General features: G+C 36.2%; 6 protein-coding genes and 1 pseudogene across 12 annotated transcripts in view; 5 read left to right on the top strand and 2 right to left on the bottom strand.

Moving 5' to 3' along the window:
* The window catches only part of LOC138697159 (transmembrane protein 107-like), a 28,382-nt gene extending 19,098 nt beyond the window's left edge, over positions 1–9,284 (top strand). The window contains exon 7 of the mRNA XM_069822736.1: positions 551–9,284. The gene's annotated coding sequence lies outside the window, so the exon portion shown is untranslated. The remainder of the gene's footprint in view (positions 1–550) is intronic.
* Positions 9,285–20,296: 11,012 nt separating this feature from the next.
* LOC138697101 (solute carrier family 2, facilitated glucose transporter member 1-like) lies at positions 20,297–319,389 on the top strand. Of its 4 annotated transcripts, none has more exons than XM_069822708.1 (12): positions 20,297–20,347; positions 83,767–83,856; positions 291,164–291,271; positions 295,822–295,982; positions 296,084–296,208; positions 296,292–296,432; positions 299,410–299,547; positions 306,362–306,567; positions 309,005–309,217; positions 313,446–313,548; positions 313,659–313,827; positions 316,568–319,389. In XM_069822708.1, exons 1-12 carry the CDS (start codon positions 20,312–20,314, stop codon positions 317,112–317,114), a joined length of 2,037 nt encoding a protein of 678 aa, XP_069678809.1. In that variant the 5' UTR covers positions 20,297–20,311; the 3' UTR covers positions 317,115–319,389. The 4 variants fall into 4 exon arrangements, with proteins under 4 accessions (XP_069678809.1, XP_069678797.1, XP_069678815.1 ...); XM_069822696.1 differs by lacking the exon at positions 20,297–20,347 and adding an exon at positions 26,374–26,490; XM_069822714.1 differs by lacking the exons at positions 20,297–20,347; positions 83,767–83,856 and adding an exon at positions 203,026–203,103.
* LOC138697137 (uncharacterized) lies at positions 101,536–107,608 on the top strand. Its single transcript, XM_069822720.1, has 3 exons — positions 101,536–102,985; positions 103,091–103,255; positions 107,123–107,608. The coding sequence occupies exons 1-3, from the start codon at positions 102,667–102,669 to the stop codon at positions 107,446–107,448; spliced, it is 810 nt and encodes a 269-aa protein (XP_069678821.1). The 5' UTR covers positions 101,536–102,666; the 3' UTR covers positions 107,449–107,608.
* Positions 103,011–152,940, bottom strand: LOC138697148 (transcription factor Adf-1-like). The gene is made up of 3 exons (XM_069822727.1): positions 152,702–152,940; positions 140,642–143,752; positions 103,011–103,207 (listed from the first exon to the last, which is right to left on the bottom strand). Exons 1-2 carry the CDS (start codon positions 152,832–152,834, stop codon positions 143,160–143,162), a joined length of 726 nt encoding a protein of 241 aa, XP_069678828.1. The 5' UTR covers positions 152,835–152,940; the 3' UTR covers positions 103,011–103,207; positions 140,642–143,159.
* Positions 319,390–337,860: 18,471 nt separating the features above from the next.
* LOC138699945 (SRSF protein kinase 2 pseudogene) lies at positions 337,861–339,831 on the bottom strand (annotated as a pseudogene).
* A 22,588-nt stretch (positions 339,832–362,419) lies between these two features.
* Positions 362,420–386,223, top strand: Lsm12a (LSM12 homolog a). Its single transcript, XM_069822689.1, has 5 exons — positions 362,420–362,592; positions 362,933–363,069; positions 370,652–370,761; positions 377,586–377,715; positions 386,064–386,223. Exons 1-5 carry the CDS (start codon positions 362,460–362,462, stop codon positions 386,139–386,141), a joined length of 588 nt encoding a protein of 195 aa, XP_069678790.1. The 5' UTR covers positions 362,420–362,459; the 3' UTR covers positions 386,142–386,223.
* Positions 386,224–446,431: 60,208 nt separating this feature from the next.
* The window catches only part of LOC138697058 (anoctamin-7-like), a 496,507-nt gene continuing 436,955 nt past the window's right edge, over positions 446,432–505,983 (top strand). For all 4 annotated transcript variants that reach the window (XM_069822679.1, XM_069822664.1, XM_069822671.1 and 1 more), the window contains exon 1: positions 446,432–446,544. The gene's annotated coding sequence lies outside the window, so the exon portion shown is untranslated. The remainder of the gene's footprint in view (positions 446,545–505,983) is intronic.

The following is a 505,983-nucleotide window of genomic DNA, read 5'->3' as shown; positions in this document are numbered from 1 at the left end:
GAAAATCCTGCAGGCGCCTATGTGCAGAACCATAAAAAATTCCCATTTTCTGTAAAAGCTGCTAAAGTTGTTTTGTAGGAGATAAACGGTCCAATTTATGCATCCTTTGGTGAGGACTTAACATTGATATCTAGACTTCTTGTCTTGAACACTCCCTATTTAACGAAATTTATTTACGAGTTTATGAATAGTTGTGCAACTTGGAATTTTGTCACTGGAAAATCTGTCTTGAAATTTACTTTAATCTCCATATGATGTGTAGCACATATGTATCATACGAAAAAGTTCTTTTTAGAATTAAATATTTTAAGTAATCTGTTTTATCCATTGATGTTATACAGTAACACAACATAAAAAAAAACTGTGTAGTAGGACTCTAACTCAATGTCTTGATAGTAACATAACTACCGGTACATAGCTATTTTGTTCTAAAACATTTGCAGACAAGATAAGCCATTTATTCTATATTTGTGAACTTGGATATCAAACTAACTTAAATATGTTCTTTCTCAAAATATTCTTACAAGGCATTAATGTTATCTTTTCACAGATCAACTGCACTAGTCATTTTCCAACTGGCAGCCTTCAGATTGGTTTACACAAAGGAGTAGTAATAACACTGCACTCGAAAGTAACGAGAAATGATCAAGAACTGCACAATAATATGATGTCACTAAGAAGGTGTAGTTTTAACGAATTGATTAACATTGCAGTGACTCATTAGCCTTACCTTAATGTGTCTTAACACTAAAGAAGTATCTGTAGATAATACAGAGCATTCAGCTCGACTTCCGGTCAGGAATACGTGCATCAGACATACTTGTATGACCAGCATAGACCGAATTACCTCTCTCCTGTTTACTTGTTTAATTTTGGTTAATAATAATAACCACACAATTATATTTTTATTTCATAAGTACTAACTTGTCTTACAGCAGATATTCAATGTGATGTCCATCTGCATTCACACATTCCCAACATCTTTTGATGAAGTTGTTATTTGCACACTAAGTTATACAAGGTTTCTAAAAAAAAACGGCTTTTCCAAATACAACAAAATAAATACGATGCATAATGAGACAGAAAACAAAAATACAAGAATTGAAACATTATATATTGCCATTTGTGTAACAACTTCAGTCACATTCAAGTTTTGAAAATTATGTCCAGCAGGTGACAACCTTGACAATGTTCACACTCAGACAGCCTGCAATGAAGAACAATCATGACACGTTGTAACATTGAAATAGGGAAGGATTCGATTTCAACATGGATGTTATTCTTGAGTTCTTCAATGGTGTGTGGCCGACTTGCATCACTTTGCTTTTTAGGTGCCCCCACAGGAAATAATCACATGCAGTTAAGTCAGGGGATCTGGGAGGCCAATCAATGCCACCATTCCTGAAGATGACGCGGTTGTGGAAAATTTGGCGCACTTTTTGCATAGAAATTCTCGTTGAATGCGACGTAGACCCGTCTTGCTGGAACCAATATGGCCTCTGTGTAGGGAATCTAGCAAGTTCCTGTACAAAGAATGTGTTTACCATGTTGACATACCTGACAGATGTTACCAAGGTTGTTTGTCCCTGGTCTTCGAAAAAGTATTGGCTGATCTAAGGTGAAAATGTATCTCATCAGACATCCATAATGAATGGGCTAAAGCTCCGCACTGAAGTCCATTCTTTGTTGAAAATTGCTTACTTTTAACTGCTGGACAATCTGTATTTTGTATGGATGCAACTTTAAATCTTTACACAGGATTCTATGCCCACTAGCTCTTGATATCTGCACTGCTGAGGAAATTTGTGCCACAGAGTGTTTAGGACTTTGTGTAACAACATTTCACACTGTGTATTGTTTCCTGTGTTCGAATACTCCGAGGTCTTCCTGTAACACTTCCCATAGCTTTAAAATGTTGCACCCATAATTTGATTGCATGTTCTGATGGGACAGGACCATTTCTTCCGGTATTAAAATAACACCGATATTCCCTTCAAGCAGCAGCTATATTATCACCATTTTTATAAAAAGCTTCAACGGCTATTGCTTGTTGAGATCCGTTCCATTGATCCATGTTTCTGGCGTAATGTTAAACAGATGACGGTCAAACATTGTTTCTGCAAATGGCATAGTATTGTTAAACAAATAACAGTCAAAAATTGTTGGCAACATCAAAAAGAGATCAGCAAATTAAAAAAAAAAAAAAAAAAACCTTTTATTTTAGATACCTTGTATATACAGTGAGTCCCAGCAAATGTTCCTGGTGCTTAGGTTGGCCAACCAGCGGCAGTTGCATTGCGGAAAATGTTGTAATATGTTGGAACTTTTGTTATTATCATGAAGCATTCCATCTCCTGGACAAATTCCTTCTACATAAGAAACAACAATATTTGAAGGAAATAGAAACACAGCTCCCGTAGTGTTCACATCGTCTTCCTTAAAGCTCGTCTCCATTATTAAACATTTAACAACAACATGTTAAATGTTAAATTGTTTATCGTTAACATCCCAACATGTTGATTGAACATGTTAATGCTAATTTCATTTAACACTTTGTCCATACTGTTAAGCGTGTTAATCTTGAGTTTCTTTGCGTAGTCCACCATAAACAGTCTATGAGATTTTAATGTAGATAGTGTCTTATTTTCAAACCTTGGACAATGGACTCAGATGATGATTTGACTTTTGTAATTGCCTCTATTGCTGTTACAAGGCCTTGAAAAGGAAGAAAATGAGAATGTAGGTGCGGCAATATCTTAGTAAAAGAAGACATTCTAAACGAGCTTAAAGTTGAAGATCGATTTAGATTCAAAAACTTGCTGAGAATGTCAGAACACAATTTTAATATAGTGCTGCAAAAATACTTCCTGTTACATCAAAGAAAGACACAATTTAAGAGCAGCCATTTCATCTCAATTAAAAAAATTACAGTGCGAGTGATTGACTCTCATAGGACCTGCGACATGATAGATGTTAAAGGAGTGAGTAATATCGTATAATTTATTTTTCCGAAGTTTTATGAATGTTAACATACATCACCAAATACGACCATTACTGACGTCAACATAGCATTAACATTTAGTGTACGACAAGAGTTCAAAAACTCTCTATTGTATTCTCGAGAACAATTAAATAATAATTCCAGTTCTCTAAAACAGTCGGCCTTCTTTGTTTTGTCTCTGTATTCTTTTGCAGACACATCTCACAAACAAGGCTTTTCCATCAGTGCAATAATTTCATTCTAACATATTTTCTTTCGTCCAGTCCACTACTTCGAACAACTTACAGCCAACACCAAGGAGCAATGATAGTATAAAAATGATAAAGATATGCACCACAAAATCTAAGTTAGTTGTTGCTATGGAAACTGTACAAACTTTGCTGAACTGTACTGGCGCTGCACGAGCAAATTAATTGACTTGACATGTTTTCCATTGCTGCTGGAAAACACGCCAACATGTTAAAAGTGTTAACTTCAACATACTCAGTCAACATGTTAAGTCAATTGAGACTTGAAATGTCGATATACATTTTAAATTCAACATGTTATATTTAACATGTTTTTGTTAAATGTTTAATAGTGGAGACGAACCTTTACAGTGCCTTTCATAAGTTATTTTAGCAATTTCATGACATTGTGAGCTGCGATGGTACTTACACGTGCAACCGTGCAGTTGATAAAGCTCTTGAAATCGTGACAGCATGTGACCATTCAAGTGGCCCTTTTTCTGTTAATTGGACACAGAATGCTGGCAGCAAGCAGTGAATTTCCAATAAAAGAATTAATCATTGAATGGTCACACTTACCAGGTTTACATAAATTAACATGTATATATGTATGTATATATATGTGTGTATATATATATATATATATATATATACACATACACCATTACGAGCATAACTGGATGTCTGCCACCTTGTCAGGTACATGCTATATTCATTCATTCATTCATAGTTTTCTACTCAAGGGCAGGTCTTTCACTGCAAACCCAGCATTCTCCAGTCTTTCCTATTTTTCTGTCTTCTTCTGCCACGAATTTTCTCCCATTCATCATTCCTTCTAGTGCATCCTTCAGTAGGCAGTTTATTCTTAGCCAACCAATTCCTTTTTCTCTTCCTGATCAGTTTCAGCATTATTCTTTCTTCACCCACTCTTTCTTATTTTGTCTGTCCATTTCACACGCTCCATTCTTTTCCATATCCACATTTTAGTCTTTTCTCTTCATTTCATCGTAATGTCCATGTTTCTGCCTCATACAGTGCCACACTCCACACAAAGCACTTCACTAGTCCACTGGTCTCTTCCTTAGGTCCCCCCCCCCCTCTCTCAAGGTCTGCAGAAGATGCTCCTTTTTCTATTGAAAGCATCCTTTGCCATTGCTTTTCTCCTTTTGACTTCCTGGCAACAGCTCATGTTACTGCTTATAATACACCCCAAGTATTTGAAGCTATCCACTTGCTCTACTGCCTCATTTAGAATACGGACATTTACTTTCTTCATTTTTCTTCCGATAACCATGGTCTTCATCTTGTTTGCATTTATCTTCATCCCATACTACTCACAGCTGTCTTTCAGCTTCTGTAGCATATCCTTTAGTATCATCTCCTCTTCTGCTAACAACACCATACCGTCAGAAAATCTTGTGCACTTTACATGCCTTATGTCTCTTTATTAATTTGAGACGTATATTGCAGCTGATCATTTGTAATTAGTTTGGTTATTTGTAAAATATTTCTTTTGATATCTTGTAGTGTATGAGTATTTGTTTCATAGATCTTGTCTTAAAGATCTTTCCACAGCCGAAAATTACAGCTTACCAATTTTGAAACCAGATCTCAAAACAAGCACAGAGTGTCGGGTACTGTGTAGTTACATTGTTCTGATGAAAATACTCATCGAATTTTACATCTTTCAGTTCATCAAAGAGCAATGTAAGAATATTCTTAATATTAGATTCCTGTGTTGGCACCAATATCATTCACCAAGCCTTGTTTCTGTCATTCATTTTGTTAAAAAAAATTGTAGCTCCCTGTTTGTCGCATTTTTTTTTTTTGCTAATGTCTGAATTGTATTGTAAGTAATAGTAACTTTAGGGAACACTCATTCACCATTATAATAAATACATTACACCTGCCAAAAATGTGTATTTCCACAACATTCCACAACACACAGAATTGATTGAAATTGAGAACTCAGTTTTACAGTACAAAGTGTAACTGTTTGTAGACAAAAATAAGAGTATCCCACTTCTTTCGAAGACATGAACCATTCTGTTACTGCTAACTTTCGCAGTTTCTAATATTGCTGACAAGTAAGTAGGCATGGGGAAAAGTGTGACTGAAACATCTATTTTAAACTCTAAATTGTGATTTAAACATTTGACTGGGTTTTGGTTTATGAAATTCATTTTTTATTTCTTAATGTTTCAGTAAGATAAGTGGGTGAAATATTGAGGCAACTGCTGCTTCACTTACGTAATATTATAATTTAAAATGTGTGGGATGTGAGCCTTTTACTCAAAAGTGTCATAGTAAAAATTATAAGTAGGAATTGAATAAGTATAAAAAATAAGTACGCACTATACATATATAGGTTATATGTTTTAATATAGATCTAGTTACAATAGATGTAATGACAATGACATTCTGTCGTAGTATTCAATAAAATTAATTCTGAATGAAAATCATACACTATAAAATATTAACACCCACACATTACAGAGACGGAAGAAAGTACATTTGCCAAATTCACATAACCATCAAGTACTGAAATGATTGCGATGTTTCTTTCAACAGTTAATATAAAGCAAAATGTCACATTCTTAATACATTTTAGGTAGTGCTTGGCATTCTTTATCCAAAAAGAATTTAATATGCATTCTCTGACATAGAGTAGAATTGACAGAAGGCATAGTATGCTTATATAAAAATTGTGTAAGCCATTCGTATTTATTTCACTTGTATAAAAGCAGTAGTTTGAATTATAAAGTTTATTTATGGTGCTAATATTGTAGACAACATTTTAATGTTTGTAGTCTTACAAAATTACTTATATCTTGAATTTATCTTTATGTTGGAGTAATTTGTGATAGAATGTACGTAAGCATGAAAGAGTCCTCGTGCCTTAATGAGTTAAAATAGTGAGAGGTGAGACTTGTTCATATACCAAGACTTAGAAAGTAATGGCAGCAAACTCATTGCAAAATTACATGATCATTGGGTGGGTGTCACACCGAAAGTTATGAGCAACAATAATTATAAATTTAACATTTTGAATTGAAAAAAGAAGTACATTATCTCAGAATTGACATACTGGGATTTATTTTTTATATTATCACCATTCCATTTTCCCACTGTTCTGTAAATTTGAATATACCCTCAGCTACTTGAAACACATGCACAACTTCCTAAACTTCTCTGTATTCTCATATTGTTGGCCTGATCTCAAAAATTAAGAAAGATGCTAACCAAAGGGTTCCAGTTTAGAATTATCGGTAGGTAACTTCCCATTCCATTCTCATTATTTTTTTCCATTGTGTGACAAGTAAAATTGCAGCGAGTATTATTATGCTGCAGAATGATATATTTTCTAGAGAATTTACTGTATAATGCATATAGAGCTTCAATCAGAACACATCCCAAAAGACAGTGCCCATAACTTTGTAGTTAAAAAGACAGCTTTTGGCTTCTTTCTTAATGGTGAATTTTGGTGATGCCATTTCATATCCCTGATATTTCGTTTTAGTTTCCACATTGCGAAACCAGCTTTCGTAATTTGTCACAATGTTGAGCAGAAAATCTTCTTCATTTTAATATCTCTCAAACAATTATTTGTTTATTTTTATGTTGTTTATTTTATCATGAGACTCAGTGGGCACATATCTTCTGATATATGAGTTTTCAATCATCTCCTGGACTACATTCTGTCCTATTCCTAGCTTTATTACTGTTTGCTCATTGTTACATGTATTTTATTCTATATGATCTTATCAACTCTTTCTTGTTTTGTTCAGTTGAGACCTCAAGGACGACGACTACATACCTGATCTTGGATGTTTGTGCACTTTATCATAATGAGTGTAAGAACTTCTCACTTCAAATGCAGGTACACACCATTGTTAATACTCATTGTCAACAGAAGCTTTGTTTACATTAGTTCCAAAAAAAGTCCTAGTATTTTCCCACACGGTTGGGTGTAATGTTGTAGGACATTAAAAGCCGGATGAAATAGATAAACTTGGCTGCCATATGGAAAAACTGAAAAAATGTTAACACATGATGAAACAAGTCCCTGGTAAAATACAGAATACTTACAAACTTATTTACAAATGACTTTTAAAGAGCCTGCAGGTTCATTGCCGCCCTCACATAAGCCCACCAACGGTCCCTATCCTGTGCAAGATTAATCCAGTCTCTATCATCATATCCCACCTCCCTTAAATCCATTTTAATATTATCCTCCCATCTACATCTCGGCCTCTCCAAACGTCTTTTTCCCTCCGGTCTCCCAACTCTGGGTGCAGTTCTGGGTTCGCCCATATGTGCTACATGCCCTGCCCATCTCAAATGTCTGATAAAATACAGAATACTTAAAGAAATTAAAAAGAAAACTCAGCTTAAACATAAATGGTATGTCAGTTGTCGTCCTGGAAGGCCCATACTACTTCCACTAACAAGGAAATGTCAAACTGCACTGACCAGATTGAAAATGGGCCACAAAAAATCTATGAGAGTTATCAATGGAAGGAAAACCTTCCCTACATGCAGGAACTGTAATCAGTAGAGACGAGAATTCCATGCAAATACATGTTTTTATAGGAACATAGGACATAGCTCGAACTTAGTACTTATCCATTTCATTACTTTCCTGCTCCAAATATGTGTACTTTTCCCGTGCATATTTGCATGTTTTGGCCTTTTTGGGGGTAAAAACATGCATAATGCATATTTAAGCAATTTTTAGCTTAATCATGCATATAATATGCATTATATTCAGTTTAAATGCATGTTTAAATGGTTTTGAGTGGATAATTCAGTTTCTCGATGTTTATAACCCTCATTTTGGTTTCAGAAATTAGGATTGAAGAAGGAAAAGAAAAAAAAAACTAAATAACAGGAAAAGGTTCATTCAAGTTTGCACCCATAACTTCTTGCGATGTAGAGAGGTCATTTCCTGCCTACAAAAACATATTGACTGACAAGCACAGTAACCTAACAGAAACCAAATAGAAATGTTGTTAGTTGTTAACTGTGCAAAAAAAGTGAAGTGAAATAAGAAATTTGCAACAAAAATGAAATTTCATATTTTAATGTATTTTTCGCTTGATAGTGCATGTTTCATAGTTTGATAGTGCATGAATGCATGCATATTTTGGGATTTTATAGTGCATGAAATTCTCGTCTCTAGTAATCAGGAAGAAACCAGCCCTCTGCATATTTTCTATTACCTAAAGCTTACTAAAGAAGACTTACGTTCAACCTACTGAAAAGAGTCAACAAGAAGCAAATTTCATGGAGCTGAGCTACAGTAGCGTGATCTTCTGGGATAAGAAACAACACTTTGCGCATTAGTGTCTGCTGTGATATTAGACCATGACATTGGTAATGTCCAAGTATATGCCTTGCTTGCTTATGGCTTTTAAGGAATCCGGAGGTATTTACAATTTAAATTTTTAAATGTCTTGTACCATGTGAACCATATTCTGAGGAAGGCTCCAATGATAAGCCAACAGAAAGATATAATCAACAGAGTTTAGAATATCACTGTGACTCCATACAACTATAGATCATGATTCTACAGATGTGCCGAGTTATGAACCATCTATAAGAGTCTAGTGGCTGGTTAGACTGGATTAAACACAACGAAAGCATGATCATATTTCATAATAATGAATTCTATAGTTTTGATTTTAATAAGAAAATGTCTTGCAAGTAGCAGAAAAAAAATTACAAAAATTGCTACAATTGATCTGGCAACACCACATTTGATAAAGTATAAGATGTATCTATTTAGTAACACGAAGATGCGACAGGAGTGGTCACTACCTGCAAAAGAACACACATTCTTCTGTTGCTAAAGATTTGCACGTTAACACTGTATTGCTCATTACTTTCGGTATGAACCTGGTATTATAATTAATAATTGTAGTAGGTATATACTTTCTAAGTTGTAAAACCAAAGTTTAAGAACTAATTAAAATGAAATTGTATACAGAGCTCATATTCTTTTAAATATGATGGTTGTGAATAAAGTAACGAAAACATATCAAGAGAAATAGAAAGTAGTGAATTTACTTAAAAATAACCATTACATGCCTTCATTACAATATCTGACCATGTCCTTTACCTTTCGCCAAATGTGTGGGAGCCATTGGATGCCATCAGTAAAGCGGTTTTCTGGTGTATGAAGCATTAAAGAGTTCACAAGCAAACATTCTCATGGGGGCAGATAAAAAAGTTATTTTTTTTTCTTCCACCATGTTAGTAAACAAGTGCTTATACAAATTTTGACTACTCGAGAGCAATTACAAGGGCTGACTAGAAAGTAAGTTTGCCTGGGGCCGTTTACAGAAGGAAAACACGATTTATTGGAATAGATACAGCAATATTGTTGAGCTATTTTTCAACATATTCTCCACTGGAACTAAGACATTTGTCATACCAAGGGATCAACTAGAAGTCTGCCATCTGGGATCGGAACCAATGTGTGACAACTCTTTGCACCTCTCTGTTGATTCCATGGTATGACAAATGCCGCATTTCTAATGGGGAATATGTTGGAAAATAGCTCAACAATTGCTGTATCTTTTCCAATGAAATTGTGTTTTCTTTTTGTAAACGGCCGCACAGAAATTTATCTTTTACAGCTCTCATAATTGCGCCCAAGTGGCCAAAATTTGTACAAACATTTGTTTTGACACAATTTTTTTAATATATATTTGAGTAGTTTAATATCAAAGACTGACATCTGTCATCTCCATAGTTTTGATCTAGAGGCACTTTTTTGTTCCACAGTGTTCTTTGTAGTATTTTAACACAATTTATTTTTATAAATGTAGTGTTAGAGTTTGTATATAGTTTCACAATAACTGAAAAAAGCATGAAACAATGTATAAGAATCCACATCTAAATTTTATCTGATGGTCAGATGTCCGCCTTTGATATTAAGCTACTCATTTGATGTCAACATTTACATCCATATAATGTGGACCTCACAACTTTGTATCCGGTCCCACAATTACATTCATTGCAGATATACCTTTTTTTGTAGACACTGTTCTAATTTAGATTCATACCTCTTGCTTACATTCCCTTATTATTATAGCCTTCTCTTTCCCTTATACTGATTTACTGTTTACTATAATCTCTTACTTTTGTCTCCATCTAAATGATCAGTATTCCTACCTTTAAAACCTAACGACTTAATTTAGCGTTTTGACATTATAGTTGGGGGGGGGGGGGGTAATTAACTCTTTTATCTGCTCCCATAGAATGTTTGCTTGTCAGATCACTGTTCAGATATTACGAAACTGCACTCTGCTGAGGGGTTCTTTCATCTGGAGGGACAAGCTGTAATCACAAAGACTCATGTCCGGTAAATATGGAGAGTGTTCCAATATCTCCCACTGCTTTCTCTGCAATACCAGGCTTCCTCTCCTACATGACAACATGCTTTGTCATGCAACAGACACAGCAGAGTAATCTGCACAAAATGTGATCACTTGTGCATTTGCAGCCAGACGCAAGTGGCACTCGAGAAAGCATCAAAAGCAAGCTGTGTTGACAGTTTGCCCTTTGGACACAGCTTAATACCACTGTGAATGTTACCTTGATTCTGCTGGGTTCCTGGCAAAACATCTTTCACCCAGGCAGATCCTGAATGGTACCATTGACTGGATTGTCTCTTGGGTTTATTCTCATTATGTCCTTGCCCATGTTCCTCAGTGGCCACAATATGGCGCAGGAAGGCAGTCCCTTTAGTGTTGTATTGTTCCAGGTGAAGACTGGCCACTGTGTATCTGAGCCATTTTTGCATCTCTGTTAAGTGATGTGGAACCCATTGAGATGCAATTTTGTGCATACCCAGGTGGTTTTCGATGATGTGCAATGCTGTTTGGTGGTTGATCGCAACTTCTTGGGCAATTGTCATACAGTTCATCAGTGACCTATTGAAAGGAGGCGCAGCATAAACTCTTACCTTTTCATTTGAAATGAATGGACGACCTGTATGGGGACTGTCCTCTGTCCATTCTTGTCCCACGCCAGAATGCACTAACCCATCTTGTTACTGTCCATTGTGATAACACAGTGACCACAGGCTTTCCGAAGACCAGGATAACATTTTCTTGCATTTTGGCCATAAGCAACTTTGATCTTGATCCATAATCGTTGTTCTGGTGTCTTAAACATACTTTATGGCAGTGTACACTACAGTGTTCATAAGCATTCTTTTTCTACTGAGCTCAGTTGAACCACACTATTGAGTAATGACCACCTAATACCTCTATTGTTTTGAAGCGTGATTTGTGCTGAGTGATTTTTATTGTAGTTTTGCTATTACTTTACTCAGTATTATTACATTGCATTACATTGTTAATATGCAGTAGCAGAGGGAATGAACAATTTCATTATTTCTCTATAGTTTAAATTGGGTTGAGAATGTAAACAACAAATTGAAATATAATTTGATCATTACTTAGTATTGTTAATGAGATATTGCAGTATGTAAATCTATACAGTTTTAATTGTTCTTTAGTCAATTGTTCAACCATTGATATACAGTAAATTGATTATTTATTTATATACTTTTATATTATATACATTCATTCATCGAATAGCGAAGTTATTATTTATTTCTTTATTACAGACTCTAGTTTATCATTGACGAGGAGGTTATATGCTCTGTAATCTGTCCTTTTATCTTCTATAAAATCAAAGCACTCATACGCTATTTCTAATAACTAGGGGGTGGATGTTAATTTTCACATTAGGACAACGCCTGTTAATTAGAAAAACTTTCTATGTTAATATCAACGTAAAAAATTAATTTATTACATTGCATATTTGCATTTTTGGATGTTTTTGAACTAATGGGTCATTTTTATATTTCTTTTTGGCATTTTTTGGTCATTTTTAATACTTTGAAGAACTTTCAGATCATTTGGAATGCATTTTAGTTTCTTCTTTACCGATAGGTCTGTTAAATCTTTTTCTAAGCAAATAGGTCAGTAGTAATTATCTACTGAATAAGTGAATAACCGTGAAGTTTGAGTTTTATAATTTGAAAGAAACTGTAAAGACTATCCCTCATTCCACTGAAGGCTTCACCTCACCCAATAGAAGTAATATAAAATGCTTGACAACAGCTTAGTTTAAGTGCTTGACACTTCTAATACAGTGCTGAATCTAATGAATGAATGGTTCCATGCAAATAAACTAGCACTTAATGTTGATAAAACCAGTGCAGTCAAATTTAGTACACACAATAGTGCTCAGGTTTCCTACAGTATTCGATTAAATGGAACTCATCTCAAAGAATCTATAAGCACAAAGTTTCTTGGTTTAGAATTGGATAATCACTTGAACTGGAAAACGCATATAGAATGTATTACTCGTAAATTGAGCTCTGCCTGTTATGCATTAAGATCCTCATCTACTATTGGTGATATAAACTTACTTAAAATGTCATACTTTGCATATTTTCACTCTGTAATGAAATATGGATTAATATTCTGGGGTAACTCGTCTGAAGCTAAACACGTTTTTGTTTTACAAAAGAAAGCTATAAGAATAATGGCCGGTGTGCATAAAAGGACCTCATGTAAAAATATTTTCCGAAACTTAGAAATCTTGACTTTACCTTGTGAATACATTCTTTCCTTAATGATGCTGTATATTAAGAACCAAGATAAATTCAGTACTAATCAAGACATTCATCATTTTAATACAAGACATAACTCAGATCTTCATCTACCCTCTGTTAGTCTAAGCTGTTTTAAAAAAGGAGTTCGCTAATCATGTGTAACAGTCTTCAATGCACTGCCTAATTATCTTAAAGATTTGAAGAACAACGAGAAAAGATTCAGAAAAGAATTAACCAAATTTCTACATACTCATACCTTCTACACAATTGATGAACTGTTTATGCTTGTGAATTGAATTATTCTACTTAAATGACATGTACAATTTTATATAGCTCAACTAAAATATGTTTTTATATTGACTTAATCAGTTTACTATGTATTGTATTTTTTGTTTAGCATAACTGATGAATTGTATGTACTGTAAATTGAATAGTATACTGTATAGGTCAACTGATGAATTGTTTAAGCTTATAAATTGAATTAATCTACTTCATATGAATTGTATAGCTTAACGAAAATAAGTTTGTAAATTGAACTAATTTGATTGTATATGTTTGTATAGTTTGGCTGATGAATTGTATATGTTCTTAAAATGATTACTAGTCTGTGTAGCTCTACTGATGAATTGTATATAGACCTACTGTAAATTGAATGGTAATATGTATAGCTCAACTGATGAATTGTTTATGATTATAAATTGAATTAATCTACTTGATATTAATTGTACAAATTTGTATAGCTTAATGAAAGTATGCTACTTTGTATTGTATATATTTGTATAGTTTTGGCCGATGAATTGTATATGCTTTAAATTGAATAGTAATCTATATAGCTCTACTGATAAATTGTTTGTGTTTGTAATTTGAAGTAGTTTGCATGATATGTATTATCAATTTCTGTATATCACAACTGGTTGAATTGTTTATGCCTTAAATTTAATTAAATTGTTTTGTATTATAATATAGCTCAACTTATGAATGATCGTTTGCGTTTGTAAATTTAATAATCTGATTGGCTATGTATTGTATACTTTTAGTAGAGCCATCGATGTAGCTCAGTCGACAGACTCGCTGGGCTGCTGATCCGGAGCTGCGTTCGGGCTTGGGTTGGATCCCCCTTTGGACTTTGGTTTCTTCGGAGGTTTTCCCCAGCCGTGGGATTGAAGCCGGATGGTCTATGGCGAGTCCTTGGCATCAACCCCTTTGATTTGATTACCCCCTTTGATTTGATTACCTGGTTGGGTTTTTCCGAGGTTTCCCCCACCGAAAAGGCAAATGCCGGGTAATATTTTGGCGAATCCTCGGACCTCATCTCATCTCACTACATCTCGCCAAAATGTAAAAAAATGTAAAAAAAATTGTACAAAATTGTAAAAATTGTAGAAAATTACTAAATTGTAAAACTATAAAAATTTGTAAAAATTGTAATTGTAATATTGTAAAATGTTGACATGTTCCACATCTTAAAGCTTCATTGCTCATGTAAGATCTATGGAATAAAATAAATGAATGAATGACAACAGCTTAGTTTAAGTGAGGGTTTTGACCGCTACTGTTCCTTTGTTGGTATTAGGATGTCTCTAGAATTTATATTTGGAAGGGGAGAAACTTTCACCATATCCTGGACAGGACATTGTGTTCCCATAGAAGGGAAGGACAGTATTTTTAACACAAAGATTGCAAGAATGCATGCTGCACCCACAATTTGTTTTGTCATTCACACTCCCCCATCTGGAAGATCTGCTAAAAGTGAAGAACGGAAGGTGGAGGAGATGGAGAATAAAGGAACTGATATGGACCACCACCGATTGAAACACATTGTAAACCCTCATTAAAATCTATAGTTTTCCCTTGAAACCTTCAAGTTTTGCATGCCCTTTTCCTTTATCTTAGCCTAATTCCAGGAAGTTGCCTTCTCTCTCCAAGATTTGCAGGGCAGTCATTGAAACAAGAAGACTAATTTTTAAGAAGTTGTGGTGTGAGTACTTTGAATAATATTTAAATGTCATTTTCTTTTAATTTCATGTCATTTTTACATTAATTTAAGGACATTTAATGATCATTTTAAGTAGATTTTTAGTCATCAACATCTGCCCCCTACTAATAACAAATACTTCCACTAAAACTTATGGTCCGTATTAGTCTATTTATTGTAAATTTTTACAACAATAAAAGCAATGCCTCACATAAGTCTAGCAGCTAATGTTAACTTTTTATTCATTCACGTACTATTGCATCACTTGTGAACCTTTCAATAAATATTCTACGAAGTTGTTTTGAAAAGTTTTTCCTCCTAATTTTTTTTATTTGAAAATGGCCATAGTTATTTGAGTAAAACAAAAAGTGGTAACTTCCTACAACCTAATTATTTCTCCCCACATAGTCACCCTGGCGATCAACACATCTCTCCCAACTGGAGACCAGTTTCTTGATACTGTAACTGTAGAATATTTCACTTTAACGACAGAATCACAGCCTCACTTTTGTCTGCACGCACTGCATCGTCAGAATCAAGGGATGGTCTCTCAGATGTTCTGTAAGTTTTGGAAACAGATGAAAATCTGATGGCGCCAGATTGGGACTGTATGGAGGATGATCAAAGACAGTGAAACCAAGTCCCATCGTGCACAAAGTTTTTGGAATCCCAGTTCTGTGATTATCGCCTGCACACACTCTGCCCTTTGTCACAGAAGTTGAGAGTTGCACCAGCTTCATTACAAGCACGACCAGACCAATGTCTCACAGTAGCTACTGATGGCTACACATTTATCTCCATAAACAGCCTTCATTCTCCTGATGAATGTTAATTGGGGCCACATTTTCTGTCGTCAGAAACTTCATCACAGCACGCTGCTTCAGACGCACAAACATAATGCAGTTACATGCTGCCATGTTTCAGACTATTAATTTAGAGATCTCTAGCAGCAAACTTGTTTCAGTGGAGCAGGAAAGTTAGCTGAGTAGAATGTATGACAGCTAGTGCTCCGAAATTTGTTAACAATAACAAAAAATTAGGAGGCATTACATTTCGAAACACCCTCGTAATATTCTAGTATTCATCTGACTTATTGGAATCACAATGTCTATTAAAAACGAAAGTTTGTTATGGCAATGCATAACAAATATGGTGGCGAATAATATTGTGTTTAATGAATAAATTGGCAATTGTAAACATGTGTAAAATAACTGAGATATTTTGTTTAATATGTGCTGTCAATTTTAACGTAGTCCACTCCTATGGAGTAACAGCATGCCTGACTGTGAAACGAGTGGGCCTGGATTTAAATCCTGGTTGGGAGAAGTCACCTAGTTGAGGTTTTTTCTCCAGGGCTTTCCCTCAACGCATTAAGAGCAAATGCTGGGTAACTTTTGGCGCTGGACCTTGGACTCATTTTGCTGACATTACAACCTTTATTTCACTCAAACGCTAGATCACTATTACAGTTGATAAAGCATCTTAAAATAAACCAATTAAAAATAACTTAAAACCTTTAAGCAGAACTCTATACAAATAAAATTATCCCATTTTCTTATATAATGAAGTTACTCATGTCCATGAAAACAATATAACTGGTTTTCCACTCGATAAATCTCGTTTTATTCTTTATTTAATGTGCCTCGATTTTTCCGTGCTTTTCCTAAGGCACTAAGACAATGTCGGGATGAACTCTAAAGAAATGGGCTACAGACCTACATCTGTCCCCCAACACATAGATTTTGGCATTTTTCAAATTAAAACCTTCAGATAATCGGATCCTGGTTTTCTCGTGTCGTCTTGGGAAATTCAGGGCGAGCTTACTCGAGTGTTACTTGCACAGAGCAAGGTCTCGATTCCTTGTCTAGTGAGGAGTGCGACACCCCATCTCCCCACTTGCTCTAGTCAAGCTTTTAATATCTTTGGCTATTCTTCCCTGCTATTCATAATGCTTGCAACATTCCTCTTCCTCATGGGATACCTCTATTTTCTTCTTCTATTTTCTATTGTTTCTTAAAAAATCTGAATGACACAAGTGGCCAACAGATTTGCAGCTCACAAAGAGACTTTCTCTCAGCCCAAAATTCCCTTGACCCGGGATCGCGTACCTTTTAATAATAATTGTTTCCCCGCTTATTTTCCCCTTATTTTATTAATTCATGTTTTCCACACAATACGAGAATTGTTTGAAAAGTTCATAGCCTGACAGAAATTAAACTAGGATTATTCTGAAAATATTTTCTTAACATAGTCCCTGCTCCCATCCTGAGGTTCACACACTTGGTCCGTTGGTACTACAATGCTGCTAACCCTCCTTGTAGGGTACACAAATTCCTCGAGATCTCCAAAAAAAGCCTTCTGCTGCTGCGATAACCTCTTCATTTGATAAAAATTTCTTCCCATCCATGTGAGTTTTGAGCTATGGGGAAAGAAAGAAGTCTGAGGCTGCGAGATTTGGTGAGTAGGGGAGGTGCGACAACAAGTCGAACCGTAGTTCGTGTAGTTAGCAACCGCGGTTGTAGAAGTGTGAAAAGGTGCTTTGTTGTGATGAAACAACACTTTCTTCTTAGCTATACCCGGCCTCTTCTAGAACAAAAACAACAGTCATGATTATCCCCTTAGAATTCCAGAATACGGACGCATGACTTTTCCAGCCGATTTAACATCTTTTGCTTTCTTTGGAGGCGAATAATCACTGTGCTTCCATTGTTTCGACTGCTGTTTTGTCTCTGGTATGTAGTAGTGGATCCATGTTTTGTCAGTGGTCACAAGCCGCCTAAAAAATCGGCGTGTTTTTCTCGAATCGAGCCAGATAATCCCTCGAAATTTGACATCGGACGTGCTTTTGTTCCGGTGTTAACAAAGGCGGAACCCACCTTGCGAGACCTTGTACATGCCCGAAGACATTAAGATATGGCGCACCCATTCAGTTGAGATACGCATAACCTCGCTAATTTCCTGCACTTTCAATCGACGATCATTCAACACCATATCGTTGTTTTTTTTCCTACGATTTCTTCACTTGTTACTGAACGTCCACTGTAGGGGTCATCTCCCACACTCTATCGTCCATGCTGAAATAGTGCCGCCCACTTTTTCGCAGTAGAAACGCTAGAGCTGATTCCTCCAGTGTAGCGTCCATATCTGCTATAATTTCTGTTGGACTCATCCCCTTTTTTTTACGAAATATTTAATGGCAGCTTGAAGCTCGATATTTTCTATTTTTGCCAATCTGTTCGGCGCACTAATTTCAAAATTAAACTACACAAAATATAATGAAGAGAAAATTATGACTTTTCGTGCTTTAACTAATGTAAAATGACCGCTAACAATGGCGACATTGTTGACACGTTTTCGATACTATCTATGTCAGTCATGTCAATTGATGCCCATAGGCGCAAACGCGCGCTTTAGAGCTCAGGAGAGCCTGAGCGCTTTACAGCGGAAAGGAAAGAGACAGACGGAAGAGGTAGTAATGCCGCTTGGTCGAGCTATATACAGGGATGGCCAGCAATGATTCAATAGATAAAGGAAAAAGAACTTATTAAAACTGTATCTATGTTAATTTTTAGATTTGTCTGAGAAGTATAAGTGCATTATAAGAATGTAAGTTTCAATTTTAATGCTCATTTTTCACAAGTTTGTTTTTTTATTCGAAAGAAATATTTTCTCAACTGTTATACAAAAGTGAAATTTTCAGATATAGGCCTATTTATTTAGTAGCCTTATAGATACTGAAGCAATGTTTTCGTAAATCCAATATACCGTAAATACGTAGCTATTACTGAAGATAGTGTAGGGTACTACAAATTTTGAAAATATTCGCATGGAAAATGTTTGTAAGGAAATCAATTAACAAAGCAACTACTGTTACATCATAAGCAAAACATATGAGCCCATGTATTGTAAAAATGTCAGCTCTATAGCTTCAGCAGGTTTCGAGAAAATAATTTAATATCCTGATGATAGAAAGTTGCTCGCCAATATCACCTTAAAAGCATACTGCGATAAGAGTTTTGTTATGGTACTCTTAAAAAATATACAGTACCTAGGTGACTTTGCTTTGTACTATAATATTGTTTTGATTAGTTTATTGATTACGTTTATAAGGCTAAAGATACCATTAATATCAATTCCAACTTATCATGTCATACTCAGTCTCTCTCTCTCTCTCTCTCTCTCTTTTTGATATCACTTTCTTTAAGAATGATGTGTTTTATCCACTTAGTACAGTATAGTTGTACTACTATGGAATTTATGTGAAATTCCTTCTTAACTCTTTATTATGTTATTAACGTTTAAAACACAACTGTAATATTAAGAAATTGGTGTTAGTACTTTTGTTTTACAGACATTATAGAAAATATGAAACAGAAAGAAGCCATATAAAAATGACATAAAATTTCACGTTCCGTTTGAAGTATGTGCACCACTGGTTTCTTAATCCAACAGACTGCTTATTCCTCTTCCCATACCCGGCGCTTGATCCCGCGCACTACGTCCAGGTCAGAAAAATGCGCTTGCTTTGACATCACTGATCTGTGTGTTAGGCCACGAAATTTTCAAGAGCACCTCGTAGTTCTATTATGGAATTATTGGGTATATCATGGGTTTTTTAAACATGAATGTCAAATAAAATACATTACAGTACAGTGTTAAAGTATAATATTGTATTGTATTTTATTACTACAATTCGAATATAGACTTGTCACGCAATCGTTTTGAGTGCCTTATACCTCCTGTCATTTTTTACAGTATCTGGATGTAGTATTTCATATCACGAACAGAGGCGCATTTACAATGCGAACAGTACATTTGAACTCGACAAGCTGCAGGAGTAGGACTAGTCGAACACGTGTATAGAGTTCTATAAGATGGTTATGTTAAGAACGGGTCTTACGCTGGTTTACTATAATGGCCAACCTCTTTGTTTAGTAATTAGCAATGTGGCTACTAACTAGGAGGTCTTGGGTTTGATTGTCGACTCTGTACAGAGATTTTTTTCTTCGTTAACAATTATTGTCCCTCGGTATTTAAGTCCTAAGTGTTTTATTGCCCTTAATTTAAGTTAAGATGTGTGTAAGTGCCTTACGTTCATGCCCGCATGGGAAGAGAAGAGAATTAAGACATATTGTATTATGTTTGCAAATATTTTCAAGTTCAGCTAAGAATTGTGACGTATTTGAAGTATATAATTATATTTTGTTGCGCATGTGCACGACATTCTGTTGAGAAGAGTGTCCCAATTTGTTTATTGTTTACGAAAATTGTCGAGCCAAACGAGCGGTTAACACTGTTGCTTGCTGAGTCGTTGACTTATTTTCAGCTGTGGTTCTATTCTCAGGGTTAGAGTAAATTGTTTTTGGATGCCTGTACGATGGTGAGATTGTTGTCACGGGGGAAAGTGGACGGACGCACTGATTGTGAGCTGAATTGTTTTGATAACATACTTGATTCCAGAGTCCGTCGTCATGTTGACTACGACATGTGTACTACGACATTGTCAGGTCAGTGACTTCTTGCCTTGGTGTTGCTTGTTGGTGAACGAAATCTCGCATTACTGTTTGCTTGGTGACCAGAATCTCACGCTACTGTTTACCCAGTGAACAAAATCTCACACAGCTTATCTAGTGAATAAAATCTTATACTGCTGTTTGCCTGGTAAATAAATGTTACACACTGTTTGCCTGGTAAACGAAATTTTACACTATCGGTAAGTTACCTCTTGCATAGTGAAAGAAGTTATACACTCTGCGTACCTAGTGAACGAAATCATGATATAGGACTGATATTGAAACGGGAAATAGTATAGTACAATATGTATAGTTCCCTTCCAAACACTAACTCCTGCGAAAGAAATATGAAATATTGTGTTAATTACTTACGTAGTTTTTAATGCATACAGCATAATAATGTTAGAAAATTTTAGACTTTTTTTTCTTTCTTAATTTAGTCTTGAGTTTTTTAAAGGTAGATTTCTAGCGATGTGCTGAACCCGTGTTACGAATTCCTTCATGTAGGCCTATTCTCTTAAAAGTATGTCAAAGATAGAAAAATTCCAGACCAAAGTTTTGTGACTCCAAGGCAAAATGTGATCTGTCGTTCCTTGCAGTTTTTCAGGAGCAAACATTTAAAGTTTGAACGACCGTATAAAAATGATAGGAATCACGTTTCATAACAAGGGTTAGATAAAGCTATTGCATGTCTTCTTTTTCCACAATAAAGATACCATCAGGATGCACAACATACAGCAAAATCTCATTTTTGCCAAAAATTGACATTACCACCTTTTGTCTTGGAACCACAGAGTTCTTCTATAGCAGCGGTCATCAGCACAGTGCACTCTCGGGCTACTGTCTCTTACCCGCGGATAAGACCAAGACTAGAGTGCATCCGTGGCTGCTGGCTGATATGCTTTCTGTCTCTCCCTTCTGCACTACGATACACTTCTTACCCTTTACTAAGTTCAGTGACTGCTGACGACCACTGTTGTATAGCATTAAGCGTCATAAATATATTAAAACAAACATTAAAAGTTACATTGTCACTATGATATAGGCCAGGTATGCTCAAAATTGTAAAAGCGCCGATTACACGGACGATGCTGCACTGCATAACACACACAGTGTACGGACTGGGCTCCGCAACTACATTACAGCACAGTCCGTATCATAGCTCTCACTCTCTTACAAATAAAGATAATAAACTGAATTTGAAAAAGGAAAGAGTATACACTGTAATATTCAGTTATTACATTATTTATTATATTTTATATAGTTATGATATTATTATATCATAGATAATGTTATTTTCATATTCCACCATACATTGCGGTCTGTTCAACATGTGCATTCTTTTCTGCAAGTAATCGGAAACCTATTTCGAACGAATTTACTGCAATGCGCAAAAGATGCTCATCTGTTAATCGGGATCTATGTTTGGATTTTTGGATTTAGCAACCTTCATTCTCGAAAATATGTTAAGGCAAAGATAGCTAACATAGTGGCAGCGAATAAGCTCATCTTGGTATATTTCGTTTTGTTCATATTTTAATACTTCTATGCTTGTGAATTCATATTTTCCGCATTTAGTTCTGAATTTGTAAATCAATGAACTCGTCCTATAACTGCACTCTCACAGATTGTACCAAATTTACTATGAAAGGATTAACAAAAAGATTAATATCACTTTTCATACGTCTAAAATCACTAAATCTATGTTCTCTGAATTCACATTCGAGCTGTTCCAGTACAGAGACACAATTAACTATATTTTGTTCACGCACCATAGAGTCAAGTCATGTTTTATTTAACGACGCTCGCAACTGCAGAGTTATATCAGCGTTGCCGGATGTGCCGGAATTTTGTCCCGCCGGAGTTCTTTTACATGCCAGTAAATCTACTGACATGAGCCTGTCGCATTTAAGCACACTTAAATGCCATCGACCTGGCCCGGGATCGAACCCGCAACCTTGGGCATGGAAGGCCAGCGCTATACCAACTCGCCAACCAGGTCGACCGCACCATAGATCTCTTTACAAGTTCACCATTCGTGAAGAGTTTTAGCGCCTTAGCTAATTCCCAACATACTACATAACTTGCGCCTAAACATAGACTCTGAATTGTTCGACTCTCTTCAATGTTCGGCCTTTCATGATGTGCTTTCAATTCTTGAAGCTGTAGTACACGTTGCACCCATGGAAAATTATTTTATCATAACATGTATTTCTGTTCGAATAAAATCACTACAATAATAATAATAATAATAATAATAATAATAATAATAATAATAATAATAATAATAATAATAACGTTGGTATATGAATACATATTATAGAAAATAGCTTCCCTGTCATTTCGGCATGTTCTGGGTGGCAGAGCGTACAATGTCGTGTTATGTTTCTGTAGTATTCCTGACAGTATCTTACAACATAGTAAACACTTTACGTTTTCACTGAACGCACAACAACGCACAACTGTACGGAATGATCGTTTGCTTACAGAAGGTTTTGACTGTGTCATTGTCCCGCACTGTTCGTACGTTTACTAAGTACGTGAACTGCCTTCCGCAGTCATCCGTCGAGCTTCGAACGAGGAACAGCACGCTCTACATTTGAAGGTTGTGATTACAGAACGTAATCGGGAGTCAGAGAATGAGCATACCTGATATAGGCCTACAGTGAGTCCATCGTATACATCTGAAGTCTGACTAGTGTAATGTGTAGCTAATCGGCGATGTAGGCCTATACAATGGAGGTAAAAAGGAACTGGCCAACCAACCACATTATCTCCTAGCTTAGACATGTGACGAAGAAATCTGACATGGAAAAACTGAAGAATGAAGAGGAAAGAAGAAGCCACTACATTAAAATCCACACCTGAGAAAAGTAATGAGTACTGGACTCATCTAAAAAGTTGTATACAGAAAACAGCAGAAGAAACAATAGGATACAGAGAAGGAGTGAGAACAAAGAAACCTTGGGTCACAGGGAATATGTTGGAGAAGATGGAGGAAAGAAGAAAATGGAAAAACATCAACACGGAAGAAGGTAGAAGAAACTAAACAAAGAATTAAGAAGAGAAATTGATAAGGCCAAGGAAGACTGGATGAAAGAGAAATGTAAAGAAGTAGAGGATCTAGAGAAAAAAGGAAGATATGATTTAATGTACCGCGAAGTTAAATGTTTGGACTTCACAAATAATCCATGTGGTTGATAGAGGACGAAATAGGCACTGAAATAACAGACAAACAAGGAATACTGAACACATGGACGAGATATATAGAAGAGTTATATGAGACAGGGAATCGTCCAGATAAGTTAGCCATATAAGACGAAGCAACCGTATCAGAAGACGAAAAAGGATTTTCTATTTTAAGAGAAGAAGTTGAACTAGCTCTTAGGGAAATGAAGAATGGGAAAACAACAGGAGTGGATGGAATCCCCATTGAATTAGTGAAATGCTTGGGGTAAGACAAGAAAAAAATTCTACTATTATGTAACGAAATATATGAGAAAGGCGACTGGCCTGAATATTTCACGGAGACAGCGTTGCTTCCAATACCGAAGAAAAATAATGCCAAGAAATGTAACGAGTTCAGGATTATCAGCCTGATATTACACTCGGCGGAGATCCTTCTGCGAATACCAAATTGACATTTATATTATAAGATGGAAGAAGAGTAGTTTGACTTCAGAAAGAGAAAAAGTACGAGAGATATTGAACTTCTACGAACAATCGGGGAAAGATACCTAGAGAAGAATAAAGAAGTGTATATAGTATTTGTGGATATAGAAATGACGTTTGACAGAATGGATTGGAATAAAGTGATGGGGATCCTAAAGAAAATTGGCGTGAATTGGAAAGAGAGGAGGCTGTTCAGTAACTTTTATATGAAACGAGTCAAAGTCAGGATAGAAGAAGGAAGTTAAATAGGGAAAGGAGTACGTCAAGGATGCCCTTTATCACCTACTCTGTTCAACATCTACTGGAAGGATTTAGTGAAGAACTATTTTCAGAACTTGGGAAGAGTGATAGTAGGGGGAAGAATAATAACGTACATAAGATTTGCTGATGATATGAAATTGTTAGCAGAAGAGAAGATGATACTAAGGGATATGTTAGTGAATGTAAATTACAGCTGTGAGCAGTATGGAATGAAGATAAATGCCAACAAGTCGAAGACTATGGTCATAGGAAGAACAGTAAAGAAAGTAAATTTGCGAATTCTAAATGAGGCAATAGAATAAGTGGACAGCTTCAAATAGGCCTACTTGGGATGTACTATAAGCAGTAATATGAGCTGCTGTCAAGAAGTCAAAAGGAGAATAGCAATGGGAAAGGAAGCTTTTAATAGGAAAAGGAGCTTCTTGTGGTGACCTCTGGAAAAAGAACTAAGGGAGAGACTAGTGAAGTGCTTTGTGTGGAGTGTAACATTGTATGGCAGAAACATGGACATTGCGACGAAGTGAAGAGAAACGAGTAGAAGCATTTCAAATGTTGCTGTGGAGAAGGATGGCGCGTGTGAAATGGACAGACAGAATAAGAAACGAAGCAGTGTTGGAAAGAGTGAGTGAAGAAAGAATGATGCTGAAACTGATCAGGAAGAGGAAAAAGAATTGGTTGGATCACTGGTTGTGAAGAAACTGCCTATTGAAGGATGCACTGGAAGGAATGGTGAACGGAAGACGAGTTCGGGGCAGAAGAAGATATCAGATGATAGACGACATTAAGACATTAGATGACAACATTAAGAATCATATGTGCGGACTAAGAGAAAGACAGAAAATAGAAAAGGACTGGAATGCTGGGTTTGCAGTGAAAGACCTGCCCTTGAGCAGCATACTATGAATGACTGAATGAATCATCATTACCATCCTCATGTCATCATCATATACTTTACATATTGGAATATTTTCTCCGTCTCATCACTATTCTCGTAACGTACGACTTTTCAAATCTCTACTAGGCACCTATAGACAAGGGAAATCCCTGATCAGGTGATCAGCATAGCGCAAGGTCACTGCTTAGGACGACATACAATAGGCCTAAAGAGAGAGACTTCCATATCCAATCTCAAAGGAAGAATCTCAAAACACCATTTCCCTGTCAGAAATCGAATCCGTGTCCGTTAGATTTACATTCGAATATGCAGTTACAGTGGAATATGATAACTTAAAATGTACTTTTATTATCTTTATTGTGTTACTCCAATACGACTAAACGAAACATTGCATATACTATTGTTATTTTGTGGTTCGTAAGCGGAATTTCCTCAAATAAATACCTTGCAGATCGAACCAGTACATTCAAGGGCATTCCCACTCTCTTCTTCTGTTGGAGAACAACAGGTGACGAGAAGGATGGATGACTGAATAGCATAACCAATGAAAGTTTACCTAAATGAACAAAAAAACTACGTATGCAAAGTTTTTCAGACTTCCGGTAGATGCAAGAGAAGTTCCGAAACGCATTTCTAATGTCTAAGAGGAACTTCAGTAATAGTCAACTTTCACATCCAGTTATCTTATATTATACTTTTTTATACTACCTCGTGTAGTAAGCTAGAAAGAAAACCAAGAAGGCAGAGTGCACTAGTCCTCGGAGAGCACAAGTTGCCAAGGCTTCTCAGCTGTTAGACGTGAAGCGCTACACGTGTCAATAGTCCTACATACAATATTCAATACATGTTACGTTTTATTCAAAAACGAGTATGTGTTGTTGTTTCTGTAGGAAAGAAAAAGTTGGCCAAGATTTAATTTGGCAGAAGTTGTCCCGTCGATCCGAGGCTCAGGAAGGTCTCTCTCTCCCCCACCAATGTAGTTAGTAGAGGAGGAGAGATTTAACCCAACCCTCAGCTGGCAGAGCTATTATTGGTTAGTGAACAGAGATTGTTTTTATCGTATGAAAGTCACTAACGTGTCCCCTAACCGGCTGTAATAGTGTCACATCAATTCAGACGTGTGCAAGTGTACAAACCTGTTGATTGATCATTCGTCAACTATTTTAATTCTGTGACTTACTATATCGAGTTTTTAATTTCTGCAGTTATGTGGCCAAAATGTTTGTGTTGTGCGTGGACTCATACATTGAAATTACAGAACGCTCAACCTGTCAACAAGTGGGTGAAGCTGCTCAGGAGAATACAGGAAGTAAGATATTTTATATTTTTACTTACGTATGTTGGTGAACTATGGATTTGTTATGCTGAAATATTATCTATTAATTGCACTACCTAATTCAACTACGAATTTCTAACTAGTTATATAACATGATTCGAATATTAATTTATACCCAAAATTCCACTACTTTCATCTATATTAAGGCTGTAAAAAATTGCGTGTTGTGTGTTCAATATATATAAAATTCTAACTTAAATATAGTACGGAATTCAAATGCCGGTTTTCTTAATCGCACTGTGTTTTATGGACTGCATTATGCCAGCGTGTTTTTTTAAGCTGATCGGTTGACCGCGGAAACATGTGAGCTATTACTTCGTAAGCTTTCCAGTTAAATTGGCATTATTTGAATATCAAATATTTTAAAATTTATATTTCAAAGTTGACCTGCTATTGTAATTTAAACATCAAGAAACATATCCATTCTGCATTGTACTTTTAGTTACTTTCCTTAGACTTTAGAATGGCTGTTATAAGGTTGGCTATAAAGACATTACTGTTATATTTTAGATAACATGTGCATTGTGCATACTGTACCGTTCCGAGGAAACTGTAACGGCTGTACAGTCCAATTTAGAGTTTAAGAGATATTTATGCCTGTGAGATAAAATATGATGGCGTTCGGAACGTTTCTTTAATACTAATTTAGGTAGTTAGTTATTTTATATCCAACAAAATAAACCATAATTAACTTTTTCCATTAAAAATGTGTCTTGAAAAAATGTACCCTTTTTGATTGACTGTCACTTTATATTTAGGTTCTACTATTAAATAATATTAGAGTACTGTGTTTACGTTGTGCTATCACATCGACCAGGAGCACGTATAACTACTGAAAATATTTTACCGATAAGCTATTGTGTGTTCTGCCCAAGGACAGGTCTTTTACTGCAAATCCAGCATTGTCTAATCGTTTCTATTTTCCGCCTTCCTCATAGTCCCCACATATGAACCATGTATCTTAATGTTATCTATCATCATCTGATTTCTCCTGTCTCGAACTTTTCTTCCGTTCACCATTCCTTCCAATGCATCTTCCAGTAGGCAGGTTTTTCTTAGCCAGTGGCCCAGGCAATTTATTTTTCTCTTTCTGATCAGTTTCAGCATCATTCTTTCTTCACCCATCTTTCAAGCACAGCTTCATTTCTTATTCCGCCAGCCCATTTCATACGCTTCATTCTTCTCCATATTCACATTTCAGATGTTTAAAGTCGTTTTGCGTTACTTCGTCCTAATATTCACTAGTATCCTCTTTAGTTCTTTTCCCAGAGATCTGCAGAAGATACTCCTTTTTATTAATCTAAAAAGCTTTGTACGGAACACTTCCAGAACAGCCAGTTTATGGATTTCAATAAGAACTTCTTAATTAAAACTGTTAAGACCAAGCAAGATGGCTCAGACGGTAACGTTTGAGACTCGCATTCGGGAGGACCTGGGTTCGAACTTCGTAACTGATCAATCTGATTAGGTTTCCCTTTTTGTTAATGGTTTCCCTCAGTCACTAAACCAAATATCGGATTTGCAATTTACATACTATGAGTAAGGCCATAAAGGGAAAAAACACTAGAGGAGAGGGATTCGATCCGGTGCTGTGGATTGAACTTCGACATAGCTCAGTAGGTTAGAGCATTTGGTCTTAGAACCAAGGACCCGGATTCGATCCCCGGTGCCGAAATGAAATGTTCTCCTCTAATAACCATTGTTACCATAACAGATATATTCTGTAGAACCAAAAAAATTAGTCTTTACTTACAGTAGATTATTCGCCCAGCAATGCATAAGACTGTGGAATCCCGGCCATCAAGTCACTCAATTGAGTGCGCTCCTTGTATAATGGCAGTCGATTTAATATATGTCAAACATGGAGTAAGGCCATAAAGGGAAAAATACTAGAGGAGAAGGATTCGATCCGGTGCTGTGGATTGAACTTCGGCGTAGCTCAACAGGTTAGAGCGCTTGGTACGTAGAACCAAGAACCCGGGTTCGATCCTCGGCGCCGGAGCGAATTTTTCTCCTCTAATAACCAATGTAATTATAGTTATTTGCCACCAGTAGCGCTAGTCGCTAACATGTTGTCACAGTCTATTAACACAGTTTCCTTAGTGTATGAATACTTATACTGTGTTATTATGCCTTATAACCAATTTACATAATATGTTAATAAAAAATCGAACAAACATAAACAATTGCCACACGATATCTGTTTAATTGTTACATGAAAATTCGCTAACATAATTGTAGCACCGGTAGTATATTATGAAACAAGTTTATAATGGTATACTTTATTGTATGAGTTAATGTTCAGGAAACTCTCGAAACGAGTTTCCAAATTTCGACGAATGCAATAATATCTATAACATTATAATCGCGTTTCATAGGCTATTTTTTGCACGACAACATTATAAAACAATTAAAGAAATAACATACAATTTGTAATGATAAGTAGTTTGATATCATGGTCTATGAAGAAGGGATTGATGTGACAACAATGACGTATTAAGTATTATAGCACTGCAAATCGTTTCATAACATTAACTTTATGACACATGTTGTGCAGTCATAATAGAAGTCATGATGTTTTAGTCGCATGGTAATATTTTACGGCACTTGGACAATAATGTGACATATTATGAACGATTTTCACTAACGACAAAGACTGTTTATAAAGCTGAAGTACAAAAATATATCATGACCAGGGAAAGGATTTATATGTAAATACATATTTACTTATAAAGCTAATATAATTTATATTTTGCATTATCTTTATGTTTCACAATGTGTAGGGTTGAAAAATCCTACTTTTATTTTCCATATTTTTCCATATTTTAGAGTTTAGTACATATTTTCGTTAATTTCCATATATTTTCCATATTTCATATAAAACAGTCCATATTATATTAGGTTTAACAATAAAACAAAACAAAATTCCATTAACTTTTAAAAATACATTTCAACAATAGAGATTTAAACACATGTTCAGTAATCCCTTTAACATCAGAGTTATTTGAAAATTAGCAGTCCTATCAACAATGGGAAAGTAAGTTACAAAACTGTATTAATTTAATTTAAAATTTTTAACAGACTTCAGTTGTGCAGCTCAACAGTTAAATGCCAGTCAGAGTACACATAGGTTCAGTTTTGTAAATCATACTATAAAGACGGTAAATATGCCAAAAGTACGTCATTCAGTCAATTTAAAATCAAAACTAACAAGTTACATTTCAGAATTTAAAGAAGATGGTTTATCAACTGACAATAAAATATTATTTTGTAATTTGTGTCAGTGTGCAGTATCATCTACACAAAAGTTCCTGGTGCAACAACACATTACAACTAGTAAACATCAGGCCAACAAACAACTAAATTCCAAGCAGAGACAATTGTTTTTAACACAACCAACAACATCGAATGTAAGATCTGAGTTTAACATCGACCTGTGCCGTTCTCTCATCTCTGCTGATATTCCTCTCTACAAACTAAAGAATAAGGTCTTCAGGGAATTCCTTGAAAAATATACTCAACATACAATCCCGGATGAGTCAACACTTAGGAAGACGTATGCTCCATCCATCTACGATGAGACAATACAGAAGATAAGAGATGAAATTAAAGATAGTTCAATTTGGGTTTCCATTGATGAGACTCCCGACAAAGAAGGTAGACTTGTTGGTAATGTAGTTATCGGTTTGTTAAGTGAACAATATTCTGAACGAATTCTTTTACATTGTGATGTTCTAGAAAAGTGCAATAACAAAACTATAGTTAAACTGTTCAACGAAGCTATGGGTATCCTGTGGCCAAAGGGTATTATGTACGATAATGTGTTATTCTTTATTAGCGATGCTGCCCCTTATATGGTCAAAGCTGGACAAGCATTATCTGTTGTATATCCTAAATTGACTCATTTTACTTGTGTGGCGCATGCATTTCATCGTGTGGCAGAAGTGGTCAGAGACAATTTCCCTAAAGTAGATTTGTTGATTTCATCAGTGAAAAAAGTATTTCTCAAAGCTCCCAGTAGAGTTAACGTGTTGAAAGAAATGTACCCTGAAATTCCATTGCCACCAAAGCCAATTTTAACTAGATGGGGTACATGGCTAGAAGCAGTTGAATATTATGCCGAACATATAGACTCTATTAACAATGTTCTCCTTGCATTGGACTCTGAAGATGCAGTCTCAATTGATACTGCGAAAACAGTTACCTGTGACATAAGTGTGAAGAATGACTTAGCTCACATTCAGCATACATTTTCATGCATCATAAAAACGCTCAAAAGTCTCCAAAATAGGCACCTTTCACTATCTGAAAGTTTTGAAATTATAAATAGTACTGTGGAACAACTGAATCGTGGTAGAGGTAAAGTTGCAGATGCAGTAAGAGCTAAGGTGGACACTGTACTTTCAATAAACCCTGGATATGAAGAACTACAAAAGGTTGTTGCTGTGATGAGTGGTGAATCAACAGTGAAGATTAACTTGGACTTATCCCCAGCAGACATTGTGAAATTGAATTATGTACCAGTTACTTCTTGTGACGTCGAACGCTCTTTTAGTCAGTATAAATCTATCCTCAGAGACAATAGAAGAAGATTCACTTTTCAGCACTTGAAAGAAATGTTTGTAACCTATTGTTATGGTAACAGACAATAAAAATTGTGTTTTGTTGAAACTACATTGGAAGATAAGGTACGTCCATTATATTTTTTGTTTAGTTTGATTAAAATGTACCAATATTTAACGTACATAGTCATTTTTTTATAATTTTAAGTCCATATTTAATTCCATATTTTGGTAAAAATCCATATTTAATTCCATATTTTGGTAAAAATAACTACATATATATTTACATATTTCATATATTTTTAGTCCATATAAATCCGTTCCCTGATCATGACTTTCGGCGTATCCGTATCGAATTATGTCTTATAAAATGTTAATATCCATAACGTGCGAGGTGAAAAGAATAACCTATAGCCTACATACCTTCGTGGATAGAAAAGACGTGTGACAAAAACTTTCGTGGGCTGTTTTAACTTCAACACAGGAATTCGTCTGAAGAAAGTGAGGAATGTTAAGAGAAATAAATTGAAGCATTAAAAAGTCGACGTTAGAAATCACATACATATTTTTCTATTATTATGAGAAATAACATCGTCAAATGTCGCACATTTCACAGAACTGTATTATCATCATCATCATCTATCATTATCGTTATCATAATCATTGTTATCATCCATATTAAGCGTTGGGTTCTTTGGCTTCTTTTATCATCCGTAAGCATTTTCAGTCAACAATAGAAATCTCCAAATAAGCAGACTCCTTGATTATGTGGTCATCAAGGTGCAACCATCATTGAAAATAACATAAAACAAATGAGAGAAATACATCTTCACTTCACGGCCGAGAATCGAACGTGGATCCACTGGCTTTGTAGCCAGACAATACCACTTTAATCATATTCAAGAACGTAATAGACTATATTGTAACAAAATTTGGTACAATTGATTCAGTTTCGCTGTTCTTTGAAGATTAAGGTTAAAGTAATCTTCTTTAAAAACAAATTATTCGATTGTTCTTATCTAATAAACTTTTGACTTTTCTGTAGTAAGCAACACCGAAATTTCGAACTTGCATTTTTCTAAGTTCTACCAAGTAGCTTATAGACCTAAAGATATTTCTTTATAAGCTATTTGGTTCTGCGATGCTGGAGTCTGTGACAAGTTATCTTATTGTTAGGTTAGTTTACTTTAGGCATTTCGTATGTCTTGCATATACGAATCTGTGACACGTTAGGTTAGTTTAGGCTATTGGTAGATCTTTCATATACTAAGTGAAGTGAAATGTGCGTTTCACGTTCATTTTGAAGTGTTCTACCTCTTTATTTCATGTATTAAATATAATCACTTTTAGGTTACCTACACCGATCCATTCTTTCCAATTTTCATCTATTTTATAATACGCTTTCAAGTCAACTGATGTCCTATATGAATTCTTTACATTCTAAACTAAGTGTAAAAGTAATAAACGTGGAATTTTTTATAAAGTTATACTTAAAAGACAAAACATTTACTATCCTGAAGTTGCACATCTCACTGTTCAAGTTATCATACTTGATTCCAGTAATTTCACACAATTCCAGGAATTATTGTCAATTATTCCTTCCCGTAGTATGTGTAGGTTCTAAATCTGATTATATAAACATACTGAAACAAGCTTAATTGGAATCACATCCGCGGAATTTTTCCATTCCTGTAGTAAGCAAAATATCGTATTTTTCATTTTCATATTATAACTGACAAATTGTATTAAAATCCAACGATGAATAACTTTACAGACAAAGAAATGAATTATGTGGAAAATTGACGTATATCCTTCGCAGTGACAGCATGTTAAGCTACAGACCCAGTTCAGGAAGTAGGGATTTATCTCTCTCCGCTGGAACTGGGTGTGTGCCCCTCTCTTGTGTTACATCAAGTGGTAGTTTTGCACTGTGCTGACTACAGGATTAGAGAGCCCGCTACTTATGAATGTCTGACATTTGTTCAAATTCCTCACAAAAAGAAGGATGAACTGGACCAATAGATCCATTTTTTGTAGAATGATAACTGATATGAGTCTGTCAAACAATACGCATCGGTATCTATAAAGCTTTTTCACAAAAAACACTCTTCGAAAATGATACGTGCTGCATTGCTTTACAGATATATTTCTATTTCGTTTTCCTGTTGAATGCCATAAATTGATTATTCGTAGTAGTCTCTTTCGTTTCTCGTCGTATTTTACTTGAAGGTGTGCTTATCAATAACATATCGATGTAATGTCGGCATGTTACCGATTTCTATATTATATCAATTAGAAAATAAATATCGATAAGTATATATCGATAAGGTACTTTTGGGGTACAAATACTTACGAGTTTTTGAAAGGCACATTGAGACAATTCATAAAAATACTAGGAACAATGAACGTTTACTATAAAATTTTACATCAACTCAATATAATCAGTACACTGCTCCGTCGATTTAGTAGACTGCGTTTGAGTCTAAGGAAAGCAGCAAAACAGATCAACGTGGTCTGTTGTGACGAGAACCCAAGCCCTCGCATACCGGTAAAGCATCATCTCACAAACACGTTCACGTTCACGTCTAAGTATTTCTGAAAAGTAAAATATTATTAAACGCCTTGAAAACGGCGCAAATATTGAGAATATTTCTGGAGAGTTCAAGGTAATATTTGTTTATTTATTTCCTTATCATATATTCATATGCATATCTTTATTTGCCTGAAGGTACAAGAATGCAAGAGGCCTCGTCAATGTAATAATATAAAAAACAATGTGTCAATATTTAAAATATTAAAAGAGTAAAAAAATAATAAAATTTAACTAAAACACTACATCATTTTCAAAAAATTCATTCATATTATAAAAGGGATTATTTTGTAGCCATCTCTTAATCTGAAGTTTAAATTGTGTTTCATTAAGTGCCTTTATATTTGTTGGTATCTTAATATATACTTTTATTGCAGTAATTACATAGCTTGATTGTGTTTTTGCAACCTGACAAGTGGTACGTTTAATTGATCATTATTTCTGGTTTCATAGCGATGCAGATCTACTATACTTGTAAAATTAGTAATATTCTTGTTTACATACATTAAAAGTTCAAAAATATATAGATTGTAAACTGTCATAATCTTTTCATTTTTGAAAAGAGATCTACATGATAGTCTGGGTGGTGACATTGTTAAAATACGAACTGTCTTTTTCTGCAGTAACAGAATGTTTGGAAGGTCCGAACTATTTCCATATAAAAGTAATCCATATCTAATAACACTTTCAAATAGTACATAGTAAACTTGTTTTAAATAATGTTTGGGAATCTTGTACATGAGACTTCTCAAGAGATAAATTACTCTAGAAATTCTTTTACATACATAACTGACATGGCTGTTCTACCTTAGTTCAGGATCCAGATACATACCCAGTATCTTTACAGATTCATTATTTTGGGTTTGTTTCAAACTTAGAGTTAACACATGAGTTTTTTCATCATTAACAATAAATCAATTAATTGAAAACCACTTTCTTATTTCAGCAAATACAGCTTGCTTCATAAAATCTAACTCAGCAATATTATTATGTGTGATAACAAAAGTTGTATCGTCAGCATACATTATAGTTTTGGCCGACACATTGTATGACAAGTCATTTATCATAATAAGAAACAAGAATGGACCAAGAATAGAGCCCTGAGGAATACCACATTTAATTGGAGATACAGCACTTCTTTTTCCCTTTACATCAACAATATCATTCATTCATTCGTTAGTTATTTATCCATTCACTTATTTATTTAGTTAACTGCTTATAGTAAATAAGTAAATGTTTATTTATTTATTTATTTTAAGTATAGATGTATTCTAGGAAATAAAACTAATTTGTATTAACGTTGTATCAGATTTACTTTTTATGATGAATTAACTACTCTTAGATATCCATTCCCGTATGATTTTCATGCTCTACCTAAACATAATGCTTGCCGATTGCAGAGGACTTGCTCCACGTGTTATATCTAAGCAGATAAACTTTGGCATGACCTATATCGATAGAGCAGTGTACTACTTATTAATGCTTATTTGTATCATTGTATTGACGTGCTTCAGCTTTAGTCGGGAGCAACATGCAGACTTCAGTTCTCTTCCTTGGAATTGCTGTAGTTTTTCTGACGAAATAATAATTCTAACAGCAGTGTGTTTTTTCCCCGTTTTCTCGAATGAAAACCACAAATCATATCTTTTTTCCTCAGGTTATAGCGTATAAGCTGATAGTCATGCGTAAAATAAACCATTATTATTATTATTATTATTATTATTATTATTATTATTATTATTATTATTAAAGTAACCCGTGACGCAACAACCCATGAAGGCCCAAGGCCGACCAGTCGACTGCTGACCTCTTGCCCACATGCCTCAACAGAGGTGAACGATCATTCAACTAGAATGCAGGCTTCGTGTGGTCAGCATGTGATATAGTCATGTATGGATAAAGAAAATGTAAAATCGCTTATCGATATCTTATTAATATATTGGTATTATACTCATTACGAAAATGTATATAACTATCAATACCAGTATTGTATTGTTTCAACATATCGAAAAGAACATTATCTCGTTTAGTATCAATTTTTATTACTAGAATGCATTTTCAGCAGTCTTCGAGGTCTAGTTTTGAATCACGAATAGAACGTCAACTGTAGATCACACAAGATAAAAGTGTAACCCTGTCACGTTGTCTGTCTCTACATCTGTGATACGATGTAAATAACCTAAAACCTCGCTTAAAATTTGTCATCTCAAAATCCTATCCTTTTCGGTCGGGTAGGATCTAATTCAGATATATGTACAGGCGAGTCAATAAGTAAGATACAAATCGAAGTGGCGACCAACATCTCTGAATGAGAGGCCTGAAGTTATCACCGCTGAATGGCAATATCATCCAGATGTCAAAGAGATCGATGTGGGTAGAAGAAACAAAGAAGCAGCAGTAGGAATATGGCGGCAACTTTGCAGGCCTACCACTGTCGAGCACCGCTACGTTGTGCGATTTTTCTGGACAAAGAGTCTGGAATTAAAGGATATTTATGAAAAAATACTGTCCTGTAGTGCAGTGCCTATCATTTCAAGTTATCTACAATTGATTGCAAAAGTTCTCTGATGGATGGACAAGTATCGAACACTAAGTCGGTCGGACAGTACAACACTTACTCGTCCAAAGAGGACGATAATGAATTATTGCTTCTAAAGAAAAAAGCTTAGAATTTCACCAAATATCTCCAATCAAACTTTAATTTATTTTATTATTTGTTGATGTCATCTTTCTTCGTGAATACGAACTTCTACCCGATCACGTTAACAGTAAATGGGGAAAATATGCGAATTACTAGAGGTGGGAGGTGGGATCGGCTATATGCTGAGAGTGGACTGGAATGGAATTTCGGGAGGGGGCACTACAGCCCAGCATTACTACCTTTCAACCTCTATGGCTCTAACTCTCAAGCTAGGCGCATTCCCAAATCCACACCGGCTGACTACACTAAGGTTCACTGCATATCAGGTTTCGATCAGGCAACTCCACTCGTCCCTAGGCCAACCCTTCCGTGCGTTGCCAACCGGTGTTCGGGGAATGCTATGGAATGATGACGAAATGGATAAAAGTTGACGGAATAATGTAGATGCCTAATATGGGGTAACGGTAGAATCCCGAAAAAAAAAACTGTACCTTGACCGCCGAAAGTGTCGATATGGATTTTTCAATTAAAAATCCCAGGTTTTACCGGGACTCGAACTCGGACCGCTTGCGTGACAGGCTGAAAGTCTGACCGCTCAGCCACGGCAGGGTTGCTGAGAGTTTCTCTGCCAATGTTGGAGTTTTCCCTTTGCTTGTTTATACTAGTGTGCGGCATAGAAGTAAATAATGGTATTCATACTAGTGCTGCTGTATCCCTCCTCACCGGCTTTAATGTCGGGTGTCTTCCTGATCAGTTTGTCGAATATCTGACGCAGTTTTATGACAAATTAAAAGATTTATAACCCTGCAATTTTTTTGTAATTCCACATTCTTAATTGTGAGTGATTGTTTCGAAAGAGAATTGCGTTTACAAATATTGCCACACAACTCTGCGAAACATACAATACGTAGAATCTAAGTTTAGCTTCTGTTCGTACTCTAATGGAAACGTATGTCACAACACCATAAACATTCAGCACATTCCTTCATTCATATAAGTTGTACAAGTTCAGGCATTTTCAGCTGACTATTTCTAAAGCGTGATAAAACTTAAGGAGTGAATCAAATATACTGTATATTTAAGGGGATGCGCTACTGAATTTTCTAATTTCTACATTTTAAGAGATAATGTATTGAAATTTTAACAGCATATTATGATCATGATTATGAATTAATCTGGAAAATTTCAATGACCTAAGTCAAGAAATAACTTAAAAAAAATAAAATTTGAAAATAACATGTTTATTTTTGGAAACCGTTTTTTGGAATCTAAAACAAGAGTTTTCTATGTTTTTATAGTGCATATTATAGCTGAAAGACAGCTTGTGGTAATGGAGCATTGGAATTTAGCATATGAAGCAAGGGTAATGTTCAAAATTTCGTTTTTTGAAACTCAAAAATCAGAATTTGATTTATTTCACATATTATATTATATTTGCATGGCTTGTAAGTAAAATATTTTTAGAGTAAAAACAAAAAACATGAAATTTCTTCAAAAACTGATATTTTCAGTAGCGCCATCCCCTTAAAAGTCATTATCTTGAAAAGGTACATTTTAGTTCCACAATAACGTTTCTCCGCAAATTACGAGTATAACCATAAATACTTAGTATTTATACTGCAATTAAAAGCAAAATTAAATGAACATACACAAACAGTTAAAATTGTAAATTAATTCCATTTCCTACAATTACATGTTGTCAAAGTACGCAAAAAATCACCCCTGCAGTGGTTGATTGGACAGACCTCCAGTCTGTCATGCAGGCTGCCCGGGTTCAAGTCTCGGTCAGGTCTGGGGTTTTTCATTGAAAAATCCATAGTGACACTTGTGGAGGACAACGTCGCAGTTGGGGTTTTACTCGAGGTTCTCCCGTTTTTCTCATATTAGGCATGTACGTCATTCCATCACCATTTCTCCAGTTCGTCATCATTTCATAGCATTTCCCGATCGCCGACTAACGACGCACGGAGGGGGCTGGTCTAGGGATGAGTGAGGTTGCCTGCTCGAAACCTGGGTATGCAGCGAACCTTAGTGTAGTCCGCCAGTGTGGGTTTGGGAATGCGCCTAGCGTGAGGGTTAGCGCAATAGATTGTAACAGGTCGCAATGCTGAACCACAGTGCCTCTCCGGTAAATTTCATTCCGATTCCATTTCATTCCACGTCCATGGACATCAAGTTAAGCCTGAAAAGGAGATTTATAACAGACTTGTCACAAGAATTTCAGTCACATTGGTGGACAAATCTATTACTTTATAGAAAAACCACTGGAATGCAGATGAGTGATTAATCCACGCCTTGCTTATTACCGGTCAGCCATATTGTATTGGAAGCATTTCGTTATTGTTTAATATACTGGCGAAATAATTTCTATTCAAATAGTAGATTTTGATTTTGCCAAGATCATCCTGTCACGTCTGTGGACATGTGAGTTTTCTAAATATTAAATAAATAGTTGCTTTTACATAATTATTTAATAAGTAGGGTCCGTGGGTTTAGAATTAGGCGTACTTCAAAAGAAAAACTTTACGACCTCAAAATTTCACGGAATCTTTTAAGTAAACTCGTCACGTCCATGGACTTCTCATCCGTTAGCATACTATGTTTACGAATGTGACAGTTAAACAACGGACGTGATTAAACGTTAATTTAAAAAGAAAATCAAATTTATTTGAAATTAATAATAATAATAATAATAATAATAATAATAATAATAATAATAATAATAATAATAATGTTTTATTTTCGCTGGCAGAGTTAAGGCCATAAGGCCTTCTCTTCCACTCAACCAGCCTTCGGAATATTATAGAGGTAGATTTACAAACGAAAAACATAAAGCTTTATAAACACCTGCATAGCCACTGGCATAGCTCAGTCGGCTGTCTTCCGATCCGGAGTTGCGCTCGGGAGCGGGTTCGATTCCCGCTTGGGCTGGTTACCTGGTTGGGGTTTTCCGAGGTTTTCTCCTACCGTAAGGCAAATGTCAGGTAATTTATGGCGAATCCTCGGCCTCATCTCGCCAAATACCATCTCGCTATCACCACTTCCATCGGCGCTAAATAGTAGTCACCTGCATTCTAGCGCCACCCAATGAGCAGAGCTCGTGTTTGGGAGCAATTCAACATTACTACTAATTGTTTAGCTCTAGTATTATTAGGCCTATAACTGTGGCTAAAAACATAAAATTTACAGATACAGTATTAACAGGTACATAATGAAAACATTGTTCACAGGAAGGAATATTTTAAGAGAATCATGCAAAATAAATTAAATAATATACATAATTATTTTTTTTTTAATTTGTCATTGATGAATTTCGTTAGTTCAGGTTTTTTAATAAAAAATTGAACAACTTAGGACAAAAGTTGACTTATGTTTTAGACCAACAGTTGCAAAACGTTAGGTTAATGCATTTTTGTACGGTTTTTTGTTGCATAAATTGTTCTCTTATTCGTATATTAAAATATTTATAAAACGACGAAGACTGATAGAAGAAGAGAAAGTCAAAAGTTGAGCACGAGAAAGACTACTGTCACGTATGTAATCACGCGACATATATTTAAAGTAGATTTAATGCTAAAATACCAACATTTGATCTAGACGAATAATGTAGTTTAATAAAGTTAATAAATACTAAAACAAAAACATACAAAAATCATTTTTAACCTAATTGTAAATTTCGGAAAACATTACTTACAAAATTTACCTTTTCTGGAAAATGACCCTTAAACTACCTACTAGCTTATTTGTACCTTTGTATATTCCTTATTCACACAATTTGAAGTGAGTGTTAAAAATCACATCCTTCCAGGTGACCTCCTCCAAGGACTGCTGAAGTCGCTTCTGGAACCTTGTGATGACATGGACAGATAACACCTGACCAATGTGTTCAATTTTATGCCGAATCTTGTTTTTCAGCTCTGAAATATCAAGTAATCTGTGAGAGAACTCCCTCTATTTCAAAGACCTCCACGAGAAAAAATCTGGAGCTGTCAAACCGGGTGGACGAGAAGGCCATAGACATTTTGACATCTCCAATGATTGTTCTAATATACGCGATTAATTCCTTCTTGCGAAATGTTGAAAATGACTTTTCGGATATTAGCTTTCACTTTTTGCATAACTTAAAACTTTATAAACTCGCTACAATACGATATACACAATTCTCAAACAATTATAAAAAGAATAGTAGCTTGCACTACATTACGCACGAATGGGTAATCCCTTCAGTGTTATGAAACAATTAGAAAAAACATAACTTGCACTATGTAACCCTTTGAAGAGTAGACCTAATCCCTTCAGTAGCTCACATAGACTGAGGAGAACTGAACGCATGCAACGTCTGTCAAAAGCCTTGAACTTCGGTGCGTACGACAGGCGTATTTCGACGCGGAATAACCTTTCTAGTTGAAAGCATCGTTAAATAAAATCTACTACTTCTACTACTACTACTACTACTACTACTACTACTACTACTACTACTACTACTACTACTACTACTACTACTACTACTATTATTATTATTATTATTATTATTATTATTATTCTTTGTAACTTATACTTTTTCTACTCCTGAGTCTCTATTAATTCTATACTTTACTTTGGTTTGACCTAACTTGAATATGCATCTGTAGCCTGGAATTCCATTACTTCAACTGATTCGGTTAAATTGGAAAATATTCAAAGAAAATTTATTTCCTTATGTGCTTTTCGATTTATACCCAATTCCTCTGACTTCAATTATGAGATTACCGGTAAATATTTTAACTGTTGTAACCTTTATTCTAGACGTAAAAATCTTTATTATAAATTTTTTTGCAAAGTTATCAAGAGTGATATTGATATGAGTCTATCATAAACAACATCAACTTTCGTATTCCTACAAAGGGTTTAAGATTAAAAAAAAAAAATTACAACAGAAATTCAAAATCACTTTCTCTAGTCTGTAGATGCATAAAATATACCAATTTGCATGGGCACAATTTAGATCCTTTTACAGTATAGTTTCGTTTTGATTATTAGTATTTACTGCCCTTGTTCTCAATTTTATTTATATAATATGTTTTTCTCGATTTAAGATATTATTTATTTTTGCACCTCTGTATCTTCTGTTTGTGTATTGTGCTGAACTATAATTATGGCCTCTGGCTGTTGTTCAGCACAAATATTAATAATAAATAAATAAATAAATAAATGACTGAATGAATAAATAAATAAATAAATAAATGACTGAATTAATGAATGAATAAATGAATGAATGAATGAATAAAGTATTATTATTATTATTATTATTATTATTATTATTATTATTATTATTTCTTTGCAAACACTGATCGAAGTTTGCGTGTTGATAATCTCTCGAATATTGTTATCTTTCGCATACAGTAGCTATATCAACTTATTTAAGGCACTATTTGAATTACATTACAACAATCAACTGTGTTTTACGAAATGTTGATGTAATCAATATCATCATCTTAATGACACAGATATATGAATGGAACAAGAAATAACAACCGCATTTTCGTAGAAAAACTATCTGTGCGCTATTTTGCCATGAAGGTCGTTTCAGAATTCATTATATGAGACTTTATAATATAACATTTTGTTGTGAAATAGTCTTGACAAAAAGCGGAGAAATTTGTTCTGCGTGAGGGATTCTTTTCATGAACCTAATATCCGTTAAATTCGTACAGTTAGTGAAGGAAATGTTAGGTTGTATCCGAAATTGAAATAAATCTCGCGATACAGACATTCAGATGCTCTCCTGTACGTTTTTGCCTCTCATTCTACCGAAGTCAACCATCTCCACGAGACGTATATATGAAATGTCAATTTCCTACTCATCATCCTTTCAAGTGTGGCTGCTAATTGTAAAAGGGGCGGCATAAATTATCAGAGAAAAGAAAATTCACTCATTTGGATTGTTCTCCACTGTGACTGTAGTAGCAATGTTTCAGACTACAAATTCGGTGAACCCAGTTTCGACTCCAAGGTAGGGAGGTGACGATGTTTCTCCCCTGCATAAGATCTGTATACTGTATAGTCTCAAAAAGTGATTCTACTCCACTCTATCAAATTGTCATTGAGCTGCGTCAAGTGCGAAAAAGTAACAAGGGATTTGGCTTGGCTTGGCTTAACGAGGGCTGGACTCGAGATGGATCCATACACTTAGGCACGTTTTGACCCATTGTGCTCACTATACATGGGTGGGCAACTCGTGCTCTCAAACCGTCAACACAACCTCAGTCAGGCAGAACGAACTCTGTTCTATCTGTAGTGCTTTACGCGGGTCTTGTAAGACTAAGTTCTCTCGAGTCTGCAGTAAGCGGCGGCTCGTTATGAGCGAAACAGTAAAATCCGATCAGATCGTTTCCCTTTTATTGACGAGTGGAAAAAAGTACTTTTTGATAAGAAGGAAGGTAAAGTTATATATGCGAGTATTTTATGTTCTACTACGCTTTCTTACGCGTAACATTTTAACTATCAGAGACATTTTACAAATAGATATGGCGGAAGGTTTGGTAAAGTAATACTGTATGGACCTGCAAGAGAAAGCTTTAGAAGAACTAAAAGGAAAAATGAGATATCAGCAAGGTGAGATCGATATCACATGTAATGAGCACGTTGTGCACGCGAGTTGCAGAATTGCGCGACATATGGTCGATCAGCTAAAGTATTTGTAGATATATTTAAAATGAGGCAGTATCAAGCGGAACATAAACAACTTTCCCCACTTTCCTTCACTAGAAACTCTCGTGAAGAGTGATGAAGAAAATCTTAATAAATGTAAGGCTCTTCTCCAAGACCTTACAACAGAATTCATTGGTAGGTTTGGAGAGATAGTGACAGTGGACAAGAATTCCACATAATGCTTCCAAATTTGAACCAGATTTTAATGCAAGAAAAGAGTGTTAAACTTCCAAACGTACAGGAAGATCTCAGGAGTAAGTTCATTTCATTTTCCGTGACATGTAAAACAATTACTTCCTTGAATTTGTGACTGTTTAGGAGTAGAGTATAATATCTTCTGAAAATAGAGGAATGCTCTTTAATGTATAAACACTTGTAATCTCTCATGTTTTATGTTTCAATTAAGACAAATATAAATTAACGAATGGTGTAATAATAAATAGGTGTTGCAGTCACTGGCTTATTTGTGTAGCTTGAAAAGGTTGTGTTCAGTTTATGTTTTCAGTATTACATAATTACTCGTATTCTAATTATTAAGAAAGCTTGGCAACAATAGAATTTTAGTATGTGTGTTTAGCTACAGTTTGTTACTCTACCATGCGTCATTCTGAAATACAAATCATGGATTAGACGTCATAACCATCTGCACGAGCCGCCACATCTCACCGTGATTCTGTAGCGTAACTACAAACAACTTGTAACTGCTGCGTCTGGCTCCGTCTGTCTTTCTTTGCGTCAAGGTTTTCAACACTTCGTGAGCACGAGTTGCCCATCCATGGCCATATATATGCGATGATTATGCAAATCCGACAGGTGGCCCGAGTGACATTCGTGAATTCGCCTTCCTGACTCAGTCCCTGATAGAACTAGTCCCATTTTGCGAACGAGTAGCCTGATAAGCCTCAGGGACCCAGAGCCCAAAGTCCTTTCTCATCAGTCGACGCTGAGAGGTGGACCATCCGCCCTTGATAGAGCTAGGTCTCTTCTACAAACGAGTAGCCTTATAAGCCCCAGGGGCCCGGAGCTCCATTTGCCGCATAGCTCAGTAGGCCGAGGCGCTTGCCTTCTGATCCCGGATTGCGCTCGGGCGTGGATTCGGTTCCCACTTGGGGTGATTACCTGGTTAGATTTTTTCCGAGGTTTCTTCCAAATGAAAGGCGAATGTCAGGTTATCTATGACGAATCCTTGGCTTCATCTCGCCAAATACCAACTCGTTATCATCAATCCCATCGACGCTAAATAACTGAGCAGTTGATACAGCGTCGTTAAATTACCAACTAAAAATTATAGAAGAGAAATTTGTATTATGGGAAAAATTATAAAAAGAGGAATAATCAAGCAGCGAAAATTACTTTTTAAGAATAGTGAAGGGATCTAGAAAATACGATTAGAGTCTTGGATCTACGTAAAACACGAAGATATACCATCAGAGCTTAACATATTATGTAGAAGAACATAACATAGGCTACACAAAAAGAAAAAAATCCTATACAACACGTTTTTAAGAATGACTCACGGCAGACTTGCGAAAAGACCTTGAGACTAGAGAAACTGGAAGAACGAGGAAAACCACTCAATAATGGGTGCAGGAGATGCTAATTAGTCTATCATAACTTTAGAGTGAGTAGTAGTAGTAGTAGTAGTAGTAGTAGTAGTAGTAGTAGTAATTTATTATTATTCTTACACTAAACCTTCATTTTAACATTCTCGTTCTTTAAATCATCCTGTTTTGGACTCCAATATCATGACACAAATTTCCTTCCAGGGAAAACATTCCCACACTTTTCACTGTGAGGGAAGGCGGTTCTATAGTCTGAGAATAGAATCAGGAATTCTTGCTCAGTGTCACTTATTCTTATATTGCAGAAATAAACAGTAAACTCTATTTATGTCTTTATTGTTGTTAAGAAGTTACGATAATGAAACACTAATAGCTGCATGATCTGTGTAGTTCAATGTTAGAAATGTCTCTGTAAAGAGAAGTGTATGAATGTTAACACAGAACTAACATTCTGATCAATAGTCTGTAGAGCCTGTTCTACTCATCTTCTAGTCTCCGACTGTTGAAAATGGAATTGTTCGCGTTATATCGGAATTCTTATTACTAAAGATGTCGAGGACGATACTTCTCGTAGATGTGTCTAGTATCACTAGGCCTATGTAAAGGTTGAGTACTGTGGATTACTTGTGACTGCAATAATCTGTGGTACTTGATGAAGTCTGCAGCGATAAAACATGCATACGGAAATATCAGCGCAGTCTTGAACGAAGTGAGATTGGATACTGAGGTCCGAAGTGTACTGTATATCAGAGTGTTATATTTGCATTTGTGGTCATTCACATTGCAGTAATGAATGAGTTTATAAAGCAATAGTGTACTGCTATATAGGGTGATTCAAAACGTCTGCGACAAACTCTGAGGAGTGATAGATCTAACAATAAGGAACCCTTTTCGTTAAACAACCTATGTCTTTTGACGCGTCGTTTCGAAGTTACCGTTGAAAATGTTTTTTGCGTGAGCATATGTCAATGTATGGGAATGTGTGCACTCCTTTTTGTTTGTTTGTTGAGATTTTTGTAAGAGACGAGAAGGGTTGTTGTTGTTGTTGTTTGTTTACGTTTAATGTTCAATACCTTTTCCTTTCAGTTCAGTCTAATCATTAATTGAGAATGGATGTCTACCGCGGTCATCCACCAATGCGTCTCGAAGGCACTGATAAAGTCGAGCAAACATTGTGTGGTGAGGGTGATTTCTATTTTGAAACTGTTGTTGGTACATGTGGAGAGCTCTTCTTCCTTTCCGCGAGCCATGTTCTTCCATGTTGGCTAACTAGGGAAAAGTGTAGACATCCATTTCCATTTTATGATTAGACTGAACTGAAAGGAAAAGGTATTGAACATTGAACGTAAACAAACAATAACAACCCTTCTTCTCTCTTACAAACATCTCAAGAAACAAATAGGGGTGCACACATTCGCATACACTGACGTACGCCCGCGCAAAAACATTTTCAGCGATAACTTCGAAACGACGCGTCAAAAGACATAGGTTGTTTAATAAAAATGATTTCTTATTGTTAGATCTATCACCCCTCAGAGTTTGTCGCAGAGGTTTTGAATCACTCTGTATAACTGATTGGTGTAAAACTTTAAATATTGTACTGGGTGAATAGATTGTAAATTTATCGCTTGTTTGTCAATCCAGTCTCGTTTACACATCCATTCGCTCGTTTTTCTATTTGATATTTTATACGTTCATTTGATATTTTGTACGCCCAATTGCTTGTTTGTCCACTCATTTGCTTGTTTTCCCATTTATTTTTGTTCTTCCCTTCGCTTCTTTTCCCATCTATTTTTTGTCCTTCCCTTCGCTTATTTTCCCATCCATTCGCTTGTTTCCCCATCTATTCGTTCGTTTGCACGCCCATTTCCTCGTTTGCACGTCCGTTTGCTCGTTTGCATATCCATTTATTCGTTGCCAGTCCATATTCACGCTTGCCCGTCCATATTCTCTTTTACCCTTTCATATTCTCCTTTTCCCGTCTATATTCTCCTTTACCCTTTCATATTCTCCTTTGGCTGTCCATATTCTCCTTTACCCTTTCATATTCTCCTTTGCCCTTTCATATTCTCCTTTGCTCGTCCATATTCTCCTTTGCCCTTTCATATTCTCCTTTACCCTTTCATATTCTCCTTTACCCGTCCATATTCTCCTTTGCCCTTTCATATTCTCCTTTACCCTTTCATATTCTTCTTTGCCCGTCCATATTCTCCTTTACCCTATCATATTCTTCTTTGCCTGTCCATATTCTCCTTTATCCTTTCATATTCTCCTTTGTCCTTTCATATTCTCCTTTGCTCGTCCATATTCTCCTTTGCCCTTTCATATTCTCCTTTACCCGTCCATATTCTCCTTTGCTCTTTTATTTTCCTTTACCCTTTCATATTCTTCTTTGCCCGTCCATATTCTTCTTCGCCTCTCCATTTTCTCTTTTGACCGTCTACTTGTTTTCCCGTACATTTACTAGATTTCCCCGTCAATTTACTAGTTTGTCCGTCCATTTGCTCGATTTTCAGCCCATTTGCTAGCTTTTCTGGTCCACTCATTCTCTTTTTCTTCGATTGTTCATATCTTCGTCATTGGAAAAGGATGTGGGATTTACTCTGACGCTAGACTCGGACTTCTCAATTGACTGCACATCTACACTTGTATTTCTTTAATTGTTGTCTTCTACCGAAGACTTCCATTCAGTGATCGAAATTGGTGATATGCAGGAAGTAGTTGTATTTGTCTTTTGCAATAAGTCTGCGGTCACCAGCTGCAAACCTGTTTATTACTTAACATTCCTCTTATTTTATGTTTGCTTTTGTATCCTTTAGGCAATATTTAAAACGCGTAGCTGACAGCAAGTCGTTTCACTTTGAAGCTGTATATTACAACTAGTAAATATTACTGGTTTCTTTTTATTGTCTAGCAGAAAATAATAATGTGATTTGATTTATTACTTATATATTTCGTCATTTAATAATATTTGTGTTTCTCTGTATGGAAAAGTACAGACAAAATATGTATTTTCACTGAGACATAACTGATACCTCAACATTACATACTTTTTACAACTGAATTGAACTCTTATTCCTTCTGACTCTTAATATAATAATTCATACTTTAGTATAATTATTTGAAATTTCATACTTGCTATGTGATTAAATATTACATAAATTTCAAATAACAAATATATCAGGACGTGTAGTAGATTTGCCTTCGTTTTTACTCATTGTCATTAAACTATACCAAACTTTCACTATCTTAAGTAAAGTAAAATGAAAAGGAATTCAAAGAAAACATACCTATAAAGAACACCGTTGTCCAAACGGCTAAAGCGTCGGCTTTTCACACTGATAACCCTGGTTCGCATTCCCGGTGGATCCAGGTGGAATTTGTGTTGGACAAAAACTGTGTTAGGTGGTATGAGTTTTTTGCAGGATACTCCCGTTTCCCCAACTACCGGAATTCCATCATTGCTACATTAATTATCATAATCATCACATTGATGCGCTCTAGGTCACCTTCCATGGTGCACCAAATGTAACGCTCTCCGTCGAATAATCTACAATTACATCGTGTTATTCCTAGAACAGACACTGAGGTAAAAATGGTGCAAAAGTAAAGTATCGTACTGAAGTTTGATTACACTGAACAACACACAATTATAATCTTTCTTTAGTCCGAAATAAAAGTTGGTAATTCTTACTCATCCGTATGCCCTGAATCCGATTATAGGCCTAAATGCAAAATTACCAAACACTTGCTATTACTGCAATCACAGTAAAATTCCTAAACAACGTTTGAAATTCATAGAAAAATAATGTTTAGAAACCACTTAGCCGAACACGTGAGTTATTATTATTATTATTATTATTATTATTATTATTATTATTATTATTATTATTGTTATTGTTATTATTATTATTATCATCATCATCATCATCATTATTTCAAAATTCGTATTTGTATTTCCCAAAAGAAGTTATAAAACTCCGAAATTCGACATTATAGGATTAAGCTTACACAGGGCGTATAGAAAAAAAATCCGAAATTCAAAACGTAAGATGTACGAAAGTTGCCTTATAGTCTGTACTAAAAGCAGTAAAAAAAAACTAAGTTTCTGATTACATTTTCACCGGGCCGCAGGTGATCTAAAGTTTAGCGTATAAAGTAAAATTTTTAATTATTTTTATTTTCACAATTTTTCAGTGCAGTAAGTCACTTCCTATTTACAATATTTGTTTCTGACGAGCTACCAAAAAGAAAAGCTTAAGTTTTCATTTAGTATTACGGACTTGTGTCTGGGTGGAATACGAGTCATAATGCAGTAAAACGATCAATTTGCCTTAAGAGTCTTATTTTCTAACATTTTTTAAATTAACGGTTTATGTCGACATAATATTTATTTATTCATCTTTCAGGGCTAATAAAAACTCCATTTCAGTTCCCTTTATTCTGCGTATTATTTCCATACAGTGCAGGCACAATTTCTAAACTGTTGTGTTCTGTAACACCGCAGCTTGCAGCAGATTATTGTCATACTGATCGCTAGACAGAGTATAATATTTTTAACGTAGCACCAGTCGCTCGAGCGCGGGTTCAATTCCCGCTTGGACTGATTACCTGGTTGGGTTTTTTCCGAGGTTTTCCCCAACCATAAGGCAAATGTCAGGTAATCTATGGCGAATCCTCGGCCTCATCTCGCCAAACATAATTTTGCTATCACCAATCTCATCGACGCTAAATAACCTCGTAGTTGATACAGCGTCGTTAAATAACCAAGTAAAATAAAAAATATATATATACTTAAAGTAACAGGTACCAACACTGTATTAATTAGGATGCTTGTAAGATTTGTATTTCCACTATTGTTACGTTTTATAATATGAAAGAATAATATTAACGATATACTGAAAGTATTGTTAAGGTGTTCTGTAATATAAAGAAAATGGTTCTTGTACAAGAGCAAGCTCGCATTAACAAAGGTAGGAGTATTTTCTGTAGATATTTCTATTTTTAATATATAATAGGCAAATTGACTCGCTCTTTAGATTAGAATCAAATTAAAATCATGATTTTAATGACATATTTACTACATACAACTGGTTCTATATGGGTTATTTTTTTTGTCTACTACAATAACATTTTCTTCGAATTTGACTACTCAAAAAAACAATAATAATACGTATGTACCTACATGAAGGATATTGAATGCATTGAATTCCTTCGAAATTTAAATTTCTTATAGATGATTATAACTATTTCGTCGCCACCAGTCGAACTATGGAAAATTGCCAGATATATTATCACAGGGAGGAAATCATCTGATGAAAGATCGCAAAACAAACCAAGATCTTTATTGTTAAATCTTATGGATTACAATAATCACAGCGAGAGGGACAAAACATATATATCCTAGGATCAGAATGTGAAAGCAGTCTGGTGAAATTACTCGTAATATACAGGGTACCTATAACTAAAGAAGAGATTAGTAAAATGCTTTGTGTGGAGTGTGGCATTTTATGATGCAGAAGCATGGACATTACGACGAAGTGGAGAGAAACGACTAGAAGCATTTAAAATGTGGATATGCAGAAGAATGGAGCGTGTGAAATGGACAGACAGAATAATAAATTAAGCTGTATTGAAAAGAATGGCTGAAGAAAGAATGATGCTGAAAATGATCGGAAAGAGAAAAAAGAGTTGTGAACGTCGTTAAATAAAAGGTAAATTACAATTACATCTGGTCCTTTGCTGCTTCAACTTCGTTTCGTCTAAATTGATCTCGCCATCGTATTTCTGGACGTTCATGACTGTGGGGACTGTGTATAGTCCAATGCAATTCGTGGTGCTATATTCTCCGCCAACCGAAATAAATGTTCATGGTATTCTCTCAACAACTAAACCATTTTTATTTGTGCTAAGTGTATTATCTCTATACTGGGAATTTAATTTTGTAGGTGCTTTCCAACAATAATCTCTATCTGCTACTTCAGTTCTTCGAGTTAATTGTTTCGTTAAGAGTCCAACATTTCGAGCCATATTTAAAGCTGTAACCATCATCGCTTCATCGCTCTATAGCCTATAGAATTCTATTATAGTTTCTTTGCATCCAAGTTCGTTTTATGATTTCACAAATTCTCTGAAATTTGTTAATTTTATGCTCAATAATTTTGTTTCAACAAGCCTGTTTAACAACTCAAATAAGGTATAAAAATTTAATACTCGTTGTACTTAATTATTGTCAGTAACAATTTTTATTTTGATGGTTTATTTGTCTTTAGAACTTCAGCTTTTTGAAATGATATCTTGAAATTGTATTTTTCGAGAGCAGATCAATATATTTGTAAGAAATCCTCATTAGAAGTTACAATGGCCTGATCATCGGAATAAAATCGGTTTGTAATTGGTGTTCCTTCATTTTTGGGAACAACTCAGCCAGTCTCGAGTGACTTTGTCTTAAATAGTATTGACTGAATGGGACAGCTTTGTCATACTCCCCAATTAATTAGTAGATATCCTTATCACCCAGCCTTATTATATTTTAAGCTTGTCTGTAGATTCTACATTAATCGTTTTATATGTAGAGAATATTATTTCTCTTTTGAAATATCTTATTACTGATTTCTGTTGACCATACCTAAAGCTTTAATAATTATGTTTTCGAAGACAATAAACGTAGGAATATCAAAATATTTCCGTGTTTCAATGAGTTGTCATAAAGAAAGACGAATCTACACAAGAATGTCCCTTTTGGAATCCCTTCTGTTTTCAAGTAGTAGTGATTCTGTTATTCAGCTATTATATTAACACGAACTATCAATATATTGGAATAGATTTTGTTGCAGACATTGAGAAGATTAATTTCAAGGTACTGTATTTATTACATACTTTGCTATGCCATTCTTCCTCATTTTAAGATTTACTAGTGCTATACTGCATTCCCCTTTGGCTAAGCATGATTTCCATCACAAATTTAATAGTACTGATAATATTAAAACTATTAATAAATAAAATTACAGTACATTTTGTACTAAGTATTATAGATTGTGAAGAAGATAATATTTTTAAACAAAACATCAGACAAAGCTTAATGTTTCCTATGTACTTCAGCTGACAAGTAAGAAAATAAACTGGCACGTGGTAATATGAAGTCACATTTAATTTTTCATTATGACTGAGTCTAAATGAAGCAGAAGTCCTTCAGACCAGATTATTCCTGATTAAACCACAAAGAAGTTGTGTTTTGAGTGTCTGAAATTTTTCCACTCAACTAATGTTTACGATCATAGATGAATCTTGAATTCTTACTTCCTGGTGGGACAAGTGGCTCTTAAGCTGTGAAGTACAATAATGAAGGCTGTGCCGTTTATGTGTTTACAAAGACATGCCAAGAAAGTGCGGAAACTAAGATCTTAAATTTTAGTGAGTCTGTTTTCTTCTAGAATTATTATTGTTAGTATTTTGTGTTTGTGAAGGATGCTAATATTTCTGGAAACTCGACATCAAAACTGAAGGTCATGTGATCGAAACATGTGAAATTTAAGATAATGTATTTAAACACAACGAACTTATTATCATTTTCTTAATATGACAAGTTTCATAGCCTGTAAATACCTATGTAGTAAGGATATATATAAGTGTTGTGAGATTTAATCGATTAATCGATCAATTTATATTGTAAGATTAATCGATCAAAAATATTTAATCGAATAATCGAGTCGTTCAAAATTAATTGGTTGTACTTGATATTAATTATTATTTTGTTAATGCAAACTCAGGCTAAAAATTCCGATAATATTCGTCTCTCAGAAATTGCTTACTTTAAACACGATAATACCGTTATTTTGTAACTGCAAAGCAGGTAGCATAGGGCATATCTTTGCACAAACACTTCAGAAAGAGATTAAGATATCAGGTCAGTGACTTGGTCTACTCCTATTAAAAACTGAAACATAATGCGAAACCCTTATTAAGTTTGTTAGCTCGTATTCCTAGCATATGAAATACATACTTTTCTGGAATTCGCCCCTTCATCCCTTAGCCATGGCTACACTGTGTGCAAGTGAGAGAGTAACTATGTTCTTCTCTTTCTAAAATTTTGTAAGCCGATTACAACAGGGGCCAGTCTGCTGTTCTCTTGCAGTTTCTTTTTTCGAGTTTCTAGATGAAGCTTGTGTGTTCAGTTTGCTAAAGAAAAAAATCAGAGTCCTGTGGTCTATGAAAAAAGTGAAAACTCCATTATGTCATAGGTCTATGAGAATTTGAGAATTAAATTCGGTGAAACAATTGGATTTAAATTGAACGATCGTGGAGAAGTGCTTGACAGAAAAAAAATCGTGTTTAGTAATGCAAGAAACATTGTTACTGAACGTAGAGTAGCACTTAATTCGGAGCATGTGGGATATGATGATAGAGACTGAATTAATCTTGCACAGGATGGGGATCGATGGCAGGCTTATGTGAGGACGGCAATGAACCTGTGGGTTCCCTAAAAGCTATTTGTAAGTAAGTAACATCTTTATTACATTCCCAGTATTTTGATAATATTTGTTTCAGGGCGAATATTTGATCAAACGTTGAGCTTTCTTTCATGAAACCAGCTTGTGGTCTGCAATACGTTCTGCATCGTTATTGTTTTTAATTTATTTAAGAGCATATTAGAAAATACTTTGTACGTGGTATTTAACAGGACTATTCTTATAATATAATTTACACATTTTAATTTGTCTCCCTTTTTGAAGATAGGTCTATAAGAGCTTGTTTCCAATCTTCTGGTATAAATTCTTTCCGCCATATGTTTAAAATTAATTTGTGAATTTGTTCAGTGATTACATTTCCTCTGTATTTTAGAAGTTCTGAGGTGGTAGAACTCATGAAAACAAGTAAAAATTCTAATAAACATGTGTCCTGAAATTAATATCTTCCGAGATGTTAGAACTTACTTGTTCATAGCAGATGATCGATGCGACTTCCATTCATCGTAACACATCCTTCTGTTCGACGTCTTAGGGAACCACGCAACTTTCCAAACACGCTTGGTTGATCTCTGACAGGCGTTGAAGATATCGTATCGATTCAGCCACATCATCCAGTTCTGGCAGGAGTCCACACCTCCATCTCCCTGTGATGTACCTCTGCAACTTTTTCAGATTTCATTTTTTTTTTTCATTTCATTTATTTATTTCATGGGTCTTACATTAGCAATGAAGCTTTAAGATCTGGTACAAGTCAAAATTTTACAAGATTACAATTACAATTTTTACAATTCATTACAATTTTTTGGCGAGATGTAGTGAGAGAGGTGAGGCCGAGGATTCGCCAACAGATTACCTGATATTTGGCTTATAGTTGGGGAAAATCTCGGAAAACCCCAACCAGGTAATCAGACCAAACGGGTATGAAATGAAGTGAGGCCGAGGACTCGCCATAGATCACCCGGCATCAGTCGCACGGCTGGGGAAAACCTCGATGACATCTGTTTGCAATTCATGTGCTTGAACCTGCTGTATCATTTAAACCAGAAGGCTACGCCGCCGTCGATTCCGCTACCCACCAAGGCGCCATCTATTCGTGGGAGCTACACTCTTACGGTCTACCACAGTTCACTATTGAAGTCCCTGCGGCTTCTTGGTATTTGTGCAGCTCCCGCAGACATCCCACCTGTAGGTGAATCCCGGAACCACGTTCAATATATCCTCCTGGTCGACCTGTAACTATTAAGGATGATTCATAAAATGATGCTAATGAAGACGAAATGTGTCCAAGGTCCAACGCCGAAAGTTACCCAGCATTTCTGCCTCATGTGATTAAGGGAAAACCTTCGAAAAAAACCCCAACCAAGTAACATGTCTCAACCAGGATTTTAAACCGGGCCCGCTCGTTTACGGTCAGGTAAGCTGTTACTCCACAGTGGTGAGCTTGAGGGAGCTTAATGTGTAGGCTTGCATCCTCGGTTGACCTAGCCTTTCGAGAGTGGACACGGGATGAATAACGCACTTAAGTTAGACTTGTTTTGGCCCATTGTTGCGTGTGATATGTGCAATGATTGTCCAAGTTCAACAGGTGACCTGGGTGGCATTCATGATTGCGATGCTGACAGGAGAACCATCCTTCTCAGCCAGATCCCATTCTGATAAGCCCCAGGAACCGGAATACCAAGTCCTTCCTATATCACATCGGAAACCCGTACTACAAGACTTCACCCCAGCATATGCTCAACCATATTTTAATAATAGATTAACTGAGGAGAAGATGGAGAGTGTTGGTGGAATGATAAAGGGAAACGGGAGTGCCCCGAGAAAATCCTTCTGCAACATCCGTAGGAGGTGACCTACATAGCACCATATTATAATTAACGGATCAATAGTAGAATTCAGACAGGGAAAACGAGAGAACCCACGAAAACCTACCTACCTTCAGGCAGTGCTTCTCCATCACAAATTCCACACGGACCTACCAGGAGTCAATCGCGGGTTACCAGTGTGTAAAGTCAATATACTAACCTTTTGACAAAGGTGGTCCCTCACTTTCACGTATAAACCCATTTTTTTCTCTTTCCATGTAAATGTATAGCCTTATATATATATATATATATATATATATATATATATATATATATATCCATATAAAGTATGCGTACTTAATTTGAGAGAGAGAGAGAGAGAGAGAGAGAGAGAGAGAAAATGAATAAATTATTTCAGATTGTTTCAAAGATATCACAAATATCGAATGGACAATATTGACGCAAATGTAAGGAGCCTGAATTTATATTAAACAAATTTGAAAAAAAAAAAAAAAAAACTGATCACTTAACCATTCTGGAGATCCAAAATTCCCAAATCAAGTCTTCACAAGATATCAAAATTTGGATACAGTTTTGACCCCTGGGGCCCCAAAATTTTAAATTTTATTTTTAATTCAGGTATAGAAATGTTTCAAAAATAATATTCTCCATTTCTATCACATTGAATTTTTCAAAATATTTAAAAGTATAGAAGACATTTCAAAAAAGAAAAATAGAAACAATATACAGTAGTGACAAAAAAAACCGGACCGACCCTTGTAGCTGAGTTCAGAGCCTTGTTCACTCCAGAGCTACGATAGACTGGTAACTAAGACTTTCGTGGTTCGAATCCTGCCTGGGAAGGAAACTTTTTTTGTTCCTCATTCAAATTTATTCCCAATACTTTTCGATTGCAGCGATATTTTACTACTTAATTAACTTATTACTCCCAGAACATGAAATTTACCAGCTTATTTTCTAGTTACTTTCGAAATGGGCTAGGTCAGCAAATGAAACTACAACAATTTCAATAGATTACTGGCTATCTTGTGAATGCGGGCGTGGCATGCGCAGTGTCTCATTTCGGGGACTTTGATTATTCCGTCGGTCCAGTTTTTTTGCCACTACTGTACACTATAATGGACATCAGGTCTGAAGGAGTTAAAGGAATGTGCAATAACATGACCGTGGCCTGTTACAAATTACAGAAGGTCGTCCCAGACAATTTTGTTGTCCTGCGCTGTGAGAGTAAATGACCAACACGGAGACATATTTGGTGCAACTGTATGTTGATATTCACAAGTCAGAAAGGTGAGTATGCGAACACATTGCATCAGGGTTTCATGAATGTCGTGCCACTAGCTTAGCGTGCGGTCTTGTCACGCAAGACGCATTCGAAAAACGATATTGCATTTCTCATTACACGCCATATGAACTTCGTAATGCAAGGTTGGAGACCTGCCGACCCTCAGCACTACAGTGTCGCAAGCAGATCGCCAGCTCTCGCGGATAATGTTCTTGCCGTCTCACGGCACTACAGTCTGGCGAGTGCTAGTTCGCGTAACTAGTGAAATATTTATTTAAATAAATGAAGGAAATCTTACCTGAATTTCGGAGAAGCGTCGACGGCTTATGTACGAAAGCACACACACTCGCTTTGAACAGCTGAGCTCCGTCGATTAGTCACTCCAGTAGGGTTGCCAAACTTCCTAATGGCAGGAAATAACGTTCTATACACATGGTGCAGCGATGTATGAAGTTACGGAGTACTGGCGGGATCTCATCCTCATTAATATTACTTCTTAGTAACCGTGTAAACCGTTTATTCTAATAGAGAACGGAACCTTTTCCTCTTTATTTATTAAATAATTAAACAACAAAGTGTTTTGATAGTAATAATAATAATAATAATAATAATAATAATAATAATAATACTTTATTGCCAGAACAAAGATACATATAGATTTTTTATATAAAACTCTCTAGCACCTCCAGAAGGAGTAAGTTACATACTCGTACTCAGGGGGCATTCCACATAAGTTAATGTTAAGACATTTTATTGAATGACAGAGTAAAAAGTAATAAAAGAAAAAGAAGAAGAAGAAAAAAACACATCACAATAATTGAACTTTAAATTTTCTCTGTTAATAGCAACTTTTTAATTGATTTTTTTTTAAATAAGGATCATTAGCAAATTGTATGTTTGGGAATTTATCTATTATCATGTTACAAAGCCTTGGACCGAAGTTGCTACTGTGATTATATGCTATAGTTGTAGTACATTTAGGATTTGTCAAGCATATGTCGTCTTATCTTTTGGTTTTATATTTATGTGAATATAAATTAAATATGTTTCGATTTTTATGTACGAAATTCAGTAATACATTGTTATAAATTTGATGGAAGTCAAATACTTTAAATTCTGAATAGGCAGCTCTGAAGGATAATCAAGAGGTTTATTAAGGCGTATTATTATTATTCTTGTCTGAAGCAGAGTTATTGGCATGAGGGAGGTAGGCTACTTCAAGCACTACGCCATCCTATAATGCTGTATTGTAATATAGCTATTACTAATGCGAGATAAATCAGTCGTAAAGTATGGGCAGTCAAGTAATTTCCTAGGATGACAAAACAGTGAATAATTTTTCTTAATCTATTGCACAGAAAAAGAACATGTTTATCCCAACGTAAATGTTGGTCGATTATTGTTCCGAGATATTTAACTTGAGGAGATTCATTTAGAATAGGACATAGTGGTCGTACAGTCTCTGAAAAACGTCTCCGAGACTTGACTAAACACAACTAATTTCTTCTTCAGCAGATGCGTTCCAACTAGGAAAACGCGTTCCTGTATTATGTATCTAACAATGTTTAACAACACGCGGGTTCGATTCCCGGCGGGGTCAAAAATTTTCGTGTAAAATTTCTACTTCGGGACTAGAAGAGGTGGCGATGCACAATTTCTAAGCACTAGATTGTGCACCAATATGCCTGGGTTAAACCCCAAATCTCTCCACAGTGCATGTGAAGAGAAAGCATATGTTATTTTTCTGCAAGAACTGGAAGGGATGAAGTAACATTAGCAACACCTAATAGAGGTATGTCGGTGGGAAGAAGTAAGGGACAGAAAAGTTATAACTTAAGAGGTTGGTGCATGAGTGACAAAACATAGGAAAGTGATAAAGTGAAGAGAATGATAGTGACAGAAAAGACGGTAAGGCAAGGGAATAATAATAAAAGGATAAGATACAAGTAATACCCAGAGAGTGATAATAAGTAAGTAGTGATACAAATATAATAAAGAAAGTAGGAATGGAAATGTAATGAAACTGTAGAATAAGTGGTCAGTGAATGTTTGTGATTCAAGTGAATAAATAAGTTAACAATTACTATGAAAGAGTTCAACTAATGTAAACAATGTGGGAATAAGTAATAAGAGGTTTAGAGAAGTGATTGTTTAGTTAAATGAGATTAGTTAGAATAAGACAGATAACTAGGAAAGGGAAGGGTAAATAGAAAAAAGAAGGGAGGGAAACAGAGGTGAGTGATGTAATAAAACAAGTGATCAGAGTCATTCATATGTAATAACCGAATGTTTAAAAAAGCGTAAGCAGAAAATTATGTATCCAAGTGAGTGATGGCACTATGCAAAAATGTAAAAGGCCGTCACTACCGACGTAAGCTGGTGGAATAAATATATATCGTATCATATATCATATCATATCATATCATATCATATATCATATCATATCATATATCATATATCATATCATATCATATCATATCATATCATATCATCATATGTTACTGTTGATAATGATTCGTCCGTCGGATGGGACGTTAAGTCTGGCGGCTCCCTTGGTGCTATTCGTCAGGAGTAGGCTACATGCCGGCACCGGATTTCCCCTTCTCCTTTTCTCATCTTCATCATCCTCACTCATTTCATACACTACACTTGCACAAACACTTTCACATACAGTCACCCTAGTACACGACATAACTCTCTAAAGATACACATCATGCAGAGCGTGGCCCGCCGAAGTGGTGTGCAACTTGAAACTGGGTCACAGTCGTGCCATTTATCCGCAATATGCGGGACCCAAATCACGCAAGTGAAGTAGGTAGGCATTGAATACACATCCACATGTTTAACAATGTGTATTTTCTCAATAGAGTTCAGAGAGCTAAGTGCGAGCGTTGTGCAGCAACTGATAGTGATAAGAAAAACCAACGCATTTTATCCTCATTGAAATTGTCGCTATTTATGCCGCGCATGCATGCGCTTTATCGGCCCAGACCCGAGCCGAACGCTTTATTTATAGTCCATCTTTTTGATAATGACCGGTGTTATCTAGAGATAGGTCACCATTCAATATCATAGATGAAAGTCCTTTTGAGGGCCCACATTGCCATTTATGAAAGGAAAATTGAAGATAAAGAGGCTGCATTTGATGCCAGGTTTCGTATTGTAACCTATCATTGGCCTTATTGAAAATACGTACGAAACTAAGAGACCTAAGAAACATGAATCGGCAATATGTCGGGATTTTTAAGGGCTGTAAAAAATAGGAACTACAGCAAGAAAAAGTTACGTACCATTGCTTCTTAAAGCAGAATTCGAGTCCACCGATGTGGAGTAACGGTTACCATGCCTAACCGTAAAACGAGCGGGCCCGTGTTCAAATCCTGGTTGGGACAAGTTACCGGTGCCTGGTTGAGGTTTTTTCGGGGTTTCCCTTCAACCCATTAAGAACGAATGCTGGATGACTTTCGATGCTTGACCCCGGACTCACTTCTCTGGTATTATCACCTTTATCTCATTCAGACGCTATATAACCACATCAGTTAATAAAGCGTCATAAAATAACAAATTAAAATAAAGAATAATGCAAGACCACCATTATATGCCTTATTGAGTGCCAAAAATATTACTCAGTCAGTACTGTTTGGTTTGGCACTAGTCTTTTATTACCTGTTAAAAGTAAAAACCCTGTTCTCGGTGACGCAGAGGTAATTATAAGCCCCACTTAATGCACCTAAATGCCTCCACAAACTGTTTTTAGAGACTTCTTCACCACATCATTTTACGCGCAATTAGAAACAATAAGAGCTGGAGACTGATACAACCTGGTAACTGCAGTTACATAACGCGTGTTCCCACGCAATTAATTCTTTGCACAACTTGACTTTTTCCGTGAAGCCCTACATAATGAACAGCCTGGTTCCAGGTTATAATTAGAGCTAATAAATGGAATTAAATATTTTCTGCTGCTTCACGGCTTGGATTCTAAATTCGTTTCCTTTCCAAAACTGGCTAAATATTCCCTTCTTTGCTCTTCCCCAAATTCCTTTATTTTCTCTTAACACAAAGTATAAAGGGACAGTATTATACTGCAAAACAGTATTGTATTAATTATATTTTTTCATTGTGGCATGGTCTCGGAACAGTGTTTCGACAGTCAGCCGATCATGAAACTGTGAGTCATGCGCATTTATTTATATGTGATTTCATTACAAAGAACAACAGAAATTAGATTCTTACTCTATTTCACTGTGCTCTAGTTCCAAAATTTTCACCCGGTGTATTCTAAGTTAGGACACGACAAATCCCAGATGTCTGATCACCCTGGCACCTAAAATTAGTGAGTCGGCCTTTTATGCAACAAACTTCCCTAAGTTGACCTAAAGGAGGCAAATCTACAGGCATTTTAAGATGAAAAATAAGAAATCAATATTTTAATTGTCATTAGGGCTAGGATTCTTAGGTAAAAACAATATTTTATTTGTACTGTAATATAAACTCGTAATTGTGTTTTAAGTTTTGGACAAAGTCATCTAAACATATATTTTTAATTTTATTTCACATAAAAACACATACCGGTATTTTGCATTTTTTATGCCAATGCATATTTTCAAATATTCATATAAAAACACAAAAATTAAGTCTTCATCAAAATAATTTTCGACAAAAGCCCCATTTCAGATTAATCACCACCCAAATGTTCAGTGCTGTTGCTTGGACGTGACAGCTGGTAACTGTTTCTCAGAATTGCCTATCTGTGGACCTGCGGAACTGCAGTCTGCTCTCTAATTACAAGAGCTGTCACTACTAAAAATTTTACTGTAACTAACACACACAAACATTGATGTGTCATTTAGGAGTGCCTTGTAAGTTATAACACTGATTCAGGAAGCAATTTTAATTAAATATCAGCTACCTCTGTTTTCGTTTCCAACCATAAACATGTCTTTAGGGAGTGCATGTTGTTTCTCAGTGGCCAGGGCGATCTTTTTTCCAGTACAAGGCAGTGTTCTGCGATAATCGTCAGTCATTTGTGATGAACAACTTGAGGATGAATCTCATTGTGTATTAATTCTTCAGTAGTTAACAAGATAGCATAATTTATACTGTTTAGTACTGCATATTGTTTACATTCACATAAAATAATTAAAACATGATTAAATATTTTTCCTTTTTGGCACATATTTTTCCGACTTTTAACACATAAAAATAAATATTTTTCCGATTTTTAGCACCTAAAAATCCGAGCCCTAATGATCACATTATTTAAACAGAAAGACTGCAATAAAACATTAATTTGAAAACCAAATTATTTTGATTGCACAATAGTCTTCTGCTGGAGCCGGTTCCATCTACCTAATAAACATTCCGAAGTGACTCGTGGATGTATGATCAAACTTCTCACTAGAATAAATTCTTGAATTGATGTCTGCTGGAGCACTGTGATTTTGCAGACACATCTTCACATATTTCTCAGGCTTATTCGTCAACTGGTGGGAATAAATGAACGTAATGCTGGAGACATAAGTAACCAGCAGTGATGATCTATAGTTAGTGATGATGATATTTATCAATCTGAATCCTCGCTCGCATTCTACAGTTGAGTATGTCAATGTGGAAATTGTTCTCAGCACTGTTAACATACTATCTGGTATGTCTTCGACTTCAGGGTTGTTTGCCAAGTCCCTTAAACCTTACATTACAGAGATTTCATTTAGATTAAAACGTTTGCAGATACTTCTGAATTCATTTTTACCGTCATACTTGTCTCCTTTCATAATTTTAGTAGGATCTGCCAGGCCTTTCAAAAAGATCTTTACAACTTTAGAAGCCTATAGAAATTTATTCACATATCTTACAGAAATGGTTGACCTGTTATTTTAAAGGACAATACATCAAGTTTCTACCAAGCAGTTATTTTGGTTCGATGTGACTACCGTTTGTGATATGGCAGACATCCAACATATAGTCAGTTTCTTGCTACACACGAGCCAGTACTTCTGCGACTGCAGCATTAAGTCGATTGCTCGGCTCAGTGAGATGGGCAGGTAAAGAAGAACAAACACTCGATCTTTGATTAACCCCCACAGGAAAAAATCGAGGGGAGTCAGATCTGGTGAGCGAGGTGGTCATGCAGTTGGCCCTGCACGACCAATCCAACGACCTGGAAAACATCGACGAAGTAGCTCATGAACCTCGAAGCGGTAGTGAGGTGATGTCCCATCTTCTTGATAGTGAATGCGTCCATCTTCGTCGATCTGCGAAATGAGGAAATTTTCGAGCATATCTTGATATGCAATACCGTATATGGTGAATTTCGTAATGCGGCACTACAAGGATCAAACTTGATGTATTGTCCTTAAAAATGATACCTGAACCGATCCTGTAAGATATGTGGATAAATTTCTATAAGCTTCTGAAGTTGTAAAGTCCTTTTTGAAACAGGCTTAGTATCGCAATGTCTCGCAACAATTTGTATATTTTCAGAGCTCTCAACAGTACGCAACCTGGATCTCATTCTGTCTGCAACACTCTGAATGATTTTTTTTAGCAGCCGAAGTGTTGAAACTCATTGACAGAATGGTCGAATTAAAAAAAAAAAAAGGAAACGAAAGCAGAAGCAAAAAATCAAAAGACGTTCTCTAATGAGTGAGGTTAATCAGAAGGTACACGGCGTATATTCGCGTACACCCTTGATTGTCACTTAGGAGAGTTTGGTCACTATCACTATCGATGCCATTGAGGAGTTTCTTACGTCACAAGGAGCCTGACCTACCAAGCCTGCAGTCTGTGAGTTACCAGGGTCATGCTGATGGAGCGTGGGAGCGCCCAACTGGATGGTTGCAGTCCACTTCTTCCGTTGTAAACAACTCCTGTACGTGTACAACCTGTTCTCTTGAGGTCGAGGCTCCTACAGAAGAAACCTAAGGTCGAGGTTACGTCATTATGCCGGAAATCGCTCTCTCCGTACTAGGCGCAGAGGAACGTCAGGCTTCCCAGGAGGACTTCGCAAAAAGTTGTATTTTAATGACGCCGTATGAAATCCACGGTTATTTTAAAGCTGAAGAATTTGTGATATCGAGATGGTATTTTACTAGTTCGAGGTTTGACAAGTGATTGCCCGATATTCGCCTTACAGTTTAGGGAACTTCAGAATAGCCCAACCAGGCCGATCAAGAAAAGTTTGGTTACCACCCGATTGTACAATACGTGACAGTTGTGCTGATTTTTTTACGTTTAGAGCTGTGTCACTACTGTTCATTTGGTAGAGATATAGTCCAAGCTCATACAACTTAATAGTTTTGATACCAACTTCCTAACTCTGATTCTTACATTGACATCAGTTTTGAAAATGATTTTAATCGTAAAATGAAAATACTAATGGCAATTGCTTTCGCAGTACCAACGTACAAACGCACAAGTTACTATTATTCTCTCTGAGAATCATACTCCATAACATTCGGGTAGATAACTCATTAAGTCCAAAATATGCAAAAATGTGATCTTACTACCGGGATAACCCTGTTCTAAGAGCAAAAATTAACTGGCGTTTATACAATTTTTGAAGTAATTATTATTATTATTATTATTATTATTATTATTATTATTATTATTATTATTATTATTATGTTATCAATGTAACTATGCAGTCAGACATGCTTTTGACTTAATAAATTGCGTCCTTGAATGTTCAAAATGAACAGCACAAACTGTAGCACTGAACTAGACGTGCTGTCTAAAATTTCTCCTAATTTCCACAATACATCTGTAGTCCTTTGAGCCTTCTGTTAGATGAATATCGCGTCGTGGTGCAGTTTCAGAATGTCCCAACAGAGTGATTATATGTAAAGTGCCACATTTTTCGGGACCGTTCTATGATTTCACCTCCAGGGAAAGAGCAACCGAATCACGTCATATATTTTTTAAGAGTTAAGGTCAGAATTTTTCCATGTAAATATATGATTACGACACACTAAATCTCCACCACAGATATACCTCTTTTAAGATGTAAAATTCGATGTTATTATTGAATTATTTTGCTTTTTTTCGTTTGTTAGATAGTGTTTAATTTGTGGGAGGGGGGGAAGGGTTCCAGAGGACATGGGTTCGATTTCCGGCAGAAAATTGAAGGTTTAGCTCTTTCTCAGAAGGACACGTATATATTGTCTTGGGTTTTTCCTATCTTAAGTAGTGGTTGGCATTGTGCCATGCAGTCCATGCTGATCACATGATCAAGAGTTGTGCTACTTGTGAATCTCTAACGCCGACATATCTGACCAAAAGGAAAATTCTTGATTATGATGATGATGATGATGTTAAATGATGATTATGATGTGATGGTAATGATGATAAATTTTAGTTCGTTATTTAACGATGCTGTATCAAGTGTTAGTTGGGAGGACGAAGGAAAACACTTTTTGTGGGGCCGAGACGTAGATGGGAGGATAATATAAAAATGGATTTTTGGGGGAGGTGGGATATGATGGTAGACACTGGTTTAATCTTGCTCAGGCTAGAGACCGATGGCGGGCTAATGTATGGGCGGCAGTGAACCTCCGGTTTCCTTAAAGCTCATAAGTGAATATCAAATACTAGGTTATTTAGCGTCGATGGGAATGGTGATAGATAGTATTTGACGAGATGTGGCCCAGGATTCGACGTAGATTACCTGACATTCGCCTTATGATTGAGGAAAACCTCGGAAAAACCCAAGCAAGTAATCAGTCCAAGCGGGAATTGAAGCCGCGCTCGAGCGCATCTATGGATCGGCAGGCAAATGCCTTAGCCGGCTGAACTACGTCAGTGGCTATGATGATGATCATAATAATGATGATGAAATACATCACATTAGTTTTTTATCTGAAATTTCCTCCAGATTAAAAACTACAGGAGTATAGACCTATTGTTGCTTATAGTACTGAAGTTTTGGAAGCAAAGGAGTTTCCTGTCCTGTCTTCACAGGGATTTTATAGCCTTAGGTTAGTCATATTCAGGGTCGGGTATTTATGGAGATCGCGAAAATCACGACGTAATAGATATACAATAGATTTTTACTCATTTTTACGAATTAAGTGATTCTGATTAATATAATATGCGGATAGAACAATTGCAACAAATCGCGAAATAGAGTTCTAATAGCTAAATATGAACACATTCGCGAATTATTACTATTGTGTCGTTTTATAGCAAATTTCATATTCTCAATTTTTTTTTCGGATTTTTTTTTCGCTTGAATTTGTTATATATCCAAGTAGACTACATTACATGGTATTCCAGGTATTCTGATTACATTAGTGAAGTCAAAGGACGAGAATTCAACATTTCACTAATAATTTGAAAGTGTTAATTTGAGGGCTGCAAGTTCTTTTCGTTTTTAATGAATGTGTGTTAAATACAAATATTGTCTATTGGCCATATCGCACCTTTACTAGAATCCTACGACTCTTTAATATTAATTATTTGGAAAGTAATATTCATACTGATTTAATACTCCAATTCCAAAATAATTGTATTTTCCAAAATTTCCATTAATCTCCGCCAAGAGTACAAATTAATCTCCAACAATCTCCGCCGACCCCAATATTAAAAAACACAAATGATAAAAATAATCTCCAAAAATACCTGTCCCTAGTCATATTATCTTTAAAAGTTTGAAAACTGCTTCTATTTAATATTCCGGGAACATAACTACCCTAATTTAACATTACATTATCATTTCCTGTCTTAAATCATGTTAATTATTATAGTAAGAAAGAACTACAAGCTTATTAAGGGTTTTTCCATTTCGCGATTTTTTCACATCCTTGATCTTACTTCCCGAGAAGTCAGTAGAAAACCCAGCAACGAACTTAGTCTGTAAGAATGGATTATGAGTAACTATTTAAGTAAGTTTTACTCGTATAAAGCGTTAATATAATTCCCTTTTGCTTGCGTATTTTCATACCACTTACTCTGTTTGTTTGATATTTTCCATAATGTATGCAAAGACTGTGAGATTCGCATACTCCTTCCGGGATTTTCCTCCTTGCCATCGTCCCTACCTTCGCACGAAACATACGGTAGATATTAGCGAGTGTCGTAAAGATAAACGACACTACGAATATACATCTTGAAGCTTGTGATATAGGTGTATACTATATATGATGTTAACGTACTAATTATCATATCTAATCGTTGTTCATCAGGTTGATCCGGCAGTGTTTTGCCGTCGCAAAGCGCTACACCGCTGGGATGTTATAATTTTAATAACCTACTTTATTGACGTAATTACTTTATCTTAGTAAGCATGGTAATAGTGATTTTTCGATAGTCAATATACAATGTAATATAATATAATTTTTATTTAGTATACAGTCTAAATGACATATTATGGTTTAAAAAAATCAATAACACTTACAAATGTAAATATTCATTGAAAGTTATAGACAACTAATGTGCTAACGTTTTCGCCCTTGGGCATCTTCAGGCATTTGACTCAACAATATCTTATACAAAATTTACCATATGATGGCTGTGAAATATATATCAAACAATTTACATCTAACATATTTACAAATCATGTGTACATCATTAAATAACAGTTTAAATGGTTATCAATTTTATTACAAATGTAATTTTAATTTTATTTTAATATCTGTACCTTTATTCGAATTTTAGTTTGTTTGCTTACCATAGAGATAACCATTTAAACTGTTATTTAATGATGTACACATGATTTGTAAATATGTTAGATGTAAATTGTTTGATATATATTTCACAGCCATCATATGGTAAATTTTGTATAAGGTATTGTTGAGTCAAATGCCTGAAGATGCCCGAGGGCGAAAACGTTAGCACATTAGTTGTCTATAACATTCAATGAATATTTACATTTGTAAGTGTTGCTGATGTTTTTAAACCATGATATTTCATTTAGACTGAATACTAAACAAAAACTATATTATATTACATTGTAATCACTTTAGTTGAAGATAGGTTAGGTTAGGTCACGGTGGCTACGGGAGGGTTAGGACGACCCTTTGAACGTCTGCCATACAGAGGCCTATTGTGCACCCCGAAGTGTATAGGAAAAATGAGGATGAGGGTGTACCAGCCCACCGGCCGCATGTGACCCCTCATCCTCTCCTACCCTCCCCCGCTCTAAGTTCATACCGCCAATGTGAACAAGCAGCACAGGATCCACTCCAACGGCCCTTCCAAGATGTCGAAGCGCCCTTGGAAGTGCTCTTAAGGAATGAATCCTGGCAGGGATATTGCGGAAGGCGGGGAACTCAGGAACGGCTGTAGAGAGGACGCCCCCTCCCGTAAGCGGATGGAGGCATGCGTCTTGACATGAATTTGGCTACTGAATGAGATGAGAAAGATGAATAATATAAGAAAATCTAAATTATTTTTCTACACAGGAGGGGAAGGGAAAATGAACCGTGGCAATGAAAATTCCAACCCGGCTGATAATAGTAATCCGTGGCACAAACAGCTCCCGAAGAACGAAGGCCGACCAGCCGGCTGCTGACCTTACGTCACATGTCTCAACAGAGGTAAACGATCATTAACACAGAACGAAGATATCGTGTGGTCCATACGATACTCCAGCCGTTATAGATGGTTTTCATAATCGCATTTCGCTACCTACTATACCTCCCCCAAGTCATCACGATGCTGAGTGGACACCGGTCCCATACACTGGCCGAAATGCCTTAAGAAAATTCCTTTCCCATGAGGATTCGAACCAGTGTGTATTCCATACCAGGAGTCCTAGACATGATGCCTTAGACCACGACGATACGGTGCGGGAAACTTGCCTTAATTACTTATTAGAGATAATCAAATGGTACTCACCACTACATTAGACGATTGAAGTGTTCACCATATGTTCCTACACATGCATAAATACGTTTGCAAGACAGAGGGAAACTATCAGGTGCTACAGCAAGCAGAATTATTCGACATGACCAAAATTCCATGCGAGTTATCGTCGGTCTCATCTTAGACCATATTATAGCATGTCACAGACTGAATCTCCTCTACCCAGGTTGTGAAGTTTTTCTGATAATATCACTAGACTAAACGGCATTTCGGAAGGCGGTCGGCTGCTACATGCGCCGTAGCATTTCTGGTATGTGACGTCACAAACTTGTACAGTAGAATCAATCAGAATCAGTCTATAACAAGTACTTCCAGAGTTCGTTTGTTCAGGTGTAGTGTTTCAATACATTGAATAAGTAAAAATAACATTTACTGTGTACGTGTAAGATAAATAAATGGAAGGAGAGACTGTAAAAAGACAAGTATTGCACAGGCAGGCGCGGAAAATAGTGTTTAAGGTGTATAATTATTTTAAAAACGTTGACGAGCAGAACGCTGCCGGCCATCTTGATGCTGACTGCAACGTTGCCAACGCGCAAGAAACGACTGCAGAAGCATGTGGTGTGGAATTGAGAAACGTGCAAAGAATATTGTTAGTGAAGGAAAGAGGGTTTGTTTGGTGTCATGCTTACAGTAATCAACGGATAAGGTCATTATTGTCTTTTGATAATTTAAATTTTCTCCTGCACTATTTGTACTGTCCACACCTGTGGAGTAAAGGTCAGCGCGTCTGGCCGCGAAACCAGGTAGCCCGGGTTCGAATTCCGGTCGGGGAAGTTATCTGGTTGAGGTTTTTTCCGGGGTTTTCCCTCAACCAAATATGAGCAAATGCTGGGTAACTTTCGGTGTTGGACTCCGGACTCATTTCACCGGCATTATCAACTTCATATCATTCACACCCTAAATAATCTAGATGTTGATAGTACTTACTTACTTACTTACTTTTAAGGAACCCGGAGGTTCATTGCCGCCCTCACATAAGCCCGCCATTGATCCCTATCCTGAGCAAGATTAATCCAGTCTCTACCATCATATCTCACCTCCCTCAAATCCATTTTAATATTATCTTCCCATCTACGTCTCGACCTCCCCAAAGGTCTTTTTCCCGCCGGCCTCCCAACTAACACTCTATATGCATTTCTGGATTCGCCCATACGTGCTACATGCCCTGCCCATCTCAAGCGTCTGGATTTAATGTTCCTAATTATGTCAGGTGAAGAATACAATGCGTGCAGCTCTGCGTTGTGTAACTTTCTCCATTCTCCTGTAACTTCATGCCTCTTAGCCCCAAATACTTTCCTAAGAATCTTATTCTCAAACGCCCTATAAAGGAATTAAAAAAAACTAAAGATTGGGAATTGCTGAGGTGTTTGTGGGGATGAGCTCCTACAAACTATAAAATACCTCCATAGCTTGCGGCTTATAGCCTCTTCCCATTAAACTCCTATCACCTACCTGCACGTGGTGGAGCTGCTTTTACTGAAGGTGAAGGTGTGTCTGGCGAGTTTTCGGCGCCATAAAACCGATCAGCTCAGGGAAGGTAGATCTCTTTAGCCTTGGTAGGCAATCTACCTAGGAGAAGGTACTCCGAAATAAAACCCGGTCCTCCAGAGCGGAGGTTGTGCAGTGGGCTGGTTACCCACTCACGTAAAAACTTACCAACTCATAAGTCTCTAAGGAATCAGCCGGATAGCAATCAATTAAGACGACAAGGCCATAATAAAGGACAACGAACTGGTATTAAAGATATTTTACATGTAGGAACCTGGAATATAAGAGGAGGATTCAATATAAAGGAACTGGAGCTCATAGAAAACTTGAAACAACGAAATATCAATATTGCCGTTATAACAGAAACTAAGAAGAAATTGAGAGGAACAAAAGACTTAAAGAACTATACTTTGATCTACAGTGGAGTTGAACAAACACAACGAGCAGTGGGTGGAGTAGGTATCCTAATAGATGAAAAATGGAAAAGAAAGATAGAATCTTATGTCTACATAAATGAAAGAATAGTGATTGTTAGATTTAAAATCGATAGAGGACATTTATGTGTCATAGGGGTATACGCACCTGAGGAAGGAAGACGTGAAGATACTGAAATATTTTATGAAGAATTACAAAAACAAGTGAATAAATACAATAAAACTGATCACATGTTAATATTAGGAGACTTGAATGCCCGAGTAGGAAATGTACCAATAGTAAATATAGTGGGAGCATTTGGTGAAATTACCTTAAATGAAAATGGTAAAACACTACGAGATTTTGCTACTTTTAATCAGCTTAAAATTACCAACACCTTTTTTCGAAAGAAAGACATAAATAAATATACTTGGAATGCAAGGGGCTCACGCTCAATAATTGATTATGTAATAGCCAATAAGAAAATGTCTTCCCAAATTCGAGATACCCACGTATTTAGAGGCAATGATATAAGCTCCGATCACTTTTTAGTTACTTCAAAGGTTGAAATATGGGCAAGATGGAAGAAACTAAAATGTTCAACGAAACTTCAAAATCAGAATTTTAAATTTAAGGTGCATCTTCTACAGGAAGAGAGTATAAGGAACTTATACCAACAAAGACTCACACGTGAACTGCAAATGGTTGAAACTAAAGACAATATTGAAGAAGAATGGAGTAGGTTAAAATCAGCAATATTGAAAATAGCTAATGAGGTACTTGGAAAAAGTAAAACATCAAATCGGAAAAGGGGTCTGAAAATATGGAACACAGAAATAGCTAATAGTATTAAAGAAAAGCAGGATGCTTATAAATCGTACTTACAAACACGAACGGATGAAGCTTGGGAAATATATAAACAGAAAAGAAATAAAACAAAAAATTTGATAAAAAGATCTCATAGTGAATCTTGGGAAAGATTTATTGCTAACATTGAACATGACATCCACAGACAGAACGTAGCCTTTAAGCTTATGAAACATTTGAATAAAGCAGAGAAAGATACTGCAAGTATTAACATTATTACAGAACACCAATGGATACAACACTACAGAAACTTATGGTATGATGAAAACTATGAAGAGAATTATTATGTAGAAAGTGACAGTAGTTCTATAGATCAAATAGACATAAAAGAATTAGAAGCGGCTTTAAAAGTAACAAAAAATAGAAAAGCTACTGGATTGGACGGAATTAATGCTGAACTAATTAAATATGGTGGAATGATATTAAAATTCTGTTTCCTTCATTTTCTGAACATGTGTTGGAAAAATTGTTCAGTGCCCATGGAATGGAATACAGCCAAAGTTATTTCCCTATTCAAGAAAGGTAATAGAAATGACACAGGAAACTATAGAGGAATAACCTTATTAGATGCAGGATATAAAATCTATGGAAAAATTCTTAATCAAAGATTACAAGCTATTGCTGATGTAGTAATATCAGAGGAACAATCAGGCTTTAGAAAAGGACGCTCATCTAGTGATAATATATTTATAATGAGGCAGATTATTGAAAAACGTCGAGAGTTTGGTTTGGAAACCCACTTAGCATTCATTGACTATGAAAAAGCTTTCGATAAAGTGAAAAGACCCCTTTTATGGAAAATACTGGAAATAAGAGGCTTTCCTAAGCACCTTATTAATGCCGTTAAGAGTTTATATGTAAATACCAAAATAGTTATTAGCTCAGGTTTTAAAGTGTCAGAAGCAATTTTAACAAATTTAGGTGTTCGACAAGGGTGCAGTTTATCACCCACTCTGTTTAATTTATATATTGACGATCTAGTTTTGAAGTGGAAAGATGAAATACAGACTGCGATTAAAATAGAATCTAACACACCTTTAAATACTTTACTATACGCTGATGATCAAATAATTATCCAGGAAACAGAAGATAACCTACAAAGAGCAGTGTATAGATTAAGCCAAAACGCAATATTTTACAATCTAACTATATCTGCAAACAAAACAAAGATAATGGCTTTTAAAGGAAAAAATCCTGTTAGATCTAAGATAATAGTAAATGGAAACATTTTAGAACAAGTATCCCACTTCAATTATCTAGGATGTGATATTAGTTTTAATTATGAGAAAGATATTGAGAAGAAAGTTAATAGATTTCAGATGATATGTGGAACAATTGGAAGAACTTTAGGAAGAAAAGCGAGAAAAGAAACTCAAATGAAATTTTATAAAGTTATGGCTGTACCTACTCTTATATATGGCTCTGAATCATGGACAATAACAAAAAAAGAAGAATCACGTATACAATCAGCAGAGATGAAATTTATGAGATACGTAAGAAGATGCACTAAAGCCGATAAAATAAAAAATGAAACAATAAGATCAGATCTCAATATTTTCTCAGTACACGACATGGTAGAAGAAAATAAAACAAAATGGAAAGATCATGTTGACAGAATGGCAGAGAATAGGCTACCAAAGAAGATAATGAATTATCGCCCGATCGGGAAAAGGGATCTGGGTAGACCTCGCAAGAGGTGGCTGGACGATAGAGACCGGAACAGGTGATATCACCTAAACCTTGAAGGGAGAAGAAGAAGAAGAAGAAAAAAAACTATTTGTACTGCACGTGCTCGTGAAGTACGATGTGGCAATGTTGTAAGCTGCCTTGCCCCCACTATATGTCTCTCTCGACGCAAGCGCTGGCAAACGACCGCCTTTCGAATTGCCGTCGACTCTAGGAGTGACATAGGCTATTCAAAATATATCGAAATAAATTAATAAATTGTGTTAAAAATCGGCGCTGTCTGTCATTTCTAAATAACTTCTTATCATGTCCGTTCCTTATTTCGATTGAAACAAAACAAATAAATTAATTTTAGGAATTGGAGGTAACTTATGTATTAAGATATATTGTCTAAACTGTAAGCAGAACAAATGGCTCGATGGAACTCTACACAACGATAAACGCGACTAAAAGAAACGTTGGAAAGCCAAAACAAAATAAATAATTCAGATTTACTACACATGTTTAACCCAAAACTATCATACGAAGACTAAAATTCGTAACTTTCACGTGATGATGTCAATGGACATTACTATATACTCGCTCCTGATACCGCCTGCGAAACCATTAAATACCTCCCACATGTCTCGGCTGCTATTTGGGCTGCGTAAACAAAAATGAACGGCTGAAATCAATTCCTTATACGTGGTTAGACACTATAATTTTTAAATTGCTATATTTTACGACGTTTTATCAAACTGCAATGGTTATCTAGCGTCTGAGTGAAATGAAAGTAATAATACCAGTGAACTGAGTCCCTGGTCCAGCGCCGAAAGTTACCCAGAATTTGCTCTTGAGGAGTTGAAAGAAAACTCCTAAAACAACCTCAACCAAATAAATTGTCTCAACCATGATTTAAAGCGAGGCTCGCTCGTTTCATAGGCATGCTAATTGTTAGTCCACAGCGTATTGTATATATACCAAATTTAATTTCAGCTGGACTAAAAGATAGTGGAACAAAAAATGTTAAATTAAACTTCATTTATACTTACTTACAAATGGCTTTTAGAGATCTCGGAGGTTCATTGCCGCCCTCACATAAGCCCGTCATCGATCCCTATATTGAGCATGATTAATCCAGTCTCTACCATCATATTCCACCTCCCTCAAATCCATTTTAATGTTATCCTCCCATCTAATCTCGATCTCCCTAAAGATCTTTTTCCTCCGGCCTTTCAATTAATACTCTAAATGCATTTCTGGATTCGCCCCTACGTTCTACATGCCCTGCCAATCTCAGATGTCTGAATTTAATGCTCCTAATTATTTCAGGTGAAGAATACAATGCGTGCAGTTCTGCGTTGTTAACTTCTCCATTCTTCTGTAACTTCATCCCTCTTAACCCCAAACTTTTTTCTAAGAACCTTATTCTGAGCGGGTACCACAGGAATTTATTAATAGTCGAGATGTCGGTGATTCGATTTCCGAAACTGTTTATAATCCAATCTTTTGTTTAATGATACCATTTAACTGATACAGAGATACAAGTTTGATAAATTTGAAGCATATGAGAACTCTATACATCTCTGCAATAAGAAAATCATAAAAATAACATGTAACTTATTCTAAAGCCAGAAGAATTGCGAATTGAGTTTACGCTTCAATTTCTGCGGATGTTTCTTTCACTGGCAGAACCAGCTACCGCATCATCCCGATGATGTGCTTGTTGACACTCGACAGACATGATTACCTTCAGACACTGCGCAGCTATGTGGTCTAGTTAGTCGTTCTTTTTTATCTTGTCTAGTAATCATGCAGATTGCGTGTTGAGGAAACAAAAACAAGTCCCAGTCCGTGTTTGTGTCCGTCACGCAGGCGGCCTGGGTTCGAGTCCCGGTCACGTCTGGGATTTTTCAATAAAAATCCATAGTGACATTTGTGGCGGATAAGGTCGTAGTTGGGGTTTTTCTCGGGGTTCTCCAGTTTTTCCTCATATTAGACATCTACATCATTCCGTCGCCATTTCTCCATTTCGTCATCATTCTCTAGCATTCCCCGATCGCCGGGTGGTGGGCGACGCACGGAGGTGACTGGCCTAGGGACGAGGGGAATTACTTGCTCGAAACCTGAGTAAAGTATGATTATTTATTCCTGACAGTCGCCGGCAATGTGCGCCTTGGTCAGGCGAGTCCATTTAGTTACGCCAAGGGGTGTTTGGGTTAGTCACTCGCTTGCCTTCGGAACGATCGGCTGTCATGCGTGCGGTAGAGCGGTATGTTTCTAGTACAATTAAGCTGTACTGCATTCCTTTACCGACCGCTCACCCTTATCTCTACTCCGGAGCTCTCCCCACTACTCCTATTACTTCCCTTCTTTCGCGTCGCCGAGCTGTCAGGACTAAATAATCGGTCTGTTCGCAGCGAATCTTAGTGTAGTCAGCCGGTGTGGGATTGGGAATATGCCTAGCTTGAGCGTTAGCGCAATAGATCATAACAGGTCGCAGTGCTGGACCACAGTGCCCCATTCCCTTAAATTCAATTCCGTGTTTATATATTCTGAGGATCTTACCATCTTCACTATCATAATCATCATCATTAAGATATGGGCCTATTAAACAAGTGACAAATCATCTTTTAAATGTAGTTTTGATCTCCCTACGTTTTTTCATGCTGTAGCTAGTGGTGTCGTTCTAATTTTTAACAACCGGTTCTCTCCGTTAATAACTACAAATTACATAATTTTAATATCAAAGTATTAAATAAGATAATAATAGGGGGCAACAAATAAACGTGCAATGCAACATGCTATTGCAGAATTGTGTAGAGGAATTTAAAAACTCGCAAATGCTAACTCGTGTTACGAAAGATGGGAGTACAGAATATTCACAATACCGACTAGCTTTGAATATCTGGTCAATCTGACCACACCGAAAAATTACCTGGAATTTCCGAAAACGCATCTGCAATATCATCTACTGGTCAGGTCTGGGCGTAAATAACTCGATTGAGTCACTGCAGACCACCCATTAACTCCCCACTCCTACTTCCCCGGTTGAGATAGTTATGTTCCGGACCGATACGAGTACACAGGTACGCAAGCATTGCTGAATGACGAATGGTAAAAGACAAGCATCATAGCTTTCGGCTCTCCCTGGTGTCCTAAAGTCCACCACTAATGCACACTGCCTGACTGTGTTTGTTTCTAAAGCGGAGTAAGCGAAATGCGCATGAGCATAGTATCACCTTTCCTTTTCCCTTCTCTCTTTATGCCCAGGACTGATCTACTATTACATCGAGTTAATTTAATATTAACTATCTAACACGTCACCACCACTTCTTAGCAACGGTATATTATATGGTCCAGGGAAAATACAATGTGATATTTCTATGAAGCGACGGTGATGTACTGAATATTTACCAATTTAATTTTCCACTTTCTGAAATATAATTCACTCTATATGATTTATTTTACTTTTCTTAGACGTACCACTACCACCACTACTAGAAAACTTGATCGAAATCCTAACGCTTCATTGCAATACATTGATTGCTTTATGCGAATTAGGTTAAAAAAAAGCGTTGCTTTAAATTATACCGACCTAATGAGCAATAATGCAATCAATATTGTCAAAACTCTTGATGAAAGAAAGAATGGTTTCATTGAAATGGAATAAAAGTTGTAGCAGTAGTATTTAAAGACGAAAACGAAGTATCTTATTAATGTGCTTAATAGTGTATTTTGTAGTTTATATTCCATATATTTTAATTGTGTTCTTCAATATTGTTGTGTGTGCGGTAGCCTTTAGCATTGGACGGAGAAATTGTACACGACTCCCGAAGTAATGGCAGATGGGTTTCAAGTTTGCAGGCATATCATATTCCTGTCCTGAATCTCTGCACTCTTGGACAAGAAACAACAATGTAATAATAATTATGATCGCTTCGAGCTGTATTATCGTCTACTTTTACATTTCCTTTTCTGAAATACTAAAAGCTGGAACTATGTTAAATTAATGTTCTTCCTTTCTGTAAAAAGAAAAACTACGAGGGTCATGAGAATTACGTTAGTTGCAGTTGAAGGATTGAGGAAGAAGCACGTGTGTTCGTTTAGTTCATAGCATACTGTGTGTTTAGGTAACGAGGGCTAGAAATGGAGCCTACATGTGTCTCGGGTACTGTGACGATTGAAGATCAAAGATCGAGTCTTCATGTGGCAAAACCTCACAGAAATAAACAGTGGAGCTTACAGTGGACCGTAGTACAGTTTCTCGTTGGGTTAGTCGTTTTTGTGTCAGCTTAGACGATGATGCAAGACCAGAAAGATCGAAAACATTAACACATGAACGAAGTGTGAAACTTCTGGCGGAATTCTTCAAGAAGATCGTCGAGCGACGTGTGAGGAACTTTCAGAAGCTACGGGGATTTCACCAAATTCAGTATTCCGTATTTTAACAAAGAATTTGGAGAAGAGAAAAATTTCTGCGCCATGAGTCCCTCACTGCTTGACTGCTGAACAGAAGCAGAAACGCCTGTATATTGCAAACTTTATGACAGGACCATCACGAAAACGAGTAGACCAACAATCTACTGTAAGTTCACCACAAACTCAAAGCACTGTGGAAGTGTGGATCTCTGTGAGGGAGGGGTTTGCCATGTAAAGATTCGATCGTCACAGTACCCGAGACACGTGTAGGCTCCATTTCTAGCTCTCGTTACCTAAACACAGAGTAAGCTATAGACGAAACAAACACACGTGCTTCTTCCTCAATCCTTCAACTGCAACTGACGTAATTTTCATTGGTGTTGCGTCATCTTCTTCACAGTTCTGCCAACCTTTGCACTATTTATGAAATGACCCTCGTATTTTTAAAAACTTAAAACGCTTAACACCCGGATGTACGAACCTACGATATAGATTATTTCTGGAGTTTTTAAAAGAATTTTATGGTCAGAGAATAGTTACTTGTGATATTAAGTGACGAAATCTTGTATGGTGAAAGTTTCTGGTATCCTCACGGTGTTGCTCAGCTCATAAACTGTACAGGATCATGGAGGACATCCGCAATTCATTCCCACGTGCAAACAATGTCATATCACCAATAATATATTTTTGAAAGCACCTTCCAGATTGAGCAAGTACCGGAAGAATTTGCAAGAAGTATTCTTTTGACACCAGAGCCTGTGATAACAAGGTCCCCGCTTGGCTTGATGTTGCTGTGTTTTGCAGCGACAAGTTCTCCGAAATAAGAAGTAATCCACTTTGCTGATATTGACTATGGGGATACGTGTGAGACAGAGGTCAAAGTGATATCATAGCTACATCAAGTGTGCCTAAAAACTCGGCATATATCAAATCCAACTATGACATCTTTTCAAGCGCCATCAAACTACTGGAGACACAGAACTTGGAGCTGAGAAACAAGCTGAAAGCGCTGGACGCTCACATCGAATTTTTCAAGCAGCATGCGATGAGGAGGGAATTGCCAAACAGATTGTGGTAAACGTCCTAGCCAATAATGAGGGGTTACAGAAGAATAGAGAGATCAGCAGAGAGATGGAAGTGTGGTGGTCATGTGGATATCCCATGTGTTGCCAGATTTTAAATTTTGACTCGTCACTTGGTGTGTTCTGAAATTAATTTTTACAGATAGAACAAAAGAACCTAGAAGAATAAAATTAGAAATAGATGGTAAAAATAATAGAGCAAGTAATGAAATCTAAATATCTATGCATTGAGATTAATATCACGGACACAATAAATGAAAAAATAATACGTCAAGCCAAAACTGCCAACAAAATTGGAAGTTGCCTCAACTCTACGATGTGGAATAATAAAAATTTAAGAAACTATGATATGCAGATCAGTTGTAAGGCCTGTACTTACTTATGAGTCTGAATCCAGAGCTATAACACAAAAATTAATTTGGTAAATGGAACAGAAATGAAGATTTTAATAAAATGACACAAATGTCTTTAAGGAATAAAATCAGAAGCGACATAGTTATGGATCAAAATTGAACCTGCGACTAACTGGATAATGGATAGGAAAATTAAATTAAATGAACATATTGATTGTATGGAGGACAACAGATTAGTGAAGAGAATAATTATAGATTGAAAACCAAACGAAAAGAGAACTTTAGGAAACTCAAAATTGAGCTGGAAAGATACGTTTACATTGCATTGATGAGTGGATGTAACAAGCTGCAGACTTAATGAGAATGGAAGAAGAAGGAGAAGAAGAAGAAGAAGAAGAAGAAGAAGAAGAAGAAGAAGAAGAGGAATAGGTTAGATGTAGAAAATTTTGGAAAAGCAAAGTGATATTTTTTACCTTTAAATATGATTTTAATTCAATTTTCTCCTAAGAAATTACACCAACTTCTTTTTTTATGAAATGTTATAATTTGAACATTTCCCATTATGCAGTCAATGTTTTTATTTTTGCGAGGGCCTCGGTCACAATATGATAACACGCTAGAAATACCACTCCACACATCATCTCTTTATTCTTCATCTTTCACTGTTGCTACTTCTCGTCATTGGAATTCTCTGCCGCCTGAAGTCAAAGGCTTCCGAACTTTAATTTCCTTTAAATGTAAAATTAGAAAAATATCTTATGATGAGTTGCCAGACCTAACGCGTTGCAAATATTTAATGGAATGTGTTCCACTGTATTTATTCTTATTTATTTTTATTTTTATTATCTTTTTGTTTCTTGTTTTTATTGTGTAATCATGTAAATCGTGTTTATTTATCACTTAACGCCAATATGTATCCCACTGTTGTTTTTTTATTATCAATCTATTTTTGTGTACGTTTTATTCAATTGTCGGTTTCTGGTTTAATTATGTAAATCCTACTTCATTGTAATCTAATACTAATATGTATACTAATGTGTTTATTTTTATTTCTACTGTGTACATTTTTTATTGAATTATCGGCTTCTGTTTTTATGTGATTCGTATTTGATTCCAACAACATTAATATGTATTCCACTATGTTTATTTTTATTTTATGAGGTAAATTTTTATGTAACTACCTCTTTTGATCTCATTATGTACCTAAATTGTATCAGTATGTAATTACTTAATTATAATCCAGTTTTATGTTCAACTATGTAAGCAAGTTTTAAACCTGGTTGAGTGTAAGAGAAGACCTTACGGCCTTAACTCTGCCAGGTTAAATAAAGCCATTATTATTATTATTATTATTATTATTATTATTATTATTATTATTATTATTATTATTATTATTACACGGTTAGTGCGAGATCTGAAATATTTAGTGCATATGTAACAACATACTCGTATTTTGGTATTAGTGCATATTATTTGCTTTATATTTTGAGATTGTTAGTTCACATAAATCCCATCATCAACACAACCTTTTATTATAAACAGGCGAGGCCTTGGTTGCAGGCGTGTAAGGTCACGTCCGTGATTGACGGTTGACTCACGGCGATGCTTCACCCTTCCATCAGTATAAACGTGATCATTGCACCTTACTTGTAATACAAGGCTGTAGAAGTGACGGAGAGCAAACATACATTTTATTTGCGTAGCTGTGTGAAGCCAGATTCCATGGGTTGATCTTGATCTTCAGAGGAATGTTTACCAAATACGTCTGACCTACATAAAATAATTAGTAATCAAGGTTTTTTATAAGTATGCCAGCTACTCCTGAACACGTAATGCAGGCTTTATTTCTTCTGTTCTTTTCCCTTGACATTGTCTTAGACAAGTCACGAACACCACTTAGGTGGAAAGAAGTATTAATTGCCGTACTAGTACCAAGAGCGTGTGAATGCTCCTACCTTTACCTGAATGTTATGTTTCTTGCGTAATCGCATTCAAATAATAACACATATTAATACTTTGTTTGCCACTAATGATGTCTCGCTGAATATTAAATTTGATCCTGAGAATTACGTGAATAATTGTCTTGTATTCTGTTTCAGCGTAAACATTAACAAACTAAGCCAATTCTTAAATATTTTACGCATGTATATAGTAGTTCACAATCAAAATCATACACTAAGCTTTAAACAATAATTACACTTCAAGTTTGATGACATATTTTAAATAGGTAGTTTTTTTTATAAATTGTACATTCTGTAACAAACCCTTGGAATTATTTCTGTATGTTTTACATGAATAATATGTTAATGTAAGACTTCGTGCGTTAGAACTACATATACTCCTGCCACAAGATCATAAACAATTCCACTCGAAGTTCTATATGTTTTCTAGTTACCTACAATAGTACATTGTGCAACGAGCCTATAATGGTAGTAATTAAGACGCGAGTATGTTTAAGAAACGAGCGCAAGCGAGTTTCATAATTTTCATACGAGCGTCTTAATTACCATTATAGGCAAGTTTCATAAGATTTTTTATACTCGACCATATTTCTAACTTGAAATTATTCATAAGTATTCATATTATTCTTATCTGACTGGGGAGCGGAAGTGACCTTGTGCAATATCTCGTAAATTGTGAGATGTGCGCAGACGCGAAAGTATTGATTTTTTCCGAGGAACAAATTGAATTTATTTGAATATTATTTACAATTAACGCTAATTATTATAGTAACAGAACATAACCTTCTGCGACAGTATTGGATTTCCAGTCTCCGTGACGTTTCGCTAGTTGTCTTTCGATTGCATATCCGAGAATAATCAATACTTGCGCTTTCATATTGCTACAATGGTGCTTTCTGATTGGTGGAACACCTGAACTTTAATGAATAGGTGTACTTTAATGAGGTCCATTAAAGGGCTGCTACCAGGTGTATAATTACTACATTTCGGCATGGTCGAGCATAAAGTGTTTTTTACAATAAGTTTTCATTTAGCATCTCTCTTATTACTCTGTTACTAAAAAGCGAGGTTGTAGCAGAATGGTTAAGCCAAAATTCTTCCCATCAATCGCAACTATAAAACTGAGCAGGATGTAGTACCTGGTACTAGGTGCGCTGAGTTGTCACAAGTCATTTCCTGTTCTGGTGCTGAAGTGTCCAGAACTGATTGAATATTTGTGGCTTTACGTAATTCCATTGTGTCAGCAGATTGGTAAACATTCTGATGCAAGCTACTTTCATCGGGGTCACAGCGAATCTTAAATACCGTCACTAAATTGTATTTCCGTACAGCATTGTTTATTTCTAGTATCGCTAACGGTCGTAGTATCCTTTTTGTTACTCCTGCTGTAGCTGAATGGGTATACTGTCATGCAGGCGGTCCGGATTGGACTTTCGGTCAGGATTGGGAGTTTTCATTTGCAGAACCCGTAATGACACTATTGGCGAGGCGAACAAGGTCGCAGTTGGGGTTTTCTCGAGGTTCTTCCGTTTCCCCACATTAGGCATCAATATCATTCTATCCAATCTCCATTTCGTCATCATAACATTGCATTCCCCGAACGCCGGCTGGCGACGCACGGAGGGAACTGGCCTAGACATACATACATGCATGCATACATACATACATACACACATACACACACACATACATACATACATACATACATACATACATACATACATACATACATACATACATACATACATACATACATACATACATACATACACATTTTTATTCAAGTATGTTTTTGTATTAAAATGGTATCATAACTGAATGCATTATGTCTAGAATTTCTATAATATTGTGTGAAGACTGAAATGTCTATATCATTGGTATAGATAGGGGAGTAACCAGGAAATTAAATGAGCTAACTCTTTACTTAGACTTGGTCTTTTCCTCTGAAGGCATACATATTATTTCATTCTGTAAATGCAATATTTGTTCATGCATCACAGTGGAGGGGAATGCAGTAAATCACTGCAGTTGAAAAGCCCTCAAAAGTTAAAAAGTAAGCATTTAATTTAGTTTAGTTTGGTTTGAAAGCCATTAAATAATACAAAGTTAGAATAGGCTTAGTCAAAATTAAAATTATTTACATACAAATTAATGAAATTTACATTCGAAATATCCCTGTACTCAGTAAAAGTTTTTGTTAAAAATTCCGTCTTTTAATTTAGTTCTAAAAATTCTAATATTGTTAATATTCCTAATGTTAAGAGGAATTTTATTAAAACGTTTCACAACCACAACAGAATTACAATCTTGGCTAATCTACATTTATGAAGAATTAGGTTACTGTTATTTCAAGTCTCATGAAAATGTGCGAGATATACTCATATAAATGTTCATATATAGAACATTACACGTACGTATATTAGCAAAACATGCAATGAATAAGGGTTTACAATGTTCTCTTGGGCCATAATCCTTAAGAATGCGAACAGCGTTTTTCTGAAGAGGAGAAACATCTCTTGCATTGACACTTTCCCCACAGTAAAATTTCATAATTATTCTAATGAGACTGGAAAAAAAAACACGATAGGCTTTTAATAAGGCACGGACAGAAGCTACTGTAGGAAGCTGTGTAGTTGATCCATGATGTAGCTGTGTTGTGCATGGGGAAAACGGTATTTTGTTTTAGTGCAGGTGAAGAGGAATGTTGCTTTTGGCTACAGATAAATGCAGTGTTAGCTCCTGAAAACCTCTAAGAAAACATTTGGTAGTTGGAGAACTTTTATTTATTTCTTGAATTAAATAATTATTATTTATCTAATTGTCTAATTTGAGTGCCCTGGTAGAAAGTCAGGTCTACATCCTTTCTGATAGAGAATTCGGAAGTAATGTTTTCATGTCGAACAGTAGCAATATCTTCCTTAACTGTGCTTCCCGCTCAAGGACATGGATCCACAATCTGACCACGGATCATCTCGTTGGCTCGTAACTGTAATTGTTTTAATCTTCTTAATAAGTAAATTACCTTTGACAATTTAAAATACAATGCTCGAGTTTGTTTCTTCCATGTAAGTTTTCTAAATTTTATAATGCGAAACTGTTGTCATCGTTGGTCAAATGATTACCAGGTTTGCTGCTTGATCTGAGGTTAACAGATTCAAACTCGGCAGAAGACAATAAATATCTTGAAACGGACCCGACTATTAGAACAGAGACTTTTAGTGGTTTATAAATAGGTTTACAAAAAAGTCCATTGTGCGACAACCCATGGAGGGCCAAAGTGTACCAGATTACTGTTGGCCTCATGTCCACATGTCTCAGCAGAGGCAAATGATCATCCAACCAATACGGACGTAACGTGTGGTTACCACGATGATTTTCCCAGCCATTATAGCTGGCTTGTGAAACCTGATTTCGCTCACTGTATCTCCCCATATTCATCATTACTATGGGTGGGTACCAATCCCATACACTGCCGAAAATTTCATGAGAAAATGTCTTTTTCCATCAGGTCTTCAGCCAACTCTCATTCCGTACAGCTAGTCCAAGAGATGACGTCTTAGACCACGCAGCTACGGCGCGAAATATAACCACATCTACAGTAAGTACAATATTTATATAAAGTTCCCAAACTAGAGACATATTTGCAAAGAATGGGAGAAGTTGTAGGTATATGTTCATTTTGTGTAGTTTCAGAAACTTGTTTACACTCGCTTATTCTAAACTTCTCTCGAGTGACTTCCAGCAGTGGTTGCCAATCTTTTGAGTGTGTGATGGACCTCTTGAAACCCTTATTTATTTTGGCGGACCCCCAAAATATGTTATATAATCTAGGTTGATAATCATTTCCTAGTCGTTAAACATTTGTAAAATGTAATGAATTAAACATCCTTAAATTCGCAGCGATATTAAATTTTAGTTTTAGCTTTGAAATATAATCTGAAAATACAAAGAGCCATATTCATAGACATTTTTAGCGCGGGTTTCCGGTGGATGATCAGCGAACTAAACTTTTTCGTATTCATAAACCAGTGTTAGCGATATGATATGATATGAATCCTGTACAAGTAATCAGTCGATAGCCAGGGCTAGTTAACTATTACAATTTTATGAAAATGCTGTTGAATATCACTGTCTCTTTGGTAGTCATTCACAAGATAAGATATCTGTGGAATGTATATTGCTGAGGTGTCCTCCAGAAAGAGAAAAATTTGAAGAGGCATTCCTTTATTTTAGTGCTGTTGATCGATCAAAATATTTAATCGATTACCTATTTGAATTTAATCGATTAATCGAGTTTTGATCGAGTTGAAAAATGTTTAAGATTCTGTAATACACAATTATTGTTAAATTTAGCTTGTGTTCGATGATAAGCACAAGTATTAAATGTTGTATATCTGTATATATTTATCGTTATATTACAAAACAACTATTTTAATTACTAACATAGGCTATTTATTATGAGGCTTATAATTTATTGTATCAATTTATCCGGGAATTTTTGAGACAAACATAAATAACAAAAAGTTTGAAGACTCACCTAGTTAATACTTCTTCATCCATGATTTTAAACATATGAGTGCATTCACATACTCCGAATTAAGTGCCGCTCTACGTTTAGTAACAATGTTTCCTACATCAATAAACACGAAAAAACATTTTTCTGTCAAACATTTCTCCACGATCGTTCAATTTAAATCCAAACGTTTCACCGAATTTACCTCTCAAATTCCCATATGACATAATGGAGTTTACACTTTTCACAAACCACAGAAAACAGTTTTTTTTTTCTTTATCAAACTAAACACACAACCTTCATATACAAACTCAGTACAGAAACTGCAACTGCAAAACTACAGCGGTCGAAACAGAAGACTGGCCCCTATTGTAATCGAATTACTAGATTTTAGAAAGAGTAGAAGGTAGTTACGCTCTCACTTGCACACAGTGCAGACATGGCTATTTTATAAGGGATGAGGGGGACGAATCCCAGAAAAGTTTGTATTTCAACTACCAAGATGAGCTGACAACAAGGTGGAAGTTTTTTTTGGAAAACCATTAAACTTATTAAGGGTTTCGCATTGCGTTTCAACTTTCAATACAGGTAGACTAGGTCACTTTCCTCATATCTCCATCTCTTTCTGAAATGTCTGTGCAAAGATTTTCCCTACGCTAGTTGGTTTGCAGTTAGAAAATAACAGTAGGGGCCTACTATTCTTTTAAGTAAGCAATTTCCGAGAGAGAAATAGTATGAGTATGAGTTTGTATTAACAAAATAATAATTAATATCAACTACAACCGATTAATTTTAATCGATTCGATTATTTGATTAAATATTTTTGATCGATTAATCTTACAACAGAAATTGATCGAGTAATCGATTGGATTAATCGATTAAATCCCACAACACTAATTATTTTCTTACAATGTTGAAATAATTTATTTTATGAAATTTCTTGCTTCAAGAAATATGCGACTTCAGAGAAAATAGCAAAGTCGAATGAAAAAATGCTACTCTTTGCTCAAAATGAAGTAAAATCTTTTAAATTTTGTCCAATAAAATAATTTTCTATGTGCAATTCCAGAAATTGATCGAAGTATCTCTGTATTTTCCTGTAAATAATGGAAATTTGAAAGTTCAAGATAAATAATGCAATCAGTTTTAGGTCTTCCCTCTATAAAGAAAGTTATCGCTGTAGACAGTCGACTCAACTGACTGAAGAAATGATTGGCATCGTTTTGCTACGCAGTTTTCTCAGATACCCGCACACGCGTCAGACGGCCTGGGAAGAAGCTCACGTCCGCATGACGTACTAGACAGTTAACTCCTGCAATAATCCAGCTTTACCGTAGGTCAGGTCCATCATTGAGATACCAGCAGTGTTGTCTATAACAGTTCATTGTCCCTGCGTCCGTGAAGTCGAACACTGAGGGCGTGACGAATTGCACGTTCAATTTTATTAAACTGATACCCGATTGAATTCCGTCCTATAAAAGTTAAAACTCACACCGAATAGAGGCGTATAAGAGACCAGTAAATATCGTATGATTCTGACAGACTTTCTTTCACATTAATAGAGAGATAGATTACCTACCTGACATTCGCCTTACGGTTGGGGAAAGCCTCGGAAAAACCCAACCAAGTAATCATCCAAGCGGGAATCGAACCCACGCCCGAGCGCAACTCCGGATCAGCAGTCAAACACGCTATCGCCTGAGCTACGCCGGTGGCTCAACTTAATTTTAATTTAATGAAAAAAAATTCGTACACAAATGTAGGTGATTAATAAATGTGGAAAGTATAAAGACAGGAAAGGTTAATTTAACATACTGTAATTGAATCGCTTGGTATCAAAATTAATTCGCTGCTGTCGTATCTACGGCTCAAAATTTAAACCTAATTAAAAAAAAAAAAAAAAAAAAAAAGGAAATTTTACAGGGGAAACAAAAAACAGTATAAATTAAACCTGAAACTTTAGGACCAAATTCAAAGTACAGGTGGTACTAGTTTCAGGGTTAATTTATACTCAGTTTTTTGTTTCCCCTGTAAAATTTCCTTTTTTTTTTTTTTTTTTTTTTTTTTTAAGTTAGGTTTAAATTCTAAGCCGAAGATACGACAGCAGCTTTATAATCTCCAGAATAAAGTGGATGCTTTAGCCTGCATAATATGGTTACTTCACGAAACTCTCTATAAGCCCTCTTAGAAAAACACTCTGAAACGTTATTTTTATTATTTTTAACCCTATATATCCATTACAAGACGAGTATCCGAGTTTTTTAAAGTGAATTGAGGTAATTTTGATATTAGGCGACTCAGTTCTAAAGTATCTTCAAGTGTTGTTTTCAAAATGATTTCTAAATGCTAGACCTTAACATTTATGGTGACTTGTCCAGAAAATGTTGCATTCCCTGGCTAGTCTTGCTTGGAGGCTCCCTTCTCCCACCTAACAAATTGTGCATTATTAACATTAGGTATTATGCATTCTTCATTAAAATTATCATTAATAACTTTAAAAATACATTAATGAATCAGTAACGGTGTTTTATTTTAAATAAATAAAATTAAGTTTAATTAATATCACCGAAATCACGCAAAATTTAATACACTGCTCCAAAGATATAGGAGAAAACCAATGTTTACCTACTTAAATATAACACGAGGAGCAAGTCCCCTCAATCGGGAAGCATCATGTTTAGGTAGAGCATAAAGATCAAGAAATGTTATGGAAAGTAAAAGTCTATCAAAATAAATTAATAAACGAATAATGAATAAATGAACAAACATATAAGCAAATAAGTAATTTCTCGTACATAAGTAAATAAATAAGTACATAAATAAACAAGTAAATAAATAAATAAATAAATATTACCTTAAACTCTCCAGCAATATCATTAATATTTGCACCGTTTTCAAAGCGTTGAATAATATTAGCTTTGTCAGAAATACTCAGACGTGAACATGTTTGTGACTTGATGCTTTACTGGTATTCGGAGGCTTGGATTCTCGTCACAACAGACGTGTTGTTTTGTTGCTTTCTTTAGACTCAAACGCGGAGCAGTGTACCCAATTCATAATATTATAATCTATGGTTAGTTCAAATGAAACTTAGCCGAGCTTATTATGTGCACCAGGAAACCATATTTCCATCAGACGAAGCGGTTCAAAATACTGTTCCACACTGGTTCACTTCCAGGTCACAGGGATTACATGAAGCCGTTATCGGTCACCTGGTGTCGCAGTGGGAGAAATGTGTGAACAACCGTGGCGAAAATTATGGACATTGGGTTGTCAGAGGGTTGATTCGAGAGCTTATAAATTGGAATATTTTAAACTTTTGAATTTTTAGTACTACTCCTTCTTCGCTACAATATAAAACAAATTAAGTCATTCAATTCATATAGTAAGCAATAATCTTTTCAGAGGTTTATTTATGAAATTAATTTTTCAGGGGCTGCATTCTGATTCTTTTATTCTTTAGCGTTCAGCAGTGCCGAGTTATCGAGCTTCATTCCCTGATTCAACCGAAACAAATCGCGGGAAATCCAGAGGTAAACAAACGAGCGCAAATAGTTACTGCTACTTCTACTAGATGGCAGACATATGCAATGAGACAATCTGTACCTTCGAACATGTCTACACAGCAACGAGTTGCTCAAGGACAGTCTCGATAGTAAGTTACAACACTGCACTGTATGCGCGCTAGTGTCGTTCGGGAGATGTCTAGCGGCAGAGCCTTCTTTAGTTGAGCCTTCTTTAGTTACTAAAGAACTAAAGAAGGCTCTGCTAGCGGCGATTCTTCTAAGTTGACAAAGCAGTAGCATGGATATTCGATTTATATTCATACATGACAGTAGAATTAAATGAGGATATTATGTACGTTGCTACTTCCCGCGTGCAGAAATTCTAACAATTCCGAATCTGGAAAAAATCCTCAACTTCGTCTTAATGGAAGATGTCTTAGTTTATTAGACACACTGGAAAACACTTTTGAACGTGTTCTACATCGCAGATTACAGTATCACCACAGTCTAGTATATACAGTCACGAAGCTTGAGTTGTGAGGGTGCTAGGAACAATACACTGTGTAGGTACTATTTCGCATTGTCTGTAATGAGGCGATATTAGCGATCCTAGTGGTTAGCAACTATCTATGGATGCATATTTACTACGTATTGAGCGTCGTGACTGTATATACTAGACATTGTGGTATCACATTGATTCGAGTTACATTATTCCGGATCAAAAGTAATTTTGTTTTATACATCCAGAATGTACAACACAGTAATTAGTTCGCTTAACAAAGTACAGTACCGGTATAATCACTGTAAGATTTAACAAAGAAAAAAGTATCACCGCTACCTAGCTAGATATTGAAAAAGCTTATGATAAAGTCTGGCACGATGGTCCTTTTTTTTTTTTTTTCTTCTTTTTCAAATTATTGCAGCATCAAACTTTTTCGTCAAGATTCTTTTCAATTAAAAGATTTTTTCCCTCGAAACATAAGCAAAAATGGAGTGTTTGAAATGGACAGACAGAATAAGAAATGAAATTGCACTAGAAAGAGTGAGTGAAAAGAATGATGCTGAAACTGATTAGGAAGAGGACAAAATTAGTTAGGTCGCTGGCTGAGGAGAAACTGCCTACTGAAAATTGTACTGGAAGGAATGGTGAACGGGAAGAAAATTCGGGGCAGTAGAAAATATCAGATGATAGATGAGATTAAGATCTATGGATCATATGAGGAGACGACTAAGAGGAAGGAACAAAAAAAAATATTGGATAATGCTAGGTTTGCAGTGAAGGTCCTGTCCTTGGACAGAAAAGTATAAATTAATGAAATGTTTCTCTCTCATTGAAGAGACACCAACGATTTTCTCTAGTTCCTAGTATTTGACCACAACTTGAAGGACAACTTCGAAAATGTCATTTTCGTCTGTATTGTTTCAGTTCTCATTCTTTCTCGTTAACGCCCTTCTCCGGCTTATCGCCAGACATAATTCCGCCACTAATGTAAACATAATTATTATGGGCGATGGAATAGTGCTGGTCTATTAAAATATATAATCCTAGCTAAATGTACAGTAGTGCCAAAAAAAACGGGCCGACCCTTGTAGCCGATTTCAGAGCCTTGTTCACTACACAGCACGATAGACTGGTAACTAGACTTTCGTGGTTCGAATCCTGCCTGGGAAGGAAACTTTCTTTTTGTTCCTTATTCAAATTTATTCCCAATACTTTTCGATTGCAGCGATATTGTACAACTTAATTAACTTATTATTCCCAGAACATGAATTTTACCAGCAATCGAAAAATATTGGGAATAAATTTGAATAAGGAACAAAAAAAAAAAGTTTCCTTCCCAGGCAGGATTCGAACCACGAAAGTCTTGGTTACCAGTCTATCGTGCTCTGGAGTGAACAAGGGTCTGAAATCAGCTACAAGTGTCGGTCCGGTTTTTTGCCACTACCGTACAGTGGCATTAAATACTTTTTCCTTCAGGGGCGGCTTTTATTAAAGGGCACATGGGCACGTGCCCTCCCAGTGATTTTTATTATCGTATTATGACTATATTACAATTCAATTTAATTGCATTATGAAATAATAACTTAAAGAGTTTCACATTTTCATTGCAACTAATGTTTTCAGAAACTGTAGTAGTCTACGAAACCCAAGTTTTCTGAACAGGTAATAAAATGGGCTCTCTCTTCTCGTGCCCAGCGATGGACGAGGAAGGGATGGGGTGTGAGTTGTAGGAAGGCGGAGCTCTTTGCCTCAGACCGTGTGCTTTGGGCACTGTATTTGCCGTGCCCACCAAGCCTCTTCAGTTTAGGAACAGTCCAATTAGCTGCGTGCCACTTTTAGGGGTGTTGATACTTGCTGTATAGCAGACGACATTTTACAGCTAAACTTGACATGAAAAACGTTAAATGTAAGTTTACTAATTTAGAAGCTCGATTCATTGTATAAATCACGTGTGTATGTGTGTATATATATATATATATTTGTCACAGTTATGTTGTTAATGCTCCCTGTAAACTTTTATGCTTCCATCGTATCCAAAAAAAGAAAGTTTACATTACAATGCATGAAGTTGGCAGTTCTCAAAAAGCTTTGTCACTGACAATAGAGAATCTTGGCGGGTGTTTAGCCGCCTTCAGTGCACACTACAGTTTTCAACTGAGTTTCCCCAAGTCTAGTGCTGCCGTAGTAAGAAGGCAGGCAGCTGCGTGATCTGTGAGTACGAACGAGTGAGAATCAGCGCATTTCTGTGAATTACACTTAGAATTCCATTTAACTTTTCTCTGGGCGTAGCAGTGCTCTCAATTGAGAGAAAGATGCTACATTCTAATCCGAACTTCAACAACAGAGTTATAGAGGTTTTTGCTTGCAGAAAGAACCGAAAAATTGAGCTCATCTACGAAAATTAGAAAGGTTAGTGCACATAAATTGGTTTTATATGTTTTTAATTTTCAGGGTTCATCATTAAGGTTGTGCCCCACTTGACAGAATGGCCTTCGGCCGCCACTGTTTTCCTTGCATTTTAAACTATTTCCTTATTGTACCTATGCAGTGTCACTCTTAAGCATAGCTAATACTGTCCACCTGTATGTTGATAGAGCATGCGGCCGTGGTTCTGATGAAAGTATAGGATGAGCAAAAGAAATGTCGCTGATACTGGAATAAAAATGCAGTGATACAGTGAGTCATTAAGAAATCGACAAAACATATTTTATTTTATGTTAACAAAATCCACAAATACTTAAGTCTGGAGAAACCGAAAAATCTATGTGCCTAAAACAGACATGTGGATATGAAATAAAAGTTTAACATAATTACATAAACAAATAAAATGAATCTCTCGAGATATAGATTTAAAAATTAAGAATTAATTTAAGAATTCCGCAAGAAATGCCCATTTCTGCAGCCAATTTCTGTGAGGACTTAGGAGGAATATTTTGCATTTTTTATTTTATATTTTCAACTAAATCTTGTTAGTTTTGTAGCCTTTCCATCGTACCTTTTCCGTTCTGTGCATCCCGTTTCTCTAAATTTACTAATAAAATCATTAAAATATCTGCGGAAGTTTTCAGTGATTAGCCTACATAATCAGGAAACCGAAAAACAAACTGTTCTTCACAGACTTCAATATTATACTTCCAGTTTCCATCTCCATCCTTGCTGCCTGTTCTGAAGTATGCTTCAACAAGAAAAGCTCTCTGTTGCATAAAAACGCAACCATGTCTTCGAAACACACTATACCACTCTATGTTACGTCGGAAACACACAGCAACTGAATGTTGTGCCTCTTCGGGCTGCACACAGCACAGCGAGACGGTTATCTCGGTTTATAAGCACGTGTCTGCATGATATAGTAAAAAAACAAGGTATTTAAAATTCTTCCTTATATTTTTTGTAATGTGGATTGTTGTACTAATATTTATATTAATTATTTAAACTGTATGCTTCAGTTTTCGTATCAAGATATTCTATCAAAGCATTTCCATTTAAATAAGATTCTCCTTTTTCTGCATTATGTTCTTGAATATTAGAACGATATTTGACTATAATAAAAATGTAAGGAAAAGTTTTTAATGTCACTGCAAAGCACGCAACAGACGTAGAAAAAATGTGGTTTTGGAAAAATAACGTGTTCAAAAAATGTAAAAAGAAATATTGCAATGAAAGTGAATTCAGCTATACACATTCACAAATCTTTTCTGATAAAATGCAGTGGGGGTTAACTGTTTGGTTAAGTAAGTTAATATATGAGATACGGAGATATTTCTGCATCCTGTCTGTAAAGATAACTTACTAGCATTTACATTTTTTTTTTCATACGTACGAGTTTAAAATTTTGACAGCAAATGCCAATGACATTACATGACAATCTTTAAAAGACTCAATAGCGTGTTCAGCATAACGATTATGACGTGGGCTGCTGCACTATTGTACATGAACGAAACTAGCGGTCCGATATGGTTGAACAATCGCGTGAGGCGCCTGCATTACTTATTAACCCGCATAGCAGCTATGTCAGTTGGGCTACCGCATTTGTAGGCGCAGGTATTGTGAGATCGTCTTTCTTGGATTATAAACCTGGATTGGTCATCCGAAGAGGTACAAAATACTATTACTCACGCACAGAGAAACAAGATAAAGGCACACGCTTTTTCAGTTACTTTATGCAACAAGTATATTTTCCAATGAAAGGAAATAAAATTATTTCCTTGTAACATGGATTTAAAATATTAGATGTTAAATTGAAATTTATCTTCACATCATTAACTTATTTTTAAGTAAACTACAGGATAATTCAAAAGTCCGGCGACATAGACAAACTCCGTTATTAGTGCAGGTAGCGAAAAATGGAAGAAAAAAAAAAAAAGGGGGAAAGCTATTGGAAATAAGTAGTTTTGAATCTAACGTGCTTGAATTTTCAACGTAGAGTTCACCGTTGAGATTTTACACTGGCACGAGTCTCAATGAGAACGGGAAATGCACTATTGCAACATGCTTCGTCCTTAAAGGAGGCATTTCTTTTATCGCAGTCACTGTAGGGTAGCTACTGGGTAAATTACGAAGTAATGACTATAATGAGCAGTGTTGCCATTACAAGTTCAGGGAAAACCGCTAGACAGGAATGAAATTTCCCTGACTTCTTATGCAATGAATGTAAAGAAATGTTTCTTTCCATTGTAAGAAGTAAAATAACCGCTAAACTCTGCATGACAACTATTTTTCTCCGTTAAATAATACGTGCCTAAAATCCGCTAGAATTAGCGAAAAAAAAAACATTATTTTGGCAGAATTGGGATTGGTATGTTTGTCGTAGTCTACAGCCTTAAATGTGTATTTTACTTTGAAAATCCAACAAGATTAGATTAAAAGCTACATATTTCCAATAACTTTCGCCTCTTTCTATTTTTCGCTATCTGCACTGATAAGAGAGTTTGTCTGTTTCCCTGGACTTTTGAACCACTCTGTATAATAGCCCCGAGTCGACGAATAATTTATGGAAATATCGATGCAACTACCAAACGCCTTGGTCGGTTAATAGTAAGTTCAATTGTTTAAATTTTAACCTAACTAGTGAGGACAAAGTTTTTCAATCTTGATATAAAGAATGATGTATTTTCAATTTTATAATCGCGTTTATAATAAACATTAAATAAAATTTGCGTTTCTATGTTCACTGACAACGTGTATGCAATGAACACACTGATGATACATTTTCCAAAGGTAACCCCTTTAGACGCGATCAGTTACGAGAAACATAGAGGTAGTGCTCCATTCTTTCTTTTTTTATTGGTTTGTTTTACAATGCTTTATCAACTGTGAAGGTTACGTAGCGTTTGAGTGAAATGAAGGCGATATTGCTACCGAAATGAATCCAGGATCCAACACCGAAAGCTATCCAACATTTGTTCTTATTGGGTTGAGGAAAAATCCCGGAAAATTCTCAACCAGATAATTTCTCCCAAGCAGAATGTGAACCTGGGTCCACAGTTTCGCAGTCCGACATGAAGACCACTACTCCACGCGGTGGATTCGCCATTTTTTCTTAACCTCGATACTATAATTGGGTGGTATAGCCAGCACCATGCCCCGCCCGCATTTTTACCCTCCAGAAAGACCCAGTACACAATTTCATAGGAAGTTTAATGAACTCCGGAGCGCTCTAGAAGTCTGGCAACGACGACTAAAAAATTGGGATCTAAAAAGAAGACCTGGTTAAAAAAAAATTCACTCCTTTGAAAAAGGACAGTAGTTTAGTCTGTAAATGAAATCAGTATTCTACTAGGTTTTTTAATTATTATAAGTATGTAAAAATAATATAAGTGAACGGCAATCTAACAGAAATTTGTTTCATATGTCGATATCTGTCCCCGAAAATTGTGGTAAAAATCTGGCAAACTTATGTTAAAGTATTTCACTTTGTTTTCTATCCCCAGTAAAAATTCGTTCCCGGGCGGGAATGTCCCTGAATGTAATAATTTTTTCCAGATATCCCCGTATTTTCATTGTTAATTATTATTATAGTTTAATGATCCTTACACCCCTGCTGTTAACTGTCATAAATCCATTCATGCATGACAGTTAACAGCAACAGTGTATTTCTAAACAAAAAAGTGCCTAGGCTCTGGGATTTCGGTAGTATACCGGTAGTAGATCTAGTTGTCTTCGTCGTCGTCGCAGCCATCATCATCGTTATCATAATCATCATCATGATCATTTCCGGGAATACTTATGAATATCAAATGAAAATACATGAGTTCGAATCTAGACATAGAGATTATTAGGTAGACCTCATTCTGAAATTGTTTAAACATGAATGAAATATTACTTTTATAAATGCAAAATTTGACGATAGTAATGCAATTTGAGTATCAATTAATAGTCTTAATGTTATATAATTTAAAATGATCCTGTAGTACTTAATAATGTTAATAATAAATGTTCAGCAATTATATTGGCTTATACGAAAATTATAAAAGTGCCTTGGCGTCGCCCGGCTCGAAAAATAGTACCCTGGCGCCGCCAGGCTTGAAATACATTCCTGGTTAACGATTATTTCGCATAGTCACAATGAAACGTCACTATTTAAAGCAATGAGCACAGAAGACATAAAGAAGACATTAGCATCTTAATATATTGAACGGAGTGAAGCCGCTTTGATGGCAGTAGCGCAGCCAGACTAATTATTTTGGGTGGGCCAGATATGCAGGGTTTAGAAAGTACCTGACCCACCTCCTGACAATGCAGCTGCCGTCAACTCTCTTGAAACTCATTCTCAGAAGTCTTATTTAATAACATGCAACATTATGATAAACAATCATGCAAGACATACCTACACAAACGCTTCATAAGGTGAACTGGAGCTGTTGAGATTTCCTAGCAACGAATCTGTCGATCACTAATGATGGATCCTTCAAGAAATCCCAACTTCTCTCTCTCTCTCTCTCTCTCTCTCTCTCTCTCTCTCTCTCTCTCTCTCAATGGATAGAATTGCTAGATTACAAAGCCTGTGCTTCACATGATTGTCGAATTTTTCTTCGTTTCCGAGCTTTGAAAAGTTTTATATCATTCCCTTAATGAAGAACGAACATTTACTGATATCCGTTTTTGGAGACTGAGGTGCTTCCGATAATGAATTTGCAAGAGCAAGAATATCGTCTAAACATACTAAATAAAATAAGGTGTCAAATTTTTCTAGCTGATGTAACAATTCAGTAGCCTCCACAGCTTCCTTCTTTTTATCGCTGCCAGACAATTTTTTAGATCCAATCCAACATAATTAAATTGGCTCTTGAAGAACTGAACGCATTTTTGACTTCTTACTTAATGCTATCGACTGTAACTATTGCTTTGGATCCATGGTTTAGTTTCAATGTTGCGTATTTTCCATAAAAAACGCAAAAATTCGCATATTTTTTTGGATGGGCCACTGTTTGATGGACCTGACGCCATCTTGTTACTACCAAAACATTGCAAAATAACTACTACGTTATAGAGGATCTTATGATAATAGAAATTCCATACGTCCCTAATTTCCTGGAGGAGTCACAGTTTATTTTTTTAATTCCTAGCACAGAATCGCTAAACACATATTTTTATCAAAAATTGGAGAACTGTCATCAATAAATCACATACATACAAGTTGTTTAAATTGACAGCTCTTCAAAATGCAGTATGGTATTTAGTAAGGCTATTTTGGAAGGTTTAAAAAAAATAAAAAGAAAGAAAACACTTGGACCTTATTTTACCACTGTGCAAATAAAAATGCTAACTTACACTTCACTTTCATAGGATGATACATTTGCTTTGAGTTAAAATGCAACTGGTCCCTTAATGCATATTATCATTCTCTTCCTTTTCCCAGTATTTCATATAGATATCCCTGTTTTGTTTAGGGAAAATGGAATCCACAACCATATAAAAATTGATAGGCTCTTCGTTAAAATTGTATTGTTATAACATTAATTATTATTGTAGGGCACATAACGAATTTGACAATAAAAAAATACAAAATTGTACCATATTTATTGCATTACTAATGTTTGCGAATGGAAATTAATTTCTACTAATTGCTGGTTGTAGTTTTTTCTATTAGTACCTGTGTAAAATGAAATATATAGAAATAACTAAAATAAAAAAAATATATAACGAAACCCTTATGGGTTAGATGGGTTAAATGAAGGGATAGCTAAGTGACATCAAGCCGAGTATGTGATAAGATTAGTGGGTTGGTTGAGGGGATTATTTAAGTGATAGGCCGAAGAATTATTGTGCAGTGTGGGGAGATACTGAAGTTCCACCTTTATTCTTTATATTTTTATTCCATTCGGTTGAGGAGAAACCTCGGTACACCCAATGCTGCCTCTTCTATAGCACGCGACACTGAAACTTCCAACTTGGGTTAAGTTAGGTCTACTTCGCTCGAAAATGTTCAAGTCTGCAAAGCTTAAATTTGATTTCGTGGTATTACGATTATAAAAATTAATTACAATATCAGTACACTACATCTTTCTCTTAATCAGGCTAATACATTAACAATAAGAATCTAACATATGCCAAATCTCGGTATAATAAGTACATTCCACACATGCATATTAATAGCTGTGAAAATTGTTTGTGCAGTCATACGCAGCACATGTAAGCACCTTGTAATTAGTTGATTTATAGATATAAACGACGATGTAACACCACAATTAACTGGCCATGTGCTAAGCGGGAGCTAATGTTTTGGTAGCATCAAGATGGCGACTGTCCGCAAGCGCGGCTTCACCTCGAAGCTGTTTTTGTCTACTCTATGCCTTCTGTGCTCGTTGATTTAAGCTGTCCTCCTAGATCATATATGTAACATATATGATCTAGGCTGTCCTTTCACGTTTGTTAAAGAAATAATTAGTTCCATAGTTCGTTGCAAGATGTCTCTCTCATACATACATTTGCGACATCTATCGCTGAGTGTTTTAAGTTGCCGCATTAGGCAACAATGTTCGAAATTCTAAATGGTAACATAACAAACATACTTGCCGGTCTTGTCAGTGGAAACTACTGGAAGAGCGTGCATGTGTGTTTACAGGAAAGCTCCAGAACAGCAACTCAGCATTCTCCTCTCTTTGTTGTCGATCTCGTCTGTGACCACTTTCCAAGAAGCGTTACTGAGAAACACGATATAAGAACAAATGAAATTCAACACTTTAAAATGTCTGTTCTCACACATTCGCCCCGATGTTTTGTCTTTATCTACGTACATACATGTCTATGAAAGCATGTCTTGTCTGAGTCTGTTGTTTGCTACGTACTTTCCCAGTATTGACAGATATACGCACATATACAAAATTAATGTAGCAATTATTCTAGCCTAATAACTTTTATTTTGAAATTATGTAAGATACAAGTAGAAAATACTGCAAAAAATATGTTTCTATAATAATTTAGGGCATGCCGCATAGTAGCAGCCTTTTCAGTTGACTTGTATACAGCCATGCAATTTTTCCTAAACTATTTACTGGATTTTGTTCATATTCTCTGCCTCCCACGTAACGGCTCGGGTTCGATCCTAGTTTGGGTCACGGAGGAATAGTGGTAGGCAAAGTGGGCATGAGGGGATTTTTCTCGGGGTTCTTCTCACCATTATCGTCATCATCATTCCACCAATACGTCACAATCACCCTCATTCTACGTCCGAGATCCAGTGCCGGGTTGAGGTCTAGATAACTTACGCAGTTGCCTAAGGCGGTAATTTGCAGTGGGCGCCTTTTTCTCTGTTTCTTTCTTTCTTTCTTTCTTTCTTTTTTCCTTTTTTCGCCATTTTCATTTTACAGTGAAATTTTTTTTTGAAACACTTGTTGATAAATCTTTTCTGAAGTTTGTTCTTGGACACCTTGTGGAAGTCTGATAGGCCTATTGTTCTGTTATTGCATGGTCGCGGTCGCGGCGAGAGTAAAAGAAAAGTGTGCAGTTGCATAATTGTGCTGTAATACCGGTATCACATTATTATACCATGAAACTGTTTAAATGTAACAAATAATCCGTGGCGCTACAGCCCATGAAGGGCCAAGACCGACCAGCCGGCTACTGACCTCACGCTCACATGTGAAAGCAGAGGTGAACGATCATCCAGCCAGAATGGAGGTATCATGTGGTTAGCACGATGATCCCCCCAGCCGTTATAGCTGGCTTTCGCAACCGGATTTCGCTACCTATCGTAGCTCCCCAAGTGCATCACGATGCTGGGTGGGCACCGGTCCCATACACTGGCAGAAATTTCATGAGAAAATTTCTTCCCCCATGAGGACTCGAACCAGCGCGCATTCCGTAACCCGAGTCCTAGGCAGGATCCCTTAGACCACGACGCCACGGCGCGGGACGTTTAAATGTAACTGCTTGTATAAATAAGAATGCATTGTTCAAAATAAAATTGGATGTGTATTTGTTATTTATCGCTACGAATAGTAACCACAACTCTGTTACATTTCTAATATACTATATCGTCAATAATACTATTTAATCACTTTCCAGTATCTGCACATATAATTCGATATGAAAGGTTTATTCCGCAAAGAGTTTCAGTTTATTTTTCAATTTACTTTATATTTCCTATCGAAGTTAAGAAATACTCGTAATAACTAGATGGCTGAGAACCAGACTGTTCCAAGTTCACTTCACTATTTTTTTAGGAGACCCATTTTAAGTTCCTGACTCTCATAGCTGGACATGGAGCACTTTGAAATAGCCTCATGGCAAGCTTATGAGGAGTAATATTTATAATTTGTTCAAAATTCATATGCAGACAAGGACATGGAACACGAGGAAAGACTGTTATGAAACATCTGGTTCTCAGCCATCGAATAATTCCACCAACAAAATCAGTGCTTAAAAATAAACCACAGCCTGCCTTGCACAAATCAATTTCGTTTCAACAATGATTAAGTTTGAATATGTTTCTTTGCATCGAGTCTGATGTGCTTCATCAGATCGACTTTGATGACATCATCAATGCTTTCTCTGTGACGAAAGTGCGAAGGAAATCTTTATAATTCACAAGTAAGATGCATGTATTTTGATTCCAGTAATTTGTTTTCTGAATTGTAACATTTCATTTAAAACTAATTTAAACTAACCACTCATTACCTGTAAAATAACTGCTTATAAATTATTAATAATTAATATTTGACTTGTGTGGAAGGTGTTAGATGTGGGCAATTACAATAATTATTTGTTAATTCATTACATGAAATATTATTACTAAGTGATAATTATTTATAGGTGGAGGTAAATCTTTCGTTGTTGAAGAAAATGGAATAGGCTATAGGTAGTTTTATTATTGTTTAAGGACAGGAGATTAGAGTCAAGCCAATTTTTCACTACGTTAATTCCATTGCTAGCTTTTAAATAAGTGTTATTCCAATTTTCTTTTCCGATATCAGTATTTCACTAATGATGTATATCCTGCCACAAAATGGAGAAATTCAGTGCTCTCATTTTACGAGGAAACTAGATTACAGCGGAACCCTTGCGTACACTTTCCTGCGTGTCGTGCTAGCACCGGCGGGGAGCGTGTTCCGTGACAACCGGCAAGTCAAACAATAGAACTGCAACTACAGAATAATATAAGTCCACCGGCCAGCGGCGGAATGATGCGAAGTTTCTTCGTAAAATTTCTGAATGCTCAGTTCGTCTTGGTTGGTCTGATATTAAGATCCACCTTTCTCACCCGTATAATGTACTGGCCTATTAATGGCTTCAGTAAGGTCGTTGAATCACGTTCTTGATAATATGGTTTATATATTTTTTTAGATTTCTTTTAGTGCTGCCAGTGTTCCTCCTCCTAGCCTAAGGTTACAAAAGACTGATATTCCACTTCCGTGTGGTCTGTGTCTACAAAAAATTGCGCATACCTGTACTGTACACTCAGTACCCTACTAGATGTTTTCTATGTAAGGATTATTAAGTTTTTGGTCCTACAGAATTATCTGATATGGTTAATATTTCTTAATGACTGAGAAAAATTCGCTTAGGTGCTGAGGATTGAACCCAGGACCCTCAGTTCTACGCACTGGGTGCTCTACCACTAGCTACGCCGAGGCTCAATCCACAACACCAGATCGAATCTTTCTCCTTTTTTTTCGATCCGGCGGCGTAGGTCAATGGAAGAGATGGGTAAAAAAAAAACTGGAACAGTTTTTCGTATCGAAACAGTTTCGTCAAATAACCTGTTCCAACTGTTCCAAAGAGATTACACTGCTCCAGTTATCACTTCAACATTCCACATGGTTCCAAGAGATAAACAGTTCAATTTCTAAACAGCTTCCCTGTTCTTTGCTGTCTCCAAAGACCACATGTAGCGCTATCATCGACCTCCAATCGAAAGTAGATATAATATCGGTTCCACACTCCCTTCGTGCAACAGTAGCCTATGTAGGACCGCGCAATTTAATTGTACGAATCAAATTCACTAATAAATCTGATATTAATTATTATTAGCCGCCCATTGATGGAGAATATGTTCATGCTGCCCAAACATAGTGTTAATTATTAATATACCGCGAAAATATTATCGCCTGATGTATTACCGTTATTAAACGCTCCTAGGGTTATATGCGTTATTTTTACTAAAATGGATTCATTTCTAATTGTAGTTATTTACTGCACTCTTTAATAAACAGTAACCAACAAAAATGACTTTCGTCGTCATAATACATTGAACAGCTGATTTAAACACGATTAAAGGGCTTTCAAACATGTCCCTGAAGCAGATGAGAAGGTGAAACAGTTGACACTGATGTTGTAAACATATTCTTATGAAACTGTTTCTTTAAAACTGTTGTTTTGGAACAGCTTCGTTCATGAAACAGTTACAGTCGAAACGGTTTCTTAAAAGGAACAGCTTATCCCATCCAGTGCGTAAAACTATGGGTCCCGGGTTCGATCCTCGGCGCCGGAACGAATTTTTCTCCGTCATTAACAAATATTAACCACAATAAATATTTTTACTTCTTGTACTATCTCGCAAGTTTTTATTTTATGAGTATTCCTAACCTCCCTCCCCTCACTTTAAATCTTTAGAATGATGGAACATTAATATCTTCTCATACAAAAGAAAGCTTTTGATATGAAAGTTTATTTTTTTTTAATTTTAAAGGGAAGATTAATTTAATTTTTAACAGATTCTCAGTAGGCCTACTCATGTAAAGAAAACTACCCTTTTCTAACTTACTCTTAAATATTATTTGCTTAAATCACAAATCACAAAATCACTACACCGTAATCTGCACTCATACAACTGTCTTATCCAATCACTTTCCTACGAGGAAAATCTGCGAGTAAAGAAACATAATCTCCGGTGACAATTTTTCTTTTCTAATAGCAATGAGGAATATGATAGAAATGGAAAGTTACCTTTTTGTTCTTATTAGGGAATAGAAATCTAAGAAATTATTTAACTCGAATTTTAAATAAAGTATATAAAAACTAAAATGGAAAATGAAATGAAAGAAACGATTTCGCTTTAAATGGAAAATCAAGAAATTACTAGAAACAGTGAATTTTGGATAAATTACCCCTATATTCTCGGATGGCATTAAAATTCCCTAGAACTAGGGATAAATCCCTAGGGTTGGCAACACTGTGAGGTCGACCTCGACATGTGGCGTTGCGAGTCGTGGTATTAATAAAAGTTACAAGCTCGGACGCGGCTCACGAAAATACTGAGTCGCAAGACGTGACTCATTTGTTTTGGTATTAATAACTTCCTCTTTCCACTGAGCCATGACTCCGAGATAAGAAGACGTGGCTAGCCTTTTCTTATCTTTGCTTACAGACAGCTTAGTAAGCAATCAAAGCTATCTTTCAGTTCGTGGAGGCACACTGCATACAGTAGGTAGAAGTTTGTCTGCAGCAATGGTAGAAGAAAGTACTAATTTTCAGACACGTTTCGTGAAAATTTTAAAATGTCACAAAGATATTTTATGCAAATCTCAATTACCAGAATCGAAAAAGAGAAAATCTACTGCGATGGCGGCAGTAAGAGAAGAACTGAAAAATGAATTTGATTTCTCTTTGACAGAAAATCAAATTTTCAAAAAAATTAGGAATATGAAAAATAGGATAAAAAATAAAGTAGCTCTAGGACGGACAGGAAAGAAGTCTCTAAAAATGAAGGACTGGGAGAAAACGTTCCTCGAGCTGGTGAAAGAAGAAACAAATCCTTCTCTGACAGGTAAGAATAAAAATGGGTAAGTTCATTACATTACTGATTTATTTTTTATTCAGTTAAACCAAACACAATGATTACAATTCTAGAAATCTGTGCTTATTATTTCAGGGGCCCCGGCAATCGAGGTAGGTGGTCCAGTACCGTCTGCTGAGAACCTGTTGTCCGAAGAGATGGAACATACATCGACACGAAGTGCGAGTTCGACTGTCCATGAGCCCAGCCGATCTGAAGTAAGAAGAAAGCTGGATGAGTGTGAAAGTGAAGGCACCAGAGGTATGACATTAAAGCAACTAGGAGAGAGGGGGGTAATTGCACGCACCTAATTTGCTATTGTTATAAATGCCAAGTTAATTTTAATGTAATACTGAAACTTTCGGAGGTAATGAAACGATTAGGTTGTAATATAATATTTACAACTTACAAAATGCATTTCTAAACATTCTTTTCTATTGGTGATATACGAAAAAATTGTAATGCTATTACCCTACCAAGTGGGAGAATGGGACGCAGGCAGTTGGGATAGCAGTACGCAGATACAAATGCAATTGGAATATGTATTAATAGGTATAAAATCAAAATTTATAGGTATTCTACAAGGAAAACTCAGCTCAGACTCCTCGCGCCGCGCATGCTATACCCCTCTTACCCCCCTGCAGTAGGCGGGTTCTTTAATAAGCGGCTACTGGTATAGCTATAACGGCTACGGTTGCGGACATGTGCACTCAAAGAACAGTTGTAACAATAACCAATTAAGTGAATATAACATTACAAGATGTCAACATAGTTTCTTTCAAAGTCACAATCGGTATCTTCATCACTGGAACTGTCCTCATATTTAAATTTTAAATGTTTAAATTAAATTAATATTTAATATAAAACACTATGTGACTCCCTGACTCTTTAGCAATAACACGTTTTCAGTTTAGCATAAGAAGATATCATGTACTGTACGTGCTCATGCACATAGTGTCGGTGGTGTGATTGGAGACGGGAAGCATGCTGAGAAAGGGAGCATACGTCATCTGCGCGAGACAGTCACGCCCGCTGGTTTCTGCGCACTGAGTTTTCCTTGTCGGATGCCTATAGCAACAATATGCAAAAATTAGAGAAAATTTACACTAAATTTTCTTTGATGTGGATTGACAAAGGTCACAAATGAAATTTTCAGGAGTTTTACCAGCACTACAACCTGAGTGAACCCATCCTGAACACAGGACACAAAGATATAAGAATTAATTGTTTTTACCGAATTCCTCTCAGAACAGGCACTTAATGTTAGAATAAATTTTTTTCTGATTGAATGTTGGAACGCAGGACGGGTACTGGGAAGCACAACCGCGTGCAGATAGTCCAGTGGCGTGTGGTGATAAATAATCCTGGTGGTGCACATATATTTATTATGATTATCATATTATTATTATTATTATTATTATTATTATTATTATTATTATTATTATTATTATTATAGGTACTAACTACTACATAACTATTAACATATGTTACGTAGGTATAGATTTACATAATTTTGTTAGTCAAGAAATTGCAGTTAATCAGTTTCCTATGTAGGTCCAGTAATAGCAAAGTGAAGTGTTCAATGTCTATTGCAGTACACCGTAAATAATATTGTTTTCGCTATATTGCGTTTTATAACACAGTTCACACGTTCACAAGCATTCGATACGTGTGTCGTCTCATCAGCCTTAACTGCTAAAAAGTCAGCAGCTTTCTTTATTTCTTTGAAATCTCATCATGGCATACATCAAAATGGCTTGAAGGATTTCATTATGTATAGTGTTTGATGTGCTCTTAAACACTGTTCCTCTTTCCAAATGTTCCTTAAGAATGCGTCTAATTCAGAACTGAAATTGATGAGGCCAAGAAAAATACTAGCGTTTAAAGATGAGTTTCCGTCTTCGTGACCTCTTAAAGCCAACTAAAAGCTCCACAAAACCGCATACACATATCTGTTCTTGGTAGCTTTATCATTGTGAAGTTCAACAATCCAATTGAATCTAATTGTGTCTGTATGTTTGTTTGTCCCAACACTGTTAATTTAACATTATTGTTGTGTGCAACTGAAGAATCTTGTTTTTTAATTCTTTCATTCATGTGCTTCAGATCAATCATATCTGCAGAACGATAATCAAAATTATGTAGTTACTACGCACAGTCCTAAATTCAAACAGAAAAATAAATAAAATTCATAAAACGTACTTGTTTTTGTCAATGAATGTTCGCCGCCGAACAATAGGCTAGGAAAACAAAATACAGCGTCTTTTATATTGCAGCCGCATATTGCATTTTTCCTAAGCCCGAATGTTGAATTTCCTTGTCACTTCTCTATTAATGTTCTTCGTCACTTATAATTTTAATTCATGTGTAGGTCTACCCATCTTCTTTATTTTGATCTTTTCATGTAAAGGTCTTATAGAAAATTACACATTTAACAGATTTTGCACACTATTCATTTAACATTTATGATGGGACGAGCTTGAGAACACATCTGAAAATGCTCCTAACCCCTCCTACGCACACTGTACTGCCTCCCTGCCATGCTCCAAAGCCTGCCAGTGAAACAGTACTACTGCGCATGCTCCAATGGAACATTGTGCCTCAAGTGTCGAGCGGTAAACGTAAGTCCCAGGCGTCGACAAGAACAGTACACATGCAGTGTTATTTTTACATAGTATTATAATAAAGAATTATGTCGCTCACATAGTCTACTGCAGCTCATTGATATAAATTTAAAAACATGTGTTAATTGAAGAGGTGGTGTACTGCTCCTGTGCTCCTTAAGAGAAATCGCCACTGGCAGATACCCCAATTGTTGTCATTAGAATAGTTTAGCTCTGAACAGTCATGGAAGCAAAGCAACAGAAGATCTTCATACTCAAGTTAACAGGTAATTAGTTGTACTTTAGTACACGTTACATAAAATCCAGATCACTCAAATGCATATTACTCACCTCAAACACAATGAAGCCACAAAATTATGAGAAACTGGAAACAAATCGACAGACATACTATAAGCGCTTGAATCAATAGTACAGCGGTAACACTCGACTAGATTAACCTGGGGTCCGGCCATTTAATCTATGAATATTTCACACAAGGGATAATTCACCCAAAATATTTCACCCAAGAAAATTCATCCAAGAATATTAATCCAAAGATAATTCGCCCAACACATTCCATACTCACCCTCACCCTCACCCTAGGAGCATTCAATCAGTACACAGTTTTAAATTTCCATAAATGGTCTAATGGGCGACCAGGGAGAAATTATACAAAGTTAAAGGAATGAAATGATTTTGGTCCACAGAGGATATCTATACAACTTGCACTCAAGAAATTCTAACAGAACTAAATTGTATTGGGTTTGTAGAAGGAAACCAAATTACACGAAACGGGCTATTACTACAGCGTCGGATGCTAACGATGTACAGGTTTTGAAGGCCATCACTAGAAGAAGTGGAAGAACTAAGGCGTTGTATTAGCCTAAAGAGAGCTACAGAGAATGAGCCTATTGCGGGTCAGAGCAAATAATCCAACGTGAGCTGGAGAGTGTACCATCAGGAATGCTTCCGTTCCTTCCTTTGCGTGAGTCACTAAAAAGGAACATGAATAAAAGACGTCAGAGAAATTTCCCTCAAACACAAACTCACTATCCTTCATGCTTTACCGCAAGAATTCCGAATAATAATAATAAGTGGTGAACAATTTTTTATGTATGATAGTTTTGATGACAATGATGATGAAGACGATTTTGATCGAATAATAATACTTGCTTCGAAATCCCACCTACGAAAGCTGTCCTGTTCTGCAACCTGGTATATAGACGGGACATTCCATACAGCTCCAGACATATTTACATAAATATTATAAATTTTGGACAAATTTCTTTGGTCGAACTTTCTTTTAGATTAATAATTTTGGGCAAATTAGCCAATGGACGACTGTCCCGAGGATAAAAATGTTCCTGGACGAAAATTCCCTGGATGAATTGGCACCAAACCAGTTAACCTTACCTATGGGAATGAATTATGCACATAATGACTTTATGATTTGCGATAATATTCATGATAACTTACTAATTTTTTAATGATCATAATTCTATAAATATGTGCTCTATTATTTCAGAGGGCCTGGCAAATGGGATAAGTGATCCAGTGCCATCTTCCGAGAACCTGGAGCCCGAAGAGGTGGAACATTCATCGAGTTCGTCTCTCCAAGAGTCGAGCAGATCTGAAGTAAGAAGAAAGCTGAATGAGTGTGAAACAGAAGTCACCAGAGGTTTGACATTAAAGCAGCTACAAAGATGGGTGATGTTAAAACAGTTGTCGGTGCTTGAAATGCAAGAGGAACTGTACAAAATACAGAAAAAAGTGTTGCTGTTGAAGAAAGAGAAATTGCTGTGGGAGAAAAGAGAAAGGGAGCGGCAGAGTGGGAATGAACTGCGCAAGTAATGACTCTGTGATTTGCATTTTACGTTTGTGTATAATATTAATAAAAATACAAATTAATCTGATTTATAATATTGATGATACTAATTTTTAAGGTGATAAATTATGTTTCAATTAAGTATTAATGGATAAAAGAATAAAGAATACTGCAGTAATAATAATTCATTCATAGTGATCTGTCCAAAGGCAGGCGTTTCACTGCAAAACCAGCATTCTTTAATCTTCCCGATCTTCCGCCTTCCTCTTAGATTCCGCATACGATCCATGTATTTTTTAATTTTATTTTAGCAGGTTATTTTACGACACTTCATCAACATCTGAGGTTATTTCTGTAGTGCTCGGAAAAAGTGGCACAAGTCAAAAATGTTAATTTTACAGGAGAAGGAAAAAAAATTGTCTTCACACTGGTTTATGTCAATTTGATTTTCTTCTGTATGAATTATTGTAATGGGAGAAATACGTATGTCTCTTTTCCCAAGCGAGCAGATGTTCCATAAGTTGTCAATAAATTAATAAAATATGTTTGTGGAAACTGACTTATGCCACTTTTCCAAGCATCGCAGATATAGGGTCTGAATGAGATGAAGGTGGTAATGCTGGTGAAATGAGTCCGGGATCCAGCACCGAAAGTTACCCAGCATTTGCTCATATTTGGGTTGAAGGAAAATCCCGGAAAAAAAACTTCAAGCAGGTAACTTGCCCCAACCGGGTGTTATACTGCAGAGGCGGTTTGTGATCGTCACTACCTTCCGTGTTCATAACACAGAAATAATAAGAGAAAGAAGGAATGGGTACCTTTTTAGGATTATATTATTTTCATCTGCATTCTTTCATTTTTTTTATTACAATATTTCCATTCGGTAAGATAAAAAAAATAGAGGTTGCCTCATAAGTAGCCACTGCCAAATGTGCACGAAGGTTAAATATCTGTTAAGCGTGTCCTTCTTTTTGATTTTGATATGATTAATTTTGAAAAAAAAATCACAAATATACGTAGAACCGAACATAACTGCAATTGTGGCAGTAAATGATCTAAGACGTGGATATTTAAAGAAGTCAATATTTTTAAATACATCTAAACCAGTACAATCCTTATGCTTGATTTTCACAAAAGTGTCATTTTGGATATCACCAACCTCAAATTGGACGAAGTTATGCAACAAATGACCAACTGACAATTTGAAAACAAAAAAAAAAAAAAAAAGAGATATTTGCACAGATCTGTTGTTGACTGGATTATTTAAGTCGGAAAAAATAAAGAATGCGATATCTGCATTTTGCTGCTATTTATAAGCGTTTTAGGCGTAGATGTTCGAATGCTTTTTGTTATCCTCCATATGTAAATGAAATTACTGGGGATCATCAGTGTGGTTTTAGGCATAATAGATCGACTATTGATCAGATTTTTTGTATTCCACGGATATTGGAGAAAAAATGGGTGTATAAGGGTACAGTACATCAGTTATTCATAGATTTCAAAAAGGCATATGACTCGGTTAAGAGAGAAGTTTTATATACTGTAATATCCTTATTGGATTTGGTATTCCCAAGAAACTAGTTCGATTAATTAAAATGTGTCTTAGGGAAAATTACAGCAGAGTCCTTATAGGCCAGTTTCTACCTGATGCTTTTCCAATTCACTGCGGGCTAAAGCAAGGAGATGCACTATCACCTTTGCTTTTTTAACTTCGCTCTAGAATATGCCATTAGGAAAGTTCAGAATAACAGACCGGGTTTGGAATTGAACTGGTTACATCAGCTTCTTGTCTATGCAGATGACGTGAATATGTTAGGAGAAAATCCACAAACGATTAGGGAAAACACGGAAATTCTACTTGAAGAAAGTAAAGCGATAGGTTTGGAAGTAAATCCCGAAAAGACTAAGTATATGATTATGTCTCGTGACCAGAATATTACACGAAATGGAACTATAAAAATTGGAGATTTATTCTTCGAAGAGGTGGAAAAATTCAAATATCTTGGAGCTACAGTAACAAATATAAATGACACTCGGGAGGAAATTAAGCGCAGAATAAATATGGTAAATGCCTGCTATTATTCGGTTGAGAAGTTTTTGTCATCTAGACTGCTGTCAAAAATCTGAAAGTTAGAATGTATAAAACAGTTATAGTACCGGTTGTTCTGTTTGATTGTGAAACTTGGACTCTCACTTTGAGAGAGGAACAGAGATTAAGGGTGTTTGAGAATAGGGTTCTTAGGAAAATATTTGGGACTAAAAGAGATGAAGTTACAGGAGAATAGAGAAAGTTACACAACACAGAACTGCACGCATTATATTCTTCACCTGACATAATTAGGAACATTAAATTCAGACGTTTTAGATGGGCAGGGCATGTAGCACGTATGGGCGAATCCAGAAATGCATATAGTGTTAGTTGGAAGGCCGGAGGAAATAAGACTTTGGGGAGGCCGAGGCGTAGATGGGAGGATAATATTAAAATGGATTTGAGGGAGGTGCGATATGATGGTAGAGACTGGATTAATCTTGCTCAGGATAGGGGCCGGTGGCGGGCTTATGTGAGGGCGGCAATGAACCTCCGGGTTCCTTAAAAGCCATAAGTAAGTAAGTAAGTAAGTAGGGTAAGTACAAACTTGTATTTTTTAAAAATGTCGGAGATTATGGCCGCTTATAAAATGGAAATAAGTTCTCTAGGATGATTATAACGCATCTTATATTCATCACGTGTCCAGAACTTGGTTAAAGCTGATCATTTTCAGCAAGCTTCAACCCGAAATAAACTTCAACCCGATTCCATGCACTCGACGAATAGGCAACATTGTACAGAAAAGATAAATATAGAAGGGATACTAAATAGGAAAGGGCTGTCAACCCTCTGGGAAGAATGGCTTTAGCCTCGAACTAAAAATACGAGAGCGAGTGGAGGTTTTGTCTGCACTAGCGCTGCTTCTCTTTTAACTCGACATACGGTCTGGCGAGTGAGTCATTGGGTCAATCAAACGGGAAGTTCTGGGGGAGGGGGGGGGGGAACACGTGCCACTTTTTCTCCTCGATGAGCAATATCTGTAACCGCAATTCATTCGTAAGTTTCTGCCAAATCCATGGAAGTTTTTCATCGATATGCTTGTAATACAGTAAAACCTCCCTAAAACGAAAGGCGATCGTTCAGATTTTTTTTTTGTTTTGTTTTCATAGGTATTCGTTTTACAAAGGGTTGAGTTTTGACAAAACTAATAGACTACTGCGATATGCTCACTGTAAGAAGAACACAATGAAGAAATAATTTGAAATAAAAGCTACTACAGTACATGCAAAGTGAATTTTATTTTCATTATTAACTTACATAATTGCAGTCTCTCTCTCTCTGCGCCCTAGTTTCTTGGTCCCACATTTCTTTTAAAGTGCATTGCCGCGACTTTTTTTTTTAGGGAACGTTGTAGGGTTTCCTTCGCGTCCTGCATCAATTCAGAGTGTAAATTACGCCCTGATCCATCGGTTGTGTAACTGAAGTTGTGTGGAAAATAGATTAACTTCACGTTAGAGAAATCAATCTTTGGATGGCAGGTACCATTGTCTAAAAACAGTATGACCTTAAGACCTTGACGTTTCATTACTCCATTGAAAGAATGAAGCCACTCTTCCATGATAGAACTGGTCAGCTAGGGTTTTTTATTAAATCGCACAGTTTTACTTTATTCGCACTGTTATTTAACACTGTATTGGTATATTAACACAAAACTCAGAATGAATAAACAGAAATGTGAAACTAAATTCACACTACACTACAATTATTCACAATTTTATTCTACTTGCACTGTCCGTTATCACTGTATTGGCTTGTTAGCACAAAAATTAGAATAAATGAACGAAAATGCAAGAGGTTCGAAGAAGACGTAACGGTACAGGAAGTCAGTAACCTGTACAGAATAGTGACATGGTTAGAGAAGCTTCACTCCCAACGCCTGACAAAGAATAGCGAAAGTCTTCCAGATCATTGCATGTACAGTCACACAAAAAATTATGCCATGCTTCGTGCAGTATTATCGCAAAATTAAAAATGGTTTGATAGGATTTAGCAACAGTTTCGCTTAAAATTATCCGTTTTAGTCAAGTTTTTTACCTAAATGGTGCCCAAAAATTATTCCGTTTTCGCGTTAGGCAGTTTTCCGTTTTAAAGTATTATTTTACACAGCGAATCATTCCGTTCCCAAATTTATTTTTCGTTTGTGCAGGTTTCCTTTTTATAGAGTGTACGTTTTAGCAAGGTTTTAGGCCTACTGCACAACATATTTTTAGACAATCATCCCTAAAAATAGGTATTTCAAAGCTGTTAGGTAAGCATGTTACAAATTACTGTTCCTTGATTACACAAAAGCATATGATAGAATAAGTCGCAAGAAATTATGGATGTTCTTAAAAAACTATAAAATACCTGGGAATTTGATAAATTATATTAAATCGATATACAGTATAATGAAACGAAAATAAATATGACACAAAATAACAATAATTATGATATTTATGTAAATAGAGGTTTGACACAAGGCTGTGGGCTGTCACTCATATTTAGAGTTTTAAATGTTTTAAAATTTTGTTTTCATTATGTAACATAAGCATCATTATTGTTTACGTTCAATTGAAGTGAGAAATTAGAAATATTTCTTAAACTTTTCAATTTAGTTTCAAACAAGCGTTTAATGTTCGTATTTAGCTTGCCAATAAGTGTGGATGAGGATAAGAATTCATTAATTTTTATTCTTCACGATTTTCTTGGAACTAAAGTCGCGACGCTGTTATTCCCGACGTGACTCCTCCTCTTTGCTTACGTCTTAGGAAGTGAAAGCTCTATAAAGTCTAGGTAGGTAGTATCGTTAGCCATTTTTGTTCTTTCGTTGCCGAGCTACTATGCGAGGAATCTATTTGCTACACCGTTAAACATTATCAGGTCGTAGCTCCTATGATAATAAATCAAACGCACTGTAATTCAGCAAATAATTGAGCGGAAAATAGAGTCTTCGTGTGCTTTCTGCGAACGCCAACGAATTAGCCAAAATGGCGGGCGATTATATTAAGTATTTATCGAGCCTTAAGAAATGAATAACGTCTTCATCAGCGAATCATAATACGCACACGTTTAAATGTAGCCGACCTGCAACGCGATTGGCTGCCGGAAATTAGAGCGACGGGACTATAACAAGGAGAGGACACGCTCTGTATATCATCGAATGGAATAAGATTGTGTGAGATGAAAGTACAAGACGTACTGTTTAAAGTCATACCTGGTATGGGTGGCCAATGACCCCTTGTTTTGAAAATATTGGCTATTGTTTGTGACATACTTCCGTTAGGTGCTTAATAGGGAAGCATTAGACTGTGTAACAGCGTAGCCCATATGGTTGGATGCTGAGTTGTTATCAGGCAACCTAAGTTCGAATCTTAACTGGTCCTCTTTTTTTTTTTTCTTTTAATAATGCTTAATATTGTAATCACAGTAATCTATTTACATATATCATATTTCGCTATGTATTGAACACTTCATCATGTTTTAAATAAATTATAATTAGCTAGCATTGTATTGTAAAGGATAAACAATGAAATATTGCTCATGTAGGCAGGTAAGATGTGTCACTTGTGTCTGTTCTGTTTCTGTAGCAGCTATTCCACTTCATTGTGTCCCGATTCATTATGATAAATGTCATAAAAACATATAAAATATACATATTTCCTGCACCATGCACAGCAAATGAAAGAAGGTTGTCCACAATCACACACATTTTTCCGCACTTCTACTGCGAAACAGATATCATTCACATTCACAAACACTTCTCATTCGTTTATTAATTTTTATACATACCACGCATATTTCAACATGGCTTTGAATATAGGAGCTGACAACTGAAAGTGAATAAAAAAATAAAAAAATAAAAAAAATAATAATAGTAATAATAATAATAATAATAATAATAATAATATCAAGCTTTAAAAAATAAGCAGACATTAGGATTCGAACTCAAGTTGCCTGGACGACAACTTAGCATCCAACCATATGTGCTACGCCGTTACACAGTCTAATGTTTTCCTATTAGACACCTAATGGAAGTATGTCACAAACAATAGCCAATATTTTCAAAACGAGGGGTCATTTGCCACCCATACCAGGTATGACTTTAAACAGTACATCTTATACTATCATGTCACAAAATCTTATTTAATTATATGATATACAGAGCGTGTCCTCTCCTTGTAAGTGTGTATGCGTCCACTTGAAGGATAAAATGAATTATTATGTACTGTTCATATTTTAAAGCAAATATATGTGAGTCCACTCGAAGGACACTCGAAGGATAAGAATGCCTTTTTCTTACTATTCAAGCTTTCTGGGGAAAAAAGTGTATATGAATTCACTCGAAGGATACGAATTCATTATTATCTTTTATTGTTCTTACTTTCTGGAGCACAAGTGTGTATGCCTCTACCCGAAGGATAGTAATACATTATATTTTACTGTTCACATATTTCTTGAAAGCAAATAATAATGAATCTACTAAAGGACAAGGATGTAATGGCAATTCAAATTAGTAAGATAAGCACAATAATTATATTGACAAGAATGATTAGCTATTAAAATAACTCTAAATAATTTGAACGTGTGATTTTTCATAACAAAGTCCCTACATAACCAAACTATACAAGCCGCCACTGGTTCAAAGCATCGTTAGGCAAGACATTTTCTTACCACATATGCCGCATGTACGATTTAACATATGCTGCTCTTGTGGTGCGGGTGTTGCCAGCTCTTACATCACGTAAACTACTAAGGAAACTGAAAAACCATTACGAAAACAATTACGTGTCTTTGTTTTGCAAGTATTTGCGTCCCACAATGTTCAGTTCATGTACGTACAGCAAACATGTTTATCATACATAACTCTATAGATAATCTTTCGCTGTGGTACATTTGCAGCACGTGTGGCTACGAACCATAAACTCTCAGATTCAATTCCCGACGAAGGAAGTAAACGGACTACTGCACGTTGTACTGAATGTGTGTCCCATATATTGCAGTATTTCTGCGATACGTCTAGAGGAGACAACATTATCAAGAGCGGTGATGTCACGTTTTCATTGTAAAGATTATCCATAGTTATAAAAAAATACAATTAGGCCTACCTATATCAATACATTGATTTCTATCGCTTCCATCCTCAGTGAATAAATTTTAAGCTGTAAGATGACCTATTATTTAAATTTAAATTACGGACGTTTTTAGTCGTCATCAGTCAACTCGAGATATGACAACATTGTCTGAAATACTCCACGTGGAGTTGACATGTACGTCAGTTGAAAACGCTACGCATCATTGGTAGACAGGTATTATCGCTTCTTGTGTTTGGAGCGGACTCTTCTCTTATATCTTCAAAGGAAAGCGTCCGCTTTGTCAGCAGCTGGGCATTACAGACCGCGTCACCGTTTTTGGCGTGTGAAATAAGTAATGGTAACGTTAAGTGCTAATGTCTTACCTTTACCGTAGTCAGTCTGACAACTGTGTTCGGCAAATGGCGACGTGTATAGGAAGTGGTACCATTCTCAGCTGCACTAGCAACATGCTCACAAACTGGGTACAATACTCTAGGACACGCGCTAAAAGCGCTGGTGCCAGCTGTAATTCCCCGTGGCAACTACAGCCTGTATCTCACTACCCTTTTAAACTGTGACATAACGATGTTCTAACAACTACTAAGTTATTTAGTGTCGATAGAATCGGTGATAGTGGAATTCTATTTTTTGAGACGATTCCGACAATTTACCATAGCCTATAATTATCTAACATTCGCCTTACCGTTTGGGAAAATTTCGGCGGAGGAGGGGGAGAAGAACTCAAACAGGCAATCGGTCCAAGTTGTATTCGAGCGAAGGTCCGGAAAATGAGTTCAGCTCGCTATGATCACATTACTGAAAACAAGAAACGAAACATGATGATACACGATAGTTTAATGATAATGGTGACGGTAATGAGGCGAGTAAGCTTAACCTACAAATTATGTTATCATCGATATGTATATAATAGAAGGCATTAGTGGATGAAGGGGTTATGTAACTTTTTTTAAAATTGAGTTTTCTTAGCGAATGAAGTTGGTATGTAGCAGGTTTGGGCGTTATTAACTCGATTGAGTCCCTGCAGACCACCCCTTAACTCCTCACTCCACCTTCCCCCGATAATACAGTAATGTTTTGGTGCGGTACGAGGGGGCAGAAAGGTCAGTAACAGGTTGTATCAGGCTGGTATCATAGCTTTTACGACATTCGGCTCTCACTGGTGGCTTAAAATCCACCACTGATACACAGAACCTTCCTGCGCATTTGTTTATAAGAAGGTACAAGCAAAAAGGACATGGGAGGAAGTTTCTCTATCCCTTTTACTTCCCACTTGTACCCAGAGCTGGTAGAGTTCTTTCACATAGCACATTATTTCAGTGTGTCTTATCATGGAATGTAGAAAAACATAGAGAATGTAGAGGATGAAAGACGTACGAGTACATACAAACGCAAGTCGTTTTTTAGTGAATGAAAGTGTTATTTGTCTCAGGTAAAATTTGTAATGTAACTCCTTTATCACTAACGTTACCAACACCACTATAAATCATCATCATTGAAATTATAAATACCCCACCACTTTTAGCATTACCAACATCACCATGAACATTGTCAATACTATAATGACATTGTAAACACCACCATCAACATCACTTTGTAAATACCACAATAATTAACACTATTGTTGCTCCACCGCTGTGGAGTAACGGTTAGCATGCTAACCGTGAAACTAGCGGGCTCAGATTCATATCCTGGTTGGACCAAGTTGCCTGATTGAGGATTTTTCCGGAGTTTTCCCGCGACCCAATAAGAGCAAATGCTAGGCAACTTTTGGCGTTGGACTCTGGACTCATTTCGCTGGAATTATTACCTTCATTTCATTCGGACACTACTATAGGTACACGTATAACCATAGCAGTTGAGAAAGCGTCGTAAAATAATTAAAACCATTGTTAAAACCCTATTAGCATATTATCACCATTTTTAAAAACCCCATCATTATCATCATTAATACCAGTGTTCACACATTTTTATTTCGTTTTGTTTTCATAATATCCTTAATACTTGCAGCAAATGTTATCTTTTCGAGCTTGCATATACACCATCATCACTATTATCAACACCACAATTTCAATTTTAACCCTCCTTGTCATACAATCCCATTGATTTTATTTTAGATTTTGTTATGTTTAAAGAGTATTGCATTGTAATTTTATGTATGATGCTGTTCGTAGTTCATCCTTAGATTTTATAATAATAATTTGATCGTATGCATATAGAAATGTCTTTATAATTTTATTTTCTGTTAATTTTATAAGTTACCCACTTTTGTTTGTCATATTTCTAGGACTCGTATCTGAAAAAGAATATAATACGTTCCATTTCATCTTCCATATTTGCGTAAATTACTGAACAAGACACAGTTGCTTTTGTGAGACTTCTTGCTTCCTTAGTTGACGATGTGTTTTCTTTTCTTTCTGGAAAGGTTATAGGAAATGGTTCTCCCGTATCTATAAAGACTCTAAATGGAGCCAAATTCAATATAATTGGACTCTTTCACGTCAGAAATTGAAACTAAATAAGTTTACATGTGAGTGGATTGCAGCACATCATTATTCCCGAGAGCTTATGTAGCTTCTGTGACACATTCGTTTTGGAACAGAGTGTAGTAGTCCCTTTGTTCACATACTAGGGAGAAAGAGAAGAGTTTTCCTTTGACTGGTCCGTAGGTCTCACTTTAGCTAGCATAATAATCTGTAAATTCAATACAGAAACCTCGTCTCAGCTTTTTTCCTTCATCTCTCTCCTTTGGGGTCGCCTGAAGGACGAAGAAGGTTTTCAAAACCGATGCTTGCACATGTGGCCAGTCCCTGGGTGGAAGAAACGTTCGTGTGTAGGAGAGACGAATTTCGATCAATGAACTCAGCTTATGCAGGTGTAACTCATCATGAACTCACAAAATATTCTGACATACGCGTGAATTTTAGGCTGTCATGGTGAATACGATCGGTAGTGATGAGAAATATATTATATAAATACTTATACAATATATTTTAATGAAACTTAGTAATTACATAATAAACATACAATATATATATTGGTTCAGGTGTTCGACCGCGATGTATCGTGGCTTAAAGGAGACTCCTGAACCAGCGTCGTGGTTATGTCACTGAAGATGGAAGGGCACCCTCCGAAACATGTCTGAATTTTACCAGTCTTAATTATCATCATTTGTAAAGTGTTCATACAACTGTGTTATATATATTGTATGTTTATTATCTAACCCATGAACACTGTTTAATTGACCTTACATGTGTGAGTTAAATTAGTAATTACATGTTTAATGTTTATTTAAGATGATTGACGCATGGTTATTCGTACATATATCTGTACATTTTGGATGTCTCTACATATTTCGATATTAAGAGCTTATTTCCTAAATATTTTTTTTTATTTTTTGTAGCGAAAACTGTTTTCTAGTTTTCTGGACTTTGGCAAAATGTGTAGTAATTATTTGCTTCTGTTGACGGCGCGTTTTTTTTTTTTCGATTTTAAGGTGTGTATTCTTGGATAGACATCAGTGTAGATAGGTGATCGAAGGTTTTTTTTATCTTTCTCGTATAGATGGCGTTGTGTATTAATGAGTTAGTCTGCCATTTTACCTTGTGCAAATTAAAAAGAAAAATAGTGTTTTCCGTTCAATTTCAGTAGTTTGTACGTATTTCGCATGCAAGTCAAGGAGTTCCGAATAAATTTTGTCGACAAAATGCGTGTAAGCTAAAGTAAAGAATGATGGTCTGAAGAAAATCAGGGAAAAGTGCTTCTAGGATACGATAGTGACGTGGACGTTAATCATATCGTATTACCAGATTATAAGTTTTCCTCCCTCAGTTCATATGATATAAAAAGAACATTTTCTATGCACAAGTTTATTTTTAAGGACAGGACAAACAAGTTGAATCCAGAAGAAATGGAAATGATTAGAATTAGAATTAGCCACGAAATCCCTTGAAGGGCAAGGACATCTGACTATGCAGAGTAACTTGTCAAGCAGTTCCCGGTTTGCCACTCCGGGAATGATGGTCACTTTTGTAATGTCGTAGTTGAGGGGTCCACTGTTCACTAGTCACTGTTTGGGTTGCAAGTCACTTTGTGATGAGCTTCCATTGTTGTCGGTCTTTCGCTGTTCTTGACCATAGATGGCCGAATCTTGATCTAAGTTCGTTTGCCCACCTTATCTTTTGTCTTCCAGCGTTGCGTTTGCCAATCCTTGGGTCCCATGTCGTAAGTATATGTCCACCGGTTTTCGTTGAGTCTTCAGCTTGTCGGCCGTTTCTGCTGCGTCTTTGAGATGTGTTTCTCTCCTTATGTCCTTATGTTACGTAGTCTGTGTCTGAGTGTGATGTTCAGCATCTTCCTCTCCATTTTTCGTTGGCACTTTCTCAGCATGTCCCGCTCTCTTTCCATTGTGTCACAAGGACTTGTTAGCTCATGTATTACTCCCATGAGCATGGTTGCCCCGTCCGTCATTCTCAATGCCGTTGGGGACTTTGCCTTTGTTACCCCAGGGTCAACTTTCACAGTGAAAAGGTGCTGTAAAAGCACTACGGCCCCCTATTACTAGTTCCCCGACCCAGCACTCCGAAAGGATTGGTTACTCGGGTTAACAGGTTCACCACGTGCAAGTTGGAATTAGAGTTGGTGTGCAGAGGCTAAAAGGGTCGTAATGAGACTTGTCTTGCTCTTATACACCCTTATTATCCTTGGAATTATATATTATATATTATTTTCTTCGTGAAGTCTGATATTGGGCCTTCGAAATGGACAGGAGAGGACCGAGGACCGGTTCCGGTTTGTGAATTTCAGGAACCTTTCCGTTTCGTCTCGTAAGAAGTGGCTGTGGTTCAATGCGGTTCATTTTAATTTGGTATTAATTAGACCGTTAATTATTCATTATGCATGACAATATTTGTCACTTCTATAATCTTAAGTTTATTTTGAAAAAAAAAAATATGTGTGTATAGTAGGTTATTTATGACGCTTTATCTACGTCTTCGGTTAACGTCTGAATGAGATGAAGGTGATAATGCCGGTGAAATGAATCCGGGCTCCAGCACCCAAAGTTACCCAGCATTTGTTCCTATTGGAATGAGGGAAATCTAGGAAAAAACCTCAACCAGGTAACTTGCCCCGACCTGGAATCGAACTCGGGCCACCTGGTTTCGCGGCCAGACGCGCTAACCGTTACTCCACAGGTGTGGACTTTATATATAATCGAGGTAAATATTAGTCTATTCAGAAAGTGTGCATTTTATTCATTAATTTTTTTCGATTGAATGAGGTGACTACCGATCGTGGTTTCTGCTTTTGTGAATTTGAGAGTGGGATTAAAATCTCCGAAGACTGTCCGAAATTGTTATCTATGTTAGTTGAAGTGTAGGCTATGTAAATGTTTAAATACATACAAATACATATTTATATTTAGCGCGGTAAGCCTAATACTCGGCGTCATCTCTCAAGTCAATAATTACGTCGTTGTAATTAGCACCATCGTGCCCACGAAAATAACACAACGTTCCGGTTCGGGATAATGTTCATTTCAAGCCCCACGTACAATAAACCGACAAATGAAACGATAGCAAGAAATGTTTTCTGAGATTTACTTCCTGTGTGACATCTGGCCGGATGGTTTAATACTAATTAGTATTTTCGCTTTAATTGAATATTTTCATCTAAATTTGTAATAATTGTATTGGTTTTGTTGTTTTATTGAATCTTCGTTATGTTCCATTTCGTATAAAATAGTTACTTATAGTAACCGCCCCCAACACGAGCTTGCTGAAATGGGTGTGCTCTACGTCTTTACCCTGATTACATATAACAGATTGATCAGCCTAATGCACTTTCAAGGCAACAACTCTTATCAATTTATTTCACTATGCTGCCATCCAGCGACTGCAAAAGAAGTCACGTTATAACCCTGATGAAATCGCATGGAGTAATAGCTTGCAACTGTACTTTCATCTAGCTGTCGTTACCAAAACATTCATTTTCGACAGTGAAGATCCTAGCGGTTGTTCTCTCTTATATTTTGCCATTTCATAACATGAGAAATGACCTATCTGATGTAGCTCGTATATGTGATCAGGAGTCCATAATATGTATTTATTTTTTATTGTATATAGCAATAAATACTAATAATAATATCTAAGGAAATTAAAAGGAAGCTTTTAATGGAAAAAGGAGCATCTTCTGCGGACCTCTGGAAAAAGAACGTTGAGGAAGACAAACATGAATTGGTTGGGTCACTGGCTGTGAAGAAACTGTCTGCTGAGGGATGCACTGGAAGGAATGGTGAATGGGAGAAGAGTTAGGGCAGAAAAAGATATCAGATGATAGACGACATTAAGGCCTATATTACAGTATCAAATTTCTGTATCACAGAAGTTTGATAAAATATATATGATAATATCTTTTACAGTGTAATATAGCATCTTTGATCACATCCAACTGTGACATAGTTCTGTGATAAAAGTTATGGTCATCATCATACATCTGATAAAATCTGTGACTGAGAAGAAAGAAAATGGCAGACATTAAGTACACATGGTCTGTGAAAACCACAAAACTTTTCATATCACATTGAGTCACATGAAATGTTTCATCATCCATTATTAAATACTTAGCATATATAGGATTTCACATCTTCATACTGACGTTCTCTCAGTAGAGTTTGATGGATTCCTTTTCTATCTTTTCTCCCTACCCTAATCTCTAACCTAAATCGTCGGCTTAGAGTGTAAAACTGCTAACTAACAAAAAGGATATTTTTACAGGGGAAACAAAAAACTGAGTATAAGTTAACTCTGAAACTTCACCAGCTGTACTTTGGATTTGGTCCTAAAGTATCAGAGTTAATTTATACTCAGTTTTTTGTTTCTCCTGTAAAATTTCCTTTTTGTTGGTTAGCAGGTTTACACTCTAACCCGACGAAATACATTTTTTTCTTTGATATTTTCTTTAGTATTAATGCAATAACCATTACTGCATATTTTACAGTTACAACAAGCATAGAACTGTTGTGAATCCATTATTAGAACTGTGATGAAAGATATGATCAGAGTTTCATATAGTTTAATACTGGGTGTTCATTTCAAAGTGTGTCATGACGACGTCACTGTTGTGAGTCAGCGATTTGAAGCGAGTTTCAGCTTTTATGTCAGAGAAGTTGCCTATTAATCAATGCTTTCAATCTGAACTCGAGAACGTGTACGGTATAACTTGAACGTCGTAGCAACAGATGGCGGTCTGTAAAGTCTGTGTGTTACCAGAACCTCTTTCGAACTGTCTTTTGCGCGGGCAAGTCGTCGCAGGGTATTTGTTATCATCGATTGAGTACGGCAACATTCCACAATACAAATAAAATGCTCCGTGTCCTTGTTGACCGTCGAAGATAAAACAAAAACGTAAGTAATCGTCTTAATCCTCTCCCCAAATCCCGACAGTAAGAAAAAAACTTACCTCAGTACGTGGTTCCAAACAGTTCACATTCCTGCCACTACAGGTGTTAAAGTACGTATCGGTAAGTACTCTTCCGAATGAACGCCGTACTTGCTAGGCAACGTCTCTGGCATATAGGTAATACGCCTCTGCGGAAGTGTAGGAAGATTGAATTTTCTAGGCCACATGACGGCATACAGCGAGCCATGACACACTTTGAACTGAACACCCAGCATAGTAAAAATCTTACATTTGATCATATATATTTGATAATGTGATATAGGCCTAAGATATATGTATCATATGCGGAGACAAAGAAGAAGGCAGAAAATAGAAAGTATTTGAGAACTCTGGGTTTGCAGTGAAAGACCTGCCCTTGGACAGAAAACTCTGACTGAATTAATGTCATTATTTTGGTTTTACTCGTATGACCACAGAGTAAGGAATGACCGATTGAATCAGCAAAATTCCCTTCTTATTCAGAGTATCCCAAATACGAAGCTAGAATATTAGAAGTAGCTTACGCTGACAGCTGCGTTTAAACAATGAAATCTGACAAACGGAAGTGAGGAAGACCACACAAGAAGCCGCAAGGATATCCGTCTCAGTAATCTGTTCCACAATACTGGTATCTAGGCTTTCACCCGGGAGTCAATTTTCTGTCATTTTTATTTAGATGCTATAGAAAGATGTATGTAACGTCGACAAAATTTTACATAATTCTTTAAACAGACTGTACTGTTGAGTTTCACTTCTTGTTGCCAATATACAATTAATTGCTAATGGAAACACGTGTACTGTGTACTGTGTACTGTGTCTGGTTCATACTGGTTCAGTTCACCTGGTTATGAAAATGGCTAATGGGAGTATTCCCTCAAGGTAAAACCTACTTATTTGCTTGACTAATGTACGAGTGCACGGTCGTTGTCCAAGTACATACATAATCTTAATATGACTCAGATGTCCTCAAGTGCAGTCGCAAACTATTTCAGGTATAGTTGTGTCACCATTCTGGTAAAATAGTCTAACATTACAAGTGTATCGACATTCTTTCCTTGACGGTTTGCGAGTAAATGAATATTTTATGAGCTACAGTAACGTAAAATAAGTCCACCGCTGTGGAATAACGGTTTGCAGGTCTTACCGTGAAAAGAGCAGGCCCGGATTGAAATCCTGGTTGTTACAAGTTGCCTGGATGGGGTTTTTTCCAAGGTTTTTCCTCCTCAACCACTTGAAGTAGAATTACTGGCTAACTTCGGCGTTGAGCCTCGGACTCATTTCGCATTCATTAATTTCATCTTCATCGTATCATCTTCAATAGTTTCAGATCGGCCGGGAGATTCAGCAGACTTCAGTGAAATTGGCCGGCCATGGGGTTCGAACCTGCGATCTCCCGAATGCATGTCTGGTGCGTTACTATTAAGCCACCTCACTCGGTTGTTGTGGTTTTGTTCATGAAGGACTGGGGTTTAGTTTAACAGAAACTTCCCTTTCAATTTTTTCAGTATTTTTTTTTTTTTTTTAGTTTATTTATACACGCTTTAACCTCTGTGGTCATATCGCGTGTTAGGATCTGTGGGTATACTATTAGGCCGTTGTTACTATTGTTGAGTTCCAGTTTCTGCTGTGTGTTGTAGATGGCTTATGTTCATGTAACTGATTTTTTTTAGATTTCGATTAATGTTCATGATATTGGTATTGAGACGGTGATGTATCATTTATTTTATTTATTTATTTTATTTATTTATTTATTTATTTATTTAACCTGGTAGAGATAAGGCCATCAGACCTTCTCTTCCCCTTTACCAACTACAATATTAAGAATACAATTAAAATTATAATTACAATTAATATTAAATTTACAGATACAATAAAAATCAAAGTACTAAAAGATTAACTGATTAATAAAAGCTAGACAGTTTATTGTAAAAGTTAAGAAGAGAGAAGCATTTCTTTTATTGATTAAGTATAAATTAAACCTACTCTAAGCAGTAAGAAAATGTTTAATAAGCTTGATTTGAACGCTACTAAATTCCGACAGTCTCTGATGTCACTGGGTAGGGTATTCCTCAAGCGCGAGAGACAGATTGTGTATGATGATGAATACGATAATGTCTTATGTGTTGGTATGGCTAGTATGCAGCTATTTTGCGTGCATGTGAAGAGATTATGATATGATGACAGGTAACTGAAACGGGAGGCAAGGTAGGTATCATGGTATGTAAATTTCCAATCCGGCATTTGTGACTGAGGGAAACCATGAAAAAACCCAGTTATATTGACCGGCCACGGGTTTTGAATCTGAGACCTCCCGAATACGAGTCACAAATACTACCGTCTGCGCCAACTCGCTCGGTTGTTTCAATATTGTTACTCTGACAAATGAAATAAATTAATAGCAATTCAAGCTATTCTTAAGAGAGTTATGTACTGTAGCCTATGTTTCACAAATTCATATCAGAAAATGATGCTGAAAAATGGATTGGACACATGAAATTTAAGGCCAACATGTAAGTTACGTCTATAAAGATAATACTCTCGCTCAACTTACAGTAAATGACTTCCTGTGTATTCTGTTAGACCGAGTTTAAAGAGAGAACTTTCTTTCCTCGATACCAAGCTGTCATTTAGTAGTTGCCAACTACCAACTAACTTTCGTTCTTTTCTCGTACCTTAGCTCGTTAACTTTTATGAAATTTCTATAATCCCAATCATTTAAATGACTGGTGGCGCAGAGGAAAAGATGGAAGTATAAAGTGATGTAGTGGCACTTCAGGCGATAGACGAAAAGAGACATAAAGAACTCGAGACTAACTTCGAAAACATTTATGAACTCTGATAACGTTGAACATGAGTAGCATTTCATAACTTTTCTACTAAAACGAGCTGTAAACAGAGAAATCCTACAATCTAAGCTAACTTTGAAGAACGTGAAACTTGCTATGTTCATTTTCCATGGCGACATTTAATAATTTATGGTGTTATGACATTTTTGTCATAAAAAGTAAGTCCAAGAACACGATTTGATACATATAATCATAATTGTATTAATAATGTACAGGTCGTCCGGTTAGACATGAGTTATAACTTGAGCGAAAGAGGTGGAACTGTAAGTGTATATGACCCATGCTTTTAAATTGTGAATGCAATATAATTTTAAGTGGTTCGCTACTGAAAAGAACTGACAGATTTCTTCCCTCTACCCTTCCAATAAAGGAACTGGTTACCCTACCCCATTATCTTCTGGCGTAGTTGCCTCACAAATGTGCCATGTTGGTATCACTTGTGCGGTTCAGACCTGTCTTCGACAGTTGACTATAACTGGTAAGGTTTATCTTGTCTCAGTAGCAATAAAACCAAGTCCCTTCAAATGAGGGTGGAGATTATAGGAAGGTTGTAAATTTTCAGGATTCCTTTCAAAACCTTGTTATTGTACAGGCTACCGGAACTCAGTTTCTTGAAAGACAAGCTCAGTGACGGAACTACACAGTACGAAGAGAGAAATTTCGTTATTTTATTTTGTGCTACAGAATGTATCAACTAGTCCCTTCCGCCACTGGATGGATGGACGGCATCGCTCCATTCCCCCATCGCCATAACAATACAGACGAAGTAAGACATATCTCCTTTCTCTCTCTTTTCACAGTGAGACAAGATACACCACACAGACTTTAAACAACCTTTCCAATGTGCTCTGTGCCACCACGCAACCAAAGACCAGAGCTCAAGTCCTAACGAACAACCTGCAGGTCTGCATAACATAAATTCTAATTTTCAGATTTTTTGACAGCAGACTAGATGACAAAAGCTTTTCAACCGAATAATAACACGCATTTCCCATAATTATTCTGCGTTTAATTTCCTCCCGTATGTCATTTATATTTGGTACTGTTGCTCCAAGATATCTGAATTTCTCCACCTCTTCGAAGGATAAATCTCCAATTTTTATATTTCGATTTCGTACAATATTTTGGTCACGAGACATAATCATATACTTTGTCTTTTTTCCGGTTTTCCCTAATCGTTTGTGGATTTTCTCCTAACATATTCACGTCATCCGCATAGACAACAAACTGATGTAACCCGTTCAATTCCAAACCCTCTGTGTTATCCTGAACTTTCCCAATGACATATTCTAGAACGAGGTTTTTATTGTATGGATTCGTAACAAGTTGTTTTTTACGGTGATAGGTTGTTAGTCCTTCGCCCAACCCCGAAGCTGGAGGACCACCCTTTATCGGCTGTCCACGACTGCTTATTCAATATAATCGCAGCTACTTTCCATATCTGGAGGCCGTCTCCTCTATCCGTAACCTGAAGACGCGCCATGCCGTGGTGATAAGGACCCACAATACATGGACCATAATATGATTACACGCGCAGAAATGTTCCAATTCGAGCTATCTTCCAAAGTGAATAAAACAGTATGACTGATTGTAGGCCTATATTTAATGTATGAGAACCATTTTTAAATAGACCAGAACTTGAAAATTAAGACATATTTTATTTTAAAAGAAAGTTGTTAAGATTTTCGGAGCAGTTAGAATCTCAAAACATGAACATTGTAATACTGAAGGAAAAACACAATAATTCATGGTGTGAACAGCCTAAGAAGGGCCAAATCCGACCAGCCGGCTAGTCGCCTCACGTTCACATGCTTCAGCAGAAGAGAACGACCATTAAATCAGAACGGAGGTAACGTATGATCGAACGGTGATCACCACAGTCGTTAAAGCTGGTTTTCCAAACCGAATTTCGTTACCTATCTTAGCTCTTCAAATTCATGAATCATGATGCTGGGTGGATACCGGTCCCATACACCGTCCGGAATTTCGTGAGAAAATTTCTTCCCCCATGAGGACTCGAACCAGCGCGTATTCCGCAACGCGAGTCCAAGCATTAAGGCTGGTCCACAATAAACCGGGAATGAAAACGGCAACGAGAACTAGAACGGAAATATTGTTAAAATAAATGTATTTAAATATGAGCATTCACAATTAACTATTGTGAACGCTCACATTTAAATACACGTATTTTAACATTATTTCCTTTCTCGTTCTCGTTGTCATTTCAGTTCCCGGTTTATTGTGAACCGGCCTTTACGCCTTAGATCACGAAGCTATAAAATCACATTTCTTCACACAAGTGGAAAGTACTAAAGGTAAGATAGTCGTAAAATAGCCAATTAAAAAGAAAGGCAATGAAAGCAATGGGAACAAAAAGCTGCCAGCATACTGCACTATCTCTTACTCACTATTTTGATACAAACGCAGTGGCATAAATGCGTACACACATCAACCACTGCAGACGAATTGCCGTGCACTCATACTGTATGTACTTTGTCCATACAGACATCAGGTTTTAAAGAAAGCATTGTCAAGAAAACAAGGTCATGTCGTTAACATATCGCTGCAGGAGGCGTGTATTGCTTAGTCATACGGCCAAGAACTGCATTCTTAATAAGTCATTCATCGCCATACCTATTAACATAATTTATAATATGTTGAAAAGTGAAAACCTGTGGCTCCATTTAGCGAGGTGAACTCGAAAAGGTGTGATTCTGTCCCTCAGGAAGCTCAGTGCTAGAGTGACGTTAGGATTTAGCTTACCGTTTCTTCAGCTGGAATTTGATCCCTGATGTTGATTGAAGCCATACTTGCAGAAATATTTTTTATAAGAGCTTTCGACAGCAGAGATTATTCAGCATCGAAATTAATTCAATTCAACTTTTGAACAAATAAACATAGAGAAAAGAAACATCTGCATGAAACAGTTCGGGTACTCAAGACTGACGAGACGGGTGGGGCAAAACATGACTAGCAAACCCTTCTATAGTTTCGTGAGATCTCAACCGAACCCTATGTTTCAGGTATCGATCGAACGTCCGCGACAAGATCGACAAAATAACTGAAAAAAAAAAAGTGATCCGTGGTAAATTGAACGCTCAGTTTTCAAAAGTAGTCTTGGAAATTTGTGAACTTTCGAAAATTCTCGAAATTTAAACCTTGAAAGAAAAACAGTGATTAGTGATGTCCATAGAGACTGTATAGTCTTCGTTGACAAACGTATCTCAAACGTATCTCTTCCATCAGGACCTGAACTTCGAAGTCTACTGACAAACCTCAGGGCCCGGAGCACCAAGCCCTTCCTTTATCAACATCGGAAACCCGTACTACCCCCAAGAGTTCAGCCCAGACTATTTTTTAACCATTGCAGAAGATGATATATATGAAATGTGGCGAAGATACATGGAGTTGGTGAAATGTTAGAGGGAAACGTAAGTACCCCGAGAAAACCTCTTTGCAACATCTGCTTTGTCCACTACAAATTCCATCACTACCTGGCCGGGGATGGAACCCGGGCAACCTGGTTGGAAGACCAGTGCGCTAGTGCTCGAATCATAGACGCGATTATCCACTTTAATTCAGTAGCCCTATACTTTTATATATCTTGTACAGTATACTGTACATGTTAATCTGCTTCTACGATCTCATGTGGTAGATCATCATCATCATCATCATCATCATCATCATCATCATCTCACTTTATGGAACAGGAAGAAACAAAATTAATTTCTCGTTTCACCTTCAATCAACTCTTCGTCAGATATTTACCACGGTTACTGTTGATACTCGAGTATCAGTATCAGTATCAGTATGGGATGCAGGGACTTCACTGCATCTTCAATACCAAGTATTTCGAAGGATTACCTTATACGGAGAAACAATAGAAAATATCCTGCATCACATTTCAGAATCGTGAAAGACTTCCTCAAACAGATGGTAGCTTCCAGGAACTGCTATTACCACGACATCCTATTGCGTAAGCGTGAAACGTGTTCGAGATTCTGACGTCATACGATTGAAAGACGACTGAACTGCCATCAATGGTACGTGTTCTAGCAAGAACAGCGTCAATAATATTCCAAGCCAACCTATTCTAAACTGTTTTCACATACTGTAGGCCTATGTACATATATCATAACAGGTAATAATGAAAATAAATTTTTGTTTTCCCCCACCTCTGTAGCTTGAGTTAGTAACAGCTGGTAAGACTAGGCCACCTCACACCACGCGACTTACAGTATGACGGCACTACAGCATGTCTGAACAGCTGATCAAACCAAAATTGTATGTGGCACGGTCCTATATATTATACACCTACTGCCTGACGAGTTCCATTCAAAATGACTGGCGTACAAGAAAAAAAAACGCTCTGGTAGTCCAATTGACAAAGTACTGGCGTAGGATGACTGACTGCAGACCCGGGTTCGAATGCCGGCGTCAACGAAGTGAATTAAAATATATAGTATTATATTCTAACAATCAGAACTTTTTAGGCCTACAATTCTCGGATATTACGTTCCACGGTCGGATTATTTCTCTATCCTGTATCAGTTCTCGATGTTAAGTTCCTTGTGGTGGCTTAGTGGTCAGACCTTCAGCCTGACACGCAGACGGTTCGAGTTCAATTCCCAGTTAGACCTGGATTTTCCATTGAAAAATCCATAGTGACACTTGTGGCGAACAAGGTTGGGGTTTCTCTCGGGTTTCTCCCGTTTCCCCCTATTTCACAGCAAGTTTGAAAAATGGGAAGATTTAAATACAGTGGAAGAATTAACCTCATAATCATAACTAGGTAGGAAGTAGAGTCGGGCAAACAGCCTCTTACTCCCGCTCGTTCTCGTAGGCGAGACTAGCTGGCCGATAATGCCAGTTCCGAGAATCGTATTCTCGAGATTGGCACTCTCGGGAACGAGGAATACCGGGTCCCGGCCTGTTATCGCACGGCCGACTTATCGTTACGAAATGCGTACACTGACTGCCGGCTTAATTGCCGCTCATCACTGCAATTCGTGACTCTTTCTGAAATATTAATGTTCATAAAGTAATTTAAGAAGGCACAGCAGTGTGGTATGCAATAAATAATACAGCACATTATGATTGTCGACATTCTTACAGAAGTCACACTATTTTAATGAACTATTTATTGCCTTTCCGGAGAAGCAAAATAATGCAGCACTTTCAGCCGTTACCTAATCCTAAGCTAGTCTAAAACAATAACAAGTTATGGTTGGAGCTATGATATATTTTCTCGCTATCAGCATTTTGTTGACATTCCATATTTAATCATTCGATAGTGTTTTGTATACGCTATAGTAATGGATATCACACGACTGTATTAATATATTGCGCGTTCACATCTGGATGTTTCGTTGTAATGCAAGGGCATCTTCATCAGCATGGGTAATTATTGCGCTGTGTAAGGACGAAATAAAATAATGCTTATTTATATTATTATAAAGGACCAAAGGCTCTGACAAAAGATATTTTTGTTTTCCAACTGATAAAATGCTGAATGTGAAATGGAAACACTTTTGCAAGGGGAAGGACAGAATTACGAAATAGAGTAGATCCTTTCACAAATTGATCATAATTACTTACAAATGCGTTTTAAGGAACCCGGAGGTTCATTGCCGCTCTCACATAAGCCCGCCATCGGTCTCTATCCTGAGCAAGATTAATTCAGTCTCTACCATCATATCCATTTTTATATAAGCTTCCCATCTACGTCTCTGCCTCTCCAAACGTCCTTTCCCTCCGGCCATCCAACTAACACTCTATATCCATTTCTGGATTCGCCCATACATCCTAGATGTTCTGCCCATTTCAAACCTCTGAATTTAATATTCCTAATTATGTCAGGTGAAGAGTACAATGCGTGCAGTTCTACGTTGTGCAACTTCCTCCATTCTCCATCCCTCTTAGCCCCAAATATCTTCCTAAGAATCTTATTCTCGAATACCCTTAACCTCTGTTCCTCAAAGTGAGAGTCCAAATTTCACAACCATACAGAACAATCGGTAATATAACTGTTTTATAAATTCTAACTTTCAAGTTTTTTGAGAGCAGGCTGGATGACAAAAGCTTCTCAACCGAATAATAATAGGCATTTCCCCCCCCCCATATTTATTCTGCGTTTCTTCCTGAGTGTCATTTATATTTGCTTTATCATAGCAACAGAGAATAAAAGAGGGTTATTATTATTATTATTATTATTATTATTATTATTATTATTATTAAATTACCTAGTTACTTTACGACGCTTTATGAACTGCTTTAGCTATCTAGCGTCTGAATGAGATGATAATGCCAGCGAAATGAGTCCAGGGTCCAGCGCCGAAAGTTACCCAGCATTTGCTCTCATTGGGTTGAGGCGAGAAACCTCAGCCAGGTAAAGGCTGGTTCACAATAAACCGGGAACGGAAACGACAACGAGAAATAATGTTAAAATAAATATATTTAAATGTGAACATTCACAATTAACGAGAAGATTGCCGGAGCCCGGAAACGGGAACGTGAAAGTTAATTGTGAATGCTCACATATAAATGTATTTATTTTAACAATATTTCCGTTATCGTTGTCGTTTCCGTTCTCGGTTTATTGTGAACCAGTCTTAACTTGTCCCAACCAAGATTCGAACCGGAAGCCGATCGTTTCACAGTCAGGTGTGCTAACCGTTACTCTACAGCGATTATTATTATTATTATTATTATCATTATATCATTATTATTATTATTATTATTATTATTATTAGTATTGTTATCATCATCATCATTATCGTAATCATTAGGATGATTAAGATTATGATTATCAGGATTATTATGATGGTTATTATTTATTACTGTCTTGTAAGTTATCATTAGGTACCGGTACAAGTATTAGAAATCTGATTAATTCTTAATTTGTTATTCTCGTTTCTATAACATATAGGATAATTATTATAAACCATATAGGCCTATATAATTTTATATTGTAACATGGCTAGAATACAATAATGATTGTTCTGTAACAATAATTTATAACGTGCACACCAATAGAAAGTGTAGTTTTCTATAGTATAGGCTGGTTCACAATAAACCGGGAACGGAAACGAGAACGGAAATAATGTTAAAATAAATGTACAGTATTTAAATGTGAGCATTCAGAATAGTTAATTGTGAATGCTTATCTTTAAAGACATTTATTTTAGCAATATTTCCGTTCTAGTTCTCGTTGCCGTTTCCGTTCTCGGTTTATTGTGAACCAGCTTTTAATATTTTCATGTTTCATATCATTGTGTTACAAACTATTTTTTTATTTAGTTGTTATAAAAGATAGCTTAATAACTGTAAAGCGTAAACCATCTTGGACTATACGAGTATAGCCTCATTTTCAACTACCTGTATTAAAATACCATTTAATACCATCCGTACAATAACGAGTTTTCAAGCGTTGAAGGGTTCCGTACAAATTTTACGGAACAAACGTTTGAGTCATGAGTCCCGCGCTAACAGGTTAACTCGCCGTTATTCGAGAACCAGTAAAAATTTTGAGTTGCCATCACTTTCAAAAGTAATTTCCATCCTTTCTCAACATTTCTCTCGCTTTGATCCCCCATCTAACGTGAAAAACAAAAAAGTTTGCCGCTTACCAGCGGTGAAGTCTGAACAGATCAATCTCCATCGAAGTTAATATATTTTTTTTTCACTTTCCAAAAAAGATTTTCAGTTCGATTTGTTTTTCTATGCTTTCCTTAGACATTGAGCTATCAATCCAAAAAATTACAGCGCGATTGATTAGGTATTATAGGAGCTACGACATGATATATATTTAAAGAACCGGGAAGTGTATAAGCCAATGCTTCCTATAGAAGCACGGCCCGAGCGATATCGCTTGCTTATCAGTACTAGAGTCCCGCATAGACGTCCGAGACTGTCGGGAGTGACCTAGTATCGGTAATCTCGGGACCGAGAGAATCTCGTGTTCTCTATCAATGAGTCATTTGGCTGCGTTAGGTACTCGCGCACTGGGCGAGACTGCGGTGATTACGCAACCGAGAACGGGCGATAATATGAGGCAGTCTGCCCGACTCTAGTAGGAAGTTCGTACGAAAACATAGATCTCAGATTATGTGCAGCAGATAATTATTTGACTGTAAATCTCCGTATAACGATTATCATTATAACGATAAACCCTTCTATTACGAGTACAATTAAATATATAGTTCCCAGCATAAAATGTATTCCTTCATTGAAAAAATTCTCCCGATATAACGATATCCTCTATTGCGAACATCTCTATTGAACGATAGACTTTAATGGTCCCCAGTACTACGATAAAGCCCGGTAAAATGAAATGTTTGCCGCTGAGCGATACAGTAAGGTACGTGATCTTACTTGATGGGGAATCTCAATTTAACTGACCACTGCGTATTTAGTGCCTTTGGATTTAATAAGGCCTTGATGAGTGTCAATTTCCGTGAAGAGAACTCTGAAACAAACTGACGTAAGTTATAAGGCATGTGTCATAGCTTTCGGCTCTCGCTGATCACCTAAAATCCAGTACTGATGCCAGTGCTTTACTATGTGTTCGTTTCTAAGGCGGTGAAGCGGAAAGGATATGGACAGGGATATCTCCTTTCCTTTTTCCTTCCCCTTTTAAGCCCAGGGCTGCTCTAGACACCTAAGGAACTTCTCTTCTTTAAGGAAAATTCTCCGAGAGTCAAATCCGGGAATCGAACCCGGGACTTCCAGGTCTGTGTGTGTAATTTATATAAATATAACCTTCTTATCGGCCGTAGTCATTCAGGAAATGCTGCATATGTTGTATACACATAATATACCTATTATAAATTATAATATTTAAAGATCATACAGCTAGTGCCGTCTTCCTGTACCAGTCAATTAAACCATTCTGTCCTGTGCGCATTCAATTTTCAAGTCTCTCTTACAGCTTTCATCATTTCTTCGTTCCACGTTCTCTTGGGTCTTCTTCTTCTTCTTCTTCTTCTTCTTCTTCTTCTTCTTCTTCTTCTTCTCGGAAGCTGTCACTGTCGAATTTCTTTCGGCCACTTCTCTCCTTTCATTCTCATCATGTGTGGTCAAACCACTTCAAACTCTTCTTTCCTCTTCTGTTTAACACAGCCTCAGCATTCATTTTGTGCCATTTTTTTTTATCTCGAGTGAGTTCCGAGTTATCTGCTATCAAGTAGTGAAGAGTTTAAACTGTAAACGCGATCGTCTTACTTTTACTTTCATTCTTAACGCAAAAGTTTGATTCTTACGTAGTTGTTTGTTAAGGGAAGTCTCACTATATAACTTATGTAGTAGAGATTAACAAAACTAACTGCCGCTCTCGCTCGCCGTGTTCGTTGGATTTGTCTTTCGAGTCTCGTCTCGTCATTCTCGTGAGCTTCGAGTCTCGCTCATCACTCTCGAAATAACATTTGGTCGACGTGGAAAGATATCGTAACTTTGAATAACATACATAATTGAAACAAATAGCATTATAAATGTTTAAATGAGACAAAAAGACAAAATAGAACAGTATCTTAGTTATCAAACTGTTCTGGTTCTATTAGGTCTATATGATATTACCTATGGTTATATAAATAGGAAAAAAAAACAACTTCAAATAAATTTGTATTTCTAAGAAACATAAAACATAACGTTAATATCTTTTTACTTGAAATTGCACATTTGATCTCAAACATATGAAAAGAAAATTCCTAGCCTTTTAATAAGGGCCTAGTAATTAAATAAAGACTGGGGAACGGATTATTATACACTGAAAGGTAGAGATTATGTTTCAAATACGTTACTTGATTGTTTATAGATATATAACAGTTGCCAAAGTAGATAAAAGTTCAGGTATAAACAACTGTGGCGATTCAAGGCTGCTTGACATTCGTGACTTCGGGAGTGATCACTCTCGACGTCTCGAAACACTCACAAGCAGTCTTTACGTCAACGACGCGACGTATACAACATTGTCGTTCGGGTTTTCGGCTTTGCGGGAGCTGTTAGTTTTGCTTTCTCGATAGTTCTTCATCTCTAATGTGTAGTATGCTTTTTTTACACCTGGAACCTGCATTCTAGCGCTTGTTTCGACCTTGAACTTGGCGATCCCAAGGTCGATCCCTGCGACATAAGAATTTGCTGCAGTAGAATAGCGCAGTCAGTCCGTAGTGCTCTTATTTTGGACGAGGAGCTGCTCACAGCTGCAATTTTATTGATTTTCTTGTGGTCCAGATTCCCCAGACCTGCGCCCGCGCCGTTCCGTGGGTCGCCGGAAACCCCCACCCCCTCTCCGTAACACTTGTTGCAGTTGGTCCTGCATGGGAGCTACTGAACCAGGCAACACCCACATACAGTATTTGTTCTCCCACCGCGGTGATATTCAGGACTGACGTTTGGAACTATCAGCAAACACAATTTCCGACATCACTTCTTACATTCCTGACTCAGTGTGTGCAACACCCGTTCGTAATGAAAATGAATAAAGCATTTTGCATACAGGGGTTCACTTCAATTGACTGAAAGAGTCTCAAAAGTCGTGACGACCCGTATCGAGTCAGAATGGGATTTGTGACGGACAAAACGGATGATAAAGAGTTTTTCTCGGAGTCCTCTTGTTTAACCTAATCATTATCTTCATCGTTTCACCAATAGGTACTCCACTCACCTTTAACTGTGCGATGTCCCGGGCCATACCTCCAGAACAATAAATAATAATAGGTAATAAAACAATTATTAATAATAAAGATAATTATTAACATAGACCTGTATATGGTGTCCAACGTGATTTAGCCATGTGTAACGACCCAAAACAAGTAGGATACCTTTTTCAACCTTTTGTTCACATGAAGAAAGTATGTAGATCCTACCTCAACATCGGGATTTTGTATAGGCTATTCATCAGTGATGCAAGGAGCCAAATCTAAGTCACACTCTTCTGAATAAGCAAACATTGCTTTCCTCCTCAACAGTAATTTATATATAAGTTATCATTATCATCATCATCATCATCATCATCATCAATAACAACTATCTTCCGGAATTGAAGTCTTCGACCCATGCAATCTTCACTCTATTCCGGATCCAAAGAAAATCAGAACAAGTTGAAAATAACACCGAGCCGGATTCATATTTATCAAGTAAATTGAATGAAGTCGCTTGAATTCAAACTTTGAAAGTAACTAATAACATATAAAAAGTTAACTTCAAGTCAAGAAAACGGACTTTTCAAGTTTCAAGTAAAATTGAAATCATTTCTTCTTTTTGCTTGTCTTGATACATAATACTCTAATCTAAACGATTTGAGCAGTGTAAACTGCATTTGAATTCAAACTCAATAGGCGCGATTTCGCAAATCTAGCCATTTTCAAGCGGAGGCCATTATGTGTTGAATTAGAAATCGCGCCACGAATGGTATTATTGTTAGTATTATATTAAAATACACGATATTAGAATATGTTTATGAAAATATTTGCCGTTATTTAAAAGTGCAAAAATATGCGTTCATGTACACAATAAAATGTGTTCTGAAAATAAAAGATGTGTGTTTCGCACAGATATTTAATCTACTTGCTAATAACAATTTTTAAAAATAAAAATGAAATGCGTGAATCTTCTACATATCTATAACAAAATACGGTTGGTGCGAACTGAGAAGATGACCGTATCAGGAGAAATACCATTTATCGGTGACCTAAAATTGAGGAGCGTGGGCATTGAGGATGGATAACTTTTTCAGCGAGGTGATAAACTATTATTAGTGTTATTACACATTCAAAAATTATAGACTTAGCATTTAACACATAAGAAGAGCAGGTTACTGAATGTAAATGCATCATTATGCATGGGTCATACACAGTAATGTGTGTGGCCAAAGTCAGACCCGTCCGTCCTTCGCAGGTAACAGTAAGCCTCTGTCCCTCTCTACTGCCATCTCGTCAGCTCGTAACAAATGTGCCGCCACAGCTTGATGAATCAGCGTAGCCACTTTTCGTACAATTGTAGAATTTTAGATGGTATTGTGGCGCCATGTTGGAGTTGCGAGCGCGTCTAGCGAGAAGGAAGGCGCAGGGAAACGGAAACTCGAGCTTCGGTAGGCGCTGTAGCGCGGTACGGAGCGAAGGAAAAGAAAACTACGGGACGGCGCCGAGTGGAGAGAGCAGGGGAAACATCTAGAACCGTATTCCTCTCGAAGATTCCGTAAGCCAAGCGAATCGAAGATTTACGAACTTGTGATTTAATAAATAGAAGCGCGAGTGAGTCTTCGGAAGTCAGTCAGTCTTCAAGTCTTGTCTTGGACATCGGTGACGTTTCCAGAGATTCACGTGCAGTGAACTTGAGTCCGTAACGGCCAGGCGGGGGCGACAAATCCGGAGGACTTGAGTTCGACGTGCAGTGAACTTGAGTGGGTCCGTAACTGTGGCAGCGTCCAGGGGAGTACGACGTATCCGAAAGATCTGAGTTCGATGTGCAGTGAACTTGAACAGTGAGCTAGAAGAACTAGCCAAGGCAAGCGAATTGTGAACTGAAAACTGACAGTTTTGTTTTGCACTTAGTGCTTTATGAACTTTCATTGACATTAGGAGTACATTGTTGTTCTTCTCAATAATACACGTGTATTGTCATTGTCGTCGTGTGGAGTGCAATAACGACTATTGTGTTGCTGTGTTGAATGGAATACCCATTGTTGTAGGGTGAATTGTTAAGAATAAAAGTCACATTGTTATCGGGGCGTGATGGAAAAGTAGAAATAAAAGTTACAGTATGTACGCTGGTATGTACAGTTAAATTTTTGGTACAATTTGACATAATTTGGTACACTGTACTTCTTTTATTTTAGTACTAGCCATACCCGTGCGCTTCGCTGCACTTGTTATAAATAAATATTGACTTAAATCTCAATATAGTTTTGTAACTACTTAGTGAATAATAGCATTTTGTATGTTGTAAGTCGTTTGCTCCTGAATCATTTTGAAAGTTGTATTTACAACTATGAATTTAACTGTTATTATCATGCAATACTTTCTGGAGTTGTTCAGTCAATTCTACTTTTAAGATTGATACTATATAAGACTTAATAGACAATTGGTCAGCGTCTGAAATGAAATATACTTGTAAGAACAGAAGGCTTGTACTCTCAGCTGGAAGAAGACTTCCAATTAAATGATAAGCATATCCTTGAACTTTAGGGTGCTATGCATAGACATTTCGCTAGCCCGCGCTACGAGCGGCTAAAATAGCCCTGGCTATCGACTGATTACTTGTACAGGATTCATATCACATCACATCGCTAACACTGGTTCATGAATACGAAAAAGTTAGTTCGCTGATCATCCACCGGAAGCTCGCGCTAAGTATGTCTATGAAAATGGCTCTAAATGATGGCGTATAATTGACTTTATGTATTTCGTTTGCACCAAACGATGCCACTTGTAATAAGGTGTTGTACTGTTTTATATTATTTAAAAAGTGTATTAATAACTGATGTACTACGATAAGTAAGGTTTCAATTGGTTCTGGGGGATCTTGAATTTCAGGAGGAACAACTTTTACAACAGCGCAAATAATTCGTTTGGCCCATTACCCCATTAGTTTGCATTGCATTTATTGCATATGCTAGTTTATTCATTTTATTAATTTTAACACAATTAAAATGAGATAATTAATATCTGGATTATAACATAATGGAATGCTAAGCTAACATACTATTACTGCATACTATATCAATACACTCTCGTTGTTCGTTAATTCTCTGAGGTGGAAATGAATGTGGTACATAAATATTATTTTAAGAAACACAGGAAACGAATATGGGTAAATTATGAGTGCAGGAACACTATTTCGTGACACTTTGTAAAATAACTCAGCTCTAGCGAGCTCAACGATAAAATACTAATTTTTACTCCATAGGCTACGTGGTGCGTTTTTGGTCCCGGGAAAATACTCATCTTTACGACAGAAGTCTTAAAAATACTATTATGTTCTGTGGACAAAAAGAAACTGAAGTGTATAAAATTAGGATATTTTATGTGAACCAAATAAAGTTTAATTAATCAATATTGCAACAGGATATCAAGTTTTCTGTACGTAAGAATCTATTTTAATCTTACCTGTCCTCGATTCACTCAGGAGTTACCGTAATAGCATATAACATTATGCCCATTTAGATACCACACTTTCAAATGGTGAAATAATAATTATACAAATCGGTTAATGCTCTGTCTTATCAATGAAACTTTGAACAAATTTATTTCATCCTAATTCTACGTTACACGTAGAAAATGACCATAATCTGCCGATTTTTTTTATCATCTCAACGTTAAATTGCGCGATTTACGAACTGGTATTATGCGTCTGCTTTCCATCAATATGGCGGCAAACGCAGCGTTCAATTTGTCCCGGTTTCCTCGTTCTGCGCAGCCGGGACTATAGGGGCTTGATTTGGCCCATTGTGCGCTCTACACAAACGATGACTGTGCTAGTACGAGAGGTGGTCGGGGTGACTTTAGTGAATCCGATGCTGACAGTGAGCCATCTTGCCTTTGCCCTGATAGAGCCAGGACCCATCCGCGTACGAGTAGCCTGATAAGCACCAGAGCCCCAAGCCCTTCCTATACACCCCCCCCCTACATATCTATCAGCTTCGGAAACCCGTACTATCCCCATTGCTGATGTAGGAAAGGCTTGGGGGAGCTCATCAGATAGGCTACTTGTCTGAGAATGGGAAGTGGCAGAGCCATCTATATAGAAAGCTGGAGCATTGGGTTGGCAACACTGTAATTAACTGTCAAGCGGAGGCCTACGATACAAAAGCACGTGTTTGTGTTAATGTCGATTTTCAATGTAAATGAATGTTATAACAAGTGTGTGTCGATGAAATTATGTTCGCGGTCGCACCAAACGTTCATTGTTTATGTATTATAAACTATTAGTAAGTGCGTATTGGTGATGAAAACAAGACAATAAATGAAAATAAAATGGTTGCAATCTTTGGTAGTTTTTACGGTTAATGATGACAAAGTCATTGACAATAAACTATTCTATATATTAAGTATTTTATAAACTACATTTTTATAGTCTTACTTGTGGTTTGTGATGTATCAGAATTCTAGCCAAATTGTGGAGTCTCGCCTGCTATATATATAAAGTTACGCCGTTGATTTTCAAGTTAATTGTAAACAGCTGTTTGTGATCCCATAAATGTTGCAGTTTTGTATAAGTCAGAAGTGTCAGAATAATATTTTTGTAGATACACACACTCGCATTTGTTGGTTTTCAAGGTCTGTTTATTAATATTATTATTTGTTTGTAATAAATTAGTTATAAACATGTTTCTTTTCACTTCGTATTTACAGGATTTAAAGTTCACTGAGTTTACGATAATTGGCATATATTTAATAGATAATGATGTGTTTTGTTACGTATTATGTTGAAGGTATGTTTTTTCATTTTTTCATAGTGCTTATATGTTTATTGTTTTGCATAGTTTACATTCTTAGCTTGTTTTCTATGGTTACATTTATTTAAAATTATTTTTAAAAAGTTTATAACAAATAATTCAGGATAACAGTAGGCCTGTTATTATTATGGTGACTGGCCAGTTTCAAACTAGAACTGGCTTCCTAGGCATCTGAAATATTTATAGAAAAGCATGACAGATAAACATATGAGAATCAAATGTATATGATATCCTAGACCCTTCACGTCAGAGGTGAAAGAACATAAAGCGGCTATACATTGTCAGTTTTTAGCTACATGATGGTGGCTGTATGCAAGTACTTACGCGGTATTCTGAAACTTAAATAAAATACCATTTCGGATTCCGTAATAAATTACACGTACGCACATCAATAAACTGAATCTTGATCATATCCACTAATTTTTGTAAAAATGAATGTCGAAAATGTACACGTGTTAACGAAACCAAAGCACTATAACAACAAACGTGCCTTATTTCGCCTGCACCCGCCTCCTCTCAGCATTGCCAAAGGTACGCATGCTCGAGCTTGTAACTGAAAATGGCTCTGGAAGTGGTTATGTCGCAGTTGAGACAGGATGACGCACCTGTCAGTATAGGATTCACGAATGCCACCCGGAGCACTTGTCGGACTTTGCGATCATTGCATGTACAAAATAATAAAATTAGACGATATTTTTCCGTATAAACACGATGTCGTTCAGCTGTCTCGACTCTCCAATTGAATGCAGAGTTATAGGCCTAATGTAAGCTTGATCGCCATTTTGATTATACTGTATTCGTTATACAGAAAACTCGTCACTGACTGATTTATAATAAGGAGCAAAATGGGTCAAAGGAAAGCTTCGGTTACGATGAAACCCGCTTTTACTACCAGTACTATTAGCTAGTGGACGCTTTTGAAATTCTTCTCGAAAGTTGACTGGTCGTTAATTTGAGAAAGTTCTTGGATATTCAATATATATTGTATAAGCAATGAAAGTAGTTTTATGAAATTTAGATATTTACACAGACGAAAGTTTTCAGAGACGTAAACTAGGTAAATTACATCCTTTAAATAGGATGCTAAAAAAACGAACAAATAGTTTACAGCACGAAGTCAGCTATATTTTACTACAGGGTTGGGCAGATAAAAGCGGCCCGTCACATCTCATTTGATTTGAAACAAACTTTTTTCAAATAAATGGAATAAAATGAATAAAAGAATGTGTCCTGTACTAACCTTCATAACAGATGTTAAAATTGTCCTCCACCAACATCCAGACACTTCTGTCCACGTCTTAACAGGTTCATATAGACACGTGACAATTCCTCACGGGTGATAGTGCGGATGCTATTCCTGATGTAACCCTTCAGTCATCAATAGTATGAGGATTCTGCTCGTACACTTTCTCCTTCAAGTGCCCCCATAAATAAAAGTTACATGTCGACAAATCTGGTGACCGCGGTGGCCACAAGCCTTTGCTCACAATCCGCTCTTCAGTGAACATCTGATGAATACACGTACGTGACCTCTCAGATGTGTGAGATGTTGCTTGACCATGTTGAAAGAAGCCGTAATTGCGCTCTTTTTCTGTTAGGTGGAGACAAAATTCATCCAAGAAGGTCAAGTGTACATCCGTGTTGACTGTGGTTTCGAAGAATATTGGACCGATAATGCGTATCGCAGTCATAGCGCACCAATCTTTTGGTCGTGCTGGGGTTGCCTGTACACTAGGTTAGGATTTTCTATCGCCCAATACTTGCTGTAATGAATATTCGCTCTGGAAAATATACTTTTATAAATTAATAATATAACCTATACAGTACAAATAAACTATAATTGAAAAAAATTTATAATCAACAACATATACAAAAACAATCAATTAATTTTAACGTAAAAAATAAAATAAAATAAAATAAATAATTTATATAATACTTCAGATTATACCGAATTGCATGATAAAATTTATTGAAAATTTCATGCTTATTCACAAAAAAACTATTTACATTACAACAACAAACAGAACAGTTTATAAATCATTCGTAAGTTATAGCATGTAACAAGCAACAATGTAACTAAGCATGCGGAAGAAAGGATAGCCAACATAATTTCAAATCAAATGAAATGAGACGAGCGGTTTTATCTGTCCAACTCTGCACATCTTAGATAAGATAAGCAATATTTCAAGGAACAGGAAACATTCCATTTCACCAGAACAGAAACTTGCAGTAACACTGAGGTGAGGATATTTTATGAAATTAAACTATTGCGTAATACAATGCATATAATACAAGTATTCTATTTTTTTTCACGTTATAGTATATTGTGGAAGATATTTCCTTTACATTCTAAAAACTAATCAAATAAAATTTTCTTTCATATTATGTAATACATCTATTCCATTAATGCCGTCACGTTTTGAAGTTGTCACCCTCCCACTGATATGCCGGTAAGTATGTATGTTTACAAGATACAGAGATAGCCATTCCTATGAGTAGTGACGTGTCGCTGCACCTCTGAAATGTTGGCATACATCGCAAACGAGTTCTAATTTGTTATGACGGAGCAGCTGCCACTGAAAAACGGAATACACAATACAGGCGAGTAAAGCCGTACGTGCATGGTAGGAGTGAGGGTAGAAACGAATTTCGTTTTCAGTACGACTAAAGGACGAGACGGTATTAATGAAATTCACTGTACAAGACAGTTTACTTTAAATTCCGAAATCTTAACAAACCTTCGTTATTATTATTTTATTATTACTTTCGTCTTGATTATTACTTTCACAACTGAACACGCCTGCTGAAATAGTGAAAGAATCAATTGTTCATTACTACCTACTCAAGTTTCTGAGGAAGCTGGCTGTGATCCAGTAATTATTTCTAAAGCCAATGCACTCATTTTCATCCTGAAATTTAACTTTTGAGTATTATTCATTTGTTTCATTATAGGCAAAAAACTTATCAAGAAATTATAATCGCCATCCATTTGCAGTTCCCTGTTGGTTTTCAAAATTGACAGTTTTTCCTTCTCTATGGTCAAAAACAAGTCATCTTCTCTTTTCCTCTTCAGATTTTTTCTGCGAGCGTCAGAAGCAGAAAACTGACCGGCAGAAGTAGTGTTTGACAATGGGGTAGTTGGTATAGTTTCTTCAGGTACAACCTCAGGATTCGCAGCTAGAATCTCATTTGAATTTCCAGAAATATCTTCAGAAATATTTTCTTCCATGTCATTATCTGGAACAGATGGTGGGTTCCCGGACATTGGTGCTGAGCTGATGATGTCTTTTAAAAATGACATTTGTTCGAAGTAAATCCATTTTCGTTTAAACAAAGGCGAAGAGTTGTTTCCAGATTTTTTAAAGTTTCCAACCTTCTTGAGTTCTTGCCTATAATTATCCCTAAGACTTTTCCATTTTTTGACTGCTTCGGTTTCTGAAATACAAAGGAAAACAGTGATAATTTTTCAAAATTTAAAACTAGTGTATTCTGTTTTTAACATTGCATTACACTAGAAGAAAACGTTAAATATATATAATTGACGACTTGTTTAGGTTTTTACCAACGGAAAATTCATTGTTTTCTTATCGAATTGTTGATTTCATATCACCAATACTGAGAGAATATAACATGTGATAATTTAATATACACATGGCCTTGCCGATGAAGAAAATCATGAAAAAACAGCTAAATTTTTCTTCGAAAAAATGGGACTTTCCAAACACTATTGGTGCAATACCGTAGACGGGAAGCATATCTGAAATAAATGCCCTCCACTATCTGCAAACATTTGAAGGGTATAGGGGAAAAAGAGATCAGGATCCACCAAAAGTGAAAAACGAGTTATTACTGTCAATAGGTATCTCATAATGTGGGTGTACCATCATGTTAAATAATATTGAACGTATTCGATTAGCGTTCGAGAAATACGTAGTTTAAATTTGACCATTGTATTAAAGAACGATCAGGGTTGGACTTTCAATTTGTTCTGCTGAAAAAATTTGCTTTATGTGACCCTGATCTTTATCTCCTGTACCCTTCATTTATTATAATTACAAGCACTATTTATATATTGTTCTACAAGGTATGTTATTCAGATTACAGATTTGTTTGTATTGAAGTAGGAGCTTTTGATAAAATGATGGTGCGGTTTTTTAATTGTCGTTCTAAGAAAGCTGATAAAAAGTAGTAATTTTAGTATTACCGAACCTTCTTTCTTAACAAACACAAATGCTGAAGTACAGTATGCAGGCCTAATGATAGGAGAAAAGCCAAAACCTTTGAAACAAATTTAATGAAACTTTTCCCTAAAATAAGGAGATGAGGTATACCTTTCAAAACAAATTTAATGAGACTTCCGTACAGTAAGGAGATAAGGTATTCTGCAAAACAAATTTAATTAGACTTGTCCGTAAAACAAGGAGACGAGCCATACCCTTTAAAACAAATTTAATGAGACTTCTTCGTAAAATAAGGAGACAAAACAAATTCAACAAGTCTTCCGCGAAATAAGTAGATGAGGCATCCTTTAAATCAAATTTAACGAGACTTTTCCATACAATAAAGAGACAAGGCATACCTTTTAAAACAAATTCAACGAGTCTTCCGTGAAATAAGTGGATGAGGCATCCTTTAAATCAAATTTAACGAGACTTTTCCGTACAATAAGGAGACAAGGCATACCTTTTAAAACAAATTCAACAAGTCTTCCGTGAAATAAGTAGATGAGGCATCCTTTAAATAAAATTTAACGAGACTTTTCCGTACAATAAAGAGACAAGGCATACCTTTTAAAACAAATTCAACAAGTCTTCCGTGAAATAAGTAGATGAGGCATCCTTTAAATCTAATTTAACGAGACTTTTCCGTACAATAAAGAGACAAGGCATACCTTTTAAAACAAATTCAACAAGTCTTCCGTGAAATAAGTAGATGAGGCACCCTTTAAATCAAATTTAACGAGACTTTTCCGTACAATAAAGAGACAAGGCATACTTTTTAAAACAAATTCATCGAGTCTTCCGTGAAATAAGTAGATGAGGCATCCTTTAAAACAAATTTAATGAGACTTTTCCGTAAAATAAAGAGACGAGCCATAACTTTTAAAACAAATTTAATGAGACTTTTCCGTAGAATAAGAAGACGAGCCATACCCATTAAAACATATTTCATAAAACTTTTCCGTAAAATAGGGACACGAGTCATACACTTTAAAACATTTAATGAGACTTTTCCGTAAAATAACGAGATGACACATCCTGTAAAACAAAAATTTAATGAGATTTTTTCGCATAATACCAGCACGAGGCATACCTTTTAAAACAAATTTAATGAGACTTTTCCGTAAAATAATCTAAACGTACAAACTGTAAGTTACACAATAAAAACCTAACAATAAAGAGACAAACAACAGAATGTGCACTTGGTTTGATCACTAGAAAGTGACGAATATTGGGAAAGCCAACCGAAACAGATGTCGAAAGTACAGTACTAACATTATCACAAAGTATGTACATTATACTTTTTAAAACACTATTCAGAATATTACATTAGCAATAATTACCTGTAAAAATAATATCAAATTTTCATAATTTTTATAACCGTAAAGCAGCAAATTTTACATAATAAAATATACAATTAATTAAATATCTGCATGATTCCTTTACTGGAATGTTTTAAAGATATACATCAACAACATAGTCTAGGATCTTTTACCTATTCCTTCAAGAATTTTTTTTTTCCTAATCGTTACTTTCAATATTAAATTTCCTAAAATTGTTTATTAAGGAAAAATTTAGTAGGATTTAGTAGGATTTAAAAAATCAAATTCAAAACAAGATTATTTATGGCCAAATTAAAGAAGTGCCTATTTCTCGCGCCTTCTATTCTGTAGGTGAATTTATGACATTCAATAACGCTAAATGAATATTTCTATCTTGTATTAAGTATCGATACTACTGTGGTCTCGTGGTAGCGTCTTCGCTTCCGAACCCAGCGGGCCGGGGTTCGATTCCACGCTTGGTACGAGTTGTCCGGGTGAGGTTTTTTTTTTCGGGGTTTTCACCTCCTATGGATGAATATCAGGTAACTTTATCAGGCGTATGGAACCCCACTCATTCTCGCCACTTCCTTTCCTCCCTCATCATCCTTTCCTCATCATTCCGGTTGTCTTCCTTGGTTTTCAGATCGCGCCTTCGGCGGCCCTCCAAAGCTGCTGACCCTCTCTGCCGGCATCCATGGATATGTTAAGCGTGGTAGCTGGTGAACCAGCAGCGGAACCCACTCCCCTCCCGACGGAAGAGGGGGTCTACACCTCAGACCGTTGAGGAGACGGGAGGGTTGGTTTACAGCTCAGACCGCTTGATGTGGGAATGTGGGGGGGCTGTTGGGGGTGTTATGGTATACGGACTTGGAGGAATGGCGGGAATGGTCGTTAGGGTGTTAGCGGTTAGATCGGTTCGGCGTGGGTGCGGTCGGTGGGCTTGCAACTCATTCCAGGGACGCACAATAGACCTCAGGTCGCGGTGCACAGGAATATTCCCCCCCTGGCCTCACAGAGAGAGAGAGAGAAAGTATCAATACTAAAGCTTTGTATTGTACCATAGCCCCCTCTAGTCATGGCCCGGCCTTGGTAAATGTGGCAACGCCGCAGCTCGTCCTATCAGCTCAGCAATATTTCAGTGTAAGACGCTCTCCTCGCTTGTGCATTTACGTCTATATTTCCATTGTTATGATGTCTGTGGTAACATAAACTTTTCATAACCATGCCACATATATTTGTAATGCCGAGCTGCTTACGTAACTACGATATGACAATAAAAGCAGAAAGCTAATATTATAAGTTGTTTTCGGTTTCCTAATATAGAGTCGGGCAGACTGCCTCATATTATCGCCCGTTCTCGGTTGCGTAATCACCGCAGTCTCGCCCAGTGCGCGAGTACCTAACGCAGCCAAATGACTCATTGATAGAGAACACGAGATTCTCTTGGTCCCGAGATTACCGATACTAGGTCACTCCCGACAGTCTCGGACGTCTATGCGGGACTGTAGTACTGATAAGCAAGCGATATCGCTCGGGCCGTGCTTCTATAGGAAGCATTGGCTTATACACTTCCCGGTTCTTTAAATATATATCATGTCGTAGCTCCTATAATACCTAATCAATCGCGCTGTAATTTTTTGGATTGATAGCTCAATGTCTAAGGAAAGCATAGAAAAACAAATCGAACTGAAAATCTTTTTTGGAAAGTGAAAAAAAAATATATTAACTTCGATGGAGATTGATCTGTTCAGACTTCACCGCTGGTAAGCGGCAAACTTTTTTGTTTTTCACGTTAGATGGGGGATCAAAGCGAGAGAAATGTTGAGAAAGGATGGAAATTACTTTTGAAAGTGATGGCAACTCAAAATTTTTACTGGTTCTCGAATAACGGCGAGTTAACCTGTTAGCGCGGGACTCATGACTCAAACGTTTGTTCCGTAAAATTTGTACGGAACCCTTCAACGCTTGAAAACTCGTTATTGTACGGATGGTATTAAATGGTATTTTAATACAGGTAGTTGAAAATGAGGCTATACTCGTATAGTCCAAGATGGTTTACGCTTTACAGTTATTAAGCTATCTTTTATAACAACTAAATAAAAAAATAGTTTGTAACACAATGATATGAAACATGAAAATATTAAAAGCTGGTTCACAATAAACCGAGAACGGAAACGGCAACGAGAACTAGAACGGAAATATTGCTAAAATAAATGTCTTTAAAGATAAGCATTCACAATTAACTATTCTGAATGCTCACATTTAAATACTGTACATTTATTTTAACATTATTTCCGTTCTCGTTTCCGTTCCCGGTTTATTGTGAACCAGCCTATACTATAGAAAACTACACTTTCTATTGGTGTGCACGTTATAAATTATTGTTACAGAACAATCATTATTGTATTCTAGCCATGTTACAATATAAAATTATATAGGCCTATATGGTTTATAATAATTATCCTATATGTTATAGAAACGAGAATAACAAATTAAGAATTAATCAGATTTCTAATACTTGTACCGGTACCTAATGATAACTTACAAGACAGTAATAAATAATAACCATCATAATAATCCTGATAATCATAATCTTAATCATCCTAATGATTACGATAATGATGATGATGATAACAATACTAATAATAATAATAATAAAAATAATGATATAATGATAATAATAATAATAATAATAATAATAATAATAATAATCGCTGTAGAGTAACGGTTAGCACACCTGACTGTGAAACGATCGGCTTCCGGTTCGAATCTTGGTTGGGACAAGTTAAGACTGGTTCACAATAAACCGAGAACGGAAACGACAACGATAACGGAAATATTGTTAAAATAAATACATTTATATGTGAGCATTCACAATTAACTTTCACGTTCCCGTTTCCGGGCTCCGGCAATCTTCTCGTTAATTGTGAATGTTCACATTTAAATATATTTATTTTAACATTATTTCTCGTTGTCGTTTCCGTTCCCGGTTTATTGTGAACCAGCCTTTACCTGGCTGAGGTTTCTCGCCTCAACCCAATGAGAGCAAATGCTGGGTAACTTTCGGCGCTGGACCCTGGACTCATTTCGCTGGCATTATCATCTCATTCAGACGCTAGATAGCTAAAGCAGTTCATAAAGCGTCGTAAAGTAACTAGGTAATTTAATAATAATAATAATAATAATAATAATAATAATAATAATAACCCTCTTTTATTCTCTGTTGCTATGATAAAGCAAATATAAATGACACTCAGGAAGAAACGCAGAATAAATATGGGGGGGGGCGGGGAAATGCCTATTATTATTCGGTTGAGAAGCTTTTGTCATCCAGCCTGCTCTCAAAAAACTTGAAAGTTAGAATTTATAAAACAGTTATATTACCGATTGTTCTGTATGGTTGTGAAATTTGGACTCTCACTTTGAGGAACAGAGGTTAAGGGTATTCGAGAATAAGATTCTTAGGAAGATATTTGGGGCTAAGAGGGATGGAGAATGGAGGAAGTTGCACAACGTAGAACTGCACGCATTGTACTCTTCACCTGACATAATTAGGAATATTAAATTCAGAGGTTTGAAATGGGCAGAACATCTAGGATGTATGGGCGAATCCAGAAATGGATATAGAGTGTTAGTTGGATGGCCGGAGGGAAAGGACGTTTGGAGAGGCAGAGACGTAGATGGGAAGCTTATATAAAAATGGATATGATGGTAGAGACTGAATTAATCTTGCTCAGGATAGAGACCGATGGCGGGCTTATGTGAGAGCGGCAATGAACCTCCGGGTTCCTTAAAACGCATTTGTAAGTAATTATGATCAATTTGTGAAAGGATCTACTCTATTTCGTAATTCTGTCCTTCCCCTTGCAAAAGTGTTTCCATTTCACATTCAGCATTTTATCAGTTGGAAAACAAAAATATCTTTTGTCAGAGCCTTTGGTCCTTTATAATAATATAAATAAGCATTATTTTATTTCGTCCTTACACAGCGCAATAATTACCCATGCTGATGAAGATGCCCTTGCATTACAACGAAACATCCAGATGTGAACGCGCAATATATTAATACAGTCGTGTGATATCCATTACTATAGCGTATACAAAACACTATCGAATGATTAAATATGGAATGTCAACAAAATGCTGATAGCGAGAAAATATATCATAGCTCCAACCATAACTTGTTATTGTTTTAGACTAGCTTAGGATTAGGTAACGGCTGAAAGTGCTGCATTATTTTGCTTCTCCGGAAAGGCAATAAATAGTTCATTAAAATAGTGTGACTTCTGTAAGAATGTCGACAATCATAATGTGCTGTATTATTTATTGCATACCACACTGCTGTGCCTTCTTAAATTACTTTATGAACATTAATATTTCAGAAAGAGTCACGAATTGCAGTGATGAGCGGCAATTAAGCCGGCAGTCAGTGTACGCATTTCGTAACGATAAGTCGGCCGTGCGATAACAGGCCGGGACCCGGTATTCCTCGTTCCCGAGAGTGCCAATCTCGAGAATACGATTCTCGGAACTGGCATTATCGGCCAGCTAGTCTCGCCTACGAGAACGAGCGGGAGTAAGAGGCTGTTTGCCCGACTCTATTCCTAAAGATCCCGAACTACCGTACGCAGTAAAAGGACAGACTGGTCACCGACCAACAGATCTGTGATATGAAAGGAACATTTTCAGGAAAAGTGACTTGAGCTTTGTTGAGAAATACATCGACAAGGACGGAAAGACGAGTTTTCGTAAACGCGATCATCCAGTTTTGTGTGAAGGTGCAATTGCAAATGTGTTTCCAAATTTTCCTTCACATCTAAGCAGTGTGAGTGAAACCAAATGGAAAAATCCGCAACAGAGGGGAGAAGAAATTGACAACCGCCTTAAAAACCAAAAGAAGGCTGAAAAGAGAGAGGCAGACGAAGAAAACCGTGTGCAGTATTTTCCTAATTTTTTTGGAAAATGTATCAAAGAAACTATCTACAAAAGTCGGGTCACTATTTAAAAACGAATATTGTTGAATAGTGTATGAACTAGAGGTAACTAGTGTTCCCAAAATGACTGCTGACATTAGAATGAACAGGGATTTTAGTGTGGCAATTCACATGAATGTTGGGCGTCTACCGAATGGAGATTTAATATGGACAGCCTCTAACTTGCTAATAGCTGTAGAATTCTTTGCTTACACTGGCTTACAGAATGAAGTCAGTTTTCATCTCTATTAGATTTTTGTGATTGTTACGTTTCATTAGACACTAATAACAAAAGCACTCTTGCATCTCAAATTACTGCCTCGCTACAAAGTTTGAAATTGTTGAAAACGATGAGAATTGCGATGAAAGCAACTAAAAAAAAATTATCTTTTATGTAATAATTTCAATCTAATATTTATTAATACACCTAAGTATGATGTATCCTCAATAATAATTATAAACTCTTTTTTTTAATTTATATCCAGAATGCGAAGTGTTACGATATGATTAGACTGAACGACATCTCATCATTATCGGACCCTCGATATCTAAGAAAACTTTCCTCGTTGTTTCAAGTAGGCCTATCCCCTCTTCAGTACCTGAGAATAGACAGTTCTTGAAACATGTTAGGCAGTTTTCGGAGAGTGAAAAAATTGTGAAGATTCAAATAGATGAAATTCAAGTAAAAGGAATTGTGGACTACTGCGCATCTGGCCGTGAAACCAGGTGGCCCGGGTTCGATTCCCGGTCGGGGCAAGTTACCTGGTTGAGGTTTTTCCGGGGTTTTCCCTCAACCTAATATTAGTAAATGCTGGGTAACTTTCGGTGCTGGACCCCGGACTCATTTCACCGGCATTATCACCTTCATCTCATTCAGACGTTAAATAACCGAAGATGTTGATAAAACGTCGTAAAATAACCTACTAAAAAATGGACGAGTATTTGGGGTTGCTGCAAATAAAACAGATGATCTCGCGAAAAGTGTTGTACTGGTATCTTTTTTAAATTAGTGCTGCATTTTAACAATTCCAAAAAGGTGATAAGACTTGTTGCGGTTAAAAAACTTACAGGGTCCGTTTCAGCAGAAATACATTTATATGGATTGCAAACATTGTGTGTTATTCATAACTGACAATAATAGTGCGAATCGCATAATGTTTAGTTATCTCACTAAAAATTCAGGAAGAATAATTATTATTTTTCCTTTGAAATACAAAAGCCATGTAGCCGAGTGATTTTTTCGCATTTAACAGCTATGCAACAGAATAGGACGGCAATTTACGTGTTGTGCGACGTTGCCATGTAGTATGGGCAGGGCCATGGCTAGAGAGAGCTTCACATTGTATTCATATTTCATAGCGTATCATGGACGCGAGAATGACATTAAAAAGCACGCAAAACCTGCTTTACAGAAAGCGACTAGAAATCATATGATGAAATCTTGATAGTTTCTTAAGTAAAGCGAATGGAGAAAATCCAAGTGCCATGAATTTTCTACCAGTTTATTAAGTTAGCTCAGTGACGTATACTGGTTAAAGGGTTTGGGCTACCGCTGACCCTATTATTACACAAAATATATCTAACAATTACTTTAATTTTAATTACTATGGTAAAACTAATAATACAAAATTATTACATTATGTTATATTATAAACTTTTTCTTCGGTAGCCCGCAAAATACGCCCCTGAGTTAGCTTCTAATATCCCGATTTCGCTCGGAGAAAACCTGGCAACCCTGCCACACGATTGTACGCAGTGCATAGACCTCTTGAACCCTTATCTCAACCGATGAGAACCAGCGAACACCTCACAGCAACAAGGACACAGGACAGCTACCAGTAGCCTACATAATGAAACATCTTTACTTACTTGTACTGCCGATTTCTTTAACTATTTCTTCCCACAACTTTGCAGTTTTGCTCCGATTACTGTAGTCTTTCATCTTCACATCCCACAAAGGACGTCGTTTCTGCACTTCACTTATTAATTTTTCACAATCCATGACTGTCTGCTTTGCTTTTCTGCTGAAAGGCTTCAACTGGCGTGAGCAAACCCGTGCATAGTGGCAGACCGGTGGACTCGCCCAAGTACTGATAGCTAGCGCTAGTTCTTACATGTAGCCGCTAGTTGTTTCGTAACCGCTGCGTATGTGCAAGGATCCGTCTCGGCTCCCAGATCTAATCTTCGAAAAGCCAAACCAACCCATGCAAAGCTATGCCACTACCATGGCCGCAGCTCTATTGATCAGGGACACACAAATAATAGGGAAAGCTTTCAACGTACTGTATAAACAGCAGAGGACAAATACGTTAGTGGTTTGTTTCGTTAACGCCAGGATGTAGTCATAAATAAAATAGTACCAGGGCGCTTAGCGAAAAGATCATTATTGTGAATATAATAATAATAATAATAATAATAATAATAATAATAATAATAATAAGTTTCTATATGTAATAAGTAGCCTATATTATTGTAATGAATAGAATATAAAATACGCGTAATATAAAGGCCAATATATAGAGTGATCCTTTTGAGAAGACAAAATAAAAAGGTGATAAAATGAGAACTCTTGCTATTTATTGTTAAACAATTTGTACATGCATTCCAGAAGAATGTGAGTTTTGTCCAAATTAGACCTCAACGTGCTTAACATTGCGAACACGATACAGTTCATATTTTGGTGCTAATTCTTCCCATGTGTCATCTAACATCTCAGGGGTGACTTTCTCAAAAGTTGAGAAAATCTTTGCTCTGAGATCATGAATATCCCTGGGTCGCTGTCCATACATATCATTCTTCACGAGACCGCAGAGAAAGAAATCGGGAGGTGTCAAGTCTGGGGAATTTGGAGGCCACATAATTGGTCCTCCTCGACCACACCAGTTATTACCAAATGTGTCATCCAGATAATCACGGACGTCTGTTGCCCAACGAGGTGGTATACCATCCTGTTGGAACACGGCATCGATACCCAAGTTGTTTTCCTGTTGCAGTTGTGGTTCGGAAAAGTTTTTCAACATGTCTAGGTGTGGTCCTGATTGAACTGTTTTCTCTGCGAAGATAAACGACCCATACAGATTATGGCGACTTACCGCGCACCAAATATTAACTTTAGGATCAGCCCGTTCCACTTCATATGAGACATGCGGATTTTCACGTCCCCATATGATTTCGTTATGAGTATTCACTCACCCACTGACATGGAAGGTTGCTTCGTCAGAAAATATCGGCCAATTCAAGAAGCATTTTGTTTATTCGGTCGCTGCTGAGTAACTACTTTTGTTTCTTATGCGGCAACATCACACAAAACTCCCGTGCTTCAGTATCAACCCCGACAAGACGCTCTTCAAGGAAAAGCGTGTAAGCCGCGTATTTACAGGGACTACGTATTAGGCGGGTATTCTAATTTTGGCTTACAGTAAGCCTATCTATTATCATTTTCTTATCGAATTACTTCCTCCATGGACAGTAGTACAGTGTGACTGCATTATGAAATATGTCAAATGTATTTATAGTACCGGGCTGTACTTAATTTTTTGAAAAAAAAAAAAAAAAATTCGGAGAAACTTTAGACCACTTCCCATTGACATCCGCCATGTTGCCTTTTCTTGCGTTACCAAAGAAGCAACTATACCATGTCAATTTAAATTAATGTAGGCCGTGGAAAAAATTCCTGTACTTCATCTATAATTATTTGTTATCAGATTATTTGAATGAGAACAAGCTCTAAACACCTTAACAAACCAAACCTAAACTTCGTCATATTAATCAATGTTTCCTACCGAATTTAGTATTTAGAGGATTATTACATATTAGCATTACTGTTGACGAGTTGTTTCTTATGTTGGCGACATTGATTATATACAGGGGCAGGTATATATGGAGATTAATGTTATCATTTGTGTTTTTTTTAATTGATATCGGCGGAGATTGCTGGAGATTGATTCGTACTCTTGGCGGAGATTAATGGAAATTTTGGAAAATACAATTATTTTAGAATTGGAGTATTAACACAGTATGAATATTACTTTCCAAATAATTAACATTAAAGGTTCGTTAGATTCTGATAAAAGCGTGTATGACCAATAGACAATATTTGTTGGATTGAGACTGTATTTAACACACATTCATTAAAAACGAAAAAAAAAAAAAAAAAATTGTAGCACTCAAATTAACACTTTAAAATTATTAGTGAAATGTTGAATTTTCCGTCTTTTGAGTCGGTAATGTAATCAGAACACCTGTAATACCATATACTAGCTATAGCCTACTTGGATGTACAACAAATTCAAGTGGAAAAAAAAAATTCAAAAAAAAAAAAAAAACTCGGAATATGAAATTCGCTATAAAACGACGAAATAGTAACAATTCGCGAATGTATTTATATTTCGCTATTAGTACTCTATTTCGCGATTTGTCGCGATTCTTTTATCCACATATTTTATTAATCAGAATCACTTAATTCGTAAAGATTAGTAAAAATCTGTTGTATATCTATTAGGCCTATGTCGTGATTTTCACGATCTCTATAAATACTCGGCCCTGATTATATACAATTGTATACTGCAGTAGTGGTAAATGGTCTAAAGAATACCCTAAAATTCTTTTATAGTTGTTTTCCTGATCTGTGAACCTTTACAATGAATAATCCACATTTTCCATACGATTTAAATATGAATTTACATACTGAATGACACATTATAAGAACAAGAACTTTCCGTTTAATATTTATTGTAATGAGAATCACAGTCACAGAGACTTCAATACATCAGTGCAGTGGTGATAGCCTATTCAGGCGGTTCGCACCGGTTCGCGCGAACCGGTTGTTAAATAACTTGTTGGTTGGCCGAATCGGTTGTTGTAGTTTCAGTATTCATATTAACCATCGGGCTTATTAAATTTATAGTAATGTACAACGCTCATTGTGGATATGTTGCGAGAAATTTTAGTTTGCGCACGGTCATCTTGTTGTTAAGATTCTTCATTTACTGATCGTTAGGAGGCGGATGTTGATGAAAAGTCAGCTTCTTATTTTTCACATTAGGACGATGCCTATTAATATAGATATCCTTTCTATGTTAATATCAACGTAAAAAAGTAATTTCTTATATTGCATTTTTTTACGGTTTTGAACTAATAAGTCATTTTTATATCGGCATTTTTTTATCATTTTTAAAACTTTGAAGAATTTTTAGAGATCATTTGGAATGCATTTTACTTTCTTCTTTACCGATAGGTCTGTTAAATCATTTTCTAACCAAATAGGTCAGTAGTAATTACCTACTGAATAATTGAATAACAGTGAAGTTTGAGTTTTATAATTTGGAACAGACTCTAAAGTCCATCCCTCATTCCACTGAAGGCTTTACTTCACACAATGGAAGTAACATAAAATGCTTGACAGCAGCTTAGTTTAAGTGAGGACTTTGACCGTTACTGTTCTTTTGTCGGTACGAGGGTGTCTTTAGAATTTATGTTTGGAAGGAGGGAAACTTTCACATGTCCTGGACAGGACGTTGTGTCCTCAACATGGTTCGGAAGGGATGTCTACTGTAGTAGACAGTATTTTTAACACAAAGATTGCAAAAATGCACGTTGCGCCCACAATTTGTTTCATCATTCACACTCCCTCATCGAGAAGATCTGGTAACAAAAGTCAAGCACGGAAGGAGGAGACGGAGAATGAAGGCACTGATATGGACCACCCCTGATTGAAACACATGTAAACCCTCATTAAATCTATAGTTTTCCCTTAATACCTTCATTTTATTGCATGTTCTTTTCCTTTATCTTAGCCAAATTCGAGGAAGTTGCCTCCTCCCTCCGAGATTTGCAGGACAGTCACTGAAACAAGGTGACTAATTTTTAAGAAGTTGTGGTGCGAATACTGTGAATAATATTTAAATGTCATTTCCTTTTAATTTTATGTCATTTTTTCATTAGTTTAAGGGCATTTTAATGATTATTTTAAGTAGATTTTTAGGTCATCAACATCCGCCCCCTACTGATCATAAAGTAGGAAATGGAATACCAGTCGTAAGTGATTATTGTAGACCTAGTACTAGTTGCACTGATAAATTTAAAATTAATGTAAATCGTTAAGCGTATAGAGTGAGTTACAATACAAGTGTTTTTTCCGTATCTAATTCACAATTTATTTTCAATTTTTTATCACATTTAGCTTTATACACTGTACATACTCCGAGCATATTAAAAAATTCTAATTTCCAGTGTTTAGTTTTATTGCATGGTCTCTGTGCCTCTCTTATTAATGCAAGCGTTTTGAGCTGTATAAAATTTTGAGCGACGATAGTATATTATATTAAAATATATTATTGAAAAAGACGAAAAGGCATAAAATAAATAATTGCCTCGCCTCTTCTGGTTGTTTCAGAGAAAGGGAAGTAATGAGTTAATATTTCAGAAAATAACTTCACATAAATTTCCGTGAAATAGTTGTTTAAGAGCAACTGCGTAAAAATAGAACACTGCATGCTGTTGGCATTGGAGTGTATTCACTTCACTGCGAAAACAGTTGTACTGTAAACAGAGAAAGTAATGCAGAGCCTACCCTAGCTCAGAGGTAACTGGGCCGGAAATGAAGATAATCTTTATCTGGCAGCGGGTAGAAAACAGAGTCTGCCTGTGTTCTCTAAATATGTTTACACGGAGCAGTTCAACTGGCAGAAACCATCAGCGTTGCCAACCTTCCAACACAAAATTATGAAATTGTAGTCTAAAATAAGGTTACCGGACGTTGCCGTTTCCCGGGGACAGTCCCCGAATTTTACTTTTTGTTCCCGAACAAAATTAGTCCCTGCAATGTCCCAAATTGAATAATTTGTTGCCAGATATTCCCGGATTTTCAGTGTTAATTATTATAATTTATGGAAATGTGTTGAATATCTCAATGCCTGTAGTACCGGTATAGCCCTATCTATGGAATGTACGGTATATTGCTGAGTTCTCCTCCAGAAAGAAAAGAATTTGAAGAGACAGTCCATTATTTTTCTTCAAATATACTGTAGATGGGTTGTCCTGAATGTAATAAGTTATTTGTTGGAATTTCTTGCTTGAAGAAATATGCGACTTCAGAGAAAATAGCAAAGTGAAATGAAGAAAATGCTGATCTTTAGTCTCTAGGTCTACTCAAAATAATAATAATAACAATAATAATAATAATAATAATACTTTATTGCCAGAACAAAGATACATATAGCTCTTTTATATAAAAACACTCCAGCACTCCCAGAAAGAGTAAGTTACAAAATGGAGCGAAATTTTATTTTTTTTTTCTCTCTGAAAAGATGATTTTCTGTGCACAACTCCAGAAGTTGATTGAACTACGTATTTCTGTGTCTTCCTCGAAGTAATGCTTCAGTGGAGAGAGTTTTTCTTCAGTGAACATGATGTGGACACCCCAAAGATCCAGAATGAGTTTAGAAACTGTTCGAGCCATGCTTGCTATCTAAACAAGCTTCAACATGTCAGGAATATGCTGCAAAATTGGGGATCGAGGGAAGATCTGTTTCTAAAAAATAATCCTCTTCTGAAAATACCAGTAGTTTAAGTAGTGGTTAAGTAGAATGAATGATTTTAGTGTATAAGTAGGATTGGGTATTTTAATTCTTTAAAGTAGTGGATAAAAGTTTAAATTGGAACATTCAAATTGCAGAAACCTGCAAAAAAATGTATTCTCATTAATCCATTCGTTTAGGCGATTGAAGAATTTTCTACCCTTTTCCCTGAAAAAAGATGTTGGTGCAAACACTCGTGATGCCCCACTTCGATTAATGTGATATTCTGTTTACTGACCTAAGCGTTACTTCGGCGCAGAGACTGCAACGTGTTCATAATATGTGCGTTAGTTTCGTATGCAATATTCGCCGGGCTGATCACGTAACACCATCCCTCGAAATGTTGTCCTGGCTCCGTCTAGAAGATCGTAGGAAACTACACTGTCTTTCTCTCCTCTTTCACATATTACATTTCTCCACTTCTGTCTATCTTGCGTCTCGTTTTCAAAATTTATCCACCCACCATAACCTAGACACACGATCACAACACTCCTCAATATTATCCATTCCCTCCCACCGAACATCCTCATATTCATCTTCTTTCACTGTGGTTGTTCCTCGGCTTTGGAATTCCCTACCGCAGCGGTTCCCAAACTTTTTCAGCCACGGAGCCCTTTTTGAAGCAAAAGTTTCTCGTGGAGCCCCAAGAAATGTTTACTTTTTAGTTTTATCTGTCTACGTTCTATGAAGCATATTTCACACGATACATAAACGGATGAATATGAATATATATAATTTTATTCGGTTATTTTACGACGCTGTATCAACATCTAGGTTATTTAGCGTCTGAATGATATGAAGGTGATAATGCAGGTGAAAATGAGTCCGGGGTCCAGCACCGAAAGTTACCCAGCATTTGCTCGTATTGGGTTGAGGGAAAACCCCGGAAGAAACCTCAACCAGGTATCTTGCCCCGACCGGGATTCGAACCCGGGCCACCTGGTTTCGCAGCCAGACGCGCTGACCGTTACTCCACAGGTATGGAGATATATATATATATATATATATATATATATATATATAAAGGAAACAATAGTAAAAAAGTACTGGATATAATTTATTTAAATCTACACAATGATATTAACAAGTAGTTAAGATATTTAAATAATGTTACAATGTTACATGTACACCCGAAGATAATGTGAAGAATGTGCCTGTTTCTTGCAACAGAGTTTGTCAATGTCCGGTGTCATAGAAGTCAGTTGAAGACGTATATCGTCTTCTGTGTCCAAACAAGTTCGATATTTTGTTTTTGTAGCCGTGTACTTTGAAAAGGTCGTTTCACTGAGGTACACAGTACCAAAAGACAGTGAGAGAAATTTAGCTTTTGAACTTAGTATCAAAAGATCCTTCCCTAACTTAGCCCAAAATTTGGGAAATGGTTTGCTTTTAAATTATGCCTGATAGTGGCTGTTCGAAACCATGTCTATAAGGACCTCATATCTGAAGCAGTGAGGGCTGCTGGTGTTGACATCACTGGAAATGGATCTACAATCCACTCATATTTCTTTAGAATCGATTCCCGAGTGTCCCTTGGAAAGTATGAATTGATATTTCGAAGCAAATTGTCAAGGTGTTCTTTCATTATTGCTATGAATGAGACATTCATTGTTATGTTATTTTCTTCTATAAAGTTTGAAGTCAATGAGAAACGTAAGATCCTTATTGTCGACGCTTTCTATGTAGAACACTATCTTTTTCTTCAGTGCGACAATTTCATCATCAGCATCGAATATAGTCTTCAGTTTACCTTGTATGTATGTGCTGAATTCATTTTTGAAAAATGTCTGCCAAGTAACATAATTTGTACAACCATTCCCGATCATTCAAATAATCTGCTAGCAAACTGGTAATTCAAAAGTGAAGAAAATTCCGTTCGAAGTTCATGTAATCGGGACAACGTTTTACGGCGCGACAACCATCGCACTTCTGTGTGTAATATTACTATAACAATGACTTGTGTATACTACCCATATCTTCACATAGGATTTTAAGTAGTCTACACTGCGAAGTTCGTGCCTTAACAAAGTTGATAATTTTGACGGCGTTGTCTAGTACTTGCTTTAATAACGCTGGCATTTTTTCGTTGCGAGGGCGTGTTGGTGTAGTGCACAGTGACTACTGTGCAGTTTTAAAAACTTTCTTGATCCTTACAATAGCGCCAGGAACAGGACCTACCATGGCCTTTGCGCCATCTGTGCACACGTCAATGCAATTGTCCCACGGTATCGAGTTTTCAATGAAGAAGGAAAAAATTCAGTATCGCTTGTAGAGGATGGCAATGGCTGCAGAACAAAATATTTCATGAAAAAAAACTTGAAAATCCATATCGTACAAACATCATTAACATAGCTAATCCGGCAAAGACCGTGGATTTGTCAAGTTGTAACGAAAATTTCGTTTAAGTGATACGGGAAATCATGATATTTTTTACGTTTTTTTTTCATATATTCTGGATTCGATTATGCACAGTGTTATTTGGTAAGGGCACACTGGATATCAAGTTTTGCAGTTTTCTCGTCCACCATGCACTTCACTACCTTCACTAATAGTGGTTTCATAAGAGTTTCAGCAAGGGTGAGGTTTACCAGCAAGGGCCTGGTCATGACTAACCAAGTACGACGTTTTCAGTGCTTTCTCGTTGTTTGTTTTTGTACGAGGTGAAATTTTGTCAGAACTGCATGGAGTTCGTCACTTTTTCTTTCGAAGTAGTCTGCAGTTTTATTTGTGAATTTTTGAATTGAGGAATGTCGTCTAAGCTTGGCAGGGAACATAGAACCATTGGGAAAAACTTTGTTACATATCACACACTGTGGACGTTCATCAGCAAACTCAGTGAATCCCATGTCCAAATATAAATTACAATATTTTCGTTTGTTACTTTCAATACCTATACACTAGGCATTGTAGACTCTGAGACAGGATCATGTTCAACATATTCCGAACCCAATTCCCAGGAATTCGCACTATCTTCTTTGAAAGTAAGGTTATAGCTGTTGTTATCTCCCTTTGACTGAGCATTGGTTGATGGCTAATGACTCTTAGGTCTTAGGGAGCCCATCTTAAGCCACATTTCCTGTTCAACGAAAGTTTAGCTAAACCATATGCTATCAAATTAACATGCAGATATACAGTATTTATATTTTTTGAGGTAACGTAACAGTCAATAGATTGTAGATTCCACGTACCACGAATAACAAACGCTGCCTGCCCAGTATATAAAAAATAAAATAAATTTCGAGAATCATTGAGTACTTGGCAAGCAAGAAAGATCGAGATAGTTCCAATGACGAGTAGATCTAATATTAATGCTTCCATGTAGCAAGAAGAACGCAAACTACTTTCTCAGAAAGTATTTTTCGCTTGATGGAAGTAGTTTTCCTTTTCCCGCTAGAGACTAGATGGAAGCAGCAATTTTTGTCACCTTCATAACTTCCGCGGACGGAGCCCCTGAGAATCATTGGCGGAGCCCTAAGGGCTCCGCGGAGCACACTTTGGGAACCGCTGCCCTACCGAGTAATGTCAGGGACTGTCAGACATCAAACCAATTTAAGAATAGACCAAGGAAATATTTTTCTAACAATTCTTGTTAACAATTATAGCTGTTTCAGGTTTCTCAATAAATATTTAAATTATCTCATTATTATTATTATTATTATTATTATTATTATTATTATTATTATTATTATTTCTTACCAATGTTTATTATTGTCTCACTAACATTACTTATCCAACTTTCATTATTTACTTTCATGTTATTTTATGGTCTAGATATTAATGTAATAACTATATAGCCAATTGTATTCAATTAGAATTAGAGTCTGGCTGGGCGGAAGAGAAGGCCTACTGCCCTTAGCTCTGCTAGATTTAATAAATAAATTATTATTAAATTATTTAATATGTCGACATCTCACCCCGGAAAGTGGCCAAAAATCGGATTTTCCAGAAAATTATCGCAAACATAACATTAATAATAATGTCTTATTACCAAACTTTACAGAATATTAAATAAACTTTCTCGCACAGAAGAAACACCAACAGCAGATATGAACAGACTATTATGATTAACTGATTAGCAAACTATGATGCACGCTTACTATTGATTGGGGAAGAATCCGTCCTCTCCTTGAGAATCTTGTCGGAAAGCGGGAAAGATTTATCCAGAGAGTACTGAAAGAATAGAATAAAATCTGATGTGTTTCATTAATGTCATAATTTATCCCTATAGAAAACAAAGTGAAATGAATTCAGTGGAATGATATGAATAACGAAAAATTATCGCATTATCCCGACAGTGTTATCACACATTACTTCATCGCATCAGGGTTAAAAATATATAAAAATAATTTATTGCATGATTGCCAATGCTGGAAACAATGTTTCTCTCAACATCAGGACCCCATTTTTACTACAGCCCAGGTGCTGCATCATCATGGGAAATGTTCTGCCGGTACGTTATTGATTAGCTGGCGATCCCGGAAGTCGGAAACTGTCTAGACTCTCGTCGATGCTCATCGTCCCGACGCTGTATACTTAATTAATGGCGTTATTTTCAGCCACCGACTTGACTCAAGCGCGCTTGCCTGCTGGGCATGGGTTCGATACCTGCTGGGACTGTTTAAGTTTCATTGCATTTCGTGCGTAACGAAGTAGAATGGAGAAAGATTCATGCAATATGAATGATGTGGCTCCTCTACCCATGTCTGTGAAAATGGAAGTAATATGTAAATACATTGCAAACTTTGGAATCCTTCAGGTCCACTGCCTGACGGGATGAGAAAACCAAAAGCCACTCATCAATCCAGTCGCTGTGTAATGTTTGCATCTTTTGTAATAGTTTCTTTCTTTTGTTTCAGGTAAGTGTCTAGCACACGATTTGTCTTCTCACATGTCACTGAAGAAGGTGTAAAATTTGTACATGGTACGGTACGGTACGTACTCCTTTTCCTTGTATTGCGGCATATTCTGTTGTCCTTGATGTTTGTATTGCATATAAATTCAAACTCTATAGGAATCTATGGATTTTTAATGATGATAAAATTCTCAGAGTAGCTTCTACCTGAAAGAAAATAAAACTAGATTTCATTTTACTCACTACATAAGACACATAAAAGAAACCTGGACCAAGTGAGATTAATGACTGGGTGTTTCTCAGCTCACCTAATTGCACTTTTACGGAGATGGGCCTCAAAGTGCTAATGTCTTAATTGGAACTGTAAATGTCTTTGCAAAACACTCTCTTAAGACGTACTGCCACAAAACATATCTCCTCATAGGAAGAAAATTTTGAAAGAGATACAAATGTTAAAACAATTATTTATAATACGTTTCTTCAGCGATAGCACAGATTTACATTAAGAGGTTTTAAGATCACGGTTTCACGGCCGTCTAAACTCAGAACCATTCAGAAATAATATCTATGGAATTGCAGCCAGTTTTATTTATGATCACGATTTCATGGCCGTCTAAATTGGCCATATAATCAACAAAGCGGTTAGGAAAAGTTGAATGCTAAATCTTGGGGCAATTAGTATTACAGACGTAACTTCATAATAATACGGGCCAAAATGTAAATATAAATGTTAAGTTTGTTACTTATTTGTGTTACGTGTAATATTTACGTCATGAAAGATCGAGGTAATGCATTAATTTCTTATTAAATGAAGTTTGTACATTGAATGTTGCATTTTCTTTGGCAGCGCGTAAATGAATAGCAGTTCGTAAAGCGATAACTCACTTTTTTACGCACTAGTGTTCTAAAGGCTCACTTTACGCACTGATAGACTAACAGTGAGTAAAATGCAACTTTACGTACTATTGTAGAACAGTTTAATTTATCTACAGAAGTTACAGAAGTGAAAACTTACCTCATTGTTTCCAGTACCTAACAAAAGCGAATCTTTATATTCATTTAAAACATAAAACATGTATAAAACGTAAAGTACGCCTTTTTAAAACGTAAAACACACCTTTTTTAAAACATAAAACACACCTTAACGTCAGGCAAAATATCAACTGAAACTTATTTTAATGATACAATTACTAGGCCTATAATTCTGAATGTTTACAGCAGGTACAGCATTTGACGAAAGTACATTTTTATAATATTATTTTCTTCACACTTTTTTTATATATAATCGACAATATCACAATCTAAATTTTCCACAACCTTACATGCATACATATCCCACATATAAGAGCAACTCTTTTAATATGTATTTATCATCAGGCGCATTTTGTAGGAATTATGTGATCTTATTTCGATTTAATACTTTTGACTTTTTTGCTCGGAACCAACGGATTGTCTCTTTAAAATTGCCACCAGCTTTTCGTACTTACTAAAATCAACATTATCGTTAATCAGAAGAGTTGATTTGATCGTAGAGTATTCAGATCAAAGACTAGATGGTTTTATGCTCTTCAGCTTTTTATAAAAATAAGCTAATACAGTATGTTCATTTACTAGCACTCCTCTACTCAAGCACCAGTTCTTGAATTTCGTGTAACTGCTATAATAAGGTTTTCTTGGATTTTTTTAGGAACGTTGCATGTTGCACTGCGCCTTCAATTTCATTGATGAAGCGTAAAATACCTCTTCGTCCCTCATTTTTGGAGGTTTCAAGCGATATTTAAAATGGAAACTTCAGTAACTATATTATTTATTGATTTCTACGTAAACAATCCTTAAGAAGCGACTCATCGATCATGTATACATTGAAGTAGGCTTTGTCCGAGTCAGATAATAGTCCTATTTACGTAACTAGGACAGAAAGTGATATTTTCGTGTATGAATGAGACGTTTACGGACGAGGTGTCAGCCGAATCCGGAATTTCGAAACGAGTGCGCAAAAGACACTTTCGTACTGGTTACGTACAATATTTTTTGGCACAACTACATGGAAATTCTGTGTGAATTAAATATCTATTAAATAAATCACAAACTATTGAGATTTTGTAGGCTAGAAATCACGACCTACTAATACCACATTTTCTTATAGCAGGTCTAATTATAATGTCATTCATATTGTGGAGCTTTAGTGAGGGCTTGTGTATTCTGAACAATGCAAGAACTCAAAATGGCTTGCAAATTTTTCAGGTATAGCTCTCTGTGAAGCTGATTTGAATAATTTCAAGGAAAAAATTGTTCCGAGGCCCGGTATCGAACCCCGGGAATTCGTTCTGGCTTTGTATTAATTGTTGTAGAGATAAAATTAACAGCTCCTAGAATTGAGGATACACCTGCTAGGTGTAATGAAAATATAGCTAAATCAACTGATGCTCCGGCATGCCAGACCTTTGGCTAAGCGCACCAACAGTCTACCGACTGGGCTACCCAGGAAATCTACCGGACACCGACTTATTTTTCCCTTTATATCCACATACGTACCTCAAAGTGGGCTGACAAACCGTCAAACATCCAACATTGAGTACGCACGAATAGTGACGTATATGATGCAAATCTAGCTTTTCAGGATAGCTCTCTGTAAAGCTAATTTGAATAATTTCAAGGGAAAAATTGTTCCCTTACACAACACAGAACTTCACGCATTGTATTCTTCCCCCCTGACATAATCAGGAACATTCAATCGAGACGTTTGAGATGGGCAGGGCTTGTAGCACGTATGGGTGAATCCAGAAATGCATATAGAGTGTTAGTTGGGAGGCCAGAGGGAAAAATACCTTAGGAAGACCGAGACGTAGATGGGAGGATAATATTAAAATGTATTTGAGGGAGGTGGGTTATGTCATGTCAGTAGGGACTGGATTAATCTTGCTCAGGATAGGGACTTCCGGGTTCTCTAAAATCCATTTGCAAGTAATAATAATAATAATAATAATAATAATACACAAAATTTAAAATACTGATAATGTAAACAATTTTAATAATAACCATACTTGAAAAAATTCTGCTACTTTAAACTGAATTAAGGAATTTCCATGTGTCGGAGACCCGCTTCAGTGCCATTTTATCCCACTGACAACTACCGCCCGCCAGTCCCACCGATCGGTCGTCCTTGAAAACTCCGTCCTTCGATTATCGCTTCCCTCCGAAGCTCCGCATCCCTCTATCATCTACGGTAGTACTGGAGATCACCGGAACCCGGCGTGCGGTGATGACGTTTTCGGGGAAGCAATTCCATGAAAACACTGTGTGTAGGGAACAGGAATCGAAGTCCAGTCGAGCAATGGCATACACACAGGCACCGCTTCCCTTCACGTCACGCTACCGCTGACTCCGGTCCGGAGGAGACCTTCATTCGTAATCTTCGATTCCTCCGTCGATAGTACTAGCTCCGCTGAACAGCACTAGTAAAATACTACAGGAAAACTTAATTTGGGCCAATCTACATCGATTTAACCTGATATACCTACGTCCGAAATGTAACGGTGGGAAAGTTCTTGATGGGCGAACTTTTAAATGTAGAGAGGCATTATAGACGGATTTCTACTTCTTAAAACATTGTGTTATTGAAAATGCTGCATCTTGTGTTGTTCCAATAAGTTTACTTCATAATTAAAAGTCTGTGTGATGTATCTTGTCTCACTGTGAAAAGAGAGAGAAAGGAGATATGTCTTACTTCGTCTGTATTGTTATGGCAATGGGGGAGTGTAGCGATGCCGTCCATCCATCCAGTGGCGGAAGGGACCAGTTAATACATTCTGTAGCGCAAAATAAAATAACAAAATATCTCTCTTCGTACTGTGTAGTTCCGTCACTGAGCTTGTCTTTCAAGAAATTGTGTTCTGGTAGCCTGTACAATAACAAGGTTTTGAAAGGAATCCTGAAAATTTACAGCCCTCCTATAATCTCCACCCTCATTTGAAGGGACTTGGTTTTATTGCTACTGAGACAAGATAAACCTTACCTTTATAAGTACAAACTCAGTAAGAAAATAAAATAATTACACAAGATAAATTACTAAGTTTGCCCTTCTTATGGATTCCATGAATTGTAAATTAATATCAGGTACCGGTACCGGTTCTCTTTCCGACCTCAATGAAATACTTGATAGCTTGCCAGTTTCAGATAACATCAGGTAAATATGGGAAAACACACAGCTAGATGGAACCCTTCGATATGAAAAATGTCGTCTGTATTCCTCAACAGCAGTCATTGCATTGCCATCACAAAATCTATAAACAAAAAAGCGAATACACGAATTAAATGTCAAGTGAACGTGAATTCAGTTGCGTGTGTTGCACAGTAACACAGCACAACAGTTATAAAATTACTAACTATCGTGATATCTGCACATGCGTGTATCGAGGAAGTGTTTTAAGTAGTGAGTACACCTAACAGCTGGAAAATCATTAATTTGAATAGGTGATCAAGTAATGGAGAAGAAATGTTTTAAGTTGTAACTTAGTATCTCACGTTACATTGTACCGACTGTATAGCACATATATCTTAAAATAATCGTAAAAATTTTCAGACAGAAATTTTTATACTATCAGAATGTTTAAATATTTTGTTTAATAGAGTTACTGGTAGGGCCTAACTTTCAAATTATATTTTAACAAATATGAAATTACTTAGTCTCAGTATGAAATGAAGGCCAAATGTTTTTCTGAAAGTTTATCGAAAACATATACCGATGCTGGTAGAACTTACAAAAGTTGTGCTTGTGCAAGCTCACGTACAGAACAACATGATAACAGTGGGCGTCGTTTGTAGTCCGAGCGTTTTGAAGAAGAATGGACTATGACTTTCATATCCCCTTTAGGCCATGAAGGCGCATAGTGGCATGGTGGTAGAAATCCATGCTTTCATGTCCTCGGTACTAATGAAGTGGTATGGTCGGCACTAGTGTCGTACAATGTTGGAACATGAGAGGGGATATCAAGATACTACAAACTTCGCCCTACTCCATAGGCATCCTTCAATACGTGGAAATGAAGCATGTAAACTAAAATAATCGAGTCCATTGAAAACCGGTAAGAGATCTTATGTTCAATTCATGTTTGCGTTTTCCAAGTCTCCATAAAACCGAAGCTCCTTTGCGTTTGTTTCCCCTTCCTCACATACGTTCGGTGCCTTTCTCTTTAGTTCCTCCTCTCCCTGCACCTTTATGCTTTGGCTACATAAGGATGTCAGACACACATAGCCTATCTAGCGACGTTTGGCACGGTAATGTGTAGGCCTATAGGTAATTTTTCATGTTATTAATATGATTAAACATCTGCAAAAATATACGTACCGTATACATTAATAAAAAAAAATTAAAAACGCATTTGTTCGTAGTACCGACTATGTCCTCAAATCCTTAAGCGATTTAAAATTTTGTCCTGCAATTTTCGAACAAGAGAGAGGCAACCAAGACATTACAAACTTCATCTTATTTCATATAAGAAACTAAATCGCAAGATATATACTAAAATTTTTACGCGGTTAAAACATGGAGTGAGAATGGAGGACAGCGAATATTTATATAACAAGGTGGAACAAACACAAGTCTTCTGCAGAGCGAACATCGACGAATATCGATCGAACTTCTTCATATTCGACCAACTTGAACCGAACTTAGTGCCTGTAATGAATGCATGACGCTAATACTTCCATCATCCGTCACACAAATATTATCACCGAGCAACTGTGAATTATTTGAATATCATGTGAAGAATGTAATTGTAGCTACTTTCTGTCGGCAATTGGTATAGTAACAACAACCATGTAGGCTATTTTTAAAACATGATCTAATTTACCTTATGTACATATATTACTGTGGATATTTAATCATACTTTTGTAATAAAAATTACACGTAAATAAAACGTCACAAGATTTGTTCTAAAATCCTTACGCAGCTAAAAGCATGAATGGATGGAAGGGGAAGGTAGGAGAGGCCAGCGAACTTGAAGGGGGAAATTCGAGCGAGCTGACAGATCCGCATCTTGAAAGCAGACTTCGGTTTATGTCACGTTCGACAAACTCGAAGCCGAACATAACGCTTGAAATGCACGACACTAGTCGGCACCATGTTCTGATCGCCTTATAACCCGGGAATGACCCAGTAAAATAATCAGTTCGACATGAGGCTGACTGGAGGACGAGGAGTGAAAATATCTTAGGAAGGCTGCAGCTACGATGGAAGATGTCAACAATAATCATACACGGAACTAAAGTGAATAGACATCCAACAAGCCTTCAACACCTTCCAAGCGTAGAAGAAGAAGAAGAAGAAGAAGAAGAAGAAGAAGAAGAAGAAGAAGAAGAAGAAGAGGAAGAAGAAGAAGATCTGTTGATTTTTTAAGCAAATCATCATTGTGTATTTTTATTTCAAATAAAATCTTATTCATTTTATGTTACAATTATTATATTTAATGTTCATTTCTGATCAAATTGACTAATAGATACTGAATGTAAACAAAATCCATCCGATAGTTTCAAGACAAAAGCAGCACACAGATAGATAGACACAGACGTCATATAGAACGGCAGGAGGCAGTTGCCCTTGTAGAGTTCAAGATTAAAAAATTGAGTAGTAGGCCTACTACTAAATAAAAAATGTTAGGACTGTACTTCTAATATTAAATACGTACTCCACTTTTATAAACGCTGAAGAAATAAAAGACGAGCTAGTTAATGACTTTGGTCGAATGAAATAAATGTTAAATGTTATGTTTTATTTAACGACGCTCGCAACTGCAGAGGTTATATCAGCGTCGCCGGATGTGCCGGAATTTTGTCCCGCAGGAGTTCTTTCACATGCCAGTAAATCTACTGACATGAGCCTGTCGCATTTAAGCACACTTAAATGCCATCGACCTAGCCCGGGATCGAACCCGCAACCTTGGGCATAGAAGGCCAGCGCTATACCAACTCGCTAACCAGATCGACGGTCAAATGAAACCAAAAGTGTTATCCTTACTACGTTAATGGTTGTTACTTATTGTAAATAAGAGTACGTTTTTATTGATTGAGATTAAAATTTGTTTGTGTTTATTTTTTGGCACCTACATCATATTAACAGCAAACGCATGTAAATTACGTTTCGTAAATTAGGCTTGTGTGCGGAAACTGAACATTTTGGGGTAAACTTGACTATGAAACAAATAAATAAATAAATAAATAATGAAAAATGAAAAAAGAACTGTGATATTTGTCCTATTTGTGACTTAAAATAAAAAAGAAACTATTTAAGAAATGAAGAAAAAATAAATAATGTTTGAAATATGTTCAGTGCATCTGATACGGTGAATGTGCGGAGATATATTTTTTTCATTGCTTATTATGCTGCCTGCTTCCCTAATTTTGAAGAAAACCTAGTTAAAACGAATAAAAGTACTTGATTATATACATTAAAAATTCAGTTTGATTATCTGAATGCTACGATACAAGTTTCTAAGTTGGGGTAAGTGCAATCCCCACCTCACTAGTTACGTGACTAGAAAAATACCTCACCACTTACGGGTTAAATCTTTTTTTTCTATGATCCAATTTACCCCAGTTTACGATATGTAAAGTAGTTCATTTCAGAGGAAATAAGGAGGGAGTATGCCACACGATAAACCATATAAAATCTTTCCCAAAAAGCTCTACCCTCCCCGAAACAAAACAATTAAAATGACGCTGTGGTGTAGTGTAGAACAGTCTCTACTTTTTTAATCACGTGGGTTGGACCCTTAGGTCCTGGCGTCGACGAACAACAGTAACGAGAGTCAATAGTCAGTAGATAGATGTTTTATTCTGGTACATATAATTGTTACAATTTTAAATGGACTTGCCTGAAGCAAGATCCAGAGAGAAATCACACACGGGATACAATGTCCCTCCTCTTTTATAATATTGGGTCAGGATGTGATATAACCTTTCGTCCCTTTAATTACTTCTTTGAGAAATAAAATGTTTTCTCAAGGGGCGACAGGGGAATTAGATATGGTGAAGGTCGTGTGAAAGGCTATGCCACCCCTCTCACCACATATGTACCGAGAAGCAAAACGGATATTTCCTGCAAGAAACTGCATTTTAAGGGTTGCTTTAGCTGCGTGCGAGAAGAGTCCATCTTACTTCCTAATTTTAAATGATACATTATACTAGCTTACTAGAATCAAACACTGGAAATAGAGTTTACAGTGTATAATTATTTTAAAAACATTGACGAACAGAACGCTGTCGGCCATCATGATACTGGCTGCAACTTGCCAACGCGCAAGAAACTACTGCAGAAGCATGTGGTGTAGGATTCAGAACCATGCAAATAATATTGTTAGAGAATGAAAGAGAGTTTGTCTGGTGTCTTGTTTACAGTAATCAACGGCTAAGTTCATTATTGTATTTTGATAATTTAAATTCTTTCCTACACTATTTGTATTGCACATGCGCGTGAAGTACGATGTGGCAATGTTCTTGTATGCTGCCTTGCTGTCACTATCAGTCTCTCTCAACGCAAACGCTAGCAGACGACCGCCTTCCGAATTGCCGTCACTCTACATCAATTAACATGGTTAGACTTAAACAAAAAAAATACGTTCTTGTGCAGTTAACCTTGCATTTACATATGCTACAGATTAGAGATGGACAACGATCGAGAAAGCGAGAATAACAGCGCCCGCAAAGCCGAAAACCCGCACGACAATGTTGTATTACGTCGCGTCCTTAAACGTAAAGACTAGTTGTCAGTGTTCCGAGACGTCGAGATTGATCACTCCCGAAGCCCCGAAGTCAAGCAGCCTTGAATCACCTGTTTATACCTGACTTAACTTTTATCTATTTTGGCAACTGATATACAGTATCGGTCTTACTAATAAAAACTCTATATACAGACGTTAAACTGTCTTATACAATGGGTAGCTCGTTTATAAGTCGGGTGTAAATTTCTTACTAATAAATACTACATACGTCGTGTATAACAGTACAACTGTTACACAGCTACGTCATAGTTTCGTCATTACTTCATTACGAAAGGTAATATAATATCTGAGGTTCTCTATTGCATCCGGTAGAGCGCTCTAGTGTGCTGTGTTAAGTATCGATAGTACAACTGGCTCTGATCGATTACCACACAATATTTTGGTTAAAGAGTGCAAGCTACAGCAATATTATTCAAATTATTCTATGCTCTTTGGTTTGTTCGTCTGCCGTTACAAGGCAATCATCATCATAAAATGACAGTCGATACGAACAGCTGTTAGAGGGGCGGCCATTTTTCTCTATATACAACGCTTAAGGGGTTTCGTGTATATAACTACTGCTAAGCAATTCTCATCGTATAGTTACAGACTGTTTATACATCCATCGCTTATGCATGGTTTATTAGTAAAAATTTCTTTCTCAACTCTGCATAAGTCTCTTATAAAACTACGGTATACACGGTTTATTAGTAAGACCGTATATGTATAAACAATCAAGTAACGTATTTGAAACATCATCTCTACCTTTCAGTGTATAATAATCCGTTCCCCGCTAGGAATTTTCTTTTCATATGTTTAAGATCAAGTGTGCAATCTCAAGTAAAAAGATATTAATGTTATGTTTTATGTTTCTTAGAAATGCAAATTTATTTGAGAATTGTTTTTTTTCTATTTATATAACCATAGATAATATCATATAATAGAACCAGAACATTTTGATAACTAAGATACTGTTCTGTTTTGTCTTTTTGTCTCATTTAAACATTTATGTTATTTATTGCAAGATGTATGTTATTCAAAGTTACGAAATCTTTCCATGCCGACCAAATGCTATTTCGAGAATGATGAGCGAGACTCGAAGCGCACGAGAATGACGAGACGAGACTCAAAAGACAAATGCAACGAACACAGCGAGCGAGAGCGGCAGTTACTTTTGTTCATCCCTAGTACAGACACCACAACGCCTCTGGATAGAAAGAATACTCAATATCAGTTTTTAATTTCAGATACCGATATACTAAAATAATGTACGAGTATTTCTGCGGAATTCGTATAGGCCTATGTCTGCAGTATCATTGTACTTTCTCTTTATAACCTACTTCATATCATGAGACAGTGTTGTAAGAATTACTACAGGAATATTATCGTAATGACGTTGTTTGTAATCGCTATGATTCATGCATGTTATACAAAAAATCCTACCAAAAATAAAATCAATGCCTATCTTTGTTCTTTCATAAAATATGAACTCCGTCTACTGCAGTACACCTGTTTGAGTTTCATGTTCACATAAAATTGTTTAACCATTATAAATCTGTTCCTAAGCTTTGCACGTAGTCAGGAAACTGCCCATGTGAGAGAACGCTCACTTACGTAGGTTGAATAAGACTGCCAGAGCAAAGTGATTCAAACTACGTCACAATGCTGGCTTTAAAGCAATGAAGTTCGATGTCCCGCATCACGTCAGCTAGGTTTATTGCTTTATCCCACTCTTCCTCAATAACAGCTCTGTGCGATGGAACGAACGTAAAGGAAGGCGATATGCCGTAGGAGGACGACCAGCTGGCTGCCAACGTGGAAACCTCGCATGGCGCGACAAAGCTTTGTTCAATGTTCTTTGTTACTTCTTGAGAGTTCTTAGTTCAGAAAATACATATTCTTTCTTTCCTGCCTGAAATTAAATTTAATAATCTATTTCTATCTCACACATTACATATTGTCACTCAAATTTCTAAATAGTTGACAGAATAGCTTTATTAATATGTGTCAGAGGAAAAGCAATTGTCTGTATGCATCTGAAGTCTGACTAGTGTAATATGAATGGCCATCAAAACGAACCTGATCCAGAAAAGAAAGTCATCAGAATGAGAATGTTGAGGTGGCAGAAGATGACAATATGACAATATGACGAGTGAAAACAGCTATTGGAGACGAGAATTCCATGCAAATGCATATTTCTATAGGAGCACAGGACATAGCTCAAACTTAGTACTTTTTTTTTAGTAGATTATTTTACGACGCTTTATCAACTGCTTAGGTTATTTAGCGTCTGAATGAGATGAAGGTGATAATGCCGGTGAGATGAGTTCGAGGCACCGAAAGTTACCCAGCATTTGCTCATATTGGGTTGAGGAAAAACCTCAACCAGGTAACTTGTCCCGACCGGGAATCGAACCCGGGCCACCTGGTTTCGTGACCAGACGCGCTAACCGTTACTCCACAGGTGTGGACAACTTAGTACTTTTCTATTTCATTACGTTCAAATATACTGTATGTAGGCCTACTCTTTCCGTGCATATTTACATGTTTTGGCCTTTTTGGGGATTAAAACATGCATAATGCATATTTAAGCAATTTTTAGCTTAATCATGCATAAGATATACATTATATTCAGTTTAAACGCATGTTTTAATGATTTTAAGTGGACACCTCAGTTTCTCGATTTTTATGCCCCTTATTTTAGCTTCAGGAATCAGGATTGAAAAAGGAAAAGAAAACAAACTAAGTAACAGAAAAAGGTTAATTCAAGTTGCACCCATAACTTCTTGTGATGTAGGGAGGTCATTCTCTGTCTACAAAAACATATTGATTGACAAGCGCTGTAACCTCATGGAAACCAATTTAGTTGTTAACTGTGCAAAAAAAAAAAAAAAAAAAAAGTGGAGTGAAATAAGAAATTTGGAACAATTTTCGCTTGATCGTGCATGTTTCATAGTTTGATAGTGCATAAATGCATGCATATTTTGGGATTTTATAGTGCATGAAATTCTCGTCTCTAATAATAATAATAATAATAATAATAATAATAATAATATTATTATTATTATTATTATTATTATTATTATTATTATTATTATTATTATTATTATTGAGCCTAGTTTATAACAATATTGTTTTTCTTGTTCAGGAAATCATTCCAACATTAAGTTTTTAATTTAATAAAACTCATAAAGTATTTATTTGTATGGTGATACAGACAGTTGACAATGTAAATTAAATATGATTTCAAATACTTTTTCTCAATTAATGTGTAACATATAAAAATTTTTTTCCTAAAAGTGGATATGTCCAATTATATTTTTTATTCCAAGAAATCATATTAAGGAGAACAGTGAAACTTTTTACCAAAGTTGACAGATAATGAGATACTTAGCCTAAATAATAATCTCAGATTATTATTTTATTGTATGAGAAACATGAGGGACAATTCTTTTTTTCGTTTTATGAAAAATTAATATTTTGGACTTCTCCGATTTTTGCTATCAACCCTTCAATTGTTACAGAAATAAATGTATTAACTACAATAATCAAAGAGTTAAAACATACAGAACAGTAGAAACAAAATTAATATAAAACTGTTGCTGTAAGCAGTGACGGCCCAATTTCTCCTTTTTCTATGCTTTCCAGTACACTGACGGCCCAATTTCTCCTTTTTCTATGCTTTCCGGTACTCGTACATTTGGTTATGCATTCGAATTACGGACATTCTGATTATTGGGGTTCGGATTATCGAGGTTCTACTGTATGTCCTTTTGCTTGGCTTTTCGAGGGCCGGACAGGGTTGAATCCTTATATTTTGGTTAGCTTTGCCCCATTGTGCGCCCCATATATAAGATGATTGTCTAAGTCCGACAGGTGGCTTGAGTGTCATTCGTGAATCCGATGCTGATGTTAGCCATCCTGCCTCGGCCCCTGATAGAGCCAGGATTCATCCTCAGACAAATACCCTGAAAAGGCCTGGGTCCGGAGCCCGAAGTCCCTCCTATATCAGCATCGGAAACTCTTACTACCTCCAAGACTTCAGACTTCACTCCAGCCTGTTCTTAACTATTGCAGATGATAAATGAAATTAAGGAAGAATGGAGTGTATTGGTGGAATGCTAGAGAGAAAAGGGAGTACTGTACTCCGAGAACAATCCTCTGCAACGTGTGCTTTATCCACCATAAATTCCATCACGACCTGGTCGGTGATCGAGCCCGGTTCTCTTGGATACAACATCAGCGTGCTAGTGTTTGAGCTGCAGACGCGGTCATTCAAAGAACAGAAATTGAAACGGTAGGTGAAGAAGATATTGCGTTATCAGTAGAACTTCGATTATCCATCGTAATGAAGGAGTGGGGAGGATCGGTAAATCGAAAAAGATTGATAAATAATTCATTCTGTTCGTTTTACCTTACTTTGCATGTTCTATTGAACAAGTTTGTCACTTTTTTTCTAAACTTTAGGCCTACTACCAGCAACTTCTTTTCTGATCACTACTCTAATTGTCCGAAGTGAAGCAATGTCCGTGAAAGAAGTCCTCTTGCTCTAAAACCTTCATAAGGATCTCCGCTGATTAAAACACAGTTTAACTATATTGGAAATCGCAATTCAACCGTCACCTCTTCTTCCTCTCCACTAAAATCATTATTACTTACAGTACGATTATTTAGTCTTGACAGTCGCCGGAGATGTGCCCCTGGGTTAGGCGAGTCCATTTTTTTAAGTAGGTTATTTTACGACGCTTTCTCAACATCTTAGGTTATTTAGCGTCTGAATGAGATGAATGTGATAATGCCGGTGAAATGAATCCGGGGTCCAGCACCGAAAGTTATCCAGCATTTGCTCATATTGGGTTGAGGGAAAACCCCGGAAAAAACCTCAACCAGATAACTTGCCCCGACCGGGAATCGAACCCGGGCCACCTGGTTTCGCAGCCAGACGCGCTGACCGTTACTCCACAGGTGTGGACGCGAGTCCATTTAGTTACGCCAAGGGGTGTTTGGGTTAGTCACTCGCTTGCCTTTGAAGCGATCGGATGTCACACATGCGGTAGAGCGGTAAGTTTCTAGTACAGTTACGCTGTACTGCACTCCTTTACAGACTGCTCGCCCTTATCTTTACTCGCCCTTATCTTTACTCCCTACTACCTCTATTACTTCCCCTCTTACGCGTCGCAGAGCTGTCAGGACTAAATAATCGGTCCGTACACTTGTAGTCTCAGAAGCAGGGTCAGCAGTAATGTCATTATAATAATAATAATAATAATAATAATAATAATAATAATAATAATAATAATAATAATAATTCATGTCGGAAAACGCCAAGTCTATGCAGGCACTGATGTTTTCTTCATCCATTTCAAAGAATTGATAATTTTCCTCCACTAACTTTTTAATGTCTTCCATTAATATTCTTCTACTGTCATCATTCTGTAGAAATCCTTGAAATTCGTCTGATATTTCTAAAATTGTCCAATAGAGCTTCCTCCATAATCATAGCCTACATAATCACGTTCCATCCGTTGTTTATTACGAAGATGGCCTCTTTTACACCTTCATTTTCTCCCAAAAGTGAAGTCTTAGAAAGTCGATTTTGAAATTCCGCGCATTGCTAATCCCGTATTTATCATTACGTAACAGCTTCACACAAGGTCTCTGCTAGATCCTTTAGCCAGTTTAGCCTATATTCAAGCACGCTGATCGAATTGTAGCTGGGCTTTCGTAATTTATTAGGGAGAGAAAAGTGGGAAGACAGTCGGATTATCCGATGGTCGACTAATCGAGAGACTGATAATAGAGATTCTACTGTACATGTAGGCCTATTTAGGATTACGGAAGAAAAGGAAACGATACTGGGTGCATCTGTACATTGAAAGGAATGCCAATTGTAGATTATTTGTTGTAGCACAAAAATTGGTACAAGTTGATGAAAAATTTCACGCAACATAGACAACGACAAAAAGATCTCGAGAATCATCCTTCTCTCTTCGTTTGGTCCCAGTGGTTTCTTCCGAGGTTTTCTCCGGCTGTGGGACTGATGCTGAACGGTCTATGGCGAGTCCACGGCATCACTTCGCTTTACCCGCTTTGATCTGATTACCTGGTTTGGTTTTTTCCGAGGTTTTCCCCAACCAAAAGGCAAATGCCAGGTATACTTTTGGCGAATCCTCGGGCCTCATCTCATCTCACTGCATCTCGCCAAAATATTGTAAAAAATTGTAGAAAATTGCAAAATTGTAAAATTGTAAAATAGGCCTATTGTAAAAATTGTAATTGTAATCTTGTAAAATTTTGACTTGGTCCACATCTTAAAGCTTCATTGCTAATGTAAGATCTATGGAACATAATAAATGAAATGAAAAATCAACTGGAGGGTAGACGGGCGGATAGGCAAATAGGTAAGAGCGGAAGCTAAGTTAGGGAATATAATATAGAGTATATGTCTATACGACAATGCCATGTCCACTTCGTGGACAGAAAGATGAATGATGTTTCCAGTTTCCATTGGCTCTCCTAAGGGATTCAGGGAGTGAGTGGGAGTTCAAAAGTAGACGTTACGGAGCTGTCAAACGTTGATTCTTTCCATGTGGGAGCTAGAGTAACCCATTGTGCTTCCTATATGTGATGATTGTTCCTGTCCAATAGATGGCCTGGGTGCCACTCGTGAATTCGATGCTGACAGTTGGGACATTGTGCCCTGACAGAGTCATATCCCATTCTCAGACTTGTACTTCATAAATCCCAGAGCCTCAGGCTCTTCCTATATCAGAATCAAAGATTAGTACTACCCCCCAAGAATTCACCCCAACCTGTTTTTAACTATTACAGATAAGTGAAATGAGGAAATGGATAGTGTTGGTGGAACGATACGAACGATAGAAGGAAACGGGAGTACACCGTCTGGTTTGTTCACCCCAAAATCTATAGACTGGTCCACAATAAACTAGGAACGGAAATGACAACGCGAACGGAAAATGGTTAAAATAGATACTGTATATACATACATTTAAATTTAAGCATTCACAATTAACGAGAAGCTTACCTGAGCCCGGAAACGGAAACGTGAAAGTTGGCGAACTTTTAACTTTCCGATCACAGCCTACTAGATTCTTTCTTCCGGTATCAAAAAGCTATTTGGTAGTCGTATATTTTGTAGAAAGGAGGCCGTGACACAATTTCTTCTTCATCCATTGCAGTTATAACTAACCCAGAAATTGAATAGAATCACTATCAATGTATACTGCATCCATATGAGACCAGATTACCACATGAATTGAATTCTTAAATATTCCGTGCCATAAATTTTGAAGTTGGTTAACGTGTGTTCATGTTGGCTGGGTTGTACTCTTGCAAGAACGCCATTGGTCAATTATACACAAATAAATTCAGAATGCCTAATATCGACTTTACTATCGTGCCCCTCATGCCAAAACTATGGATGTGCATTCTCCCAGAACTAAGGAAATGCACATTCATGGTTTTAACATGAGGAGGACATATCGTTGTTAACATATATATATATATATATATATATATATATATATATATATATATATGCATAGCCGTCTCCGTTCTCGGTATATGTGGATCAGAAATCTTCACATTCACGTCCTCCGCTTCCCGTTCTCGTTCCCGGTGCCGACCCCAAGTGCCTTTCTAGAAGTTTTGGCAACAACCCGCCGCCATTCGGAATTGAATCGATGGCTTTCCAGCCCGTAGCAAGTTATTTTACCTTACTGTGCTACTTGGTTTTCGTCGTTACGTAAGATATAGGCCTATCGATATTCGATCATGACAACTCACATCATAGGGCTGAAAGACCGAGGTCATTAACAACTCCACGTTCCTGCTCTGTATTTCTTGCCAGGTACGCGGAATAGGGTTATCTCCATACTGAACAGTCGTATGATAAGCTATCTTTTCTGCAAATAATAGCCTATAAACTGTTAGAAGTCGTCGTGGACAAAGCAAACTCAATATTAGGTTTGAATTATATATAGAAATAACCGCACCAAAATAAAAAATGTGTGAGTGATAGAATCGATCTGGCCTTCATTCATTGTCCGCCACACAAATTTGTTGACTGTGAATAGAATAAAGGAGAGCTACATGGTAGTGGATTGTAAACAGCCACAATTACGTTAACTGTTGAGTATGTTGTTTACGTAGAGACGAAAATATGTGTCACTACATTTGTTATCGAACGCAAACACTACATCAATGAAAGGGCTGGAACGTGACTCAAAGCCCCCTAGCCCCCTATCTACACAATAATTGACACGCAACCAAGGTCGCCACCATTGAAAAATAAAAGGTACCAAACTTGAAGGGAAACGAGTACAAGGTCGGGGAGAAAAGTAACTAAATTCATTTTTCTCCCAATTTTGAAAATACTTCCCCTCTGTTTTGTCTATTATGTAATACTTGAATTTACCGAGCTTCTCTTTCCACTTATCCATAATTGCTTTACAGATACCGGTGCATTGTATAAAATACTCAAAAGGTGAGGTCAATCGGTGAGGAGATGATTCAGGGTGACATTTAGAGCAGGAAAGTCCTCTGTCAATTTTATTTATTTGCAACCGTTTCAGAGTTACAACAGGTCAAATAGTTAATTCATATCTCATGATACTTACAATAAATACTAATTGACCGTCAGTTGTTTTCATCTAGGTTTGTTTAAAAAGCATGATTTCCACAATTGATGAATTGATAATAGAACACAAGCCGTGAAATGTTGAGATTGGCCAGCACGGTCTCCTTACTTAACGCCTCTGGACTTATTTGTATGGAGTTTTATGAAAGGAAAGGTGTGCGCTACGGAGATTACAGAGATCATCTGTTCCAGCGAATTAATGCAGCTGTAACAGACATCAGACTACGAAACGGGCTGTTACATCTTGTGCACAGCGCAGTAAGAGAAGGCGCCCAGGCATGTTTGCGTGCAAGCAGAGGACATTTTGAGCAGCTGCTCCAATAAAGTACTGTAAAGTAATAATTACACTGGACAATAAAATTTAACTTTTTTATGTTATGGAAACGAAAGCAATGGAATTCAATGTATTTTTTTCATGCTGAATATGAATATGACAGTAAAATTGTCAGATGTGATCTAGTTTTCTTGTAATTTGAGAAAGAAATCAATAGAAAAAATTGTATTTTCCTAAATATATTCGGCTGGGTTTACCTCAATTTTATTATTATTACATACCTCTCCTTTTAACTTGTCTGCTATATAGCAATAATCAGCTAACATGGATGTACTCCATTTACAGCTCAGTTACTTTATGGTGACAGCTCGTCGACGCGAGAGAGGAGAAGGTTCGACTGTGGGAGGGAGATCGACCCGAGACGGAGCGAATGGAGGGAGGGAAATACAGTCATATCAGAAATGAAGTTTCACGTTGCAGCGTCTGCATAATTTTGAGCTCCTGTGACTGTGTTCACTTCATACTCCGGAACAAAAGTCACTAATACACACTAATGTGGAAATACAATGAGCAGCAGTGCGGAACAATAGTCACTAATACACACTAATGTGGAAATACAATGAGCAGCAATCGAATCACTATATTTAACAGTTAATCACTAATTAACAATGAAATATACTCATGCGGAAATACCGGTAATGTTCATCAATGCTTCACTGTTACCTTTTCCATCATCATCATCATCATCATCATCATCATCATCATCATCATCCATGTAAAATATGGAGCGGCCTTCTTCTCTGTACTTCTTTATTTTCCTCAAATACTGCAAACTTTTGGCCCTAATGCTATGATGCTCCACCAGAATTTAGCGATTATTTTGTGTTTTTTTCTAATAAAATCCTAATTTCATAATAACTTTCCTCAAAGTCGAGATACCTCCCTGAAAGTCGATAGTCTTTCAATTTCAATAATATATTTATTTTTAAGTGTGGGCCGCTGTTCTGTGAAATATAGAACTCGTGCTATGGTTTGTCTTATGACAGCTTCATTAAAGTTGTCCACAATTGATTTTGGCGCCGATTATCAATGTCTTAGTCTCCCTTATTATTTGGCTAACACAGCTCTCAGACACAGCGATAAACTCTGCTACAAGTTTTCCAACATTTATTACGTTTTTTCTTCCGACGCTATCTTCATAAAGCGCTGCACGTTGCTCACGACTTCTCGCGACTGCGAATGCAATACCCGACCTTTCAGTTTACTTCTAACAGGCAGCATTTTCACAAACAGAACATAGCAGTGAATCTAGACAATAAATACTACACACTAAACAATACAAAACAGAAGACTACAACTATTTAAGTAACTAAATGAAATGTACGTAACAAACACACTAAATTGCAATATACAAATTGCAATGTAGTATGTCCTTAGAGCGACTGTACGCCCACACTAACGCTCCCGAGATGTGACCGCTTGCGCAGCCAGGGGAAGACTAAAATGAACACCCCTTCGAACAAGCAGTGAACTTGCCCAAACCACTGCGTCGCCAGGCCAGAGCTGTCACCATAAAGTAACTGGCCTGTACCCTAGTATCGTCTTTCAAATGTTGATATTTTCTGTGAAAGCGCTCTCTATGTTCATCAGTAACTGCGCCACAATTTTCAGGGAAAAAGTCCAAATGAGAGTGGAGAAAGTGTATCTTCAATGGCATATTGCAGCCCATTTGATGATAAGCCAACAACATATTATCCACTATTTCCTCATAGTTTGACGCACGACGGTTCCTAGCAAATTTGAAGCGACCGTTCTGAAGAATTCTCAAGCAGCATGTTGTTTTCTTGTCAGAGATCTATCGAAATGTTGATCTGGAAAGAGTTCTCTGACTTGGGGGTCCTATGAAAATTCCTTCTTTAATTTTAACTGTACTTGTCCTTGGAATTTTGAATGTACATATCTGAACACTGGTCTATCACGATCCGATACTTTTACTGATGTGTAACAGAGGGAGCAAATTTTTTCTAGATTCATTCAATGGCTTTTGCTTTATGTTTTTTCGTTCCTGGTTCCTAAGTTTGTCGAAGAGGCCAGTCTTTTCTTTTGTAATGCAAAGTCTTAGCCCAGCTGTCCCATTCACATAGGAAACAGCAATATTTTGTAAACCCTTGTTGTAAGCCAAGAAGAATCGCTACATATTTGCCACTTAAATCTGTCATAATTTATGTCATTTAAAGTATGTCTCATATTTTGATATGTATCTTTCAGATGGACTGCATAATCAATTGGAACTGAAGGCGAAGTCTTTCCATTGTGCAATAATACAACCTTAAAGCTCAGCGTGGAAGAATCTAAAATAGCCTCCATTGTTCTGGTGTGTGTTGGATATTAATGACTTATCACTGAAACTTCTCGCCAGCCATTAAAGTTTGATTTCACTTGTAACAAAGCTTTAACTGTTTCAATTTTTATTCTTGACTTTTCGTCAGTCCAGATTGAGTTCATTGCATAGAAAAAAAAAGTCTTTCAAATGATGAAATCACTGACTGAAAGCCACATCATTAATGACACTATTTTGAGAAGATTTTCAAATGGAATGGATTTTTTTTTTTTGAAATGTTGAAAAATATCCTTTTGATTTGTCACAAAACTCCTAATTTTATTAACTACTTAAAAATGGACACTGTGGCAGTCATAACACTTCCGCGCACGCGAATGAAGACAAAGTTACTAGGCCTATGTTCTTCTCAAAGAGTGCGGAATATCTCATACTGTGCTCGCTGGTTCTTCTGTCTCATACTGAGAACCGTTCAGAAATGTGCATGAATCGCAGCAGTTTCATCACGATACTTAAATATTTACGCGTAAAATGTTATTGAAATAAATTAATTTCCAGGGACAAAAATGGGAACATTTCATTCCTCGGGACAGCAACTCAAAACTGAAGACTGTTCCCGGAAATCGGGGACGTCTGGTCAGCCTAAGTCATACATGCATAACAATACTCATTAAAGCAACTTCTGTTTATTCTTCTTTATCTCGTCCTCATTTTTCTGTAACATAGGCCAGGCTCGGAGATAATTTCCCACGGGTCGCTAAAGCCACCCACCGGATTCGAATTCCACTTGAGGTGAATGTCTGGTTGGGTTTCTCAGAGATGTTTTCTGGCTACGAAGCGAATATCAGATAATCACATCGCAAATTCTCGGATTCAGTTTATAGTTTTTTCTTTCTCTTCCTATCTTTCTCCTTTATCTTCTTGTCTCCTTCTCTAACTTCCTTCTTTTATTTCCTCACATTCTCTCTTTTTTGTCTTTTTTTCCAATTCTTTTCTCTTTGTCTTCTTTGACTTCTTACTCTAATTACAATCTGGTTTCAACCTTCATGTCTTTTCAACTGTTGCTACGTGGCAGAATGAAAAGGCAAGAGGCGAAAAATGTCCGTTCTGTTAAGTCTTACCATTGACTTATACTAACTTATGGCTTTTAAGGAACCCGGAGGTTCATTGCCGCCCTCACATAAACCCGCCATCGGTCCCTATCCTGAGGAAGATTAATCCAGTCCCTACCATCATATCCCACCTCCCTCAAATCCATTTTAATATTATACTCCTATTTACGTCTCGGCCTCCCCAAAGGTCTTATTACCTCCGGCCTCCCAACTAACACTCTATATGCATTTCTGGATTCACCCATACGTGCTACATGCCCTGCCCATCTCAAACGTCTGGATTTAATGTTCCTAATTATGTCAGATGAAGAATACAATGCATGCAGCTCCGCGTTGTGCAACTTTCTACATTCTCCTGTAACTTCATCCCTCTTAGCCCCAAATATTTTCAAAATGAGAGTTCAAGTTTCACAACCATACAGAACAACCGGTAATATAGCTGTTTTATAAATTCTTTCAGATTTTTTGACAGCAGACTAGATGACAAAAACTTCTCAACCGAATAATAACAGGCATTTCCCTTACTTATTCTGCGTTTAATTTCCTCCCGAGTGTCATTTATATTTGTTACTGTTGCTCCAAGACATTTGAATTTTTTCCACCTCTTCGAAGGATAAATCTCCTATTTTTATATTTCCATTTCGTACAATACTCTGATCACGAGACATAATCATATACAGTACTTTGTCTTTTCGGGATTTACTTCCAAACCTTTCGCTTTACTTGCTTCAAGTAGAATTTCTGTGTTTTCCCTAATCGTTTGTGGATTTTCTCCTAACATATTCACGTCATCCACATAGAGAAGAAGCTGATGTAACCCGTTCAATTCCAAACCCTGTCTGTTATCCTGAACTTTCCTAATGGCATATTCTAGAGCGAAGTTAAAAAGCAGAGCTGATAGTACATCTCCTTGTTTTAGCCCTCAATGAATTGGAAAAGCATCAGATAGAAACTGGCCTATACGAACTCTGCTGTAAGTTTCACTAAGACACCATTGACTTATTTCCAAACAAAATATAAGAACAACAGTTCACACAACCTTGTGTGTGTTTTTATAATTACACTTACAAATCTGTTGATAACACTCATTCAGAACCTAGACCTAATTCTACAAGAGCTACACCAGTTATTTTCCACAGAAAATTTCCAGCCTGATAACACCCAAATAAACAACACGTGTCTATGCTTGTCAACTAACTTAATATACTGTGTAGCTACTATTAATTTTTATCTTAATCTTGTAGCATTAATAATAGACATAAGAGTTACTGATTGTTCTTTAAGACCAGCTATAATCCTGTTATTATGAAATATCTACCGGAGTTCAAGGTAGACATTTGTGTCTATGCCAGAAGTAAAATTCTACAAATTAAAGCAATTATGAAGCTCTGTACGACAACTGCATAAATACGAGCACCATGATAATGACTTAATGAGCCTTCATCTCGCTTTATCGGAGTAAATCCGTGACAGCGACATTGAGGTATAAGCGAGACGTTGCAGCGACAATAAATACCATTTGACAGATAAGGATGAAATAATTGCTTAATTCAAAGAAGTGATTCGAATAATATCTGCGCAACAAGGTCCAATATGGACTCCGGTGGACAGGCATAAAATTAGGCCAGGCGTTCGCAACCTGGTGCTCTTTTAATGACATTTGGTCCTCTCATGATGCGAGTAAAAATATGTTCGCGAGCACGAACGCTTCTGAGGTCCTTTTTTAAATCCAGACCTTGTTCTGCAACGGGAACAAATAGTGCTCCTATTCATTATACTATTTTAGCGACTTAATACAAGGAATATACAAGGGGAATAGAAGGAGTAAAGAAGGGGAATACAAGGAATATATAAGGGTAATACAAGGCGTATACAAGGGAAATACAAGGAGTAAAGAAGGGGAATGCAAGGGATATAGAAGGGGAATACAAGAAATATACAAGGGTAATACAAGGAGTATACAAGGAAAATACAAGAAATATACAAGGGTAATACAAGGAGTATACAAGGAAAATACAAGGAGTAAAGAAGGGGAATACAAGGAATATACAACGGGAATACAAGAAATATACAAGGGTAATACAAGGAGTATACAAGGAAAATACAAGGAGTAAAGAAGGGGAATACAAGGAATATACAACGGGAATACAAGAAATATACAAGGGTAATACAAGGAGTATACAAGGGAAATACAAGAAATATACAAGGGTAATACAAGGAGTATACAAGGAAAATGCAAGAAATATACAAGGATAATACAAGGAGTATACAAGGGAAATACAACAAATATACGTACAAGGGTAATACAAGGAGTATACAAGGAAAATACAAGGAGTAAAGAAGGGGAATACAAGGAATATACAAGGGGAATACAAGAAATATACAAGGGGAATACAAGAAATATACAAGGGTAATACAAGGAGTATACAAGGGAAATACAAGAAATATACAAGGGTAATACAAGGAGTATACAAGGGGAATACAAGAAATATACAAGGGTAATACAAGGAGTATACAAGGGAAATATAAGAAATATACAAGGGTAATACAAGGAAAATACAAGGAGTAAAGAAGGGGAATACAAGGAATATACAAGGGGATACAAGAAATATACAAGGGAAATACAAGAAATATACAAGGATAATACAGGGAGTATACAAGGGAAATACAAGTAATATACAAGGGTAATACGAGGAGTATACAAGGGAAATACAAGGATTAAAGAAGGGGAATACAAGGAGTATACAAGGGGATAAAAGGAGTATACAAGGAGAATGTCCACCGCTGTGGAGTATTGGTCAGCAAGTCTGGCTATGAAACGAGCGGGTCCGGGTTCAAATCCTGGTCAGGACAAATTACCTGGTTGGGGTTTTTTCCGGGGTTTTCTCTCAACCGACTGAAGCAGAATTGCTGGGTAGTTTTCGGCGTTGGACCTCGAACTCATTTCGCCATCATTAATTCACATATCATAATCATTCATGCAGTAGCCCGGATAAGTTCATTGTGTGGTGTGCTGTACTTGTACAAGATCGTGGCCGTTCGGCTAGAAGTCACAAGAATAGAAGTGATAAGCAGAATAAGCCTCTGGCTGCAAAATAAGCCTTCGAGTTCCTCCTTCGTACAAAGAGAAAAAAAAGAAAATTTTCAATGAGAATACAAGGAGTATATAAGGGAAATACAAGAAGAACAAGGTGGATGGAAGGACATCGGGGGATTAAAGGACAAGGGGAATAGAAGGAAAATAAGAGGAATACGTGGAGGGTAAGAGGATGACAAGGAGCACAAGTAAAAGAAAAGGAGAATACAAGGAGAAAAGAGAAAGATAGGAAAACAAGGGGAATACAAGGGCATCAAGGAGAATGGAAGGAGAACAATGTGCATATAAGAACAAGAAGAATACAATGAAAACTAGGTGAAGACAAAGAGACAAGGAGAAACAAAAAGAACAAGGGGAATGCAATGAGAAAAAGGGAAATGCAAGGAAAACAAGAGGATACAAGGAAAGCAAGGGGATTACAAGGAGAACAAGAGGATCACAAAAATAAGGGAACGACACGGAGAACAAGGGGATTACAAGGAGGACAGAGGGGATACAAAGAGATCAAGGGTAATGCAAGAAGAACAAGGGAAAGACAAGGAGAACAAGGAAAATACAAGCAGAACAAGGCGCATACGGTACATGGGAGATAGGGGGGTTGCATTTTTAAGTGACAGTCAATAACAACGTTAACGCCCCATACTTAGTGGAGAGAAAGACGTGGTTCTACGTCAGAACATAGGACATTACATTTTTAATGGACAAACATTTATCTCCGAAGTGGAAATCATTCATGCCGCTAACTTCCTAACGACATAAAGCTATTCAATTAACCGTTGCCAACACAGTGGTAAGCTTAGTTATTCATGATGAGTAAGAGTTTGTAATTAAATCTTGCAAAACACGGAATTTACGAAACTACTGCTGATAAAATCTTGAACAAACCTATACTCTCCATCTTCAATCTGGATTTTATAACACGCACCTGGCTCTTAAACCCCACAATACATTTTTTACTAGACACGGTCATTATAATAGCTTGCCCTCAGCCAAACAGAGTCGCTGGCATTCCTAAGAGATAGGTGCAGCGCAGACCGGATGTCGGCAATCTCTCTCACCTGACAGAGACAGGCTGTTGAACTAGGATCAGGTATAGAGTACAGTTGCGTTGCATTCACCCACAACACGTAATGGGCGTGACGTAATGCTGGACTTGCTTTCACATGCCTGCATTGCAGTCTTTGTCGAAGTGTCGAACACGTGATATCTAAATGCTGTATTTTATACGACAGAGGTTACTAATAGACAATAATTAAATAAATTGAAAACATATAAATTGAAGATATAATTTCGCACAAATAAGGTACAAGTATGTTGAAGTACCTACCTTATTAAATTATTATTATTATTATTATCATAAATAATCCTACTATAGGTTTTGATTTTATCGGTAGATTTAAAAGCAAATTTATACAGCTGCGAGTATGTTTACATTGGGAAATGAAAACTTGAAATGGTATTAATTAGTGTTGATCTAGAAGAGAGAGAAAGCAGTGGTGCATTGTTCATAAGTAGAGTCCGGATTTTCATGCATGCATTCATGTACTATTATATGAGCCGTTCAAAGCAGAAGTGGTGTAAGTCAAAATTGGATAATGAGGTTTAAAGTAAAAATTCTGTAAAATACAGCGCAAAGTAGCAATTAATATGTCCTTCGTGCTATCCACTCACTGTTAATAGTTTAAGTAAATTGAATATTAATTACTATTTTGCGATGTATTTTACAGAATGTTTACTTCAACCCTCATTACCCATTCTTGACTTACACCACTTCTGCTCTGAACGGCTCATATGATAAAACATGCACAATGAAGCGAAAAACAGTAAAACGTATGCACTATCAAAATTGAGTTCCACTTAGTGTTGCATATTTATTTTATTTTTGAAGGAACATACTACAACTAATTTCTCAAAATTGTCTTCACTTAAACTCATGCGTTTATCTGAAGCACGTTCTTGAAAACAGAGAATGATCTTTCTACGTCACTAGAAGTGACAGGTGCATACTTTAGCGAAGAAATTTGGGACGAAGTGAGGTCGAATTGTAGTCTTTTGTATTTCCGCATGACAATGTCCTCACCAAAAATCGAACCAGCGACCTTCCGACGTCAGTATGTCCAAAAATACTCAAGTACTTACGTCTTTACTACAACAATCACAATAAACTACATTACCGTTCGTCTTTAGAAATTCCTCTCTCTCAATCCATTCTGATACAAGATCTCTTCTTGCAGTTCTAATAGGAGCTATAGCAACGCTTTACAATTCGACACAAACGTGTACTAAATTGCAGCTTGCAAGCATGCTGCTTCTGCCTTTCTTTCTTTCAATATTTTGACCTCCGGCTTGTAACGAGCGAGACTTGGGAATTGGAAATTCCAGTGTAACAAAGGGAGATTTTAGTGGAAAGTCCGAAGATTAATTGTCAGGTAGAATGACCGATAACTTTCATTTTATAACTTGGAAATACTTGATTCTCAGCGGCGGATTTTCAGGGGAGGCAAGGGAGGCCCTGTCTCCCCTAATATTTTACAGAACACAATATGGCAGTATTAATTCCACCTGAATTAAGATCACAGACAAGTTATAGCAAATGACGAACATTTTAAATTTTATATTAATTTTACTATTCACTACGACTAAGATGTAAGTTACGTCAAGTCGACCACATCTGGTGATGCCCGCTCGCTATACTGTATGTAGATAGTACAAATAATTCGTACCGAACCTGCATAGTCGACATCTAGCAGCCTGCTGTGTCTATGCGAGAGCGAGAGAGAGGAGCCAGCTACATCGCTCTGCTCCCCTGTAACCATGACAACAGCAGTTCAACCAATAAGATAGCTGCTTAGCGGAGTGTTTAAACTTAACTAGAACGTGTGAAGGGAGCCGAATTTGGAAACGTCCTACCCACTGCTGACAACTGTAGTGCTTATAGTCACAGCTGGTTTCGGCTGTATGGGAAAGCTCTCTCTCTTTCTATCTTCTTGGTTTTGGAAAATTGAGTCACGTGTTGTTGGTTTTCTCTCCCTGCGTAGAAGTTTTCTTTTATGTTGGTAGATTTTTCTCTTGTTTGCGGGTGTTTCTGTTATTTTTTCTTTTGTGTTCCGAGATATATTTATGTATGCAGTATATTAAATATATCGAGAGTTTAGAAACGAATGCAGATTTGTCTCTAGCTTCTTCTAGTAGCAGTTATTCAGTATGTTGTGATCTAATTGATCAGTTTGCGAAGAAAGAGGATCGTGGAGTGAATTTGCTGTAACATTACGCTATGTAATAGTAATGAGCAAGCTCCGGATTCTTAGGTTCGAATCAATTTTATTGCTATCTCGTTACTCTCGAAATATTGCTTTTCTTAATCGTTTTATGTAGCAACGAATAACATTTTAAAATTTAATATGACCTAAAAAGATTTAATTCATAGGTTAGAACTTAAAATGTCCTAAAGAGAGGCAATCTTTACCAAGCCGTTATAATATTATATTAACAGTATTTGTTTATTTTTATTCCCCCCCCCCCGTAAAATTATATAAATTCTTAAACATAAGATTTAAAATCCTAAAGAAATCCTAAAACATAGGTTGGAAACCTAATTTTAGTTTCTTGAAACCTGTAAATTCTGCGCTTGGTAATGAGGTACGTCACAGTCCTTATATTTTTATATTCTCATCAGTCACGTTTTGGCCTTCTCAACGTTCAAACCCACAGTCCGCCACTGCAGATTCTAAGAAGCAACATTCATAAAAGGCACTACTGTGTATGTTAATATAATATATGCACTAAAGCCAGAAAGAAAATGACGTAATATTCAATATAAAAGTCTAAATATGTGCTATTAAATCTAAAATATTCAAAATATGCATTATGCCAGAATTTACTTCCAAAAAAAAGGCCAAAACATGTAAAAATGAACGGAAAAGTACTATTTGGAATCGATAAGTTATAAAACGAATTTCTGCAAAGTTTGAGAAGTGTAACAAGTTTATACAAAAACACGCATTAGTATGGAAATCCGGGCTCCATTTACAAGAGTTATCATAAGACGAAATTCTGTAATAGGACACTGAATCTAAAGTAAGGCGACATTGCTGAAAAAAAGAGGACTTTTAGAAATTGACCTGCACAAAATTAAAGATAAAATAATGAATCACCTCGATCAGTTTCCTCACTAGTTGCTGGATCAGTATTACATCTATAGGTACCGTCATTTCCCATAACTGTGGTCCTGGAGCACAACTATGGTCCACGATACAACCATTCAAAGATCATTGTAGAAGTAACATAGACTGTTCGTAGATAGCTGCAGTGACTTGACTTCAAACTACAGTACAGCAAAAACATAGATAAACGAGATACTACGTCATGGAGTACAAAATTTGAATGGTTGTATCGTGAACCATAGCTGTGTTCCAGGACCGTAGTCATGGGAAATGACATTACTTATCCTTGGAACCCAGTCTGAAGAGATGAATTTATATCTTGTAATAAATATGGAACAGTTCACAGTACATGTTCTTGAAATTAAAATTTTCACCATGATGAACCTGTGACTGACTCTATTAGCTTGCGATTTCTTCCTTCAGGGCTATATTACATTATCACATTTCTGTGTTACAGAAGTTTGATCAATTGTACATGATAAAATCTTTTACAGTGTATTATAGCATCTTTGATCACATCTAGCTGTGACATATTTCTGTGATAAAAGTTATGATCATCATCATACCTCTGTGACTGAGAAGAAAGAAAATAGAGGACATTAAGTACACATGGTCTGTGAAAACCACAAAACTTTTAATATCACATTATGAGTCACATGACATGTTTCATCATCCATTATTAAATACTTAGCATATATAGGATTTCACATCTTCATACTGAAGTTCTCTCAGTAGAGTTTGATGAATTCCTTTTGTACGTTTTCTCCCTACCCCAATATCTAACCCAAATCGTCAGCTTAGACTTGGAATGTAAACCTACTAACTAAAGAAAAGGAAATTTTACAGGGGAAACAAAAAACTAAATATAAATCAAGTCTGAAACTTCACCACCTGTACTTTGAATTCGGTCCTAAAGTTTCAGAGTTAATTTATACTCAGCTTTTTGTTTCCCCTGTAAAATTTCCCTTTTGTTGGTTAGCAGGTTTACTCTCTAAGCCGACGAAATACATTTCTTCTTTGATTTCTTATTTAGTATTAATGCAATAACCATTACTGAATTTACTGTTACAAGCATAGAACTGTTGTGGATCCATTATTATAACTGTGATGAAAGATATGATCAAAGTTTTGACATAGTGTAATATAGCCAAAATCTTACATTTGATCATATATATTTGATCAAAAAATTTTATCATATTCTGTGACATAGAAATTTGATAGTGTAATATAGGCCTTTGTCCATTGGGCAGATATTAGGGAAAATACTCTGTTAACACTCCATTGTGACTTGGGATAGAGAAATAGAATTGAAATATTTTTAGAAGTTTTGAGAACATTGGAATCGAAGAATTTGCACTATTGTTATCGAAAGTTAAATCTGTTTCTGATTCAAAATTGACTTGATTGGCATATCTTTGTAGGTACATTGCAGAATTAACCGAATAGCTTAGAATCATAAATGGAGACATTTTTAGAATGTAAATGTTTCTGCCCACACTCCACACGGGAGAGAAGGCGTACTAAAAACATTGAAATCTTTTCACATATTTCGGCCTCACCAAGCCACTAACCTTGTCACTATCTGACCGAGTGGTTATGTCGCATCCTGGTTTCCCCCACTCGTTTCTGCTGGCCCCTCTGTGAAGACTAATGGCAGCTGTTAGGATTTTTCCTGAAAATATTTTCTGCGTGGAATTAGAATTTTACATAATATTATATAAGAATAGGGTGCGGCAGTGGGATATGACTGTTTTTAAAGCCGTGTTGTGAAACACTCAGGACGAATTAAAAGAAAACATATATACTGGAAGTAATCTAGTACAATGCAATTTATTGATGTCTGATTACTTTTTAAAAACTACATTTCGTAAGTAGCCCCCACGGTGAACGAATACTTTCCTGCAATCTGCTATGAAAGTTCTGCATAACTCGCCCGAACAAAACAGGTTCGATGGCACTAATTTCGTTCCTTATGTTTTGTTTCAGCTGGATGTTGGTGCGATGCACCCTACTTTTGAGGTAACTCCAATTAACTGTCTGTGAAACATGTTTCCAGGACGAATAATTTTACGATTTGGAGACATTGCCTAGCCGCCAAGATCTCCTAACCTGATGCAGCTGATTAATTCCTATGGGGGTTATCTCAAAAGTAGGGGGTATCGCTACAAGCCTCGCACCAACATCCAGCTGAAACAAAACATAAGGAACGAAATTAGTGCCATTGAAGCTGTTTTGTTGGGGCAAGTTATGCAGAACTTTCATAGCAGATTGCAGGAATGTATTCGTTGCCGTGGAGGCTACTTAGAAAATTTAATTTTTAAAAAGTAATCAGACATTAATAAATTGCATTGTACTAGATTACTTCCATATATGTGTTGTCTTTTAATTCGTCCTGAGTGTCCCACAACAGAGCTATAAAAACCATCATTTCCCACTGCCGCACCCTATACAACTGTTTAAAATAACTTAAAGACAAGGATCCCATTGAGTAAGTAACTGTCGCGTGATTTCCACAGTTTCGGCCATCCTGGGACATAACCACTCGGTCGGACAGGTACCTCATGTCGCTTAGCTATCCCCTCATTTAACCCATCAACCCATAACGAAACGTGAATCAGACGTCAGTCCCATGTGTGGTGTGGGGGGGGGGGATATCAAAGATTGGCCAAAGCGGTTAAATTGTTCCATAGGATTTGACCATTTCTTGAGATATTCTAGGAAAATTTTACAGAAATTAACTACATTTTTTCTACCATGTAAAAAAGTTATTTAATTTTTTTTTTATTTATAGGAAGGCAATGCTTTTGCTTTGAACTAAATTAGTTGATTTTAGATTACAACATAGCTCTATGTCTAAGCTTCAATGTGGTGTTTGAATGAAGTCGATAGCTCAATTCTAGTGTTACTTTTTACTTGCTCAAAGACTGAAAAATGTTGAAAAACCTGAAATAGGGTTAAAAATGAAGTTAAAGTTTAAGTTCAAGCTAGGTAACAAATAACTTACTTTTATGTTCCTAAAACCTTTCTGCAACATAGGTGAGGCCTTCTTCTTGTGTCTTGAGGTCAATTTTCCTCTTTTTCACAGCCCTCCGGTACCGTCTTTGTTGCTGTTGCTCAGGAGTGCTCTGTATGTTGGCCTTCAGGGTTCGAGTCTCGTCTGCAGCATTCACACCAGCCATTGTGTAATTTCCTGGGGTGATGCTCATCTTCCGGAATATGTCCAATTCAACTTCGTTGCCACAATTGAAATGGCGGATACAATAGAGCATCTCTTTTAGGCACAGTGAAAACTTAAGCAAAATGTAGGTAACGTATGAGGGGAGGACGAGCCTTACAATAAACACGAGAGATGCACAAGGTTTTAGTTACAAAATTTAGGCTATGGCGAAGTATTAATTGAAGTTATATTTTCCAAAAACACACAAAAGAAAAGAACACAAATTACGCAACGTTATCATATACACATTTTAACAAACAAGCAATGGTAACGTTGAAATAATTCAATATAACAAATCAAATTTTGCTACATATGGTGTTACTTATAAGCAGCATTTTTTACGGTCATGAATGTTATTCTCTGTATGACCTAACATAATATCATCGTCTTCTGTGGCCGAATTAACAAAACTACAGCACAAAGTGAAGTGACAACATTATTTCCTAAACATAATCATCCCTCTCAAAGTTCAATTTATTTAGGTACTGTACGGAAGACGGTGATATTATGTTAGTCATACAGAGAATAAAATTCATGACTGTAAAAAATGCTGCTTGAAAGCAACATCATATGAGTAGCAAAATTTGATTTGTTATATTGAATTATTTCAACGTTATGCAATTTGTGTTCATTTGTTCTGTGTGTTTTTGGAAAATATCATTCAAATTAATGCTCCGTCATAAATGTTGTAACTGAAACCTTGTGCATCCCTCGTGTTTATCGTACGGCTCGTCCTCCCCCCCCCCCACCACACACGTTATACTGCACTTTGTTTACGTTTTCACTGTGCCTAAACGAGACACTCTGTAGCATCCAAAGACGTTGTAGTTATATATCTAGACACACAATTGGCGCTGATGTCGTGTACAAATTTGAAACCTCTCGCGCAGGTTCGCGCGACGCCATGTCTGGGGAGTAGAAGCACTTTATCAAGCATCAACACATGGAGATTCACGTGTTCATTTGTGTTGTTTACTTTAAATAGTGTGTTGATTTGTGTTGTCTACTTTTAATAGTGCATTAAAGTTAAAGTTAGCAGCAAGTTTAGTTTTTAGCCATTGATGAAGTGCATTAATAGTCATTTATAATAATAAAATTAGTGTATTTAAAAAATGCGTAATGTCTTCGAAGTGTGAATGTGTTCCTACAACTTAGAGATGCACGTTCCTAACGTGTAGGTGTTATTAATTGAATTTAATTGGGTGACTAGTGCCATTCTTTATGGTGAATTCGTGTACAACGTTTAATTGTACGTATACGTACAAGGAAGGATCTGGAAGCACTTTACCAACACATGGAGATTCACGTGTTCATTTGTGTTTACTTTTAATAATGTGTTAATTTGTTTTTTTAATAGTGCATTAAACTTAAAGTTAATAGGAAGTTCAGTTTTTTAGTCAGTGATGGAGTACATTAATAGTCGTTTCTAACAATTAGTGTATTTTAAAAATGCGTAATATCTTCGAAGTGTGAATGTGTTCCTACAAGTTAGAATACACGTTGCTAACGTGTAGGTTTGTTATTGTTTAATAAGTAAATTTGAGTGTGCCGTTCACTATGGTGAATTCGTGTGCAGCGTTTAATTGTACATACACGTACAAGAAAGGGTCTAGAATTTCTCTGCACAAGTAAGTACAGTAATATAATTACCGTACAATTTATTTCTTGCTTGCTTAGCCTAGTTGGACATGTACCGACATAATAGATACAGACGAAGACGAATATCTAACACAAAAAAGCGTTGTTCTGAATATTAGGTTTTCAAAATACCACTAATAAACTTGTTTAAACTTATAACTTAGTGCTACTAATTACTAATTCAAAATTTGTTTGACAGAGTAATTAATGCCTGTAAGGTATATTTTATAGTCCTACTACTGCTATGATAATAAGCTAATGAATGGTACTTACGCCAATATTTTCAAAATAAAACAATAGGCTTACATATTTTTTTTTACAGGTATGGAAGCAGAGATATTAATATTTGTAGACGTGTTAAATTGACCATAATGACCATATATACATAAAGATCAGATGTCACCATACATCTAAAAGTTCTAACATGAATTTACATAAATTTGTAAGAAATTTAAGGAAGTCCATCTTATTAATTAAGAATCAATAGGTAAGCTCTTATTCTGTACACTAGGCCTAAAATTCATATAGCCTATAAGTGTTCAAGTACCTATATTTGACGGAGTAATTCCTGCATGTAAAGTTTATTTTATATTACTATGATAATAAGCTAATGAATGGTATTTATATCTTAAAACTAGAACATTAGTGTACATGTTTTTATTTTACAGATGCATTATACTATACAATATGAAAGCAGATCAAATTGTTCGTTTTCCTCTACATCAAAGGAAACATATGTGCATAGTAGGATATATATTGTTTTATGTAATGTACAATACATAGCTGGCAGTGTTTTACGAATAACAGGTAATAGACTACTAATACATAAATTTATTTTCACCTGAACTGGCTTACAATATGCATTTGTATTTTTTATTCGCTCTAAAAGATGTCAAATAACTACAACGTCTTTGATAATTATCAAATTGTTTCCGTCATCTTTCGTTTCACGTCATACTAACGGTAACTTGAATTATGTCCACAACGTAGTCGCTTTAAATCTCAACAGGGTTTTGTTTCATTTGGTTACTCCGATTGGTTTATAAAATATAAAAAACATATTATTTTAAACTTTAAACATGGGATATGCGGATGTCTGCTAGCCGGCGCTCTCCCCAAACATGGCGGCGGGCGCAAGCTTCAATTTGTCCCGACTCTAAACTTCTGCGCAGCCTGGGCTGTAGGGGCTCGGTAGCATCCATGACCCCAAGTTTCGGGGTTGTACGACCTATATGTACGTTTCTTTGGGGCAACGTCTCCAAATCAAATCATTGAAAGACTCGTTTACATTCTGAGTCTTGTCATGCAAACAGCTGCTCAACATAATGGGGTCTGTAAGCCTTTCGTAAATAGATTTAACTCACTTCTTGGCGCAAGCAGCTGCGCATGGAGTATGACAAAATTAAATTTCTCCATCAATAGTGGGAAAACCTAAATGTGTTATACAGGGAAATCATTTTATTTTTACTTCAATTTTTATTGTACCTGAATTTTTTAATGTACTTCACTCCCACCCCTTCTACTAATGAAGTTCCAACTCTCCTCCACACAGAACCATGGCCGCGTATAGTAAACATCACTGAGTTAGTGAGTATAGTACGTTCCAGAAATATGTTCGCGTTTTCCAGTGACGAAAGAGCTTTCAATATTGAATCATATTTTCGCACAGGTACTGTCCGTTTGCCTACGCCGTATCCCGATTTCCCCTACCTGCTTCTGCTCGCCCCTCTATAAGAGCTGGGCTGTCTTAGCTCTTTTCTGAAAACATTAATTTCTGTTAGGAATTGGATGTTTACATAATATTATACAGCTGTTTAAAATAACTTAAATAAAAGGGCCTCGTTAAGTAATTAACTGTCACTTGATTTCTCCCCCTTTCTACGATCCTGCGGCATGACCACTTGGACGGACAGTAGATAGCATGTCTGAGTAATTTTATATTTTCGGGTCGGGCAGAAGTGAAGATTGAATTTACAGTACGTAGAGTAGGTACAGAATTATTTCAACATGAGTTACTAGTACGAAGAACGAAACTGGCAATTGGAATTAGATGCAATAGTCTATAGTGCGATAATATGCACAAAAGAACTGAAGCCTATATCGAAATGAACGGCCACCATTTTCAAAAATGTATTTAAATAGCCATATTATGATTATTTTTCAATTTAACTTCATTCTCTGTATTGATCGCTAATATGCTGTAGACAGTATAATATACATTGCATAATGAATACGTCCGCATGGATAACTCAGTTCGTGAGTAAAAACACTTAACTTATTCTTAACACAGTACTGTATTTTGATTAAACAAAAATCTAATGAAAATTATCGAACTCAAAATAGCGATATTTCCTAGTTTACGTAAATACTACTTTTCTTCCCTCCTGTACCTAGTAAAGTGATTTGTTTGTGTTTTACGCCAGTATTATCGGACTACAGTCGTGGAAGGGGGTAGCGAACGGTGTTTCCGGTTCTCTAAAGGTATAGCCAGGTTAATATTAAAAATGTTAGTAAAAATAAAATGATGTCCCTGTATATGTTTAAAAACTAGAAGAATCAGGCTATAATATGAGACAAAAAACAAAATTTTCATTTTTTAAGGAAAATTGCCATTCTAGGAGTCGATGCATACCTTAAGCGCGAATTTATTAAGCTCGGAGAGCTATACTTCGCCATGGCATGAGTATTTTTCTATCGACCTGGATTCTACTTGGACAGACAAATGACGTCCACTGCACATTAACCCATGGACACGTGACTTCAGAGTCACGTGCGACGCAGCCAGAAGGATCAACAAGTCTGTGTCTCAATTCCAATTAACGGGGCGGAGGGGTTGCATGATTACAAGCCAAGCATAACATTTCACTTAAGTTCGTCTTAAATTTTCTTTATAGCTAAGCTGGACACTAACGATAGGAACATTGACGTCTAGCGTTCCAGGAGCGAATAAAAACCTGAGATACTCTTATTTGCATGTGATTAAAACCTATTTGAAAGCAATGCCCCCACGTGTCTTCCGCATCAGTGACCTTTAATCGCCTGTTCCATGCCTCGTTGAAACTTCTATACGTTTAAGCATCATTCGCGGACTTTGCAGTAGGGTTACCATGTGAATAAATTCTATAGGAGAACATGGAATCTAAAATAAGACGACATTGCTGAAAAAGGAGGAGTTTTTTTTTTAAATTGGTATGGACAGAATTAAAGATAAAAACAATGGTTCACCTTAGTCAGTTTTCTCACTGGTTGCTGGATCAGTATTACATCTGTATCCTACTTATTGGTGGAGCCCACTTTGTGCACAAGAGCCTGAAGGGACCAACTTATATCTTGTAACAACTATGGAACTGTTCACAGGACATGTCCTTGAAATTATATTTCACCATGACGATACCTCTGACTGTCTCCGTTAGCATGCGATTTCGTTCTGTTTTCCATTGAGCAGATATTAGGGAAAATACTCTCTCAGCACTTCTATTCTGACTTGGGATAAATAAATAGAATTGACATATTTTTAAGAGTTCTGAGAAAGTTTCGGTGCTCGCAGAACTATCGGAATTGAAGAATTTGCGCCATTGTTTATCTAAACTTAAATCTTTGTCAAAACTAACTTGATTGGCATATCTTTGTACATTTGCAGAATAAAATTGATAAAATAGCTTAGAATCATAAATAGTGACATTTTTAGAGTGTAAGAATTCAATGCATGTCAATAGATCATATTTTACGTTTTTTATGTGCTCCAACTTCAACTATTGAAAGCAGTTAAATTCTTTCATAGGTTTTCACCATTTGTTTAGATGTTCTATGCATAATATCGCACGTTATTCAATATTCATATTCATTCTAGTTGAAATTCGAAATGCCGGACATTTTAAATTTATTTTTAAATGCCTGCCGGACGGGATAAAATGATTAAAAAAGAGGACATGTCCTCCTTTTGCCGGACGGATGGAACCCTACTTTGCAGCAAACGACAATCACTTAAGACTAAAATACTCAGAATGAATGAGGCACTGTTTTTCATTCACTATGTTACATAATATGTCACACTCCTGTTTTAGATAATACTGTTGTCTCGAACCCATGGTCTAGGCGTCATAGTAAACAAGAGGTTAAAACTTGAAGACACCGCTATATTTTTTCTTATCTTTTTGTTTGTCTTGTTTTCTGTCTATTTATACAAGCTGCGCCATTAACTCACCATGCGCGTAGATTTTATCATATTTCATGTTTATGGAAATTATAACTTGGAATATCACCTAGTGACAAATAAGAGTATTTTGGCAATAACAATGCGTTGTCACATGAAGGACTTACAGGTGACACCATTTCGACCTTGTTTCACCAATGAACTTAGTGATGATATGGACAAACGTAACGAAGCATGCGCTTTACTACAGGAGTTTTCACCAGTATGTCGACGACATGTCGTCTTTTCTGATGAGTGGGTGATTTACCGCAGCAATCACAATCGAAAAATATTGTTTTGGGCAAAGGGAAATCCATATTTCACATTGGAATTCAAACACAGTCTACCACATGTGGAGAGATGTTGCTGCAAACTATGTGGTTAGGACATATTTTTAGGGGTCTGTTAATAGAAGAACCTATCTGGAGATGTTTCGACATTGATTAATACCCCAACTAACTGAAAGAGGAGTTATGGATCAGGTACGGTTGCAACAGAATGGTGTACCGGCTCATTTCGTTTTACTTGTTCATAATTTTCTAAACGATAACTTCCCATAAAGGTGGATTGACCGTAGATCTCCATCACCACCATTACCATGGCCTCCACGAGGTCCCGACTTGATCAGACCCGACAACAGCTTATGGGGATACATCAAAGGAAAAGTGGCTGCAAATTACTACCAAACAAATGATGAAAACTGAAATATGTTGTGAGAGCTGCCTTGTCAACCATTGCACCACAGATATTATATAAAATGTCACAAAGGACCTGGAGACGCATCCAAGTCTGCAGAGACAACAAAGGAGCTTACACAAATCAATGTTAAATCTCACTCCTATAGATGAATATCAGGTAACTTTATCAGGCGATTGGAACTCCACTCATCTTCGCCACTTCCTTTCTTCCTCCATCATCCTTTCCCCATCATCCCGTTTCTGGTTTTTCAGATCACTCTTCCGGCGGCTTCCCGAAGCTGCTGACTCTCTCGACCGGCCTCCGTGGAATGTGGTTCAACGATGTTGGATGCCTTCTACAATGGCACCCGAGGCGGACCTACTCGGGGGAGGAGTTTCGCCTCGGACCGACAGGAGGGCCTTGGGGGAATTTGTCGAATCAGGAATGGTATATGGATTCTGTCGGCTGTAGGGACCGGTCGTTAAGGAAGTCATGTGGTTAGGGCGGTGCGCGTAGGGGGATATGTGGCATGCAACTCATTCCATATTGGGGGTTAGCACAATAGATCTCAATAGGTCGCATTGCTGGGCTATCCGTGCCCCCCTCAATTAAATTCCATTCCATTCCAATAGGCGTAGGTTACTTATGGCGCACTCTGTAGCTCAAATGTTATAAATAATTTACGACAAAGATATACAATGATTAAATTAGGTGCAACATAAAAATCTTCTATCTTAATGGTTATAAATATGGCAGATTTTTCCTCGTGTGAACCAGCCATTGTCCGAAGCTGGTCTCAGACAAATTCACGCTAAGGAGATCGTTTCTTTTTTTGTCTAAGACTGTACATTTGTTAAAATAGCAAATGAGTTCAACACTAGAAATGAAATTTGCAGGCAGATATATGATATGAAAACGTAATTCGCAAAAGGGCCACCCTTCTGTAGTACAACATGTTAAGATTTTGTTAATCTTAATGAAAAATGGTAGTGTTGTTAATAATGAAATAAACAGACTATGAACATAGTGTTTATGTTTACCAATTAATAATGTCGTTTGTTGTAATGAAGGACTTTTAAGAGTTTCAACATCAATTATATTAAAACTTGAATGTAAACTACATCCTTTTCTGACTGAACACCCCCAATAAATTTTACAAATCGGCGTCTATGCTCTCTAGCATACAAGGTGAATGAGGTAGGTAGGTTTGCAATGGCCACTGTAGAACGCTGAAGGTATAAAATGCCGACCATTAAAGTTTAGTGAATATATTTAATAGACGCACGCAGATTGACGTACTTCAGCCCTCATATCTTTGGTTAAGTGGCTGCTGATTCAAAGCCGTAGTAGAAACCTCGGTGAGGAAGATCGAAGCGACTGAAGACTGTCGCTTCTTTATTGTCTATTCTCTGACTGAGCTGATGTGTACGTTGCATTAAAGCAGTAATCGCCAATGCAACGCACCCAAAATAGTCCATTATTGTTCCGCTGCAAGCGGTAAGAAGAAGTCAAGGTACTGTGTATTCCCTGAAGTCTATTTAGCGATCTACACGTCACAGAGGCCATTATGAGAAAAACAGTTGTACAAATCTATGTGTGCGAGCATGCTGCCAAACTCCTGGTACCAAAATAAAGTTAAGTAGGGGACAAATATATGGAAGAAGAAGATGTACCACGGACGAGACAGAATGGCAGAGGGAAAGAGCTCTTGTACTGGGTCTGTACTGTGTTTTCCTTTTAATTTACAGTTTTATAGTCACTTGAGAGACTTTTTCTATCTACTAATTTTTCAACCATATTCCTTAAGTACTACCCCTGATCATATACAGTATACATGGTCTGAAGTGGACAGGTACAGTGGCTGAATATATTGAACTTTGAGAAGGGATTACTTTTAGGAAATAGTCCTGTCACTTCAGACTAATGTACTATAGTTTTGTTAATTCGGCCACAGAAGACGGTAATATTATGTTAGTCGTACAGAGAATGAAATTCATGTCTGTAAAATATGCTGCTTGAAAGCAACATCATATAAGTAGCAAATTTGATTTGTTATATTGAATTATTTCAACGTTACAGTTGCTTGCTTGTTAAAATGTGTATATGATAACGTTATGCAATTTGTGTTCTTTTGTTTTGTGTGTTTTTGGAAAATATAATTTCAATTAGTGCTCCGCCATAAATGTTATAACTAAAACCTTGTGCATCCCTCGTGTTTATCGTACGGCTCGTCCTCCCTCCACACAGTACCTGCACTTTGCTTACATTTCCACTGTGCCTAAACAAGACTATCTACTGTTAAAGTGGTCCAAGTTTTGTTCTGCCCCACTTGACGAACCAAGAATCGCGTGAACCGTCAGTCAAATACTTCGCTTGCTAGAGCACGTGCGTCGTCTACTTAAAAACTCCAGTAATACTTAATATTGTAGTAATCTGTGACAATATACGGTTCCTTGTTATTATTTCATTAGCAATAACATCATAAACACTATCATGCTACTTACAGTGTGCCAGTAGAAAAGAACTCTGCTATTACTAGCACTGCTGCTGCTATTAAAATGCTTTTGGCGGGTGAGGCACAAAAAAGAACAATGACCAATGTTGCCGTAGATTCATAGAAGGATGAGCCGGAAACCAAATTCTAGTCTCACTCCACAAGCTTCAGCATCCAGGAACTATATCAAACCCCTGCATCGTTGAGCATTTTTAAGCTACAAAAATGTATCCACACTTAATACTAACTGAAATATTTGAGACAAAATACAGGGTGGTTCAGTGACTATGTTACAAACTCTTAGGGATAATAGATGAGACATTAATGAACAACTTTCATAAAAGGACTTTTGTCCGGAACCATTCCTTTCGGTAGTTACAAGCCTAGATATGTTAGTGTAACCAGCTGGAATCGAACTCAAAGCCATCCTTTTGAAGTTTGGTTGAAGATGACCTGTTCCTGCAAACGTTGGTGATTTCTCATAAACAAGCACAGTCTAGTATATACAGTCACGAAGCTTGAGTTGATGAGGGTACTAGGAACAATAGACTGTGCAGGTACTATTTCGCATTGTCTGTAATGAGGCGATAGTAGCGATTCTATTGGTTAGCAACTATCTATGGATGCATATTTACTACATATTGAGCTTCGTGACTGTATATACTAGACTGTGATATAAGCTAGTTGGCATCGTAGATGATATTTTGACTGATTAAACCTTACAACTTTCCTTCTGTTGCATTTTGCTCTCCCATAATTGAAATGCATCAGCAAGTTGCGAGGAAAGTTGCAAGGTTTAATCAGTGAAAATATCATTTACGATGCCAAGTAGCTTATACTATATTTATGAGAAATCACCAACGTTTGCAGGAACGGTCGTCTACAACCAAACTTCAAAAGGATGGCCTTGAGTTCGATTCTAGCAAGTTACACAGACTAATATATCTAGGTTTGTAATTACTAAACAGAACTTTTCCGGACATAGGTTCCAATATGAAATTTGTTCATAATTTGTCTCCTCTATCATCCCTAAGAATTTGTAACATAGTCACTGAATCATCCTTTATTAAAACTATGGGTAAAAAGGTTGTCCTTTCATTCTTGTTTATACTATAGGTGGAAAATGGAGTAGTATTCCAGAAACATGACAGTCGGTAGAGCGTTGGCGCTCGTCAAAGGTCCCGCATTCGACACCCGGCACTGGAGCAATTTTTCCCTTGAAATTATTCAAGTCAGCTTTACAGGAAGCTATACCTGAAAGCCAGATTTGCAAAATCCTTAAGCTGCTAAAACATGTTGGGGTGGGAATGGAAAATTAAATTATGGTTTATTTAACGACGCTCGAAACTGCAGAGGTTATATAAGCGTCGCTGGTGTGCAGGAATTTTGTCCCGCAAGAGTTCTTTTACATGCCAGTATATAGTTGGGAAGTATTGGAAGCACGTTGCAATCCCATGACTTTGTTCCTAACTGATATGATTACAGCCTTCATAATCTCCTCTTTCCACAGCTTACGACATTTTGGACTCATCTACAATGACAATTTTTTAAGAATTTTCGAATTGCCAGATTAATTATACTATTATATTAGTTTGCAGTAACATCGTCCTAATATCGCACTGTGCGATAATAGGAAAACAATAAGTGTGCGATATTGGGCAAATAACATACACGATACAAAATAGTTTGTCTCAGTAAAAATAAAACGTTTACAATATATCTTTAACTGAATAAAAATACTACACGACTAACCAAATCAAACTAACAGTGTATAAACGTTTTGCGCCTTGCCGCTGGTTGTATAACCATCTCCAATGCGACATACTACAAATATTTTCCCATTGCCAATTCCTGACTCAAGGCGTGTAGTATGTATTGAAGCTCGCAGCAATCCATCTGCGGGCGCTAACACTCCTTTTAATTGAATTGAATAAGTTGCTATTCCATTCAGGGTCTTATGCCTGTTCTGAGCTCATAAACCATGGGGTGCGATATTAGGCGCATGTGCGATAATAGGCACAGTTCCCTTAAATCTACTGACATGAGCCTGTCGCCTTTAAACATACTTAAATGCCATCGACCTGGGCCGGGATCGAACCCGCAACCTCGACCATAGTGGGAATGGAGACTTGCGAATCTTTTATAACGAGGTGCAACAAACACGACAGGCCTCCTGCACAGCGGACGGATATCGGCGAATATCGAACTTCTGGAATGAAACGTCTGACAGATTAGGACTATTAAAATATTGAAAGTGCATTTCCACTACTTCCATGTATGTATCGAGGTTTCTTGGAGAAGGTTCTTTACTTCATAGTTCACTGAATTGAATGAAACCGTTTTAGTGGTTTGTAATAGACTATAATGTACTTCTAGTTCGTAAGTAGCTACTTAACTTTGTGTCAGGAAATGCGTAGGCTTCGGTCGATAGTAAGTCAGTTTCATAAAAGGATCGTAATAGTCCTTAAAATAGGAATTCTTAATTGCCAATAAAAGTTGGCAACCGTATAACAAGATCGAAAATAAGACACGTGCCTGTTTCATGACTCCGTTCCTCCTACACAGAAAAGATGTGACACATGCAGGGTCTTTGTTATATACTGCAGTAGAATGCTAGGCATTGACTGAAAGACGAATATTTAATTTAATTGGCTGAACTGAAACGATGATATTGGAAAATAATCATATATATATATATATATATATATATATATATATATATATATATATATATATATATTCAAATTAATATGAAAATGTAGAATTTTGATTAAAGAGAATATGTTGATAGGCATCCTAAGGAATTGTATATAGTAAAACACAGGTCTACCAAAAAACATTGGAAAAATCAAAATGAAATATTTTGAAACAGATTCGAAGTTGAAGAATAATGATGATAACGTTTTCTCATTTTAACTTTATATCGGCGTATAATCTTACATTGGCCAAGCAATAACGTTTGTAACTAAAATCTAGCGGTCTAGGGTTCGATTACTGATAGGACAGGGAAAAATTTGCGTCCTTCCAAAGAAATAGTGTGTCTCTCGTTAATTTAAAAACCATTATTTAATGATGCTATATCAGCTGCAAGGTTGCCTAGCGAGATGGTATTCTGGCGACATGAATCCGAGGATTTACCATGGGATTAACTGATATTTGTCTTATAGTTAGGGAAGACCTCGGAGGAAATTCAAGAGAAAGAGAGATTTAAAGAAAAATACATCGTCTGGCCTTAATTAAGGACGACAGCAAGGATACGGAAATTAATAACATTAATACAATGAATTAAAATGAATATTGTTTTAAAAGTAAAATGCATAATTAAGCACCGTTCATATCAATGATCACCTCGGATTGAGGTTCTGGCTGATACGTACCGTACATCTGTTATCAGACAGTTGACGATATGTGTCAGAGGAAGAGCAATTGTTTATATGCATCTGAAGTCTGATTAGTGTAATAATATGTATCTGGTCAGCGATGTATGCAATGGAGGGGGGAAAGGAATTGGCCACACTATCCCATTATCTCCTGCCTTATTTGCCTCATGAGTGATGCCTTATTGACTAAACAACAACAACAACAATAATAATAATAATAATAATAATAATAATAATAATAATAATAATAATAATAATAATAATATCAATTGCAGAGTCCATTGCAAGAATGATGGATGTCACTTTCTTGTCGAAAATGAACCAAGACTGTCAATGCATAGCTTAAGACATATAGAATGTACATACAGAGTTATATGGCATTAACACTGATAGTCATTGTCCAGTAATGATCGGAAAATTACAGTTAAGCTTTGAGCGCTAAGCATATCAAACTTCCAATTGCTTCTCCTGCAAAATGTATTCCAAATGACATTCATCATTCTTGCAGTGGACTCTTCAATTATAAAATAAAATCTTAAGAGATAATCTTAAATTTATAAATAAAATATTTTGTTTAAAATTAGCATATGGCATATCCTTAATAATTGAGATCTTCTGAGTAGTATAAATTAAATTGTATAATCTGCAGGGAATCTTTAAGAATTTGGTTGATGATTTTTTTAATTTCGAAAGATGGTACTTTATTGATAATTGTTTTAAAAATTATATATAAATTTTAGTAAAGAACTCCGAGCACCAAAAAGTAAACCTATTACTGACCAATTGAAGAGAGGGATGTTAAACTTGGCACTTAGGTAGGGAATACAAGGCTCATAAATTATCAATCTGGTGAGCTTGGTTGAGATCTCTCTCTATGCTTATAGTTGGATCTATGATACCAGCCTTTTGTGCAATAGCCCTCTTCATGAACTTCCAAACTCTTGCAAGGTCAAGCAAGGCCATGCTTTCAAAACCAAGCCACCAGCTATACAGCTATATCTCGCGCAGGTTATGTGGGCGGCAGCACATGAAAATCTTATTCATTTCATCCACAGAGCATCCAAGGTCATGCTTCAATCACCGCTAAACAGCGTCTACCTACCTATTGCATTCATTTATCCAGCCACATCCAACTGACAGTATCTGACGCTTCTTCACACAATAACGCATGTTAGATACCTATGGAGAGTTCTAAGGAAACCGCCTGCATTCATTGATCTTTCTGTACCTGTCATACTTTTACGTATCTTATAAATCGGTTCGAACTGATTTCATTTCATCGCACCTCGTAAAGAAAGAGATTTAATTCTAGTTTTTGACACAACCTAAAGGTGGTAGTTGGGGCGCTCAGAATAATAATGGCAGATACCAACCGACCTCTAATTTTGAGATAGATGTACGACTGTGTATTCCTGCCATTTACTTTTCATACGGTGAGGTATCATATTAATTGGGATATGCCAAAGCTCTCATATTCCATATTGAAAATTCGTCCTTAGTGGGAAAGAAAGCTTTCTCAGTGAATAAATGGCATTTCCAAATGTGTGAGGTTTTGTTTGCGTCTACTACAAGTTCATGGCGTTGTAGTTAATAATATGATGGCGTCCACTAACACTTTTACTGGACATTCATATTGTTCCTCCTTGGATTCATTCATTCATTCATTCATTCATTCATTCATTCATTCATAGTGTTCTGCCCATGGGCAGGTCTTTCACTGCGAACCAGCTTTCTCCAGTCTTTCCTATTTTCTGCCTTCCTCTTTGTCTCTGAATTATATCTTAATGTCGACTTCATCTGATATCTTTTTCTGCCACGAAATTTTCTCCAGTTCACCATTCCTTCCAGTGCATCTTTCAGAAGGCACTTTCTTCTCAACCAGTGACTCAGCCATTCCTCTTTCTGATCAGTTTCAGTATTATTCTTTCTTTATTCACTCTTTCCAACACAGCTTCGTTTCTTACTCTGTCTGTCCATTTCACATCCTCCAGTCTTCTTCATATCCACATTTCAAATGCTTTTATTCGCTTCTCTTTACTTCGTCGTAACGTCAATGTTTCTGCTCCATGCAATGCTATACTCCACACAAAGCACTTCACTAGTCTCTTCCTTAGTTCTTTATCCAGAGGCCCGCAAAAGGTGCTTCTTTTTCTATTAAAAGCTACCTTGGCCATTGATATTCTCCTTTTGACTTCTTGGCAGCAGCTCATTTACATAGTAAAGATGTAAGTTTTCGTTTCAATCATATATAAATTCTTCAGTGTTTTATATACATTTTTAACACTTAGATAATCACTGATTGACTTGCATCTTCTTTACTGTATTAACTTTTAGGTAATTAGCCTACCTGGCTGACTAGTTTCGGAGTGTTTTCCTAGCCTAGGTTTTGGACAATGAAGGATAACACTTCGAAACTATTCAACCAAGTAATTACCTAAAAGTTAACACGGTAAAGAAGTTGCAAGTCAATCAGTGATATATAGATTATTCGTACCAGAACACATAAATAAATAAAACTCATCATTATCCCTTTTTTAATTTCCATATCTTCTGTTTAATTAAACAGCAAAAAACAGACGAATTAATAATGACAAAGGTTCAAGAATTTGCAAGTGAACTTTAAGCACCATATTTAACAAATCCTGAAAAAATGAAGTCATCATCATCATCATCCAATTCAAGCACTAGACCTAGTGTTCTGTTGCGATCTTAATGGTCTCAAGCCATCCTTTTAATGGTCTTCCAACAGATCGTTGTCCAGAAGGGTAGTAATGTAGCACTGCCTTTGGCCATCTTTCTGTTGGCATTCTCTCGACATGCTGTTTCCAATTAACTCTATAGGCCTAGACTTGAAGAAAATTTAATAGTCTATAAGTTGGACGTTCAATTCTTCCAAAATTTCTGCATTTCGTTTCCTATCCCAAAGTGCATATCGCGTCATTTTCTTCATGAATTAAATTTCGTTGGTAGTTATACCACAGTCTAGTACAGGGCTGGGCAGCAAGAACGGATTCTACTCTCTCACGGGGAACAATATGATTTCTCTTCATCCCCTTTCTTCCCCGCCGAAGACCGCTCAGCGTTGATTTAGTGACGGATGAATATTAAGCGTCCTCGTTTAGAGTCTGGATCCGCTCCCGATGCCCAGCCCTAATCTAGTATATACAGCCACGAAGATCAATACGTACGGAATATACATTCATAGATAGTTGCTACCTACTAGGATCGCTACTATCGCCTCATTACAGATAATGCGAAATAGTATCGGCACAGTCTATTGTTCCTAGTACCCTCACAACTCAAGCTTCGTGACTAGCCTACTAGACTGTGCTTATATGTTGAACATTTTTTTTTATCAAAGTCCAGGCTTCTGATCCATAGACTAAAGCAGATCGTGCTAAAATGTTGTACTTCTTTAATCTTGTATGTTTCTGTACTAAATTAATTAGTTGTACTGTAAAGAACCTCGGAGTGCATTTCAAATCTGATCTCAATTGGGATACACATATTAAATATACGTACATGCAAGAATGCATTCTCTATTCTCCATTCACTAAAAAGATTGTATCATTATCCATCTAAATTAAAACAAACGCTGGTATAGACACTCATTCTATCTCACTTCGATTATTGCGACGTTTTGTTCAGTGATATCAGGATTGATTCCTCTCAGAAACTACAGCGTGTTCATAACGCGTGCGTCCGCTTCATTTGTAATGTTCGATACTATGATCATATTTCACCTTCTTTCGAGAAGTTATCATGGCTTAGGTTACATGAGAGGAGAAATCTGCACTCGCTTTCTCTCTTATATCGAATTATGCACATTTCATCCCCCTCTTATTTATTCGCCCGTTTTCATACTCTCTCTCGCTGTCATAATATTAATACTCGATCAAACACGATAACACGCTAAAAAAATTCCACTCCACACATCCTCTCTGTATTCCTCATCTTTCACTGTTGCTACCTCTTGTTACTGGAACTCTCTGCCGCCTGAAGTCAAGGGCTGCCGAACATTGAAATCTTTCAAATCTAAGTTAGAAAATTATCTTATGGCGAGTTGCCAAACTAACTTACTATTATGACAAGTGTTGTATTGCCTGTTCCCACGTATTCACATTTTTTATATATATTCTAGTGATATTTAACTTATTTTATCTTTTTGTTTTCATATTTCCCGATAATGTTATAACTATAATGTGATAACTTGAGCTATATATAACTTAATCATAATTTTCCTTACTTTGTGTACCTAAAAATATTTTGTTCATTGTATGCTTTGTACTTCACTATTTTATAACTATTATTATTATTATTATTATTATTATTATTATTATTATTATTATTATTATTATTTTGACCTACTGTTAATATTTTATTATGCATTTTCCTTTCTTTCTATATGTTATACAGTATATTATGTCTGATTTCTGCTGACTTGTTGTTTATATTATGATTATCTTCTTCAGTTTTGTGTGTAAAATTGTAGTGTACTTTACTTTGTAAATTTGTAGTGTTTTTCGTAACGCAGTTTTACTCCTGGTTGAGTGTTAGAGAAGGCCGTATGATCTTAAATCTGCCAGGTTAAATAAACCCTTATTGTTATTATCAGGGAACGGATTTATATGGACTAAAAATATATGAAATATGTAAATATATATGTAGTTATTTTTACCAAAATATGGAATTAAATATGGATTTTTACCAAAATATGGAATTAAATATGGACTTAAAATTATAAAAAAATGTCTATGTACGTTAAATATTGGTACATTTTAATCAAACTAAACAAAAAATATAATGGACGTACCTTATCTTCCAATGTAGTTTCAACAAAACACAATTTTTATTGTCTGTTACCATAACAATAGGTTACAAACATTTCTTTCAAGTGCTGAAAAGTGAATCTTCTTCTATTGTCTCTGAGGATAGATTTATACTGACTAAAAGAGCGTTCGACGTCACAAGAAGTAACTGGTACATAATTCAATTTCACAATGTCTGCTGGGGATAAGTCCAAGTTAATCTTCACTGTTGATTCACCACTCATCACAGCAACAACCTTTTGTAGTTCTTCATATCCAGGGTTTTTTGAAAGTACAGTGTCCACCTTAGCTCTTACTGCATCTGCAACTTTACCTCTACCACGATTCAGTTGTTCCACAGTACTATTTATAATTTCAAAACTTTCAGATAGTGAAAGGTGCCTATTTTGGAGACTTTTGAGCGTTTTTATGATGCATGAAAATGTATGCTGAATGTGAGCTAAGTCATTCTTCACACTTATGTCACAGGTAACTGTTTTCGCAGTATCAATTGAGACTGCATCTTCAGAGTCCAATGCAAGGAGAACATTGTTAATAGAGTCTATATGTTCGGCATAATATTCAACTGCTTCTAGCCATGTACCCCATCTAGTTAAAATTGGCTTTGGTGGCAATGGAATTTCAGGGTACATTTCTTTCAACACGTTAACTCTACTGGGAGCTTTGAGAAATACTTTTTTCACTGATGAAATCAACAAATCTACTTTAGGGAAATTGTCTCTGACCACTTCTGCCACACGATGAAATGCATGCGCCACACAAGTAAAATGAGTCAATTTAGGATATACAACAGATAATGCTTGTCCAGCTTTGACCATATAAGGGGCAGCATCGCTAATAAAGAATAACACATTATCGTACATAATACCCTTTGGCCACAGGATACCCATAGCTTCGTTGAACAGTTTAACTATAGTTTTGTTATTGCACTTTTCTAGAACATCACAATGTAAAAGAATTCGTTCAGAATATTGTTCACTTAACAAACCGATAACTACATTACCAACAAGTCTACCTTCTTTGTCGGGAGTCTCATCAATGGAAACCCAAATTGAACTATCTTTAATTTCATCTCTTATCTTCTGTATTGTCTCATCGTAGATGGATGGAGCATACGTCTTCCTAAGTGTTGACTCATCCGGGATTGTATGTTGAGTATATTTTTCAAGGAATTCCCTGAAGACCTTATTCTTTAGTTTGTAGAGAGGAATATCAGCAGAGATGAGAGAACGGCACAGGTCGATGTTAAACTCAGATCTTACACTCGATGTTGTTGGTTGTGTTAAAAACAATTGTCTCTGCTTGGAATTTAGTTGTTTGTTGGCCTGATGTTTACTAGTTGTAATGTGTTGTTGCACCAGGAACTTTTGTGTAGATGATACTGCACACTGACACAAATTACAAAATAATATTTTATTGTCAGTTGATAAACCATCTTCTTTAAATTCTGAAATGTAACTTGTTAGTTTTGATTTTAAATTGACTGAATGACGTACTTTTGGCATATTTACCGTCTTTATAGTATGATTTACAAAACTGAACCTATGTGTACTCTGACTGGCATTTAACTGTTGAGCTGCACAACTGAAGTCTGTTAAAAATTTTAAATTAAATTAATACAGTTTTGTAACTTACTTTCCCATTGTTGATAGGACTGCTAATTTTCAAATAACTCTGATGTTAAAGGGATTACTGAACATGTGTTTAAATCTCTATTGTTGAAATGTATTTTTAAAAGTTAATGGAATTTTGTTTTGTTTTATTGTTAAACCTAATATAATATGGACTGTTTTATATGAAATATGGAAAATATATGGAAATTAACGAAAATATGTACTAAACTCTAAAATATGGAAAAATATGGAAAATAAAAGTAGGATTTTTCAACCCTACACATTGTGAAACATAAAGATAATGCAAAATATAAATTATATTAGCTTTATAAGTAAATATGTATTTACATATAAATCCTTTCCCTGGTTATTATTATTATTATTATTATTATTATTATTATTATTATTATTATTATTAAATTAGGTTGGAAACTGAATTGATAATGTCGATAACGTTTACAAAATCAGTTATTTTAGTATCGATATCCTTTTCTTTTTCATATGAAAGATGGTCCCTTAAATAGTTAAATGTGTTCACTTGTTCTAGAATTCTGTTTTCAATACAGATTTTACTTCTTATTGGATATTTACCTTTAGAAGCCATAACTTTTTACTTTTCTACAGAAATGGTCATATTATAGTCTTTTGCAACTGTGTTTAATGAATATAATGACTTCTGCAGATCGTCTTGTGAAGTGGCCAATAGAACCTGATCATGAAGTCAATGTTAAAAATTCGCTGAGTTTTAAAAACAAACATTGTCATTTTTCTCAAAATGAACTTTCTGTTGGGATCTGTCATTATTCTGAGCGCCTCTGTTATGAAGGCTTGCTTGTATCCTGCCTCGAGTGCAAGGAGTATTATTATTTTTACTAATCTATGCTTACTGTAGCTACAGATCTGTATGTGTATATCGTCTATATGCCTATTTTGTGCTTCTTTAGTAGTCGGGAATCAATTTTGCCCATCAATATCCTCAGTGAAGGTTGTGGGCATGTTTGTAATTGGGAATGTAGCCTTTATCTGCGCCGGTCACGCGACATGTGACCTGTTTACCCACTTCTGTTTTATTCGATAAAGTGAGGGCTAGCGAGGTTTTGGAGCAACGTGTATACCTGTAGTGATGGGAACGATTCATTCCATTGTTGGAGTGGTGTAAGTTCATATTTCGATTGCATGCTGCTGACGCCGTAACTTCATTTTGTCGACTCTTGCCTTTCGAGTGGTTCAAACTTCATGTCTGACGCAATTCGATACCTGGTTTCACACAACTTAAGCATGTAGCAGTGATAGCCAGTTAAAGTAGCTTCACGGAGCTGCAAAATCACAGTCTAACAAGGTGCTGAAAATGCAAAGAATTGCATTCCATATGTTCTTTCTTATATCTTCTCTTCTTTGTTTTACATAGAAACTTGACAGGATTCACGAACGAAGAACACGTGTTCTTCGATTGTGTACAGTAGTGGTAAAAAAACCGGACCGACCCTTGTAGCTATTTCAGAGCCTTGTTCACTCCAGAGCACGATAGACTGGTAGCTAAGACTTTCGTGATTCGAATTCAGCCTGGGAAGAGTGGGAAGGAAACTTTTTTTTTGTTCCTTAGTAGTCAAACTTATTCCCAATACTTTTCGATTGCAGCGATATTTTACTACTTAATGAACTTATTATTCCCAGAACATGAATTTTACCAGCAATCGAAAAGTATTGGGAATAAATTTGAATAAGGAACAAAAAAAAGTTTCCTTCCCTGGCAGGATTCGAACCACGAAGGTCTTAGTTACCAGTCTATCGTGCTCTGGAGTGAACAAGGCTCTGAAATCAGCTACAAGGATCGGTCTGGTTTTTTTTTTTTTTTTTTTTTTTTTGCTACTACTGAACACTGTTAATCCCTAGGCACTGGAGCCAACACTACCGAGATGCAGTGTAGTGGAACAAAAAACTATCAAGGTCACTGGAAAAGTCTAAACATATTGGAGGGATTAAATCCTGTTTTATATTGTTGAAGGTATATGCATACAAAATTTCAAGACAAACTTTAAGTAAATGATAGTTTTATAGACAAAAGTTTGAGACTTCTAGCGAGGGAATCACACGTGCATAACAACACTGAAAATAGTAATTGTTGTTTTTTTTTAGTCAACTGTCCGAAGACAGGTTGAACCTCGTGACCCAATAAGGCATTACTCATGAGGCAACTAAGTCCGAAGACATGATGACTCTTAAATATGCAACATGACCGTTTGAGTCTTAACGCATATTTTCAATCGCTGACGCAAAAATGTTTTCAGACAGGCCTACTCACGAACAAAATCATGAACATATTTTGTTTTAATTTACATTAATGAACCAAACCCCCGCTTTGGCTCTGGATGGCGTATGCACTCTAAGCGGTCCGTAGTTCGATTCCCGTTGTGGAAGAGATTTATCTTACATCCATGGAACTGGGTGTTTTTGTCTTGTGCTGTCTTATGTTGTTTCAGCGATGGTCCTGTGCTATGCTAACCATACGGTCAGTGAGTCCTGCACTGTTATTGTCTAGTATTGGCCAATTGTAGTAAACGACGAGCAAGTTTTGCAATTCGCCTCCAGTTGACCTACATGCGTGACTATGGACTTCAGTGAATTGCTTGTTTTTTAAATATGTTATTTAACGACGCTGTATCAACTTCTACGTTATCTAACGTCAGTTTTTCAGTTGGTTATTTATCGACGCTGTATCAGCTACTCGGTTATTTAGCATCGAAGGAATTTGTGTTATTAAGATGGTATTTGGTGAGATGAGGCGGAGGATACGCCATAGATTACTTGGCATTCGCCTTACGGTTGAAGAAAACTTCGGAAAAGACCCAACCAGATAATCAGTCCAAGCGGGAATCTAACCCACGCCCGAGCTCAACTCCGGATCAGCCTCTGCCGACTGAACTACGCCGGTGGCCATCTAGTGTCAGTAGAATTAGTGATAGCTAGGTGGTATTTTGCGAGATGGTCTGAAGAGTGTCCATAGAATACCTGTTTCTTCATAGGATTACCTGATATTCGTCTTATAGTTGGGGAAAACTTAAAACTTCGGAAATAAAAGAATCAGGTAATCAGCTCAAGCAAGGTTCGCAGCCTCGATTCAGTAGGCAAATGCGCTACCGTCGCTATGGTAGCCTATGGCTTATTACAAAGTTATGGCTAGTTCACTGAGTGCATCTGAATACGTAATATCTAAACCTATCTAACCCGGAAGTACAATGACGAGTATACTGTGACGCAAGAGGATATACCGGATGTGTAAATGGAAGTAACGCGGCTTTTTACCACGTATTACACAAGAAATTGTTACCTTTTATCTGCCATTTCAAAGAAACCACCATTACGTACAACTAAATTTAAACTATTAAAATAACACTAATAGGCTACTCTCGCTATCTTATGCAAATTGTCATATTACGTAATCTACCTACAATCTGACCAACATGTTATGTATTTATGGAAACACTTCATGATTTAGCAGAAAAAACACGTAGGTCAAAGTTGTAGACTAGGAGTAACAAACGGTATTATACTTTGCAACGGCACTGAGATGTGGGTTCAAACCCCGCTTGTCCTGATTACGTAGTTGGATTTTCACGTAGAATAAGTATTTCTCCACACTAGATATGGTAACTTGGGAATTGACTGTCATATAAAAATACAACTCCCTCCTCTTGATCTCCCTGTATTCTCCTTGTTTTCCTTGTATCCTCATCCTCTTCTTGTATTCCAGTTGTTCTCTTTGTGTTCCCTCCTTGTTATTCTTGTATTTCCATTATTCTCTTCTATTCCCTTTGTTCTCTTTGTATTCCATCTGCTCTCCTTATACTCCCTTGTTCTCCATGTATTCTCTTTTTCTTCGTGTATATATCAATGTTCTCCTTGTCGTCCCTTTCTCATTATATTTCCTTTGCTCTCCTTGTCCTCCTAGTTTTCTCTTCTCCTATCCTCTGCTGTGGCTGAATGGTCAGACCTCCAGACTGTCACGCAGCCGGCCCGGATTCGATTCCCGGTTAGGTCTCGGATTTTTTCATTGAAAAAATCCATAGTGACCTTGTGGCGGACAAGGTCGCAGTTGGGGTTTTTCCCGGGGTTCTCCAATTTTCCCCCAAATTAGGCATTTACATCATTCCGTCACCATTTCTCCATTTCGTTATCATTCCGTGCTGGCCTAGGGACAAGTGGAGTTGCCTGCTCGACACCTGGGCACACAGAGAACCTTAGTGTGGTCAGCCTGTGTGGGTTTGGGAATGTTGCACCAAAGGGTCAGCGTAATAGATCTTAACAGGTCGCAGTGCTGGGCCATATGCCCCCCTCCGTTAAATTAAATTAAATTCAGTTCCCTTCTTCTCCTTGTATTCCCTTTGTTCTCCTTGTTCTTATTGTCCCTTATTCTTCTTTTCATTCTATTTTTATTCTTCTCCTTGTATTCCCCTCATTCTCCTTGTTGGCCTATTCTTTTGTTCTCCTTGTCGTCCCCTTGTTCTCCATGTATTTACCCTGTTTTTGTTCTCCACGTATTCCCCCTGTTCTCCTTGTTTTCCCGTTGTTCTCTTTGTCGTCTCCTGGTTCTCCTTATTACCCTAGTTCTCCTCCTTTGCCCCTTGTTCATCTTGTATTCTCCCACGTGATGATAAGTATGTAGCATAGTAAAGCTATGCACCTGTCGACAGGTGATCTCATCTACACGTATTGTATGCAAAAATATGCAGTCATTATAATGGACTTCACGTAAGATTAGTTCCTAAAACACTATCTGGTTGGGTTTTTTGAGACAAAAATAGTCACTTTTCTCCAATCTAACAGATTTTTATGAAACACTGTACGGAAGTTACAGGTAGAATATATTTTTGGTGTACAAACTATAGGCCTGTTTACGGTTTCATAATAGGAAGTACCCTTTTACAGGGGTTGCATTTGCACAAAATTAACTTCTTTCCTACATAACAGTTTTTATGAAACTTTGTACAGGAGTTACAGAGAGCATATAAGTTACCTTTTGTGTACAAATTCTGATTGCATATAAGCTACCTGTAGGCCTAGTTGTTGTATAAAGTTTCAAAAAATATATTATAATAGGAGGAAAGTTGTTAATTTTGTCTATGCACCACTATAAGGAGGCAGTTTCTCTTATAAACATAATCAGACTTTGTAGACAAAAAATATATTCCACCTGTAACGTCTATACAAAGTTTAATAAAAGAACTGTTAAATTTTAGGATTTATTCATTTTGTTTAAATGCAACCCTTTAAAGCGATAGTTCCTGTTATGAAGCTGTAAATATAGTTTGTGCACAAAAAATATATGCTACCTTTAACTTCCGTACAATGTTTCATAAACGTCTGTTAAGGGAGAAGTTACTAATTCTGTCTAAATGCACCCGCTATAAAGGGGTAGTTTTTCTTGTGCAAATGTAATCAGAGTTTGTACACAAAACTTATGTGCCACCTGTAAGTCGGATACAATAATCCGTTAGAATTCAGAGAAGTTATTAATTTTGTCCAGCTAATGATTTACATTCTAATTCACTGTACGTTTGTTAAGGTTAGATAAAAATATGTCCGATGTATTTTTAAACTGATATTCGATATCATGCCAATAATATTATAGGCATAAAACACTCACACAGTGATTAAAAACTTCCTTATTCAATGATTCTTTTCTGCTGTTAAGCCAAACATGGAACAGTTACTGTATGCCCCACCATAAAAAATTAATTACTGATAAATACGCAAGAACTCGCAAACTTTAAAACAAGGATTCAACACTCTAAATGATGCTGTATGAAATGGTAAAATAATTATTGTAACCGGACGTGACCGGCTATATTAAAACACACATTATATTTGGAAAACTTAAAAAACATGTTTTTCAATTGTAATATTTAACCCCTACTGTAAGAAGGAAAATACTTTACAGACTTCTAATTGAAGTTACATTAGTAAGAATGTACGTATCTGAACAAATTCCATTTCTCACAACACAATAAATCATTAACAATTGGCTCTTTTTCACTGACATAGTAAGTCTCTCTTTCTACGACTGAACCGGAGTGAGAAGTGTTAGTAAGAACTCAAAGTTTATAGCCTTCTAAATATAGTTTGCCGCTGATAAATCAGTAAAAGCTATTACTTACAACATTAATCAAATGTTAAAGAACATGAATTCATATTCACCTATGCCTAACTAAACAAGTCGAAATTTTATTTTTGTCCATCTACCTAGACTGGGAAAATTTCAGAATGTGCGGCGATCGGGGAATGCTTTGGAATGATCGCGAAATGGAGGAATGTTGACGAAGCGATGTAGATGCATAACATGGGGAAACGGGAGAATCCCAACTGCGAGCTTGTCCGTCACAAATGTGACTATGGATTATTCAAAGAAAAGTTCCGGGCCTCTCCGGGACTGGAACACGTGACAGGCTAAAGGTCTGACCACTCAGCTACAGCAGCGGACACATGTTGTAGTGACTGACTGAGCTAAAGCTACACTGTTTTATAGTTAATGCGTTCAAAGAGTGCTTGTAATGGCACTGCCTCATGTAATTGAAGGAAACTACAGTAGAAGCTACGTTAAAGCGCTTTCAGAATAAGAAGGCATATAAGGCGGAGCTAGTTCAGGTCGGTCCAGCTCGACTAGCCACTATAAAGTGAAGCGGTGTTGCCTAGTTAAATCGTCGCGAAGTCTCGCTGAAGCGTCGCGTATTAGTTTCTTTCTTCCGCGCACAATACTTGTGGCTAGTAATGAATTTTAAGCTGTGCCATTCGATAGAGCTCCGAATTTTGAATCCAACTGTACAAGAATGGCAATTGTATGTCAACTGGCTCGCGTGTTAACGCTTTAAGGCTAAACAGAGATTCCAGCCTACCCCATACAACATATTTTGCTCTGAAGTCCCTCTCTATAAACGAAGATAGATTCTATTTATTTTCAAATTCAGACGTGGACTGTTTTCTCGTGTGTGACGTGTAACTTACCGTAACAATGTCTCTTGAAGAGACTGCAAGTGGCTCTGGTATTTCATCTGTTATACGCAAAAAGATGGTCCTACACTCGCAGACGAGGAGTATTGTATTTTCTGTATTATAATTTTTCTGAAGGACTAGCTTATGATGCAGTGCGTGTAATTTTTTTTAGAAACAAAGAATCTGACTGCAGAGGCGTGTGGTTTAGAAGTACATACGTTATCTTGTATTCTCGGACAGGGCAAAGAGATAATTCAAATAGGTGGTATACTGTAGGCTACCTGCATTTACCTCTCCTGGAAAGTAACGCAAAACGTGTTAATTATTTGACGATTTTTAGAAACGTGTATTACTTCATCGTACGATATTTTAAATAGACTATATTAGTAGTATGTGTTAGCAGTGACATTATAGAACATGGAAAGCAAGAAGAAAGCTGAGAATAACCACGGATACGATTTTCACTTTTCATTGGAATATTATACATGGTATAAGACGAAATACTGCTTAAACGTATGAGATATTTGGTTGATGTTGTAAACATAAACACTCCTGCTTCTTTTTCGATGAATTATATGAAGAGTATTAACAACATTCTTACTTAAGAGCATTAAAAACTTTATAAGATGAAGCAATTTAATTACATTTCACTTTTAAAATAAATACAGGCGGTCCACACCTGTGGAGTAACGGTTAGCGCGTCTGGCGGCGAAACCAGGCGAGTTCGATTTCCTGTCGGGGCAAGTTACCTTGTTTGCCTTTTTCCGGGGTTTTCCCTCAACCCAATATGAGCAAATGCTGGGTAACTTTCGGTGCTGAACCCCGGACTCATTTCACCGGCATTATCACCATCTAATTCAGACGCTAAATAACCTAAGATGTTGATAAAGTGTCGTAAAATAACCTACTAAAAATATAAACAAATACAGGAATGCTAGTAACGAGGAGATTTTATAATTCCAGAACTCAGTTTCTATTTTAAAAACCTAGCGTTGTATATAATATAATAACTTTTTATAATATACAAATTTACCTTCAATATATTAACAATATTATTGGGTTACGGTTTTCATATTCACTTATATATATATATATATATATATATATATATATATACTTCCTTCACTCGTAGGCTTATACTGCCCACGCCAGAGTGATAGAACATAGAACTCTGGACCTCTAGGTAGGTATAAGCTTGAGGATTAAATGACATTTTAGATAGGCTTGATTTAACAAAGTAAAAGAAAGTAATCTTCAATTTCAATATGAGTACTGAATTAGGCCTACAGATATGCTAATATTCTTATAGCCGGATTCTTAGCCAGACTATAGAACCCTGGACCTCTAGATACATAAAAGTTAGAGAATAAAATTAAATTAGATAGACTTATTTTAACAGAGAAAAATAAAATAATCTACAGTTTCAGTATGAATACTGAATTATGTATGATCACATATTATGCTTACGTTGCATTATAACCAGATTCGTAACGAGAATATAGAACCCTGGACCCCTAGGTAGGTATAAGCTTGAGAATTAAATTAAAATAAATAGGCTTCATTTAGCAGAGGAAAAATAAAATACTTTTTAACTTCAATATCAATACTAAATTACGTATCTACAGATATGTTTACGTTTTATTATCGCTAAATTCTTAGGCTGCTCCAACAAACAAACTTTATCTCATCTTTCCTCTGGAGAAATAAACAATAATAAATTCAACATTGCTGTACAAGGAAGTCTGAACATAAGGATAAATTTTCTCGCCCTCAATTTTTTCAGGAGAGTATTTCAACATGTCAGATAGTGCAATACAATATGCAGCATTCTTTTTTTAAAATTAAGACATTCTTTGTCTGACATTAGCATAGTAAATTTCTACATATCTGTCACTTTATTTCGAAAGTTAGTGATTCCAAAATCTACTGATCTGTGAAACGAAGAAGTAATAAAGATTGAGATGAATATTACTTCAGTAAGAGTAATTATATTTAAACATTACACATAATGAAGGAACAGATCTCGAACCACCCGCTCGCTCCAATGAGCTGCAACTGATATTTCTGTCCTTATCTGTTGTCACTATCTTCCACGTCTCGTGCACCGTGTGACAACTCTGACAACGTCGCACTGCTGCTAGCACTCAATTGGCTTAGGCCATATGCCTTCTTATTCTGAAAGCGCTATAGGCCTAATATTCGTAGCAGACAAGTCAACCGTTACGTGTGATCCTGAAGTTAATTTTAAATGTTACGTAGGCTACTCGTACAAGTTGTAAAACATTGGTACCGCGCTATGTTGTACAACCCACGGACTCTTGCGGGTGTAACATGTACAATGGAGTTACTATGTTTCATGAATGATAATGAAACCCATTCTAAACCGTCTATAACGTCGCCATATTAATCTGACGTTATGGTTGCTTTAGGTTTCGTAATACAAGGACAAATTATCCCTTCTTAAAAACGAAATTACTTCTTATAATTGAAGGGGTGAGAATGATATAGTCCTAAGGCATATAGGAGAGCGTATTACCAAAGGTTCAGAGTCCAATGCTATTAGAGGTGCGGTATCATTATTTCTTCGGCGTATACTTACATCATTTGTTGAGTAATTATTATAATATTTTAATAGTACCTTCCTCATATGTGTAACAAATGAAATCTCTCACAAAAAAAAATTGTTAAAAGTGTGGCTTTGGACTATCTCAAATTTTATGAGAGAAATCATGCCTGTTTTTTCGTTGCTTCCTTCAATATCCGTTTGAACGTTTCCTACTTCTTGTCTCAAATTTTGATCAACACCCAGCCCATTTCTTTGCTTTGTTAGCAGAAGAGGAGATGATACTAAAGGATATGCTTACTTACTTACTTACTTACTTACTTACTTACTTACTTACTTACTTACTTACTTACTTACTTACTTACTTACTTACTTACTTACTGGCTTTTAAGGAACCCGGAGGTTCATTGCCGTCCTCACATAAGCCCGCCATTGGTCCCTATCCTGAGCAAGATTAATCCATTCTCTATCATCATATCTCACCTCCCTCAAATCCATTTTAATATTATCTTCCCATCTACGTCTCGGCCTCCCTAAAGGTCTTTTTCCCTCCGGCCTCCCAACTAACACTCTATATGCATTTCTGGATTCGCCCATACGTGCTACATGCCCTACCCATCTCAAACGTCTGGATTTAATGTTCCTAATTATGCCAGGTGAAGAATACAATGCGTGCAGTTCTGTGTTGTGTAACTTTCTCCATTCTCCTGTAACTTCATCCCTCTTAGCCTCAAATATTTTCCTAAGCACCTTATTCTCAAACATCCTTAATCTCTGTTCCTCTCCCAAAGTGAGAGTTCAAGTTTCACAACCATAAAGAACAATCGGTAATATAACTGTTTATATAAATTGTAACTTTAAGATTTTTTGACAGCAGATTGGATGATAAAAGCTTCTCAATCTAATAATAACAGGCATTTCCCATATTTATTCTGTGTTTAATTTCCTCCCGAGTATCATTTATATTTGTTACTGTTGCTCCAAGATATTTGAACTTCTTCACCTCTTCAAAAGATAAATTTCCAATTTTTATATTTCCATTTCGTACAATATTCTCGTCACGAGACATAATCATATACTTTGTCTTTTCGGGATTTACTTCCAAACCTATCTCTTTACTTGCTTCTAGTAAAATTCCCGTGTTTTCCCTAATCGTTTGTGGATTTTCTCCTAACATATTCACGTCATCCCCATAGACACGCAGCTGATGTAACCCTTTCAATTCCAAACCCTCTCTGTTATCCTGGACTTTCCTAATGGCATACTCTAGAGCAAAGTTAAAAAGTAAAGGTCATAGTGCATCTCCTTGCTTTAGCCCACAGTGAATTGGGAACGCATCTGACAGAAACTGACCTATACGAACTCTGCTGTACGTTTCACTGAGACACATTTTAATTAATCGAACTAGTTTCTTGGGAATACCAAATTCAATAAGCTACTAGAGCTAAATGACAGCTGTGAGCAGTATGGAATGAAGATAAATGCTAACATGACGAAGACCATGGTTGTCAGAAGAAAAATAAAGAAGGTAATCTTACGAGTTCTAAATGAGGCAGTAGAGCAAGTGGACAGCTTCAAGTACTTAGGGGTGCACTATAAGCAGTAACATGGGTTGCAGCCATGAAGTCAAAAGGAGAATAGCAATGGCCAAGAAAGCTTTTAATAAAAAGGAGCATCTTCTGCGGACCTGGAAAAATAACTAAGGAAGTGACTAGTGAAGTGCTTTGTATGGAGTGTAGCATTGTATGGGACATTATTATGAAGTGAAGAGAAGCGACTAGAAGCAGTTGAAATGTGGATAATGCTGGGTGACTTTCGGTGCTGGACCCCGGTCTCATTTCACCGGCATCATCACCTTCATCTCATTCAGATGCTAAATAACCTAAGCTGTTGATAAAGCATCGTAAAATAAGCTACTTAAAAAAGGAATGTGGATATGGAGGAGAATGGAGTGTGTGAAATGGACAGAAAGAATAAAAAACGAAGCTATGTTGGAAAGAGTGGGTGAAGAAAGAATAATGCTGAAACTGTTCAAGAAGAGAAAAGGAATTGGCGGATCCCTGGTTGAGAAGAAACTGTCTACTGGAAGGAATGGTGAACGGGAGAAGATTTCGGGGCGGAAGAAGATATCAAATAATAGACTACATTAAGAAATATGGATCATATGCGGAGACAATAAGTGAGGCAGGAAATTGGAAAGATTGAATAATGCTGGGTTTGCAGTGAAAGGCATACTTGTATGCTTATTTAGTAGGTTTCTAGGTCATGACCTTCCTGACCTACTCATTACACAACACGGAGCTCTTTTTCCTCGTCCACGTCACCAGGTTGTGCTGAGCGGAACCAGAGTTACCAAGAAAACCGTTACATAAATATAATTATACTGTCTTACTGATTTACGAAAGTTAAGCATGACGTATACATAAGCTGTCAGCGCGAGCTAGTAGCCTATTCTCTTTCAATCTGCTTCCTTTATCATCTGTAAAAGCTCTGTCGACAACAATGAAATGTATGTACTAGGCGTAGCCTACATGCAGTGTTCGAATTGAAGGGGAGAAGCCGGGGAATTTCTCCGCTTTTGGATTTTTTCCCCATCTCCAGCATTTCTGCTTTTATTCTCAACCAGGGGAAGAAAATTCGCCTCTCTAAATATATGTTTTAATAATATTAGTGCCACCCAGCCTAAATAGCGACATTTTTCCTAAAATTGCATATCTAACATTTACTTTTATTTTCTGTGCCACAAGTTATAATTGTACTTCAGTTTTCCCAAGTTTCTAAAATATTTTAAGATATGGCATGATGAATTTCATATTTGAAGTGTCAACAACACCCAGTTAGTTTTTTGTTTCTCCTAAATGTGTACAATAGTGGCAAAAAAAACCGGACCGACAGAATAATCAAAGTCCCCGAAATGAGTCACTGCGCATGCCACGCCCGCATTCACAAGATAGCGAGTAATCTAATGAAATTGTTGTAGTTTCGGCTGCTGACGTAGCCCATTTCGAAAGCCATTAGAAAATAAGCTGGTAAAATTCATGTTCTGGGAATAATAAGTTAATTAAGTAGTAAAATATCGCTGCAATCGAAAAATATTGGGAATAAATTTGAATAAGGAACAAAAAAAGTTTCCTTCCCAGGCAGGATTCGAACCACGAAATTCTTAGTTACCAGTCTATCGTGCTCTGGAGTGAACAAGGCTCTGAAATCAGCTACAAGGGTCGGTCCGGTTTTTTTTTTGCCACTACTGTACAGTATGTTTTTGAACTATGGTTGTTTTCCCCAAAAAAAAATTCTTCAATTCATTGCCATGTCAATTATAGCAGACAGAACGAACAGGAATGAAAGTATTAAACAAAATGAGACGTTTTATTAGGATAAGGTTGCGTATATCGCACCACTTTAGCATTTATAATTTTTATTGAACAATACAATTTTTATTTTCTGCATTCCTTTACAGAAATACATTCCCAGAACATTTACCTTTCATGTAAAAGAGAATCCTTGAATTTGATTTAATATTTTTGAAGTAGAATGACTTTTTCGAAATACTTGTCAGTGGTGCAATTTAGGCAACTATTTTCCTAAATAGCACCTGCGGTTTCTCAAATCGCACCTCTTTAACTGCAGGGAACAGGATGAAGGAAAGCTTTTAATATTGAACATATTGAACAGTATTTAATATGAATAATGTAATAAATGCAAATTACAAGTTTATTGAAATTAATGAAAGAGAGTAACGCATCTTCAAATGAAATTGAAAAAATAGAGTATAAATTACCTAACATTTAAACTTCCTGAATGCGTTTTTTATTGTTACACATTTGCCATGTGCTTCACCAGGCAGTTCAAACTGTAAACTGCGTCACCTTTTCTCCACGATTATCTCGAAGCCACCTAAGAACTGCTTCATGATTTAGCTGTCTGAAATGGTTTGAAGATAGAAATATCTAAAGGCTGGGCCTCTGAGTATTATGACGAGGAAGCTGAAATAGGAGCACATCATTTTCCCGAGATAATCTAGCTTCTAAATTTTTGGAATGGTTCATATAGATGGACATACAGAAGCAGCACTTTTTTCTGTGGCAGGTTTGAGTGCCAAATAAAATGTTTGAGCTATTCGACTGTTGATGTAACCTGAATCAGAGCAAACAAATAACGATCCTGGTAATGTAGGATGCACTATTTAACGTTTAAAAATGTTCGTAGGTGGCACAAAATACCTGGTGCGCTTGTACAACACACACTTGTTATATTAACGCCCTTTTTACCACTTGATATTACGCCCACCTGCTGCATTCCTCGTTCAGTTAAAATTTTTGGGCCTTCTTTTGTACGGCTAGAATTGCTACAGTTGCTCATATCGCACCGGTGCGAATTAAGCACCTACAAAGTGGTGCGAATTAAGAAACTACGTCATAAGCAGGGAACGGATTTATATGGACTAAAAATATATGAAATATGTAAATATATATGTAGTTATTTTTACCAAAATATGGAATTAAATATGGATTTTTACCAAAATATGGAATTAAATATGGACTTAAAATTATAAAAAAATGACTATGTACGTTAAATATTGGTACATTTTAATCAAACTAAACAAAAAATATAATGGACGTACCTTATCTTCCAATGTAGTTTCAACAAAACACAATTTTTATTGTCTGTTACCATAACAATAGGTTACAAACATTTCTTTCAAGTGCTGAAAAGTGAATCTTCTTCTATTGTCTCTGAGGATAGATTTATACTGACTAAAAGAGCGTTCGACGTCACAAGAAGTAACTGGTACATAATTCAATTTCACAATGTCTGCTGGGGATAAGTCCAAGTTAATCTTCACTGTTGATTCACCACTCATCACAGCAACAACCTTTTGTAGTTCTTCATATCCAGGGTTTTTTGAAAGTACAGTGTCCACCTTAGCTCTTACTGCATCTGCAACTTTACCTCTACCACGATTCAGTTGTTCCACAGTACTATTTATAATTTCAAAACTTTCAGATAGTGAAAGGTGCCTATTTTGGAGACTTTTGAGCGTTTTTATGATGCATGAAAATGTATGCTGAATGTGAGCTAAGTCATTCTTCACACTTATGTCACAGGTAACTGTTTTCGCAGTATCAATTGAGACTGCATCTTCAGAGTCCAATGCAAGGAGAACATTGTTAATAGAGTCTATATGTTCGGCATAATATTCAACTGCTTCTAGCCATGTACCCCATCTAGTTAAAATTGGCTTTGGTGGCAATGGAATTTCAGGGTACATTTCTTTCAACACGTTAACTCTACTGGGAGCTTTGAGAAATACTTTTTTCACTGATGAAATCAACAAATCTACTTTAGGGAAATTGTCTCTGACCACTTCTGCCACACGATGAAATGCATGCGCCACACAAGTAAAATGAGTCAATTTAGGATATAATGCTTGTCCAGCTTTGACCATATAAGGGGCAGCATCGCTAATAAAGAATAACACATTATCGTACATAATACCCTTTGGCCACAGGATACCCATAGCTTCGTTGAACAGTTTAACTATAGTTTTGTTATTGCACTTTTCTAGAACATCACAATGTAAAAGAATTCGTTCAGAATATTGTTCACTTAACAAACCGATAACTACATTACCAACAAGTCTACCTTCTTTGTCGGGAGTCTCATCAATGGAAACCCAAATTGAACTATCTTTAATTTCATCTCTTATCTTCTGTATTGTCTCATCGTAGATGGATGGAGCATACGTCTTCCTAAGTGTTGACTCATCCGGGATTGTATGTTGAGTATATTTTTCAAGGAATTCCCTGAAGACCTTATTCTTTAGTTTGTAGAGAGGAATATCAGCAGAGATGAGAGAACGGCACAGGTCGATGTTAAACTCAGATCTTACATTCGATGTTGTTGGTTGTGTTAAAAACAATTGTCTCTGCTTGGAATTTAGTTGTTTGTTGGCCTGATGTTTACTAGTTGTAATGTGTTGTTGCACCAGGAACTTTTGTGTAGATGATACTGCACACTGACACAAATTACAAAATAATATTTTATTGTCAGTTGATAAACCATCTTCTTTAAATTCTGAAATGTAACTTGTTAGTTTTGATTTTAAATTGACTGAATGACGTACTTTTGGCATATTTACCGTCTTTATAGTATGATTTACAAAACTGAACCTATGTGTACTCTGACTGGCATTTAACTGTTGAGCTGCACAACTGAAGTCTGTTAAAAATTTTAAATTAAATTAATACAGTTTTGTAACTTACTTTCCCATTGTTGATAGGACTGCTAATTTTCAAATAACTCTGATGTTAAAGGGATTACTGAACATGTGTTTAAATCTCTATTGTTGAAATGTATTTTTAAAAGTTAATGGAATTTTGTTTTGTTTTATTGTTAAACCTAATATAATATGGACTGTTTTATATGAAATATGGAAAATATATGGAAATTAACGAAAATATGTACTAAACTCTAAAATATGGAAAAATATGGAAAATAAAAGTAGGATTTTTCAACCCTACACATTGTGAAACATAAAGATAATGCAAAATATAAATTATATTAGCTTTATAAGTAAATATGTATTTACATATAAATCCTTTCCCTGGTCATAAGTAATTATTTCCTTCATTCTAGCCTATAATCGCCACATGTTCGAAAATCGTACTAAGTTAAATGTTCTTTAATATTTCTTTTAACCAATAACGTCTTAAGATTATGGATTCCTTTGCATACAAATCCGTTATTTAGTTACAAAATGTTAGCTAAATTTACATCCACCTGAGCGATTATATTAAATACTCTATCACCACGTTGCTAGCACAAAGAAGTGGCAGAAATCAAGTGACATGGTGGTAGTTCATATGGTAAATTGTAACAATACCACTAGATGCTACACTACTACAGTAACTTGTTTTAAACTAGCAGTGGTGCCATTTAGGAAGCGGTGCGATTTATGCTACTCTACCCTATTATCTCATTGTCGTGTTAATATTTGAAGTTCGGTGGTTTTATTAATTTTTAGTCATGAAAGTAACTGACCAAAGATTTACAGTAGGCCTATATTTTAATTCTTCAGTGCTTATTTTGTTACCATAAGTGCCCATTTTTGACATCTAAAATACAGTTTTAGTGCCTGAACATCCAAGGTCTACTCATCACATAGACATTTTATATCTCTATGAAGAAAAAGTCTTTTACGACGTAGCTCAGTAGTAATGATGGAAAACCCTTAATTTCCTTCACAAATCGCACCGTCATCATCTGCTGCTTTTGCGTCATACAGTTCCAGCAAATTAGTGGCATGGCATTAGATGCACTCGGTTGCGCAATGCTCCTGGGCATATTAGTGCGTACTGAACGGCTTGCGGTGAACTTGAGACGTGAGAAATGAGTGTGCAGTTGACATTTGTAGGGCTGACTCGGCACGCGGTAAAGAAAATAATCCACTCTCTTTCTCGAACTGGATAAATCCGGTTTCGACAAAGCAATTTGCAAAGTCGTGCCATTGCCAAGCTCTCCGCGTGTGGCGTAGAGAGGGGTATGGAAATACGAGCACAGTCATGCTTTTTTATCGTACCACGAGTTGTAACCTCTGGCTACTATCTCCAGCTTTCTACGCCCATATATTCGCCCGTCAAGAATCGAGAGGCGTGATCCTTGTGTGACAATGACTGCATACAGTTGCAAAATATTGTCTCTGCAATTGAAGAGGTAGATTCCAAAGTATCTTGAGTCCACTTTTTAGTATTTTAACTTGCTTTATTCACGTTTTAATTTATCCTTTTCAAGCTAATATATAACTGTGTAAGTTTATTTAACAGATTCTCCTAAGTCTTGACTTAGTGTCTGCATATGTGTTTTTTTTTAAACGTACCTAAGGGCGCCGATTTTATTTGATCGGTTTTTGTCATTTTTCTCTTAACTTACCTTGGACTTAGGCCAGTTTGGAATCCATCTCTTCAAAATTGGAAACAAGTCAAGGGAAGCCGTAATTTTTAAGGTCACCCAAATGGAGCGCAATCCACTCTCAAGTGTTATTTCAGTAATTATTTCGCCTTTCACTTGATATAAATTTAATTTTCACACATATATACAGGATGATTCACGAGGATTTACTGTCCTTTACAGAGCTTATTTCTGAAGATATTTTAATCAAAAAAGTCATATAAACATAGTTCCTATTCTCAATATTTTCAGAGTTGTTTCAAAGTTGTTTCTAAAATACGTTTTTTCTTTAGTTTGAAGGTAAAAGAATAATACAAATAGAGAATCAACCATTCAGAAGTATCATTTCTTTAATTGGCAAGTATTATGAAGCTAAAAATGTGGTGTGAACTCCTTAGTTGCTTCGTACAGACATCTTTGTCTATTTTTAACTAGAAAATTACATTATTCTTACGCACTTATCACAACAATTATTACAAATCACACCACTTCCACCGACTTAATTATTTGCAGTTCAATTTTGCATCCCAATTTACAGTCTTGGAGAGTTTGCAACACATTTTAAAAAGGTCGCCATCCGCTTGAGTACACTTGGCCGCACGCTTGTGAACGGCACTCGTCGCGCTACGTAACTGCATACGGCTATCTTTGATTTCCGTAGCGCTCTCGCTGGCTGCTGACTGCACGCTGACCAAGATCACGCGTTCACAGCAATGCGTTCCAATAACGAAACATAACTCTGTAAATATTGAGAATAGGATCCATGTTTATATGCCTTTTTTGTTCAGAATGTCTTAGGAAATAAGCTCCGTAAAGGACGGTAAATCCTCGCGAATCACCCTGTATACTTCTGAATTGTCGCGGAATAGGTAGAATTATTCAGCTGATATCGCTGCCACATACAGGGCGTTTCTTGCTCCTCAATTTGACAGTGATGAATTCAGGGAGTGGCCCGGGGGAATGCCCCCCCCTGCCCAGATTCCAGGTTGCACTCACCCCTCATCCGGGGATTTCAGAATTTTTAAAATTGAAAATATAATTCACGCAATGTTATATTTAAATTTGATATGGTATTTCAATAAGTAAATTAATTCTGTTATGTACGTAGATTTTTAGGTAAGCATTAGTTGTGGGTTGTGATTTGAAGACCTGTGATTTTCTCGCTGTGATAGGTTTGTCACTGGTTCCGACTGTGACTAGTTCCAAAGTTAGATCTCCGAGAAATCGCCATTTCAGACCGATACGTAGTTCATAGCGATGGCGACTGATGTATATATGACCAGTGTTGCCAACACATAAATTGTATTCCCGTCAATCTATCATCTGAAAATCCGTCAGAATCCATCAAAATTAATAAAAAATAAGTAACACCCGCTCACTATATCTAGCAAATATTAACACAACTTCCTTAACAACTTGAATATAATAATAATAATAATAATAATAATAATAATAATAATAATAATAATAATAATAATAATAATAATAATAATAATAATAATAATTCATCCACATCAACTGCCTCTAGTTCTGCAGTTGATGTGCTTCATTGGTCTACGCTCCCCCAAAAATTAAACAATTACAAATAACAGCAGCTAAAAAAGTCAAAGGACGATGTAGGCCCTAAATCGTAATTTCCGCCAGAAAATCCGTCACCCGTCAAAGCCATTCTTTTCCCTCCGCTACATTGAAGTTCCGTCACTTTTGAAGGAATTTCCGTCCAGTTGGCAACACTGTATATGACAGCTCCAGTGTTCACACAACTGCAAGTCAGAAGATTAACTTGAACAACATATCTGGGATCTAATTAATTATCGTCATACTCTAGACTGGAGTTCAACGTCGGCAACTTTTGATACTCAATTCAAACGCTATATTCTTCTACGGATGACTCACCTTCGTAAACATTTTCGGGCGAATATACGCACCCACACATCGCGATAACACAGGTCAGTGTGTTTCGTTTTTAGTAACCTCGCCGCTCTCACTTTTGTTGATATTGAACATTGCACTGTATATAAAACTTCAATTCGCAGAAGAGCCATGAACATAAAACATCTGTCATCTCGTGATGGGAAACATTGAAATGTTTTAATTAAATATAGTGCTAATTTATAGTTCCTATTGAGCAATAGCACTAAAGGCGATTAATTTAGAAGAATTTAACAATTTAACATTCATTACTGATTTCTATAACATCTCAATAATCACATGTTATGGGAATATGTGAAATACAAGGCCTAACACATCACTGGCCACCAGTTACAAGTAGGCCTAATGGTTTGGGTCTCAAAACCAAGATTTGTGCTCGGTACCGGTACATTGCGGGCTGTACAACGCCTTTTGATCATAATATTCAGATTAATTCCGGTTTTATTTCTATATAAATACCTCTAGCAAAGAACAATAATACATTCCTTAATAAGGAATATGCTACTGGAGCTGAATGACAGCTGTGAGCAGTATGGGATGAAGATAAATGCAAACAAGACGAAGACCATGGTTGTCGCAAGAAAAATAAAGAAGGTAAACTTGCGAGTTCTAAATGAGGCAGTAGAGAAGTAAACAACTTCAAATACTTGGGATGTACTATAATCAGTAACATGAGCTGCAGCCAGGAAGTCAAAAGGAGGATAGCAATGGCAAAAGAAGCTTTTAATAGAAAAAGAAGCATCTTCTACGGACCTTTGGAAAAAGAACTAAGGAAGAGACTAGTGAAGTGCTTTGTGTGGAGTGTGACATTGTATGGGGTAGAAACATGGACATTACGACGAAATGAAGAGAAACAAATAGAAGCATTTTAAATATGTGTGTGTGTCTAATGCCTATCCACTTCACTTGCGTGATTCGGGTTCCACATACTGCGGACAGATGGCAAGACTGTGACCCATTTTCAAATTGCACACCACTTCGGCACACCACATTATGCATGATGTGTATCTGTGAAGAGTTATGTCGTGTACTAGGGTGAATGTATGTGTAAGTGTTCGTTTAAGTGCAGTGTAAGAAATGGGTGATGATGATGATGATGATGATGATGATGATGAAGGTGAGGAAGGGAGAAGGGGAAATCCAGTGCCGGCACGTAGTCTACTCCTGTCGAATAGCACCAAGAGAGCCGCTAGGCTTAACGTCCCCATCCGACGAACGAATCACTAACAACAGTGACATATGCCTTCTCTTCATATGCACTGCGGAGAGATTTGAAATTTAATCCAGGCAATTTATTGATTAGAAGTTGTGCACAGCCATCTCTCCTAGTCCTGAGGTAGAAATTTTACATGAAAATTTATGTCCCCGCTGGGAATCGAACCCGGGCCGGCTAGTCTGGAGGCAGACACGCTACCACAGAGCTAGCATTTTAAATGTGGATATGGAGAAGAATGGAGCGTGTGAAGTGGACAGACAGAATAAGAAATGAAGCTGTGTTGGAAAGAGTGGGTGAAGAAAGAATGATGCTGAAATTGATCAGAAAGAGAAAAAGGAATTGATTGGGTCACTGGCTGAGAAGAAACTGCCTACTGAAGGATGCACTAGAAGGAATGGTGAACGGGAGAAGAGTTCGGGGCAGAAGAAGATTTCAGATGATATACTACATTAAGATATGTGGATCATATGCGGAGACTAAGAGGAAGGCAGAAAATAGGAAAGATTTGAGAATACTGGATTTGCAGTGAAAGACTTGTCCATGAGCAGAACACTATGTATGTATATAATTTTGTAAAATGACCACGAATTGAAGATTTGAAGAACCCAGAGAAGCTGGAACTTGCAGCAACAAGAATTTTCTACATTACGAATGATGATATTTATATTACCCTTGGAATGTGGCATGTGTTGTCTGCCATCGTCCTTAATTAATGACTGTGAATGCCAGGGCGTTACAACATTCGCAATCGCCAAGAATTATCCGAGCACAAAATCACACTGTGACAAAATCGCTATTATTTATTACAGCGATTTTTCCGGAGGAGCTGTGACGGCAAAACGCTATCATACCCCACCTCTAGTATGCATACCTGGTATAGTGAGGATCACGTAAGTGTAGTTCCTAAAAGTCTAATTTGGCAGTCTCTTCAATGTTGCCAACTAATACTAGTTATCACCAAAGGGGGAAAAATCACAATGCTACGTACTGAAATAATAATAAAATAATAATAATAATAATAATAATAATAATAATAATACAGTAATTAACAATAACTACATGTCTTGTTTATTTACCACATCTCATTTTTATGTTGCGGGGTTTTTTCTACATGATTAAATAATTTATGAAATAGTATATTTTCCTTCTAGAATTCTCGCATATTATGTTGGTAGTTAGGATTAGTATGATCTAATATTAAAATTTATTTTGTTTGGCAACATGAAATTCATTGCTTTAAGTAAACACTTTACGATTCACGAGACCTAACCTAAAAATGTATTTTGATCACATGAAATGATTAGTACGAATTCCGAAAACAGAGCACCACTTTAAAATATATAGCTTACTTAAAATACTTACAAGCACTTTCTTTCTTGGAGAAGTCGCTACCATGCTATTTCCTCTCTTGGACATTTTAATAAAAATCTAAATGCGAAAGAATGTCGTTAAAGTGTCAATATATTTACATGCATGTTTCATACGAAGTAGATCTATAAGTTATTTCTTATTTAATTACACTTACTTGAATATAGATTTGAATTGAAATCACAACGAAACAGAACTGTAGGTATTGTGTATAGATATTAATATTAATACCGGTATTACTAATTAATTAGTAATTCACAAGCCTAAGTACTTACATTTTCATCAGTTTACTTTACTGCAAACCGAAGTTATTTGTGCCAACATGACAGTCAGAAAATAACTGCCAGTTGTAGCCTAGTATTTGTCAGTACCCGAAATTCAAAACGAAGTTGGTGAAAGAAAATTCAAACTGAGAGCTAGAAAATCACTATAATCCACTAGCAAATGTAATAACAGGGGAAGAATGGTTAGGTTTCACTCTTAGGGTATTAAATAAACTGATCCGGACTATAGTTTCCTTGAAGATTGTTTTTGTTAATGTAGGGGATTTTAGGAAATGCAAGTTGACTACACAACTGGCATAACTGAGTCTGCCGGTCAGTTTGATTAGTTGAAGTTTAAACCATTTCAATTTTCAGTGTTGTTACAATTAAGACGTCAGGTAGGATGTTGTATTTTTATTGGCGCAGTTTTCAATGTTAGATTGTTTAGGAAATATAATAATTATGTTTACTAAATTACTTGGGATATAACGTATCTGTTCAATATGAAAGGAATATCTCCCAGATAATCAACAAATACACTAAAACTATTAACATAGTGTTTTGGAGCCTGCAATTGTTCAGAAATATACCCGTTTACGCCTGTATAATATTCTTGCAAGACTAGTTCTCTCTTATGGAAGTGAGGCATGAACCTTAAAAGTTCATGATATTAGCAGAATCACAGCATGTGAGATGAGATTCATGAGGAGGACTGCGGGATACACTAAATTCCACCACAAGTGGAGTGAAGATATTATGGAGGAACTCAAGGGTGAATCAGTGATGGAATACAGTTGGCGATATCAAGAACACTGGAAACAGAATGAGCAACAACAGATTTACAATGACAATTTAAAATTATCAACCGAGAGAAGAAAGATCCAGTGTAGACCTCAAAAGAGATGGAGAGAAAACAAGACCGTAACAGACCACTCGGCCTAATTGCCTATTACTTGTCATGATGATTATGGTGATGATGATGATGATGATGATGATGATTACTAAAAATAGCTTTATCATATAAAATAAGTAAATTACTCGTTGCACGAATGATTGCCGGCAGCCGGTAGGCGAACTAAAGCATAAACACTGGATTGTATCGTATAACGCAGCGCCAACGCCTCTCTCGAAATCGGCAATCATTCGTGCAATGGGTTATAAATACTTATTTCAGGACAATGGCAAAACAAAAGATATTGTTTACTTTTCTTAAAAAGAAAAGCCATAGTGAGGAGTCAGTGAAAAGTGTAGGCTATTCGTTGCAAGTTTGCTACATTGTTTCCGATATCATATTGCCATTTGCAGACATTTTCCTTCACAAATTCCGGTGAATTATTCCGTTCTCTTACGCATGAGATCAATGCTGTATTCGCAACCACTCTATCCTCGCCCATGAAACTAATTTATGTCCATCGCTTCAGAAACTTAACACTATTAGAATCTGCCCACTCTATGAACATTTAGTATTATAGGTAAATTTGCATTTGTTGTTTTTTTTCCTTGGCTTCTTGTTATATTTCAGGAGATGACATCAATTCTAAGAATTCGCACACGTAACTTCTGTTGTTTATATTACTATACCTGTGATATCACGTCATCTTCATAATCGTTACCATCATCATTATCATCATAATAATCACCTATCTTTATAAATCATCATCTCTTTATCATCACCATTATCATCATCTCTCTGTTCACCCAGCCTCCCGCCAAATTGTTTCCCGGTGGGGAAAAGCCAGTCGGAGCCTGTTGCCGACCACACCATCTCATTCTAGTGCCGGGGTCAAAGAAAGCATGAGACTCTACTTCCATTAGTGTCGTGCAGTGTTCGAACATGAGAGGGATATCAAGATACAAGATACAAACTTCGCCCTACTCCATAGGCATCCCAGCAGTACGTGGAAGTGAAGCATGTAAACTAAAATAACAGAGTCCATTTAAAACCGGTAAGAGGCCTTATGTTCGATTCATCTTTGCCGAGTCTCTGTAGAACTGAAGCTACCTTTGCGTTTGTTCAAACTTTCTTCTTCCTTACATATGTTCGATGCCTTTCTTCTTAGTTCCTCCTCTCCCTGCGCCTTTACGCTTTAGCTGCATAAGGATATCAGGCAAATATCTTGCGAAGTTACGCATAGTAATGAGTATAGGTAATTTTTCTTGTTATGACTAAACATTCATATAAATATACGTATAAATAAATCAAACAAAATATAGCTATTTAGAAAACGCATATGTTCAAAGCACCAACTAGTATGTGCAAAGTTCAAACATGAGAGAGGAAACCAAAACATTGCAAACTTCGTCTTATTCTATATGAAAAAATTAATCGCGCTCAAATCCTTAAGCGGTTTAAAATAGTGTCCTCCAATGTTCGAACATGAGAGAGGCAACCATGGCATTACAAACTTCGTCTTATTTTATATGACAAACTAATCGCAAGGTCTATGCTAAAACATGGAGTGGGAGTGGAGGACAGCGAATATTTTTGTAACAAAGTAGAACAAACACGACAGGCCTTCTTCTGCAGAGCGAACATCGACGAATTTCGAACTTCGTCATACCCGACTAACTTGAATCGAACACAGCGCCTGTAATACTTCCATCATCCGTATAGTCACACAAATATTGTTACCGAGCAACTGTGATTTATTTGAATATTATGTGAAGAATGTAATCATAGCTATTTTCTGTCGGCAATTGGTATAGTAACAACTGTCATGTATTTTAAATACATAATGTGATGTACCTATAATTATGTACTTATATTTCTGTCGAAGTTTAATCATATTTTTGTAATAAAAATTACCTGTCCTTACATCTAAATAAAACTTCACAAGATTTGTTCTGAAATTCTAAAAACACGAAGGGTTGGGAGAAGAGTGTAGGAGAAGCCAGCGAACTTAAAGGGCACAGATCATACAAGGGGCAAGATCGAGCGAGCGAGAAAGATCCGCTTCTTCAAAGCAGACTTCGGTTCTTGTCACGCTCGAACATAGAGCATGAAATGCACAACACTAACCTCCATGCCCCTCAAGTACCTTCATGGCATGTGAAGGGGGTATCTTTATCTTTGTCACTATTTCTCTTCATCATCTTCTTTCTTCCTCATCATCTTCATTATCTTCAGACCTATCATTATTATATTTCTTCATCACCATAATCATTTCTCTTTATCATCATTATCATACTTCATCATTATTCTAACATCTCCCTTTACCACCATCATCTCTTTTCATCATCATTATCTTTCTTCATCATCATAATTATCTCTCTTTATCATTTTAATCACCGTCGTCAAAGTTCGGATGTTCAGGAACTTATTTTACTTGAAATAGGCAGGCAACAAGACATTTAAAATATAAAATCTAATGAAAGATGGTGTATTTTAATTTGGCATTTTTACTGCATATTTGCGTGTATTACAAGTTAAACTTTGTCTTCACTGATTGCACACCACTGCAAGTTGTTTCTTCAAATTCTCTGCAGTTTTCAACACTGAAGATGATCGTTCCACGTCCACAGAAGTAAGGGGGACTGGGACATACTCAAAGAAAGCTATTAAGCCGTTCCATCTTTGAAGCGTGGCCTTGTTATCTCGCGCAGGTTATGTGGGCGGCAGCACATGGAAATTTTACGGAGTAGACGCATTTTCGTCTACAGCGCATGCATGGACATGCTTCAACCACCGTGGAACGGCTTCTATTGTGGAAGGACTCGTGTCAGTGACGTTTGAACTCTCCTCTTTAAGCTTTAGATCCCAGAGAAATGGCTTTGTGCCAGCTCTTGTTTGTAAATATTGCAATTTTATCTACTTATGTACATTTTTTAATCGCCATCAGCTTGTAGGTGTTTGTGAAATACGTAATATATTTGTTCAGTATATTTTTATGGCGTTTTTATTATTTATAAACCGTAAATAAAAGTAATGTATAATATGAGACCTTTATTACATGAATAACACATTTTGTACTCGTACTTCTGTAATGCGTGAAATCTCTTGGAAATGGGAATAGCTATAGCCTACATGAAAACGAATCAGAATAATCTATAATTAACGAGAAGTACAGCCTACCAAAATTATTTTAATGTTGTCATATGTAAATTTTGAAATTAAAAAAAATATATATTTCTAAAAAGTTACCTTCGTTTAATGAAATGCCAAGCAAAGAGAAATAACGTATAAAAAATCCTATACGTATTTGAGAGGAATGGTTAAAATATAAGGACGCCACCATTCCTAACGTGAAAATAGACAGTCCCGAATCCTTAGCGGGGAACTAGACTATTCAGATCTCAGTTTACGACAGACCATAAATAGAGGCATGGGTTTCGGATTTGTTGGTTGGCGAGGAATGCATGACTGGCTTAGTCGAGCAGCACAATCGGTCACGCGACTCATTCCATTATAGGTGCAGAAAAAGTCTATTTAAGCTGTATTGATAAAGGACAATCCAGTCTTACCTAGTAATTGTCTATGCCTAGATCACAATAATGAAGTTGTGTATTCCAGTATTCTGCAGTTCTTCATATAATTTAGTAATACTTTTGTATTATGTATGCTGGTTCAGAGTACGTAATGCTGCCTAGGGAGTAGTTTAGTTTCCTCCAATGTTGCCAACTATTACTCAGTAAAATAAGCTAAACCGGCTTGCCAGAAATGGCTAAATTATACAACTTTTAACATTCTCATAAAAATTAACGAACTGCATGAGACTCACCTAGCAAAAATAAATCCTTTCCCTCTGTTGGAAAGCTTCAATATTTCTTCTGGGACTTACTATGAAAAAACAGCACTTGTGCTGGTCTCAACGCAAGTCTTACATTCAAAACAGCAGAGAGGTATTATTTTGTTTTAAGTCCCTTTCTAATTTTATTTTTCACTATGTATACCTGGCTGAAAATCCTCTTGACTTCCGCGTTAGAATGCGATAGGGTGAAGACGTAGAATGCTAGTAAGACCAATTCGGAAATGAAGGATTTTGGCCTCCGACATCAACTTCTTGCCAGTATTTATGGGTGGATGTCTTATTCGTCCATCTGATTTAGCTGATATTTCGCCACTGGTTGTCAGTTTTGTCGATATTTTCTTCAAAATCAGATCTAACACCAGTTCAGTTATAGGGAGTTTAATTTATTTCAAAGCTTCTTTCACACTTAGCAATGACATTTTGCGAAACGATGAGTGATTACTTCTCGAATTGAAATAGGCTAATGATTCAATGGTTCAGCAGAAACATAGTAGGCCTAATTTCCCGATATCCTCACTCGACAATAGGCCTACAGGAGTCACGTGCAGAGGCTAGCAGAGATTTGATCTTTGGAGGTGACAATACGTGGCTCATATGTGGTAACTTACGGGAACATTGAGGAAGAGGAAGGTTAAATTAATATATTTCATCATAATTAAGTGAAAATTCAACTACACTAGTTCAATAACATAATATCAACATATGATTGATTATTTATTCCGTCAATATGGCTTAAGCAATGAATTACATATGAAAGAAAACTATTGATGTATTACATCCTATTTTATCTTGATACTAACGTTTTCGCCCCTAGTGGGGCATCTTCAGGTACAAGATAGAAGTATCATCTAAAATCAATTACAAACAAGTTTTACATTTGAAAATGCCATGACTAGAATAAAATATGACATGGTGACAATATTATCCATAGCAACATTAAATGTCCTGTCAAAATGTTAAAAACAAATTTAATTTAAAACAATGTGAATTTACATAGTTATATAAAGTAGATCCCCTTTGTATGGATATCTCAAATATATTGTTGCCAATAAGGCGATGATCACAATAAAATCGACAAAAATACTAAAAATATACCGAATTAAAACCTTATATTATTAAATGCGGAGTCATAAAAGCATGTAGGTATAACTAATTTCATGGAGCGAGTGGAATTCTCGTTAAATGTTCAATGCTTATACGAGAGCATTACATATTATGTTATTAACACGAGGCTTAGCTGAACATTTCCCAACATGAATTATTGTAAATTACACTAATTTAATTTGTTTGTGCTTTTCAATTAAAAATTATACAGTGAAACCTGAAAATGGCTAGAAATGCTAAATCATATTAGAAGAATGGCTAGGAATGCTACTAGTAGCTTTATTTCGCAAACTATTGGCTGACTGCTACTTTAAAAAGGCTAGATCAAGTCGTAAAATGGCTTCCTCTGTAACAGAACTCCATCTGCACTGATTCACGTACATATAATACATGGTTTCATGTAATTCGCATTTGCAAGTATTTCTCTCTCTCTCTCCCTCTCTCTCTCCCTCTCTCTCTCTCCCTCTCTCTCTCTTTGTGAGCTATAATGTATTTTATGGAGCATTAACGTTTCATGTCATAAACAGACCGGCCGAATGATGCATGACGCAAAACTTCATGACGTGAATTGGCGATAATACGCTATTTTACTCGTAGATATAGCAGATAAGGAAAAAATAAACAGACAGTCCTTCAAAATGAATTAATAAAACGCATAGGCGTGAAACACTGAAAATCTCTTTATGAAGATATGATTTCTCCGAAATTGCACTACGTATTAATGGATCGTAAAAGAAGTGGTGTCTTGGTTGTTTATGTGTATGTATGGAAGAACGAACACAAAAGCTGTTTTGCATTCAGATCATATAAAACCTTAAGCAGCATTACGCGCCCCAGAGATGCCACAATATGTTTCAGATACCTCCATAACGGTCACCAGAAATCACAGACAACGTCAGAATACTAACGACTTTCACTACCAATGCGTCTTCCGAATAGTATCATTACCACACCTCGCATGCTAACAAGTCTCGTCATGGAACGTGTCTCATAAACTGTGCGCCTTTGCTTGGTGTCGGTGAATATCCGTTAACATTACACAGAGAGGATTAGTGATCTGGATGCACTGAAGTCTGTACACCACTTACAGTCTTATTTTTATGGCACAAAATCAGCGATGGACATATTCTTGCACTGCGTGCATGCACTATGCAAGATTGAAACGGCGTGCTTACATATTTCATGCAAGCGGAAACCGGTTCTCAGCCGAAGTGGTACCAGAATACGTGAGGATGGGTTAAGGATTAGCGAGTTGTTTCGATAGTGCAAAGTGAAATAAATGACGTATATAGGCTAATAAATAATTTTAATATGCAATACAATTATATATAAAGGGTCCGTGGAAAAACATGCAGTAATTTTTTCTTAAATTTTTCAGGGGAGCATTTCTTAACTTCAATACAATGATAAAACATTAATTTACATCTCATTTCATTTAGTTTAAGTTACCAAGTTACAGTGCAGACGTTTTGCCATTCTGATTTACTACAAAAGCAGTTCACTTTATGAGCTGGCAGATGGGACCAAAAAAACAAAAATAAACAAAAAATAACATACTCTTTCCGTGGATCCTTCATATTTTAGGCATTTTTCTTTAATTTTAAATATCTTAACTGGACCTAAAACTGTCGGCACACTTAAATGAAAAAATGTCAGCACACTTAAAAAGAACACAAAATAAATAAATATTTATTTGAAAAATAAATTAAGGTAAAAACAAATATTTTTCCAGAATATCTGTATAACATGCTGGTATTCATAGTAGGCCTATACAGTAGGATTAAAATAAAGTTACTTATGTCCCAAATTTGTCATTAGGAAGATCATTCAGAAGCGCTTCACGATCCATTCCTACGACATACCCATACTGGCGAACTACGGTGATTCTCCTACAGATATCATCTGTCTGAGGAACTGCATATATCCTACGGAGGCGTAGGGGCTTTCAAAGCGGACTACGGCAGACCAGGGAGCCACTAATGCTGAGGGCACCATGGTGAATAACTATATCTACGGTGCTGCGATCTTCAGGTCAATATAGGATGCAACAGGACGTAGTACGCCATTTTCGAACACATGCCATCGATCTGAGGAGGCTACGAAATATCAACAGGGAGATTCCGTCAGACCTGAATGCCGTAGCTGAATCGATAAAATGGCACCAAGAAGTGAATCACGTACTTATAGGAATACGGTCCTAAGGACGTCAACAATCATCCCACGATAAGGAGGTTGGCACAATAAGCCTCAGGCTACGGTGCTAGCCTTCAGACCCTCCCCAGAAAAGAAAAAAAAAATATCCATAATGGCACTCTAATTGGTAACTGTAGTAATAACTTTTCCACAAATTGAACACTGTGCCCAGTTTTCTTACTTCCAATAGAGGATTCCACTGAGACCCTAAGCGTCGTTTAATATCACTCGTGCTAGTCATATTGTAAATGATTCACAAACTTTGATTTACTACGTTTTTTGGCTCCCTTATTAAGAGCTGTAATGTCTGCAATTGATATTTGTCAATCATTGTCTTTAGCGAGAGAAAGAAGTCAAGAGATCCTAGAGGTTAGGCAATCTTCGGAACAATGTACAGTACATGAGTGAAAACACTCAGTGCACGCGGTGCAAATGCACATGAATGCCTATGTTAGCATTACATAATGAGAAAAGTAAGCCAAAATTGAGGATATTAGTGCAATTGAATTGGTAATGTTGAGGTAAATCAATGAACCACCGGAGCACTTCGTGCTCAGAACTTACGGAATTCTGTACATAGGCCATCTCCTTGCATTTCAATCTAACTCTCTTAACAATATGAACTCATAATTCTTTTCTCTCTTTCGTTATCCGAAACGGTAAACACACGTTTAATTATATAGCATTACAAGCAGGAATATATATATATATATATATATATATATATATATATATATATATATATATATCAAGTTGCTCAATTTTCAATAAATCTTAAGCAGTGTTCTGAAATAGTAGGCCTATATTACAATACAAGGTTGGGCAGTGCTTTTTACAAAATCGAGGAAAAAACGAGCAGAGCGAGTTTATCAATTTCCGAGATTTTGTAATGCACTTCACAAATGTGTATTGTACAGTATTTTTTGCACTATAGTATATTTTGAAAATAATATTTTTAAAAATCTTAATATACATTAGCATACGTACATTACACTATGAACAGCTGACTGAAGGCTGCAGTCTGGGCAAGGTACAAACTTCACCATCAACTTCAATGTGAAGGAGTAAACATGATTCAGGTACTTGTAATATTTCGTGTTCAATTGGAATAATTTTTATTTATTTTTGTTAAGTGAAGTTTGAATTCTTTAAATAAAGTTCAGTACATTTCAAATGCAGTGATTTGTTTCGTATAATGCATATTAATTAACATCGCTTTTTGCGTATGAATTTTATTTGCATTGTAGGATTGTAGCATACATAGAAGGCAGTGGTTTTCATTACAATTCTATAGCAGTTATTTGTAATATTTCAACACACTTATCTAGGTTGGTCACTCTGAATTCAGTAAAATCAACTTTCAATCGTGGCGACCGTTTGCTGTAACGACGAGAAAACACACTGTCGTACAAAAACAATAAAATTGTTACCAATTTCACGTAGGCCTATATAAATACTGGATGATTCTTTGACTTTTTTCAAACTTTTAGGGATAATAAGATGGACAATATGAACAATTTTCATATAGGATCTCACTTTCGGTAACATTCCATGTGGAATAGCCAGGAAACATACATTTCAAAGTGTCCTACCGGTCAGACTGGAGTGAGAATTGTCATTTGTCTTGAGTCTTGAAGAGTATCCTAGATCTTCTTCTGTGAAGTACGGTTTACTCTAGATAGATTAATAGAACATTGTTGACTTCCTACTGCGTTACTGTATTTCAGGTCAATTTTAAAGTGTAAAATGTCCTACCTCTCTGTTACGCATCTCGTTATCAGTTAATGGGTGTAGAACAATAACGTCATACGCTAGTAGAGAACGAAAGTGCTGTTTTTTGCTGTGCTATAGTTAGATACAAGTCTTGATATGTGTAGTGAGTGTAACCACCTAGCATCGAACTCAAGACTATCTTTCTGAAGTTTGGTTGTAGATTCCCTGTTCCTGCAAACTTTCGTACATTCTTGTGACATGGTATGAGCTAGTTGACACCGTAAATTATATTTTGACTGATAAAACCTTGCAGCTTTTCTTCCATTTCCATATGCCCTTTCATAAACGAAAAGCATATCAGCAAGTTATTTTGATGCTTATCTTCCAGTGATAACAAGGAACTAAAGACTCCGAAATTATTTTATGTTCGTAATGCGTAGCTATATAAGCCTAATGTTATACAATAAATACAGCAACATATAAATAAACTAGGGTGAGATTTCAGTGCATTGGTCATGAGTTCGATGCCAGATGGCTATTTTAATGTACGCTGTAAACAAAGTTCTGTACCTATTCGCGTGAACTTTGTAATGTTTATAAAAATCACCACGACAATACCATGACATATAAGCTTATTGAAAAAAATATATTATTTTGTCATGGCCCTCCAATGTTACTTATACTGTAATAATAAATACCGCTTAGCACACACATCACGCTCTGTATAATTAACTACAAAACGATACGTTTCCGGACACGGATTCCTATATGAAAATTGTTCATAATGTTCTCCTATATCATCCCTAAAAGTCTGTGACGAAATCACGCGATCATTCTGTACATTATTTATTGAATTATTTTAGAACTCTCCTTGTAACGGTAATAAGCTACTAAACCCTGAACAAATGTTTTATTTTCTGCAATAGATTCGAACTTCGGTTCACGGACGGTGAAACAAAGTCTACAACGTGAAGTGCCATCAATTTGGGTAGATTATTTCTCCTCCCGCACAAAAGGAAACCTAATACGCGCAAAGACATCACGTTTTGCGTTCCATGTTTGTTAGCGAAGAAAGCATTCAGATCAAGTTGTTGTCATCTAACAAATTGGATCAACTCTGCACGTGGCTGAAGTTTAGCGGCACGTGATGGATCAGTTGAAGTTTGCGTCTTCACGTTTACAATGGCAAAACATTCCCTTTCGGGCTGTCAAAACAATAAATCAAGCAGTAATAAATATAAAAATAGGCGTTGACTCCATAGTGATATGATTGTTAGGAAAAAATACATACGTTTTAAGAATAAATTAGAACGTAATATCACTCGATATCAGTAGACATTCCCTTTAATCCTTTCATTCACTACGTCCTCTTCAGAGGACAGCAACTTCAATGCCGCTTCATGGACAATGAGTTGTTGAGAGAGAGTCCTCTCAAGTGGTCAGTTCATATCTGGAAATTCAGGCATCATGCTGTAAAAATGAGACTGTGGGCAATTCACAAAAACTTAAAGAGAGTCAATAACAAACAATTAGACTTTTCCAAACAAAAACATAATTCGTGATTTAAAGGGTTAACAATAAACTGATGAAAACAGTATCTGATTGAGTCTCTGATTGACTGATGATTTATTTATTTATTTATTCATTCATCGCTGTTACTGTATAAGGTAATTTACTTATCGGACACGGTAACTACATAACATAAACATCGAGAGTATGTTGATGTGACTTCTTTGACTTCTTTCCTGGGGTCGTCTAAGTTTGGCGAGCACTTCGTGTCATGTTTAAAGATCATTCGCCCATAATCTGTAACTCTGGATATTAATAACACAGAAGTTGTGCTTAAGATAACGAAACGAAAACAACCAACCTTCAAGGAGAATAAAAAAGCATATAATTGACTCCGAGTGTATTATATCTTCTAAGTAACACTACATTGTCACTTCTTACAAATTTAATGACTGTCACATCTGTCTTGTATAATGAGACCAAGATCACTGCACGTGTCTGCCCTGCTCCTGGTGTCAAGCAAACACTGGTGTTATTATAATAAACAAATAAAGATAGAGTTGTTTATTATAAGTTAACTTACAAGCAAGGCTTTTTTAAACATGGGACATACTATATTAATCGGACACAGCTTTGCCGAGTTCGCTACTCCGTAGGACAGTTGTCGCGGGGAGATCAGCAGATTATAGATGAGAAGTGAAGAAAAAAAGGCTAGGGCAGGCCTGGGAAGGAGTCAAGTCGTATCTCTTGAAATCAGTACCAGAGCGTTTAGTCAGTACTATCCCAGCATTCGTTTGCAGGGACTTGGTAAGCTACGAAAAACTCAACTGAAGATAGTCTGCCCCTGGGATCGAAATGCGGACCTTTCCAATGGAAGGTGGAAATGACAATAATCGTTGTAGATTCTGTGTATGTAGTGTACTTAATGCTTTATCGTCGCCTTTTTATTTAATTTAAATAAATTGTTACATATTAATCTCGACTGGTGTATAAATTAGTGTTAATGGCTGAATTTATGGTTGTTGTTATATCGAGCGTTTTCTCAGTGTAAATTATCCACGCTGTTCGATCACATGCTTCTTTGGGTTCAGTAACAATCCTATTTCAGTATTCCATTGCCTTACATTCCTTCTAGCTCTCTACTACAATTCCCGGTGTTCATTACGAAACCAACACTTTAACACCACGTGTAAGATTCAGGCTGTATTCGTCATTGTTTCCCATTCGTAATAGGTTAAGAGTTTTCTAAAGTAACTAGTGAAGTGTATAGGCCTACATTTTATCTTTCCACGCTTACTGATGTAAAGCGGACGCGTCAATGTACAGCGCAGCTGCACACATGCTGACGTGATAAGACAACATGTAGGCCTATAACAAAAGGATTTAGGTGGCAAGTCCTTAAGGTTTACCTCTCTCTGTGAAACGTTGAATATTATTTATATACAACTCAGTCAGCAGCACAATATGACGTAGATATATAAATTTCAGGATACAAAATTATAACAAGTCAAATCGGTCATAAACTGCAATTTATCTATGAATTTAGAAAATGAAACCAATTTTTCTCTTCTAAGGATACGGTATACGTAAGTTTATATTCAGTTAGTGGTCACCGTTTGGAGTAGCGGTCAGTGTGCCTGACTACAAAACTCGCGGTCCTGGGATCGAACTCTGGTTGGAAGAAGTGACCTAGTTGAGGTTTTATCTAGGCTATTTTCTCAATCCTTCCGACTAAATGAGGGGTTCGGCGTTTGTCCTCGGGCTCATTTCGCCGTCATTATCATCACTCAGATACGAAAAGCAACAGGAAACTTCCTTGTTTATTATCCATTTCTCTTGTACAGCCTGGTAGCTGTCGAATCGCCTATACATTTGTTACAATCAGGTATAATATAGTAGCTATCAGAGCACCAAATTGCTTTAAGGAAGAAAATATTCACCTAGTAATCGTGCTTTTACAGAACATGCAATTATGTTTTATTATTATTGTATATTTCTGTGAGGATCTAGAGTATAAATTTCCTATTCCTGATAATAACATAAATTCTGATTTTAACCCCAATCGGATTTTTGAACAATCAAGTTATGACGTTATTTTACAAGAGTTCAAATTAATATAAATATAAGACTTTTCAAAATTTACGGAACATTTTAAAGTCTTAAGAAGTAAGTTCATAGAAAAATAATAATATATTTTTGTCAGGTTTAAACCAATTTCTGAGAGTACACCATACTATTGAGTAGCTCATATGCTGTCGCCTTGCATTGATTCACGCTGCATGTTCCATATTTTCAATTTGTAAAATTATTTATTTATTTATTTATTTATTTATTTATTTATTTATTTATTTATTTATTTATTTATTTATTTATTTATTTATTTATTTATTTATTTATTTATTTATTTATTTATTTATTTATTTATTTATGCCTATAACAGGGCAAGCCCCAATTATAATAGACAGTACAGATATTCGTTTACAAAAAATAAAAAACATAGATAACATGGAAAAAAAAGAGATGAAACAGATACAAGTGTAAATACAAATTAAAATGGAAAATGAGAAAAGGAAAGAAAAAAAAAAGAACGACAAATAGATACTACCTAAATAAGAGATACAGAAATAGATACAAAATGAAAAATACAAAATAAAATACATGAAAAATAGTTAAATATAGATATCATACCTATACCTATACTTATGAAACCATAGCAGCATTCACATCCTTTTCTTAAACTTTGGCCTATGACAACGTTTTTAATCTGTCACGGAACCGATCTCTTCCATTTTTAACAAGCTTCCATACGTCAATCCATTCCTGAAACTTCTCTGTGCGCTGGAACAATCTCTATTACAGTAGGCCTATATTCATACTATCGGTAACACTGAATAAGGCCAATTCGCACTTGTAGAGGCAAAACCATTATTTCCTTGTATTAATTTGTAAAACAAAAAACGCATGAACTAACTCAAGAATAGCTTTAATTGTTGATTGCTGTTCATTTATTTCATTTCCTAGATCAATAATAGTGAAAGAATTGAAATAGAAATTCCTGTAAAATAAACCCCATTCTTTTATGAATAACAGTATTATTATTGTTATTATTATTATTATTATTATTATTATTATTATTATTATTATCATCACATCACTGCCACGGTTGTCTAGTGGCTAAAGCGCTTGGCTTATAATCCTGTGGACCCGGGTTCGAACCCCGGTGTACTCCCGATTTATAACTTGTATTGGGCAAGCTCGTGGTGCAGGCAACTCGGGGATTTTCTCCGAGAGCTCCGGTTCCTCTGTGGCATCCCAACAAATCTCCATAATCATTTCACCTCAACGCGGGTGTAGCCTGCCACGGGCAAAGAATCTGTCGATAAATTGGCCTACATACCTGACTTCATATGAGTGAATGAAGTATATCAAGTACGCGTCTTTAGTAAAAATATTATTATTATTATTATTATTATTATTATTATTATTATTATTACTTACTTACTTACTTACTTACTTACTTACTGGCTTTTAAGGAACCCAGAGGTTCATTGCCGCCCTCACATAAGCCGCCATTGGTCCCTATCCTGAGCAAGATTAATCCATTATCTATTATCATATCTCACCTCCCTCAAATCCATTTTAATATTATCTTCCCATCTACGTCTCGGCCTCCCTAAAGGTCTTTTTCCATCCGGCCTCCCAACTAACACTCTATATGCATTTCTGGATTCGCCCATACGTGCTACATGCCCTGCCCATTATTATTATTATTATTATTATTATTATTATTATTATTATTATTATTATTATTATTTCCTATAAACTTACCTCCCAAAGACAGAACTTCTAAATCTTTCGTGACTTCTGTAACCTTCTAGCCTCTGTGTAAACCCCTGTCCTAAGGAAGCTAATGCAGTACGTTACAAATACTAGTAACTGACAGATAACGGGAAATCTCTGTGGATGGCTGATCCTCTTTTTATTTTATAAGTTATTTATTTGCTTTGAACACGAGCCACGACTTATTTATGGCCTTCTCTGAAGACCTTTTCAACTGGTCGCCCCTGTTGCAGGTACGGAGTTTCACCTCCACAATGAAAAGCTCAAGGCTGAGCTAATTATATTTCAAAGAATCTTCATGGATTTAATAGCATAGCTGATTTGCGCATAAGTTGACCCTGGTTCCGGGTAGTGACCATGGAGTACCTGCAATCGCTGATGAAACGAATCGACTTCGGAATTACTTAACATTGCGATAACTTATAGCTAGTTCTTAACTTGAAAAGTAACGAAATTACACTGATGTTCTGAAATGACGAATTGCGAAACCCGTATTATAATTATGGTAAGGTTTTTGAAACTCAGCTCAAACAAAAGCACTCTTGCTTAATCTGTAAGGGTTGAGATTCTTAGAACTAGTATTTGAAAAGCAAGCACCACCCACGAAAGTTACTCAGAAGCCTATCTAAGCGGAAGTCGTAGCCGATTGTAGAGGTTGGCGCGAACTTCGTAAACACACAGGAAACACAAGTTCGCGCTATTCACTAGAATTTGGCTACCGCTTTTAAACACAGTGGCATTATTTACACCAGATATAGGGTAAAAATGTTCGTTTATAGCTATACATAACTGAATTATTGACTTCTACCACCTAAAAATTCGGTCCCTAGTTCCTTATAACCTTAAAAGTAAAAAGATAATAAATAAATTAATAAATAAATAATAAATAAGTAACTAATAAGTAAGTAAGTAAATAAGTAAATAAATAAGTAACTAATAAGTAAGTAAGTAAATAAGTAAATAAATAAGTAAATAACCAAATAAATACCGGTAAGTAAATAATAAATAAGTAAGTAAGTAAATAATAAATAAGTAAGTAAGTAAATAATAAATAAGTAAGTAAATAAGTAAATAAATAAATAAATAAATAAATAAATAAAGGAAGCAAGGAAGAAATAAAGAAATGAGTGAATGAATGAATAATAAATGAATGAACGAACAAACGAATAAATAAGTGAATAAATGAATGAATAAATAAATAAATAATAAATAAAATGAATGAATGAATGAATGAACGAACGAACGAATAAATAAATAAATAAATAAATAAATAAATAAATAAATTTCTAGACAGGCTTGTAGAACAGCATTTCCCCTGTTCTGGAAGTTGCAGTTTTAACGGTTTGTCAGAGCCTCTTTTGTAAGAACCAAATGATCAGGAGGTCAGATTTCTTAAGATTTGCATTTTTGTTTGCGAGACTTAAAGACAGGCTAAAATCCTCTCAGTGCGGTGCTGACCAACATGGCGAGAAAATCTAGTGGTATGGTTACTACCTTCAAGCCTCTAGACGGCTTGAATTGAAATTACACATCTGATATTCATCTTTTATATAATCTGAAGAAGTAAATTTTTTGTATTCACATGGATACCAATTACCAATTTTCCCGTGCACCATAGAACTTATTTCCTGCAAGAGATTCGAACTTGGATTCACGGACGACCTATTTCTACACTCTACTTAAGTACAGCGTGTGAGGCTATCAATTTGAATAGGTTATTTCCCCTCTCTTCACGAAATGCAACAAAATACGCGTAAGCACAGTACATGTTGCGTTCTATGTTCCTTAGCGATAAACGAATTCAGATCAAATGTTGCCATCCAACAAATTGGATAACTCTGCACGTGGCAGGAGTTTTAGCGACACGTGAGGGATCAGTTGTAATTTTACGCTCATAATGACAAACAGTCATTAGCCAGAATTATAGTTTATGATGGTGAATCCTTGACTCTCGAGTCCAGTTGAAGTTGACATTTGCCCCATATAATTATCCTATTAAGAGATTTGTTTATTTTACAATCTACGTAGTACAACATAAAGTGGATCACTGGACATTTTACTACGACATCGGATAAACACTCACTGAATTCTCGTGTCCTTTTTGTGAATGAACTGAAGACCGATTTGATTAAGTCAATAACAAAAGAAGGACAATTCAAGAATTACCGAAACGATTGTTCACATACCAATCAATAGAGAGGACGGACATTTGAAAGACCCTGCAAAAGTGAACAAACTAGTTGTTATATAAATCAAACAAAGAATAAGAATGTGATGATGGTGATGACGATGATGGTGATTATGATACTTCATTATCCTTCTGAAAATGACTTTGGCATCGCACAGCTGCGATTAATAACTTAATGAAAAATAGAAGAAGACGTACGTAGAACTAATGTTTAAAACAATGATACAGTGAAACCTTTGTATTTAGACACCTCTATATGTTAGACACCTCATTATATTGGACATATTTTCTTGGAATCGGACAAATTTCTATGCTTTTACATATCCAACCAGTGGCTTGTGCAGCAAATGCTGCAAACGAAGTTCATTAGAAGTTCAAATAAAACTTTTTCAGATTTATTTTCAATGAAGAATGTCAGACATTTTGAAAGTTAATGCAGTAGCTATTTAAAGTCATTGCGGATTGTAGGTGAAAGTTACGAAAATGTCAGGTTTGTCATGCTTTCAGTAGACAGAGCATTTAGGTATAGCTGCTGCATGTTTCATGAACTACAGTACCTTGAAATGTAGAGGCAGAATCACTTTTTTTCGCTAAGAGTTCTTGCTGAGGTAATCAAGAGACTACAAAATCTTGTAGGCCTCTTATTTTATCAGTAAATAATACCTTGTAGTCTTTCCTTAGGAATTGCAATTTTTGCGCTTCCTCCAGACAATATTGATCTACCAAATATTACTGGATTAATTTGTGTGACTATTGAATGTGTGAGAAATGGTTACGAACAGCAGTCCGAAATGGTACAAACTGAAGTAAAGTCTTTCTAGTGGGCTTGTTTTGCTGGCGCGGGACACTCTGTTGCAATTGTGATTCATAAGGGAAGAGGAGGGGATATATTTAATCAGATCACAGTGAGGGCTTAATTTGGTCCCCCCCCCTTGTCTGTCATGCACTACATAACGGTATTTTGGTGGCGCACCATCTACGGAGACAAAAACAACCGCAGAGTCCTCTGCAGTAAGTTAGTTAGTTAGTGGGGTTTAAAAAGGGCGCGTCAACATCTATGGCTATTTGCGACCTTATCTAAAATTCTTTACAGAACAGAGACATAGTACAATAATCAGAATGCTTAAAAGAACTAAAAAACGTTGTCACGATTAAAACAAGGTACATAAATGCAGTTTCAACAGGGTGATGCATAAAACATTATAAAAATCTCAGACCTTAACTAGTATTTAAAAAGAGACGATAAAATAACAATACAAATGCTACCATAAATAAATTATCTGGCGTATTTCTAAAATACTCGGATGTAAAAGGTCCGAATGTCAAGTTTGTTAAAAAACTTATATAATAAATAACAAATGTAACCTCCGGATGTAAAGGGTCCGGAGGACAGGAAAACGGGTCAATAAAAAAACTAAATCACCCTGCCAAGTCCAGTACTCGATAAAAATCTCAGGACTGCATTTGTACAATTAAAATCATTTCCAAGAGCGTCACGAAGAGTCGGCCGAATTCAATATTGCCGACGGACACGGTCATATTTTCTACAATGCAATAAAAAATGTTCCACCGTAAGTGGAACATGGCATATATCACACTCCGGCTGAGGCTCGCCACGTAGCAGATGGCCATGTGTCAGATGACAGTGGCCAATCCTCTACCGGGTGAGTAAAACTTCTTCGTGTCGTGACGCTCTTGTGGACGAATTCCAAACTCGAACAGTATTCTTTATTCTTCGTAATTTGTTTTCCTCTTGTGCAGACCATTCTCCTTCCTATTGCCACCATATTCTATATTTCAAATACTTTTGTAAGTCTTGCCACCTCTCGCGCCAATATACCAGAGTGCCACTCGTAGCACCATCTTTGGCTGCAGCATCTGCGGCCTCATTCCCAGGAATTCCGACATGGCCAGGAATCCACACTACTCCAATCTCGCAGTCAGAGCTTAGGAGTGTGTGGAACAGCTGCTGAGTTCTTAACACAAGGGGATCATCTGAATAGAGAGACTGCAAAGACTGAATGGCACTTAAAGAGTCGGAGCAGATTAGATATCTGCCCCGAGGTTGTCGAATTAAAAACAATAAAACTCTGTAAAAAGCATATAATTCTGCAGTAAAAACACTGGTATATTCGCTCAGTTTATAGCCTATTTAAATATCTGTCCATTTGCAACGAAGGAGCAACCAACGCAATCATTTACTCGGGATCCGTCAGTAAAAACTAAAGAATAATGTCTATTGTATCGCCTTTGATCTAACCCAACATGATCATCGAAACTTAAATCTGCAGGTGGCACGTTTCCTTCATTTTCCAACAATTGTCCTGCATTTTTATAAAGTAATATAGCCTACCTAATTATAAAAATAACAGTAAAAAAAACAATATAACGAAACTAACGACTTATCCAAATTCAGAGTGAACAATTCTCATTACACCACAATTATCATAAGCAATAGATGTATCTGTGCATACAAATCAAACTAAAGTAATAGTAGTGTCGTATTTTGTACTGATTTTGGAGTCCCCTATTCCTGTTCTCTTTGTTTACCCATAGAATGTTGCACACAACTGTCATGCCCGAGGGTCTTATTTCAAACTTTGTGATGAAGAATGTTCTATACATCTGCCACAAGTGACTTGTGTCACTTATTCAGGAACTTGTTTAGTCTGGCCTTTGTCTGGAGGGCAGAGCAGTTGCAAGAGAAGGCCTGGAAAGGAGAGGAATGGAGCGTGCATTGATTCTTGGAGACGTCTCGTGACCAGCAGTTTACTTGATACGAAACACGTGCACACTGACACAACAAAAATAAAACTGTAGATCATCGACACTCGCTTGGTCATAATTTTATTATTATTGTGATCCTTTGATGAGCGTGTTTAACGCCTCATTAAAATACGTTAGATTACTTATAGGCCTAAATGTTTAAAGACAGAGACGGAGAGCGAGACAATTTTCTCCTCATTGTTGTATTACAGTAGCATGGATGAGTTACTTTAACTACGCACATCTTTCAGGTGTATTTTTTCCTATACCTTTGCTGTACACTTGTGGTATGTAATCTGCACACACAACAAAACCTAAGTAGATGGTAGGGGTCGTATGTAAACTACACACTACTGACTCGGGTTACTTTTTTAATAAATTACATGTAAATCGAACGCAATGCCAACCAATGTTACGAGCGGTAAGCACAATTGACTTACGTAGTTTCTAATGGAAGAAGAGGGGTATTGTATAACGAATATAAATACTTTACGTAGTGTGGACACAATTTTCATGAATGGCACATTCACATTTTGTACTAAGTATTTTACACAACTGTTTACTGTCCATGGAGTACATACAACTAACATATTGTTTGTTATCCGGGGAAAGCTTATACTTATGTTCAACTATTACGATTGTTTTCTGACATATGCTATCATCTAAATTTACTACTGAATCCAAGCACTGCAATTGTGGATTTCGAATGTGCTATCCGTGCTGCAGTAAATACTATATGGAGTGATGCCAATCTCATTGGATGTAGATTCAACCTTAATCAGATTAATAAATATGGTTCGATAAAAGAGTATAAAAGTGATTCTGAAATCGCCAGATGGTTAAAACTTGTATTCGGTCTACCGCTTTTAGACTCACATGTGGTTGGCGACCGTTTTGTATCTGATTTAGTGGCCCTTGAGCCACAAGATGAAAAACGAAACTTCTATGACTATTTAGTAGACACCTATGTAGATGATGACGTTACCTTTCCTCCTTCAATCTGCTCAGCTAAAACAGCTAGCTTTCATTGTACAACTAATGTCTGTGAGATTTTTCATAGTAGTTTCAACAATACGTTTTAGTCTGCTCATCCTGATATTTATACTTTACAAAATAGGTTAATTGAATTTCAAATTAACACATACGTGAAAATTCAGGGGATGTCTTACCTACTGAAGCAAAAGTTAAAAATAAGGCTCCTTAAGGAGGAAAGATACTATGGAGAGAAATATGAGCGGCATATATCCCGATTGGAATTCATTAAGCGAGCAAAATACCATCTACCAGTATAAATTATTGATTAATACGTTAATATTGTAATAGTATATTCAATGGAAGTAGGCTACATGCCATGTGCAATTTAAATTCCGATTTTATTACCTGGGTTGTTTTCGTGTGTAGATTACATATCCAAAATCGGTGTGTGCAATTTACATGTGTGTAAATTACCTTCTTTTAGGTCATATACCTGAAACGTGTGTGCAGTTTACCGCCCCCGGTTGGTATAGCATGCCCGAGGTTGCGGATTCGGTCCCGGCCCAGGTCGATGGCATTTAAGTGTGCTTAAATGCGACAGATAGGCTCATGTCACTAGTTTTAGTGGCATGTAAAAGAACTACTGTGGGGACAAAAGTCTGACACACCGGCGACGCGACAACAACAATATTGTTTAGTTCATGTCAAAAAGGAACACATGATGTAAACAACACTCACAGGCGGAGTTATGGGGGAGGGGGTACTGTCCCCCCCTAAACTTGTCTCAACTCTTTTTTCTATTAACGTTAGAAAATATTGAATTCAAAATATCTTATTTGCTTTTGTTTATGACTGTGTTTCTGTGCTTAAATTGACGAATTAATGTCTTCAGATCATGTGTCTGGACTGCAATATTTGTTTTAAATTATTAAATGTATAAGAATTTCTATACCTCATTTGAGGATTGGAAGCACTGTAATGTTTCTTTTGTAACAGCCTGTACTCATGTGTTAGAAGTCTGCAGGTGTTCAGGCCGCCACTTGGAGAAATATGAATAACATACTGCACAACAATGCAGAAAAAAGAAAAGTGATCCCGGTATAATGTATAAACATATAGACGAAATTAAATAAAATAATTAGAGTTTACTTTTCATATGATATCTTCAGGAAAGCTTACTATAAAAAAGTTTGTTAGCACTGTTACGTAGTTACGTGTTTCTGTACGAGAGAGAAAAAGAGAGGGATTATTTTAAATTATGCCCTATTATAATTTGTAGTACACATACAGTTCAAACCCTATACAGTACAACTCGGTCCGAAACATCGCGGATATGGATGTAACACTCTAAGAAAATGCCCCCCGAAAATATCTTTATTAAATGATCATATTCCTACATACTGTACTACGGTCAAGCTATAATGGGGGAGGAGGTAAATGATGTCCCCCATAACCGCGTTATATGGGGATGCTATGGTTTTGCTTTGCCCCCCCCCCCCCCAAGGAAACTGTGCTCTCTCCGCCTATGTCAACACTAGGTCCTACTACGTCTCCAAGTTAAATCTGCCTCCGGAAAGAATGTGAATCTCCGTTCCCTCTCCCTCTGGCCTTTGTGACCAATGAGTAAATATTAAGTTGATAAAGAGGTGTTTACTGTTCATGCCAGCGAGTTGTATGAGATAGTGGTGAATACACGTGTATAGAAGATGCTAAAAGTGTTGTACCCGTATAAATACTATGAAAGTGTTAATATTATGCACGTACTTCTTACATAATGTTACATCACTAATTGCATTATCTCTTGTAACATCACTTCACTCACAGATGAAACAGTAGGTTGTATACTAACAACTGGAGCAATTATAGCTACTAGCTCTCGTCTCTAGCATTCACGGGTCGCAAATTTAACTTAGGGGCGTAATACGTATTGTATTACCGTCCCTCTCAAATGGTTAACATCGATAAGTTAAAGAGTCATTATTTACTGTATGGCAAATAAACACTCGCTGATCTTTCTTTCAACACTGGCTGATAGTTTTGTTTATTACAAGTCACCGGACAAATCGACACGCTTCTGATAAGACGTGAGTGCTGACCTCGACCTCCCACTCAAATGATTCAAAAATCTCTGTCTGTAAAACAACAATTGGCTCGGCGAGACGAGTAAAATAACAAACACGCGATGAGAGGTGTAAACTTGAGTATCAAAGGATTGCCGACGTAAACCATTGTGGGGAGCTCACGAGAAAATGTGGAATAATGCCAATCCCACACGCAGGCAACAGCCAGCCACAGTCTACTATATACAGTCACGAAGCTTGAGTTTTGAGGGTGCTAGAAACAATAGACTGTGACGGTTCTATTTTGCATTGCCTGTAATGAGGCGATATTAGCGATCCTAGTGGTGAGCAACTACCTAATGTTTGCATATTTACTATGTATTGAGCTTCGCGATTGTATATACTAGACTGTGAGCCAGCGTAACGCCACTCTTGCTCGCAGGAAACGACATAATGACACACTACTAACTACATTACTGTAACTAACCAACGTGAAACATTCGATCAACTTTTAAAATATAAACTAACAATTTCAACTGATATAACACACCGACACAGAGCTAGACTCAAACTATCTGATATTTTCAGCCACAGTATAATTTTGAACATCATGTGCTGACAGCGATGTCATCTGTTTAGTGTCATAAGGGTCATACTCATAACTTATCTCTGGTCAGTTCTAGGAAGAGCGGTGCTCCATCAATACCTCCCCGCACCGCACCTAATTAAAATATACCTCGCAGAGACTTTCTCGTAAGCTCCCTACAATATTACAATCTGTTTACTGTATTTTGTCGTGAATGCATCATTAAAATCTGACCGAGATATGGGATATCAGGACGGAAACGGCGATATAATGATGTAACGTTTTCAGGATGATCCATTCCGACGCCATAACTTCGTGGCTGATAACACGATTAATGTAGTCTCGTAATACTTGTCTGACGAATGATTAGCGGTGGCAGCGAAGACAACTGCTCGGAATGATTCATGTGACGTAATATCTTATCTCATTGTTAGTCGGTTGCCAATTCAGCGGTTTTCCCGCTAGATCTGTCGTTTTCCAGTGCTAGTTTAGAGGTAAAATTTATTAAATTTGTATTGCTCATATAGGGATTTAGTGGTTCTTGAACAGTCACAGCGGTAAAATAATCAGTTTCTCGTTATCATTCATCGACATTAATCTTAATCGGCTTAATCAATCGACAGTACGCATTTTGAATATTGTAAACACATGATTTATTACACTTTGAACGCGGGACTATGTAACAATAGGTAAGATGATCGCAGGATTATAATATAGTCTAACAAAAGATAAGAGCTAATTACAATTAGCTATTGGAACACATTACATGAATGATTTCACAATAAGAATATATAACATTGCAAAATGAAATGAACTTAAATATTATAAGCAGGCTTAGGATCCGGGACACTTTAGCAACCAATGTACGCACAACTTGACTATAGAGTTTCTTGAACATAGTAGAAAGACATACTCTGAATGTAAACAACGACGTCAATGTCCTACGTTATATTATACTGGTAATAATACAATCTGGTGACGGTGGAAAATGAAGTAGGATATATACCTCACAAGTTTTAATGTCCCTCTGCGACGTTGAAGGCGTTAGCGTTACAATGAACAACCATGTACATATTAACTAGTTCGAAAAAAAACTGTTCACTATGAATTGAAAATGCACTGTGATGGCCTGAGTTCGTTTCACAGGGAGATACGGAAGAATACTGTACCTCTGATCACGAACCGGATTATACCGAGACATAATTTTATTTTTACTAACATTTCTAATATTAACCTGGCTGTACCTTTGGAGTAACGGTTGAGAACCGGAAACACCGTTTGCTACCTCCTTCCACGACTGGAGTTCGATGATACTGCGTAAAATACAAACAAATCGCTTTATAGGTATAGGAGGGAAGAAAAGTAGTTCATCCATTTACGTAAACTAGGAAATATCACGATTTTGAGTTTAATAATTTTCATTAGCTTTTTGTTTAGTCAAAATACAATACTGTATTAACAATAAGTGTTTTTACTCACGAACTGAGCTATCCATTTGGACGTATTCATTATGCAGTGTATATTATACTGTCCATAGCACATTAGCGTACAAAATAGAAAATGAAGTTAAATTGAAAAATAATCATAATATGGATATTTAAATACATTTTTGAAAATGGTGGCCGTTCATTTCGATACAGGCTTCAGTCCTTTTGTGCATATTATCGCACTATAGGTTGTTGTACGTAATTCCAATTGCCAGTTTCGTCCTTCGTACTAGTAATTCATATTGAAATAATTCTGTACCTACTCTGTAAAAGAGTAGCCTACCTTATGTACTGTAAATTCAATCTTCACTTCTGCCCGATCCGAAAAGATAAAATTACTCGGACATGCTACCTACTCTCTGTCCGCAGGGTCGTAGAAAGGGGGGAAAATCACGTGAAAGTTACTTACTTAACGAGACCCTTTTATTTAAGTTATTTTGAACAGTTGTATAATATTACGTAGACGTCCAATTCCTAACAGAAATTAATGTTTTCAGAAAAGAGCTAAGACAGCCCAGCCACTGGCCTTTACAGAGGGGCGAGTAGAAGCGGGTGGAGGAAATCGGGATTCGACGTAGGCAAACGGACGACAGTACCTGTGCGAAAATATGATTCAATATTGAAAATTCTTTCGTCACTGGAAAACGCAAACATATTTCTGGAACGTACTATACTCAGTAACTCAGTACAGTTTACTATGACCGTAAGGCGACTTTGACTGCATACTCGGCCTTGGTTCTGTGTGGAGGACGGTTGGAAGTTTACTAGTAGAGGGGGTGAGAGTGAAGTACATTAAAAAACTCAGGTACAATAAAAATTGAAGTAAAAATAAAATGATGTCCCTGTACAATAATGCACAGATAAACTAAACTCACAGCGCCACCTCATTCCATCTGTACTCCGTTGCATGTAACTTCACTTCATGTCTCGGATCCTAAGCATGGTTATAAGTAATCATTGACATTAAAAGAGGCGCTGGTATCAATATAATAATTTTATTTTTGTACTAGTACCAAGACGTGTAGGACAGCATGTGATTATAATGTGCCGATACATCAGTCGTGCTAATAACGTTTTGATGTGGAATGTACATGTCCTCCCTGTAGCGCCAACGTACAGAGTTCAACAAACGACAGCGCGATCACTCGAAATCGGTAAAGAAATTTCAGACAAGTAATACGATCGGGTATATTACTACGATGCGAATACGAACTTGGTGAGGGCCCGTGGCTACTGGCGGCCATTTTGGGCATGCGCGTAAATTTCCGTGCAATAGAACGTCCCCAAAGGAGGGATAGCAGTACTACTCGTATGCTGCATATAGGCCTACTTTACGTAAAGCTACAGTAACTTATGTGGGGTCCAATCACCTGTCGACAGGTGCATAGCTTTACTAAGCTGCATATTTTTACGTAAAACTGCGCGCTAATGCGATCACTTGTCGACAGGTGCATAATTTTACTATGTTGCTGATTTTTACGTAGAATTACGTGTTGGTGGTGCGGGAAATGAAATGAGGTTGTATATGCAATTATCATTTATTGAGCTACAAATTACGGCACTCCACAGATTCAATGGAATCATACATGCCAAGATTAGGACGATGATATGAGAAGTATGATATATGATGGCTGTAAATGTCACTATGGATTTTTCAATGGACTGGAGAGATTTTGACGGAATGATGTCGATACGAATGTTAGGGAAACTGTAGAACCCCGGTAAAACCCAAACATATCCGCCACAAATGTAACTAAGAATTTTTAAATGAAAAATGCTAAGACTGGCCGGGACTCGAAAGCGGACCGCCTGCTGATGGTCTTAAGCAGATTACGCAGCTATCGCAGAGACCTTTTGTGGATGTAAGGCTGTTTTTTGTGTTACGTAAGCTTAATTTTATCAAGTTTTAGCGATTTAAAAAATACTCCGAAGTTTGAATACCTTTGGCATTGGAACAGGGATATGGAATATGAAACGTTCTACGTATCGAAACAAAGGTAACAGAAAATCAATGACTTATTTTGTCATTGTAATTTAGGTCGTCCGGCGGAATTTCAACCATGAAGTAAGGTTACTACTTCTGATAGCGAAATCCCACCCATTGTTACTACATTACATTGAGATGAACACGTAAATGAGGCGTTGTTTGAAGGCTTCAACGAGTAAGCAATTCTGTACAACGCAGTAGACGAAGCGCACGCAATTCATGTCCGAATTCCTAGTAGACTGTATCTTTTACAAGAACTGATATCAACTTGGAAAAAACGAAAGGCACTTTGGCGAAGCAGAAATAATGTTTTCTGTTTCTTTGAAGCAACGTGTTACAAAGACGTAGATAGTTAACCCTAGTGTGAAAAACAGGCACTTGCTGAATCAATGTCGAAATATAAATGGTTCTCTCAAGCGGAACCACTATTAGATGACCCCTAACCGTTAGCACTGAGGTTCGATTCTAGCAGATCTTATAAATTTTGGAATATAATAAGTAATTACTTACTACGAATTGGGACATGATTTGCGCTTCGTCTATTGCGTTGTACAGAATTGCTTACTCGTTGAAGCTTTCAAACAACGCATCATTTAGTGTGCATTTAAATGTAATGTAGTAATAGTGGGTGGGATTTCGCTTTCGGAACTAGTAACCTTACTTCATGGTTGAATTTCCGCCGGACGACCTAAATTACAGTGACAAAAGAAGTAATTGACTTTGTGTTACGACCTTTGAGGTAATACGCACTGCTAAAAATTGAGAAGTTGTCATTTTGTATTTGCATAATTTTTTTGTAATTTTATAAAATGCATGCATTCGTAAACCGAAAAATGGTATATCAGACTTCTCTCCACAAAACTGGAATGAGAAAGTATTGAAAAACTTAGTTACGTGACATATACAGGCTATATAATGCAACAGATACTGAATACAAAGTATAAATGAGTTCAACAAAGAAAAATGTAACATGGTATTATTCTTGTAGACAATATCGAATATTGCCACCTATGAGTTGGATAACTGCTGTACAACGATAATTCATGCTTATAATGAGGTGTCGGATGTTGTTCTAAGGTAGAAGTCCCCAACCCTGCAGAAGTACTTTTTTCAAAGGGTTTCTACAGGCTCTTCCCTCTTCCGGATTCGTTGTTCCAAATGAACCAAAACCTGTTCAATGGAATGGTCCCCAATGAGCATGAGATTTTTAATTTGAAAAATGCAGGGTCACTGTTAAGATTTTCCTTGGGGTTATCGCATTTCCCAATGTTAGGCATCAACATTGGCTGGTGAGGCACGGAAGTCTAGAAACTGGTTAGGTTGCCTTCTCGAAACCTGGATACTCAGTGAATCTAGTATAGGGACATCATTTTATTTTTACTTGAATTTTTATTGTGCCTGAGTTTTGAATGTACTTCACTCCCACCTCTTCTACTAGTAAACTTCCACCCGTCCTCCACACAAAACCAAGGCCACATATGCAGTCAAAGTCGCCTTACGGTTCATAGTAAACAGTACTGGGTGAGTGAGTATAGTACGTTCCAGAAATATGGTCACATTTTCCAATGAAGAAAGAGCATTCATATTTTCGCACAGCTACTGTGCATCCTTTTGGTTAAGTCGTCGCATCTGGGCTTCCTCCACCCGCTTTGCTGGCCCCTCTGTAAAGGCTAGTGGCTGGACTGTCTTAGCTCTTTTCTGAAAACATTTGCTGTAAGGAACTGGCCTCTACGTAATATTATGCAACTGTTTAAAATAATGTAGGCTAAGTAAAAGGACCTCGTTAAGTAATTAACTGTTACGTGATTTCCCCTCATTCTACTACCTGCGACATAATTACTTGGAGTCCAAGTAATTATGTCACAGAGTTGGACAGACAGCAGATAGCATGTCTGAGTAAATTTATCTGTGCGGATGGGGCAGAAATGAAGACTGAATATAAGTACGTTATGTACTCTGTTATAGAGTAGGTCTAGAATTATTTCAGCATGAATTACTGTGCTGTTTTCAGGTACGAAGGACGAAACTGTAAACTGGAATTAGGTAAAATATAATGTCATAATATGCACAAAAGAACTGAAACCTCGAAATGAACGACCACCATTCTTAACAATTTGTTTAAATATCCAGATTACGATTATTTTTCAATTTAAATGCACTCTCCAATTTTGCATATTGTATGCTAATGTGCTTACTGAATCCTAAAAATAAATGAGTCATCAGATGACTGAAAACAAGTAATAGCCTCTTAAACCAAATTATAGTCATTTAGCAATTACTTCTGATGAGAAAATTTAGTTAAATAGATAAAATTATTCTAGTGAATAATTTTCTAGCCCACAAATAATACCTTTAAGAGTAGACAGTATACTATACACTACATTACGAATACGTACGCCTGGATAGCTCAGTTTGTGAGAAAGACGCTTATTGTTAATACTGTGTACTGTATTTTGATTAAATATAAACCAAACGAAAATTATCAAACTCAAAATCGTGAATTTCCCAGTTTACGTAAATAGATGCACTATTTTCCTTCCCTCCTATAAGGAGGTAACAAACAGTGTTTCCGGTTCTCCACCATTAATCCAAAGGTATAGCCAGGCTAATATTAGAAATTTTAGTAAACACAAAAATTATGTCCTGGTATGATCAGCCGGTTTGGGTTGGGAAAACGCCTAGCTCGAGGTTTAAGGCAATAAAATATTTTAGTTCACAGTGCTGGCTCGTAGTGCTCCGTCCCGAAATTTAATTCAGTTCATGACTAAGAATGGAAACATCGAAATAAATCATGATTAGAGAATTTTGTTTCCAGGATTAACGTTGAATAACGTTAAATATTAGGTTTTGTATTAAAACAACTTAACCTTGAATTAAAATAAAACCTTTATTGAAACATTGCTATGTTTGTACATTATTTATTTACAGCGCCCGAAGTATTTATATTGTACATGAGTGACATCGGTGAGTTGAGGAGGAGTAGGCCTATGTTAATTTGGTTCTGCCTTCTTCACGGTTTCTTTTCCTATAAAGTCTCATATATTCTGCGCGACTGCTTCCTGTACAGTTCTTTTATTATATCTCTGCAGTGAGTGACCGGTAAATTTCAAATAGCTTATCTTGGTCGTGAGCGTCAGAGTATACCAAAAAACATTGCAAACTTCTGTTACTTCTCTTCCCTCCTACCGCAAACTGTGACGTTGCACAGAGGCAGGAATAGGAGATACGTATAAAAAGACAAATTTATCTGTGCATGACGTCACTCGTTTGTAGTTGTTAAGGCTACTGTGTCATGCTCTCAGCATGGCAGTGCGTACATAAACCAAACAAAAATGGTCCTAACTCCTAAACCGTAAATAAGTGATGGGTCAAAACGGATTACATTTTTGAAAAGGCTGCATTTATTAACGTATTTCATTCGCATTATATCGCTAAACCGTAGCAGTGGGTGGATGTCTGTAAAATATTAGAAGAAGGGTTTATTGTTTAATCAATGTACAAGTTTATTTTTGGAATAAAATAAGCTTCATTTTTATAGTGATCAATCTTCATTCATCAATTTACATTAAATAATAGGTGTGTGAATATACTGTAAATACGACATAGGTATAATAGACCTCGATTATCCGACCTAAACTGGACCTGGAAGGGGTCGGATAAGGGCAAATTTCGGGTAATGCAGAATAACAAAGAATTATACCTACTTACTTACAAATGGCTTTTAAGGAACCAGGAGGTTCATTGCCGCCCTCACATAAACCCGTCATCGATCCCTATCCTGAGCAAGATTAATCCAGTCCCTACTATCATATTCCACCTCCCTCAAATAGATTTTAATATTACCCTCCCATCTACGCCTTGACCTCTCCAAAGGTCCTTTCCCCTCAGGTATTCTACTGTCTTCCTCCGACGAGTTTAGTGCTGGGACCTGAGGTATTCTTGCCATCGGTGCGGGGGAATTGCAGGTAGATTCTTTTGTTGCTACAGCTAAGCCGAGCCGAGCGGAGTGGGAAGTATTAATCGTCCAAAAATATGCAGTCTTCAGTTTGTAGTAGTGTGTGAATATTTCTTACCTAGGCCTATGTGATTTTGTTATAAATATATTAAATATATTGTTGCAATTTTTGCTCAAACATCTCCCTGATGTTAGCTATGTTAATATTATATGAATTAGTCATATTAAATATTTCACCGTTACAAGTCATTTTTAAGGAAACATGCTGTGGAAAATGGGTCAACGAGACGAGTAGATATTTTAGCTACAATGCTGACACTAAACAGGGCATCATTGTTTTGAAGCAGAATGTCATCAGTCAGCCGAGGTCCACCTTGAGAAGAAGTCGATCTATGAGCCTACAGTCAACTATTTCAAGCTGAAATATGCCTTAATTCAAGTTGAGGTATTCGGCTTGCTCATAGGTGCTCGAGGGACTATACCAGCTTTTTTCGAAGAATTTTGAAAGCAGTTTGCTCTGCCAACATCTCTGAGGGATGACATTGTGATAATTGTGTTAAAAAATCCTGCCAAATCCTAATTAATCACATGGTACCACATTACTAGCAATTGTAATTTTTCACGCCCTTTTCTTTGTTTTCCTTTTTTAAAACTTAATATCTATGTTTACATATGTATAATAATTTTTTTGAGGATATACTGAGTCCATAAGGGTTACCCTCAATGGGGGGCAGTTTAATAATAATAATAATAATAATATTATTATTTTTTTTTAAATTGATTACTTTACATATTTAATTCAGTTATATTAATCACTAAATTTTATAGTATGATTCTTATTTTCATTTATATTATTGTAGTTTTATTATGATTTTTATGTTTATTTATTTTATTGTATTAATAGTTCTGATGCTGTGATGGCCTTAACTTCACCAGAATAAATAAATAATAGGCTAAATAAATAAATAAATAAATAAAATGTTCTACAATACTTTCCTCCTCTGAACTTGTAAGTACGAATGGTTGTATCTCTATCTCGCCAAAAATACGTTAGAAAACTAATAGGCATACTGCTCTCGTAAATTGGGCGAATGTTTTCAGTATGATTGTACTTCCTTCCAGAGTGGAGATGTCACTGTTCCCTCCCACTCCAGTACCGCGCTAGACTAGTCGGAACCGCATTCCTCTCAGCCCTTAACTCCTCAGAGGATGATAGTAACTAACACTCGATAAATGCATTTCTAGATTCACCCTACTCACCTCAAACGTCTGGATTTAACGTCCTTGTTATGTTAGGTGAAGAAACAATTCGTGCAGTTCTGCGTTGTGTAGCTTTCTCCATTCTCCTGTACCTTCATCCCTCTTAGCCCCAGATATTTTCCTAAGCACTTTATTCTCGAAAACCCTTAACCTCTGCTCCTTTCTCAAAGTGAGAGTCCAAGTTTCACAATCATCCTATAGAACAACCGGTAATATAACTGTTTTATAAATTCTAACTTTCAGCTTATTTGAGAGCAGACTGGATGACAAAAGATTCTCAATCGAATAATAACAGGCATTTCCCATATTTATTCTGCGTTTAGTTTCCCCCCGAGTGTCATTTGTAGGCTATTGGCTACTGTTGCTCCAATGTACTTGAATTTTTCCATCTTCTGAAGGGATAAATTTTCAATCCTTATATTTCCATTTCGTACTATTTTCTGGTCACGAGACATAATCATATATTTTGTTTTTTCGGGGTTCACTTTCAAATCTATCTCCTAACAAAGAAATACTTACTTACTTACTTACTTACTTACTTACTTAATTACTTACTTACTTACTTACTTACTTACTTACTTTTAAGGAACCCGGAGGTTCATTGCCGCCCTCACATAAGCCCGCCATTGGTCCCAATCCTGAGCAAGATTAATCCAGTCTCTATTATCATATTCCACCTCCCTCAAATCCATTTTAATATTATCTTCCCATCTACGTCTCGGTCTCCCCGAAGGTCTTTTTCCCTCCGGCCTCCTAACTAACACTCTATATGCATTTCTGGATTCGCCCTTACGTGCTACGTGCCCTGCCCATCTCAAACGTCTGGATTTAATGTTCCTAATTATGTCAGGTGAGGAATACAATGCGTGCAGTTCTGTGTTGTGTAACTTTCTCCATTCTTCTGTAACTTCATCCCTCTTAGCCCCAAATATTTTTCTAAGCACCTTATTCTCAAACACTCTTAACCTATGTTCCTCTCTCAAAGTGACAGTCCAAGTTTCACAACCATAAAGAACAACCGGCAATATAACTGTTTTATAAATTCTAACTTTCAGATTTTTTGACAGCAGACTGGATGATAAAAGCTTCTCAACCGAATAATAACAGGCATTTCCCATATATATATATATATATATATATATATATATATATATATATATATTCTGCCTTTAATTTCCTCCCGAGTATCGTTTATATTTCCTTACTGTTAATTCAAGGTGTTCTAATTTTTCTACTTTTTCGAAGGATAAATTTCCATTTCTTATATTTCCATTTCGTACTATGTTCTGGTCACGAGACATAATCATACAGGGTGTTTCAAAAATACGGGGCATAATTTCAGGTATGTATTTCCCACATGTAGACAATCAAAATAGTTCATTACAACATGTGTCCGGAAATGCTTTATTTCCGAGTTATGGCCTTCACAACATTGAAATTCACCTGAACGTTTTTCTTTCCTCAGGTCGTTGCCGTCAAAGGAGACATTAAGAGGGCACTCTGACAGTTCATTCCGAGGCGAAGGTTACATTCAGTGTTGTGTAGGCATTAGACTGTGCGACATGTATTCAAATCAAGAGCTGGCAGAGATATACTTCATGTACGGTAAGGCGGACAACAATGCTGCGCTGGCTCGTCTTTGTACCAGGAGAGATACCCACAGCGACAATGTCCAGATCGGAAGACATTTGTACGTCTTCATTACCGTCTGTGCGAGTATGGAAAATTTAACTCTCCTGGTTTGGGAAGGGGACGACCAAGATCTACAACTCCAGAAGTACAGGAGGAGATTCTGGAGGCTGTGAACATGACTCCTATCAGCACACGAAGAGTAGCGTTGCAAGTCAATGTTCCTCATACGACTGTCTGGAGACTGTTGAAAGAGTATCAATTGTATCCTTATCATTTGCAACGTGTACAGGCCCTGTCACCAGCAGATTACCCTGCACGAGTTAGGTTCTGTCAGTGGTTCTTGCAGCAGTGTGAACTTTCCTGCCTTAGTATCATTTACAGATGAAGCATAGTTCACACGAGATGGCATAACAAATCTCCACAATCAGCATGTAGGGGCGTATGAAAACCCACGTGCAACTGTTCCATCTCATCACCAGGTGCGGTTCTCCCTCAACATGTGGGCCGGTATCATTGGTGATCGATTAGTTGGACCCCATGTACTTGTAAACAGACTTACGGGGCAGGCGTACACAAACTTCCTGGAAAACACCATACCTCATGTTTTAGAAGACACTCCACTGATCAATCGTCAACACATTCACTTCTTGCATGATGGCGCTCCTGCACACTTCAGTCGTACGGCTCGCCGGTACTTGGATCGAAGGTTTCCTGATCGATGGATAGGTAGAGGTGGCCCAATTGCTTGGCCTCCACGCTCACCTGATCTGAACCCTCTCGATTTCTACTTGTGGGGCCATTTAAATCATTGGTTTATTCGTCTCCTGTGTCTGATTTGGAATCCCTTCGGAATCGAATTGTGGCATGTTCTGAGGACATACGCAATACTCTTGGAGTTTGGGATCATGTTCGCAGGTGAATGAGACAGCGATGTGAGGTCTGTGTTCAAGCAGGAGGTGGACATTTTGAACATCTTCTGTAATGACAACGACCTGCGGGTCGACCTGGTTGGCGAGTTGGTATAGCGCTGACCTTCTATGCCCAAGGTTGCGGGTTCGATCCCGGGCCAGGTCGATGGCATTTAAGTGTGCTTAAATGCGACAGGCTCATGTCAGTAGATTTACTGGCATGTAAAAGAACTCCTGCGGGACAAAATTCCGGCACATCCGGCGACGCTGATATAACCTCTGCAGTTGCGAGTGTCGTTAAATAAAACATAACATTTTTAACACGACCTGCGGAAAGAAGAACGTTCCGGTGAACTTCAATGTTGTGAAGGCTATAACTCGGAAATGAAGCATTTCCGGACACATGTTGTAATGAACTATTTTGATTGTCTACATGTGGGAAATACATACCTGAAATTATGCCCTGTAGTTTTGAAACACCCTGTATATTTTGTTTTTTCGGGATGTGCTTCCAAATCTATCTCCTAACAAAGAAATATATAACAAAAAGTTTTATAGTAAAATATTTTACTTGCTCCATAAAAAGTAGAACAAAACGTTAGAGAACACAGTAAGCTCACAGTAATGGTAAACGTTCACAGCTCTGTACTTAAGAAAAAAAGTGTCACTAATGTTTGCTTGCTGTTTTCTCCCTGAGAGATCCACCACGAACAGTGACGGATAATACGGAATGTCGGATGACAGAAGTTCGGATAATCGATACTCTACTGCAGCCGTGTCAAAAATGTGACTCGCAATGATAGCTATGCGTATCTCTTGCTTCCTACCTCCCCCCCCTCCAACCCCGAGCCTCTTAACTCACTGGAGTCAAACTCCGTTCCATTTGTATTTGTCTCTGACCTGCAGGTGGGGTATCGTCGCAATGTCTCTCTCGAAACCATGTACCTCTACAAAAACGAAAGTTTTAAGTAGGATGGGAGGACGCATTTTTTTGCTGCCAATGTGATAAGAATATTAAATGTATGATTTGTTCACAAGTATTACGAGGAAAACGGTTGTATAACATAAAACGGCATTATACTACATGTTACTAATGAAACATTAATAAGTGTTATTATTATTATTATTATTATTATTATTATTATTATTATTATTATTATTATTATTATATCTGTACGTCGATCTTTTTCCAGCAGATGTACGAATAATGCGGTTAGATCTTCAATTTAAACTCAAAGATTTACAATGTGATGTTAAATGAAAGCTAGATGTAAGGACTTGACAAATGTTGAACCTTTGAAATCTTTTCCAAAAAATAAATATCCGAAGCTTCGTTCTTTCTCTTGCTCTTCCCTACAACTTACGTTTTTGAAAAATTATTTTCAACAATGAAATAGTAAAAACCAAATTTAGATCACGACTGACAGACAAATACCTTCATGATCAACTACGACTGGCAGTAAGTGACATAATTCCTGATTTTGAAACTCTGTCGCAGAAACATTCTGAAGATAGTTAATAGGTCGTGATAATGTGTCCTATGTTTTATTGTTCATTTCTTTCTTCGTTACACGTAGCCTACTAAACATTAGTTTGTAGTCTTGTACTGTATAAAATTATATTTAAGTGCTTGACGTAAGGAAAATAAAAATCCGTTAATAAGCCAGACAGTAAGTTGCTTCACTTCCCCTTCGGGTGTCCGCCTCCCTCCATAGGTGCTCTGCACGTTGCAGGTTACACAGTGGCTCGGCGCACGATCACATTTTCGCCACGGCTGCTCTACTGTATTAAGTTAGTGTTATTAGCATCCAAAAACGGAGCTGAGTCAGTGTTAGGCGAAAATCTGTTTATTCTAATGATCCTCGATTAATAACATTATACAACGTTAAAAAATAAGTGAATGAAATCGTAATAAATTACGGAATAAAATAGTCTTTTGAAATATAATTTTTAGGTTCAAATTCATTGAATTCGGGTTCGATCATAGGAAAGAAATTAAATTGTAGACCTATCCCTCTGTCACAAATCACCTTTGCCTTCTACTTATGTTACGTGTGTGTTGTCGTAATGAGTAGGTTTATGCCATGCTGACTGCGTGACCATTCACTATACTTACGAATATTACGGATCGAATGAGATAGGTCTGTTTTGAGAAGCGTGAAAGAAATTTTGAGTGGTTTTGTAACGAACTATCGGCCTAACAGGCAGTTATTGTCTTGTTTACTGTTGCGACAGTCATGTCCATAAGCACGTTATCGGAAACCTTTACCAAAAATGCCCTTCTCGATACTGATTCGACAAAAGTGTAACTGACCTTCAGTTACGCCGTTACGGTAATTAAGTGCTAAAAGCTAGAGCGTTTGCTTAACATTTCACCAACTCAAGTTCGTTTCCCGACGTAGCCTACTGTTCTCCAACCAGGCAGTGGCGACTGATTGACTGAAGCAAGTGAGGCCGGGCCTCAGTCACTTGGCTTAACTGAAATGAAATTTTGTGTTTTTATGTAATAACTTATATTAGTTGTTTGAATGAAGCATATATCGCTGTAGAGGTATTTGAAAACTTTGTAGTGTATATAGACCTGTTTTGCAGTTAAATTTGTCCCTGAGGCCATAATCGCCGTGCCGGGTCTGGCTTCTGCAGTTCGTATATTTTCGCGGGCTTTGACGTTGGGCTTGAAAAGCTGTAGCTGAGGCACAATTCGTCTGGCCTCGCTGCCTGGTCAGCTTTCACTCCTCCCATCCATGGACCGGTCTTGAGGATAGAAGGGTGGAAATAGCGGTTGTGACTTGTCTTCCTAAATAGGCCATAAATAACACAAAAATTTCCGCTCTTTGGCAGGCAGAGACTCACACTGTTCTCTCTCCTTATGTCTCAGTTTACGACTTAAGCTAGGGTGTTGTACTATTATACTTTGTAGTACAGTAGTGAATGTGGTTCAATGTTATGTGTTTCGGGAAAATATAAACACGAATGCGAGAAATAATGATGATATAGTTAATTCATTGTTAGAGTGTCCTTTTTCGAGAAGAAATAATATTGCAAGAAAGGAAGTTTTAAATAAAGAGTTAGCTTACCGAAATACCTACGACATCGCTGACATTTTTCTGACAGATAATCTTAAACGCAAGTTTCTATTGCATCTTGGTATGGGCAATATAAATGGTTAAGTGGTAATGTGGTGCAAAATAAACTTTTCTGTTGGCCTTGTTTGTTGCTGTCAAAGGAAAAAAAAATAAAAAAAAGAATAAAGGGGAATTTCAACACATACTTCAGCTGAGCATAACGTGTGTTAGTTCATCACACTCAAACAATCATTGAAACAAACTCACAGCATAACTTATTTGGTGAGTGACATTATTTTTCATTAATAATAATAATAATAATAATAATAATAATAATAATAATAATACAGTAATAATGATATTAATAACATAACAATAATAATTAATATCATGAATAAACATTTCCTATCGGAGGCACTTAAACTATGTAGTTGCATCTGGCCTCGCCGAGAATTTCGATCACCGGCCGCTACTGGGGGCAGTGCCCCCCCCCCATGCCAACCCATAACTCCGCCTATGTTTCCTGGTCTTTTAATCCCTCCATATAGGAAATAACATGCAGGAGAGCGCATGTTTTTTTTAAAGTGACGTTATAACGGTAATATTATCTATCTGCTTCGCTCCAATAGATGACGCAATAGTAAGGACATTCCTTTCACGGCTAATCTCCTGGTTGCAGTAGCGGCCGGTGACCGAAATCCTCGGTGAGGCCTGTTGTAATAGTTCATCTGCCCTGGAAGGAATGCGGAGTTGGTTAGTAGTTTCGCACTAGTAGTGGATGGAGAGAAAGTTAGAAATACAATGTAGCATGCATTATAAAAACATTGATTTACCAATTCCGCGCCACGTTACTATGGAGTTCACTACACATGAAAGTTATATTGCTACGTCTTAACTTTGAATATATATTTACACCAGCAATTCTATTAAGCAAACGTTCACCTTCGTCTTCCAAGTACAAATGAAGAGAGAGAAATGTTTTTTTGGAGAAAATAGAAAGGGGATTAAGCAGAGGGTATTCACAGCAAAAGTACCGTTAGCCAGCCGCTTGCTCCAAAGTTAGCCTCACACCCCTCTAAACAACACCCCTAACTCTTTCCCAAGGTTCAGGGCAGATGAGCTGTGTCATCGACAGCACCTCCCATAAAGAATGTTTATTATTCATATTATTATTATTATTATTATTATTATTATTATTATTATTAACGAAAAATATCACTTACCAAATAAATTACTTTATTGTGAGTTTATTCAGTGAGGTTTTAATGTTATGAAGCTATGCATATCGTGCTCACCTGAAGAAATACGTTATGTGTTGAAATTCCTCTGGAAATATTTTACGGGTTGCTGAAGTCCTGGGTAGATTCACTGCTCTTGCCCCCTCCCGACAGTAACAAGCGTGGCCAACAGAAAAGTTTATTTCACACCACATAACCATTTATGTTACCCTTACGAAGATGCATTGAAAGCTCGCGTTTTAACATTATCTTTCAATGTTATTTATTCTCGAAAAAGGACATTCTAACAATAAATTAATTGTACTATCTCATTTATCACTTCTGTTTCTGTTTCTATTTTCTCGACACACTGGACCACTACTATTGTACTATGAAGTAATACAACACCCTCTCATAAGTAATAAACTGACATAAGGGGAGAGAACAGTATGGGCTCGTGCCTGCTAGACAATGAGAATTTTTGTATTAGGCCTATTTATGGCTTTTGGGAAGACGAGTCACCATTGCTATTCTCACCCCCCCTCCCAACCTTGAGACCGGTCATAAGATAGGAAAAGTTGAAGCTGACCAGGTCACGAGGCCGGAAGAATTGTGCCTCATTTCCAGCTTTGGAAGTGCAACCTCAAAACCTGCGAAAACATAACGAAATGCAGAAGCCAGACCCGGCCAGAAGATATCAGGCCTCAGGAACAAATTTTACTGCAAGACAGGTCTAAATAGATCACAAAGTTTTCAAATACTTACACAATGCTATATGATGCTTCATTCAAATAACTAATACATTATATAAAACCACAGAATTTAAATTCAGTTAAGCCAAGTGACTGAGGCCCGGCCTCACATGCCTCAATCAATCTGCCACCACTGTTACAAATTAACAATTTACAAATAGCAAGTAAAAGATTACAAATGCTTGTGTGTGTCTTTTTTATAGTGTGGGCGCTTTCGTATACTCATGATGAGAGTAGGCCAACGGTACGTGTTTTGTGAGTTAGCTTATTTTATCATCACATTGTGCCCCCCACCCCTAGGAAATCGTACTATCTCCGCTATGCTCGGTGATGACAAGGATGTCATGGTTGCTTAGATAGGCTTACGAGTTTCGCTGGTTCAAATCCGGCCCGATACGATACAAATTCACAGCAGCATTTCTTCCGAAGGAAATCATAAGGGAACTTGTACATAAGCGCATAGAAAGTTGCATTAATATTTACCATTGTAGAAATATGTGGAAATATGTAGAAAGAAAAGAACCACATCATTCTGTGTTATTTAGACATTTTTAAACCTTTTTTAGAACGGAATGCTGAAATTCGTCAGAACCAACTGCCGGACTTTTTTTTTATGTGAGAATACCTAAAAGAAAGGATGTTTCAAACCAGACTACACAATATCCACGATCTGAAGAAAAGGGTTCAGGTAGAAGTCTCAGGTTGTAACTTGTCATGTACAATTTGTGGGTAAGATTGCAACAAACCGAGGGCATCATTTGAAATGTGTCATTAAAAAAATAATAACATTCCAATTAATTGATTTATTGAAGCCATACCCTCTGTTATTTTAATATTTCTAAAACTTATAGTTAGGGCCTACTTTAGAAAAGTATGCTAAATTCGTCAAAACCAACTGCCAGACTCTGTATAATTCATTTTTAGATGTGTGCATTCACATTCATAATAATGCAAATTGAAACCTATGTTTTCATTTGTTATGTAATGGTGAGCAAAGAAAATAATATGTACAGATACTGAATTAAAAAGTGGCAGAGTCTTGGTAGCAGTCCTCCTACATGTAACCAACAAGCTTCGTAAGACTGTCCACAAGTAGCATAACTTTAGGCGCCCTTGTTTACTGCATATTATGCTTTGTATCTGGAACTTAGTAAAATTAGGTTGCTCAAATTTTGTGTCTGGGTCTGTACCTAAAGTTATGTCTCACCTCTTAAAATATTCTTAAATATGGGTAATAATAATAATAATAATAATAATAATAATAATAATAATAATGGTTTATTTAACCTGGCAGAGTTAAGGCCATACGGTCTTCTCTAACACTCAACCAGGAGTAAAATTTCGTTACAAAAACACTACAAATTTACAAAGTACACTACAATTTTACACATAAAACTGAATGAGATAATAATAGTAATATAATTTTTTTTCGTTGTTGGTAACTCTATAACATCTATTAGATGATTAATGGTTGTGCCAACAGACGGAGTTACTTGTCAACAATGTGACGCTGAAACGTGCGTTCAGGTTACTGCCCAGCGACAGTCCTGATGTATTTTTATATTTGTGATGACTGGTTAATTAATATTAACCCGGCACACTCACCATCACACTCACATTCATACAAATTCCAGACTCTAGAACCCAGGGAATCGAACCCGGGTCCTCCTGATCTGAAAGCCAGCATGCTGACCAACAGACCACGAATAGTAATATAATGTAATTCATTACAACTCTGTAAAATGTACATCAAATTACACTGTACAACAATGAAATTTGCATCTGACAAAAACACATTACTCTAAGGTATCTTCATGCTCTAATTACGAAAGTGAAATCCGTTCTGCGATATCATCTGAGCTCGTATGCGCGCTGTTCGTTCTCGGCGCGGCGAACCACGTGTTTTGCACAAGTTGCAGATAACGTAATATTCTAGGCGTAATGGACCATTTGTGTTCTGCACATGTTCCAACCAAACATCGTACCTATTCCATAACTATAACTGACTTTTGAATCACTCTGTTATGCCATGATTGTTTAAATCCGAAAGGTGACCCCGGTGACATTCGTGAATCCGGCGCTGATAGGAGCGCAATCCTGCCTTCTTTCTGACAGAGCCAAATACGGACGTGTACCTGAAAAGTTACAGAGCCCGGAGCCTCAAGTCCTTTCTAGATATCAACATCGAACCCATACTATCCCCACCGCTTCACCCCAGACTCTTTACAGTGTCTGCTTTGTCACGACCTTGCTGGGGATCGAACCCTGGTCGCCTGGATGGAAGACCTGCGCGCTTGCGCTTGAACCACAGACGCGGCATTCAGAGTCGGACTTGAAAAAATCATGGTAGGCTGTGCTGCTGTGAACGTGAAGTGCATGAACTTGTCCAAGTTCCGGCCCTCGTAAGCCAAGAGAAGGACAATTTAAATAGTGTTCAAATAAACATTTCATTCATGTTGTGACTTTATGTTGACTTACATGCGTCAGCACGCTGTTGAACTGTATCCATAATGTATTAATACACGAATTTCAATGTTAGAGATCAACTTGATGGCTCTCTGGTGCTTACATCGGACGTAGAGGTTAATTTATTACTATTTAAAGCAACATGTGGTCTCCTAGGATAAATTGTATCCATTTAGAGCAGAGGTTCCCAAACGCTTTGAAGGCTCGATCCACTTTTGGGCCAGACTTTTGCTTGCGACAACCCAATACTGTATACCTGCATTTATTGTAATCCCATTCGAAAAATATAAGAACTAATGGAAAATTTAGCCGTGTAAGATACGAAAAGTGCTTACTATGTTTGTTTTGCGAACGTGCAATTTTGTACAACAGCTTTTGGAATGTTTTCCGGAAGAAATTCAAAATAATTATTTATTTATTACGACATTCACAGATGGATATTTTAACCGTTTTTAGACACTTGCATCCAACTGCCTGAAATTAAAAAACAAAATAAGGAAAAAGGCATTTAAATACGTACCTACGTAGGGTGACCACATTCACATCGGTAAAAAAGAGGACACAAAGCTTCAAAAATGAGGACATTGTTCGAAAAAAAGAGGACAGAAAATATGTACTTAGATTTAGGCTTGGGCTATTTATTTATTTACCAGAGCTTCCTCAAATCAGAGGCTGCCATTAGACAAAGCATACAAAACAAAAAAATAACAAATAGACAATGAAAGATAACAGAGTAAGAAAAATGACGAACAAGTAAACAAACAAACAAATAAACAATGGAAGTTAACAGAGTCAAATTAAAAGTTAAATCACGTCAATATCTATTTTATTACAAAATATTTACAGTACAGATTTAGGCTTATATCATACTTAAAAGTATGTTAATATCTATTTTATTACAAAATAATTACAAAAAACTTAATAATAATGATTTTACAGTTAGCTAATACGAAACTCAAGGGAAGTACAATTATTAAAGAGAACAGAAAATATCTATTTAGATTTACATTCGCACCTCGATCTCTCGATTTACTAGCTACTTGTGAGCAACAACCATAACAAGGAGGAGCAAAGAGAGTTACGATCGTTCCGTCGATGCTGTTGTCACCTACAGGCAAATTACTTGAAAAAGGCGTCAAATCAGATAATTTCAAAATATCAGACATACAAGTTACGAAAAGGAGGACATTTCTTGATTTTTAAAAAATCCGCCCGGATCCCGGACAAAGGCCTAAAAAGGAGGACATGTTCAGACAAAAGAGGACATCTGGTCACCCTATACCTACTGACACAATGTTGAAAATAGACTTTTTATTCGCAGGGGTTGAATCAGTTTTGGATCGAAAAAATCTCTGGGAGCTCCGGTTCCCTTGCTGCATCCCAACAAATCTCCATCATCATCTCATCTCATTACGGATGTAGCGTTCTCTTATGACGCATCCTGGGCAGCGACTCTGTAGGTAAATTGGTCTACACAACTGACTTCATTTGGGTGAATGACCAACAATCAAGTACCCGCCATTCGTAAAACATAAAAAGTTTCTAAATGTCTGCTAAATTAACACGCAATAATGAACTATTACCTACCTACACAACTAACAGAGGGAGTCCGGAGCAATTTTATTTCCTATAAAGAGTATGCTAAACAAAACCCAAGAGCCGTCGTCCACTGCGGTGACTTCAGGCTGTCACGCACGCGATCCGGGTTCGAATTTGCTGGGTTTGCAGTGAAAGACCTGCCCATGGGCAGAACACTTATGTATGTATAAAATTAATTGTTTGGAAATGTAGTACATTGTTATTAACACACCGATTTAAATTACAGACATCTGAAACTAGCATGCCCACACAGAATTCATATTAAAAACTGACTTATATGGCCGAACATGTTGTAAATAACATTAAGTTTGAATAATGTGGTATTTGTATGACCATAAATATTGAAATCATTTATTAATTCATTGATTTAACATAGGCATATACTAAATGAAGTCCCGCGCCGTAGCGTCGTGGTCTCTAAGGCATGATATGGTAAGACTCGATGAGGGAATGGCTCTGGTTCGAGTCCTCACGGGGAAGGAATTTTTCTTATAAAATTTCGGCCAGTGTATGATAACAGTGTCCACCCAGCTTCGTGATGAATTTGGGGAGCTACGCTAGATAACGAGAACTGGTTTGCAAAATCAGTTTGCTTGGAGGCTGGGAGGATCATCGTGCTGACCACACTTCATCCCCTTTCTGGTTGGATGTCTCTGCTGAGGCATGTGGACGTAAACTCGGGATTGGGCTGTCGCGCCACGGATTATACAAAATGAAAATTCGAGCCTTACAATTACTTAAAAATAACATTCCCTAGTCATGATGACGAACTAGAAGCTAGAACCTTCCAATTCCCATTGTTGTTGTTCAGTCAACTGTCCGAAGACAGATCTGAACCTCACAAGTGATACTAAGAAGGCACCACTTATGAGGCAACTAGGACAGGAGATAATGGAGTAGGGTGGCCAGTTCCTTTCCCCCTCCATTGCATACATCGCAGACTAGCTATAAAGTACACTAGTCAAACAGATGTATACAAACAATTGAAGGGTTCAGAGCCATAGTTGGCCAAGCGTCATTTATTAAGAACGGAGAAAGCAAAGGTTAAAGTTAAGTGAATACCATAGTTTAATGAAGATTGACATATCATTTAGTTTGAATGTGTATACTTTATATAACTTGCTATATGTTTCCATTGAATTATGGTAATAACTTAATTTTAACCCTTGTTTTCTACGGTTTTAGTAAATGGCGCTTGGCCCACTATGGTTCTGAACCCTTCAATTGTTCTTCCTCCGACACATATCGTCAAGTGAGATGGAAACCTACTGCCTAGATGTTAGAGGTGGGAACGATATATCGGTTTTTACGAAATACCGATATTTTCGTTTTGATATATCGATATCGAAATTTTGATTCAATATATCGGTTTTCTCATAAATTTATCGGGTTTTTTATATTTGTTTTTGTTTTTGTGGAATTATTATGAACAACAAAATCCACACTAGTTAACTCCGATAATTCCCTGAGAGATGGCGTTAATGAAAGTGGGTAGTTGCATAATTGTGCAATCTTGAAATATTCAATCCAATCAGTGCCTTTCTCTGATTGGCTGGTCTAGAATTCGAATTCAAACTAATATGCGGTACCAAATTCAAAATCCAACGTGTGAGAACGTGAGACTGAGACGGGAGATTTATCTAGTACTGTTTTAGTATTAATTTCTCCAAGGCAGGAGCAACTGCCACTCTGAAAAGTAACAATCATTTGACTTCAAAACTTTTATTTCTGTGTTTTTAAATGGAAAGAGAAACAAGGATGTAATACTGGTTTGAGATTTGTTTACAGCTAGGATTTCTATGCACAACCTAGTACTGACATTGTTTTCTTATTATAGCCTATATTTTAGTACATAAAAATTTTATCCCCATAACCAAAATCATTATCACCATCACCACCACCATTGAGATTTTGAATGTTGGAGTGTAACAATAACTTACAATGGGAACTTACTATAGAAGGTTTGTATCAAATCAATTGTGAAGTTTGTTAAAACTTGTAACATTCTAAGAACTGTTTACTTACATTTAAAAATGAATACAAGTACTGTTTACTTACATTTAAAAATGAATACAAGTACTATTTACCTACATTTAAAAATGATTACGTTGTTATCTAGAAAAGATCATTATATTTGTATCCTCGATTGAATCCTATATAAAATTAGAATAATTGAATCGTGGATTGGAAAGAGAGAAGGTTTTTCAGTAACCTACAAATGAAACGAGTCAAAGGAGAAGAAATGTCAGAAGCAAGTGTAATAGGGAGAAGAGTACGACAAGGATGCCCTTTATCACCTACCCTGTTCAACATCTACTTGGAGGATTTAGTGAAGAACTGTTTTCAGAACATGGGAGGAGTGATAGTAGGAGGAAGAAGAATAAAGTGTTTAAGATTTGCTGATATGGCGTTGGTAGATAATACTACAGGATAAGCTACTGGAGCTAAAATGACAGCTGTGAGCAATATGGAATGAAGATAATTGCCAACAAGACGCAAACCATGGTCATAGGAAGAAAAGTAAAGAAGGTGAACTTGTGAATTCTAAATGAGGCAGTAGAGCAAGTGGACAGCTTCAAATACTTGGGGTGTACTACAAGCAGTAACATGAGCTGTTGCCAGGAAATCAAAAGGAGAATAGCAATGGCAAAGGAAGCTTTTAATAGAAAAAGGAGCATCTTCTGCGGACCTCTGGAGAAAGAACTAAGGAAGAGACTAGTGAAGTGCTTTGTGTGGAATGTAGCATTGTATGGGGCAGAAACATGGACATTACTAAGAAGCAAATAGAAGCATTTGGAATGTGGATATGGAGAAGGCTAGAGCGTGTAATATGGACAGACTGAGTAAGAAACGAAGCTGTGCTGGAAAGAGTGGATGAAGAAAGAATGATGCTGAAACTGATCAGGAGGAGGAAAAGGAATTGGCTGAGAAGAAACTACCTACTGAAGGATGTACTAGAAGGAATGGTGAACGGGAGAAGAGTTCGGGGCAGATAGAGATATCAGACGATAGACGACATTAAGATATATGGATCATATGGGGAGACAAAGAGGAAGGCAGAATATAGGAAAGAGTGGAGAATGCTCTGTTTGCAATCAAAGACCTGCCCTTGAGTAGAACACTATGAATGAATGAATGAATGTTTCATTGTCAAATTCTGACCCATATAGAGTTCACTTAACACTTTCCCATTGTATCATTTAAGCTCATCTTACTTCCATCATAATTTTGATTTAGGTTAGGAACTACATAATAATAAAATTATGATATTGAAAATGTATTGTTTATCGTTACAATTTTACATTTAATATTTTGATTGTTATGATGTTAATTTCAATTCTAATAAGCAGGGAACGGATTTATATGGACTAAAAATATATGAAATATGTAAATATATATGTAGTTATTTTTACCAAAATATGGAATTAAATATGGATTTTTACCAAAATATGGAATTAAATATGGACTTAAAATTATAAAAAAATGACTATGTACGTTAAATATTGGTACATTTTAATCAAACTAAACAAAAAATATAATGGACGTACCTTATCTTCCAATGTAGTTTCAACAAAACACAATTTTTATTGTCTGTTACCATAACAATAGGTTACAAACATTTCTTTCAAGTGCTGAAAAGTGAATCTTCTTCTATTGTCTCTGAGGATAGATTTATACTGACTAAAAGAGCGTTCGACGTCACAAGAAGTAACTGGTACATAATTCAATTTCACAATGTCTGCTGGGGATAAGTCCAAGTTAATCTTCACTGTTGATTCACCACTCATCACAGCAACAACCTTTTGTAGTTCTTCATATCCAGGGTTTTTTGAAAGTACAGTGTCCACCTTAGCTCTTACTGCATCTGCAACTTTACCTCTACCACGATTCAGTTGTTCCACAGTACTATTTATAATTTCAAAACTTTCAGATAGTGAAAGGTGCCTATTTTGGAGACTTTTGAGCGTTTTTATGATGCATGAAAATGTATGCTGAATGTGAGCTAAGTCATTCTTCACACTTATGTCACAGGTAACTGTTTTCGCAGTATCAATTGAGACTGCATCTTCAGAGTCCAATGCAAGGAGAACATTGTTAATAGAGTCTATATGTTCGGCATAATATTCAACTGCTTCTAGCCATGTACCCCATCTAGTTAAAATTGGCTTTGGTGGCAATGGAATTTCAGGGTACATTTCTTTCAACACGTTAACTCTACTGGGAGCTTTGAGAAATACTTTTTTCACTGATGAAATCAACAAATCTACTTTAGGGAAATTGTCTCTGACCACTTCTGCCACACGATGAAATGCATGCGCCACACAAGTAAAATGAGTCAATTTAGGATATACAACAGATAATGCTTGTCCAGCTTTGACCATATAAGGGGCAGCATCGCTAATAAAGAATAACACATTATCGTACATAATACCCTTTGGCCACAGGATACCCATAGCTTCGTTGAACAGTTTAACTATAGTTTTGTTATTGCACTTTTCTAGAACATCACAATGTAAAAGAATTCGTTCAGAATATTGTTCACTTAACAAACCGATAACTACATTACCAACAAGTCTACCTTCTTTGTCGGGAGTCTCATCAATGGAAACCCAAATTGAACTATCTTTAATTTCATCTCTTATCTTCTGTATTGTCTCATCGTAGATGGATGGAGCATACGTCTTCCTAAGTGTTGACTCATCCGGGATTGTATGTTGAGTATATTTTTCAAGGAATTCCCTGAAGACCTTATTCTTTAGTTTGTAGAGAGGAATATCAGCAGAGATGAGAGAACGGCACAGGTCGATGTTAAACTCAGATCTTACATTCGATGTTGTTGGTTGTGTTAAAAACAATTGTCTCTGCTTGGAATTTAGTTGTTTGTTGGCCTGATGTTTACTAGTTGTAATGTGTTGTTGCACCAGGAACTTTTGTGTAGATGATACTGCACACTGACACAAATTACAAAATAATATTTTATTGTCAGTTGATAAACCATCTTCTTTAAATTCTGAAATGTAACTTGTTAGTTTTGATTTTAAATTGACTGAATGACGTACTTTTGGCATATTTACCGTCTTTATAGTATGATTTACAAAACTGAACCTATGTGTACTCTGACTGGCATTTAACTGTTGAGCTGCACAACTGAAGTCTGTTAAAAATTTTAAATTAAATTAATACAGTTTTGTAACTTACTTTCCCATTGTTGATAGGACTGCAAATTTTCAAATAACTCTGATGTTAAAGGGATCACTGAACATGTGTTTAAATCTCTATTGTTGAAATGTATTTTTAAAAGTTAATGGAATTTTGTTTTGTTTTATTGTTAAACCTAATATAATATGGACTGTTTTATATGAAATATGGAAAATATATGGAAATTAACGAAAATATGTACTAAACTCTAAAATATGGAAAAATATGGAAAATAAAAGTAGGATTTTTCAACCCTACACATTGTGAAACATAAAGATAATGCAAAATATAAATTATATTAGCTTTATAAGTAAATATGTATTTACATATAAATCCTTTCCCTGCTAATAAGGAATAGGCTATTAAAATTTAAATTTATTGTAATGAATGTACACCCACAAATGTAATTGCATTAGTAGGCCTATCTATTAATTTGCCTACGGGATAGCGATATATCGAATCGTTTCGATATACCGATATATTTTCTGCAATATATATCGTTTATCGAAATTAGGTTTGCAATATATTGCAATATCAATATATCGGTATTTAAATTATTTCCCCCATCTCTACTAGATTTACATATTAGTCAGAACCTCAATCAGAGAATCAATTCCCATTGTTAAACTAATAATACTTCGTTACTTTTGTTGAACTTAGGAACTTCGGTCCCATTGGGTTGAACAAATTTGAACAAACAATTTTGGTGAATTTGTTGGCGTAACAGAATCAGGTTTTTATCAGGTTTCGAGAATTTGGTGGTTAATCGTATCTAGCCTGAAATAACGTTTACCGTAGCCTACCGTTCTCAATATGCTTGTACAATAACGAATAGGGTACTATGAACCGCATGAAATAATAATAATAATATAATATTATTTAAATAATTTAGTGAAGAAAAAAATTATTATTATTATTATTATTATTATTATTATTATTATTATTATTATTATTAAAGTATAAAGTCTCTAGGCACAGGAAGATGTTAAACAATAACACTGTAAACATTATTATTATTATTATTATTATTATTATTATTATTATTATTATTATTATTATTATTATTATTGAATGAGGTAAGCCATTGTGGCTCTATGTGACAGTCGGTAATGAATTATTTAATAAATTAATATTAATCTGTAATAAGTATTTCAATTATTGTATCTATTCACAAAAATACATTGTAAAGTATTATGAGTGAATATTGATATTAATTCACAATCAAAATTAAAACCGATTTTAAACTCGAACTTTCGAAATCAAGTCAATAAAGATTGCACTGCAGTCCTTCTACGTTGTTACGTACTTTGATTGGTTTATTCAAAGTAAATGAGATCAGCGGGTCAATACAGCGAACCAATCATGAGCAAGCTTTTGTATCATGCGCATGCGCAATAGGTCTCTCTGTCTCCTGTATATCGCACGGTGGTAGTGGCGGCAGCGCCCGAGCTGCTATTCTGGATCGATCAAATAGTGTTGCGCAGAGCACGGTGCGTTATTCGTGTGTTGCACGGCGATTGAGTCGGCAGAGTTTACAGACCCAGTGTCAGGCATTTCTGACTACTGGTGTTTTAAAGCTATTTGAATAGCAAAATCATGGTTGGTGTCTAAAATTAAATATAATTTGTCTCACGGTGCTTTGGCGCCTAGTGAAGACGTAAAAGGAAGATCAAGAAAGGAAATCACCATCTTTTCCACATAACACCATAACGTCCTATCATCGTGGTCTACAGTGAAGACCCGGGGAGTTACTAACACGCAGAGAGCGTTTAAGATCCTACGAAGAAGCATATTCATCGAATAATTTGAGTGTTAAGAACTTTTGGAATTAAAATAAACCCTCAAAATGCCGAAGAGTTCCACTAGTTTTTACACCAGCAACATGTCGCTGGCAAGTTTAGACAGAGCCAAAGATTTCGTTAAAGGCTCGTTGAAAGCTCTGAACATTGGAAGCTCCATGGAACATCGGATGGAGTGCGAGCAGCCAATTTTAGAATCATCATCAAGCAAATCATCCGTCAGTTCAGAGGTTAGTAATTTTTTTTTTAATTCTAGCAAGTTAGAGATCTAGCTAACGTTATTGTTGGGACATTTTATTCCTAGTAAAATGTACTGAACTTTTTACAGAGCATGAAGGTTGATCCATATGATCGTTGGTATGTATTTATTATCTTGTATGTTTAATGACGATCAGTGCTGTCATTTGGGGGTAGGGTAGGTGGGGAGGCAATTGCTCCTCCCTGAGTTTGGTTTAAAAAGTGGCTCAACTGTAGAATAATTGAGTACTAAAGAAAAAAAAATGTGAGGGCTGTACTTTTAATATTATTAAAGTAGGCTATTGCACTTTTTATGAATCCATAAGAAATAAAGCTCGTGATTTAATGATCCATTTGAGGGTGAAATCGAGGAATGGTTGTTACCTATTGTAGATTAAAGTACTTTTTTTTTTGTTAATTGAAATTAAAATTTGGTATTCTTTATTAATGGAATTGTGTGTTTATTTGTTCGCACTTACGTTATATTAACAACATGTGCAAGTACGCTAAATTAAATCTTGTATAAGTAGGATAAGTTAAAACGAGGTCTATCTGGAAACTCGAAATGTACTGGGAAAAAAAATCATTGAAGGGAATAGAGAGGGAGTACGCCATGCGATATGCCCCAATGAAGTCTTCCCCCCCCCCCAAAAAAAAGTGTGTATATAATATATATATATATATATATATATATCCCCTCTCCGAGCAAAAACTGAAATAACGCTCCTTATGATTGTAAATTGATTATAAATTTCCTTTGTCATGCATACGTGCAGCGTTATGCACAGAGCGAAATTCCTGTAATTTGCTTAATAGGCTACTGTGTAATTGCACATATTAATTGATTCAGATTTGTGCCAAAGCTTAACGAGAAACTCGGTGTGAAATTTATTCTGCGAACTATTAGCCTATAGGCCTGTTATGTTCTGTTCGTGAACGTAATGATTATAATGAAGATTGCTCTTGAAATATAGATTTGTGAACATAATGATTATAATGAAGACTGCTCTTGAAATATAGATTCGTGAACATAATGATTATCATGAAGATTGCTCTTGAAATATAGAAAGCATACCAATTTCGATTTATAATCTTATAGTATTTGTGATTGAGATGACATCGTACATATTGATAGGTAATTATTTAAAAATATGGCAATCAGTTTTTTTTTCTTCTTCAGAGGTACGGTAGATTATTGTAATTTTTCAAATAGTCTTCAGAATGTGGCTCTATGGGATTAATTCACTACAAAATTTGAAAGGTCGACAACACACACGCATATACATCACAAAAAGTTTGCACACATTTACATTTTTTAACTTTTAGTGGATTTATTTAGCGTTGAATTAAAATGCACTTAACTTAGTTGTAAATTTTACCGAAAAAAAAAATAAATAAAATATCCAACACTATTACCCAGTAGATAGTAAAATTTTCTAGAGCAAACTTGGAAACCTCATTATCCCAATGGTATTCAAGATACAATAATGAAAGAGAACGTTTTCTTCCTGTAAAAAAAATGTTTCTTAGGATAAATTAAACTATATTATAGGAATTACGATGACATGTAGGCTACCGGTATCACTTGACGTGAAGTCGAACACCTGAAACACTTGCTCTGTAATTTTTTTGCGATTAGAATTATTTTTAACCCTAAAATGGGGAAACAAATGCCAAAGGGTAATTTCATTGTTGCATTTTCTCATCCACGAAATAATAAACGACCTTTGCAAAGGGCGAAAGCAACCTAATCCGCATAGAGCTGGATAACGAGTTGCGCAGTGCATTGTGCTTTCCGTACCGTTATTGGAGGTGTATGCGCGGGAGTTGGGGACGACAGCATCGATCAATAAACGGCTCCAGCCAGCTGCGCCCAGAAAGGGCACAATGGCTGTTTACAAAAGAAACTCTTCGTTTCTTATTTTGGCAATGAATTATAAACTGGCAAGACAGTCCCATTGCCGTCTAATAAGATGTTGGTGCTATGTCTAAATTTTCCCCATTATTAGCATTTTATTTGTATTCATTGCAACTGGACGTTTTCCAGAATGTCATTGAAAGTAGGTGTTACGCAGAGTAAAAGATAATGTAGAAATGGCGCATTTTGAATTTCGTCCTTAATTTCTCACAAGGGTGTAAGTAAAACAATACACAGATGTCACAATCAAATAAATTTTTATGAAACTACCGATATTTTAATTTTGTTTAAGCCAACGCACTTGATGGTACAGGAATGGCATATTTTGATCATTGTAAAATGTATTTTACAGAAATGTGTGAAGCAATGTTATTCATTCATAGTTTCCTGCCCACTGAAATCCCAGCATCTTCCAATCTTTACTATTTTCTGCTTTCCTCATAGTCTCCGCATATGATCCATGTATCTTAATATTGTCTATCATCTGATATCTTCTGTCACGAACTTTTCTCCCATTTACCAGTCCTTCCTTTAATCACAAACGTGCATAGGAGGGGAAAAGGAAAGAGGATGAATGAAAATAATATCTTGCTCGCAGCTGAGGGACACTCGTGTCAAGAAAATATAAGCCATCATGATATTGTTTAGTCAACAGACATAATGGTTATAGGTTTTGCAAGCAGGGATTACCGACGACAGGAATGCGAACGAAACAATTCGATAAGGAAGAGCAGGCGACAGGAAAGGTCACCAAGATAACTTGAATGATATTCAAGAGTACAGTCGGAAGAGAAACGACATCTACAGAATCAGTGAATGTAAATACGTGTCTTGTTCCAAGTGCGTTTATTTTATTATATACAGGAATGGCATTCTCCTCGCAGAGTATCATTATTTTATTCGTAAACATAATGTTGCGCGTTTAATTCGCTTCGAATTTTTCTCTTGCTACGCTCTTCATTTACACAGGCGATGTCATCATCTGTTCATCTTAGGCAGTATTTCCATCGGCCCGTACCTCTCGCTCCCTCGGCGTGCCTACATACACACGTCAAAACAGACAGTAACGTCACCACTGTTTTTCGGTAATCGTTTCTTGCGCGAGCTTTTTTTTGCAGTGACAGGACGTGTGGAAGAATATTTTGTTATAAGACGGAGTGTACCGCGACATAAGAAGGAAGCTTTAGGTGTTATGACTGCATGGCCTGACCTCTGTGACCCAGTCCGCCAGTAGTGATGAGTAACTCGCTCTTCGTCTATTTACTTTTTTGCAAGGGCCAAAATCCCTATATCAAGCTGTACCTATCCTAAAACTGTTAGCAGAAAATATTGCGTGTCCACACCTGTGGAGTAACGGTTAGTGCGTCTAGCCTCGAAACCAGGTGGCCCGGATTCGATTCTCGGTGAGGACAAGTTACCTGGTTGAGGTTTTTTCCGGGGTTTTCCCTCATCCCAGTATGAGTAAATGCTGGGTAACTTTCGGTGTTGGACCCCGGACTCATTTCACCGGCATTATCACCTTCATCTCATTCAGACGCTAAATAACCTGATGTTTATAACGCGTCGTAAAATAACCTACTAAAATAAAAAAAAATAAAGATTGCGTCTTAACTCCCCCCCCTCTCCACGCTCCACATCAGTTAAAACTGACGTTTTTTTCAAAGTTCTTTATTAGGAGGGAGGAGATAAAATATTGAATCTCTACTCTCCCCGTAATGTAAGAGGCATAATACTTTCACATGCAAGTAGGCTTATAACAGTTGAAAATAATATTCAAATTGTAACTACTTCATAATTAAAAAAGTAATGAAGTCTGGGCTTTTCTTTTTAAATTTGGTATTCTCTGACCTTTGAAACTGATAGGAATAAATTTTACACATTATTTCAATTTATTTATTGTTCAAAGTTACAATCTAGTACGGTTACGAACCACAGTTCAGATTTGTACCATTTTTATTAACGACGTGACTGCATGTTACGATATGATGAAATAATTTTCCTTTTTTTTATTTGTTTCAGCAATTGCAAGGCTGGACGCCATTGCTGGTGCTTACAGGAGTGGCCACAACTCTAGGGTCCTCCATTCCTGTCGGCTACAACATTGGTGTGATGAACACCCCAGCTCATGTAAGACCACAAAACTTTCAATCACGAAAACATATCTTCTTATTTGTAAAGACAGTCTGAATGTTCGAATTCATAATTTTGTATAAAGAATGTAGCCTATATACTGGTAGACCTATGTAAAAAAAATAGTCTGTAAAATTAGCAATTCAACAAATAAGAACACTTCACGCTATAAATAAACACGATTGTAGTTGGACATTAAAATTTAATAAATTAAATTTATGAACAAAACAGTCGTGCTTTGCAAACCTCAAATAAATGTGCGCAACACATTTTTCAGTGGAGAACACGTTTTAGTGAAATGGTCGTAGTCAGTATGCAAAATTTTTCAGTCGCGCCTGTCACTCTATCATTCTTCGTTTTTTCCTTTCCCTCTCGCTGAGGGGTTTCCCCCCGAAATTAGGACGCCAGACACTCCGATAGTCATATTGTGTTCGAAAATTTTCTCGAAAGTTTAGAGAAAAGGTGTGTAATTCAAGTGACATTACTGCCAGTATTATTCAGGGCAGTTTTGTCAGAAATGGTAGAACAAGTCGTTGGCAACTTCGTGCCTTCATTAAGCTATTTTTGTCATAGCTTGGCAAATTGAAATAAAACCCTGGCTTGATAATCTCCAGCGCTAGTTGTTGGGAAAGCGGGATAGGAGGGGGGGGGGGGAGACGGGATACGAGCTCGGTGTTGCGCAATCCTCTGAACTTCTTCCGGCCAATAAATGCACAAGCTAAATTTTAAATAAGGTTTTTGAAATTCAGTAATACGCTTTAGAAATATTCTATGTGAAATAAATAATATTTGAAATTTCTTCTGTTTAGATAACAACGTAAGAACACAACACTCCTCTGACGAATTAAAATTAAATTAGAATTAAATCAGAATCGGAAACGTTAAATTTGCACACGTATTGTAGTAGCAGGTGCACTTGCAGTTTGTTAAACATAAGTGGCGTAGCGTCAGTGGAAGCTAAAAAGCTCAACTTTTCTATTTAATAATTTTATAATACACTTAAAGTTTATAAACCAAGTCATTTATTGATTTTAATACAATTTATATTTACGTGTTAGGTGTTGTGATGCGGCAGTTTGGATGATTTGTGATGCAGCAGTAAACAAAAACCTGCATACGCTAGCTTCCAATCAAGAGGGCTTGTTATTTGAAGGCCTCTTGCTTCCAATCCCTTTCCCTTCACTGCCCCCCTATAGACTGTTTTTTTTTGTCTGTGTAACTCACCCCGACGCCCTTCCCGCTGATTTTTCATCTAAACTATCCTGGTTGCAAAACTCACGAGAGAAATTTAAAATTGAGAATTTAGTTTGCGAGTTATCTCTTTCGTGAGTTTTGTTCAGCTGAAGTGCTAGTGTTCTGTGGTTGATAGAATAAATGAGTGAAATAACAGTTCTTGACACTAATTTACTTGAATTTTTTTAGAACAATTCAATTACTAAAAATGATTTATGAACAAAAGTGTGATCATAGACGGAGAAACATAACTCCAAGGAGTTATAACTTGCAAGTTAATGTACAAATCAACGTTTACGTAAACGTTATGGGTGCTATTCATAGACATTTCGCAAGCCTGCGCTAAGAGCGTGCTAAATTAGCGTCGGCTATCAACTGGTTACTTGTATGGGATTCATATATCATATCGGTAACACTGGTTTATGAATACGAAAAATGTTAGTTCGCTGATCATCCACCGGAAGCCCGCGCTAAGAATGTCTATGAATACGGGCCTATATTTCTAAATAATAGTATATAAGCATTCATTATGCGATTTGTTATTTTATAATATATGTAGGATGTAGGTAAGAAAGAATTGGCACAGGCATGGAATATTTTCTGGAAAGAGTTCATTCAGTTCACTTCACGCGACAATAAGTTCGAGAGATATTCGTTCCTTTTTTTAAATTATAGAATAAAGTGGATGACAGGCAGTGAGCTAATGTTAAATTATATGTAATTACTATACTTCGTCCCATAATGTCTGACAGGAGAAGTAAACAGTGGAGTGCGTCTTCGTCATAATGCCCGCGATGATTGACCAGCCGCGATTCTGCCGCTGAGATGGCAAACGCGCTCGCGCAACTTGTTAAAATTTTCATTGGAGCTTTATGCGCAATATCTGCTTCTCTGATGATCAATAAATATGTCATTGTGATGCCGCGTGGTCGTGCAGATGAAATCCAGCCTCATCACATATAAAAGGCAACTTGAGTTAGCTTTCCCTACTAAAAATTCCATTCTACGCCACTGTTAAACATCGAAATAAATATTAAGAATTGACTAGTTGCATGAAATTACAGTTTTATGAAACCATTCAAGCTGAAAGTAAAGATACTTAAAAGGTTACGGAACAAAAAATCACATTTTGGGATGATATATTCTAAACAGCATGCATTTAACTATACATACAATGATACAAACTAGTCCTTAATACAATAATTGTTTCCAGGTAACGTATGGTACCTCTAATTCTGGATACTGGCGATGCGTTGACGTTACACTACCACGCCGCATTGCAGCGAGCCCATTACTTTATTATTGTGGGTGCTCGTGTAAAGGGGGTGAAGTCAAACTTCTCTTCTTTGGTTCTAAACTTAACCCCTTTGTCACAAAATACGGAGAATTGTAACTGCGTCATAGATGGAAGAATTATTTATCAAATTATCATCTTTAATACAAGGAAGAAGTAATCTTAGGAAGCTCAAATCTGTACTTACCCCATTTTAGCCAATGCATACTTAACCCTTTCTACACGAGCACGTTACATTCACTATAATTCATGTCCAAATGGCGAAAAATACCGTTCTTCTTTTCATAACAAAGTGTTAAGCAGCTGCGAGCTTAAGGCTGGTTCACAATAAATCGGGAACGGAAACGACAATGAGAACGAGAACGGAAATAATGTTAAAATAAATGTATTTAATGTGAGCATTCACAATAGTTAATTATGACTGCTCACATTTAAATACATTTATTTTAACAATATTTCCGTTCTCTTTTACGTTGTCGTTTTCATTCTCGGTTTATTGTGAAGCAGCCTTTACACAACGCAAGCCATGGGTGCGGCAGTGTGACGTCAGTAGCAGTGGTGACAAAATTGTTCGTCTGTATAATGAGAACCATTTGATATTTTGAGTTGCGGTTTTCAGTGCTGTCAACAGCTTCCTGATGTTTGCACCATATACTTGTGTGTGTGTGTGTGTGTGTGTGTGCGTGTGTGTGTGTGTCTGTCTGTCTGTCTGTCTGTCTGTCTGTCTGTCTGTCTGTCTGTCTGTCTGTCTGTCTGTCTGTCTGTCTGTCTGTGTGTGTGTGTAAGATTTCATTTCATTTATTATATTCCATAGATCTTACATGAGCAAATGAAGCTTTAAGATGTGAAACAAGTAAAAAATTTTACAATATTACAATTACAATTTTTACAATATTTTACAATTTTTATAATTTTGCGATTTTGTAATTTTCTATCGTGTTTAGTTCCTGGGATAGCTCAGTCAGTAGATTTCATTTAATTTATTATATTCCATAGATCTTACATGAGCAAATGAAGCTTTAAGATGTGGAACAAGTCAAAAATTTTACAATATTACAATTACAATTTTTACAAATTTTTACAATATTTTACAATTTTTATAATTTTACAATTTTGTAATTTTCTACAATTTTTTTACAATATTTTGGCGAGCTGTAGTGAGATGATGTGAGGCCCTAGGATTCGCCAAAAGATTACCTGGCATTTGCCTTATGGTTTGGGGAAAACCTCGGTAAAAACCCAACCAGGTAATCAGACCAAAGGGAGTGAAATGAAGGACTCGCCATAGACCATCCGGCTTCAGTCCCACAGCTGGGGAAGTCCTCAGAAGAAACCATTCAATGAGACCAAATGGGGGATCCAACTCAAGCACGAGCGCAGCTCCGGATCAGCAGGCCAGAGAGTCTGCTGACTGAGCTACATCGATGGCTCTACTAAAAATATAGACATAGCCAGTCAAATTGATTAAATTTACAAACACACGAGCATTCGTGCACTAAGCAAAGGGTCCCGGGATCGATACCTGGCCCCAGAATAATTTTTCCCTTGAAATTATTTAAAAAAATTGTTGTTCACTAAGACAATACACATTGATGAAAATCACTTGTTCGATACTTAATACAGGAAACTAGTATTTTATAGCAAGTTCCGAATGCTGCATTAACATTCTTCCTGTGTCATATAGTGAAAAGCTTCAGCCAAAGTTCTCCAGTGCGATACCCGGCTCTGGAACAATTTTTCCCTGGAAATTAATTGTTTCAGACAGTTTAACGAATTAGAATATATTAAGAATATTTAAATTAATTAATAGAACGTAAATTTACGAAGTAAAATATAAAAAAACATTAAGATGTAGTTAAATTAGGACTAATACAAAGTAAATTTTGGCCAAGTGAGTGGAACGTTTTTCATGAATATTTCATGGAACTATTACGACAAAATTCAATATTCTATTAATGAATACTTAGTAAAATCATATTTGAAATGCTTATAACTAAATTATAAATATTTTCCATTGCAGATAATTCGGGAATTCTGCAATGAAACAGTGGCTGCTCGTTATGGAATCAACATGGGTCCCTCTCAATTGAATATTCTCTGGTCCATCATAGTGTCAGTCTTCCTAGTAGGCGGAGTGACCGGTTCACTGAGTGGAGGCTGGGTGGCTGATCGCTTTGGAAGGTGAGGCAGTGGCGTTCTTTAAGAAACCTATTGTAGTACCTGAAGTATGGAGTTGAAATGATTCATTCATTGACCTTAATACTTTAATTTATCCCAAACAGGAAAGGAGCTGTGGTGATTAATAACATCTTGGGCATTTTTGGAGCCATTTTATTTGTATCTTCACGGCATGCAGGATCTGTGGAAATGCTTCTTCTTGCTCGTCTCGTTGTTGGTCTCTCCTCTGGTAAGTTCCCTTTGCTGTGCTTGGTTTCTTCTGTTGGTCTGTGGTTGTGTGAGATCCTACATACCTTTTATCTTTGTTTGTAGGTCTTGTTACAAGCACCATACCTATGTATCTGACAGAGATTGCTCCTCTTAGCATCCGTGGTGCCATGGGTGTCTTGTGCCCATTGGGACTCACTGTTGGCGTCCTGGTTGCCCAAATTTTGGGTCTTCAGAGCATGCTAGGTAAGGTATTGCTGTATTGCAATGATTAGACATTGGATGTGTTGACAATGGCACTGTGTACTACAGTGAACGGTGTGTTTTTAGGTCTTGTTCACAAGATCACAAAATCTACTAATACAGAGCTATTATTATCATAAGTCTCAGAAAAGAGCGCCTGGCCAGCTATGTGTGTTTCCTTTGAACGCATAACCATTTTTCCGGCGCTTCTCGAATATATAACAGTACTAACAATAAATGTTCAATAATTTGGACTTACCCTGCTCACAGTCATTGCTGAAAATGGGCCCCAATTTGCCGCCACACACAACTGACATCTTCTGATAAACGAATGAACAACACTCTGAAGTTTTACATCATTGATAGCTTGGATTTCTTTTCATATATAGTCTTTTAGTTCATCTATAGAATGAGGATTTTTCCTATAAACCCTACCTTTTAATGTTCCCCATAAATAAAAGTCACAGGGTGTTATATTTGGGCTTTGTGGAGGCCACAAATTTTTACTGATTAGTCTCGTATTATCGCCGCGGCCTCATGCTTAACATGTCGGCATCATACAATAACGTGCTGTGTGCTTTTAAAACATAATTTTGCCGACAGATTGTTGCTCTGTAGGCTTCACTCTAAGCATCATGTTGTCACGTCTGCTTCCTTGATAAGAATAAGCACTAGTTTGTTATATTGTTAAATGGCTATTATTATTATAATTATAATAATTATTATTATTATTATTTCATATACGAGTATGTTGACATTCTTAACTCTTAATAATAACTCTTTAATAATAATTTTTAATCACATACCTTCATGTTCGTCCTCAGCACAAGAGACATAGCAACCTCGGTTTTAGTGCACGTGGATTAGACAAATAGGTGTCATTTAATAATGAAAGCAGCTTATTAGTTGCAATATTGAAATTTAGGCGAGTGATTGGAGCTGCGACATAAGAAATTGAAAACAATAATGCAATTAAATTTCAAAGACCTGCCGAATGTTATGCATGAGGCCGCTTGAAGACCTGCCAAATTTTAACAATGAGAGCACGTCGATAATACTGAAAATACGCCTCAATTCCCTCATTGACACAGCAGCTGTATGAGCAGTGGCGGAATCTTGTTGGAAATAAACTGACAATCGTTCAGCATAAGAACACTAAGTTTTCTGCTTGATTTTCGATTCTTCACTGAGCCTGTTTCTTTAAATCTTTTAGCGAGTCGTCTAATTGTTTTGGCAGAAGGCACAGGTGTGTTTGGAAACTTTATTCGAGATTTTCTTGTTGTTTTCGTACACGACCTCCTTTTATGCACGTATTGTACATATACATACATTCATACAGTGAGAATTTGTTGCTAGACATTACCTAAATACACATTAATCACTAAACTTTATATACTAACGTTGTACACTTGAAGAATCGAGAGTTTCATTACACAACTTCTAAGCACACTGAATGCCATATGACTATTGGAGCTCGATTGCTCGAGAGAAACGGTTAGCACGTGGCAGAAACCACGCAGGGCGTGGCCGACCGGCTGCTCTCTTCTGGTACGTATGATAATAACAGCTCTGTAATATGCAAGTGATACAGACTGGAGCATGCATCTAGTAAAATGCACATTGATGTGTAAATGGTGGATGAGTGTGTTAATGGTATCAAAACAAATTAACAATATTTTTCTAATGGTTTACAGTGGTGAAGCTCATAAGGAGCTTTTGAGGCTTAGCCGACCCAAAAAATTTGGAGTTGTTATACCTAATAATAGTAATAGTAGGCCTATAACTCGTAATAATATAACACTTGGTTTCACGCCGATCCTTCTGTATATTAAGTTCACTATTGAGTCATTTCATGATGCAAAGTTTAGTGCGAGGCTTGTAGCAAAAGCCTCTAAAGGCATGGCTATGACCTTGACTCGCAAGCTTGGGAGGGGGGACTGGGAAGGGGTATCAATTCACAACATCTCTGTACGAAACAAGGCTAGCCTTCCATCACAAGAATACGTCGTTCATTATTGGTGTTCTCTGAATGAGTTGCGTTGTTGAGTGTCAGTTTAAACAAAAGTACATGCGTGTTTGTGTGTGTTACCTATTAATTTTGTGTAAAATGGCTCATACTGGGAGAACATTGAGGTCATTATTCGTAGACTTAAAAGAGGAATGTTTTCAAGTTGGATGTATGAAACAAAATGTGCTTACAAAGATAGAAATTCGACACCACATTTACATATTAAAATAGCGGATGGAGGAGGATGAAATACAAATTTTCAATTGTCATGGAAGAAGAAATATCCTTGGCTAACAGGATGCTCAGAGACAAATATGTTATATTGTTTTACCTGTGTTCTGTTTGGGGATGAGAATGAGTGATCATCGTCTTGTGGGGTCTATGTCACAAAAAGTATGATAGAAAAGCCGAATAAACAGATTTTTTCAGCCTCCCCAATGTTTACAACTTAACTTTGCCACTGATGGTTTGCGACTTACTAGATGGTATGCTGTAGCCCACGTGACTGTTCTCTATTGCTAGATTTCATAGTCTTGTGGCTCAGGACTAAGAACTTCCGCAAAGAACACCATGTCTCCTCTACTATACTCGTTGGCATTCTTATATATGAAGAGAAAATGAATTGAAAAATTTAAATATAAAATATAACTACTTTTTCATTGATTCATGACAGAGATCATCTCCTCAGCCCACTGTTAACCAATTTGAAGAAAGTGTATTCACATCTAGTTCTGCTTGACGGTATGCATTTCAAAAGTAATGTCATATTACTTGACTTGAGCATTATTTTAAAAATTTGTAAAAATATGTGTATGTATGTGGAATAGAATTTCATATATATTTTAAACTTATGGCTTATTGTTCCGAATTTTAATCTTAGTCATTTATTTACAAGCAGACAAAATATGTATTTATCTAAAAATCCGTTCCCTGAGTATGCGTTCTTCAGAATCAGTCTTACTTCCATTCCAGGTCAACAAGAAACATGGCACTACCTGCTAGGCTTGTTTGCTCTTCTTACTCTTCTGTCAGTGGTGGCTCTCCCGTTCCTTCCAGAGAGCCCTAAATACCTGTACATTGTACGTGGACAGGAGGAGAGGGGGATTAAGGGTATGTAACAGTCCATAAAATGACAATTATATCATTTCATTTCATTGGATGCATCAAATATTTATAAATGCTGAATTCAGTCACGTCCTAATAATCAATTTCTTAAGTAGTGATTTCATTTCATCAGATACATAAAATTAAGCTTTTGCAAAAGCATGACAGTTGTGCATTAAAAATCTAAAAAATTAGAAATTTTTTTTTTATTATTATTTTGTTTTTTGGCTGTGCTTTGCTAAATTATGAGTTTGCCTCTAAGTGCACATGAGAGCTATACTCCTAAAGTTTAATTTTTTTTATTAACTTGTGTTTGTGCCGTAATGAAATGCACCATTAATTATCGATAATTTTTCAGGTTTATTTTTCAACAAAATGGGAAGGTAACAGGAAGTTTACAACTTGTTTGTAGCTATGGTAAACATGTTGATGAGATTAACAGACCTGAGTTAATACACTATGGAACTAAAGCAGTTGTGCTAAGTAGGGGCCTATTATAAATTAATAACTAGCACAATTTTATAGAATGTGCTTACAATACAGGTTTTTCTAAATATTACTAGGTTGATTAATTTACTGCAATTGAAAATTATAAGTTAATATATCTCAGTTGAATTATTAAATGCGAGTCGTCTTTACTTAGCAGATAATAGTAAGAAAAAATTGTCCTTTCTTAACCTTGTTATTCTATGTATCAGAGGACATGAGAACTTATTATTCAACATCCTACTATTCATGTGTCACATATAATGCATAGTTTTTCGGAGAATTGTCGAATCAAATTTTCTTTAGACACTCAGAGTTAAAGATCAATAGAAATTGTTTGCTAGATGAAGGTAAATTAAGCTCTTAATGCCTTTGTATTCACCTAAAAAGTAAGAACAAACTTAACGGTAAGTGCAGAAAATATTAATTTACCTACATTATATTTCGTTCTTTATTTAATGTAAATTCAGATGTTATGTAAATGAAATTAAAATGTTCTGGCATTTCTTCAAGGAACTCCTGAGCATCAAAAACATTACATCCTGCCCATGATTAATGGATTTACCTAATAGAAAGTACACAGGTATTCGTACTGATATGATTTAATATGGTTAGAAGTGTTGTTGAAAATATTACTATTGAACTTGCTCAAGGTAAATAATTTGTTTCAGTGAATGTTTGGCATTTGTATCTTCATCTGCAGTTGTTTGTGAAAATTCTCCATAGCTAGGTTAAAATAATATGAAAAATATGTAAACAAAAAATGTATCATTGCCCAAGAAATCTTATTTTCCAGTCCTATATTTTCATTGCTGCTACACATACAATTAATGATGCATATTTCAAATGTACAGTATTATTGCAATCAAATAAGAAAGGTGGATCATGTGTAGAATAGAAAATGGTGGACTTTTTTTTATAAACAAAACTTTGAAAAGTATTGCAGTAATAAATTTGTCATTTGTTTTCAGTTTTTAAATTACATATGGTATATTAAATGAACGCCTTAATTTTTTTTTTAATGAAGAGCAGCTTGCTCTTTTGTCTTATATTTGGTGCATCCTTTCATTTGAGATCATACTAAAAACTCGAACAAATTAATATCATAGAGCCTATAACCCTATTTGCATTCTTGAATTTATATTTATAATTTATGGACTTCAATAATGAACTATTTTCACTTGTCATTCAAGTAATTTAATTTACTAATTCATTACTAACACATATAGCAAGTCAATGTTTAATTGATTTTTAGGGAAAAGTAATGCAACTTGATTACCTTCAGGACATAGGCAATTGTTGGATTTGTGGCTGTATTGGTAAGCAGGGTTCAAGAAACTTGAGTTTGATAGGAAATTTAAATTCTTCATATGAAGAAACTGTGTTGAGATGAAATGTTTCTGTTAGGCTTGTAAACTGTGTTAAGAGGTTTCTTTAACCCTGTTATTAAAACTGTACCTCAATTCAAAATGCATTTGTTTTTATCTGCAAGTCTTTAAATGGTTGACTATGTCCCTAATAAGTTGCTGTGCTTAAAAAAAGAATTTTGAACATTTTGTTTTGTAAAACTTAACAGCTTCGGGTTGTCCCAGCATTGTTGGTTCTCATTCAGGTAGGACTGTTTAATGAAATGTTTTATTTCACTTTAGTTATACTGTTACTGAATTATTCATATATGAACCCTTTAAGTGGGATAATTCGAAAGTCCTTTACTCTTCAGATGCAAAACATTTCTAATTGCTCTTCATTATTTCAAGAATGACCTCAAATTAGCTAGACAAAATAATCTTCAATGTCAAGACTGAAGAAGTTACCTTTGCAATAATTTCAAAAAAGAATGACAGGTAATACGAGGTCATTTTCGTAAAAATAAAAGTAACGAAATGAAATACTGTATATTACTGTTACACGTTTATGTACAGTTACATAATTTGCATAGAACATGTATTGTGTACAGCAGTGGCAAACAAAAACCAGACCGACCCTTGCAGCTGATTTCAGAGTTACTGATTCAAATTTTGCTAGTCACAAAACACACCCATCTTGTATAATTAATTGTAACAATGAAATTTATTGCATTTGTTCGATTCTTACCATCTTTTGTTTCCTTCAGTGCCTCAAACTTACAGACGAAAAAACTTTGAGAGTTTTATTTTCATCTGGCATCAATATTACATGTCTACCTCTATTCGGCAAAGATAATTGCGTATTTTTACATTAAATAGCAATACATACCTCTGGCTTCATTATCCATTTTGAAATTACCACAGTTTGACACAATACACAGCACAGGATTCTTCTGTATCAGCTGCAAGGGTCAGTCCGGTTTTTTTGCCACTACTGTACATCCCCCCCTCCCCCTTAACATTTAAAACTACTTGGCAAGGAATAATAGTCTTGCTTCTGTTGTTGAAATCACAATTAAAGAATGAAGATAAAATGTTGAAATTATTAAATTTACAGTTTTATTTTAAATCTCGAAGAATGAAATTCTATCATCTTCCTTACAAGAAAGCATGAAACATGTTCCAAAATCTTGTATGCTGTATAGAATACGAAAAGTCGTTCCTCTACAGAGAATGAATGCTTGGATACATTTCCTACAGTTAGTACGAATGAATATAGTTTATAGACACGAAATTATATAAATATTACATTTCAGATATGAAATAGTGCTGCAAATGAGTACTGTTTACACTACATTTTTGTATAATTTCTGTTGGAATTATCCTTTCTACTGATTGTTATTTTTATCATTTATTTATTTATTTTTGCTTATTTATTTTAATTTTAATCCTCAATATAGTATCGTGATTTGTGGGCTTGTATTTTCGATTTCAAGGGTGCTTAGATATTTTTGCTATGTTCTATATTATATCATATTATAACCAAATACAAAATGTCTTGACATTAAAGACATTTTGTCTGATGAGTTCGGATCCTGTGTTATCACTTTGACTCTCACTTAAAGGGTTAAATGAGATCTCTAAAAAAGTTTTTAAGTATGCAGAACCAATATTATTTGATCAATGGCATCAAGAAATTCTTCCTGTGGACCTAAATTCTAAAAATTCTAAGCTTTTGACTGTAACAGTAATCTCTCTTGTTTTGTGATTGCGCTTTGCAAAATAGTTGCATTGCATGTTCGCGAACTTTTTCCTAATTGTTTTGTCCTTTATTTGGTTTTAAGTACCTACTTTTAGTTCTTTATGTGCATCACTGAATCATCTTTCAGACTTGAGTCTGGTTATATTTTAATAAATGCTGCTAAATTTAATCACAAAACAATGTTACAGAACTGAGCTGGGAATGAAAAATGTTTCCTAAAAGTGTTGCTGAATGAATTCGATTATTAGTTGTTGCTGTGTGTGTCTGTGATTATTTTCATATATTTCGGGAAATGTTAGAGAATGGAATTTGTTGCCCATCGTTGTTTGTTTCCTACACAAACCACCTGGGCTGATGGTGTAGGTAAGTGCATGAAATCGTAGCCCTTCATATATCAGTATTTGAATTGGCGGGCTTCACGAGCATTCAAACCTGTGTATGTGAATGAGGGAGTAGATGGGGTCTGAAAGTTGAGTGGAAGTGCAGGATGATTTGAGGAAAATTATTGCAAGTTTCTAAGTAAAGAATTTCTATCAAAGTACTACTCAGTGGTTTATAATCAATTAATATTAAAAAATGTATTAGTATGCTGTGCTTTCTTTTTCCAATCTAGAAGTTTACTTGGTAATTTTTAACAATGGTCTTCTATTTAATTATCTGAGAATTTGGTCACGGATTCTTTACACTTTACATTGGAACTTGCAGTACTAATGAAAGCCCTGTAATTTCTTTTCTTAGCTTAGTTTCTAGTGGTGTTTTGATCTTTCTTATTTAATTGTGTATTCAAGTTAAATTTGTTTATTTCCTCTATAATTCATTTAAGTTGGTTGAAATTTGTAGAATTGTAAATTTGAATATCGTAATGCAATATTTAATACCTAACAAACTTACAAATGACATCCCAATTTTTTTGTATTTCCATTAATTTAACATAAAATATTATGTAATTTCTGTACTTGTGAAAGATTAAATCTGTTGGAGATAAAATAGTTTGTCCATTAAGAATTATAAGTACATAATTGCATAACAAATGTAACGACATTCTTAAGATAGTTCAGCTATTTGTACAAGAAATTATACGTTTGAAATTTGACTCAGCTATTTGTACAAGAAATTATACGTTTGAAATTTGACAAAATTTATGATTTTTGTAGATAATAAATTTATCATTACACCACTTGGTTAAGATAATTATTTTAAAAATAAATTCATAGTAATGTTAACTGTTCCTTTCGAGAATGAATGACATGATGTAATGTAATTTTTTGAGTGTGTGAAGATTAGAGTGCAATAAATTATGGTGAACTGGTGGTGCCTTTTGTTTTCAATAAAGATTCATATTAGCAGTAAAATGCAGAACAGCTTTGTTTGCGAAATAAAGTGTAAATTCCTTATTTATGAAAATGGTGTTCAACCTGTAAATTTTTTTCGACTGCTAGGAATAAATTTCAGTTATTTTTACCTTACTAACATTGTAAAATACGGTTATGTCTAATGCAACTCTTCAGTGTCAAATCAAAAAAAAAATTGCGTGGCAATGTATAGTGGACACTTTGAAGCATTGCTTTTGGCTACGTTTATATTTATTATAATTAATCATATGTTACAAGCTGTAATGTAATATACAAGGGACAGTGTACTGTAATTTAAATGTATGTATATGTTACATGTGGGTGCTGCTACGGATTGGAAGGTCCAAGGTTCGATCCTTTGTGGTGATGGGATTTTCTCGTTGCCAAACTTCCAGAATGGCCCCGAGCTTCACTCAGCTTCCTATCAAATTGAGTACTGTACCAGGTCTTTCCTGGGGTCAGAGCATGGTGACGACCACACTAACTCATACTAGTGTCAAGAAAACATGGGCTCTACCTCCATGCCTCCCCCCACCCCCTAAGTGTGTTCATGGCATGTGAAGGGGCTACCTCACTGTTTATAGTGATTCATCCGTCGGATGGGGACATTAAGACTGGTGGCCCCTTTGATGCTGTTCAACAGGAGTAGGCTACATGCCGGCACTGGGTTTCCCCTTCTTCCATCCTCACCCATTCCCTACACTACACTTACATGAACACTTAACATACACTCACCCTAGTACATGACATAATCTTCACAGATACACATCATGCATAACATGCCTGCCGAAGTGGTGTGTAATTTGAAAATTGGTGACAGTCCTGCCATCTATCCGCAGTATGTGGAACCCGAATCATGCAAAGTGAAGTGGTTAGGCATTAGACACACACATATGTATGTATATACATACATATGAGATAATATTGCATATAATATTTTTCGCCAAATAATTTCATTCAAGAAAGCAGATACAAAAAATAATGCTGGAATGGCTATTTTGCATTAATTTGCACAGTCATCCAGCACTACAGTCGTGCATCAATAGCGAATTTAATTTTATGTCCTAAATGTTGAAAGTTAGAAAACATGTTGATTCAAGAAAATTTCTGTCTAGCATTATTTTAATATAAATAAAGAAAATTGGAACTTTAACCACCAGTACACCATATGGTGAGAAATTTGATGTGTGTATTAAGTCAGAGCAGTATAAGACATGTTACAAATTCCGTGAGAAGAATTTCATTCTTCATTCTAAGGTGATAAGGAAGCCTATCTATTTGTTGCACATCTTCGTCAGTTTATATGTGGTGCATTTTAACATCGCAATGTCTTATGCTGATCATACTATGAATGTATTTAAAATCAAATGTCATGGCCACCTTTAGTCTTTTAGACTGTTTGCACTATGCCTATTTTATACATTTTCTGCATCTATATGTAAATTTTACTTGTTTAAAGCACCTCCACTTAAAAGTATGTTTGCATTTTATTGGCAAGTGCGTGCTGAAGTTAGTTAAATAAAGTTAACTATGCATTGTCCTGCTTGCAGTTTCTTATTGTTCGATAATTGATATGCTTTTTCAAAATTCAGTAAACAAGAGAGAAATTGGCAGTTACAAAATTAGTGCAAATGAGCTAGAAGTAAAAGGATATGGTTAATCCAGCTGAGCATGAGCATGTACATGCAGCACTTGTGGCTTGTCTGGTCTGTAAAGCAGATGTTATTAGTTGAAGCAGAATGTTTTGGATATCCCTATAGGAACACAGGAAACGACGAGAAATAAATGAATGCCATGATCAACAACGTGTGAACAGTATTTGGATCGCATACATGTGCAAGTGTGCGAAGTGGTGCGATCGTTATTGGCTTCAGAGCTGTCTCGTCTCCGTGGAGTGGCGCTGGAGCAACTGGAGGAGGAGTTGGAGGGCCTGCGTGCGGCTCACAAGGCAGAGCAGGAGTTGGCAGCCAACGGAGTGTCCTGGAATATGGGCACTGTAGCACGAGCCCCATCCCTTCGCCTGCCGCTTATGCTGGTGTGTGCTCTTCAGGCTGGACAGCAATGTAGTGGCATCAATGCTGTAAGTGTCCAAGTGTGAATATTTTCCGATTATCACAAAAGGAACCTCTCATATATATATATAAAAAAAAAAAAGACCAGCCTCATGGTCTAGTGGTCAGAGCTTCTGGCTATAGTTCATGAGGTCCCGGGTTTGATTCCTGGTTAGAGCACAAGAATTTTTCCTTAAAGGGGATTATTCCTGTGTTCGTCCATGGTCTGGAATTTAGGTTAAGTTTAGATTTAAGACCTCTCCTGGCGCCACATTATCATAATCATCCTATCACATCATCGGGGTAATGTAACTCCGCCTTCCAGGCGCCCCAACCTCAGAAGTGGGTTACAACTAAGCACGGCCAGGAGAGAAGACCAGAAGTGTCGAAAAGACAACCTGGTGGCATTGGATAAAAAATAAAATAAAATAAAATAAAATAAAAAGTCTTGCTTCAGTTAGTCGCATTAACCTCATCTTTGGTATAGGCATTGACTTACCTAACTGTGAACTAAGAGATCCCGGGTTCGATTCTCGGCTATAATCTAAGAATTTTAGGAGTACATAATTGTACATCTTGATTACACAACTACATTACTTCGGAATATATAATTTCTTTCTTTCACGTGTTAAAACTAGGTTACCTTGTTGACTAGTTTCAGCCTGTTGTAGGCTATCCTCGGAACCTAAGTACATAATTATAGAATCTGGTGTTATTATTATTATTATTATTATTATTATTATTATTATTATTATTATTATTGTTATTGTTATTGTTATTGTTATTGTTATTATTATTATTATTATTATCATTATTATTATTATTATTTCACTATACAGTAACGGGACTAATGCTTACATATTACTAGTATTTTGAAGTTGAAGGGCGGACTCTGCTACTCTTCTATATATCAATGTGAGCAGGTTGATTTGTTGTTTTATTTCACCTGTACTCTGTTTCAAATTTGGAAATTTAGAAAATAGTGTCATAAACAGCTAGTAGGCACTCCTTAACAATGTCGGCATCTGTAAATGGTTTAATTTCTGCTTTTGTTGTCAGTTCGTTTTTGTGTGCAGTGGAATACCTACATTAGTTTCTGTTCAGATATTACGGACATTTTTAACAAATCAATTCTAGTCTTGATTGAGAATGTTTTGAATACTCATCAAAATTTGAATGCACACTATTGTAATGTCTTTTAAGATGAAATTGTTTATAACCAGTTATTATTAAGACATAATAAGTATTAGTACCGGTATTATTTATTAATTAATAGTTCAGAAGTGCATAAACTTAATAATTAAAACTGATGTCTGCATAAATAGTGATTATACAATTAAATAACCAATTTTCTATCATATAACTATTCAGTTTATTTTGGTTTAACTTACACTTCTGGTTTTAGTGCAAGTTTTCACCCTGTCACATTTATTTTAAACATTCAAACTTCTTTACTTGCTAAATTTGAAATTCTCTTTTTTTAATTCTACAGTAAACAAGTGTATATAAATCGTCCCTGCTGCTATATTCATCCAATTATCTTTTACAACAGACATATTTATATTTAAATTTTAGGTCCTCGTTTACATAATACTAAGCTTACTAAACTATTTAATGTAATAAATATCGCATTGAGGTTAACAGACAAACTGAATAGCTGAATCGATACATTCTATGCTTGTCAGCAAAATCGTCTGTGTAACCTCAAAAATAGCGGTCAGCTTATTTGTTTACACACATTTGTCAATCTAATTACATAATCAACATCAATTCCACTTTCATTAATTCAATCGCATGCACTTATTTTCATTCATTGCTATTATGTTTCTAATAAATTTATAACTTAGTACAATCCTGTCTAATTTGAAGTACCAGTATAGTATTTACCTATTTACCAGTTTATAATGTCTTAATTTTTTTATCATTTACCGGTACTAATCAGTAAAGCTATTTGCAAAAAACTTTTCTAGTGAATTATTATTCAGCTATTATAATTAACTTACGTCGTTATTACTTAATAAATTCATAAATGAATTATTATCAATTTTATTAAAACTTCGACATTATTAAATCTTATTTTCGAAATATGACTACCATTCTTACTTAGTTAATTATTAACTTTTCTAATAGCAGGAAAATTGATTCATTGTTGATGCCTACCTCATATCAAGACATAATAAACATATTAGACATGACACTACTATTTTCTTTTTTAAAGAAAATGCGTAACTTACGTGTCATTGAACACCTTCGCTGGTAGTAATGATGCAGGGTAATCAAAGTTTTCTCCAGTTGCAAATTATTACAGAAATTAAAAAATAATTCTCAGAAAAAGAATAGTAACAGTAATATTAGTTCAAGAGCTGCAATAAATGTTTTTGTGAGTTGCATGATGAGTATCACCGATTTAGAGTTTGTTGTAAAGACTATCATAAGGTATAGTTAATTGTCTGCCACTTGATACAGGTATTCTATTACTCCGTCACCATCTTCGAGAGTGCTGGATTGAGCAATCAGGGTAGCCAGTATGCCAGCATTGGTGCCGGTGGTGTCAACCTTCTGATCACCATCATTGCCATTCCTCTTGTGAACCGTTTTGGTCGCCGACCATTGGCTCTTGCAAGTTGCTGGTCTGCAGCCGTCTGCCTAGTCATTCTCTGCATCTCTATCACTTACATTGTAAGTTCATGTTCTACTATCATTAAGGTTTTTGTTTGAAATGCTAGTCTGTGTGGTATATATTTCAGCAAAAAAATACTTTTACTAGTTTTATTCCCATCTGTTAGTGGTATATTAAGGTATTTTTAATTTTTGCAAACTGATTGAATGATATTTTTATAGTTTTTTACAGAACAAAGGTCAAGATATAGCTGTTAGGTTTTGAAAACAGAATATTCTGAGTAGAGCTATAAAGTATTTCATTCTGCATTTTTGTACCTGTCTGGTACAATACTGATGAGAGAATGAAAAATAGAACATTTATCGTTAAATTTTAAACTGCTTTCAATTTGTAAAATAAACAGCGAAAATACTATAAGGATTGATAATAAGCAGGGTGACTAGAAACCGGGACAGTTCAGATTTTCACGAATGTCCCGGTGCCCTGAGAAAGTTTTTTGGGATGTCTAAACATCCCAGTTTTTAAGAGTGGCCAGGTTAGCTAGGTACAAAAATTATTATGAAGTATTAAATTTTTATATGAAATGCAAGAGTGTACAATGTAAAAGTTCATTTAAGTGTAGTTTTGCGTATTCACTCATAGATAGCTTCATGTTATAATGCTTTACTTGAGACCAAGAATATAACAAGACTCTGTATTATCGCTGACTTCAGAAGCAAAGAAAGTCGATTGTAGCATTCGAGATTCTTAAATTTGGCAGTTTGCTCCTTGGTTCTTTGTTGCCAGATGCTGATTTCAACTTTGTGCATTTACTAGTGAGGTTTATTTTTTCAGTTTTAAACTACAAGTGAACATGCCTAAAAGAAAATGTGTATTCAGCAATACACTAGTCATATTTTCTTTTTATAAGTGAAACAGCCTTAACGATAAAGTGGATTGTACTATTTGCCATTCTATGATATCCATAGCACATGGTGGTCGTGTTGACATTAAGGACCATATTAGTAAAAAGAAATATAAAGATGCACCTCAGACCTTCAGTTAGCTGCTGAGGAAAGCACTTTCGCCTATCATTCTGTGTTTCATAACAACAGTTTCCATTCCATGGATTGTACATCTGTTGTTATTTGCCAACTATTTGAGAGGCTTAAATTCTCTTGTGCCAGAACGAAATGCGAAACAATTGTAAACATGTTGTCTTCAGATGCTTGGAAAGATTTCCAGCCAATTTAAATTCTGCGAAGTATATATCAGTACTATTAGACACCTTTAACCACAAAGCAGTGAAGATAGTTCCAGTATTTGTGCATTATTTTGATCCTAGAGAAGGTATCATTACTAAATTAATCGAACTAACAAATTTTCCAATTGTTATCTTCCTGTATTTTAACCAGAAATTTAAAAATAATTTTGTACAAAACACTAATCCAACTGTACTATTATATGGATCAGAAACATGGAGCTTAACTAAAAAGGAGAAACACAAATTACTGGTTTTTGAAAACAAAGTGTTGAGAGAAATTTTTGGTCCAATTTTTTACTCTAAAACAAGTGGTAAATTCGACATAATAATATTCACAAACTTCATAATCAGCCGTCAATTTTAGATTTAATTAATACAGAGCAGAAGATTAAATTTGGTATGTTATATGTATGTATGACTCCAGCAGCGCAAAACAAATATATATATGAACACCTTTAACAACAGAAGGTCACTGGGAAGACCTCGAAGTAGATGGAAAGATGAAATTCAGAAGGAATGCATGAAAATGGGAATTACCAACTGGGAGGAACTAGGAAAAGACAGAACAGAGTGGAAGCATTTTGTGAAATCGACATAGTCAACATGCTCCATAATGTCTTTGATTGATTGATTGATTGATTGATTGATTGATTGATTGATTGATTGATTGATTGAACAAATGTTCCAAATTAACTTTCAGAAATCCAAGTTGAGTACATAGAGAAAATACTGTTTGAGAAAGTAATTGCTTTCGCAGCAGACAACACAAGCACTAATTTTGGCGGCATAAACCGAAAAGGAAAAAATAATGTAAGGCTGCAAAACAAACTTGCAAAAAATATATTGGGAGCTGGATGTGGTACACATGTGCTACATAATAGCATCCAGACAGCTGCAGATTGTCTTACAACAGATGTTGAAGTTATCGTCTACAAGATCTTATCTACACAGTTGAGTCTCTGAAGGAATTGTGTGAATTTGCAGAGGTTGAATACAGATCTTTATTGAGCCACACCAAAATTAAATGGATGTCTTTATTTCCTGCACTTCAGAGAGTCATTGCTATGCTTGATGGTTTGAAATCATAATTTATGTCAACTGAGAAGTGCCCACGTATTCTCAAAGATTTCTTTTCAGACAGAACTTCTTTATTATGGCTGCAATTCCTGGCTGACCAACTAGATGTGTATCATAGGACTATAAGACAAATGCAGTGAGAAGAGTTGTCTTTGTTTGAAGTTTCTGGTTTGATTGAAAACCTTTGTGAAACTCTCTATCAGCAGGAAGGCAAATAGATTTGTCATCTCAAGTGTCTGGAACATTTTTTCAAGAAGTGGAAGAATGACTCATCTCCAAGCAAAAGTTCTTTGCTGCTACTGTATCATTCGACAGTTGTGTTGACTAGGCCTATATAAGATGTAATCAAAGTGTCTTGGGTCTGTTTAAGAAAAGTTCCTAAATGAAGTGATGTTGAGGGTTCAGTTGCTCTTTTTTTTCGAACTATGAATCTGTGATATGTTTAAATGAGAATGTGTTGTTTGATTAATTTTTCCATGTACGAAACATCATCCACCAGAACATTCAGAATTGGATTACAAGAAAACTTAGTGTCTCAGTGCTGGATAACAATATTCCAACAATGTAGAGAATCTCACATCAGTGTTGACAATGTTTCCAAAATGGTAGAGTTTGTATCTGTTTATTTGTCTATGGTTTGTATTGAGTCTTCCTGGGACCACTGCACCTGTTGAGCAGATATTCAGTCTTATGAATATAGTATAGTAGTATAGTATTTATTAGCTGTCGTTATAGCAAAAGCTAATGACATTGTCAAATTACACGTGTGAAATTATCGTGCAAAAATAAAAATTATTCTATTACAACACTAAACATAAAACAAAATGATCACAAATACTCCTTAGAGTTTACAATTGAGAGTCAAGATTATCAAAAATAGGCTAATATCTAGATGAAAATTGTAACACACTGATCACAAATATTATTTGATTTTCTCCGTTTATATACAATAAAACAAGAATTAACTTAACAATTTATGAGAATTTCCTAATATATTACAAAATAATAATAATAAAATTCAGAGAAAGAAACCTAAAAAATATCTACAGCTTGATTTTCTAATTTAAAATATTCTTGCACAGAATACAATGGGTTTCTAAGAAGCCATGTTTTCACTTTGACTTTGAATATGTCAAGTGACCTTTCCTGTTCTTCCTGTGGTAACATGTTGAACATTCTACAGCCCAACATGTTAGGACTGATACTGGTCCGAAGAAAAAAGTCGTCTTAATGTAGAAACTCTAAAGGCTGTACTAGTTGTTAAAACACACTTCAGTCATACATGTTCAGAATTTTACAACTATCTTACGAAAAACCAGAAGCTCCTGGAACAAGTCCAGTACTAGTACTGGTCCGAAGAAAAAAGTCGTCTTAATATAGAAACTCTAAAGGCTGTACTATTTGTTAAAACACACTTCAGTCATACATGTTCAGAATTTTACAACTATGTTATGAAAAACCAGAAGCTCTTGAAACAAATCCATAGTTCTGAAAAATATACTTGAGGATGATATTGCATTATGTGAGTGTAATAATTTGAAATTTATTTTCTGGTGGGGGGGGGGGGGGGGAATGGGGGTGGAAAAATGTGCTGAAGAAAATTGTTACGGTTTTTCAGTTTCATAATCTGGTCACCCTGATAAGTAATTTATCGCTATATTTAAAGTAATATAGTCAAATACTGCAGCTTTTATAAATTAATTCTTTTAGGAAAAATTACTAGAAAGGTAAAAATTTAGTTCTAGTCACGATAGCAGAATGAGTCACTTCTTCCAGGTAAAGTGACCAAGTACTGTAAATTATTTCTTTACAGTCTTTCTTATAGCAACCAAAACTCGAAATGTCTGAAATGAAATTTTTAGGTTTTTAAATGATTCGTGTATTAATGTTCTTGTTACTGTTGTTATTATTGTTGTTGTTGTTATTGTTATTATTATTTATTAGTATATGTTATTTATTATTTTCAGAATGCAGTATCGTGGATGCCATATTTTTGCATCTTTGCCGTCCTCTCTTATGTTTTCTGCTACGGGTTTGGTTTGGGCCCCATTCCATACTTCATTGGCTCAGGTGAGTCCTAAACTACTAAAAATATGGACATACAGCGTGTTTTTGTTTCTTCTTGTGAGGTAAAATTAATTTATCTGCACTATGACTGCAATATATAAAATTTGTTTCAGAACTGTTCCTAGTTGGTCCCCGTCCAGTCGCCATGTCTTTCGGCAGCATGGCCAACTGGGGTGGTAACTTCATTGTTGGAATGACTTTCCCCAGTGTCCAAAGTATGATTGGTCAATACTCATTCCTTCTCTTCGCTGCTTCAACTGTTCTTTTGGCACTATTCCTCAAGTAAGTAGAGTTTGAGTCTGCATTAATCTTTTGTATTGCATATATAAATATTTTCCCATATTGAGACTAAAAGAAAGTTCCTCTTCTATCCCAAAGTAAAATGATCAATTGATAATAATTTTCATCCAAAGTATCTGCCCCTAAAAGAAGTGCGCATGCAATGCAGAATATGGTATCGATTTACAGCTGAATTGATTTTAGACATTAATATTCAGTGGAGAGGAGCTTTGCTAGAATTATTTTAAATATATTTCTAGTATTGTATGTAATTGACTTTCCAAAATTTTTAAAGTTTATTTTATTATTTATTATAGATTGTGATTTTATTCCATAGTTTCTTTAGATTAATCTATTTAACTTGAAAGGAATTTAGTCTTTTTTGTGTTCGGGTTTTTTAGGAGGCAATAGGATTAATTTCTTTTTATAACTGGATTTTTTAGGAGGCAATGGGATTAGTTTCTTTTATGGTTGGGCTGTTTAGGAGACAAAAGGATTAATTTCTTTTTATGGTTGGGCTTTTAAGTGCCAATAGGATTAATTTCTTTTATTATTTAAGTGTGCCACTTATGAAGTTGATTTCTTGCATCTTCGTGCACCAATATTGTACCTCTTTTATCATTGTCACAATAATGTAAAAAATTATAGTACAAAAAAATTGCAGTACAATACTTAACGGAAACAAACCATTCTACTTAGCATGATTCGAATATAGGTCACTATTGGAAAGTCAAGCTTTGCATTATCAATTTCAAGAAATTGAAACAGAATCAAAGATAATACAACATTATAGAAAGTTTTTTTATTATGATTTATTTGTTTGTTTATTTGAAATCACTTTAAGGGGAGTGATGAGTGAAATTTCCATTTTATACATTTTTCAAGCAAAGTCCTTAATTTTTTGTACACATAATCATGGTGTGATACTGTACGTAATGATGTGAAGTTTCATTTTTGTGAGTGAATTTTAGTTATTAATACAAATATTTTGAAACATTTGCATATACTTCAAAATGAAATGTGTTGCTCAATTTTTCAGTAAAATGTTTGACTTTTTTTTTTTTTTTTTTGGCTGCAAGAACAGTGGGATATTTAGAAAAACATGACTTGTTAGTTTTCCTACAAAATTTATAACCACTGCATACCTAAAAACAGAAATTTTCCATTGCCACTATAAATATTCCATTTTTTATTTTAAAGAAGTACGGTATTCATTTAATCATTTTTTTATTTAGAAAAAGTACGGTATTCATTTAATCATAAATCCCATGCGATTTTTGTTAACCAGAGTAAGAACATGCAGTGAAAATTTCATGTTCCTAGCATCAAAACTGTAAGAGCCTTTACACATCGAACCTGACGAAATGTACTGAGAAAAAAGTGTGAGAAAACAGCTTGTAAAATTTGCATGGAATTGAAGTTCAAGGATGCAGCCATTTATATATTGTGTAATTTTTATGCTTTCGAGCACCGCAGAAACTTGAAACTTGCTCAACATATAAATAAGACATTCCTGATTCATTTGTTACAAGAAAACGAAAATGTGGTTTTTTACTGAAAATGACCAACATTTCTCTCCCCCTCCCCTCAACTGTTAAAGTAATACCGAGATTGTCTATTGGGAATGGTACTGTTGCATTTCCATTTTGTTGCCATCTAGTGGCTATATCTGAGGTAATGTCTACCATCAGATCTTGTAAAATAGTTTATAGTGTAAGTAGGAAACCAATCTGGCATTTGTCTTTTAAGAGTCTTGGAAAAATAGATTTTAGATTCAAAGAAAATTTGTTTTAGAATTTTAAGTTTTCTGTGTTATTGCCAATTTGATGTTACTTTAAAATTATTGTATGTATGAAAGTCTTATAATCCTGGCTAAAGATATTAAATGTGATGAGAGATATATGTAGTATTTTCAGAGTCACTTTTCAATTTGTACATTTTATGTAGATTTTTAAGAGACTAATGTTATGGAAGTAATATTTTGAATCGAATTTTTACTGAACATTACAATTACTCAGAATTATTAATGTTCCCATACCGGTAGCAGGAATTTTTTTTGTGGGAGGGGGGGAGCTGTTACTAATTATGACATGTTGTAATTTTCTGTGCGATTACTTTCATATTTTAATATTGTAACTTAACATTGGAAGTTTAGACAAATAATGTATTTCTGGTCCAATAGTTAAAAGAAATTTATTATACATCAGTAATATTAATTAAAAAAAAAATTGAAAGTTACTAGATTTGGGCCAATATGGTATATAACTCTACAATTAATGTAAACGTCGACTCTGATTTGGATTGTTTAGTCAACTGTCCGAAGACAGGTCAGAACCTTACAAGTGATACAAACAAGGCACAATTCATAAGGCAACTAGACCAGGAGATAATGGGGTAGGGTGGCCAGTTCCTTTACCCCTCCATTGCAGCATACATTATCGACTAACTACATATTACACTAATAAAACTTCAGATGTCTGATTTGGATAAGGAAATAAATATATTTACCTTCGTTAAATTCAACATCACTACTTTGTCCATTGTGCAGTCTCTGGGAAGAAATGGGCCAGAATCATGAGCAATGCCCAGTCATTTCTTCTGTGTGTGAAAAATATTGAAGAGCAAGACAGTTAATGGCTTTATTGCCAAGAATCAGCGTGAGTTGATAACATCACCATGTAATCTAACACAAATACCTTTCTTCATTGCCTGGTGTTATAACTAAGTACGTTCTCCTTCACAGATACTACTTGCCCGAGTCTAAAGGTCGTGATCCATGTGACATTGCTGAAATGCTCAAATATGGTCTCCGTAGTCAGATTAATGTAATTCCATCAGCTTCGAAGCTCAGCCGTCATCGTAACTCGTCTGTCTGTGCACCTGACACAGCCAGCATGTCATCTCGTCATCGTCGCATTTCAGACATCAAGAATCCAGATTCCCTAGTCCTCGAAATTCCATCCCCACTCTCCCCTGCTGAAGTTTTTGCCAATTCATCTGTGTTAGGCTCACCAGCAGCTATCATCCAACACAATAATTCCTACACCAACCTCCCTGCCATTCCCGAGCTCCCTGGAAAGAATACGACACTTTCTTCCAACATCTCAGAACCCATAATAAATGACACAACCTCTCCCATGTCCATCCATCCTGTGCTTTCCATGCCACGAATCATGCCTAGCATACCTGAGAACCTGGCTGGGGCCAGCAGCAGGCTCGAGGAAGTGCTGTCTGTGACGCAGAAGTCTGATGAGGCTGATGAACAGGGTAACAAGAGGGACAATTTGTAATAGGGTGGGATGGGAGGGGGGACTTATTTAATTCTTACCATAGGTCCAATTACTTACAACTTTAGCAGATGAGAATTGGAATATGCATGAAATTGAGAGGAGTGGTGAGGAAAGCAGTTGGATGTATAGCCATTATATACTTGAATAGAAAACAGATGGGTGATGTATGTTATCTGCAAGGGATAATTGAAAGTAGATAGATAAATAAAAAAAAGGATGACATTATAATCATTCATTTTAAGTATAAAGATTGTTAAAACTAATACAATCATAACTCATTTTATAATTTATTTGTCAACATCTTGTCAATTTTATAAAATGCATTTCTATTAGTAATGTCCTCCGTGGGATTTTATATTGTAAGTTTATTTATATAATAGTCATATTTAGTAGAATGAGATAGGTGAATTGACTCATTCACTTAACATACAGGGTTCGATTTGTAAGTCAAGTGAGAGATTAAAATATAATTTGTCCAATAAACTGTCTTCATATCAGTTAATGCCTACATTACTTAACATAATTGAAGGGTTCAGAACCATAGTGGGCCAAGCGCCATTTACTAAAACCATAGAAACCGAGGGTTAAAATTAAGTTACTACCATAATTCAATGGAAACATATAGCAAGTAATAAAAAGTATACACATTACAACTAAATGATATATCAATCTTCATTAAACTATGATATTCACTTAACTTTTACCCTTGCTTTCTCCATTTTTAATAAATGGTGCTTGGCCTACTATGGCTCTGAACCCTTAAATTGGTATTTATGTACAATTGGTAATAGAACTGAAGTCTTCAACAAATCAAGCCCTGTAGTTAATGCCATTATGACAAGTGTTAACAAGATTTGTTCAAAACTGAGTAAATTTGAGAGTTATGAACTACAGTTAACCTTGAATGTCATGTGATTGATATTATTCCTTATAGGCTCCATTTGTTAGCATGTCTGTAAGGTATCCTTATGCTTGCTAAATCCTTGTTAAATTTCAGATCAAAATTTACAAATCTTAATCCTTGTGTGTTACATCAAGACAGTTGGTGTAAGTGGGATGGGACCCATTATGATGATGATGATGATGATGATGATGATGATGATGATGATGATGATGATGATCTTACAGCTAATGACAAAATTTTCGGACTAGGCTGTAAATGTACCAAAAAAAAAGCCGTCATGTACTATTGACATTCCTTCTATTTAAAAACTTAATTCGAAGTAATTTATGGAATTACTAATATATATATATATATATATATATATATATATTTTCAAACTGGTATGGTATGTATTTAATAATATATTTTAACTCTATGAAATTAAGTAATTTTGAAGGTTCTCCTCTCTTAGTAAATAATTATTCTTTGCAGTCACTGTGAAATTATACATACTTAAGTGTAATGTCTTAACATAACTTGTAACATAATTAACCTAAATGGTACAGTTCGATCAACTCCCTGGAATGTAGTTGTGCATTCAAAGAACTCGTGGAACTGCACACGAGGAAGTTTTACAAACTATAAGAACTCTAAACTGGCTAATTTTGACCAATTCTTGACCATTCATATTGGGTGTCCTCTCTTCCACTATTTGAATACATTTATAGGAGCATATGGAAAAATCACTGACTAAATGTTATTGTTGTAATGACAATAGCTGTGCAACTAGGGTTCATAATTTATATACATATTTTAGATTTTGTTAATGCTTCAATAAATGCGTTTCTGGGGTAAAATTATCTCCAGCACCAATCGTGGGCTATGATATGAATGTATTAAATGACACCAAAGCCACTGTAAGAGGCTGGAAGCTTTGTTTTATTGTCATAAAAGTCAAATATCGTACAGTAAGTCCAAATTTTGTACTCCTATATGAAACTGAGAATCTGAGAAAAGTGAAATTGCTTGCGGACCTATTGCAATCACAATTTGTACTTATAATAACAGCATTTACTCTCTCTCTCTCTACCCTGTTTAAAAATTCCCCTAGTTTCCACTTTTCTCTCTATTAAAAGTAAATCCATATATAGAAGATAATAAGTTTTAAAGAATCACTGGTGCTTTTACTCTGAATGTGTGTAAACTTTGATATTGAAACCACAAAGCAGTATTTTTTGAGGTATGAAGAAGTGATTTAAATATGCACAAATGTATCGTGTATTTGTATGGATGAAATATGCTGGTTATGATGTACCTACATTATTTCCTTAAATTGCATAATATTGTAGATAATAGGATTTTTTACAAGTAAAATATTAATTATGAAATTGATTTTGAAGGCTTTTTATTTAGAGCAGCAGTTCTCAACTTAATAGTAGTATGTAAGGACTATGTAACTTGAAAAATCTGTACTTATGTTATATACGTGTTTTGTAATTATTATTAACTACACTTAATATACATCTTGATTACACAACTTTTAACACTATATCGGAATATGTATTATATGTCTTTTTCGTGTTAAATTTTACCATACCTGGTTAACACGAGAAAGACATAATATAATACATACACTTCATATTTCGTTTTGTAAATTGCAGTCTGACTGTTGTCATTTTTGTGCCAGTTGTGAACTGCTGATATACAGATTCACTTTTGTAAACCATTTCTTTCCCTCTTTTTCCATCCATAGTGAATAGGATATTAGAAAAATATTACTGTAACGATAGTGATGTCATTCAGCCAGTTCACCCAAACCGCTTGTTAAATTTGTCGCATTTCGTAGACCTGGTTGATATGTTTCAAGCTTAAAAACATCAACTTTTTTACAGTAAGGAAGGACATTAATTTTAACATGAAATTCTCTTACAACAACTTACAAAGGCTTTTAAGGAACCCACAGGTCGTTGCCGTCCTCACATAAGCCCACCATTGGTCCCTATTCTGTGCAAGATTAATCCAGTCTCTATCATCATATCCCACCTCCCTCAAATCCATTTTAATATTATCCTCCCATCTACGTCTTGGCCTCCCTAAAGGTCTTTTTCCCTCTGGCCTCCCAACTAACACTCTATATGCATTTCTGGATTCGCCCATGCGTGCTATATGCCCTGCTCATCTCAAACGTCTTGATTTAATGTTCCTAATTATGTCGGGTGAAGAACAAGGTCTTTTTCCCTCTGGCCTCCCAACTAACACACTATATGCATTTCTGGATTCGCCCATGCATGCTACATGCCCTGCTCATCTCAAACGTCTTGATTTAATGTTCCTAATTATGTCGGGTGAAGAACACAGTACCTCCAGTTCTGCATTGTGTAACTTTCTCCATTCTCCTGTAACTTCATCCCTTTTAGCCCCAAATATTTTCCTAAGAACCTTATTCTCAAACACCCTTAATCTCTGTTCCTCTCTCAAAGTGAAAGTTCAAGTTTCAGACAATGTCGCCTTAATTGCAAGAACAACGGCAGCATTAGCCGGAGCATTACAAGAATTTGAAGAAGCAAGAAAGTTAGGTTTGGAAATAAATGAAAGTAAAACTAAATACATGAAAACTTTAGAAGATTGGTAGAGACGCAAGATAACATTATATTTTATCAACGTGAATTTGAAAACTGTGCAAGTTTCAAATACTTAGGCACAATGATAACAAATAATAATGACATAACGTCAGAAATAAAAACAAGAATAATGGAAGGTAATAGGTGTCTATTTGGGCTCGGAAAACTATTGAAATTTAGCTCACTATATCTGCGAAAAAAATAATTTACCAAATCATTATAAGGCCGGTAATCGTGTGTGCCAGTGAAGCTTTGGTTTTAACAACAAATAATGAAAATATTTTAACTGTTTGGGAAAGGAAAGTTCTCAGAAATATATATGCACCTCATTTCGAAAATGGTTAATTCAGAAATAGAACCAATAAAGAGTTAATGGAAATGCATGGAGAGCTGAGCATAGTTTCCTTCATAAGAGAGGCAGACTCAGATGGCTGGGACATCTTGAGCGTGTGCCAGGAAACAGATTACCCAAACGAGCACTATACGGACACCCAGGAGTAGCAAGGAGAAGAGGACGATCAAGGTTGAGATGGCTTCAGGACGTGGAGGATGGTCTGCGGAGAGTTGGTGCAGGAGATGGAGACAATGGGCGCAAGACAGAGATGAATGTTTTCAATCGATTGAGGAAGCCCAGGCCCTTTATGGGCTATAGTGCTACATATGAATGAATGAAAGAAGTCAGAGTACTGGACACACTATTTACTATTTTATTAATTTGTTTTGTAACTATTTCCAGCTTAGTGCTAACGATTTCCAGACACAAAACAGCATTGGAGCATATTAATAAAAATTGTGTTATATTAAATATTTCGTCCTGTGAAAAGAAGGTAGGCCTATATGAATGAATGAATATATTTATCTTTAAGCAATATACCTTTTGGTGAGGCGGCACTTCACATTAGTATACAGTGCCGTCTTCCTGTTTTACAATGCCTCGTACAAGTCATTTAGGACATTACTTATTTTTAATTTATTATTGCAATTCTTCCTCTAGTCTTTACTTGTCTGTCATCAATTCTTCCACTACTTTACTCCTCACTCATTATTATACCAAAAATACTATACTTCTAATTTTTTACCTCCCGTCCTATATGATACATTTCCCCTCACTTCACGTCTCTAACTATTTGCACTTTTCACTGCTAACTTTTCCACATGGCTATTTTATTTAGGTCTTAGTTTTCTTTTTTCACGATTTATTTCCCCTCCACACCATTTCCTTAAGTCATATTATTTTTTCACCTTGTTTTCCCCTTTTCCTTCACTACTGCTCCCTGAACTATCTCCTACTTGCGTTACTCTACTTCTCATCAGCCTCAATTTAGATTTTAGTGCCTTCACCCACTTCGAATTGCTCCCATCTCATGTCCACTATTTCCATTCACTTGCTGTGCTTGCTGAATACCAGTTCGCGTCACTCCCGTTTCTTCTTCACATGATGTCACTGCCTGCTTTCCGGAAAATTTCGCTGAGTTTAACAAGTTTTCATTTGCATCCAATACTCTCTCCACACTTGTGTCACTAACCTCGCCTTTAGATAAGATATTCTTGATTTTTTCTTTCAAAATTTTTCTGGTCCTTCCCTTTTTATTTGAGCCTACAATCAGTTCCTTTAACGTTACTAGATACTCCTCTACACTAAAAACCAAATTGTTTATCCTAATTTTGTTCTTGATAAGTTTCGCGAATTGTCCATTTCTTCTTGCTGCTTTAAGAAAAGGAATTAAAACTCTTCTACTTCTCACTTTGTAGCTCCAGTCATTATCTATTCTGATCATTGATAGGCCTATATGCAGTGGTTGCCAAACATCACAAAATTGTGACGTAATAGAAATGCTACCTGGACACCACTATCGTAGGGAGAGGGGTGGAGTGGGTATTTCCTCAGGTAATGCAGAGAGTAACAATGTAGAGACGGACTGTGACCAAAAAACGAAAGGAATATTATAATCTTCTACTTATTAACTACACACACTTTTTTTTCCGTGTTAACTTTTATCCTTCTATTCATTATTTTTGTATTATTAATAAAATAAAATATATTTTCTTATTTACCATAAAAAGAACGTGTACTTTACATCAGCAGATATTAGAAAAACGTACCAGGCTAATCACGAAGTTGTAAATTACACTACATACATAAAAAACACGTCAAAGTATTTTACCCCGATTAAGACATACAAGCCAATATTTTTTATTCTTTGTTTATTAATGAAATATTCAAATTACACTACATATATCGAAGTATTTTACCCCGATTAAGACATAGAAGCCGATACTTTTTATTGTTTGTTTATTAATAAAATATTCAATTTATATGTAAGGGCGTGGTAGTCTTATATCAAGAAGAATAATGACAACGTACATTGTTCTTTTATACTTCATTTAAAATTTTACAACATATTTTTGCCATATATATAGAGATTGTAAGAAACGTGTTTCAAAAAATTTTCAAAATCTGTGCATTTTATTAAGGAGATATGTGATGGATGTCCTCAAACTATCATTGTTAAGGAAGTTAGATTAAGCGGTAGTATTGGTGAATTAAGAAGAAAATACCGTAGTACTGTAGCTTTAATATCTGTCATTGCTCAACTTTTCACATTTGAGTAGCCTGTATGTTACTTGGTTAATGGTCATGATGTCTTACCATCCAAATCATCCTACGATGTAAATTATTACTGGAGGCATGTGTGGAAGAGGAGTATCTCGGATTAAACATGAAAAAACAGGCATTTCTTACTGTACCTAACAGAAAATGTATTGCTGAAATTGCTAACACAAGTTAGAAGCAATGTAAGCATGCAGTAGATGATGTGACTTTTATCCTGTATGAAAGCGATTGTCTCACGTTGTGACATCGTGGTCTAAGGCATCCTGCCTAGGATTCGCATTATGGAATGCACGCTGGTTCAAGTCCTCATGCGGGAAGAAATTTTCTCATGAAATTTCGGCCAGGGTATGGGACCGGTGCCCACTCAGCATCGTGATGCACTTGGGGAGCTACAATAGGTAGCAAAAGCCACCTATAACAGCTGGGGGGATCACCGTGCTAACCACACGATATCTCCATTCTGCTTCAGCATGTGGGCGTGAGGCCAGCAGCCAGCTGGTCGGTCTGGGCCCTTCATGGGCTGTAGCACCATGGATTATTATGAAAGCGATTACATTCTATTAAGTTAAGAGTTCATTGTCTTTCCCATATGAAGGTTAATACAAACTGACGTTAAGGGATAAAGAAATGGTTATGAAATAGATGTAAGTGTGCACTGTTGTGAATGTTTTGACCAGAATCCCTTACTAAAGAATGCACTCTACAACTTGTCTTGTTACCACAAATACATAGTGAAAATAAAATTTACGTTTTTTCTTTGCTTTAATAAGACAAAATTAATTTTGTTATTAAGAAAGAGTTTGCAATATGTTTTATCTCACGTTATAAAGCTACACAGCATGATTTATGGTTCATAATTGTAAAATTCAATTATTAAATTGTATCCCCATACCTATATCAAATAAGTTATAAATTTAAAAAAATCCAAATACTTTATTAAACATATAAACAGCTATTTCTGTCAAGTGTGTGTATATACACATATTTTTATATACCGGTACATTTATTCTTCTTATGTACAGAGATGTTATGACGTGAGGCAGCGAGAAAACGGTGGGTTATTGGCGGCACGCTCCCTTTGCGATCTGTTAGAGATGCGGCATAGTAGATCCTCGGTTGCCATAAATGGCATTCGCTGTGGCCCTTAGTTATTTGTGATTTTCTCAAGTTATTTGTTTTTCATCTCCTAACCCCAAAAGTTGTTCCAATTTACTCATTGTAGAATTTCATCTCAATCACGTAATTTTAAAATGACCCCAAAGGCTATAAAGTTTCAGATTTTTTAATTTTCTTTGCAATTTTTTGTAACTATCTTTCATTATTATTATTATTATTATTATTATTATTATTATTATTATTATTAATGACGTCCCTAGTAAGTTGTCCATTTTCAATAACGATTGCCTTAGATTTCAATGGATTTATTTTCAAACCTATTTCTTGCAAATTGTTGAATAATCATAGTCAGTCATTAAAACATTAGCAGCAGTACTATCTTTACCAGTAATGACAAGATCATCAGAGAAATCCTAATATCATTACAGGAGCCATATCGGGAGTTAATCGATAACTATAAATATCTGCTACATCTCTTTCAGTTAGGTCATTTAGAATATGGTCAGTGCTCATATTAAACAAGAATGGTGAAACAGGATCACCTTGCATCACTCCTCTTCTTAATTGAATTGCTGCAGTCTGATTACCCCCAGTTTGAATGCAGGTAGTATTACTTACAAGCATGTTAAATAATAATTCCTGTATCCGGAGAGGCAGCACAGAACTTCGAATTGTAGATATCAGATGGTCATGCCCTACACCAGCGTTTCTCAAACTTTTCTTTTTATGGAACCCTTTTAAAGCTAAAATAGAACTGTGGAACCCAGCAGAATATTAGTGTGATATATATATATATATATACACACACAGGATGTTTCCGAGGTGGTGTTACAAACATTCAGGGATGATGGGGAAGGGCACATGTATAAATTTGAGATAAGGAACCATGTCCGGAAATGACAGTCGAAAGTTATAAGCAAAAATAGTTGTGTGGAAATGGAATTGTAATTTGGCACCACGTGCTCTCCTTCCCTTAACCTTTGAAACAGTCGTGGAAAGATGGTATGGGCCGGATGTCTCCTACGTGGGTACTTGCACTGATACAATCTGTGAGCTTGTCTACTGTTCCCATTGGCTCATCCGTATTCGAAATTCAGGTCTGCTTATCCCACTCTCGTGTACTCCTCCATTTCACTAGGACTAATCGACTGGACACTGCAACTTGTACACATACACTGCTGTCTACAGACGTGCATATCAGGACTGACCATGTCCGTTACACATTAAGTTATCTGCATTGCTTTAGTGTAGTTTCCTGTCCCCATCCCTCAGACAGCGCACTGAATGGAATACTGTAAGTATACAATGTAAACAACGTCAGATAAATACAGCATGTGTAAGATGTACAGATAAATACACATAAATAAGGTGTACAGAGGAATAAAATTATTTCATTTCCACACATCTATTTTTGATTGTAACTCTCGACTCAAGTCATTTCCGGACCAGGGTTCCTTATCTCAAATTGATACCTGTGCCCTTCGCCATCATCCCTCAAAGTTTGTAACACCACCTCGAAAACACCCTTTGTATTTATATATATATATATATATATATATATATATATATATATATATATATATATATATATAAAATCACCAAGTATATTTTTACCACTAACATTACACATTTTTATTGATGTCACATATTATACATATTAAAAAATTATATTGAACTATATTTGCTGTTATTACAAAGATTAGTAATCCTGGCTTAGTTTTACCACTAATATTAAACATGTTTTTGAACTCACACGTTATACATACTCGTATTTAAAAATTATTTAATGTTTCTGAAATATATTTACTATTGTTACAAAGATCAGTAAATATATAACAAGTATAAATGAAATTAAGTCCACTTGCATTGTTAACACTGTTTTGTAATTCACACTAAAATTCAGGTACTTAATTTTTTTAAGAAAAAAACACCTATTTGAAATAGATCAGAGGGACGAGTGTTTTTTTTATGCCTTCATATTTCTTTAATATCGGGTTTAATGTTGGAAAGCTGAAGTCTCATGTCCAGTTCTGCATCTAGTTTGTTTTGGTATTTAGTTTTGATAGACGTATACACTGAAAACCCAGTTTCACATAGGTAAGTACTTACAATAGGAAGTAGAATTGTGATATCTTTCTTTGATAAAACTGGGTACTCTCTTCTCAGGCTGTGCCAAAAATCCACCAAAGGGAGATTCTTAAACTGAGGTTGCAGGGATGAATCAGACGTCACTTCCAGTAATGCTTCATATCCTTCAGAAGCGAGGGAAGAAGATTTATTCTCTGATATCAAATGGATTTTTGACTTACAAGTTTTGAGAATTGTTTTCACTTTCCTGTTCTGGAAAATACTGCTCTACAGTGTGGCGCTTATCCTCCAAATGCTTTACAAATTCTTCATTGAGTTCATCAAGTTCTTGGAGAGTTTCTTCGTTCTTCTCACGGAAATCTTTCAAAGCAGAGAAGCTCTCAAATTCACGGCCGGCTAGACTTCTCATCCAGAGCTGCAATTTTTTCTTGAAAGCCCTGATTTTATTTTCTGCATTCAATATATTATCACAAAAATTCTGTTAAATAGGCAAATCTCAAGAGCCATTGTTTGTCACTCAAATGATGTACAACTCGAAATGGTGATCAATGACGAAAGCAATCACCTGAGCCTTAAGTTCGAAGAGTCTACTTAAAGTTTTTCCACGAGAAAGACATCTCGCTTCTGTATAGAGAAGCAGAGATTTATGAAGGCTTCCCATGTCGTCACAAATTATTTTGAAGAGTCTTGAAATTAGTTTACTGGACTTGATAAAATTAACGATTTTTACTGCTTCATTAAGAATATTTTTCAGGGACACTGGAATTTCTGATATGGCCAAAGCTTGACGGTGTAAAATACAAGGACTGATTTTGCAATTTTTTGCAACTGACTTTTTGCGCGATACTGCACCAGCGGTTTTCCCAACCATTGCCTTTGCACCATCCGTGCAGACATGAACACAATTGTCCCAGGGTATATGATTTTCTTCAAAGTACTCACTAACAAGTCTGAAAATTTCAGATCCTGTTGCATTAGCTGGCAGCAGTTTACGTATTAGCATATCTTCTTCAATAGCACCTTCATAATGTTAACGGACAAACACTAGTACAACTGCCAGATCTGCTACATCACTTGACTCGTCTATCCCTAGTTCAAATTGACATGATCTCAGCCGACGGTTTAATTCTTCCATATCTTGAATGCGACGAGCCACTGTGTCATTTGAAAGCGGCATGGAAGATAATTGTTTAGCCTCCTTCTCATTGAGCATGCACTTAACTGTCAATCGCGCAGGGTTTTATTAATTTTTCGGCTATTTTGTGGGACTCACCTGCCTGAGCCACTCTGTAGCTTACAATGAAAGATGCCTCTGTTGCTTTTTCATTTGTACTATAAGATGACTGAGCTAAGAACTTTTGTTAATTTAGTAACTCACGACGTTTCCTATCAAAGAAATCAATATTCTTGTCATGAAACTGAGTATGGTTTGTTTCAAAATGGCAACGTAATTTCGAAGATGCCATCGAATTATTAGGTAAAATTCTGCCACATATTAAACACTGAGGGCAATTTTTAGCATCCATTAAATCCAAGGCTAAGTATGTTATGTTTTTGATATTGGCTCTTTCACATTTTCAGGTGACGAGAAGCTATTTTGTGAACCTGGTGTTTCCATTTCGCCTTCATCAGGCCCACATACTTGTTTAGGGATAGTTGAAGTTATAGTGGCATACTTGGATGTTGATTGTTTTAATGATCCTCTTTTAAGTCACCGATCCATGATTCGGTGTCACTCTGTATTAAAAAAAGTAGAGTTAGGATCGGTATCACTCTGTATTAAAAATACGATGTCGTAGCGCGCAATAATCGGTCTCGCCCTCTATTTACACAATTCTAAACAGGGGATGACAAAACTCGCACAGTTTTTCTTTAAAACATTGGCCATTTTCGAATATTATTAAATAAACGTTGAGACACAAAATTAAAACGTATCTCACCTTTCTTCTCCAAAAGAAATTTCCTGTGCTTTCTTGAAGGAACGTCAAAACAACTCTGCGAAATATCCTTCACAGAACTTTCAATTAATTTCGTATACAATTTACACCTGTGCATTATTGTTGAAAAATGTGTTAGCTGCAGAAACTTAAGTTATTTCAAGCGCACCTATTATTATTATTATTATTATTATTATTATTATTATTATTATTATTATTATTATTATTTCAACAACGTGCATTAGTAACCAGATTGCCGTAAACGGTACCCATTGTTGTCTGATTATTGTCAATAGAATGGCTGAATAAACAGTTATAGTTCTGTTCTTATTCTTTTTCATGTTTTTATAACATTATACTTTAGAGATTAAAAAGTAAATAATTTCACATAAGAAATTGTGCGGAACCCGTAAGTGTTGCTTACGGAACCCCAGGGTTCCGGGGAACACACTTTGAGAAACACTGCCCTACACTATCAAATGCCTTGCTAATATAAAAGAAAATTAGGCATGCTGAGGTCTTATTAGAAGTAGCTGATCGCAGAATTCCATCTACTATGTTAATATTAATTAAGGTTCCAGGAGTCATAAGCAAACCTCTCTGGTATAGATTAAGATTTACAATGTTTCTGATCAAGATGTCTAAAGTCTTGGATATAACTCTGCGCAAAACAGATGAAATGCTAATTGGACGCCACTTGTCCAAATCTAGAATATCGCACCTTTATTAATCAAAATTGTTGTAGCTTCTTTAAACATTTTAGGAACGAAACCTGTCTTTAATATTCTAATCATTATCTTGGCTATAATCGATGCTGCAACTGTGTCTTTTATGGTCTTCATAAGTACTTTATCAGGACCAGGGCTTGTATCCACTGCAATTTTGTTAATTGCGCCATATATTAATTCTTGCGATATTTCTAAAGGTATTAATAATTCATCAGCATGTATGGAATTATATGATTCTCTTTTATAATAAATAATAATAATAATAATAATAATAATAATAATAATAATAATAATAATTTAATCTCGTGAAGTTAAGGCCATTAGGCCTTCTCTTCCATGCTTCCTTCTCTTTATGGCGGTTGATAATTTCTAATATGCTACGAAAAGAATCTTCAATTTCCGTAATACTATTTTTTATGAAATTTTCATCATCACGATTTAGAATTTTTCTAACAGCCTTTCTGCTTTAATAAAAGTAATCAAATTAAATTTTCTTCATAATAATATTTAGCCTTCTGTCGTAATAGGTCACTTTTGGAAGCCCTTTGGGGACTTGTTGAGATCTTATGAACGGGTGAGTGGAAAAAGGATAACATTCCAACTTCTTTAGTTTGTGGGAAAACAAAAATATAAGTTTGCAGGAAAAGCTAAGTGTTCTATTGGAAAAGTTACTATTAAGCAATTGTAGATCTAGTCATTAAATGTTCACTCAAACCATCTCAAAGTCAAATAATTATTTGTTTAATAATGAAATGTGTTGGAATGTTATCCTTTTTTCACTTTTGACAACAGATAAAATTGTTAACTACAATGTTTTTTTTTTTTTTTGTGACGTGAAATGTTTAATATTACAAAGAACACTTTAAAATGGTTTTACTCTATACAATGATGACCATAATATGAGTCTTTATTCATCCTTATCACTGTCTGCTGTATTTTAAGTTAGATACTTAAGGATGTCTTCATAGAATGACTTGTACTCATCAGGTATGTAGTGCATCCTCTAACTTCTTGATACCGGTATTGATTCCAAGTCTCCCATTATATGCTGCAGTAGTGAGGAACTTCACATGATCTTGTTTCTTCAACCTGAATGTTCCATGGTGCAAACCATCAATGTACTCTGAAGCCTCGACACAGCCTTTCATCTTCTGAGTGAATATAAGTTGCCTGTACTTACAGATGTTGAATGTCAGATTTTATTCTCAATATCTTTACATGTTTTCTTGAAATATTGTGGCCACCAGTGCTTAAATTTGAGCACCTGGTTGTTTTGAAGCCTCTTTTCTTGATATGGGGGGTTGAGTTTCCTGGTATTTCGAATGCCATCTAATCTTCGAACTTGCCGTTTAATGACTGAAAATGTTCTGTCACATGACAGAAAATTGTGACCTCGGATTGGGTAGAACTGGTGAATAATTGAGAATCTACCATTCATTTATGCCAATGCAATATTGAGTAGAAAAAAAGAGAACATTCCTGGAATGTTATCCTTCTTCCACTCAACTAAAGCTTCAATGCTGGTTTTAATAATGATATGAGACTGGAATATTTCCCTTTTCATACGCATTGGATAGCTTATTAAAAAATCTACAAAATGACTATTTCAGTTTTTTGGAATGTTATTCTTTTTCCATTCACCCGTTCTTATCCTATCTATTGTTATTACAAAGGTTATGTTTTTTCCTTGCTTCAATGTACCTTTTGATTGGATTTTTAGGACCTGGCAATAATTCTGTTGCATTAGCTAGGAATTCTACAAATTCAGAAATATTTTCACTGAATTATATATCATACATTTCAGTATTAAATTTTTCTTCTTAGCTTTTTAATTTTTCTTTGTATTTTTCGTATGTTTTTTTTTTATTTTTTGTACTTACAGTTTGTGAAGCAGTATAATTTGAACATTCCTCAGCCAGATTAGATGAAACAGATTATAAGGTTGGAGTTGTTATCAACTTCCGATATTCTTCAAGATGAGCTTTGTTTATATGAAACCGAATGCTCTTATATAATTTACCGCAATAGGGACAAGGCTGTCTTGCATCACTTACACTAGATGATGTGGAGTCATTCAAGAGTAATCTTGAGGCAGCAGAAGACGTTGTAGAAGTCATTTCAAGGTCAATAATTTATACAGAAACCAAATGGGTAGAAAAAACCAGCCCTCAAATTGAATACATAAAATTTACTTTGTCATACATTAAAAGTGTTAAAATTGTTAAAAAAGGTATTTACCTTCGACAGACGGCCCGTTTCGACGCTATGTGTCGTCGTCTTTATGTTTTTAACAAAGTGTTAACGAGAACTTTAATCAATCAAATTGAATACTAATTTATATATCACAATAGTTACAGTACACTTATATGAGACAGCACAGAATTATAAAAGTTTCGTATCAACACTGACAAAATTGGAAGTTGTTTATAAAAAATCGTCTATAGCAACACATAGCAGATTAGGAACAAGGCAAAAAAATCGCAACTTTCTAATAGCCAGTAATAAATCATGATGCAAATATCACTACCGGGTATCGGTTAAAAAGAATAATTACTGCGTATATGTTACAAAGAAAAAGTTGTTGTTTTATAATGCCAGGCGTTTGACAGTAAAGTCATTTGACCTCTTGCATTCCAATATTTTTCAAAGATATTGTCATGGTTAGCCACTAAAGCACAGATTTTCAGATGTTCCGAATCCATTTCTTGATTTGAATTGCACAATGGCTAGTTAGAGGACTGATATATTCCAATTCTATGCAGGTACTTGGCCAAACAGTCATGGCCTGTTGCCAATATAAATGCAGCTACAGATGATTTGTTTGGTAAGTCGGGAATTAACTGTGGATGCAGAGAGTTCCATTTTTTCCCTTAAGATTGTGTTATCAAATTTTGTTTGTTGAAGTCTAAGCATGTAGATTTAATAAATCTTTTCACGGAGTAATACGTTGATTTAGTAACAGGTCTGTAAGTAGCAGTGCTGCCTTTCTTTGCTAAAGCATCCGCATTCTCATTTCCCAGATTCCACAATGGGATGGTATTCATTGGAATACAATTATTTTAATGAGTGTTATTAATTAAGAGAGCATTTTAGTTATTTCTGCTGTTTGAGATGAAAGTGTGTGTCTGGAGACTATTGATAGAATAGCTGCTTTGGAATCTGACAATATAACTGCATTTTTAAATTTATTGATGTGGCATAGAAGATTCCTGAGACTTTCACTTATTGCAATGATTTCTCCATCAAAACTTGTTGTTCCATATCCAAAAGATCTATAAAGTGAGAAGGGACAGCACATAACACCTGCACCTGCACCTTGTTCCCTGGAGATCAAGGATCCGTCGGTGTATAAATGAAGCCAGTTTTGTGAAGGGTACCTAATATTAATACCAAGTCAAATACATGCACGTCCTCGTCGTGACCCCTGGGTAACGCTAAGCATGTAAGGGCGGAAAAGCGAGTACCCAACGCTATAATTGGGACATGCCTGCAACGGGAGAAAACCCATACAGAAAATCATCGTCCACGCAGGATTGCTGCGCGGTTGGGCGTAGTGGTTAGCAACCCCACCCTGGAAAAAGTCCATTGCTCAGAAACCTAAAGAAGGAAAAGCTGGACGGTCAAATCTATGGCAACATGGCAAGAATAAGGCAAATGATTTAAAGATTGGCACGTGGAATGTATTATCCTTGTATAGACCAGGTGCACTAAAAGTCCTGACTGACCAGCTTTTGAAATATAAAGTAGATGTAACAGCAATCCAAGAAATGAGATGGACGGGGAATGGGGTTATCGATAAGAAGGAATGTGTGATTTTTTATAGTTGCCATCCAAACAAACATCAATTTGGGACTGGTTTTATAGTAAGGAAGGAAGTCAAACATTTAATCTTAAACTTCAATCCAATTAATGAGCGAATTTCAGTTTTGCGAATTAAAGGGAAATTCTTCAACTGCAGCTTAATTAATGTACATGCCCCAACGGAAATGAAACCAGACGAGGAAAAGGATACCTTCTATGCATTACTGGAAAGAGCATTTGATTCTTGTCCTAGTAATGACATAAAGATGGTTTTAGGTGACCTAAATGCTCAAGTTGGTAAAGAAGAAATCTACTGTCCAACTATTGGGAAATATAGTTTGCACGATAGTAGCAACGATAATGAGCAAAGGCTGATTGAATTCGCAACATCGAGGGGCATGGTTATTGGGGGTACTTTTTACTGTCATAAAGCAATACATAAAGGAACGTGGAAAATGCCAGATGGTAATGTAGTCAACAAACTGCCCACGTGGTTATAGATAAAAGACATAAAAAATGTTTGTTGGACATAAGAAATAGTAGAGGAGCTAATATAGACTCCGACCACTTCCTGGTGATTGCTAAAATTAGACAAAAAATATCCAATTGTAAAAAAATCAGAAGCACTATAAGTCAAAATAAAGAGAAATATAATGTTGAAAGTTTAAAGAATGATGAAATAGTTGCAAATTGCAAACAAAGAATGAAACAGGAGATTGAGAAAATGGGACTTAAAGCAGATGGAACAAGTGATGAGACCCGAATTGATGATGGATGGAAAACAATTAGAGAGATAATAACCACAACAGCAGAAGAAACCATTGGCACAACATGCGGACCTAAACGAAATGATTGGTTTGATGGTAAGTGTAGAATAGTATCAGAAGAAAAGAATAAAGTATATCTAAAAATGTTACAGAGAGCAAGTACAAGGAGCCTTACAGAACAATATAGAAATAAAAGAAGAGAAGAAAAATACATTCATAGGAAAAAGAAGAGGAAATTTGAAAATGACAGATTACTTGAAATTGAACTCTGTAGAGAATATAAAGAAACTAAAACATTTTATAAATTTGTAAATAATGAGAGGAGGAGTTTTAAACCTAGGACTAATTTATGTAGAGACCCTAGAGGGAATAACAAATAAAGATGAGATTTTAAATAGGTAGAGTAATCATTTTAGCAGTCTTCTTAACGGAAATAACACTAAGCTTAATGTTGTCAATCAAGGTATATTGATGGGGAATATCAACGGTAATAATACTAGTAGTTCCGATGTCAATAACAGATTGGAAACTGATAATGACCTACCAACAATGGAGGAAATTAACGAGTCCATTAAACAGCTTAAAAATAATAAAGCACCAGGAGATGATGGAATTCAGGCTGAACTGTCAGGCTGAACAGGCTGATGAATTGCGACATAACCTATGTAAATTAATTAAAAAAATATGGGAAGAAGAAATAATACCGATGGAATGGAAAATGGGCATCATATGCCCACTTCATAAAAAAGGAGACCAACTTGTATGTTCAAACTATAGAGATATAACACTTCTGAATACAACGTATAAAGTCTTTTCTAAAATTCTGTATAATAGACTACTGCCATATGCTGAGAAAGTAGTTGGGAAATATCAAACTAGGTTTTGTAGAGGAAAGTCAACTATTGACCAAATATACACTCTAAGACAAATTCTGGAGAAAACAAGAGAGAGTAGGATAGAAACACATCATTTATTTATATACTTTAGTACTGCTTATGACAGTGTGAATAGAGCTGGACTCTATAATGCTATGGAAGAACTTGGATTTCCCCCATAAGCTCATAAGATTAGTGAAGGCCACCATGGAAAATAGTCAATGTTGTGTGAAAATACAAACGGACCTCTCTGATAAGTTTACTACCAAGGATGGACTCAGACAAGGTGATTCTCTTGCATGCCTATTGTTTAATATATCATTAGAAAAGATAGTGCGGAAAGCAAAAATACAAACAAGAGGTACCGGTACCATCTTTTATAAGTCTATCCAAATATTAGCCTTTGCGGATGATATTGACATAATAGCGAGGTCAGAAAGAGATCTAATAAAAACCTTCAGAAATCTAAGAGATGCAGCTGGAAATATGGGATTAAAAATTAATGGAAACAAAACAAAATACATGGTAGTCAATAACAAAAATAATAATAAAACTTCTAAGTACATTGAGATTGATGATGCCAAATTTGAGACAGTCCAGAGTATATCTTGGATCACTAGTTAATAGTAACAATGATATCTCAGAGGAAATTAATAGAAGAATACAAAGCGCCAATAGGTGTTACTATGGGCTGCAAAAACAAATTAAATCAAGATTGCTATCTCGTGGCACAAAATGTAGACTATATAAGACCCTAATAAAACCAGTGTTGACCTATGCATCAGAGACATGGCCTCTTAGTGAAAGGGATCAATTTAGATTGGCCGCATTCGAAAGGAAGATATTGCAAAGGATTTTTTGACCTGTAAGGGATGGTGAAACTTGGAGAATAAGATATAATAACGAATTATACCAGCTTTATGAGTCTCCCGATATAATAACATCCATTAAGATTGCTCGTCTGAGATGGGCAGGGCATGTTAAGAGAATGGATGAATGTGAAATACCTAGGAAGGTTATGGAATATGGGATTGCTGGAGGAAGAAGAGTTGGAAGGCCAAAGCTACGATGGATGGACTGTGTTATGGACGACATTAAGAGGCTTGGAGTGAAGAACTGGTGGACGGTGGCTAAAGATCGAGACTGATGGAGAAGAATTCTTAAGGAAGCCGAGGCCCGATCCGGGCTGTAGCACTATGGATGATGATGACCTAATATTAATTGTCTCTAAAGAAAATTGTTCATTATTTCAGTGTTTACTTCTGATTTCAGTATTTCTTGTGTTAAATTTAGATTACACTCTATATTTAATAGAGTTAAAGGGTTTGGTTTAATTTGTAAGTTTTCTTTTAAATTCGGGATGTTGATTTTCTGTTTTAATTCTTGAACCATGGATATGAAACTTTTTTGAGTTTTTAATCTACAGAGAGGACTGTATGAATGCCAATTGTTTCCTGATAATCTGATAAGTTTTTCATATTGGATCAGTGCTTTTTCTTCTATTGTCATTTTGATGCTGTTAATATTAGTGAGGAATCTCAAAGAATCTATTGGAGTTGTTTTGATTCCACCAATAATGAGCCTGAGAGCTTGGTTTTGAACACGTTCTATTTCCTTTATGAAAGGTGAAGTAATTAAAATTTCTCCGCAATATGTCAGCACTGGCTGTATAAACATTTTGTATGTAGTCTTCAAAGTATTTCTAGAGCATCCCCATTTCTTTCCTACTAGTCTTTTCAGAAGGGAGAATCTTTTATGAGCTTTTTCAGAAATATATTTCAAATGGTTGCTCCATGTTAACTTGCTGTCGAAAATAAGTCCAAGATATTTGGATTCATAAGCCCAGGAAGGTGTTGGCCATTGTATTGGATATTGAATTCTCTTTCTTTTTTACCTAGTGAAAATATTTGGTAGTTACTATTGCTTAAAAAGTCAAAACACTTTCAATGACACTAATATAAATACTACACATAAAACAAAACAGACTGGATATACCGTACGGTAATCATTAGCAAAGAGGTCTGAAATCTTTATCTTAAAATGTCATAAAACCACGACACTCTAGGCTTACAGTGATAATGATAAAATATGCAAAATTAGGGAGCAAATGTGGAAACTAAATGACATTCTGTTTGTATTGCATACTTATAATCCTGATGAAACTCGTGGTGGATGGGTTGTATTCTCTCAACGGATGCTGTTGATTGTGAAGTTAAAATATCGTTCTTACATCTAGCTGGACCACCTACATCCTTCTCTTATCCTAGGAAACCAGATGTTCTCACCATATCAGGAAACTTCATTCTTTGCAAATTGAATCCAGTTACAGCTACAGGGAGAACATGCCATTGAACCCCATAGGAGATAAAAAAAAAAGTATCCAATATACTAGTTAATAAAAAAAGAGATCCTTTGTCATTAGGTACGAAATCATTTTTTATTTTTGTGTTATAGGTTTAGAAAATTCATTGTCGCGGTCACAAGAAAATTTAAATTTTGCATACCATTGAGATACCACCTTGAAATGTAGACTGAGTATCTAGAAGAATGTACCTTTAAGTGTAAAATTTTTTGAACAATTTAAAAATTCCGTTTTTGTGAAAACTCAAAATTAAAAAAATGAGGAGTGAATTTTGAAGAAAGTCCACAATGATGTCATGTTATATATGAAAAGAAAGCCCTATTCATAAGCTTTAAAATGACACTTTCCTCAGGTCTGTAGGTATCATATTTCTGTAGTAAATGTAATTTAAGTATTTGGTGGTCAGCAAATTTTGAGGATTTCAGATAATTAAAAAAATTCAATATGTCAAAAAAGAGAGGTCCAAATGTTTTGAAAATAAAAATCTTAAAACATCTATGTAAAGGTATAAACATATGAATCAAATCCGTGACGTCAAGGTTATATGCAATGATTCATTTGACTCTGACCCAATTTGGTACCTGTATTTTTCTGATACTAATGTGTAACAAGCTATAAGGAACTTCAAATATTTTTCATTATCCTAAATATCACAATTTGGCACTAAAATATTGTCTCCCCTCCCCCCCTTTTGTCACTTGCCAGCATTATTATTCTGTCTACAAAAATATTACATTTATACAGCACAACTCTCTCGCAAGGAGTGGAGAGTTCATTATCTTCACTGTTGGATTTGATATCATCTCCGTTTGTTGGAGATTGTGATATAAAGAGTTCTGAAAAGACTACATGACAGACTAGAGAACAGATCTGATGGTTGGCACAAATGCCACACTGAACCAAAGAGTACAGGATAGATAGTGAAAAGCTGAGGTTCAACATGCCACGCTATTCTCATGAGTTCAGCCATGGATGTTCCAAACACTCAGCTGCTGTAGCACGTAAGTTTGGATCAAATCCTAACATTGGGCTCAGAAAGTTCGCAAAGACTTCTGCATTTGCATGGTCCCAGTCATATTTTTTAGTCAGAACTTCCAGCAATCCCTATGGTTTTAGTTTTGTGATGTGTCGAAATTCACCTTTGTTATTGAAAAATTCTCTTGAATACTTCCCAGAGAACATTATATGTCTAGAAATGTTCCCAAGCAGTTGAATTAGAAGTGCCAGGTAGTGCTCTTCACTTGAATAATCTTCTCCTGAGAGTGGTTCAAACAGATAATACCCAGTGGCTAACTCAAAAGCCATGCATGCAGTGCTCCAAATGTCTGCTGGTGTTCCATATCCTGCACCCAACAGCACTTTGAGGCAGCGGTACTCTCGGGTTTGAATATCTTTAGTAAAATGGTGATATGACCAACATGCATTTCCAAGCTCTGCTATCTTGATTTTAATATCACAGACTTCATGAACTGGATCTGGCTAATTTACCGGCTGTTTGGCATTGGGACATGATGCCACTCGAGGGAATGGTTTTTCCCTCTCTTCATCATGCACCTGAGAAGACTCCCTGATGTTGGATATGGCTTGACTCTCACTGCGCCCCAGAGGGGCACAGTGATTCCAGTTGCACTCTCGATCTCCATCTCCTGGTACAGTTGAGGAATCATGGCTGTTGCAGAACAAATTACTGAAATCAGAGTCAGGAATCAGGGGCAATATGTGCATGGCTGCTGGCTTCACTTCAATATGTTTCATCTCTGCAAAATTCTTCCGGATCTCCAGTGTACTTTTAGACTTCACATTTTTATCACCAATGAGCAGAGGATTGACTTCAACAGTGTCCTGTTTTTGAGCTTTAGCATTCAATATTGAGGCACTTTTTAAGCCTGTCTTGGAGGTAGTAGGCTGTTCCAGGCTTGGGAGACAAGTGGATTGTTTCACCACGGGGCTGTAGTGGTGGGAAGATACTCGAAGTTGTGATGTAACTTCATGTGGCCACTGTAACCTTTGTTCCTTCACTTTCTCCGATACTTGCTCTTTCACTCTCACCATCACCATCAACATCCTCTCCGGCTTCCCGATCTTCATCATAGTCCACCTCTCTTTCCATGTCTTGTGTGACAGAGACATTTTGAATCTCCTCCAGCTCTTCAAGTTGCTGCATTTGCTTCTCTAGGAGCTCGGCTTGACGCTTTGCTTTCTTATTTAATTTTTTCTTCTTATTTTTAGACATTTTGGCATTAGGATCAGGGATCTGGTAGTCATTTGGGGCTAACTAGAGATTCAGGTAGTTTTAAACCCATTTTGTGCCACTGAATGGCTTCTGATGCCAGTTTACGGATATTTTCTGGCTTTATGTCTGTGTGTATAATATTACATTGTTTGTGGAGATAATGAAGTCCCTCCAACATCTGTTTTATGATGACTTTCACATTTTTCAATGCAATACCCTGGTACCTAGTTGCTTTGTATAATCAATTTGAGTAGATTGTGACCCAAAACCTCAAATACCATGCAAACATGAGTCCCATTGACTCCACTGATCTTGAAGTCATCCAGCATCTGAACAATCTTATCACGCCTCTGTTCTGACATATTACTTTCTCGTACACATTTTATCAATCTGATTTCATCTAATGCTGTCTCTGTATAGTGGGCAGCTCTCTTCACCACTGTGAGGACTACAAAACGATTGACCCCAAGATCCCAACAAAGCCAAACTGTAGCAAAATGTAACCAGCCCAGCTTTCGAACCACATGGTATTGATTGTGAAATAAATCACCAATTTTTACAGGGTAGTATCCACCTCTATAATAATCCCGTGAATCCTCTTGCGCGTCATCATCAGATCCCAAAAATTTCTTCTTCTTCTTCTTCTTCTTCTTCTTCTTCTTCTTCTTCTTCACCTCCTTCAGGCGGTTCATTCAAAAATGAATTATGTGATTCTGATATTCTGTTTAACTGAGACTTAATAGAGTCATCTGCTTCCTGTTTTTATTGTCCTTTACTTTTGCATGTTGATGACGTTTCTTCTTTGCTTGAATAGCTAAAATTCGCCGATTCACGTAATTTTTTTTGAACAGAATTCATATTTGCTAAAGCATTCTTTGGAAATTTGGACATAGAATAGATATCTTCGTCACTACACCAACGTGTTAAATGATGAAATAACATAAGATATTATAATTTTTAGCGAGAACTCATTTGAATTGAAATTTACCATTCCCAACATTCTACGTCGCTCAACAATCGAGAACATTTCTTCTTCTTCTTCTTATTGGTTTTATTTTAAGACGCTTTTGACATCTATGGCCTTCCAGTGTCTGTTACCGTAAAATATATAATACGTAGTAGTAGTTTAGTTTAGTTCGTGTAATTTACTAGTAATGTGATAAGATGAGGTCCATTGCCGTCCTCACATAAGCTCACCATCGGTCCGTATCCTGAGCAAGATTAATCCAGTCCCTACCATCATATCCCACCTTCCACAAATTCATTTTAATATTATCCTCCCATCTACGTCTCGGCCTCCCCAAAGGTCTTATTCCCTCCGGCCTCCCAACTAAAGGTAAGCGTTCACTACATCATATCGCACTTCTCGTACGAATCGCACGCAACGGATATTTTAAGTGCAGTGCGTTCACTGTAACGGCTTCACCTCATTGCCTCATCGGATTCCCCCATCAGCTGTTTAAAACATGACGTCGTACGATATTGACATTACTGAAAGTAGAGGAGTTGAGGTTAGGTCTATTAATTACGTCTGTTAGCGAATAAGAATTTGTAATTGCTTCATGCGTCTTAATTGAAGAGGAAGAAACGAAAGAAATATTGGTTACGTAATATATTTGCAAGAAATGACTTGATTACTGTAATGGGAACGCCTCAAATTATATAATTCTTCGCAATTTTCTATACGCGAAATAAGTTTTCCGTCTGCCATTTTGGCGCAACACTGAACATGGCACAACATAATAGTAACAGTTGACCAATTAAAATTGATTTATTACAGAAGGCCATGATCGCACGCATCGGAAAAGTTGCCCAGAAACGTGGACGGATTTGCCGACAGGCGATGCGTCCGATACGATGTAGTGAACGCGGTTACATAACAATTGCAGCAAAGACAGTCTTTTTCCGATCCCTGCGATTCGTCCGATGCGTGTGATACGATGTAGTGAACGCTTACCTTTACACTCTATATGCATTTCTGGAATTGCCCATACATGCTACATGCCCTGCCCATCTCAAACGTCTGGATTTAATGTTCCTAATTATGTCAGGTGAAGAATAAAATGCGTGCAGTTCTGCGTTATATAACTTTCTCCATTCTCCTGTAACTTCATCCCTCTTAGCCCTAAATATTTTCCTAAGAACCTTATTCTCAAACACTCAATCTCTGTTCCTCTCTCAAAGTGAGAGTCCAAGTTTCACAACCATACAGAACAACCAGTAATATAACTGTTTTATAGATTCTACTTTCCGATTTTTTGACAGCAGACTAGATGACAAAAGCTTCTCAACCGAATAATAAGAGGCATTTCCCATATTTATTCTGCGTGTAATTTCTTCCAGAGTGTCATTTATATTTGTCACTGTTGCTCCAAGATATTTGAATTTTTCCACCTCTTCCAAGGGTAAATCTCCAATTTTTATATTTCCATTTCGTACATTATTCTGGTCACGAGAATAATCATCTTTCTCTGTCACTCGGAAATTCGCGGAATGATATTGCTCCTCCACTCTTTTTTCTATTCGAAGTACCTACACAATGGTACACAACAATACGTCATTTTGAATCACATCATAATAAACTCACATACCAGTAGAAAGAAGCAGAATATTACCAAGTACTGTATAATCGTACAAGAAATCATACACACATTTATTTATTTATTTGATGGTGTCAATAAAGACACATATCATTACAAGTTCCAGGTCATGTGGACCCTTGCCTTAACAAGAATATTGCTTAGTATAACATAAAAGAGAAAATGTATAAAAATAAAATTAATTGGTATAATCATATACAAAGAATGGACCATAATTCTATAACAAAACAGGTTTTAAATTATAATCCAAAAGGTTATCGTGACGTAGGACGTCCGGTAACCAGATGGAGAGATTATCTGAGTCGGAACAGGCCATGAGACAGCCTACCATGAAGAAAATGATGATGATGATGATGATGATGATGATGATGATGATGATGATGATGATGATGATGATGATATAACATGAGTACGTAAATGAAGTGTGACCATCTTCTCCATCAGAAACGGAGGCTGGTAAGCTTTCAGAGTCAATGATTTTTGCAGAAAAGTTAACATTACTATACACACATTCCTCAGTGAACCTTGGCAGTCAGTGCCATCTGGCGGGAATTTCATATATTCTCGATTACAGCTTTTCACTCTTAAAAGTCGCTCAGTATCCATTCTATACAACGAGTTAGAAAGAGAAAGATCGGCTCTACTGCAGTATTTGTCCCGCGATGCTGTAACATCTGAAGGAGTGCCAACATATTTCTAGCGCTTTTTGCGCTACCAACCTTAACTCATCTACCTCCACTGTAACGAAAATTGTTACTTATGCCAATCTTCCTCTCGATAAAAACCTAATGTAGGTCGAGCAGAGAATACAAGACGCGCAAAGAGCGTAAAATACTGTTGTCTTATTACAAAGATTATGTTTGTAGTAGGTAGGAACGGTTCATCTATGGAACCGCCAACATAGGAACCAATTAAGGCCGAATTCGAGCCCCGAAAATATATAATTCATCATTATAGGTATTAAAAATTACATGGAAAAGTCCAAAAACATGTACACGCAATGCTCCACTTCCGCGAAATTACAGTCTGGATTCAATGACGGCATTATATCCTGGGTTTGAGTTCCGAAAATTTATAATTCTTTATTAGAAACATAAAAAATTGCAGGAAGAATCTAAAAACTTGTATAGACAATGCACATCTTCCGCCAAATTTCAGTCTCTTGTTTGGACAAAGTGACGGCAATATTTTCTGAGTTCGAATACCGAAAGTGTAGAGGATAGAGGCATAAAAATTTCCAGGAAAAATCTAAAAACTTGTATACACACTGCTCGACCTCCGCCAAATTACAGTCTGTAGTTTGGACCCAGTGACGGCATTATTTCCTGGGTTTGTGCCCCGAAAACTTATAATTTTTTATTAAAGGAATAAAACAGTTCAGGAAAAACTAAAAACTTGTATACACAATGCAAATCTTCCGCCACATTACAGTCTGTAGTTTTAACCCAATGACGGAATTACTTCCTGAGTTCGAGTCCTGAAAATGTATAATTGCTTATTGTAGGAATAAAGAATTGCAGGAAAAATCTAAACTTGTATACATAATGAACCCCCTCCGTTTAATATCGGACTGTAGTTTGAACCTAGTGAGTGTGTTATCTCCTTAGTTCGAGTCCCTCAAAATTAAAATTCATTAATGTGGGTGTGAAGGATTTGTGGAAAATCTAAATCTAAAAAAACCTTACATATTGAACCCCTTCCGCTAGATTTCAGTCGTCACTGTCTTCTCAGTCATTGTTTTATTCTCACTCTTTTCTTTCCTTCATGAACTGAACTTTGAGATGAGACATAGTGGACAGAGGGCAGAGAAGGCACAAAAATGACAGAGTGAACTGAGTGTACAGAGAGTGGACTGAGAGTACAGAAAGTGGACTGTGAGTAGGCCTACAGAGTGTGGAATGAAAGGACAGGCAGTGGACTGAGAGAACAGAAAGTGGTCTGAGAGAAAAGAGAGTAGACTGAGAGGATAGATGGAGCACTGTGGGGGTAGCGAGGGAACTAAAAGAAAAGAGAGGGACCAGAGAGTGAACTGAGAGAAGAGAGAGCGGACAGAGAGGATAGAGTTGACTGAGAGAACAGAGAGTGTACTGAGAGCACAGAGTGTGGACTCAGAGGACAGAGAGTGGACTGATAGAATATAGAGTGAACAGTGAGTGAACTGAGAGGACAGAGAGTGGACTGAGAGGATAGAGAGAAGACTGAGAGTGAACTGGGGAAACTGCGAGTCAGAATTCTTTCCTCTGAGTCCTCACTGTAATTTCAGTATCGGTACTCTGTCTTTGATATCGGTCCACTCTGTTTCCTTTCCCTTTTCTAAAGATCTAATCTAATCTAATCTACTACCTCAGTCCTCTCTCTCTCCTCTCGGTCCAATCTGCGTCTTCTCAGTTCACTCTTTTTCTCCTCATCCCACTCCATCCTCTCAGTTTTCTTTGTATCACTTTCCGTCCTTTCAATCCACACAATGTACTCTCAATCACTCTCTGTAATCTCTACCCCTTCTCTGTCCTCTCAGTCCACTCTCTGTTCTCTCAATATACTCAACATTCTCTGTGTCCACTCTCTTTTCTCTCAGTTCACTCTCTGTTCTCTTAGCTCATCTACCTACTGATTAACTTGTTATTCAATTACTTAAGAAGCTACATAAATTTAAATATCTTCTGTTTTAAGTAGCATGATAACCTGATGTGATATGTTGATTATGGTATTATTAATACAGTGAATGATATAAACCGAATGACTTTATGAAAATATAAAAATGACATCATAACATATTAGGACCACTAAAAACCACTACAAAACTGAAGTTATATTTCTACTGGACTAAAATTCTTACTTTTTTTCCCTGAATTCTCCATTTCTGAACACAGGACCTTACAGTGTACATTAATCAGCTTATGAAAATCTGATGAAAATTCATAATGGACGATGAACCAATCATACAGTGCAACCAACCGTTTACTGAAATAAAAATAATAGAAGATGATGACACCTATTATGAATATTTATGGGTTTAGGTCACTGGAAAACTGGACAGAGCAAATGTTGGCACCCTAACCTCTTTCTTTAACTCCATTCTATTACCAAACAAAAATGTGAAACAATAATTGTGCCAATTCACCAAACAAAAGGCTGTTTTTATTACATTATTTATAAATATTCATTTTTATTGAGCATGTATTTAACAATTATTTCAACATCCTACCTTAAAATATTTTCTATTGCTCCGGGTATTTGCCCATTCTAGCCAATTATAAACTAGGGCCTGTGAATATTACATAAATAGATTAGATCACATACTACAATGTTGAAAATAAAAGCAATTTCCCTTAGAATTATCAAGATCCTGGGTAAATCAGGTAGGCCTAATTTAGTGGGTTATCGAACACATTCAAAAGCTGGAAGTTGTCTTCTTGAAATTAATTAAGATTAATTTTCGGAGGGAAAGGGATAAACTAACGGAAATTAATTTTTATATTAAAATGGATCCACATATGCCATCAGATAAAGCACATTAACACAAGACACAAGTTATTATACGATCTTGCCTATCAGAGAAAAGTGGAATCGAGAATGCTTTCCAATAAATTCAAGAAAACTACTGATTAAATGATAGACAACACTTCACATGGATATAAATGATTTATTTATTTGTGAAACTAGTAGATGCATTCCTTCTTTATTTGCGTTGATTTAATTATAGGATTAATTCTCTATAAACAGCTATAACATCGTAATCTGTGGCTGACATATTGACGCGTCATCAGTAATCTTGTTATTGTTCAGTGTAGCCAACACATGAGAAGCCATGAGCATCTAGTGCCAACATTAGTTTAAACGGGTGGGCTGCCAGATATTTATGGAGAAAATGGAAGCATGTTTAAACTGAATAGTAAAGTTGAACGGGTTTAATTTATCCCAAGTTTAACTAACTTTGGAGAAAACGGCCTAAACGATGAAATATAACTGCCGTCATTTGTTATGTTGAGTCTCAGCTATTGTGAAAATTTCACTGAAATGTACCTGCTAAAACGGTTTAAGTACATGTTACTATTAGAGCACACTAGCTTTATCTATGGTGTGGTAGCTCCTTTACTTGTCTGTGTCTTGCGCATGCGCAGTGACCCATCATTGGACTTGGAAAAATTTCTTGCGGGACACTAAGTGCAGTTTCTACTCCAAATTAATTACATGCAGTAGGACATTGTGAAGTTTTTACACTGAAATTATTTCTTTGGTGTATGTCAATATAAATTAATATTCATATTAAAATTAATAAATATAAATAAAGCTTAGAATTTAAATTCACATATAGTTTATTTGAAAACGATGAGAGCAAGTATCGAAAAGTTGGGAGCGTTACTCAAAGAAATTAAAAGTGTAGTTCAGAAGCTATGAAGCGACTATATTCTCTTCATGTCAGATTTAAAGATTTATTAATATAAGTATATTGAATTAATATTGTGACGTGAGATGGAAAATTTGCCATTATATATTTTTCCAGAAAATGTTTCCGCCTTGCAAATAGTTGTTTTCTTCTCTCCTTACAACCTCAAGAGCCTCACATGTATTCCTCACTATATTCCTGTGTATTCAGCGTAATGCTCTGTAATGTCGCTTCTATACGCACCGTGCATGGGTCTCAAAATCATACTGGTGGCGCCGCGCAGTGTCTCAATTTCTAATTAACTACAGGCTCGCAGTCATTCACTAGTCATGTGTGATATAGAAATTACCTGCGGCTTTCTGCCGATAAAAAGTTGTAATATTAGTAAGAATGGGTTCATTGATTCATAGTGTTCTGCCCAAGGGCAGGTCTTTCACTGCAATCCCAGCAATCTCCAGTCTTTAATTATTTTATAGATTCAGTGGAAAGTTCAGTACTGCTAGAGGAGTGTAAAAATGTAACTACAAAGTTCCTGAAATATCAGTGAAGTTGTTTGGCATTTAAATCAGATTTCAGACCATTGAATGAGGGTGAACAGTCATATTACTAAAACAATGGTATACTTATATTTGATGTCATGACGTGTATAATATTTGTGTGTATAATGTCTCTATAAATTACGTATTTTAATGTGATTTAATTCTAAAAGTAGTCTTAATTACACTTCCTGAATAATGGGCGACTGCAAATTCTCTAAAACACAACACATATGAACAATATCATCAACATACTACCTCTGACTAAGATTCTGTCTGATATGTACATCTGTTATCAGGCTGTACATCTCACTTGACGATATGTGTCAGAGGAAGAACAATTTGTTTGTATGCATATGAAGTCTGACTAGTGTAATTTGTAGCTAGTCGGCGATATATGCAATGGAAGGGAAAAGGAACTGGCCACTCTACCCCATGATATTCTGGTCTAGTTGCCTCATAAGTGGTGCCTTGTTGGTATCAAATATGAGGTTCAGACTTCCCTTTGGACAGTTGAATAAACAACAAGATCAACATGCGGAAGCAGTTCAATTGACAGTTTGTGTAAAATGTTATACTGTATATTTTAATTCGCTGAATGCACCTTTCAACATGAATTAGAACACTGGCAACGCTGTAAGTAGTTTCGACTTCTTCAGCTGTTAATTTACCATCGTGCAGATACGGTGGAGCAACAACAATGATCCCTTTATCGGAGAGGTTTGTTATTATTCCGGGAAAACCTGACTTCATCACCACCTTCTAATAAAGTCAATAATCCGCAATCAGTTGTTATGAATGTGTCACTCGATCTGCCTCGGTAGCATTTAGATTTGAAGGCCACCATCTGATCCACATTGGGTGGCTGTTCCACTTCTGAAAAATTAATTGTCACTCTACATTTTTCAATATTGCAGGCATTGTTTCCTGAATACTTTCTCTGCTAGGCCAAAACCCAAAATTACAGTAACCATTGTGGATGTCAACAACATTAAAGTGGCGGTAAAAATACATTATAATTATAATTGTACGATTAACTCTGATCATCACCCTCATAGCAGAATACGACAATCCAGTTTTCATTTTAATTGGAAAATATGAGTAGACGATTTTCTTTACTAGTCTTACTCTTGGACAGAATTTTTCGAAAGCTTTCGATGTGAAATTCACTAATAAAAATGGCAAAAATGATATGTATGGTCTACATCTTGGGGCGTTTCGACTATCTATGACAGATATTTTTGGGTTAAATGATAGAATTGGAAATATTTCTTATTATGATTCTACGGGTATGACTGTGTTTCAATTGGCAGCAATTTTAACAATATATTCGAAATCACAAATGTCACTGCCATTAAGTCTGGTAGTTCTGTCTCATATTTTATTGTAGAATAATTTCGGAAACCTTGCATTTCATTAAACATATCATCTGTTCCTGAACGCGTGTCATAACATTTCTTATGTGACTTCAGTTCGGCATGTAATGGAATAGACACCTGAGTAGACAATTCACACAATTCAATTGTGAAAGAAAAAGACAAAATCACGAAGAATGGTTTCTTTTACTTCTGCCTGTATGGCTACTTCATTTTTCGAAATAACACTTGTTGAGCATTCGCCTTCCATAAAACTTAAATTTTCATCTTTTCTTCTTCTTTATGCGTCTCTTTCGTACCTTTCCGGAGCTAGTTGAGATGAGGCAGTCTTTTTCTTGTAATCTTTTATAAAAATACAGGGAACGGTATGCTAGTTGTGGGGGTGTTCTGATCTCGTTCCCAATAAAATGAATACCGCATATTTTTGCTGCGGGTATTGGTTTCAGCACTTGAAATCAAGAATTAAATATCGATATGAATACATTTAAAAGTAAGTATATTATTATTTATTGTTACTAATGTTATACATTATTTATATATATATATATATATATATGTATATGTGTGTGTGTGTGTGTGTGTAAAGAACTCAGTAATTATCTGTTATTTGAAATTTAAATGATAAATTCCTGTCGTTGCTAACTCAATGGTTATTTATAAACATAATAATATATACATTCTATTTTTTATATCCGGCCTAGTATATAATAATACTATGATTACAAGCAGTGTAGCCTTATTTACTTTCATCTGCGTACTGCACGGATCCACAATTAGCGTCGTTGCGCTTCAGTTTTCTGTTTTGGGAATGAATAAAAACAATATCGGTTGGTGTGTTTCTATAAGCATTACTACACTCAAGAACACAGCAATTTGCATTACCTTTCCGTATTTCTAATCATTTAACCTGAGATGTTAAGTATATTCATACGCTTCAAGCACAACTCTATCGCTGCTGTCCCGCAGTTAGTAACAACAGTCGCCACCAGAGGAGCTTGCACGGTGCCTATATACGAGTACTAATTGAACATTAACATTTTCTCCGACAGAACATCGAATAAATTCCTCTTCTCATTCTGTACGAAACGCTCTTTCCTGCTCGTAGAGAGACAGAGGGTTTGTAGAGCGACATGGTACCGACACTGATACCTTCAGTACGTGAGCGAGACAGAAAGCAATGTACAGGAAACTCCCCTTACCAGTATGAATGACTTTGATTACACGATGTAATCACGATACCCAGTTTGTTCACCGCTGATCTACATGAAACAATAACTGCGGTCTCTATGGAGACGATGCATGACAACAATAGCAATGCCGTTGCTATGTTACATACGTTCTGAATACTAGGAAAAATGTTCCGTTCGTTCAGAACAGCGGTAAAATATTTTTCGCATAACAGAAGACTACTTGATATCGGAGCAACATCAATCGGAGTAGGGTCCCTGATAGGCACAGGATACGGAATATATAAAATCATCACCGGCGAGAAACGCATTAGTCCTCAGGGGCTCTATCCCAAAGACATCCTATTCAAGGATAGGCATAGGCACCCGAAACTGCGCGAGGAGGACCTGAATTCACCATCTGAGCAAGAAATCAAGGTCACCGACTACTCTAAATATCTACCACGACAACCAGAGGAAGGACAAGAGCCAGGCCAGAGTGGTCAGGGCGGGCAGTTGGCAGGAGAAGAAACCCCACCGCCAATCTTTATTCCTCACAGCAAGAGAAACACCGGCCACTTTGTTGTTGTGGAGGGGGGTGAATTGAAAAGGGTCTACTCGGAAGAACTAGCTCCAGAAATTCCCGAAGAACAGGGCCGAGATGCAAAGAAGGGGGACGACGACCCGTCCTCGCCCCCTCCCCCAGCCCCTCAACAATAAGGTATGAGTTTACTCTTTCAACTTACAGTATAAGAAGTTATATATATATATATATATATATATATATATATATATATATATATATATACATATATGGTAATAATCGCTGAAATTATGGAACTCAAAGAAAACTATTCCCACGCTGCAATTACTCAGAATCTCCAAGTCCTCGAGACTAATAAAATGAACTCTTATGAAATCTGATAGAACGCCGTGGGGAATTATATATCATTTAATGGCAAGTCTCTTATTAACATAAATTCAGATCGTGGAGTTATCATACTAAACTGCAAATTACTCCTTTCTTTAAAGAGTACCTTTAACAATGTACTTGTACCTACTGCAGATGGTGTTTTTATTCGGTGCTTTAGTAAAATGAAAATATCAAGATAATTCGTTGAAGAAAACTGTACCATACCGCAAATCTTCACGATCTATCTGCTGAAAAGTAAACTGCCCCAACTAGGATTGGTACACGGGAAGGCCAGGTTCCAGGGTGCCAGATTTGACGTTCGCGTATGTTCTCTGTACAGGTTATCGTCTCCCGCCTTGTCGCTCTGGGTGCCGTGTCCTATGCCGCCGCTCCCGCCCTCTTAGCCGCCCCCATTGGTGTGGCCACCTCCGTGTCCAGAACAGCTACGGCTACTCCGGCGGCCCATCTGCCAAGACCGAGACCCGCACCGCTGACTGCATCACTCGCGGGGGCTACTCCTACATCGATGGACACGGCCTCGTGCTACGTCTCCGATCCCGTCAACGGCTTCCGTGTGGCTGCTACCAACCTTCCCGTCGGTCTTTCCGCTGCCCCCGTCGCACCCGTCATCCACGCCGCCCCCGCCGTCGTGGCCGCTCCAGCTCACTACCCCGCCGCCTACGCCATCCCCGCTGTTCACTCTGGAGTGCCCCTCGACACCCCCGAAGTAGCTGCAGCCAAGACCACCCACTTCGCCGCCCCCGCCGTCGTCGCCGCTCCAGCTCACTATGCCGCCGCCTACGCCATCCCCGCTGTTCACGCTGGAGTGCCCCTCGACACCCCCGAAGTAGCTGCAGCCAAGACCACCCACTTCGCCGCCCCCGCCGTCGTCGCCGCTCCAGCTCACTATGCCGCCGCCTACGCCATCCCCGCTGTTCACGCTGGAGTGTCCCTCGACACCCCGAAGTAGCTGCCGCCAAGACCACCCACTTCGCCGCCCCCGCCGTCGTGGCCGCTCCAGCTCACTACGCCGCCGCCTACACCATCCCCGCTGTTCACGCTGGAGTGCCCCTCTACACCCCCGAAGTATCTGCCGACAAGACCGCCCACTTCGCTGCCCCCGCCGTCGTGGCCGCTCCATCTCACTACGCCGCCGCCTACGCCATCCCCGCTGTTCACGCTGGAGTGTCCCTCGACACCCCGAAGTAGCTGCCGCCAAGACCACCCACTTCGCCGCCCCCGCCGTCGTGGCCGCTCCAGCTCACTACGTCGCCGCCTACGCCATCCCCGCTGTTCACGCTGGAGTGCCCCTCGACGCCCCCGAAGTAGCTGCAGCCAAGACCACCCACTTCGCCGCCCCCGCCGTCGTGGCCGCTCCAGGTCACTACGCCGCCGCCTACGCCATCCCCGCTGTTCACGCTGGAGTGCCCCTCTACACCCTCGAAGTAGCTGCCGCCAAGACCACCCACTTCGCCGCCCCCGCCGTCGTGGCCGCTCCAGCTCACTATGCCGCCGCCTACGCCATCCCCGCTGTTCACGCTGGAGTGCCCCTCGACACCCCCGAAGTAGCTGCCGACAAGACCGCCCACTTCGCCGCCCACGCCGAGGCTCTTGCTCTGCAGGGCCGCAAGAAGCGTAGCGTTGCCGCTTATGCCGCCCCTGCCGCCGTTGCCACTTATGCCGCTCCCGCTGCCGTCGCCGCCCCCGTCGCCGTTGCCGCACCCAGCTTCGGCTACCCCACCGTCTCTGCCCACGCCGCTCCCGTTGCCGTCGCCGCCCCTGCCCACGTCGCCGTCGTTGAGCCCGTGAGGAGCTTCGGATACTCAACCGTCTCCGCCCACGCCGACCCCGTCGTCGTTGCCGCCCCCGCTCCCGCCGTCACTGTTACCCACGCAGCTCCTTTCTCGTTGAGTGTGTACATATAGATATAATAAAATTTATTCTTGTTTTGCAGCATTATGTATTACAAAGAAACAAAAATGTAAAAAAAAAGGTATGGAATCTACACGCAATAAAATTGTTGTGCTATAATAAGAGAAAAAGGGTGTTCCTTAATTATTATCTCTACCTTTGTTGGCTTCAAAACTGCATATGCATACATACATACATACATACATACATACATACATACATACATACATACATACATACATATGTCCACACCTGTGGAGTAACGGTCAGCGCGTCTGGCTGCGAAACCAGGTGGCCCGGGTTCGAATCCTGGTTGGGGCAAGTTACCTGGTTGAGGTTTTTTCCGGGGTTTTCCCTCAACTCAATACGAGCAAATTCTGGGTAACTTTCGGTGCTGGACCCCGGACTCATTTCACCGGCATTATCACCTTCATATCATTCAGACGCTAAATAACCTAGATGTTGATACAGCGTCGTAAAATAACCCAATACATACATACAGTACATACATACATACAGTCAGGCGCGGATCTAGAATTTAATAATAGGGGGGGGGGCTAATAGTAATTGAGGGGCTGGGTACAAGAAGGGCATTTTAGAGGATGTGCCCTTTTTGAGTAAAACGCTTTATTGTGTTCTCTGATCTGTTATGCATGTGATCACAAAGTTGTAGTTTAGTACTGTGATCATAGAGGTCAGGAGTACCGGTACCCAAAATGTAAAGGCGTGCATAGATAACATTATTACGGTTTGAATTTTCAACATCAATTTTCTCAAAACTTGCATTTGAGAGAAGTGCCTTTCTTGCACCCAACCCCTCAATTAACATATGAATACAGTAGTATAATCACAACACAGAAGAATGGAATTAAAAACAAATAAATAAACCACAACAATATTGTCACTCTTAGGTTCTAAGTCTTCAGTTAGTTCTAATTCTAAAGGAAATGGTGACTGGAATGGAAAGTCGATTAAATGTTACTTACAGTTTAACGAAGCTGAAATCGTCTGGGATGTTTTCTTGCGAAAAGTTCTATTACTTCGTCCGGACTTACGTCAATGTTACGATGAATGTTGAGCAATACCAAACCATTCAGTATGTCCTGGTTCATCGTCGATCTGAGGTAGATTTTCACACGTCTCAGTGTTGAGAATGACCGTTCCGCGGTGCAAGTTGTCACTGGCATGACACATAATATAGTGAGCAGCTCTCTTATATTGGGGTAGAAATTATTCCTAGTATGCAGCAAAGCTTCTATAGCCGTGTCTGGTTTTTTTTGTTCCTCCTTCCAAAATTGAAACCACAAATGTAGCTCTCCTCTAAGCTCTGGAATAGTTCCTGGCAGATCCTGTTCATAAATCGTTGCAGCTTGTAGGATGACATCGATATTTTTATTAGGATCGTGTAAAGAGTTAGGAATCAAAGATTGGAGTTTAATTACATGACTGTGCCTAGCAGGCGAAAATCGTACTGACAAATCGCTTAGAAGGTGATCAAGAAAAGGAAGAAATACATTGAGGCGGTAATAATCTTTAGGAGACATAGACGCAACATTATTGCGATGGATTTGTCTGGATGCAACTCGAGGTACATTTACTTCTACGTCTACAGATTGAGCCAATGCAACAGCCTTCTCAAAAAGAAAATTATAAGTGTTATTATCTCGGCAGGCCTGAAGAGTATTCATGACACATTCAACCATCTGGTAGCACTGACTTAGTTCGAGATTTGGGCTCTGTAGCTTCCGCGAAACACACAGTGTTATTACAAATATTTCTGCTAAAATATGCAATGAAATTATGAATTCGAATTTTTAGAATTGAGTTAAGCATCAAATGTGCCTTTGTACCATAGGATCCAAAATCTTCCAGGAATGATATAACTGCGGAGAAAATGTCTAAAAATTGTAACACTGCGTCGTGCCGTTCAATCCATCTTGTTTCACACAAGGTCTTTAGTTTCGTTTTCTTGTGTTCAGGGCATATTTGACTAATTTTTTCTTTCATCATGATTGACCGCTTGCTAGACTCCCTAACATATTTTGCTATTTCAGCTACTGTGTCTACAGTTTGTCTAACACTGGGAACAGAGCACGATTTTGAAAGTGACAAATTTAGACAATGTGAGGCACAGTACATATAGTATGCGAGAGGCTGCTCTTTTAAAATTCGTGCTTGGACACCGCGAAACTTCCCCGACATATTAGCACCGCCGTCATAACCCTGTCCGCGAAGATTCGAAATGTCTAGACCTAAGTCCCACAGTTCACTTAAAACAAATTTTGACAATGCCTCTCCACTTAGATCTTGCACCACTACGAATCTCAAAAATTCCTCATGCAAGTAACACTTTTCTCGGTCTACGAATCGCACACATAATGATAGTTGCTCATTGGAACTGATGTCGGTTGTTTCATCTACTAAGATAGAAAAATATTTACTTTGGTTAACCTCTTCAACAATTTTCTTTTCAATAATGGTGCCACAACAGTTTATGAGATCGTTTTGCGTTGTTTTACTTGTTAGAGATGAGTTTTTGGGGGCATTTTTAAGATGACTATGCGGAATCTGATCACCGGCATCAACGCGATATTTTAGAAGCTCCCTGAAATTACCTTCGTTTTGATTTTCGCTTTCCAAGTCAATCGCACCATCATCCCTGTGTCCTCTTAATGGAATATTTTGTCGGCCGCACAAAATAATTGTTTTTACTATTGGCACAAGTTTCATCCTGTTTTCGCGCACTGTTTGTAACACTTCATTATTCAATTGAACCAGAACGTTCTCTACCTTACCTTCAAACACTCGTTTTTAAAGTTGTCACATTTTAAGAGAGCAGTTTTATGATAACTGTTCTCTGAATGTCTCCTGAATATTTCAGAGGCCTTTTTGAATTTTCTTAGAGGTTTCGTAACTAAATTCTGTAACGTCACTTTGCTTCGCCCTCCCTCTTTAGATCCGAATAAAACGCACACGTGACAGAACACACCTTCATCCTTCTTACTGTAAGAGAGCCATGGAAATCTTTTAAGCCACGCACGCTGAAATTGTCTAGACGGTCCCGATTCTAGTGTCTTCGGAAATAGATATTTTTCGTCTGGAACCCACGGATTTGTTAGAGCTTTGTATTTTATCTCGTCGCTGCATATTTCTTTTTCCACTAAGCAACCAATATCTAATACATTATGAGTCGTCGAACTAGCGTCATCACTTTCACCGCACATAACCGATTCCACTGTTACGGTATTAACAGGCATACACTTTTCTTCATCAGTTGTATCATTGTCATCCGTACTGCACTTTTCTTTCACTTCACCACACGGCTTCTTGATGAATTGTAAGATATTTGTTTGAAACTTACGTTTCGACATTTTATAATTTCTTACACTAAATAATTCACCTGTACGGACTGATCACTTCTCGTCTCAATTCAGAAGTCGAATGTAATGGCTATTGTAAAGTACGATAACAAAGGTGTTGGTAGCGGCCTAGCTACAGTGTGGTAGGGGTGGTTACCGTTAGATTTCCGTTCCGAAGTCCGAGCTATTGTTAAACCACAGTCTAATAGATAGTCACGCAACTCATACGTATAAAATATGCCAACATTTGACAGCTGGCGCAACAGTAGCCCTCTAGCGGCAGGCAAGTTAAAAGTGTGCACACGACATATGATAACACATCAGAAAACGGGTTTTGCGTAATTTATGTTATATTTTTATGCTATACAATAAGTGTATATGGTTCTTATTAATTCTACTTTAGAATCCTGGAAGAATTTCACACGCAGTTAATATACAAGTTTCAGAAGCTGGAAATAAACGCAATACTTTCTGCTCCTTACAACTGAATCATGGCCCTGATCAGTATCATGGTTTGAAATAATATAATTGTTTGTACGTGGACGGTTCATTCAATTCATTCCTAAATATATTTATAAATCATTGGAACTCTATATTTCCTGTGAGAAGAGTCAAAATTGTAGGGCATATCTCGTAGGGTACATCGCGTGGTGAACTCCTCTCCCTATTTCCTGAGAAATTAACTATTTTTCATACCGCAAATTGGGGTAAACTCGGCCGCTGAGGTGAACTTAAAAATAAAAAAGGGGAAGATTTAAACCTTAATTTGACAGATATTGATTTATGAAGTTCATTATTTTTTTATTTATTTTTAATTATTATTTTCAGTCGCTAATAGTGCTGATATTATGGTTTAAATTGTTATGGAAAGTTTACCGCATTTTACATTACATTTATAGTTTTCACACATAAGCTTAGTTTTAACTTACCCTACCTATACAATACGTAATTTACATGCACTTACTGTTATTATGACGTAGGTGAGAACAAATGAATACACAACTTTGTTGAAAAAATTGTAACTTCAATTAACTCAGAAAATGTAGGTGTAATTTTATTTTCAGAGCAGAAGTGGTGTAAGTCAAAAATGAGTAATGATTCTGTAAATTACAGCGCAAAGTAGCAGTTAATATTGAATTTATTTAAACTATTAGTAGTCAGTGAATAGCAAGAAGGATATATTAATTGCTACTTTGCGCTGTATTTTACAGAATTTTTACTTTAAACCTCATTACCTAATTTTGACTTACACCACTTCTGCACTGAACGGCTCAAATAATCACTGGGAATGTAAAATCAACAACAATAACAGTCATGCAAATTATTACAGAAAAGATTGCTTTTTATATTAAATTTAAAAACGCTCTTTTATTTCTTGAGAACTTAATACGTCTGCCACATGAATCTACACCAACACATCAGAAATTTATCGACACAGTCTGGATTTATTCAAGAAGTGAATATTTTGCAAAAGGATTATAATACGCCATGAATTCTTGAAAAAATTAACACCATAATCCCTACTTGAATGCAATATAACATTCAACCTTCGAAAAATATAAAGAAAAAACACGAATACAGAAATTATGGAATTACTTGCATTAAAAACTGTAGATACATTATCCAAAATCGGAATGATTACACATTTACACATATTATCTCTGCAAAACAATAATATACTGTAACAGGTATTTACTTTGTTTTTATTTAAACTCTCCTTCCTGACATACAAATAGGTAACTGATAACTAATAAATGTTTTATAGAACACAATACGTAGGCTACCTACAGCGTGGATTATAGGTTATGACTGAGTTATGATTTTCTCTTGGTCTTTAGGGAATCTGAAGAACGACAAATTCGGAGATTTAAACTTGTTGTTACTGCAATTTTCGTCATTGCATACATTGCCTTTATTCCGACGCATGATTAAAACGTTATTATAACATCTCGCATCCCTTTAAAGCACGTGCTGGCTGTATCAACCCTATGACCAGTGCCTTGCCTGCCGCTTGAGCGCTAGTGTCGTGAATGTTGGCAAAAAAAGTGTTGAAGTTGCACGACTGTATATATTAGACTGTGGTTAAACCCCATGGTAACGACCCCTAAGGAATGCCACCACTTACCTGATCTATTCACTGCGAACTGTAAAGAGAGTTTGTATGCGAAAGAAAATAGCAAAATAATATTAAGTTTAGAGAGTGAAGAAATCATATAAATTATATGAATAAAAAAATAATGCTTTGTACATTTTAAATAAAAAAAGTCTTTGAATTGATAGGGGGGTCTATAGCCCCCCAGATCCCCTTTTGTATCCGCGCCTGCATACAGTACATTCATACATGCATACATACATACAGTACATACATACAGACAAACATACATACATACATATATACTAAGTGGCATTGGCGGAGGAAGAAGCTGCACACCTGCAACAGCGCACGGGCTGGAGAGAAGATGTACGTATGCAGGCGAAGGACCACATAAGTGCAATATTCACATACACACACCTGGCGGATGAGTGAGTTCGTTATACTGATGACAGACTACAGTCACTAATCGCGATTATCTACCTAATCGCGATCGGGTTTGTAGTGTGTCACTATTTATTATTTCAGAAGTATTTTTCTTCATCTCATTCTTTTGAGCATTTTTTCACAGAAGACTGTCCCCAACTATTGATATTGGATCTTTATGACCACCTATAGGAATTTATCCTTTTAATCCCCTGCTAATTCCGCTATTAAATATAGCCATTTTATTAGCATCAGGAGTTACCGTAACATGAGGAGCTAAATCCTGTTTCCAGAACAAGATGCGTTGAGGCACGGCCCAGTGGACGAAAGTAATAGTAATCTTTGGTTTCAAATCACCTTGAATTATATTATTTAGGAAGTCGTGATAGCTTCTGCTGTGAAATTTTGTTACCCCTTCCATTGTATTATATGAAATAGAAACGAAAATGAGTGACTAGAAAATGAATTTGGCTACTATTAGACGTAGTGGAGAAATTTAATGCAGATGTGGGAAAAGTAAAAAGAAATATATTAACAAATGACAGACGAATTATTGATATATATATATATATATATATATAGAGAGAGAGAGAGAGAGAGAGAGCAATAAAAGGCTGCTGAAAGATGTTTCATTTCAATAAATAATGGATTACTAATTGGAACTGGTTTCTTTTTCAGATTTTCAATTTCAGTCTCCATTACGACGCTATCGTTGAGGTTAAGGTTGATTTTAAAAATGTTTTATTACAAAATAATATACATTTTTGGCATGATATAAATTTTATAGATTATAAAATCCATTTTCAAAATAATATAAATAGTAATGATATAAATTGTATCAGTTTACATTGTAAAGCATATAACATTTTTAACAAATAAATTCCCATATCACGCTGCAAGAAACAACAAAAAAAGGAAAAAAAAAAACAATGAACAAACATCAAAAGAAAGTATGAACTTTAGGCACAGTCTACTATATACAGTCGCGAAGCTCAATATCTAGTAAAAATGCAAACATGGGTAGTTGCGCACCACTAGGATCGCTACTATCGCCTCATCATCGCAGATCTCTCTCCTATAGGGGTACCACTTTGTAAATGCAGTTGTAATGCGCATGCGCTAATCTCCCCTCCTACAGTTGTTGTTCATGGCGAGCGCTGAATTCGTAGGGAGTACAGTTGCGCCAAAGTGAAGTGAAGTGGTAGTATAAAATAAATAAATGAATACTAGTAATAGTGCTGTGTGTTTAAGTTATAACCAGAGTATTGACATGTCTTTACGTGAGTAATATTGTTTGATCATAAACTCATGTATGAATGTTCCCCAGAAAAATAGACGAAATTATGCGAGCATGTGCGGAAATCAGAGGACAAATATTTTGACTAGAAGTGTACAGTTGAAGCGGAAGTAAAGAACACAATCCAATAAGAGTCTCGATAATAGCGACTTAGCACCGCCAATTTCGGTTAAGACACAGATTCTGATTGGTGATCGACGTCGGGGAATGCACAGAGGGGAACACGCAGCGAGTATGGGAGAAGGAAATGATTTAGGTTTCCGCCATAGCTGCCTTTTCTAAGTGGTCTAGCTATAGTAGACGACAAAATATGTTACACTTCCGTTGTGTTCTTTTGGAAAAATTAACACCTTCCTTCCATTATTGAAATATTAAATGCATAAAGTTAATTTATTATTTTAATGAAGTATATTAAATTCCACCATAAACTCGAAGATACCTGCAAGAAATAGGTTAATATTATTTTTGTTTGTGCAAAACGAACTGAAATTTACTATAATCGCTTTACTCATTCAATTTATTTTTTTATTTTAGTAGGTTATTTTACGACGCATTATCAACAACTTAGGTTATTTAGCGTCTGAATGAGATGACGGTGATAATGCCGGTGAAATGAGTCCGAGTTCCAACACCGAAATTTACCCAGCATTTGCTCATATTGGGTTGAGGGAAAACCCCGGAAAAAACCTCAACCAGGTAACTTGTCCCGACCGGGAATCGAACCCGGGCCACCTGGTTTCGTAGCCAGACGTGCTGACCGTTACTCCACAGATGTGGACACTCATTCAAGATTATAGCGATAATTAACTATGAAACCAATAAATATTAATTTGCATTTCCCTTTGCAACAATAATAATGGAAATATGAATTAATGGAGTAACTTACGTGTACCGGTACTTGTAGTGTAGGCTTACGTAGTTAACAAAGTGGGATGAGGTTAAGCAATAATAATCACACCAGAATTGGAAATAAAACGTGATCAATAAATTTTATTGTAACAGACTTTTTCTACGTCTCTAGTAAAGTAACAAATAAAAATAACAACAAAATTAACAGCTATAATTAAAAACATATCATTTGAAAAAAAAGTAGGCCTAAGCAATAATAATCCCACCAGAATTGAAAATAAAACGTGATCAACAAATTTCATTAAAACAAACTTAATTTTTCTACGTCTCTAGTAAAATATTATTATTCCAATTATTGTATTTTAGCCATTAACATTTTCATTACAACCAATAACGAACATTTCACAAGCATCAATGTGAAATACGCAACGAGCTAGCACTCGATGAAAATACGACACAGTTCAAAGTCGACCGTGGACAGTCTATTGTTTCTAGTTGCTAACCGCTTGGAGCGCTTTATCACGAGATTTGCAAAAAATCACCTCAAGCTTCGCAACTGTATCACAGTTTAGTATATACAGTTGCGAAGCTCAATACTTACTAAATTTGCAAACATAGACAGTTGAAATATGCATCCATAGGTCGTTGCTAGCCACCAGGATCGCTACTATCGCCTCATCACAGACTCTTTCCCTAGCAGACGATAAAATGTATTGTACTTTTGATATCGTGTTCTTTTGAAAAATTAACACCTTCCTTCCACTATTGAAATACAAAATACATAAGGTTTATATATTATTTTCATAAAGTATATATTATATTTTATAAACTCACCTTCCTGGATCTTTCGGGAGGATAACTCTGACCTATTTTTCTTCGAATTTATAGTGCAACAAACGTCTCTTTGTCCCATATTATTACTCAAATTATTGTATTTTAGCCATTTACAGTTATTACACCCGATAACGAACATTTCACAGTTTACACAACTTTTCACAACAATGCGAAATACAGCACAGTCAATGCCTTTTCGATCTAGACCAGGCCGTAATATATGTTCGGGTTTTCTATTTCAGTGTATGGAGTTCAGTGAATTATTATATTATAACTTTATTGCGTATCATAGCTAAGTTTTATTTAGTGTAATGTGTCCATAAGTTCCCTTTACTTCTTGTTGCATAATGTGTTGCAGAAATAATTACAAAACTGTGTTATTTTAATGTGAAGAGAATTTTACATGTTAACATAATCTTTTCGCATCAACATTTTAAGTTTGGAATGGAAGCTATTTTGAGGTTTAATAAAAAGAATTTATATTGTGATTTCAATATAGCACATATACCTTCCTTGATGAAGACAGAAAATTTATCATACCACTCTTATGAAATTAGCGTTCGTACGATTATTACTTCGTCTCTTAGGCAGTAGATAAATACAATAATTCAATACTCAATTGTAGTATTAAAATACAGACAAATTGAATGTGCGGAGTATCATACATGACATTATGCTTAATTATAATGTATAATTGCGAATTTAGGAATATAAGATATAGTAAACATATGAATGGCAGGGCATTGGAGACCACTAAAATTAGACAGAAAGGGGCAACTGGGACAGTAAACATAACCTATAATTTCAACATATCTAAATATTCGTGCTGTGCAACTGAAAATTATTGAATCGTGCATAAATGAATGTACAAGAATTTCGCAATATTTAATCGAAATACAGGCAGGTAACGTAATTTTCTTACCAAAAATAATATTACACCTTAACTCGCAAGGATTTATGCCTGAAGTGTCTCCTAATCATTGTTTTAAATTTTATTAATGCAATTACACTACATTTTAGAGAAATATATGTTACTCTTTATGCATTCCATTTAATTTATATGGTTGAAACGCCGCCCTTCGTGATCGGTTTAAGTGAGTCACATGGTCTGCCTTACGGCCTATATTAGATCACGATGGCAGTTACACAGTTTAGTGTTCATAGTACACACAGCGCTCCAAGCGGCTAGCAACTATCGCGAGAAATGCAAAAAATATCCCCAAGCTTCGCGACTGTATATACTAGACTGTGACTGTATATAGTAGACTGTGCTTTAGGTGTTGTCCAGGAGGGAAACAAACATATACGTATGCACATAGAGAAAATTCTTTCCCCTATGGTAATTCAGCTGTTGACCAGACGGGATGTAGTGGGTCATCACTTTTTCGGTAATCGCGATCGGCCATGATCGCGATAAGTGCTAATCGCGATTACTACTGTAGTCTGTCACCAGTATAAGTCTACGCGATATACGGTCATACATAACGCAAGTGAAGAGAACGTTCTCTAGAAGGCTCTAATATAGTAATGATGTTTTACCGTATGGTGGCGTGGCAGGACGAGAAAAAGAGAAGATGAGACAGAAAATGGCAGGAGTCAATGAATGTTTTAGCATTGGAAGTATTGTGGCTTGTAAAACATGTTATAACAAGGAAATAGAAGGAGAGGTTCTCGCATTTGATCCTCAAACAAAAATGCTTATTCTTAGTATCCTTTGAACTTGCAGTTGTCAAATGTGTCATTTGTATATGTTGTTAATATTTTAGTGTTTGCTATGTTGAGGGTTGGGCAATAATCTTGTATTGCTTGGTGCGGTTCTAAAGCAGATTATTCTAACGTAATGGATTAATGTTTTCAATGTAATGTGAATTATTTATGTTTTCAAAAGGTACATAGAAGCGGTAACATCTCTTGACAGACTGTGGGGTGTTTTTATTTGTGAAAGATAATTGGAGAAAGGTGTAAGCATGTGACAGGTGAAAAAACTATTTTATATGCATGAGTAGAGCATAATTGGGATATAACATTTTCCTTAATTACATAACAGAATGTCCAGCATCAAATGGTCAACCACATTTCAACGATGTTCATATCATCAATCTGTCTTTGGTAAGCGATGTCCAAGTGAAAAAAGAAGTGAATACAGTACCAGAACCACCACTACCGTCTCTAGATTTAATGAGGGTAAGTTTGGAATTAAATGTTGGTGAAATTACCTCTTGAGACCGGATGTAGTGATTGTAGTGAAGTTTTGATTACACATGACAGAATATTTTAAGACCGTTAAATTCTTCACATTTTCTATGTAACTTAATTTCTTGGTAGGCCTAGTACTTGTCATATATCGGTATGCTTTTAAAATATTATAATATACGTACTTATTCAAGACATACTTAAGAGAATAAACAATGTTGTCATTTTGAGCTGTGTAACATCTCTGAATCAAGACAACGATAGTGCCTGTAGGTTGGATTAATGGTGTCTTAATATTATTCTACACTAATATCAGTCTTACAGTATTAGGCAGGAAAGAGATGCTGCAGACCATATTTTTCTAATATTTATCTTGAAATAAATGTGAACCCATGTTAACATGAAAAGTGAAATAAATATTCGTCTAAACTAGCTCGTAGTTAGTTCTTCTTCTTCTTCTTCATAGATGTCGGTAGTTAGTTCCTCGTACTCTGCTTATACACCTTCAAGTGTTAGAGCTCTCTCCTCAGTCGTACCAACATAACTTTGGTGACATTACGAAAGCTTCACGCATGCTGTCTCTCGCATATACGAATCTGTGACTAGATTAGATTAGTTTGCATATACGAATCTGTGCAGGATTTTCAAGTGCTGGGCAAAGGCTAGTGATTTTTTTTATGTCAGTACTGGTCTGTAATAAAATAGTGTAATGGTGGATTTTCACTTCCGAAATAATAACTAACAGTGCACCAGTTTACTTCAGTTGTGGGTTTATTACTGTATTACATTTCATCTTCAGATGTTTGAAGTAAGTTTCGTCAAATGGCCATTGTAATGAAAGTCGTGCACGATTAAATACTGTAAAAAAATATTACATACAAAAAAAAATAGCAACCTGTTATGCAAGCTAAGGTACAATGCCCAAAAGACTTCCTGAAATGATTTAAAACCTGCATTTAAGTAGCATTTTTTGTCACTTAATTACACGTTTTTGAAATGTATTTCCGTGATTCTTCACTTTGGTAAAACTGTTGAATCCATTACTGAGATATATACCGCTCTTCTTATTAATGTAATAGTTTCATATATGTCCTCCTCAAGCTGCTCCACATGTGGCTCATCCTTTTTGTTATTTCTTAGATTACTTTGTTACTTTCCTTCGAGAAAGAAACACCTCATTCTTTACAAGGAATGTTACTTATGAAATTAAATTATTCTAGAGAAACAGATGAGTATAACATATAGTACTATACCATGCTATTGACGTCGGTCCAGGAGTAATACGTTACTTAAAATAAAATTATGTCTCAAACAAAGTTTAGTAGATGTACTCGTGGAAAGCCACTCTTGTGGAACTGTGGTTCTACTAGCTATTTATTTTTAGTTGGCATGTGTGCAAGAGTCTACTGTCAACCTTACAAACTAAATATTATTGTATGCAAATCTGGCTTTCAGGTAGTAGCTCTCTGTAAAGCAGGTTTGAATAATTTCAAGAAAAAATTGTTCCAGGGCCGGGTATCGATCCCAGGACCCTTCGCTTAGCGCACGAATACTGTACTGACTGACCTACCCCAGGAACTATACACGAAACTGTCACAATTTTAAATATTATTGTGTTTTATACATAATCGTTTCTCGAATTGATAATTATTAAATATGTTGGATATATAACTTCACAAAAGATCTGTAACATTTGTCTGCTGTAAGTGTAATGACAAACAAACATATATATATATATATATATATATATATATATATATATTTATATATGTATTGTAATAGCGAGTGATGTGTTGTGTGAGTGAATGGAATATTGAGTAATATGACATGGAACTGGTATAATACGACGACACTATTGCTGTCATAGATTCAACACTTTAACTTCACTTTTCCTAATCAGCTAGAACTGTACAACAAATACCTACAAATATTCTGTCTTCATCAATTAAAATACGGGATTATTGTTGGCAGAGAAATTCCTCAGAAGTATTCAATAAGAGCACAGCATAGGGTTCCTAGACGATTCTGATCTAATTAAATTGTGACTTGAAAGCTCACCGATCTGTCTCTGATGTAGCATAGTTGAGGACTTATTTAGTAATTATCAATTGTTGGTAATTCTGAATAACTACAATATCTTCTGTTGCTGGTGAATTTTGTAATCATTTGATTGAACTGGCCTGGGTGGTGCAGTCAGTATAGTGCTGGTCTTCTGTGCTTGAGGTTGCGGGTTCGATCCCAGCCCTGGTTGATGGCATTTACAGCTCACACAGAAGATCTGAAAGTCTGGTTGACGTCATTGAAAGGGAGGGAGAGCTGAGTTAAACCGACAAAATATGCGCGCTGAACATCTAACTAAAAACATTGACCTCTTACCATATGCTCAAGCTCTGCTATCCCATCCATTTAATTGCTACAGCTGGCATTATCATCACCATCACTGATACCATCGGGGTTTATGATAATAGGGTCTGTAACATCATCAGGAAATAACCTTTGTTTCATATAACCATTTTCAATTTATAATTAACATTTTCACAAAGAGAACGCCAATTTTACTCATTTAAGAATATTAATCTCTAAATAACTGCAGAGCTTTCCAAATTAGTAGGGCATTTTACCAAAACGTTTGCTCACCTGCAGTATATATGATTATTAGGAGCTGTCCCTTTGATACCGATGCTGAGTCGTCGCTTCAAGACTTGTTGTGCAGATAGCATGACAATGTATAACTCACCGGGATACAGAACACTTCTTCTCTCAGCTCCACAATTAGAAATTCGCCTCCGGTAGTTTAGTCTCTTTCGCCTAATATCGTATTTTTCAACTAATAACAAACTACTTGTTTTTTTTTTTTTTTTTTTTCCGAGAAATGCCCAGCTTTTAGCACTGTTCTAGCACCAGTATTGCCCTAAGTAAAGTCCAATTCCTTGTTTCACCTTAATTCTTAATGCAGTGACTGTTGCAACGTGTTTTTCAGACATGTAAAAATCATATACTATCCTTCGCACTACACTTTAATCAAATGCATCTAGTTCAATACATCTTTTTTTTTATTTTTTTTTTTCTTATCCAACAGTTTAAAAAATATATTGTTACACAATTTTCTCGTTTGTGTTACAGTTTTTTTACACTACTACGGGACAAGGCTGTAGCCATTGCCACTTTTTTTAGTCGCTCGAGAAGTTTATTTAAACATAAACACCAATACATTGTTCATAATTTCTATGGTTTGAATATGGAGAAGATTAACTCCATATGTAGATGACATTATTGGAGATCAGCGGTGTGGTTTTAGGCGTAATAGATCGACTATTGATCAGATTTTTTGTATTCGACAGATAGACTATTGGAGAAAAAATGGGAGTATGAGGGTACAGTACATCAGTTATTCATAGATTTCAAAAAGGCATATGACTCGGTTAAGAGAGAAGTTTTATGTAACATTGTTATTGAATTTGGTATTCCCAAGAAATTAGTTTGATTAATTAAAATGCATCTCAATGAAACGTACAGCAGAGTCCATATAAGCCAGCTTCGGTCTGATACTTTTCCAATTCACTGCGCGCTAAAGCAAGGAGATGCACTATCACCTTTACTTTTTAACTTCGCTCTAGAAATGCCATTAGGAAAGTTCAGGATAACACAGAGGGTTTGGAATTGAACAGGTTACATCAGCTTCTTGTCTATGTGGATGACGTGAATATGTTAGGAGAAAATCCACAAACTATTAGGGAAAACACTGAAATTTTATTTGAAGCAAGTAAAGCGATAGGTTTGGAAGTAAATCCCGAAAAGACAAAAGACTTAGTCTTTTATGACAGAGTGTTAACCAGTGATATTTTCACTGTTGGAAGTAAAATTAGATACATTTTAAAATAAATAGTTAAATGTTATGTTCAGTCAACAGTTTTTTCTTTTGTGTATAAGAATCAAACTTGTTTCTTTCCTGCTGTACATACAAAAATACCTCGTTTTGGGTATAACAATCAAACTTGTTCCTTTCCTGCTGTACATATGAAAATGCACTCATTTTGAGTATAAGAATCAAACTTGTTTTTTTTTCTGCTGTACATATGAAAATACACTTATTTTGTGTATAGTCTGCCGAGTTATCTCTGTTGTAGCATGTCTACCTTCAGACTAGCCGGCCCGGGTTCGATTCACGGCGGAGTCAGAAATTTTCTTGTAAAATTTCTACCTTGGGACTAGGAGAGATTGCAGTGCACATCTTCTAATCACTAAATTGTGCACCAAATATGCCTGGGTTAAATCCCAAATCTCTCTGCAGTGCATATGAAGGGAAGGCATATGTCACTGTTGATAGTGATTCGTCCCTCGGATGTGAATGTTAAGCCTGGCGGCCCCCTTGGTGCTATTCGACAGGAATAGGCTATGTGCCGGCACCGGGTTTCCCCTTCTCCCTTCCTCACCTTCATCATCATCCTCACTCATTCCCTACACTACATTTACATGAACACTTAACATACACTCACCCTAGTACACGAAATAACTCTTCACACAGATACACAACATGCACAACGTGGCCTGCCGAAGTGGTGTGCAATTTGAAAATGGGTCACAGTCTGCCGTCTCTCCACAGTATGCGGAACCCAAACCACGCAAGTAAAGTGGGTAGGGATTGGAAACACACATTTTGGGTACAACAATCAAACTTGTTTATTTTTTGCTGTAAGCTTAAAATATGAAAATACACTCGAACAATTTAAAGTTGTTACTAAAATTTTGAAATGGAATCCAATTAAATTTCCATAATAAGTAAGCCTACTAGATGGCTGCATGGATAGTTCTTTTAATAAAATAATGATTTCATGCTGAAATGTGTAAGAAATTTAAACTTTAAAATGCAATAAATATAGTTTTTATATTATTAATACAAGAAAAAGAAAATTAGTTTATGTTCGTTTAAAAACTGGTTTTCTATCCCTAGTAAATTAGTAGCAAATTACATGTAATTTACGTAAAACGTAATGAGTAAATTACTTTGCCAACCCTGACCAGCATTCACCTGTTAAAATAACTGAAATTGGTTAATGTGTATAAAAGTAATTTAGAAAAAGTTAATTTCCGTGTGCATAAATGCATGGTTCATATCACTCACACTCGCTCCCTCACTTGTCAGACACACGCACACATAACCAAACCGTAAGTTTGTATATTAATGGAAATGAGAAGTCGACTATCAGTATTTATTTCAGTTACGAGATAACTAGTCGACAGTTTATTATGGAGTGTTTACCATGGTAAAGAGATAAAATGTAAAGTAATGATTTCTTTTATTTGGTTGTTTAGCAAACTATGTGTATGCGCGATATAGAGTGAGAGGTAGAATAGAAACTGAGAGATTGCAGAGAGAAAAAGGAGAGAGAGAGTGAGAGAGAGGGAGGGAGGGGGAGAGAGAGAGAGAGAAAGAGAGGAGAGAGAGAAACAGAGAGAGAGAGACGCTTGCTAGGATCCCACATTTCAGAGAAATTCCTGTATTCCATATTTAAAAAGCATGTCCCATATTAATGTCGAATGTTGTTGTTTTCTAATGCCAGGCGTTTGACAATAAAGTCATTTGACCTCTTGCACTCCAATATTTTTCAAAGATATTGACATGGTCAGCCACTTGGTCTTCTTTGAAACTGCTACACCCACAGACGCACATTCTTCACATTCATGACACCATCACCACATATCTCACTCAACTGACGATGAATTTCAATGGTGTCACATGGAGGCAAATGGAGGAAACAAATGATTACACACTGTTCCTGTAATGAAAACTTTGCCATTTTAAGTATCAGAATTGCTTCTCACTCTAGCTGCTGCCACTAAGTTTCTGTGCGCCATACACTGCTGCCATCTCTGTCACGCATTCACAAAGAGTGCCTACGTCTTTTAAGCAAAACCACATGTTTCTGTCTGCTCCCAGTCCTAAGAAAAAAATCGGAGACCTTAAAACTTGAACACACCTCGTGAAAGACACTAAGTCAATTCTTGAAATGAACATTTTGATGGATTAAAATTTTTTTTTCTGGATTTAATAGAGGATGAAACAAACCAATTGTACTTCCTAGCTTAGTATTATTATGGGAAGTAAGCAGAACAGAAACATAACTTCAAAATTATTAAGTTAGTAGAACAGTTTTCTTCGATTATCACAATATTGAAAGAAATGACTTAGTGCATTTTAACAATGACCAATTCATTTAGTTCTTGATCTTTTTCTTTCATAAGAAGTAGGATTGAATAAAACAGACCAAAGATGAACGTGAATTATTTGTGACAGGTGGACTAAAATTTACTGTTTTAAGAGACTGTGTAGTTGTATTGCATTTCTGGTGGTGTGGAAGAGAAGGCCTGATGGCCTTAATTCCTCCAGAGTAAAGAAATAAGTTCCATTGCTTTCATTAATGATTTATTGTAACAAGAGAGCTTATGAGCCATCTCTTCTTCTTACTGTACTTACTTACTGGCTTTTAAGGAACCCGAAGGTTCATTGCCGCCCTCACATAAGCCCGCCATAGGTCCCTATCCTGAGCAAGATCAATCCAGTCTCTATCATTATATCCCACCTCCCTCAAATCCATTTTAATATTATCTTCCCATCTACGTCTCGGCCTCCCCAAAGGTCTTTTTCCCTTCAGCCTCCCAACTAACACACTATATGCATTTCTGGATTCGCCCATACGTGCTACATGCCCTGCCCATCTCAAACGTCTGGATTTAATGTTCCTAATTGTGTAAGGTGAAGAATACAATGCGTGCAGTTCTGTGTTGTGTAACTTTCTCCATTCTCCTGTAACTTCATCCCTCTTAGCCCCAAATATTTTCCTAAGCACCTTATTCTCAAACACCCTTAACCTATGTTCTTTTCTCAAAGTGAGAGTCCAAGTTTCACAACCATAAAGAATAACTGGTAATATAACTGTTTTATAAATTCCAACTTTCAGATTTTTTGACAGCAGACAGGATGATACAAGCTTCTCAACCTAATAATACCAGGCATTTCCCATATTTATTCTGTATTTAATTTCCTCCCGAGTAACAAAAGGTTATTATTGTACAATAAACAGAACAACTTCGATTGCTTTGTTTTAAGTATTGTTTAGGCATTCTTTCAAATGACGTGATGTTGGCAATCGCACAAATTTAAATAAAATTTGACCTTCATGTCCCCAATTTCACTGAAATGAAATTTACATATTCTATGAACGAAAAAATGAAACTCGCGTTTTTTATTACTCTTTCTTCTGAATATTTTTATAACTAAAAAGCATTGAAGTTTCTGGAATATTGCGCACATCATTGTAGTTAATTCTGAATATTTCTGATATCTGTACTAGTTAGAGATTTACGAACTTTAGTTTATTTTGAAGGTTAAAATACGTCCTTCATTCACACGGAAAACAAAAAGCATTTCTCTTAATATCTACTATTTTTACAAAACACTTAATTTTATAAACATTACTTCCAATGCCAGAAGTTGGTGATGATGGTGATTATGATATGTCTTTTTTAGGTGACCATTATGTTGTTTAATGCTGTTTTGTTACTTTTATTACAGTTAAACTCCAGGGTACGTAACCAAATCGAAGATAAAAAAAGGATTATTACAGCAATGTGTCCGAATGTGACTCCAGAAGGACAGAAACTTTTCCTTGCCATCTCAAAGACGTGAGTAACGAAGTTATGATATTAAATCTTTCATTCCTGCATATAAAGTTTACGAGCTTTATATGGTGATCGCAAAGAAAAAATAAATATGTTTATAATAATGGTTCTAAACAAGTAAAATGTTGTGTACTTAAGCCTTGGGGTTTAACCTTGCACAGCCCAGCCATTTTCTATTATAGCTTATAGATTGTCTTTTAATATGCTGCTAAATCATTATGGGTGACATTTAAGGTACACAACGAAAAGTTATTATGATGAAGAGAATTGTGTTATTGAACGATTACAGACGAAATATCCCTACTTATTGTTCGATCTATTCATAGAAATATTGTCTTTTCTTATTGCCAAGCATGTAGTTCAAAACATAAGTTCTATTTCTTAGCTTGGTTATTACAAATTGAACTATGTTATTGAATGGTAGTAGAGAACATATCTCTACCTATTGTTTTACCAGTATCTCTTTATAGAAGTAGTATGCTATTTTTTATTTTCGAGCATGTAGTTCAAAACATCAATTGTATTTTTTAGCGTGGTTACTACAAACATATCTATACTTATTGTTTTATCTTTTTTTGTAGAAGTATATGTTATTTCTTTATTTCCAAGCATGTAGTTTAAAACATATATTTCTCACTGTGGTTATTACAAATTGAATTATGTTATTGAATGGTAGCAGAGAACATATCTCTACCTATTGTTTTACCAGTATCTCTTTATAGAAGTAGTATGTTATTTTTTATTTTCAAGCATGCAGTTCAAAACATTAATTGTACTGTATTTCTTAGCGTGGTTATTACAAACATATCTATACTTATTGTTTATCTTTTGTAGAAGTATACCTATTTCAGTTACAAGCCCTTTTCTCTGCGATAGTTTCGTAAAAATATAGACTATATATTTCTTTCCTTCCTTTCCCCTTTTTGTTCTCTTTATCAGCCGAAGAATTTATTATCATAGCCTTTTTATTGTGAATTTTATTTAATTTTCGTATTTCTTATCTTTTTTATTATTATTTTATTACATTCCATTTGTTATATTCTTCCTTATGTTTTCCATATTAACCATTTGTACTAAATGAGTTGCTTTTTACTATATTCCAATGTATTTTACTTTCTTTTTTTCTATTATGGTATTATTTTCATGTTCTTTAGTGCCGATTTTATTATGCTATTATTATTACTTTTTTTGTAATATGTTAGTATTCTGTTCTTTAACTTTTTGTTAAATTTTAACTGCTTGTATACTTCGTGACCTGGTAGAGTGTAACAGAAGGCCCTCTGGCCTTAACTCTGCCAGTATAAATAAAGAATTATTATTATTATTATTATTATTATTATTATTATTATTATTATTATTATTATTATTATTATTATTATTAAGTATATGTTATTTCTTTATTTCCAAGCATGTAGTTTAAAACATAAATTTCTCACTGTGGTTATTACAAATTGAACTGTGTTATTGAATTACAGAGAACACATCTTTGCTTATTGTTCTATTTGTAGTACTGTAGTGTATTTTATGCTCGACCATGCCGAAATGTAGTAATTATACACCTGGTAGCAGTCCTTTAATGCATGTCATTAAAATACACCTATTCATTAAAGTTCAGGTTTTCGATTATTCTCGGATATGCAGTTGAAAGACAACTAGGGAAATGTCACGGAGGCTGGAAATCCAATACTGTCGCAAAAGGTTGTGTTCTGTTACTATAATAATTAGTGTTAATTGTAAATAATATTCAAATAAATTCATTTTGTCATATCGTTTTTCAATTCTAAATCAATTTCCAGGTTATATCAAAATTAGTTCATGTTACATTACATCAAGGTCAATGACATTATTGTTCCTCGGAAAAAAATCAATACTTTCGCGTCTGCGCATATCTCACAATTTACGAACTATGAACAAGGTCACTTCTGATCTGTCAGATACAAATAAAATGAATACTTCTGAATAATTTCAAGTTAGAAATATGATCGAGCATAAAAAGTCGTATGAAACTTGCCTATAATGGTAATTAAGATGCTCGTATGAAAATTATGAAACTCGCTTGCACTCGTTTCATAAACAAACATACTCGCGTCTTAATTACTATCATTATAGGCTCGTTGCATAATGTACTATTTTATTTCCAAACATGTAGTTCAAAACATCAATTTCTCACCTGGTTGTTACAGATTGAAAAGTATTATTGGATTACAGAAAACACATCTCTGCTTACTGTTTTATCTATTTGTAGTAGTGTATTTTTTTTTCCAAGCCCGTAGTTCAAAACATCAAAATCTCACCTTTGTTATTACGAATTGAACTGTATTATTGAACGATTACAGAGAATACATCTGTGCTTACCATTTTATCTATTGCAGTTGTGTATTTATTAGTATTTTTTGTTTTCAAGCATGTAATTGAAAACCTCAATTACCGTGATTATTACGAATTGAACTGTATTATTGAATGGTTACAGAGAACACATCTCTGGTTACTGTTTTATCTATTTATAGTAATGTATTTTTTGTTTCCAAGCATGTAGTTCAAAACATCAATTTCTCATCTTGGTTATTACGAATTGAACTGTATTACTGAACGATTACAGAGAATGTATCTCTGGTTATTGTTTTATCTATTTATAGAAATACTGTCTAATATTTTTATTTCCAAGCACGCATTTCGAAATATAAGTTTCTCAGTGTGGTTATTACGAATTATTTTGTTTATTGAACTGCAGTATTATAGAGGAAATTTCTCTAGACTAGATTTCAGTTATGTAGAAAAAACAGCATAAGTATTGGATTAGGCAGATGTCAGATACCTACCATAGTAACGTGTAATGTCAAAGTGGCAACTGAGTTAAAATTATCTGTCTTACTTGGCATGAGGCAACGACCTTCACCCAGTTTCTTAAAATAACCTAACTCTAAATTATTAGTTCGTATTTCTGCCACTGGTAAACGTATTATAAGATATATAACATATTAGTTGAAAGCTTTGGTTTGTTTACAGTGGTGATTGTGGAAAAACGGAAAACGTTGCAGTTGATAATTATTAGTGATGTACACCACTGTATGAATTTTTTTTATTTGTGACAATCTTCCATAGATTGCCGTTTTGTATGTATCACATGTCTTGTCAATATCAAAATTAATTTTGGCATTATTTATATTTTTGTAAAATTGTTAAAGAACCCTCCCTAATTGAAGGAACTAGTAATTTTATAATATTTATGGATAAGAAATGATATTGTAAACTATTTCGTAATGTATTATTTGTAAATACTGTAAGTATGATGAAATGTTCTGTGAAAATATTACTTACCATTCCTATTTATTTTTACGACAACTTGCTACCATATTCAGAGAGTTTTGTAGTGATTTATACTTAGAGTAGAAAGGGCATTGTGATTTGTTATGTAGTCGTTCAACATTTCCTTTCTCTTTTTGAAAATTGCAAAATACTTTTTTGTTTTTCTTATTTGTAAGCAGCGATTTCTCTGTTCTTCTCTGAGTATGTGTGCGTGTGTGCGTGCGTGCGTGCACTTTTCTCAGTATTTAACAATGAAGTTACCTTCCTTCTTGCTCCTCAATATTTGGACGTAACATCCACAAAAGTCTCAAGAGATTCGCAATTTACCAGATGTTCCATGTCCATATCCGCTTTCTTTATTTATAATAAACATTTAGGAGAAATCAATAAGCCGATTCGATGAAGATGTTTACTGAGGCAGTTGTGACCAGTAACTTATCTGAACATGACCACAGCAGATTTTCGAAATAGATCAGGAAGTGTTTAAATCTTCCAGTGAATTTTTCCATGTTGAATTGTAGTGTTTCACTACTAAATTGTTGTAATGGTTGGAGTTAACTCTCCTTTTTATAATCCTTTTAATAGATTCATATGAAAATTTATAGTTTGTTTTTATTTGATTTTAGTTCTTGTTTCTTATTACCATTCAGCCCACAATGGGCGGAGATCCATTGGAAAACTCTCTCATTTAAATTTTGAATTTGTTTCACCATGCAATGGATTTCTTTAATTTTTTCGAGATGTATTTGAACTGATGGCCTAGATTGCAGCTTCAGAATCGGATAGAAATAGTATATTACGTACGTTACAAGGTTGGGAAGCGCTTTTTACAAAATCGAGGAAAAGTTTGAAAAACGAGCAGAGCGAGTTTTTCAATTTCCGAGATTTTGTAATGTACTTCACAAACGTGTATTGTACAATATATATATATTTGGCACGATCATGTTTTTAAAATTGCAAATACAATATATTTTGCATTGAAAATTTAGAGCAATATTATTCCAAAGTTTTTGCAAAACTGCACTGTAATGGTAACTAAGTAACAATAAGTGCACTGTAATGGGTCTATTTCAGTATAGTTTTATAGTATGAAGAATGGTTTCCCTAGCAATAAGTTTCTGTGTGAGAATTCTAACTTTCAAGGCCTAACATCAGTAGCTGTAAATACAACAAAAAAGCATGATCGTGCAAAAAAGTATGTTTTTGCATTTGTGTAACAAAACAAATATGTTTTGGAGTGATGTGTAAATGGCTTTAACTTCGCCATCAAAATTTGTTTATCTGCCAACATTTTTATAGAAAGAAAAATATAGGCAAGTAACTCCTCTGAATAGTTTGGTTGGTATGCAACGCTAATAAAATTTTCATTGAATTGCTTCAAAATCAGCAAGAGTAGTGATTGTGCCATTATAAGTAAAACCTTCTCATTAATGACAATCTCGATTGGAACTGTGCTAGAGTTATTAACATTTATCACAACTGGTAACGAACATTTCACAGTTTACACAACTTGTTTTTACAAGTAACAAAGCGAAATAGTACCAGCACAGTCTATTGTTTCTAATACTCCCAGTAGCTAGCCACTTATAGCGCTGTAATCACAAGAAATGCAAAAAATCACCTCAAGTTTCGTGACTGTCTGTACTAGACTGTGCTACAATGATGTCTGACAGTAATGTGGCTAAGGAGAAAGACAGGCTGTGGCGTGAATTGGAGTCACATGGTTATCTCGGTCTTGTTATGGCCATCGTAACAATTGCCTATTATAAATACATGTTCAAAGTTTTAAAAAACAAAGAAATTGCTATATTAAACTCATGTTAAATGTGCATTTATATATAAACTTGTTCAGTGTTGGCCATATTAAGACTAAGATGTGACATTATACTGTAGTCTGTCTTTCTCGTTAGCCACAGACAGTACCTGATGACGACATTGTTTATGATACTCATATAAGATATGGTAAGATGATGATGACAACACTGATGTTGACAATGACTTGTCATTACTAGGGAGCGGATTTTTATGTGCTAAAAAATTTAAATATATTTATTTTTTATGTGCTAAAAAGTACGAAAATATTTGCTGAAAATAAAAAAAAATATATATATTTTTTAAATATGACAAAAATACCTTAATTAGCTTGAAAAAAAAAAAAATGTTACTAGGTACTCACCAACCACACTTGAGTGCTAGTAGTTGGCCGAGAATTGCATTGAACAACAAAGGTCATCTCCAAATTCTCCATCACAAATGCATGCTGATTATCTCTGAACAACGACTTATACTGTGAAAACGATCTTTCCACATCATAGAACATCAGACATACATATTTAAAGAGAGGAATGTCACAAACACTGTCAATTTCACCTACAGGCACACTCTGCGATACTTGAGCAACTTTACACATTTTTTTAAATCCACTGTTTTTCCCAAACACATTCTGGAATTTGTCCCTTAGTACTTGTACTTCTGAACCTGGTAGCGAGTCTAATTTAATTTTCATGGTATGCATCTCCCTGTTTCAGACAACAGGTTTTTGGATGTTTCGAGTTTTTTTTTATGGTGTCACACAAAAAGCTTAGATTTGCTAATAGGAAAGCCAAATCGTTTTTTAAACAACCATCTTTCAGTATATCTTGAAGGATATCGATTGACAAAGCCTGATAACAGGGAATCACAACAAGATATATTGCCTTACTTGATAGACATGAGCGAGAGGCGAGAGATTTGTTTAAATTAAATAATGTTCATACCCCAGCTCTTATCTGTTGTGTTTCACAAACAAAGCATGGAATGAAATCATCTTCAGCAACAATAAACATGCCTAATTATGTGTTGCAAGATCTCTCCTTCTTGTCCATGTTATTTTATTCTCTAATAATAACACTGATAAGCTGCCTAGCAGTTGTCAGAACTTGAGGCGATACTATTACAAAAATGGATTACGGATACACCACACAGCACTTAGAAGCACGAAGCGACCAAGAATTCTTAAAAAGATAACATACTTCTGAGTGATATAATTGATATAGTTTTAAAATATTTAAAAGTTCTTATAAAAAAATTATGTAAGTAAAAAAAAAACTCCAAGATTTATGTGTTTATAATAGATTTCCTGAAAATATGCATTTACATAATTTTTTTTGTGAAAATATGTGTTTTTATGTGAAATAAAATTCGGGTTTTAAACTTGAAACTTCTTGTTCGGAATTTTTAACTTTGTTAATTGTGTATTATAACACACAAAAAGAATATTTAATTACATAGGAATCCACTCCTTAGTCATTACAATATTATCTAGTTAAACGTAATTGTGAATCAGATTGTTTCACTGTGTAGGGTTAATGCCAAGCAAAAAGATGATTAGCAAAAGTATATCCTCATTAATTATGGTAGCTTACATGGATTTTTCAAATAGTCACTCTCATTTTGTTACACAAAAATTATTGCAGCAAATTTTTTGTGACTTATCCATTGTTTCTGCAAAATATTTCAGTTATTATTGTATTTTATTTCAGCATTAAAGAGGTGAATTGGGACGGGTCCAACATAGTGGTATTTGACACTGTGACAATCACACCACCTTATAAGCTAGACAATGTACGAGGTCATGCAGACTGCAAAGCCTTAACGCACATCAAGAAAGTAGTAAGTAAACAATCTCTCATTCATTCATTCATTCATTGTTGTCTGACAAAACATCCATGGAGTAAAATACGTATTCAAGCATTAACCTATACCGGTATGCAATTCATTTACACTGATGTATAATTAATGAGTTGCCTACTTACTTATTTACAAATGGCTTTTAAGGAACCTGGAGGTTCATTGCCGTCCTCAAATAAGCTCACCATCGGTCCCTATCCTGAACAAGATTAATTCAGTTTCTACCATCATATCCCACCTCCCTCAAATCCATTTTTATATTATCCTGCCATCTATGTCTCGGTCTCCCTAAAGGTCTTTTTTCCCCTGCGGTCTCCCAACTAACACTTCATATACATTTCTGGATTTTCCTGTACATGCTACATGCCCTGCCATCTCAAACATATGGATTTAATATTCCTAATTATGTCAGGTGAAGAATACAATGATTGCATGTGTATTAATGAGTAATCTAAAGACATTTTCTATGTGCTATTTATTTATATTGATGTATAATTAATGTGTTACCCTAGATCATATATACTAACAGATAGCTCTTTTATATAGGCTTTAGGGTTTGCAGTCGAGGCCGGCTTGATGTAGTTCAATAATCGTCAACAGATGGCACAAGAACCAACACCATCACGAGACACGAACTCTGAACTGGTCTGGTTGGTCTAAATCGATTATTTCTTGCTTACGAGATATTCTCGTAAGCAACGGTATGTACCACTGCCATCGTGATCTAGACCATTAGATTACGATGGCAGTGTATGTACTGTCGACAATTGATGACCATGGATAAATATTATTGGCCTATATGACCTAGGCAAGTTCGGAACGAGGGAGTTCTAATTATAGTTGTCACGTGGGCGAAGTGGAGAGATAAGATAAAGTACGCCTTTGTATTGAATAGAATACAATGCAGAGTCTCGCGCAAAGCCAATCTACCTAGAATTTTTAGACCATGTTATAAAGTTATCGATGGGCTAAATTATGATTCGTTATCTCTTCTGTTTTTATATATTTGTCGTGAATATTATTTATATTATCAACTGAGTGTATAACATAATTTATCCGTTAATTGATATTTCACTAATGATAAATCCAAAGAACAATGGGAAATAAGGGACTAAACACTGAAAAATAAATAAAATAAGAGAATTTGACGTTCATAATTATAATGTCGGAGTTTTGTTATACTTTACTTTGAATTATTTTAATTTGCACCACAAAAACTTATGAAAATTAATGTTAACATTACCTATTTAGTTATGATAGTAGTATATTGGAAAATTTGTGCATATAGCCTGATTACAATATATAAGTAATCCTATCCTAACCTAACCAATGGTAGTCTTGTTTATTTCAGACATGTTCGTATAATTATACAAAAACAAGAATAATCTAGTTTGCAGCCTGTGATATTGTCTCGTTTACAGTATTATATAATATACATATTACGATATTTACTAGGTACTTTAACAATATATAGTTAATAATATTATAAAATATACAGGCCTAATCCATTACCAAGAAATAGCCCTTCCCTCACATGTTCAATACTGTTTACCTCAAAAGGCCTTCAAACCTTAAAAACTATTAGAAACTGGATTAAAATAGTCATGTTGATGTAGGCCTACAACATTACATTTTTTGTCACTACTCCTGATCCCATTCTAACAGTTTCAGGTTTTGTAATTTGTAACAATACTAACAATACTGATGGTCATTCCATAGTCACACACGTAACATTTTTGAAGTAACTATGATCTTCACAGGATACTTAATCAAATACTTAGGAGTTCATGAAAGACACATCACTGTTTTTTAACGTAAGCATTCCAAAATATAAACGGAAAATCATAATGAAAAGGAATAATTAATAATGTAAAAAATATTAAATATTATATGGTGTGACACATGAACATTTTCTTGCCACTTAATTTATTACCAAAATGGAAAATGTTCATATTATTGTGCCAAATGTCATAAATGCATTTAATTGTTTTTGAAACAATTAAGACATTTGTGAAGTACATGTAACTGCTAAATCACATACTTTAATAAAAATAACAGTGTCATTAACAAATAAAATATTACAAATTATATTGTGACACACGAACATTTCTGTCAAGTTGATTACTAATCTTTTCAAATGCATATAGAGATTTACCGTATACACTGTGTCTACAGTTCTTATTATACAAAGCAACACTTGATTACACTAAAGTGTCCACACCTGTGGAGTAACGGTCAGCGCGTCTGACTGCGAAACCAGGTGGCCTGGGTTCGAATCCCGGTCGGGGCAAGTTACCTGGTTGAGTTTTTTCCGGGGTTTTCCCTCAACCCAATACGAGCAAATGCTGGGTAACTTTCGGTGCTGGACCCCGGACTCATTTCACCGGCATTATCACCTTCATATCATTCAGACGCTAAATAATTTAGATGTTGATACAGCGTCGTAAAATAACCCAATAAAAAAAAATTACACTAAAGTACACTTTCAGATTTAAAATATCCACGGTTGTTTACAACCATATGTGGTGATATCTCCTGTGTAATGTCACGTAACAAATACATCAATATAAGCTATCCACTTTTTCTGCCATTTGTACTACTTCCCTTTTTTTAACAACACAGACGCTTTAAATTCTTCGCCACTACAAGCTTTTGTAACTTCCTCTGCTTATCTGACGTCTTTTTTTAAATTGATTATTTAACGATGTTGTATCAACTACTAGGTTATTTAGCCTCGATGGAATTGATGATAGTGAAATGATATTTGGCGAGATGAGGTTGAGGATTCGCCATAGATTACATGACATTCGCCTTACAATTGGGGAAAACCTCGGAAAAACCTCAACCAGGTAACTTGCCCCAATCAGGATTTGAACCCGGGCCCACTCATTTCACGGTAAGATGTGCCTACCATTACTCCACAGCAGTGGACCGAACATGGGTTATGTACATTAATTCTTTTGACTTTCGGTTAGCTTTCTTAAGAATACGCATAAAGAAATGTAGTGTTTTCCAGGCTATCCTTGTAATATTAGTGACTTATTTCAACCAGTTTGTTACTAAAATATATACAGTACTTAAGTGTTTACTTGTGACACTGGTGATCCATTTAATTGGTATATGAGACGAATTTAATTTTGTGTTTTACAGAAGGACACATATTGATTTACTTTTGCTCACATTGATTTTAATTTTATTTGTAGTAGTCCAGTTTTCAATAACGTCAAGCTAGTTTTGCAAGGCGGTGATATAAGATTTATCACTAATTTTTTCTGTATATTATACAGTCATCCACGAATAACCTTGCCTGAGAAGTGGCATTTCTATTCAAATCCTACAATAATTTTCAGTAAATATTTTGCACCGAGAAGCTATTATACATTTAATTTTACTTCTGAGACCAGTGAAATATATGCCAATTTTATTAGAAAGGTGCATGTATAATTATCCAATAGCATGATATTATCTGCAACAAAAACTAAAGGGCATGAAAGAAAAGAAGAAAACATTAATGCTGTGGTTCTTAGAGTTCCATTAGAGTTACACGTTCATTGTCCACTGAAAGTTGTATTTCTCTATTGAAGTGTAAAAGAGAAACTCTCATAAATTATGTCAGAAACAAAGAAAAGCACCACCCAAATATGTGGGATAATTAATTTAATAATGTTATTACCGGGACTTGAAAAAAGCAATCATATGTAATGGGTGGGGAAAAAAAATACTTTTTAATCGCACTTCTATAGTTCGACAATGCTGACTATTCAGAGTTTTGCCTGACAGGTGAGCTACCATAAATTCCTTGAAGTCCTAGTTATTACTGAAGCCAAATGTGTGTCTCTTGTCAAGAGTCCATTTTATTTATACTTGTTAAGACATCATTCATAGACTAGTTACCGCTTTCAGTTATGATACTACATACACTGAAATTAATCTATTATTATTCGTCCTATTTATACATTTATATTGAATGATTCGGTCTACCTTCATAACACATCTCATCAACAATACTCGATAAGAGTTGAATTAGCTTCCATGCTGCGTTGTATTTATTTTGTCATGTTCCTATAGCAGGAATATTAAATAGGAATTCCTTAAAACAGATTTATATTCACTCCTATGCCTTTATATAGAATACCAGTACATATACTGTATTTCTTAAGATTTGGTTACTTTATAAACAGTATGTTAGTGCAAGAACTCTTTTTTTCATATTTAATAATTCTGGCATGTGTCAATAAATATGCTTGAGACCTCTGTCTCTCTGAATTACTCTTTACTAACTGGAAACATATTCCAGATTTATATTTTAAAAAAGTATTAAAATATCCTCACAATTTAGAGCATAACAATTCCCGAAATAATCATCCTACATTAAATTATTAAGATAAAAATGATTCAATCTATCGCTTGTAACAATACCTTTATGGTCCTAATAAATTAATAAATAATTTACATCCAACAGATTTATTTTAAAATGGCCTGCAGTTATTAGTTTGAATTTTATTGTACCTTAATAAATTGAGTTAAGGTACAATAAAATTTCATCAAGTTTCAAACAAAGCAATTCCATCTTTCCAACAGGGGGACAATAAATACTTAAAGTAATGCTAAACTCGAAAAACTTATTGATGCAACTTAATTTCATATTCTATACCACTAACACCAAAAAAAAAGTGTCCTATTGTTCATACTGATTCAAGATGAATAGTTTCTTAGTGTTTGTCCATTCCACTTTTTTTATTGTCCTTCCCATTTCTATTTCTCTCATTTTTAGTAGGTACTTCACATGTAGTATATGTTTTATTTTAATACATATAATGACCATGAAGATATTTGGAAATGTCTTACAAAATTCTTGCTGAAGACCATTGTGGTAATATTCTGCCGCATCTGTAGTTTGTACATTTCGAAATTTTCATGCTTCAGCCCAGAATTCAGGCGGGGAGAGGGGAGGTTGATGTGCCAATGTAGTTTTCCAGAATATAATAATATTCAAAACATTCTCTAATAGGAGGGGCCTCTGATATTAGCTCTGCAAAAAATCTGATATCGGTACTTCTGTTGCTGGTAAAAAAGAAAGAACGAAATATAAAAATTTTTAACCACTTTCGAATTTCAGGTGCTTTGTGTCTCAGCTGCTGGTTTGATATACTGTTTGTTTCCTTTAATTTTCCAGAGCAAAAACTGTCCTAAGCGAAATTTACACTCTAATTTTAACACTGGGAACATTTATTTTGGCAGCATTGTGTGATGCTATTTCATAATATAACAAGAGCTTTGAAATGATTAACTGCTAACTACTTACCTGGGTGAAGCGGTTCCTGTGATTTCTGAAGTGAAAACCGTTCAATTTATAAGGAATTTTTTTTGTGGAGATGCATTTGATTGTATATGCAAGGTGTAAAAGTGCCTAAACTAACTGGCCCCAGTGCTGTCATGGAGGCCACACGAGGCCATATATCGTATGGAACCTACAATTTTTTTTAATTAATCGTATGGGGAAATGAAAATTTTGTCTGTAAGGAGCCATACGGCATATGGGTGCCTAAGTTTTGTACGTGGAGATCTATACAGATCTTAGATCATCTCTTCCTGTTCCTACTGTACCTACCGCCTATTTTGTTTGATGTTCATAAACAAAAATTATCCACCTCTTCAGCACTGGAATCCAGAATTATATAAAATAATGGTTGAAAAACAAGAAGTGCTGCAAATATACACTCCAAGATTCATCGAGACAAGTGTGCATCTATGGTGGTGCTACATGGTGTATTCTTTAAATCAAACTTGTACAATTAAATTGTAAAGCAAAACAATTTCTTTACTTCTTCTTTAATATGAAAAAAAATAATTAAATGACAATTGGAGAAATAGAGAGAGGAGAGTAAAATATATTTCAAGGGAGAAAACAAGGGGTGGGGTGTATGGCCAAGAAAAAAATTACCATGACAGCACTGACCAAACCTAACCTGTTACAGACTCATGTATGTAAGGTGAATAAGCTGAGTATGAAGGAAACTACCTCAGCGCTAATTTAACTCTTATAGATGAACTATATAAAGAACTTCAAGTGTCAATATTGTCTCAAAGGTTTCTGTGTAACAAACTTCATTTAGAAATGCCCATCTGCGATTATGTTAACTGTAGAAGAAGGAAGAAATATTGTCGTCATATGAAGTTACTCAAATTTCCAATTAAGGACAAGGAAAGGCTACAAAAGTTATTTTTGATTTCACCCTTATAAATTGAACGATTTTCACTTCAGAAATCACCGTAACTACCTCAGCACTAGTTTCAGTAATTTAAGGACCAGTATAAAGTAAATTTGATTAAAGTGAGAAAGAAATTCGTAAGGGAGGCGGTCAGGAGGGATTGAGGTTGTCTACTAATTCGTTGCAAACAACTATTATAGTCTATTTCATTTGACTAACGATGATTTGTAGAGAGCAAAATACCTACAGTAGGGTAAAGAATCTAAATCAGTACGTTTGAGAACGGATATAAAAGTGTCAGGAAAATAACAGAATTACCGTATATTGCAATTAACTCTGCATTAGCAGAGAAACCGCACAGGTTATCGTAAATCTGCTGAAAATTAGAAAATTGTGTAAAAAAATGCATTCAGAGCGAATTTTCCAGCCTGATAATATCTCGCCCACGTTATGGACATAATTCAATACCGTAAGACTGATATAAAACGAATACTAGAACAATTTGTTAACCAAAGACGATGTTCAGTAGTTATTTAACAACATACAGAGCAAATAAAAACACAAACGCATATTCTAGCAATAGTTCAGATGAAAAGAAAATGATTAGTACGACCGCTTATTCGTAAAAAGAACACTGCCAGCTGTGTAGGCTACATGAAGCAATATATCAGGTCTACGTTATGAACACGTTGAATTTAATGTGGACGAGAAACGTACAGTTATTATTTATCTGCTTCCATATCGCATCATATAATACACCTGTAAAATGAAAACATATAGGCCTAGAAAAGAGGAAACAAGTTTGGGGGGAGGGAATTGTAATTCTTCCCCTTTCGGATAAATTTCAGAAGAGGGATACCTGCTTTTCCTTCATATTCAAAAATTGTAATCTTGTTCACAAAATAAATTTGTGCCTTTTCGTGAGCATCATGATGTGCATTCAACAAACGCAGACAAATCTGATCTTTTTAGTATTTTGTGATAATTGTTGCTAGGGAGGTATTGTATACTGAACATTAAAAACAGACAGATGACAGATTATATATTGAACGCAAACAACATTATATCAGCCATGTACCAAAATGTCATCTATGTGTGTTGATGAATTTGGGTAAAACAAGCTTCTGTATACTACAATTTAGCGACACATCAAAGTCTTATTGTAACATAACCTCACATTACAATGAGAAAGAAATTTGGAGGTGGCATGACGTAAAAAAGTCATCTCACAGTCGTATTACTCTATGTACTGTTCAGGTACTCTGCCATCTAGTGTTTGTTATTGCAAGCTCATTTCTCGACACTAGCGACGCATAGCGTCCGTTATTTTCCAGTTGCGTCTAAATTTAATATAAGCTTGGTCAATCTGTTTTATATATGATCTAGGGTGTTACTTACCTACTTCTTTGAAGACAAAACTAAATTTTCTATAATTTATTTTATCACAATATTTTCACAATTATTGCTGAATAATAACAAATAAATAACACCTATCGACAAATGGGATGTTCAGAGCACAAGGGAATCAAGTCCATTTTTGGTCAATAGGGAGATGTTTCGTCTATAGATATCTTTGATGAGGCTACTTTCAGACCATAAAAGAATCATGTCGTCACAATCTTTGCAATGCTGCAGATGTTTAAGATCACACTCATCTTTAATGGGTTATTAACTATACATAAAGACTTTAAGTCTAATTTTCTAAGAAGTTTATTTTTCTACTTGATTCCCTTGTGCTCTGAACGCCCCAAATATGAATAATAACAAATGAATGACACCTATTGACAAATACGAATAATAAATGAATGACACCTATTGACCAATAACAAACAGCGATCACACATGAAAATGTTAGCATCCAAAAACAGACTATTTATTTAAATTAAAAATAATTAATAATAATTAATTCTTTTTATTAAGATCGGCCAAAAAATTGTATGCAATACATGTGTTAAGTGCATAACAGAATCTCAGAAATAGAGAACTTTCCCTTGATTCTGTTATAATGCACTTACCACGCTTGTATCGCAATATACTATATTTTAATATGATATTGTGTAAGGTTTGTGTAATTTGAGAATCCATTTTACAGTAGAATGTCTTCATTTGTTTGCTCAGGTTGAAAAGCATGTGAAGGAACAGGCAGCTGCAGAGGCAGCCACGTCAGTCGCCGGAGCCCAGACCTCACCGCAGTAAGCAAACACATTCGATCGTACCGTGAGAGATTGAAGAAGTGGGGGAGGTACCGCCGCTTATATTCCATTATCTAGGACCAGACCTACCAGCCACCGCTACCGACATAGTGCCTGTTGGGTTTGGTTTCTTTTGAGGTGTCTTGGCAAGCGGATCAGTCTCGCGAGACATCCCAAATTTCCATAGCAGTGAGCAGCTGTTGTGTCTGTCCTGTCTCAGTAAAATCTCAATACCACGACTCTAGAAAGTCACTGTGATCTGGGCAAATGTTAGTTGAACTTCTTTTTATACAATGTGAAAAAATTGCATCAGACAATATTAATGTTGGCAAGTTAAGGTCAGGTTGGTCATTTGTACCTTTTTGAATGTACATGACTAATGTAAGTGAAATGATGACGATTGGGATGGGAATAGACAAATCAAGAATCGTTTCTCCGGCTCCTAGCTTCGTAAGGGAACAATTATCCAGGACGGAAAAAAAAAATGTTAATCTTATTTAAGAAGTTTGGATGCCTTTCTTAGTGTAGTCAATCTTTCAAATTATATATATATTTTTTTTGTCCTGAATGTAGTGAGATTTTGGTAGTTTTTGTATTGAGGTTTTGCTGTGCATTTTATTCCTCGAATCAAGATGTGAAATATGGCAACAGTGTGTTGGCAGCCGTTTGTAGCGGAGACTGGTATTCACGTGACATAGGAAGAAACTGTAGGAACATATAGAAATTTGAGGTGATGCACATTGAGCAATGTGCGTGAGCCCTCTCGCACTCTTAAATGTTTGCTTCTCTGAATCTTCAAAAGTATGGAGTTAGGGTGCAGCTCTTCGACGATGTTCGACAAATCACACAGTTTGACATTAGTGTAGTTGTGTGTGGAATTGAACTGTTTTCAGTGAGTTGTATTATTAGTAGCTATTGTACTTTTTTTTAATTTTTTTTTTCCTCCCCACAAAGTAACTTTGATAGGTTTGAAGAAGTAAACATTTGAAAGTGTGAAAGGACTTTGTACCCACCCTGTACAACCTACAACCTTATTTGTATGCTCATGATGTACCCGTATCTCCTTGCAAAGGATATTGAGAAGGTGTGGCACTAGAATTTAACTGAGTGATGAATGTGTCAGAAAAGTTGCTGTTTGCAGATAAAATGCATTGTGATGACATGGACTTGAACTGTTAAACACTTTGTAATAAATTTTCAGGTTTGTTATTTATGGCGTTTGACATTGCAGTGCAGTTAGGCATGGAGGTACGGTATATCTCTCTACATTATTACACAAGATAGTGGTTTCCAACCTGCAAAACGATTTTAAGGTCACAGAAACTTTTGTTAGTGAAAATGTATTTTTTTTTTTGTGGGAGTCCATAATACTTTGTTTTTATACTTGAACAGGACTCTCCCATACTTTTCTTTTTTTTAATGACTGTGAGATTTGTAGAGGCAATTTTATTTTGTAATACTACAGATTAAAGAAAACATGTATATTTTGTAAAATATTGTTTGTTGGAAACCACATTTTTAATACTGGTTGTAATAACATGGCAGAATGAGCAGCTGGCAATACAACAACATTGATCCAGCGAGGCGTGTATTGTGGTGGTTGTCACAATCTTCTTCACAATCATGAAAAGAACTTTCTAGGAACATTCGTTGTTTTAAAAGAACAAAATTAGCGAGACAGAAGAGAGGAACCTTGCGTTTCTTTATGTAATAGTGAATTTGTTGAAATGAAATAAGATGAAAGAAATCTACGTATTGTTGAGAAAAATGTTGGGTTTTGCTGTCAGAAAGGGAGATGTGTTGAGAATTATTTAAAAGTTTTGTACATGCAAAATGAGAACACTATGCACTTGCGAAAAATCCGTTACAGAAAGAGAATGAAAGAAAGAACTTTATTTAAGAAAAATGAGGACAAAGTTTCTCATACTTTTTTTTTTTGTTTTGTTTTCACAAAACTACTTATTAACGAAGAAGAATGAATTATTCTTGGCAGCGTAAAAATGTTCTTGTCAATTTTCACCAAAGTAAATAAAAAATGAAAAACCGAAAAAAGAAACATGTAATATATAAAAGCTAAAGTTGTTGTCTTTTTCTTATAACACCTGCTTTCCTTTTATGTCGCATTACTGGTTTGCTTTGTCATTCATTAATTTATATCAGCCGTCGGCAGAAATGTCGTAGCAATGCCTGTTACTAAGTGATGTTGCAGGGGCAGGCAGAGAATACACATCCCCCCCTCCCAACCAACCCGTTGCAGGTACATTGTACAACCAGTTATCAGTGGCGTAACATATAACTAGCTAGGCATGGCTCTGTCCAAAGGTAAGAAATGTGTATGGGAGGAGACGTATTTTTCTTGTGCTTATGGAAACAATAGTATACAGTATGTTTATTGCCCTCGAAAGTTTTAAAGGGCATAATATATCAACACAATATTGTTGTTGTTTTCTAATGCCAGGCGTTTGACAAAGTCATTTGACCTCTTGCACTCCAAAATTTTTCAAAGATATCATGACCAGCCAATGAAGCACAGATTTTGAGGTGTTCCAAATCCATTTCTTGTTTTGAGTTGCACAATGGGCAGTTAGGGGACTGATATATTCCAATTCTATGCAGGTGTTTAGCCAAACAATCATGGCCTGTTGCCAATCTAAATGCAGCTACAGACGATTTTTGTGGTAAATCGGGAATTAACTGTGGATTTTGATGCAGAGAATTCCATTTTTTCCCTTGGGATTGTGTTATCAAATTTTGTTTGTTGAAGTCTAAGTATGTAGATTTAATAAATCTCTTCACAGAGTAATACGTAGATTAAGTAACAGGTCTGTACGTAAGTAGCAGTGCTGCCCTTCTTTGCTAAAGCATCCGCATTCTCGTTTCCCAGGATTCCACAATGGGATGGTATCCATTGGAATACAATTCTTTTATTGAGTGATATTAATTGAGAGAGCATTTTAGTTATTTCTGCTGTTTGAGAAGAAGGAGTGTGTTTAGGGACAATTGATAGAATAGCTGCTTTGGAGTCTGACAATATTAAACATCATTATAATGTAGTCTATGTCATAAAGGATATCAGAAGATCACAGGTATTTATGAACATTTTAAATTCAAATTGCAGTATAAAGGGCAATAGCAAAACGTACTAGATATGTACGATATGGTGCGATCATCCATTACAATGATAGATATCTGGAAATCAAATGTGAGGATGATAGATATCTGGAAATCAAATATGAAGGAAAAATAGCTCCATTTCCCATGCTTACAATCTCTTTCCGATATATCTGAATCAAATTTAAATAATTATGCTCATCTAAATTTAAAAACAGAATTTCAACAATGGAGATTTGGCGATTTTAAAAATATTGCAAATGATTTCTTACTTTTTGCGAATCCTTTGCCCATAGACATAAACTAGGTTAAGCCAGAAATGCAGCAAGTAGTAGCTGATTTACAGAGTGATACATATTTACAAACACTGTGCAAAGACATGTGTAGTTTAAATTTCTTTAAAATTCTGTCTATGGAAAAATATGCTTCCCTTGGGTTATTTACCTCCAACATAGCGGCTATGTTAGGTTCCACTTACAGTTACAAACATTATTTTTTTTCAAAATTGAAACTTGCAAAATCAAAACAAAGATCGGGGCCAAAAGCTGAAAGTTTATTCGCTATCTTGAGATTGGCTACTTATGACATAAACTTAGACTTTTATGGCACTTTGAAAGTTACGGTACAGTAAATATGAAGTTTGTGATGGCTGCACGCCACTGATGTCTGAATGGGTCCTCAACCGTACCCACAACCATGCGACTTCATGTATATTGCTGGTTGCATTGCCTGATGTTATCATGAGTACAATTCTGCCGATGACTGATTTATATAGTAAAACATGTTGAAGGTGGAATTGAAAATTACAGGCGATATTATTAAGGACATAATATTTATAAGATTATTACGAGGGCTATTCATAAAGTAACTTCCGTTTATTTTTTTACAAACCTGTGAATGACGTTATAGAATTGGGTTACAATACGTTTAAAAGTATACACTCTAGTTTATTTTTCCACATAGTTTCCAGTTACATGGAGACTTGTCGTAGCGTTTGACAAGCTTTGAAATTCCGCAATTCGTAGAATTCGGCTGCCTACGACTGAAGCCAACCTACAATGCTGGTTTTCAACTCTTTGTCATCGTCAAAGCGCTTCGAGCCAAGCCACGTCTTCATGTGCATGAAGAGATGGTAATCGCTAGGCGCCAAATCTGGGCAATAGGGAGGATGATCCAATACTTCCCAGTTGAACTCTTGCAGTTTGGTCACAGTACAACGCTCTGTATGCGGCCAGGCATTGTCATGCAGGAAAATCACTCCAGAGCTCAACATGCCACGATGTTTGTTTTGAATGGCCCTTTTCAAGTTTGTTAGTGTGTTACAGTAACACTTAGCATTAATTATGGCATTCCTCTCCAAAAACCCCACTAGCAAAATTCCTTTTCTGTCCCAGAAGACAGCTGCCATGAGTTTCCTTGTGGGAAGTGTTTGACGACACTTTGTGGGTTTTTTCGGGGAGTGAGTATGGCCCCACTGCATTGATTGAAACTGTGTTTCTGCATTCACATACCGCACCCAAGTCTCATCTCCTGTCACAGTCTGATCGAGAAAAGCATCACCTTCTCTTTTGTAACGCTCAAGAAAGGACAGTGCTGCTCCCATCTGCTGAGCCTTTTGTTCCTCAGAAAGAGTTTAGGCACCCATCTGACAGAAAGTTTCCGGTAGTCCAAATCTTTGGTAATCACTTTGTACAGAAAAGTACGACTAATCTGTGGAAAATCCTCACTAAGCTCCGACATGGTGAACCTGCGGTTTCCTCTAACCCTTTTGTCAACCAAACGAAACAGATCTGCATTCACAATACTCAGTCGACCACTTCTCTCTTCATCATGGACATTGGTTCGCCCATTTCTGAACATACAGCACCATTGTCTTACACCATCTTCACTCATTATGTTTGGTCCATAAACTTCACAAAGTTGGTGCTGGATTTCACTAGCTTTACAGTTTTTGGCCACAAGAAATCTTATTACAGAACGTACCTCACACCTGGCTGGACTTGTGATTGCAGCACACATTTTGCCAGCACGTGGCTCAGAGAGGAACAAAGACATGACCTCGACTCTACCGCTGCTCGACGCGTACTGCTTCAAGGTACACTCCACTGCAAGAGCAGCGCTGTTGTCTCTGTTGTTACGCACGAGCTATATGAAAACGGAATTTACTTTATGAATAGCCCTTGTATATAGTTATCTCTATGTCAGTGAAGCTTGGCCATGCTGACATCATCATTATCATCATCATCATGGTAGGTATCTAATGTTCTTGATTTAACAGTCTAATTATTTTCTCTCTTGCTTCCCAGTATTTAGATGCAAGACTTTCGTTTTGTTGAAGTGCTTCACAGTGTATTAAATGATTCATATCCATTTATTCTTCTTGAGAACACACTACAAAATTTGGAGTAGACAGGATGCCAATCCTATGTAAATGTTTACCCAGACAATCATGACCTGTTAGAAGTCTGAACATGGCCACAGCAGATTTACGTGGTAGGTCAGGAATTAAATCAGATCTTTCCAGTAAATTTTTCCGAAGGGAATTTTCTGTAGTATTTAATATTAGGATATTATAATTATTTTTAGTTTTATTTTTAACTTATTTTATTGAATAATATGAAAAATTGTTTTGTTTTTGCTCAATTTTAGTGCCTTTCTTTCCTAGAATGTTGGCCTCTCATTTCTGCTTAAACCACAATGTGCAGGAATCCACTGAAGAACTGTGATTTTATTTGAACTTTGGATTTGTTTAATCATTGAATGGATTTCTTTTATTTTTTCCATTTACTCATGTCATAATACACAGAAATATTCTGGCATTCAACAATCACCTGATTCAGCAATCGAAAATTAAAAAAAATGAGAGAAACAGTTCATTTTTTAATAAAAAAGAAGGCTTATTAATCACGTTGTGCTTGAAGAAAAACTCGATAACATAGACTAGAACAAATTCCACGAAATTGTTTTAGGAAGCGCTAGAGGCAGGTGTAGCCAAGACATTAGTTTGGAAAGCAACGAAATTGTTAAAACTAAAGCCTTATAAGACAACCATCGTTATAAATTAAATGATTCAGTTTTCTTTGGTTTTTTGGAGGGGAGGGGGAGAGGTCATATTGATCTATAATGGAATCTATTAAGTCTCAAGATTTTATTACTGAAAACTGACGTGCTGAATCGCCACCAAGTGGACTGTTACTTGTTCATGTTGCTCTTTGAATGGCACAGTACTGAGTGAAACCTGTTTCCTTTCCCGGTGTACATCTATTAGATTATAGAGTTCGATGTAATTTTAAATATGACATTTGGAGTCTGTGGAGAGTATCATTAAGTGAATTGGTGGAAAAGTGTTACGGAGTCAAGAAAGAGATATTATTGTCGTGTTGGCGTGCCTGGGGAAAACCCAGGAAGGGGGAAAAAAAAAAGGATCGTATCATTCAAGGTTTTTTGGTTGCCTCTAACAATAGTACTTATAAGGAAAGTCATTGTGAACATAACAATTTAATAAACCACAAACAAAGTAGAGAGAAAAGAAGTTACAAATATTATACAAGTTAAGAGCTGTGAATACATAAGAATAACCCCAAGCAAGGGGGTGGGGATAATAGAAAGATATTAAATACTAAATGTCTAATAACGGCGTAAATTGCCGAAAGAGTGAGAGCTAATAACTAACATGGAATAAGAAGTGAAAAGATGGTAATATACACTAGGAGTGATCAAACACCCACAAGAAAGTACAGTTCCCAGTGGCACACGGGCTCTGATAAATCCAATAAAGTTCAACTCTCCAACCTTTAGCTGAATGCCGGTGCTGGTCCGTGTAGAATATGCCATCGCCGACTAACAAACTATTACCATTAAAACCACCATAGACTCGAAGAAACTTCACTGTCATATAAAGGATGTTAACCTTCTCACACTGTCTAGATTATTGTAATTAACAGAGCTGGCCAATGCTCTGATAGAGATGAAGCAGACTGTCACCAGGTCTATGTAACTGCAATATGAAAGCGATGTTCTATAGGTGATGTGTCCCACGCATAATCAGAGTCGTTCCCTTTCAACCAAGCGGGTCAACTCAACCCCGACGATGGCGAAGTGCAAACAAGCTAAGAAACCTCTAGTGAAGGTTGGAGACTGGTCGTCCTCTCCCTGTCTTGCTGCCAACAAGAGTGCTGTCCCTCGAGGTCGCTCCTAGCTCCTCTAGCAGACAGCGCACCACTCTCTTCTTCTTCCTCCAATCAAAGGAGGAGAAAATGGGGGTGCGTTCACAAAATAAAAAAGAACACTATACCATATAAATCCCCGCAGCATAAACTACACCACATTATGCAGGGTGAACTGTAAGTAATGCCATTAATTTTAGTGGGTTATTCTTTGAGATATTTCGAACAAGTTTAATACAGTTTTGCTCGTTTTTGCTTACTTTTCGAGATAAAAATTGTATATGAAACGTTTCATAGCATGTTTTGAGAAAGCCATGGATTTAATTCCCAATATGCTCAGTCAATTTAAGAGAGCAGTGTATTGTGATAAGTGGTTGAAAGAATTTCAGTTTTGTCCTTCAGATGTGCAGGAATTTCCGAACAAATGTAACGTTTTAAGATTTTTTTTAGAGCCAAATGACACCTTCCTCCTCTGCTGTGTTGCAGGTTGCTGGCCAGTTTTCTTAAAAGTTTTGCAGAAAGTTTTCTGAGTCCCTATTCCCTTAAACAAGCATGCACGTAGGTACCATAAAACGCGCCGAATTATCCTTAAATCATCACTTCATTGTAAATGCTTCTCCATTAAATTTCGAAGATTCGAATTTTCACAACAGACAGTGTGGCAGTAACTGTACTCAGAAAACTAGGGTGTTAGAACAATGCAGGCCTATTGGTAATATATAATGGCCTCACTCTTTTCTTCACCCACTATCTCAGAAGACAAATTGTTAGCATCTGAAATTAAAATATGCTTGTAAGTAATATCTTGAGTTTGTTTTATCCATTTTCAATATTCCGAAACACACAATTTCAAAAGAAAAACTCCAAATTCATAATTTAAGAGCCAGTATTGTTTCTGCTTTGCAAACCATGTTAAACCCGAACATTTAAGGTCAGCAGAGATCGAAAAATTCGAATACCATGATCCACTAGTTTTACTTCCTGTAGAAAATATGTATTTTGGTGCAAAGGTGCAATTATCTTAGGCAAAATCAGTTATTTACCAGGGTGACATGTTACAATTTATTTTTAAATTACGTTGCATTGATTTGTATGCAGTCAGTGAACCAGATAATAGCTGGTTTTCCTCTTGACGTTTAGATTTTCAGATTATTAGAAGTTTAGTGTTAGATTCTATTAAAGTCTCAACTATTAAGTCTGTTGCCCACGTTGCTTCTCTATTTTCCAAAGTGGTGAAACTAGGGTGAACAAAATGGCCACCATGGTAGGCAATCATCTGACAAGGACGTAATAGCTTACTTACCACACTTTACACACCATAAACTTGCCTGCAATGAAATATTTCAGTGGCTGAAAGAATAATAATTTAACAGTTTAAAATAAATTATTCATAATACAGTATAACCAAGTTTATTATATAAAAAGCTATTTTATACATTCAAATTTAAACACAAACTCATTTATGACAATTATGGATAAATAATTAAATACTGATGTTTAAAATAAATCATTTTTTTATTAATAAGATAGAAATTTATATAGGATATTTAATTACAATGGCAACCCAAACAAAAATAAATGCACTTTAATTCACTTTCGCCAGTTTTACCAAATAAAAAATATTTGATTAATATTGAAGATTTATATTATCTTTCTTTTCATAAAAGTTAAGTAGAGAGGAGAGGTGCAAGCTTCTGGATTATGTGCAGTTTAACAGGAAAGCAAAGTGGTATAAGTATACTTGAGTTATTTTTTTAGAAAATGTAGTTGAAAGTATTTAAGCTTTTGTAAATTCAGTGAAATTTTTTATTTCAATTTTAGTGTGTGATATGATTAAAATATATATCTCTTTGCCATTAAAATTTTAAATGTTTTAGCTTGCCTGGATGCACTTAACTCATGTTCTTAACAATGTCATCTGTACCTCTTTGCTTCTGACCCCCTCATATAACAAAATGGGTGATGACCATAGGCGGAGAGAGAACCGTTTCCTTGGAGAGGCAAAGCAAAACCATAGAATCTCGATATAATGAGGTTACCGGGGATATCATTTACTTACTCCCCTGTTATAGCTTGACCGTGGTGCGGTATATCGGAATATGATCATTTAATAAAAGTATTTTTGGGGTGCATGTTTCTTATAGTGTTACATCCATATCCACGATGTTTCGGACCGAGTTGTATAGGGCGTCAACTATAGGTCTACTACAAATTATAATAGGTCATAACCATAGGCAGAGTTATGGTAGGATATGTGGGAGCACTACAACCCCCCCCCCCCCAAATTTGTCTGAAGTCTTTTTTTTTTTTCTATTAACATTACAAAATATTGAGTTCTAAAGAATTTTCTTGCTTTTGTTTATGAATGGGATATTATTTGTAAATGCTACCATCATACCATCTTCCTGGAAAATGGCTGTTTTCACAAAAAATCTTTGGACTATGGTTATTTTATGAAAACTACTGAAAATTTTCACTCCTTTAACCTGGGACTATGGTGTTTTTTTTTTCACTAACACCTAATTCAGTAGATGGCCGCTGCAGACTTCTAACACAGGAATACAGGCTGTTGCAAAAGAAACATTACAGTGCTTCCATTTCTCAAACGAGGTATAGAAATTCTTATACATTCAGAAATTTAAAATAAATATTATAGTCTAGACCAGAGGTCTCCAAAAAGCGTATCATCATTCGTACTCTCAATGCTGCCCGCCGAACACAGTGTGCTGTAAGGCTAGAGGAGGGGAAGAGACTCGTACCTCAACAGATGGGAGCGATCAGTGGGGGATCGCGGCAACGGTCTGCTTATGTTTACAAATAATAACATCAAAAGAATAAGAAATATCATACGTTTGTACATTATTTTGACATACTATGAAGCTGAAGTCCCGTCTGTTGCTATTGACACAAGCCATTGTAAATTCAACCTCTTCTGTTCTATGGTGCCTTTAGTGCCTGGAAAAGATCTTCTGCAGTTGTATTTTGTAATTACATCTAGAAGACATTCAGACACAGTAAAATGTTCATTAACTCCTCGGATGAAAATGGCTACGTGAGCTTTGTCATTTCTATCTGTGCTTTCGTCCAATGCAATTGAGTAAGCTACAAACTGGTTAATTGTGGTTTCGACTTCATATTCAATTACATTTACAATCTTGAAATTCCTTCTCTGAACTGTAATTGGAAACAATTTAATTTTCTTAAACTTTGACTTTGTTCTGGACACAGTATTTTATTAACGTCCTGCATGCACGATTTTACAAATGATGCTTCTGTAAAGGGCTTCATTGATTTTCCAATATTCCAAGTTAGAACATAGCTAGCAAGAAGCTTTTTTTGTTTAAGACTGAGGACACGTGTGTGATTTGTGTTTGTATTTTCTTGTTTTATATTTATCAAAATATTTGTAGGCCTACGCATTTCACCTAAAATTAAACGAAAAACTATACATTTGTCAAGCGGAACTGAATGTAAACGTATTGTAATAGACTGATTATTATGTAAAACCAACAATTATACAGATAGCCCCAAAATAAAATATTTTCACATGTCCTACATGCCTGTAATTGTATGATATTCTTTGTGAAGAGTCGAGTATTGTCGTCGCATGTTGAATTTTAACACACCCTTAAGAATTTTCGAACAAATTAAGCATTTCACATTCTCTCCACTAACACAAAAAAAATTTATCTTCCTATTCATCCTTGAATGTACTACGTCCATGATTAGAAGACATTGTGAAACGGTGGAACACTCCGACCAACACAATGATAATGGCAGTCCGCCACTGCTCTTCATTTGCGCATAAACATTGAGTACAGTACAGGTGGGGATGGGTGAGGTGGAACGCGCTCATTACGTACTGGCTTCGGCTCCGTTCAGGGGCTTACTCGCGAGTAGGCTTTTGGAGACGTCTAGACACATGATCTGAAGACATTAATTCGTCAATTTAAGCACAGAAACTTAATAATAAACGAAAGCAAGAAAATTCTTTTGCATTCAATATTTTCTAATGTTAATAGAAAAATAAAAAGAGTTCAGACAGGTTTGGGGGGGGCAGCGCCCCCCCCCCCCCCCATAACTCTGCCTATGGTGATGACTGTGAGAAATTGAAATTAATATTATTGCCTGTTACAGAAAACAGAGTGCTTTCTCATAGATGAACGTTTGATGACACATTTTTTCTTGCAATAATTATTCAAGGAAATGTTGGTTGATACCCAAATCATTCTCTTACATACATCCTCTGCATGGTGTCCATTTGCACATACTTCTGGTTTCCAGAGAATTTCCTTCTTATTTATTACCTGCATTATCATATTAAACGTAATCTCTCTTTGATTTCTGTCTTGAAGAAATTTTGATTCTAATACAGTGCAAAGTTTGGAAACTACTACAAAGTTGTGCACTGTAATGTTGACAACTGGTACAGTAACTGAGGCTGCAATAACCTAGCTATACTTTTGTTCCTTATTAGACTGTAAGTGCCATCATCAACAGCAATAAATTCATCACTAATCACAATTATTACCTTACAGCATACACTGTTTAATTTGTTCAGAATGGAATGACAACAATATCCAGATAAATAAAACGATATGGACATGTCATTGTCACACAATTCTACATCATGTTCATTCACATCTAAACAGTGGCGGCTGATTGATTGAGGCAAGTGAGGCCAGGCCTCAGTCACTTGGCTTAACTGAAATCAAATTTTGTGTTTTTATATAGTATATTAGTTCTTTGACTGAAGCTTATATCGCTGTAGAAGTACCTGAAAACTTTGTGATGTATATAGACCTATTTTGCAGTAAAATTTGTTCCTGAGGCCAGGATCGCTCGTGCCAGGTCTGGCTTCTGCATTTCCTATGTTTTCACGGGCTTTGAGGTCGCACTTTAAACGTTGTAGCTGAGGCACAATTCGTCTGGCCTGGTCAGCTTTCACTCCTCCCATCCATGGGTCGACCTCAAGGGTGGAATGGGGTGGGTATTGCAGTGGTGACTTGTCTTCCTAAATAGGCTATGAATAACATAAAAATTCCCGTTCTTTGGCAGGCAGAGACCCACGCTGTTCTCTCCCCTTATGTCTCAGTTTATGACTTAAGTGAGGGTGTTGTACAGTAGTATAGTAGTGAGTCTGGTCCAATGTTGTTATATGTTTCGGGAAAATATAAACAGAAATAGATGCGAGAAATAATGATGATGTAGTTAATTCAATGTTAGACTGTCCTTTTTTGAGAAGAAATGGTATTGAAAGAAAGGAAGTTTTAAATAAATAGATAGTTTACCGAGATACCTATGCCATCCCTGGCAATTTCTTTCTGACAGATAATCTTAAAACGGGAGTTTCTATTGCATCCTGATATGGGCAACATAAATGGTTAAGTGGTAATGTGGTGCAAAATAAACTAAAAAAAAAATAAACCATCTTTGTTGCTGTCAAAGGAAAAAAAAAATAAAGAGAAAAGAAAGAAAGAACAGTGTGTCTACTGAGAGATTCAGCGATCTGAAAAATATTTCCAAGGGAATTTCAACATATACTTCCTCAGCTGAGAATAATATGGATTGCTTCATCATACTCAAACAATCACTGAAACAAACTCACAGCATAACAACTTATTTGGTGAGTGACATTATTATTTTTCATTAATAATAATAATAATAATAATAATAATAATAATAATAATAATAGGCATAATACAGTAATGATGGCATTAATAATATAATAACAGTACTAATTAATATCATGAATAAACATTGCCTATCGGAGGCACTTATACTAGTTGCATCTGACCTCATCGAGGATTTCAGTCACCGGCTGCTACTGCATCTAACATTTTTACTTGTATATCATTAGCAACATCATTGCAAGATTGTGAAAGGGGCTTGAAAAACTCAATAATTTTAATCTTCTGAGGTCCAATGCCGAAAGTTACCCAGCAATTCTGCTTCAATTGAGTGAGGGAAAACCCTGGAAGAAACCCCAATCAAGTAACTTGTACCAAGCAGGATTTGAATCTGGGCCTGTTCGTTTCACCGTTTCACCGCTAACCATTACTCCACAGCCGTGGGCTATGGCAGACTTACTCATGACGTGAAAGATGGAAAGCACTTGGCCTAGTGGCGGAGAGTGGGGAGGAAGTAAAATGTGCAGAGAGAGAGAGATAGCAATGGCAATAATAAGCAAGTGCACACTATTGGTTAGCGTAATTGATTGTGTGATCAGCTTCACTAAAATGCAGCCTATTTCAAATTTGAAAGAATGAATACAGTAGACAGTTAAGTGATTGATAAATTTGTGCATCAGAAGAACAGAAAACCAGCATAGCTATACAAATAATCGACAACTGTAAGTTTGTTGATTTGTTCAACTTGATTATTGTTTCATTAATTATGCATGTATTAACCATTGTGTAAAAATATTTTAATTATTGCACGTCTTATTCTTAAGTATTTTTTTCTAGTCCAACGATTGATAATATGAACTGATATGTTGATGTAACTATAACGCCATATTGAGAGGCGTCTATAGAGACATACGGTATAAGACATGAGTTTATTTTTAATCTGGCCCCACCTAGCATAGAACTCACGAGCCGCCACTGAAAAGACATATTGAAATAAGTGATAAAATATTCTTGTCAATCCCACTAGGACAATGGTTCTTTACCTTTTTTGAGTCAATGGCCCCTTTTAAAATATTGTGAAAGCTATGGACCTCTGCCTAGAAAAATGTAAAGAAAGTGATGAACACTTTTAGATACGCTTCTGATTTTTACGTTAAAATAATATAGTGAATATACATGGTACTTTTTATACGACTCCAGGGGTCCCCTGAGATCCATCCATGAAACTTCAAGGGATCCATGAACCTCAGGTTTAGAACCATGCACTAGGAGATTAGCGACTGCGTGGCCGCCACTGAACTTCTCTTGCCTCATATTAAGAGCAACAACTGCCCAGTATTCGCCCACCTAGCCAAGGGCATGTCTCCGATTCCTGCCCGCCTGACTGCCTATGTTCTAGATAAAGAGGCAAAAAATAATCTTTCAGCAGTGTGTGTCATGAGATGGAACTGCATATAGAAGCAAAGTGATTGATGTTTTTCACCTGGAAGCTGAACATTCACACTTTATAATGGAAAATGAGGACATGTGGGATTTATGAAACAAAAGCTTGTGTCTCTGACTATTATCAGACCTTTTTAAGCTTTGATGTCAGGTTTTTACTTTTTATGTTTTCATCTGTGTTCCAAAAATATTATTCTTTGTTTAATATTTTGTAGAATAAATCTGATGTACATATATTTCTGCATACAAAATATCGATTACTCCAAAAGCTACCTAAGTATATTGTATGAAATTTTCGATGATGCGATTTGGTCCAAGATGAAATTTGATCAAACGCAGCAAAAAATGCAGAGTTCTTCAAAAAGACCAATAGTGGGGGGGGGGGGGGAGAGAAAAAAAACAGCATGAAATCATCTTATCTTTCATTATTTTATGAGAACATCTATACGATAATTGCCAAATGACTGACAGATTCCCGGATATTGACCAACTTCAAATTCTTTCATTAAGAGGATGGAAGTGAATTATCTAGCGAAATTTATAAGCTTGTACTTGCAATTTGGGAAAAGGAAATTGTGCCAGAACAATGGAAGGGGGACAATACTAACTGTAGTAACTTTCACTTTTGTTGACGTCCTACAAAATTTTGTCGAATATTCTTTTGAGAAGATTAACTCCATATGTAAATGAAATTATTGGGGATCATCAGTGTGGTTTCAGGCGTAATAGATCGACTATTGATCAGATTTTTTGTATTCGACAGATATTCGAGAAAAAATGGGAGTATAAGGGTACAGCACATCAGTTATTCATAGATTTCAAAAAGGCATATGAGAGAAGTTTTATATAATATTCTTATTGAACTTGGTATTCCCAAGAAACTAGTTCGATTAATTAAAATGTGTCTTAGTGAAACTTACAAAAAAGTCCGTATAGGCCAGTTTCTATATGATGCTTTTCCAATTCACTGCGGGCTGAAGCAAGGAGATGCACTATCACCTTTACTTTTTAACTTCGCTCTAGAATATGGCATTAGGAAAGTTCAGAATAACACAGGGGGTTTGGAATTGAACGGGCTACATCAGCTTCTTGTATTTGCGGAAGACGTGAATATGTTAGGAGAAAATCCACAAACGATTAGGGAAAACACGGAAATTCTACTCGAAGGAAGTAAAACCATAGGTTTGGAAGTAAATTCCGAAAATACTAAGTATATGATTATGTCTCGTGAGCAGAAATGGAACTATAAAAAATTGGAGATTTATCCTTCGAAGAGGTGGAAAAATTCAAATACCTGAGAGCAACAGTAACAAATATAAATGATACTCAGGAGGAAATTAAACATAGAATAAATATGGGAAATGCGTGTTATTATTCGGTTGAGAAGCTTTTATCATCTAGTCTGCTGTCAAAAAATCTGAAAGTTAGAATTTATAAAACAGTTATATTACCGGTTGTTCTTTATGGTTGTGAAACTTGGATTCTGATTTTGAGAGAGGAACATAGGTTAAGGGTGTTTGAGAATAAGGTGCTTAGGAAAATATTTGGAGCTAAGAGGGATGAAGTTACAGGAGAATGGAGAAAGTTACACATCACAGAACTGCACGCATTGTATTCTTCACCTGACATAATTAGGAACATTAAATCCAGACGTTTGAGATGGGTAGGGCATGTAGCACGTATAGGCGAATCCAGAAATGCATATAGAGTGTTAGTTGGGAGGCCGGAGGGAATAAGACCTTTGGGGAGGCCGAGACGTAGATGGGAAGATAATATTAAAATGGATTTGAGGGAGGTGGGATATGATGGTAGAGACTGGATTAATCTTGCTCAGGATAGGGACCAATGGCGGGCTTATGTGAGGGCGGCAATGAATCTCCGGGTTCCTTAAAATCCAGTAAGTAAAGTAAGTAAAGCTATTAAAATACTCGTATCATATAGGCCTATAATTAATACAACACTAAAACGATCAGTAACGGACAATAGCCATTTCTTACGAGGCGGAAGGGTAACGTTCCAAAAATTCACGAACCGGAACGCAGTTCTTGTCCGCTCCAGTCCATTTCGAGCCCTGATGATGGCATAAAATTGATGAACACGAGAACTGTGTGATCATATTCCGATTTTTCAGGGAGAATGCATTATGAGCATCGTCAGACGTTCAAAAATCAAGCGACCATGTCTAATTTGAGCTATGTAATGGAAACTCGAAGCATCAGAAGTGATTTAAATCTGAGTGTGGAGGGGAGAGAATGGCTAATCCTGAGACGACACTATCGATTACGTCAGTCAGCAGTATCCGTCTACCTTGAAGATAAATTTAGTTCTCAGGGATATTGCTAAGGTAATTTTATTGTAATGTAAGCAATTTGATTCCACAAACAAGGAAGTTTGGTGTACATTTGATCACTTTAAATCAGCGGTGACCAAACTAGGCATCGTGATTACATCGTATAATCAAAGACATTCATATTAGTAAGGGGAGTTTCCTGTACATTGCTCTCTGTCTCGCTCACGTACTGATGGTAAGCAGTGTCGGTATCATGTTAATCTACAAACCCTCTGTCTCTACGAGTAGGAACAGAAGGTTTCGTACAGAATGGGAAGAGAAATTTATTCGCTGTTTTATCGGAGAAAATGTATTATGTTGCTTTGCTCAACGGTTCATTTAGTAGTAGTATATAGAAGCGACATTATAGGGCATTACGCTGAATACACAGGCGTAACAGGTATTATTATTATTATTATTAATTAGCAAGTGTTACCATAATTCTTATATACGTGCCTCAATATATAGGCCTATTACCTTCCCTTGAATGATAAAATAATTACTACACCATATCTCCATTTTAATTTCTTTTTAATCTTTTGATGACTGTTTATCAGTTATTTACTAGTTATTGATTTAATAATAATAATAATAATAATAATAATAATAATAATAATAATAATAAGCTTAATAATAATAATAATAATAATAATAATAATAATAATAATAATAATAATAATAATAATATAGAAAAACTGATTAAATATTACGTGCTAGTGTAGTAATGAAACGAGCTATTAAACTCCAATCATTGAAATCAGCCTTAAATCATCGTCATGAAGAGAAAGATGACATAAATAAATGTAAGAAAGCCAGCTATCTAGTGGCGAACGAAATAGCTCGTTCTCTTAAGCCTTCCAACGAAGGAGAGTTTTATAAAAGCGTAAGGATCAAGGTGGCTGAAATAATTTGTCCAGTGAAAGTTGTTCATTAATTTTGAAAAAACTGCGCATTTCTCGACTAAATATCTAGAAGAGAATTCAGGAAATTTCTATTTGTGTTCATGAGAAATACTGTATTTATAAAAGCAAAAAAAAAAAGTATATATTTTTAATTGGTTATTGATGACAGCAATGGCATTACTGATGCAGCAAAGCTTGCGAATTTTATTCGCGGGGTTGATGAACTCAATGTTAGTGCACGAACCACCACTGGTTGTAGTTTTCAAGCCATGTACCTCTCCCCCGTCCCCTTACTTCTTAGACTGTCTCTCGCGTGTAATCGCTGCCGTTCGAGTTTTGGTCACCGCTGCTTTAAATTATTGAATGTAATATTCTGTGAAGCAAATTTAACAAACAGTGTCATAATCAGACTCCGTATTCCAGCTACTTAAAGACTGAAGTTAAATACACATTGGGTATATAGTACGCCGAACGCAGGTAATGCAACGGATTAAGATATAAACAAACACGTCGTCGCTGCGTGTTCGTGAGTACAGTCAACTCCCGACATTCTGAAGCTATACTAGTAAACCTGTTTTTGAGTAGTGATGTTCATTTTTGTCTTGATCTTTGCAGTGAATAATAATGTGCATTCGTAAGTTACGGAACTTGAACATATGCGGATGTCACTTGAAATGATTTTATATTGAAAAAAATTCTTTCAATAGCATATGACGTTATTGGCGCATGATGTAATACAAGATATTCCTATTGTCTGATATTTTTTTTTCGTGTTTCATTAGGATATTTCATGTCGCTCATCACTGAATTTATTAATTGGGATTTTGGCACTGAACATCATGGTATGTTACAAAAATCCATACTAAACGTTGAGTTAATACCTTCATAAATTTCAGATTTTGATGGTACTGGTTCTTTTGGGTTACATTCAACACACTTTCTGTGCGTTTTGGTCTTTTGGCATCCCAGTGTCTTTCAGTGCACTGTTTTTGTCACTTTTACGTTTATTTTACACAATTTATATGTAATGTTGTCTATATTGACTTCACAGTGAAAATATTAGTTCAAATATCCTCAACTATGCCCTGCAGTATTACACGCTTGAGCGTCTTATGTAAGACGTTTTACCTCTGCAATGAACCTTCAATCAGCCACAAAGATGTAGTCATTTAAATAATACAACTAGTAAGAGCAGTGATCGATAAGACTATGACTGCGTCCTGGTTTTGACTTTCTAGAGGAATAGGACAAAGGATGCGTAACTACTGGGTGTTCAGTTCAAAATGTGTCTTGGCTCGCTGTATGCCGTCATATGGCTAGCTGATGAGCCTAGAGAATTCAATCTTCCTACACTTCCGCAGCTCAGGTGTATAATCTAAGAGGCAGAGAAGTTGGCTAGCAAGTATGGCGTTCATTCTGAAGAGTACGTGCCGATACGTACGGTAACGCCGGTAGTGGCAGGAATGTGAACTGTTTGGAAATACGTACTGTCGGGATATGGGGAGAGGGTTAAGACGATTACTTACGTATTTGTTGACATTAACTTCGACGGTCAACATGGACACGGAGCATTTGATTTGTGTTGTGGAATGTTACCGTACGCAACCGATGATAACAAATACCCTGCGTACGACTTGCCGGCGCAAAACACAGTTCGAAAGAGGTTATGGTAGCACACAGACCGTACAGACCGCCATCTGTTGCTACGACGTTCAAGTTATACCGTACACGTTCTCAAGTTCAGATTGAAGAACGCCTTAAATAATAGGCAACTTCTCTAACATATAAAATGAAACTCGCTTCAAATCGGTGACCCAACAACAGTGACGTCATGACACACTTTGAAATGAACACCCAGTATTACGAATGTGCCTGTACCTGCGCTGTGACGTCACATATACTTCAAATCAGGCAACTTCACTCCAGTTTATAACTGGAATATGAAGCCTAGTAATGATATTGTTGTCAGACTACTCACATAACATTTCCAGCTTGCTATCATCGGAATCTGTTTTATATCATGGGCCTCTAGCTAATATGAATAAAGAACAAGGCTGTAGGTCTGCTGATTTTTATTGGTTATTTTACGACTCTTTATAAACAGCTATGATTATGTAACGTCTGAATGAGATGAAAGTGACAATGCCAGCGAAATGAGTCCAGGGTCCAGCGCCGAAAGTTATCCAGCATTCTCTCTTAATGAGTCGAGAGAAAACCCCTGAAAAATCCCAACCAGGTGACTTGTCCCAACCAGGATTTGAACCCAGGCCTGCTCGTTTCACGGTCAGGCATGCTAACCGTTACTGAACGATCTGCTGATCCGGAGCTACGCTGGAGTATGGGTTCGACTCCCTCGTGGGCTGATTACCTGGCTTGGTTTTATACGAGGTTTCTTCCAACATTTTCAAGTGGATTTCTTTTTGGTTTACAGTTGGGATTATGAATTAATGCATAGAATCACGAAACATGGGGATAAGTGGGCTGCTTAAAAACTGTCAGTGTGTCAGTGATTGTAGATTTCTGGAATTCTAAGAATTTACTAATTTCAAAACGAAGAATTCAGAGAGAAAGTCATTTTTATTTTCTTTGTGTAATATATAGTAAGCTCATAAGGCAACACATCAGTTTTCTGCGGAAAATAATAAATCCAGATTTTACTGTGCTGCAGATTGCTTCTCAACGGTCCAAATAACGTTCCTGAATACGTGATTTCATTCGCGTATGGAGTGTTGGAAATACTATTACAAAGTTTAGTAGGTGACCTAAGGGTAAAAGACTTTTGGGGAGGCCAAGGCGTAGATGGGAGGATAATATTAAAATTGATTTGAGGAAGATGGAATATAATGATAGGGACTTGATTAATCTTGTTCAGGAAAGGGACCGATGGCGGGATTATATGAGGGCGGCAATGAACCTCCGAGTTCCTTAAAAGCAATTTGTAAGTAAGTGAGTGAGTAAGAAAGGAAGTAAATAAATAAATAAGATTCATAACCAAATATAATAAGGAAAATATCCTATAAACAAATTTTGTTTAATTCCTTAGTTATCGCGCATGTGTGTGATATGGCAGTTCTGTGGGTCTCGCGTCATATTATCGTGTGGTTATGTGTTATGTTTCGATTAAACTAATGTTTTTTGTTTGGAAGATGAAAGCAGTAAATCGAAGCTTATGTGATCCATGCTATACACGTCCAGGTGTGACTTCTCCTGCAGCATGTTTTTCCCGGTCGTTGGATAGATCGTGGTGGACCTGTTGCATGACCATCCCGGTCGCCGGACCTGATTCTGCTAAGTAATTTTTGTAGAGTTACTTGAAGTGTGTATTATATGTGACACCAACTGCTGTGTAGACGATCCGCTGAAGATATATTGAAGAAAACTCTGGAGATGTTCGCTCTTGTCCGAGGATCGTTGCAGGCTTTGCCTAGCCGTAAACTTCTAGCATGATATCTTTGCGCTCGTGTGACGTCATGAAGTAGGGCGCACGTCACATTATCACTCATTGTAAAACATGAGTTAGGAATTTCTATGTGCACGGACATTTTGAGAATGCAAACTTAAATTGTTTTGATTGATATTTTACTATCTAATATACTGCCGTACACATTATATTATATCACAATTATTTTCATGTTAGTACTATTATAAGCACGGATTTTACATACGGAAGCAGAATAAAACTTTTAAAGAGCAAACCGTGTGTTTCTTTCCCCGTTCAGAGAAAATTATGTTTGTGTGAAATGTGTTAGCGGAGTGAAGGGATGTTTTACTCATGCGCAGTCTTCCCTCTCTGTCATCCTTACTCTCTTTCCCTCACGCAATAACGGTATCTGAACGTACAGATGAAGTGCTAGCTCTATATACGAATATGAATATGGGTGGGGTGCATTTTGAACATCTACTTACAAGGAAAGTACTCGAGTTGTCAGAAAGAAATTTTGGAGAATTCTACATCATTAACAAGAGCTATCGGTATTAACATAATTGTCGAATCTAAAATGAAACATCTGATTTTTTTACTTCCTTTTTGCTGAAATTATTCTTACACTTCGACACGTTTTGCACACAAATATACTGTGTATTTGTTACAATGGTGAGACATTAGGCCAATCGAAGTATCATCGTCCAGAAAATGCTGTAGTAAGTCAATTGTATTTCTTATAATCTTTGTATACTTTCTTCTGTTTTTATCACCTCCCTACCATTTGTTTCTTTGTTTTCCATAATTTCAAACTACAAATTCTTTACGGTACTATAAAACATACTTTGCGATCGCCTTTTGTTTAACCGCATATATAATCAACTGAAAATGGAGACTTCGTTTAATCGTTTTGGTGAAGCTAACATTAGTGAAATAGAATTTTAGTGAGTCAATTACTATTTTACTGTATTAGAGTACTTTATTTCTTCTAATCTTTATATACTTTCTTCTAATCGTGTAATAGTCATTTAAATCTCACTCGAGTTTTGATTTTCTCTAAATAAATCAAAACCTCTAGTGAGTTTACAGTTGATAAACCTCAATTCCTTCATCACTAGACAGAGGAACTTATAGATATATTGGGGTAGGACCATTTATAATGTGTCATAGAGCACACGGAGCGTGGATGGCTTGAGAAGTACAGACTGCGTCACTGGGATGTGATTGACTGGTTGGAAAAGTTGGAGCTACTAGACACACTCCGAATGAAAGTTAAGAACTCTGAACATCATCTGAAGTTCGAGCTTTTTAAAAATAAGCATATTGTAAAAAGCCCATTTTATACAGGCCTGTTTAAAAGTAAATGTTTCAAAGATCACATACTTTCCACAATAATACTGTAGATACATACATGTCAAGCTAATGGAAAACTTCCTTCCTTTCCCCCATTTTTTGATTTGGGGCTTGGTGCGCCACTGTACCAAAAGAAGAATGTATGTATTCTTTTTTTACAAAACACACTTCAGCAAATTTTAGAATCTAAAATAATAAAACCTCCAATTCGACTGTTTACCCTCTTCAAGAGTAGAGTAAGATTTTGTTACAAAATTTGTAAATTTGTAACATACAATTCAGTAGCGTAGCCAGACTAATTATTTTGGGTGGGCCAGATATGCAGGGTTTAGAAAGTACCTGACCTATCTCCTGGCAATGCCGCTGCCGTCAACTCTCTTGAAACTCATTCTCGGAAGTCTTATTTAATAACATGCAAAATTAAGTTAAGCAATCATGCAAGGTATACCTACACAAACGCTTCATAAGGTGAACTGGAGCCGTTGAGATTTCCTAGCAACGAATCTGTCGATCGCTGATGATGGGTCCTTCAACAAGTGCCAACTTTTCTCTCTCTCTCACTGGATAGAATTGCTAGATTACAAAGCCTTGTGCTTCACATGATTGTCGAATTTTTCTTCGTTTCAGAGCTTTGTAAAGTTTTATACCATTGCCTTAATGAAGGACGAATATTTCCTAATATCCATTTTTGGAGACTGAGGTGCTTCCGATAATGAATTTGCAAGAGCAAGAATATCGTCTAAACATACCAAATAAAATAAGGTGTCAAATTTTTCTAGCTGATGTAACAATTCAGTAGCCTCCACACCTTCCAGATAATTTTTTAGGCCCAATCCAACACAGTTAAATTGTCTCTTGAAGAAATGAACGCATTTTTGACTTCTTACCTTAATACTATCGACTGTAACTATTGCTCTGGATTTATGGTTTAGTTTTAATGTTGAGTATTTTCCATTAAAAAACGCAAAAATTCGAAAATTTTTTGGGTGGCCCTGGACCCAAATTATGATATTAGAATATCTTGTTAATATAATTATTTATCTTGTTTATACAAACTTTTTGATTGGAAGTCAAATATATTAATTATATTAGATAAATTATATTATCTTCCATAGTGATGACTATATAGATGGGCTACGCCACTGATACAATTTATAAAATTGTAAACAAATGACAATTGAATTTGTAGGTTCATGACCTGGAACCTGTTATTTTCTTCTTCACTTCCAAATTTATTCGTGAAAAAAATGGTAAATATATTGATTTATAACAGTTTTCTCTTGTAATTTGAACGTCTGTGAAACAAGGCCCAGGTGGCTGTAATTCTATAACCCAGAAGTGTAAAATGTGTTTCGATTATCGCTGGACGGGAGAAAGGGAAATAGCGAGAATGTCGTCTCCGTTTCCCGCGCTTGAAAATAGGCCAGACGCGGTGATTGTCGGTTCGTTTTGAGTCGCGGTAAGTAGTACAGTAGTTCGTTTACATTTTTCTTTATTCAAGTCATTGTGTAGTGTCATGGGGTTCAGTGTAGAACAGCGTGTTTTCATTTATGATACTTTTGTGAAGAGCGATTCGTGAAGAAGAGTGCGTAGGTGTGAAATGTGCCAGGCAGCTGAGGGTCTTCATTTTGAGTATCGTTTTTAAGCATAACGCAAGTTTTTGCAAAGTTTTCATTAGCGTATTTTCATCGCAGAAGCGGCTCGTCCTGTGTCTGTATGGTTCTCCGTCCAACGATAGTCGGAACACGAACTGACAATCACCGCGTCTGACCTACTTTCAAGAGCGGGAAATGAAGACCACTTTGCCGCTACTTCCCTCTCTCCCCATCCGTCCAGCGATTAACGGAACACGGTGTGGAATATGAGAGTATATGAACTTTGTTACGCATTTTCCTATAATAAATCACTTCTACGAATTTGTAATAGCATTTTTCTAATACTCTTTGTATTCGGTGTCAGTTCAAAGCAAGACTTAATGTAGAAGAAAAGTTAACCCTATTACAAGTCATGGAGGCCAAGAGGATATACATATACTATACTAATTTCACTTAAACGAAGGGACATGGCTGTGACTGCCCTCACACGTAGGCCGCTTGGGTGGATCCATTGTGTTTTCCGAGATAGAATGAGGTGTATCACAACGTTCCCTCAACTCCGATCCCACGAGATACCATGAATCTAGGAGAGAGCCCACGATACATAACACTACCACCAGCAACTAATGACCACTTACCACGAGGTCCAAGTTCGGTGGCGGCCCGCAGCCGACTTTGCATCGGTGATAATAATAATAATAATAATAATAATAATAATAATAATAATAATAATAATAATCCGTGGCGCTACAGCCCGTGAAGGGCATAGACCGACCAGCCGGCTGCTGGCCTCACACCCACATGTCGAAGCAGAGGTGGACGATCATCCAACCAGAATGGAGGTATCGTGTGGTTAGCACGATGATCCCCCCAGCCGTTATAGCTGGCATTCTCAATCGGATTTCGCTACCTATCGTAGCTCCCCAAGTGCATCACGATGCTGGGTGGGCACCGGTCCATACACTGGCCGAACTTTCATGAGAAAATTTCTTCCCCCATGAGGACTCGAACCAGCGTGCATTCCGTAACGCGAGTCCAAGGCGGGATGTCTTAGACCACGACGCCACGGCGCGGGACCTTTGCATCGGTAGAAAGCACGAAATGGAGGAAGAAACGGAGATGATGATGAAAGAGGGGAAAAAATGTAAATTAAGTGAAGAGTGTTGGTGGAATGATAGAGGGAAACGGGAGTACTCCGAGAAAAAAAGCCCTGTACAACATCTGCTTTGTCTACACAAATTCCGTCACGATCTGACCGGGGATTGAATTCTGGCCGCGGCCAACAGAATAGCTGGAGTTCGAACTTCCATCTTTGCAGGGAATGGATATTAGTGGCAGTAGTGATATCAGTCCTAGCTGCAACCTTCAACCCCAAGGAAATGCCCCTGCTATTCATTTGTGTTGGAGGCTGAGTGAGCCCCAGGTCTTTAGTACGGCTTGAGCTGTTGAATCTATGACGAAAGTCTATAATCTCAACAGGAGTCGAAACCGCGATCTTCCGCCTTCCAGCGCGCGCAACACTTTAACTGCGACGCTACGTGCCCCCCGAGAATCAATGAACTGAACACAATTTGTACGCAACGATTGTAGCGCGGTTGTCTTTTAATGCTGGTCACAACCCACGCCCCTCGAAACCCTGCGGTGTAACTGTGGGGCGGTGTGTTTGAAAGGGTAATTGTTGACACGGCTTTCGTACATGAGCGATAGGCTACCCAATATACCGCACTGTGATGCGGGTTTCACATTTGCTGCATTGTTAGGCGTTACTTCTCCCATGCCAGAATGCGGTGAGCCTCGCGGGCATCGTTGTGGTTTCCGAGTCCACCGCAAACACCAGCTACATAATGAAGTGCTTATTGATTATGGCAGGTACAGTACGGGCGCAATTGAGTGTACAGTTTTTTGACGTGGGTAGATGAGCATTCGCAACATTAAAAACAAAAATGTTGCCAGGTTTAAAATCTGAATATAAATTAGAAATAATTGCCAAAATCGTCCTATAACGACATTGTTTATATATTTTACATTTAAGAGAATGTTATATTTATATAATCGTACACAAAAGTAAATACAGAATTTTTTAATAAATCTCATCTCATTATTAATACTTACCATTTGCTTTCTATTCACCTAGAAATATTTATAATAATAATAATAATAATAATAATAATAATAATAATGGCTTTATTTAACCTGGCAGAGTTAAGGCCGTAAGGCCTTCTCGTACACTCAACCAGGATTAAAACTTGCTTACATAGTTGAACATGCAACTGGATCGGAATTACGTAATTACATACTGATACAATTTAGGTATATAATGAGATCAAAGAGGTAGTTACATAAAATTTACCTCATAAAATAAAAATAAACATAGTGGAATACATATTAATGTTGTTAGAATCAAATACGAATCACATAAAAACAGAAGCCGATAATTCAATAAAAAATGTACGCAGTAAAAATAAAAATAAACACATTAGTTTACATATTAGTATTAGATTACAAGTAAGTAAGTAGGATTCTCATAATTAAACCAGAAAACAACAATTCAATAAAATGTACACAATAAAAATAGATTAATAATAAAAAAAACACAGTGGGATACATACTGGTGTTAAGTGATAACAAACACGATTTACATGATTACACAATAAAAATAAGAAACAAAAAAAAAAAATAAAAATAAATACAGTGGAACATATTGCATTAAATATTTGCAACGCGTTAGGTCTGGCACCTCATCATAAGATATTTTTCTAATTTACATTTAAAATAAATTAAAGTTCGGCAGCCCTTGACTTCAGGCGGCAGAGAATTGCAGTGACGAGAAGTAGCAATAGTGAAAGATGAAGAATAAAGAGATGATGTGTGGAGTGGTATTTCTAGCGTGTTATCATATTGTGACCGAGTATTTAAGTTATGATACCGAGAAAGACTGTGGAATCGGACATATTAAGTAAGAGGGAGTAAAAAAGGTAAAGGTATCCCCGTAACATGCCATGAAGGCACTTGGGGGGCATGGAGGTAGAGCCCCATGCTTTCCATGACCTCGGCACTAGAATGAGATGGTGTGGTCGGCACCACGCTCTGACCGCCTTTTACCCCCGGGAAAGACCCGGTACTCAATTTTATAGAAGGCTGAGTGAACCTTGGGGCCGTTCTGAAAGTTTGGCAACGAGAAAAAATCCTGTCACCACCTGGGATCGAACCCCAGACCTTCCAGTCCGTAGCCAGCTGCTCTAGTAGAGATGTGCAAAATTCGGTATAAGAGAGAAAGGGAATGTAACTTTCTCCTCTCATTTAACCTGAGCACAATAATTTATCGAAAGAAGACGAAATGTGATCGTAGTAACGTATTAAATAATCCTTTACAAAACAGGTTAAAATTAATGAGAATTTATCATTGTATTGTATTTAAAATATTAGTGAGAACAACCTTCATAGCATTATAGCACTATTTTCATATTTACCATTTGCTTTGCATTCATTGAAAAAAATATATATATATACAATCGGGAGCTATGAGCTTCGAATGATACGACAATTTTAGTGACTATTACACTTTTACTACGTCATACTACTTTTCACCAACAAAACCATACGGAACGACGTGTTTCAACCAATCATGGCTGCTTATCCTACAATTTTTATCACCTCCCTAGCATTTGTTTTTATCACCTCCCTAGCCATTTGTTTTATCAACTCCCTAGCATTTGTTTATTTGTTTGCCACCATTGTACTTTCAATAATTATTTTTTTAAGTTGGTTATTTAAACAAGCTGTATCAATTACGAGGTTATTTAGCGTCGATGAGATTGGTGATAGCGAGAAGGTATTTGGCGAGATAAGGCCGAGGATTCGCCATAGATTACCTGGAATTCACCTTACAGTTAGGGAAAACCTCGGAAAAAGCCCAACCAGGTAATCAGCCCAAGTGGAGATCGAATCCGCGCCCGAGCGCAAATTCAGACCGGCAGGCAAGCGCCTTAACCGACTGAGCCACGCCGGTGACTTCAATAATTGTACCTTTTAAAATGATTCATATTTATTTCATTATCCTTAATTAAAATTTTTCTATCATTTATCTTGTTTATATTATTTAGGTTACATTCTAGCTTCTGCTGCATGAGGTTATGGATAGCCACGTATTAGAGATTGATAATTGAAATGGAATGCAACTGTCTTAAACAAAGTCAACAAAGCCTTCTTAACTAGTAATCGTCCATAGAGTTCAATAAAGATTGTATAGTTTGCACAACTGTTAACAAGAGTACAGCTGATCATAACACATTACTGCCATCTAGCAGAATATTTGTAATGATGAGTTGATACGATAATACATTTTCAAGACAGTTTAGTATTTTAGTAAGTCAATATTTTGTTGTATTAGAGTACTTTATTTTTTCTAATCTTTATATACTTCATTCTAGTCGTGTAATAGTGAACTAAATATCACTTGAGATTTGATTTTCTCTAGATAAATTAAAACCTCTACTTAGTGAGATTACTGTAGATAAAATATAATTAATAAGTTAATAGCAAAATTGTAATGTACTGTAATAAGTGCAATAAAATTATCTTATTTGCTAAAAAATAAATATATAAAACGAAATACGAGAGAAAACATTATAAAATACCTGAGGCGGAAGGCTGGAGAAAATGTGGGTAAAATACGGAAGAGTCTGTAAAATACGGACACCTGACGACTCTGTAAATAAGAGGAATAAAAGTAAGATAGGATAAATCACGAAGAACAATATGATTAGCTGATAAAGTGGAAAGTAAAATTGAATTAAATTAAAATCGAAAACTAAGTACATTTAAAACTAGTATTACTAAAATACAGTATCTGATTGATCTTTCTCTTGTTAAGACTTGAATCTTACTAATGTCTCCTTTGCCTCTGAATGAAAGGATAGGATGTCAGTACACTCCAGTTGCGCAGAGAACGTGTTATCGGTGATATGCACCGCAGTTTGTATAATTTGATACACTAGAAAGTATTACTGTAAATATTACTAAATATAAGAAGATAAAACGTCATTTATTTACCCAAATAAAGAAAGCAAATGCTGAAAATATCAGTTGTATGTGTTGTCGCAGAATCCTATTGGAAAAAGATAAAGTACACTCCTTCTCCGTTAATTCGCACAAAAGGGATACCAAAGGAGTTCCACATATCTCTGGTTATTAATAAAGCACCGTATCTCTATTTTTACATCGTGGAGGGAGAGTTCCTTCATGAAGGAGGTTGGATTGTTTTGAGATATTTACAGACTCATGGAAATGAAGCCAAGTCACTTTCGAAAACATAAAAAGATTAGAGTCAGTTTCACTATCATGCATTCTATTCAAAATCCACTGACAAAATTCACTTCTGATTATAAGATCGTTGTTGCAACACTAATTTTGTACAGTTTTAATTTCAATAGCTGTATAGCAATTCGCGTAGATCTAAATATATGAAAAACGTCAAAGCGATTTTATGGGAATTTTTCAAACGATGTTCACCGTCATCCAAATTTTACTCGACGAGCACAGACGCTGCATTCAATAGCTGTGTAGCAATTCGTTCAGAACTGAAAAGTATGATCGTTTCCTACGAAAGACGAAGAAGCTATTTTTATGGGAGGGAATTTTCCAAGCAATGTCCAACGTCATCCAAAACTTTCTCGATGAACACAGACCGACATTCAACAGCTGTGTAGCAATTCGTTCAGAACTGAAAGGTATAACAGTTTTCTACGAAAGACGAAGAAGCTATTTTTATGGGAATTTTCCAAGCGAAGTCCAATGCCATCCAAAATTTTCTCGGTGAGCACAGTACATTATCTTCTTTGTTTCTTATCTGCAACACTTCCTGCTTCATAGAATTTTTTCATAAGATATGGATAGTTTTACGACTTGGGACATTATCACCTAGAAATCTTTCCTGAGATTATCGTCGAAATACACGGGCCGAATTGGTTAATGTGTAATTTTCGTACATAAGCACACCTTCATTCATTCATAGCTTTGTACTCTGCAAAACCAGTATTCTCCAATCTTCTCTATTTTCTCTTTACTCTTAGTCTCCTCATACGATCAATATATCTTAATGTCGTCTATCTTCTTCTGCCCCGAACTCTTCTCCTATTCACCATTACTTCCAGTGCATCCTTCAGTAGGCAATTTCTTCTTAGCCAGTGACCCAGCCAAATTTTTTTTCTTTTCCTGATCAGTTTCAGCATCATTCTTTCCTCACCCACTCTTTCCAACACAGCTTCATTTCTTATTCTGTCTGTCCATTTCACACGCTCCATTCTTGCCCATATCTACATTTCAAATGTCTCTAGTCGTTTGTATTCACTTCGTCGTAACGTCCATATTTCTGCTCCATACATTGCAATACTTCACACAAAGCACCTGTACAATACTATATAAATGTGTCATTTTATTCTAACGATCACACGGGCACAACTCCGTCGCCTTACTTCCACAAAGACTCAATACGACACACGTTTCGAGCTGGTGATTCATCTTAGCCACAGGAAATTATATTCCACCGTACTATTTCGATTTTACCAATTCTATCGGTCCTGATAACGATGCATCTGATACACTTTCTCTAAATAAAGGAATAAAATTGTATTTTATTTTGACATAGGTTAAGACTATAGTAGTTTCTTTTATTATATAGGATAACTGTCATACAGTAAAACCTTATATTTTTGCATATAATGTACCATTCATGAACCATACATTCGATACTTTCTGGTCTACATTTATCTATTTTGTTAGGTCCAGTGTAGAATATTATCCTGTTTTTATTTTTGTTCAGCATGTAATTTTGTCCTATTCTATGTCAATGCTTGTGAGGGAAATAAGTGTTTCATGAAATATTCTAAGCATTGTATATTGCTGTTTCAAAGCATATATTAATTTGTGCGGATAAAATTATTTGCTGTGGTCGTTCCAGAGAATCAGTCCCATTCCAAGGCTTATTTTGGAGTTTTGTAAGAAGCTGTTTTTTCCTTCCACAAATTATTAGGGAAAACACGGGAATTTTACTTGAAACAAGTAAAGAGTTAGGTTTGGAAGTAAATCCCGAAAAGACAAAGTATATGATTATGTCTCGTGACCAGAATATTGTACGAAATGGAAATATAAAAATCGGAAATTTATCCTTTGAAGAGGTGGAAAAATTAAAATATCTTGGAGCAAAGGTAACAAATATAAATGACACTCGGGAGGAAATTAAACGCAGAATAAATATGGGAAATGCGTTATTATTTGGTTGAGAAGGTTTTGCCATCCAGTCAGCTCTCAAAAAATCTGAAAATTAGAATTTATAAAACAGTTATATTTCCGGTTATTCTGTATGGTTGTGAAACTTGGACTCTCACTTTGAGAGAGCAACATAGGTTAAGGGTGTTTGAGGATAATGGTCTTAGGAAAATATGTGGGGCTAAGAGGGATGAAGTTACAGAGAATGGAAAAAGTTACACAACGCAGAACTGCACGCATTGTATTCTTCACCTGACATTATTAGGAACAGACGTTTGAGATGGGCAGGGCATGTAGCACGTATAGGCGAATCCAGAAATGCATATAGAGTGTTAGTTGGGAGGCCGGAGGGAAAAATACCTTTGGAGAGGCCGAGACGTAGATGAGAGGATAATATGAAAATGGATTTGAGTGATTTGGGATATGATGGTAGGGACTGGATTAATCTTGTTCAGGATAGGGACCAATGGCGGGCTTATGTGAGGGCGGCAATGAACCTCCGAGTTCTCTAAAAGCCATAAGTAAGTAAGTAAGTAAGTAAGTAAGTAAGTAAGTAAGTAAGTAAGTAAGTAAGTAAGTAAGTAAGTAAGTAAGTAAGTGAGTGAGTGAGTGAGTTTATTTTCCGTGAAAGTACGTTTTAAAATTCTCATGTTATTTGATTTTGTATTACTAGAGAGATTTCGCACCCTCGTCGTACGCTAAAGGTTAACGCTGTGTTGACGTCATTGATGAAAGAGCCAATCAGAGACATTCACCTCACGTTATTTTAATAGCGGATCCGCTATCTCTAGACGGATAACGTGAACGTGAATGATGTTTACCGTAGGCCTAATTCGGTGTGTTAAAACATGGCATCTCGTTTGAGATTTACCACTGTGGATGATATTCAACTACTTAGAACAGCTCAAGATGAATAAATTATTCTGGCAGTAGTACAAGAAGCTCAGGAAAGAATTTTACGTTGAGATTCCAACAGATATAAGGTTGTTTCGTGAGTACTCTGCCAAGCAAAAACGCTCCTTTGTTTAACTCACCGCAACTCGGAAATCAGTAAATATTTTGAGTAACGACCAATTTTAAAATTAATTTTCACTCTTTCGCAACATTCCTTTCGCTTTGACCCCCACCTAACGTGAAAAACAAAAAAGTTTACCACTCATCAACTTTTGAAAGCGTGAATGTCTATTCTGAACAGATCACATCGAAGTTAGTATGTCTTTTTTTTACTTTTCAAAAAATCAATTAGAATTTTTTTTTACCCCTTCCTTAGATATTGAAATATCAATTAAAACAATTACAGTGCGATTGATTGACTATCATAGGTGCCACAAGATGATAAATGTTAAAGGAGCGGGAAATATCGTATAATGATTCTTTCCGATGTTTTACGAACGTTAACCTAGACGAGAGTGCGAAAACTCTCTTTAAAACCATTTAGAGATGTTTGTTGTTAAATACATTAGTTTCTATTTAATCAAATTACTCCGTAAAATATGTGGAATATTTGAAAGTAACAGGATTGTATTGTCATGTTTCAAACTTAAAGTCACTGCTTAAGACAACGTAGAACAAACACAAGAGAGAACGTACAACTCAGTCTGTATATAATTTCGATACACCGTACTGCCTTAATTCCCTGTTCTAAATTGAACTTAGACTACCGGATTTGTAGCTGGAATATTATCACTTGAAACTCATGTGGGAAGTTTTAAATTGAGATTTCATTATCGGCGTTTATAGATGAATTATGGCAGAAAGCTTCCAAAAGCAATCACCTTTGCAGTTAAAAGCTTTGTACACAATACGTGACGACGCATCTTATTGACTGATAATGCGACACAAAATCGAACCTTTAAAAAATAATCATCGTCGTCAGTACCATTACTAGAACCAACCCAGCTTCCTTGGCGGCTTAGTTGGCAGAGTGCTGGCTTACAACAATCGTGGATCGGAATTAAAACCCCTGAGACAGCGTATGTTGAACAGAACAAAGATTGTAAGGGTTAATTTTTGCGGAGATCTCAAGTTTTTCCCCTCTTTATCCCACCAATACATTTCACAATTCATTTTTCAATATCGTCTCCGTTTCATAACGTCGACAGGTGTATAGCTTTGTTATGCTGCGTAAATTTACGTTTAACTGTATGTGAATGGCGCGAGAAAAGAAACAAGGAGAATACAAGGTTAACGGAAAGACAAGGAGAAAAAGGGGAATATAAAAAGAACAAGGGGAAGACAAGGAGAATACAGAAAAGTCAAGGAGGAAAAGGTTAACACAAGGAGAACAAGGGGAAACAAGTGGAATAGGGTGGAAGATACGGAGAACATGGGGAAGACAAGGATAGCAAGTTTAACTCAAGAGAACAAGGAGAATAGGATGGAAGATAAGAAGAACATAGGGAAGACAAGGAGAATAAAGTTAACACAAAGAGAACAAAGGAAAAACAAGGGGAATATGATGGAAGATAAGGAGAACATGGGGAAGGTGAGGAGAACAAGGTTAACAAAAGGAGAACGAGGGGAAAACAAAGGGAATGGGATGGCAAATAAAGAGAACATGGGGAAGACAAGGAGAACAAGGTTAACACAAGAATAACAATGGGAAAAACAAGGAGAATAAGGTGGAAGATGAGGGGAACAAGGTGAAACAAGGAGAAAAAAGAAAAACAAGGGTAATAGGGTGGAAGATAAGGAGAACATGGGAAAGACAAGGAGAACAAGGTTACACAAGGAGAACAAGGGAATAAGATGGAAGATAAGGATAACATGGGAAAGACAAGGGGAATAAGGTTAATACAGGGAGAACAACGGAATAGGTAGAAGATAAGGAGAAAATGGGAACATATGGAAGACAAAGAGAACAAGGTTAATACAAGGAGAACAAGGTTAATAGAAGGAGAACAAGGTTAATACAAGGAGAACAAGGTTAATACAAGGAGAACAAGGTTAATACAAGGATAACTACGTTAACACAAGGAGAACAAGGTTAGCCAGTGGCGGTTCCTCGGGGGAGGGAAGGGAGGAACGTCCTCCTCACATTTTTCTTCCTTTGAAAGTAAATACCAAATAAAATATGTGCCTTGAAATTCAAGGAAGATTCGATAATTTTTAAGTTCACAGCTATAAGAAAACCTCGGTTGATCCAGTTTTAAACGATGCGCGCTCATGTGCTGCTAGAAAACTGTGAGAAAGATGCGAGATTGTTTGTGTGGAGGAAAGTCAATCCATTTCTCCTTTACTGCAGTTAGCACACATAGACAACAGCGCACTAGCGGCGAGAGAAAGAAGCAGAGTTTTAAAGCGAGTAAATGAATGGAGAGGGAGGAGATCCTCCTCTGAATCAGCGCATGGGCGGGAAATAGAAATCGACTGGTCGTGCAGCAAGCTCGCTACCTAACGATCTTCCATTCAACACATCTAGGAGGAGGCACAATAAAAACAGTTTTAACGCAACGCTATGAAAGACACCATATAAACTTTTTTAAAATTATAAATCAAAAATATTATTCTTTGCAATTTATATAAGCTACTATTCATGGTTTGAAACTTTCAAGGATATTTGAAAGTTAAAGTAGGGTTTATATAAAACAAAGATGAAGTAGTTCTACGTTAGTATCGCATTTTTTTTGGCCCCTGAAATTCACTTCCATTCATTGTGTACTAGACAGGGCAACAGCCAAGTTGTCAGTTTTGTACAAATATATTTGAAATTGAAAGTAGGTACTCCAAACTACATTCTTTTTAACATAAAAAATTAATTGGCCACCGGCAACTGTGAACAATAATGGTAGTATGACATTACAAGAACTGATATTCTTCAAAAGCATGTGATACTGAACTTTTAAAATGTACATGTGGCAACACAGACCACGTAGATGGGTTCAGTGTTCTCGCTTTCCCCAGATTATTTCCCATTCCCATTTCTGCGGTTCCGATTACGTGTTAGTAGCTATAGTCTCTTCCAACACGTGTGGTGCTGTAGTGTGCTCGAAAAATGCTGCGAGGTGAATTTCCTTGTAATTGTTATTTTGTGCAATTATTTAACAATGAATGGAAATGAAAACATTATATATTTTGGAAAATTTAGGAAATTCAGTTTACAAGAACAGATTATTGCTATACAGAAGGGAAGACCAACCCCAACACTACCTGGTCTTACATGTATGCATCATGGCTAATTTGTAGCATGTTTCATTCAAGAAGGTGTCATCGTCCTGTTACCTTCTTTCCTCCTCATAAGAAATACGCAGGAGCCGCCACTGAGGTTAGCATAAGGAGAACAAGGTTAATATAAGGAGAACAAGGTTAATACAAGGAGAACCAGGTTAACACAAGGAGAACAAGGTTAATACAAGGAGAACAAGGTCAATACAAGGAGAACCAGGTTAACACAAGGAGAACACGGTGAACACAAGGAGAACAAGGTTAACACAAGGAGAACACGGTGAACACAAGGAGAACAAAGAGAAGAAGGTTAACACAAGGTGAACACAAGGAGAAAAAGGTGAACACAAGGAGAAGACGTTGAACACAAGAAGAACAAGGTTAACACAAGGAGAACACGGTGAACACAAGGAGACCAAGGTTAACACAAGGAGAACAAGGTTAACACACGGGAAACTCGGTGAACACAAGGAGAACAAGGTTAAGACAAGGAGAACAAGGTGAACACAAGGAGACCACACAAGGAGACCAAGGTTAACACAAGGAGAACAAGATGAACACAAGGAGAACAAGATTAACACAAGGAGAACAAGGTGAACAAAAGGAGAACAGGATTAAAACAAGGAGAACAAGGCTAACACAAGGAGAACAAGGTGAACACAAGGAGAACAAGATTACCACAAGGAGGACAAGGTTAACACAAGGAGACCAAGGTTAACACAAGGAGAACAAGGTGAACACAAGGAGAACAAGATTAACACAAGGAGAACAAGGTTAACACAAGGAGACCAAGGTTAATACAAGAGAACAAGGTTAACACAAGGAGAACAATGTGAACACAAGGGAAACTCGCTGAACACAAGGAGAACAAGGTGAACAAGGAGAACAAGGTTAACACAAGGAGAACAAGGTGAACACAAGGAGAACAAGGTGAACACAAGGAGAACAATATTAACACAAGGAGAACAAGGTTAACACAAGGAGAACAAGGTGAACACAAGGAGACCAAGGTTAACACAAGGAGACCAAGGTTAACAAAAGAAGAACAAGATTAACACAAGGAGAACAAGGTTAACACAAGGAGAACAAGATTAACACAAGGAGAAGAAGGTTAATACAAGGAAAACAAGGTTAAGACAAGGAGAACAAGGTTAACACAAGGAGAACAGGGTTAACACAAGGAGAACAAGATTAACACAAGGAGACCAAGGTTAACACAAGGAGAACAAGGTGAATACAAGGGAAACTCGGTGAGCACAAGGAGAACAAGGTTAAGACAAGGAGAACAAGGTGAACACAAGGAGACCAAGGTTAACACAAGGAGAACAAGGTGAACACAAGGAGAACAAGGTGAACGCAAGGAGAACAAGGTGAACACAAGGAGAACAAGGTGAACGCAAGGAGAACAAGGTGAACACAAGGAGAACAAGGTGAACACAAGGAGAACAAGATTAACACAAGGAGAACAAGGTTAACACAAGGAGAACAAGGTTAATACAAGGAGAACAAGGTTAACACAAGGAGAACAAGGTTAACACAAGGAGAACAAGATTAACACAAGGAGAACAAGGTTATCACAAGGAGAACAAGGTTAACATAAGGAGAACAAGATTAACACAAGGAGAACAAGGTGAACACAAGGAGAACAAGATTAACACAAGGAGACCAAGAGTAACACAAGGAGAACAAGGTTAATACAAAGAGAACAAGGTTAACACAAGGAGAACAAGGCTAATACAAAGAGAAAAAAGGAGAAAACAAAGGGAAAAAGAATATAAAAATTACTTTTGTTGAATATGATTTTTATTTTTAATGTATCAATTTTCCTTCATTATGTTAATCATTTTATTCGTCTAAAATCTCTTATTTGATACTAAATTGCAATTGTTTAACTCTTAATCTTACTTCTATCTAAAGACATCTACATTTTGCTCATTATTATTATTATTATTATTATTATTATTATTATTATTATTACAACGTTTTTGTATTGCTGTTACTTAAGTCTGCAATGCAGTTTTATACTGAATGAGTAGAAGAGAATGCCTTAAGGGTTTAATTCTATCAGTAAAAATCAATCAATCAAATAAATGAATAAAGTATTTAAAGTGTAGGAAAGATCACCGTGGTGGTGCAGTCGGTAGAGTGCTGCCTTCTGTGTCCTTGATTGCGGGTTCGAATCCGGACAAGGTCGATGGCATTTAAGTGTGCGGCGCTGATATAACCTCGGTAGTTGCGAGAGTCGTTAAAAAAAATATATTTTTTAAGATTATCGTAGTGTCATTCTTTATTACTAGAATGCATTCTGAATAGTCTGTGGGGTCTAGTTTTAAATCATTACTAGAACGTCAACTGCAAACAAACAAATGGAAACGTTCCCTAATATGTAGTACGTCCTGTCGCGACCGAAACATGACGTCATACCAATATACAGGGAGATTCACGAGGATTTACCGTCCCTTACGGAGCTTATTTCCGACGTTGTCCTGAGCAAAATATGTCATGTAAACATGGGTCCTAATCTCAATATTTTCAGAGTTACACTAATTTGAAGTTGTTTGTAAAATATCTTTTGTCTTTAGTTTTAAGTGTAAAAATATTAAAAATAGAGCATGAACTACCGGTATTTAAAAATATAATTTCTTTAATTGGTTAGTGTTCTGAAGCTGAAAATGTGTTGTTAATTGCTTTGTACAGATTTTGATTTTCAACTTTTGACTAAAAGTTATATCATTCTTACGCACTTAGGCCTATCACACAAATAGTTATAAATCATATGACTTTAGGAACTTGATTATTTACAGTTTAATTATACATCCTAATGTACAGTCTTAAAGAATTTACAAGAGTGGCATGATTTGTAACAATTGTTGTGATAAATGCGTAAGAAAATGTAATTTTGTAGTTAAAAAAAATGTGCACGAAGTAACTATGGAATTCACAACACATTTCTGTCTTCAGAATATTAGCTAATTAAAGAAATGATATTCTTGAATAGTTCATTCTTTATCTGTAATATTCTTTTACCCTTAAAACTCAAGAATAATGATATTTTACAAACAACTTCAAATTAGTGTAATTTTGAAAATATTGAGATTAGGACAAATGTTTATATGACATTTTTTGCTCAGAATGTCTTCGGAAATAAGCTCCGTAAGGGATGGTAAATCCTCGTGAATCACCCTGTATAGTCTATGAATAACTAACGTTATCTTCGTACGCCCTGGAACAGAATACGGTTCCTAATGATTAGTCAAGAATTTAGACACGACTTATAAACGAGCTATTCGCTGTATAAGGCAGTTAAATATCTGAGTAAGAGCTTTTATTAGTATGTATTTGATTACGTACATGAAACTATTTCTAGACGGACGTAGATCAAGCTTTCGAAACGGTGCGTGAAGTTTTTGTAAAAGTCGAATCCAAAATCCTACTATTTATGATTAATAACTATTTGCTATTCGCTGTGTATTGAAGATTATTGAGGGGTTGTAGGTGGGAGTTGAAACGTACAGCCTACATGACACTCTTGCGTGTCTAGACAGAGCTTACTCATGTACTAACGACGACACGAATGCCGACTAGTGATGTTGAATTAGTCCGTTATGAATGGCGAGCGTCGTTATTGATTCTGAGGAATGCCTTTCAAGAAATCTCATTCGGGTTTATCCGCCTTGGAGAATCTCCTGCATATGAAGTACTCCAGCGCGAGAAAGCAGCGGTTTCCGGGCGAGGGAGATTATAGATGTCATAAAAGAATGATAAGCCAGCCGAGGCGAGGCGAGGGAGAGCTCTGCGCTGGCTGCAGCGACGTGAAGAGGCGCATCACAACCCACTTAGGAGCAAGCCAGTAAGCTATGCAGCTCTACACGGAAAAATAACGAGTCACATGTTTCCAAACTTTTTGTTCACAGACTGTTTCCAAACTATCATTATTATACAGGGCGTATGAAAAATGCCGCGTAGAATAACAGATCGTGATAGAGGATACCCCACTGATAAAAATGTTCCACTCTGCAATCAAATTAATTGGTTCAAATAATTATAACTCCAAAATAACCGCAACGATGTGGTTCATATACATTTATCTGAGTTCCTCGTGATCACGGGCGTACGTAAGCGTGGAGGGGAGGGTTACCGGGTTTGAATTCCACCCTTGAACTTTTTTTTTTAATTACACATTTACATTTGAGTATATTTTTCATCCATAATCGTTTTTCCTCCTCTAATTTTTCACTGTCAGAGTAGCAAAGTCTACATCGACATAAGGTATAGACCTCCTACCCCTACTTCAATATCTGCAGTGCTTGGTTTTCAGTTTTCACAAACCTTTTTTTAATAATTTATTGACAGCTTACACTGGTTTATGTACATTTGATTTTTTTTCCATATGAATTATTGTAATGGGAGGAATAGCATGTATTTTTTTTTCCAAGCGAACAGATGTTCCGTAAGTTGCCAATAAATTATCAAAAAAGGTTTGTGGAAATTGACTTGTGTCAATTTTCCCGAGCACTACAGATACAGGGACATCATTTTATTTTTACTAACATTTTTAATATTAACCTGTCTATACCTTTAGAGAACCGGAAACACCGCTTGCTCCCCCCTCCAAGACTGGAGTTCGATGATACTGGCGTAAAACACAAATCACTCTACTAGGTATAGGAAGGAAGAAAAGTAGTTCATCCATTTACGTAAACTAGGAAATATCGCGATTTTGAGTTTGATAATTTTCATTAGGTTTTTCTTTAATCAAAGTACAGTACTGTATTAAGAATAAGTGTTTTTACTCACGAAGTGAGTTATCCATGCGAACGTATTCATTATGCAGTGTATATTATAACTTACTGTCTACAGCACATTAGCGTACAATATAGAGAAAGAAGTTAAATAAAAAATAATCATAATATGAATATTTAAACACAATTTTGAAAATGGTGGCCGTTCATTTCGATACAGGCTTCAGTTCTTTTGTGCATATTATCGCACTATAGACTATTGCATCTAATTCCAATTGCCAGTTTCATCCTTCGTACTAGTAACTCATGTTGAAATAATTCTGTACCTACTCTACGTACTGTAAATTCAATCTTCACTTCTGCCCGACCCGAAAATATAAAATTACTCAGACATGCTATCTACTGTCCGTCCAAGTGGTTATGCCGCAGGATTGTAGAAAGGGAGGAAATCACGTGACAGTTAATTACTTAACGAGGCCCTTTTATTTAAGTTAAATTAAACAGCTGTATAATATTACGTAAACTTCCAATTCCTAAGAGAAATTAATGTTTTCAGAAAAGAGCTAAGACAGCCCAGCTATTACAGAGGGGCGAGCAGAAGCAGGTGGGGGAAATCGGGATGCGACGTAGGCAAACGGACAGTACCTGTGCGAAAATATGATTCAATATTGAAAGCTCTTTCGTCACTGGAAAACGCGAACATATTTCTGGAACGTACTATACTCAGTAACTCAGTACTGCTTACTATCTGCGGTCTTGGTTCTGTGTGGAGTTGGAACTTCCTTAGTAGAAGGGATGGGAGAGAAGTACATTCAAAAACTCAGGTACAATAAAAATTGAAGTAAAAATAAAATGATGTCCCTGTATAATCCCTGTGCTTGGTGCTGCGGCACGTTCGGATTATAACAATGCTATCTTTATTATAGAGAGATATACCGTCTATCTATCGTATATAAATAGACCTATACTGTTGACTGAGTATTATAGGATTATTATGTAAGTGTAATAATGACACAAGCATTTTTCATTATACAAAATAAAACAGAAGTTAAAAAAATTAGGAATATAATTTATGGTGACCACTTTTACGTGTTAATTGTGAACTAAGTTTATGAATACCTAGTTGACTAGTTTCAGCTTAGTAGGAGCCATCTTCAGTTTGAAGGTGATCACCAGGCTTCGAGACTTCGGACCCAATAGAGCAGTTCAGTGGGAAATTCGCATAACGGCGTATTGAGTATAGTGGTAAAGCGTACAGTGGGTGGGGTACTGTAGAATGAATGCCAACAAATACGCAAAGATAAACGCTCTGGATTTGAAGGTTCTGACGAATAATTTGGTTTTCATACAAACCTATTTTCAGACTGTGTCTGAAACTATTACACGGTTAGAAAAGTCAAGAGATGCCGGAAGGCCTCAAATTAGTTGGGGAAATGACACAGAGAATTAAATGGGACACCAAGTACACCGGTTACTGAACGTGTAAAACAGAAGTTAAAATCAATTTTATGTAAAAATAGCGGATATGGAACACTGTGTAATATAAACAGCAAATTAGTGGACATAGAGTCACCCGAGAATAAAGGACTGTCTCTTAGAGACTGCAATGATGTTAGGTTTTTTCGTTTTGCTCCTATCACGTCATGCGACGTAGAGCGTAGCTTTTCATAGTACAAACTGTGTTTGGCAGATAACCGAAAAAGATTTACGTTTGAGACACTGAGAATGTATCTTGTAGTACATTGCAATTCGGTACTGTAACTGCATTTCCTAAAGACGACCAATAGGATAAATGAAGAAATTAAAATTGCTACATGTTTATTTCCACCATTAACACTGTGTATAATTAAACACAAATGCTTATAAAAGACAGGAGAATAAATACATTTCACATTCTTTTGACATTGTCATTGTGTAACGTATATTTACTTTCAGAATATACATATATGTTTCCCATACTGCCGTACTCTATTCTAAATAGTAACGTTGTTACCTCAACACATCTCTACCTTTCACTACCTGCAGCGAGTCAACAACCTATAGTACATGCACAGTAAACTTATTGTATAAGGTCCCAGACTCTAAGCCTGGTTATCACCATAAATTATATTCTTAATTGATATAGTGTTAAGAATATTCATGAAGAAGTTCTGTTAGAACATAGTTGTTGTTCAGTCAACTGTCCGAAGACAGGTTTGAACCTCATAAGTAACACCAATAAGGCATCACTCATGAGGCAATTAGGCCAGGAGATAGGAGATAATGGGGTAGGGTGGTCAGTTCCTTTCCCCCTCCAATACATAGAGCGCCGATTAGCTACATATTCCACTAATCAGACTTCAGATGCATAGCCTACAAACAATTTGTTCTTCCTCTGACACATATCGTCAAGTGAGGTGTACTGCTGTAGATATACATATCAGCCAGAACCTCAATCAGAGGTATGGAACATAGTATAATATTAATAAATATACCGTAAAATAATAATAATAATAATAATAATAATAATAATCATCATCATCGTCATAATCATCATCATCATCATCAGGCTTAGGCTCAGAGACAACTTAAGAATGAAGTGAAGTTATTGTGCAACGCAGTACAGATGGAGTGAGATGATGTGTTGAGTTTTGTTTACCTGTACGTCAGTGTACAATCCGGTTCGTGATCAGAGGTACAGTATTCTTCCGTTTCTCCCTACGAAACGAACTCAGGACATCACAGTGCATATTCAAGTCATAGTGAACAGTTTTCCGAACTAGTTGCAAGTGTGTAGACCTACATGGTAACGCTAACGCCTTCAACGTCTACGAGGGACATGAAAATTTGTGAGGTACAATATATATATATATATATATATATATATATATATATATATATATATATATCCTACTTCATTTTCCAGTCGACCTGGTTGGCGAGTTGGTATAGCGCTGGCCTTCTATGCCCAAGGTTGCGGGTTCGATCCCGGGCCAGGTCGATGGCATTTAAGTGTGCTTAAATGCGACAGGCTCATGTCAGTAGATTTACTGGCATGTAAAAGAACTCCTGCAGGACAAAATTCCGGCACATCCGGCGACGCTGATATAACCACTGCAGTTGCGAGCGTCGTTAAATAAAACAGAACATTTTTAACATTTTTTCATTTTCCACCGTCACTAGATTGTACTATTAACAGTAGAATATAACGAAGCACATTGACGTCGTTGTTTACATTCACAGTATGTCTGTCTACTATGTTCAAGGAATTCTACAGTCAAGTTGTGCGTCCATTGGTTGCTGAAGTGTCCCGGATCCTAACCCTGCTACTACTACTACTACTACTACTACTACTACTACTACTACTAATAATAATAATAATAATAATAATAATAATAATAATAGTAATAATAATAATGATGATGGGATGAAGATAAATGCAAACAAGACGACCATGATTGCTGGAAGAAAAGTAAAGAAGGTAAATGTGCAAATTCTAAATGAGGCAGCAGAACAAGTAGACTGTTTCATACTGTATACTTGGAGTGCACTATAAGCAGTGACATGAACTGCTGCCAGGAAGTCAAAAGGGGGATCACAATGACAAAGGAAGCTATTAATAGAAAAAGGAGCATCTTCTGCGGGCCTCTGGAAAATGAACTGTCCACCGCTGTGAAGTAACGGTTAGCAAACGGGCCCCAGTCCAAATCCTGGTTGGGACAAGTTACCTAAACGACATTTCATACAAGTTGAGAGGATGCGAAAACATTTCTTTCCCCTTCTACAGTGAATAACAGAATTATTCGGACACTTAATATTCCAAATGTTTATGTGTATGTTACTAAACATGTTTGCAAAAACGCAGAAATTACGCTTGCTTTTACGTCAAATAAACCAATTTGCATAACATGGGCATAAAAAGAGCTTGTTAATGAAATGGTATGTTAATATATTTATATAAAAATAAACAAATATACAATTTACTGCATAACAAAAATATTCGGACAGTCCTGTTGGTCCTATTCTGTGCACCCCTGTTGATGGGTGGAGGTACCGTGTTTCAATAACATCCGAGCCTATTTAGTCTTATTTGTGCTGTCGTTTGAGCAAGACGGAAGACAAAATGGGGCGTAAAGGTAAGCAAATAACATTTAATCAGAGGCAGTTACTTATTCCATCACGAAAAAGGGAAAACCATTCGAAACATTGCAGATGAAGGGAAGTACAGTGACTGACATAATTCTCAGATATAAAAACGAGGACAGAATAGAGCTGAGAAGGCAAACAGGTCGCCGAAAAGTCCTCATAGACACAGAAGTATCTCTTATTATCAGACAGATTAAAAAGAACCCTCGTATAAGTGCCCAGAAGTTAGCTTTTGAAATTGAATCGGCTACGGGTAAAGAAGTGCATGCCCAAACAATTAGAAGGGCAAAACATAAACGGGGCTACAACGGAAGAATAGCACGAATAAAGCCTTATGTTTGTGAAAGGAACAGACGTAAACGACTTCAGTTTGCTAAGGAATATGAAAATAAAGGCGAAGATTGGTGGGAAAATGCTCTTTTTTCTGATGTGAGCAAATTAAATGTTTTTGGCAGCGATGGTAGACAAATGGTCTGGAGAAAGCCTAAGGAGGAAATGAAAACTAAGAATTTGGGACCTACTGTTAAACACGGTAGAGGAAATGTGATGATATGGGGGTCCATGTCAGCTTCTGGGGTTGGTGAATTGAGTAGCTTAATATCAAAGACGGACATCTGACCTCAATCGAAATTTCGATAACTGTGGTTTTTTATACAATTTTTCATGCTCTTTCCAGTTATGGTGAAACCATATGCAAACTCTAACACTATATTTATAAAATAAATTGTGTTAAATATTACAGAGAACACTGTGAATTAAAAAATTACCTCTAGATCAAAACTATGGAGATGACAGATGTCCGTCTTTGATATTAAGCTACTCAATTGGTGTTCATCGAGGATATCATGAAGAAGAAAGACTATCTACACCTCCTGCAACATAATTTAATAAAAAGTGCAGAAAAGCTTGGAATTGAAAAGCAGTGTATGTCTTACCAGAACAACGATCCCAAGCATAACTCCTATATTGTACAAGAATATCTGCTCTACAAATGCCCTAAAGTGCTTCATCCTCCTCCACAATCGCCGGATTTGAACCCTATTTAACGTTTATGGGAAGAACCTGACAGGAGGGTTCGATCAAGGCCTATTTCTTCTAAAGAAGAGCTGAAAGCAAGACTTCAAAAAAAAATAGGTGAAAATTCCTATAGACATACCAAAAAAAAAATTAGTACATAGCATGCGACACCGACTGAAAGGGATTATTAAACAGAAGAGTGGTCCTACAAGGTACTAATAATGACGAGCTGGAATAGTATTCTTTGTTTTCAAAAAGTGTCCGAATATTTTTGTTAGTATTAGAAATCAAATGTTTTCCTTTATGTTTTAATAATTAGACAAAAATTAAGTTAATTGGAATTGTTCTGTTGAAATGTTTTTATGAAATGGGATACTTTAAGGGAAAAAATAAGAAAAGCTTATTTTTATACATTTATATGTAACTATATGTCATTGAATTGCTAGTTGACGGATGCCCGAATATTTTTGTTACTCACTGTACTTGCTCTGAGTCCGTCAGTGACAGACCAGTAGCTGTTACCTCTTATACCTGCACCCCCCTCCCAAACAGTACACACAAGAAAATAAAATATTAAATAAAGTACATTAGTGAATATAAAATACAGTAGCAGATGTTCGACGATTAAATGTTTGAGTATATTTCAGTGTCGTTCTTACTATATTTTCAACTAATTATTAATTAAGTTAAGGAATGTTAGTTTGTACAGGGTGGGGCATGGGAACCAAGTGTTTTTAAATGGCTTATACTCGGTCATTATGAAAGGGAGAGACGTGCGGCATGTGACAGTACATTCCGTGGCTCATAGCATTTCACCTGCAGTCGGCATCATGAAGCAGTGGACGCATGTTTGTGTATGATTGTTTTGTTAGAAATGGCGAGTCGGTGACCTCGATACGGCGTGAGTTTTGCTACAGATTCAATATTAATCGCAATGATTCTGTTCCTGTGTGTGACACAATCTTATATTGGGTTAAAAAATCTTAAAAATAAAAGGCGCAATACTGAAGAATAAATCGTCCGGCCCCCAACACACAGGGCGTACTCCAGAAAGTTTTCAGTCAGATAAGCGATACTGCGCAGCCCAGGCCGCTCTGCTCGAAGACATTCAGCTGCTCTTGGAATCAGCAATCGTACGGTAAGACGGATTTTGCATGGCGATTTACATTTACACCTATACAAGATAGGTGGTTTCAGCAAGATGGGGCCACGGCGCTTATCTCCAGAGCGTCAATGGCAGTTCTTTGCCTCCTGTTTTCCAATCGTCTCATTTCGACATTTGGTGATGTTCCATGGCTCCCTCGGTCCCCTGACCTGTTCACGTGATTTTTTTCTATGTGAGTACCTAAAGGCACGTGTTTACGAGGATAAGCCCCGAATATTAGATGAATTAAAGGACACAGTACGTCAACACATCACCCAAATCAACAGAGATCTCCTGGAAAGAATAGAGGTGAATTTTTGTCAGCGCCTTAAACAATGCGTCAACACAGACGGACATCACATGCCAGATGTAATTTTCCGCTCATAATTGAAATGGTATGTTCTCACAAACGTTGTTCTACGAATAAAATGTGTTGAAAGCAAAACCTAACTGTTTTATGATTATTTTAAAAACACTTGGTTCCTATGCCCCACTCTGTATTATGAAGTCAGGGGGGAGTGACACAGAGCAGATTGTCCCATTGTATTTGCTGTAGAGTAGCAACTAGCAGTGAAGAAAACATTTATCTTCTGCTCTCAGTAGTTTTTTAATATGTCAGTTAATATAAACAGCAATAAAATTAAATGAGGGGCTGACAACCAGAGTGGACCAAGTCCGTCAGTGATCAGTTTGTGGATTAATACAATCTCGGATGAAGAAAACTTAGATTTATTCATTGCCATAACAAACAAAGTCCATAACTCATTTGTTACTCCACAGAGGGCAGCATTTCCTATGGAAGGTGAAAGTTGCTAAGCGTGAATCAGGATCTTTAAGACTCAATATCTCAGAACTATTCCAGATGGACTTGGTCCACTATGGTTGTGAATCCCTCAAATATAAACGCTTAGTATAGACTTTGGAAATATAGATTACCGGTAAACACTTTCGCTAATAAAATTTGTCACTACGTTGAAAGTCAATTAGTCGAACGTTTGTTAGCTGGACAGTAGCATCTTCCCCTTCACTGATGGTGGAGAGTGTTAGTAGAGGGGAAAGGGCTATCAACCAAACTGAAATGGAGATTAGTTGAGGTTTTTTTCCGGGGTTTCCCCTCAACACATTAAGAGCAAATGCTGGATAAAATTTCGGCGTTGGACCGTGGACTCATTTCGCTTCGCTGTAATTATCACCTTCATATCACTCAGACGCTAGATTACCACGGCAGTTGATAAAGTGTCGTAAAATAAACTAACAAAAACACGAAATAAAATCAGAACACAAATACCGTAGGTCGAAAACAATAACAAATAAGAGAGTGGTCTTAGCAAAAGATATTTATTACTAGCTCCTCACATCCCACCACGCAAAGAGCAAGAAAATTATGTATTGACCAGGTCTGAAGAGACGCTGATAAGGGCATTCATGAGGCATCTTAATGAAGTGGCGTCAGTTATGGGTTTAGTTAGTAAAACTTGCTCCACTTGACAGCTCGCATCACTTTGGGAGAGTCTGTAACAAACTCACTCGAGCACTCTGCATATCTCAAGTGAAGATATACGATAATTCTGACCTCGTGTCACGGGGGATCCATAGCATGGCTGTTTAAGTTTTAAAGCTCCCTGAAGAGCAATGACTAGACTCAGCAACGCGCTGGTCTTCTATCCAAGCGGTCCGGCTTCGATCCCCATTCAAATCGTGATGGATTTTGTTGTGGACAAAGTGGAAGTTGCAGACAGTTTTTTATAGGGAACTCTCGTTTCTCTCTATCATTACACCCACACTTTGCATCCAATAGTTAAAAATACATCCCCGTACAATAAGAAGAGTAGGTCTACTACACAAAAATGGATGATACAAGCTGGCGCCAGCGTTTTTGGCGTGTGTCCTAGAGTATAGTTCCCAGTTTGTAAGCATGTTGCAAGTGTAGCTGAGAATGGTACCACTTCCTATACACGTCACATCAGCCATTTAACAAACACAGTTGTCAGACTGACTGCGGAAAAGGTAAAACACTCGCACTTAACGTTCCCATTACTTATTTCACACGCCAAAAACTGTGACGCGGACTGTACCATGCAAGAAAGAACCATATATAATCAAAGTAAATATGAAGAAGAGAGTGCTATTTGGTAATGAATATGTATCCAAAGATTCTGAGTTTTGGAAAAAAAATTATATTTTCTGATCAGAGCAAATTTAACATTTTTTTTTTCAGAATAATGAACGAATTTTGAGTTGGAAAACAAAAGAATAGAGAGTGGGATTTGGAAAATATCCAATCCACTGTAAAACATGGAAGAGGTGGCGTTATAGTATGGGGGTGTATGACAGCTAATGGGATAGGTGAAGTGGTGTTTATTGATGGGACAATGAATATATATATATATATATATATATATATATATATATATACAGTAGAGCGTCTCGTTTAGGCACAATGAAAACATAAACAAAGTGCAGGTAACGTGTGGGAAAAGGACGAGCCGTACGATAAACGCGAGGGATGCACAAGGTTTTAGTTATAACATTTATGGCGGAGCACTAATTGAAATTATATTTTCCAAAAACACACAAAACAAAAGAACAGAAATTGCATAACGTTATCATATTCACATTTTAACAAACAAGCAATTGTGTAACGTTGAAATAATTCAATACAGTAGAGCGTCTCGTTTAGGCACAGTGAAAACGTAAACAAAGTGCAGGTAACGTGTGGAGGGAGGACGAGTCGTACGATAAAGACGAGGGATGCACAAGGTTTTAGTTACAACATTTATGGCGGAGCATTAATTGAAATTAGCCTATATTTTCCAAAATCACACAAAACAAAAGAACACACATTACATAACGTTATAATATACACATTTAAAAAAACAAGCAAATAACGTTGAAATAATTCAATATAACAAATCAAATTTTGCTACTTATATGACGTTGCTTTCTAGTAGCATTTTTTATGGCCATGAATTTCATTCTCTGTATGATCAACATAACAAGTAGTGTACCTGAATAAATTGAACTTTGAGAAGAGATAAATATGTTTAGGAAATAGTATTGTCACTTCAGACCAATATACTGTAGTTTTATTAATTTGGCCACAGAATGCAGTGATATTATGCTAGTCATACAGAGAATGAAATTCATGACCGTAAAAAATGCTGCTTGAAAGCAACATCATATAAGTAACAAAATTTGATTTGTTATATTGAATTATTTCAACGTTACAATTGCTTGTTTGTTAAAATGTATATATGATAACGTTATGCAATTTGTATTCTTTTGTTTTGTGTATTTTCGGAAAATATAATTTCAATTAATGCTCCACCATAAACCTTGAACATTCCTCGTGTTTATCGTACGACTCGACCTCCCCCCACACGTTATCTGCACTTTGTTTGCGTTTTCACTGTGCCTAAACGAGACGCTCTGCTGTAGATATTTTGCAAAACAGTCTCGAGCAAAACGCAAGAAAAATCTGGGCCTGGCAGATAATTACTACTTCCAGGAGGACACCGATCCTAAACATACTGCAGAAATTGTCCGTATGTGGTTCGTCTATAACACTCCTCATCAACTTCACATTCCTCCACAGTCATCAGACATTAACTTCATCGAACATCTTTGAGGTGAATTGGGCAGAAGAGTGCGTAAAAAGGAACTGGCCACCCTATCACATTATCTCCTGGCTTAGTTGCCTCATAAATGGTGCCTTGTTGGTATCACTTGTGAGGTTCAAACCTGTCTTCGGACAGTTGACTAAACAACAATTATTGTACATATTGTAACATTGGAAGTGAAAATAAATAATCTCCACTCCTGTAAGTATAAAATAATATTTTAGGAAACAAAATAAAAGTTATTTTAACACAGAAAATAAAATAATTGTTCTTTTTGTCTCTGATAATGGTGGATACAAGTATAAGCACAGTACAATTTTGGTCAGTGTTTTTGCTTCCACGTGGAAAATGATCACTCATTTAGTACTTCGTTAGCTTCATTTTTCTGTGCATAACCATCTTAAACCTGTTTTGCATGGAATCAACAAGCTTACCAGTGACTTCAGTCCCTATTTCTCGCCACTCTTTCAGAAGCATATCCTTCAATATTGTTTTTTGCTATCCTCCTCCATTATATACATCGCTGACTAGCTACATAGGCTATTACACTAGTCAGACTTCAAAAGTGTACAAACATTGTTCTTCCTCTGACACATATCGCCAACAAGACGAAGACCATGGTCATAGGAAAAAAAATAAGGAAGATAAAGTTGCGAATTCTAAATGAGCCAGTAGAGCAAGTGAACAGCTTCAAATACTTGGGTGTACTATGAGCAGTAACATGAACTGCTGCCAGAAAGTCAAAAGGAGAATAGCAATGGCAAAGGAAGCTTTTAATAAAAAAGGAGCACCTTCTGCGGATCTCTGGAGAAAAAACTAAGGACGAAACTACTGAAGCGCTTTGTGTGGAGTGTGGCATTGTATAGGATAGAAACATAGACATTACGACGAAGTGAAGAGAAGCGAATAGAAGCATTTGAAATGTGGATATGGAGAAGGGTGGAGCGTGTGAAATGGACAGATAGAGTAAGAAACGAAGCTGTGTTGGAAAGAGTGAGTGAAGAAAGAATGATGCTGAAAGTGATCAGAAAGAGGAAAAGGAATTGGCTGGGTCACTGGTTGAGAAGAAACTGCCTACTGAAGGATGCACTGGAAGGAATGGTGAACGGGAGAAGAGTTCGGGGAGAGGAAGATGTCAGATGATATACAACATTAAGATATATGGATTATATGAGGAGACAGAGAGGAAGGCAGAAAATAGGAAAGACTGGAGATTGCTGGGTTTTGCAGCGAAAGACCTGCCTTTGGGCAGAACACTTATGTATGTATGTATGTATGTATGTATGTATGTATGTATGTATGTATGTATGTATGTATGTATGTATGTATGTATGTATGTATGTATGTATGCATGTATGTATGTTAGAAAGTACACCGTATATTATTCTGAAGCAATATTCTCGCAGGATGACATTTTATTGCTTGTAATTGTGTAGGAACTGTGACATTTCATAATTTGTTCTGAACAATCTATTTCAAGAGCACAAAAACGATATTTGGCTTACCTTTCCATGAAAGTATCGGAACCCTTCCCCTGTTACGAGTATAAACGAATACAATAGAATAGAATGGAAGAAATATGACAAGATTAGTCAACTATACGGTTGTAGCCATAATATTGCCATTACTATAATCAGATTAATTTTTATACTTAATGTTAGTCCAGGTGTGATTCGCTTACATATCCTTGGGTTAGAGCTGTAGTTGGCACTTAGCTACCATTCCATTGTATGTTTACAAATTGCATATGAACTATGACATTTTTATACTTGCATTTCAACGTTCCACTTCACTTGTTTCGCGCATCGTAAATACAGGTTAGTGGTTCTGTAGGAGAGTGAAAGTGATGTGGAAATTTGTTTCATTTTTCGTTTACATTGTATTACGAGGAAAAAAGTAGAGAAACTTTAAAACTCACAAAAGCACACAAAGTGAAATGCTTGGAAACATTGTAAAATCATTTGGAACGTTATGAGATGAAAGAATTTCATTTCTGTCTCGTTTTGTTACCATAGTTGGGGCATGGGTTTCAGTATTATGAACCAGGGTGTGAGCGACAGAGTTTAGTGTGGAAACATCCGTCTTCGCCAAAAGAGAGCAAAATGTTCAAGAACCAGCCGTCTGCAGGAAAGTTATTGATAATACTTTTCCTTTTTGGGATATTCAAGGTCCAGTTTCAGTTCATTTTAGACGCGAATGCGAAACAGTAAATATTGACAGCTACTGTAAACGACTGCGGAAATGGAGCCAGAAATCAAGTCCGAAAGGTGTGGGAAAGTTTCTAAAGTTGTGTTCTGCTTCAAGAAGATGACCGACCTCATAGAAAAAGTGAGAAAAGACTAGCGTGTTCACTCTCTTGGTTGTCATCTTTTGACCCGTTCTTCATGTAGTCTAACATAGCGAGAATTGATTTTCACATTTTTTATCTATTAAAAGTAGAGATGATGACCCTAAAAGGGGGAGGGTGAGCTAAGATAAAGAAAGAAAGAAAGTTAAGATGAATCGTTATCACTATTTCTTGTTATTACATAATTGAGTGATTATCAAAGTGCGGTCCGCGGACCCCCGGGGGTCCTCGAAGCATCTTCTGGAGATCCTCGAATATTCTGAATAGGGATATATTTTTCTATCTTCAGAAGGATTTTTATTTTCTCAAGCGCTTTGGCCGTTGTTGGTAGAACTTATAAATTCGCTCAATTGTTGTTGACAGCCTTTGTGCGTTTATCAAAGTTAAACAGTTATTGTTGTTTAGTCGATTGTCCGAAGACAAGTCAGGGTAAGTATGTTACGATGTACCGAAGTACATAGATATTTCAGTGCAGAAATATCATATGTACTTCGGTACATCGTAACATATGATATGCGAAAAATAATCATTTTGTGATTTAAGACGGCGCGGATCCCGGCCACTTAGTCACTCAGTTTTATAACGAGTGCACCTCTGCACATGGGTGGACATTGTGCCATGTCATACATCTATGACGCAGTGCATGATGGTAGGCCACTAGAGGGAACCCAAAAGGTGGAACTTAAACTGAGAGGATTCGATCCGACATCGGGATGGGAATCCGGTGTGGCTTAGTGGAGAGAGCGTCAGCACGTAGAGCTGAAAACCCGGGTTCAAGTCCCGTTGCCAGAGAGAATTTTTCTCTGTTCTACTCTTCCATCATCATAAGTCAGTGTAAGTTAAGACTTTATGTTTACATACAATAATCACAAACATTTTATACGTGTCCGCAGAGTTAGCTCTGTGGTAGCGTGTCTGCCTCCAGACTAGCCGGCCTGGGTTCGATTTCCGACGGGATCAGAAATTTTCGTGGAGGTACACAATTTCTAATCACTAGATTGTGCACCAATATGCCTGGGTTAAATCCCAAATCTCTCGCAGTGCATATGAAGAGAAGACATATGTCACTGTTGATAGTGATTCGTCCGTCGGATGGGGACGTTAAGCTTAGCGGCTCCCTTGGTGCTATTCGACAGGAGTAGGCTACGTGCCGGCACCGGGTTTCTCCTTCTCTCTTCCTCACCTTCATCATCACCATCATCATCATCATCATCACCAACCATTCCCTACTCTACACTTACACATACACTCACGCTAATACACGACATAACTCTCCACAGATACACAACATGCATAGCGTGTCCCGCCGAAGTGGTGTGCAACTTGAAAATGGGTCACAGTCCTGCCATGTATCCGCAATATGCGGAACACGGATCACGCAAGTAAAGTGCGTAGGCATTAGATACACACATTTTATAAGTATTTATCACTGGCTTATTCGTCGTCGAAATACTGAAGAATATTAAGATGAACTCATTCCTAATTTCAACAATATATAACTTCAAATTTCCTTTATCGACATGGAGACTCACAATCTCACTGAAAAGGAGGAAGATCAGCCTATTGAGTTATCGTTTGACGCTATTTTGAAAAACATTTAAGTGAATGTCAGCTCTTTTGTTTTTGGCTGGACGTTCATGAGGAACTTAAAGTACTCTCAGAACGAACCTTGGAACATTTAATGCCGTTTCCCAAGACTTTATTGTGTGAGCAGGCATTTTAAACTGTTTCGTGTATCAAAACTAAGAGAAACCGAGTAAATGTGGCAAGACTTGATATTAAAGATAACTAACATTGATCCTAAATAAAAAGATATTTGAAGCACAAAAAGAAAATCATTCACACTGAAGTAAGAAACTTGCAAAAATGCATTTCATTTCTTTTTCAATAGAATGTACTGCGCCATGGCGTCGTAATTTAAGGCATCCTGCCTAGGATTCGCGTTACGGAATGTGCGTTGGTTCGAGTCCTCATGAGGGAAGAAATTTCCTCATGAAATTTTGGCCGGTGTATGGGACCGAATGCCAATTAGAATCGTGATGCACTTGGGGAGTTACAGTAGACAGCGAAATCTGGTTATGAAAACCAGCTATAACAGCTGGGGGGGGGGATCATTGTACTAACCACACGATAACTCCATTCTGGTTGGAAGATCGTCCACCTCTGCTTCGGCATGTGGACGTGAGACCAGCAGCCGGCCAGCAGCAATCATGGTTCTTCATGGGCTGTCGTGCCTCGGATTATTATTATTATTATTATTATTATTATTATTATTATTATTATTATTATTATTATTATTATTATTTCAATACAAGACTCCTATACAAAGAATGTATTGAAAGTAGAGTATTGTTTTGCTTTAATGTTTTTTTTAATATCAATTCTGCTGTAACATAATAATGAAGACCATCTACTTTTTTTTCCATAACAGTATTATACATATATTATTTACGTTTTAATTCAAATATATAGTTAATATTGATTCAATTTGGAAACAGAACAGAAATATCATTAAGCGTACGCATATTCACCTAACTCTAAAATCTATTCCACAGCTTTGGAGTAACGGTTAGCGCATCTGACCGTGAAACTAGCAGGCTCGGGTTCAACTCTTGGTTGGGACAAGTTACCTGGTTGGGGTTTTTCCGGGGTTTTCCCTCAAACAATTGAAGCAGAATTGCTGGGTAATTTTCGGCGTTGGACCTCGAACTCATTTCGCCATCATTAATTCACAAATCATTATCCATATCACAGCCCGGGTTAAGTTCACGGTGCGGCGTGCTGTACTTGTACAAGAGCGTGGCCGTTCGGCTACCCAATCATTCACAGAACAAGAGTGGTAAGCACAATAAGCCTCAGGCTACAGTGTAAGTCTTCAGGTCTCTCCTGCGTACAAGAGAGGGAGAGAGAGAGAGAGGGAGAGAGAATCTAATCTACTTACTATTCCATGATGCAAATGAAATAAAAGGCTTCAAATAAATGTAAGTGGGGTCTTGAAATAAGATGATGATAAGAAGAAATGTAAAATGGCGCTTCATCTTATATAAAATGGAAGCATTCTCTTCGTAAATTTTTTTGTTAGATATGATAAATTGACAAACAATGAGACGCACTTTGTACAGCAGAAAAATTAATTTCCTGAGGCAATACAGACTTATTTGTACTTTTGGTTACGATAATAGTCTAAAGTTATTTCTTCGTCTTCCTAACAAAGGGCGTAGACATCTACGAATACTAAAGCAGTTTAGCACAAATGGCCGGTTGTGCGCTCCATAAACTAGAGATCTACAGGAGACCAGCTTCACGGTACCGCTGAGGTTGATTTCCTGGATTTCCCAGGGAGACAAAATGTGTTTCTCGGGGAATCGATTTCTGATTTGGCTTAAGCCATACAAACCAGCAGAATGTGGGGTGATGAGTCAACTTGCAGCTCATATTTCCTACAAGTTACGTCCCCAGTAAGGCAAACTACTAGTGTAAGTAGATATTTACACAGATGCCAGCGTCAGGGCATGAGTTCTGTTACCTGGCTATCTCAAATTCCTCCTTTGTAGGGCTTGCAGTTATTTAGTTAGGTCCTAGTTGTCTCTTAGAGTCCGTTTGATTGTATGCTTAGGAATTCCCACAACGGTACGATAAATAAGATCACTATATGGATAGAAGTGTGTTGTTGTTTGAGTAGCCTACTTACAAAGGCCTATATTACATTATCAAATTTGTGTGTCATAGAATATGATAAAATGTTTGATCAAACATATGTAAGATTTTGACTGTATTACACTATGTCAAAGCTTTGATCATATTTTTCATCACAGTTCTAATAATGGATCCACAACAGTTCTATGCTTGTTGCAATTGTAAATGCAGTAATGATTATTGCATTAATACTAAAGAAGGAATCAAAGAAAAAACGTAACTTATTTCGTCAGCTTAGAGCAGTCATGTCAACTGATGCCCATATGGGCAAGCGCGCGCTTTAGAGCTCAGGAGAGCCTGAGCGATTTACAGCGGAAAGGAAAGAGACAGACGAGAGAGATAGTACTGTATATACCGCTTGGTCAAGCTATATACAGGGATGGCCAGCACTGATTCAATGGATAAAGAGAAGATAACTTACTTATTAAAACTATAATATCCATGTTAATTTTTAGATTTGTCTGAGAACTGTAAGTGCATTATAAGAATTTAAGTTTCTATTTTAATACGATGGAAGAGTAATGGAACGGAGAAAAACTCTCTCCGGCGCCGGGATTTGAACCCGGGTTTTCAGCTCTACGTGTGACGCTTTATCCACTAAGCCACACCGGATTCCACCCCGGCGTCGGAAGAATCGTCTCAGTTTTTAAGTTCCAACTCTTGGGTTCCTTCTAGTGGCCGCCCTCTTCACTACGTCATAGATATCTATGAACCTAGGACCGAAGTCCACATATGTGCTGAGGTGCACTCGTAATGAGTGACTAGTTGGCCGGGATCCGACGGAATAAGCGCCGTCTTTACGCATATCATATATACAGGGACATCATTTTATTTTTACTTCAATTTTTATTGTACCTGAGTTTGTGAATGTACTTCACTCCCACCCCTTCTACTAATGAAGTTTCAAGTATCTTCCAGACAGAATCAAGGCCGCTTATAGTAAACAGCACTGAGTTACTGAGTATAGTACGTTCCAGAAATATATTCGCGTTTTCCAGTGACGAAAGAACTTTTAATATTGAATCATATTTTCGCACAGGTACTGTCCGTTTGCCTACGTCGCATCCCGATTTCCCCCACCTGCTTCTGCACGGCCCTCTGTAAAAGCTGGGCTGTCTTAGCTCTTTTCTGAGAACATTAATTTCTGTTAGGAATTGGACGTTTACGTAATATTATACAACTGTTTAAAATAACTTAAATAAAAGGGCCTCGTTAAGTAATTAACTGTCACGTGATTTCCCTCCTTTCTACGATCCTGCCGCATAACCACTTGGACGGACAGTAGATAACATGTCTGAGTAATTTTATCTATGCGGGTCGGGCAGAAGTGAAGATTGAATTTACATTACATAAGGTACTCTTTTATAGAGTAGGTACAGAATTATTTCAACATGACTTACTAGTACGAAGGACGAAACTGGTAATTGGAATTAGATGCAATAGTCTATAGTGCGATAATATGCACAAAAGAACTGAAGCCTGTAGGCTATCGAAATGAATGGCTACCATCTTCAAAAATGTTTAAATATCCATATTATGATTATTTTTCAATTTAACTTCATTCTCTATATTGTACGCTGATGTGCTGTAGACAGTATAATATACAGTGCATAATGAATACGTTCGCATGGATAGCTCAGTTCGTGAGTAAAAACACTTATTCTTAATACAGTACTGCATTTTGATTAAATAAAAATCCTAATGAAAATTATCGAACTCAAAATCGCGATATTTCCTAGTTTATGTAAGTGGATGAAGTACTTTTCTTCCCTCCTATACCTAGTAAAGTGATTTGTTTGTGTTTTACGCCAGTATCATTGAACTCCAGTTGTGGAAGGGGGTAGCGAACGGGTTTTCTGGTTCTCTAAAGGTATAGCCAGGTTAATATTAAAAATGTTAGTAAAAATAAAATGATGTCCCTGTATTATTATAATGTACCGAAGTACATATGATATTTCCATGCAATGTTCAAATCCCGGCACCGGAGAGAGTTTTTCTTCGTTCCATTACTCTTTCATCGTATGATGACGCAGAATATCTGCATGGAAATATCATATGTACTTCGGTACATTATAATAATATATTCAATTTTAATGCTCATTTTTCATGAGTTTCCTTTTTATTTAAAAACAGTATTTTCTCAACTTTTTACAGAAAGGTGAAATTTTCAGATATGTTTATTTAGTAGCCTTACAGATACTGAAACAATGTTTTCGTAAATCTAATATATCGTAAATATGTATTACTGAAGATACGCATTGAAAATTTTGAAAATATTCGCATGGAAAATGTTTATAAGAAAATGAATTAACAAAGGAATTACTGTTACATCATAAACAAAAGGTATGTGTCCATGTGTTGTAAAAAGGTTCAGCTCTATAGCTTCAGCAGATTTCGAGAAAACAATTTAATATTCTGATGATAGGAAGTTGCTCACCAATATCACCTTAAAAGCATAATGCGATAAGTGTTTTGTTATGTAATATTAATTACAGTTGAAACATTGCTTTGTGCTGTAATATTGTTTTGATTAGTTTATTGATTACTTTTATAAGGTTAAAGATACCATCAATATCAATTCCAACTTACCATGTCATACTTAATCTCTTTCTTTATGATATCACTTTCTTTATGTTTCATTCATTCATTCACTTAATATAGTATAGTTTTATTACTATGAAATTTATGTGAATATTCCTTTTTAACTCTTTATTATTTATTATGTTATTAACTGCAATATTAAGAAACTGGTGTTAGTCTTTTGTTTTACATACAATATAGATAATATCAAACAGCAAATAGCCATATAAAATAACGACATAAAATTTCACGTTCTGTTTGAAGTTTGTACACCACTGCTTTCTTAATCCAACCTGCTCCTTATTCATATACATAATCCTTACTCCTTCCATTCCTAGCGCTTGATGCCCGCGCACGACGTCAAGAGAAATGCGCTTGCTTTGACATTACTGGCTTAGAGTGTAAACCTGCTAACCAACAAAAAGGAAATTTTACAGGAGAAACAAAAAACTGAGTATAAATTAACTCTGAAACTTTAGGACCAAATCCAAAGCACAGCTGGTGAAGTTTCAGAGTTAATTTACTCGTATATTCAGTTTTTTGTTTCTCCTGTAAAATTTCCTTTTTGTTAGTTAGCACGTTTAGACTCTAAGCCGACGATTTGGATTAGATATTGGGGTAGGGAGAAAAGATACAAAAGGAATCCCTCAGACTCTACTGAGAGAACTTCAGTATGAAGATGTGAAATCCTATATATACTAAGTATTTAATAATGGATGATGAAACATTTCATGCGACCCATAATGTGATATTAAAAGTTTTGTGGTTTTCACAGACCTACTTAATATCCGACATTTTCTTTCTTCTCAATCACAGATTTTATCAGAGGTATGATGATGACTGTAACTTTTATCACAGAACTATATCACAGCTAGATGTGATCAAAGATGCTATATTACACTGTAAAATAATTTATCATGCCTATATATTTTATCAAACTTCTATGACACAGACATTTGATAGTGTAATATAGGCCAAAGACGGCCATGTCCATATGTAAAACATTTTCAGTAGAGGCCAAAACTATTTGTTTTTTCCTCTGTTTCGTGACATGTTATCTTAGTGTTTTTTTAAATTAAATGGATGATGAAACATTTCATGCGACTCATAATGTGATATTAAAAGTTTTGTGGTTTTCACAGACCATATGTAGGCCTACTTAATATCCGACATTTTCTTTCTTCTCAATCATAGATTTTATCAGAGGTATGATGATGACTGTAACTTTTATCACAGAACTATGTCACAGCTAGATGTGATCAAAGATGCTATATTACACGTAAAAGAATTTATCATATATATTTTATCAAACTTCTATGACACAGAAATTTGATAGTGTAATATAGGCCAAAAACGGCCATGTCCATATGTCAAACATTTTCAGTAGAGGCCAATAACTATTTTAGTTTTCCTGTGTTTCGTGACATGTTATGTTAGCGTTTTTTAAATTAAACGCCCAATATTTTAACTGTTTACTTCACTCGTGTGTTGATAATTTAAATTCGATAATTAATTCCAGGTACAAGCTGTGAAGTTCTCCTAGCAAGAGGCGTGGGTGTTGGAGCCTTATAAGTCTCATCATGTAAACAAGGAATCGACCACCTGACGGCTTATCCTTGTAGCACAACACTGCCACTGCCGTCGTCGGGATCGATGCGTTCGTTAGTATGTAGCGGGCGGTTGTAGGGACCGCATGTGTCGTGAGCAGAGCTGTAGTGCCGCGTATCCAACCCCTCTACCGTATGAGCAGACACAGGTACGTACGTTGCAACATTCTCTGCACATGTTCGGTGACTCTAGTGACTGTTTTAATGGTGTGTACCTAATGTCGCAAGTTAAATATATAAAGTATAAGTTTGTAACAAGGAGTAAATCATTCGAAGGAAGTTGCCCTGTTCTTCTTGGTTGCTGTTAGACTATTAGTTAATATATTTTGTCTAGATAGCGAAGACGAACATACGATTATTTTAGAACATTCGATACCGGTTTGATCATGAGCTTTAATTTCTATCAATTTCTGTTTCCAATAACATTATAAACAAACTAACAAGATGTGGTAATGGAAACATAAAGATGACAAGGAAATTTATATAATTTAGCATTTTCTGAACAGTGATATTGTAATTACTGGACGCCTCAGTTCGCTTTTGCTGTAATGTGAATGCTTGAAGTGTTGATTTTGCAATTGTCAACTACTTGCTAATTGTAGGATATCAAATTGAATGAAGTGTGAATAATATCCGAATTCCTACTCTCGTACTGCAGTGAAATCGGTGCAAGGAAAATTATTCTCTAAGTCAAATGCTGCACTTTAGTAATTTGGATGCAATTGAATTCGTACCGGTTAATTTTCTTTAATCGGGTTATTTTACAACGCTGTATCAACATCTCAGGTTATTTAGCGTTTGAATGGGATGAAGGTGATAATGCCGGTGAAATGAGTCTGGGGTCCAGCACCGAAAGTTATTTAGCATTTTCTCGTATTGGGTTGAGGGAAAATCCCGGAAAGTCTCAACCAGGTAACTTGCCCCGATTGGGTTTCGAACCCGGGCTCTCTGGTTTCGCGGACAGCCGTGCTAACCGTTACTTCAAATGTGTGGACTTGTACTGGTTTAGAATATTGTATTTCTTAATAATAATAATAATAATAATAATAATAATAATAATAATAATAATACCTCTGATTGAGATTCTGGTTGATGTGTACAGTGCAGCTATTATCAGGCAGTACGTCTGACTTGACGAAATGTGTCGGAGGAAGAACAATATTGTTTGTATACATCTTAGTCTGATTGGCGTAATATGTTACGTCAGCGATGTGTGCAATGGAGGGGGGAAAGGAACCGGTCACCCTAACCTTTGACTCCTGGGTTAATTGCCTCATGAGTAATGTCTTATTGGTATCATTTATGAGGTCCAAACCTGTCTTCGGACAGTTGACTAATAATAATAATAATAATAATAATAATAATAATAATAATGGTAATGATGATGTAATAATAATAAAATAATGAAATATCATTAATATTAATATTCCTAATCATAATAAATTATAATACGGTGTACAATTCTCGATTCTAGATTTACGGAACATTAAATTAGCCAACGAAGATTTACAGAACTATGTCCTGGTAACCAAATGTCATAGTATCACAGCGGAAAAATAGAGAATTGTTAAAGCTCGAAATGCTATTTTTCGGAATCTGGAACGCGCTGATTTTGTAAGTGTTAAAATTATTAAATTTCTTTGTTTTTTGTGTTGTGTAATATTGCTTAAACGTCGATTATACAGAGTGTAAGGGCTATAAGTGCCGTCCTTTTCACAGTCGTTGGGGAAGGTCTATATGATCAAAAAATGTCCATACAACATAGGGACGAAACTTGATAGTTTTCCCAGAAAAGAATTCTTCTCTTATTTTATTCGCGTTATACTGCTTATATCGTCAGTAAAATTACGAAAACAATCACATCAGCAGGTATATCTAGCAATAATATTAGTTGAAATACATATTTGTGTGTTCTATTAAGTTTCGTGAAATTAAATAAAATTGCATGCTTAAATTTGTTAATATTCTGGCGTGAGAGACGTGGCAACGTGTTCAGCAGGCAGTACTCTGCACAGGCATACGTACATGTCAGCTGAATTCAAGCTCTCTGTCCAGCGGATGACAGTTCGGTACCAGGTATTCGATAAACAACTTACAATGTCATTCACAGTTTAGGAATATCATATGTTATTAATTTATGGAGAAAGTTGTAATTCAAGTGAGGCAAGAAGATGTACCGTCAATGTTTTCCGCAATAAAGGTTAGACTATCCAATCGGCGAACTTTTGTAGCGGTTTCTCAATGATTATTAGAAACTAGGAAGGAATCTTTTACCTCGTTTCGAAAATCACACAAACAGAAATTTCTTAAAAAATTGTACTGTTTTATGAAAGCGGGATAGATTAAAATGTTGCATTAAAAAAAATTTCGTGCGATTTTGTGGAGTAAACCACTATTTTTTATTTTTTTAGACGTACAATAAAAATGGACCAATATTGCCAATATTGTTAAATAAAATGGAAATTTGCTATAAAGTTCTATTAATGAGATTGGAAGTTTGTATTTGCTGTTCGTTTTATGTAAACAACGGTCCGCCCCTGCATTAGAACAGAGCATCTGTTTTGTACCGGTATGTCTGTATCCGCTTGAGCTGTACTGTGTACTTGTAAACTCCCCCTTCCCCATCTAGCAACGTTGCCAAATGCCTAATATTGTAAACTTAAATAATCAGTTAAATATTGCAATTAGAAAAAAATTGACATGAACAATCATCAGTTAAAATAATGACACTTATATCCTTTACAGTCTGTACAAGGTAAAATTAGTCGCTATTAATTGGATGTCAAATTAGTTATTGAACGAATTTTAATATTTTAATATATTTTAATATTCTAAGACTATAAAAGCATTACTAATAACATTTTTCTTGGAGAAACATTAGGTGTTTTAGAATTTGCAAGACAGTGACTTTATAATAGTTAATATTTTAACATTTGAAGGGTCCAGGGGAATAACGTGCTAAATCACATTTTACTGTTTTTACAGGAGAGCAAGTTTAAAGTTACAAGATCCATTACATTCTATTGTCTCTGAGTTATCATTTTTCAAATATTTCTGGCTTAATCAAGTTTTTACTCTGTACAATTAAACCAGTGAAATCTCTATTGCCTGAGGTATTACATGGCATCCAAAACAAAAAATTGATAATTTTGGACTTAACACGTTTTTCCCCTGGACCCTTCATTGTTTTCATTGTGTGTCACATTTCCTAAGCGTCAGTGCTGCATTTGAGAAATTTGGACATAATGATTTCGTATCCTATATTTCTTTTTCCTATGGTGTGTAGTAAGTGTTCAATTTTGTATTCTCGATCTGTTTACACCAAAATATAAAAAAAATGAAGCATTGTATCCGGATAACTAGTGTTATATCACAGCGGAACAATAAGAGAATTATTCCAGAAGAGAAATGCGGGTTTCGGAATCTAAAGCGCTGATTTTGTAATGGATGAGTGTATTAATTTCTATTTTGGTTTTTGTGCTGTGAAACATTCTATAAACTTCGATTACGGCAGTTAAAATTACGTGCTGTTAATTGGACATCAAATTACCTATGGATTGAAGAATAATATTGAAGATTTTTCTAATCTCATTTGTCTGTAAAAACAGTGCAAAGATCATTTTTCCTAGAGACAAACTCGGCACTTCAGAATTTGCAATAGGCCAAGTGTTTTTTGTGGTGTGTAACATTTCCGAAGTAAGCAATGAGGATTATTTCTTTCTTACTGGTTGTCAAATTAGCGAAAGAATAATTAATTTCACGCTATAAGTACTAGACTAGACGGCATTTCGGAAGGCGGTCAGCTGCTAGTTGCGCCGTAGCATTTATGGTATGTGACATCACAAACTTGTACAGTAGAACCAATCAGAATCAGTCTATAACAAGTACTTCCAGAGTTCGTTTGCTCACGTGTGAGTGTTTCAATACATTGAATAAGTAAAACTAACATTTATTGTGTGTGTAAGATAAATAAATGGAAGAAGAGACTGTAAAAAGAGAAGTATTGCACAGGCATCCGCGGAAAATAATGTTTAAGATGTATAATTATTTTAAAAACGTTGACGAGCAGAACGCTGCCGGCCATCTTGATGCTGACTGCAACGTAGCCAACGCGCAAGAAACGACTGCAGAAGCATGTGGTGTGGGATTGAGAACCGTGCAAAGAATATTGTTAGTGAAGGAAAGAGGTTTTGTTTGGTGTCATGATTACAGTAATCAACGGTTAAGATCATTATTGTCTTTTGATAATTTAAATTCTCTCCTGCGCTATTTGTATTGCACGTGCGCGTGAAGTACGATGTGGCAATGTTGTACGCTGCCTTGCTCTCTCTATCTGTCTGTCTCGACTCAAACACTAGCAGACTACCGCCTTCCGAATTGCCGTCGACACTAATCACATGCAGTAGTGGAATGGAGACGGATGTAATTCCTTCAAGAGGGAAGTGCATTCTTCTAGAATGTGGGACGTCGTAATTTTGTAGTAATGCTTGGAAGCGTGCATTTTTTTTGCAGTAGGCATGGAACATAATTGAAGAGCTTAGGGGAGAAACGTGATAAGTCCAACATTATCGATTTTCTGTTTTAGATGTCGTGCAATAACTCAGGTAGTTTAACTGTACAGAATAACAACCTCATTAGTCAAAAGAAATTTGAAGAATGATAACCGAAAGACAATAGACTGTAATGGGTCTTGAAACTTTTAACTTGCTCTCCTGTAATAACAGTAAAACGTGACTGACTAGGTCTTTCCCCTACACTCTTCATATGCGCGTTAAATATATCCTCCGTTTATTGGATGTCACATTAGCTATTATCTCGTATGGCAGTGAAAACAATACTAAGAAAGTTATTCGAGGAGCAAATAGTCTTATAGAATTTGAAACTAACTGGTTTTATAATGATCGAGATTTTTAAATGTATTTATTTTTTTTTAGTTAATTATTTAACGACAATGTATGAACTAAAAGGTTATTTAACGTCGATGGAATTGATTATATCGAAATAGTATTTGGCGAGATGAGGCCGAGGATTCGCCATTCGTGATATTCGTTTTAGGGTTGGGGAAAACCTCTGAAAAATCCAACCAGGTAATCGGCCCAAGAGGGAATCGAACCTGCGCTCTAGCACAATTCCGGATCGGCAGGCAAGCTCCTTAGTCGATTGAGCTACGCCGGTGGCTATTTATTTTGATTGTATGGTAAACATTTATTAAGCGTCAGTTACGTCAGCCAAGGTTATTCACCGCTAAGTGGATACAAAATTAATTGAGGAACGAAAAATAATATCGAAATACCCTGATCTATGACAATGGAATAAATATAACTAAATTCTTCCAAGAATGTGATGCTGTCATTTAGAGTATTAGACAGGATTCTGTGATGGTTGATATTCTAAGATTGCTTTGATTTTGTAGTATGTAACATCGTTTGAGTAGGTTATAAATAATTCATGATTAGTTGCTGTTATTTTGGATATTTAATAAAGAAATTATGGTATTGCGTAGTATTTGAAAGAATACAGAGAAGTTTTTTTTTTTCAAGAAGCAAATATCTCATTTTGGAATTCGTGAACGAGCTGTTTTTTAAGGATTCAAATTTTTAAATTTAATTTTGTGACGTGTAACTTTTTTAATATTAGTTATGCTTCAGGAATATTCTTCCCGTGTTGGATATAATATTAGTAAAAAAACGAAGACAATATTCTAGTATTCTGATACTGTGCTCCATTGAAAAGAATAAAAGTAAATCGTTTCAATGAACAAATGCCACATTTTTCATTTTCGTGGTGCAGTGATTTTATAATTATTGCTGTTTTAAATTTATTTTTGTGATGTTTCAGTAATTGTTCGAGAGTAAGGTGCTTAGGAAAATATTTAAAACTAAGAGGGATGAAGTTACAGGAGAATGGAGAAAGTTACACAACGCAGAACTGCACGCATTGTATTCTTCACCTGACATAATTAAAGGAACGTTAAATCCAGACGTTTGAGATAGACAAGACACGTAGCACGTATGGGTGAATCCTGAAATTCGTATAGTGTTAGTTTAGAGTCCTGAGGGGAAAAATACCTTTGGGGAGGCCGTGACGTAGATGGGAGAATAATATTAAAATGGATTTGAGAGAGGTGGAATATGGTGGTACGAACTGGATTAATCTTGCTCAGGATGGGGATCTATGGCGGGGCTTATATGAGGGCGGCAATGAACCTCCAGGTTCTCTAAAATTCATTTATAAGTAATTTCTTGATTATTCATTGCTTACTGGATGTGAAATTCACCAGAGAGCAAAAAATAATACTTGAATATCTTAATATCTTATAATCGCAAAAGAAATATATAGGGAAAATGCTTTCAGCAGTCAAATGCCGCGTTTAAAAATCGGAAACATTGTCATTTTCTAACTACACACACAGCGAGAACTCGTATCGGCGCTGCTTGCCTTCCACCACTCAATTGCTCACTGGCAATTGAAGGAAAAACATATGGATTCATTTAAATAGGAAGGGTAGAGTTGGTACATTGGCAGAGGAAATGCTCATTTATCTGTTATGATAAAGTATTTTTTTATCTTTGGAAGTTAGATAATAGATTACCGGTATGTAAGTTCTCTTTACATCTTCATAAAAATTTGGTCACATTTGTACAACTCTAAGATGCACAGTATATGAATGTAGAATCGTTAAACCTTACCGAAGGGATGAAATCTGAAATACTAGTCTTTTCATTCGTTGGTACGAAGTACTGTAGAATTCTTTACGCAACATCATATTCAAACTACAGAAGCTATTTCGATATGGTAGTGGCGTAACTAGAATGGGTTGTGGCGATAGAAGGAAGTGTGTTCTCCAGGCACAAGTAATGTAAAGCTGTCAAAAGAAAAAGTGGCCGCTCTCTAGAAATTAAGTTCCCTTCAGGTATCGTCGCTACAATTCGGAGACAGGCGATGTTACATGTTGTTTGACCACGTTGCCTGATATCTACAGTTATAGTGAAAGTGTTCGCCGTATATCTGTTATAGCATTTTGGGTTGTTATTCGTGAGGCAGTGCGTTCAAACACAACCAAATGCTTTTTATGTTTTTTGTAAGAGACGGAGAGAAAATATAATTGATTTTGTCTCTTTTATGACTTTTATTAATTAACATTAGGTTCATGAATATATTATGCCATGACTTTATAATTATTTATTATGACATTATGGCTGCAAATAGAAAGAAAGAAAGAGAGAAAGAGAGAAAGAGAGAAAGAAAGAAAGAAAGAAAGAAAGAAAGAAAAGTATTATATTCTCAAAAAAATTATCTTTCGTGGCATAAACAAAACAAACTTACTGGCGTGTGTCTTAGAAAATTTAAACAATAATTAAAAGTTCAAGCAAACAAAACAAAAAGCCACGATTCAATATATAGTCCATCTTCCTCCCATTTTCATCACATCTTTCAGTCGAATGGGGATGGAATCGACTAGAATTTTCAGTTTTCAGCCACGACATCCCAGGCTCCTGGACGAGCTTCCAAAAATAATCACGAACTCTTGGAGGGGAATTAGGCCAATATTTCCGCATATGCTTCTTTACTTGTGTCCCCGTGGCTCAGTCGGAAGAAGGTCGGAATTTAGATGTCAACATCTCAGGTTGAAATCCTCGTTACTCCTTTTCATTTTATTGTGTTACAGGATAGTATAATATAATAATATAAAAAATAACACTAGTATTATACAACTGTATTGTTTCAAATCTAACATGAAATTTGTATTACTTATATCGCCAAAGAACGATAACAGAATACAAATGATAACTTGAATATTATTTATATCGCTAACGAACGATAACAAAATAAAATGATAACTTAAAAATTATTTATAACGCCAAAGAACGATAACAGAATATAAATGATAACTTGGATATTATTTATATCGCTAAAGAACGATAAAAAATGGAATTATCACTTGAAGAATGCTCGAACTTACAACCTTCGAATCATTAAGCGAACACAGTACTTCTGCTCTATGAGACGTAGATGTGAACGTCTTAGTTGCGAAACTGCTTCTATAAGTGCTTGGATCTTGTAACATCATCCGATGTAGACTTAGAAATTATTCGCTGTTCACGAGTGCTGCCACTTTTTTTGGCAGCTGTACAGGTGAGCAGAAAGTCCTATTACCCCCTATAAATACCTCATATACACACTATGTAATTGCGGTCATAATGCAGTCATACATCCATTTTACACTTTGCGTCCAAAGGGTCAGTATGTCCCCCATCATTCTCCTCACACAACATAATGCGTCGCCAGATTCAGTGTGGCATTCGCCTCAGTATTGCTGGTGTAATCTGTTGGAAAGCTCGTCGCATGGCATCCTTCAGTTCATCAATGGTGTCCTACCGTTCATGTACAGTAATGCTATTGATGAAACCCAACAGCGCATTGTCACATGTTGCGAGGTCAGGGCTGTGAGGTGGCCAGTCGAGAGGAGCTGGTAAGATGGGTGACTTCCTGGCGATGCATTATTTCGTGTGAGGAAAATGATGGAGGACATACTGATCTTTTGGACACTTAAGACACACAGTTAATGTAAAGTGGGTGTATGTCTGCATTATGACCGGAATTACATAAATTATGTGAATATTTGAGGTATTTATAGGAGGTAACGGGACTTTGTGCCCACCCTGTACATCTACCGGAGATTATTTACTTGCAAAAGCGATAGTGAGTGGGGAGTGAAATTAACTCATATTGTGTTATTCGCAAGGGTTTCGGCTGATAAACTAGCCAGGGAGTTGCTTTGGCACATAATTATGGAATGTAGGTTTTGTGGTAATGGTTTATCGATTAATATCGTATCATGTAATCAATTGTAAATTAATGCATCCTTAATGAAGATTGAAGAATCGATAAAAATACATTTCATATTAGAAAGCAGTTAAGTGAGCATGTAAGCAGAGTGAGATCGTGTTGAGAGATCTACGAGAGATGAAATTCAAATTGGAAGGAGATAAACTTGTCTTGCCCGGAGACATTGTTTGTGGCCGAAAAATGAATAGGGCATTTTTAATGTTAAATAAAAATAAAAAAGGACATTTCGTCTTTTGTGATTTCATTATGACAAGTCTCCTATAAATATTATTGTACAACTATCTTTCTCTACAATTAGCTACACAATTTTAGTGGCTCTTTTATCGTCTGGGACAAATGATTTTAGTATGCCAAGTCATCTTAAAATATTGTCGCAAAATTCTATGCAATTATATAATTTAACAACAGTTGATCTTTTCATCGTTCGACACAAAGTATATGCTAACTCATCCTAGGAAATTGTTTATCTCAATGCAGTTGCAAAATTCCATAGTACGATTTTATTATTAGACAGTTTTGTTGTTCTTTGGGGAGAGGAGTTATTTATAGTCCAGCGTATAGTATTAAACTTTATTTCACCAGAATAGTCTGCATGTATTCTATTCATATTTTTAATTCGGGCTGAAGGGTGATGTCAGGTTTATATAGAAGTTTAACCGTAAATAATGTAATTATTTTCAAGAGGTTATTCTTTGAGATGTTTCAAACAAAAAAGTTTAAAACAGTTTTGCTCGTTCTTGTTTCCTTTTCTAGAAAAAAAATCTTTTATGTGAAATATTTCGTCGCGTGTTCTGGGAAAACCATGAATTTAATTCCCAATATGCTAAGTCAGATTAAGGGAGCAGTGTATTATGATAATAAATGCCTGAACAAATTTTAGTTTCTTCCTTTAAATACGCAGAAATTTGGTTCCAACAAATGTAAAATTTTAAAATTCATTTGCAGAACGAAAAGTTACATTTGTTTGGATCAAATTTCTGCACATTATAGGACAAACCTAAAATTCTTTCAATCGTTTATTATCATAATACACTGCTCTCTTAAATTGACTGAGCATATTCGGAATTAAATCAGTGAATTTCCCAAAACACGCTATGAAATGTTTCATAGAAAACAATTTTTATCTGGAAAAGGAAGCAAAAACGAGCAAAATTGTGTCTACCTTTTTGGTTTGAAATATCTCAAAGAAATAACTTCCTAAAATTAATGACATCACATTACTTACGGTTCACTCTATATATTACTTGTAGATTGTGCCGAATGAAAGTTTAGAAGAGTTTTGGTATGGACTCGTAACATTTATTTTAAAGTATATAACGTAAAAACGTCTCGAAGGTTGAATCTGTCTTCGTCTTCAAGTTTTCAGATTACTTTTTTCTTTTTTTTTTTTTCCGTTGTTGGTAACTCTGTAGCATCTGTTAGATGCTTTATGGTTGTGCTAACAGATGAAGTTACTTGTCAACAAAGTGACGCTAAAACGTGTGTTCAGGTTACTGCCCAGCGACAGTCCTGATGTATTTTATATTTTTGATGATTGGTTAATTAATATTAACCCGGCACACTCACAATCACACTCACATTCATACAAATTTCCAGACTCTCGACACCCAGGGAATTCCTCTTCTTCAAGAAAAATTCACCGAGAGTGGAGCCCGGAAATCGAACCCGGGACCTCCTGATCTGAAGCCAGCATGCTGATCAACAGACCACAGAGGCAGTCAGATTACTTTGTCGTCAGAAAAGCTACGCAGAATGTACCATGTAAACGAGTCCAGAAGATGTGTAGTTTGGAATTTAATCATTGCTAGTAAAATATATAACGTAACAACATTTCGAAAGTTAAGGCTATATTCGTCTTCAAGCTTGCAGTGTCAAGGGACTTGAGCAGGATTTACCACGTGAACGAGTTCAGCAACGTTGCGAAGGTTGAATCCACTTTCGTTTTCAAGTTTGCATAATATTTAATATTTATCTATTATAATTCTTAATACAATTTATTCTGTTTATTTCCATTATTGTCATAAAATATAGAGGGTGTTTAAAGAATTGTCGCGTATTTTTACAGGACGTAGCATTGATCGAAACTAGAAAAAAGTTCCTATGAACATGTGTCCGGAAACAAATATCTGTTGAAATATGGATCATGCTGTATTGTGACCTACGATACCCACTTATCTTTTACGTAGACACTACAGAAGGTGCTCTATGTGGCTACCATGCATTGTTACACATGCTTCAGCCCTTCTTCTCCGTGAATCACGAACTCTTGCAACCACACCTGGCTGTTGGATTTGCTCACATGTATTGGATACACGCTCGTGTAATGTTTGAACGTTGTGGATGGATGTGGCATACACCAATCTTTAAATGTTCCCATAGCCAGAATTCCAAAGTATTTCGGTCAGGTGATCGGGGAGGCCATGCTACTGGACCTCCTCGACCAATAAATCGCCCATTATATCTCCGGGTGAGTTATTGTTGCACGAGCCGTAGAAAATGGGGTGGTACCCCGTCGTTCGTAAACAGAAAGACAGCCTACACCACTGAAGACTGTAGGTATTTGTATTAACACAAGTAAAGTGATAGACTCCATAGTATTCTGGACCTTTGTTTACTACTGCATTCTCTGCTTACTTCTGTTGAGAGATGCTATCTACTCTCAAAACATGCACCATTGTTTTGTGTTTTTAAGCGAATGACGATCATAGGTCACAATTCAGGATGGCCCATATGGCAACAGATATTTTTTATGGGAAATATGTTATAGGAACTTTTTCTAGTTCCGAGCTATCCTAGTTCCTATAAAAAATAGACGACGCTTTTTAAACACCCTGTATACAGGCTGCCATTTATAAAAGTAGATCTCTTACAGGTAAGAAAGCGTGTTAAAAATTTTCTATTAAACAGTAGCGTAAGAGAAATACTTTAAAGTGTAACGTTTATTTTTAACACCGACTTTCAACTGCTTTCGTAGATTGTGAAACGTTTCCCTTGAGGCATCATACTGCATCAATCGCAACCGATCAAGAAAGCAGTTCAAACAATGCAAGGTTTACTTTTAAAAATGACTGTTTTTGGTTTAGAAACTGCGCTTGCCTGCCGATCGGGAGTTGCGCTCGGGCGCGGGTTCGATTTCCGCTTGGGATGATTAACTGGTTGTGTTTTTCCACGATTTTCCCCAACCATAAAGTGAATGTCAGGTAATCTATAGGGAATTCTAGGCTTCATCTCGCCAAATAATATCTCGCTATCACCAATCCTATCGACTCTAAATAACCTAGTAGTTGATACAGCGTCATCAAATAACCAACTAAAAAAATAACTTTATGAAACAATTAGGAATTAAATGTAATATATTGTAAAAAAAAATTATAGGGGACCCAGGTTTGAAGCTGGGACCTCTCAATCTGCAATGGAATGCTCTACCAGAGTTACACCACCGCTTGCTTTTAATGAAATAAAGTTTTACTACTGCAATGAGGGGAGGAATACAGCAGTAAGAAGTTCGGAGGAACTATCTCTATATCATGACGGACCAACGGCTCTCCGACAACTAGTGTGCGACACACATGTTAAAATGATTTTATTTTTTCGTAGATCCAGGGCTGGGCATAGGGAGCGGAACTAGACTCTAAACGGGGACGCTTAATATTCATCCGTTACTGAATCAACGCTGCGCGGTGTTCGGCGGGGACGAAAGAGGATGGAGAGAAATCATATGGCTCCCCGTGAGAGAGTAGAATCCCCTCTTGCTGCCCAGCCCTGTACTACACAATGTCTGCGTTCTCGTCGTTTCGCAAGACTCCATACTCGCAAGAGCCAATATCATTTTCATAACACTTGTATCGTAAATAACTAATCTTACTTACGTATGTTCTCTTATTCCACCCTATTAAATTTTAGTTGAATAAGGAAGTATCTTTATTAATATACATAATAGAAAAAATTATCATATTTATATTTTTATGAACTTCTCCTCTTATGTCTATTGTTGGTCAATCACGCAGATTTAAGTACATAACAAATGAAGAGCGTTTTTCCAAACGGTGCTAAGTCATTTATAAAAAAATTATTTTATTCATAGGTTAACGTTATTATTTTCCATACATTTATACAGGAATACACTTGAAACTTTCCAAGCGGTGTTATGTGCCGTGTTATTCCCATTATAATCTCAAGGGTTTTTCCGAAGTGTCCAAAGTCAGTAGTATGAATGTTTCAAACTGTGCTAAGTCATTGTGATTTGATATTTAAATTATTATTATTAAAACATTGCCTACTTTCAGTTCTACATGCAATGAAAAATGTTCAAATACACAAACATAATTAGGAACAACATGTTTTCAAATTGGGCATTGGTAATATTATAGATTCTATTATTTAACACTCTATTATGTAGTATCAGCCATAAAATATTTCTTTGTGATGTGATATTAAAATTATTATTATTGAGACATTGCCTACTTTGTTTTACATGTAATACAAAGTGTTCAAATAAACATAATTACTAAACGACATATTTTCAAAGTGGACATTGATAATATTATAAATTCTATTATTTGACAGACAGTATCAGCTATAAACATATTTCTCTGTGATGTGATATTAAAATTATTATTATTGAGACATTGCCTACTTTGTTTTATATGTAATACAAAATGTTCAAATAAACATAATTACTAAACGACATATTTTCAAAGTGGGCATTGGTAATATTATAAATTCTGTTATTTGACAGACAGTATCAGCTATAAACATATTTCTTTGTGATGTGATATTAAAATTATTATCGAGACATTGCCTACTTTGTTTTATATGTAATACAAAACGTTCAAATAAACATACATAAGTCAAGTGACTTAGCACATTTTGAAACATATTAAAATGTTTAACCGCATTGTTATCTAGCACAGTATAAATAAAAAAAATAAATTTCAGTAATGTCTTAATTGCCAAAGTCTCCTTTCAGTACTTTAAAGATATTTCCGTTGACATAAAATTATGTTTCCTGAAAAAAAATATAGGTTTTTTGACTTAGCACCATTTCGGAAGTCCTCTTCAAATATGTTATTTTCATTAACCATTTCATTTGCATAAACACGCAAGTTTTGAATGTCGCATTTTAAAATAATTTACTGGTAATGGAAGAAATCTGGATTAAAATGATTCTTCTAAATAGCCATTGTTTATTCCCTCTTTTATAATGTGGATGTTTATCTACTATGTATCTCAAACTATTTTTTATTGCCTTAGCTCAGCGGTGACCAAAGCGGGTATCGTGATTACATCGTGTAATCATAGACATTCAAACTGATACGAGGAGTTTCCTGGTTTCCTGTACATTGCTGTGTGTTTCATTCACGTACTGAAGGCAAGCAGTAGCGGTATCATGTCGCTCTACAAACTTTCTCTACAAGCAGTAAGAGATGGTTTCGTAAAGAATGATTAGAACTTTTTTGTTGTTCTGTCTGACAAAATATAATATGTTTACTTTGCTCAACGGTTCAATTAGGAGTATATAGAAACATTAATTGCCACACTGAATAATAATAATAATAATAATAATAATAATAATAATAATAATAATTTTTATTACTAACCACTAAGTATGTGTTTCTATAATTATTCTGTACGTGCATGAATATTGATATTTTTAGATCTTCTCCCTAGAAGGATGAAATTATTAGGTTTTATCTCAATTTTTATCTTCTTAATCTTTTAGATGAGGGTAACTATTTATTAGCTACTCATTTTATAATAATATTGTAGAAAAACTGATTCAATATTATGTGCCAACGAACTGTTAAACGCCAGGAATTGACATGTCTTAAATCATAGTCAGGAAGAGAAAGATGAGAGAAATAAATGTAAGGAAGTCAGCTAGGCTACTTAATGGGGTTTGAAATATCTCGTGCTTTAAAGCCTTTTAATAGGACAGAATTTCTCAAAAGAGTAATGATTAAAATAGCTTAAATAACTTATCCATAAGAAGTTTTTAATTTTGAAAAACTACGAATTTCTCGACCAAGTATCGAGAGAAGAATTTAGAAAATTCCTGATTATATTAAAGAGGACGGTTAAGAAAAGAAGCAAGAAAAATCGTATATTATTCACTGGTTCTTGATGACAGCACTGACATTACTGATACAGCAAAGCTTGAGATTTTTGTCCGCGGGATTGTTCAAGATGTTAGTACAGGAACCACCACTGGTTGTAGTTTTCATGCCAAGTACCTTTCCTCCGTCCCTTTACTTCATAGGCTGTCTGTTGCATGTAATCACTGCAGCTAGAGCTTTGGTCACCGCTGCCTTAGCTGGATATTCAGAAAGCGAGTGGTGCTGGGATGGAAAAGATTGAATGGGTAGATTAAGTTTAATTGAATATGCCTGCTGTTAGAAAACGAAATATTTCAGAATATTTTTTTAAACTTAAGTTAATATTTAGAATTAGAAAACATTGTCATTAATGTAATCACATTCAAAGCATTGAAGTATTTAATTTCATGCTATTCCCGTCAGACTGTACTACGGCGGTGTTGGTAGTTAGTAGTAATTTAAAGAAAGTTATGGAACTGCTCTGGCAAACACCCAAACTACAAGTACAAGCCCTTAGAAAAGATAAATATTAGTTTTATTGGGAAAGAGAAATTTTAAGATATCAAGACGCTCTTCAATATCATTATACAAGCTGGAAGTAACATAACTATGCAGATTTTAAAAGCTCATTCCTTGGATAGAGCACAAAAAAAATTATACCGTATTAGTCCCAAACGAATAGTTTTCTCAGAAAAAAAAATCTCCTAAATATTAACGCTGTCTTACTTGATAAGTACTATCTGTACGATTCTGATTTTACTCTTATCATTAAAGAAACTAATAAGGAATGGTTTATACCTTTGCAGTTTTTCAATAAAGTGGACGGTTTTCTTTCAAATTAAGTAACACTATTAACGCGTATTTCCTGCCATTAGGAAGTCTGACAACCCTACTGTAGGGACTAAGGGACTGAATGCTGCTATTCATAATGAGTACGTTTGTGTTTGCGTAGGTGAGCCGGCGATGCACTGTTGCCAAAACTACGCAGTCTCGGTCTAAGTTTTTAATTAATTATAAAACGCACGGTTTTTTTTATTTATTTTAACTTATTCTGTTCCCCTTTCAGTCTGCAGAGCTATCACTTCCATCCTGTATAGTTATTTCCAAAATAACAAACAAATTCTTCTTTTTTTTTTTTTTTTTCCTGTTCCGAATATTCACGCATACTTGACTTTGATGGGGATATGCGGGAACAGACTACTTGTGGACTGGAGAGAGGAAAGAAGCAGCATATGCTATAGGGCGTTAAGGAGTTGGTTCGCGATGTAGTGGTGACATGTGGGTGGTATACGGTATTTTGTTTAAGCTGCAGATGGAAGGGAATACCGGTACTGCTATTGGTTACAGATAATCGCAACGTTAGCTCCTAACAACCTCTAAGAAAACATTCGTTAGTTGAAACAGTTTGATTTATTTCTGTAATTAAATAATGATGTATTTTTATACTATACAGGCTGTCCCATTTATCTTGTGCACCTATTATAACTTTTTTGTTTGGATAGGTATTGGAATTTTTGTTTTTGAGCGTTATGTTAGAACGACGGACTAACATGAGTGTAGAGATTTAGTGCATGCAACTACATTATGGTACGAGATACATGTGACGTCATCAATTTTTCAAATAGCACTACGTACTTTAATCATATTAAATTGATTACACACATTAAGACGAGTTCAAAAATATATCACAATGTCTTCTTTCCGATCAATAACAACAACAAAATGCAAAATAAATGCCATTAGAATGTGACGTTTGTTGCGGTGCCACATTCATCTTGTGCATTGACTTACACAAAACTAAAGACGACTGACGTCTGTACACGTCGTGTGTTGTGTGTTTGCTCTATCAACATGTAAACAAACCACAACTGTCCACGCCACAATCCACGTACAGTGGCCAGCACGTTCTCCGGACCTGTCGCCACGCGACTTCTTCCTGTGGGGAACTATAAAGGACAACACCAGATGACACGCAGTAATGCACTCGACAGGCCTGTGTGTCCATTCAGCCAGCAACATGCCGGTTAGTCATAAGGTCTTTCGGGGAACGCCTTCGAATGTGCATTAATGTGAATGGTCACCATTTGGAACATCTTCTATGACTCTCAAAGCATAACATTATCACATTGGAAGTACGTTTTTGTTTCGTTTTGTTGTTATTGATTAGGAAGGTGACATTGTGATACATTTTTGAACTCGTCTTAATGTGTGTAATCAATGTAACATGATTAAAGTATGTAGTGCTATTTGAAAAATTGATGACGTCACGTGTATCTTGTACCATAATATAGTTACATGCGTCAAATCTCCACACTCATGTTAGTCCCTCGTTCTAACATAACGCTCAAAAACAAAAATTCCAATACCTATCCAAATAAAAAAGTTATAATAGGTGGACAAGATAAATGGGACACTCTGTATATTATATCTATAACATATAAGTCTAATTCGAGTGTCCGGAAAGAAAGTAAAATCTTCATCCTTTCTAGCTGAGAATTCAGAAGTAACGTTTTCAGGTCAAACGGTAGCAATATTGTGATTGATTGTGCTCAATAGTCTTGCCACGGAACATCTCGTTGGCTCGTAACAGTAGCTGTCTCCCGTGGATTCCTTCAGCGAATGAATACTAAACTTGTTCCGAATCTTAATATTTCGCCTGAGTAACAGGGACTGCGCAATCAATTCATATTCGATACAGTGGTATGGTGACTTTAAGGGGAGCAGCGGGGGCTGTTTTGAAGAAAATAGCAGAAAGTAGGTATAAAATAATACGTCGAAATGGAATGGTTAGTGATGTTTAGACCAAGCTTTATTTTGTCGTGGCAGGGAACGAAAATAAACAAGTTTCTATCCTCTTCTGACTATGTTGATCCCACATTGCTGTGTGTATGAGCCATTAGCGCGTCAAACGAATGTGTTCAGCGGTGCATGTAAGACCATAACTAATAAGAGGAGATCAATTCATTCAGACCGTGTAAACGACATCCTTTTTCTTTGCAAGCGAAGGTGATGTTCGCACTAGTAAACACATAATTTTCTTCTTCAATGCTACCAAAATTGATAGTTTTTTTTAGGTTAAGAGTGATCTGAAATTTAGGCTGTGAATGTACAAAATTGTATCATGTATACTTCTCCCCTCCTCTGTCGGCTATATGTTTGGGTCATCTGACCGACATCTACAGCTGACCACTAGGATCCAGAATACAAAGCAGAAGTTAAATTAAAAATAAGATACAATATGATTAGCGGAGAGAATATAGAACAATGATAAATTTAAAAGTAAAGTAGAATTTGATTTCGGTGAAACATGAGATGAAAGTACAATTAAGAGTAATGAAATGAAGTAAAAAATTATATTACGTAGTGTTATACAAGTGTTGTGTAAAATGGATAATGAATCTCTCAATACCATTAGACAAATTTTGTTAATGCCATCATTAGAAAAGTTAAGAGAAAGGAGAATGGTTTTGGTTAACTTATATGAAATTCTCCTAGCGCCAAAAAGAAGTCCTTTCACTTCCCATGTATTAATATTAATTTTGTATCTCTCACTGAAGTGAGGAATGCATGGATTGTAAATAGACTTCTTTTCATTGTTAACGTTGTTGGCTTGTTGATCATCCTTCTCGAAACGGACAGTGGGGTCAAGAATGAGGCTTCTTTGATTCCGGCGATCGATGGCTATAATGTTTGCTCTTCTCATTGATCTATTCTCAGCCAAGCAGTACACTTCTTCGTAAACCTCCCACTTTGCCTTCCGAAGAGGGATTGCGATGGAGCTTCTCACTTCATGATGGCGATTGTTCCTCAGAAGTTCTCCTTTAGGACAATAACCCAAAACATGCCCAAGGGTTTCTACTTCGCTATATCCTGGATGACGACAGTTTTGATCTTGGAAGGAATGACCTGGCACAGATCACACTGCTGCGATGTTTGTGGATATCTTTATGACATTAGTCCACTCTGAGGATAATATCCCTCTTCTATTACTAATCCAAGAGTTGTTTTTTGGATCTTTACTGTCAGAAATTATGGAACGAAGTATAGTGAAATAAAGGTCATGCACCGGTGCAGCTGGATATACTATGTGTGATTACAAAAGTAATCAATACATTTTACATGGACTTGAAATGAAACAAATACTAAAATACGTAGCTTCAACACGTTAACTAAATGTACAGAGAAAGAATACCAAGTAAATGTTGAATTACAAGAAGACGTCCTGTGAAGAAGTGACGGGAAAACTTTTGGAGGCCGTTGAAGTCCTTTTAGGAATGCTAGGTAGGGATAGACAAACCTACAAAATTTTCAGGCGCCAGTCTCCCATCCATTTTTAGAGCCGCCACATTTTACCCACATATGCAATGAGAAAACTATCGGGCTCTCGGCGTAGCTCAGTTGACTGAGATGTTTTCCTGCCGATCTGGAGTTGTGACATCCTCGATATGCTCGGGCGCGGATTCGATTCCCGGTTGGGCTGATTACCTGGTTGGGTTTTCCGTGATTTATCTCAACCGTAAGGCGAATGTCAGGTAATCTATGGGGAATCCTCGTCTTATCTCGCCAAATACCTTCTCGCTATTACCAACCCCATCGACGCTAAATAACCTAGTAATTGATATAGCGTCGTTAAATAACCAATTAAAAATAAATCCAACAGAGCTAATAAAGATACATTTACTTAACTATATTAAACAATATTACAATTAATTAACGAAACGCATTGCGCACTCGAACTTCTTCCTAGGATCGCTTTTGTAAACTTATGTATTAGTCGTAGCGACATGAAAGAAATGGAAGCCTCAAAAGATTTTTATCTGTAAAAAATATCAGGTGTCGTAGAAATTTTTAGGCGCTATGGAAATCTGGCGCCTAGGATTTTTCTGTGTGAGAATGATAATGATATCGAAACGATATTCTGGACTTTACAAAGGGATTGCTTTTACTCATAAAAATCTGTCTTTCTCGGCAGAGTTTAAACTCTTAAGGTAACCAAGAAGTTTAACTCTTTTATGACTTACAGTAGTCCACATTTTTTCTTTATCTCGTCAACTTTTAAAGTTATCCAGTTACAATTTTTAAAAGATAAGGAAAAAAACTGATGAATATCCCCTGTAAATTTTAACATTCTAGCGAATGTATAAAAATTTCAATATTCTTCAAATATATTTTATTAAAATCTTCACAGGCCCACCACTGTGGAATAAGGTTTACATGTTTGACCATAAAACGAGCGGACATGGGACAAGTTACCTGGTTGAAATTTTTTCCGGGGGCTTCCCCTCAACCCATCAAGAGCAAATGCTGGGTAACTTTCGGCGCTGGATTCTGGACTCATTTCACCGCATTGTTACCTTCATCTCACTCAAACACTAGATAACTTCAGGTAGGAGTTCATAAAGCGACGTAAAATAACTAATTTAAAAAAATCTTTATGTTCACTACAATATTACAATTTAGAGGTTATGTTAATCAGTTTTTTCCTTAATTTGTCTTAAAATTTCGAATAGATAGCTTTAAAAGTAGGGGAGATACAGAACAATATGCCGGCTGCTGTATTTTATTTATAGTAGATTAATTACGCTTTCAGGTTACCTTAAATCACATGATATTTGATAAGTATTAACGTATAGATAATCAGACTGTCGGGTATGACAGCCACTGATCCACAATTAGATACAGGGGGGGAAAAATTGCTCGTTGAAGTGTAATGTTGTGAAACTGAAAAGAGGATCAGTCCATATTAATGAATTTAAAACCAATGACGAGAAAAAAATGAAGATAGCTGTTGGTTGAGACACTAATTCTTGCTCGTGAATAGGTATCGATATGACTACGATGGATTTTTGAGAGTTTGGTACAGTTCCAACTAGTTGATTGGTTTATTGAGCGATTTTGTGTCAACAGCAATTACCACCGTGTTACACGGGAGGGCGATCATGAATTGAAACTCGAGGGGAATTGAAGTTAAACGCTCGTGGACTGCTGAAAAGCACTGGCCAGTCAATTTTGTCCTCAGATTTATTACGTATTCAAATGTAAATGCAAACTATTTCAATTTATTGTAATTATGTTATAATTTATTATCTAGTTTTAAAATAAAACAAACATTAAATATACAAAGTGGATTGCCCATTATACATATTACCGAACAATTTGAATAATTACCGAGTTTAAAATGTTTTGTAATAGTAGCAACTGCTTTCAACTGCTGAAGTTATTCAGTGTCGAAATTCATCATGGTTGAGAAATGACCCACGAATTTTGCCTGAAGCAATCTATCAAGATTAGGATTCTTTTAAGTGCTGTAAATCCACTCCATGGGGGCCCTTCTCATAGTAAACAAGGCTTAGGATTTCAAAGTTCTTTAAAATCCGTCGGTGAGGTTTGAAACAGATAATCTCGGATCAGACGGCTGTCGTGGAAATCACTAGGGTACCGAAAACTGCAAGTATAGAGCATGCGTTCGGCTCGGTTCTTGGCCGATAAAGATGTGTGGCGAGCGGCGTATGGTATAAACGGAGGCAATTTCGATCTGTAACGTACCGAATAGTTCAACACATACAGTTTTTATTAATAATAGCATGCTCGATCAGGGGGGGGGGAAAGACCTTTGGAGAGGCTGAGAAGTAGATGGGAGGATAATATTAAAATGGATTTGAAGGAGGTGAGATGTGATGGTAGACTGGATTAATCTTGCAGAGGATAGGGACCGATGGCGGGCTTATGTGAGGGCGGCAATGAACCTCCGGGTTTCTTAAAAGCTATAAGTAGTAAGTAAGTAAGTAAGTAATAGCGTGCTCGATATTATTTTTTATTTCATTGGTAATGAGTACCAATCCGTGTTACAGAAGTTATTCAAATATTGGACTGTAGCCACATTGTAATGTTTATCTTAAAAGTTTAGTGGCAATATGGGCTGACAAGCAAACATTCTGATGGGGGCAGATAAAAAGTTACATTTTTTCCTTCCTCCAGGTTAATAATGTCAAAAGAAGTGCTTAAATAAATTTTGGCCACTCGACCGCAATTACGAGGGCCGTAAAAATAAGTCGTCAGGGGCCTTTAACAGAAAGAAAACTCAATTTCATTGGAAAAAATTATTGGAACAAACACAGCAATTGTTGAGCTATTTTTCAATATAATATTCTCCACCGGAATTGAGACATTTGTCATATCATGGGATCAACAGAGAGAAGTGCAGACGGCTGTCAAATACTGGTTCTGATCCCAGACGGTTGACTTCTACGACACCAGAATTTAAATATTGATCCCATGGTATGACAAATGTCTAAATTTTAATGGGAGATATGTTGATAAATAGCGCAACATTTGCTGTATCTGTTTCAATAAATCTTTCCATTTAATTTTGCTTTTTTCTGTAAACGGTCCCATGGAAAATCACTTTCTGGAATGCCTCGTAATTGCGTTCGAGTGGCAAAAATTTGAATAAGGACTTCTTTTGACATTATTAACATGGTGGAAGAAAAAAAATATCTTTTTTTTATCTGCCCCCACCAGAATGTTTATGAAGGTGATAATGCCGGTGAAATGGATCCGGGGTCCAGCACCGAAAGTTACCCAGAATTTGCTCGTATTGGGTTGAGGGAAAACCCCGGAAAAAACCTCAACCAGGTAACTTGACCCGACCGGGATTCGAACCCGGGCCACCTGGTTTCGCAGCCAGACGCGCTGACCGTTATTCCACGGGTATGGACTGCTGGTGAGATTTTGTAAACTTTTACTTAATACGAAACAGGATATAGAGAACGAGGGTACCTTTGGAAAATGTTTCGGTAATGAATCACTTTAGAGTTCTTTTCTTTAGAACTCTTCGGTTTGTCTTAGGAATTCTAGCACTTAGTGATCTCGCTTCCCTTAGTCATATGATTGCCAAACGTCACGAAATTGTGACGTAATAGAAATGCAACCCGCACACCACTATCGCAGAGAGAGAGAGGGCTGGAGTGGATATCTCCTCAGGTAACGCAGTGAATGACAGTGCAGAGACCGGAAAAGAAAAACAATATAATGTTGTTATAATTTTTAGGTGCATACACTTTATCCGTGTTAATTTTCTCCCCTCTTATTCATTAATTTTGTATCATTAATAAAATAAAATATTTTTTCTTACTCACATACTCACTCACATACTTTACATCAGAAGATTTTTGAAATTAGGAAAATATGCCAGACTGATCATTAAGTTAGAAATTACACTATATAAGTAAAACACAACTCGAAGCATTTTACCCTAAGACATAGAAGCCTATGCTTTTTATTGTTTGTTTATTAGAAATATTCAACTTACACGTAAGAGCGTGGTAATTTTTGTAAGAAGAATAATGACATCGTACATTGCACTTTATACTGAATTTACTATTTTACAACAAATTAAGCACATCTTATTTTCGTCATCAACACGAAAGGAAAACACTTCCTCCTATGCTTCTTAAAATTTGCGTTTGAAAGGATCATTTCTGAATACAGTATTCTGCACACTTAGTATTACAAGTGTGTTTCCGCTGCTGATATTTATCTGCTTACTTCTAATGAATTCAAGGAGTTGGAAGAAGGTGGGTATGATGCTATCGTTAGACGTGAGTAAAGGCAGGAGCATGTGTTGCACACAGCTTTTGGCGATCACTGCCTTAATCTAAGAAAAATTGTTTGTTTCTCTACTTAGAATTGGCGTAGACAGTGGCAATTTCAATCTGTATCCTCCCACGTAGTTCAACTAACTTTTACTTAGAAATAGGATGGACACAAAATTATTTTTATTTCATAATACACTGCTCCGTCAATTTAGTAGTAAGTAAATGTTCACCTACTTAGATATAACACGTAGAGCAAGTCCCCTGCAAACGGCAAGCGTCATGTTTTGGTAGCCTGGTAGAACAAGAAAGTCTGATTTCAAAATTTGTAAACATTGATTACCCTACCGAAAAATTGTTTTTTGAATTTAAAGTCTTGGAAATGCACAACATTTATATAAATGCATTATTAAATTTTGTATATAAAATCACACATATTTCAGATCATACAGGGACATCATTTTATTTTTACTAACATTTTTAATATTAACCTGGCTATACTGTTGGGTCAACGCCGTTTGTTACTCCCTTCCACGACTGGAGTTCGATGATACTGGCGTAATATACAAACAAATCACTTTACTAGGTATAGGAGGGAAAAAAAGTAGTTCATCCATTTACGTAAACTAGGAAATATTGCGCTTTTGAGTTTGATCATTTTCATTAGGTTTTTGTTTAATCAAAATACAGTACAGTATTAACAATGATTGTTTTTACTCACGAACTGAGCTGTCCATGTGGACGTATTCACTATGCAGTGTATATTATACTGTCTACAGCACATTAGCGTACAATATAGAGAATGAATTTAAATTTAAAAATAATCATAATATGGATATTTAAACACATTTTTGAAAATGGTGGCCGTTCATTTCGATACAGGCTTCAGTTCTTTTGTGCATATTATCGCACTATAGACGATTGTACCTAGTTCAAATTACCAGTTTCGTCCTTCGTACTAGTAACTCATGTTGAAATAATTCTGTACCTACTCTGTAAAAGGGTACCTTACGTACTGTAAATTCAATCTTCACTTCTGTCCGATCCGAAAAGATAAAATTATTCAGACATACTATCTACTGTCAGTCCAAGTGGTTATGTCGTAGGGTCGTAGAAAGGGAGGAAATCACGTGACAGTTAATTACTTATCGAGGCCCCTTTATTTAAGTTATTCTAAACAGTTGTATAATATTACGCAGACGTCAAATTCCTAACAGAAATTAATGTTCTCAGAAAAGAGCTAAGACAGCCCAGCCACTAGCTGGCGAATAAAAGCTGGTGGGGGAAACCGGGATACGACGTAGGCAAATGGACGACAGTACCTGTGCGAAAATGATTCAATATTGTAAGGTCTTTCGTCACTGGAAAACGCGAACATATTTTTGGAACGTATTGTTTACTATGACCATAAGGCTACTATGACTGTATATGCGGTCTTGGATCTGTGTGGAGGACGGTTGAACTTCATTAGTAGAAGGGGTGGGAGTGAAGTACATTAAAAAACTCGGGTACAATAAAAATTGAAGTAAAAATAAAATGATGTCCCTGTATAACTTACTCACAAGCACAAAACCAAAGGCATGGATACAATAAGTTTGTTTGAACCCAAGTGTTTAACGAGCACTGCTTTCAACCATAGTACTAATATCGGCCCTAGAATTTATAACAAATTAATAAAGAAATTCGCATATCTATTCACCTCCAACAGTTAGAAATTTAAAAATGTATGTAAGCAATTTGTTATAAGTAATGATTAATTTTTAGTTGTTATTTTCTATATTGTAATTTGTGCGTCTACATTTATTTTCTATCGAATCCTTCCCTGAGCACGAGAACACTCTTTTAAAGGAGTGCTAGAATGTTGTAAATTTAAAATTTCTTTGTATTGTATTTTTCTGGAAATAAACAGTATTATTATTATTATTATTATTATTATTATTATTATTATTATTATTATTATTATTATTATTATTACTACTATTATACCAGTTACCTACAGAAAGTAGCTATAATTAAATTCTTGACATAATATTCGAATAAAACACAGTTGCTCGGTAACAATAGATATGTGGCTATACGGATGATTGAAGTATTATAACATGAATATTTAATATGAAATAAATTGTGTTAATTTTCATAATATTATACGTAATTATAACATACTATGCAGCCTGTTAAAGAAAGAAATAAATAAATAATTTCATTTTCATACTATAGGCCTACATTATCGTTGTGCATGACAAACACTATGTTCGGTTATTTTTGTCGAGTATGGCGAAGTTCGATATATTCCGATGTTCGCTTTGCAGGAGGAGGTCTGTCTTGTTTGCTCCCCAATATTATAAGAATATTTGCTGTCCTCCTCTCCCATTCTTCATGCTTTAAACTAGCGTCGTGCATTACAGGCGTTATGTTCTGTTCAAGTTTGTCGAGTATGGCGAAGTTCGATATTCGCCGATGTTTGCTCTGCCTGTCGTGTTTGTTCCAACTTGTTATAAAAAAAATTAATTTTCTGTCCTCCACTCTCACCCCTTCATGTTTCAACCGCTTAAGGATGTTAGCACACATCTTGCGATTAGTTTGTCATATAAAATAAGACGAAGTTTGTAAAATCTTGGTTGCCGCTCTCATGTTCTAACATTGCAGGACGCTATTTTAACCCCTTCAGACCTGATGTACATTATACTGTACATGTTTTCTTTTTTTTTTCGTGTTTGGAATGTCTTGGATACTTTTAAATATTTTGAAAAATCCAATGTCATAGAAATGGGGAATATTATTTTTGAAACATTTCTTTACCTGAATTGAAAATAAAATTTAAAATTGTGGGGCCCCAGGGGTCAAAATTTCCCCAAAATTTTTATTTGCTGTGAAGACTTCATTTGGGATTTTTGGATCCCCAGAATGATTATGTGACCAATTTAAAAAAAAAAATTAAAAATATAAATTCAGGATTGAAGGGGTTAAATCGCTTAAGAATTTGACCACAAATCTTGCGATTAGTTTTTATATGAAATAGGAGTAATGTTTTGCTTTCCTCCCTCATGTTTGAACATTGCACAATACTAGTCAGTACAATTAGTAACAACAAAAATTACCTATACTCATTACTACGTGTAACTTCGCAAGATATGTCTCTGCCATCCTTATACAGCTACTGTACTGTAAAGCATAAAAGCGCAGGGAGAGGAGGAACTAAGGAGAAAGGCATTGAACATATTATATAAGGAGGGGAAAGTTTGAATAAACGCAAAGGGAGGTTCGGTTCTACCGAGACTCGGCAAACTTGAGCCGAACATAAGGCCTCTGACCGGTTTTCAACAGACTCTGTTATTTTAGTTTACATACTTCATTTCCACGTACTGCTGGGTGCCTAAGAGTAGGGCGAAGTTCGTAGTACCTTGATAACCCCTCTCATGTTCGAACATTGCACGACACTAATATGAATAACATATGTCTAGGACGTAGCAAACAAAATAGGTATGGAACTGATAAGTTACCGATATGAATATTCTATAATGTACAGATGTGATGCATCTGGCTTATCTTTGTTAAAGTAAATAGAAAGACTATTCAAATGTTAGTGCAGCCGAACATTTGGCACTATACATATTTAAAACAACATTTTTGATTTACACTTCGCATCGGTAACTATAGAGTATTCGGAACTTAAATTGCAGTACAGCGCTTATGGAGTGCGTTGTTGCGACGTCAACTGGAGAAGAATGCGCGCAAGAGTGGGTTAAGTGAAACGTCAAAACTACATAAGCTTATCTACGAAACGTTTCTTCTTAATATGAGAATCCATTTCACACTCTGATATCTTATTGGCCTATATCCTATTTTTATCTTGCACAAGTTTTACTTTAAGAAACTCTACGCATAAGCACTGACACACACACACACACATACACACATAAAATTACTATCCTTACTTGTATATATCCAATTGGACATATTACGCTATAAAATTACTTATGATCGTCAATGCACGTGACCGTCTAAAGAATGAAATGTATAGAACTCCGTGATTTCCACGAGACAAAATTCGAATGTGTGTATGTTGTACGATAGCTGCAAGAGTTATCTTGGCACGTCAAAAAGAAACAGAACAGATATCCACCCTTTGCTAAATCATACATTTTGAAGTAAATGAGCTACAGACTTGAGGCTTGTTTTAAAAATAACTTCCATATATTGAAGGAACATTTCTCCCGCTTTGACCCCATGTATAGACAATACCGAAAAAAGTTTTCCGCTGGCTGAATTTTTCGTGTTTCGTTTAAAAATTTCTGACTTTGGCTAAAAAGAAAGAGATATTGTGCATTTTCTTATCATTCAAATGTAGATTTAAACTTACGTACGTGTAGAGTAAATGTTTCTTTACCAACAGTAAAAAGGAAAAGTTTCTAACGGATTTAATGTAGGAGTTATGACGTTATATGTTTCTTGTAGCGAAGATTTTGCATTTGGGGTAAATTTTCATTATATTGACATTTTAAACCTTATTTACTTCGTAAGACATGTTTCATTAATGCAAACAGATACAGCTTCAAATTCTCTACGCAACTATATGTTCATGTGTTTTAATCGGTTACTATATATTTTACGCAAATGTGGCAACCTCGCTAGATTAGAAAAGGATAGCATTTATGGTGAAATTCATGAGAAGGAAAGAGACATAGTTTCCATTCTTTGCTGTTCTGCAATTTAAGGTCCGAATACTATATACATTTTATAGCCATTTTTTCTTTACAGTATTAATCCGTGTAAAAAGTTTCAATCGGAATTCAGACCTAAAGTTGTCGAAGGTTCCCTATGAGACTAGAATTACTCATCTAGTCTCTGAATTCGCCATAACTGCTGATTTATTGGGGGGCTGAAGATAACAGCAACTGTAATGAAGGTGTAAGGTATTGTAGCCAGAATAGGCCCCGCCCTTATCAACTGGAAGTGCTTCCCGGAAACAATTAGTGTTGGAAAACATTCTTCCTTTTCGCGCACTATTTTTACTCGCTCATTATATGAAAGAGATGGTGCGAAAAATCGATTTAGAAAATTTCGTGGAAATACGTGTTCAACATGAATGAGGTGAATAAGTGGTTTTTGACATGCTATGTACAGCGATTTCTGCTAAACCATTGGAGAGATTTTCTTCATATTAATTTATCTCGGAGTCATCTGTGAATGGTGCACATGCAGTATGTATAATATAGTGTATATTAAAAGTAGACATGTATATATAATTATGTATGTATAAAACTGTCAATTTAACTGAAAGACTACAACATATTCATAATATCCGCTTCATCTGCAATATTTGTAGACTTGACCATATAACTTTCATGGATCTGCCTAAAGGAGCAAAGAACAGCACATTCTTTATCTGTTTTATTTAAAATATTACTCACTTCTACTCAGGAATATCTGAGAACTCGCTTTGAATACCTTACAACATTGCGGAATCATCATCGGGCTTTATTATCCATTCCTCATCACCGCACCTCTTTCTATTCACTCTTTTTCACCGTGTCAGTTTGTCGCCTATGAAACTCCTTACCTCGTCATGTCGGAGATTGCCGAACGGTTAATTCATTTAAAGTAAGAATTACATACTTTTACACGTAATTGATTTGTGAATGTTAACCGATTTTATAGGTATTCTGTATGTTAGTATAAATTATCATTTAGGCCTATCATAAAGTAGAATTAGGATATGAATTGTAAATTACTTAATTATGTGTCATGTTTAGTCAATATTTAATTATATGTAAGCTCCTTAAACTGCATTATAATGATTCTATATAAAGTATTAGTGTTAATGTTTTAATATATATTTCACTTCTGGTAATGTGGAAGAGAAGGACTCATTGCCTTAACTCTACCAGAACAAATAAATAAATGGATATCTTTAAAAACATTGGCATTTACTGATAATCGATTATAACGATTTTCTTTATTTTATTCTGCATTATTAAATAAAGTGTTGAGGGCAATATTAATTTAACCCGAAGTCGTTTGTGTCTATCTATTGCTCTTCGGCCCGTTTTCGAGCCATGGCCTTCCCAATTCTTCCTTTCCATTCTTCTCTGTTCCTTGCTGCCATCTTCCAGTTCCGCAATCGCAGCAAACTCGAGGAATTATTTGGGGTTTCTTAATAAGATAGTTTTACAATGCTGGGTTATCAGCCCTGCGATCAACCCCCAACCTGGAGGGCCAGGTAATTTATAATCAAGGTTTTCTTCCTCTAGTATTTGGAAAACCAATTCCTAACCTGCAAGGCAGCAGTTTTACTAATTAGAGTTTCCTCCGCCGCTTCTTCCACCGTTGGGACTTACTCCTCTTCCGCCTTCAGAACCGGTGAGATCCTCTTCTGGGTTGCTTCTTAGTCTGGATCTTCTCCTTTGGCCAATCCGGCAAGGAAGACCCTACTAGTAGCTATGCTACACCCACTTAGCCCAAAGGATCATCGGATCACACAAGCACTTCCACCAACTACAAGGTCATGCAACCCCTAGGCAATGTCGTTTGTGTCACCCTATTATTTTATATGATCTTTTCGGCCGAAAACGTCATGCCAAAAAATCTTCAGTCGGAGACAAAGTAACATATTAAGCCATATTTGTTCAGTTGTTCAGTGATTACATTTTTGTAAACCTGTCACGTTTGAATATTAAAGACACATTCTGTTGATGTAAATTCACGAGATCACGGAAAGTCTTCTGCGCTCGTCTATGTGAACACATTGGGCAGCAGAGGGACTGTGTTGTCAATGGTTTTTAGTTTAATGTTCAACCATTACAGTATATTCATATCCGTATATCAAACCAAAAAATATATGTGCTATGCGTATAGTGGTTAAAAATTTTATTTAAACTGACAAACCATTTATTTATTATTTATTTTAGCTGCCAAAGTTAAGGTCGTAAAGCCTTCTCTTCCATTCAACCAGCAAAAATATACATACGTATGAATGAACTTACAAGCTACAAAGATCACAAATTGAGTCGGATAAAAGTTACGTGTGTGCAAGAGTATGTTTCTTTATCCTCCTTTGGCGAGTAATATAAAAAAAAACTAGTAACAATATTGTTTGTATAATGGTTATCTGTATATGTTAGGAAAAGCTCCACAGACGATTAGGGAAAACACGGAAATTTTACTTGAAGCAAGTAAAGAGATAGGTTTGGAAATAAATCCCGAAAAGACAAAGTATATGATTATGTTTCGTGACCAGAATACTGTACGAAATGGAAATATAAAAATTGGAAATTTATCCTTTGAAGAGGTAGAAAAATTAAGATATCTTGCAGCAACAGTAACAAATATTAATGACACTCGAGAGGAAATTAAACGCAGAATAAATATGGGAAATGCCTGTTATTATTCGGTTGAGAAGCTTTTGTCATCTAGTCTGCTGTCAAAAAATCTGAAAGTTAGAATTTATAAAACACTTATATTGCCGGTTGTTCTGTATGGTTGTGAAACGTGGACTCTCACTTTGAGAGAGGAACAGAGATTAAGGGTGTTTGAGAATAAGGTTGTTAGGAAAATATTTGGGACTAAGAGGGATGAAGTTACAGGAGAATGGAGAAAGTTACACAACGCAGAACTGCACGCATTGTATTCTTCACCTGACATAATTAGGAACATTAAGTCCAGACGATTGAGATGGTCAGGGCATGTAGCACGTATGGGCGAATCCAGAAATGCATATAGAGTGTTAGTTGGGAGACCGGAGGGGAAAAGACCTTTTGGGGAGGCCGAGACGTAGGTGGGAGGATACTATTAAAATGGATTTGAGGGAGGTGGGATATGATGATAGAGACTGGATTAATCTTGCTTAGGATAGGGACCGATGACGGGCTTGTGTGAGAGCTGCAATGAACCTTCGGGTTCCTTGAAAGCCATTTGTTGTTGTTGTTTGTAAGTAATGGTTACCTGTAATACCGATCGGACTATGTAACATGAGATGTAGTTCGAATTGTTGCCGCTATTAACTTGGCTTTAACATTGCTTCAGTAGTTTCTCGAAAGTATACATTGAGTTGGAGGTCTTTCTATGTTATTTTCTGTTTCTGTCCAGCTGCTCGACCATATGCAGCTTCTTCATCACCCGATAATTGAATTCTTGTGCCTCGCAATCTCTCCAGCTCAAACTCTAAACTTTTTCAAAGTTTCAATGAAATCATCCTGTGTAATTTTAGCGGTTAAATAGGCAGTGAGAGAATTCCTGAAAATTCGTCATGTCACTGCTATTTACACCCAGCTGTCTCAGTTACATAGCGCTAATATATACTTCCTTGTTAGACATTTCCGACGTATCCTCTTTCGTCACGACCGACGCGACGTTTCAATGTGGCGCAGCTCATTATTTGCAGGAACGCTCGTCTAAGTGTGATGAGGTGCATCGGATTCTTGATGTTAAACTTAGTGGGAGAAAAAAATAACATCGTGACGTCATCACACTTAGATGATAATTTTATTATCACACAGCCGAGAAAGGAAACTTGTTATCACCATTCCTCGTATGTGCTTTCACCTCCTTCCTCCCCCTGCTAATAACCAAACGCCTGAATTATTCTGGAGTAAATTACGTGCAAAGACATTTCTTACAAGCGATAGAGACTAGAGTCTTCAACTACAAAGCGAGGCTTTAATTTAGAACCTGACATAATTAACCCAAGTTTTATGTGAAGCATATTACAAGACATTTTATCGTAGGAACGAGACGGGGTTTCCATATAAATGCGTAGTATAATGAGAATCTACTGTGTGAAGAATCGGAGGTGAAGTTTCAGAAACGCCAGAATGCTGAACTCTCATTATGCGTCAACGCCCACATGCGGCTCATTCCGTAACTGTTGTAGGATTCTCATGAATTTGTATCCAAGTTGAAGGCAAGATCGGAATAAACCAGAAATGCCTCCATAGGCGAGGCAGCGAAGAGGGATTACAAAGAATGGCCACTGAGTGAAATTTCCTGTTTTGGTTCTCTGTGCGCCGACGATTAGTTCCACTTTCAAGCGCTAGAGGTTAGTGTAATCGATCACACGCTAAGATAATAATTGGGCAAAGGACAAAGGATCAAAACATCGCCTACCTTATTGCATAATCCAGTAACTCTTTGCTTCAAATAAATTCAAGTTAACAGCTTTTTCTTATTTCTCAGTAACAAATTAGTTGTAATAATATTTTTTATGTTTTATATATAATAAATTATATTATAAAATAATATAATACATTATAAAATTATGTATTAAATTTAATGTTTCTATACAATATAAGTATATGGTTCTACTTCTCATAGGAGTTTCGTTTTTCCATTTTCAGCGCTATCAAATCATTACATAATATTTTAATTGTCGTTGGAGTCAACGTCTCAACTCTCATTATAAAGGAACTCTATAGAGTCTAGACATTACAGTTAATGACGGATTTATTATTTCATCGGTTCAATTTATTTTATTTGAGTGCATAATGAACCTAGATGTATTAATTGTATGTGTTATATTTCCGCTGTGTCGACTGCTAACTGGTATGATATCAGTGCCAACTCCAGGGAGAAAGCAGAATCTCACGCTCAAACTGGTTTGAAGGTCATTGAAATCAGTCCTGCTACATCAAAGGTTCCGACGCGAAGTGTCTATACTGTATAGTTATCGACACACTGGGCAAGGGGTCTAGACTTTTTTTCTCTTGTGCAGAGGAGGGACCCAAGGGGTTGAACTGCAGGCTGAGGCTTATTGTGCTTACCACTCCTCTTCTGTGAATAATTGGGTAGCCGAACGGCCGCGCTCTTATACAAGTACAGCACTCCGCATCGTGAACTTAACCCGTGCTATAGTATTGATGGTAATGTGATTTAATGATGGCGAAATGAGTCAGAGGTCCAACGCCGAAAGTTATTCAGCAATTCTGTTTCGACTGGTTGAGGAAAGATTCGCAATATTTTTATATGTTCAAACACCGGTTTTTGCTCGGAATGTCACATAAGGACACTTTTCATGGAATTATTTTATGTCCCCACGAGTCACAACTCTGTTTTTACAATGTTGTAATACAATAACTCAGGTTCTCTATTGCATCCGATAGTGCGCGCTAGTGAGTCTCACAAAGTATCGATAGTACAACTGGACCTGATCGATTACCACTCTGTATTTTGTCGAAGAGTATAGCTACAGCAATATTCTAATTATTCTGTGCTCTTGGTTAGTTCTTCTTTATTTACAAGGCAACCATTATCGTAAAATGACAATCGATACGAACAGCTGTTAGAGGGGCGCCATTTTTCTCTATATTCAACGCTTAAACAAGTGGTTTCATGTACTAGCCTATATGGCTACTGCAAGGCATTTTTCATGTATAGTTACAGGCTGTTTATACACCCATCGCTTATGCATGGTTTATTAGTAACGTTTTCTGTCCCACCTCTGCATAAGCCTCGTATAAAATTATACACGTTTAATTGCAGGGTTTAAGCGACAAAATAAATAGGTCTAATTGTCACAAAAATGCACAAATGAAAAATTATATTTGTGCAAAGTGCGAAATGCTTGTGCAATATTATAAATATTTGTGCAGAAAGATAAAATTAATAAGGTATGCAGAAACAAAAATTATGTAATTTGTTTCTTGAAGTTTTATTACTTTCAATCCATCTTTTTTTATGTAGGTTATTTTACGACGCTGTACCAACATCTCAGGCTATTTAGCGTCTGAATGATATGAAGGTGATAATGCCGGTGAAATGAGTCCGGGGTCCAGCACCGAAAGTTACCCAGCATTTGCTCATATTGGGTTGAGGGAAAACCCTGGAAAAAACCTCAACCAGGTAACTTGCCCCGACCGGGAATAGAACCCGGGCCACCTGGTTTCGCGGCCAGACGTGCTAGCCGTTACTCCACAGGTGTGGACTCGATCCATCTTACCACACTCTAAATATACTTATGTAAGTAAATCATTAGACGTAGGTATGTTTAGAATCAATTACTGCTGAATTTATATTACATTAAAATATGTTATTTTATGGGCACTCTAAATATTGAAATTCTTTACTAGTAGGCACTTCAAGACTTTTTGTTAGCAGAGTACTAACTCTTTTCACTGAAAGGCGGTTTCTAATTCCAGTTTTTACAAGATTCATGTAACTAAATACTCGTTCACCATTTACAGTGTGCGATGGAATATTATATAAATAAATTAGAATAAATTGTTCACTTAACTTACATGAATTGCACCAACTCTTTGAAATCAATTCCCGAACATCTATTGCTCAATACCTTTTTGAACATTTCCCATGGCATTAACATTTCATTTAAATTCTGATTAATTCAAATACATGTCTGATTTCATTTTCAACATTACCATCTTCGTTTCTGAAGTCCAATGTGGTTGTTGTATTTTTGCATTGAAAGTTTGTTGGATTTTTATTAGTGTTGTGGGATTTAATCGATTGAACTAATCGATTAATCGATCAATTTCTGTTGTAAGATTAATCGATCAAAAGTAGTTAATCGAATAATCGAGTCTATTAAAATTAATCGGTTGTAGTTTATATTGTAATCGAATTACCAGATTTTAGAAAGAAAAGAAGATAGTTACGCTCGACTGCTGTACTTCTGCAGTTGCAGTTACTGTAGTGAGTTTGTATAGGGACATCATTTTATTTTTACTTCAATTTTTATTGTACCTGCGTTTCTAAATGTACTTGACTCCCATCCCTTTCACTAATGTCCTTGCTAACGTCAGTCACACAAATTTACGGCCGCTGTTGCTAGCAGTGAAATAAACAGTACAGAGTACAGTGTGTTTCAGAAATATGTTGCATTTTCTATAGAAGAAAAAGCTTATATTATTGAAGTTTATTTTCACACAGGTATGGTGTGTAGCATAACTGAATTTATCTGTGTGAACTGAGCACAAGTGAAGATTAGAGTTACCGAAATACGGTACCCTATAATATGGCACGGTACTTAACAACATTATTTAAACAAGAGTTTTGTTTTACTGTTTGTAGGTATGAAGGACGATGATGGAAACTGGAATTACAATATAACGGAATGTGAACAACAGTTTTTTTTTTTTCCACAATTTCCTGGTTATATCCTTACGGACATTTTTCGTAGATATGTAATTAATCTGGTAGATAAATTTAGAGCAACAGAGTGTACAGAAAGAAAGAAAAGTGTAAGATGGCCAACGAAGGTGACAGAAGATGCTATAGAAAGGATGCAGCGAGGTCCTAATAAGTCGGTCAAGAAGTTAGCTGTAGAAATTGGGGTTTCTTACGGAAATGCTCACAAAATTCTCAGGAATAAATTAGGTTAATAATATGCTGAATAAAGTAGACATTACATAATGTATATAACCGCCTGAAGAGTTGAGTTTGTAAAAAAAATTGTTACTATTTTACTGTTTTTTTGATAAAATACTGTAAAGTATTGACCAAACTGAAAATCGTAATACTATATTTCCCTGTAACATAAATAGATACACTACTTTTCTCTCCTCCTATAGCTATTAAAATGATTTGTTTACATATTGCACTAGCAACTCCAAACTCCTGCAATGGAAGGGGGGTAACAGTGCTTCCGAGTATAGCCAGGTTAATGTTAAAAATGTTAGTAAAAATAAAGTGATGTCCCTGTATATGAAGGTTGTGTGTTTAGTTTGATAAAGAAAAAAAGAAAACAGTTTTCTGTGGTCTGTGAAAAGTAAACTCCATTATGTCATATAAGAATTTGAGAGGTAAACTTGGTGAAACGTTTCGATTTAAATTTAACGATCGTGGAGAAGTGCTTGACAGAAAAAAAGTTTTTTCGTGTTTAGTGATGCAGGAAACATTGTTACTAAACGTAGAGAGGCACTTAATTCAGAGCATGTGAATGCACTCACATGATTAAATTCGTCAGGCCTTCTCTTCCCCTCTACCAGTGGATTACAACTACAATATTAAGAATACAATTACAATTATAATTACAATTAATATTAAATTTACAAATACAATAAAAATCAAAGTACTAAAAGATTAACTGATTAATAAAAGCTAGACAGTTTATTGTAAAAGTTAAGAAGCTCAAAAATTCCCAATGAAATTGACACAATAAATTATAAGCTTCATAATAAATATGTTAGTAAGTAATTAAAATAGTTGTTTTGTAACATAACTATACAATATATCTGCAGTGCCTGGGAAAAGTGGCATCAGTCAGTTTCCACAAACCTTTTTTGATAATTTATTGACAACGTACGGAACATCTGCTCGCTTGGAAAAAGAGACATAAATATTTCTCCTATTACAATAATTCGTCCACACCTGTGGAGTAACGGTCAGCGCGTCTGGCCGCGAAACCAGGTGGCCCGGGTTCGATTCCCGGTCGGGGCAAGTTACCTGATTGAGGTTTTTTCCGGGGTTTTCCCTCAACCCAAGATGAGGAAATGCTGGGTAACTTTCGGTGCTGGACCCCAGACACATTTCACCGGCATTATCACCTTCATCTCATTCAGACGCTAAATAATCTAAGCTGTTGATAAAGCGTCGTAAAATAACCTACTAAAATAAAAAAATACAATAATTCATACAGAAAAAAATCAAATCGACATAAACCAGTGTAAGTTGTCAATAAATTGTCAAAAAAGGTTTGTGGAAACTGACTGATGTCACTCTTCCCAGGCACTGCAGATATACAGATATACAACATTTAATACTTATGCTTATCACCGAACACAAGTTAAATTTAACAATAATTGTGTATTACAGTATATTAAACATTTTTTCAAATCGATCAAAACTCTATTAATCTATCGATTAATCGATTAAATTCAAACAGTTAATTGATTAAATATTTTGACCGATCAACAGCACTAATTTTTATAAGTCGAATAGCAAAATGCGACAAATGCGACTGTGGCTTAAACCTTGGTTTACCAGTAAGACCGATAATGTACATAAGTAGATGTGTTTTATTACTGAAATTGGTGCAGAAACTGTCTTTGTTGTTACGCAGTTTGTTTCCAGACTGTTGTGTAGCTTAAAAATTCTACTATGTAGATATGCATTTTTTAACAGGAAACTGAAGTCGTATTTGAAGCAGGAACACTACTGCGTGCTGTTTGACCTATATCGGAGAAAAAGTTTCGGTATTATCGTATTTAACGACATCTTACACATTGCCGAGAAGTTGGCAGACTTGTCGACTCCATCCCTGAGTATATAAGTTATGCTGGAGTAGTGTATACGCTTGTGAAGAGTCAATTAGAGTGTGCTTGGCGAAGGCCGGGACAAGTGGCTGTTCGTGCTGCGGGCTGCGTGAGGCTCAGACCGTGCCGCGCACAATGGCAGCTGCACGGTGCTTACAGAACCTGCGTGTCTGCTCCACACTACTCACATGCCAGACAGGCAACATCGATACGGTGATTCGCCCAAATACTCCTATGCTACAAACAGTATAATCATCGAAATCATCACCGTCTAACTCCTCCAGAAATTAGGTCCTACGATCTGAACTTCGTTTTTCACGTTGGTAACAAGGGTTCAAATGTCGGTGAGCCCAAGTGGAATTTGTAGTTGACAAAGACTGTGTTTACGGCGGTTTTGGCATAGTTTTTGTCCCATTTGCGTTAACTAGGCTCAGTTTCACCAAACTCCATTAATTATTATAACATGCCGTAAGCCAGTTTAACAGTAAACTTGACGGAAGTAATGCTTAATGAAGTTACTTCACCGAGCACGATGACGCACTTCTTCTGCTACATATGTTCACGCTTCCTGTCGCAGAATTGATTTTGGTTTTATGTATTTTACAAAATAAACTTGTAGTCAAATTATTTTAGTCCGCAGTGATTGCTGTCTATAAAAGCTGAAAAATTACAAGTCTCCAGATATCGATCAAATTCCAGCGGAATTAATACAAGAGGATGGAAGCGCATTATCTAGAGGCCTTTATAAGCTTGTACTTACTATTTGCGAAAAGGAAATTGTGCCAGAACAATGGAAGGAGTCCTTAATTGTACCTATCTTCAAAAAGGGGGGCAAAACTAACTGTAGTAACTTTCAAGGAATATCACTTTTGTTGACATATAACATTTTGTCCAATATTCTTTTAAGAACATTAACTCCATATGTAGATGAAATTATTGGGATCATCAGTATGGTTTTAGACATAATAGATCAACTAGTGATCACAGATTTTGTATTCGACAGATAATGGAAAAAATGGGAGTATAAGGGTATAGTGCATCAGTCATTTTTAGATTTCAAAAAGGCATATGACTCTGTTAAGGGAGAAGTTTTATATGATATTCTTATTGAATTTGGTATTCCCAAGAAACTAGTTCGATTAATTAATATGTCTCGGTAAAACGTACAGCAGAGTCCGTATAGGCCAGCCTCTGTCGGATGCTTTTCCAATTCACTGTGGGCTAAATCATGGAGTTGCACTATCACCTACTTTTTAATTTTGCTCTAGAATATGTCTTTAGGAAAGTTCAGGATGATGTGATTGTGTTAGGAGAAAATCCACGAACTATTAGGGAAAACATAGAAATTTTACTTAAGAGATAGGTTTGGAAGTAAAATCCCGAAAAGACGAGATATATGATTATGTCTCGTGACCGGAATATTGTACGAAATGGAAATATAAAGATTGATAATTTATCCTTTGAAGAGGTGGAAAAATTCAAATATCTTGTAGCAACAATAACAAATATAAATGATACTCGGGAGGAAATTAAACACAGAATAAATATGGGAAATGTGTGTTATTATTCAGTTGAGAAGCTTTTATCATCCATTCTGCTCTCAAGAAAGCTGACAGAATTTATAAAACAAATATATTACGTGTTCTTCTGTATGGTTGTGAAACTTGGACTCTCATTTTGAGAGAGGAACAGAGGTTGGGGGTTTTTTAAAATAAAGTGCTTAGGAAAATATTTGGGGCTAAGAGGGATGAAGTTACAGGAGAATGGAGGAAGTTACATAACGCAGAACTGCATGCTTTTGATTTTTCTTCTGACACAATTAGAAACATTAAATCCAGACCTTTGAGATGGGTAGGTCATGTACGACGTATCCTGGGCGAATCCAGTGTGTGTTGGGAGGCCGTAGGGAATAATATCTTTGGGGAGGCCGAGACATAGATGGGAGGATAATATTGAAATGGATTTGAGGGAGGTGAGATACGGTGGTAAAGACTGAATTATTCTTGCTCAGGATAGGGACCGATGGCGGGCTTATGTAAGAGCGGGAATGAATCTCGGGGTTATCTAAAAGCCATAAGTAAGTGATTGCCATCGCGTTTAGTTAAAGTAAATAGTTACCGTATTCGTAAACTTATTATGGGATCTTGCTTGCATTCCTAATTATGTACCCAGAATAAGATGAATTTGACGTACACGCACGCACGTACACACATAAAAGGAACACCAAATTATTTGTAGCAGAATAAGGGAGACTCCTAATGATAACTTACTCCAGCCCAGAAATATTCTACGGCTTAAAATGGGCCTGACTATAATTTACAATACAGTAGAGCGTCTCATTTAGGCAGTGAATTTGAAATCTCGAAGTCATGACCTGCGCCCGGTAGAGCACTGTCTGTCGGGGCTTTCCATTCCGCTTGAAAATACAGTATACTGGCGTACGTTGAGTAGAGAGCATAGGGAATAGGAAACGCAGTCTTACCGTATAACAAATGTGACATTATAAAATGCTTACAAAATGGTGACGTTGTGTCTGATATAGCGACTAGGTATGGTATAGGTATGAGGACAATATTTAGAATAAAACAAAATGGAACGGAAATTCTAGAAATAGCGAAAAGAGTTAAGAATAGTGATGGTGATGTAGGAAGACGAAAAGTAATTAAAAGTAGTACGTCTGCTTTCCACGAATTTGACGGTGCAATGTTGCAATGGTTTAAAGTACAAAGGACAAGGGGATTTCCTGTGTCTGGACCACTACTATATAGAAAAGCTTTAGACTTGAATATAAAGATGGGAGGTGATACCAATTTCAAAGCCAGCAGTGGATGGCCGAAGACATTTAAATCACGGCATGGCATTCGAAAACTTAGCATAGGCCTACAAGGTAAAAAATAAGTGCCAATAGCAAAATTTGATTTGTTATATTGAATTATTTCAACGTTAGGGTACAATTGCTTGTTTGTTAAAATGTGTATATGATAACGTTATGCAATTTGTGTGCTTTTGTTTTGTGTGTTTTTGGAAAATATAATTTCAATTAATGCTCCACCATAAATGCTGTAACTAAATGTTGTGCATTCCTCATGTTTATCGTACGGCTCGACCACACGTTACCTGCGCATTGTTTACGTTTTCAATGTGCCTAAACGAGACGCTCTGCTGTAACTGCAAATGATGCACCATTTAAAGAGATCAATAGCATCCAGGAATTACTGCGTAATAGTATATTTACGATACAACAAGGTTGGGAAGTGCTTTGTACAAAACCGAGCAAAAGTTTGAAAAACGAGCAGAGCTAGTTTTTCAATTTCCGAGATTTTTTAATGCACTTCACAAACGTGTATTGTACAGTACTTTTTGCACGATAGTATATTTTTTATTAATATTTCTATAAATCTTAATATACAGTACGTACATTACTGTACACTATGGACAGATGACTGAAGATTAGCAGTCTGGCGAACGTACAAACTTCACCATCAACTTCAATGTGAAGGAGTGAAAATGATTCAGGTACTTGTAATAATTCGTGTACAATTGTAATAATTTTTATTTTCTTTTGTTAAGTAAAGCTTCAATTGTTTAAATAAAGTTCAGTACATTTCAAATGCAGTGAATTGTTTCATCTAATGTACCGTAGGATTAACACTGCATTTTGCGTATGAATTTTACATGCATTGTAGGATTGTAGCATACATAGAAGGCAGTGGTTTTCATTAAAACTCTAGAGCAGTTATTTGTAATATTTTAACATACTTATCTAGCTTGGCAACTCTTAATTCAGATAAATCGACTTTCAATCGTGGCGGCCGTTTGGTATAACGACGAGAAAAAACACTATCGCTAAAAATAATTATACGCCTAAATCTTCAATAATATAAATAAATCACCATTTTAAGAGATCAATAACATATACGAATTATTGTGTGAAATAATTATATATCTTCAAGAATATAAATTAATCACCATTTTAAGAGATACAGTGGACACTCCTAAGTTCGACAGAACAGAATTGAAAATCCTGTCCTGTGGCAGGTGAAATTAATAAAATTCTTATTGGTTATCAATCAAAGAATACAGTACTGTACTTGCATTTCCTGCCTGCCCCGAGACTTGTGTATGCGCTTCTAGTACTACAGTTGGTTTCGACAGTTTCGTCTCACAAACAGCACAATTCTCAAATAGAACAAGAAGAGTTCATTAATTTAAAATAAGTGATTATATATGGATGTCCTAATGAATAAAATATTCTGTTTCCTTTAACAAAAATATCACTACAAGACACAGGACCAATTCCCATTCAAATGGCAAACCCATTTCTTAGTGCCCGTATAGGGGCGTGTCTAATTCTTCTACGTAAGCAGTCGAACTATAGGAAGTCGAACTTGATTTATGTCGAACTTAAGAGCTTCCAAGAGCTTCAGCGTAAAATAATTGTAAGTGTTCAATAAATATAATTGAATAATTTAATAATAATTTATTTATTTAATCTGGCAGAGCGAAGCCAGTAGGCCTTCTCTTCCGCCCAGCCAGACTCTAATTCTAATTAAATACATTTGCTTACATAGTTATTACATTAATATCTAGATCATAAAACAACATGAAAGTAAATAATGAAAATTGGATAACTAATGTTAGTGTGACAATAATAAACATTGATAAGAAATAGTTGTAGTGGTGGTGGTGGTGGTGGTGGTGGTGGTGGTGGTGGTGGTAAGTAGTAGTAGTGAGATAATTTAGATATTTATCTGTTATATATATAACCATTAAACATTGAGAAACCTGAAACAGCTATTATTGTTAACAAGAATTGTTAGAAAAATATCTCGTCAGCCTATTCTTAAATTGGTTTGATGTCTGACAGTCCCTGACATTACTCGGTAGGGAATTCCAAAGTCGAGGAACAGCCACAGTGAAAGAAGATGAATATGAGGATGTTCGGTGGGAGGGAATGGATAATATTGAGGAGTGTTGTGATCGTGTGTCTAGGTTATGATGGGTGGATAAATTTTGAAAACGAGACGCAAGATAGACAGGAGTGGAGAAATGCAATATGTGAAAGAGAAGGGAAAGACAGTAGATTTTCCTACGATCTTCTAGACGGAGCCAGGACAACATTTCGAGGGATGGTGTTACGTGATCAGCCCGGCGAATATTGCAGACGAAACGGACGCACATATTATGAACACGTTGTAGTCTCTGCGCCGAAGTAACGCTTAGGTCAGTAAGCAGAATATCACAGTAATCGAAGTGGGGCATCACGAGTGTTTGCACTAACATTTTTTTCATGGAAAAGGGTAGAAAATTCTTCAATCGTCTAAACGAGTGGATTAATGAGAATACTTTTTTGCAGGTTTTTGCAACTTGAATGTTCCAATTTAAACTTTTATCCATATAAATACCTAGATTCTTTACTGATTCACTGAACGGAATTTCGGTGCCGTGTATTTTAATCGGGGACAAATTTGGTATGGTAATAGTGCTTAACAAACGTGAATGGCCCACAATGATTGACTGTCATTTTTCTGGATTTAGTTTAAGTCGGAATTTCCGTGTCCATGTCCAGATTGAATTCACCATTTTAAGAGATGAATAGCATCCAGAAATTATTGTGTAAAATAATTATATGTTCAATAATGTAAATCAATCATCATTTTAAGAGATAAATAGGATCCAGGGATTATTGCGTAAAACAATTGTAAATGATCAATAAATATAAGTGAATCACCATTTTAAGATATAAATAGGATAAATAGGAATTATTTTTAAATGATCAATAAATATAAGTGAATCACCATTTTAAGAGATCAATAGGATTCAGGAATTATTATGTAAAACAATTGTAAATGTTCAATAAATATAAATGAATCACCATTTTAAGAGATCAATAAGATCTAGGAATTATTGCGTAAAATAATTGTAAACTTTCAATAAATATAAGTGAATCACAATTTTAAGAGATAAATAGCATCTACCAGTGAGCACAAAACTATGAATGAATGAATGAATGAATGCCTATCTTATTCTTCTGAACCAGAGATCCTTTCGCATTGTGCGAGTTTCAATCGAATACAGAGATTGAAGAAAAGTTCGGACGTTGTTAATGCTTAGCGAACGCTCTTTTCCTAATCTAATCAGTTGGATATCATAACGGTGTATAAAAACACTAATGTTGTAAATTCTGGTCATTTTGGAATAAGAACTTTTTCAAAAGCGGAGGTTGTAATTTAGGCAGTCGCATTCTCACTGTGCTGTTGGAAATGTGGCAGCTTAGTTTCCACCATGTAATTCTATTATGTGGTGGCGACACCGGTTGCTTGACGCCCTCAGCAGGCAGCGAGGTGAGAGTTATTAAGGGTTGAGGAAGGAAATTAAATGGAAGACTTTTGAGCTGCAGGTTGTTCACCGCGTCGCGTGCTCTGGGGCGGGGAGGTGGGCCTGGGCCCTCACGGACTCCTCCTCGACGAGCGCTCGTGTCGCACGCAGTCGGTGGCATCTCACTGGTAGGACCTCAAGTCGAGACCCTGCAATTCATATTTGCAATTCAGAAATCTAGAACTCTCTCAGATTCACTACCGGGAAACAGGGGCGACGCCAGGGGGGGGGAGGAAGGGTGTTTAATGGGCTACATTCAAAAAGTAATTTGAGTCCACCGTTAAGCCCTCACAACATGAAAATATTATATGAATAATTATTATGTAGCCCTGTTGTTAATCATGAATTAGTAGTAATTGTTTAAAATAATTCTTAATAGTGTAATAATGACACCATAGCGAGTAGGTATCTATTAAGGGCTTATTTGATTCAATCTAATATAAAGGACTTTATAATTAAGGCATTGCATCAGTTTTTATCGCCTCTCTGCCCGTTGAGTTAACTGTTTATTATTGCAACCCTACACTTCAGCGCCAGGACAAGTACAGTTTAAATTGTGTGTGTCTAATGCCTACCCACTTCACTTTACGTTGTTCAGGTTCCTCAGGCTGCGGATAGATGGCAGGACTGTGTCTCATTTTCAAATTGCACACCACTTCGGCGGGCATGATGTGTATCTGTGAAGAGTTGTCTTGTACTAGCGTATAAGTGTAGTGTAGAGAATAAGCGAGGATGATGATGGTGAGGAAGGGAGAAGGGGAAACCCGGTGCCGGCACATAGCCTACTCCTGTGGAATAGCACCAAGGGGGCCGCCAGTCTTAACGTCCCCTTTCGACGGATGAATCACTATCAACAGTGACATAAGCCTACCCTTCATATGCACTGCGGAGAGATTTGGGATTTAACCCAGGCATATTGGTGCACAATTTAGTAATTAGAAGTTGTGCACCGCCATCTCTCTTAGTCCCGAGGTAGAAATTTTAGAAGCAAATTTCTGACCCCACAGAGAATTGAACCCGGGCCGTCTAGTCTGGAGGCAGACACGCTACCACAGGGCTAATTCGGCGGACACAGTTTAAATTGTTTAGTTTGAAATTATGAGTCAAGTTTATGAGTTTTATTTAGTAGCCAGTAGCAATCGGACTTCGGAGTCAGTCATACATTCTTATAGCTTATTGTTAAGCTTATAATTGCGTGTCAATAGTACAGTTTTTTTACTGGGTTATTTTATGACGCTTTATTAACTGCTGTGGTCATCTAGCGTCTGAGTGATACGAAGGTGATAATGCTGGCGAAATGAGCCTAGGGTCCAGCGCTGGAAGTTTTTTTTTTGGAGGTTATTCTACAACTCTGTATCAACATCTCTGGTTATTTAGCGTCTAAATGAGATGAAGGTGATAATGAGTCCGGGGTCCAACACCAAAAGTTACCCAGCATTTGCTCGTATTGGATTGAGGGAAAACCCCGGAAAAAACGTCAACCAGGTAACTTATCCCGATCGGGAATCGAACCCGGGCCACTGGTTTCGCGGCCATATGCGCTAACCGTTACTCCACAGGTGTGGACAGCCGGAAGTTACCCAGCATTTGCCCGGAAAAACCTCAACTTGTCTTAACCAGGATTTGAACCTGGGCCTGCTCGTTGCACTGTCTGACATGCTAACCCTTACTCCACAGCGGTGAATAACAGTACAGTAAACAGTTCTTGTATATATTCTCTATACAAATCTACATATTTTGACCGATATATATTTAGCAAATTTCGCACACTTATAACCTTCACAGCCAAGAAAAAACACAGACTAAACTCCGTCTCTGGAATCTGAAAAGTGGACGCATTTTGGTGGAGTTGGTGACAAGCGAATGGGCAGAGCCTATCAGTGCAGGAGTGTGTTGCGGGTTGCATCTACTTACGGTCGTTAATGGGTAAGATACGCGTGGAAAAAGGTGATAGGTAGAGTGGCATTTTAGACGCTCGTCTTCAAGCAATGCCTTCCCCCAGAGTGTCATTGGACTGGCCCCCTCCACTCACCACTTGCGCAAAGGACCTGTTTCGTCTGCTATACTCTACGAATTTCAGAAACAGAGTATACATTAAAATATGAACAAACCACCCCTCCCTTGGTTTCTTCCCTCGATCACTAAAAGCAGTAGGCCAAATATTTGTTCTTGAGATATGACCGATAAAGAGAATTTTTTTTTTCTGTTTTGTCAGAACGGGGAGGGGAGGTTACTTGATACGAAAAAAAGGAAACGTTTTCATCTGGACACTCCATGGGGTGACTTTTAAGGGTGGGAAGAAAATTCGAAGTCCCCTAATCGAAATACAATTTGATATCCTGGGATTTTTTGTGGTATGTAATACAATAATTATCATGAGATTGATTTGTCTGTTTTCTGTTACCCCCGATCACAAACACTAAGCGATCGTATAAGCGTAAAGGGGTGGAAAATCCAAAATATATTAATGTAAATAGTACAGTATGATTGAAACTGTTATGTCTTCGTGCGAATAAGTATTTATTTATAGATTGTAATGTGCATTTTTTCACTTACATTGCCCCCCATATTTTTTGATGTGCTCACCTCAGCGCCCCTCCCATTTGAAAACTCTGACGACGCCGCTGCCGAAAAAATCAGAACGATAATTATTAGTTTAAGACAAGTAAGAAGGAATTTCAACTATAGCTGAAGCAAGAGAAAGACATGAATCTGAAATACTCGAGGAAGAGAGAACTGCAGGAAGCAGTCATCGTTGCAATAAGGAAATTAGTGTACCGAAGAGGAAACATGCTTTCTTATACATTTTACTTTACTTTTACAGATTTTTCCTCTTGTCAGTGTTTACGCGATATTCCAAAACGCCTTATTCTGTCTATTCTGCTTCTGTTTTTCTTTAAATCAATGGTCGAATCTTTCTTATCATGAGTAGAGATAGCCTAATTTTCGCAAACCATGGATATACTTAAGTGTCTAAAGCACGAAGGATATAAGTGCACTTTTCAAATTACTTGAATTAAACATAGGAGAGTGAAGCTGTAGTTCTCCTTCATTCAGTGTACAAAGGTTGTGTGTGTTACTCAAATAGGTGCTGCGTTATAAAGGTGTAAAAAGAAAAACTACTTCACCAGTCAGGTCTTTGGTTTGGAGCACAAGGGGTATGTTGCATTTATATTCATTGTGCTCTATTCTTTCCACTAGGATATTACATGATTGCATATTTCATTTTCAAGCAGTCAATGCTAAGAAGTAGAGTGTTTGGAAGAAATTGTTCCAGAACACATAGGCTACTGTAGGTACTTACTCAAAGTCGAAAGTAAAATGGCATTTTGTAGCATTTTGGTATTCCTACTAAAACAGAACATTTACATGTCCTGCTCAAAGTGGTGACCATTAGAATTAATGCATAATTACAATCTTTGAGTGAATGGTGCCCTAGATCGTCGTAGTGTTGCCTACTAATTGGATGTGCAGGCATCAATAATACGTTGCTGCATGTCCTCTGGTGTGTAGTTGGAACATTTCGATAGACAGCATCCTTGACCGCTCCCCGAAGAAAAAATCTTGTGGCGTAATGTCAGTAGAACGAGCAGGCCAACTAACTGATTTACCACGTCCAATCCACTTACTACGTTATTTTCGGCCCAGATCGCGACAGGCTCTTCAGACTTTGTGCTGGGCATCTATCATGTTCGTACCACATAACCATTCTGTTCCTCAAAGGTACCGGTATGGCCTTCAATAGATCGAGAAGAATGAGTCTTAAGAATCTTGCATATCATCTGCCATTTAAGGTACTATTTATGATACAAGGCCCAACAACGGTATTGCAGTGCTACAAAGTGTGATTTTATTTCGGACTTGCAGTAAGTGCGTAACTATGAGTTCCATATTTTTGCACCCCACAGTGTTTGTTTATTGGAATGGTACATTGTGACTTATTTTAAACAGGCCTTGAAAAGATTAAATGATTCATCGAATAATAAGTCATTGGCTCCTTTAAAAATGAAGTCGTTACTCGTAACTTATATTAATGAACAAGGTTTAAAGAAAGATATACCTATAACATTAATTCCCCATTGTACTTAAACAACTTTTGTTTGAAACAATTTTTCATTGAGAGAGGGAGAGGGAGAGAGAGATTTTTTTAATGAATAAAATAAATGGTTGTTCTGTTTATTTTAAAAAGGTTCAACTCTTTGCATATGCGTAAATTTGTTTGAATTTAGAATGTATTTTGTAGTTTAAACATTACATTTTTTTTTTACATTTACTTTGTACTCTTATTTAATGTGCAAAATAGTTTGCAACACAAGAGGTATAAGTTCAACAGCTTATTATAAAATGGTTATTTCTAATGTCTTAATTTTAAAATATCTTCAAAATATGCAGTGAACTACTTCATACAGCCAAGACTCAATATGTAAGCACAAAACAGACATCGTAGACTTCGCATACAATTTTCCATTGCCACTTAACTTTAAATTCATTTTTCTCAACATTAGGTTATGTTACAGTATATCCCTTGTGTTCTAGAACCCTAAATTATTTCGTCATTGATTCAAATAAATGTCAAGTTAAATAAATTCCAAGAAGCCTTCAAGGGAACATTCTTGTGCCCTTTTAATTTTTCTCTCCTTTTAAATCTCATTGATTATAATTAATTAATTAATTAATTAATACAAATCTCAACTATTTGGTGGCATTGATTCCGTTCAGTTGCAGTATTTGTGTCCAGAGGCGAATCTGACAGTAAACCTTGAGCTGAATCGACAGTCTCGATAGAAAATCGAAGTAGTCATGTCTCAGGTTTGAGCAGGACGCGTTATGGCTTTTATATGACTTGTTCGATATGTAATTTAAAGCACGACGTCGTCCCGATGTGATGCAGCAGCTGGAGTGAATGCGAGTTTGTGGAGAACGATATAATACTGCGATTTATCGATATCCTGTTTGATAACGGTATTAAATTAAACATCTGTAGCTGTATCTTCTTGCTTTTTCTTTTGCACTGGATTCGATCAGATTTCGATATTATAGTGGACAGATTGAGTTTAAAATGTTTATTATACAGGGACATCATTTTATTTTCACTAACATTTTTTTATATTAACCTGGCTATATCTTTGGATTAGCCTAAAGGTCTAGAACCGGAAACACCACTTGCTCCCCCCTCATGACTGGAGTTCGATTATACTGGCGTAAAATACAAACAAATCACTTTACTAGGTATAGGAGGGAAGAAAAGTAGTTCATCCATTCACGTAAACTAGGAAATATCGCAATTTTGAGTTTGATAATTTTCATTAGGTTTTTGTTTAATCAAAATACAGTACGGTATTAACACTTAATGTTTTTACTCACGAATTGAGCTATCCATTCGGATTTATTAATTATGCAGTGTATATTGTACTGTTATAGCACATTAGCGTACAATATAGAGAATGAAGTTAAATTGAAAAATAATCATTATATGGATATTTATACACATTTTTTAAAATGGTGGCCGTTAATTTCGATACAGGCTTCAGTTCTTTTTTGCATATTATTGCACTATAGACTATTGTACCTAATTCCAATTACCAGTTTCGTCCTTCGTACGAGTAACTAATTGAAGTAAAAATAAAATGATGTCACTGTATAAGTTAGTACGTTTAACTGTTTAGAATGCAGTCTGTCACACAATTTACTCAAGGATGAAGATGAAAATAATTTATACAGGGTGGAAGTGAAATAGTCCTGCAGATTTCCAGAGCGAATAGCTCATGTTATATGTAACAAAAAACTATAATGTATTGGTGTAAAGTTCATAGTTTTTTCCGATATGTTTAACAATCTCTTACTCGGCAACTATTGCGAGTAGGATCGTGATTTTTATCTATATCGATAGGAAGTCCGATAAAGAATAATTTATCCCTTTGGCGTATTTCAATAGCGTGAACGGTTTTCGTGTAAATTTAATTTTAAAAAATCCCTAAATTCAAGCAATTGCACGAAGCGAGCGAGTGGCAACATCTCGACAGAATGCAGCTTACGTACGGAAACTCGCAGAGTTCGTTGACCTCTTACATCTGTATATGAGTAGTGTGTGTTAGCGACGATGTTGCTGGACTGCTTAAACTTCAAACTTAATTTTCTAATTAACCGTGCATTTAATCACAAAACGTAATATCGGTTTCTTATTCATTTACGTGTACCCTATCGTCCCTTTCAATATGCAAGGTTATTCCAATTCCATCCTGTATACATTTAAACAACTTAGACACACTATGGGCCGCATTCATAGACATTTTTAGCGCGGGTTTTCGGTGGATTATCAGCGTTTTTCGTATTCATAAACCAGTGTTAGCGATAGGATATGATTTGAATTCTGTACTAGTAACCAGTGGATAGCCGTGGCTAGCTTAGTACGCTCGTAGCGCGTGGTGCGAAATGTCTATGAATACGGCCCAGAGACTAATCATGTGACGTTTGTGTACAGGTCAATTGAGGCATTTTTGAACCTCTTTTGAAGTGACTGTGGTGTGCAAATGCCTTATGGGACTCTTAAGCTCTTAATGCAATGAAGGATGATGTGGTGTTATATTGGTGTACTCGCAAAACAATGCCTCACACGAAAATATAACATTAGAAAAAAAACCGTTTATAATGCTAGGATGGCATACATTAAATTTACGGTTCCATAAGAGGAACTGCCTCCTTATAGGGTGTACATTTAAGCAAAATTAGTAATTTCTTTCCTATCTAACAGATTTTTATGAAACTTTATACAAAAATACAGGTAGCACATTTTTTTTTTGTTTACGAAGTATGATTATATTCCTACTAGTGGCTTGTGCAGAAAATGCTGCAAACTAAGTTCATTAGACGTTCAAATAAATATTTTTCAGATTTATTTTCAATGAAGAATACCAGACATTCTGAAAGTTATTTGCTTCCATAATAATGAAAGATTCTCTCGAGCCAATACTGAAGAGAACCACGCATATAAATATCTACACGACACCGCCATTAAATATATGAAAAAGATCCAACCCCACTTGATTAATAACTATAAAAATATTTGATTTTTAATAATATTATTATCTTACGTAAGTTTTATAGCTTTCAGTAACATATACTATATATACTATCAAGCCGCCACTCAGTAAAATATAGAAATCAAAAATCTAATTTAAGTTATTCTCTACATCTACTTATATAACCCCAAAACGTTTCACTTTCATATCATCAATATAGCATTAATATGTATAATTAATGAAAAATGGTCACAGCATGGCATTAACTACAATAATATTTCATTTCTAATGCTAATAATGTCATCAAACCCCCTCAAGTTTTGTAGTAGTTTTTAATATCCAATACACAGCTGTACCCAGAAAATTACACACCACAGAATCGAACCTGTAAATTATTTTTAGTAAGTTAAGTTTTTAATAACCAATTTAATTTGAGCTCTAAATATGTCAGCATTCTTACAGATCGTGGCCTTCGTGTAATATTGTTTACTGTAGTGTATGTTTTGTTTTATTCTGAAATGCAATTAGCTAGTTCTCAAAACTGACGACAGATGGACTTTGGAAAATAGGAAAATGATGTAGAAAAATTGACATTTCACTAAAAATTACTATTTTTCTGAAAAAACTTTGGATTATAAGCTTCAAATGAGGGGTCATTTATTAAAATCCGTTCAGCCGTTTTCCCGTAATTTCCATTACCAGTTTAAATTATATACAAGATAAGGGGAACTGTCCCTTTATAATGGTGCATTTAGACACAATTAATAATTTCTCTGTTATATAATATATTTTTTATGAAACTTTATATAGCAATTATGCCAATAGGTAGCTTGCAGATGTAATCAGTTTGTACGCAAAAAATATGCTACTTGTAACTCCTGTACAAAGTTTTATAAACCTTTTAAAATTTTTTGTATAGGAGAGAAGTTATTAATTTTGTATAAATTCACCCCTAGGGGTAGCTCCTCTTAACCAAACGTGATCAGAGCTCCTACACAAGAAATATATTACATGGAACTCCTATACGTAGTTTCATAAAAATCCATTAGAATGGAGACAAGTTATAAATTTTGTCTAAAACCACCCCTTATAAAGGAGTAGTTCCTTTTACACAAATATAATCAGAATTTGTACACAAAAATATACGCTACCCATAAGGTCTGTACAAAGTTTCGTAACAATCCGTTAGAATGGAGAAAAGTTATTAATTTTGTTCAGCTAGATTTGCGTTTTTGCATACTTGGCGTTGTTTCGAATACGCCAGCTATTCAGGGTACCTGGGCCTGCGTATATATCTGCCTCTCTCCAAGCAATAACCTTTACAGAGTTGTCAGAGTGCATTACGTTTTAAAATTCCTTTACAGAATGAAAAAAGAAAAATTACATTTGTTCGGATCAAATTTCTGCACATTTAAAGGATAAAACTAAAATTCAGTCAATCATTTATCACAATACACTGGTCTGTTAAATTGATTGAGTATATTGGGAATTAAATAAATGGCATTTCCCAAAAAATGCTATGAAATATTTCATATAAAATACTTTTTTTGTCGAAAAGGAAGTAAAAACGAGAAATGTTTGTTTTGTTTTGAAGTATCTCAAAGAATAACCCCCTGAAATTAATGACATTACTTACAATCCATCATGAATTGAAATATCAGAGTGAAGTTTTTTGGATGGAAATTTATCTACACGAGCCAACAAGGTAACAATATTTACTTTTTGCAAAATGTATTTTATTCTGATGACTAAAAAGAAATATGACAATATATATATATATATATATATATATATATATATATATATATATATATATATATATGATACTTAACAGAAACTGTGGAATGAAATATGAGATACAACATATTCTGAAGATGGTCTGGCTTGTTGTGTGATTATATTTGCTCATAACAAAGAGCAGAAAGCTTCGCTCTTATCAGCCACGCTATTTCTCCATTAATGTTCGTGTCAGCAGTATTTGACACGTCGAGCGTATACTTGTATCTGACAACGTTCCTCCTAGTTGTCGGCATCAGAGCCAGACCTACGCCTACACCGAAAAGAGGAATTTTATCGATACGAACTTGTATTATATAATAGCATTTATGGGGGAACATCCAGCTTAATTATATGAACACTACGCAAATATATTCTTTCATTTTCTCAAGTCTCCCCTACTGAATGAAGTTGAAAATTTTACGAGGCTATTATTAATATCTTCATTTACAAGAACCACTACTTGCATTTAAAAAAAAAAAACGTTTTCGCCATATTTAAATTTTTGACAATTCTTTTTGTACAACCAGTCAGTTTTTTATAGTTCTCGCAATTTTTAAAATATTTTTGATCAATTTAGTCCGGTCTATTCTAGAAGCCTGTGGCAACAGCATAAATCAATATCGTTTGCAGTGTAAGTAGTAGGGTAAAGTTGCCTAATTCCGTGATACGTTTTTTTTCTTCACTGAATGTCACAGGATTGGATATCTTGCTAGGAAGTTCACCGATGTCTCAAAAGTAGGCGAAAAATGCACTCTTTCGAGAAAGATGTCTGTTGCTGTGGTCGAACGGCAAAGCATTGACTGACATTCAATTTAAAAAAAAAAGTATCACGGGATTATGGGTATCACGGAAATAGGCAACTTTACCCTAATTTTTAGTTTTTTTAATTTCCTGAAAATTATCATTAAAATATACATTTTTTACTTCCTCTATTAATAAAAACAAAGATATTCATTCACTTTGCAGTTCATGACTAGGGTTGACGATTTCCTACGCTGAGCCTAGAAGTTGACAATTACATTAAATTGTTGATAACGAGAAGGGAGTATAACCAATACATATTATTATGATGTACTGAAGTACATATGATATTTCCGTGCAGGAATTCTGAGTTGCCATATGGTGAAGGATGGATAGAACAGTGAAGAATTCTCTACGGCACCGGGACTTGAACCCGGGTTTTTAGCTTTACGTGCTGACGCTTTATTCACTAAGCCACACCGGATTCCAGTTCCGATGCCGGATCGAATCCCCTCAGTTTTACTTCTAATTCTCAGTTTTCCCTTCATGGCCTACCCTTACCTATGTGACAGTGGCACAATAATAATATGATATGCGTAAGTAATCACTTAGCGATTCAAAACGGCGTTCATCCTGTCGGATTCCGGCCACTTAGTCACTCGTAATGAGTGCATCTCTGTACAGTACGATTATTTAGTCCTGACAGTCGCCGGCGATGTGCGCCTGGGTCAGGTGAGTCCATTTAGTTACGCCAAGGGGTGTTTGGGTTATTCACTCGCTTGCCTTCGAAGCTATCGGATGTCGCACATGCGGTAGAGCGGTATGTTTCCGGTACAATTAATCTGTACTGCATTCCTTTACCGACCGTTTGCCCTTATCTCTACTCCGTAACTCTCCCCACTCCTCCTATTACTTCCCCTCTTTCGCGTCGCTGAGCTGTCAGGACTAAATAATCGGTCTGTACATAGTGCGTTGGACATTGTGCCACTGTCACATAATGTGTGACACAATACATGAGGGTAGGCCACCAAAGAGAAAACTGAGAAGTAGAACTGAAACTGAGAGAATTCGATCCGGCATCGGAATTGGAATCCGGTGTGGCCTAGTGGATACAGCTTCAGGACGTAGAGCTGAAAACTCGGATTCGAGTCTCGGTGCCGGAGAGAATTTTTCTCTGTTCTACTAATTCTTCATCATAAACAATACAGTTTAACAGCAATGTGCCGAAACTCACCAATCAGAGCATAGTAAACAATGTCAGACAACGCGAAGAATATCGCTTGATTCCATAAACCAGTGGTTGTCAGCACTCGCTGAAATGGGTAACGGGTAAGCAGTGCATCGTAATATGCCCCATCGTGCAGCCGGAGGAGGGAGAGAGCATACCCGCCAGCAGCCACGGATGCACGATAGTGCAGTCTCTTATCCATTAGCCTGAGGGTACACTGTGCTGATGACCGCTGTCATAAACACTTGACCCGACTCTGCTTGTACGTGTCAGAACAACATACAGACTATGTCTGAGCTAAAAGCAATGTTTTGGATTGGAAACCACCTGCCCTGACATATACAATAACCATACAACATTTCATACAATTACACTGTACAACAAATTTCAACTTTTTGTCGCTCACAAAAATGAAAATATGCGACTTTAGCTGATTGGAATACACCAGAAAATTTCACTTAGGCTACGCACGACCCGCCGTGTATGTCTATAGCAAAACCGTCGACGTACACATTTGAAATGCAAGAACTGAAAATTGATAATCAATTAATCAGAGATAAATCCCAAACACATGATTTTTTATATAGACTTCCTTTAAAATTCATTAATTTATTCCAAAGTTATTATGAAAACTTCATGAACAACGGTAGTGGTCTGGAAAGTAGTTGAAATATAACTGCTTTTGCAATAAAACGCTGTAACGTTGTCGATTTAAATTTTATACAGTAATTCATTGTGGTACATTTTTGTAGAGAAGCAATCTACAGAAGATGCTTGTAGAAATCACAAAATGAAAATGACATTCTTCAATGCCATATTGCTCGCAACCAAGATTCTGACAGAATTTCATAGGAATGTTTTTCTGTATCATATTGTAGAACTTGTTTACTGCATTTTGTATCCGGAAGATAAAATATTTCATAACGTGAAATGTATTACTGTGTGTATGTGTATGTGTATGTGTATGTGTATGTGTATGTGTATGTGTATGTGTATGTGTATGTGTATGTGTATGTGTATGTGTATGTGTATGTGTATGTGTATGTGTATGTGTATGTGTATGTGTATGTGTATGTGTATGTGTATGTGTATGTGTATGTGTATGTGTATGTGTATGTGTATGTGTATGTGTATGTGTATGTGTATGTGTATGTGTATGTGTATGTGTATGTGTATGTGTATGTGTATGTGTATGTGTATGTGTATGTGTATGTGTATGTGTATGTGTATGTGTATGTGTATGTGTATGTGTATGTGTATGTGTATGTGTATGTGTATGTGTATGTGTATGTGTATGTGTATGTGTATGTGTATGTGTATGTGTATGTGTATGTGTATGTGTATGTGTATGTGTATGTGTATGTGTATGTGTATGTGTATGTGTATGTGTATGTGTATGTGTATGTGTATGTGTATGTGTATGTGTATGTGTATGTGTATGTGTATGTGTATGTGTATGTGTATGTGTATGTGTATGTGTATGTGTATGTGTATGTGTATGTGTATGTGTATGTGTATGTGTATGTGTATGTGTATGTGTATGTGTATGTGTATGTGTATGTGTATGTGTATGTGTATGTGTATGTGTATGTGTATGTGTATGTGTATGTGTATGTGTATGTGTATGTGTATGTGTATGTGTATGTGTATGTGTATGTGTATGTGTATGTGTATGTGTATGTGTATGTGTATGTGTATGTGTATGTGTATGTGTATGTGTATGTGTATGTGTATGTGTATGTGTATGTGTATGTGTATGTGTATGTGTATGTGTATGTGTATGTGTATGTGTATGTGTATGTGTATGTGTATGTGTATGTGTATGTGTATGTGTATGTGTATGTGTATGTGTATGTGTATGTGTATGTGTATGTGTATGTGTATGTGTATGTGTATGTGTATGTGTATGTGTATGTGTATGTGTATGTGTATGTGTATGTGTATGTGTATGTGTATGTGTATGTGTCCAATTATTTACACACACTGCTCCTTTACGGAAATGCTACACGATTTAATTGCACGTTCCATTTCTTATTAGTTATTACTAGGCTCAATATTCCAGCTACCTATAAACTGGAATGAAGTTGCCTGATTCAAAGTATATGCGACGTCAAAGCGCAGATACAGGTACGTTCGTATACAAAATAGTTACGCATCCTCTGCCCTCTTCCTCTAGAACAGGCATGTCAGATATGAGACATTCATTGTGCATTTATGTGCGCGGATCGCCGGTACATCATAGACACACTTAGCAGAAGGAAAAAAACAGTTATTATCAATGTCCACATTTGATACTTGTAATACAGGAAACATTAGGCTTACTCAGTTATACTTGACAAAGTAGTGGTTTGTAAAGCATAATTTATTAACACGATTTTTATATAGTATTTGAAGAAAAAAATATTGCAGTAATTTCGAAACAACAAAAAACGAACAAGTATTTCATTTTACGTAGTAGGTACTAATTATTTTAAAGTAATAGACCCTACTCTTTCATTGTTCCTCAAGTATTATTATTTATTGGGACCATTGGTACACAAATGTTGAAGAAAATGTTATACTTACAATTAATTACATGCAGTAGAACATTGTGAAGTTTTTACACTGAAATAATTTCCTTGCTGTGTGTCAATATAAATTAACAGTAATATTAATAAATGATATAAATTAAGCTTAGAATTTAAATTCACATATAGTTTATTTGGAAAAATTGAGAGCAAGTATCGACAAGTCGGGAGCGTTACTGAAAGAAATTAAAAGTGTAGTTCACAAGCTGTGAAGCGATGACATTCTCTTTGCCAGGTTTAAAGATTTATTAATGTAAGTAGTATATTAACATAATATAGATGGAAAATTTGCTATTATATATTTTTCCAGAAACTTTTTCCGCCTTGCAAATAGTTGCTTTCTTCGCTTCCTACAACCTCAAGAGCCTCGCATGTATCCTCACTATATTTTCATCACCTTAGCAACTTATGAAATAAAAGTCGTCAGTCGCCTAATCTTTTATGCCTGTGTTAGTACAGACTCCAAAACAACGCCATTGTCAATTTCGTTTTGCAACGAGAATACTGATTAAGAAATAAGCGCTGGCGAATATCATATTTTGAGAACTTTACTAATTTGATCTAATCTGTCACAAGGCTCTTACCTCGACATGGGTTGATGAAAGCCTTTCATTTTAAAATTATTATTGTTGGCTGAGGAAAACATAACAATTACGTTATATGATTCGTGATTCCTCTTCTTCGTTATATCTGTGGACTCCTCACTTTATTTTCCATAACGCATTCAGTCACAGCTCAATCAGCACCCGTACTGATCTGTGTTACTGAAACAAAAGCTGTTCTGCTGCTGCAGATACTTTATATCACTGGAGCGCGTCCCTCCAGCCTGATTCACTTCCTCCAGGTAGGGGAACTGCACGTTGCACAGAGACAGCTGTACAATGTGCAGGGTTTTGACATGCCTGCTCTAGAAAGTAAAAATCGGGACGCAGCCATAGTGAGTAATATTATCGATCACTGCCCTTACTAGTCGTATTAGGGCTATTTAAATAACTACACCTTTGTGGCTGATTGAAGGTTCATTGGAGAGCGTGTAATATTGCGGGGCATAGTTGAGGATATTTGAACTAATATTTTTACTGTCAATATAGACAACATTACATATAAATTCTGTAAAATAAACGTAAAAGTGACAAAAAAACAGTGCACTAAAAGATACTGAAATATCAAAAGGCACAGAAAGCGTGTTGAACGTAATAAAAAAAAAACCAGTGCCGTAAAAATCTCAAAATTATGAAGATATTAACTCGACGTTTAGCATGGATTTGTGTAGCCTACCATGATGTTCAGTGCCAACAGCCCAATTAATAAATTAAATAATCTACATTTTAGGGAATTTCTAGAAAAGTAGGCCTACATAGAAAATTCAGTGATGAGCGAGATATGCAATATCCTAATGAAACACGAAAAAATATCATGCAATAGGAATATCTTGTACTACATCATGCACCAATAACGTCATGTTGAAAGAATTTCTTGCAATATAAAATCATTTCAAGTGACATCCGCTTATGTTCAAGTTCCGTAACTTACGAATGCACGTTACTATTCACTGCAAAGATCACGACGAAAATGAACATCACGGCTCAAGCATGTGTTTACTAGTATAGATTCAGAATGTCGGGAGTTGACTGTACACCACGAACACGCAACGACGACGCGTTTGTTTAGATCCTTATCCGTTGCATTACCTGTGTTTGGCGTACTATATACCCAATGTGTCTTTAACTTCAGTCTTAGGTAGCTGGAATACGAAGCCTAGTTATTACGTTTATAACAGGAGAAAAGGTAAATAAATACGTGAGTTTCTTCTTCTTATTCTTCTTCTATTAGGTTTACATAACCTGTTATGTCATTCACCGCTGTGGAGTAACGGTTAGCTTGCCTGATCATAGAACTAGCGGGCCCAGATTCAATCCTGGTTGGGACAAGTTACCGTCTGGGGATTTTCCGAGATTTCCCTCAACCACTTGAAGCAGAGGATATATTAACAGAGAAGACGAAGGGGCGTTACTGTTAACGTATACTTCGTCAAAACTGGATGGCATAGCCGAATCGATAAAATAGCACTAAGCAGTGAATAACTCGCTTTAAGAGCGGTCCTAAGGACTTCAAAATCATCTCAATATAAAGAGA

The sequence above is a fragment of the Periplaneta americana genome, chromosome 1 (assembly GCF_040183065.1).
Source record: "Periplaneta americana isolate PAMFEO1 chromosome 1, P.americana_PAMFEO1_priV1, whole genome shotgun sequence".
In the NCBI taxonomy this organism is placed as follows: domain Eukaryota; kingdom Metazoa; phylum Arthropoda; class Insecta; order Blattodea; family Blattidae; genus Periplaneta; species Periplaneta americana.
Note: the sequence above shows the minus strand (reverse complement) of the source record. Positions and strands in the feature narration are given on the sequence as shown.

What these genes read in the sequence shown, in the direction of transcription:
- LOC138697101 (XM_069822696.1), top strand. Translation starts at nt 26,389, where the DNA reads ATGTGGCCAAAATGTTTGTGTTGTGCGTGGACTCATACATTGAAATTA. An exon ending in CGTTGTTGGTCTCTCCTCTG is followed by an intron (nt 296,209 to 296,291) that starts GTAAGTTCCCTT and finishes CTTTGTTTGTAG; the next exon opens with GTCTTGTTACAAGCACCATA. An exon ending in AATGTAGTGGCATCAATGCT is followed by an intron (nt 306,568 to 309,004) that starts GTAAGTGTCCAA and finishes CACTTGATACAG; the next exon opens with GTATTCTATTACTCCGTCAC.
- LOC138697137 (XM_069822720.1), top strand. Translation starts at nt 102,667, where the DNA reads ATGGTAGAAGAAAGTACTAATTTTCAGACACGTTTCGTGAAAATTTTA. An exon ending in AACAAATCCTTCTCTGACAG is followed by an intron (nt 102,986 to 103,090) that starts GTAAGAATAAAA and finishes TTATTATTTCAG; the next exon opens with GGGCCCCGGCAATCGAGGTA. An exon ending in TGAAAGTGAAGGCACCAGAG is followed by an intron (nt 103,256 to 107,122) that starts GTATGACATTAA and finishes CTATTATTTCAG; the next exon opens with AGGGCCTGGCAAATGGGATA.
- LOC138697148 (XM_069822727.1), bottom strand. Translation starts at nt 152,834, where the DNA reads ATGGATTGTGAAAAATTAATAAGTGAAGTGCAGAAACGACGTCCTTTG. An exon ending in TAAAGAAATCGGCAGTACAA is followed by an intron (nt 143,753 to 152,701) that starts GTAAGTAAAGAT and finishes TTTGTATTTCAG; the next exon opens with AAACCGAAGCAGTCAAAAAA.
- Lsm12a (XM_069822689.1), top strand. Translation starts at nt 362,460, where the DNA reads ATGAGACAGAAAATGGCAGGAGTCAATGAATGTTTTAGCATTGGAAGT. An exon ending in AACAAAAATGCTTATTCTTA is followed by an intron (nt 362,593 to 362,932) that starts GTATCCTTTGAA and finishes ATTACATAACAG; the next exon opens with AATGTCCAGCATCAAATGGT. An exon ending in CGTCTCTAGATTTAATGAGG is followed by an intron (nt 363,070 to 370,651) that starts GTAAGTTTGGAA and finishes CTTTTATTACAG; the next exon opens with TTAAACTCCAGGGTACGTAA.